The 576,716-nt window shown below is 49.4% G+C and overlaps 3 protein-coding genes, 1 long non-coding RNA gene and 2 other non-coding genes across 16 annotated transcripts in view; 2 read left to right on the top strand and 4 right to left on the bottom strand.

Moving 5' to 3' along the window:
* Positions 1–2,657: 2,657 nt before the first annotated feature.
* On the bottom strand, positions 2,658–79,419 carry gramd2aa (GRAM domain containing 2Aa). 3 transcript variants are annotated; one of them, XM_072493021.1, is made up of 13 exons: positions 79,346–79,419; positions 79,099–79,237; positions 41,722–41,838; positions 37,639–37,699; positions 35,859–35,931; positions 30,462–30,565; positions 28,712–28,810; positions 24,384–24,455; positions 18,333–18,392; positions 15,540–15,699; positions 15,017–15,110; positions 12,729–12,836; positions 2,658–10,316 (listed from the first exon to the last, which is right to left on the bottom strand). In XM_072493021.1, the coding sequence occupies exons 2-13, from the start codon at positions 79,137–79,139 to the stop codon at positions 10,283–10,285; spliced, it is 1,023 nt and encodes a 340-aa protein (XP_072349122.1). In that variant the 5' UTR covers positions 79,140–79,237; positions 79,346–79,419; the 3' UTR covers positions 2,658–10,282. The 3 variants fall into 3 exon arrangements, with proteins under 3 accessions (XP_072349122.1, XP_072349123.1, XP_072349124.1); XM_072493022.1 differs by having other exon boundaries at positions 2,658–10,521; positions 79,346–79,417; XM_072493023.1 differs by lacking the exon at positions 2,658–10,316 and having other exon boundaries at positions 12,725–12,836; positions 79,346–79,418.
* On the bottom strand, positions 77,719–77,912 carry LOC140404502 (U2 spliceosomal RNA). The gene has a single exon (XR_011938515.1). It is a non-coding gene; the product is annotated as a U2 spliceosomal RNA (small nuclear RNA).
* A 25,498-nt stretch (positions 79,420–104,917) lies between the features above and the next one.
* On the top strand, positions 104,918–105,111 carry LOC140404501 (U2 spliceosomal RNA). The gene has a single exon (XR_011938514.1). It is a non-coding gene; the product is annotated as a U2 spliceosomal RNA (small nuclear RNA).
* An 85,464-nt stretch (positions 105,112–190,575) lies between these two features.
* Positions 190,576–434,816, bottom strand: LOC140404459 (zinc finger protein 609-like). 9 transcript variants are annotated; one of them, XM_072493028.1, is made up of 11 exons: positions 434,525–434,816; positions 409,049–409,953; positions 303,169–303,391; positions 245,028–245,115; positions 238,464–240,924; positions 226,485–226,628; positions 215,456–215,837; positions 205,525–205,700; positions 203,795–203,945; positions 201,372–201,453; positions 190,576–197,434 (listed from the first exon to the last, which is right to left on the bottom strand). In XM_072493028.1, exons 2-11 carry the CDS (start codon positions 409,826–409,828, stop codon positions 197,428–197,430), a joined length of 4,494 nt encoding a protein of 1,497 aa, XP_072349129.1. In that variant the 5' UTR covers positions 409,829–409,953; positions 434,525–434,816; the 3' UTR covers positions 190,576–197,427. The 9 variants fall into 9 exon arrangements, with proteins under 9 accessions (XP_072349129.1, XP_072349133.1, XP_072349128.1 ...); XM_072493032.1 differs by having other exon boundaries at positions 201,363–201,453; XM_072493027.1 differs by having other exon boundaries at positions 226,485–226,625; positions 303,169–303,394.
* Positions 434,817–481,766: 46,950 nt separating this feature from the next.
* Positions 481,767–576,716, bottom strand: part of trip4 (thyroid hormone receptor interactor 4) — a 139,662-nt gene continuing 44,712 nt past the window's right edge. Inside the window, exons 9-13 of the mRNA XM_072493034.1 lie at positions 572,366–572,559; positions 564,789–564,913; positions 559,722–559,813; positions 523,993–524,089; positions 481,767–482,414 (exon numbers count right to left, since the gene is read on the bottom strand). Coding sequence (XP_072349135.1) covers positions 482,347–482,414; positions 523,993–524,089; positions 559,722–559,813; positions 564,789–564,913; positions 572,366–572,559 — 576 coding nt within the window. The 3' untranslated portion in view covers positions 481,767–482,346. The remainder of the gene's footprint in view (positions 482,415–523,992; positions 524,090–559,721; positions 559,814–564,788; positions 564,914–572,365; positions 572,560–576,716) is intronic.
* On the top strand, positions 488,023–492,467 carry LOC140404287 (uncharacterized). Its single transcript, XR_011938489.1, has 2 exons — positions 488,023–488,169; positions 492,222–492,467. It is a non-coding gene; the product is annotated as an uncharacterized lncRNA (long non-coding RNA).

A 576,716-nucleotide genomic window follows, 5' to 3' on the forward strand; every position in this document is an offset into this window, starting at 1 on the left:
TGCTCCGCCATTCATCACGATCATGACTGATCATCCAACTCAATAGCCTAATCCTGCTTTCTCCCCATAGCCTTTGATCCCATTCTCCCCAAGTGCTATATCCAGCCGCCTCTTGAATATATTCAAAGTTTTAGCATCAATTCAAAGTTTTAGCATCAAACTTGTGGCCAAATAGCATAAGCAGCAAGTGATAGACAGAGCTAAGCAATCCCACAACCAATGGATCAGATCTAAGCTCCGTAGTCCTGTCACATCCAGCCGTGAATAGTATTGGACTGGACAATTAAACAACTCACTGGAGGAGGAGGTGCCACAAATGATGGAGGAGCCCAGCGCATCTGTGCACAAGACAAGACTGAAGCTTTCACAATAATCTTCAGCCAGAAGTGCCGAGTGGATGATCCATCTCTTCCAGAGATGCCAGACTTCAACCAATGCGATTCACTACACGTGATATCAGGAAACGCCTGAAGGCACTGGATACTGCAAAGACTATGGGCCTTGACAATCTTCCGCCAATAGTCCTGAAGACTGGTGTTCCAAAACTTGCTGTGCCCTTAGCCACGCTGTTCCACAGGGCGGCACGATGGCACAGTGGTTAGATGTGCGGGTTAGGTGAATTGGCCAATGATAAATTGCCCTTAATGTCCAAATTGCCCTTGGTGTTGGGTGGAGGTGTTGAGTTTGGGTAGGGTGCTCTTTCCAAGAGCTGGTGCAGACTCAAAGGGCCGAATGGCCTCCTTCTGCACTGTAAATTCAATGATAATCTATGATTAATCTAGGACAAAGGTTCGGCACAACATCGTGGGCCGAAGGGCCTGTTCTGTGCTGTATTTTCTATGTTCTATGTTCTATGTTCTCACAGTTCCAGGAACCCGGGTTCAATTCCGGCCTCCGGTGACTGGCTGCGGAGTCTGCACGTTCTCCCCGTGTGTGCGTGGGTTTCCTCCGGGTGCTCCGGTTTCCTCCCACAGTCCAAAGATGTGCAGAGTAGGTGGATTGGCCATGCTAAATTGCCCCTTGGTATCCAAAGGTCAGGTTACTGGGTTAAGGGGATAGGGTGGGGGCTTGACCCTCGGTAGGCTACCCTTTCAGAGGGTCGGTGCAGACTCGATGGGCTGAATGGCCTCCTTCTGCATTGTAGTGATTCTAGCTACAGCCCTGGCATCTACCCGGCAATGTGGAAAATTGCCCAGGTATGTCCCGTACAGGAAAAGCAGGACAAATTCAGCCAGGCCAATTACTGTCCTATCAGTCTACTCTCCATCATCCGTAAAGTGATGGACGGGCTATCAGCAATAACCTGCTCACTGACATTCAAGGCGGAATGTTCTCAAGCGTTGTGCTGCTCACCAGCTGGGGGCGCCACAAGCTCGGTCTATCACTTGCTGCTTCTGCTGTTTGACACAAGTAGTCCTGTGTTGTAGCTTCACCAGGTTGACTCCTCATTTTTCAGTCTGCTGCTCCCAGCATGCTCTCCTACACCCTTCATTCAACCAGGGTTAATCTCCTGGCTTGGCGGTAACGGTAGAGTGGGGGATATGCCAGGCCAGGAGGTTGCAGATTGGGGTTGAGTACAATCCGCTGCTGATGGTCCACAGCGCCTTGTGGATACCCAGTCTTGAGTTGCTAGACCTGTTTCAAATCGATCTCATTCAGCACGGTGGTAGGGCCACACAACATGATGGGGGATATCCTCAATGTGAAGGTGGGTCTTCATCTCCACAAGGACCGTGTGGTGGTCACTCCTACCAATACTGTCATGGACAGATGCATCTGCAGCTGGCAGATGGCAGATGGGTGAGGACGCGGTCTAGTAGGTTTTCCCCTCTTGTTGGTTCCCTCACCACCTGTCGCAGTCCCAGTCTAGCAGCTCTGTCCTTTCGGACCCAGCCAGCTAGGTCTGTGGTGATGCTGCTGAGTCTTTCTTGGTGATGCACATTGCGTCCCCCATCCAGCGCATATTCTGCGTCCTTGCCACCCTCAGAGCTTCCTCCATGGAGGGGCACTGATTCATCAGCTGATGGTGGACGGTAATCAGCAGGATGTTTCATTTCATGTTTGACCTGATGTCATAAAGGTTCATGGGGTCCAGGGTCAATGTTGAGGGCTCCCAGGGTAACTCCCTCCCGACTGTATATCACTGTGCCGCCACCTCTGCTGGGTCTGTCCTGCCGGTGAGACAGGACATACCCAGGAATAGTGCTGGTGGTATCTGGGACATTGTCTGTAAGGTATGTTGAGGGGCAGCACGGTAGCACAGTGGTTAACACTGTTACTTCACAGTGGCAGGGTCCCAGGATCGATTCCTGGCTTGGGTCACTGTCTGTGCGGAGTCTGCACGTTCTCCCCGTGTCTGCGTGGGTTTCCTCCGGGTGCTCCGGTTTCTTCCCACAGTCCAAAGACATGCAGGTTAGGTGGATTGGCCATGATAAATTGCCCTTAGTGTCCAAAAAGGTTAGGAGGGGTTATTGGGTTACGGGGATAGGGTGGAAGTGAGGGCTTAAGTGAGTCGGTGCAGACTCGATGGGCCGAATGGCCTTCTTCTGCACTGTATGTTCTGTTCTATGTATGATTCCGTGAGTACGACTATGTCAAGCTTTTGCTCTCCCAATTATTCATGGCCATGAATAAAACAAAACATTGAGAAAATCACATTAACAAATAAATGTCACCTTTATTACATTTATTACACTGTGAAAAATGGCAACAAAAATAACAGGTAAAACATTCAGTGATCATCAAATTTGGCCATCTCCATGTTTCCAATGTTAGTGCTTAAAGAGCCCAAGTAATGAAACTGCCGCCCATCTATATTGCGGCCTATAAAATATGATCGTCAGAAATGTGTAACTAAAACCTGTTGTAACCATGCACCATAAATTGTGCAGTCGCATAGTCCACTATGTTTTCCCAATCCCACCTATCCAGCATTCACCATCCAATCATTAAACCCTGTCCATGAGAACTTCCGGTGCCGTTATGTCGGGAGGAAACATGCACAAGGTGGCTCCCGCTGGGATACTGTCTTTTAGTCTTTTCGCTGAGCTTCAGCCAGTATTTTCGTTTAAAACCAACTTGTTTAAAAGAATAAGGTGCCTACGTAGGTGAGATGCCGAGAAAGTCCAGGGGGAAAAAAAACCTGAAAGTAGAGGTTTGTTGACTGAATTAGAGGTTTCTCCGAACTCGTCGGTGGAGAAGATAGCGGAGGCGGCCTCTGTGACTCCAGCCAACCCCTGAGATGCTTCCTCGCACCTTAGCTTCGGAATTTGACAAACACTGGTGGGTTGTGTCATGGGACCTCTGCAGATTGATGGAAGAGGCCTTGGCTCCCATTCGTTTGGCGTTGGAGAGGACCAACAAAACGGTAAATGGGCACGGTGACAAGATACCTTTCGAGGTATAGCGACGGGATTGCCTCTCTGGACGCGGAGAGGTCTCTGATGTCCGATGCGAATGAAGGGTTGAAAGCCAAAGTGAATGATTTGGAGAATCGCAAAATATCCAAATTGTGGGGTTGCCAGAGGGGATCAAAGGCCCAGCTCCCATAGAGTATTTAGTGAAGGTGGTGGGGGAGGGGGGAGTCACGTGCCCTCCCAAGCTGGGCCGAGCCCACCAAACACTCCGACAGAAGCCCCGTCCCAACGAACCACCGCGGGCAGTAATCGTCAAATTTCACAGCTTCCAAGAAGGAGAGCCGATCACGGTGAAGGAGCATCGCGGCTACAAACGAGAAAGCCAGACCATCAGGGTGTGGGAGCAGAGCTGGCAAAGAAGCGGGCGGCGTTCAACGAGACCAAAGCCACTCTGTATAAAAGTGGAGTCCGGTTTGGGGTTGTGTATCCGGTGTGGCTAAGAGTGACATTTGAGGGGAAAGACAGAGGAGGCGGATTCCTTCATAAAGAAGCATGGGCTGGGCGTGGGTTAATTTGGGTTTTTGAGGTTTTGGGCTATTCGGGATGGGAATATTTTCATGTGGAATTGTTGTGAGTTCCTTGTTCATGTTTCCATTTTTCTGTTCTTGTTTAGGTTGAACTTGGGTAGGGGGCTTAATTTTATGTGGGTTTTTGGTCTATTTGTTCCAGCTATTGTGAAAATATATAGCTCCCATTTGGAGTACTGTTTGAAGTGTTTTTTTAATATTTTGTGTCTTTTTTCTGTCAGCATTTTTCTTGACCCTGGGCGGGAGCCGCCCTGCTAGCTGAAGAGTTGGCTAACGGCAGTGCTGCTGAGGAGTTGACAGCAGCTCATTATATTAGTTCTGTTTTAGATAGTGAGCTTTAGTGTTTTTCTTCTGATTGGGGTTAGGTTTATTAAATAGGTTTAGTGTTCTATGTTCGCCTTGCTCTGATTTCTATCTGCATATTTGGGTGTAGTAGTGTCCGAGGGTGGGGAAGAGGGGGCGTGGGGGCAGGATCAGTTTGCTGACGGTGGCTCTTTGTCTACTCTGGTTAGCGGGTTTGGCGGCCACCTTGGGTGGGCCTCGTTGCTGTACCTACTATGTAACTGTTGAATAATCCCTCTCGGCAGGAATGGTAGACTCCGGATCGAGGCGGGGGGGGGGGGGGGGGAGAGAAGAGTGGGAGGCCCCCAATTCGCTTGGCCACCTGGAATGTCAGGGGGTTGAATGGACCAGTGGAAGCTTTGAGGGTATTTGACCACCTGAAAAATGTAAATGCCAATGTGGTGTTTCTGCAGGAGACTCATTAACGGGTCTGAGGCGAGACAATGGGTGGGTGGGACCAGTTTTGCATTTTGGCTTTGATGGTGGGGCCCAAGTACAGCAATATTAATCAATAAAAAGGATTCAATGTTCTGCCGCCAAGATCTTGGCACGACCCCAGTGTACATCGTCCCAGGTCCAAATCGCCCACAGGGGCGGCAAAAGCATTGTTGGTTTCCAGAGACTAGGGGAGGGGAGGCAGATCCGTGGCATTTTTTGCACCCGGGTAATGAGTTTTTCTCCCCTGTCCACCAGGTACACTCGCGTATCGACTATTTTGTGGCGGAAAGGCCTCTCCTCCCTTTGCTGGAGGGGGCGGGTTACTCGGCGATTGTCTTTTCAGACCATGCCCCACATTTTGCTGATTTGGTCCCTCACACCATCCGCCAAGGAGATTGGAAATGGCACGTTTAGCCGACAAGAGATTCCGGGAACACATTTCCACCGCCATTGGGGAAAATATTACATTTAATAAAAGTGAGCGGATCAAAGGCTGGTGGACTCCATCATTGAGGTGGACCATCAGATCTCGCTTGCCCTTACCCCAGAGTTGTTGGTAAGTAGGAAAAATCTGCAGACACAATTTGAATTATCAGTGGATAAGGATGTGGGCCAGCTGCGACCTTCGAGGGGTGAACACAGGGAGAAGGCCTGTCGCCTCTTAGCTCAACAGCTGGGACAGCAGGTGGCTCCCCGGGAGATGGAGCAGAAATGGGACTCGAGTGGCAGCCTGCCTCAGGTCAATGTAGCTTTTGAAACGTTATTACGGCATCTCTATAGATCGGAGCCTCCCAGCGGAGAGTTCGGCCATGAAGGATTTTTTGGATGGGTATCCATCCCAGTGGTGGAGCCCTTTGGGCCCAAAGGAAATTCGGAAATACATTATTATATTATAATCTTTATTAGTGTCACAATGATGCACAATCAATTACTCGTGAGACAAGGAGAGTCATACTAATCGGCTTTAATCAGCTAGAACTGTACCCAGCAGCTTCGATACAGAAAGTGAAGGCTGCTGGGATGGCATTGGTTCTTATACCCTGCCTCTCAGGGCGGAGCTATGTACGTTGGCCAATGGTAGACTCCTAGGTCTAGCCAATGGGCATCCACCTCTCAGGTACTGCAATACCTGGTATTACCACACACAAGTAGACTTACATTAACACTGCAATGAGGTAACTGTGAAAAGCCCCTAGTCGCCACATTCCGGCGCCTGTTCGGGTACACGGAGGGGGAATTCTGAATGTCTAAATTACCTAACAGCACGTCTTTCAGGACTTGTGTGAGGAAACCGGAGCACCCGGAGGAAACTCCCGCACACACGGGGAGAACGTGCAGACTCCGCCCAGACAGTGACCCAAGCCGGGATTCGAACCTGGGACCTGGCGCTGTGAAGCAACAGAGCTAGGGTCGATGCAGACGGGCAAGGCCCTGATGGCTTTCCTATTGGGTTTTATAAGAAGTTTGCGGAACAATTGATCCCTCTAATTTTAGATATGTTCAACGACTCCTTGTCATGGGTTTGTTACATAGAACATATAGAACATAGAATGATACAGCGCAGTACAGGCCCACCTGTTACAAGCCTCTATTTCCCTGATCCTCAAGAAAGACAAGGGCTTTAAAGAACGTGGGTTGAATCGACCTATTTTGCTTTTAAATGCGGATGCTAAGTTACTTCCAAAAGTGTTGTTGCTGAAGTTAGAGCCCTGCCTCCCAGAGGTGATCACGGAAGACCAGACAGACTTCGTCAAGGACCAACAATTGTCAGCCAACATACGTCGTCTATTAAATGTTGTCCTCTGCCCCCCTCTTCATGAAATGAATGAAAATGAAAATCGCTTATTGTCACAAGTAGGCTTCAAATGAAGTTACTGTGAAAAGCCCCTAGTCGCCACATTCCGGCGCCTGTTCGGGGAGGCTGTTACGGGAATCGAACCGTGCTGCTGGCCTGCCTTGGTCTGCTTTCAAAGCCAGCGATTTAGCCCTGTGCTAAACAGCCCCTTCATTGCCCAAACCGGAGGTGGACACTGAAAAGGCTTTTGATTGGGTGGAGTGGCGACAACTCTGTGAGATTCTTGACAGCTTTAGATTTGGACAAACGTTCAATCCTGGATTTGTTTACTGTGCAGGGCCCCACTGCTAGTGTTCGCACCAATGCCTTAGTTTGGGGGGTTTTCCGCTGAATAGGGGTCTGAGGCAGGGATGTCCATTGTCTCTGCTCCGGTTTGCTTTGGCAATAGAGCCACTGCCATAGCGCTTGAATCTCCCATTAAGTTGTTCATACATCTTTGAAAATTGCCACTCAAGTGGATAGAGCTGTGAAGAAGGCCTATGGTGTGCTAGCGTTCATTAGCAGAGGGATTGAATTTAAGAGCCGTGAGGCGATGATGCAGCTGTACAAAACCTTGATAAGGCCACATTTGGAGGACTGTGTACAGTTCTGGTCGCCTCATTTTAGGAAGGATGTGGAAGCTTTGGAAAAGGTGCAAAGGAGATTTACCAGGCCTGGAATGGAGAGTAGGTCTTACGAGGAAAGGTTGAGGGTGCTAGGCCTTTTCTCATTAGAACGGAGAAGGATGAGGGGCGACTTGATAGAGGTTTATAAGATGATCAGGCGAATAGATAGAGTAGACAGTCAGAGACTTTTTCCCCAGGTTGAACAAACTATTACAAGGGGACATAAATTTAAGGTGAATGGTGGAAGATATAGGGTGGCTGTCAGAGGTAGGTTCTTTACCCAGAGAGTAGTGGAGGCATGGAATGCACTGCCTGTGGAAGTAGTTGAGTCGGAAACATTAGGGACCTTCAAGCAGCTATTGGATAGGTACATGGATTACGGTAGAATGATATAGTGTAGGTTAATTTGTTCTTAAGGGCAGCACGATAGCATTGTGGATAGCACAATTGCTTCACAGCTCCAGGGTCCCAGGTTCGATTCCGGCTTGGGTCACTGTCTGTGCGGAGTCTGCACATCCTCCCCGTGTGTGCGTGGGTTTCCTCCGGGTGCTCCGGTTTCCTCCCGCAGTCCAAAGGTGTGCAGGTTAGGTGGATTGGCCATGATAAATTGCCCTGAGTGTCCAAAATTGCCCTTAGTGTTGGGTGGGGTTGCTGGGTTGTGGGGACAGGGTGGAGGTGTGGACCTTGGGTAGGGTGCTCTTTCCAAGAGCCGATGCAGACTTGATGGGCCGAATGGCCTCCTTATGCACCGTAAATTCTATGATAATCTATGACTAATCTAGGACAAAGGTTCGGCTCAACATCGTGGGCCGAAGGGCCTGTTCTGTGCTGTATTTTTCTATGTTCTAAGTGGAGGGGGGTAACTCGTGGAGGGGTGGAGCAGAGGGTATCCTTGTACACAGATTGCCTGCTTCATTATATTACGGGCCCAGTATGGATGAGATAATGAAGCTGCTTGGGAGCTTTGGATCCTTCTATGGGTACAAGTTGAATTTGGATAAGAGCAAATACTTCCTGGTTAACCCCCTGGGAAGGGGAGCCCATATGAGAATGTTACCGTTTCTCCTGGCCAGATCTAGCTTTCATTATCTGGGAATCCGGCTGGCTCATGATTGGGCCTCGCTTCATAAATTAAATTATATTAGTCTGGTTAATGGGGTCAAGTCTGGCTTCCGGAAGCGGAATAACCTCTCCCGGTCCTTGGCGGGCAGGGTCCAGACTATTAAGATCAATGTGCTCCCGAGATTTTTATTTATTTTTCAATGTCTCTCCACTTTTCTCCCCAAGTCGAATCCGGAAGTGGAGTCCACCCTGAGAATCTAGAAGCAGTTCAGACAGCATTTTAAATTTAGTTCCATGTCTTTGCTGGTCCCTATCTGCAATAATCACTAGCAGGTTTGGACTCAACGTTTAGTTCATGGGAGGGGAAGAGTTAAGAGAGATTTGGGGTCTATTCGTGGAGGGAAGGTTTAATAATAATAATAACCTTTTATTGTCGCAAGTATGAAGTTACTGTGAAAAGCCCCTAGTCGCCACATTACTGCGCCTGTTCGGGGAGGCTGGTACGGGAATTGAACCCGCCCTGCTGGCCTTGCTCTGCATCACCAGCCAGCTGTCTAGCCCACTGAGCTAAACCAGCCCTTTGTGTAAAAGGTTTGCCTGTTTTAAGGAGCTGTTGGAAATATTTGGACTCCCTGGTTCCAATCTGAGGTAAAGGTGGAATGGGAGGGCGAATTGGGTCCTATTCTGGATGATGAGGTCCACGTCATCTTGCGCTAGGCCTAGTGTGACCCAGTCCAAGATGGCGCACCTTTACTCTGTGGGGGAGGACAGGTGTGAGCATTGTTCTTGGGGGCCGGCTAGCCAGACTCGTACGTTCAGGTCTTGTCCCAAGTTAGTAAGATTTGGGGTCTCTTTCTTTAGCACCATGGTCAGAGATAATTAATGTCGATCTGGAGCCATGTTCGCTGGTGGTCATTTTGGAGAAGGTCAAGTACACCATTAGGGGGTCGGCAGAAGGGTTCACCCTAAGATGGCAGCCATTCATTTGCTTTTTCAAAGAGCTTGTCGGCGTCAGTTGTTAAGGGGTTTAGTTTAATGTTGGGGTGTTAAGTTAATTTGTGCTTCTGATGGCTTGTTGTGCTTTTTGTCATTGTAACTTGAATTAATTGTTTTATATTATTTTGTTTACAATGAAAAAATTCACAAAAACATATTTCTTTTAAACCCCTGCCCATCATGCTCAGTGAATGTCCCATCATGGAGACTTCCCAATGTTCCTTACCATTCCTCCTCAATGTCCTCCTGCCTGTCTCTAGATGGTCCTTGTTGATTATCTCACACTCTGCAGCAAAGGTCCTTTTTCCATCTTTTTTTCCCTTCTGCTCAGTCTATATGGTTCCGCCATCCTGTCCAGGGCACCCCATGACATGTCAGCCAATACTTGCGGTCCTCTTATATAGTCGAATGCAGGGAGCTTCCTCTTTTTCCATCATTGGAAGGTTTAACAAGTATATCAAAATAAGATGCATCTTATTTTGACAGTCACAGAAGATGCTTCTCAAACGGAGTGTGCAATGTTATTCAATCGCCACTCGATAACTGGTGATTATAAATAAATTGAGGCAGTCTCTAGACGTGACTGAGTGTCGGTTCCAGGGACAACCAGATCAATGGCGGAAATCCGGTTTTGCCAAGTGCCGACCGGGGCGATGTGGAGGTGCCGGTGCTGCCTGTGGCACAGGCTGTTGGAAGAGTTCTGCCCGCCTGCAGGCCATGTTCTTCCACGTCGGGTCAAGTCGAGGTTTTTTCCCCCCATCAGCCATGCCCAGTGCTCTCAATGAGTGGGTCGAGAGGCGTCTTCGTTGTCAACAACTGTTCTCGCGCTCGCAACACTGCTTTGCAATTTCTGATAGATTCAAGGACAGATAAAGCTGCCGGCTCCACTGAGTTTGTGGTAGGATCGCAGAGGTACGCTCTGAAAATTTTTGTTCTTTTGAATGGGGTGCTGTCCCAGATTGCGATCGTCCTGAAATAAGGTTGTTGGATATTCAGTCCGAATAAAATCCTCGAACGACTTTGCGTAATCGCCGCCTCTAATCAAAGGTTTGATGTTGTACGTGATGTACATGTCCTGTAATGCAGCAAAAACTCTGTTAGACTCGGGCTCTTTGCTAACAGCAGCCAGGAAATTGATGGCGGTTTCGAGGTCCTCCTGTCTAGGGAACCTCAGAGAGAGCGATCTTGGAGTTTCAGTGGTTGCTGTGCTTTATACCGGGTCCACGCCACAGTCGACTGTGAGCGGACAGTTTCAATGAGCCCTCAAGGATGTGCTTTACCTGGAACATAATGAGAAGTAGAAGTGGGTACACCAGATGGTAGCCCAGCTGCCATTCGAAAGGTCACATGTGGCAAATTATATGTTTTATATATATATCGTTTATTCTAATAAATGAATGATAGATCAACTGACTCTCTGAACAATTATGTAAAATCAAATCCTCAACATTAATGTCCATAGAATCCTTACAGTTCAGAAAGAGGCCATTCGGCCCATCGAGTCTGCACTGACCCCTGAAAGAGCAATCTACATAAGACCAATCCCCTGCCCAACCGCCGTGACCCCACATCTTTGGACACTAAGGGACAATTTTAGCACGGCCAATCCACCTAACCCGCACATCTTTGGACAGTGGGAGGAAACCGGAGCACCCGGAAGGAAAACCACGTAGACACGGGGAGAACGTGCAGACTCCGCGCAGACGGTCAACCGAGGCCGGAATCAAACCCAGGTCCCTGGCGTTGTGAGGCAGCAGTGCTAACCACTTTGCCGCCCTGTTTTTTTGTTCATTCATGGAATGTGGGCATCGCTGGGCTGGGCCGGCATTTGTTGCCCATCACTAATTGCCCTTGAACTGAATGCATTGCTCGGCCATTTCAGAGGGGTTTAAGAGTCAGCCTTATTGCTGTGGGTCTGGAGTCACGTGGAGGCCAGACCGGGTAAGGACGGCAGATTTCCTTCCCTAAAGGACATCAGTGAACCAGATGGGTTTTTACGACAATCGACAATGGATTCATGGTCACCGTTAGACTTTTAATTCCAGATTGTTATTGAATTCAAATTTCACCATTGGCCGTGATGGGATTTGAACCTGGATCCCGGAAACATTGCGCTGGGTCTCTGGCTTACTGGTCCCAAAACTATCACGGACGAAGAACAAGGCCAGCAGGACGGGTTCAATTCCCGTACTGGCTGAGGTTATCCTTCTCAACCTTGCCCCTCCTTCTGTGCTCGGCAATATCATGATTCTAAGCTCTCAGTTCTGTGGAGCGTCTCCACTAATCTCCCCAGTCGCACGTCCATTCAGGAATATGGAAACAGACCCTTTGGACAGCCTCGAAACCATCGGAGGCACCACAGCCGGGAATGTTAGCACCAGGAGCATTGATGAGTCACTGGGAATCACGTACATTGTCCTACTCTTCCTATCGAGAGCAGGACCTCTACACTGGCAAACAGTGCGTAACTAAACCTCCCATCACTTCACCAGCATGTTTCAGCTTTTACTCCACACGTTTCTCTCACACTGAACCAGTTGAAGTGATTATTGCAGCAGGTCTATAATCTGACAATGAGTGCAATTGATTCACAGATGACTTGGGAGTTTTGTCCTTCATTGCTAGAGGGATGGAGTTTAAGATTAGGGAGGTTATGCTGCAATTGTATAAGGTGTTAGTGAGGCCACACCTGGAGTATCGTGTTCAGTTTTGGTCGCATTACCTGAGAAAGGACGTATTGGCGCTGGAGGGTGTACAGAGGAGATTCACTAGGTTAATCCCAGAGTTGAGGGGGTTGGATTACGAGGAGAGGTTGAGTAGACTGGGACTGTACTCGTTGGAATTTAAAAGGATGCGGGGGGGGGGATCTTATAGAAACATATAAAATTATGAAGGGAATAGATAGGATAGATGCGGGCAGGTTGTTTCCACTGGCGGGTGAAAGCAGAACTAGGGGGCATAGCCTCAAAGTAAGGGGTAGATTTAGGACTGATTTTAGGAGGAACTTCTTCACCCAAAGGAATTCCTTTCCCAGTGAAGCAGTTGAGGCTCCTTCATTGAATGTTTTCAAGATAAAGATAGATAGTTTTTTGAAGAATAAAGGGTTATGGTGTTCGGGCCGGAGAGTCCACAAAAGATCAGCCTTGATCTCATTGGGTGGAGGAGCAGGCTCGAGGGGCCAGATGGCCTAGTCCTGCTCCTAGTTCTTATGGACGGCAATGGGGGAGCCTCGAGGAATCCGGGGGTGTCGAACAAGATTTTCTGTCCATTCATTTTGAAATTACCCCTCCTACGGCTGATAATATGGCAAAGGGTATGAAACCAAAACTCCTGCCCGATTCTGGAGAGTGGCACCAGACGCACTTCCCATTGACCGAGAATGGCAATGGACCAGACCCACTTCTCACTGTCTGGAATGAGAGAGTCACCAGAACCATGAACTGAAGCAACATTTTTCTCTGGGTCAGATACCAGGCTCCGAGCTTACCTCTTGTGGGCTAGGGATTGAGAAGCTGCATCCAGCAGTCCCAGCTGCTGTTCCAGGGAGTAAACCCGGAATGTCATGTAGATCGAGGACGCCAACAGAATAATAACTCTAGGGAAACAAACATTCGCTGTTGGACGAATCCACAGAATTGAAATGACACACATTCACATTTCACCCAACCTCCCACACAGGAGTTTGACAATAACATCTTCCTTCCAACATAACGTTCAACAGTTTCTCAATCTCGGATAAACGTCTAGAACGTACTAAGGGGTAAAAGTTTGAATGTTTCAGGAAAGCACAGGCACATTGTCAATGATTTCCTGGCTGATTAAATCTTAAGATCTAAATATACTCTTCCTGTGTGAATGACTCCGTCCCCGTAACCAACCACACGCAGAGAAAAGCAAAACACGGCCAATCGGAAATAGAAACAGGAAATGCAGAAAATACTCAACAGGTCACAATCATTATCACCCATTACTGTCCACAAAACATGGGAGCCGTGGTTTGGATCGGAAACTGTCGACCTTTAATTCTTCAGCCCTACCCCCTCACTCCCCTCGTCCTGTCTCTGCCTGTTTAAAACCTGCCACATCTCTAACTTTCTCCCATTCTGATGAAATGTCATCAGCAACCACCCCCCCCCCCCCCCCCACCCCCCCCCGCCCACCTCATGAGTCCCATTGCTCATCTGTCGCCTGGATCCCTCGGCGATACTGAACCTCAAGTGGGTGCACTACCAGCAGCTGCCACCGCCTCCCCCAGTGGTGCTGCCGAGCACGGCACAGTTGCCAGCCTGTGATTGGCTGACAGTTCTTGGAGCCATCCACCGCTTCACAACGCTGGGTCTGTCAGTCAGGCATCAACTGCCTGCCAACCAAGGATCCCCCCACCCCAGAAGTCCACAAGCAACTGTAGCCATCTGGGACGGCCACTGACAAAGGATCCTGGGAAATATGGCCACCTGCAAAGGACCGTGGGAAATATGGTCAACCCAGGACTCAGACGCTCAGGGCTTATGTATATTGACAACTCAGATAACTAGACGCTATCGAAACCCGCAGCTACTTTGCCCAGAACAAAAGACCTGCATTCAGATAACAGATACAGAAACAGACTCATTGGCGCCACTCCCTTTGCTCAGGGAGCCCAAAAAGCCACGGTCAATGACCGCTCAGGACATGCCCTGCCATCAAGGCACCCACCCCTTTATTGGCCAAAATCGAAGGCAGTAATCGAAGCCTGTCGAATTATTGGGTCCAAAGCTAAGGACCGCCCCAAAGAGCGCGAAATCCCAGAGGGATAAAGAGAGACACTGCCCTGTGTTCAAGTTCAAGACCAACGATCACTACCAGATGGATGAGCCCAGCGGAAACAGAGCCACTTCCACCCAGCCACGCAAGATCCAGACAAAGGCCTTGTTCATCTGCATAGAGCCGGTTGCCCTGAAGTTAAGTATAGGTTAATGTAGTTGTTCGGTGTAGTTTAACTTGTAGTGTTTGGTGTTGCATGTCGAAGTAATCCTTGTGTGTAAATAAACCATCTTTGAACTTGAACTGACTAACTGGTTGTTTGGTCTGTGATCGATATCCGGTAAAGCCTTGTGGTGGTATCATTTGATACCTGGAGACTCTGAAAAGCAATATCATCATTAATAACTGCCATATCTAGTTAATTTGGCAACATTATTGGTGCCGATTGGTGGGATAGTATTCCACTCATCTAAAAGAGCATCATTATTAATTGGCAACATTACTCTGGTGCCGTTTGGCAACACAACCCAGACAGGGTTTCCTTTATGTGCTTCCCCCATGGTGGGTTTCCTGTGCCTCCTTGATCCTGAGGAAGGCCTGTAGTATATAGGTCTGGCACAGAACGGGTTAATATGGGACTGGGAACAGTTACCCACAGTTTGACCCAAAGAAACACATGACCCAAGTCTAGAGGGCAGTGTTGCGCTGGACAGAGATGTGTGTAGAGGCAAGCACGGAAGCTCCTAGCTTAGACCTTATACTGTAGATCTGTATATAATTACAAGTAGTTAAAGAATACAAGACTCAGAGCCTCCCCATGACACCTACTGAACTACACACATCTTACAACAAGATCCACTGCTGCCCGCTTAAGTGCCTGATTGACACTTACATCAGCGGGTCTTCCCATAGAAAGGGGGGCTGTCGCTGGCAACCCAGCTGGCAGACGAGATTCCCGTCGCCTCTGCTAAATACCGACCATAATCAACACAGGCGGGTCAGTAACAACAGGATGCAACGCCCAATACTTACATCACAATTAATATCCTGAGAATTCTGTATTCCACCTTCCCAATCCTCTCAACAGAATCCAATTCAAATATTTTTTCTTTTCTCACCACTCTTTCTAAAGAAAGGAAACAAAGATATTAAACACCGGTTTGATAGGGGAAGTAAGAGGTGGTGATCTTGCATAGTTTGTTAGTTTTAACACAAGACAGATCAAATCTCGAGGCCTCTACATTATTGTCTTCTGCGATCGTTCATTCAATCCGATTTGTTGAAATTATTCTCCAGTTATCGCCGAGTTACTTCACAAACGTTAATATAAAATAGTTTTAGGAATTATGCTTTCAAACACAGTTTACAGCTTGCTTCTATCGCCGGTATAGTTAAAGCTATTAAAGTTCAAAGTTACTCAGAGACTTTGGGAACCTGCTGTACAAATTAACACTTGTGTTAGTGTCCTCGTGCGCACAATGGAAAGACACGTCCGTCCCACACTCAACCACACCCACATCTAGGTACGAGCACCACAACCTAGACGGTCACTAACCTCGAAAGGTCTGACTGTTGTAGCTGGAGCTCTCTGCCTCTGGAGAACTTAGGCTGCTGGTGGAGTTCCCCAGCAGGGACTGATACTCGGTTTCTGGCAGTGAAGATGAGGAGCCGTTGGCTATTTTCCTCTTCCAGTCCATACGTAACCGATAGTTTTCCTGAGAAACAGTGGAGAACTCAATGTCACCCAGTGCGCATTCAGGACCCTGACCTTCCTGATGCTTGCCATTTTAACCAAAGACCCTGCGCCCATGCCCACATGTCTGTTCTTGGCCTGCTGCAATGTTCCAGTGAAGCTCAACGCAAACTGGAGGAACAACATCTCATCTTCCGGTTAGGCACGCTACAGCCTTCCGGTCTCAACATCGAATTCAACAACTTCAGAAGATCAGCTCGACCCATTTGTTTTCATTTCATTTTAACTGTCTTTTACCATTTCTTTCTTTCTTAATATATATTTAATTGCCCCCCCCCAATCTTTTCCACCTTTTCTTCACCTTTCTCCTCGTTGCTTCCCCCTTCCCCTCCCCCCACATCTACAGTTCATCCTCTGATGTTAGTTTCCCTGCTGTTTGACCTGACACAACTTTTGTCCTCTCTGGGGACTGCCATTAGCACTCTGTCCCCTTGGTTTCTGTGGCCATTAGCACTCTGTCCCCTTGGTTTCTGTGGCCATTAGCACTCTGTCCCCTTGGTTTCTGTGGCCATTAGCACCCGGTTTCCCTGGGTTTCTGTGGCTATGACTCATCTTTCATTCTCACTCCACAGTATAAATATTTCCCACTTTCTCTGTCTGTTAGCTTTGACAAAGAGTCACCGGACTCGAAACGTTCGCTCTTTTCTCTCCCTACAGATGCTGCCAGACCTGCTGAGATTTTCCAGCATTTTCTCTTTCGTTTCACTTAAACCACATACTCTGCACTGCGGTGGGGGGGCCCTTAGTGTCCAAAGACATGCAGGTTAGGTAGGGTTATTGGTTTACAGGGATAGGGCAGGGGAGTGGGCCTAGGTAGGGTGCTCTTTCAGAGGGTCGGTGCAGACCCAATGGGTCGAATGGCCTCCTGTAGGGATTCTATGAATACTTTCTATGTGTGTAACAGGTATTATTCACGGTGTTGTCTGCTCCATGCTTCCAGCTCAGTGGTGGACAACCTGTGCCTGGGGCCTACATACCACCCATCTGGGTTCTGAGTGCAACCCACGAGACAGAATCCTGCCTGTTGAACACATGCAGGGTTGTCACATTCAGCTGATTCCTTTCTGTGTAGTTTTTTTCCTACCGGTGTGACTGAGGTGATTGTCACATGAAGCGAGGACAAGCAAAATGAGCTGCGCACTGTTTTTATTTAAAATTCATTTACGGGATGTGGACGTCGCTCGTTAGGCCGGCATTTATTGCCCATCTCTAGTTGTCCTTCAGGAGGTAATGGTGAGATGCCTTCTTGAACCGCTGCAGTCCCTGAGGTGTAGGTACACCCACTGTGCTGTTAGGGAGGGAGCTCCAGGATGTTGCCCCAGCGACAGTGAAGGAGCGGCGATATATTTCCAAGTCAGGGTGGTGAGTGATATGGGGGGGAACTTGCAGGTGGTGGGGTCCCCAGGTACCTGCTGCTCTTGTCCTTCTAGATGGTAGTGGTCGTGGGTTTGATAGATGCTGCCTAAGGAGCCTTGGTGAGTTACTGCAGTGCATCTTGTAGATGGTACACACGGCTGCTACTGTTTGTCAGTGGTGGAGGGTTTGAATGTTTGTGGAAGGGGGAGCAATCAAGCGGGGCTGCTTTGTCCTAGATGGTGTCAAACTTCTTAAGTGTTGTTGGAGCTGCACTCATCCAGGCAACTGGAGAGTATTCCATCACAATCCTGACTTGTACCTTGTAGATGGTGGACAGGCTTTGGGAGGGTCAGTAGGTGAGTTATTTGCCGTAGGATTCCTAGCCTTTGACCTGCTCTGGTAGCCACAGTATTAATCTGGCTAGTCTAGTTCAGTTTCTGATCAATGGTAACCCTCAGGATGTTGATTATGAGGGGGATTCAGCGATGGTAACGCCATTGAATGCCAAGGGGCGATGGTTAGATTCTCTCTTGTTAGAGATGGTCATTGGCTGGCACTTGTGTGGCGTGAATGTAACTTGCCATTTGTCAGCCCAAGCCTGGATATTGTCCAGTTCTTGCTGCATTTGGACATGGACTGCTTCATTATCTGAGGAGTCATGAATGGTGCTGAACATTGTGCGGACATCAGCGATCATCCCCACTTCTGACCTTATGATGGAAGGGAGGTCTTTGACTGTGAGAGCTGTGCACCCCTTTGCGGCGATGTTTACCAATTGAAGTTATTGATAGTGCTATTAATATATAAATGATTACACATTTTCTATCATTCGTTATGAAATATTCCACATGTCTTAAATGTATTTAATCTTATTAATGGGGTCATGGTTAGTGAACAAGCCCCATTTCAATCTTGTGGCCCACTGAGATGAAGGTGGGCCACGTACGCACCCCCTCACTAGCCCAGGTTGCCCATCACTGTTTTAGATCTTTCTACAGTTTTGTTGACTTTCCTCCGAGTCCACACCCAGGCTTAACCCATCAAGCATAGTGAGCATCAGTAGTAAACAGGCTCACATAATCAACACACAGAGCTATGGCACAATACAGTGAGGGTGCTGTCACGGTTGAGAGTCAGCACCAACATTCCAGCTTGGTGCATCCTTGGGAATAGAAGAGAAAATGGAGGGAAACAAGTTAAGAATGTAGAAAAATCTTGAACTAATGGGAAACAACTTACCAAGGGTAGGGAATCACATGTATCCGGGCACGGGCTCACACTCAAACTCTTCTTACTGTCCTGTAGGGACAAGAAATGACACAGTTAGCGCAAGAGGCAAGAACGACCACACTAACCACTGAGGTTAACCTGCGGCTGAAGCTCAGGTCCGGGACGTTGACAACTTTCTCATGTTTGTTTGTTTTTTGAAAAAAGATCAGGTTGTGCCCAGCAAACAATCCAAACCTGCAGCGTTAGCCGTGGATCAGTCACGGAGTTCAGGATTCAGGTATCATTCTAAGGTTCGGGTACAGGCACCGATGTTCCAGTGCAGCACTGAGGGGGGTGTCATCTGTCGGAGATCCCGTCTACCTACTCAGGTTGATGTAACAGGCCCCATGGCCACTATTTTGAAGAATACATGTATCGACATCATGAGAACAGAGATTATTTGGTCATTATCACATTGCAGTTTGTGGGATCTTTCGGTGCACAGTTTGGCTGCTGCGTTTCCTACGTTCCAACAGCGACTACACTTTAAAAGTTCTTCATGGACTATAAAGCGCTTTGAGATGACCACTGATTGTGAAAAGAGCCATATCAGGAATAGGCCAGTAGGTGTCACTATTCTCAAATGTTTCTGATAAAAGGGACACCTACGAACCCGCTGTGTTACTGAACGCATGGGGCGGACTGGGCAGAGGGCAGGCTGTGTACTCTTACGGCGAGATTTTCCAGGCCTACCCATTGGCAGGATCTTCCGGTCCTGCCGATGGGTCTTCCGGTCCTGCCGATGGGTCTTCCGGTCCTGCCGAAGGGTCTTCCGGTCCTGCCGAAGGGTCTTCCGGTCCGGCCGATGGGTCTTCCGGTCCGGCCGATGGGTCTTCCGGTCCGGCCGATGGGTCTTCCGGTCCGGCCGATGGATCTTCCGGTCCGGCCGATGGATCTTCCGGTCCGGCCGATGGATCTTCCGGTCCGGCCGATGGGTCTTCCGGTCCGGCCGATGGATCTTCCGGTCCGGCCGATGGGTCTTCCGGTCCGGCCGATGGGTCTTCCGATCCGGCCGATGGATCTTCCGGTCCGGCCGATGCCCCCTCTCCCCCCCCCCCCCCACCTCTTTACGGCGGGCTCCCCGGTAGTGGAGGGTGTGGGCCACAGACAGACCTATAGATATCGGGGGGCTGGAAGATCCCTTCACCGGCCAATGACAGGCCACCAACACCGTGGGAAAACACATCACCGGGGTGGGGGTTGGAGGGTCCCGCCAGTTGGTTGCTCGTTGCCGTTGATAAGTTTACTAATTTACAATATGGAAAATGCAACAGTGTAAGTGTCAATTCTAGAGGAAAAAGAAGTCGGCAATTTGCTGCCTTATCGATCTCAATGTGACTGAGCAGGTATGCCGCTCGGGGTTCTTGGACCACGATATGGAGCTCTGCCAAAGCAGCAGTCCCCTTGGTGCCATTACCTGACAGAGCAAGTTATTGAGTTAACGGTACGCGTCCCTCCCTGGCCCAGTCACATCATCGTACAGACATTCGCCGGGTTAACAAAGTGAATCAAAGGGCAGCGATTCTCAACCCCCCCCCCCCCCCACGCACAGACCAATTAGACAGGACAAAAACCCCGCGTACATCGCCCATCAGTTCTACATGACCAGATTTCCTTTGTCATCGAAAAAAAAAAACACCATAGCGGGGTTAATGGGTACTTCCGGAAACTAAATGTTTTGCTGCTTTTCGCTACAAAATGTAATAGATTTATCTGCATCTCATAGAATCATAGAATTTACAGTGCAGAGGGAGGCCATTCGGCCCATTGAGTCTGCAGCGGCCCTTGTAAAAAGTACCCTATTTAAGCCCACACCTCCACCCTATCCCTGTGCCCCAGTAACCCCACCTAACCTTTTTTGACACTAAGGGGCAATTTCTCATGGCCAATCCACCTAACCTGCACATCTTTGGACTGTGGGAGGAAACCGGAGCACCCGGAGGAAACCCACGCAGACACGGGGAGAACGTGCAGACTCCGCACGGACAGTGACCCAAGCCGGAATCGAACCTGGGACCCTGGAGCTGTGAAGCAACAGTGCTAACCACTGTGCCACCGTGCCGCCCTATGAAAAATCATAAGTAAATGATTAAGCCCTGCCAGAAGCAAAAGTGTGGGCATTTTGTACTGTAAACATTCTTAGGCAGTTCCTCGAGCCCGAGGATGTCTTGCCTACACTCCGGTTTGCTGGGCTCTGAGATGACCGTTAAGTCCTAAGTGTGATCTGTCGGCTCCGCCACGTGTGGGACAGGCGGCAAAGAACAAAGAAAAGTACAGCACGGGAACAGGCCCTTCGGCCCTCCAAGCCCGTGCCGACCATGCTGCCCGACTAAACTACAAACTTTTACACTTCCTGGGTCCGTATCCTTCTATTCCCATCCTATTCATGTATTTGTCAAGATGCCCCTTAAATGTCATAAATGTCCCTATCGTCCCTGCTTCCACCACCTCCTCCGGGAGCGAGTTCCAGGCACCCACTACCCTCTGTGTAAAAAACTTAACTCGTACATCTCCTCTAAACCTTGCCCCTCGCACCTTAAACTTATGCCCCCTACTAATAGACCCCTCTACCCTGGGAAAAAGCCTCTGACTATCCACTCTGTCTATGCCCCTCATAATTTTATAGACCTCTATCAGGTCGCCCCTCAACCTCCGTCGTTCCAGTGAGAATAAACCGAGTTTATTCAACCGCTCCTCATAGCTAATGCCCCCCATACCAGGCAACATCCTGGTAAATCTCTTTTGCACCCTCTCTAAAGCCTCCACATCCTTCTCATAGATTATCATAGAATTTACAGAGCAGAAGGAGGCCATTCGGCACATCGAGTCTGCACCGGCTCTTGGAAAGAGCACCCTACCCAAGGTCAACACCGCCACCCTATCCCCATAACCCAGTAACCCCACCCAACACTAAGGGCAATTTTGGACACTAAGGGCAATTTATCATGGCCAATACACCTAACCTGCACATCTTTGGACTGTGGGAGGAAACTGGAGCACCCGGAGGAAACCCACGCACACACGGGGAGGATGTGCAGACTCCGCACAGACAGTGACCCAAGCCAGAATCGAACCTGGGACCCTGGAGCTGTGAAGCAATTGTGCTATCCACAAGGCTACCATTCTGGTAGTGTGGTGACCAGAATTGAACACTAAAGTGTGGCCTAACTAAGGTTCGATACAGCTGCAACATGACTTGCCCATCCTTATACTTAATGCACCGGCCAATGAAGGCAAGCATGCCGTATGCCTTCTTGACTACCTTCTCCACCTGTGTTGCCCCTTTCAGTGACCTGTGGACCTGTACACCTAGATCTCTCTGACTGTCAATACTCTTGAGGGTTCTACCATTCACTGTATATTCCCTACCTGCATTAGACCTTCCAAAATGCATTACCTCACATTTGTCCGGATTAAACTCCATCTGCCATCTCTCCGCCCAAGTCTCCAAGCAATCTAAATCCTGCTGTATCCTCTGACAGTCCTCATCGCTATCCGCAATTCCACCAACCTTTGTGCCGTCTGCAAACTTACTAATCAGATAAGTGACATTTTCCTCAAATCATTTATATATACTACGAACAGCAAATTTGTAGGCGTCCCAGGGGTGGGGTAGACGGTGTGTTAGGAGGTTTCTGTTATCCCTCTGATCTCTCCACTTCACCCCTGCACGATGCTGACCAAGTCCCTCAATGTGTCTTCCCAGGTATACCATGTCCACTTTGATTGGTCACCAGTCAGGGGCTCCTAACAGGCGACAGAGATGTCGGAATCCCTTTGGTGAGGCATCTCCTCAAGGGTTTCCGTTGTCCTCCTGAAAATCTTCCCCCAATCCCCGCACCCCCCCCCCCCCCAAATTCAAAAATTAACAGGAGCAAATCTTGTTTTCGAAAATACAGACTAGTTGGTCAGCGATAGGTGGAGATTGGCAAAGATGTCGTAACAAAGGGAACATAATTGGTGGTGATGATTAACATCCATTGCCAGCCCTCTATGCAGCCCCACTGCTCCACGCACCCCACCCCCACTCCACAACGATATAAGTCTCACCCTATTTCCAGATCTCCTTCGCTTTGACAAAGAGTGATCCAGACTCGAGACGTTAGCTCCACAGATGCTGTCAGACCTGCTGAGATTGTCCAGGGTTTTCTGTTTTTGTCTCAGATTCCAGCATCCGCTTTTATCTACTTGTTGACCGTGTTGATGGTCACCCGAGTCACGCCAGTGAGGGCCGGGGGCTTCCAGCCTTGCTTTGCCACATGGCCTCGGAGGTGGGAACAGCCCACGCGTCGCCACGTGGATCCTCATGGACCTTTAATAACCTTCAATAACCACGGGGGCAGAAGGGAGACCATTCAGCCCATCACGCCGTCTCTTTTGGAACAGTTTTCCAATTAATGCCGCCCTCTCCAGCCCGCTCCCCGCAGCCCGCTCCCCCCAGCCCTGCACATTTCTTCCTTTTCAAGGCATTTCCCCAGTTCAACTTTAGAAGCTGCTGTTGAATGTGCGTCAACACGCTTTCAAGCATCGCATTCTGTCGGAAAAAGGGGAACAATCCCGGCATCGCGAATGGCGGCGAATCGATTGGATTCCCGTACAGCGGCTTCCTGATCTCAATGAGAGACAATTGGTCAGAACGCTCGGTAAAGAATCCGATTGTTGGTGGCATCCAGCTCAGGAAGATGAATCCTCGGCCTTTCTCAGTACACTCCTTGGGCTGTATTATATGTGCCCCGGCCTGGGGGGAGGTTTTTTTTGGCAGGGAGGAGGGGTGGGGGGGGGGGGGGGGGGAGAGCGGAGGTGTCAATGGATGGGAGGCTGGTTTGCGTGATGGACTGGGCTACATTCACGACCTTTTGTAGTTCCCTGCGGTCTTGGGTAGAGCAGGCACCATACCAAGCTGTAATACAACCAGAAAGAATGCTTTCTATGGTGCATCTGTAGAAGTTGGTGAGGGTCGTAGCTGACATGCCAACTTTCCTTAGTCTTCTGAGAAAGTAGAGTCGTTGTAAAGTAAAGTAGAATTGTTTGGGGAGTCTAGAAATGGAGCATAATTTCAAAATAAGGGGGAAGCCACTTAGGACTGAGATGAGGAGCAATTTCTTTACACCGAGGGTGGCGAATCTTTGGAATTCTCGACCCAGAGGTATAAAGCAGAGATTGATAGATTTTTGATTAACAATAGCGTAAAGGGTTTTGGGGACAGTAGGTGTAAAAGAGAGTGAAGTGTTTGATCAGCCATAATGGCGGAGCAGGCTCGATGGGCTGAATGGCCGACTATTCCTATGGTAGAGGCTCCAATCTCTTTCCATCGCACAGCTTTTTAAAAATAAATTTAGAGTACCCAATTATTTTTTTTCCCAATTAAGGGGCAATTTAGCGTGGCCAATGCACCTAACCTGCACATCTTTTCGGGTTGTGGGGGTGAGATCCACGCAGACACGGGGAGAAAGTGTAAACTTCACAGGGACAGTGACCCGGGTCCGGGATCGAACCCGGGTCCGGGCCCGGGTCCTCCGTGCCTTGAGGCAGCAGTGCTAGCCACTGCGCCACCCTGCCGCCCTACTTCCATCCCGTAGCTGACCAGAAATCTCTCCCACTCTTAGGACCTGCCACTGGTGTGCGTTGGAAGCCGTTGAGGCCGATACTCAACTTGTTCGGTCAAGTTATGAACTTGGCCGTCAAGTCCTGCGATGGGAGTTAAACCTGAAGCCTCTGATCCAGGGTCAGAACCGCTAGCCACTGTGCAACAAGACCTCTTTCAATCACGCTCGCGTACTCAAGACTTTCAATTGGTGTCAGGATCTATGGACAAAGTTATCACACGGGACAACGATGTGGATTGCAAGGAAAATGCATCTCAGCAGGGGAGGAAAGGACTGAAGGAGTTTTGACGGAAGGTTTTGACATTTTGGCTCCTTGTTCAGCAGTCAGATTCGCTGATCAGTGGATTCCCAGCAGGGTGGCCAGCGAAGGCTGCCAGGACAGGGCAAGAAAAGGCCAGCTATGATTCAATCCTACCTGTAAATGCGAGCAGACGTGTTTCAACACGTCATAGACACTGTCTCTCGAGATGAAGGACACAAAGACGTACTGCAGCGAGAAAAAAAAACACAGAGCTTTGTTTAAACGGAGTACAAATCGAAACAACAACAACGACTTGCATTTATATAGCACCCTTGAGGCCGGGAAACATCCCAAGGTGTTTCAGAGAAATATTATCCAACAGAATTTAACAATGAGCCACAGGGGGAGTTAAGATGACCGTAGGTTTGATCAAAGGGGGAGGTTTTAAGGGTGAAAGGTAGGCAGAGAAAGATGTTGGGGGGGGGGGGGGGTGGTGGAGGAAGCGTAGGGAGGGAAGTCCAGAGCTTGGGGCCTTCACAGCGGGAGTCACGGCTGCCAATTTGGGAGCGATTTAAATGGGAATGGTCGAGAGGCCAGGATTAGAGGCGCGCAGAGATCTCGGAGGGTTGTAGGAGTTGGAGGGGATTGGGAAAGGGGAGGGGAGGCCATGGCGGGGTTTGGAAACAAAGATAAGAATTTTAAAATTGAGGCTTTGGGAAACGGGAGACCTGCATAGGCCAGTGAGCACAGGAGAGTGATAGGTGAACTCGAGTTAGTTTGGACATCGGAGCTGAGTTCTCCGATGACCTCGCGTGTAGAACATGGCAGGCTGACCAGGCAAGTGTTGGAATAATCAAGTACAGAAGTCAACAAGGACATGGACGAAGATTTGAGTGAGGGGTGAAGTTGGACGATGGTACAGAGGTGGAAATAGGCGGTCTTAGTGATGGCGATATGTGGCCAGAAATTCGTCTCAAGGTCAAATATTTTTTTGAATATAAATTTAGAGTACCCAATTAGTTTTTTCCAATTAAGGAGCAATTTAGCGTGGCCACTCCACTCCACCTGCACATCTTTGGGTTGTGGGAGCGAAACCCACGCAGACATGGGGAGAATGTGCAAACTCCGCACGGACAGTGACCCAGAGCCGGGATTGAACCTGGGACCTCGGCGCCGTGAGGCAGCATTGCTAACCCACTGCATCACCGTGCTGCCTTCAAGGTCAAATATGACCCTTTCCTTCAGTCGGGGAAACTCACATTCTTGATAGCTCCCTGACGTATTTTACAATTTTTATACATAGAAGGTGCAGCACAGAACAGGCCATTCGGCCCAAAAGGTCCATGCTGTCCTTATGGCCAACATGCGAGCCTTCACAACCATCTTCCTCTCACAATATCAACATAACCTTCCAGTTCTTCCTCCTTTTTAATCTCCTCCCGCTTATTCTAAAATGGATCAATTCACAGCCTCTTTGTATTTTATATATTTAACCTCCGAAGAAATTAATTAAACATTTTCATCCTTGCCCAAGCGATTATTTTCATTCATTTTTAATTTTCCTTTGTTCCCATCTGCTTCTGTGTTTTCTTTTTGGTGGGGGGAGGTTCCCGTTTCTCTCGTCTACTGAGCTGACAAGACATTGTTGAGGCCTAGTGGTTCCAGCCCCAGAGTCCTGTTTTGTTGCTAAGGGCAGAGGTCCATTCAGCGCTCCTCAAACCTCCATTCCCTCGATGTCTTCAACATGTAGAAATCCAGTCAATCTCCGCAGCCATCTGGGCCAGCTTCCGAGGGAAGAAATTCCCCCTCATCTCGCTCCTGCCGCGCGGCCTACCCGTGAACAATAATGAATAGTCTGTGCCCGGCGGCAGTCCACGTGGTGAAGGTGCTTTTTCCAGTCGAGGCCTGACACAGCTGAGTGGCTCCACTGGGCCATTCCAGAGGGCAGTTAAGAGTCAACCACATTGCTGTGGGTCTGGAGTCACGTGTAGGCCAGGCTGGGTAAGGCCGGCAGATTTCCTGTGCAGTCTTCATGCAAATTGAGCCAAGGCCCCAAAATGTGACTTGCGAGCGTTACCATCGAATCAACAGTGCAGAAGGAGGTCATTCGGCCCATCGAGTCTGCACCGGCTCTTGGAAAGAGCACCCCACTTAAGCCCACACCTCCACCCTATCCCCGTAAGCCAGTAACCCCACCTAACCTAAGGGCACTTTAGCATGGCCAATCCACCTAACCCTGCACACCTTTGGACTGTGGGAGGAAACCGGAGCACCCGGAGGAAACCCACGCAGACACGGGGAGAAGGTGCAGACTCCGCACAGACAGTGACCCAAGCCGGGAATCGAACCTGGGACCCTGGAGCTGTGAAGCAACTGTGCTAACCACTGTGCTACCGTGCTGCCCCGTGTTCATTTGGAACAGGCGTGAATAGAGACAGAAATACAGGCTCCTGCTCCTCCCTCTCATTGATAAGAATATCTCCACACTTGCCCATTTCCTTTTGACCTCCAACTGCACCTCCCAGGAAGCCTGAATCCTGAGCAGCAGGCCGATAGGCCCCAGGCTCAGGGGGCGCGATTCTCCACTCCCGCGCCGGTTAGGAGAATCGCCTGGGTCGCCAAATTTTCCCGTGACGCCGGTCCGACGCCCTCCCGCGGTCCTCCCAAGCGGCGAGACCGGCCCCGCCGGGTTCCGCGCGGCGCAGGCCGGAGAATCGCCCGAGACACCCAAAATGGCGATTCTCCGGCACTCCTGCTATTCTCAGGCCCGGATGGGCCGAGCGGCCAGCCCAAAACGGCGGGTTCCCCCCGGCGCCGTCCACACCTGGTCGCTGCCGGCGGGAACAGCGCGGGAACGCTGAGGGGGGCGGCCTGCGGGGAGGGGGGGATCCTGCACCGGGGGGGGGGCCTCAAATGGGGTGTCGCCCGCGATCGGTGCCCACCGATCGTCGGGCCGTCCTCTCTGAAGGAGGACCTCCTTTCCTCCGCACCTCCTTTCTTCCGCAGCGCCGCAAGATCCGTCTGACATCTTCTTGCGGGGTGGACTCGGAGAGGACGGCAACCACGCATGCGCGGGTGACGCCAGTTATGTGGCGCCGGCCGCGTCATGTATGCAGCGCCCCGCCTTTACGCGGCAACAAGGCTTGGCGCGTGTAAATGACGCGGCCCCGCTCCTAGCCCATTATCGGGCCCTGACTCGGTCGGGATAGGGGCCGTTTCGCGCCGTCGTGAACCTCGACGCCGTTCACGACGGCGCGAACACTCTGCCTCCATTTCGGAGAATCCCGCTCAGGATTTCCTCAATCTATGGCATCTTGGACGGCCTGGTGGTAATGTTAGTGGACTAGTAATCCAGACACTCCAGGGACACAAGTTCACAGCATCTGCGGGAATTTAAATGTAATTAAAAAATCTGGAATAAAATGATCGTCTCGTTGATAATGATCATGAAATTGTTGTAAAAACGTGTCCGGTTCACTAACCCCCTGTTGGGGAGAAAACCTTACTCGGGTTCAGCCTACTTGTGACACCAGACCCACAGCAATGTGGGTGACTCTTAATTACCCCCTGAAATGGCCCAACAGGAAAACGCACCTTCACCGTGTGGATTGCAGCGGCACAGGACAGCGGCTCACGACAAACCTCTAAAGGGCAATTAAGGATGGGGAACAAAATGGGCAGCACGGTGGCGCAGTGGTTAGCATTGCTGCCTCGCGCCGCCGAGGACCCGGGTTCGAATCCCGGCTCTGGGTCACTGCCGTGTGGAGTTTGCACGTTCTCCCCGTGTTTGCAACCCAAAGATGTGCAGGGCAGGTGGATTGGCCGCGCTAAATTGCCCCTTAATTGGAAAAAATAATTGGGCACTCTAATTTTTTTTTAAAAGGATGGGGAACAAATGCTGGCCGTGCCAAAGACACTCACATCTCCGGAACAATTAGAAAGAAAGGGCTGGATTCTCCGTTCCCCCAGTCACGTCTTTCCCAGTGGCGCGCCATTCGCTGGCGGTGGGATTCCCTACTCCCGCCACATGTCAACGGGATTTCCCATTGAAGCCACCACACGCCGCCGGGAAACCCAGGGGCAGGGGTGCGCTGTCGCGGGAACAGGGAATCTCAACCTCCGGAGAATTGCGGCCAAAATCTTTTGGGAACATGATTACACGTCCAAACGGCATGCACGAGAGACGTCTATCAGTGTAGCGACAGGCAGCGGGATTCTCCGGTCCGACTGCCCCAGTCCCGAAGGCGTAGGGTGGCCACAATGGGAAAGCCCATTGGTCGGCTGCGGGAACGGGGCTAGCGGACCGAAGAATCCCGCCCAGGTTGCCCGAGGAATTTCAGTGACCCACACCTTTCCTCGTGGGTCACCGCTGTCAAGGGTCCGCCTCGTGGACCTTCTCCGAACTGGATCTAAAAGCCTTTCTCTCGGGGTTCCTTGTAGGCACTCCACTCAAAACCCAGTGGAGGGCGAGTGGTTGGACATGAACCAAGTGCGGGCCTCACCTTCTCGTTGGAGCTTGTCCGGATGACCAGACCGTTGGGGAGCAGACCTCCCGTCCGGTGTTTCTTGACCAGCACGACTGACGTAACCGAAACCATGACCTGTAAGATTTAGAAGTGGCGACGGTTAGATTCTTTCTGCCATTTCTTGTGTCAGTTTCAGGGACCGCGGGAAGGGATGAAATTAAACAGGAGCCAGGACACAAAATGGGCGCTGCCCATTATACAACACAGCCGATATTCCGATCGATTGAAATTAATGGGACTGAAGGGTCGTGTACCGGGTGATCGATGAAATGCTGGCCGATATTTCCAGCCCCATTGGCGGCTATCAGCGTCGCGGGTGGGACAAGAACATTTAGAGAGTCAATTGGCTATTGGCCGCTCCCCAAATGTTCCATGATGGTGGCAGGACTGGAACATCTGCCCTGGGCTGCTATGTCCAAATCCATTCATTCTCCTTCAATTCCCCAGACATTTTTTTTTTAAATATAAATTTCGAGTACCCAATTCATTTTTTCCCAATTAAGGGGCAATTTAGCGTGGCCAATCCACCTACCCTGCACATCTTTGGGTTGTGGGGGCGAAACCCACACAAACACGGGGAGAATGTGCAAACTCCACACGGACAGTGGCCCAGAGTCGGGATCGAACCTGGGACCTCGGCGCCGTGAGGCAGCAGTGCTAACCAGTCTGCCACCTTATTCCCCAGACACTTAAACTAAAATATATCTTTAGAACATGAGATCTATGTTGTTAAAGTTAATCATTTCTTATTACTATGACTCTGTTGGGAATTTTAATCTAGTGTGATTTATTCATCAGTTTTTGCAGTTATTAGTGAAGCACAACTAATGATGGGAGAGTCTGGTCCAAGAATACAGTATCTTGGGCTTCAGAAATAACGTTATTGACTACAAAAGCAGGGAGGTTAGGCTGCATCTTTCTAAAGCTCTGGTTAGGTACCAACTAGAGTGTCGCATCCAGTTCTGGTCACCACACTTTAGGAAGGATGGCTAAAATTTTCCAACCCTTCCCATTGGTGGGATTCTCCAGTCCCGCCAATGGTGACCCTCCAGAGTGCGGAAGGGGCGGGGCATGGAAAACCTTGTAGACATCGGCTGGACTGTAAGATCCCGCCAATAGCAGGGGGGGGGGAATCCCACTCGATGCGAGGGTCCTTGAGAGGGGGCGGAAGGATGGTTCCAGGAATGAGGAATTGTAGTTCAGAGGTGATGTTGGAGAAGCTGGGGTTGTTCTGGGGGCAAGATGGAGATTTGATGGAGATCTATGCACAAAGTTATGACAGGGTTAGTTGAGGTTGAGATAGGAAAAGTGCTTCCATTAGCTGAAGGTACAAAGACAGAGGACACAGAATTAAGATTTTGGGCAATACCCATAGAGTGATGGGGAGGTGGGGAGACGTAAGGAAGGCCTTTTCAATGCAGCAAGCGGTAATGACCAGGAACCCATCCCAGGTGGGGATGAATGATTTGGAAAGGAAATTTCCAGGACTACGGGGTTTGAACGAGGGAACACGGTTGAGTGGATTGTTCTACAGAGGGCTGGCATGGACCTGATGGGCTGAATGGCCGCCCTCTGTGCTGTGAAAGACTCAATGGGCGGTATTCTCCAGCCCTTCCAGCGGCAGGGTCTTCCAGATGTGCCAAACTGCCCTCCCCCCCCCATAGGTTCGCTGGCTATGCATTATAAACATGGAATGAGCTGGATGCCGTTCTCGTCAGTCACACACCTTAATGTCTTTTCCAAAGAAGTTCGCGTAGAAGCAGAGCCAGTTGCTGGAGATGTAGAAGCGACCCTGGATCAGGATATCTTTCTGGAAAGCACAGGAGTAGACTGTGTAGAAGGACAGAAGGAACAGAGAAAAAGTATCAAACACAAATTCCTTGCCCTGGTTCACATTGTCTTTGGAGGAGAGACATATTGATGTTGAATTGTGGAACACTTTTCCTAGTTATGGTTCCCTGGGGTTGTTATTTCACACCAAGAGCCCACCACCAGAGGGTTAGCCTCTAGTGTCTGGGTAACTCACTTTGACAACAGAGGGTCCCCAGAATCACCGATGTCTGCCTTCAGCCAATTCAATCGTTCCACGTGATACCGAGAAACGGCTGAAGGTACTGGGTACTGCAAAGTCTATGGGCCCTGACAATATTCCAGTAATTGTACTGAAGACATGTGTTTCAGAACTTACTACGCCCCTCGCCAAGCTGTTCCAGTTCAGCTACAATACTGGCATTTATATCTGTGGAGTTCCCGGGCAAGAACTATTGCCCATGTATTTTATCCTGCATCTGGAACCATTCGATACTCCGATTTCTAGTGTTCCAGTACAGCTACAACACTGGCATCTACCCGGCAACATGGAAAATTGCCCAGGTATGTCCTGTACACAAGAAACAGGACAAATCCAACCACAATTACTACCACATCAGTCTACTGTTGATCATCAGTAAAGTGATGGAAGGACTATTGTGGGTACCAGGATGCTGAGGTTTCCAGCATTCTCTGCTTGTCTTTGACAAAGAACTTTGTGGACCCTCTCCCAATATCTCCACCGAGGTTGGGTGTCACTTTTTTTATCTGATTAATGCTCATGAGAAGTGGCTGAGGGCATTTTCCGCCATTAAAGGCGCTTTGTAAATGCAAACAGGTGTTGTCTATGATCTTACTGCATGACAAGAAGGCATACAGCAAGCTTGCCTTCATTGGCCGGGGCATTGAGTATAAAAATTGGCACATCAAGCTGCAGCTGTATAGAACCTTAGTTAGGCCACACTTCGAATATAGGTGTTCAATTCTGGTCGCCACTCTACCAGAAGGGTGTTACAGCTTTAGAGAGGGGACAGAGAGATTTACCAGGATGTTGCCTGGTATGGAGGGCATTAGCTATGAGGAGAGGTTGGATAAGCCCGGATTGTTTTCACTGAAATGTCGGAGGTTGAGGGGCGACCTGATAGAAGTTTACAAAATTATGAGGGGCATGGACAGAGTGGATAGTCAGAAGCTTTTTTGCAGGAAGAGTCAATTACTGGGGGACATAGGTTTAAGGTGCGAGGGGCAAAGTTTAGAGGAGATGTGCGAGAGAATTTTTTTTTACACAGAGGGTAGTGGGTGCCTGGGACTCGCTGCCGGAGGAGGTGGTGGAAGCAGGGACGATAGTGACGTTTAAGGCGAGTCTTGACAAATACATGAATAGGATGGGAATAGAGGGATGCGGACCCCAGAGGTGTAGACGGTTTTAGGTTAGATGGACAGCATGCTCTGAGCAGGCTTAGAGGGCCGAAGGGCCTGTTCCTGTGCTCAATGCTCTTTGTTCTTGACCCAGCGATGAACTCCCACCCCACTGCGTGGAGCAGAATGCATGGGGTTCTAACCTCTACAAGGGTCTCACCTGGTGGGAGCATTCAGCAGGGACGCACCCCCTCCCCCACCCCACCCCTCCACACCACACAAAACATGAATCTGTAAGATTAACGCCAGGGCTTCCAGTCAGGTGGGATCTAGTGATAGCACAAATGAGGTCGGTTTAGCTCAGTTGCACAGCTGGTTCGTGAGGCGGAGCGAGTCCAGCAGCGCGGGTTCAATCCCCGTACCGGCTGAGGGTATCCATGAAGGCTTCTGAACTTTGCCCCCTCGCCTGAGGTGTGGTGACCCTCTGGTTAAATCACCACCAGTCAGCTCTCTCTCTCCCAAGGGGAGAGCATAGTCCTCAGGGACTGTGGCGACCTTCATGGATAGCAGGTGTAATATCGAATATACCATGGATTGTGGTTGACACACAGTCAGCTGATAGGGAGGGTAACGTCCCAAAGTGCTTTATAGAGGAGGCTGGTCAAAAGCTTAAGCAAAGAGGTGAGTTTTAGCGAGTGAGATGTGGAGAGGTTTTGACAGTGAGCTCGAGTGCACAGGGCCAATTCTACTGAAGACCAAAGAGAGAGCGAGGTGACGGGCTCAAGTATTTTTACGATTTAGAAGGGTGGAAAATGGGACAGGAATCTGATTTGGGGGGAAAAGGGGGGGGGGGGGGGGTCAGGCTTATTGGGGGTCCATCAGCCTCTTTCTGTTCCGGAAAATTCTTGTGTTGTGAGGGACTATTTATACAGCAACAACCTCTTTGCCTCTGAGCCCTGAGAATGTTTCTCCATCAACACCGTGGCGTGCAGTCAACCACAGATTGTGGCCGGCCCTCAGGCAGCTAGAAACATGTGGGGAAGGGTTCAGACTTTGTGTCAACTCCCTCCCTCCAACCTCCTCCACAGCAGCACATCGTGCAGCGGGCACAGTGTGGAGTACTGCAACAATGTCAGACTAGGTTACAGCTGGAAGAGGAAATAATTTTAACATAATAAAATCAAAAAAAGGCAAAATACAGGGCGAGCAGGAGTGCTAAACTTCTGTACTGACTTCTCAACAAAAATATTCGAGCAATAACTTCTTAACTCTTTCATGGAATGTGGGCATGACTGGCAAGGCCAGCATTTGTTACCTACCTGTAGTTGCCCATGAACCGAGCAGATTGCCAGGCCATTTCAGAGGGCAATCAGGAGTCAGCTACATTATGATGGATCTGAAGTCACCTGTAGGCCAGGCTGGGTAAGGGCGGCAGATTTCCTTCCCTAGTGAACCAGGTGGATTATTAAAACAAAGCACGATAATTCTGTGGTTGCCGCTGCTGGATTTAGCTCTCCTATTCTTTTTTGTTCGTCCACGGGATGTGGATGTCAACGGCTAGGCCAGCATCTACTGCCCATCCCTAATTAATCCCTTACAAATGGGCCAAAATGTGGCAGATGGAGTTTAACGTGGATAAGTGTGAGGTTATGCATTTTGGTCAGAAAAATGAGAAGGCAACTTATTAGCTAAATGGGGGGAGACTTCGGGGTGCTCCAAAGCAGAGGGATCTGGGTGTCCTAGTGCATGAGTCACAGAAAACTAGCGTGCAGGTACAGCAGGTAATAAAGCAAGTGAATGGAATGTTGGCATTTATAGGTAAAGGAGTAGAACATAGAACAGTACAGCACAGAACAGGCCCTTCGGCCCTCGATGTTGTGCCGAGCATTGTCCGAAACCAAGATCAAGCTATCCCACTCCCTGTCATTCTGGTGTGCTCCATGTGCCTATCCAATAACCGCTTGAAAGTTCCTAAAGTGTCCGACTCTACTATCACAGCAGGCAGTCCATTCCACACCCTAACCACTCTCTGAGTAAAGAACCTACCTCGGACATCCCTCCTATATCTCCCACCCCGAACCTTATAGTTATGCCCCCTTGTAACAGCTACATCCACCCGAGGAAATAGTCTCTGAACGTCCACTCTACCTATCCCCCTCATTACCTTATAAACCTCTATTAAGTCGCCTCTCATCCTTCTCTGCTCCAATGAGAAAAGGCCTAGCTCCCTCAACCTTTCCTCATAAGACCTATCCTGCAAACCAGGCAGCATCCTGGTAAATCTCCTTTGCACCCTTTCCAATGCTTCCACATCATTCCTATAATGAGGCGACCAGAATTGCACACAATACTCCAAATGTGGTCTCACCAGGGTCATGTACAGTTGCAGCATAACCCCGCGGCTCTTAAACTCAAGCCCGCTGTTAATAAACGCTAACACGGGCTTCCGGTGACGGCGGGCGGGAGGCGGCCACACAATGGAGGGCTCCCGTTCGGGAACGGCATTTTCGGGGCTTTAAGCCCGGTCCCAGGGTCCACGGAGGCGGCAAAAACAAGGAGAAGGCGCAGAGGAGGCACAGTGAAGGAAAATGTCGAAGGTGAGCAAAAAAAGGCCGTAAAAAAAACAGCTGAAGGTCCGTCGGGGAGTGGAAAGGTCACCACGGGGTCACCAAGGAAAATGGAGGCTGGAGCACCAGGGGAGGCCGAATTGCTTACGGCTGAAGAAATAACCAAGGTGATGGCTGCGGAATTCGAAAGGCAGTTTACAAGATACATGGAGATAAAGTAGACGTGGAGCGGATGCTTCCTCTTGTGGGGCATTCGAAAACAAGAGGTCATAGTCTTAGGGAAAGAGGTAGCAAATTTAGAACAGATTTGAGGAGAAACTACTTCTCCCAAAGGGTTGTGACTCTGTGGTGCATGCTGGGGCAGTGAGTAAATTGAAGGAGGAGTTAGACAGATTTTTAATTGGTAATGGGGTGAAGGGTTATGGAGTTAAGGCCAGGATGGGATCAGCCATGATGGAATGGCGGAGCAGACTCGATGGGCCGAATGGCCTAATTCGGCTCCTATATCTTATGAACTTATGAATTGCCCTCCAGAAGGTGGTGGTATCTGGCTTCTTGAACCTCTGCAGTCCCTGCGCTGTAGCTGCACCCACGGTACCATTACGGAGGTAATTCCAGGATTCTGACCCCGTGGCAAGAGGAACGGCAAACATTTCCAATTCAGGATGGTGCGGGGTTTTGGGGGGGGGGGAACCTGGAAATGGTAGTCTTCTCATGCATTTGCTGCTCTTGTCCTTCTGGGCCACGAGTTTGGAAGATGCTGTCGAAGGAGCCTTGGTGAGTTCATAGAACCCCGACAGTGCAAAAGGAGGCCATTCGGCCCATCGAGTCACCACCGACCCTCTGAAAGAACCCACTGCCCTATCCCCCTAACCCCACCTAACCTGCATACCATTTTGGATACTAAGGGGCAATTGATCATGGCCAATTCACCTAAGCTGCACATCTTTAGACTGTGGGAGGAAATCAGATGAACGTGCAAACTTCACACAGGCAGTTACCCAAGGCTGTAATTGAACCCGGGTCCCTGTCGCTGTGAAGCAGCAGTGCTAACCACTGTGCCACCATGCCGCCCTGCACGAACGAGCAGTGCATCTTGTAGATGGTGCACTCTGCTGCCACTAAATTCCAAATACATCAACTGATACCATGGTGGGATTTGGACCCATGACCCAAATTTCCCGTTCTCACTCGCAACGGGTCCCACCATGATCAACACCGGGGAATCTTTGTTTTTCTACGCCTCCAGCGTAATCATCAAACAAAATTAATTTCAAATATGCTACTGTTATATTTTTGGCGGTGCAGGTTTGAGCATTTTCCCCCAAAACGTTAAGTACCGATTTCACTCTGTCCCAGTGACCGACTCTCTCTGCACAATGACTCACCTTTCCTCAATGTCTCTTGCTCAGGAACTTCCTTGAAGAGTTTGTGATACTGAGAATTGTACTTCTTTATGGTCTGAAATAAACAAAGACTTTATTTGGCACCTCTCATAACTTCAGGACCACCTAAAGCTGCTTAAGTGCTTTTTGTTGGAATGTACGAAATGGGACAGCCAATAGGCACACAGTCAGGTCCCAAAACAGCAACGAGATAATGACGAGATAATCTGTTGAGTCACAGAGTTTTACAGCACGGGAAAAGTCCATTCGGCCCATCATTTCAAGCACCTATCTATTCTTATCCCATTCTGCAGCACTTAGTCCGAAGACTTGTATGCCTTGGCTTTTCAAGTGTTCAATCTAAATGCTTCTTAAATGTTGTGAGGGTTCGTTCCCCACCACCCCTTTCAGGCAGTGAGTTCCAGATTCTGTGACTTCATGTAAGACAGAAATATCCACTCGATAACAGCTGGTTTTGACCAATTCCCCCAGAGTACTGGAAGCTCTGGGATAAAAGGCCATGGATCGTACAAGCCAAAAGTCAATCGTGGATTCATAGAATCCCTACAGTGCAGAATGAGACTGTGATGGCGGTTACTGTATTACTGTACCCTTTGTGGTGGTATGTATTAGGGGTAATACGGTACCTGTGAAGCCGAGAGGCTATTGGCTGACAGGTCCCAGGTCCTGGTTGGATCTGCCGCCTTCTGGCTCCGCCCTGAAGGCGGAGTATAAGAGCTTGAGTTCTCCCAGCAGCTGCATTCTGTAACTGAGCTGCTGGGGAACAAGTCTTGCTTAATAAAGCCTCGATTGATTTCATCTCTTCTCGACTTGAGTGAGTAATTGTTGCGCTACACCATCATGTAAGGTGATTTTTAGACCGGGCTTGGAACCCTGGGGGACTCCGCCTCTGGCTCCGCCCACCTGGGAGCCATATATAAAGGCCCGCCTTGTGGGCGGCACCCAGTTAGCACCTGTCTTGGCACCAGGCTAGTTCTTAGCTTATTAAAGCCTTCTTAATCGTTCTACTCTCTAAGCGTCATTATTGAGGGTACAACAGAGGCCATTCCGTCTATCGAGTGTGCACCGACCCTCTGAAAGAGCACCCTACCTGGGCTCACTCCCCCGCTCTATCCTCGTAACTCCACCTAACCTTTTGGACACTAAGGGGCAATTTATCATAGCCATTCCATCTAACCTGCACATCTTTGGACTGTGGGAGGAAACCAAAGGACCTGGGGGGCAGCCCACGCTGACACGGGAAGAATATGCAAACTCCACACAGACAGTCAATATCCAGCTGGGGGTCACCCAGAGTTTTGGAAAGATGAACGGGAACCCACAACAGTCAGAGCACTTTAATAAGATTTGCTTGTGATCGCCAGGCTGCTCATTGTAATAGGCCAGGAATGTCCTGTTTACTGGGATCTGAATCCGCGCTCCCTGTAAACGAGAACCATTGAACGCCCATAGGTTTAACCCCCAGAATTTTGCTGGCAATTAAGTGTAGCAACTCGGGTTGCCAGCTCTGGCTGGAGACCTCATCAAATGCCGTTCCACCTGCAACCACCTCAGACAGTTAAACATCCCTTTTCTTTGGTCTACATTGTTTTTATAACTAACAAACGAGAAAGATCAATACACATAATCGTGTTTTTAAAAAATGTTCCCCTGGGTATTATACACGTCGGTGGTCTGGTGGTTTCAGGGAATTCCAGGAGAGTTGGCGACCCTGGTAGGGCTTTATACTCAGTGACGGTGGGAGATCAGAATGAGTACTCACAGAGCCGCGGTGAAACTTCTTGAAGTCATCAGAGTTCAGGGACTCGTTTAACTTCTGCTCTCTGAAAATAGGTAAAGCAGAATGTTAGAGAGACAAAGTGGCGACTCACCTGGATCACATTGTCCGAAAGGTTTGATTTTTAGAAATCCCTGTGCTGCAGTTTAATTTGCCTGTGTGAGTACTGCACACAGGCACCAAGGGCAGCACGGTAGCACAGTGGTTAGCACTGTTGCTTCACAGCTCCAGAGTCCCAGGTCCGATTCCCGTCTTGGGTCACTGTCTATGTGGAGTCTGCACGTTCTCCCCGTGTCTATGTGGGTTGCCTCCGGGTGCTCCGGTTTCCTCCCACTAGTCCCAAAGGACGTGCTGTTAGGTGAATTGGATATTCTTAATTCTCCGTCTGTGTACCCAAACAGTTGCCGGAATGTGGCGATTAGGGGACTTTCACAGGAACTTCATTGCAGTGTTAATGTAAGCCTACTTGTGACAATAAAGATAATTATTATGTTCACCTATTTGAAAGAGTTTCATGTGACAGTGAGGATTCGACACAACAAGTTGGATTTTCTACTTTATTTGCATATTCTTGTCTATGTAAATTGAAACAAATCATCTGTGAAGTCGGTCTTTTTAAGGTTCAGTGGGCAGGACCCTGCTCGCTCAGAGAGAACATTGTGGCTTCAATCCCCACTCCCAAGATTTGAACAGATAGTTGAGGCTGGTTCCTCACCACAGTGACTTGGGAGAGCTGCATTGTCACAGACGTGGGGCTGGATTCCAGGTCAGGATGATGTGCGACTTGGAGGGGAACCTTTGGTACTGGTGTCCCAGTGAGGCTCCTGCTGATTGTTAAGCTACTCGATGGGTTTATTTGCTGCGTATATATTTTTCTCTGGTAAAGTATGAAATATTACAATGTGGTCTCCATGTGACTGGCAGGATTTCACCTCTAATCTTGTCAATGTCTGTCTGGCAGTTTGATACCATGGCAACAACCTGCTCACCTTTGCCCTCAGAGAATCATTTGAATTGGACTAATTAGGCCATGATGAATGTGAAGGCATGTGTGGCAGCACGGTGGCGCAGTGGTTAGCACTGCTGACTCACGCCGCCAAGGACCCGGGTTTGATCCCGGCCCCGGGTCACGGTCCGTGTGGAGGTTGCACATTCTCCCCGTGTTTGGGTGGGTTTCACCCCCACAACCCAAAGATGTGCAGGCTAGGTGGATTGGCCACGCTAAATTGCCCCTTAATTGGAATTTTCTTTAATTTAAAAGTGAAGTCGTGTGTGCAATGAAAGTCCACCCAGTGCGGAGAGGGGCAGGGAAGGAGGAAGACCTCCTCATGAACTTGCTCCTGCGCCTAGCCTGATTTGCCATGAACAGGTCCAGGCAGTGGGCGACCGATCCGGTCCGGCTGTCGGCCCCTCTACCGTGGCTATATTCGTGGCCAGGTGTCCCTGGAGGGGGAGCACGTGGTGTCTGTCGGAACCACCAAGGCTTTCCGTCTCCAATGGACACCACAGCGATTGGGGCGTTTATCAACCCATTTAATCACATTTTGATTTCATGTTTTAAGTATCTTTTGCTATTTGGTCTTGTTTAGTGCAGCGTCCCTTTTCGGGGCTGCTCTTTGAATTGTCCCTCAGTTTGTTTAATTTCGTTCAATTGGTTCAACCCAAAATAGTAGAATGAAAGTTTTCACACTCCAGTTATTACTCTGGCAGGAGCCAACACCTGTACTTGATCATATCTCCCTATTCAATTTCTATTTATAAACTAATATACCAGTGTTCATGGCCCAGTCTTGTTGAACCTCCTTTCAATTGATGCTTGTGAGTATCTAGCTCCAAATTATTGACATGGAAGCAGGTGAATACAGAGATTACAAACATACAAAGTAGGAGCAGGAATAAGTAATTCCATCCCCCTCCCCTCCCCCCACCACCACCGTCATCCGAGGTAGAGAGATCCAAAGTCACACAGCTCTTCGAGAAAGATTCCATCCTCATCTCTGACCTAATTGGGTGACCCCTAATTCTAAAACGGTGCCCCCTCGTTCTGGACTCAGCCACAAGAGGAAACATCCTCTCCGTGTCCACCTTGTCAAGGCTGTTCTGGATCTTATGACCTTCAATCGCGTCGCCCCCCTCCCTCTTCTAAACTCCAGTGGAAACAAGCCCAGTCTGTCCAACCTTTCCTCACAAGACAGTCCGCTCATTCCAGAATCGACCTCCTCTGAGCCGCCTCCCGCACAGTTACATCCTTCCTTAAATAAGGAGACCAAAAACTGCGCCCAGCATCCGAGATGTGGGTCTCGCCAATGCCTTAACCATTAACCCTCTTAATTACATCCTGAACCATGGGATTCTTCCATCCCGCCAGCCCTGTTTTTCAGCGACGGCGCACCCTGCCCGCAGTGGGATTCTCCGTCCCTGCGGCCGGCCAATGGGATTTTCCATTGTGGCCACCCCTACGCCGTCGGTAAACCCGCGGGGCGTGGGTGTACTGCCAGTGGAGCGGCGGATCCTGCCAGCGGAGAATCGCGCAGAATGTCTTTTGGTGAACGGTTATACCAACTACAAACCCCTCCATCTGTCAGCTAACATTGATCAAAATCCATATTATTCAGGGCAGGAAGGACCAAAAAATGGCTGGAAAATCTTGGATCGATCTTTAAACTGGGTCCCCTACTTCCAATCAGCCCCCACAGGAGGAATTATCCTCCTATTACCCACCCTATCAAGTCCCCTCAGGATGTTTCTTTAAACTTAGATACAACCTTCAGTTGAAGGTTGAAATGAATCAAGGTCAAGTGAAATGAATGAAATGAAATGAAAATTGCTTATTGTCACAAGTAGGCTTCAAATGAAAAGCCCCTAGTCGCCACTTTCCGGCGCCTGTTCGGGGAGGCTGGTACGGGAATTGAACCGTGCTGCTGGTTTGCTTTAAAAGCCAGCTATTTAGCCCAGTGTGCTAAACCAGCCCCTATATAAGTTGTATCAGAGCTGAGAAGAATGAGGGGGGATCTCATAGAAACCTATAGAATTCTAACAGGAGTGGACAGGGTAGATGCAGGAAGGATGTTCCCTGTGGTGGGGAGGAGTCCAGAACCAGTCTGAGGATACGGTCTGAGGAAACGGGGTGGCCCATTTAGGACTGAGACGAGGAGAAACTTCTTCCTCCAGAGCCTGTGGAATTTATACCACAGGGTGTAGTTGAGGCCAACTGTGTGTTTTCAAGAAGCAGTTAGATATAGCGCTTGGGGTGAAGGGGATCACAGGATATGGGGGGAAAGTGGAATTAGGCTATTGTGTTGGATGACCATAATAAATGGCGGAGCAGGCTCGAAGGGCCGAATGGTTTACTCCTGCTCCTATTTTCTATGTAACCTTGGTTGTACTGAGCACAACCCGGTCTCCATGTCACAACGAAGAATGGGAGGAAGTGATGGAAGCAATTACAACAATAGAAAAGCTAAACAACCTGGGTCCTTTCCCCTTTGAAGTTACTTGATAGATGTCTAAAATATTTGGGAGTTGAGAACTCTAAATTCCCGCGACCATTTTTGAGATGAAGTTCTTCCTGATTTCACCACCAAATGGCCTAACTTGAATTTGAATATTACAGCACCCCAAATTCCTGAATCCCCAAAGAAAGGAAATATTATAGAATCTCTTTAAACCCTGTGATCAGGTCCACAGAATCCATACAGAACCGAAGGAGGCCATTTGCCCGAGCCCACACTGACCCTACCTAAGCCCACTCCCTCGCCCTAGCCCCGTGGCCCCACCCAACCTGCACACCTTTGGACTGTGGGAGGAAACCGGAGCACCCGGAGGAAACCCAGGCACACACGGGGAGAACGTGCAGACTCCGCACAGACAGTCACCCAAGACTGGATTCGAACACGGATCCCTGGCGCTGTGAGGTAGCAGCGCCAACCACTGTGCCACCGTTCAATTTTCTATCAAGCCACGTTTAAGCAACCTGCCCAACATTTTAACCCTCCAAGCCTCAGAGTTAGAGGAGGGTTTCTACTGCTTGATCGGTTCAACGAAAGTCACAGGTCGGACCGAATTTACCTGTAGCGTGAACGGGACTCAAAGCTATCCTCCTCCATCGAGGTCTCAAGTGCATCCAGGTTGGGAGAGGGGCTGCGATCAGTCTGCAGAGGCCCCATTTCAGATGGTGGTTTCAACCTGCGACAAGAGAAAAATCAAAATGACCTTCCATCCATCAAAGGCATCATTCTGTTGGCTGCACCCAACAGCTGATTTCAAAACTGATAATTTGCACGTGTATCCACTTTAAGACGCCAAAACGTCTCGAGGTGCTTCACATGAGAGTTATCGAAGCAAATCTGTCACCGAACCATATGAGGAGGTATTAAGACAGGTAACCAACAGTTAGTTCAAGAGATGGCATCGAAGGAGAATCTTAAAGGAAAGGAGAGGGAGATAGATCTGGGGAGGAACTTCCAGAGTTAAGGCTGGACATTCGAAGAGGTGGCAGCCAATGGAGCAGAAACACTGGGGGATGAACAAGGGGCACGGGTTAGAGGAATGCAAAGATCTCGGAAAGCAGTAAGGCTGAAGGAGGTCAGGATAAGCGACGCCTGGCAAATGTCCACGTTGAAACTATTTCATTCAGGTTAAAACTACTAGTCACATTTATTTACAGGCAAGATAATTACAAAGCACACACACAAAAAAAAGAGCAACAATATAACACTTAATTTATGCAGGAAATAAATTGCGGCAGCACGGTAGCATGATGGATAGCACAATTGCTTCACAGCTCCAGGGTCCCAAGTTCGATTCCGGCTTGGGTCACTGTCTGTGCGGAGTCTGCACGTTCTCCCCGTGTGTGCGTGGGTTTCCTCCGGGTGCTCCGGTTTCCTCCCACAGTCCAAAGATGTGCAGGTTAGGTGGATTGGACATGCTAAATTGCCCTTAGTGTCCAAAATTGTCCTTAGTGTTGGGTGGGGTTACTGGGTTATGGGGATAGGGTGGAGGTCTGGGCTTGGGTAGGGTGCTCTTTCCAAGGGCCGGTGCAGACTCGATGGGCCGAATGGCCTCCTTCCGCACTGTAAATTCTACGAACTATAAATAAAAAGTTCAAACGTCGCTGCACTTTTCAGTAACTTTTAATTACAAGTCTCTGGTCAGAATTTACAGGGCTATGCCTCACATAGTAAGGGCAGTGCAAAGCACAGAACACGAGGACTGCAGGGCTCCTGTCTCATTCGGTCCCTGTTCTTCTCTGCAATGTAAAAGCCAGATTGATGGAATATAAATCAAAAGCTTCTCAATTAATCAGTGATGTAGTTCTGATCAGATCAGTGGTCTCCTGGGCGACTGGGCTATTTGCTGTCCATAACTGACCAGAATAGAACTTACAATAAGTGATTATAAGTAAAGCACACAATGTCCTTGTAGGGATCTCTAATTCCATTATGTTCTTCAAAGGAAGGAACTCTAACTGTATATGGTATCATTTATATCATCAATCAAATGTACCTGCTCTCCCACAGACAATCATAAAAATGTTGCATATTGTCCAGAGTCTTTACTAAGGTACCTCCTGGAGACAATAGTCAATAGAACTTTCTTAAAATGTGCAAGCAACCATACTCAACCTTGAGTCCAGCATAACGTTGTGCACTGAAAAATATAATTTTTACTTCGCCTGTGATAAATGTTAACACATTTACCACTCGACTGAGATACGTACTCATTGTGGCGGAATTCATCGAATCATAGAATCCTTACAGTGCAGAAGGAGGCCATTCAGCCCACCGAGTCTGCACCGGCCCTCTGAAAGAGCACCCCTCCTAGGTCCACTCCCCCTCCTCATCCCCGTAACCTAACATGCACATCTTTGGACACTAAGGGGCAATTTAGCATGGCCAATCCACCTAACCTGCACATCTTTGGACTGTGGGAGGAAACCGGAGCACCCGGGGGAAACCCACGCACACACGGGGAGGACGTGCAGACTCCGCACAGACAGTGACCCAAGCCGGGAATCGAACCCGGGACCCTGGCGCTGTGAGGCAGCTGTGCTAACCCCACTGTGCCACATCTCTACGGGCGAGATCTTGTGGCTGTTCGTACTGGCGAGATCTTCCTGTCCCGCTGACGATGCACACCCACCGCGGGATTCCCAGCCGTGGGGGGGGGGCACGGTTTCCAATGGGAGGTCCCATTGACAGCACAGGACCAGACGATCCTGCCGCCGGCTAACTGCAGGCCCCGTCCCGACTTGAAAATCCCTCCATTGATCTTTCTTCAAGCAAGTGAATTATTCTAAATCATCAGAAACGCCTCTTGGATTTAGCAAATCTTTAAAGACTAGATTGAAGTTTATTAGATCCTGAACGATCTCGACAAGGTGGATGTGGAAAGGATGTTTCCTCCTGTGGGTGAGTCCAGAACTAAGGGGCACCATTTTAAAATGAAGGGTCGCCCTTTTAGGACAGCGACTGAGAGAATTTATTTCTCTTTGTAGCTCTCTGCCTCAGAAGACAGTCACAGAATATTGTTAAACGGAGGTAGATTGCCTAACAAGAATCTATCGGGGCAGGGCAGCACGGTGGCGCAGCGGTTAGCACTGGGGCCTCACGGCGCCGAGGTCCCAGGTTCGATCCCGGCTCTGGGTCACTGTCCGTGTGGAGTTTGCACATTCTCCCCGTGTTTGCGTGGGTTTCGCCCCCACAACCCAAAGATGTGCAGGCTAGGTGGATTGGCCACGCTAAATTGCCCCTTAATTGGAAAAAATTAATTGGGCACTCTAAATAAAACTAAAACTGAGAGGGCAGTCGAATCCACGGTTTTAATGACAAAACTGCGCATCATTGGCAGTGCAGTCGGTGCACGCGTGCGTCAGCCTAGACCTTGCGCCCAATTTTCAGCATAATTTTACTTTATTTCTATCAACCATGTACAAGCATCAGTTTCCACTTAGCTCCAGTGGTTATCCACGGTTAAAAGTTTCGGAATGTGCCCTCATAGTCAGGAGTCTTGCCGACTGGGAGAATTCCACCACCCCATCTTTCCGGACACCGGGGTTCATTGATGGGTGTTCCTGGGGCAGGATTCTACACAAGGAACACACGTTTGTAAAACTTACGCGCGGCTATTCAGTGAGTTGTGTCCTTTATTCATCGCGTACCTTATACAGTACTACAGGAAATGTGTAGCTGCAATTGGGATTCCCAAGTATTTCATTAAAATGACAACTGCTCGACATCAAAAAAACATTTCCCAATTAAGGGGCAATTTTACGTGGCCAACCAACATACCCTGCACCTCTTTGTGTTGTGGGGGTGTGGCCCACACGGGGAGAATGTGCAAACTCCACACGGGCAGTGACCCAGGGCCGGGATCGAGCCCAGGTCCTCGGCCGCGTGAGGCAGCAGTGCTAACCACAGTGCCACCGTGCTGCCCACTGTTCTACATTTTAAACTGTCAATTTATTTCAATGTCTCCATTTCCTTAGTGATACCCGTAAGACAGAAAGAAAGCTTTGCAGCTCGACAGTCGGAGGACGTAGTCCCAAAGGCAGCTAAAATATTGACGGCCAGGCGCTATTGTAAGGCGGAAAACGCAACAGCCAATTTGTACCCCACATCATCGCACAGCAGTAATGCAATAATGACCAGATCATCTACTCTAGTTAGTTAAGGGATTGGTCAGGGCGCGTGAGAGGACAATTTAACATCGCTCCCTCAGTACCGCATGCGAGCATTAGCCTGGACTTTGCACCCAACCACCCGGATCAGGAATTGAACCCACAACTGTCTGACACAGAAACGAGAGACCTCACTGATCCACAACACACTCTGCGGAGTCAATAATCACAATATTATCTGTGGGGCAGGAGTCACAGACACTGCAAGGCTCAGGCCAGAGAGGCGCTCACGTAAACAAGGGCTTAACCCCTTCCAGCTGCACCCAGCATCCTCTTATAAGAGAGGTTTCCACTCGCATTAAGCTGACAGCAGCTTATTCCAAAGCTTTTTGTAGGAAGCTAACTGCAGGCCAGCAGTCTCCTTATATTATATCCCTGGCACAACCTGAAAATATAGCCAATGTGTCTTGGCAAAGCACTCACATTGAACAATGATCAACTGTGTAAAATGCACCAGTCATTTCTAGTCTGGGCAGCACCATCCAGCTGGTTTTACACTCTATGTGCTCCAGCCTTCCATTCTTTGTACAGCACTTCCTTCATTTCTTTTAACACGCTCTCTGGCTGCCTGTTATTCTTCTCCAACACACACTCTCTGCTGAACGTTGTGGAGTGGGAGGTGGAGGATCCCGTTGTCCTGGTCCATGTGGGAACCGAGGACGGAGTTGCAACCAGGAATGACGGGAGTGTTTGAGGAGTTGGGATCCAAACTGAGACGCAGGCACGCGTTGATTGGCAGAGGGTCTGGGAGTGAAATGAGCGTCTCAAAGGTTGGTGCCGGGCTAAGGGGTTTCAATTCGTGGGGCATTTCTGGTGCCGGCTTTCAGGGAAGAGAGTGCTAGTCTACGGAGATGGGCTCCACTTAAACCGGACTGGGACCAATGTCCTGGCTAATCGGATAACTAGGGCTGTGGACTGGCTTTGGGGTTCAGATGAAGGACGATTTAGAAGTCCCAAGAGAAAGATCAAGGCAACAGAAGAGTTTAGCAATGTGGGTAACGGCAGGTGAAGTCCGACAGGAAGTTGCACTTTAACCGTGCATCACCCACTAAGGTCTTTGCAGGGAATAGTCGGAAAAAGTGCCATTGAAGGTTCTTTATCTGAAAGCAAGAAGCATCTTCAATAAGCCAGATGGCAGAAGCAGAGGTAAATGATTTAGATCTAATCGGCATGACAGAGACATGGTTGCAAGGAGACCAAGGTTGGGAAATAAATATTCCGGTGTACACCTTTGGGCGGATGTTTCTGCCCCCCTTCCGTGCGGCATTTCTTCTGGCAACAGAGGCGGCTTGCTATTGGCTGCTGGTAAAAGCTTCCAGTTCCACCGATGTCTATGACGTTTTGCATGGCTCGCCCAGCCCTCTGGGGGGGGGGGGGTCACCTTCGGCAGGACCAGACGATCCCGCCTGCAGGGAGGGCAGGAAAATCCACCTGATATTTTGAAACGACAGACGGAATGACAAAGGAAGAGGGGTAGTCCTGATAGTGAAGGATGATGTGGTGCTCCCTACGGAATATTCCTGATGGCAGCAGTGGGATCTGAAGATGCCCGATCTTTAATCCAACACTTTAGGCGACCATACCAGGGTACAACAATTTACTACACAAGGGAATCAAAATAATCATAGAATCATAGAATTTACAGTGCAGACGAATTTACAGTGCAGACGGAGGCCATTTGGTCCATCGAGTCTGCACCGGCCCTTGGAAAGAGCACCCTACTTAAGCCCATGCCTCCATCCTAACCCCATCACCCAGTAACCCCATCTAACCTCTTTTGGACACTAAGGGCAATTTAGCATGGCCAATCCACCTAACCTACGCAGCTTTGGACAGTGGTAGGAAACCGGAGCACCCGGAGGAAACCCACGCAGACACGGGGAGAACGTGCAGACTCCGCACAGTCACCCAAGCTGGGAATCAAACCTAGGACCCTGAAGCTGTGAAGCAACAGAGCTAACCACTGTGCTACTGATAAAGATTTGAAGATATGAAATTGTTCCCTTTCTGGATCAGAGTAGATGATGCGCACCAACGTTGTCACATTGCTAAAAGGATATTTAAACTCTGCTTCACCATACTTAACATTCTTAATAATCGTTATTGTCACAAGTAGGCTTACATTAACACTGCAATGAAGTTACTGTGAAAATCCCCTCGTCGCCACATTCCGGTGCCTGTTTGGGTACACAGGGGGAAGAATTCAGAATGTCCAAATTACATAACACACGTCTTTGGACTGTGGGAGGAAACCGGAGCACCTGGAGGAAACGCACGCAGCCACGGGGAGAACGTGCAGACTCTGCACAGACAGTGACCCAAGCCGGGAGTCGAGCCCGGGTCCCTGGCGCAGTGAAGCAACAGTGCTAACCAGTGTGCTACCGTGCCGCAAATCGAGTGGACAAATAAGGTTGAAATTCCAACAAATTGTTAAAAATCACAGGGAGACTGAGGCTGGAATACCGTTTGTACAAAGCAAATGGTGGCGTCTCATTGATTAACCTGGAAATTGGTAATTCAGGATTTATCCCCGATTGGCACGTCAAGATCAGAACGTGACACTAACGCACCAATGGGTCCCAGCAGGAACCTGCCCGTGTTCCCAGTATGTGAGGCGAACTACATAATCCGATTTAGAGTGGCTCTCACTGTGAGCCCACTGCAAAGCTCACCAGCAAACCGTTCTCAGCTATAAGTCAGCTGATCCCCTTTCTGTAATTCTTTCCCATATATGGAGCCTTCCGAACAACGTTTATCGAGCTAACAATATCACAGTTCGAGGGGCTCCTGGGAGAGGAGCGTCAGATAGAAGATCTAAGCATAATTCTTTTCCCGCAGACAGCAAGAAATGAAAACACAGTCAGGGGTTTTGACTTAAACTGTGCCATCACCCCAGAGCACTTGGTACGCACAGAAAGAGGTTAGCTAAACACTGCTTAATCAGGACAGTTCTCTCTTTACAAAGTGCCCATACAAAATAACAAAGCAGCACAAATCAAAGTGCAGCAGCATCAAAAGACGACAATTGCCGAGCAGCAGTAGATGAACATGAATTGAGTAGCAAAATCTGTCTCTGCGTACCTGTGAATAGCAGTGGAGGGGATTGGCCCCATTGCACTTGAGCCAGTTAGTGCTGCTGTACAATGAATTCAGTGTCCTCCCCACAGCTCCGCTTTCCATCTGAGACCAACGCTCCAATCACAGCAGACAGGAAAAGGGAATCATTCATTACTTGTGAGGCGGGGGTGGATGGAAGTTTCCACTGGATCTTAGAGAGGAGGGTTTTTCCCCCCCGCCACCGGAGTTTCTCTATTACACCCTTTTTAAAGCGGTGAAGTGAAAAGGCTTTTTGCACTCGGCTGGAGGGGAGGTCTGCGAGGAACACCACAATAATCAGAGGTATGCTTGTTGCAAACGACAAAAAGTTTATTTACATGTCGATATGTCGGGTGGCACAGTGGTTAGCACTGCTACCTCACACCGCCAGGGCCCCGGGTTCAATTCTAGCTTTGGGTGACTGTGTGGAGTCTCCACGTTCTCCGCTTGTCCTCGTGGGTTTCCTCCAGGTGCTCCGGGTTCCTCCCGCAGTCTAAAGATATGGATTGACCTTCACAAGTCGGCGCAACATCGAGGGCCGAAGGGCCTGTACTGCGCTGTCATGTTCTCTGTTCTAATTTGCCTCTTTATATCCAAAAGGATACGGGATGTGGTGTGGGCCTAGGTACGGTGCTCTTTCAGAGGGCCGGTGCAGACACGATGGGCCGAATGGCCTCCTTCTGCATGGTGGGGATTCTACAATAGTGCGACCCTAGCTGGGAGGACTTGTCTCACCAGGCCCGGAGTTGGGCCTGCTTTCATACCTTGCTCATAACAAGCCTCAGGGTGGTTGACCTCCGCCCCCTATCTGGGGAGCTCGTACTTCACACATTCCACGGGCAGGTTAATGATGGTACCATTTCTACATGCATCCGTTATTTCTTTGTTTATTGCCTGCCCCACCATAATGTTACTATTTGGTGACCTATAGACTACTCCTATCAGTGACTTTTTCGCCTTACTATTCCTGATTTCCACCCAAATGGATTCAATGGTACAGCAGTTATGGGGGATTTTAATTTACATGTCGATTGGTTTAACCAGGTCGGTCAAGGCAGCCTTGAGGAGGAGTTTATAGAATGTATCCACGATAGTTTCCTAGAACAGTATGTAATGGAACCTACGAGGGAACAAGCGGTCCTAGATCTATCCTGTGTAATGAGACAGGGTTGATTAATGATCGCATAGTTCGGGATCCTCTCGGAAAGAGCGATCACAATATGGTGGAATTTAAAATACAGGTGCCACACAAAAGGTTGCTGCATAAGATAAAGATGCATGGCATTAAGGGGAAAGTAGTAGCATGGATAGAGGATTGGTTAATTAATAGAAAGCAAAGAGTTGGGATTAATGGGTGTTTCTCTGGTTGGCAATCAGTAGCTAGTGATGTCCCTCAGGGATCAGTATTGGGCCCACAGTTTTTCACAATTTACATAGATGATTTGGAGTTGGGGACCAAGGGCAATGTGTCCAAGTTTGCAGACGACACTAAGATGAGTGGTAAAGCAAAAAGTGCAGAGGATACTGGAAGTCTGGAGAGGGATTTGGATAGGTTAAGTGAATGGGCTAGGGTCTGGCAGATGGATACAATGTTGACAAATGTGAGGTTATCCATTTTGGTAGGAATAACAGCAAAAGGGATTATTATTTAAATGATAAAATATTAAAACATGCTGCTGTGCAGAGAGTCCTGGGTGTGCTAGTGCATGAGTCGCAAAACGTTGGTTTACAGGTGCAACAGGTGATTAAGAAGGCAAATGGAATTTTGTCTTTCATTGCTAGAGGGATGGAGTTTAAGACTAGGGAGCTTATGCTGCAATTGTATAAGGTGTTAGTGAGGCCACACCTGGAGTATTGTGTTCAACTTTGGTCTCCTTACCTGAGAAAGGACGTACTGGCACTGGAAGGTGTGCAGAGGAAATTCACTAGGTTAATCCCAGAGCTGAAGGGGTTGGATTACGAGGAGAGGTTGAGTAGACTGGGACTGTACTTGTTGGAATTTAGAAGGATGAGGGGAGATCTTATAGAAACATATAAAATTATGAATGGAATAGATAGGATAGATGCGGGCAGGTTGTTTCCATTGGCGGGTGAAAGCAGAACTAGGGGGCATAGCCTCAAAATAAGGGGAAGTAGATTTAGGACTGAGTTTAGGAGGAACTTCTTCACCCAAAGGGTTGTGAATCTATGGAATTCCTTGCCCAGTGAAGCAGTTGAGGCTCCTTCATTAAATGTTTTTAAGATAAAGATAGATTATTTTTTGAAGAATAAAGGGATTAAGGGTTATGGTGTTCGGGCCGGAAAGTGGAGCTGAGTCCACAAAAGATCAGCCATGATCTCATTGAATGGTGGAGCAGGCTCGAGGGGCCAGATGGTCTACTCCTGCTCCTAGTTCTTATGTTCTTATGTTCATACTCCGGCGCCACCTTGGATCTTATCTATGTTACAGTTTATTTGCTATTTTAACTGCCCAGTCTCCAAGTTTTCTAATGTCTTGGTGGTTAGGTCTCAGAGGGAATTTCTGGCCACTATATTTTAGGAAGGATTCCAATCGCTTCCAAAGGTACAGAGGAGATTTATTAGAAGGCATTAAGGGTGAGGGGCTTCAGTTATGTAGAGAGATAGAGCAAAGAAGGTTAACGGAGGTACAATGGAGTAATTCCTAGTATGTTAATAGAGAGGGTGTCAGTCATGGTAATGCCATTGAATATTAGATCATAGAATTTACAGTGCAGAAGGAGGCCATTCGGCCCATCGAGTCTGCACCGGCTCTTGGAAAGAGCACCCCACCCAAGGTCCACACCTCCACCCTATCCCCATAACCCAGTAACCCCACCCAACACTAAGGGCAATTTTGGACACTATGGGCAATTTAGCATGGCCAATCCACCTAACCTGCACATTTTTGGACTGTGGGAGGAAACCGGAGCACCCGGAGGAAACCCACGCACACACGGGGAGAACGTGCAGACTCCGCACAGACAGTGACCCAAGCCGGGAATCGAACCTGGGACCCTGGAGCTGAGAAGCAATTGTGCTATCCACAATGCTACCGCGCTGCCCTTTTGGTTGATGGAGACTTGATCGAAATCATGAAAGGTAGTGATGGGGTAAACGGGTGGAAACTGTTTACATTGGGAAGCAGATTGGTAGTCAGAGGGCACGGAATTAAGATTATTGACAAAATAACCAAGTCAACACGGGGAAAAAAATATTCCCACAGCAAGTGGTTACCATCTGGAATGCGCTGTGTTAAAGGGTGATTGAAGTCGATTCAATAATAACATTCAAGAGCAAATTGGATCAATACACAAAGTCAGAGAGAGAGGCCAGTTGGCCCATCGAGTCCAGACTAGCTTTCGACAGAGCAATTCAGTCAGTCCCATTCCCCCACTCAATCCCCATCGCCCTGCAACTTTATTTCCTTCAACGGCAGCACGGTGGCGCAGTGGGTTAGCACTGCGGCCTCACGGCGCCGAGGTCCCAGGTTCGATCCCGGCTCTGGGTCACTGTCCGTGTGGAGTTTGCACATTCTCCCTGTGTCTGCGTGGGTTCTACCCCCACAACCCAAAGATGTGCAGGGTAGGTGGATTGGCCGCGCTAAATTGCCCCTTAATTGGAAAAAATGAATTGGGTTCTATAAATTTATTTTTAAAAAGTTTATTTCCTTCAAGCGCCTATCTAATGTCCTTTCAAAATCATTGACTGTTTCTATTTTCACCACCCACGTCGGCAGCGGGTTCCAGGTCACTTGTGGTAAACACCACTGGTAACACATGGCATGTATTAAGGTACTGCCACTGTATTACAGGTACCACAGTAAATCACAGCCTGCTGGCTCCTCCCACCAGGCGGCGTATAGAAGTGTGTGCTCTCCGGCGCTGCTCCCATTCTGGTTCCAGCTGCAGGAAGCACAACATCTTGTGCAATAAAGCCTCGATTGTTTCACCATTCTCGTCTCGTGGTAATTGACGATACATCATCACCATCAATCGCTCCACACGAAAGCTGCTCCTCACATTTCCCCCTGCCCAAAATCTTATATCTGTATCCCCGAGTCCCTTACCAGCTGCTCATGGAAAAATTGTTTCCTTTGTTTACTGCATCTCAATCTTGTACAACTCGATCAAATCCCCCCCCCTCCCGCCCCGCAATCCTGGGACCCATTCTGGTAAATCTCCAACTGCACGCTTCACCTTTTCCCTAAAGTGTGGTGGCCGGACCAGAACAGAGGGAATGACAATAGCCGGAGAGCGCCCTTTCAAAAAAGGGCCAGCAACAGGTTGATGAGGGTAAAGCAGTTGATGTGGTGTATGTGGATTTCAGTAAAGCGTTTGATAAGGTTCCCCATGGTAGGCTACTGCAGAAAATATGGAGGCATGGGATTCAGGGTGATTTAGCAGTTTGGATCAGAAATTGGCTAGCTGGAAGAAGACAAAGGGTGATGGTTGATGGGAAATGTTCAGACTGGAGTCCAGTTACTAGTGGTGTACCACAAGGATCTGTTTTGGGGCCACTGCTGTTTGTCATTTTTATAAATGACCTGGAGAAGGATGGGTGAGTAAATTTGCAGATGACACTAAAGTCGGTGGAGTTGTGGACAGTGTGGAAGGATGTTACAAGTTACAGAGGGACATAGGTAAGCTGCAGCACTGGGCTGAGAGGTGGCAAATGAAATTTAATGCAGAAAAGTGTGAGGTGATTCATTTTGCAAGGATAACAGGAAGACTGAGTACTGGGCTAATGGTAAGATTCTTGGCAGTGTGGATGAACAGAGAGATCTCGGTGTCCATGTACATAGATCCCTGAAAGTTGCCACCCAGGTTGAGAGGGTTGTTAAGAAGGCGTACGGTGTGTTAGCTTTTATTGGTAGAGGGATTGAGATAAGGAGCCATGAGGTCATGTTGCAGCTGTACAAAACTCTGGTGCGGCCGTATTTGGAGTATTGCGTGCAATTCTGGTCGCCACATTATAGGAAGGATGTGGAAGCATTGGAAAGGGTGCAGAGGAGATTTACCAGAATGTTGCCTGGTATGGAGGGAAGATCTTATGAGGAAAGGCTGAGGGACTTGAGGCTGTTTTCGTTAGAGAGAAGAAGGTTAAGATCTATACATATGGATGATAATGGCATAGTGTAGGTTAGATGGCTTTTGTTTCGGTGCAACATCGTGGGCCGAAGGGCCTGTACTGCGCTGTATTGTTCTATGTTCTATGTTCTATGGTCAAGATGAACCGAATGGCCTTCTGCTGTGCTGTTTCCTTCGATGCGTGGTGGCGTGCGGAGTGTTATAGTTCACTCTAAGAGGAGGTCCGAGTTGCCGTGACAACCGGTGTGCTGTAGTTTCCATCACACGGCTAAATCAGGAATCTCTGGCATGTGTTGGTGACATTTTCAGGTTGGTAGCAACCTGTTTGGCTGCGTTATGAACATGCCTTCCTTGGCCATCAGGCCCTGGGGTGGAACTCGAACCTGGAGACAGGGACACTGCCTGCTGTGCCACTTTATAAGTACATGCATTTAATATTACACGAGTGTCCTAGTTTCTTCCAAATAATACAACATCTCCTACACCATCTACATGTCTCCATAAAGCCACCTTTATCACTTGCCACTCTCTGTGCTCCAAATGTATGTTTGGGAGCATAATATCCCACTAATCTTTTCTTATTCCCCTCATAATATTTAGCCGCAGCCATATTCAATCTAAATCTAGCAGCAACTATGAAATACTTCCACCCATTTACCAATCTTAGCCCCCTACTCTACTCCCTGTACACACACGAATGCGTGCCAAAACCTGATTCCAACTCCATCTACAAGCTTGCTACGATACGACCATAGTGGGCCGGATCTCGAATAACGACGAGGCAGAATACAGGCGGGAGATAGAGAAACTAGTGGAGTGGTGTAGCGACAACAATCTATCCCTCAATGCCAGCAAAACTGAAGAGCTGGTCATTGACTTCAGGAAGCAAAGTACTGTACACACTCCTATCAGCATCAACGGGGCCGAGGTGGAGATGGTTAGCAGTTTCAAATTCCTAGGGGTGCACATCTCCAAAAATCTGTCCTGGTCCACCCACGTCGACGCTACCACCAAGAAAGCACAATAGCGCCTATACTTCCTCAGGAAACTAAGGAAATTTGGCATGTCCACATTAACCCTTACCAACGTTTACAGATGCACCATAGAAAGCATCCTATCGGGCTGCATCACAGCCTGATATGGCAACTGCTCGGCCCAGGACCGCAAGAAACTTCAGAGAGTCGTGAACACAGCCCAGTCCATCACACGAACCTGCCTCCCGTCCATTGACTCCATCTACACCTCCCGCTGCCTGGGGAAAGCGGGCAGCATAATCAAAGACCCCTCCCACCCGGCTTACTCACTCTTCCAACTTCTTCCATCGGGCAGGAGATACAGAAGTCTGAGAACACGCACGAACAGACTCAAAAACAGCTTCTTCCCCGCTGTTACCAGACTCCTAAATAACCCTCTTATGGATTGAGCTCATTAACACTACACCCTGTATGCTTCACACAATGCCGGTGTTATGTAGTTACATTGTGTACCTTGTGTTGCCCTATTATATATTTTCTTTCATTCCCTTTTCTTCCCATGTACTTAATGATCTGTTGAGCTGCTCGCAGAAAAATACTTTTCACTGTACCTCGGTACACGTGACAATAAACAAATCCAATCCAATCCAATCTCAACCCTCAATCAATGGGCCTAACTTTGATTTTCACATGAAGAGATCCAAAATGATGAGTGAAGGAAGCCAGCCCTACTCCCCCCGGAATCCTGACTGATTTCCATCCCTCAACCAATGCTCTCAACACAGGACTGACTGCTGATTCAAATCACAGATCTTTATGGGACCTGTCTTTTTCTATTTGTACGGGATGTGGGTGTTGCTGGCTGAACCTGCATATATTGCTCATCCCCAGTTGCCACTTGAGGAGCTGGTGATGAGCTGCCGCAATCTATGTGGTGTAGGTACACCCGCAGTGCTGTTAGGGAGGGAGTTCCAGGAGTTTGACCCCTGCGACAGAGAAGGAACGGTCGATATATTTCCATGTCAGGGTGGTGAGTGACTTGGAGGGGAACCTCCAGGTGGTGGGGTTCCCATGTGTCTGCTGCCCTAGTCCTTCTAAGTGGTAGAGGTCGCAAGTTTGGAAGGTGCTGTCAAAGGAGTCTTGGCAAGTTGCTGAAGTGCATTGGGAGTGTGTGGTTTTGAATGTTTGAGTTGGTGGATAGAGAGCTGATCAAGTGGACGTGCTTTGCCCTGGATGGTGTCAAGTGAATATTCCATCACACTCCGGACTTGTGCCTTGTAGATGGTGGTCAGTCTTTGGGGAGACAGGAAGTGAGTTACTCGCCGCAGAATTCCCAGCCTCTGATCTGTTCTTGTTAGTTCATATATGGCTGGTCCAGTTTAGTTTCTAGTCAATGGTAGCTCTCAGAATGTTAATAGTGGGGATAATTGTGTGTTAACAATAAGGATTCAGCGATGGTAATGGCATTGAATGTTAAATTGTTTGTCTTGTTTTTCCAGTTTACTACAGTGAATACACCTCAGAAGTCATTTATTAACTATGACATGCTTTAGGAAGCATTAGAAAGCAATTTGGTATTATGAGACATGGTAAATAAATACAAGATCTCTCATTATCTCATTACACTATGAATCTATTTGTTTAGGAGCAAACAAACGAGTAGACAATTCAGAACTGAGCCCATTCCAGAATAGATTGAAGTCTGCAATGACACGTTAAACAATTTAATGTGAAAAATGATGCGAAACGGAGTTTGTAATGAGCAAAATCTCTTCGAACAAAAGGGCGGCATGGTAGCACTGTTGCTTCACAGCGCTATGGATTCCGGTTCGATTCCCGGCTTGGGTCACTGTCTGTGCGGAGTCTGCACGTTCTCCCCATGTCTGCGTGGGCTTCCTCCGTGTGCTCCAATTTCCTCCCACAAGTCCCGAAAGACATGCTTGTGAGGTGAATTGGGCATTCTGAATTCTCCCTCTGTGTACCCGAACAGGCGCCGGAGTGTGGCAACTAGGGACTTTTCACAGTAACTTCATTGCAGTGTTAATGTAAGCCTACGTGTGACACTAATAAAGATTATTAACAATAGCTTTAAATAATGATCAATAATAAGAAAAAAGATAACGGTATTTGACGGCACAATTTAGACTGTCGACAGGGTGAGGGAACAGAGTTTGTATAATGTCTGGCGAATTTGCCATGGCAATATGTCGACCAATCAGAGCTGACCTGCCAACCAATCGGCAGCCCTTTTCTCATGGGGTATAAATTGTTGCTCCCTTTGAAATTTGCTATCCTTGTATTTGTCCTGATGAGTGCAAAATGAAAAACCTCCACAGCGTGTCTGTCTTTTCTTCCCAGCAAAACTTTAGAGGTGTAATCAGCAGGGGGAGAACCTGAGAACATCGGAGACCCTCAGAAGGTAAGTGAGTGATTTTTACTCATTTTTACTTTTATTACCTTTTCAAATTGTGTGTGTGGAGGGGGGGAAACTGAAGTGACATCACAGAAAAGCTGTGAGTGGCTTGTTGGGATTCTACACTAAATTTAAAAAATTAAGCATTGGTAACTAATTAAACATAATTACTTAATTATAATTTAGAGGGGTATCTAAGCCAGAGATCGGAGAGTACTATATTTAGCTTTCACATTTATAGTAGAAATCTAGTGCTAGGAAACAGATAGTTAACAGTAACTTTTTTAATTTTAAAAAAACTTTTAACTTTAATTTACTAATTAATTGACGCAATGTCAATTAGAGGGGTGCAGTGCTCTGACTGTGAGATGTGGCAGGTCTGGGAGGCTTCCAGCGTCCCGGATGGCTTCATCTGCAGATAGTGCATCCAACTGGAGCTCCTCACAGACCGCATGGTTCGATTGGAGCAGCAACTGGATGCACTTAGGAGCATGCAGGTGGCGAAAAGCGTCATAGATAGCATTTATATAAATGTGGTCACACCCAAGGTGCAGGCAGAGAAATGGGTGACCACCAGAAAGGGCAGGCAGTCAGTGCAGGAATCCCCTGTGGTTGTCCCCCTCTCGAACAGGTATACCCCTTTGGATACTGTCGGGGGGGATAGCCTATCAGGGGAAAACAGCAGCAGCCAGAGCAGTGGCACCACGGCTGGCTCTGATGTTCAGAAGGGAGGGTCAAAGCGCAGAAGAGCAATAGTAATAGGGACTCGATAGTCAGGGGCACAGATAGGCGCTTCTGTGGACGTGAAAGAGACTCCAGGATGGTATGTTGCCTCCCTGGTGCCAGGGTCCAGTATGTCTCCGAATGGGTAGAGGGCATCCTGAAGGGGAGGGTAAACAGGCAGAGGTCATTGTACATATTGGTACTAACGACAGAGACAGGAAGGGGCATGAGGTCCTGCAGCAGGAGTTCAGGGAGCTAGGCAGAAAGTTAAAAGACAGGACCTCTAGGGTTGTAATCTCGGGATTACTCCCTGTGCCACGTGCCAGTGAGGCTAGAAATAGGAAGATAGAGCAGCTAAACACATGGCTAAACAGCTGGTGTAGGAGGGAGGGTTTCCGTTATCTGGACCACTGGGAGCTCTTCCGGGGCAGGTGTGACCTATATAAGAAGGACGGGTTGCATCTAAACTGGAGAGGCATAAATATCCTGGCCGCGAGGTTTGCTAGTGTCACACGGGAGGGTTTAAACTAGTATGGCAGGGGGGTGGGCACGGGAGCAATAGGTCAGAAGGTGAGAGCATTGAGGGAGAACTAGGGAATAGGGACAGTGTGGCTCTGAGGCAGAGCAGACAGGGAGAAGTTGCTGAACACAGCGGGTCTGGTGGCCTGAAGTGCATATGTTTTAATGCAAGAAGTATTATGGGTAAGGCAGATGAACTTAGAGCTTGGATTAGTACTTGGAACTATGATGTTGTTGCCATTACAGAGACCTGGTTGAGGGAAGGGCAGGATCGGCAGCTAAACGTTCCAGGATTTAGATGTTTCAGGCGGGATAGAGGGGGATGTAAAAGGGGTGGCGGAGTTGCGCTACAGGTTAGGGAGGATATCACAGCTGTACTACGGGAGGACACCTCAGAGGGCAGTGAGGCTATATGGGTACAGATCAGGAATAAGAAGGGTACAGTCACAATGTTGGGGGTTTACTACAGGCCTCCCAACAGCCAGCAGGAGATAGAGGAGCAGATTTTGGAAAAGAGTAAAAACAACATGGTTGTGGTGATGGGAGACTTCAACTTCCCCAATATTGACTGGGACTCACTTAGTGCCAGGGGCTTAGACGGGGCAGAGTTTGTAAGGAGCATCCAGGAGGGCTTCTTAAAACAATATGTAGACAGTCCAACTATAGCAGGGGCGGTACTGGACCTGGGATTAGGATATGAGCCAGGCCAGGTGGTAGAAGTTTCAGTAGGGGAGCATTTCAGGAACAGTGACCACAATTCAGTAAGTTTTAAAGTACTGGTGGACAAGGATAAGAGTGGTCCTAGGATGAATGTGCTAAATTGGGGGAAGGCTAATTATAACTATATTAGGCGGGAACTGAAGAACATAGATTGGGGGCGGATGTTTGAGGGCAAATCAACATCTGACATGTGGGAGGCTTTCAAGTGTCAGTTGAAAGGAATTCAGGACCGGTATGTTCCCGTGAGGAAGAAGGATAAATACGGCAATTTTCGGGAACCATGGATAACGAGAGATATTGTAGGCCTCGTCAAAAAGAAAAAGGAGGCATTTGTCAGGGCTAAAAGGCTGGGAACAGATGAAGCCTATGTGGAATATAAGGAAAGTAGGAAGGAACTTAAGCAAGGAGTCAAGAGGGCTAGAAGGGGTCACGAAAAGTCATTGGCAAATAGGGTTAAGGAAAATCCCAAAGCTTTTTACACGCACATAAAAAGCACAAGGGTAGCCAGGGAAAAGGTTGGCCCACTGAAGGATAGGCAAGGGAATCTATGTGTGGAGCAAGAGGAAATGGGCGAGGTACTAAATGAATACTTTGCATCAGTATTCACCAAAGAGAAGGAATTGGTAGACGTTGAGTCTGGAGAAGGGTGTGTAGATAGCGTGGGTCACATTGAGATCCAAAAAGACGAGGTGTTTGGCGTCTTAAAAAATATTAAGGTAGATAAGTCCCCAGGGCCTGATGGGATCTACCCCAGAATACTGAAGGAGGCTGGAGAGGAAATTGCTGAGGCCTTGACAGACATCTTTGGATCCTCACTGTCTTCAGGTGATGTCCCGGAGGACTGGAGAATAGCCAATGTTGTTCCTCTGTTTAAGAAGGATAGCAAGGGTAATCCAGGGAACTACAGGCCGGTGCGCCTTACTTCAGTGGTAGGGAAATTACTGGAGAGAATTCTTCGAGACAGGATCTACTCCCATTTGGAAGCAACTGGACGTATTAGTGAGAGGCAGCATGGTTTTGTGAAGGGGAGGTCGTGTCTCACTAACTTGATAGAGTTTTTCGAGGAGGTCACTAAGATGATTGATGTAGGTAGGGCAGTGGATGTTGTCTATATGGACTTCAGTAAGGCCTTTGACAAGGTCCCTCATGGTAGACATGTACAAAAGGTGAAGTCACACGGGATCAGGGGTGAGCTGGCAAGGTGGATACAGAACTGGCTAGGTCATAGAAGGCAGAGAGTAGCAATGGAAGGATGCATTTCTAATTGGAGGGCTGTGACCAGTGGTGTTCCACAGGGATCAGTGCTGGGACCTTTGCTGTTTGTAGTATATATAAATGATTTGGAGGAAAATGTAACTGGTCTGATTAGTAAGTTTGCAGACGACACAAAGGTTGGTGGAATTGCGGATCGCGATGAGGACTGTCAGAGGATACAGCAGGATTTAGATTGTTTGGAGACTTGGGAGGAGAGATGGCAGATGGGAGTTTAATCCGGACAAATGTGAGGTAATGCATTTTGGAAGGTCTAATGCAGGTAGGGAATATACAGTGAATGGTAGAACCCTCAAGAGTATTGAAAGTCAGAGAGATCTAGGTGGACAGGTCCACAGGTCACTGAAAGGGGCAACACAGGTGGAGAAGGTAGTCAAGAAGGCATATGGCATGCTTGCCTTCATTGGCCGGGGCATTGAGTATAAGAATTGGCAAGTCATGTTGCAGCTGTATAGAACCTTAGTTAGGCCACACTTGGGAGTATAGTGTTCAATTCTGGCCGCCACACTACCAGAAGGATGTGGAGGCTTTAGAGAGGGTGCAGAGATTTACCAGAATGTTGCCTGGTATGGAGGGCATTAGCTATGAGGAGCGGTTGAATAAACTCGGTTTGTTCTCACTGGAACGATGGAGGTTGAGGGGCGACCTGATAGAGGTCTACAAAATTATGAGGGGCATAGACAGAATGGATAGTCAGAGGCTTTTCCCCAGGTTAGAGGGGTCAATTACTCGGGGGCATAGGTTTAAGGTGCGAGGGGCAAGGTTTAGAGGAGATGTACGAGGCAAGTTTTTTACAGAGGGTAGTGGGTGCCTGGAACTCGCTACCGGAGGTGGTGGTGGAAGCAGGGACGATAGTGACATTTAAGTGGCATCTTGACAAATACATGAATAGGATGGGAATAGAGGGATACGGACCCAGGAAATGTAGAAGATTGTAGTTTAGTCGGGCAGTATGGTTGGCACGGGCTTGGAGGGCTGAAGGGCCTGTTCCTGTGCTGTACATTTCTTTGTTCTTTGTTGTTCTTGTGTGGTCACTGTTGTAACGTAGGAAGTGTGGGGGCCAATTTGTGCACAGCAAGCTCCCACAAACAGTAATGTAATATGGACCAGATAGTTTATTTTTATGATGTTGACTTGAGGGATTAATATTGGCCAGGTCACCGGGGAGAACTCCCTTGCTCTTCTTCAAAGTAATGTGATCGCTTATATTCACCGAAGAGGGCAGCTCTGACATTGCACACACCTTCCTCAGTACTGTACTGAAGAGCCAACCTTGAAAATTAGGTACCTGGACATTCTGACTGAAAAGGTGTGAAGGATGCAAACTGCACCTGAATGTTGGAGTATCGGTCACACCCTGTTGTCAACCTATGTCCGACCCACTCTCCCAGTAAGCGAGGCTCCTTGCCGGGGTGGGGGGGGGGGGGGGGGGGTTAGCCTATTACTATCACCAACGATCACTAATCTAATAATAATCATCTTTATTGTCCCAAGTAGGCTTACATCAACACTGCAATGAAGTTACTGCGGAAAGCCCCTAGTCGCCACATTCCGGCGCCTGTTCGGGTACACAGAGGGAGAATTCAGAATGTCCAAATTACCTAACAGCACGTCCTTCGGGACTTGTGGGAGGAAACCGGAGCGCCCGGAGGAAACCCACGCAGACACGGGGAGAACGTGCAGACTCCGCACAGACAGTGACCCAAGCCGGAATCGAACCTGGGACCCTGGTGCTGTGAAGCCACCGTGCTAACCACTGTGCTACTGTGATGCCCACATCTTTGAGAATAATCAGCTGTGCAGAAGAACAAATTGAAAGGTCTGTCATCTTGTTGAAGACATGAGAGATTAAATGACAAAAGGGTTGGGGGGGGGGGGGAACAGGGAAAAGGGATTGGATGATTCAGGAAGGAATGTCAAATGATGGCAGCGCGTTCCCAATCCAGTTACACCCCGGCACACATCCCCATGCACAGCGAGATTTACGAAGGGGAGGTCTCAGATGGGATCTTCCACCCCCCCCCCCCCCCCCCCCCCCCCCTCCCACTGACGACATAATCTGGCTCCTGCCCAGCGAGGGTGTGAACCTGATTACCATACATTTTAATATTCAAAATCAGCTTAACGCTAAATCTTCCGGGAATGTCAGGGGCTGGATTCTCTGCAGCCCGACACCGAAATCGTGGTTCCGCGGCGGGGCGGATAATCCAGGTTCGCGGATGGATTCGGAACTGGCGCCAGTTCCTCGATTCTCCGGTCCCTGAAAAGCGGCGTACTCGGGGAGTACGCCGCGCCGCATATCCCCCACCGGTGGCCATTGCCAGAGGCCCACCCCGCTACTCTCCGCCCCCGACCGGCCAAAGTCCAGACGCCGTGAACCTACCACACTCCGAGGCGGCGCAATCCAGATCCTAACCACTTGCTGTGAGAAAACATTTTCCCTTGTGTTGCCATTGCTCCTTTCGACAATGACTGCATGTTTGTGCCCTGTCTGATTCTCGATCCTTCCACCAATGAGAAAAGATCAGCCCTCCACTCCCCTCAGGTCGACTCTGTCCAGACCCCTCCATCAAATCGCCTCTCAATCCTTGTTCCAGTCCCGACCTCTCCAATCTGCCTACGGAACTGAAGTCCCTCAGCCCCGGAACCATTATCGTGAATCTTTTCTGCATTCTCGTGAATGCCTTCACATCTTTGCTGAAGTGTGGAGCCAGAGCTGGACGCTGCTCTCTGGCTGACGCTGAGCCAGTATTTTGTACAAGGTTTATCATAACATTCCTGTTCCTTCCTTGACAGCTCTATTTATAAAGCCCAGGATCCTGTTAGCTCAATGTATAAAACCTGCCATCCTGCAGGCTTTATTAGCCACTTTCTCAATCTGCACAACCGCCTTTACTAACTTAGGTCCACATACCCCCAGGTCCCTGCTCGCCCCCCACCATGCTAAATTGTTCCTTCTTGTTAGTGTGGAAAGATGCGAAGCCCCCCAGTGTGGAAGCCTGGATAAATGACATGGCAGGGTTTCTCAAGTTGGAGAGGATTAAGTTCGCCTTGAGAGGGTCTGCGCAGGAGTTCTACAGGCAGTGGCAACCGTTCCTAGACTATCTCGCGGAGCGTTAGATGGAGTTCGGTCGACGGCAGCAGCAACCCGGGGGGGGGGAGGGGGGGACATATCTTTCTGGGCGGGGGGGGGAGATGGAGGGACGGGGAAGTGGGGTTTTCGGGGGGGCATCTGAGCAAGAAAATACATAAACGATCCGGAAAACTGATATGTACGGGAGGAATCCAATGTGCAAAGTTCTGTATCATATTGATTTGCCATGTTTATGTCTTGCTATGCGAGTTTTCTTTTGCTTTTGTTACGGGGCGGGGTGGGGGGTTTGTTTGTATGGTTGAAAATTTTGTTTTAAAAATTCTTAATAAACATATTTTTTTAAAAAACACTGTCATTTACATCCTTCAGATGGTACTCAGAGCTGGGCGTCAGCTTAAGGTCCCGAAAATCAGAGGGCAGGGGGTGGGGGGACTGTCCAAGATGGTGCCTGATCAAAACGGGGGAATTTCTCAATGTTACCAACTAAAATTGAATCCTACTGTTCGTCACCTCAGCTGACACTCAACGCAGTGTTGGTCGGAGTGCTGCTCAGTCAGAGGTGCTGTCTTTGACAGTAAAAGATGTTAAGCCTGGTCCTATCTGCCGTCGCAGATACAAATTGAAGCATCTAATATTTTGAAGAGGAGTAGGGAGCTTATCCAGCGCACGCTGGCCAATATTTATCCCTCAACCATATTCCAAGAAGCAGATTTATCAGTTCATTATCACGTTTGTGTTTGTTGGAGCGGAGTGTGCACGAGTTGGCTTCTTTATAAAGTGTCAAATCGACTTTAAAGTCTTTGCCAGGTCTCTCTGGTGTTTATTGATAGGCAACGCTGTTAAAGGTTACAAAACCAGGAAGGGTAGATGGAGTTAAAATGGAGACCACCCGTGATTTCATTGAGGGAGCAGGTTGAAGGGGCTGAATGGGGTCCTCCTTATCTTTCTATGGGTCCCTCTTTTCTTTTACTGTACGCAGCCCAATCCCAACCAGGGAATCCAGTAGTTTTGAGGATAAAAAACTGATGGGTAGGGCGGCGTGTGGCGCAGTGGATAGCACTGGGACTGCGGCGCTGAGGACCCGGGGAAGGGAGGGGGGAGGGGGAGGGAGGGGGGGGAGGGGGAGGGTGAGGGAGGGGGGAAGGGAGGGGGAGGGGTGGAGGGGGAGGGGGGATAGGGGGGAGGGAGGGGGAGGGGGGAGGGAGGGAGGGGGAGGGAGGGAGGGAGGGAGGGGGGGAAGGAGGGGGGGAGGGGGGGAGGGGGAGGGGGAGGGGGAGGGAGGGGGGAGGGGGGAGGGTGAGGGAGGGGGGAGGGAGGGAGGGGGGAGGGAGGGGGGAGGGAGGGGGGAGGGGGAAGGGAGGGGGAGGGAGGGGAGGGGTGGAGGGGGAGGGGGGAAGGGAGGGAGGGGGAGGGGTGGAGGGGGAGGGGGGAGGGAGGGGGGAGGGAGGGAGGGGGGAGGGAGGGAGGGAGGGAGGGAGGGGGAGGGAGGGGGGGAGGGAGGGCGGGAGGGAGGGGATGGGGGGAAGGGGGAGGGGAGGGGGGAGGGGAGGGGATGGGGGTGGGGGAGGGGGAGGGGGGAGAACCTCCGCTTCCTCGACAAGCGCCCCAGGGATACAGAAGGGGCTCGTGTTCTCAGTGTTGGCCTCCGGAGGCAAACCAAGTCTCCTCAGCCTCCATCTCAGGTCCCGAGTCTTCATTAATCAGGGAGAACGACCCTCGGGCTCCCACTGGCAGAGACCCTCTGCCGGAGGTGGGCGTGACTGGCATTGGGGATGCCGTTTCCACCGGGGTGAGCTCCCTACTCCTCAAGTGGTCCAGGTGCTACTTCACAAACTTTCCTTGGACCTTGACTTTACAAGAGACAGGTCCGGTCTTCCCCAACATGGCTTCAGCAGGAGCCATCCCTGAAGTCACAAACGTATAGGGGGTCGCCTATTTTAAATGTTTCAACTTGGTTGTATTTAAGGGTGGCATGGTGGCGCAGTGGTTAGCACTGCTGCTTCACAGCGACAAGGACCCGGGTTCGATCCCAGCCCTGGGTCACTGTCCTTGTGGAGTTTGCACATTCTCCCCGTGTCTGCGTGGGTCTCGCCCCCACAAACCCAAAGATGAGCGTGTTTGGTGGATTTAAGAAAAAACTCTGTTGTATTTAGCAGGGTCGATGCCCCCTTGATGGACTTGACTTTATCCTCCTCAGGTTGTAGGCCTTTATCATCCACCCGGTACCCAAGGTGGATAACTTCGTCTGCCTGGAATACACATTTCTATCTCTTCTGGCAAAGTTTGAGAACACAGACCAATAGATTCATAGATTTCATAGAATTTACAGTGCAGAAGGAGGCCATTCGCCCCATCGAGTCTGCGCTGGCTCTTGGAAAGAGCACCCTACCCAAGCCCACACCTCCACCCATAACCCAGTAACCCCATCCAACACTAAGGGCAATTTTGGACTCAGGGCAATTTATCATGGCCAATCCACCTAACCTGCACATCTTTGGACTGTGGGGAGGAAACCGGAGCACCCGGAGGAAACCCACGCACACACGGGGAGAACATGCAGACTCAGCACAGACAGTGACTCAAGCCGGAATCGAACCTGGGACCCTGGAGCTGTGAAGCAATTGTGCTATCCATAATGCTACCGGGCTGCGCTATTCAAAAGCCGTTTCTTTCCGTTATTACCAGACCCCTGAATGGCCCTCTTATGGACTGAACTAATCTTTCTCCTCATCTTCTCCACAGTTGTAACAGTATGTTCCTCATGCTGCACCACCCGATGTTTATATATCTACATCGTCTACTTATCGTATGTTCTATGTTTTCATGTACAGAAGGATCTGCCTGGACTTTACACAGAACAATACTTTTCACTGTACCTCAGCACACGTGACAATAAATCTAAATCTAAATCTACGCGTGTGTTGGAAAATCGCCTCGAGACCTCCTCCAACTTCGCTGGATGCTCTTGTTCAGTGGCCCCCGTGATTAATACATCGTCGAGTGTACTGCCACCCGAGACAGTCCTCGGAGAATATTTTCCATGACACGCTGGAAGATGGCGCCTCTCGAGGGATTCCAAAGGATAGGCATGTATATTCGTACAGGCACTTACGGATGTTCATTGTGATGTACTTTCTGGATGTTCCATCTAGTTTGAGTTAAAGGTAGGCATGGCTCACATCCAGTTTCGAGAAGGTTTGCCCACCTGCCAATTTGGCACACGTGGCATGGGGTACCGATCCAATCATATGGCTTTGTTGACTGTGAGTATGTGCTCTCCGCAAAGACGGATGGCCTGTCGGGCTTGAGGACGGGGACCACTGGCGTAGCCCACTCCGCAAACTATCCTGTCCGTATTATCCCGAGGTTTTCCAACAGCTCAATTTCCGTTTCTACTTTCACCGGCAAAGAGTGTGTTACTGAAATATTTTGGCATGGGGTCGGGATCCACATAGATCTTGGCCCTCACTCCTTTAATTTTACCCATGCACTCTTGGAATACTTTGGGGTATTTGTTAATAACCTCGTACAATCCACCAGTCCCTAAGTTAAACATTTCTAGCCAGTCAGATAGAACATAGAACCGTACAGCACAGAACAGGCCCTTCGGCCCTCGATGTTGTGCCGAGCATTGTCCGAAACCAAGATCAAGCTATCCCACTCCCTGTCATTCTGGTGTGCTCCATGTGCCTATCCAATAACCGCTTGAAAGTTCCTAAAGTGTCCGACTCTACTATCACAGCAGGCAGTCCATTCCACACCCTAATCACTCTCTGAGTAAAGAACCTACCTCGGACATCCCTCCTGTATCTCCCACCCTGAATCTTATAGTTATGCCCCCTTGTAACAGTTACATCCACCCGAGGAAATAGTCTCTGAACGTCCACTCTATCTATCCCCCTCATTATCTTATAAACCTCTATTAAGTCGCCTCTCATCCTCCTCCGCTCCAAAGAGAAAAGCCCTTGCTCCCTCAACCTTTCCTCATAAGACCGATCCTGCAAACCAGGCAGCAGCCTGGTAAATCTCCTTTGCACCCTTTCCAATGCTTCCACATCCTTCCTATAATGAGGTGACCAGAACTGCACACAATACTCCAAATGTGGTCTCACCAGGGTCATGTATAGTTGCAGCATAGCCCCGCGGCTCTTATACTCAAGCCCCCTGTTAATAAACGCTAACACACTATAAGCCTTCTTCACGGCTCTATCCACTTGAGTGGCAACCTTCAGAGATCTGTGGACATGAACCCCAAGATCTCTCTGTTCCTCCACATTCCTCAGAACCCTGCCGTTGATCCTGTAATCCGCATTCAAATTTTTTCTACCAAAATGAATCACCTCGCACTTATCAGTGTTAAAATCCATCTGCCATTTTTCGGCCCAGCTCTGCATCCTATCAATGTCTCTTTGCAGCCTACAACAGCCCTCCACCTCGTCCACTACTCCACCAATCTTGGTGTCATCAGCAAATTTACTGACCCACCCTTCAGCCTCCTCCTCCAAGTCATTGATAAAAATCACAAATAGCAGAGGACCCAGCACTGATCCCTGTGGTACACCGCTGGTAACTGGTCTCCAGTCTGAAAATTTTCCATCCACCACCACCCTCGGTCTTCTATGTGATAGCCAGTTACTTATCCAATTGGCCAAATTTTCCTCTATCCCACACCTCCTTACTTTCTTCATGAGCCGACCATGGGGAACCTTATCAAACGCCTTACTAAAATCCATGTATACGACATCAACTGCTCTACCTTCATCTACACACTTAGTTACCTCCTCAAAGAATTCAATCAGATTTGTGAGGCAAGACCTACCCTTCATGAATCCGTGTTGACTATCCCGGATTAAGCTGCATCTTTCCAAATGGTCATAAATCCTATCCTTCAGGACCTTTTCCAATATCTTACCAACCACCGAAGTAAGACTAACTGGCCTATATTACCAGGATCATTCCTATTCCCTTTCTTGAACAGAGGAACAACATTCGCCACTCTCCAGTCCTCTGGCACTATCCCCGTGGACAGCGAGGACCCAAAGATCAAAGCCAAAGGCTCTGCAATCTCACCCCTTGCCTCCCAAACAATCCTTAGATATATTCCATCTGGCCCAGGGGACTTGTCGACCCTCAGGTTTTTCAAAATTGCTAATACATCTTTCCTCAGAACATCTACTTCCTCCAGCCTACCCGCCTGAAACACACTCTCATCCTCAAAACATGGCCCCTCTCCTTTGTGAACACTGAAGAAAAGTATTCATTCAAAGCCTCTCCTATTTCTTCTGACTCCATGCACAAGTTCCCACTACTATCCTTGACTGGCCCTACCCTCACCCTGGTCATTCTTTTATTTCTCACATAAGAATAAAACGCCTTGGGGTTTTCCTTGATCCGACCTGCCAAGGTTTTCTCATGCCCCCTCCTAGCTCTCCTAAGCCTCTTTTCCAGCTCATTCCTTGCTACCTTGTAACCCTCAAGCGGCCCAACAGAACCTTGTTTTCTCATCCTTACATACACTTCCTTTTTCCTCTTGACAAGACATTCAACCTCTTTTGTGAACCATGGTTCCCTCACACGGCCATTTCCTCCCTGCCTGACAGGGACATACCTATCAAGGATACGCAGTATTTGTTCCTTGAACAAGCTCCACTTTTCATTTATGCCTTTCCCTGACAGTTTCTGTTCCCATCTTATGCTCCCTAACTCTTGCCTAATCGCATCATAATTACCCCTCCCCCAATTATAAACCTTGCCCTGCCGTATGGCCCTATCCCGCTCCATTGCAATAGTGAAAGACACCGAATTGTGGTCACTATCTCCAAAGTGCTCTCCCACAAACAAATCTAACACTTGGCCCGGTTCATTACCCAGTACCAAATCCAATGTGGCCCCTCCCCCTCTTGTCGGCCTATCCACATATTGTGTCAGGAAACCCTCCTGCACACTCTGTACAAAAACTGCCCCATTCGAACTGTTCGAACTATAGAGGTTCCAATCAATATTTGGAAAGTTAAAGTCACCCATGATAACTACCCTGAGACCTCCACACCTATCCATAATCTGTTTTGCAATTTCTTCCTCCACATCTCTATTACTCTTTGGGGGCCGATAGAAAACTCCTAACAATGTGACCTCTCCTTTCCTATTTCTAACTTCGGCCCATATTACCTCAGTAGGCAGATCCCCTTCAAACTGCCTTTCTGCAGCCATTAAACTATCCTTGGTTAACAATGCTACTCCTCCACCTCTTTTACCACCTTCCCTACTCTTACTGAAACATCTATACCCCGGAACTTCCAACAACCATTCCTGTCCCTGTTCTAACCATGTCTCCGTAATGGCCACAACATCGTAGTCCCAAGTACCAATCCACGCTCCAAGTTCACCTCCCTTATTCCGGATGCTCCTTGCATTGAAGTAGACACACTTCAACCCACCTTTCTGTCTGCCGGTACACTCCTGCGACCTTGATACCCTCCTCAGTACCTCACTACTCTCGACACTGGCTTCTGGACTACAGCTCGTTTTCCCAGCCCCCTGACAAATTAGTTTAAACCCCCCTGAAGAGCCGTAGCAAATTTCCCTCCCAGGATATTGGTGCCCCTCTGGTTCAGGTGCAAACCGTCCTGTCTGTAAGATCTTCAGGAACCAATCCCTGCTCATGGGACTAGGTCCTGATCATCACACGATTATGAGTGGGAGTGGGGCAGACCTCTGTTCATACGTTAGCGAGGTCATGGTGCGCCCCATAATCTTCAAAGGTTCTCCCGTGTATGTGGCGAGTCTGGCCCTGGTGTCCCTTAAGTTTAAGGGCAGAATACCCATTCGGAGATGCTGAAATGTCTGTTGCCCAATGACGGAAATGGCAGCTGCTGTAGCCACCTCCATCTCTAAGGAATGACCATTGACAAACAGCCTTATCCTTATCGGGGCCGACGCGATAGTGATGATGCAGTCATCTGAGGGCTGGTATTCCCACAAGGCCCAGACCGAGGTGGCTTTGACCTCCAGCCTGGGCGGCACACGTACTGTTGAATTTGGCGGTCTTGCCTGGGTCATGCTCTTCGACGGAACCTACAGCAACCCTGCGGCCGACACTCGAGATCCTCCGAAGAGGTGTCCCCGGAAATTCTGGGATTACCCGGCCATTTTGTAAAACGCCAGGATGCCCTTTTGGAATGTCGGGTTGATGGTGGGCAAGGCATGTGGGTGCCTTCCCCGGAGAGGCTGTCTTCTCTACGCGAAGACCCACCCCCCCCAACCTGAGGATGCTACCATCTGGTCATCCCTTGGAGTTCTTCCGCCCCTTTCTCAGCATTCTCCAGGGACAAAGCTATTTCTGTGGCCTTTCTGAGGTTGGGCTCCACTAGTCATTGTACTGGGTGGTAACATAGTTAATGAAATGAAATGAAAATCGCTTATTGTCACAAGTAGGCTTCAAATGAAGTTACTGTGAAAAGCCCCTAGTCGCCACATTCCGGCGCCTGTTCGGGGAGGCTGGTACCCCACGCACTGGCCTATTGTGTGGCATCTTGGTTAGGGATGGGCCAAATTCACAATGCTCTGCCAACTCCCGCAATCTAGCAAGAAATTCCGTAACGGGTTCCCCCCGGGGTCCTCCCAGCTGTGGTAGCGCTGGAGGATTATGGACAGGTTTGGGTTGTATTGATTTCTTATCATGTCCACCAGTTCATCAAGCATTTGAGTGACAAGGGCCACTGGATAGGTTAAGCTATTGATAATGCTCAACGTCAGGGCCCCGTATGCTGTTAGGATACGTGGGCACGAAGAAAATTGCGCATGCGCTCGGCATATTGGGCCCAGTCCTCTACATTTGAGCCTGTGGCTCAAATCTTCCAAAGGAAGGCATTTCCGGTTTGTTTTTTTGGCTTAGGGGAGTTGTTTTCTGAATCAGTGGCTCAGAATCCCGTGTTTGATCCTCGTCGCCAATGTAATAGGCTTTAATAGGCCAATGGGGAGGCTCAGGCTAAAAGGCAAAGTAGGTTTATTCTCCAAGACAAATTAACACAAAAAAGGCGCAGTCACTGTGCACAATTGTACAAAGTGTAATTCCCGAGACTATCGGGAACTGCCGGTCTGGGTCTGGGGGTCGATATTTAAAGTTCCGCTGGTGAGCCCCCATTGGGCGGGCCTCCGCCTGCACAACACAGGAACTCATATTCTACGAAATCCACGGGGAGATCAATCAGTGATTCCCCGATGGTACTCGGAAGGGTTGTAACACAACCTATTAGCAATATTCAAACAATTCAGAGAGAGTGTCAGGATGGGGCGAGACTGGGCAGGGCTTTCTGAGGTTAGGTGCCATTATGGATCCATGGTGAGTTGTGCCAACGCAGGCGATGCCATCGCAGGACCGCTTGACAAGATGGAAGACGGTTAACTGGGCCATGGAACATTGAGCCGGGAAGGGGGAGATTGGTCAATTTCTTTTATTATTCATTCACGGGATGTGCCATCGCTGGCTGGGCCAGTATTTACTGCCTGCTCTTAATTGCCCTTAAACTGAGTTCTTGCCAGGGCAATTCAGAGTCAACCACTTTGCTGTGAGTCTGGAGTCACGTGTAGGTTCTTCCCTTGAGGACATTAGTGAACCAGATGGGTTTTTATGGCAATCGACAACCCTAACCCTAATTTCATGTCATCATTAGACTTTCAATTGCATATTTCATTCGTGAATTCAAACTTCACCATTTTCCCTGGTGGGATTCAAACCCAGGTCCCCTGAGCATTGTCCTAGGTCCCTGGATTACTAGATCAGTGACAATACACTATTCCACTACTTTCCCAATTCGTTGAGTTTGTAGGGGGGGGGGGGGGAGGCGGGGGGGGGGGGGGGGGATGCCATGACTGACCACGGTCATGAACATCACTGTCCAGGCTTATTCCTCCTTCCTACTGGATAGCCCATGGGAGCAGCAGATGGGCGATTAATGGGAAGGGTGTCGGACTCTGCCCACTTTCCCAGCAGGTTGTGGGGGGTAAGGGTGTGAGTGGTCAGTTACAGCTCGGGTGGCAATTGAACTGTGAACAGGAGGGTGGCAGTGAGCAGGATAAGAGAGGAAAATACAGCCCACCATGCATTTGAAAAACATGTATCTTTCTATTTCGTAATTACTTTTACTGGCGATGTTAACGATAAACATTAATTACTTCCACTAATTGTGAACTTTTTAATATTTTACCATTGGGTGGCATCAGAGATGATCTGAGCTCCAGGAGTGGTGCAATCTGCAAAGACCTGATTGACACTTCCATGTAATCTTAACGATAAGTCGTACATTCTAATATGTCACTTAGCCTGCTTTGAAAATGCAAAGGGAAGAGGAGAAAAATGGAGCTGACTATATTGTGGTGTGCTGTGGTAAAATACAAGAGGGTTAGGCCTCCCTGGTCCCCAGGCTGGGCACTTTGAATGGATCTCGCCACAGGGTGAGCTATGTTGTCTGTCGTTTGTAGTTGAATTACATTTCTATTGATTTAAATGGGCAACAAACTCAGACACATGTCCCTTTCTGTCTAGATTTCCTCTCCTCCCTGTTCGCAGGTTACGACTGGGACATTGTACCCTCATATTTATACATTTCCATTTTTAAAATTTTCCAATTAAGGGGCAATTTAGCGTGGCCAATCCATCTACCCTGCACATCTTTGGGTTTGTGGGGGTCAGATCCACACAGACACAGGGAGAATGTGCAAACTCGGACAGTGACCCGAATTGAACCTGGGTCCCAGCGCCGTGATGCAGTAGTGGTAACCACTGCGCCACCGTGCCGCCCAATATTCATACATTTCCGAAGAGCTGAGAACTGTCAGAGGCTGGAGCTGAGCTTCTATATTCCTCAGAGTTTTGCCATTTACGGTATATTTCCCATCTATGTTAGACCTACCAAAATGCATTACCACAGATTTGTCCAGATTAAACTCTATTTGCCATTTCTCTGCCCAAGTCTCCAACCTGTCTATGTCCTGCTGTATCTTCTGACAATCCTCAACACTATCTGCCACTCCACCAACCTTGGTGTCATTCGCGAACTTACTAATCAGACCGGCTACATTTTTCTCCAAATCCTTTATGTACACCACAAACAACAGAGGCCCAGCACAGATCCCTGTGGAACATAAAAACATAAGAACATAAGAACTAGGAGCAGGAGTAGGCCATCTGGTCCCTCAAGCCTGCTCCACCCTTCAATGAGATCATGGCTGATCTTTTGTGGACTCAGCTCCACTTTCCGGCCCGAACACCATAACCCTTAATCCCTTTATTCTTCAAAAAACTATCTATCTTTATCTTAAAAACATTTAATGAAGGAGCCTCAACTGCTTCACTGGGCAAGGAATTCCATAGATTCACAACCCTTTGGGTGAAGAAGTTCCTCCTAAACGCAGTCCTAAATCTACTTCCCCTTATTTTGAGGCTATGCCCCCTAGTTCTGCTTTCACCCACCAGTGGAAACAACCTGCCCGCATCTATCCTATCTATTCCATTCATAATTTTATATGTATCTATAAGATCCCCCCTCATCCTTCTAAATTCCAACGAGTACAGTCCCAGTCTGCTCAACCTCTCCTCGTAATCCAACCCCTTCAGCTCTGGGATTAACCTTGTGAATCTCCTCTGTACACCCTCCAGTACCAGTACGTCATTTCTCAAGTAAGGAGACCAAAACTGAACACAATACTCCAGGTGTAGCCTCACTAACACCTTATACAATTGCAGCATAACCTCCCTAGTCTTAAACTCCATCCCTCTAGTAGCAATGAAGGACAAAATTCCATTTGCCTCCTTAATCACCTGTCGCACCTGTAAACCAACTTTTTGCAACTCATGCACTAGCACACCCAGGTCTCTCTGCACAGCAGCATGTTTTAATATTTTATCATTTAAATAATAATCCCTTTTGCTGTTATTCCTACCAAAATGGATAACCTCATATTTGTCAACATTGTATTCCATCTGCCAGACCCTAGCCCATTCACTTAGCCTATCCAAATCCCTCTGCAGACTTCCAGTATCCTCTGCACTTTTTGCTTTACCACTCATCTTAGTGTCGTCTGCAAACTTGGACACATTGCCCTTGGTCCCCAACTCCAAATCATCTATGTAAATTGTGAACAATTGTGGGCCCAACACTGATCCCTGAGGGACACCAGTAGCTACAGATTGCCAACCAGAGAACCACCCATTAATCCCCACTCTTTGCTTTCTATTAATTAACCAATCCTCTATCCATGCTACTACTTTCCCCTTAATGCCATGCATCTTTATCTTATGCAGACACCACTAGTCACAACCCTCCATTCAGAAAAATACCCTTCTACTGCTACCCTTTGTCTTCTGTGACCGAGCCAGTTCTGTATCCATCTTACCAGCTCACCTCTGATCCCGTGTGACGTCACCTTTTGTACCAGTCTGCCATGAGGCACCTTGTCAAAGGATTTACTGAAGTCCATGTAAACAACATCCACCACCCTCTCCACATCAGTCACCTTTGTCACCACCTCAAAAACCTCGATTAAGTTAGTGAGGCACGACCTCCCCTTCTCAAAACCATGCTGTCTCTCGCGAATGAGTCCGTTTGTTTCCAAATGGGTATAAATCCTGTCCCTGAAAATTTTCTCAAATAATTTACCTACTCCCAACGTGAGGCTCACTTGCCTATAGTTTCCTGGATTATGCCTGCTACCTTTCTTAAACAGTGGTACCACATTAGTTATTCTCCAGTCCTCTGGGATCTCACCTGTAGCCAACGAGGATACAAAGATGTCAGTCAAGGCCCCAGCAATTTGCTCCCTTGCTTCCCTCAGTATTCTGGGGTAAATCCCATCGAGCCCAGGAGACTTATCTACCTTAATATCTTTTAAAAGACCCAATACATCCTCCTTTTCTATGTTAACACTGTCCTTAAATGGTCCAACCCTTTCCCTGGCTACCCTCTTGCTTTTTACATAATGAATAAAAAGCTTTGTGATTCACCTTAATCCTACTTGCCAAGTAGGAGGGAGTAATTCCCGGCCCAGCGGGCGTTCTAACCGCAGGGGCCGGAGTTAGCGCCAAAGACCCTGTTAGCTGGAGCTGTTTTTTAAGCGCTCCACTGACCACGCACTCGCTGCAGCCAGCAAGATGGTTCAGAGAAGACCCATCTACCAGGAGTTCGGGAGTATGGGGTGGACTCACAGCTCCATGCCAGTGAGGAGCGGAGCGGGGGAGGGGGTGGTGACAGAAGCAGTCAGCACTGCCAGCCTCACCAGCAGGAGACAGCTGGTAATCTGGAGTGACGGGTGTCACTGGTGAGGCCTCTGCCCTGAGAGGGGCAGAGATCGAGGGAGAGTTGTAAAGGCCATGGTGCAGGTGTCCTCTGGTTGGGGTGAGCTCTGCTAATCTCTCACTTCCTCTGCAATGGGGCAGCGCTTCTGAGGAGTGCCAACACCTGGTGAACCCTTGATTGAGCCCAGCCATGCCCATCCCCTTGGTGAAACAGCTGGGGTATGGATGTGCCCAGGGTGGTGGCCTGGGTGAGCTCCCAGATAACCAGAGGCTTTCTGAGCATTCAAAGGGCACAGAGCAGTCAGCAGTGCGAGCATCCAGGAGCCTGTACATGGCACCAGGAGGGTGCGTTTAACACATATCGCAGAAACGCCAGTCTGAGCCAGCCCACCCCAATCCCACGTCCATGGAGCTAACACCAAGTTGTTCCCACCACTGCCCCCTGGCCCAGGCAGCCTCTACCCGCAACCCCTACCCCACCACCAACACCCAACCCGCCCCCCCCTCCCACCATCACGCAGCAAGCGTGACAGCTTTGAGGCTTTTTAAGAGTTTTTTTAACCTCCTGTTCCCCCTCCGTACCCATGACACCCAGGCCCTGCCGGTGAATACTTTCCCCAGTTCGCACCTGTGAGACTGCTGCCTAAGTGGGGCAGAACAACGCGGAGGGGTGAAGTGTGAAGTGTCCAAGCCGTTAAGAACATAGAACATACAGTGCAAAAGGAGGCCATTCGGCCCATCAAGTCTGCACCGACCCACTTAAGCCCTCACTTCCACCCTATCCCCGTAACCCAATAACCCCTCCTAAACTTTTTGGCACTAAGGGCAATTTAGCACGGCCAATCCACCTAACCTGCACGTCTTTGGACTGTGGGAGAAAACCGGAGCACCCGGAGGAAACCCACGCAGTCACGGGGAGAACGTGCAGACTCCGCACAATCACCCGAGGCCAAAATTGGTGACCCAGCAGGGAATCGAACCCGGGTTCCTGGCGCTGTGAAGCCACAGTGCTAGCCACTTGTGCTACTGTGCTGCCATTTCAATTATATTAAAATATGGGGTGGCATGTGGCGCAGTGGTTAGCACTGTTGTTTCATGGCGTTGAGGAACCGGGTTCGATCCTGGCCCTGGATCACTGTCCGTGCGGAATTTGCACATTCTCCCCGTGACTGCGTGGGTCTCACCCCCACAATCCATTGATGTGCAGGGCAGGTGGATTGGCCACACTAAATTGCCCCTTCATTGGAAAAAATGTTTTTTTTAAAGCTATTAAAATCCATCGACTGTTTTGCATGGCTCCCGGCGCAGGGCATAAACATTGAGTTCGCCACCAGCGAGGTACCAGAGCATGGCGTCAGATTCAGCCCTGGGCACAATCCGGATGTTTTCATTTTTGCACAATGCTCTGACCGATCATGATTCACTCTTCCAGCATCGCATAGCAGAGAATCCAGTCTCCGTTTTCATACTTAATAAATTCTCACGCATAGCCACAAACTATTCTGCCAACTTTTTTTGTCAAGCTATGGAATCTCGAGTTAGAGCACCTTTGAAACTCAAGGCAATACAAGTCAAGTTCCTATTTTAACCCTTTAAACCCCCAGTATTATTCTGGGGAATTTGTACTGCACCCTCAATACATCATTCCTGAGGAGTGGTGGCCAGTACCCCAGTGAGTGGTCAGGCAAGAGGAACTTAAAGAGATTAGGGCAACAGGAGCGACAGTAGGAAATCCAGAAGGTGGCAAGACCAGAATAGGCCCGAATCTTTGACTGACCAGCGAGACAGCAGAACATAACCAGGAAGGGCTGAATGGTCAAGAGAGATAACCAAATCGCAGTTAAATCCAACCCACCTAACCTGCACAACTTTAGACTGTGGGAGGAAACCGGAGCAGCCGGAGGAAACCCACGCAGACACGGGGAGGACGTGCAGACCGGACAGTGACCCAAGCCGGGAATCGAACCTGGGGCCCTAGAGCTGGGAAGCAACTGAGCTACCGTGCAGTCCAAAATCCTGGAACTCCCTCCCTAACAGCACTGTGGGTGTACCTACGCCTCAGGGACTGCAGCGGCTCAAGAAGGCGGCTCACCACCACCTTCTCGGGGGGCAATTAGGGATGGTGTTGTACCCTCAATAACGACGCTAGAGAGTAAAACGGTAAAGAAGGCTTTAATTTTTATTTATTTATTTATTTTTCCTTTTCTGAGTTACCAAGCCAGGGCTCAGAGTGTGGGTCAGGGGCGAACCCCTAATCCAGCTCCTCGCCTGCTCCAAAAAACTAATTCAAATTGAATCGAATTCATGGTCCCCACAAGAGAGACATACCAGATCTGAACCAGAGGCTCAATCTACAGACACTTGATCTTAGCCAAAAGGCCGAGAAGCTAGGAACTAGCCTGGAGCCGAGACGGGTGCTTACTGGATGCCGCCTCCAAGGCTGCCTCTTATATACGACTCCCAGGTGGGCGGAGCTGGAGGCGGAGTCCCCCAGGGTTCCAAGCCCGGTCTTAAAGGGGACATCACCTTACATGATGATGTGGGTACAGTAATACAGTAACCGTTCACGACAGATGGGCAACAAACGGCGGCCTAGCCTCACGTCCCAGGATTTTATAAATCTGATCCAAGGTTTAGGTGTTATGATTCACAGCTCTGCTCCAAACCCAGCAATACAACCTCCATGCAGGCCAAGGCGCCAATCCAGTCACTCAGACTCCATTACTGGCTCCTGTCAGTCTCACAGAAAGCGTTCTCACCCGGGGATTGACAGATGATACCCCTTCGCCTCTATCCTCCAGTTGCCAGGGTTCCCATGTCCCACAGTGTCTGTCTGTGGCGTGGCCAGGTCTCCTTCAATACCTGTTGAAGGTCAGTGTTTGCTCTCCTTGTTTACCGTTCGCACTGTACATAATCACATGATGCCATCTCACGCAGCTGCTCCTGGCTGTCAGAAGTCTGTTGACTAAAGTGCCTCTTAAAGGGCCCCTGTCTGTAGATTTGGGGGGATTTACTAGGACACTCGTGGTCAGTTTGTGCTGGCCAGACGCTCCCCACCTCTACCACCACACACCAGGGAATGTTCTGGAATGCAAATGTCCCTGGGACACTCACTGAAAGCAATGGGTGTGTGTGTGGGGCGGGGGGGGGGTGGGGGGAGGAGCATTCATGCATGGTTACATTAAATTAACATTCTGACAAGATCATCTTCAAACAGTCTGACCCACATGGGGCCAGAAAAAGCAGATCAGGCTCAACTCAGGGGGGGGGTCTGTTTATTTAAAAAGAGGGAGGGAGTTAGGGGGCCAAGAATAGTCCTGCTTAAACAGTTTGCATTATTTGGGGATTGTTTTCAAAACAGGAGCTGAACTTCTCCTCGGTTCCCACAAGGTTGCTGAATAGACCCTGCTTTTGATCGCTGGCAGCTGTAAATGTTCACAGGTCGCTGACTGTAAAGCACATTGTCACAGTGAGACCCGCAGGAAAGAAGGCAGACGCCCAGGCCCCACACCCCCCTCTCCTGGCAGCACGGTGCGAGGGGGGAAGAGACGCGAGTCAGGCTCCATCTGGCACTCACCTGCGACTGCTCATCCTGTCCCTGCTTCTCAGAGTAGCCATTCCATGCTCCAAACAACAGCACCTTGCACCGACCCAGGCAGTACGGCTACAGCCTGATGTGTCACCAAGAGCTGGAGGAAGATTGTAGGAAATTGGATCTGGGTGTGGTTAGAGAAAATATTCAGACACATTTCAGTCAGCTAAAAGTACCTCCCCCCCCCCCCCCCCCCCCCGCCACACACACTCAAAATGGAAACATAAAATACCTCAGCACAAAATATCTGCATCCCACCTGGTCTCCCATAGCAACAGCCTGTGCACCTTTTGGATGAAGGTTTCGCAAAGGCTTTGGTCTCAAATTTCAAAGCCCCAGTCACCGAGAGTTGGTGAAGTTAACAAGGAAGGGAGGGAAGAGGACAAAATCGTTCTCCAGCAGACGGGTGCCAGTGGAAGGCGCTTCCTCTAATCAAAGAGTGTCCTGCGGGATCAAGCCCAGCTGGGGAAGAGGATCACAGGAAGAGCCCGCAGCACAGTCTCGGCGAGGGAGCCAGCCTAATTGCCTCGGTGGCACTGAGCGAGGGAGCTGGGCGGTGGGGGGGGTAATCAAACTGAACGAGTACTCCTGTTTGCACATCCTGCCCACTCTCACACTTGGCTTTGCCCACTCGTAACTGCCCGTGGCTGGATCAGGCTGAGACTGGGCACTTGGCAGAAAAAACAGAGGGAAAAACGGGGCACAAACAGAAAGGCTCCTCATGGTGAGACTCTTCCCCCCCCCCTCCCCCCTCCCCGCTCTTGCTACTTGGCCCTGGTGTCGACCCCTCCATCAGATGGTTAGACCCCCTCTTGCTAATTGGCTCTTTCGTTGACCCCTACACCAGATGGTTAGACCCCCTCTTGCTAATTGGCTCTTTCGTTGACCCCTACATCAGATGGTTAGACCCCCTCTTGCTAATTGGCTCTTTCGTTGACCCCTACATCAGATGGTTAGACCCCCTTGTGGTAGTCTGTATTAGGGGTATTACGACACCTAGGTTGGAGGTACCTGATACTGTAAGATCATTGGTGTTGGAGGTACCTGATACTGATCATTGGTGGAGCCTGCCTGCTGGTTCCGCCCAGAAAGGCGGAGTATAAGAGCCTGTGTTTCCCTAGCTGTTAAATTCTGTACCTGTGCTGCTGGGCAAAACATCTAGTTCAATAAAGCCTTCGATTGTCCTACAATCTCGCTTCGGGAGTTATTGATCGAGCATCAATTTATTAAACTAGATTTGAAGAATGGAGCTCCGCATCAAGCCGGCGTGTCTACAACTTAGCCCCCATGCGGCAAACTCAGCGGCGACCTTTAAACACTGGCTGACGTGTTTCAACGGATACATCAAGACGGCCACGACTACACCCACGGAGGACCAGAAACTGCAAGTTCTCCATTCAAGGGTGAGCCCAGAAATCTACACGCTCATTGAGGACGCGAACGGTTTCGAGGCCGCGATGACTCTGTTAAAAGGACACTACATTCGCCCAGTAAATCAGGTTTACGCCCGACATCTCCGAGCTACCAGACGACAAATTCCAGGGGAATCGCTAGACGAATTCTACCGCGCATTGCTAGTACTAGGTAGGAACTATGACTGTCCGCAAGTTTCAGCCAACAATCACACCGAACTTTTAATCCGGGACGCCTTCGTTGCAGGTATGCTGTCCTCGCAGATCCGCCAGCGGCTGCTGGAAAAGGAGGCACGGACACTCGCAAGCTCCTTAGACGTAGCCTCCCGCAACGCCCGAGCGTACGTCCCCGACCGCGCGGCATCCCCATGGGCAGCTTGGACTCCACCCACAGCCGATCCCGCCGCATCCCCCAACCTCCCATAAGTTTGTGCCGCGCGGCTGCCAGGCAACCCCAAGGGGCCCCGATGCTATTTTTGGGGTCAAGCCAAGCACCCCCGACAACGCTGCCCGGTCCGCTCCGCAACTTGCAAGTGCTGTTCGAAGAAGGGGCATTTCGTAGCGGTATGCCAGGCCCGGTCGGTCACCGCTGTCTCCGCAGGCGAACTGGGGCCGCCGCCATTCCCCTCCTCGCAGGCCACGTGCGGCCCGTGGTCGCCGCCATCTTTGGTCCCGCGAGCCATGTGTGGACCCCGGGTGCCGCCATCTTGTCCCCCAGAGGCCACGTGTAATTCACGGGCACCGCCATCTTGCCCAGCCACAGCCATGTGCGACCCGTGGGCACCGCCATCTTGGCTGGAGTCTCAAGACCCCGATTCGGATGACCGCACATCGCCCGAGGAGATCCATCAGCTTCTGCTACGACTCGCTTCAGTGACACTGGACCAGTCCTGCCTGATCGACTCCGGGAGCACGGAGAACTTTATCCACCCCAATACGGTAAGGCGCTGCTCCCTCTCTATATACCCAGTTAACCAGAAAATCTTCCTGGCTTCCGGGTCTCACTCTGTGGAGGTCAAGGGGTAGTGCATAGCTAACCTCACAGTCCAGGGAAGAGAGTTTAACAATTTCCAACTCTACATCCTCCCTCACCTCTGCGCTGCCGCACTCCTGGGATTGGACTTCCAATGTAACCTCTAGAGCTTAACTTTTAAATTCGGTGGCTCTATACCCCCTCTCACTGTCTGCAGCCTCGTGACCCTCAAGGTCGACCCACCTTCCCTGTTTGCAAACCTGACCCCCGATTGCAAACCCGTCGCCACCAGGAGCAGACGGTACAGTGCCCAGGACCGGACCTTCATCAGGTCGGAAGTCCAGCGGTGACTGAAGGAAGGTATTATCCAGGCTAGCAACAGCTCCTGGAGAGCTCAAGTGGTGGTTGTAAAGACCGGGGAGAAGCACAGGATGGTCATTGATTACAGCCAGACCATCAACAGGTATACGCAGCTCGACGTGTACCCTGTCCCCCGTATATCTGATTTGGTCAATCAGATTGCACAATACAAGGTATTTTCCACGGTGGACCTCAACCCCACCTATCACCAGCTCCCCATCCACCCCAGCGACCGCAAATACACTGCATTCGAAGCAGATGAACGGCTCTACCACTTCCCAAGGGTTCCCTTCGGTGTCACAAATGGGGTCTCGGTCTTCCAAAGGGAGATGGACCAAATGGTTGACCGGTACGGTTTGTGGGCCACGTTTCCATACCTCGACACGTCACCATCTGCAGCCATGAACAACAGGACCACGACACCAATCTCCGCAAATTCCTCCATCCCACCAGTCTCCTTAACCTGACCTATAAGAAAGAGAAATGCGTATTCAGCACCAATTGTCTAGCCATCCTTGGCTACGTAGTGCACAATGGAGTCATAGGCCCCGATCCCGAACGCATGCGCCCCCTCATGGAGTTTCCCCTCCCCCACTGCTCCAAGGCCCTGAAACGTTGCCTGGGGTTTTTCTCATATTACGCCCAGTGGGTCCCCAATTATGTGGACAAGGCCCGCCCACTAATCCAATCCACGGCTTTCCCCCTGTCGTCATTCCTCTGTTGAAAAGGAGGCCCAAGCCATAGTAGAACCCGGTGATCACTCGTTTCTTCCATTTTATCAAAACCGGCAACCTGCCCTATTCCATCGAGGAGGTCAGGACCGTCACCAGAGACTGCCAAATCTGCGCGGAATGCAAGCCGCACTTCTACCGGCCAGAGAAGGCGCACCTGATAAAGGCTTCCCGTCCCTTTGAACGCCTCAGCGTGGGCTTCAAAGGCCCCCTCCCCTCCACCGACTGCAACATGTACTGCTTGAACGTGATTGATGAGTACTCCCGGTTCCCGTTCGCCATCCCCTGTCCCGACATGACCGCCACCACCGTCATTAAAGCCCTCCACAGCATCTTTACCATGTTCGGTTTCCCCGCCTACGCCCACAGCGATAGGGGGCCCTCCTTCATGAGCGATGAACTACGTCAATTCCTGCTCAGCAAGGGCATTGCCTCACACAGGACGACCAGCTACAACTCCCGGGGAAACGGGCAGGTGGAGAGGGAGAACGGAACGGTCTGGAGGGTCGTCCAGCTGGCCCTACGGTCCAAGAATCTCCCAGTCTCCCGCTGGCAGGAGGTCCTCCCCGATGCACTCCACTACATTCGATCACTACTGTGTACCACAACCAACCAAACACTCCACGAACGTCTCCTTGTCTTCCCTAGGAAGTCCTCCTCTGGGATCTCGCTCCCAACCTGGCTGGCAGCTCCTGGCCCCATTCTGCTCCACAAACACGTGCAGGCGCACAAGTTAGACCCGTTGGTCGAGAGGGTACACCTCCTTCATGCTAACCCTCAGTACGCCTATGTGGCGTTCCCCAACGGCAGACAAGATACGGTCTCCCTCCGGGACCTGGCGCCCGCTGGATCCCCACCCACACCCCCCTCACCAACCCCACCCACCCTCCCACCGGTGCACCCCTCGGCTGCCCCCTTCCCAGGGGGATCGGTCCTTCCAGTGGTCCCACCTAGGGGCGATGAAGCTGAAGACGCCACGCTCCCGGAGTCACGGATGCCCGAGCCGGCGCCTGAATCACCGCCGAGACTGCGACGATCACAGAGGACGACAAGGGCCCCCAATCGACTAATAGCTTCATTATTTTATGTATCTAAAAATAAATACTTGTAAATAATTTGTGTGACATATAAAAAGGCAAAACACTGTACCACCGACGGGTACCGCCATAACCTCCACCACTGTAAAATGCAAGACCACCACCCCTGCCGGACTCTTTTCTAACAGGGGGTGAATGTGGTAGTCTGTATTAAGGGTATTATGGCACCTAGGTTGGAGGTACCTGATACTGTAAGATCATTGGTGTTGGAGGTACCTGATACTGTAAGATCATTGGTGGAGCCTGCCTGCTGGTTCCGCCCAGAAAGGCGGAGTATAAGAGTCTGTGTTTCCCGTGCTGCTGCATTCTGTACCTGCGCTGCTGGGGGAAACATCTAGTTGAATAAAGCCTTCAATTGTCCTACAATCTCGCTTCGGGAGTTATTGATCGTGCATCACCCCTCCTGCTAATTGGCTCTTTCGTTGACCCCTGCATCAGATGGTTAGACCCCCTCTTGCTAATTGGCTCTTTCGTTGACCCCCGCATCAGATGGTTAGACCTCCTCTTGCTAATTGGCTCTTTCGTTGACCCCCGCATCAAATGGTTAGACCTCCTCTTGCTAATTGGCTCTTTTGTTGACCCCTGCATCAGATGGTTAGAACCCCTTTTTAAAAAAAAAAAATTTAGAGTACCCAATTCATTTTTTCCAATTAAGGGGCAATTTAGCGTGGCCAATCCACCTAGCCTGCACATCTTTGGGTTGTGGGGGCGAAACCCACGCAAACATGGGGAGAATGTGCAAACTCCACACGGACAGTGACCCAGAGCTGGGATCGAACCTGGGCCCTCGGCGCCGTGAGGGTGCAGTGCTAACCACTGCGCCACCGTGCAGCCCCAGGTTAGACCCCCTCTTGCTAATTGGCCCTTTTGTTGACCTCATGACATTACGACAGAGACAGCACTTCAAAAAAGTACTCCATTGGCTGGAAGCACCTTGTCACATCGGGAGGTTGTGAGAGGCGCTAGATAGACGCACGTCTTCCTCTCCAAAGACGCAGCGCGGAATTCTCCGTTGGCAGGATCCTCCGCTCTGCCGGCAGTGCGCCCGCGGGTAAACGCAGCTGCCGGACCAGAGATCCCCCCCCCCCCCGGATATTTCCTTCAAAACATTGAGGGCTGGCACCTTCTCTTTATAAAGGGCACTGATTCTTTTAAAACAGGGCGACATTCCTTTGTGGGGTTCCTCTTGTCATTGGCAGCCTTTGCGTTAGGCAGACGTGATGCTGAGATTGTGCTGCCACTGTTGCCCAGTCAACGCTGAATGCCATCAGTCCCCCTGGCATACTCCTACGCCAATGTTAACACTTCAGTTTGCAGTCACACAGCTGTGCTACATTGACGTATCACCGAGGGGAGGTTAATCCGCAGACTTGCCGAGACTGCTATACTGAGGCAATCTTTAAAAATATTTTTTATTCTCCTCCTTTTTCACATTTTCTCCCAAATTTACACCCAACAATAAACAATAATCAGTAACGAATATGTCAATCCCCATATCAATAACAACGATCCCATCACCAAACCCCAAACATCAGCCCGCATGTTCACGTAAACAAATGACAAAGAGGAATCAGGAATCACCCATAGTCACCATTAACACACACAGCCCCCCCTCCCCCCACACCTCCCAAACCTCCCTCCTAATGTTCGATGTGATCCAATTCTCGAAAGTGCATAATGAATAACGCCCATGAATTGTAGAATCCCTCCATCCTTCCCCTCAGTTCAAATTTGAACTTTTCAAGTGTCAAGAATTCCAGCAATTCCCCCCGCCACGCCAGGGCACAGGGTGGAGAGGTTGCGCTCCATCCCAACAGGATCCGCCTTCGGGCGATCAACGAGACGAAGGCTACAACATCTGCCTCCGCCCCCGTTTCCAACCCCGGCTGGTCCGACACCCCGAATATGGCCTCTTGGGGGCCGGGGTCCAGTTTCACGTGCACCACTTTAGAGATTACCCTAAACACCTCTTTCCGGTAATCCTCCAGCTTTGGACAGCACGGCAGCATTGTGGTTAGCACAATTGCTTCACAGCTCCAGGGTCCCAGGTTCGATTCCCGGCTTGGGTCACTGTCTGTGCGGAGTCTGCACGTTCTCCCCGTGTGTGCGTGGGTTTCCTCCGGGTGCTCCGGTTTCCTCCCACAGTCCAAAGACGTGCAGGTTAGGTGGATTAGCCATGCTAAATTGCCCATTGTGTCCAAAATTGCCCTTAGTGTTGGGTGGGGTTACTGGGTTATGTGGGTAGGGTGGAGGAGTGGGCTTGGGTAGGGTGCTCTTTCCAAGAGCCGGTGCAGACTCGATGGGCCGAATGGCCTCCTTCTGCGCTGTAAATTCTATGAAAGTTCTATGAAAGACAGGACCAAAACATATGAACGTGGTTTGCGGGGCCCCCACCGCAATGTTCACACATATCTTCTACCCCGTCGAAGAGCCGGCTCATCCTCGCTCTTGTAAAGTGTGCTCGATACACCACCTTCAGTTGTATCGGTCCCAACCTCGCACAGAGGTGGAGGTGTTCACCCTCCGGAGCACCTCACACCAGAACCCCTCCTCCATACACTGAGGCAATGGTAAATGTTGTTTTAACCCTCTGTGGTTTGACTGCTCGCAGGGGCCTGTTGACAGCTGCTCCGTTTACCCAGCGGTAGGCAGGTGTGACATGTCATCATTTAGGCCCAACAGTGGAAAATCTCCCGCCACTCCTTCCTGGAAAGAGCGAGGGAAAAGGACTCATTTCTAGGATGTTGCCTGATACTGGAGGATTGCTGAAGTCTGAATAAGTCCTTCTGAATTCTTTCGTGTTCGCCACCCTTTCCTGTTCCACCAGTTTTCGCCAAACCGTGAATCTGGAATGGAGCCTTACTCCTTGCTCAGCATTCCCCGGGGGGGAGGGGTGAGTCCCTCATTTATTCTCCTTTTAAAGTGAACAAAAAAAAAAACAACAATAAATTGAACAACAAAAAAAATCAATACATTCAACAACATCGATAGAAGTGGCAGCCCCTGTGGGGAATAGTAACCAAATTAAAATGTCAAAAGGAAACTTCACTAATTAAATCAAAATATCATTCCTGGTGGTGATGATGCACCCCAGCAACCCCAGCAACCCTCTCTCTCCCCCCCGCCCGCAGTGCCCACCAGTCACGGAAGGCCTGAAGATGCTGGTCACATCGGGTGCCGTGCTCCAGCCACGAACATGTCCCCTATTTATATGTACTCAAGGACAATTAATGCCCACCATCTGTTTCTCATCATCTTAACAATGCAATTGACATTAACAAACCTTAACGGCAGAATTGATGAAGATAAGTTGACAGGCTGCGCAAATCTTATTCCGATATCTTTCCCTTGATTTTAGAAGATTTTGGGATGATTGGACTGATGTCTATGAGATTTGAGAGAGTAGACGGCGAACACTTTCTTTGGAAGAGGGGGTGGAGTCTAGAACAAAAGAGGATTATTTCAGTTCTCATTTGACCTAAGTAGAGAAACGTATCTACTTGTTCCAGTGCAACGCCATCTACTTCAATCTTCACTCGCGTTTCTTCTCATTTATTGGGCAGCACGGTAGCACAGCGGTTAGCACAGTTGCTTCACAGCGCCAGGGTCCCAGGTTCGATTCCCGGCTGGCTCACTGTCTGTGCGGAGTCTGCACGCTCTCCCCGTGTGTGCGTGGGTTTCCTCCGGGTGCTCCGGTTTCCTCCCACAGTCCAAAGATGTGTGGACTAGGTGGATTGGACATGCTAAATTGCCCTTCGTGTCCAAAAAATATTAAGTGGGGGTCACTGGGTTACGGGGATAGGGCAGGTATGTGGGGTTCAGTACGGTGCTCTTTGTAAGGGCCGGTGCAGACTCGATGGGCCGAATGGCCTCCTTCTGCACTGAAAATTCTATGATTCTATGATATTTATCTAACTATCATTGTTTTGTCTTTTTGGTGTTTGCACTCAATCCATATTCTAAACTTCTGGAGTTTGCTTGATCGATTATATTTTTTAGAGCTTCTTCTGATTCTGCGGGTAGCACTGTGTCATCAGCGTACTCCTAATTTGCTGTGTTCGCCCTCCAATTTTCAATTCTCGGAAGTGCATCCAATATCTCTGAATATTGGTTCTGTATACAGATTGAATAATTTTGGTGACAGTAATCTTGTTGTACTCCCTCCTTCAAGTGAAACATACCTGATTGTGCCCCTTCTAGCCTGATGCTCACTATTTGGTCCCAATATAAGCTCTGGATAAATCTTACATCTTTACTGTCAATGTCACAGTCTAACATCACGTCTATTAGCTTTTGGTGATAAACACGATCAAAAGCATTTTCATAGTCTGTGAGAAGCTTATATTCTTGTTTACTCCAAGACATTTCTCAAAGATTGTTCTTGGGCTAAATATCCTTTCTCTTGTTCCTGCTCCAGCCTTAAATCCAGACTGCATTTCGCCAATTTCTGCTGCGGCACGGTGGTGCAGTGGTTAGCACTGCTGCTTCACAGCTTGTTCGATCCCAGCCTCGGGTGCCTGTCTGTGTGGAGTTTGCACGTTCTCCCCGTGTGTGCGTGGGTTTCCTCCGGGTGCTCCGGTTTCCTCCCACAGTCCAAAGATGTGCAGGTTAGGTGGATTAGACATGCTAAATTTCCCCTTCGGGTGCGGTTGCAGGGCGGGGGGGGATAAGGCCTACATAGGGTGATCTTTCAGAGGGTCGATGGGCCGATTGACATCTTTCTGTACCGTAGGTATTCTATGATTTTGTGAAATAATGTACCGTAACCTCCCGAGGACGCGAATTCCAGGGAATCCATCTCCGAATCCATGATAACCGAGGAGGTCTCATTCACACAGGAATGCGTCTCTATGTAGCCCGATATGCCCCCAAGCACAGTCTTTGTTTAAAAAAAAAACCAGATTTGAATGCCAAATGAAAACAGAGTAACACAGTAAATGTGTGAAAAGGTCTTTATTCAATTTGTTCACACTGTACAATGGCCTGACATTGTAAAGGCCCAGAGCCTGGCACTTAAATATAGAAGAAGAAATCGCTTATTGTCACAAGTAGGCTTCAAATGAAAAGCCCCTAGTCGCCACATTCCGGCGCCTGTTCGGGGAGGCTGGTACGGGAATTGAACCGGGCTGCTGGCCTGCTTGGTCTGCTTTCAAAGCCAGCGATTTAGCCCTGTGCTAAACAGCCCCTCGGGTTGGTTTATAAATATATCGGGTTGTAGCTCTGGAAAAACTCTGTCATCTTTTTCTAATTAGCGTGATGTTTTCGGATGTGTGTATCTTTTTCTAATTAGCGTGATGTTTTCGGATGTGTGTGTTTGTGTCGCAGAGCGGACGCCCGGACCATCTCTACAGCCTTTGCAGCACTGGCTAGGGAAACGGGCAGGAAATCATCAATGGACAACATTTCGAAATTCTCTAAGGTTTAGCTAGTTATTGGATCTGCATATCGTTCCACAGGGGCACCTCAATGTCAAATGCGTTAGCGCAGAGCAAGATTTAGTGTGGGGCAAGAGAAGGGTACCCCACCCACAGTACGCGTAGAGGGTCACAAGATGGTAGACGGTGTGAGGTAAAGCCTGGAAGGAGCCAAAATGGAGGCAGCATCCATCCACTTTGGGGATGGTTCTAATGAATGGTCCACGTTCAACCAGACCTCTTAATGCGGCACTAAACAACCTCCCAACATGGCGGCAGCGAAGGAGGGATCCCGAAATCCCAGAGAAGCTAGAGAAGGAATCCAGAATCTCAAAGCGTGAAAAACTGAAGTCTGACCTGAGTTTTCCCCTACGCTCCTCAATTTCAAAGCATTCTTCCACTCTGATATCATAATAGTTGGGTCGAATTTTTCCAGCTGCTCCCTCTGGTGGGATCTTCTGGCCCTGCCGATGGCGATGGAGGGCGCAGACAACGGGGAAGCCTGTCGACCGAGGCAGGACCGGGAGATGCCACCGTCGGCCAATGGGGTTTCCATTTGTGGGCAGCCCCACGCCGGCGGGAAGTCCCCAGGCGTGCGCTGCTGGCAGAACCCAGCCCCTGGTCTTTCATTCACCCCAGTGTCTTGAAGAACCCATCGATTTGGATAATTGTGCAATTCGTATAGTCTGTCCATTTCTTTTCTACTACATTTCTTTCTTTGTCTTTTCTGCACCCATTATCAGTGATCGCTTTCTATCTGCCAAAGATATCATTTTCAGGTTGTGCAATTCTGATTTCACAATTTCGTTCCAGCGTTAATGCTTCATCACACATCTCATGACATTGCTTCTCTTTCATCCGACTGCTTTCTTTGCTTTTCAATTTCATCATACTTGGTTTCCTCTTGTTATGGTCACTGCCAGTGTCTCACCTGCCACCCACTCCTTATCTCATGTTCTTTTCAGTTTAGGCAATATCTCCTTTGCAACGTGCAGTTTCACTCTCTCTCTCACGTGTTTCTTTTTCCCCATTTTGCTCTCTATTCCTGGTTGTGACATCTCCGTTTGTTCTGTTTCCTTTATTCCTGAGCTAGTCATCTTCATTTTCCACTCTGAGTGAATGCCTCTCTGTTCCCATCTTTCAACACGCTGAGCTCTAAATGGTCACACAATTCCTTCAATTTTGTGGATATTTTCAGCTGCACCTTCATTTTTGCCAAGGGGAGACAGTGACATCAATTTATAGCCAAGCTGGGCTACATATGAATGTTCTTTATGCGGTTTCTAAAATGTTATTTCGCCATCACACAATCTATTTGATTTCTATTCACATCGCCTGGTTTTCTCGGATTGTGTAGTTTTTTTTCTGATGCCTTCAACAAGACAATAGGGAACAGGTAGAGAGGAGAGGGGCAGCACGGTGGGACAGTGGTTAGCATTGCTGCCTCACGGCGCCGAGGTCCCAGGTTCGATCCCGGCTCCGGGTCACTGTCCGTGTGGAGTTTGCACATTCTCCCCGTGTTTGTGTGGGTTTCACCCCCACAACCCAAAGATGTGCAGGGTAGGTGGATTGGCCACGCTAAATTGCCCCTTAATTGTCTCTTGTGAGCTTTGCTCAACCTCGCCATTAATTTGTTGGTCACTTCATCGGGCTATTCCCGTCTCTATTTATAACAGAATTGACTATTCTTTGACTGTGACTTTCCAAGACATCTTTGCTCATTTATTGGATGTGAGCTTTGCCGCCTGGGCAAACATCATTGCCCATCTCTAATTGCCCTTGAGAAGGTGGTGATGAGCTGTCTTTGTGAACCATTGCAGTTCATGTGGTGTAGGTACAGCAGTAGTGCTGTTAGGGAGGGAGTACCAGGCTTTCGACCCAACGACAGTGAAGGAACGACCAGACACATCCAAGTCAGGGTGGTGTGTGATGGGGAACTTCCATGCGGTGGTGTTCCTATGTGTCTGCTGTCCCTTGTCTTTCTGGATGGTAGAGGTCATGGGTTTGGAAGGTGCAGTCTAAGGGGCTTTGGTGAGTTGCTGCAGTGCATCTTGTAGTTGGTACACACGGCTGCCACTGATAATCGGTGGTGGAGGGAGTGAATGTTTAATGTGCACCAATTAAGTGGGCTGCTTTGTCCTGGAAGGTGTTGAGCTTCTCGAGTTTTGTTGGAGCTGCTCTCACCCAGGCAAGTGGAGAGTATTCCATTACACTCCTGACTTGGGCCCTACAGATGATGGACAGGCTTTGGGGGGAGTCAGGCGGTGAGTTACTCGATGCAGGATTCCTAGCCTCTGACCTCCTCTTGTAGCCGCAGTATTTAGGTGGTTAGCTATGGGGTTTATACCGTGTTAAGTCCCAGACTGTTCAGCGGTGCCTGGCCACATGGTCTTTACTCAGCATTTTGACTGTGCCTTGGGTGTGTCACACACCTTGCTGGTCTCCACCTTGAGCCATTGTCCTATAAATTGTAGGAACATTCTGCCTCTTACGCCATCCCCAGACTTCATGCACAACACCAGCTGAAGCTGACGGGTCCCTCATTTAGTTTAGCATGACTGGCGAGTTGAGATCCCGGGGCCTATAGTCATTGGTTTCTACAGCCAGTTACTTGGAGTCCGAAGTGAGAGCTGGCGAATTGAGGGACACCAGTTTCCCCTACCCACATCCCTTTTGATGTGGATGCGTGCCTTGGCAGGGGGTCAAAAATGCTATCCCTCACAAGTATCTCGCATGTACTGTAGCGGAACCAAATTGCATGATGGGAAATTTGGTCAAGTGAAGAAATATTTGGACTCAAGCTAAAAACAACAGGTTTGTGTCCAAACACACAAAGCCCTTCCATAGTGACCCCCAAGAAAGGTCATAAGCAAAAAGTAGCAACTTTGTAGTGAAGAGGAGGAAGGGTCGTTGAAACCAGGCAACCACAGACATTTGCAGACGCTCAGCAAGAGGGTCATCTGACTTTTGTGGTTGCAAAGGGCTGTTAAAGTGGGAAACTGCATAGGGAACATGAAACAGATTTGTCCTGCTTTCCAGACTCTGCCTGAGGGATTGGAGCCTCAGGAGTGAAAACCCTGGGAACAACTATCGCAGAAGATGACCCCGAGTCAGGTACTTGGAGACCAGAGAAGTAACCCCTGAGTAGCCAGCTGATCTGCTAGGGTGATAGTTTTCATAGAATTTACAGTGCAGGAGGCCATTCGGCCCATCGAGTCTGCACCGGCTCTTGGAAAAAGCACCCTACCCTTTGGAGGTCAACACCTCCACCCTATCCCCATAACCCAGTAACCCCACCCAACACTAAGGGTAATTTTGGACACTAAGGGCAATTTATCATGGCCAATCCAACTAACCTGCACATCTTTGGACTGTGGGAAGAAACCGGAGCACCCGGAGGAAACCCACGCACACACGGGGAGGATGTGCAGACTCCGCACAGACAGTGACCCAAGCCGGAATCGAACCTGGGACCCTGGAGCTGTGAAGCAACTGTGCTATCCACAATGCTACTGTGCTGCCCCGTGATATTGAATGTGATTCGTGAGTTGAGGAACGTTCATGACTATATTGAGTTCAAGAGTTTGTGTGACATTCATTGAGTTAAACAGTTAAGTGACATTGGTTGAGTTAAAGAGTTTGTGTGACATTAAGGAGTTAAACAGTCTGTGTGATAAAAGAGTCAATTGTGTAACGTGTCAATTGTGGACCCTTGAGGAAAAGAGGGGGACAAAAATATCAACACTAGGTCAATGCATTATTAATTACATGGTTATGGTTTGTTAATGTCAGTTACATTGTTACGGTTTGTTAAGGTTAAGAGAAACGGATTATAGGTATTATATGTCTTTGCGCACATGTAGATGGGGACAGCTGGGGCACTGTATGGGGGGGGAGAGTTGTGAGACTGAACAAATCAATTAACATTCTCGATGAAGTAACGTTCGCTGGTTCAGCTCCACTGGCTGGTTTGAATCCTGTTAACGGGTCCACCACAAAATGTTCCACGCTTCAATTTACCTGGATTCACCAGCATTCACAATGACCCAGTGAGCGGCCAGGAAAAGGCTACCACCGGTGCCTGGGGGTTTGGGAAAAGGCGGCCCAAATAGCCAAGGTCGCTAAAGTCCAAAGGCTTTAAATCCAGCTCTTCGGATCCAATGGGAACTTCCACAAAACAAGGCCTCTCACTTTCTTCGCCGTTCTGCCTCTTCTTCCTCTCCGTCCCGGCGATGCCAAATAGCCTCAAACACGGACTCCAGATACAAATTCTTCAGGCTCCCGCCACCTACCTGGATTGACGTGTAGGAGAAATAGGGTGAGGGGGTTGGGAGCACCTCCTCCCATATCGTTCATGTGCCCACCCCATTGGAAGGCATTCAACCTCCCCCTTGAAGAAGGAAAGTGTAAGAGTCGGGGGTTCAGTAATGAAGGCTCCTCGCCCGCCTTCCCCTGTGGTTAACACACGGGGAATAAATGTTCCCCCAGGTGCACAACAGAGTAAGATCTGCCCCCAGCACCCTTGCCAATTATCGTCAGAACGGTATGTCCTTCAGTAGATCAATTACTGATATTTGTTGACAAGGTTCCAAAAATCTAAAGGAGAACAGATCTACATTTACATCCATGTGCGAAGTGTTCCGTCAAAGTGCAGTGACCCAATCAACTGGGCAAGAACATACTGGCCCCGGGCTGCGTTGCCTTCCATGATCTCAATGGGATCTGATTTCCACAGACAGGCCTCACTCTTTGCAGCAACTGGAAGCCATGGTGACCCCACAACAAGTCACAGGAATCGGCTGCCTGCATTGTGTTCAGAGCAGAGACTAAAATTGTTCCGCAGGTCACTCTCCTCACGGCCATGGCTAAGTCACAATGGGCTGACACAAATACAGGGGGGGCCTTCTGCGCCCTTCCGTTTTATGAGTCTATGGTATTCAACCAGTTAGCCCTCAAGCTCTGTGCTGCCTGCGATAGGGCATGATCCATCAATGAAAATTTCCCAGCTATGCATCAGCCCACTCCTCTTTCCCTGTCACTGTCTCAGTGCCGCACTGCTTCCCGGCCATTCACCAACATGATAGATTCATCACAGCACTGAAGGAGGCCATTCAGCCCATCGGGTCTGCACCGAGCCCTACCTAGGCCCAACCCCCACTTTATCCCCATAACCCAGTAACCCCACCTAACCTTTTGGACACAAGAACATAAGAACTAGGAGCAGGAGTAGGCCATCTAGTCTTTGAAGCCTGCTCCGCCATTCAATGAGATCATGAAGGGGCAATTTAGCATGGCCAATTCACGGTCACTCAAGGGCGGATTTCAACCCGGGTCCCTGGTGCTCTGAGGCAGCAGTGCTAACCATTGTGCCACCATGCCACTGCCCAGGTTATTCCCTTCCAGCGTCCAGCCAACTTCCTTTCCAAATCATTGGTTGTCTCTGCTTTCACCACCCTGGTGGACTACGGGTTTCAGGTCATTACCACTCACACTGTTGTAAAGGGTCTTTCTCACATTTCGCCCTTGTGTCGATTTCCCCAAAACCTTAAACCTGTGATCGTTCTTGTAATGGGCGCTGTTTTCCTCGGTCGACCTTATTCAAACCTGTCGTAATCTTGTACACCTCTACCATCTCCAGCACTACGTCCAGTCTACAAATCACCTTATTCAAGAAAGGATATAAATTGGTTAGAGGCAGTTCAGAGAAAGTTCACTCAACTCAAGTGGTGGAGGCAGCGTTACAGACTATTTGTGAGGCAGATTCTTGTGTAACAAGAGGGTCAAAGTGCATCGGGGATAGCTGGGTATGTGGACCCACGGAAACATCGAATTTCTACAGTGCCGAAGGAGGCCTTTCGGCCCTTCGAGTCTGTACCAACCCTCTGAAGGAGCACCCTATCTAGGCCCACACCCCACCCTATCCCTGAAACCCTACCTGACCTACACATCTTTGGACACTAAAGGGCAATTTAGCGTGGCCAATCCACCTAACCTGCGCACCTTTGGACTGTGGGAGGAAACCCACGCAGACACGGGGAGAACGTGCAAACTCCACACAGACCGAGGCTGAGAATTGAACCCGGGTCCCTGGCGCTGTGAGACAGCAGCGCTAACCACTGTGCCACTGTGCCGCCCTTACAGTTGAAGGCCACAATCAGATCACCTGGATTCTTGAATGGTGGAGCAGGCTTGAGGGAGCGAATGGCCCAACTCCTGTCCCTAATTGGTACATTTGTATCTCCTCACTATCTCCTCTGCCCCAAGGCGAACTACCTCAGCTTCTCCAGCTGAACCACTGACAGGTCTGATCAAGCAGCACGATCTCCAGCAATGAGGCAGCTGTCGGCAGCAATGTTTTTGTGGTGATGCAGCATGGGTTACATAGACGTCAACAAAATAAACCAATGTGGCTCTCAAGTCAGGGCGACCCTGTGATGTTCCCTCAGGCAAAGCTCTCTTCAGTTTTGCAGCAGCAAGGATTACACCCAGGTGGTTATCCTCCTGGGACAGGAACGCCCAAACCTTGTCCTGACAGGATTTATTCAATGACTAACACGTGACTTCAGCGTAACAGGATTTGGCAGGATTGATCTCCCCTCCAGCGTTGTTGCGATAAGTAATGCACCAAGCTCTGGTCTCGATCCGCACAAACTCTGTTACAAGGGAGCCTCCCATTGAGAAACAGCTCTTTTGGAAATCACGTGCAATTTAGCGCGGCCAATCCACCTACCCTGCACATCTTTGGGTTGTGGGGACAAAACCCACGCAAACACGGGGAGAATGTGCAAACTCCACACGGACAGTGACCCAGGGCCAGGATCGAACCTGGGACCTCGGCGCCGTGAGGCAGCAGTGCTAACCACTGCGCCACCGTGCTGCCCCTTTAGAGGAGATATTAAACCCTCTGAACTCTTCCGGGAACATAAAAGGTGCAGTGACACTACTTTGAAGAGCAGGGAGCTCTCCCTGACCCACATTCATCCCTCATCCAACATTATTAAAATACTTAAAACAGTCATTGATCTAGATATTCCGTTCCCTGAGGTGAGGGGGAGGGGGAGTCATACCCGAGAGGTACCCCCAGATGATGCACTGGGAGACCCCCGTGGAGTCCCCATGCCGAGACTATGTGACAATGGCCCGGGTAGTTTACCCTGAATCTGGAATCATCCAACACTCCGATTCCCTGGACAGTTACAACACAGACATCTACCCGACAATGTGAAAAGTTTCCAGTGTGTCCAGTCCACAATAAAAGAGTATAATCCAACCTGGCCAATTAATACCCCAGCCCATCAGTTTACTCCTGATCATCAGTAAAGTGATGGGCGGAGTCATCAACAGTGCTTTCAAGCGGCACTTACTCAGCAATAACCTGCTCACAGACACTCAGCTCCAGACCTCACTACAGACTTGGTTCACACATGGACAAAAGAGCTGCACTCCAGAGGCGAGGTGAGAGTGACTGCCCTCGACATCAAGGCCGCATTTGACCGAGTATGGCATCCAGGAGCCTGAACAAATCAGGGGGGGAAACTCTCCACTGGTTGGAGTCATACCTGTCACAGAGGAAGATGGTTGTGGTGGTTGGAGGTCAATCATCTCATCTCCAGGTCATCACTGCAGGAGGTACATACTTCAATTGTACAGGGCCTTGGTGAGGCCACACCTGGAGTATTGTGTGCAGTGTTGGTGTCCTGATCTGAGGAAGGGTGTTCTTGCTCTCGAGGGAGTGCAGCGAAGGTTTACCAGGCTGATTCCCGGGATGGCGGGACTGTCATACGAGAAGAGACTAAGTCGGTTAGCATTATATTCATTGGAGTTTAGAAGAGTGAGAGGGGATCTCATAGAAACTTTTAAAATTCTAATCGGATTAGACAGGGTCATAGAGTCATAGAATTTACAGTGCAGAAGGAGGCCATTCAGCCCATCGATTCAGAAAGAATGTTCTAGATGGTGGGGGAGTCCAGAACTAGGGGTCATAGTTTGAGGATAAGGGGTAAACCTTTTAGGACTGAGGTGAGGAGAAATGTCTTCACCCAGAGAGCGGTGAATCTGTGGAATTCACTCCCACAGAAAGTAGTTGAGGCCAAACCGTTGTGTAATTTCAAGAAGGAATTAGATACAGCTCTTGGAGCGAAAGGGATCGAGGGATATGGGGGGGAAGGCAGGATCAGGGTATTGAACTGGATGATCAGCCATGATCATAATGAATGGTGGAGCAGGCTCGAAGGGCAGAATGGCCTCCTGCTGCTTCTATGTTTCTATGAGTTCCTCAGGGTAGTGTCTTCGGCTCAACCATCTTCAGCTGGGACCTGTCCTCAATCATAAGGTCAGGAATGGGAACGTTCACTGATTGATTGCAACATTCACGACTCTTCAGACGCTGAAGCAGTCCTTGTCCACGAACAATGAGACCTGGACGATATCAAAGCTTGGGCTGAAGAATGGAAATAAGAATCAGGCCAGAATATACCCAATTTCCCTTGACATTCATTGGCAGTACCATTGCTGAATCCCCCTCTATCAACATCCTGGAGGTTGTCATTGACCAGGAATGTAACTGGACCAGGCAGATAAATACTGTGGCTACGAGAGTAGTTCAGAGGCTGGGAATCCTGCGGGGGTGTAACTCATCACGTGACTGCCCAAAGCCTGTCGTTTGAAGAAGGCAGCTCACCACCACCTTCGCAAGGGCAATTAGAGATGGGCAACAATTGCTGGCCTGACCAGCGACACATGACAAATGAAATAAAAGAACCCGTTTGTGGAAATGTTCCTTCACTTGCATCCTCGTGTGATTTGAATGAAGTGATTGTTTATCTTGTGCAGAATGCAATACACTTTCCCCAGCCTCAGTATGGGCCGAACACTGGGCAAACCCTTTGCCCTCTCAACTCTACCGCTCTGCAATCCATTCAAAATGGCAGAGCAATTACAAACAGGAGGGGGAAGACATTCCAAACCTCATCCAGTAATCGCACCTGGAGAATTACTTTCCTAAACCTTCCCGTCGCCTCTTCTTCCTTCCGCTCGTTAAAACCGACCTCATCGGCCAAGACAACCGTGATCCTGTCTCCTTCTTTGACTCAGTGTCAATTTGTGTCTGACCAGTGTTATGGGCCAGGGTTTAGAGAACCCCAAAGTGTATCATGGAGTTCACCTGACCCACAACTTTTAATAGATTGTGGTATGGGGAGCACACGGCCCACTCTACAGGTGTGGTACAGCAGAAATGGAAAAGTATTTTTTAAAGCAAAATAATGTTTATTCTATGAACTCAAGTTAACCTTTTTAAAACATAGTGAACGTCTTAGCAACCATTAATTCAAATACAACCCCCAAAGAATACAACACTAAGTAATCCTTAATAACTTCCCAAATAACATCCAGAGGACAAAAGAAACACCTTTTAACAGAAGCACATCAGGTTTACATTCACTACTAAAAACATTTGTAATTCCAAATTCACCAAATGATCAAGGGATAGTCTTTTCATGGCAGAGAGATCAACAGTACACCTGCTTTGTCTGGCTTCAGCTCCAACGCTAAAAACTAAACTAAAACACACCCTGCAGCAAACAGCCTAAAACAAAAGTAAAAAGCTGACAGACAGCCCAGCTCCACCCACACTCTGACATCACTGATAAACACCCATTTTTTAAAGGTACATTTCTTAAACACCCATTTCTTTTTTTTTTTAAATATATTTTATTCAAGATTTTTGGCCAAACATAACAGTACGTAGTGTTTCTTTTAAACAACAATAAAGCAATATAAATAACAGTGGCCAGTTTTAAACAAGTAAATAAATAATATATAAACAAAAACAAAAACCAAACTGAATGGCAACTGCCTTGTCCAAAATAAATACTCTCCAAAAATACAATCCAACAATCCAATATACAATTACCTATAACAACTACCTATACATATTATACATATACAATAACACCTCTGAGAGTCTGTTCAATTCCTCCCCCCCCTTCCTCCCCCCCCTTCCTCCCCCCCTTCCTCCCCCCCCTTCCTCCCCCCCCCCCTTCCCCCCCCCCCCCCCCCCTCCTCGGGTTGCTGCTGTTGTCTACTTCTTTTCCATTCCCTCTATCTTTCTGTGAGGTAATCGACGAACGGTTGCCACCGCCTGGTGAACCCCTGAGCCGAACCCCTTAACACAAACTTAATCCGTTCTAACTTTATAAACCCTGCCATGGCCGTTTATCCAGGTCTCCACACCCGGGGGTCTGGCTTCCTTCCACATTAAGAATATCCTGCGCCGGGCTACTAGGGACGCAAAGGCCAAAACATCAGCCTCTCTCGCCTCCTGCACTCCCGGCTCTTCTGCAACCCCAAATATAGCCAACCCCCAGCTTGGTTCGACCCGGACCCCCACCACCTTCGAAAGCACCTTTGCCGCCCCCACCCAGAACCCCTGTAGTGCCGGGCATGACCAGAACATGTGGGTGTGATTCGCTGGGCCTCTCGAGCATCTCGCACACCTATCCTCTACCCCCAAAAATTTACTAAGCCGTGCTCCAGTCATATGCGCCCTGTGTAACACCTTAAATTGTATCAGGCTTAGCCTGGCACACGAGGACGATGAGTTTACCCTACGTAGGGCATCAGCCCACAGCCCCTCCTCAATCTCCTCCCCCAGTTCTTCTTCCCATTTCCCTTTCAGCTCATCTACCATGATCTCCCCCTCGTCCCTCATTTCCCTGTATATGTCCGACACCTTACCATCCCCCACCCATATCTCTGAGATCACTCTATCCTGCACCTCCTGCGTTGGGAGCTGCGGGAATTCCCTCACCTGTTGCCTTGCAAAAGCCCTCAATTGCATGTACCGAAATGCATTCCCTTGGGGCAACCCATATTTTTCTGTCAGCGCTCCCAGACTCGCAAACGTCCCATCTACGAACAGATCTCTCAATTGTGCTACCCCTGCTCTTTGCCATGCTCCAAATCCCCCATCCATTCTCCCCGGAACAAACCTATGGTTATTTCTTATCGGGGACCGCACCGAGGCTCCCGTCTTTCCCCCATGCCGTCTCCACTGCCCCCAAATTTTCAATGAAGCCACCACCACCGGGCTTGTGGTGTATTTCTTCAGTGAGAACGGCAACGGTGCCGTCACCATAGCTTGTAGGCTAGTCCCCCTGCAGGACGCCCTCTCCAATCTCTTCCACGCCGCTCCCTCCTCTTCTCCCATCCACTTACACACCATTGAAATATTGGCGGCCCAGTAGTACTCACTTAGGCTCGGTAGTGCCAGCCCCCCCCTGTCCCTACTACGCTGCAAAAATCCCCTCCTCACTCTCGGGGTCTTCCCGGCCCACACAAAACTCATAATACTCTTCTCGATTATTTTGAAAAAAGCCTTCGTGACCACCACCGGGAGGCACTGAAACACAAAAAGGAATCTCGGGAGGACCACCATTTTAACCGCCTGCACCCTACCTGCCAATGACAGGGACACCATGTCCCATCTCTTAAAGTCCTCCTCCATCTGTTCCACCAACCGCGTTAAATTAAGCCTGTGTAATGTACCCCAATTCTTGGCTATCTGGATCCCCAAGTACCGGAAGTCCCTTGTTACCTTCCTCAACGGTAAATCCTCTATCTCTCTGCTCTGCTCCCCTGGATGCACCACAAACAACTCACTTTTCCCCATGTTCAGTTTATACCCTGAAAAATCCCCAAACTCCCCAAGTATCCGCATTATCTCTGGTATCCCCTCCGCCGGGTCCGCCACATATAGCAACAAATCATCCGCATACAGAGATACCCGGTGTTCTTCTCCCCCCCTGAGTACTCCCCTCCACTTCCTGGAACCCCTCAATGCTATGGCCAGGGGTTCAATCGCCAGTGCAAACAATAACGGGGACAGAGGACATCCCTGCCTCGTCCCTCTATGGAGCCAAAAATAGTCAGACCCCCGTCCATTCGTGACCACGCTCGCCATCGGGGCCCTATACAGCAACTGTACCCACCTGATATACCCGTCCCCAAAACCAAATCTCCTCAGCACCTCCCACAAATAATCCCACTCCACTCTATCAAATGCTTTCTCGGCATCCATCGCCACCACTATCTCCGCTTCCCCCTCTGGTGGGGGCATCATCATTACCCCTAGCAGCCTCCGTATATTTGTATTCAGCTGTCTCCCCTTCACAAACCCAGTTTGGTCCTCATGGACCACCCTTGGGACACAATCCTCTATCCTCATTGCCATTACCTTGGCCAGAATCTTAGCGTCCACATTCAGGAGGGAAATGGCCCTGTAGGACCCGCATTGCAGCGGGTCTTTTTCCTTCTTTAGGAGGAGCGATATCGTTGCCTGTGACATAGTCGGGGGCAGCTGCCCCCTTTCCCTCGCCTCATTAAAGGTTCTCATCAGTAGCGGGGCCAGCAAGTCCATATATTTCCTATAGAATTCAACTGGGAATCCGTCTGGTCCCGGGGCCTTCCCCGCCTGCATGCTCCCAATCCCTTTCACCACTTCCTCCGTCTCAATCTGTGCTCCCAGTCCCACCCTCTCCTGCTCCTCCACCTTAGGAAATTCCAGCTGATTCAGAAAGCACATCATTCTCTCCTTCCCATCCGGGGGCTGAGCTTCATATAATCTTTCGTAAAATGCCTTGAACACTCCATTCACTCTCTCCACTCCCCGCTCCATCTCTCCCTCCTCATCTCTCACCCCCCCTATCTCCCTCGCTGCTCCCCTTTTCCTCAGTTGGTGGGCCAGCAACCTGCTTGCCTTCTCCCCGTATTTGTACTGTACACCCTGTGCCTTCCTCCATTGTGCCTCTGCATTACCCGTAGTCAACAAGTCAAATTCTACATGTAGCCTTTGCCTTTCCCTGTACAGTCCCTCCTCCGGTGCCTCCGCATATTGTCTGTCCACCCTCAGAAGTTCTTTCAACAACCGCACTCTTTCCCTACCCTCCTGCTTTCCTTTATGTGCCCTAATAGATATCAGCTCCCCTCTAACCACTGCCTTCAGCGCCTCCCAGACCACTCCCACCTGTACCTCCCCATTATCATTGAGTTCCAAGTACCTTTCAATACACCCCCTCACCCTTAAGCACACCCCCTCGTCCGCCAATAATCCCATGTCCATTCTCCAGGGTGGACGCTGTTGTTTTTCTTCCCCTATCTCCAGGTCCACCCAATGTGGAGCGTGGTCCGAAATAGCTATAGCCGTGTACTCCGTCCCCGTCACCTTCGGGATCAGTGCCCTTCCCAAAACAAAAAAATCTATTCGTGAATAAACTTTGTGGACATAGGAGAAAAACGAAAACTCCTTACTCCTAGGTCTACTAAATCTCCAGGGGTCTACTCCTCCCATCTGCTCCATAAAGTCCTTAAGCACCCTAGCTGCAGCCGGCCTCCTTCCGGTCCTGGACCTCGATCTGTCCAGCCCTGGGTCCAGCACCGTATTAAAATCTCCACCCATTACCAACTTCCCCACCTCTAGGTCCGGGATACGTCCTAGCCTACGCCTCATAAAGTTGGCATCATCCCAGTTCGGGGCATACACGTTCACTAATACCACCGCCTCCCCTTGCAATTTGCCACTCACCATCACGTATCTGCCCCCACTATCCGCCACTATAGTCTTTGCCTCAAACATTACCCGCTTCCCCACTAGTATGGCCACCCCCCTGTTTTTTGCGTCTAGCCCCGAATGAAACACCTGCCCCACCCATCCTTTGCGTAGTCTAACCTGGTCTGTCAGCTTCAGATGCGTCTCCTGAAGCATAACCACATCTGCCTTAAGTTTCTTTAGGTGTGCGAGTACCCGTGCCCTCTTAATCGGCCCGTTCAGCCCTCTCACTTTCCACGTGATCAACCGGGTTGGGGGGCTCTTTACCCCCCCCCCCCTTGACGACTAGCCATCTCCTTTTTCAATCCAGCTCCTCACCCGGTTCCCACGTAGCCGTATCTCCCCCAAGCGGCGCCCCCCCCCGCCCCGACCACCCCCCCCCATACCAGCTCCCTCTTCTCCCCAGCAGCAGCAACCCAGTTAACCCCCCCCCCCGCTAGATCCCACACTAGCGTAATTGCACCCCCATGTTGCTCCCAGAAGTCAGCAAACTCTGGCCGACCTCAGCCTCCCCCCGTGACCTCGGCTCACACTGTGCGAGGCCCCCTCCTTCCTGCTTCCCTGTTCCCGCCATGATTACCATAGCGCGGGAACAAAGCCCGCGCTTCCCTTTTGGCCCCGCCCCCAATGGCCAGCGCCCTCAGCTCCTCATCCTCCCTCCCCCCTCCCCCACGACATGGGGAAGAGAGAAAAGTTACAGGGTCGCAGGATTAACAACTTGGGAAGTCACCTCTTCCCTCTTTCCCCCCCTTCATCCCACATATTCACCCCCCCCCCACTTTGTCCCAAACATTCTTTTTATGGCCCGCTCACTCCAGTTTCTCCTCGGCAATAAATGTCCACGCCTCATCTGCCGTTTCGAAGTAGTGGTGTTTCCCTTGATGTGTGACCCACAGTCTTGCCGGTTGCAGCATTCCAAATTTAATCTTCCGTTTGTGCAGCACCGCCTTGGCCCGATTAAAACTTGCCCTCCTTCTCGCCACCTCCGTACTCCAATCTTGATATACGCGGATCACCGCGTTCTCCCACCTACTGCTCCGAGTTTTCTTTGCCCATCTGAGGACCATCTCTCTGTCCTTATATCGGAGAAATCTCACCACTATGGCTCGAGGAATTTCTCCAGCCCTCGGTCTTCGCGCCATAACTCGATAGGCTCCCTCCACCTCCAGCGGACCCGTCGGGGCCTCCGATCCCATTAACGAGTGCAGCATCGTGCTCACATATGCCCCGACGTCCGCCCCTTCTACACCTTCGGGAAGACCAAGAATCCTTAAATTCTTCCTCCTCGCATTATTCTCCAGCACCTCCAGCCTTTCCACACAACTTTTGTGCTGTGCCTCGTGCATCTCCGTTTTCACCACCAGGCCTTGTATGTCGTCCTCATTCTCAGCAGCCTTTGCCTTCACGACCCAAAGCTCCTGTTCCTGGGTCTTTTGCTCCTCCTTTAGCCCCTCAATCGCTTGTAATATCGGGGCCAACAGCTCCTTCTTCATCTCATTTTTGAGTTCTTCCACGCAACGCCGCAGGAACTCTTGTTGGTCAGGGCCCCATATTAAACTGCCTCCTTCCGACGCCATCTTGCTTTGTGCCTGCCTTCCTGGCCGCTGCTCTAGAGGATCCACCGCAATCCGGCCACTTTCCTCTCTTTTTTCCATCCTTGTCCAGGGGGGGGTTCCCTTCTGGATTCCAGCACAGTGTTTTTTGCCGTTAGAATTGCAGTTGGAGCTCCTAGCAAGAGCCCAAAAGTCCGTTCCACCGGGAGCTGCCGAAACGTGCGACCTAGCTGGTCATCGCCGCACCCGGAAGTCCTTAAACACCCATTTCTTAAAGGTACTCTCACATGACACCTCCCCCCAAGAAAAAAAACCCCATCAACTTCAAGATGGTTTCATTTTCCACCTTTTCACTCTCCTTTAAGAAATGCACACAATAAATATACTTTTTCGTTTCAAAAAGCAACACACGCAAACAGGTATAATAACAGTCCATTTTGTTTTTCCGTCTTACTCTAACTGAAATCCGTCTCGATTGACAGTCTCTTTGAACAAGGTGGTCTCTGCACAATCCATCCATTTCTCTATGTCTTGGCAAGTCTCTTTAAAGTCAGATACTTTAGTTCAATCTGATCAGAGTCCCTTGCAATTCTCCAACACAGGAGCATTGGTTGGCACAGCTTTCAGGCAGTCAAATACCTGTTGAAAGTCCGCTGTCATCGCTTCTCGGCCTTTTGGCTAAGATCAAGTGTCTGTAGATTGAGCCTTTGGTTCAGATCTGGTATGTCTCTCTTGTGGGGACCATGAATTCGATTCAATTTGAATTCGTTTTTTGGAGCAGGCGAGGAGCTGGATTAGGGGTTCGCCCCTGACCCACACTCTGAGCCCTGGCTTGGTAACTCAGAAAAGGAAAAATTTGAAAAAAAAGAAAGTCCGCTGTCCATTGAAATTTTCGGCATTTCTTCAGCAAGTCCATCAGTGGAGCAATCAAGCTACAAAACATTTGCACAAATGTTCAATCAAATCCACTCATGCCAAGAAATCGCATTATTTCCCTTTGTATTGAGGGAATTGGAAACTCCTCAATAACTGTTGGTTTCACATCCCGTGTGACCATTCGACCCTGTCCGTTTGTATGGCCAAGGAAAGTGACTTGGGCTTTTCCAAATTCACTTTTGGCTCGGTTTATCACCAAACGCACCTCCTGAAGTCGATCGAATAACTCAATCAGATGTTTCAAATGTTCTGTCCATGTCTGGCTGAAAATTACCAGATCGTCGATGTATACCCCACAATTGGGTAATCCTGAAACGACTTTGTTAGTTAACCGTTGAAATGTGGCTGGGGCGTTTTTCATGCCAAATGGCATAACTTTGGTACATACCATCTGGAGTCACAAAAGCTGAAATCTCCTTCACCCTTTCAGATAAAGGTACCTGCCAGTAACCTTCAAGTAAATCCAATTTGGAAATAAAAGCTGATTTTCCCACTTTCTCAATGCAATCCTCCAAACGTGGGGTAGGATAAGAGTCCGTTCTTGTAACTGCATTCACCTTTCTATAGTCCACACACAACTGATGGGTACTGTCTGGTTTAGGTACCATCACTATGAGTGAGCTCCATTGGCTGCAACCCACTTCAATTATGCCATTTTTAAGCATACTCTCAATCTCTTTGTTAACCTGTGCCAATTTTAAAGGGTTAAGTCTGTATGGATGTTGTTTGATAGGAACAGCATTCCCCACATCTACATCATGTATAGCCATTGTAGCACTTCCCAATTTATCTCCACAAACTTGCCCATGTGATATCAATAACTCTTTCAGGTCAGTTTTTTTTTCCTCTGGAAGGTAACTCAACAATTTATCCCAATTTTTAAGAACATCCTCATTTTCCAATTTAATTTGAGGTATGTCAAATTCACAGTCAACAAAAGAACAAAGAACAAAGAAATGTACAGCACAGGAACAGGCCCTTCGGCCCTCCAAGCCCGCGCCGACCATACTGCCCGACTAAACTACAATCTTCTACACTTCCTGGGTCCGTATCCTTCTATTCCCATCCTATTCATATATTTGTCAAGATGCCCCTTAAATGTCCCTATCGTCCCTGCCTCCACTACCTCCTCCGGTAGTGAGTTCCAGGCACCCACTACCCTCTGCGTAAAAAACTTGCCTCGTACATCTACTCTAAACTTTGCCCCTCTCACCTTAAACCTATGCCCCCTAGTAATTGACCCCTCTACCCTGGGGAAAAGCCTCTGACTATCCACTCTGTCTATGCCCCTCATAATTTTGTATACCTCTATCAGGTCGCCCCTCAACCTCCTTCGTTCCAGTGAGAACAAACCGAGTTTATTCAATCGCTCCTCATAGCTTATGCCCTCCATACCAGGCAACATTCTGGTAAATCTCTTCTGCACCCTCTCTAAAGCCTCCACATCCTTCTGGTAGTGTGGCGACCAGAATTGAACACTATACTCCAAGTGTGGCCTAACTAAGGTTCTATACAGCTGCAACATGACTTGCCAATTCTTATACTCAATGCCCCGGCCAATGAAGGCAAGCATGCCGTATGCCTTCTTGACTACCTTCTCCACCTGTGTAGCCCCTTTCAGTGATCTGTGGACCTGTACTCCTAGATCTCTTTGACTTTCAATACTCTTGAGGGTTCTACCATTCACCGTATATTCCCTACCTGCATTAGCCCTTCCAAAATGCATTACCTCACATTTGTCCAGGTTAAACTCCATCTGCCATCTCTCCGCCCAAGTCTCCAGACAATCTAAATCCTGCTGTATCCTCAGACAGTCCTCATCGCTATCCGCAATTCCACCAACCTTTGTGTCGTCTGCAAACTTACTAATCAGACCAGTTACATTTTCCTCCAAATCATTTATATATACTACAAAGAGCAAAGGTCCCAGCACTGATCCCTGTGGAACACCACTGGTCACAGCCCTCCAATTAGAAAAGCATCCCTCCATTGCTACCCTCTGCCTTCTATGGCCTAGCCAGTTCTGTATCCACCTTGCCAGTTCACCCCTGATCCCGTGTGACTCCACCTTTTGTACTAGTCTACCATGAGGGACCTTGTCAAAGGCCTTACTGAAGTCCATATAGACAACATCTACTGCCCTACCTGCATCAATCATCTTAGTGACCTCCTCGAAAAACTCTAGTCATCTGGATTTGGTTCATCACTTTGAGTTAGAATCATTAAAACCACCTCCTTTTTCTCTCCTTCCCTTTCAAAGTACCTTTTAAGCATATTCACATGACACACTCGGTGAGTCTTCCTTCTATCTGGTGTTTTTACCACATAATTCACCTCACTTAATTTCCTTTCAATCTGATAAGGTCCACAAAACCTAGCTTTAAAAGGTTAAAGGTTCACCTACCACTGGTAACAATACTAAAACTTTATCTCCACTGGCAAAACTACGAACTTTGGATTTCTTGTCCGCTATCCGTTTCATCACATTTTGTGCAACTTTTAAATGTTGTCTCACCAATTCACCTGCTCTATTTAATTGTTCTCTAAAATTTGACACGTAATCCAATAATGTAAGTTCTGATTTCTCACTCACCAATTTTTCCTTAATCAATTTAAGTGGTCCTCTTACCTCATGACCAAAAATTAGTTCAAAAGGACTAAATTTGGTTGATTCATTTGGTGCATCCCTAATTGCAAACAGTACGAATGGAATTCCTTCATCCCAATCCTCTGGATAATCTTGACAATGCACCCTCAACATTGTCTTTAATGCCTGATGCCACCTTTCTAACGCTCCCTGCGATTCTGGATGGTACGCAGTTGATTTAAAATGTTTTATTCCTAAGCTATCCATAACTTCTTTGAATAATCTTGAGGCAAAATTTGATCCTTGATCCGACTGAATTTCTGTGGGTAGTCCATATCTAGTAAAGAATTCAAGTAACACCTTGATGCACGATCAATTACAACTAAAGCGAGGTTGTAGTCCAACTGAAGGCCTTAATAAGCTAGATGTTTCCCCCAGCAGCTCAGGTACAGAATGAAGGCTGCTGGGGCGGCACGGGCTCTTATACCCCGCCTAGCAGGGCGGAGCTACCATACAGCTTGACCAATAGGAAGTGTACAATTTCTACCAATGGTGTTCCAGCATTACTAGGTACCGTAATACCTCTACTACCATATTCACCCCCTGTTAAAAAAAGAGTCCGGCAGAGGTGGTGGCCTGATACTACAAACATGGCAACGTGGTAGAATTAGTTATGGAGGTACCGTAATACCTCCGCACAGCATTTTGTAACTATTTACAATTCATGATTTAAATTTACAATTTAAAATGAAGCAATCAGTCGATCGGGGCCCTGGTCGTCCTCTGTGATCGTCGGAGCTTCGGTGGAGGCTCGGGCGTCTGTGACTCCGGGAGCGTGGCCTCGATCTCTGTGGCAGCTTCGGCACCCCTAGACGGCGCTGGTAGGGAAAACGGTTGACCTGGGAAGGGAGCGCCTGCGGGGTGCATCGGTGGGTGGGGGGGCCTTGGGGGGGCCTAGACGGGGCCGGCGGAAGGACCGATCCTCCTGTAAGGTTCCCTGGCGGAGGGGAGGGTGGGACTGGTGGCTGGGTTGTGCGTGGGGCTCCGGCGGGCGCCAGGTCCCGTAGGGAGACCATATCTTGTCGGCCGTCGGGGTACGCCACGTAGGCGTACTGGGGGTTAGCGTGGAGAAGATGGACCCTCTCAACCAACGGGTCCGACTTGTGCGCCCGCACATGTTTTCGGAGCAGGATGGGTCCGGGAGCTGCCAGCCAGGTCGGGAGCGAGGTCCCAGAGGAGGACCTTCTGGGGAAGGCAAGGAGACGTTCGTGAGGTGCCTGGTTGGTTGTGGTACAAAGCAGTGACCGGATGGAGTGGAGAGCATCCAGGAGGACTTCCTGCCAGCGGGAGACTGGGAGATTCCTGGGCCGTAGGACGGTCTTCCAGACCGTTCCGTTCTCCCTCTCTACCTGTCCGTTACCCCGGGGGTTTTAACTGGTCATCCTGCTCGAGGCGATGCCCTTGCTGAGAAGGAATTGACGCTGTTCGTCACTCATAAAGGAGGATCCCTATCACTATGTATGTAAGCAGGGAACCCAAACAGTGCAAAGATGCTATGGAGGGCCTTGATGGCGGTGGTTGCGGTCATGTCACCAGGGGATGGCAAATGGGAACCAGGAGTACTCGTCAATCACGTTCAGGAAGTACGTGTTGCGGTCGGTGGAGGGGAGGGGGCATTTGAAGTCCATGCTGAGGTGTTCAAAGGGACGGGAAGCCTTTATCAGGTGCAGTTTCTCTGGCCGGTAGAAGTGCGGTTTGCACTCCGCGCAGATTTGGCAGTCCCTGGTGGCTGTCCTGACCTCCTCGATGGAGTAGGGCAGGTTGCGGGTCTTGATAAAGTGGAAAAGGGAGTGACCCCCGGGTGGCAGAGGTACTCGTGGAGGGCTCGGAGGCGGTCCACTTGTGCGGTGGCACATGTGCCGTGGGACAGGGCGTCAGGAGGCTCGTTTAGCTTCCCGGGGCGATACAAGATCTCGTATTTGTAGGTGGAGAGTTTGATCCTCCACCGCAAGATCTTATCATTTTTTATCTTGCCCCGCTGTGCATTATCGAACATGAAAGCAATCGACCGTTGGTCAGTGAGGAGAGTGAATCTCCTGCCGGCCAGGTAATGCCTCCAATGTCACACAGCTTTTACTATGGCCTGGGCCTCCTTTTCGACTGAGGAGTGGCGGATTTCGGACGCATGGAGGGTTCGGGAGAAGGCGGCCACGGATCTGCCCGCTTGGTTGAGGGTGGCCGCCAGAGCTACATCAGACGTGTCGCTCTCGACCTGGAAGGGGAGGGACTCGTCGATGGCGTGCATCGTGGCCTTTGCAATGTCCGTTTTGATGCAGCTGAAGGCCTGGCGGGCCTCTGTCGACAGGGGAAAAGCTGTGGATTGGATCAGGGAACGGGCTTTGTCCGCATAGTTGGGGACCCACTGGGCGTAGTAACTGAAAAACCCTAGGCAACGCTTCAGGGCCTTGGAGCAGTGAGGGAGGGGGAACTCCATAAGGGGGCACATGCGTTCCGGGTCGGGGCCTATAACTCCATTTCGCACTACGTAGCCAAGGATGGCTAGGCGGTCGGTGCTAAACACGCATTTCATCTTGTTGTATGTAAGGTTAAGGATCTTTGCGGTCTGGAGGAATTGTCGGAGTTTGGTGTCGTGGTCCTGCTGGTCGTGGCCGCAGATGGTGACATTATCGAGATACGGGAATGTTGCCCGTAAACCGTACCGGTCAACCATTCGGTCCATCTCGCGCTGGAAGACCGAGACCCCGTTAGTGACACCAAAGGGAAGTGATAGAGCTGCCCATCTGCCTCGAAGGCAGTGTATTTGCGGTCACTAGTGCAGATGGGGAGCTGGTGGTAGGCGGACTTGAGATCCACCGTGGAGAAGACCTTATAATGTGCGATCCTGTTTACCAGGTCAGATATGCGGGGGAGAGGGTACGCGTCCAGCTGCGTAAACCTGTTGATGGTCTGACTGTAGTCGATGACCATCCTATGCCTCTCCCCGGTCTTTACCACCACTTCTTGAGCTCTCCAGGGACTGTTACTGGCTTCAATGACTCCTTCCCTCAGAATGAAGGACCTCTGACCGAATAAAGATCCGGTCCTGGGCACTGTACCGTCTGCTCCTGGTGGCGACGGGTTTGCAATCCGGGGTGAGGTTAGCAAACAGGGAAGGCGGATCGACCTTGAGGGTCGCGAGGCCGCAGACAGTGAGGGGGACAGTAGGGCCGCCGTATTTGAAAGTTAGACTTTCGAGATTACACTGGAAGTCGAAACCTAGGAGTGTGGCCGCGCAGAGTGGGGAAGGATGTAGAGCCGGTAAATTTTAAACTCCCTTCCCTGGACCGTGCGGTTTGCTGCACAAAACCCCTTTATCTCTACTGAGTGGGAACCGGAGGCCAGGGAGAGTTTTTGATTAACGGGGTGGACGAGGAGAGAACAGGGCCTTACCGTGTCGGGGTGTATGAAGCTCTCCGTGCTCCCAGAGTCGATTCGGCAGGACGTCTCATAGAACATAGAACATAGAACATAGAAAATACAGCACAGAACAGGCCCTTCGGCCCACGGTGTTGTGCCGAACCTTTGTCCTAGATTAATCATAGATTATCATTGAATTTACAGTGCAGAAGGAGGCCATTCGGCCCTTTGAGTCTGCACCAGCTCCTGGAAAGAGCACCCCACCCAAACCCAACACCTCCACCCAACACCAAGGGCAATTTGGACATTAAGGGCAATTTATCACTAGCCAATTCACCTAACCCGCACATCTTTGGACTGTGGGAGGAAACCGGAGCACCTGGAGGAAACCCACGCAGACACGGGGAGGACGTGCAGACTCCGCACAGACAATGACCCAAGCCGGAATCGAACCTGGGACCATGGATCTGTGAAGCAATTGTGCTATCCACAATGCTACCGTGCTGCCCTTAAGAACAAATAAATCTACACTATCATTTTCCCGTAATCCATGTACCTATCCAACAGCTGCTTGAAGGTCCCTAATGTTTCCGACTCAACTACTTCCACAGGCAGTGCATTCCATGCCCCCACTACTCTCTGGGTAAAGAACCTACCTCTGATATCCCTCCTATATCTTCCACCTTTCACCTTAAATTTATGTCCCCTTGTAATGGTGTGTTCCACCTGGGGAAAAAGTCTCTGACTGTCTACTCTATCTATTCCCCTGATCAACTTATAAACCTCTATCAAGTCGCCCCTCATCCTTCTCCGCTCTAATGAGAAAAGGCCTAGCACCCTCAACCTTTCCTCGTAAGACCTACTCTCCATTCCAGGCAACATCCTGGTAAATCTTCTTTGCACCTTTTCCAGAGCTTCCACATCCTTCCTAAAATGAGGCGACCAGAACTGTACACAGTACTCCAAATGTGGCCTTACCAAAGTTTTGTACAGCTGCATCATCACCTCACGGCTCTTAAATTCAATCCCTCTGTTAATGAACGCGAGCACACCATAGGCCTTCTTCACAGCTCTATCCACTTGAGTGGCAACTTTCAAAGATGTATGAACATAGACCCCAAGGTCTCTCTGCTCCTCCACAATGCCAAGAACTCTACCGTTAACCCTGTATTCCGCATTCATATTTGTCCTTCCAAAATGGACAACCTCACACTTTTCAGGGTTAAACTCCATCTGCCACTTCTCAGCCCAGCTCTGCATCCTATCTATGTCTCTTTGCAGCCGACAACAGCCCTCCTTACTATCCACAACTCCACCAATCTTCGTATCGTCTGCAAATTTACTGACCCACCCTTCAACTCCCTCATCCAAGTCATTAATGAAAATCACAAACAGCAGAGGACCCAGAACTGATCCCTGCGGTACACCACTGGGATCCAGGCTGAATATTTGCCATCCACCACCACTCTCTGACTTCTATCGGTTAGCCAGTTCGTTATCCAACTGGCCAAATTTCCCACTATCCCATGCCTCCTTACTTTGTGCAGAAGCCTACCATGGGGAACTTTATCAAATGCCTTACTAAAATCCATGTACACTACATCCACTGCTTTACCTTCATCCACATGCTTGGTCACCTCCTCAAAGAATTCAATAAGATTTGTAAGGCAAGACCTACCCCTCACAAATCCGTGCTGACTATCCCTAATCAAGCAGTGTCTTTCCAGATGCTCAGAAATCCTATCCTTCAGTACCCTTTCCATTACTTTGCCTACCACCGAAGTAAGACTAACTGGCTTGTAATTCCCAGGGTTATCCCTAGTTCCTTTTTTGAACAGGGGCACGACATTCGCCACTCTCCAATCCCCTGGTACCACCCCTGTTGACAGTGAGGACGAAAAGATAATTGCCAACGGCTCTGCAATTTCATCTCTTGCTTCCCATAGAATCCTTGGATATATCCCGTCAGGCCCGGGGGACTTGTCTATCCTCAAGTTTTTCAAAATGCCCAACACATCTTCCTTCCTAACAAGTATTTCCTCGAGCTTACCAATCTGTTTCACACTGTCCTCTCCAACAATATCGCCCCTCTCATTTGTAAATACAGAAGAAAAGTACTCATTCAAGACCTCTCCTATCTCTTCAGACTCAATACACAATCTCCCGCTACTGTCCTTGATCGGACCGACCCTCGCTCTAGTCATTCTCATATTTCTCACATATGTGTAAAAGGCCTTGGGGTTTTCCTTGATCCTACCTGCCAAAGATTGTTCATGCCCTCTCTTAGCTCTCCTAATCCCTTTCTTCAGTTCCCTCCTGGCTATCTTGTATCCCTCCAATGCCCTGTCTGAACCTTGTTTCCTCAGCCTTACATAAGTCACCTTTTTCCTCTTAACAAGACATTCAACCTCTCTTGTCAACCATGGTTCCCTCACTCGACCATCTCTTCCCTGCCTGACAGGGACATACATATCAAGGACACGTAGCACCTGTTCCTTGAACAAGTTCCACATTTCACTAGTGTCCTTCCCTGCCAGCCTATGTTCCCAACTTCTGCACTTCAATTCTTGTCTGACAACATCGTATTTACCCTTCCCCCAATTGTAAACCTTGCCCTGTTGCACGTACCTATCCCTCTCCATTACTAAAGTGAAAGTCACAGAATTGTGGTCACTATCTCCAAAATGCTCCCCCACTAACAAATCTACCACTTGCCCTGGTTCATTACCCAGTACTAAATCCAATATTGCCCCTCCTCTGGTCGGACAATCTACATACTGTGTTAGAAAAGCTTCCTGGACACACTGCACAAACACCACCCCATCCAAACTATTTGATCTAAAGAGTTTCCACTCAATATTTGGGAAGTTAAAGTCGCCCATGACTACTACCCTATGACTTCTGTACCTTTCCAAAATCTGTTTCCCAATCTGTTCCTCCACATCTCTGCTACTATTGGGGGGCCTATAGAAAACTCCTAACAAGGTGACTGCTCCTTTCCTATTTCTGACTTCAACCCATACTACCTCAATAGGGTGATACTCCTCGAACTGCCTTTCTGCAGCTGTTATACTATCTCTAATTAATAATGCCACCCCCCCACCTCTTTTACCACCCTCCCTAATATTATTGAAACATCTATAACCAGGGACCTCCAACAACCATTTCTGCCCCTCTTCTATCCACGTTTCCGTGATGGCCACCACATCGTAGTCCCAAGTACCGATCCATGCCTTAAGTTCACCCACCTTATTCCTGATGCTTCTTGCGTTGACGTATACACACTTCAACCCATCTCCGTGCCTGCAAATACTCTCCTTTGTCAGTGTTCCCTTCCCCACTGCCTCATTACATGCTTTGGCGTCCTGAATATCGGCTGCCTTAGTTGCTGGACTACAAATCCGGTTCCCATTCCCCTGCCAAATTAGTTTAAACCCTCCCGAAGAGTACTAGCAAACCTCCCTCCCAGGATATTGGTGCCCCTCTGGTTCAGATGCAACCCGTCCTGCTTGTACAGGTCCCACCTTCCCCAGAATGCGCTCCAATTATCCAAATACCTGAAGCCCTCCCTCCTACACCATTCCTGCAGCCACGTGTTCAACTGCACTCTCTCCCTATTCCTAGCCTCGCTATCACGTGGCACCGGCAACAAACCAGAGATGACAACTCTGTCTGTCCTGGCTTTCAACTTCCAGCCTAACTCCCTAAACTTGTTTATTACCTCCACACCCCTTTTCCTACCTATGTCGTTGGTACCAATGTGCACCACGACTTCTGGCTGCTCCCCCTCCCCCTTAAGGATCCTGAAGACATGATCCGAGACATCCCTGGCCCTGGCACCCGGGAGGCAACATACCTTCCGGGAGTCTCGCTCGCGACCACAGAATCTCCTATCTATTCCCCTAACCATTGAATCTCCTACAACTATTGCTTTTCTATTCTCCCCCCTTCCCTTCTGAGCCCCAGAGCCAGACTCAGTGCCAGAGACCTGGCCGCTAGGGCCTTCCCCCGGTAGGTCATCCCCCCCAACAGCATCCAAAACGGTATACTTGTTTTGAAGGGGAACGGCCACGAGGGATCCCTGCACTTTCTGCCTGTTTGTTTTTTTCCCCCTGACTGTAACCCAGCTATTCTTGTCCTGTACCTTGGGTGTGGTTACCTCCTTGTAACTCTTCCCAATCACCCCCTCTGCCTCCCGGATGATCCGAAGTTCATCCAGCTTCAGCTCCAGTTCCCTAACACGGCCTTTGAGGAGCTGAAGTTGGGTGCACTTCCCGCAGGTATAGTCAGTGGGGACACCGGTGGTATCCCTCACCACCCACATCCTACAGGAGGAGCATGTAACTGGCCTAGCCTCCATCCCCTCTTACCTTACAGAATATAGCTGCTGTGTGGACTAACTAGATCTCCGCCCTCCGACTCTGCTCCCAGTCAGCTACACTTCCTGTAAACTCCTGGCTCTCTTCGCACTCTTTGCGGAAATGTCGGAAACAAAATGAAAGGAGCACCTTACTCCCTCCTCACCTAACTCCCTCGGTCACCAAACTCTCACTATCGCACTCAAAAAGCACCAAATTCAGCACTCCCTCGGTCACCAAACTCTCACTATCGCACTCAAAAAGCACCAAATTCAGCACTCCCTCGGTCACCAAACTCTCACTATCGCACTCAAAAAGCACCAAATTCAGCACTCAGTGCAAACAAAGTCTGCACTGTAGGGGATCACTTTTATACTGTGAATCTAGCCTCTGAAAAACTGGCCTAATCCAATTAACTAATTAACAAGCTCCAGCTGCAAGTGCCTAGAAGTAGAAGCCTGTTTAAAGCTGATTGAAAATTCACCTTCTTCTAAACCAAACAGCAACTTTTAAGTTAATTAACTAAATAAAAGAAAGACTAAACTTTAGATAAAAATGAAGCCTTATACTCCCTCAGTCACCAAACTCTCACTATCGCACTCAAAAAGCACCAAATTCAGCACTCAGTGCAAACTCGTGCCCATTGATAAATACGGTCGTTGTAGCAGTTGAGAGTGTTCGAGGCAGGGACTGATCCAGAGTCGCCGAGGCTAATCGCAGCAGTTGAGTGTTGGGCAGTGTGTGGTCAGCCGAGCTGGGGTCCTGGGGGTTCATCCAAGATGGCGGCTCCCATTGGTCGAACATGACTGGGGGTGCACAAAATGGCGGCGCCCATCCATCTAAAGTGGCGTCCGCGGGACAAGGTGGCGGCGCCCGGGGGCCGCACATTGCCCTGGAGTAGGAAGATGGCGGCGCCCGCTGGCCGCACGGGGACCGTGGAGAGGTTTGTGGTGGTGGTCCGCATTCGCCGCCGGAGACCGTGGCAACCGCACGGGCCTGGCATACCACCACGAATTGGCCCTTTTTACCGCATCCCTTGCAGGTGGATGCGCGGGCCGGGCAGCGCTGGCGGGGGTGCTTGGCCTGCCCGCAAAAGTAGCAGCGGGGCCCCCCGGGGTTGCCAGCTCGCCTTGCAGCACAGGCCTGTAGGGGGGTGGGGGATGTCTCGGGGTCGGCCGCGGAGGGGTTCCACGCTGCCCAGGAGGCTGCCGCGTGGTCGGGAACGTAAGCGCGGGCGTTTCTGGAGGCCATATCCAGGGAGCCTGCAAGGGCCCGTGCCTCCTTGAGACCTAGAGTGTCTTTTTCCAGCAATCGCTGGCAGATTTGGGAGGACAGCATACCTGCCACGAAAGCGGCCCGGACGAAGAGTTCAGTGTGTTCGCGCGCCGAAACTTGCGGGCAGATGCAGTTTCTCCCCAACACCAAGAGTGCACGGTAGAATTCTTCCAGCGATTCCCCAGGGATTTGTCGCTAGCAGATATCGGGCATAGACCTGGTTTTCCGGGCGAATATAATGTCCTTTTAGCAGCTCTAATGCCGCATCGAAGTCTTCCGCTTCCTCGATGAGGGTGTAAATCTCCGGGCTCACTCTCGAGTGTAGGACTAGCATTTTCTGTTCTCCCGTGGGTGTGTTTTCGGTTGTTCCGAGATATCCTTTGAAACACGCCAGCCGGTGCTTGAAGATTGCCGCTGAGTTTGCCGCGTGGGGGCTGAGTTGCAGACACTCCGGCTTGATTCGGAGCTCCATCCTTTTAAATCTAGCTTATTAAATTGATGCACAATCAATTACCACTAAAGCGAGGTTGTAGTCCAACTGAAGGCTTTAATAAGCTAGATGTTTCCCCCAGCAGCTCAGGTACAGAATGAAGGCTGCTGGGGCAGCACAAACTCTTATACCCTGCCTAGCAGGGTGGAGCTACCATATAGCTTGACCAATAGGAAGCGTACAATTTCTACCAATGGTGTTCCAGCATTACCAGGTACCGTAATACCTCTACTACCACACTCCTCCACAATCTTTTTAGCTGTAATATTACTGAATTTGGTTGATTCATTTGGTGCATCCCTAATTGCAAACAGTACGAATAGAATTTCTTTATCCCAATCCTCTGGATAATCTTTTTTTTTAATAAATATTTTATTGAAAATTTTTGGTCAACCAACACAGTACATTGTGCATCCTTTACACAACATTATAACAATACAGATAATAATGACCTTTTTTATATAAACAAAAAACAACAAATAAATAAATATTAAATAACAAAAATGAAAACTAGCCCTAATTGGCAACTGCCTTGTCACAGGCTATACCCCCCCCCCATCCCTCCCCCCCCCCCCCCCCCCAAGTCCTGGGCTGCTGCTGCTGCCTTCTTTTTTCCCCCATCTATCTTTCCGCAAGTTATTCGACGAACGGTTGCCACCGCCTGGTGAACCCTTGAGCCGACCCCCTTAGGACGAACTTAATCCGCTCTAACTTTATGAACCCCGCCATATCATTTATCCAGGTCTCCGCCCCCGGGGGCTTGGCTTCTTTCCACATTAGCAATATCCTGCGCCGGGCTACTAGGGACGCAAAGGCCAAAACATCGGCCTCTCTCGCCTCCTGCACTCCCGGCTCTTGTGCAACCCCAAATATAGCCAACCCCCAGCTTGGTTCGACCCGGACTCCTACTACTTTCGAAAGCACCTTTGTCACCCCCATCCAAAACCCCTGTAGTGCCGGGCATGACCAGAACATATGGGTATGATTCGCTGGGCTTCTCGAGCACCTCGCACACCTATCCTCCACCCCAAAAAATTTATTGAGCCGTGTTCCAGTCATATGTGCCCTGTGTAATACCTTAAACTGAATCAGGCTTAGCCTGGCGCACGAGGACGACGAGTTTACCCTGTTTAGGGCATCTGCCCACAGCCCCTCCTCAATCTCCTCCCCTAGCTCTTCTTCCCATTTCCCTTTTAGTTCGTCCACCATAGTCTCCCCTTCGTCCCTCATTTCCCTATATATATCCGACACCTTACCATCCCCCACCCATTTCTTTGAGATGACTCTGTCCTGCACCTCTTGTGTCGGGAGCTGCGGGAATTCCCTCACCTGTTGCCTCGCAAAAGCCCGCAATTGCATGTACCTAAATGCATTCCCTTGGGGCAACCCATATTTCTCAGTCAGCGCTCCCAGACTCGCAAACTTCCCATCCACAAATAGATCTTTCAATTGCGTTATTCCTGCTCTTTGCCACATTCCATATCCCCCATCCATTCCCCCCGGGGCAAACCTATGGTTGTTTCTTATCGGGGACCCCCCCAATGCTCCGGTCTTTCCCCTATGTCGTCTCCACTGTCCCCAAATCTTCAGTGTAGCTACCACCACCGGACTCGTGGTATAGTTCCTTGGTGAGAATGGCAATGGGGCTGTCACCATAGCCTGCAGGCTGGTCCCCCTACAGGACGCCATCTCTAATCTCTTCCACGCCGCTCCTTCCTCCTCTCCCATCCACTTACTCACCATTGAAATATTAGCGGCCCAATAATACTCACTTAGGCTCGGTAGTGCCAGCCCCCCCCTATCCCTACTACGCTGTAAGAATCCCTTCCTCACTCTCGGAGTCTTCCCGGCCCAAACAAAACCCATGATACTCTTTTCTATCCTTTTGAAAAAAGCCTTCGTGATCACCACCGGGAGGCACTGAAACACAAAGAGGAATCTCGGGAGGACCACCATCTTAACCGCCTGCACCCTCCCTGCCATTGACAATGCTACCATATCCCATCTCTTGAAATCTTCCTCCATCTGTTCCACCAACCGCGTCAAATTTAGCCTGTGCAATGTGCCCCAATTCTTCGCTATCTGGATCCCCAGGTAACGAAAGTCTCTTGTTACCTTCCTCAACGGTAGGTCTTCTATTTCTCTACTCTGCTCCCCTGGATGCACCACAAACAGCTCACTCTTCCCCATGTTCAATTTATACCCTGAAAAATCCCCAAACTCCCCAAGTATCCGCATTATTTCTGGCATCCCCTCCGCTGGATCCGCCACATATAGTAGCAGATCATCCGCATATAAAGATACCCGGTGTTCTTCTCCTCCCCTAAGTATTCCCCTCCACCTCCTGGAACCTCTCAGCGCTATCGCCAGGGGCTCAATCGCCAGTGCAAACAGTAATGGGGACAGAGGACATCCCTGCCTTGTCCCTCTATGGAGCCGAAAATATGCCGATCCCCGTACATTCGTGACCACACTCGCCACTGGGGCCCTATACAACAGCTGCACCCATCTAACATACCCCTCTCCAAACCCGAATCTCCTCAACACCTCCCACAGATAATCCCATTCCACTCTATCAAATGCTTTCTCGGCATCCATCGCCACTACTATCTCCGTTTCACCCTCTGGTGGGGCCATCATCATTACCCCTAACAGCCTCCGTATATTCGTGTTCAGCTGTCTCCCCTTCACAAACCCCGTTTGGTCCTCATGAACCACCCCCGGGACACATTCCTCTATTCTCATTGCCATTACCTTGGCCAGGACCTTGGCATCCACATTTAGGAGGGAAATTGGTCTGTAGGACCCGCATTGTAGCGGATCCTTTTCCTTCTTTAAGAGAAGCGATATCGTTGCTTCTGACATAGTCGGGGGCAGTTGTCCCCTTTCCTTTGCCTCATTAAAGGTCCTCGTCAGTAGCGGGGCGAGCAAGTCCAAATATTTTCTGTAAAATTCAACTGGGAATCCGTCCGGTCCCGGGGCCTTTCCCGTCTGCATGTTCCTAATTCCTTTCACCACTTCTTCTACCGTGATCTGTGCTCCCAGTCCCGCCCTTTCCTGCTCTTCCACCTTGGGAATTTCCAGCCGATCCAAAAAATCCATCATTCTCTCCCTCCCATCCGGGGGTTGAGCTTCATACAATTTTTTATAAAATGTCTTGAACACTTCATTCACTCTCTCCGCTCCCCGCTCCGTCTCTCCTTCCTCGTCCCTCACCCCCCCTATTTCCCTCGCTGCTCCCCTTTTCCTCAATTGGTGTGCCAGCAATCTGCTCGCCTTCTCTCCATATTCATACTGTACACCCTGCGCCTTCCTCCATTGTGCCTCTGCAGTGCCTGTGGTCAGCAAGTCAAATTCCACATGCAGCCTTTGCCTTTCCCTGTACAGTCCCTCCTCCGGTGCTTCCACATATTGTCTGTCCACCCTTAAAAGTTCTTGCAGCAACCGCTCCCGTTCCTTACTCTCCTGCTTCCCTTTATGTGTCCTTATTGATATCAGCTCCCCCCTCACCACCGCCTTCAACGCCTCCCAGACCACTCCCACCTGAACCTCCCCATTGTCATTGAGTTCCAAGTACTTTTCGATGCATCCCCTCACCCTTAGGCACACCCCCTCATCTGCCATTAGTCCCATGTCCATTCTCCAGGGTGGGCGCCCTCTTGTTTCCTCCCCTATCTCCAAGTCTACCCAGTGTGGGGCATGATCCGAAATGGCTATAGCCGTATATTCCGTTCCCCTCACCCTCGGGATCAATGCCCTACCCAACACGAAAAAGTCTATGCGTGAATAGACTTTATGGACATAGGAGAAAAACGAGAACTCCTTACTCCTAGGTCTACTGAATCTCCACGGGTCCACCCCTCCCATCTGCTCCATAAAATCCTTAAGCACCTTGGCTGCTGCCGGCCTCCTACCAGTCCTGGACTTCGACCTATCCAGCCTTGGTTCCAACACCGTGTTAAAATCTCCCCCCATTATCAGCTTTCCCGTCTCTAGGTCTGGGATGCGTCCTAGCATTCGCCTCATAAAGTTGGCATCGTCCCAGTTCGGGGCATACACGTTTACCAAAACCACCATCTCTCCCTGTAATTTGCCACTCACCATCACGTATCTGCCCCCGTTATCCGCCACTATAGTCTTTGCCTCGAACATTACCCGCTTCCCCACTAATATAGCCACCCCCCTGTTTTTCGCATCCAGCCCCGAATGGAACACCTGCCCCACCCATCCTTTGCGCAACCTAACCTGGTCTATCAGTTTCAGGTGCGTTTCCTGTAACATAACCACATCTGCTTTAAGTTTCTTAAGGTGTGCGAGTACTCGTGCCCTCTTTATCGGCCCGTTAAGCCCCCTCACGTTCCACGTGATCAGCCGAGTTGGGGGGCTTCCCACCCCCACCCCTTGCCGGTTAGCCATCATCTTTTTCCAGCTTCTCACCCAGTTCCCACGCAGCTGTATCTCTCCCAGACGGTGCCCATCCTTTCCCGTACCCACTCCCCCCTTTCCCCAGCAGCAGCAACCCAGTAATTCCCCCCTCCCCCCCTCCCCGCTAGACCCCCCGCTAGCGTAATTACTCCCCCCATGTTGCTCCCAGAAGTCAGCAAACTCTGGCTGACCTCGGCTTTCCCCCGTGATCACGGCTCGCACCGTGCGACGCCCCCTCCTTCCTGCTTCTCTGTTCCCGCCATAATTATCATAGCGCGGGAACCAAGCCCGCGCCTCTCCCTCGGCCCCGCCTCCCATGGCCAACGCCCCATCTCCTCTCCCTCCCCACCTCCCCCCATCACCACCTGTGGGAGAGAGAAAAGTTACCATACCGCAGGATTAAAACATAAAACCCCTCTTCGCCCCCCCCCATTCGCCCCACCACTTTGTCCAAACGTTCATTTTCATAATCCACTCATTCCAATTTTTCTTCTACAATAAAAGTCCACGCTTCATCCGCCGTCTCAAAGTAGTGGTGCCTCCCTTGATATGTGACCCACAGTCTTGCCGGTTGCAGCATTCCAAATTTTATCTTCTTTTTGTGAAGTACCGCTTTGGCCCGATTAAAGCTCGCCCTCCTTCTCGCCACCTCCGCACTCCAATCTTGATAAACGCGGATCACCGCGTTCTCCCATTTACTACACCGAGTTTTCTTCGCCCATCTAAGGACCATTTCTCTATCCTTAAAACGGAGGAATCTCACCACTATGGCTCTGGGAGTTTCTCCTGCTCTCGATCCTCGCACCATAACTCGGTATGCTCCCTCCACCTCCAACGGACCCGTCAGGGCCTCCGCTCCCATTAACGAGTGCAGCATCGTGCTCACATATGCCCCGACGTCCGCCCCCTCCACACCTTCAGGAAGGCCAAGAATCCTCAAGTTGTTCCTCCTTGCGTTATTTTCCAGTGCCTCCAACCTCTCCACAGATCGTTTCTGGTGTGCCTCCTGTATCTCCGACTTCACCACCAGGCCCTGTATATCGTTCTCATTCTCTGCTGCTTTCGCCTTCACGACCCGAAGCTCCTGCTCCTGGGTCTTTTGTTCCTCTCTCAGCCCTTCAATCGCCTGTAATATCGGGGCCAACAACTCTTTCTTCATTTCCTTTTTTATCTCCTCCACGCAGCGTTTCAAGAACTCTTGTTGTTCAGGGCCCCATATGAGACTGCCACCTTCCGACGCCATCTTGGTTTCTGCTTGCCTTCCTTGCCGTTGTTCCAAAGGATCCGCTGCAATCCGGCCACTTTCCTCTCCTTTTTCCATCCGTGTCCAGGGGGAACACCCTTCTGGTTTACCGCACGGTGTTTTTAGCCGTTAAAATTGCCGTTGGGGCTCCTATCAAGAGCCCTAAAGTCCGTTCCACCGGGAGCTGCCGAAACGTGCGACTCAGCTGGTCATCGCCGCACCCGGAAGTCCTCCTCTGGATAATCTTGACAATAAGCCCTCAACACTGGAATGGCCTCTGGAAACCTAGTAGACACATCCATTATCGCCAAAAGATATTGATTCCCATTTTTGTTTTAGGAAGCGGTCCTACGCAATCAATTAGGACCCTTGGAAAAAGGTTCCTCAAATGCTGGAATGGGTATTAAGGGTGCTGGTTTTATCACTGCTTGAGGTTTCCCTATCACTTGACATGAACATTTAACTCCATCTTTATGTAGTCCAGGCCAATAAAAATGTTTCTGGATTTTAGCTTGAGTTTTCCTCATTCCCAAATGACCTCCCACTGGTACCTCATGTGCAACTCGCAACACCTCCGTTGTATACCCTATCGGCAATACTAATTGATGAACTTCTGCCCACTTTTCATTCGCCTGCATATGTAAAGGTCTCCATTTCCTCATCAAGACATCACTTTTACGGTAATAACAGTCTGGTATACACTCAGATTCCTCCTCCGTATATGCTTTCTGATACATCTGTTTTATTTCTATATCCTTTTGTTGTAACTCCGTCAATTTTCCTGAACTAAAAATATCCGCCTCATCCTCCACCTGGTCTTGTCCTTTTTCAACCATCTGATCAAAAATCGTTTCTGATAATTGCACTTCAACTTCATCTTCACTCTTTGATTTCTCCTCTTGTCTTAACCTGTGACTTTACGACCTTGTTACTACACAATCCGGAAAAATTCCAGGATATTCGTCCTTCAACACTTCAGTTGTCTGATTTTTCACTGGCTTTTCAACCACTGTAGATCCAGCTATATCATTACCCAAGATAAACTGTATTCCTGGACAAGATAGTTTCTCTATTACTCCTATTACCACTTCACCACTCTTTACTGGACTTTCCAACCTTACCTTATATAATGGAACGCTACTCCTCTCACCCTGAATTCCACATATTACCACCTTTTCTGGCAACATTCTTCCCAGACTACACAACTCCTCATCTCTTACCATTAAAGAGTGACTAGCTCCCGTAACTCTTAAAATTGTGACTTCTTTACCTGCTCCTCCTGATACACATGAGTAAACCCTACCCACACAAATAAATTCTTTAAAGATATCTGGCACCTTCTCATCAATCACCTCTTGATCAGGCTGTACAATCGTTTGCACCTCCTACGCTTCAATTGGGCTTTCCTTTACCACTTTAACAAACCCCACTGTCTTATCCTGTTTTACCACATCAGTCTTCCCAGTGCTTTTCTTCAACCACCAACACTTTAACTTTACCACTTGAGTATTTCTCATGTCCCCAGTTTGTAGCCCTCACCGGCTGAAATTGATGTCGGAAACCAATCTTTGATTTATGAACTAATTCATAATCATCTGCCATTTCCGCTGCTAATCTCGCAGTTTTAACCCTCTGACCTTCCACGTGAGTTCTCACTACATCAGGAATTGAATTTTCAAACTCCTCCAAAAGTATAATTTCTCTGAGGTCTATTTTCAAAGCTCTTATCCACCTATCAAAATTACTCTGTTTGAGCCTTTCAAACTCCATGCATGTTTGACCAAATTCGTTCCTTAAATTTCTAAACCTTTGTCTGTAAGCTTCAGGCACTAGCTCATATGCACCTAAGATGGATTTCTTCACCTCCTCATACGTTCCAGATACCTCCTCCGGTAGTGATGTGAACACTTCACTAGCCCTACCTATCAGCTTTGTTTGAATCAGTAATACCCACATGTCCTGTGGCCATTTCATTTGTTTAGCTACCTTCTCAAATGAAATTAAAAAGGCTTCCACCTCCTTCTCGTCAAACCTTGGCAATGCTTGGACATATTTAAATAGATCCCCACCAAGCCTTCGACTATTTATTGGCTTTTCTCGTATTTATAAACAGTTGTTACTTATATACATTACATTTTTCTTGCCCGCGCTAATTTGCTTTATTTTACAGAGAAGTTTGTTTTGTCCTTCATTTGACTAACTCTGTACATCTTGCTGCCCTCTGGATCGGTCTATGATATTCCCCCGTCCTCCTCCCCGCCCCCCATTGGTTTCAGCACCCTTCCTCTTCTCTTGTGGTTTCCCCATTCTCCCCCCCCCCCCCCCAAGGTTGCGCAGTCCTTTGGTTCTTCATCTTTTTTTTTCCCCCCTGGCTTACTCCTCGTTGCTGGCCTCGAACAGGTTTTGGAACAGGCCGACGAACTGCCCCCAAGTGTCCAGGAAGCCTTCCTCTGACCCTCGGATGGCGTACTTAATCTTCTCCAGGTGGAGAAATTCCGAGAGGTCAGCGAGCCAGTCTGCAGCCGCGGTGGTGCTGCTGATCGCCAGCCGAGCAGGATTCTCCGGCGTGCGATTAGGGAAGCGAAAACTAGGGCGTTGGCCCCCTTCCCCATGTGTAACTCTGGCTGCTGCGATACCCCAAAGATTGACTCTCTCGGGCATGGCTTCACCCTCACCCCCACAACCTTGGACATTGCCTCGGAAAAGGTTGCCCAGAATCCAGCAAGTCTGGGTCAAGCCCAGAACATGTGGATATGGTTGGCCGGGCCCCTCTGGCACCGCTCACATTTGTCCTACACCTCCGGGAACAACTTGCTCATTCGGGTTCTGGTCAGGTGCTCTCTGTTCACCACTTTGAGCTGCATTAGGCTTAGCCTTGCGCAGGAGGAGGTGGAGTTAGCACTGCTCAGTACTTCGCTCCAGAGTCCCCACCCTACCTCTGTCCTCAGTTCGTCCTCCCATTTTTGTCTGGTCCCGTCCAGTGGAGTCCGGGCTCTGTCCAGTAGCTGTCCGTATATTTTCCCGCATAGACCCCCCTTCTCGCTGCTTGTGCCTATCAGGTCCTCTAATAGTGTGGTTTCTGGGGCCCCGGGGTACCCTACTGTCTCTTTGCGGAGGAAGTGTTTTATTTGGAGGTGTCTCATTTCCTGTCCTTTTGCTAGTTTCCACTTACTCGCCAGTTTGTCTTGTGTTGCCAGTCTGTGCCCTACGTGGAAGTCCCCGACCGTCAGTGTGGCCCCGTCCCACCTCCATCTTTTGAAGGTGGTATCTAGCATGGCTGGGGGGAATCTGTGATTGCCGCAGATGGGGGCCATAAGGGACATTTTGGTTGTCCCGAAGTGTTGTCTCAGCTGGGTCCATGTTCTCAGTGTGGCCGCTACCACTGGGCTCGTTGTGTATCTTGTTGAGGAGGACGGGAGTGCTGCTGTGGCCAGAGCCCGGAGGGTCATTCTTTTACAGGATGCCTCCTCCATTTGTACCCAATCTGTGTCGGGTTCTTGTACCCATCCCCTCACTCTTTCTGTCGTTGCTGCCCAATGGTAGTATTGTAGGTTCGTAGAGCCAGGACCCCTCTGACTTTCCCTCTTTGCAGTGTCGGTTTGGGAATTCTCGGGTCCTCCCCCCCACCCCCAGGTTAAGTTTGTAGCCCGAGAAGGTTCCAAACTCTTTCAGTATTTGCAGTATTGCCTTCAGTCCCTCCTGTGGCGTCGAGACATAGAGGAGCAGGTCATCTGCATAAAGTGAGACTCTGTGCTCTCTGTCTCCTCTCCGGATTCCCTTCCAGCTTTTTGCGTCCCGCAGGGCTATTGCCAGGGGTTCGATCGCCAGCGCGAACAAGAGTGGGGACAGGGGGCAGCCCTGTCTTGTTCCAATCTGTAGCTGGAAGTATTCAGAGCTAATGGTGTTAGTTCGGCCACTCGCTTTGGGAGTGTTGTACAGGAGCCTCACCCAGGCGGCGAATCCCGCTCCTAGCCCAAACCGTTCCAGTACCTCGAGGAGGTTGCTCCATTTGATTCTGTCAAAGGCCTTTTCTGCACCCAGGGAGACGATCACCTCTGCTGTTCTCTCCCCGGCGGGCGGGTGGTCATTATCACATTCAGCAGCCGCCTGATGTTCGCTGTGAGTTGCCTTGACAAAGCCCGTTTGGTCCTCTGCGATAACCTCTGGTACGCAGCTCTCCAGCCTTTTGGCCAGGACCTTTGAGAGTATTTTCGCATCCACGTTCAGCAGTGAAAGACTATGACACTCTTTCTCACTATCCTCATCACTATCATCCAACTGTACGTTTCCCTTTACGTCTGCCAATTTTAACTGACTGTCTTGTTTCATGGCCATTTTCTGAAGTTCAAACTCTCTCTCTTTATCTTTTTCCCTGATTTGTATCTCTTTCTCTTTCTTTTTGTTCTGCTAGGGCTATTCTTTCTTTTATCCTTTCTTCGCTCTCCTTTTCGTTTTCCCCTCTCTCTCTTTTGTATTCAAGCTGCTTTAATTCTTTCTCATGTTCCATTTGTTTAGTTTGTAACTTCATTTTTGCCATTTCTAATGCGTCAAACTGTATCTCAGGCAACTTTAAATGCTTGGCCACCGCCATGATTACCTCATCTTTTTGCATTTTGTCAGGTAATGTTAACTGCAATGTTTTTGCCAAATCTAACAGTCTGCTTTTAGTCTCTGTCCGTAAGGTACTGCGTGTGACCATTTCCACCCCCAAAAACTTCAGAGCCTCTGAAAGAGCCATTATCCACAACACACTCCCTACTTAAACTAAAATACCACACCTGAAAAGCAACCACAATATGCTCACCTCTCACTGTCTTTAAGTTCACTAAGCCAATCCAATAGATAGACATTTATCCCTCTCGAGCCCCCAATTTGTTATGGGCCAGGGTTTAGAGAACCCCAAAGTGTATCATGGAGTTCACCTGACCCACAACTTTTACTAGATTGTGGTATGGGGAGCACACGGCCCACTCTACAGGTGTGGTACAGCAGAAATGGAAAAGTATTTTTAAAGCAAAACAATGTTTATTCTATGAACTCAAGTTAATCTTTGTAAAACAAAGAGTGAACATCTTAGCAACCATCAATTCAAATACAACCCCCAAAGAATACAACACTAAGTAATCCTTAATAACTTCCCAAATAACATCCAGAGGACAAAAGAAACACCTTTTAACAGAAGCACATCAGGTTTACATTCACTACTGAGAACATTTATAATTCTGAATTCACCAAATGATCAAGAGATAGTCTTTTGATGGCAGAGAGAACAGCCGTACACTGCTCTGTCTGGCTTCAGCTCCAACACTGAAAATGAAACTAAAACACACCCTGCAGCCAACAGCCTAAAACCAAAGTAAAAAGCTGACAGACAGCCCAGCTCTACCCACACTCTGACATCACTGATAAACACCCATTTCTTAAAGGTACATTTCTTAAACACCCATTTCTTAAAGGTACTCTCACATGACACCATCTCCAACGTGAAGCTGCTTGGGTTGTTTCCTTACGCCATGGACGGGTTGGAAATGAGGAATGAACCCCACCAATTCCGGGGAGCGAGACCGGGAAGGATTTGGGAGGTGGGACATCACAGCCCCAAGTCCGGGTCGGTGATGGAGACATTCTCCTTACTTCTGAACATATTCCCGCCATCACTAAGCGAATTGCTGAAGAACGTTGCCATCCCTCTCTCCTGTCACAAGTCACTTTCCTCAGATGGGGAAAGGATTTGTCTTGCCATTGTTGACATCACTTTCTCAAAGGCCTTTCCAAGGACACTCACAACCCAAGGAGGAATAAGAATTATTTTTGAACAAAAAGATAATCGTTGTATTCTGCTGTTGACGGAAAGAGAAGATAAATTAATTGGGAGCAGTTGTTTATGGTGATGTTAATTGATTTGTTCTTGGCTCTTGTGTATCACCAGGTCTCCAACTTCAATCTACAAGGGATTGAAATTCCACCAGTGCCCTTGGGTCCTCATAATAGAGAAGAGAGAAAGAGCAGTACACATTCCAACCAGCCCATCCTCAGCTTGTTTACCAAGAGGTTCCTCCTGGAGGGTAGTGTACTCACCCAAACCCAGTCAGCATTATCCTCTCTCGATAATACATCTCCTGGTCACTTATACAGGTAAATAGGGACAGGCGATCGGAGAAAGGGAGTGGCTACCTACAACATGAGGTTCTCCACTCCCATTCCCATTCAACTGCCGACCATGGATAGTGGATCTCTATTCGCCGGAGCTGCCCTCCAACGTTTCTTCTGGAACAACCCCTCTTGCCCCACTTCAAACCAGATTCTCTTTTTTTTAATAATGTTTTTATTGGTTTTACAATTATTTACAGGAACATTTACCCACAACGATAAAAGAGGAAGAGGAGAAAGCGGGAATCTACAAAGTGACTTTCCGAAAAGGGGATAATGAAGGACAAACCTTTATACATTCAAGAAAAGGAGCCCGTGTTCAGGTACGGGGGCCTGCTGCTTTTGGGCCCCCGGGCGTCGGTTGCCACCAACGTGCCGTTTTACCAGATTCTTGAGCAGCGAATGGCTCACCCTCTCCAATGTCCCTTTTCCCCTTCATAGCCCGTGACCATATTGCCTCCCGTGTCCAGCTCTGTGTTTGAATTCCAAAAATTAAATTTCCACTCACTCATCCCATCGTAGGGAAGGACTGGGTAGATAGACGGTTTCCACTGGTCGGAGATTCTAAAACTAGGGGGCATGGTCTAAATGTTCAGGCGAGATGTTTGGAAGAACTTTGTCATTCAATGGGTGGGAGAGGTTTGGAAATCTCTCCCACAAACAGCAGTTGAAGCTGGAACAGTTGTTAATTTTCAATCTGAGATAGATTTTTAAAAATAATAATAATAATTGCTTATTGTCACAAGTCAGCTTCAATGAAGTTACTGTGAAAAGCCCCTAGTCGCCACACTCCGGCGCCTGTTCGGGGAGGCCGGTACGGGAATTGAACCCGTGCTGCTGCCTTGTTCTGCATTACAAGCCAGCTGTTTAGCCCACTGTGCTAAACCAGCCCCTAATTCTAGGTATTAAGGGATATGGGGCAAAGCCGAGGAGCCTCCCTCACTCTGGGGGGTAGCCACCTAAATTGGCCACCTCCCGATTTAAAATGGCGAACGGCAAAGGCTGATGGGAAAGTCAGCCAATATAGACAGAAACCAGCAGCTGCAGGTTTGCTGTGTATTTACCTCTGCAAAGGCCAGACAACATCGCTAGCAGCGACCATCAGCATAACAAAGTAGCAGCCATCTGCATACTGATGAGCAATCCCCGGGAACAATAAGTAACATTTTGGACACACAAAGCAAAGCCAGACTCCCCGGCGCCAGCAGGAGCCAACACAAAGGAGGTGAACGAGCACCTCAAGACCGCCCATCGATCAGGGAACCGCTCCAGTATTGGAGAAAATCGAACCAAGCGATTGGGACAAAGTCCAATCACTTGGGACCAGGTACAGGGTCCGCCCCGAAAGGCGGGAAGCCCCTGGGGACTATAAGAGTTAAGCCCCAAGTTCAAATCGCTCTCTCTTCACCTCTGCGTCCTGCCCGGGTCACCCAGCAACACAAACCAACATTGACTGTGACCGGTGCAGTGACCCCCGAACAAAGTAAGTCTTAATTCAACGCTCGCTATGAGATAGGCGCTCCTAGCTACCAATCCTTACCAACTTCGAATCCCGCAGACTCAGAACCCGAACGAAAGGCCATTTGTTCCCCTGACCTGGTGGGCCAGTCCGAAGTTAAGTATAGGCCTGTTAGTTGTAGAAGTAGCTCAGACATAGAATTTGTGCATGAGTAGCGATTACTGTGTATAATAAATGTGCTTTGATTTGAATCTTACTAATTGGTGTATTGGGTTATTGATCATTACTCGGACTTGAACCTCGTGGCGGTATCATAAAGATACCTGGCGACTCGAGAGCAAAGGTAATAAAACAGAGCAATTGAACCAAGGAGAAAGTTAGCAACAGGGGTGATTCCACACTCTGAATCTCGATTGGTCGCCCAGACCATGTGACCCTTACTCTGCTGTGTTGCCCTTTAAAGGTATGGTCACCGCAGGGATGGTGGAGAGGGGGGGAGGGATGGGTGTTTCCTACCTTTTTATATATTGATCAGATGAAGGCATTACCGACAGGACCAGGGCAATGCATTCTTGAACCATTGCATTTCTTGTTTTCTAGTTTTCCGAACCTTTCCTTACTGCCAAGAACATGAGCAACCATTTCAGTATCAGCCAAATTGGTGGAGTCATGTGAAGACCAGATATCCTCCCATTGCTGAACCAGGTGGGTTTTAATGACCATCCTGTAGTTTGATGGCCACTATTAGTGAGACGAGCCTTTCAAATTCCAAATTTATTTTATGGAATTTAAGGCAGATGGTGGCAGAATGGTAATGTCACTGGACTAGTAATCCAGAGGCCTAGGCTCTGGGGACAGGAGTTCGAATCCCACCATGGCAGCTGGTGGAATTTAAATTCAAATCAATAAAATCTGGAATTGCAAAACTAGTCTCAGTAATGGTGACCATGAAGCTATCACCAATTGTTGTAAAAACCCCATCTGGTTCACTAATGGTAGCACAGTGGTTCGCACTGTTGCTGCACAGCACCAGGGACCCGGGTTCGATTCCTGGCTTGGGTCACTGTCTATGTACAGTCTGCGCGTTCTCCCCGTGGAGGGTCGAAGGGCCTGTTCCTGTGCTGTACCTTTCTTTGTTCTTTGTTTGTCTGCGTGGGTTTCCTCCGGGCGCTCCGGTTTCCTCCCACAAGTCTCGAAAGACGTGCTTGTTGGGTGAATTGGACATTCTGAATTCTCCCTCTGTGTACCCGAACAGGCGCCAGAATGTGGTGACTAGGGGCTTTTCACAGTAACTTCATTGCAGTGTTAATGTAAGCCTACTTGTGACAATAATAAAGATTATTATTATTAATGCTCCTTTAGGGAAGGAAATCTACCGTCCTTACCTGGTCTGGTCTACATGTGACTCCAAACCCACAGCAATGTGGTTGACATTTTATAGCTCACCTTCTGCTGTATCTGCCAATTATTCCACCTTAACCCTAAAGTTTGATCTTTACCAGTGCAGCTACTTTACTTTGGATTCACTTTTCTCCAAAGTAAACAGCCCTTTGCAGACAGATGGAGCATGTCCACACATTGTGCCTTTTTCGACTAAACAAAATCTTGCGGGCAGCCATTCCCTGGTTCCTTCCCCATAGCAATGCCAGACCAATCAGAGTCAATCAGCCTGGTTTGAATTCAAATAGAAGCCTGGCTGGTTCATTCTCCGTGGCAACGTCTTTACCAATCAGAATCCACTTGCCAACTGATCAGCACTCTTCTCACAAAGTATAAATTGTTTTTTCCTTTTACAATTGGTGCTCTTGAGAATCTGCCCTGATGAGTGCAAGATGTAAAGCTTTGACAGCATGTCCTTTTTCATCAGTAATAGTGCACGAGGGACAATTGTAAACTTTTAAGAATAGCGTATGATGTGTTGGGTGCTCTGGATCCGTGGAACACATACAGGCCACCAACACTTAAAATAGTGCAACACTATTTTATTAAGTTAGAAACTGTTGAACATACTTTCACTGTGGGTTAACACGATGTTAGATTAAACTAAAGACCTATGCATGCCCTAACCAGTCTATGCACTCAGCACATGGTGAAGATCTGTGCTGTAAGCTGTAAGCTCTGTCCTTCTAGGAGGCTGCATCCCGAATGAGCGGGAACTCTGATGCCCTCTGTCTTTATAGTGAGTGTGCTCTAACTGGTGATTGGCTGCGGTGTTGTGTGTGTTGATTGGTCTTGCTGTGTGTCTATCAGTGTGTGTGTGTCTGCACCATGATATACTGGTGGACATTATGACAGCGTAGTCCCCAGTTTGCTCAGATTCTCTTATTTCTACCTGCAAGTGAACAGGGCGGGGCTGTGAGGCTGGGTCCCGTGACACTGGGCTGAGGTCAACGATTCTTCCTGACTGAAATTCAGTGCCAGCAAGTTGCAGTCAAATCACCCTCAGGCCATGAAGTGTCGCAGGTCGTTAAGATATGACCTGAAACTTCGCCAAAGTTTTCAAAGTGCTGGATATTCAAGGTGTCGACAAATGTGGGGCGTTTACTCAACTGGCTGGTTACTGAGCCGGACTTGTTTACTAGTTTGGGAAATGAGAAATCCTCCTCGACAGACTTTCAGCGCAGTTAATGATGTGTGGCAAGAATCCAGTTTGGCCAGGGTTTAGCAAGAAGCTCCACCGATCACTCCTCCCCAACAAGCTGTTGAGGCTTTAAAAATGGATGTTGATAGATGTCTTTCGGGAAGATAACAAGTTCCAATACTGATCAGTATTGATCTCATTGAATTACAGAGCAGCCTCAATGGGCTGAATGGCCTCCTCCTGTTCCCAACGCATCAGCGTCCCAGGAGAGCCACACTCTACCGAATCAACCTGAGTTACCCACTGTTGATCCTTGGCAACATGGCAGCCACTGAGTGCCCATTTTACTGATCGCGGGATCAGCACTTGCCATTTGAAGGAAAATGGTTCAAATTCCCAACAGGGAAATAAAATGGAAGTCCAAATTTCGCCGTGCTTCCCCTCCTCGGTTTAGAGTCACGATGATTATTCTTATACTCGCGCTTGTGGCAAGGTGGTAAGCGGGCATTTAATCAGGCAGGAAGGTGATGGGTGGGGACCTCCACCCCGATTAATTGTGCGACAGGAAGGCTTGTGGTCAGCCTTATCTGCCCCACTGCCAATTGAAGCAGCTGAATATGGTCGGGCCTAAGACACTCACCCTGAGGAACGCGATCCTGATTGGCTGACAGCTCTTGATGGGCGAGGCTCCTGCCCCTGTGGGGTCCTTGAACCCCGGGCAAAAGCCCATCATAATGTTGCTGAGTGGAACAGGGTATGGGAGACCACCCAGAGCGGTTCCCACTAGCTCAACAGGTAGCTGCCAAGACCTCCAACACCTCCACAAGATCCCGCCTGATGTCCCCAGGTTACCTCAATGTCGGACATTAATGATTGGGAATAATTCACTCACATCTCAGCCTGGGTCTATCTGCACCTGTCAAATATTCATCACGCGTCCGATAACTCCTCAAATGTATCATGTCTGGTGTGCTTGGGGATTTCAGCGGGAGCGGAGCAGGCTAGTCAATTTCAGCGGGAGCAGTGCGCAAGTGATTTCTGGGAGGTAAGTCTCTCCTTTAAAAACACTTGTCTTTGCAGGAGCAGGCCAGTCGATTTCAGCGGGAGCGGTGCGTTAGTGATTTCTGGGAGACCTTCACAGGAGCAGGCTAGTCAATTTCAGCAGTAAACACTTACCTGGTCCCGTTTTCGGTCCCTCTTTGCTGTTTTTTTTAAATTTAATTTTAGTGTTTAAGGCGGGAACAGGAAGTTCGACCCGCGGACTTCTGGGAAGACCCTCACCAATAAATTCTGGTGGAGAGGAAACCCGAGACACTACACGTGTAGTGTCTCCCACCCGCCCTCCTCCTCTAACCTAATAATAAAACCCTTTGGTGTGAGGTAAGTGCCATATTTTATTATTATTATTTTATTTTTTTTAAATTTAATTTAGTTGTTAGCCAGATCTTGGTAGAAAGTTAGAGGAATGGCAGGGAAGGGAGTGCAATGTTCCTCCTTCAGGATGTTTGAGGTGAGGGATGCCGTTAGTGTCCCTGCTGATTTTACCTGCAGGAAGTGCTGCCATCTCCAGCTCCTCCAAGACCGAGTTAGGGAACTGGAGCTGGAGTTGGAAGAACTTCGGATCATTCGGGAGGCAGAGGGGGTCATAGATAGCAGCTTCAGGGAATTAGTTACACCAAAGATTGGAGATAGATGGGTAACTGTAAGAGGGACTGGGAAGAAGCAGTCAGTGCAGGGATCCCCTGCGGTCGTTCCCCTGAGAAACAAGTATATCGCTTTGGATACTTGTGGGGGGGGGGACTTACCAGGGGTAAGCCATGGGGTACGGGCCTCTGGCACGGAGTCTGTCCCTGTTGCTCAGAAGGGAAGGGGGGAGAGGAGCAGAGCATTAGTAATTGGGGACTCGATAGTCAGGGGCACAGATAGGAGATTTTGTGGGAGCGTGAGAGACTCACGTTTGGTATGTTGCCTCCCAGGTGCAAGGGTACGTGATGTCTCGGATCGTGTTTTCCGGGTCCTTAGGGGGGAGGGGGAGCAGCCCCAAGTCGTGGTCCACATTGGCACTAACAGCATAGGTAGGAAAGGGGACAAGGATGTCAGGCAGGCTTTCAAGGAGCTCGGATGGAAGCTCAGAACGAGAACAATCAGAGTTGTTATCTCTGGGTTGTTGCCCGTGCCACGTGATAGTGAGATGAGGAATAGGGAGAGAGAGAGCAATTAAACACGTGGCTACAGGGATGGTGCAGGCGGGAGGGATTCAGATTTCTGGATAACTGGGGCTCTTTCTGGGGAAGGTGGGACCTCTACAGACAGGATGGTCTACATCTGAACCTGAGGGGCACAAATATCCTGGGGGGGAGATTTGTTAGTGCTCTTTGGGGGGGTTCAAACTAATGCAGCAGGGGCATGGGAACCTGGATTGTAGTTTTAGGGTAAGGGAGAATGAGAGTATAGAGGTCAGGAGCACAGATTTGACGTCGCAGGAGGGGGCCAGTGTTCAGGTAGGTGGTTTGAAGTGTGTCTACTTCAATGCCAGGAGTATACGAAATAAGGTAGGGGAACTGGCAGCATGGGTTGGTACCTGGGACTTCGATGTTGTGGCCATTTCGGAGACATTGATAGAGCAGGGACAGGAATGGATGTTGCAGGTTCCGGGGTTTAGGTGTTTTAGTAAGCTCAGAGAAGGAGGCAAAAGAGGGGGAGGTGTGGCACTGCTAGTCAAGAGCAGTATTACGGTGGCGGAGAGGATGCTAGATGGGGACTCATCTTCCGAGGTAGTATGGGCTGAGGTTAGAAACATGAAAGGAGAGGTCACACTGTTGGGAGTCTTCTATAGGCCTCCAAATAGTTCTAGGGATGTAGAGGAAAGGATGGTGAGGATGCTCCTGGATAAGAGCGAAAGTAACAGGGTAGTTATTATGGGAGACTTTAACTTTCCAAATATTGACTGGAAAAGATATAGTTCGAGTACATTAGATGGGTCATTTTTTGTACAGTGTGTGCAGGAGGGTTTCCTGACACAATATGTTGACAGGCCAACAAGAGGCGAGGCCACGTTGGATTTGGTTTTGGGTAATGAACCAGGCCAGGTGTTGGATTTGGAGGTAGGAGAGCACTTTGGGGACAGTGACCACAATTCGGTGACGTTTACGTTAATGATGGAAAGGGATAAGTATACACCGCAGGGCAAGAGTTATAGCTGGGGGAAGGGCAATTATGATGCCATTAGACGTGACTTGGGGGGGATAAGGTGGAGAAGTAGGCTGCAAGTGTTGGGCACACTGGATAAGTGGAGCTTGTTCAAGGATCAGCTACTGCGTGTTCTTGATAAGTATGTACCGGTCAGGCAGAGAGGAAGGCGTCGAGCGAGGGAACCGTGGTTTACCAAAGAAGTGGAATCTCTTGTTAAGAGGAAGAAGGAGGCCTATGTGAAGATGAGGTGTGAAGTTTCAGTTGGGGCGATGGATAGTTACAAGGTAGCGAGGAAGGATCTAAAGAGAGAGCTAAGACGAGCAAGGAGGGGACATGAGAAGTATTTGGCAGGTAGGATCAAGGAAAACCCAAAAGCTTTCTATAGGTATGTCAGGAATAAGCGAATGACTAGGGAAAGAGTAGGACCAGTCAAGGACAGGGATGGGAAGTTGTGTGTGGAGTCTGAAGAGATAGGCGAGATACTAAATGAATATTTTTCGTCAGTATTCACTCAGGAAAAAGATAATGTTGTGGAGGAGAATGCTGAGACCCAGGCTAATAGAATAGATGGCATTGAGGTACGTAGGGAAGAGGTGTTGGCAATTCTGGACAGGCTGAAAATAGATAAGTCCCCGGGTCCTGATGGGATTTATCCTAGGATTCTCTGGGAGGCCAGGGAAGAGATCGCTGGACCTTTGGCTTTGATTTTTATGTCATCATTGGCTACAGGAATAGTGCCAGAGGACTGGAGGATAGCAAATGTGGTCCCTTTGTTCAAAAAGGGGAGCAGAGACAACCCCGGCAACTATAGACCGGTGAGCCTCACGTCTGTTGTGGGTAAAGTCTTGGAGGGGATTATAAGAGACAAGATTTATAATCATCTAGAGAGGAATAATATGATCAAGGATAGTCAGCATGGCTTTGTGAAGGGTAGGTCATGCCTCACAAACCTTATCGAGTTCTTTGAGAAGGTGACCGAACAGGTAGACGAGGGTAGAGCAGTTGATGTGGTGTATATGGATTTCAGCAAAGTGTTTGATAAGCTTCCCCACGGTAGGCTACTGCAGAAAATACGGAGGCTGGGGATTGAGGGTGATTTAGAGATGTGGATCAGAAATTGGCTAGCTGAAAGAAGACAGAGGGTGGTGGTTGATGGGAAATGTTCAGAATGGAGTTCAGTTACAAGTGGAGTACCACAAGGATCTGTTCTGGGGCCGTTGCTGTTTGTCATTTTTATCAATGACCTAGAGGAAGGCGCAGAAGGGTGGGTGAGTAAATTTGCAGACGATACTAAAGTCGGTGGTGTTGTCGATAGTGTGGAAGGATGTAGCAGGTTACAGAGGGATATAGCTAAGCTGCAGAGCTGGGCTGAGAGGTGGCAAATGGAGTTTAATGTAGAGAAGTGTGAGGTGATTCACTTTGGAAGGAATAACAGGAATGCGGAATATTTGGCGAATGGTAAAGTTCTTGGAAGGGTGGATGAGCAGAGGGATCTAGGTGTCCATGTACATAGATCCCTGAAAGTTGCCACCTAGGTTGATAGGGTAGTGAAGAAGGCCTATGGAGTGTTGGCCTTTATTGGTAGAGGGATTGAGTTCCGGAGTCAGGAGGTCATGTTGCAGCTGTACAGAACTCTGGTACGGCCGCATTTGGAGTATTGCGTACAGTTCTGGTCACCGCATTATAGGAAGGACGTGGAGGCTTTGGAGAGGGTGCAGAGGAGATTTACCAGGATGTTGCCTGGTATGGAGGGAAAATCTTATGAGGAAAGGCTGATGGACTTGAGGTTGTTTTCGTTGGAGAGAAGAAGGTTAAGAGGAGACTTAATAGAGGCATACAAAATGATCAGGGGGTTAGATAGGGTGGACAGTGAGAGCCTTCTCCCGCGGATGGAAATGGCTGGCACAAGGGGACATAGCTGAAAACTGAGGGGTAATAGATATAGGGCAGAGGTCAGAGGTAGGTTCTTTACGCAAAGAGTAGTGAGGCCGTGGAATGCCCTACCTGCAACAGTAGTGAACTCGCCAACATTGAGGGCATTTAAGAGTTTATTGGATAAACATATGGATGATAATGGCATAGTGTAGGTTAGATGGCTTTTGTTTCGGTGCAACATCGTGGGCCGAAGGGCCTGTACTGCGCTGTATCGTTCGATGTTCTATGTTCTAATTGATTTGTTTACCCTTGCATACAGCACAAGGCAACGTTCCTGCAGTGGAGTGAGAATTTGGTAAAGGCCGTGTGCACATTTACATCAGACATTCCTCGTTATGCTCGCCCTAGGTGAGACTTCAACACCTGAGCAGTAAAACTTAAATTCTAGCCCAAAGTGTCCTGTGAGATTTTCACTCCCTCCGTAACCCCCTCTTGACTGATGGGTCATTCCGTTTCCTCTTTTTCGTGAATCTCAAACAACTGTTTTTTTTATATTTGTTGATTAAGGTTTAAATATTAACCAGGCCTGTAGGTACATCCACAGTGCTGTTAGGGAGGGAGTTCCAGGATTTTGACCCAGCGACAGAGAAGGAGCGGCCGATATATTTCCAAGTCAGGGTGGTGAGTGACTTGGAGGGGAACCTCCAGGTGGTGGTGTTCCTGCTGCCCCTGCTGCCCTTCTTGGTGAGCAGTCGCATGTTTGGAAGGTGCTGCCTGAGGAGATGCTACAGTGCATCTTGTGTGTCGGTGGTGGAGGGATGAATGTTTGTGGAAGGAGGAGTAATCGAGCGGGGCTGCTTTGTCCTGGATGGTGCTAAATTGCATGAGTGTTGGTGGAGCTGCACTCATCCAGGCAAGGGGAGAGTGTTCCATCACACTCCGGACTTGTGTCTTGTAGATGGTGGACAGGCTTTGGGGTGTCAGGAGGTGAGTTACTCACCGCAGGATTCCTAACCTTTGACCACAGTATTTTTATGGCTAGTCCAGTTCAGTAACCCCCAGGGATGTTGATTGTGGGGGATCCAGCGATGGTAATGCCATTGAATGTCAAGGGGCGATGGTTAGGTGAATGCAATGAAAATCGCTTACTGTCACGAGTAGGCTTCAATGAAGTTACTGTGAAAAGCCCCTAGTCGCCACATTCCGGCGTCTGTTCGGGTACACTGGGGGGAGAATTCAGAATGTCCAGTTCACCTAACGAGCACGTCTTTCAGGCCTTGCTGCATTTGGACACGGGCTGCTTCATTATCTGAGGAGTCGCGAATGATGCTGAACATGGTGCAGACATCAGCGAACATCCCCACTTCTGCCCTTATAATGGGGGGGGCAGCTCATTGTGAAGCAGCTGAAGATGGTTGGGGCCTAGGACACGACCCTGAGGAACTCCTGCAGTGATGTCCTGGAGCTGAGATATTTGACGTTCAATAACCACAACCATCTTCCTTTGTGCCAGGTATGACTCCAGCCAGCGAAGACCTTTTCCTCTGATTCCCATCGACAATAGTTTCGCTGGGACTCCTTAAACCTTTATATTTTTGACTGTGAGAGCGTGGAGCCCTGACTGCTTTCTTCATGTCTATCTATTCTCTTGGCCTTTCACATACCCTTTGGAGGATCCTCCCTGTCTCATTGTTAATCTTAATTCAGGTGAAGCATTGTTTTTTGATAAAGACTCCACTGACTGGAATTTGAGTGAGTATAAATAGGAATTTGAAAGCCTCTTCCCCAAGGAGCAGTGGAGCATTCAAGGCCCAATTAGTCAGATTTTTTTTATCTACAATTGAGTCTGTGATCATGGGGGTCAGGCAGGACGTGGAGTTGACGTCACAATCAGGACGGTCATGTTCTTATTGAATAGCGGGAGCAGACCCGAGGGGAGGAATGTCCTACTGCTGCTCCTGATTTGTATGTTTTTAATTTAGGGCAGCACGGTAGCACAAGTGGATAGCACTGTGGTTTCACAGCGCCAGGGTCCCAGGTTTGATTCCCCTCTGTGTCATTGTCTGTGCGGGGTCTGCACGTTCTCCCCGTGTCTGCGTGGGTTTCCTCCGGGTGCTCCGGTTTCCTTCCGCAGTTCAAAGACGTGCAGGTTAGGTGGATTGGCGTTGATCAATTGCCCTTAGTGTCCAAAAAGGTTAGGAGGGGTTATTGGGTTACGGGGATAGGGTGGAAGAGAGGGCTTAAGTGGGTCGGTGCAGACTCGATGGGCTGAATGGCCTCCTTCTGCACTGTATGTTCTATGTATGTTTGTAGCATGTGCGTGTGCATGTATGAGGGGGCTTGTACGGCCTCACCTGCGTGCCCATTTCTCACCCGCGTGCCCAGGCAGTGAATGCGCCTGGGCTATTCGGCACTGGAAGGCATCACAACCAGGCCCCACTGTCTCCACGAGGAGCCAGCGAGCGGCTGGACAGTGGGTGAGGCCTGGTGCTCTGCGCCGCGTGGCGTGACGCGCCCATTTCAGGGCCTCGCCCAATTGGAGCAGGTTTCGCTCCGTCACAGGTTCGAGTCCTGAGGCGGCTGAGGGGAAAAAATACAGCACGGCTGACAGGATGGGGAAGGAATGTGTGAGTAACTCTGAATCAGGACTGTGCCATTCATCGAATTAATCAACAGGACATCACTGGGAGTCAAGGTGAACGACTGCTCTTTATCCAGGGGAGATGGTTGGCTGGCTGCCCAGTCGTTCCACCCACTCCAGTGCAGCAACTGCACCGAGAGATTAATCACAGGATGCAGGAAAGGGCAAGTAGAAACCATCTCTTACCAGTTGCTAGCCTGCCCGAGGGCGTTCGTGATTGAACACGCACTTGATGAACCTGATGGGATTTAAGCTCCGATTTGAACCACACCAAGTACAGACTGCCTCCTTCCTGCGTCCCAAAAGCAGAAGGAAAGGTGAATCGCAACTTCCGCAGTTTATACCCACACCAAGCAAAGCCGGCCAGGCCCCGTCACCGGGTCACTCGGGGTGGCCTGTCCCCTGGGCCCAGGCAGCCTTGCATTTATTGACTGCCGTCGGGGGACACCCTCAGGGCGCCTCACACTCTCTGTTGTAATGCACGAAACATGGCAGCCCATTTGCACACAGCAAGTTCCCGCAAGCAGCAACGACAAATAAGCGGATGCTCTTTTCTCAGTGACATTGGTCAAATATTGGGCGGGACACTGAGGGATCACCCCCCCCCCCCCCCAACCCCCCCCCCCCCCCCAACCCCCCCCCCCCCCCCCAACCCCCCAATCGCCTTCTGAAGGACGACGCACTCGAAGGCTCAAGAAAGGTTAAATTCCAACATGACGAGCAGAGTACGCCGTGGCGGCCATTTTGACTGCCCAGTTTAGGCCAGAGGTTCGCAATGAAATTGGGTCTTTAAGTCCCAGCCAGATATATAACATATTGGACTTTTTATTATTCATTGACAGGATGTGGGCGTCGCTGGCTAGGCCAGCATTTATTGCCCATCCCTAATTGCCCCTTGGAAGGTGGCAGTGAGCCGTCTTATTGAACCGCTGCAGTCCATGTGGTGTAGGTACACCCACAGTGCTGTTAGGGAGGGAGTTCCAGGAATTTGACCTGGCGACAGTGAAGGAGCGGCCGATATACTTCCAGGTCAGGATGGTGAGTGACTCGGAGGGCAACCTCCAGGGAATGGTATTCCCAATTCCGTGATTCCCTCTTTTCGGCAGGCGGGACACCTGGTGGGGGGAGGAGAATCCAACGGAACTCCCCAAACGGCCTTTACGCCGGCGGGATTTCCTGTTCCGATTGCCCCCGCCCCCTCCACCAATGACGTAATGGGGTTCCCGCCATGAAAGGTTAGGGCCCCCATTGCCGTACGTCATCACATCAATAGCAGGCATCCCTGCTGTACTGATCCCTCCCCACCATGTTACGGTTCCCCCAGCCCCACCCCGCCAACGTGATGTTTCCCCCCTGGGGTTCACAGTTTTTGCCAAACAGGACGCCTGGCGAATGGTCCCCACCGGGGTTGCACAGGTCAGCACAGTCCCCGGGGAGAAGATGGTCGGGCCCAGACAGTACCCTGAATCTACCTGGGCAATGCCCAGAGCAAAGCCCCCTGGCACTGCCCTGGAACTGCCCCAGTACTGCCTGTGGCATAGTCCCATGGCACAGCACCCTGGCACTGCCCTGGCACTGCCCCAGTACTGCCTGTGGCATAGTCCCATGGCACAGCACCCTGGCACTGCCCTGGAACTGCCCCAGTACTGCCTGTGGCATAGTCCCATGGCATAGCACCCTGGCACTGCCCTGGAACTGCCCCAGTACTGCCTGTGGCATAGTCCCATGGCACAGCACCCTGGCACTACCCAGGCACTGTCCCCTGCAGGTGCACCCTGGCACAACTCTCTGCCACAGCCCCCTGGCATTCCCCATGGCACAGCTCTTTGGCATTTCCCAGGCACTGCCGCTGGCAATGCCCACGCAGTGCCAGGGGGCAGTGCAAAGGGTCACTGCCAGGGAGGTGGGGCTTTTGTTGGAGAGGTCCGTGGCATGTGTGTGTTCCTGTGTCTGTGCTGAGGGGAGGCTCCGTGCCTGTGGGGTGAAATTTGTTTATTTAAAAAGATGTCCCTGATCATTTGAAGGCTCACGTGGCTGATGGGTCAGGTGGGTCAGGCTCACCCCAGGCCCACCCCATCAGTGTGACGTCCTGGGTCCCGCCTCCTTGATTTATTCTGCCTCAGTGTGAAGCCGGCGGATCACACATCACTTTCCCCACCCGAGGCAAGGTGTGACAGACCAAAACAATGCCAGATTTTGCCCTGTGTGCCTGCTGCTCTTGTCCTTCTCGATGGTGCCGATCGTGGGTTTGGAAGGTGCTGCCTCAGGAGCCTGGGTGAGGCAGCGGACACACACCTGGTTACACCGAGATATCCGGGCACCAAAACTGTCACTAACTCGGGAGCTAAAAGCTCTACCTTCCTGGCTGCTCCTATCCCGACCTGCAGCCAGACATTTAGTCCTGTTTCTCTATCAGCAAATGTCCTTTCACCAACAATCATTCTCTAATTAACCTCAGGGTTTGGAGCAATTAGGCTTTGTGGCTTTGAAGTGATGAGTTGTCTTAATGCAGGCATGGCAGAACAGTGGTTAGCACCGTTGCATCATGGCTCCAGGGTCCCAGGTTCGATTCCCGGCTTGGGTCACTGTCTGTGCGGAGTCTGCACGTTCTCCCCGTGTCTGCGTGGGTTTCCTCCAGGCGCTCCGGTTTCCTCCCACAGTCCAAAGACGTGCCGGTTAGGTGGATTGGCTGAGATAAATTGCCCTCAGTGTCCAAAAAGGTTGGCTGGGGTTACGGGGATAGGGTGGAGGTGTGGCCTCTTTCCAAGGGCCGGTACAGGCTCGATGGGCTGAATGGCCTCCTTCTGCACTGTAAATTCTATGATGATTCTCTGAAAAGCAGAAAATACTGGACAATCTCGGCAGGACTGTCTGCAGGGGTGGGAAGGGCTGATGCAGGACTGTCTGCAGGGCTGGGAGGGGCTGATGCAGGACTCTCTGCAGGGGTGGGAGGGGCTGATGCAGGACTGTCTGCAGGGGTGGGAGGGGCTGATGCAGGACTCTCTGCAGGGCTGGGAGGGGCTGATGCAGGACTGTCTGCAGGGGTGGGAGGGGCTGATGCAGGACTGTCTGCAGGGCTGGGAGGGGCTGATGCAGGACTCTCTGCAGGGCTGGGAGGGGCTGATGCAGTCATACCTGCTGAGAATGTCCAGCATTTTCAATTCCAGCATCCACAATAATTTGCTTTTCTATTTAAATTGTCTGAATAGCGAGTCCACTTTAGCGATCGATGTGTCAAGGGTCATTATATAATAATAATAATCTTTAGTGTCACAAGTCGGCTTACATTAACACTGCAATGAAGTCACTGTGAAAATCCCCTAGTCGCCACATTCCGGAGCCTGTTCGGGTACACTGAGGGAGAATTCAGAATGTCCAAATTACCTAACAGCACGTCTTTCGGGACTTGTGGGAGGAAACCGGAGCACCCGGAGGAAACCCACGCAGACACGGGGAGAACGTGCAGACTCAGCACAGACAGTGACCCAAGCCGGGAATCGAACCCGGGTCCCTGGCGCTGTGAAGCCACTGTGCTAACCACTCTGCTACCGTGCCACCCCTAACAATGCTTAATCTGAGTTAACATTAACAATGGGAGGATCTTTGCGGGGAATAGGAGACAATGGATAGAAAGTGAGGGGAAATTGCAGAGCTAAAAACACAATAGGAGAATAAAGAGATGGAGAGATGGAGTTATGTCGGGAATGCCGGAGATTGAGATCGATAGGGAACCGTTAACTGTGGGGAGTGGGATGTAGATGCACAAGAGATTGGAGTCTGAGGCAGTTGTGGGGCTGGAGGCCACGGAGGGATTTAAACATGAAAGGCGCAGAAGTGACCCAGTCTGTCCAGGTGGAATGGGAGAATGGGGAGAGATTTCCTCATATCTTAGACCAAAGTTTCAGCGGACACTCCCTGTGGAAATTTCACCTCAGTGCTCCTGGCCCTGCCACGTTCTCTGGTGCCAGACGGTGAGGTGGTTCACCCAACAGTGTTTCAAACTGCTCTTCAAAGAGGAGCCTGAGGTATAAATCAAAGAGAGTTCTGAGAAAGAACATTGAAACCACGCTCGCAAAAAAAAACCAACAACGCTTCATTGAACCGAACATCATTAACACAGAGCAGGATCCTGGTGAGATCAGGATGTGGGGATTTGAATTTGTTGATTTGATCTCCAACTTCTGCCCCAGAATGTCAACTTGGCGCCTGAGTGCCAAGGATTGACTTGGCCAATCGCAAGGTCAGAAGTCAAAGGTCGTCAATTCCTCAGGGCAAGGGCGACCTCACTGGTGATCACGCCAAAGATCGCAATGGGATCAGATCAATCGACAGGCGTAGTGACCCTATCGTGGGTCGTGTGATTTGGAGGGTGCGGTGTTGCCCTGGCGACACTGAGGTCATCGTGGCAATTACTAAAATTGAATTCAACGGAGTTGGTAACTCAACCCCCCCCCCCCAACACCCCCCCCCCCGACAACTGCCCCCCCCACCAACCCCCCCTCCCCAACAGCCCCCTCCAACACCCCAACCCACCCCCTACAACCCACCCCCTCCAACATCCCCCCCTCCAACACCCCCCTCCAACCCCCCCCACCAAACCATCAACCCACCCCCTACAACCCACCCCCTCCAACACCCCCCCTCCAACACCCCCCTCCAACACCCCCCCTCCAACACCCCCCTCCAACCCACCCCCTCCAACACCCCTCCTCCGACACACCCAACCCCCAACACACACCCGCAACCCCCCCCAACACACACCCGCAACCCCCCCAACACACACCCGCAACACCCCCCCCAACGTGGACCCCCCCAAACGTGCACCCCCCCAAGGCGCACCCCCTCCAACACACACCCCCCCCAACACGCACCCCCCCAACACGCACCCCCTCCAACACACACACCCCCCCAACACGCACCCCCCCAAAACGCACCCCCCCAACACGCACCCCCCCAACACGCACCCCCCAACACGCACCCCCCCAACGCGCACCCCCTCCAACACACCCCCCCCAACACGCACCCCTCCAACATGCACCCCCAACACGCACCCCCCCAACGCGCACCCCCTCCAACACACACACCCCCTCCCATGCACCCCCCTCACACACACCCCCAACACGCACCCCCCAACACGCACCCCCCCAACACGCACCCCCCCAACACGCACCCCCCCAACACGCACCCCCTCAACACACACACCCCCTCCCACGCACCCCCCCTCACACACACCCCCAACACGCAACCCCCCAACACGCACCCCCTCAACACGCACCCCCCCAACCCGCACCCCCCCCTCACGCACCCCCCCAACACATCCCCCCAACACATCCCCCCCAACACATCCACCCCAACACATCCCCCCCAACACATCCCCCCAAACACACACACACCCCACACCCCAACTCTCACCCCCCCAACACACACACCCCCAACACACGCCCCAACACACACACACACCCCAACACATCGCCCCCAACCCCACCCCCAAGATCCCCCCCAAACCCCTTCCCCCCACCATCCCATTCACCCAACACCCCCCCCACCAACCCCCACAAACCCCTTCACCCCACCTCCCCATTCACCCAACACAACCCCCCACAAACCCCCCCCACCAAACCCCTTCCCCCCCACCTCCCCATTCACCAAACGCACCCCCCCAACACACACCCCCAATGCCCCCCCAAAATCCCCCCCCCACGCGCCCCCCCCTCACACACCCCCCCAACACGCACCCCTCCAACACGCACCCCCCCAACACACACACACCCCACACACACCCCAACACTCACACACCCCCCAACACACACCCCACAACACACACACACACCCCAAAACATCCCCCCCAACACCCCCCCAACCCCACCCCCAACATCCCCCCAAACCCCTTCCCCCCACCTCCCCATTCACCCAACACCCCCCAAACCCCTTCACCCCACCTCCCCATTCACCCAACACAACCCCCCACAAACCCCCCACCAAACCCCTTCCACCCCACCTCCCCATTCATCAAACGCACCCCCCAACACACACCCCCAACGCCACCCCCCAAATCCCCCCCAATGCCCCCGCCCAACGCACCAACCCCAACACACCCTCCCAACGCACCCCCCCAACGCAGCACCCCAACGCACCCCCCCAACGCAGCCCCCTCAAACCCCTTCCCCCCAGCTCCCCATTCACCCAACACCCCCCCCACAACACACACAAAGCCACAACACCCCCCCCGAACACGCACCCTCCCAACACGCACCCCCCAAACGCACACACCCCGCAACGCCCACAGCCCCAACACGCACCACCCCCGCAACGCACACCCCCTCCAACACGCACCCCCCAACACACCCCCAACATCCCCCCAACACCCCCCCAACACACACGCCCCCAAACCCCAACACACCCCAAACACCCTCCCAAACCCCTTTCCCCACACCTCCCCATTCACCAAACGCACCCCCCAACACACACCCCCAACACCCCCCCAAAATCCCCCCCAATGCCCCCGTCCAATGCACCAATCCCAACATATCCTCCCACCGCACACCCCCAACGCAGCACCCCCAACGCACCCCCCCAACGCAGCCCCCTCAAACCCCTTCCCCCCAGCTCCCCATTCACCCAACACCCCCCCAACACCACCCCCCCAACACACACAAAGCCACAACACACACCCCCGAACACGCACCCCCCCTCACACACACGCACAACACGCACCCCCCCAACACGCACCCCCCCCAACACGCACCCCCCCAACACGCACCCCCAACACGCACCCCCCCAACACGCACCCCCCAACACGCACCCCCCAACACGCACCCCCCCAACACGCACCCCCCCAACACGCACCCCCCCAACACGCACCCCCCCAACACGCACCCCCCCAATACACACACCCCCTCCCACGCACCCCCCCTCACGCACCCCCCCAACACATCCCCCCCACACACACCCCAACACACACACCCCCAACACACACACACACCCCAACACCCCCCCAACACACACACACCCCCCAACACACACCCCACAACACACACACACACCCCAACACATCCCCCCCAACACCCCCCCCAACCCCACCCCCAACATCCCCCCAAACCCCTTCCCCCCACCTCCCCATTCACCCAACACCCCCCAAACCCCTTCACCCCACCTCCCCATTTACCCAACACAACCCCCCACAAAACCCCTTCCACCCCACCTCCCCATTCACCAAACGCACCCCCCAACACACACCCCCAACGCCACCCCCCAAATCCCCCCAATGCCCCCGCCCAACGCACCAACCCCAACACACCCTCGCAATGCACACCCCCAACGCAGCACCCCACGCACCCCCCCAACGCAGCCCCCTCAAACCCCTTCCCCCCAGCTTCCCATTCACCCAACACCCCCCCAACACCACCCCCACAACACACACAAAGCCACAACACACCCCCCGAACACGCACCCCCCCCAACACGCACCCCCCCAAACGTACACGCCCCGCAACGCCCACAGCCCCAACATGCACCACCCCCGCAACGCGCACCCCCTCCAACACGCACCCCCCCAACACACACACACCCCCAACATCCCCCCCAACACACACACCCCCAACACCCCCCCAACGCACACGCCCACAAACCCCCAACACACCCCAAACACCCTCCCAAACCCCTTTCCCCCCACCTCCACATTCACCAAACGCACCCCCCCAACACACACCCCCAACGCCCCCCCCAAAATCCCCCCCAATGCCCCCGCCCAACGCACCAACCCCAACATATCCTCCCAACGCACCCCCCCAACGCAGCACCCCCAACGCACCCCCCCAACGCAGCCCCCTCAAACCCCTTCCCCCCAGCTCCCCATTCACCCAACACCCCCCCAACACCACCCCCCAACACGCACAAAGCCACAACACACCCCCCCGAACACGCACCCCCCTCACACACACGCCCAAAACGCACCACCCCAACATGCACCCCCCCAACACGCAACCCCCCAACACGCACCCCCCAAAACGCACCACCCCAACACGCAGCCCCCCAACACGCACCCCCCAACACGCACCCCCTAACACGCACCCCCCAACACGCACCCCCCCAACACGCACCCCCCCAACACACACACCCCCTCCCACGTACCCCCCCTCACGCACCCCCCCAACACATCCCCCCCAACACATCCCCCCAACACATCCCCCCAACACATCCCCCCCAACACATCCCCCCAACACATCCCCCCCAACACATCCCCCCCAACACACACACCCCCAACACACACACCCCCAACACACACACACACCCCAACACCCCCCCAACACACACACACACCCCAACACATCCCCCCCAAACCCCTTCCCCCACCACCCCATTCACCCAACACCCCCCCACCAACCCCCACAAACCCCTTCACCCCACCTCCCCATTCACCCAACACAACCCCCCACAAACCCCCCCACCAAACCCCTTCCCCCCCGCCTCCCCATTCACCAAACGCACCCCCCCAACACACACCCCCAACGCCCCTCCCCAAAATCCCCCCCAATACCCCCTCCCACGCACCCCCCCCACACCCCCCCAACACGCACCCCCCAACACGCACCCCCCCAACACATCCCCCCCAACACACACACATCCCACACACACCCCAACACTCACACCCCCCCAACACACACACACACCCCAACAGCCCCCCAACACACACACACACCCCAACACACACCCCACAACAAACACACACACCCCAACACATCCCCCCAACACCCCCCCAACCCCACCCCCAACATCCCCCCCAAACCCCTTCCCCCCACCTCCCCATTCACCCAACACCCCCCCACCAACCCCCTCAAACCCCTTCACCCCACCTCCCCATTCACCCAACACAACCCCCCACAAACCCCCCACCAATCCCCTTCCACCCCACCTCCCCATTCACCAAACGCACCCCCCCAACACACACCCCCAACGCCCCCCCAAAATCCCCCCCAATGTCCCCGCCCAACGCACCAACCCCAACACACCCTCCCAACGCACCCCCCAACGCAGCACCCCCAACGCACCCCCCCAACGCAGCCCCCTCAAACCCCTTCCCCCCAGCTCCCCATTCACCCAACACCCCGCCCCAACACCACCCCCACAACACACACAAAGCCACAACACCCCCCCCGAACACGCACCCCCCCAACACGCACCCCCCAAAAGCACACCCCCCAGAACGCCCACACCCCCAACACGCACCACCCCCGCAACGCGCACCCCCTCCAACACGCACCCCCCCCACACACGCACCCCCAACACACACACACCCCCAACATCCCCCCAAACACACACACCCCCAACACCCCCCCAACCCCCCAACACACCCCAAACATCCTCCCAAACCCCTTTCCCCCCACCTCCCCATTCACCCAACACACCCCCCAAATCCCTACCCTCCACCTCCCCATTCACCCAACACAACACCCCACAAACCCCCCACCACCAAACCCCTTCCCCCCACCTCCCCATTCACCAGATGCACCCCCAATGCACCCCCCCAACGCGCACACACACCCACAACACACCCTCCCAACACACATACCCCCAACACGTACCCCCCCAAACGCACCTCCCCCACAATGTACACACCCCCAACACGCACCCCCCCCGCAACGCGCACCCCCTCCAACGCGCACCCCCTCCAACACACACCACCCCAACACACGCACACCCCAGCACACACACACACACCAACACTCACACACCCCCAACACCCCCGCAACACACCCCCCCCAACACACACACCCCCAACACACACACCCCCAACACACACACCCCCAACACACACCCCCCCAACACACACCCCCCCAACACACACACCCCCAACCCACACCCCCCCAACACCCCCCCCCCCCAACACACACCCCCCAAAACCCCCCCACCCAACACACACACACCCCAGCACACACACACACCCCAACACTCACACACCCCCAACACACACACCCCCAACACCCCCCCCGACACACCCGCCCAACACACCCCCCCAACCCCACCCCCAACATCCCCCCCAAACCCCTTTCCCCCCACCTCCCCATTCACCCAACAACCCCCCAAATCCCTTCCCTCCACCTCCCCATTCACCCAACACAACCCCCCACAAACCCCCCCCCCCACCAAACCCCTTCCCCCCCACCTCCCCATACACCAGATGCACCCCCCAATGCACCCCCCCCCAACGCGCACACACACCCACAACACACACCCCCAACACACATACCCCCAACACGCACCCCCCCAAACGCACCTCCCCCACAATGCACACAACCCCAACACGCACCCCCCTCCCGCAACGCGCACCCACTCCAACGCGCACCCCCTCCAACACACACCACCCCAACACACACACACCCCAGCACACACACACACACACACACACCAACACTCACACACCCCCAACACCCCCGCAACACACACTCACCCCAACACACACACACCCCAACACACACATTCCCCAACACACACACACCCCAACACCCACCCAACACACACACCCCCAGCACACACACACACCCCAACACTCACACACCCCCAACATCCCCCAACACACACCCCCCCAACACACACACACCCCAACACACACACACACACCCCAACACCCCCCAACACACACCCCCAACCCCACCCCCAACACACCCCCAACATCCCCGCCCAAACCCCTTCCCCCCACCTCCACTGCACCCAACACCCCCCAAACCCCTTTCCCCCCACCTCCCCATTCACCCAACACCCCCCCAAATCCCTTCCCCCACCTCCCCATTCACCCAAAGCAACCCGCCACAAACCCCCCCACCAAATCCCTTTCCCCCCACTAAACCCCTTCCCCCCACCTCCCCATTCACCCAACACCCCCCCAAATCCCTTCCCCCCATCTCCCCATTCACCCAACACAACCCTCCACAAACCCCCCCACCAAACCGCTTCCCCCCATCTCCCCATTCACCAGACGCACCCCCCCAACGCACCTTCCCCCAATGCACCCTCCCAACGCAACACCCCCAATGCAGCCCCCTCAAACGCCTTCCCCCCACCTTCCCATTCACCCAACACCCCCAACACCACCCCCTCCAACACTCCCCCCAACACCCCCCCCAACATGCACACCCCCCCAACACGCAGCCCCCAACACACACAGCCCAACACGCACCCCCCCAACACGCACCCCCCCAACACGCACCCCCCCAACACGCACCCCCCCAACACGCACCCCCCAACACGCACCCCCCAAACACACACACACCCAAACACACACACACCCAAACACACCCCCAACACGCGCACCCCCCCAACACGCACACACCCCCAACACGTGCACACCTCCAACACCCCCCCAACACCCCCCCAACACACACCCCCAACACACACACCCCCAGCACACACACCCCCAACACACACACCCCCCCAACACAGACCCCCCAACACACACCCCCAACATACACGCCCCCCCAACACGCACCCCCCCAACAGGCACCCCCCCAACACGCACCCCCAACACACACACACCCCAACACTCACCCCCCAATACACACACCCCCCCAACACACACACACCCCAACACACCCCCCAACCCCACCCCCCAACACACCCCCTCAAACCCCTTCCCCCACCTCCCCATTCACCCAACCCCCCCCAACACCAACCCCCCAAAACACCCCACAATGCTCCCGCCCAATGCACAAACACCAACACACCCTCCCAACGCACCCCCCCAACGCAGCACCCCCAATGCACCCATCCAACGTAGCCCCTTCAAACCCCTTTCCCCCAGCTCCCCATTCACCCAACAAGCCCCCAACACCCCCCCAACACCCTCTCCCCAACGCACACACACCCACAACACACCCCCCCAACACACATATCCACAACACGCACCCCCCAAACGCACCCCCCCCCGCAACGCACACATCCACAACATGCACCCCCCGCAACGCGCTCCCCCTCCAACATGCACACACCCCCAACACCCCCCCACAACACCCCCCCCAACACCCCCAACACCCCCCAAACCCCTTACCCCTCACCTCCCCATTCACCCAACCCCCCCCAAATCCATTCCCCTCAACTCCCCATTCACCCAACACATCCCCCCACAACCCCCCCCCATCAAACCCCTCGCCCCCCACCTCCTCATTCACCAGATGCACCCCCAACGCACCTTCCCCCAACGCACCTTCCCCCAATGCACCCTCCCAACGCAACCCCCCCAACGCACCCCCCCAACGCAGCGCCCTCAAACACCTTCCCCCCACCTCCCCATTCACCCAACGCCCCCAACACCACCCCCTCCAACAACCCCCCCAACACACACACACCCCCAACACACACACACCCCCAACACACACACACCCCCAACACACCCCCCCCAACACACACACCCCAGCACACACACACCCCCCCAACACACACACACCCCCAACACACACACCCCCCCAACACACACACACCCCCAACACACACACACCCCCAACACACACACACACACCCAACACACACACACCCCCAACACGCACACACCCCCAACACGCACACCCCCCAACACGCACACACCCTCAACACACACACACCCCAACACCCCCCCAACACACACGCCCCCAACACACACACACCCCCAACACACACACCCCCCCAACACACACACACCCCCAACACACACACAGCCCCAACACACATACCCCCAACACACACACCCCCCAACACACACACACCCCCAACACGCACTGCCCCAACACCCCCCCAACACACACCCCCCCAACACACACACCCCAACTCACACACACCCCAGCACACACACACCCAGCATGCACACACCCCAACAAGCACCCCCCAACACACACACACACCCCCAACACACACACACCCCCAACACCCCCCAAAACACCTCCCCAACACACACCACCCCCAACACCCCCCCCAACACACACATACCCCAACACACACACCCCCCCAACACACACACACCCAGCATGCACACACCCCAACACACACACACCCCCAACACACACACACTCCAACACCCCCCAAAACACCTCCCCAACACACACCACCCCCAACACCCCCCCCAACACACACATACCCCAGCACACACACACACCCCAACACTCACCCCCCCCAACACCCCCCCAACACACACACCCTCAACACACACCCCCCCAACACACACACACCCCAACACACACCCCCAACACACACACACCCCCAACACACACACACCCCAGCACACATACCCCCAACACACACACACACACCCCAACACACACACACTCCAACACCCCCCAAAACACCTCGCCAACACACACCACCCCCAACACCCCCCCAACACACACATACCCCAGCACACACACACACCCCAACACTCACCCCCCCAACACCCCCCAACACACCCCCCCCAACACACACCCCCCAACACACACACACCCCAACACAAACACACACCCCAACACCCCCAACACACACACCCCCCCAACATATCCCCCCCAACCCCACCCCCAACACACCCCCAACACCCCCCCAAACCCCTTTCCCCCACATCCCCATTCACCCAACACCACCCAAACCCCTTTCCCCCCACCTCCCCATTCACCCAACACCCCCCAAATCCCTTCCCTCACCTCCCTATTCACCCAACACGAACCCCCACAAACCCCCCCCACCAAACCGCTTCCCCCCCACCTCCCCATTCACCAGATGCACCCCCCAACGCACCCTCCTAACGCAACCCCCCCCAATGCAGCCCCCTCAAACGCCTTCCCCCCACCCCCCCATTCACCCAACACCCCCAACACCACCCGCTCCAACTCTCCCCCAACACCCCCCCCCCAACACACACACACCGTAACACACACCCCCCCAACAACCCCCCCAACACACCCGCCCAAAAACATACACACCCCCAACACGCACCCCCCCAAACGCACCTCCCCGCAATGCACCCCCCCAACACGCACCCCCCCGCAACGCGCACCCCCTCCAACGCGCACCCCCTCCAACACACACCACCCCAACACACACGCACCCCAGTACACACACACAAACACTCACACACCCCCAACACCCCCGCAACACACACACACCCCAACACACACACCCCCAACACACACACCCCCAACACACACCCACCCAACACACACACACCCCAACACATACACCCCCCAACATACACCCCCCCAACACACACACCCCCAACATACACACCCCCCAACACACACACACCCCCAACACACACACACCCCCAACACACCCCCCCAACACACACACCCCAGCACACACACACACCCCCAACACACACACACCCCCAACACACACACACCCCCAACACACCCCCCCCAACACACACACACCCCCAACACACACACACACCCCCAACACACACACACCCCCAACACACACACACCCCCAACACACACACACACCCCCAACACGCACACACCCCCAACACGCACACACCCCCAACACGCACACACCCCCAACACGCACACACCCCCAACACACACACACCCCAACACCCCCCCAACACACACGCCCCCAACACACACACACCCCCAACACACACACACCCCCAACACACACACACACACCCAACACACACACACCCCCAACACTCACACCCCCCAACACCCCCCCAACACACACACCCCAACACACACACTCCCAACACACACCCCCCCCAACACACACTCCAACACACACACCCCCAACACACACACTCCAACACACACCCCCCCCAACACACACACACCCCAACACACACACCCCCCAACACACACCCCCCCAACATACACCCCCCCAACACACACACACCCCAGCACACACACACACCGCAACACTCACACACCCCCAACACCCCCCCAACACACACCCCCCCAACACACACACCCCAACACACACACCCCAACACACACACCCCAACACACACACCCCCAACACACACACCCCAACACACACACCCCCAACACACACACCCCAACACGCACACACCCCCAACATGCACACACCCCCAACACACACACACCCCAACACCCCCCCCAACACACACACCCCCAACACACACACTCCAACACCCCCCCCAACACACACACTCCAACACACACACACCCCCAACACACACACCCCCAACACCCCCCCAACATACACCCCCCCAACACACACCCCCCAACACACACACACACCAGCACACACACACACCCCAACACTCACACACCCCCAACACCGCCCCAACACACACACCCCCAACACACACACCCCAACACACACACCCCAACACACACACCCCCAACACACACACCCCCAACACACACACCCCAACACACACACCCCAACACACACACCCCAACACAAACACCCCCAAGACACACACCCCAACACACACCCCCCAACACACACACTCCAACACACACACTCCAACACACACACCCCAACACACACACCCAACACATCCCACCCAACACCCCCCCAACCCAACCCCCAACACACCCCCAGCACCCCCCCCAAAACCCTTCCCCCCCACCTCCCCATTCACCCAACACCCTCCCAAACCCCTTTCCCCCCACCTCCCCATTCACCCAACACCCCCCCAAATCCCTTCCCTCCACCTCCCCATTCACCCAACACAACCCCCCACAAACCCCCCCCCACCAAACCCCTTCCCACCACCTCCCCATTCAACAGATGCACCCCCCAATGCACCCCCCCAACGCGCACACACACCCACAACACACCCCCAACACACATACTCACAACACGCACACCCCAAACGCACCTCCCCGCAATGCACACACCCCCAACACGCACCCCCCCCCGCAATGCGCACCCCCTCCAACGCGCACCCCCTCCAAAACACACCACCCCAACACACACACCCCAGCACACACACACAGACACCAACACTCACACACCCCCAACACCCCCGCAACACACACACACCCCAACACCCCCCCAACACACACACACCCCAACACACACACAACCCAACACACACACACCCCAACACACACACCCCCCAACACACACACCCCCCAACACACACACCCCCCCAACACACACACACACACCAACACTCACACACCCCCAACACCCCCGCAACACACACACACCCCAACACCCCCCCCCAACACCCCCCCAACACACACACACCCCAACACACACACAACCCAACACACACACACCCCAACACACACACACCCAACACACACCCCCCAACACACACACACCCCAACACACACACCCCCCAACACACACACCCCCCAACACACACACCCCCAACACACACACCCCCAACACACACACCCCCAACACACACACCCCCCAACACACACACACACCCCAACACCCACCCAACACACACACACCCCAGCACACACACACACCCCAACACTCACACACCCCCAACACCCCCCCAACACACACCCCCAACACACACACCCAACACACACACACCCCAACACACACACACACACCCCAACACACCCCCAACACACACCCCCAAACCCACCCACAACACCCCCCCAACATCCCACCAAACCACTTCCCCCCCACCTCCCCATTCACCCAACACCCCTCAAACCCCTTTCCCCCCACCTCCCCATTCACCCAACACCCCCCAAATCCCTTCCCCCACCTCCCCATTCACCCAACACAACCCGCCACAAACCCCCCCCACCAAACCCCTTCTCACCCCACTAAACCCCTTCCCCCCACCTCCCCATTCACCCAACACCCCCCCAAATCCCTTCCCCCCACCTCCCCATTCACCCAACACAACCCTCCACAACCCCCCCCCACCAAACCGCTTCCCCCCACCTCCGCATTCACCAGATGCACCCCCCAACGCATCTTCCCCCAATGCACCCTCCCAACGCCACCCCCCCAATGCAGCCCCCTCAAAACGCCTTCCCCCCACCTTCCCATTCACCCAACACCCCCAACACCACCCCCTCCAACACTCCCCACAACACCCCCCCAACATGCACACACCCCCAACACGCACCCCCCCAACACACACACCCCCCCAACACACACCCCCCAACACCCCCCACCACAAACCCCCCCAACACGCACCCCCCAAACACGACCACACACCCCAACATGCACCCCCACAACACGCACACCCCCCGCAACATGCACACCCTCCCAACACGCACCCCCCCAACACGCACAACCCCAACACGACCCCCCCAACATGACCACACACCCCCCGCAACACGCACCCCCCCCGACACGCACCCCCCAACACGCTCCCCCCACAACACGCTCCCCCCACTACACGCTCCCCCCACAACACGTTCCCCCCCAACACTCGCCCCCCAACACTCGCCCCCCCAACACTCGCCCCCCCAACACTCGCCCCCCCAACACTCGCCCCCCCAACACTCGCCCCCCCAACACTCGCCCCCCCAACACTCGCCCCCCCAACACTCGCCCCCCCAACACTCGCCCCCCCAACACTCTCCCCCCAACACTCTCCCCCCCAACACTCTCCCCCCCAACACCCTCCCCCCCAACACTCTCCCCCCAACACTCTCCCCCCCAACACTCCTCCCCAACACTCCCCCCCCAACACTCTCCCCCCCCAACACTCTCCCCCCCCAACGCTTCCCCCCCAACGCTCCCGCCAACAATCTCCTCTCCAAAAACTCCCCCCAAAAACTCCCCCCCAACAACACTCCCCCCCAACACTCCTCCCCAACGCTCTCCCCCAACACTCTACCGCCAACACTCGCCCCCCAACACTCGCCCCCCCAACACTCGCCCCCCCAACACTCTCCCCCCAACACTCGCCCCCCCAACACTCGCCCCCCCAACACTCGCCCCCCCAACACTCGCCCCCCCAACACTCGCCCCCCCAACACTCGCCCCCCCAACACTCGCCCCCCCAACACTCTCCCCCCAACACTCTCCCCCCCAACACTCTCCCCCCAACACTCTCCCCCCCAACACTCTCCCCCCCAACACCCTCCCCCCCAACACTCTCCCCCCAACACTCTCCCCCCCAACACTCCTCCCCCAACACTCCTCCCCAACACTCTTCCCCCCCAACACTCTTCCCCCCCAACATTCTACCCCCCAACACCCTCCCCCAACACCCTCCCCCCCAACACTCTCCCCCCCCAACACTCTCCCCCCCAACACTCTCCCCCCCAACACTCCTCCCCAACGCTCTCCCCCAACACTCTACCCCCAACACTCTCCCCCCGCAACACTCTCCCCCCCCAACACTCTCCCCCCCCAACACTCTCCCCCCCAACACTCTCCCCCCCAACATTCTCCCCCCCAACATTCTCCCCCCCAACACTCCCCCCCAACACTCCCCCCCAACACTCTCCCCCAACACTCTCCCCCCCAACACTCCCCCCCCAAAAAACCATCTCCCCAGCACTCCCCCCCAACACTCCCCCCCAACACTCCCCCCCAACACTCCCCCCCAACACTCCCCCCCCAACACTTCCCCCCAACACTCCCCCCAACACACCTCCCCACAAACACTGCCCTCCCACACTCCCCCAAACATTCCCCCCCTCCAAAACTCCACCCTCCAACACTCCTCCCCAACACTCCCACCCCCCAACACTTTGCCCCCAAACACTGCCCCCCCAACACTCCCCACCCCCGCAACACCTCCCCGCAACACTCCCCCCGCAACACTGCCCCCGCAACACTGCCCCCCCAACACTCTCTCCCCCAACGCTCTCTCCCCCAACACTTTCTCCCCCCAACAGTCTCTCCTCCAACATTCCTCCACCAACACACTCCTCCTCAACGCTCCCCAACACTCCCCCCTCCAACACTCCCCCCCTCCAACACTCCCCTAACACACTCCCCTCCCCCAACACTCCCCCTCCAACACTCCCCCTCCAACACACCTCCCTCCCAACACTCTCTCCCTCCCAACACTCTCTTCCCCCCCACACTCTCTTCCCCCCCACACTCTCCCCCCCAACATTCTCTCCCCCTCAACACTCTCTCCTCCACCAACACGCTCCCCTCCAACATGCTCGCCCCCAACATGCTCGCCCCCAAACACGCTCCCCCCAAACACGCTCCCCCCAAGACGCTCCCCCCCAACATGCTCCCCCCAACACGCTCCCCCCAACACGCTCCCCCCCAACACTCCCCCCCAACACTCCCCCAACACACCTCACCACAAACACTCCCCTCCAACACTCCCCCAAACATTCCCCCCCTCCAACACTTTCCCCCCCTCCAACACTCCTCCCCAACACTCCCACCCCCCAACACTTCGCCCCCAAACATTCCCACCAACACTCCCCCCCGCAACACTGCCCCCCCCAACATTGCCCCCCCAACACTCCCACTCCCCAACACGCCCTCCCCCAACACTCCCTCCCCCAACACTCCCTCCCCCAACACTCCCTCCCCAACACTCCCTCCCCCAACACTCCCTCCCCCAACACTCCCTCCCCAACACTCCCTCCCCCAACACTCCCTCCCCCAACACTCCCTCCCCCAACACTCCCCTCCAACACTCCCCCAAACATTCCCCCCCTCCAACACTTCACCCCCTCCAACACTCCTCCCCCAACACTCCCACCCCCCAACACTTCACCCCCAAACATTCCCCCCAACACTCCTTCGCCCAACACTCCTTCGCCCAACACTCCCTCCCCCAACACTCCCTCCCCCAACACTCCCTCCCCCAACACTCCCCCAAACATTCCCCCCTCCCAACACTTCCCCCCCTCCAACACTCCCAAACCCACCCACAACACCCCCACAACACACACGGGGTGGGGGGGGGGGGGGGGGGAAGAATGGGCGAAACGGATTCTAAAGTAACTTTGAAAGGATAAATGCCTGAAACGGAATGATTGGCTGCGCACAAGGCAAAGAAACCGGGCAATGCGACAAACTGGATGGTCCTTCCGGAGTTCCAGCTGCGACACAATGGGTTGGACGGCCGCCTTCGTCTGTTGCTCCAGCGTTTCTGTCAATGTTTGCACGTTATCGAACGCAAACAAAATTGTTGCCGATAACATTGAAAATGCTGACGTCTGTGAAGGGCAGCGGGGCCTGACTCAAGTCATAAATTCAGAGACTTCAGGGGAGAGGCAACTGGTATCTTATAGAATCACAGGACAGTTAAGGCTATTCGGCCCATTATCCCTGGGCTGGACCAGGTTGGGGGGTGGGGGGGTGGAGGTCGGGGGAGGTAAAATCAACGTCATTCTCCCCACTTTGGAAGCACGGAGCAAAGGAAGAAACAAATGGGTGGAGGAGGTAAAAAATAACAACCATTTTAAAATGCGAGTGGCGATAGACCCAACTCTCTCATGCCGGAGAATCGATTGGTAAAGACAGAATTCCACAGGGCAGCATCTGTGGAGGGTGTGACACTGGAGTGTGGATGCTTCTTTAGAACTGGAATCAACGAGACCGGCTCCATGACCGACCAGAATCGTATCCATCTCCCACTCTGGTGAAGATTATCATTAATTCATACAGTCATGAAGTGGAACAGTGCAGTAAAGGCCTTTCGGCCCATCGAGGCAGCACTGACCAGAACTACCCCAAATCTCGTGCTGATCCCACTTCCCAGCACTTGTCCCATATCTGAATGTTTCAAATCCTCATCCAAGTGTTTTTGAAACATTTGTGGGGTTTCTAGCCTCTAAAGGAAACAATCGAAGCCGTCCACATTTTCAATTCTCTCACCTTTGCTGATGGTGAAGATAAATCAAAATTCAAGACGGTCCTCCTCAAGTTTGACACTCACTGCAGCATGGAGGTGAATGAAAGTTTCGACGCTATGTATTCCAACAGCGTTTGCAGGGTAAGGATGAACCTTTCCAGTCCTTTCTCACCCACCTCCACATCCTTACGCAGTCCTGTAATTACGGGCCCACATCCGACTCCATGATACGCGACCAGATAGTTTTCGGTGTTCAGTCGGACCCCCTACGCCAGCAGCTCCTCAAGGTAAAGCAACTCACCCTAGCGACCGCCATCGAGACCTGCGTGCTACATGAACGCGCCACTAGTCGGTATTCCCACATCCAAGCGGCTGAAACGGTGCAGCAAGGTCCCCACGAAGCAGAACGGGTCCAAGCAATCGAGCAACTCCAGGGCCTCAGCCTGGATGAGGGCTGCCATTTTGCGCGCTTTTCGTGGACTCCCGCGCTTGTGCGCTGCGAACGAGGGGTCGGCGACGTTGACAAACGTACTGCGCAGGTGCGCACCACATACGACCGCACCGCGCGGTGGCGCAGCGAACGTACTGACGCTACAACGTGCGGCAACTGTGGCTCCGCCCACTTAAAGCGGCAATGTCCTGCCAAATCCCGACGATGCCTGCGATGTGGCAAACTTGGCCACTATGCTGCTTTATGCAGATGAGCTCAGCCTGCCAACTCTCGTCGCTCCAGCCAGCCCCGCAGGAATGTCCGGGCCATTCAACCCAAGGTCACCGAGCCCGATTCGGACCTGCTACCCGATATTGACTCCGAGGACCCGAAGGCGCCTTTTCGAGTCGGTATCGTTACAAAAAACAGGATGTCCCCGAAGCAAAGAATCGAGCCTCTATCGGTATCCAGCATCGATCCAGACGATGAGTGGTGTGCCACCCTTACGGTCAACTGGCCCCAAATACGATTCCGCCTGGACACTGGTGCCTCCGCCAATCTCATTGCGCGGTCTGACTTCCAAAGCCTTCGGGTCAAACCAGCCATCCTCCCATCAGCCTGCCAGCTATTAGATTATAATGGCAATGCCATTGCTGCCAGCGGCTCGTGCCAACTCGACGCCTCAAAAGGATTCTGGCAAATCCAGCTTGATAAATCCAGCAGAAAACTCTGCACATTTAATACCCCCTTTGGCAGATATTGTTACAACAGGATGCCGTTTGGGATCATCTCTGCATCAGAAGTGTTCCATAGGATTATGGAACAAATGATGGACGGCATTGAAGGTGTTCGCGTCTATGTCGATGACATAATCATTTGGTCCACCACCCTGCAGGAGCATGTTAGTCGCCTCCAGCGCGTATTCAGACGTATACATGAGCATGGCCTCCGCCTCAACAGGGCCAAATGCTCTTTTGGTCAGACGGAACTTAAGTTCCTCGGGGACCACATCTCCCAATTGGGTGTGGAGCCGGATGTGGACAAGGTAGCTGCTATCACAGCTTTGAAAACACCAGAGGACAAGAAGGTGGTCCTCGATTTCTGGGCATGGTCAATTTTTTAGGGAAATTCATCCCTAACCTCGCCTCATACCACGGCTCTCAGGAACCTGGTCAGGAAGACGACAGACTTCCAATGTCTCCCTGCCCACGAGCGCGAATGGAGAGAACTCAAAACCAAACTGACCACGGCCCCGGTCTTAGCTTTCTTTGATCCAGCAAAGGAGACCAAAATTTCGACCGATGCCAGTCAGTCCGGCATTGGGGCAGTGCTCTTTCCATACGACCATAAGACATAGGAGCGGAAGTAAGGCCATTCAGCCCATCGAGTCCACTCCACCATTCAATCATGGCTGATTTCAACTCCATTTACCCGCTCTCTCTCCATAGCCCTTAATTCCTCGAGAAATCAAGAATGTATCAACTTCTGTCTTAAAGACACTCAACGTCCCGGCCTCCACCGCCCTCTGTGGCAATGTATTCCACAGACCCACCACTCTCTGGCTGAAGAAATTTCTCCTCATCTCTGTTCTAAAGTGACTCCCTTTTATTCTAAGGCTGTGCCCCCGGGTCCTAGTCTCCCCTGCTAATGGAAACAACTTCCCTACATCCACCCTATCTAAGCCATTCATTATCTTGTAAGTTTCTATTAGATCTCCCTTCAACGTGATGAGGCCTCATCATGGGCCCCCGTTGCATATGCGTCACGTGCGATGACCCCCACGGAGCAGCGTTACGCGCAGATAGAAAAGGAGTGCCTGGGCCTTCTGACCGTTGTAGTTAAGTTTCACGATTATGTCTACAGACTTCCTCAATTCACCGTCGAGACTGGCAGTCGCCCGCTGGTCAATATAATACAGAAAGACTTGAACGACATGACGCCTCCAGTGTATTCTTCTCAAGCTCCGGCGAAATGACTTCCAGCTGGTATACACCCCAGGCAAAGACCTCATCATTGCTGACGCTCTCTCCAGGGCAGTCAACACTCCATGTGACCCAGCGGGATTCGTCTGCCAGGTTATGTCCTCATTAATGCCGGGACTATATCATCGCCCGGGCAAGGGACCGCAAACATGCCCGCATCATCCACGCCACGACCGGAGCCGACGGCTGCTAGACTGACCGACTAATCCTCTCGACCATCGCCATCGTCCTGGCCCAAAACCGACACAGGTAGAAAATACTCTGCCATAGGGGATTCAATGTCGCTGGACTTAAAGACCCAGAGAAGAAAGAGTGACTCAGTCGGCGCCTCACAGCTAACCTGGTGACAGCCAGAGACACAGAATGGCCACATAGTCTCCACCTCAAGAGCCAACATAGTCAGCACTCGCGCCGAGATGCTCGGGCTCTCGACCAGGAAACACCAAGACTGGTTCGACGGGAATGATCAGGTGATGCAGGATCTCCTGGACCACAAATGCAAGGCGTTCCTGAACTGGCAGCTCCACCAAAACTCGAGGGAGCGGAAGCAAGGCTCCAGGCAACTGAAGGCCGAGGTGCAACAAAGAACCCGTGACCGAAAGAACAGGCGGTGGGCGGGAAGAGCGCAGGAGACTCGCCGACAACCACAATGTGCGCGGCTCCTTCAGCGCGATTCAAACCATTCACGGTCCGAGTACCCAGGGACCCACCCCACCGAGAGCCAAAAACGGAGAGGCACTCAGCAAAGACAGAGAGGTGGTCAACGCCTGCTGTAGAGAGTACTTCGCGGACCTCCTCAACCAAGACACAGCCATCAACGCAAGTGCCCTCGACACCATCCTGCAACACGCTGCCCACCACCACCTCAGAGCAACCCCAGCTCTTCGTCAGATCGCAAAAACCCACCCGACAGCTGGAAAACAACAAGGCCTCTGGTGCAGATGGAATTCCCGCAGAGGTATTAAAATGCGGCGGAGAGGCACTCTTGACAAGAATTCACAACCTCACCACTCTTGCCTGGAAGGAAGAGAGCATGCTGGGTGATCTCAGAGACGCCTTTATTGTGAGAGGCTTAAAGACAGGAGACAGGTCAAACTGCAGAAATGACAGAGGGATTTCCCGACTCGCCACCACGGGAAAGGTCATCGGGAGAATCCTCCTCCACCGCCTCCTCCCGGAGCCTGAGTCAGCTTCAGCCCATCAAGAGGCTCAACGGACATGATCTTCAGCGTGCGACAAATCCAGGAAAAATGCATGGCCCAGCATCAACCTCTGCACACGGCCTTCATCGACCTTGCAAAGGCCTTCAACTCTGTCAACCACAACGGGCAACATGGTGTCACAGTGGTTAGCACTGCCGCCTACAGCGCTGAGGACCCGGGTTCGATCCCGGCCCCTGGTCACTGTCCGTGTGGAGTTTGCACATTCTCCCCGTGTCTGCGTGGGTTTCGCCCCCACAATCCAAAAAGATGTGCAGGTTAGGTGGATTGGCCACGCTAAATTGCCCCTTAATTGGAAAAAGAAATTGGGTACTCTAAAAAAACATTTTTAAACCGGGATTGTGGAACATCCTCCTCCAATTCGGCTGCTCGCAGAAGTTCATCAGCGTCCTCCGCCTGCTCCACGATGACATGCAAGCCGTGATCCTCCCAAACGGAACCACCGCAGACCCAATACGGGTACAAACTGGGGTCAAACAGGCTGCGTCATTGCACCAACGCTCTTCTCCATCTCCCTCACAGCAACACTCCACCCCGTCACCCTGACGCTCCCCGCTGGAGTGAAGCTAACCTACTGGACAAGCGGGAAACTGTTTAACCTCCGACGCATCCAGGTCAGAGCCAAGACCACCCCATCCTCTATCACCGAGCTGCAGTACGCAGACGATGCCTGCTTGTGCGCACATTCAGAGACCGAGCTACAAACCATCATCAACGCATTCACCAAGGCATGTGAGAGAATGGGCCTCAGACTAAACATTCAGAAAACAAAGGTTCTCTATCAGCCCAGCTCCTGTCTCACAAACCTCCCCCCCTGACCATCAAGATCCATGGTGAGCCCCTGGACAATGTGGATCATTTCCCACACCTCGGGAACCTCCCCTCGGCGCGAGCATTGACAGCAAAATCCAGCATCGACTCCACTGTGCCAGCACACTCTTCGAGTGGCTGAGGAACAGAGTTTTCGAAGATCGAGACCTCAAACCCGGCACCAAGCTCATGGTCTACAGAGCTGCCCTGGTCCCTGCCCACGGAGGGCAGAGGAGACACTGCGAGGACACTCCGAACGACTCCTTAAATAAATGCAACATCCCCATCGACACGTGGGAATCGCTGCCTTAGAACGCACAAACTGGAGAAGAAGCATCCACGAAGGCGCCAATGACCTCGAGCGTCGCCGGGTGGAGCACGCGGAGGCCAAGCGTAAACAGCGGACAGAGAGCGCAGAATCCAGAGCGTCCCACCCACCCATCAAACACCAGCTGCCAAACCTGCAGCAGAGTCTGCGGATCCAGGATCGGACTATTCAGCCCCCGCAGAACCCCCCTCCCCGGGGTGGAAACAACTCACCCTCGACCCTGAGGGACTGCTCAAGGAGCCGGGACTGCAGGAGTTCATCAAGCGCTGCTTCGAGGAGCAGCGCGAGGAGATGCGCAAAGAGATGTTGGCGCCAATGCTTTCGGCAATTGAAGGACTCGGGATCATGCAGAAGGCCCACGAAGCTAAGATCCAGGAAGTACAGAAAAGAGTCAGTCAGAATGAGGACGAGCTCGTGGGCCTGGCGGTGAGAGTGGAGCAGAACGAGGCGCTACACAAGAGGTGGGCGGGAAGACTCGAAGACCTGGAGAACAGGTCGAGGAGAAAGAATCTGCGAATCCTGAGTCTCCCTGAGGGAGTGGAGGGGGCTGATGCCGGGGCATACGCGAGCACGATGCTCGAGGTGATGATGGGCACGAATGCCCCTTCGAGGCCGCTGGAGTTGGACGGGGCACATCGGGTGCTGGCGAAGAAGCCCCAGGCAAATGAGCTGCCAAGGGCGATGGTGGTGAGGTTCCACCGGTTCACGGGCAGAGAGTGGGTCCTGAGATGGGCCAAGAAGGAGCGGAGCAGTAAGTGGGACAATGCAAAGATCCGAATATACCCAGACTGGAGCACGGAGGTTGCAAAGCAGAGAGCGGGTTTCAACCGGGCCAAAGCGGCGATGTACCGGAAAGAAGTGAAATTCGGAATGCTGCAGCCAGCGTGACTGTGGGTCACATACAAGGGCAAACACTATTACTTTGAAACGCCTGAAGAGGCGTGGACCTTTGTACAAGCCGAAAAGTTGGACTCTAACTGAGGGTTTGTGAGGGTGGGGGGGATGTTTGAGGTTTGATGTGTGATGGTTGTTGTATATAGGGGGTCAATCACGTGCAGGAAATGTTACATGGGCTGGGGGAGAGAGACAAGGCCGCGACAGGAGCTGCGCCAGAGGGGGCGGAGCGGGCTTTGGAAAGCACGGGGTTTTTTCCCGCACGCGAGAAGAAAGGCGGGAAGGGGAACGAAGGAATGCATATGGATTGGGAGACTCCCACGCGGGGAGGTCAATGGGACGGCGGGGGAAGCCGGGGTCATCAGGCGTCAGCTGACTTACGGGAGTGACATGGGGGGAGCAAAAAAGCTAGGCAGGGGTCTAGCGGGGGGAGGGGAGGGGGGGAATGGGGGGGAAAAAAGGATTGCTGCTGCACTGGCCGAAAGGGAATGGGACACAGAAGAGGTGGTCGGGACGGGGGTCCCCCCTCTGGGGGACTGGAGGGTGAGGGAGGCGTGGACATGGGACTGGCCCAGAAAAGGAGATGGCTAGTCGGCAGGGCGGGGGGGTGGGGGGGGGTGAGAGCCCCTTCAATCCGGCTGATAACGTGGAATGTGAGGGGGCTGAATGGGCCGGTGAAGAGGGCTCGAGTGTTCGCGCACTTAAAGGGACTGAAGGCGGACGTGGTCATGCTCCAAGAGACACACCTGAAGGTGGCGGATCAGGTCAGGTTAAGAAAGGGATGGGTAGGACAGGTATTCCACTCGGGACTGGATGCGAAGAATAGAGGGGTGGCAATATTGGTGGGAAAGCAGGTGTCATTTGAGGCCAAGACTATTGTAGCGGACAATGGAGGGCGATATGTAATGGTGAGCGGTAGGCTGCAGGGGACGTGGGTGGTGTTGGTAAACGTATGCGCCCCGAACTGGGATGATGCCGGATTCATGAAGCGCATGTTGGGGCGCATTCCGGACCTGGAGATAGGAGGCCTGATAATGGGAGGGGACTTCAATGCAGTGTTGGATCCAGCACTGGACCGCTCCAAATCAAGGACTGGAAAGAGGCCGGCAGCGGCCAAGGTACTTAGGGGGTTTATGGATCAGATGGGGGGAGTGGACCCATAGCGGTTTGCAAGGCCGCAGGCCAGGGAATTTTCTTTCTTCTCCCATGTACACAAAGCCTACTCCCGGATAGATTTCTTTGTTCTGGGTAGGGCGCTCATCCCGAGGGTGGAGGGGACGGAGTATTCGGCTATAGCCGTTTCGGACCATGCCCCGCACTGGGTGGAACTGGAGCTGGGAGAGGAGAGGGACCAACGCCCGTTGTGGCGGCTGGATGTGGGACTGCTGGCGGACGAGGTGGTGTGTGGGAAGGTGAGGGGGTGTATCGAAAGGTACTTGGAGCCCAACGACAACGGGGAGGTGCGGTGGGCGGGTATGGGAGGCGGTGATCAGGGGAGAGCTAATTTCCATTAGGGCTCATAGGGAGAAGACAGAGGGTATGGAAAGGGAGAGGTTAGTGGGGGGTGTTTTGAAAGTGGACAGGAGAAACGCAGAGGCCCCGGAGGAAAGATTACTTGGGGAAAGACGACGGCTCCAGACGGAGTTTGACCTGTTGACCACAGGGAAGGCGGAGGCACAGTGGAGGAAAGCGCAGGGGGCGACCTACAAGTATGGGGAAAAGGCTAGTCGGATGCTGGCACACCAGCTCCGTAAGAGGGTGGCAGCGAGGGAAATAGGGGGAGTCAAAGATGGAAGGGGAGCCACGGTTCGGAGTGCAACGAAAATAAACGAGGTATTCAAGGCCTTTTATGAAGAGCTGTACAGATCCCAGCCCCCAGCAGGGGAAGAGGGGATGAGACGATTCCTAGATCAGCTGAGATTCCCGAGGGTGGAGGAGCAAGAGGTGGCTGGTTTGGGGGCACCAATTGGGTTGGAGGAGCTGAGCAAGGGTTTGGGGAGCATGCAGGCGGGGAAGGCCCTGGGACCGGACGGATTCCCGGTGGAGTTCTACAGGAAGTACGCAGACCTGTTGGCCCCGCTACTGGTGAGGACCTTTAATGAGGCAAGAGAGGAGGGGACCCTGCCCCCGACAATGTCGGAAGCGACAATTTCTTTGATCCTAAAGCGGGACAAGGACCCACTGCAATGTGGATCGTACAGGCCGATCTCGCTCCTCAATGTGGATGCAAAGTTGCTGGCAAAAGTGCTGGCCACAAGGATCGAGGACTGTGTCCCGGGGGTAATCCACGAGGACCAGACGGGATTGGCGATCGAACCATTGGCCATGTCATTGAGGGAGTCTAATAAATGGAGGGGGGGTGGTCCGAGGGGGAGAAGAGCATCGGGTGTCGCTATATGCGGATGACCTGTTGCTGTATGTGGCGGATCCAATGGAGGGGATGGTGGAGGTCATGCAGACTCTAAGGGAGTTTGGGGAGTTTTCGGGCTATAAGCTCAATGTAGGGAAGAGTGAGCTCTTTGTATTACAGGCGGGGGACCAAGAAAGAGGGATAGGGGACCTACCGCTCAGGAGGGCGGAGGGGAGCTTTCGGTATCTGGGGATCCAGATAGCCAGGAGTTGGGGGACCCTACATAAACTGAATCTGACGAGGTTGGTGGAGCAAATGGAGGAGGATTTCAAAAGATGGAACATGTTACCGCTCTCGCTGGCGGGTAGAGTGCAGTCGGTCAAAATGGTGGTCCTTCCGAGGTTTCTGTTTGTGTTTCAGTGCCTTCCCATCGTGATCACTAAGGCCTTTTTTAAGAGAGTAGGCAGGAGTATTATGGGGTTTGTGTGGGCGAATAAGACCCCGAGAGTAAGGAGAGGGTTCCTGGAACGCAGTAGGGACCAAGGAGGGTTGGCGCTGCCAATCCTGGGGAGCTACTACTGGGCAGCAAATGTGGCGATGATCCGCAAGTGAATTATGGAGGGAGAGGGGCGGCATGGAAGAGGATGGAGATGGCGTCCTGTAAAGGAACGAGCCTGGGGGCATTGGTGACGGCACCGCTGCCGCTCTCGCCGACAAAGTATACCACGAGCCCGGTGGTGGCGGCAACGCTAAGGATCTGGGGCCAGTGGAGACGGCACCGGGGTGCAATGGGAGCATCGGTGTGGTCCCCGATCAGGGGTAACCACCGGTTTGTCCCGGGGAAGATGGACGGGGGTTCCAGAGCTGGCATCGGGCGGGGATTGGAAGAATGGGGGACCTGTTCATCGATGGGACGTTTGCGAGCCTAGGGGCACTGGAGGAGAAGTTCGAGTTACCCCCCCGGGAAATGCCTTTAGATATATGCAGGTGAGGGCTTTTGTGAGGCGACAGGTGAGGGAATTCCCGTTGCTCCCGGCACAAGAAGTTCAAGATAGGGTGATCTCGGGTGTATGGAGGGCAAGGTGTCGGAAATACACCAGGAAATACACCGGGGCAGCACGGTAGCATTGTGGATAGCACAATTGCTTCACAGCTCCAGGGTCACAGGTTCGATTCCGGCTTGGGTCACTGTCTGTGCGGAGTCTGCACATCCTCCCCGTGTGTGCGTGGGTTTCCTCCGGGTGCTCCGGTTTCCTCCCACAGTCCAAAGATGTGCAGGTTAGGTGGATTGGCCATGATAAATTGCCCCTTAGTGTCCAAAATTGCCCTTAGTGTTGGGTGGGGTTACTGGGTTATGGGGATGGGGTGGAGGTGTTGACCTTGGGTAAGGTGCTCTTTCCAAGAGCCAGTGCAGACTCGATGGGCCGAATGGCCTCCTGCACTGTAAATTCTATGATGATAATCTATGAGTTGAAAGAAGAGGGGGAAGCGCTGGTAGAAGAGTTGAAGGGTAAATGGGAGGAGGAGCTGGGGGAGGAGATCGAGGAAGGTCTGTGGGCTGATGCCCTAGGTAGGGTTAATTCCTCCTCCCCGTGTGCCAGGCTCAGCCCGATACAATTTAAGGTGGTTCACAGAGCGCATTTGACGATGGTGAGGTTAAGTAGGTTCTTTGGGGTAGAGGACAGATGTGGAAGATGCTCAGGGAGCCCGGCGAACCATGTCCATATGTTTTGGTCATGCCCGGCACTGGAGGGGTTCTGGAGAGGTGTGGCGGGAGCAATATCTCAGGTGGTGAAAGTCCGGGTCAAGCCAAGCTGGGGGCTAGCAATATTTGGAGTAGTGGACGAACCGGGAGTGCAGGAGGCGAAAGAGGCCGGCATTCTGGCCTTTGCGTCCCTAGTAGCCCGGCGAAGGATCTTGCTAATGTGGAAGGAGGCGAAGCCCCCCAGCCTGGAGGCCTGGATAAATGATATGGCTGGGTTCATAAAGTTGGAGAGGATTAAGTTCGCCTTGAGAGGGTCTGCGCAGGGGTTCTACAGGCGGTGGCAACCGTTCCTAGGCTATCTCGCGGAGCGTTAGAGGAAGGTAGGTCAGCAGCAGCAGCAACCTTGGGGGGGGGGGGGGCGGGTGGAGGGGATGTCCTGGGAGGGGGGGGGGGGACTGCCTGGGAGGGTGGATGAGCAAGTGATAACATGAAGTGTTGGGGAAACTGGCACGTACGGGTGAGGGCCAGTGTACAAAGCTGTGTAAATATATCATTTTGCCACGTATATATCTTGCTCTGCGCGATTTCTCGGTTTTTTTTTGTTACAAGGGGGGGGTTATTGTTTGTAAGGGAGAAAAATTGTGTTAAACAACTTTAATAAAAATATTTTTTTTTAAAAAGAAGGTAAGTAAGTGATTTTTACTCATTTTTACTTTTAAACCTTTTTCAAATTGTGTGTGTCGGGGGGTAACTGAAGTGACATCACAGAAAAGCTGTGGCCTGAGTGGCTAGTTGGGAATCTACACTAAATTTAAAAAAATTAAGCATTGGTAACGAATTAAACATAATTACTTAATTATAATTTAGTGAGGTATCTAAGCCAGAGATCGGAGAGTACTATATTTAGCTTTCGCATTTATATTAGAAATCTAGTGCTAGGAAACAGATAGTTAACAGTAACTTTGAAAAAATTAAAAAATATATATTTTTTAATTTTTAAAAAAACTTTTAATTTTAATTAATTGACGCAATGTCAGTTAGAGGGGTGCAGTGCTCTGACTGTGAGATGTGGCAGGTCCGGGAGGCTCCCAGCGTCCCGGATGGCTTCATCTGCAGAAAGTGCACCCAACTGGAGCTCCTCACAGACCGCATGGTTCGGTTGGAACAGCAATTGGATGCACTTAGGAGCATGCAGGTGGCGGAAAGCGTCATAGATCGCAGTTATGTAAATGTGGTCACACCCAAGGTGCAGGCAGAGAAATGGGGGGCCACCAGAAAGGGCAGGCAGTCAGTGCAGGAATCCCCTGTGGTTGTCCCCCTCTCGAACAGGTATACCCCTTTGGATACTGTCGGGGGGGATAGCCCATCAGGGGAAAACAGCAGCAGCCAGAGCAGTGGCACCACGGCTGGCTCTGATGTTCAGAAGGGAGTGTCAAAGCGCAGAAGAGCAATAGTAATAGGGGACCCTATAGTCAGGGGCACAGATAGGCGCCTCTGTGGACGTGAAAGAGACTCCAGGATGGTATGTTGCCTCCCTGGTGCCAGGGTCCAGGATGTCTCCGAACGGGTAGAGGGCATCCTGAAGGGGGAGGGCAAACAGGCAGAGGTCGTTGTACATATTGGTACTAACGACATAGGCAGGAAGGGGCATGAGGTCCTGCAGCAGGAGTTCAGGGAACTAGGCAGAAAGTTAAAAGACAGGACCTCCAGAGTTGTAATCTCGGGATTACTCCCTGTGCCACGTGCCAGTGAGGCTAGAAATAGGAAGATAGAGCAGCTAAACACGTGGCTAAACAGCTGGTGTAGCAGGGAGCTCTTCCTGGGCAGGTGTGACCTATATAAGAAGGACGGGTTGTATCTAAACCGGAGAGGCATAAATATCCTGGCCGCGAGGTTTGCTAGTGTCACATGGGAGGGTTTAAACTAGTATGGCAGGGGGTGGGCACGGGAGCAATAGGTCAGAAGGTGAGAGCATTGAGGGAGAACTAGGGAATAGGGACAGTGGGGCTCTGAGGCAGAGCAGGCAGGGAGAAGTTGCTGAACACAGCGGGTCTGGTGGCCTGAAGTGCATATGTTTTAATGCAAGAAGTATTACGGGTAAGGCATATGAACTTAGAGCTTGGATTAGTACTTGGAACTATGATGTTGTTGCCATTACAGAGACCTGGTTGAGGGAAGGGCAGGATTGGCAGCTAAACGTTCCAGGATTTAGATGTTTCAGGCGGGATAGAGGGGGATGTAAAAGGGGAGGTGGAGTTGCGCTACTGGTTAGGGAGAATATCACAGCTGTACTGCGGGAAGACACCTCAGAGGGCAGTGAGGCTATATGGGTAGAGATCAGGAATAAGAAGGGTGCAGTCACAATGTTGGGGTTTACTACAGGCCTCCCAACAGCCAGCGGGAGATAGAGGAGCAGATAGGTAGACAGATTTTGGAAAAGAGTAAAAACAACAGGGTTGTGGTGATGGGAGACTTCAACTTCCCCAATATTGACTGGGACTCTCTTAGTGCCAGGGGCTTAGACGGGGCGGAGTTTGTAAGGAGCATCCAGGAGGGCTTCTTAAAACAATATGTAGACAGTCCAACTAGGGAAGGGGCGGTACTGGACCTGGTATTGGGGAATGAGCCCGGCCAGGTGGTAGATGTTTCAGTAGGGGAGCATTTCGGTAACAGTGACCACAATTCAGTAAGTTTTAAAGTACTGGTGGACAAGGATAAGAGTGGTCCTAGGATGAATGTGCTAAATTGGGGGAAGGCTAATTATAACTATATTAGGCGGGAACTGAAGAACATAGATTGGGGGCGGATGTTTGAGGGCAAATCAACATCTGACATGTGGGAGGCTTTCAAGTGTCAGTTGAAAAGAATTCAGGACCGGCATGTTCCTGTGAGGAAGAAGGATAAATACGGCAATTTTCGGGAACCTTGGATAACGAGAGATATTGTAGGCCTCGTCAAAAAGAAAAAGGAGGCATTTATCAGGGCTAAAAGGCTGGGAACAGACGAAGCCTGCGTGGAATTTAAGGAAAGTAGGAAGGAACTTAAGCAAGGAGTCAGTAGGGCTAGAAGGGGTCATAAAAAGTCATTGGCAAATAGGGTTAAGGAAAATCCCAAGGCTTTTTACACGTACATAAAAAGCAAGAGGGTAGCCAGGGAAAGGGTTGGCCCACTGAAGGATAGGCAAGGGAATCTATGTGTGGAGCCAGAGGAAATGGGCGAGGTACTAAATGAATACTTTGCATCAGTATTCACCAAAGAGAAGAAATTGGTAGATGTTGAGTCTGGAGAAGGGTGTGTAGATAGCCTAGGTCACATTGAGATCCAAAAAGACGAGGTGTTGGGTGTCTTAAAAAATATTAAGGTAGATAAGTCCCCAGGGCCTGATGGGATCTACCCCAGAATACTGAAGGAGGCTGGAGAGGAAATTGCTGAGGCCTTGACAGAAATCTTTGGATCCTCACTGTCTTCAGGGGATGTCCCGGAGGACTGGAGAATAGCCAATGTTGTTCCTCTGTTTAAGAAGGGTAGCAAGGATAATCCAGGGAACTACAGGCCGGTGAGCCTTACTTCAGTGGTAGGGAAATTACTGGAGAGAATTCTTCGAGACAGGATCTACTCCCATTTGGAAGCAAATGGACGTATTAGTGAGAGGCAGCATGGTTTTGTGAAGGGGAGGTCGTGTCTCACTAACTTGATAGAGTTTTTCGAGGAGGTCACTAAGATGGTTGATGCAGGTAGGGCAGTGGATGTTGTCTATATGGACTTCAGTAAGGCCTTTGACAAGGTCCCTCATGGTAGACTAGTACAAAAGGTGAAGTCACACGGGATCAGGGGTGAGCTGGCAAGGTGGATACAGAACTGGCTAGGTCATAGAAGGCAGAGAGTAGCAATGGAAGGATGCTTTTCTAATTGGAAGGCTGTGACCAGTGGTGTTCCACAGGGATCAGTGCTGGGATCTTTGCTGTTTGTAGTATATATAAATGATTTGGAGGAAAATGTAACTGGTCTGATTAGTAAGTTTGCAGACGACACAAAGGTTGGTGGAATTGCGGATAGCGATGAGGACTGTCAGAGGATACAGCAGGATTTAGATTGTTTGGAGACTTGGGCGGAGAGATGGCAGATGGAGTTTAATCCGAACAAATGTGAGGTAATGCATTTTGGAAGGTCTAATGCAGGTAGGGAATATACAGTGAATGGTAGAACCCTCAAGAGTATTGAAAGTCAAAGAGATCTAGGAGTACAGGTCCACAGGTCACTGAAAGGGGCAACACAGGTGGAGAAGGTAGTCAAGAAGGCATACGGCATGCTTGCCTTCATTGGCCGGGGCATTGAGTATAAGAATTGGCAAGTCATGTTGCAGCTGTATAGAACCTTAGGCCACACTTGGAGTATAGTGTTCAATTCTGGTCGCCACACTACCAGAAGGATGTGGAGGCTTTAGACAGGGTGCAGAAGAGATTTACCAGAATGTTGCCTGGTATGGAGGGCATTAGCTATGAGGAGCGGTTGAATAAACTCGGTTTGTTCTCACTGGAACGAAGGAGGTTGAGGGGCGACCTGATAGAGGTCTACAAAATTATGAGGGGCATAGACAGAGTGGATAGTCAGAGGCTTTCCCCAGGGTAGAGGGGTCAATTACTAGGGGGCATAGGTTTAAGGTGAGAGGGGCAAGGTTTAGAGTAGATGTACGAGGCAAGTTTTTTATGCAGAGGGTAGTGTGTGCCTGGAATTCGCTACCGGAGGAGGTGATGGAAGCAGGGACGATAGTGACATTTAAGGGGCATCTTGACAAATACATGAATAGGATAGGAATAGAGGGATACGGACCCAGGAAGTGTAGAAGATTGTAGTTTAGTCGGGCAGCATGGCCGGCACGGGCTTGGGGGGCCGAAGGGCCTGTTCCTGTGCTGTACGTTTCTTTGTTCTTTGTTCTTTGTTCTCTTATAAACCTTTCCAAGACTTTGCCCACAACATAACACTCCAGTATACACTCAGATTTCCATATATGCTTTCTGATACAACTGTTTTATCTCTGAATCCTCTGGATATTCCTAACTATAGGTCTTTAGCATGGTCTTTAAAATTTGGTGCCACAAATGAAGTTATGGGCAGCACAGTGGTTAGCTCTAATGCTTCACAGCTCCAGGGTCCCAGGTTCGATTCCCGGCTTGGGTCACTGTCTGTGTGGAGTCTGCACATTCTCCCCGTGTCTGTGTGGGTTTCCTCCGGGTGCTCTGGTTTTCTCCCATAATTCCCGAAACACATGCTGTGAGGTGAATTGGACATTCTGAATTCTCCCTCTGTGTGACCAAACAGGCGCCGGAGTGTGGCGACTAGGGGATTTTCACAGTAACTTCATTGCAGTGTTAATGTAAGCCTACTCTTGACAATAAAGATTGTTATTATCATAAAATGGCATCTGGAAATTCATCTAAATAACATCCATAGACATTCCCCTCTTTAAAAAACATTCAACCAGATTTGTTAGGTGTGACCTATCCACATCCTCATTGATGCTCTCTCTGACTACCTTAAACATTTTCAAGGCGTTCAATCTCTCTATTGTTAACAAGGAACTCCAGCAGTTTTCCAACATTGGATATCAGATTCGGATTTCCTGGGTTCCCGATCTCGCTGATGTACGCGGGATTGTAGCTCAGCCATCTGCAAAGACTCCCTGTGAAATCCAGCAAGAGAAGCCATCTGGTCCTGGGGATTTGTCGCTCTTTTGAGCCACTCTCATTACTGTTATCTTTTTCATGTTAGTTTTGTTGAGTTTCCTGATCCTCTACTCATTTCCTTGGGATTGTAGGGGCTGGTTTAGCACAGAGCTAAATCGCTGGCTTTGAAAGCAGACTAAGGCAGGCCAGCAGACTTGGTTCAATTCCCGTACCAGCCTCCCCGAACAGGTGCCGGAATGTGGCGACTAGGGGCTTTTCACAGTAACTTCATTTGAAGCCTACTTGTGACAATAAGCGATTTTCATTTCGATATGGTCAGACTGACCTCTCCCTCTACTGTAAATACTGACTCAGTAATTATCTAACCATTTTCTTAATTTCATTGACAATATTCATTGGGATCACTGGGAGAATTTTCCCACTGATATTCCGCTGACGTTTAGCTCGGGGTCCTTGATGCCACACTCGGTCAAATGCTGCCTTGATGTCAAGGGCAATCACTCTCACCTCACCTCTGGAGTTCAGCTCTTTTGTCCATGTTTGAACCAAGGCTGTAATGAGGTCAGGAGCTGAGTGACCCTGGCAGTATCCAAACTGAGAGTCAGAGAGCAGGTTACTGCTAAGCAAGTTCCGTTTGCTAGCACTGTTGATGACTCCTTCCATCACTTTACTGATGATTGAGTGTAGAGTGATAGGGCGGTAATTGGCCAGACTGAATTTGTCCTACTTTCTGTGTACAGGACACACCTGGGCAATTTTCCACATTGCTGGGTGGATGCCAGTGTTGTAGCTGTACTGGAACAGCTTGGCTCGGGGGGCGGCAAGTTCTGGAGCACAAGTCTTCAGTACTGTTACCAGAATATTATCAGGACCCATAGCCTTTGCAATATTCAGTGCCTTCAACCGTTTCTTGATATCACGTGGAGTGATTTGAATTGGCTGAAGACTGACATCTGTGATGCTGGGACCCGGAATTCATGGCAGGATGTGGCGGGACTGCAGAGTTTAGATCTGATCCATCAGTTGTGGGATCGCTTAGCTCTGTCTATAAAATTCTGTTTCCACTGTTTGGCACACAAGTAGTCCTGTGTTGTAGCTTCACCAGGTTGTCACCTCATTTTCCGGTGTGCCTGGTGTTGCTCCTGGCATGCTCTCCTGCACACTTCTTTGATCCAGGGTTGATCCCCTGGCTGGGTGGTAATGGTGGAGTGGGGGATATGCCGGGCCAGGAGGTTACAGATTGTGGTTGAGCAAAATTCTGCTGCTGCTGGTCCACAGCACCTCATGGATACCCAATCTTGAGTCGCTAGATCTGTTCGAAGTCTATCCCACTTAGCACGGTGGTAGTGCCCCACAACACAATGGAGGATATCCTCAATGTCATTGACTCCACAAGGACTGTGCGGTGCTCACTTCTACAGATACTGTCATGGACAGATGCATCTGCAGCAGGCAGATTGGTGAGGATGAGGTCAAGTATGTGTTTCCCGAGGCAGCACGGTGGCGCAGTGGTTAGCACTGCCGCCTCCGGCGCTGAGGACCCAGGTTCGAATCCCAGCCCTGGGTCACTGTCCGCGTGGAGTTTGCACATTCTCCCCGTGTCTGCGTGGGTTTCGCCTCCACAACCCAAAAGATGTGCAGGCGAGGTGGATTGGCCGCGCTAAATTGCCCCTTAATTGGAAAAAAAATAATTGGGTACTCTAAATTTATTAACAAAAAAAGTATGTTTTTCTCTCTTGTTGGTTCCCTCACCATCTCCTGCAGTCCCAGTCTCGCAACTATGTCCTTTAGGACCCAGCCAGCTCGGTCAGCACTGATGCCCCAAGACCCTTGAACGTTGAAGTCCCCCCAATTGCAAATGATAATCAGCAAGAGGTTTCCTGTGCCCACTTTTGACCTGAAGCCTTAAGACTACATGGGGTCCAGAAGCAACATGATTCGCTGAGAATGACTAAATCAGACTGTTGCTTGACTTCTATGTGGGACATGCTCTCCCAAGTCTGACAAAAGCCTCCAGCTGTTAGTAAGGATGAGTTTGCAGGGCCGTCTTATTTATTAATTGAATTTAAATTCCACCAGCTGCTGGGATTTGAACCCAGGTCTCTGGAGCATTAACCTGGATTACCAGTCCAGTGACGGTACCAACACAGCAGACACGACACGCTATGACAGATCTTAGTCTAGATTATTTATATCTACATTTGAGCTTGTTTTAAGTTTTTAAAACTTTTTCTGTGCTGTAACAGCCATTTAAGACTGGATAAAACTTGTAAATACTTCTTACCTCAAGTTTATATAAACCAACACAAAGCTCCACCTCCAGCCCCTCTGTGGGCGTCGCTGGGGAGGCCAGTATTTATTGCCCATCCCTAGTTGCCCTTCAGAAGGTGCCGCCTTCTTGAGCCGCTGCAGTCCCTGAGGTGTAGGTACACCCACAGTGCTGTTAGGGAGGGAGTTCCAAGATTTTGCCCCAGCAACAGTGAAGGAACGGCAATATATTTCCAAGTCGGGATGGTAAGTGACTTGGAGGGGAACCTCCAGGTGGTGGGGTTCCCAGGTTTCTGCTGCTCTTGTCCTTCTAGATGGTGGTGGTCGTGGGTTTGGAAGATGCTGTCTGGTGAGTTACTGCAGTGCATCGTGTAGATGGTACACACGGCTGCCACTGTTCGTCGGTGGTGGAGGGTTTGAATGTTTGTGGATGGGGTGTCATTCAAGCGGGGCTGCTTTGTCCTGGATGGTGTTGAGCTTCTTGAGTGTTATAGCTGCACTCATCCAGGCAAGTGGGGGGTTTTCCATCACTGACTTGTGCCTTGTAGACGGTGGACAGGCTCTGGGGGGGGGGGGTCAGGAGGTGAATTACTCACCGCAGGATTCCTAACCTCTGCCCTGCTCTGGTCGCCACAATATTTGAGTGGCTAATCCAGTTTCTGGTCAATGTAATCCCCCAGGATGCTGATCCATATCAAGTCCTCACTCTCTCCAAATTCCTGATCTTTACATTAGATTTACGTTGCACTTTTCCCACAACCATTTTGAAAGATAGAGGTTGATATCACAATCTCCCTGTTGACTAAGTGAAGAACGGTTTCGAGGGGATGGGACTGGGAGCCTCCGTGTTGAGTTAAAACGTGCGGAGGAGGTGGTTGTGTTTTCATTCGGAGTTTTGAAGGTGATGAGATGTTTATTCCACAATGGGAAATGGATCAGGTCTTTCGCCAGAGGAAACATTGTGGGCGAGAGGCACACTTGCTCCAGTGCCGCTCCTTTGGCCGTTACACTTCTGGTCCGTTTCATAGAAGTTGGCAGTGTTTGCTTCACCAGTCTGCCCCAAAATGTCTATGGAAACTCCTGAAAAAGGTCTGAGAGTCGGCTCCAGATGGGAGCTGCCGAATGCGCGACCTACTCCTTCATGGCCGCCACCGGAAGCCTCGTCCCCGCTTCTTCAATGGCCTTGGTAGATCTTTTCACAGTTGTTCCCTCTGCTGCTAGAATTCACCTTTGATAGAGTCAAGCCAGATTGCAGCTTTAAGCTTGCCCTTCCCCCGCCTGCATGCTGGAAGAGGCCCTCGTCTACTGCTGCAGCTCAAGCCAAATCTTTCACTGTTTCTGCCGGGTCTAGTAGCCAAAAGACACAACATTCCTGGGGGACACCGTCAGGGGAATGCTGCAGTCTTCTTCCCACACCGGGAAATGTCAAACAAATGCCGTGGGGGCCCTGTAAAAGAGCCCAAAAGTCCGTTCCAAGCGGGAGCTGCCGAATATCCGACCTAGCTCTGCATAGCCACACCCGGAAGTCTCCTTCTTACCTTCCGAGTGTCTTAGATGTTCTCAGGTTCTCTCCCTGACAGAGACTGCTCCTCCTCCTCCGAACGGCTCCCGAAACTAGGCCGCGATCTTTTAAAATCTCCGCTCTGACTCGCAGCTCCCGCGCTTTTTAAATCTCCCGCGCTGTTTTCAATGTCCCGGCTCACTCACCTCTCGTGCTGTTTTCACTGTATAATCATCTGGAAAGGAATAATTTGATTAGAGATAGTCAACACGATTTTGTGAAGGGTAGGTCGTGCCTCACAAACCTTATTGAGCTCTTTGAGAAGGTGACCAAACAAGTGGATGAGGGTAAAGCAGTTGATGTGGTGTATATGGATTTCAGTAAAGTGTTTGATAAGGTACCCCACAGTAGGCTATTGCAGAAAATACGGAGGCATGGGATTCAGCAGTTTGGATCAGAAATTGGCTAGCTGGAAGAAGACAAAGGGTGGTGGTTGATGGGAAATGTTCAGACTGGAGTCCAGTTACTAGTGGTGTACCACAAGGATCTGTTTTGGGGCCACTGCTGTTTGTCATTTTTATAAATGGCCTGGAGGAGGGCGTAGAAGGATGGGTGAGTAAATTTGCAGATGACACTAAAGTCGGTGGAGTTGTGGACAGTGCAGAAGGATGTTACAAGTTACAGAGGGACATAGATAAGCTGCAGCGCTGGGCTGAGAGGTGGCAAATGGAGTTTAATGCAGAAAAGTGTGAGGTGATTCATTTTGGAAAGAATAACAGGAAGACAGAGTACTGGGCTAATGGTAAGATTCTTGGCAGTGTGGATGAGCAGAGAGATCTCGGTGTCCATGTACATAGATCCCTGAAAGTTGCCACTCAGGTTGAGAGGGTTGTTAAGAAGGCGTACGGTGTGTTAGCTTTTATTGGTAGAGGGATTGAGTTTCGGATCATGAGGTCATGTTGCAACTGTACAAAACTCTGGTGCGGCCGCATTTGGAGTATTGTGTGCAATTCTGGTCGCCGCATTATAGGAAGGATGTGGAAGCATTGGAAAGGGTGCAGAGGAGATTTACCAGAATGTTGCCTGGTATGGAGGGAAGATCTTATGAGGAAAGGCTGAGGGACTTGAGGCTGTTTTCATTAGAGAGAAGAAGGTTAAGAGGTGACTTGATTGAGGCATACAAGATGATCAGAGGATTGGATAGGGTGGACAGTGAGAGCCTTTTTCCTCGGATGGTGATGTCTAGCACGAGGGGACATAGCTTTAAATTGAGGTGAGATAGATATGGGACAGATGTCAGAGGTAGGTTCTTTACTCAGAGAGTAGTAAGGGCGTGGAATGCCCTGCCTGCAACAGTAGTGGACTCGCCAACACTAAGGGCATTCGAATGGTCATTGGATAGACATATGGACGATAAGGGAATAGTGTAAATGGGCTTTAGAGTGGTTTCACAGGTCGGCGCAACATCGAGGGCCGAAGGGCCTGTACTGCGCTGTAATGTTCTATGTTATTACATTAGAAATAATGTATTAATGAGAAAGTGGAGATCTTTACATATTCAGGCAGATGAAAAATGTGCAGAATGTTAATCCAGTTGTATTAGTGGTGGGTTAAAGAAAGGAGTTTTTGGATGGCACGGTAGTGCAGTGGTTAGCACTGCTGCCTCACGGCACCAAGGTCCTGGGTTCGATCCCGGCCCCGGGTCACTGTCCGTGACGAGTTTGCACATTCTCCCCGTGTCTGCGTGGGTTTCGCCTCCACAACCCAAAGATGTTCAGGGGAGGTGAATTGGCCACGCTAAATTGCCCCTTAATTGGAAAGAAATGAATTGGGTACTTTAAATTTATTTTTAAAAAGGAGGTTTTGCGGATAGTGCATGAGGTTGAGGTAAAAAGGGGGGGAGGGGAGTTGAATTTAGGAGTATGCAAAACTCAAGCGAAAATACAAAAAGATGATGGGATGGAATGTCACAAATCCAAATTTGCAGATGACGCAAAGATAGTAGCCTTGTAAACTGAGTGAAGTGGCATATTAAATTCATCCGAGGAAGGAGCAGCGCTCCGAAAGCTAGTGATATCGAAACAAACCTGTTGGACTTTAACCTGGTGTTGTAAGACTTCTTACTGTATTGAATTAAGGGGCAGACCTTTGGCATTTCAATATCGGTAAATATGAGCTCATCCAATTTAGAGCTTAGAACTGGAGACCATGATGAAAAGTTAGAAACAGTGAAGATCAAAAGAGTTGGAAGCTCTGGTCATTAAAATATCATGAACAGATACCGATGATAATCAAAAAGGTTTATGAAGTGCTGACTTATGTCTCGAGGACGTGCCCAATACAATGTCACAGGCGTCATGCTCCAACACAAAGGTCTGGTTAGACCACACTTGGGAGTTACCGCAAGCAGTTTAGGATACTTGACCTTCAGAAGGATATACTGACCTTGGGGAGAGTGCAGCGCAGATTTACACAATCTATGATTCCGTTGCTTGGAATTTACAAGGTGGAAGGATGATTTGATCGGAGTTCCGGAGATATTGAGGGGAACCAGCTTAAGCAGGTGGATAGAAACTCATTCCGTTGGTTGGGGAGTCCGGGACACGGGCAGAGCTGGAAAGATTAAAGTCCGCCCTTCAAGAGTATGGTGGAAGTTTGGAACTCTCTCCCGCAAATGGCAATTGTGAATGGCCTCCTCGTCATATGTTGCTACGACCTCTGGTCCTGTGAACATCCTGTGTTATTGAGATTGTCCTAATCTCACAAGACCATAGTCCTATCTATCTTTCTGTCCCACAATCTAATGGTTTGCTGAGGGACAGAACATTGAAACACACAATCAACATCTCTGATTCCTGGTCAGTCCCGGCTGTGGCTCCCATTGGGACCTGGGTGGGGGAGGAGGAAACCCCACTCCTGACCAACAGTCCCCTACTGGATTCTCTTGTCCCGGAATGTCTGGGGACCTCTGCCCTTGGCTATGTTGCCCCCTTTCCCCATTCAGGTTGAATATCGAACAGGCTCATGGTTGGCAATTGGACACGTGAGGGTCTGATACTCGGTCAGCATTTTTAATTTTCCTTTTTCAACAATTTACCACTTTCCTTTGAGAAACTATTCTGTTCCCATTGTGTTTTGGGATGAATGCAGTAAATTCCAATAATTCTTTTATAAATCCTGGTTTAACATACAGACAGGCGGTGCGTCTGCAAAAGATGCAATTAAGATGTTGTAAAAGTGGGATAATCATGGAGTGTAACTATTTCATTGTTTACCGAGATAGGGCTAAATGACTTTTGTTTTATAGAAAGAGGGTTTTCTGGGGTTTAGATAATTGAGGGGTTGCGTTTAGCCTTAAAACATAGAAAATACAGCACAGAACAGGCCCTTCGGCCCACGATGTTGTGCCGAACCTTTGTCCTAGATTAATCATAGATTATCATTGAATTTACAGTGCAGAAGGAGACCATTCGGCCCTTTGAGTCCGCACAGGCTCTTGGAAAGAGCCCCCTACCCCAACTCAACACCTCCACCCAACACCAAGGGCAATTTTGGACACTAAGGGCAATTTACCATGGCCAATCCACCTAACCTGCACATCTTTGGACTGTGGGAGGAAACCGGAGCATCCGGAGGAAACCCACGCACACACGGGGAGGATGTGCAGACTCCGCACAGACAGTGACCCAAGCCGGAATCGAACCTGGGAACCTGGAGCTGTGAAGCAATTGTGCTATCCACAATGCTACCGTGCTGCCCTTAAGAACAAATAAATCTACACTATATCATTTTACCGTAATCCATGTACCTATCCAATAGCTGCTTGAAGGTCCCTAATGTTGCTGACTCAACTACTTCCACAGGCAGTGCATTCCATGCCCCCACTACTCGCTGGGAAAAGAACCTACCTCTGATATCCCTCCTATATCTTCCACCTTAAATTTATGTCCCCTCGTAATGGTTTGTTCCACCCGGGGAAAAAGTCTCTGACTGTCTGCTCTATCTGGTCCCCTGATCATCTTATAAACCTCTATCAAGTCGCCCCTCATCCTTCTCCGTTCTAATGAGAAAAGGCCTAGCACCCTCAACCTTTCCTCGTAAGACCTACTCTCCATTCCAGGCAACATCCTGGTAAATCTCTTTTGCACCTTTTCCAAAGCTTCCACATCCTTCCTAAAATGAGGCGACCAGAACTGTACACAGTACTCCAAATGTGGCCTTACCAAAGTTTTGTCCAGCTGCATCATCACCTCACGGCTCTTAAATTCAATCCCTGTTAATAAACGCGAGCACACCATAGGCCTTCTTCACAGCTCTATCCACTTGAGTGGCAACTTTCAAAGATGAATGAACATAGACCCCAAGATCTCTCTGCTCCTCCACATTGCCAAGAACTCTACCGTTAACCGTGTATTCCGCATTCATATTTGTCCTTCCAAAATGGACAACCTCACACTTTTCAGGGTTAAACTCCATCTGCCACTTCTCAGCACAGCTCTGTATCCCATCTATGTCTCTTTGCAGCCGACAACAGCCCTCCTTACTATCCACAACTCCACCAATCTTCGTATCGTCTGCAAATTTACTGACCCACCCTTCAACTCCCTCATCCAAATCATTAATGAAAATCACAAACAGTAGAGGACCCAGAACTGATCCCTGCGGTACGCCACTGGTAACTGGGATCCAGGCTGAATATTTGCCATCCACCACCACTCTTTGACTTCTATCGGTTAGCCAGTTCGTTATCCAACTGGCCAAATTTCCCACTATCCCATGCCTCCTTACTTTCTGCAGAAGCCTACCATGGGGAACATCAAATGCCTTACTAAAATCCATGTACACTACATCCACTGCTTTACCTTCATCCACATGCTTGGTCACCTCCTCAAAGAATTCAATAAGACTTGTAAGGCAAGACCTACCCCTCACAAATCCGTGCTGACTATCCCTAATCAAGCAGTGTCTTAGTAAGATGGTCATAAGACAGTCAGTGAGATAGAGATGTAATTAATGGGAGGAGCCAAGGCTATAGCAGGCAGTTTCGTGTTTACTCTGCAAAGGACAGGACTTGCAGCTGGTGTCTGAAAGGGTCTCTCCTTTGCTGAAAGCAACTCGCTACACAGAGAAGAGCAAATATCCATGTGATGCTAACTTTATTTACGAGTGGCTTTTGACGTGTAATGGGCTTTGCTTGATTGGAGATAGAGAAGATAGGAGTTAAAGTTAGTGTTTCCTTTTATTGTTAAGAATTGTTCAGCTCTTAAACCCCAGTTTCTCTCCTTATGAAGGACGAGGAGCTTCAGTTACTGCAGAGAGATTGGAGGGGTTGGCATTGTTCTTCGTAGAGCAGAGGTTAAGGGGAGATTTAATGGAGGCATTATCAGAGGTTTGATACCCAGAGTAAACAAAGAGAAACTGTTTCCAATGATCGAGGGGGTCAATAACCCCCTGGACACAGATTCAAAGCAACTGGTGACAAAACCAGAGAGAGAGAGAGAGTTGAGGAGAACGTTTTTCTGCGGTGAGCTATCGGTACCTGGAAGATGGTGGAGGCAGATTCACGAGCTGGCTCCAAAAGTGAACTGAATCATTACTTGAAGCGAAGTGTTGACGGGGCTATTGGGAAAGATCAGTGTGGAGTGAGACTAATTGGGAGCTCTTGCATAGAACTCTTAAAAGACACAATGCAACCACGTTCTGTGGCATTCGACAATAAGCAAAGCCGAATGATTCTTCATCTTCCCCATGGCCTCAACTTAACTCAATTAAAGCATTCAAAACTGCACGTGTCCCAACAATCATATAATTAATTATATTAATACTGCTGCAACTTAGTTCTGGATTCTCAAACTATAAAATCTTGTATTTCTTTTTTGTAATAAACCTTTTTTGTAATAAACCATTCCTCTCATTTCTATGCAAAACATTTTTACTGTCTGATTGAGAATGTATAAAACCCCCTTCCAGTTCATTTATCACTTTTTCTGATGACTCTGTACAAGGTCAATTTGACAGCTGCATGCCAGCCTCAATAGAAATGCCTGAAGAGTCATCTTCGAGTCGAAACATCAATTCTGCTTCTCTCGTCACTGATGCTGCCAGACCTGCCGAGTATATCCAGCACTTGCTGCCGCAGTATGGTCAGTAGCCACTAGATGGTGGCCATGTACCACGTACAGGTTCAGACCTTTATTCAGCATCGCAGGGCCTCCCTGAATTTTTCACTTGATACTTACGATGCCTTTTCCCAAGGTCCTGTAAATTTTCCAAAAAGCATGATCACATCCATCACATTATTGCAGCCAGTGGCTCTCAGCTAGCTGCAAAATGAACTGAATGGCCAGGTTAGAAACATAGAAAATAGGACCAGGAATAGGCTATGCAGCTCCTGGAACCTGCTCCACCATTCAATAGGATCATGGCTGATCTCGATATTAACACCATACTCCAGCACTCTCTCCACACCCATCACACCATCAGAGTCAAGGATCTATTTTCTTGTTCAATACATTCAGTGACTTGGCCTCCCGAGCCTTTTGTGGCGGATAATTCCAGATACACCACACTCGAGTGAAGAAATTTCTCATCTCAAGTCTTAAATGGCCTTCCCCGTATCCTGCGACCCCTTGTTCTAGACCCCCCCCCCCCCCCCCCCCAATCAACACGATCTCTCCTCATACAACAATCATAGAATCCCGAGTGCAGAAGGAGGCCATTTGGCCCATCGAGTCTGCACCGACCCTCTGAAAGAAGAGTGGGACTAATTGGACAGCATAAGGGTTAGGGCTGAATGGCCTCAGAATGTGCTGTCAGGTGCTCTGCTTGCTGCAGTCGGGCTAGCGGATCACGTTTCTTCGTCTCTGCCCATTTTAAATATTGAGGCGACATTCTCCAGTCCGAGGGAACTGTGCCCGACTCCAGTAACTCCTTCTCGGGCAGCTACATTCTGGAACTATCAAGCCCGCTACTTTTTTTTTAAAAACTTACTTTATTTATCCCCTCTGAACTCCTTTAAGACAATTTTAAAGCCATTAATCTCACCGGAGCAGAATGAAAATAGACAACCTTTTCCTGATCGGTCTGTTAACTGCTGACGGTCATTTGGATAGTCTGAACATTTAAAAGGTTTAACCCGAATTTTATTTCAGGTCATCTTTTATAATCCATCACTCGTGTCTTTGCTGTAGCTGACATGACTGCGTTCTGGCTCCCCAGCCCAAGAGAGCTGATGAGCAATTGCATTTTTATAGCCCCTGTCAATCTCAAAAGTTTCCTGAACGCAGCCTTGCAATGTTCCCTGGCAGATAATTCAATAACCAGGTGCACTGCGAGATTTTCAGCAATAATTAGAAACCTACCTCTTGAACTGGTTTTTTTAATATAAATTTAGAGTACCAATTCATGTTTTCCAATTATGGGGCAATTTTAGCATGGCCAATCCACCCACGCTGCACATCTTTGGGTTGTGGGGGCGAAACCCACGCAAACACGGGGTGAATGTGCAAACTCCACGCGTGCGGTGACCCAGAGCCGGGATCGAACCTGGGACCTCGGCGCCATGAGACAGGAGGGCTAACCCACTGCACCAACGTGCTGCCCTTGACCCAGGTTTTTGACCATCCGCCCTCTCGATGTCGAATGTTGCTCTTTAAGACTTGAGTGCCTTGGAATGTTTTGTATTTGTTTACGGGATGTGGGCGGCGCTGGTCAGGCCAGCATTTATTGCCCATCCCTAAGTGTCCTGGAGAAGGTGGTGGTGAGCTGCTTTCTTGAGCCACTGCTGTCCATGTGGTCTAGGTACACCCACAGTGCTGTTCGGGAGGAAGCTCCAGGATTTTGACCCAGCGACGGTTAACAAACAGCTGATATATTTCCAAATCAGTTGCTGGGTGAAATGAGAGTTTTGAATAACCAGGTACAATGGGTGGTTACTTCGATGTGGCCACTTGACTCAATACCTGCTTTACGCTTTCCTTGTGACTGTTAAGTAAGCGGGTGATAAATTATATGGGTTCCTTTGGAAGTGAATTCAGGACTGCTCTGCTATTAAGATCACGGCTGATCTGTGTTTTATAAATTCCACATTCCTACCCAGCCCCTCAGAACCTTTGATTTCTCGGCCTAACAAGAATCTATCCACCCCGCCTTAAAAATATTCAGTGATCCCGCTTCTACCGCCCGTTCGGAGGGAGAGCTCCATAGTCATACATCCCTCCGAGAAAATAATTCTCATTTCCGTCCCAAAAGGGCGATACCTAATTTTAAAGCGGTGCCTCCGAGTTCTGGACTCACCCACAAGAGGCAAGACCCTCTCCACGTCCACCTTGCCGAGACTGTTCAGGATCAAGTCACCCCTCCCCGTTCTAAACTCCACACAAGTTCAGTCTGTCCAACCTTTCTGCAATTCAATGGGAAATCCTATTGACAGTGCCTCTGAGAAACATGCTACAGGGGGGGGGGGGGGGCGCGGAAAATCCCCCCGCTCCCCCCTTCTGGCCCTCTGATGCAATGGGACTGAGATATTTCAGGGGTGCAAAACAAGACTATTCCAGCAAGGTCCCCTCGAACATCAGCGAGGCCAGATAATCTGTATGTGGCTGTGTTTGGTGAGTTTTAAATGAAATGAAAAAATGAAAATCGCTTATTGTCACAAGTAGGCTTCAATGAAGTTACTGTGAAAAGCCCCTAGTCGCCACATTCCGGCGCCTGTTCGGGGAGGCTGGTACGGGAATTGAACCGTGCTGCTGGCCTGCCTTAAAAGCCAGCTATTTAGCCCAGTGTGCTAAACCAGCCCCTAGGAAAACCTTCCCACTCCCCCTCCCTCCCCCGGAATCTTATATTTAAATAGGAGCACACAGGCGGGATTTTTGGGATTCTGATCCATGACCATAAGACATAGGAGCAGAATTAGGCCACTCGGCCCATCGAGTCTGCTCTGCCATTGACTCATGGCTGATATTTTTCTCATCCCCATTCTCCTGCCTTCTCCCCATAACCCCTGATCCCTTATTGATCAAGAACCTATTGATCTCTGTCTGAAAGACACTCAGTGATTTGGCCTCCACAGCCTTCTGCGGCAAAGAGTTCCACAGATACACCACCCTCTGGCTGAAGAAATTCCTCCTCATCTCAGTTTTAAAGGATCGTCCCTGGTCTGTGCCCTCTGGTTCCAGTTTTTCCTACTAGTGGAGACATCCTCTCCACGCCCACTCTATCCAGGCCTCGCAGTATGCTGTAAGTTTCAATAAGATCCCCCCTCATCCTTCTAAACTTCAACGAGTACAGACCCAGAGTCCTCAACCGTCCCTCATACGACAAGACAGCATAGCAGGGCAGCACGGTGGCGCAGTGGTTAGCACAGCTGCCTCACGGCGCCGAAGTCCCAGGTTCGATCCCGGCTCCGTATCACTGTCCGTGTGGAGGTTGCACATTCTCCCCGTGTTTGCGTGGGTCTCACCCCCACAACCCAAAGACATGCAGAGCAGGTGGATTGGCCACGCTAAGTTGCCCCTTAATTGGAAAAAATGAATTGGTACTCTAAATTTATAGAAAGAAAAGACAGCGAGTGCAGAGCTCCGCTCCGTGCTCCACTCAAACCCCTCGAGTAAGGCTCGAATTCCCGGCCCGCTGACTCGAGAGGAGAGTGCGCTGCCCCCTCGTGGCTGACACGATGTACTGGAGGGCGCCGCTGGAAGTTGAGAAATTCCACTGCTCCTCTCTCGCTGGCAGCTCCATGATCAGTGCAGGCCTTCCAAAATCCATTCAAATCGAGCCGCCGTATCGCAGACCCGCAAGACAGCCCGTCAGAAGAAAAAAAAGAGGCGAGACCAGGAGGGGGGGGGGGATTGTGATTGTCTCATAAAAAGATTTATTACTTTTTTTTTGCCTAAATGCACAAGGCAAGGTACAGTACTGTATAAAAAAAGAACTCCTTAATATACACTTTACATGAGATACGCCGGTAAGAGCTTTCATTTCATTGATCAGGAAACCAATTCAACGCAGCAACAAAAATAATATGTTGTAAACGTCCACACTTCAAGTACCAGTGAGGCTCCGTCAGTCTGACGCACAGCTACATTCACGGGGGGGATTGGGTTGGGAAACTATAGAACAGTACAGGATAAATGAAGTTCAAGAACAGTCAGATTCCCCCGCTGTGGTGACTGGTGAAGACCAGGGAGATTGGGGGGGGGCAACAGGTCACTGTCCCGCAGTCATTCGTGAAAGATGGGCTTCAAATCTAAACCAGTGGGAGCTCCAGTTAAACTGGGATAGGAACACAATCTATTCTGGCCTGGGCACCTTTTGCCTGCATCCCCCCCACCCCCTCCCTCCAATCTCAGGGCAGTTCCTGCACATTGGACCATCCAACAGAGCGTCTGTCCTCCTCCTCTGCTGTCCATTGTGTAATGTTACTTGTAGTGGAGCTTGCCCCACTGCAAGTAGTGTAAATGCGACCAAAGCGGAAACCCTGGCTCTTGTTGCTAACGGGTCACCGCTCCAGTTCAGGTGAGCTATCTGCAGCAGGATCTGGAGCAGAATTGGATCCATTAAAAAAAAACTTTGAGCATCCAATTCTTTTTTTTTCCAATTAAGGGGCACTTTAGCGAGGCCAATCCACCTACCCTGCGCATCTATGGGTTGTGGGGGTGAGACCCACGCAAGATACAGGGAGAATGTGCAAACTCCACACGGACAGTGACCCAGGGCCGGGATCGAACCAGAGTCCTCGGCGGCATGAGGCAGCAGTGCTAACCACTGCGCCACCATGCTGCCCCAGAATCGCAAATGGAGCTGGAGACAGCCTGACACCAGGTACCTATCAGCACAGCAAAACACGCAACTGGCTGCTGAAGACATTCATCAAACCGATGACAGGTCCAATCTGGGCAGCATCGACAACAGCTCATGGCACAGGATTCAAAGTAGGGTTTCTTAATAATGAACAGACCATTCTGGGAATTGGAGTTGGTGTCTGACAATGATCCCGTTCACATTGAAAGGTGTGAAATGCTATTTATGGGATCAGACCCAGAAATGGATCTTGCGGTAAATCCACTGGATTCACACCCAGACAACCCCTCGTTCGAATCCCTGAAAACGAGTCACTGCCCAGACAGTGTAGGCTGGTGTGATCCTAACCTGACTGGTCAAATATTGCAGATAGCCCTGCCACCCAGGGTGGGAGATCATGGTCAGCTGGAGTCCTACGATTTGACAGAAAGGATTTGACTTGTGTGTGTCGGGAACGGTGTTGTCCAATCCTCTCAGCAGAGAGGGGCAGCCAATCAAGGCTTTGGAAGAGAAAGTTAACCTGAGAAAAGCAGTTTGGTTCTCTGAGTGCGCGCGTGCCTCGGGGAGTGCGCGTGCCTCGGAGCGCGCGTGCCTCCGAGCGTGCGGGTGTGCCTGAGTACACCTGTCTGCGAGTGTGTGTTCAGGTATTTGTGGCGATCCCAGTGTATCCTGTGTAGCTCTCTCACTCCCACGTAATTGAATGAACCCACTGTGAAAGTGGACGTTGGTGTTTTTCCCCCTATTGCGCCCAAGGTTTATCTGTAAACATAGTCACTAACAGCAGTGCAGAGATTTAGCCCCTCGCTCTTCACGTTTGGATCGGTACACTGAAGTGGGTACCACTGGCTGACGGTCACAGGCACTGGCCTGTGGGAAAGGGAGGGGGTGTCGATGGTCAGGAGGGGGGGGGGGGAGGGGGGGGGGGGGGGGAGGGGGGGGGGGGTTAGGATCGGTGACGAGATAAAACAAGCAGCGATCCTTGGGACAGAAATTGGGACCTGCACTGGGGAATTCTGTACAAGGAGACACAATGGGTATTCTGTATAGTAGAGGAGGCGGCGCAGTGGAGGTATATGAAATGAGAAGCTATTAAATTCCAACTCTGCATCAAAAAGAACTCCACATTTCGAAGGGGGAACGTTTTGTGGGGCCCAGCTAACACGAAGAATTCACCAGTCCCCAGCAGCAGGGTCCAAGAAGGTAAAAAGGTCACAATTAGGATTTTGGAAACAATTTCACCAACAAAAAAAAACCCCTCTGGAAATCAGAATCTAGGACTTTTCTCTTTTTCAAAAAAACAACAAAACATTTTACAATAGTTTCTCTGTACAATATTTACAGCGACAGCACCTGGCAGCGGGAATAAGGTTCCGCACAGAATACACACTGCTGGAAACAAAAAGGTGAGAATCTATTTCGGGAAGTAGAGATGCACAGGACCCCGAAAAAAACGGCTGCGACGATGCATAAAACTGATCTTACAAAGACAGCAAAGTTAGAGGGGGGGGGGGACATCGAGAACCCATTTAACAACAGTAAAAACAGGTTGCTTTTTTTTTTACAGCGTAACAGTATTTCTTTTATAACGTATTGGCCATTCTAGCGCTCTAATACATGGTGATGAAGAATGGTTTTGCCATGTCCCTTTCGGCGCTCTGGGGCACCCAGGCAGGATCGAATATGCTCCGACTCATTTCCACAGCTGACCCTGAACCAAGCCAGCCCACCAGTCTGGACTAAGACCGACCGGCAGGGGCTGGCGTACACCTCAAAGCCCAACTCGCCGCCGTTGGAACGAATGACCTTTTTTTGAGTGCCAACTCTGAACCGTTTGCCAGCACGTTGACATCAAATTCAGCCTCCAAAGCTCAATTCCAATCATTAGGAAACCAGAATTCAAACTTTGCCCCCCCCCCCCCCCCCCCCCCCCCCCCGCCCCGTCCAAATGCAGGAGCCCACAGCATGGTGGCAGTGTCCGGGTGGCAGGGTGGGGTGTAGTGAAGGCAGGGCTGGCGATCGGCCGTGGAGCGCGAGCACCGACAGGAGGTCACTGCTTTCTCAGGCTCCGGTCGCCGGAGCGTGGTCCACTCTGGGTCAGTTTGCACAATCACATTAATAATTCCGAATATTGATCAGGCGTACACGCTGCCCGCACCCCATCACTGGTGCTCACATAATCTAGATCCGCCATCATTTATAGCAGTTATTCTGGTGAAAAGTACAATACTTCCTAAACGTTATGCTGAGCAAACGGTCACCTCGGAAGTTTGAAAAGGGCTCACTCAGGAGGATTCAGAAACTGGTTCGTTCCTGCACTCCCAATTATTCTATTGCCGGATACAAGGTGTGAAAAAGTGGAGAGAGCGTTGGAGCAGCAACGTTAACTGCCCCCTGGGTGCCTCGAGCAAGCTCTGTGGAGACTGGGAAGGCTGGTAGCTATTGGCAGAACATGAGTATGTTGCAGTGACAGCTGATCCACTGACAGGGACTCCATCCAAAACTGCTCGTGGTCCCACAGGCTTTTTGTGTGGGGGGGGGGTTGTTTGGGTTTTACAAGACAATATCAGTCCAAACACCTCTCACATTTCAAAACGCTCCGGGCCTGGGAATTGAATGGGAATGAGAAACAGGCTGGAATCTGATCACAAGAGTTTGCGTGATTTATATACAGTATACTTGAAAAGTGCTTCCTGGAAGGCAAAGTGAACTGATTTACATGCGCTGTCTGAATCCTAAGCTTAGAGTGACAACCTGGACATCATTGGCAGGTACTGTTCCTGGTTTATAAAAAGATACTATTTACATTTCTCAAAGATCTACGGCGTTAATTCTGCCTCCTGTGCTACAACAAGCATATCCTTGGTACCTGAGGATATATACACAAGATGGCCACTGCTTCCTGATGGCATCATGGGGAATTGAAGGCATTCTGACACACTAACACCCAATAAAAAGTCTCCAAAGAAAAGAGAAACAAGACAGAGTTGAAACTGACAGGAACGTCTTTAAGTGCCTTCGGTCTGGGCCAGACTGAAATTCGGAATCGCCTCAATGCCAGGATCATGTCCGGAATTCAACTCTGATGTGCGTCAACTGTTTGAGACAGAAACTGATGTGTGTTCTACCCAGCCGCCCGCCTGCCCGCGCAGGGTGTACAGGTACGGGAAAACCCAGCCGCCCGCCTGCCCGTGCAGGATGTACAGGTACGGGACAACCCAGCCGCCCGCCCGCCCGCGCAGGGTGTACAGGTACGGGAAAACCCAGCCGCCCGCCCGCCCGCGCAGGGTGTACAGGTACGGGAAAACCCAGCCGCCCGCCCGCCCGCGCAGGGTGTACAGGTACGGGAAAACCCAGCCGCCCGCCTGCCCACGCAGGATGTACAGGTACGGGACAACCCAGCCGCCCGCCTGCCCGCGCAGGGTGTACAGGTACGGGGAAAACCCAGCCGCCCGCCTGCCCGCGCAGGATGTACAGGTACGGGAAAACCCAGCCGCCCGCCTGCCCGCGCAGGGTGTACAGGTACGGGAAAACCCGGCCGCCCGCCTGCCCGCGCAGGATGTACAGGTACGGGAAAACCCAGCCGCCCGTCCATGCAGGGTGTACAGGTACGGGAAAACCCGGCCGCCCGCCTGCCCGCGCAGGATGTACAGGTACGGGAAAACCTGGCCGCCCGCCTGCCCGCGCAGGATGTACAGGTATGGGAAAACCCAGCCGCCCGCCTGCCCGCGCAGGGTGTACAGGTATGGGAAAACCCGGCCGCCCGCCTGCCCGCGCAGGATGTACAGGTACGGGAAAACCCGGCCGCCCGCCTGCCCGCGCAGGATGTACAGGTACGGGAAAACCCAGCCGCCCGTCCATGCAGGGTGTACAGGTACGGGAAAACCCGGCCGCCCGCCTGCCCGCGCAGGATGTACAGGTACAGGAAAACCTGGCCGCCCGCCTGCCCGCGCAGGATGTACAGGTATGGGAAAACCCAGCCGCCCGCCTGCCCGCGCAGGGTGTACAGGTATGGGAAAACCCGGCCGCCCGCCTGCCCGCGCAGGGTGTACAGGTACGGGAAAACCCAGCCGCCCGCCAACCCAGCCGCCCGCCTGCCCGCGCAGGGTGTACAGGTACGGGGAAAACCCAGCCGCCCGCCTGCCCGCGCAGGATGTACAGGTACGGGAAAACCCAGCCGCCCGCCCGCCCGCGCAGGGTGTACAGGTACGGGGAAAACCCAGCCACCCGCCTGCCCGTGCAGGGTGTACAGGTACGGGGAAACCCAGCTGCCCGCCCGCGCAGGGTGTACAGGTATGGGGAAACCCAGCTGCCCGCCCGTCCACGCAGGATGTACAGGTACGGGGAAACCCAGCTGCCTGCCCGCCCGCCGCGCAGGATGTACAGGTACGGGGAAACCCAGCTGTCCGCCCGTCCGTGCAGGGTGTACAGGTACGGGAAAACCCAGCTGCCCGCCCGTCCGCGCAGGTTGTACAGGTATGGGGAAACCCAGCTGCCCGCCCGCCGCGCAGGGTGTACAGGTACGGGGAAACCCAGCTGCCCGCCCGCCGCGCAGGATGTACAAGTACGGGGAAACCCAGCCGCCCACCCGCGCAGGATGTACAGGTATGGGGAAACCCAGCTGCCCGCCGCGCAGGATGTACAGGTATGGGGAAAACCCAAATGTCAGCCTGCAACCATTCCAGTTGAATAAGCCTCCATTTATACTGATTCTAGATTCATTTAAACGATTCTGCCAACCGAGTGCCTAATAAGCAGACCCCAACAGCTCAAAGTTGAGCTGGCAACGATGAGGAGAGCTCAGGAGGTCGATGCGGGCAATGGAAAATGAAATGCTGTTTTGGTGGAGTGGGGACTGTTCCTTTCGGAGGCTGGAGCGGATTGGAGAAGTTAAACTGGCTATGCTGTAGCCGACAACACCGGGTGCCTGAACTGGGATGAGTTCCATTCCTCGGCATCAACATTCCTCACTTTGAGAAGCAGACAGGGAGGTGATGAAACAAACAGGTGGCCTCGGAGAACTGCCCGGCCCCAACATCTGTATCAGAGCTAGGCGAACCTACAAATTGTCCAGACGGTCCAAGGGGCCCCATAACTCCTGTTAAACGTCGCTGCTAATTCCAAGACGACACGATACCCCCTCCTTGCACCAAAGCAGCAGCCATGCTCGAGTTGTAGAAGAAATACTTCAACTCGCTTTGTGCTCTGTCGGATGCAGAGGTGGAACGTTATTGTTCCTGCTCCTCAGCAGCCAACAGACACTGCCTCCTACTGGCTAGAGGTGGGAGGGCAAGGGCCACAGGGGTTAAGGTCCCCAGATCACCTTCTAAGTTAAGAGATGTACTTGTGAGGTGGGATGAGTGGGGGGGAAGCATGACGGCAGGCTAATAGCAACAATATTCCCAAATGTTATTCCTCGTTCATTTAAAAACAACTTTCACCATTAATACCGGATGTTAGCAATGATTGAATCATTTATAAATTAACCACTTTCATCTCAGGCCACGTTATCCAGGGGGGAATGAGTCAGAATTACCCTAGCACAGCCCAGTTTTACAGCACCCTACAACCCTCAAAGCATTGAACTCAACAACAGCATTGATATAGTCAGTCAACCATAAAGACTTTGTTTGATGGGGTGAGACAGATAAGGGGGGTATTCTACAATATATCTACACAGTGAGAGAGGCAGAATTGTCAACTTTCCTGCTCAAAACCACCAGGACACGCACGCAATTGGTAGCAGGTCTCCATTTCCCAACGTTTAGAGTCCTTCAGGAGAAACATGTCAACAGTCTGCCTGACTTCACGGCAGGAACACCATTGAACTGATGTCTTAGAAAATGCGGGGTCCTCGTCACGTGATCCAGTCACATGATTCTGAATGAAGCGATCGCATCCTTTTATTCCCTGGAAGACAGAATAAAGACGATGAGAATGAAGGGAGCCTCACCAGAATCAGAAGAGATGGAGCAATGCGGCTAGGCTGGTTTTTTAAAAAACCTTCTCTGTATTGCCCATTCCTGGGTTTCCACGGGGGACATAAGAATGAACGATATGATGTGCGTTGCCCCCTCAAAGTGGGGGTGAAAGATTCCAGGACATTGGCTGAAGAAGATCAGGGCATTCTTCGTGGAGTCTGAAGCAACATTTAACAGCAGCGTCCCGCAACGCCTTCCTCCCCACCCCTCTCAATCCTGCCATTAAATCTGGAACAAATGATCAATTGAATTCAGGGGATTAGAATTACAATCATTATGTCTTGTGCGGAGACACGGCAATGAATGTGTGCTCAGCAATCGCGCTCTCACCTGTCTGGGGGCTGTGGGTTCAAGTCCCACTGCAAAGGCTTTACTCCACAATTTAGGCTGACGCTCCAGCACAGTATTGAGGGAGTGCTGCCCTGTAGGGGTGCCGTTCTTGTTTTTCAGAAGAGACATTAAACCAATGCCCTGTCTGCCCTCTCAGCTAGACGTGGAGTACCCCACGTTCATTCTTTTGAGGAAGAGCATGGTGTTCCAGTCAATATTTATCCTCAACCGGCCTCATGAAAACAAAAACATCTGGTCATCACCATACTATCGTTTGTGGAATCTTGCTGTGCATCGCTTGCTAGATATTTCCTATACTATAACAGTGACTTATACACCAGGACTTCAATGGGTGAAAATGGGACATCGTGAAGTAGTGGCAGATGCTACAGGAAAACAAGCTATAAAAATGCTTGTTTACTCTTACTGTATTGAACGGTAGGTGTCACTATTCACTATGGGATTTATCCTAAGTTCTCTGGGAAGTTAGGTAGGAGATTGCTGAGCCTTTGGCTTTGATCTTTAAGTCATCTTTGTCTACAGGAATAGTGCCAGAAGACTGGAGGATAGCTAATGTTGCCCCCTTGTTCAAGAAGGGGAGTAGAGACAACGCCGGTAACTATAGACCAGTGAGCCTTACTTCTATTGTGGGCAAAATCTTGGAAAGGTTTATAAGAGATAGGGTGTGTAATCATCTGGAAAGGAATAATTTGATTAGAGATAGTCAACACGGTTTTGTGACGGGTAGGTCGTGCCTCACAAACCTTATTGAGTTCTTTGAGAAGGTGACCAAACAGGTGGATGAGGGTAAAGCAGTTGATGTGGTGTATATGGATTTCGGTAAAGCGTTTGATAAGGTTCCCCACGGTAGGCTACTGCAGAAAATACGGAGGCATGGGATTCAGGGAGATTTAGCAGTTTGGATCAGAAATTGGCTAGCTGGAAGAAGACAAAGGGTGGTGGTTGATGGGAAATGTTCAGACCGGAGTCCAGTTACTAGTGGTGTACCACAAGGATCTGTTTTGGGGCCACTGCTATTTGTCATTTTTATAAATGACCTGGAGGAGGGCGTAGAAGGATGGGTGAGTAAATTTGCAGATGACACGAAAGTCGATGGAGTTGTGGACGGTGCGGAAGGATGTTACAAGTTACAGAGGGACATAGATAAGCTGCAGCGCTGGTCTGAGAGGTGGCAAATGGAGTTTAATGCAGAAAAGTGTGAGGTGATTCATTTTGGAAGGAATAACAGGAAGACAGAGTACGATCTCGGTGTCCATGCACGTAGATCCCTGAAAGTTGCCACCCAGGTTGAGAGGGCTGTTAAGAAGGCGTATGGTGTGTTAGCTTTTATTGGTAGAGGGATTGAGTTTCGGAGCCATGAGGTCATGTTGCAGCTGTACAAAACTCTGGTGCGGCCGCATTTGGAGTATTGCGTGCAATTCTGGTCGCCGCATTATAGGAAGGATGTGGAAGCATTGCAAAGGGTGCAGAGGAGATTTATCAGAATGTTGCCTGGTATGGAGGGAAGATCTTATGAGGAAAGGCTGAGGGACTTGAGACTGTTTTCGTTAGAGAGAAGAAGGTTAAGAGGTGACTTAATTGAGGCATTCAAGATGATCAGAAGATTGGATTGGGTGGACAGTGAGAGCCTTTTTCCTCGGATGGTGATGTCTAGCACGAGGGGACATAGCTTTAAATTGAGGGGAGATAGATATGGGACAGATGTCAGAGGTAGGTTCTTTACTCAGAGAGTAGTAAGGGCGTGGAATGCCCTGCCTGCAACAGTAGTGGACTCGCCAACACGAAGGGCATTCAAATGGTCATTGGATAGACATATGGACGATAAGGGAATAGAGTAGATGGGCTTTAGAGTGGTTTCACAGGTCGGCGCAACATCGAGGGCCGAAGGGCCTGTACTGCGCTGTAATGTTCTTTGTTCTTTCTTTGTCTGCGACCACTGCAAACACACATTGTTCTCTCTCTCCCTGCAGGCGACATGAAATGGTATCCCCTCTTGAAGGGGCGCCAAAGGTGAAACAAATTTAGGTTGGTTCCCATTTTCCTCACTTTCCTACCCATTGCCATGGCGATTGGGTAAAATGGACACTTCGCCTCGGCAAAAGGCATCATAACCTGAAAAACACGCTCCGAAAACCGGAGCTAAATGTGCGTGCCCGAACGTATCGTCGGGCGCAAATCATTTGGGGTGAATTCCCGGTGGCATCACGCGGGATAACGTGGTTGGCGGGTGGGCCCGCGCAATGCAAATTGAAGGTGACAGGCTCATTAAAAAGGCAATCGACAGCCGTGCTAGGTGCAGAATGGAATAAAAAGCTTTCAGAGCGGGATTTACACCAGCCGTATTTCTACTTTTATTCCATCAGGGAGGTTGCAAGGGTGGGTGTGTCTGAGGGCGGAGCTAAATCTTGGCAGTGGTTCTTTGGCCAGTGGAAGCGCTTCATGGAAGACGTTGATGCGTCCAGACATAGATGAATGATTTTCGAGCCCGATACCTCATGCTGCAAGGGTCATTCCCGTACTGCGTTGCCTTGAGAGTGGCCTTTCAAATTGATCTGGGTCACAGCCAGCGAGCTCCAATGTCAGACATCCCACCAGAGTGCTCGGATTCTTAAAATATTCATTCACGGGACATGGGCACCACCACCGTTTATTGGCCAACACCAATTGCTCGAGAAGAAGGTGGCAAGCTGCCTTCTGGAAATGCTGCAGTCCATGTGGTGTAGGTACACCCGCAGTGCTGTTAGGGAGGGAGTTCCAATTTTGACCCAGCGACAGTGAAGGAACGGCCGATATATTTCCATGTAGGGGCAGTGAGTGACTTGGAGGGGAACCTCCAGGTGGGGGTGTTCCCATGCAACGTAAAAGGTGAAGTCGCCATAGTCCCAGATGACCACAGGCTGTTTTCCCCTTTGAGGGGGAGAGTTGACTGGTGGTGATTTAACCCGAGGGTCACCATCCCTCAGGCGAGGGGGAAGGCGGGGCCTTCATGAATAGCCTCCCATGCATCATCTAGCGGTCATGGGTTTGGAAGGTGCTGCCTAAGGAGTTTTGGTGAGTTCCTGCAGTGCATCTTGTAGATGGTACAGACTGCTGCTACTGTGGTGGAGGGAGTGAATGTTCGTGGATAAGCTGCTTTGTCAGGATTGGGCAAGATTACTCTCAGTCAACAGCCCGGAATCCGCCCTGCCTCTTAATTGGCCCAAGTGACGCATTATTCGTCGCCTTTGGGTGGCGGGTTTGTAAGCCACTTCCAGCCCCCGCCGGCACATACTATACAGGCCCAATGCCTCCCCGGCTTCCCTGAATGTTATTCTAGACCAGAGGGAAGGACGTTTTGTCGGGGTTGGGAAGAAGACCCTTTTGTACGTTCCGCACCTCAAAGTACTGACACCCCCCCCCCCCCCCCCCCCCCCCCCCTCCCAGGGAGGAGAACGCTAACAATTGCACTGCAAACGTGGCTGAACATGCAAAGGAGAGGACAAAGTATAAGGAATGATTTTTCTTACCATTCTCACCTTCTGGCTGGTGGGAATAGGGTGGACACGGAGGCTTGGGCTGCAGCCTGTTGGCTTGCAACAATGGCTGGAGAGGAGAGACCTGGCAAAGTGGAGAGAATCACTCGGTGAAGAGACAGCGACACAACAATCGACGCGAAGCCGAGGGGCAGGAACGAGAGCAGCTACCCCATCGAGCCCGGCCCATACCTTGACGGAGCACCGTGACTGAACACACCCATCCCGTTCCCGCCTCCCTCATCAAACAGCCCCCACCCCGCCGCATAATGAGAGACAGGAGAGAGAGAAAAAAAATCTAAAGTCTGAGAAATCCCTCTTTGACTGCCCATCAATCTGTCAGACCCTGGAGTCAAGTGGGCCAAGAACTGTGAAGGATCCGAGTGAAATGTGTTTAATGCTCTAACATCTATGGTTTGCAAATCCATTGTGTGGGGACACCTTGTCTGGGAATATTCTGTCCCATCCGTTCCCTCAATTTAATCAGCGTCATTTTACATTCGGAGTGGAAAATCGAAGGCACTGTATTTTGATAAAACAAACAATTTTTATTGTTCAGGCCGCACGGTAGCACAGTGGGTAGCACTGTTGCTTCACAGCTCCAGGGTCCCAGGATCGATTCCCGGCTTGGGTCACTGTCTGTGCGGAGTCTGCACATCCTCCCCGTGTGTGCGTGGGTTTCCTCCGGGTGCTCCGGTTTCCTCCCACAGTCCAAAGGCATGCAGCTTAGGTGCATTGGCCGTGATAAATTGCTCTTAGTTGTCCAACTAAGGAGAGGTTACAGTGAATATTAATTAAATGGTGTCTCAATGTCTCGCCTAAATATACTGGACATGGGAGCACAATAGATGCTTATTGTCCGCCATGTTCTGTACCTTGCCTCTAACCTGATGCTTACATTGCTTGAGCCACGCATTTGACATGTGACTTTGGAATGGGTAGCAGGCAGGTTAAGCAGAGAGCTGAGGGAGGCAGGGAGATGTCGAGATAACGGGAGATTAGCAGATGCATGCAGCAACAAAGTAGTTCTGCTGGGCCAACATTTCTGTACCGAGCAATGGCGTTGGATAACGAGAGGAGCAACTACTCACAGAGACCACAAACCATCCCCTGCATGTTTTGAATTTCATTAAAGGAATGCAAGGTTGATTGTTCAATTTTCATGCCGAGATTGAAAGATTTCAGTTAACTGAACTTCTTCACCCAAAGGGTTGTGAATCTCTGGAATTCCCCGCCCAGTGAAGCAGTTGAGGCCACCTCATTGAATGTTAAGGAAAAGCTAGATCGATATTTGAACAGCAAAGGAATAAAGGGTTATGGTGTTCGGGCGGGAAAGTGGAGCTGAGTCCACAAAAGATCAGCCTTGATCTCACTGAGTGGAGGAGCAGGCTCGAAGGGCCAGATGGCCGACTCCTGCTCCTAGTTCTTATGGACGGCATTAAGCCAGAGCATGAAGCACAGGCGGGATATGGAGTTGGGTGACAAGTCAACCATGATCTCACTGACTAGCTGCATGATCTCGATGGGCTGGTAAGGCTGCCAGTCAGGATGACTGGGATCATGCGCTATTATAAGGATAGAACTAATGTCTGTTTCTTTAATATAATTCCAAATCATTTTGAATTATAAAATGCCAAAGGGTAAATCATTGCATGAGCACACATTGTTCTTCAATTTGATTCCCAATACTTTCATATCGCAATACGATGAGATTATACTATTCTTTTTTTCAATAAATTTAGAGTACCCAATTATTTTTTTTCCAATGAAGGGGCAATTGAGCGTGGCCAATCCACCTAACCAGCACATCTTTTTTGGGTTGTGGGGGCAAAACCCACACAGACATGAGGAGAATGTGCAAACTCCACACAGACAGTGACCCAGGGCCGGGATTCGAATCTGGGTCCTCAGCGCCTTGAAGATTATACTATTCTTAGTTCAGGGATTTCACCTCAAGGATATGCTGACTGGCAGCATGTAATGCAAACCCAACATTGGGGCTGAACACTTGTTTGGAGTTTAGCTGGAGTAAAAGTAAAGTCGCCACAGTCCCAGATGACCACAGGCTGCTTTCCCCTTTGAGGGGGGAGAGCTGACGGGTGGCGATTTAACTCGAGGATCACCACACTTCAGGCGAGGGGTAAGGTTGAGAAGGCGGGGCCTTCATGAATAACCTCAGCCGGTACAGGGAATTGAACCCGCGCTGCTGGCCTCGCTCTACATCGCAAACCAGCTGCCCAGCCAACTGAGCTAAACCAACCAGAGTGTTGGGGAGCGGGAACAGAGACAGCCATTCACTCTCACTTTCGGCTCTGGGTATAAAACCTCCCATGCACTGATGTATCGGAATTATTGAATTCCATTTACCAACTCAAAATGTAACAATTTTGCATTCATTTGTTACTGCCCCCACCCATCAGTCCTACCTGTTGCATATGGAAGGTCGTATTGCCCTGGGAGCAATGGGTACCCCATTCCAAGGTGGTGATGTGAGGTGATCTGCCGTTGGGATGGCGAAGAACGCGGTCGCTCTTTGTCAATCTCTCGCTCTCGTTCATGAGGTGGTTTCTCACTTGTCTACATTTAAAGAGAAAGGATATGTATTAATATCACACACAGCTGGGTGCACTCTTATCTAAGAGGGCGGAGGTTTCAGATGTAAGGATTCAGGCACATTACCGAGGCTGTCAGTGCAGTATTCAGGGACAGCTGCACTGTTGGAGGTAAGTGGCATTACTTAAAGTTGAGCAGAGTATTTGCTTGGCATCCTGGCTAACTAGTCACTGCCAAGGTTCAAGTAAGGACTCTACACTTCAAGAAATAATCATTCATTTTCAAAGGTATTTGGCTATAACAAGGACATAGTAGGACACTAAATAAAGTCAAGTTCTTTCTTTATCTCTGGTAGTGATTGTGTGCCTCTTATCATTCACCTACCAATTGTAATCACCCAGATATGGAACAGTGGATTATAAAGTATACAATGTTACCCTTGTACTGCACCAAATCACTCCGTCAATGTATTTTTAAAGGTGTATTACGCGGTTCGCATCAAAGGGAGGGATGCCAGTACCAAGGACTAGAACCTGCCCATTCAGGCATGGCTTGGCCAAGTGTTTTTCACTAACTATCTCAGCTATCCACTTCAACCCCAGCTTCATACAGCAACTTACATGCATGTAAGAAATTGTTATATCTGTTGCAGTAAGGGCAGCACGGTGGCGCAGTGATAGCACTGCAGGCTCACGGCGCTGAGGTCCCAGGTTCGATCCCGGCTCTGGGTCACTGTCCGTGTGGAGTTTGCACATTCTCCCCGCGTTTGCGTGGGTTTCGCCCCCACAACCCAAAAATGTGCAGGGTAGGTGGATTGAACACGCTAAATTACCCCTTCATTGGAAAAAATGAATTGGGTACTCTAAATTTAAAAAAAAAAAGAATTTAAAAATATATCTATTGCAGTAATGTCATTATGAGCCCGGGTTATGATATATATTTGTTGCAGTAATATTAAAGAACCTAGGTTAAAATACTCAGACTGTGTTTCTACTAAAACTGTAATTAAGGTGTTGTAAAAGGTGAGGTATTGATTCATTCCAACCACTTACTTGGTTACAGATAATGGACTAATGGAACAGTGTTTATATTTTGGATGGTATTTAGTCCTAGCTAAGCAGGTCATGGGACATCTTAGTGGGATATAGATGATGTAATTGATGAGAAGAACCAGGTCTGTCTGTAGTTTTCAGTTTGGCCAAATGCTTTTAGGTGGATCAGAAGAGTCTGACAAGACTGAAGGATTTTCAGGTTGTTTCTGAAAAACGTTTTTCGAAGGTCATGTGTTCTAGGGAGGGGATGCTCCAGCTGATTTCGCAATCCAGCTCTTGGCCTGTAACATTGATGAGGAACATATCAGCCAAGATAGAATGGCGGAGCAGACTCGATGGGCTGAATGGCCTAATTTTCCTACTGTATCTTATGAACTTATGAAGTGCATGAAAAGGTTTGGAGAATGTTATGGGATTGTACTGAATCAGGGTGGAAGCATCTCATCCAGGGACCTGGATCTAAATGAAGGAGTAATTTGGCGGAGATAATCTTATTGGTATGACATGGGCTGCTTTACTCTCCTTTGGCCTGGTCAGCCTTGTTTACTTACCGTCGGTGACCTGCTCTTGTACTGACTAGCATGTTGCTGCAGGATATCGAGGGCCATGGATTCGGAGCTTGGTTTGCTGCCTACACCAGGGCTCCCACGCGCCCGATCGCTGTCTTCATGCCCTGGAACCTTATTTGCATAAGGCGAGAAAGAGAATCCAGAGGACAGGTACGATCCTGAAAAGAATACGATCTAAATTAATACACAAAAAAAAGGCACCACCTCGCAAACCTAACCATTAATCACATCTAAAGTGAGACCGGTATAACAGTACAGGTCTTAACTACAATCTACACCTCAGAAGCTTACACAAGTGAACTTAGGAAATATTTTTGCACCCAAAGGGTAGTAGGAGATTGGACCTCTCCTCCACAAATAACTATTGATGCTGGAGACTTGGGCGGAGAGGTGGCAGATGGAGTTTAATCCAGACAAATGTGAGGTAATGCATTTTGGAAGGTCTAATGCAGGTCGGGAATATACAGTGAATGGTAGAACCCTCAAGAGTATTGACAGTCAGAGAGATCTAGGTGTACAGGTCCACAGGTCACTGAATGGGCAACACAGGTGGAGAAGGTAGTCAAGAAGGCATACAGCATGCTTGCCTTCATTGGCCGGGGCATTGAGTATAAGAATTGGCAAGTCATGTTGCAGCTGCATAGAACCTTAGTTAGGCCACACTTGGAGTATAGTGTTCAATTCTGGTCACCACACTACCAGAAGGGTGTGGAGGCTTTAGAGAGGGTGCAGAAGAGATTTACCAGGATGTTGCCTGGTATGGAGGGCATTAGCTAGGAGGAGAGGTTGTATAAACTTGGTTTGTTCTCACTGGAACGACAGAGATTGAGGGGCGACCTGATAAGAGGTTTACAAAATTATGAGGGGCATAGACACAGTGGATAGTCAGAGACTTTTTCCCCAGGGTAGAGGGGTCAATTACTAGGGGGCATAGGTTTAAGGTGCGAGGGGCAAGGTTTAGAGGAGATGTATGAGGCAAGTTTTTTTACACAGAGGGTAGTGGGTGCCTGGAACTCGCTACCAGAGGAGGTAGTGGAAGCAGGGACGATAGTGACATTTAAGGGGCATCTTGACAAATACATGAATAGGATGGGAATAGAGGGATACGGACCCCGGAAGGGCAGAAGATTAGACGGGCAGCATGGTCGGCGCAGGTTTGGAGGGCCGAAGGGCCTGTTCCTGTGCTATATTTTTCTTTGTTCTTTGTAGATCAATTGTTAACCAAAGGCATTAAGGGAAATAAGACAAAGTTAGATAGGTAGTGTTATGGGCCAGGGCTTAGAAACTACAAAGTGCATTATGACATCCACCTGACCTACAACCTTGATGTTGAATTTGGCTAGGTTGAGCACAAGAGCCTTCCCGTCAGGTCTGATTTATCATTCTTCCCAGACACTTTAATCAAAACAAGCTTTATTCTAAGAACTTAGTTAACATATATATATATATATATATATATATATATAAACACACAGCAAGAATTTTTGTCAATTACAAACATAAAGACACCCCACAGCTACAATAATCCATGTATAACACTTAATGAATTCCCCCTTGACTGTTCCAATTCAAAAACAAAATCCAATAAACCAAAACCCCTTTCCAAGGGCGTGGCCCAGCACTCTGCATTCTCACTTGAATCGGACTGACTTTCCCAGAGATTCTGACCACGTCTCACCAGCAGGCGTAAACCCTTCCGGAAAGCAAACTATATATTTTAAGTTACCAAAGCAGGTAGCTATAATCAATGTTTTTTTTAACTGGAACAGATATTTAAAATGAAAATAGAGAGAGACAGGCCAGAACACTTCTTTCTCCTGGTCTGTAGCCCACAGCAGTCAAACTGAAAGTGAAACTAAAACAAACCTTACAGCCACAGCTCAGCTCCACCCACAAAATGACATCACTGAAGCCATGTGATAAGACAAAAACCTTTCTTAAAGGAACACTCCCATGACAGTAGAGTTTTACTTTTTATTCATTCTTGAGATCTAAGCATCAGTGACAATGTCGGCACTTATTGTCCTTCAGAAGATGGTGGAGAGCCACATGAACATGTGACTTAGGAGTAGGACTCAGGATATACTCAAAGGTCATATACTTAGGATTACCTGAGCTAGGAGCAAATTGGGGTAGGGTAAATCAGATTCAAAGGTAATATGGTTCAAAGATTGGTGTGGGAGAAATGGGTTTTGATTCGTGGAGCACTGGCACCAGTACTGGGGAAAGTAAGAACTGTGGGGGAACCGCCACCTGAACCATACTGGGACCAGTGTTCTCGTGAGTTGTATGACGAGGGCGATAGAGTGGGCTTTAAACTAAATAGCGGGGATGAGGGACCAAGTGTGATCATTTAAAATGAGAGAAAGCAAGGTAGCAATAAGGGGAATGACAATCATTGTGGCGGGAAGGGGCAAATCCCACAAACCTAAGAGTGAGCCAGCAGATACAGCTACTGGCTACAAAAATAGTGAAAGGACAAAATTAAAGGTTCTGTATCTAAATGCCCACAGCATTTGGAACAAAAATGATGAATTAAGAGCTCAAATAGAAATAAATATGTATGTTCCGATAGCTACTCTAGAGACATGACTGCAAGATGACAATGGCTGGGACCTGAATATTCAAGACTACAGGGACAGTTTCTTCGAGCAACATGTTCTACATTCAACCCGAGAGCAGGTTATTCTAGATATGGTCATGTGCAATGAGTCGGGATTAATTAATGACTTCATAGTAAACGCGCTCCCAGGGAGCAGCAATCATATCGTGATTGATTTTTGCATTTAGTTTGAGGGACAGAAAAGTAGGTCTAAGACTAAAATTTTTACCTTAAATAAGGGCAATTGTGAGGGTGTGAAGACCGCGCTGGCTGAAGTGAACGGGGAAATTAGATTAAGGGACAGGTCAGTCGATGCAATGGCAAACATTTACGGTGATATGTTCCAGCGATAAAGAATAAGTCTAGGGGAAGGACTCACCATCTGTGCCTAACTTAGGAAGTTAAAAAATATATATCTTTAATCGATTTTTTACATTTTAAACGTACAACGCAAAACAACAACAAAAAACACCCGTCCCCGTCCCCATCCTCCAATATCTCAATAACACAAAACAAAAGGCCCACTCTCTTTCCCCCACCCTGAAGCAGCTGATGGTAGCCAACTCTTTAAAGTGTAATATAAACAAACCCCATCTCTTGTGGAACCCCGCACACCCCCCTCCCATGTAGAAGCTCCCATCATGTCCCCCAGCCACACCGAGGCACAGGGCAGAGAGGCTGACCTCCACCCCAATAGGACCCGCCTGTGAGCAATTAGCCAGGCGAAAACACCTGCCCCCGCTCCGGCCTGCAGCTCCGGCAAGTCCGACACCCCAAATATGGTCCCCAGGGGACTGGGCCCCAAATCTACGTGTAAGGTCGCCGACATGATGCTGGAAAAACACCGTCCAAAATGTCTCCAACTTCGGGTCCTCCACCCCCTCAAACAACCGGATCTTCCTCAGCTTCATCAGGTGCGCCCTACGTACCATCTTTAGCTGCATCAGCCCCAGCCTAGCGCACAAAGTTGAGGTATTCACCCTCCGCAGCACCTCACAACACAGCCCCTCCTCCAGCGCCATCCCCAACTCCTCCTCCCACTTGGCCTTGACCCCCTGCAACGACATCCTATCCTTCTACATCCTCCCAGAAATCATCGAGATGAACCCCCTCCCCCCAGCCCCATTACTGACAACAGCCCCTCGAGCAACGAGAACAGCGGCGCCACTGGAAATGTCGGGGAAACCTTCTTTTCAAAATCCCTCGCCTGCATATACCCAAGGGCCTCCCTCCGCGGAATCCCGAACTTCTCCATCAACTCTTCCAAACTCGCAAACCCCCCTTCGAGGAATAAGCCCTTCATTCCCCTCACGCCCTCACTCCTCCCACCCACGGAACCTTGCATCCAACCTCGCCAGCTCAACCCATGATTCCCACATTTCGGCATCAACATCGACCCTACCCCTACTAAGAGTGCTGCCGAAATTGCCTCCATATCTTTAACGTGGCCACCGCCACCATTTCCCCGAATATTTCCCTGGGACGAACGGGAGCGGCGTCGTTGTCAGCGCCCGCAACCCGAGCCCCTGCAAGAGCCCGCCTCCATCTTCACCCACAAATCCTCCGGCTCCCTATCCAACCCCGCACCTCAGCGTTCGCTGCCCAATAATAATACAACAGGTTTGAAAGAATCTGGCCCACTGACGGCTACCCTCCTCTCAATCACCGCCTACCGAATCCTTGCTACCGTATCCGCCCAAACAAACGTCAAAAATCAACCATTCCACCCCCATAAAAAATGTTTTCGGCAAAAACACTGGAAGGCACTGAAATAAATCTCTCCCAGGTTCACCTTATAACCCGAAAAGCCCCAAATCTCCTAAGCAGCCCCATTATATACCCCACCGCTGAACCCGGTTTGGAGATGTACAACAAATCATCAACATACAAAGACACTCTATGCTCCACCCACCCCTCACTAGCCCCTTCCACTTATCCATTTGGCACCATGGTGGCATAGTGGTTAGCACAATTGCTTCACAGCTCCAGGGTCCCAGGTTCGATTCCTGGATTGGGGGTCACTGTCTGTGCAGAGTCTGCACGTTCTCCCCATGCCTGCGTGGGTTTCCTCCGGGTGCTCCGGTTTCCTCCCACAGTCCAAAGATGTGCAGGTTAGGTGGATTGGCCATGCGAAATTGCCCTTTGTGTACAAAATGTCCTTTTGTGTTGGGTGGGGTTACTGGGTTATGGGGATAGGGTGGAGGTGTGGGCTTGGGTAGGGTGCTCTTTCCAAGAGCCGGTGCAGACTCGATGGGCCGAATGGCCTCCTTCTGCACTGTAAATTCTATGATTCTATGATCCAAGCAATGGCCAAGGGTTCTATCACCTGCGCAAACAGGAAGGGGGACATGGGTCACCCCTGCCTCGTTCCCCGATGTAACTGAAAATACCCCTAAGTCATCTCATTCATGCGGACAGTCGCCTTTGGTTCCCTACACAACAGTTTGACCCACTCCACAAACGTAGGCCCAATCACAAACCTACATGGTCAAATGCCTTCTCTGCATCCTGTGCCTCCAGCTCCCTCCCTGCTGCTAGAGAGAGCACTACATTTAACAAATGCTGGATGTTTGAAGACAACTGCCTGCCCTTTATTAACCCCGTCTGATCTTCCCCAATCACCTGCGGGAGGCACTCCTCCAACCTCCGAGCTAGCACCTCGCCCTGTACCTTGGCATCCACAATACTCAGAGATATTGGCCGTTACGACCGACACTCCACCGGGTCCTTATCCTTTTTAAAAATAAATTTAGAGTACCGAATTCAATGTTTTTCCAAAAAAGTGGGCAATTTAATATGGCCAATCCACCTACCCTGCACATCTTCTGTGGGAGTGAGACCCCCGCACACAAGGAGAGAATGTGTAAACTCCTTCACGTGGTAGCTATGAAAGCAGACTACCACGGCTCGAGGTGGTCCATTCTGCTTCGGCCGAAGCGACCGGTCAGCCCTATTCAGCTCCGAGTGAGAGGTCCTCCCCCCGCCACCCTCCAGGCAGTCCCTCAATCCGCACATTCTGACATCGTGACATGTTCTCCAGGTGCTCCATTTGGCTCTCCGCCCTTCGTTGCTCTCCTCCACAATCTGCAGCTCTTTCACCCATCGAGGCGAGCTGGTCGCTGGGCCACGACAATGCCTCCCCCCACCCCCTACAACACCTCTCCTCGCCCCCGCACTGCTGTCAACCCACCAGACTGCCCCCACAGGACGAACGCTGAGGTCCTGCGGGGTAGGCGCCGGCGGGACCTGGCTTATCTCGGCGGCCACTCAGCCCATCGCGCGCAGTGAATCGCCGGGGGGGGGGGGGGCGTAGAGCGGCCCCCGACCGGCGCCTCGCCGACCACGCCAGCGCCAATGGCGCTGATCTGGGGTCGGAGAATCCCGCCTGTCCACTTTGGCAGGAAGAATTCCCGTACCAGCTGAGAATTCTGAATTCTCCCTCAGTGCGACTAGGGACTTTTCACAGTAACTTCATTGCAGTGTTAATGTAAGTGTACACGTGACAATAAAGATTATTATCAATATCTTAGATTAGGATAAATGGTCAGCACAACATTGTGGGCCGTAGGGCCTGTACTGTGCTGTACTGTTCTATAAGTCTAGAAAAGCAGCTTTATTATTTAAATGGGGGGAGATTGCAGAACTCCATTAGCAGGGGAGACTTGGACCCGGGGGCACAGCCTTAGGATAAAAGGGAGTCACTTTAGAACAGATGAGGAGAAATTTCTTCAGCCAGAGAGCGGTGGGTCTGTGGAATTCATTGCCACAGAGGGCGGTGGAGGCCGGGACGTTGAGCGTCTTTAAGACAGAAGTCGATAAATTCTTGATTTCTCGAGGAATTAAGGGCTATGGAGAGAGAGCGGGTAAATGGAGTTAAAATCAGCCATGATTGAATGTTGGAGTGGACTCGATGGGCCGAATGGCCTTACTTCCGCTCCTATGTCTTATGGTCTAACTCGGTGTTACAGAGGGATCTGGATGGCATGGTGTGTGAATCACAGAAAATTAGCATACAGGCACACCCAAGTGATTAGGAGGCAAGTGGAATGTTGTAGTTTATTGCAAGGTGCGCGGAATATAAAAATAGGCAGCTGGTGTGATGACATCCAGAGTACTGTGTACTCAGTAATCCTGAGTATATGACCTTTGAGGTTCTGGTTTTTAATTTAGCCCCTAGCTGCTCATACTCCTCAAGTTGAACCTCTTTCCTCGTCTTACCGATGTCGTTGGCACCAACCTGGACCATCACCGCTCGATCCTTCCCCCTCCCATTGCAAGTTCCTCTTCAGCCCAGAGCAGATGTCCCAAATCCTGGCCCCAGGCAGCCATCTGGATTCTTGTTCGTGGCCGCGAGGTAGTGTGTCTGACTATGCTGTCCCCCACCACCACTCTCATTCCTATTTACCCCCTGCTCCGAATGGCTTCCTGCGCCATGGGCAGTTTGCCCGTCCACCTTTCAGCCCTTGCTCTCATCCATTCAGGTCGCAAGCAGCTCAAACCTGCTGCACAATTGCAAGGGCTGAGGCTCCTCCACTCCTATCTTCTGGATTCCCCCTTACCTGCTTCACTCGCAGTCACACCACCTGTCCACAACCACAGACCAAATCAACCGACCTTATCCTAAAGAGGTATGACCGGCAGTTGGAATGAAGTGTCCCAGTCATCCCTTCTCCGCTCAGTGATGGCAGCTTCTTGAGCCTTCTTCTTGAATCACTGCAGTCCACGTGGTATAGGCACACCCACTGTGCTTTTAGCTGTATTGGTTGGACATAACGGAGTGGCCTGCTTGGTAGGTAAGAGCTGCCAGGAGTCTCAAGTAGGTCAGAACGGGTAAACATAGCAGACTTCCCTCCATGAAGGATATTAGTGAACCAGATAGGTTTTTACGACAACCAATATTAATGAGGCCAACATTTATTCAGGATTTATTAATTAATTGAATTGAAATGCCTTCTAATGTCGGAGGCAGAACTACCAAGATCTTATTGTGGCTAAATAACCTACTCCTGGTCCTCCGATCCTACCAACCTGAACAATACAGGTTAAATCAAGGAAATCACGTCTTATTGTATAGGATCGTTAGAAGTACCAAGTGCCAACAAACTAGTATAATACCTTTCTTTTGTGGAAGAGAAAGCTTTGAATTTTGTGTTAATCGTTGATTTTTCACATTGATTTCTGAATATAATGCATCCGGCTGTATTTAGGTCAGGTGATGCCAATGGGATCTTACTGTGCCCAGAATGTCTGCAAAGTATTCCGGACAACAAAGAACAATGCACATACTCCGCCCGAGTTTCTTGTCTCAGGTGAGATGCTCTTAGGGACCTGGGAAACAAAGTCAGCCTTGAGCCCGCCCCATTTTCTCTGCGTTTCATGGTGATACCGCCGTTAAACGGAGCGGAGGTACAGGTGTGACATGAACAACTTGGATGGCGGAACAGGATTGAGGGGCTGAATGCCAGCGACAGACACATCCCATGAAACAGTTAAAAAGAATGGTCGATCGCTGTTTACAGAGTAAACAGTTTGCCATGTATCAAGTCATTGTATTCATTGAAATGCCTTAAGCGTAACTTCTTCCACTTCTGCATTCCAGTCTGAGATCAAGTCAACATCCCATTAGCGTTTTTAAAATTCCATTTTGTACCTGTCTGTTAGGTTTTAATGGTTTATACACTTGGACTTTCAAATCTCTCTGCTCCTCCTCAGTCCGTAGCTACTCAGCATTGACAAGAAATTCTAATTTATCTTTCTTACATCCCAAATAAATGACTTGCAATGATCCACATTAATTGATGTCTTCTTCCCCGCGCCTCCCCCCCCCCCCTTTTCATGTCTATCTCATCAACCTTAGCTGCAAAGGTGGCGAGCTCCAAAACTCAGATTCTCTCTATTACCCTCTCCTCTCTTTGAGCCCCTCCAGCATTCTTCTATGCTTGGAAAGAACAAAGAATAATGCAGCACAGGAACGGGTCCTTCGGCCCTCCAAGCCTGCGCCAATCATGAAGCCTGTCTAAACTTAAACCGTCTGCATCTCTGGGGTCCGTATCCCTCTATTCCCATCGTATTCGTCAAGATACCTCTTAAACGCGGCTATCGCACTTGCTTCCACCAATGTCATCAAGATCCAGGCATTGACCACTCTCTGTGTAAAAAAACTTGCCTAGCTCCTCTAAACTTTGACCTCGCACCTGAAACCTATGTTCCCCAGTAATTGACTTTTCCTCCTGGGAAAAAGCTTCTGACTATCCACGCCACTCATTTTGAGCTTTCGGAGTGGAGCTCCTTCATCTGCTCCGAAAGCTAGTGGCTCCAAACAAACCTGTTGGGACTTTAACCTGGTGTTGGAAGACTTCTTACTGTGCTCACCCCAGTCCAACGCCGCCATCTCCACATCATGGCTATTCATTTTGTAGACCTTTATCAGGTCGCCCTGCAACTCCCGTCGATCCAGTGAAAACAATCCGAGTGTATCCAACCTCTCCTCATAGCTAATACCCTCCAGAATAGGCAACATCCTGGTAAAGCTGTGTACCCTCTCCAAAGCCGCCACATCCTTCTGGTAGCAACCAGCATTGCACCAGAAAGGTCCACTACAAGGACAACTCTCCTGGAACTCATTGGTTTCGGCTTTGCAACTCCCAATGGTGAAGCAGCTGCAGATTAGGAACTCAGCAATATGAATCATTGACCCTAAAGGCTCCCTACACCACAGAAGAAAGCCATTCAGCCCATCGGGTTTGCACAGACCCTCCGAAAGAGCACCCTACCTGAGTCCACTCCCCTGCCCTGTCAATGTAACCCCATCACCCCACCTAATTGGACAATAAGGGGCAATTTAGCATGGCCAATCCACCTAACCTGCACATCTCTGGACTGAGATTGCAATTGTGCATCCCACGGTGCGGTATAAAACGACAAGTGTCTCCGTGCAATAAAGTGACACCAGGCATTGAAATACTTTCTGCAAAGCCTGCTAAAAACATTCCGTTAATGTACACGCATGTCAGTTCTACGTCAACCTTCCTCGAATCAAAGAGTGGATTTCTAAGAATGGAACAAGAGGTGTTAATGGGTTAGTAATCCAGATATATGAACATGTAATCCAGAGAATGATCGTTTGAAACAATTTTTAAAATTTAGGGAACAAAAACCATGGGCATCTGCAGAAATGACCACAAAACCGTTGAACAGTCTGGAAACCACAGCGGGGCGAGAAGGCAGCCCACCATCACCTTTTAATAATCTGCTGCTGGCTTGGTGACTCACCCAGATACGGGACAGCGCCAAGTGAACCCTGGCCTTTACCTGGATAATTCTGCATCATCATTGGTGTCACCCCTCGAAATCCCGGGTGGGGAGATTCATAAGGCTTTGCGTAAGGGTAGCCATGGACGTATGGCATGTACGACGGGTGCTGAACCATCGAGGAGGACACGGGAATGTGAAGTCCTGATCTGGGATCCTTCCCAACAGATCGGCACTCTTCCATAGAGGTTGAACGGGACTCCAAGCACATGCTGTCTTTGCTTTCCTCTTTAACTGCTATCTCTTTGCTCCTTAGTCGCGATGAGCTCTCTTCCTTGAATTTCCGTTCTCGCTCTGCTTCTTTCCACCTCTCCTCTTCGGCCTTTTGCTGCTCGGTGTACTTGTTCGGGTAGACGCAAGACCACACCCTGCTGTCGGGTTCCTGAAAAATACAATCCTGAATGACTCAATCCTGCCCAAACGGCATTAACAATTGCAACAGTGTACAAAATACCACGGCCATCTGGACACTGTCTGGGCCTGTGTGAAGCAAACAGATATAATACCTCAGAGCCTCTTTAATATATAACCACATTTATCGTGAGCATTAGAATTTATTTAGCTCCCCTCAAAGTCAAAGTGCAAAATCGCAGGCCAACAAAGCTTTTGTATCGGCACATGAAGGTGCTTCATGGGTTAATGCAGCCAAGCACTAACTGTTTTCAGTGGGTGAGAGCAGAGTGAAGCAGTTTTGGTTTATTTTCAAACGAACCAGGTGCAGGCCTCCGGTTTGAGAAAAAACAGTCTGTCTGGGGAAAGTGGGTAATTTGTTGGTATTGACCATATTGATATAACTGCAAATTCCTTCCCATGATCCTCCACAATGTGAGTTCCCTATCTTAATCATGTCAAACAGTAAAGTACATATCACCTAGGCCTCAGCTGCCAAATAATGTCAGGGAGCCATTATCTTGGCCATTATGCCAGACACCTGCCATAACTCACAGCGCGGTCTGGCTTGGAGGAGGGCTGGGATTTATCTGGATAGGCCAAGTCTTGGTCACTGTTGGAAATCCCCATTTGATGTTCTGAAGCATAGATCTGCCGAGAATTGTTTAAAAGGCCAGTTACACACTCAGGTTGGAATGGCCTGCATGAGACCGAGTGCAATACGGGAAACTGGTATGACCAGTGGGCAAAAATGGAATTAGGCCAGAAGGGCCGGTGCGGGCCCCAAAAGGAGCAGCGTCAGATGGTGGCTGGACCCTGAAAGGGCACGAGTCTGATGTAAAGAGATGTGTGGATCGGTCCCTTATACAGGAAGCAGTAACAAAGAGTGGGTCTTGGGAGAAGTGGGCTTCCTGCAGCCAGGCACTAGTTTTGGATGGCAGGCAGACTCCTCCATTTGTTCATGCCGTGGCATTGGTGCCCCCTGCAGCACTTGTAAAAGGGGTGCCTGTCCCCCTGATGCCCACAAACCCCAGCAGGGGCAGTGACAAGAGGGCATCAGCAAGCAAGAGCTTGGTACAAGGGCTGAAATCTCAGCCTGCGCATTTCCCATAAGAAGAAAGCTGGATAACAGATGCAGCAAATACAGATGTGGTGAAATTTACAGCTGAAAAGGCTTAGCAGGGCGGCTTATCTGTGACAAATAACCTCAGGTTCAAAAGAGGAAAATAACTTCTCTGTGGAATTTGGGGAAACAGTGGGTAGCGCATGCGTCCACTTTGGGGAAAGAATGAAACCACCTTGCTCAGTGGGAAAGCCACTTTACAAGGTACCCTAATGACATCGGGGATCACCGTGATGGAGAACGGCTATTCTCACCTGTGCCTGTGCATTGTCCAATACGAAAGGAGACTTAAACGTGGAATCACTGCAACATACTGTCAAATAATAAATATAACCTCTTTCACATCTGCACCCCATTCTGTCAATGAACAGGTAGTTGGAAAAAGGTAAAGGGTTTTCATGCCAGCACACAAATGCACGTCATGCAGACCTACTTAACAGGCAGTTCAAAGTGCTCCTGAGCATAGAAGTCTTCTGCACACACAGGAATTCCTGGGTTGTTCCCAAGACCAGGGGTGCTGAAGGGCAGTTCCATGGGCTCCAGGTTATCTAATTGCTGGGCACAGCTCGACCGTTATTTCAACTTGGAGGGTCGGTGAAGCCTTGCGATGTTTTTGATGTTAGACATTACAGCGTCTCGTGAGAGCCGGTCCTTTCACCTCTCGGTCAGAAGTTGCCCGTTAGCACAAAAGAAAATGTTTTATTTCCAAACGGGCTTTCTGGCTTATGGAGAATGGCTGCTTCCCTCGCTACGTGTCTCTCCTAATCTGTAACGCAGCGTGTTTTAATTTAATGAGTGTCTCTACAATCTGGCAGTCAAAGCCAGGGAACAATTTATTGCAGATATGGGCGTTCGAGGATGGGGTCAGGTTTGTTTTCGAAACACTTTGTGATGCAATCAGGAAGAATCCGAACTATACTGCAGTTAGGGTAATGTAAAAGCAGTTTTTTAGTTCAGGAATTTATTTAGTTCATTTATTCAGTTTAGAGATAACAAAAAACATTCAGGTTACAATTTTATGATCTAAATCACCATACACACATTTTTCTTAAGTAATTCATACATTTATAATAGCATGGTTTTCAATAACACACATCACGTCTCACCTCACTTATCATGTGGTGTTTCATAACACTTACCAGAAAGATACCCCACTCAGTTCACGTGTCAGAACAGTTTTGACAAATTAGCAGCAGATCCACTGCACGATTATTGGAATTACATATTGTTAAATATAACACTGCTCTATTTATTTAGTTGAGTCCCATCTCGTCTCAGGTGAAACATTTTTGGGAATAACATTGTTCTATTTATTTGATTAACCGTCATTATCCCAAGTGCCAAAAATTCCAAACACTGCAGGAGAAGAGAGCAGGTTTTGGAAGATGGTGGAGAGGACAGTGTGTGTCTGGTCTGTTGAAATGCACGGTGGTGCAATTAAGTCAAATTTGCAGTTCAAGCTATCATTAGCGGCTGGAAACTCTGATGGAGGCAGATTCAATTGAGACCTTTGAATGAGAGCTGGATGATTGGCTGAAGAGGAATACTTTGCAGAGATACATTGTTGAGTGGAGAGAGGGACTAGGTGAGCTGTGAGGGGAGTGGGACTAGGTGAGCTGTGAGGGGAGTGGGACTAGGTGAGCTGTGAGGGGAGTGGGACTAGGTGAGCTGTGAGGGGAGTGAGACCAGGAGATAGGTGGGATTGGCTATGATAAATTGCCCTTAGTGTCCAAAATTGCCCTTAGATTTGGGTGGGGTTACTGGGTTATGGGGATAAAGCCGGTGCAGACTCGATGGGTTGAATGGCCTCCTTCTGCACTGTAAATTCTATGATAATCTAAGCTGTGAGGCGAGTGGGACTAGGTGAGCTGGGAGTGGGACCAGGTGATCTGTGAGGGGAGTGGGACCAGGTGAGCTGTGAGGGGAGTGGGACCAGGTGAGCTGTGAGGGGAGTGGGATTAGGTGAGCTGTGAGGGGAGTGGGACCAGGTGATCTGTGAGGGGAGTGGGACTAGGTGAGCTGTAAGGGGAGTGGGACTAGGTGAGCTGTGAGGGGAGTGGGACTAGGTGAGCTGTGAGGGGAGTGGGACTAGGTGAGCTGTGAGGGGAGTGGGATTAGGTGAGCTGAGGGGGGAGTGGGACCAGGTGAGCTGTGAGGGGAGTGGGACCAGGTGCTCTGTGAGGGGAGTGGGACCAGGTGATCTGTGAGGGGAGTGGGACCAGGTGAGCTGTGAGGGAAGTGATACCAGGTGAGCTGTGAGGGGAGTGGGACTCGGTGAGCTGAGGGGAGTGGGACTAGGTGAGTTGTGAGGGGAGTGGGGCTAGGTGGGCTGTGAGGGGAGTGGGACTAGGTGAGTTGTGAGGGGAGTGGGGCTAGGTGGGCTGTGAGGGGAGTGGGACTAGGTGAGCTGTGAGGGGAGTGGGGCTAGGTGAGTTGTGAGGGGAGTGGGACCAGGTGAGCGGTGAGGAGAGTGGGACCAGGTGAGCTGTGAGGGGAGTGAGACTAGGTGAGCTGTGAGGGGAGTGGGACTAGGTGAGCTGTGAGGGGAGTGGGACTAGGTGAGCTGTGAGGGGAATGGGACTAGGTGAGTTGTGAGGAGAATGGGACCAGGTGAGCTGTGAGGGGAGTGGGACCAGGTGAGCTGTGAGAACAGTGGGACCAGGTGAGCTGTTAGGGGAATGGGACCAGGTGAGCTGTGAGGGTCTCCGGGAGTACGTGAGCTGTGAGGACAGTGGGACCAGGTGATCTGTGAGGGGAGTGGGACCAGGTGAGCTGTGAGGGAAGTGGGGCCAGGTGAGCTGAGGGGAGTGGGACTAGGTGAGCTGAGAGTGGAGTGGGACCAGGTGAGCTGTGAGGGGAGTGGGACCAGGTGAGCTGTGAGGGGAGTGGGACCAGGTGAACTGTGAGGGGAGTGGGACCAGGTGAACTGTGAGGGGAGTGGGACCAGGTGAGCTGTGAGGGGAGTGGGACTAGGTGAGCTGTGAGGAGAGTGGGACCAGGTGAGCTGTGAGGGGAGTGGGACTAGGTGAGCTGTGAGGGGAGTGGGACCAGGTGAGCTGAGAGGGGAGTGGGACTAGGTGAGCTGTGAGGGGAGTGGGACCAGGTGAGCTGTGAGGGGAGTGGGACTAGGTGAGCTGTGAGGGGAATGGGACCAGGTGAGCTGAGAGGGGAGTGGGACTAGGTGAGCTGTGAGGGGAGTGGGACTCGGTGAGCTGTGACGGGAGTGGGACTAGGTGAGCTGTGAGGGGAGTGGGACCAGGTGAGCTGTGAGGAGAGTGGGACTAGGTGAGCTGTGAGTGGAGTGGGACCAGGTGAGCTGTGAGGGGAGTGGGACCAGGTGAGCTGTGAGGGGAGTGGGACCAGGTGAGCTGTGAGGTGAGTTGGACTCGGTGAGCTGTGAGGAGCGTGGGACTCGGTGAGCTGTGAGGAGAGTGGGACTAGGTGAGCTGTGAGGAGAGTGGGACCAGGTGAGCTGTGAGGAGAGTGCGACTAGGTGAGCTGTGAGGAGAGAGGGACCAGGTGAGCTGGGAGGAGAGTGGGACTAGGTGAGCTGTGAGGGGAGTGGGACTAGGTGAGCTGTGAGGGGAGTGGGACCAGGTGAGCTGTGAGGGGAGTGGGACTAGGTGAGCTGTGAGGGGAGTGGGACCAGGCGAGCTGTGAGGAGAGTGGCACTAGGTGAGCTGTGAGGAGGGTGGGACTAGGTGAGCTGTGAGGGAAGTGATACCAGGTGAGCTGTGAGGGGAGTGGGACCAGGCGAGCTGTGAGGAGAGTGGCACTAGGTGAGCTGTGAGGGGAGTGGGACTAGGTGAGCTGTGAGGGGAGTGGGACTAGGTGAGCTGTGAGGGGAGTGGGACTAGGTGAGCTGTGAGGGGAGTGGGACTAGGTGAGCTGTGAGGGGAGTGGGACTAGGTGAGCTGTGAGGGGAGTGGGACTAGGTGAGCTGTGAGGGGAGTGGGACTAGGTGAGCTGTGAGGGGAGTGGGGCTAGGTGAGTTGTGAGGGGAGTGGGACCAGGTGAGCTGTGAGGAGAGTGGGACTAGGTGAGCTGTGAGGGGAGTGGGACTAGGTGAGCTGTGAGGGGAGTGGGACTAGGTGAGCTGTGAGGGGAGTGGGGCTAGGTGGGCTGAGGGGAGTGGGACTAGGTGAGCTGTGAGGGGAGTGGGACTAGGTGAGCTGTGAGGGGAGTGGGGCTAGGTGAGTTGTGAGGGGAGTGGGACCAGGTGAGCTGTGAGGAGAGTGGGACCAGGTGAGCTGTGAGGGGAGTGGGACTAGGTGAGCTGTGAGGGGAGTGGGACTAGGTGAGCTGTGAGGTGAGTTGGACTCGGTGAGCTGTGAGGAGCGTGGGACTCGGTGAGCTGTGAGGGGAGTGGGACCAGGTGAGCTGTGAGGAGAGTGGGACTAGGTGAGCTGTGAGTGGAGTGGGACCAGGTGAGCTGTGAGGGGAGTTGGACTCGGTGAGCTGTGAGGGAAGCGGGACTAGGTGAGCTGTGAGGGGAGTGGGACTAGGTGAGCTGTGAGTGGAGTGGGACTAGGTGAGCTGTGAGTGGAGTGGGACTAGGTGAGCTGTGAGTGGAGTGGGACCAGGTGAGCTGTGAGGGGAGTGGGACCAGGTGAGCTGTGAGGGGAGTGGGACCAGGTGAGCTGTGAGGGGAGTGGGACCAGGTGAGCTGTGAGGGGAGTGGGACCAGGTGAGCTGTGAGGGGAGTGGGACCAGGTGAGCTGTGAGGGGAGTGGGACCAGGTGAGCTGTGACGGGAGTGGGACCAGGTGAGCTGTGAGGGGAGTGGGACCAGGTGAGCTGTGAGGGGAGTGGGACCAGGTGAGCTGTGAGGGGAGTGGGACCAGGTGAGCTGTGACGGGAGTGGGACTAGGTGAGCTGTGAGGGGAGTTGGACTCGGTGAGCTGTGAGGGAAGCGGGACTAGGTGAGCTGTGAGGGGAGTGGGACTAGGTGAGCTGTGAGGAGAGTGGGACCAGGTCAGCTGTGAGGGGAGTGGGAATAGGTGAGCTGTGAGGAGAGTGGGACTAGGTGAGCTGTGAGGGGAGTGGGGCTAGGTGAGCTGTGAGGGGAGTGGGACCAGGTGAGCTGTGAGGAGAGTGGGACCAGGCGAGCTGTGAGGAGAGTGGCACTAGGTGAGCTGTGAGGAGGGTGGGACTAGGTGAGCTGTGAGGGGAGTGGGACTAGGTGAGCTGAGGGGAGTGGGATCAGGTGAGCTGAGAGGGGAGTGGGACTAGGTGAGCTGTGAGGAGAGTGGGATCAGGTGAGCTGTGAGGGGAGTGGGACTAGGTGAGCTGTGAGGGGAGTGGGACTAGGTGAGCTGTGAGGGGAGTGGGACTAGGTGAGCTGTGAGGGGAGTGGGACTAGGTGAGCTGTGAGGGGAGTGGGGACAGGTGAGCTGTGAGGAGAGTGGGACCAGGTGAGCTGTGAGGAGAGTGGGACCAGGTGAGCTGTGAGGGGAGTGGGGACAGGTGAGCTGTGAGGAGAGTGGGACCAGGTGAGCTGTGAGGAGAGTGGGACCAGGTGAGCTGTGAGGGGAGTGGGACTAGGTGAGCTGTGAGGAGAATGGGACCAGGTGAGCTGTGAGGGGAGTGGGACCAGGTGAGCTGTGAGGGGAGTGGGACTAGGTGGGCTGAGGGGAGTGGGACTAGGTGGGCTGTGAGGGGAGTGGGACTAGGTGAGCTGTGAGGGGAGTGGGGCGAGGTGAGTTGTGAGGGGAGTGGGACCAGGTGAGCTGTGAGGAGAGTGGGACCAGGTGAGCTGTGAGGGGAGTGGGACTAGGTGAGCTGTGAGGAGAGTGGGACCAGGTGAGCTGTGAGGAGAGTGGGACTAGGTGAGCTGTGAGGGGAGTGGGACTAGGTGAGCTGTGAGGGGAGTGGGACTAGGTGAGCTGTGACGGGAGTGGGACTAGGTGAGCTGTGAGGGGAGTGGGACTAGGTGAGCTGTGAGGAGAATGGGACCAGGTGAGCTGTGAGGGGAGTGGGACCAGGTGAGCTGTGAGGGGAGTGGGACTAGGTGAGCTGTGAGGGGAGTGGGGCTAGGTGAGCTGTGAGGGGAGTGGGGCTAGGTGAGTTGTGAGGGGAGTGGGACCAGGTGAGCTGTGAGGAGAGTGGGACCAGGTGAGCTGTGAGGGGAGTGGGACTAGGTGAGCTGTGAGGGGAGTGGGACTAGGTGAGCTGTGAGGGGAGTGGGACTAGGTGAGCTGTGAGGGGAATGGGACTAGGTGAGTTGTGAGGAGAATGGGACCAGGTGAGCTGTGAGGGGAGTGGGACCAGGTGAGCTGAGAGGGGAGTGGGACCAGGTGAGCTGTGAGAACAGTGGGACCAGGTGAGCTGTGAGGGGAGTGGGACTAGGTGAGCTGTGGGGGGAATGGGACTGGGTGAGTTGTGAGGAGAATGGGACCAGGTGAGCTGTGAGGAGAGTGGGACCAGGTGAGCTGAGAGGGGAGTGGGACCAGGTGAGCTGTGAGAACAGCGGGACCAGGTGAGCTGTTAGGGGAATGGGACCAGGTGAGCTGTGAGGGACTCCGGGAGTACGTGAGCTGTGAGGATAGTGGGACCAGGTGATCTGTGAGGGGAGTGGGACCAGGTGAGCTGTGAGGGAAGTGGGGCCAGGTGAGCTGTGAGGGAAGTGGGGCCAGGTGAGCTGAGGGGAGTGGGACTAGGTGAGCTGAGAGTGGGACCAGGTGAGCTGTGAGGGGAGTGGGACCAGGTGAGCTGTGAGGGGAGTGGGGCTAGGTGAGCTGTGAGGGGAGTGGGACCTGGTGAGCTGAGAGGGGAGTGGGACTAGGTGAGCTGTGAGGTGAGTTGGACTCGGTGAGCTGTGAGGAGCGTGGGACTAGGTGAGCTGTGAGGGGAGTGGGAATAGGTGAGCTGTGAGGGGAGTGGGAATAGGTGAGCTGTGAGGGGAGTGGGACTCGGTGAGCTGTGAGGGGAGTGGGACTCGGTGAGCTGTGAGGAGAGTGGGACTAGGTGAGCTGTGAGGGGAGTGGGAATAGGTGAGCTGTGAGGGGAGTGGGAATAGGTGAGCTGTGAGGGGAGTGGGACCAGGTGAGCTGTGAGGAGAGTGGGACTAGGTGAGCTGTGAGTGGAGTAGGACCAGGTGAGCTGTGAGGGGAGTGGGACCAGGTGAGCTGTGAGGGGAGTGGGACCAGGTGAGCTGTGAGGGGAGTTGGACTCGGTGAGCTGTGAGGGGAGTGGGACTAGGTGAGCTGTGAGGAGAGTGGGAATAGGTGAGCTGTGAGGGGAGTGGGACTAGGTGAGCTGTGAGGGGAGTGGGACCAGGCGAGCTGTGAGGAGAGTGGGACTAGGTGAGCTGTGAGGAGAGAGGCACCAGGTGAGCTGTGAGGGGAGTGGGACCAGGTGAGCTGTGAGGAGAGTGGGACCAGGTGAGCTGGGAGGAGAGTGGGACTAGGTGAGCTGTGAGGGGAGTGGGACTAGGTGAGCTGTGAGGGGAGTGGGACCACGTGAGCTGTGAGGGGAGTGGGACCAGGTGAGCTGTGAGGTGAGTGCGACTAGGTGAGCTGTGAGGAGAGTGGGACCAGGTGAGCTGTGAGGAGAGTGCGACTCGGTGAGCTGTGAGGGGAGTGGGACTAGGTGAGCTGTGAGTGGAGTGGGACCAGGTGAGCTGTGACGGGAGTGGGACTAGGTGAGCTGTGACGGGAGTGGGACTCGGTGAGCTGTGAGGGGAGTGGGACCAGGTGAGCTGTGAGGGGAGTGGGACCAGGTGAGCTGTGAGGGGAGTGGGACCAGGTGAGCTGTGAGGGGAGTGGGACCAGGTGAGCTGTGAGGGGAGTGGGACCAGGTGAGCTGTGAGGGGAGTTGGACTCGGTGAGCTGTGAGGGGAGTGGGACTAGGTGAGCTGTGAGGAGAGTGGGAATAGGTGAGCTGTGAGGGGAGTGGGACTAGGTGAGCTGTGAGGGGAGTGGGACCAGGCGAGCTGTGAGGAGAGTGGGACTAGGTGAGCTGTGAGGAGAGAGGCACCAGGTGAGCTGTGAGGGGAGTGGGACCAGGTGAGCTGTGAGGAGAGTGGGACCAGGTGAGCTGGGAGGAGAGTGGGACTAGGTGAGCTGTGAGGGGAGTGGGACTAGGTGAGCTGTGAGGGGAGTGGGACCACGTGAGCTGTGAGGGGAGTGGGACCAGGTGAGCTGTGAGGTGAGTGCGACTAGGTGAGCTGTGAGGAGAGTGGGACCAGGTGCGCTGTGGGGGGAGTGGGACCAGGTGAGCTGTGAGGGGAGTGGGACTAAGTGGGTTCTGAGGGGAGTGGGACTAGGTGAGCTGTGAGGGGAGTGGGACCAGGTGAGCTGTGAGGAGAGTGCGACTCGGTGAGCTGTGAGGGGAGTGGGACTAGGTGAGCTGTGAGTGGAGTGGGACCAGGTGAGCTGTGACGGGAGTGGGACCAAGTGAGCTGTGACGGGAGTGGGACTCGGTGAGCTGTGAGGGGAGTGGGACCAGGTGAGCTGTGACGGGAGTGGGACTAGGTGAGCTGTGACGGGAGTGGGACTAGGTGAGCTGTGAGGGGAGTGGGACTAGGTGAGCTGTGAGGAGAGTGGGACTAGGTGAGCTGTGACGGGAGTGGGACTAGGTGAGCTGTGAGGGGAGTGGGACCAGGTGAGCTGTGAGGAGAGTGGGACTAGGTGAGCTGTGACGGGAGTGGGACTAGGTGAGCTGTGAGGAGAGTGGGACCAGGTGAGCTGTGACGGGAGTGGACTAGGTGAGCTGTGAGGGGAGTGGGACCAGGTGAGCTGTGAGGGGAGTGGGACTAGGTGAGCTGTGACGAGAGTTGGACTAGGTGAGCTGTGCTAGCAGCTGGCATTGACACGGCGTGCCAATTGGCCTCCTGTGCTGGAATCATTCTACTATTCCAACTAAACTGAACTTCCAGTACTGATGTAGAGAGTTTCTATTCTACATTCTCTTTAAAAGGGATTTCTCAACATAGCTTCGTTGAGGTAGAGACACTGAACAGGGTATCAGAAAATGCAAAACTAATTTGTCAAATTCCTCCTAATGGAATATATTCCATCTGTCACTGTTCTCTACTTGGTACAGTATGTGCCACATATTCAGATAAACACATGGAAAGTATTTCTGGCCCTCTGTGGAGTACTTCCACGTGTCCTGTTTTCAGCTCCCCAGTCAGTTTCGATTGTACTCTTGTATTCAATTTACCTCCCAGCAACAGTCCAATTTTACATGCACTCAATGCGAAGATTGAATTTAACTCCCGGCAGATTGTCAGTTGCTGGCCTCAAATGCAGCATTGATGCTTCTTTTGTCCAAACACTTCTACACCACGGTGAAGAGATGAATGAAGTGAAAATTCATCATGCAGAATCCCCAATGCAACCAAAATGCTGAGACACACACAGCTCTAAAGTGCCTGTTTGTAGAGAATGACACACACACACACACACACACACACACACACACACACACACACACACACACACAGGATTATAACTAACAAATACAGAATACGTCTAAGGATTTCCCGAATGGGCGACTGGGAGCGGCCTCTCACCTCTCTCCAGGAATGAATAAGCTGGCATCTTGAAAGTCCCTTTAGTGATGAAGAATTAAAGTCACTGCCATGTCTCGGCACAAGATGTAATGAATTGCAGTACTGAGTAAATGAGCTAGGATCAGGTTCTATTTCTGTAATCTGCTATAAATACAAAAACAGATAGATTACACGCCACAGGTATAGCAGGCAGGAGTCTGCAAACCGAGATCTTCTCTATACAGTACGAGTATTCTCTAGTCTTCGATGACATGTGGTTATGTGAAGGACCTTTCCTCTTAAGACCACTCTAATATCACATTCTCCGTCGGTGCTTCATACAAGGCATCCCTCCATTGTGAATCTCCGTTTACTTTTCATAACTGCTCCTCGGGCGAGGAAGGGGACGTTGAGACGCAAGCTTGTTAAAATAGTGCGTCAAGAGGGAGTTGGGCACCGCATCTGCTTATAGTAAGCAGGTTTGAGGAAGTTAGGAAAAGCCACAACGGTCCCCACAGGACAAACTTGTGAACAAAAGGCAGCCAATTGCGATCACAGTAAGCAGGGCAAGTTGGGTACTAGTGACTGTACTTCCCACCAGGAGTCTGAGATTTAAAACCCCCCTCCCCCCCAACCAAATTAGGAAAAATTGTCAGTTTAGTTTAGAGGAATTTGAAGACATACAATCACTACGTCTCTGTGCATGATGCAATGAACTGCATCCGAGGGTGGCTCAGTGATCACAGTCTCACTACTATCGGAGGGGTTGTAGGTTCAAGTACAACTGCTTGAACCCATTATTGAGGTCGCTGCTCCAGTGCAATACTGAGGGAGTGCTGTCCCGTTGGGAGTGCTGCCTTTTGGAAGAGAGGTGGAAAACAAGGTGCTGTCTGTGCTCCCAGGAAGACACAAAAGATCCCATGTTCACTATTTCAAAGACGACTGGGAGTCCTCCTCGCCGATGATATGTACTCTCAACAAACATCACTGAAACAGATTATCCAGTCACCATAGACAAGTCATAGAATTTACAGGGCAGAAGGAGGCAATTCGGCCCATCGAGTCTGCACCAGCCCTCAGAAAGAGCATTCTACTTAAGCCCACGCCTCCACCCTATCCCCGTATCCCCACGTACCTAAGGGCAATTTAGCATGGCCAATTCACCTAACCTGCACATCTTTGGACTGTGGGAGGAAACCGGAGCACCCGGAGGAAACCCACGCACACACGGGGAGAACGTGCAAACTCCACACAGAGAGTCACCTGAGACCGGAGTCAGACCTGGGTCTCTGGAGCTGTGAGGCAGCAGTGCTAACCACTGTGCCGCCGTGCCGCCTGCATTACATGGCTGTTTGAGAGACCTTGCTACTTCCTCGAATATCCTGTGGTGACAACAGTGTCGGTGACTACTCACAGGTACTTCATTGGCTGCAGAGCACTTTGGGAGAACCATTCTAGATCAAACGACAAAGGCAACATGGCCTTGGCGAAACAGTAGATCTTAATTTAAGGCCCAAGCTGAGCAACAGTGCCCGTTAAATGTACACGTTTATTCCCTCGTTCTCGTGGCACTTGTTGTCCGCTGCTCCGTACACCAGCCTCACCAGAGGAGTATTAACTTCCCTAGGCACTCACACCTCTTTTGCCTTCAAAAAACACCCATACAGGTGGGGAAGGACCAACAAAATCCATCTTGAGTGGGAGCCTCCAAATGTGCGACCACCCACTCCATGCCTGCCACCAGAAGTCCATACAAGTTTTTTCCGCACTTTTAAAGAATCGTTGCACCATAGAAAGAGGATCTTCAAGCCTATTGTGCATGTGCTGTCAACATTAATCCCCATTTCCCCAAATCCTTTTACTCTTCCCAAATACCTAACCAATTCCATTTGAATCTTCTCATTTTCAATGATCTCTTGTGGTAAATCATTCCACGACTTACTGAGCACTGTGTGTGAAAATATGCTTTAGATATTTGTTTTGGAGATTGGTTTAAACCAGTAGTGACCTTTCACCTCGAGGAATGGTTTAATACTTTTCTTAGGGAGTTATGTCTTGTGAGCTTGGAGTAGCTCTGGAACATTCCACCAGCTCAACACCCAATGGCTTTGGGTCTCAACACGCATAGCATCCCACTGTACTTCGATGGTGCATCTACATAGGAGTCTTATACCTTCCGTTATGTCCACTCAACTTGCCCTGCGTGCTTTCCAGAATAAAGGACGATGAAAAGGGAATCACAATGTGCGTCAAGAGGGAATTTCACTTCAATTTGCGGAAGAACCTTTGAGCAAGCTCTCCAAGCCCAGTCCATGATGGACTCAATGAAGTAAGACCATCCAAAATGGCAGTGATCCATGACGGAGCCTTCAGTTGACAGGAAAGCATCGACTGAAATGAGAAGTTAAATGGCTGCATGGATGTCAGGTTTCAGACCTCACAGAGGGAGATTTACATTAGAATCACAGAGTTGAACAGCACAGAAAGAGGCTCCTCGTCCCATCGCATCTGCGTCGGCCATCGCGCACCAACCTATTCTAATCCCATTTCCCAGCATTTGGTCCGTAGCCTCGTATGCTGCGGCGTTTCAATCGCTCATCTAAATGCTTCTTAAATGTTGTGAGGGTTCCCGCCTCGACCACCCTTTCAGGCAGAAAGTTCCAGATTCTGTGACTTTATGCAAGACAGAAATATCCACCCGATTACAGCGGGTTTTAACCAATTCTCCCAAGAGTACTGGAAGCTCTAGGATAAATGGCAATGGATGGCACCCTCTCCTGGAAATGTATACACACTTTATCTTCAGGTACAGGTGTCGGTGCACACTTTGGCAGGGGACATCAGCAGACTACCCGATTGTGCTACATCTTAGCTGAATTGATGCCGCAGGTAATTCCAAACTGGAGTTGAGGATGGTAATCTAGAGTCGGAAACTTCCTCTCCTCCAGTGCAGGAACATTGGGACCAATTACAGTGTCCCCACTGCCACCTAATTGACATCAGGTACATCCCCAAAGACGGATGGTCCAATTAGTGATCTTCCTGCAGTTAACTCTATTTCACACAGGCTTAGAAGTGAGTCGGGAGAAAGCTCCACGGTTCTTCTCTCTGTTAACAGCGCCAAAGGGCGAATCTGTTCCATTTTGTGTGAGACAGAAACAGAATGGTGCGATATCAGTGTTGCCTGACCTACTGCATCGGGTGGACCTGCTCAACAGAGAAGCTGTCACTGCAGAGGGGCAGAACCTCCTCATTTTGGACAAACAACCTATTTGTGATAGATACTCGAGTCTCAGTCCAGGTTTGAGCCCACCTGTGAGCGATTAGAAATATCCCTCCAAGCTATTCTGATCTTGCGGGGGAAGCAGGGGATCTGAGGAGAGGGCAACAAAACCACCCCTCCAGAAAATGGCATCGCCCATTCAGAGTCTGGCTCTATTCTTGTTGCACGTGTCAATGCTTCCGACCCTGCCTACGATGGAAAACACTCACTGAAAATAGAGCTTCCCCAAGAGATTTCAACCAACAATCCTGAACACATCAGACAAAATATTCCCCTTTCGTCCAGAAGCTTTGAGAAGACAGCTTGGGAGATGTATTAACGCCAGGGCGGCTGTTGTTCAGGAAAGGTGATCTAACCTCAATCGCATTTCTCAATTATTTATTTTATTTTTAAAATAAATTTAGAGTACCCAATTATTATTTTTTTCCCAATTAAGGGGCAATTTAGTGTGGCCAATCCACCTACCCTGCACATCTTTGGGTTGTGGGGGTGAGGCCCACAGAGAATGTGCAAACTCCACACCGACAGTGACCCGGGCCGGGATCGACCCCGGGTCCTCAGCGCCGTGAGGCAGCAGTGTTAACCACAGTGCCGCCCCTGCATTTCTCAATTAACTTGACAACCATTGTTGCACTTAAGTAAAAAAAGTCAGCTTCTCTGTCACAGGGAGTTAGAATTCTTGCCAGATCTCTTAGTCGCCGTCTGCTGCATGTCACCGTTTGCCCGCCCCCCCCCCCCCCCCCCCTCCTTTGATCCGAAACAAACATTTCAGCCAATCGACAATCCTTATTATTAGCAGGAAACAACGTTACAATCCAAATAGCTACCAAAAGGCCGTGTGCTTCCTTTCCCCAAGTTTGGCAGACAAAGCAGATGGCTTCACGAGAGCAGAAGCCAGGCTTTGCTAATGTAAATTAAAACGGGCAGGGACACATATGGCGCGACTCGCTATGAAATGCACATAAATCCTCCCCGTGGCCCATTTGATTGGTTATGACAGATCCGTGGCCATCCAAAATTGGCAAAGTCTTCTTGCAAATTCAGTCTAAGACTAGGTTTTGACATGGAGACTGTCTGAAAAGCCACTAATTCTAACATCGCCTCAAGATTATATTGTTTGGAGTTTTTCCTTCCACAAAAAATGGAAGAGCGACAAACGCAAAGCTGGTCCACACTCCGGACACAGTAGACTAGAACAGAACAGGGCAATATGCAAGTTACTTGTGGAATGACGATATTCCTAGCAGTTCAGATTAAAAACTTTGGATGAAAACTTCCCTTTGTATTCCAAAGAGCAAATATTCCCTACCCTGTTTTCCTAGTTCCCTTGCTCTCCTGGAACAGTGGCAGTCAATGACCATCTCACCTCAACACTTGATTGTCATGCATTAGCCTGGACCATGAACATCATCAGCACAGATCTGCTCAGACTGGACTCAGTCCAGTCCTCACCAGTCCAGGCATCCAGAATGAGTGATCAGTATTTTCGGGAGTCACTGGCATAAGGAAGGGGGCGGGTTGGCTGACCTTTGTCCTTTCTTTTAATAATCTTTATAATTAGTGCCATGAGTAGGCTTACATTAACACTGCAATGAAGTTACTGTGAAAATCCCCTCGTCGCCACACTCTGGCGCCTGTTCGGGTACACAGAGGGAGAATTCAGAATGTCCAATTCACCTAACAAGCACGTCTTTCGGGACTTGTGGGAGGAAACCGGAGCGCCCGGAGGAAACCCACGCAGACACGGGGAGAGCGTGCAGACTCCGCACAGACAGTGACCCAAGCCGGGAATCGAACCTGGGACCCTGGCGCTGTGAAGCAACAGTGCTAACCACTGTGCTCCAGTGCTGCTCAATATCACTCCTCCACCATGGTCACATCTCAAGTTAATTAAGCAGTTAGCAGTGACAACCGGTTTGAATTCCAAAAATGGCTCAACAGTTTAAAAATATCTATGTAAAAACGATTGCGGAAGTGCACACACCTCAACACTATTTCTGGCAACATTTTAACACTAAAATCGGTGAGATCTTGGGAACGCCCCATGTAAACCAGCACTGCTGCTGCTTCAGTTGCAGAATGGGATCATCGGGGAATTGTGTTTCTGACAGACTGTGATGCCATTAGAAAACATGACTTTGGGTACCCATTCACACTTAAATCACATACATGCGCTTTAGCCCAAGTGTTACATGGATGAATGTGCGAGAGTGCCCCTGCATATTTCAAGCCTGATTCCTAATGAAGATATATCAAGATGCTAGCTAAAGGAATAGTACAATGGCACCATTATTAATACGGGCAGAGAGGTATCACTTGGTACTTACAAATCTGTGGCATATGTTTTCCTTGGAACTTGGAGGGGGGGGGGGGGGGAATTACTATTGCAAGTATTGCAACACTGAAAATCTGGAGATGTTAAGATGTTATCTTTTCTGAAACATTATTCCGTATTAGCTTTCAATTTTGAATCCCGCTCCCAGTTGTGCAGTTCCTTTTGAGGACATTCTCGAATACTTTTTTTCTTAAATTTAAAGTACCCAATTCATTTTTTCCCCCCAATTAAGGTGCAATTTAGCGTGTTCAATCCACCTACCCTGCACATCTTTGGGTTGTGGGGGTGAGACCCACACAGACAGGAGGAGAATGTGCAAACTCCACACGGACAGTGACCCAGGGCCAGGATTGAACCCGGGTCCTCGGCGCCGTGAGGCGGCAGGGCTAACCACTGCACCACCGTGCCGCCCCCGAATAGTTTTACAATAATTTTACTCATAGATTTCAACCAGTTATGCCAAGAGTATCAGAAGCTCTGGGATTAATGGCAATGGATGGCATCCTCTCCTGTAAGTGTACATATACTTTTCTCTTCACTGCCCTCAGACCAAAAACTCATGTTGAGGTACAGGTGGCAGTCATTTTCCAAGTGCACACTTTGACACATCACCCCCCCCCGCCACAGGTCCTTCAAATATTTTCATATGCTTAATTCATTGACCCCTGACCCCTTTGCTCTCTCCCCTAATGAAGCCAGTGACGCAGGTGTTCTATATAATGAGTGATGTCCATTGGCTCAAGCTCAAAGCCACACGATGTCTGCCAACTCTGATTGATTGTGACCCAGTCCACCTCGAGGACAATGAGGTGAAGTATGTGAGTCTCAATCACTGCCAAGAGGGGGATCACCTGACTCAACAACGACCAATGACATTTTGTGGAATCTTAATGGTTTCAAGAGCTTGAGTCTTGATCGTCAATTTGGAGTCTTTAAAAGCCCTTTTTTATTTGATAAAAATAGCGTTAAAATTTCCACGCCGAGTGTCGTTCGGCCTTTTGGCCTCCACACTAATTCACGTGATCCCCAGAACCTGATAATGTACAGACCAAAATCCGAGGGGGACAAAATCAACCTCTGAAAACGTTCACTTGATTTTCAGATCTCACACAGGTTGTCTTTAGAACGGACCACCCGAATTACAAAAAGGCAGGCTACAAGTTGCCAGAAGCAGCACACCCTCATTTAAAGTTGCCGTTGCGATCCTGAAAATTACAACTTTAAGTGACCGACTTTAAGTGAATCATAGGTTCCCATAGGAATCAATGTTACAGCAGAAGTTGGGTTCCTTTAGCCTTTTCTCACCCTGAAAAGACAATGCACAAGTTGGAATATTGTACCATAGAAATGTTTGGGTACAGAAAGAGGCCCTTCCATCCATCCTGCCTGCGCCAGCCAAAAAAGGAACGAGCCGCTCATTTTAATCCCATTTTCCAGCACCTGGTACATAGCTTTGCAGGTTCCAGCACTTCAGATACAGATCCAGCCTCAACCGCCAGCTCAGGCAGTGAATGCCTGATGCCCACCACCCTTTGGGTGAGAAATATTTTCCTCAAGTTCCCTCTGCTCCTTATACCAATCACCTTAAAACGATGTCCCCCGCTAGGGCAAACAAATCTTTCCTGTCTACCCTGTCGAGACCCTTCTAAACTTTTCAAATATGAATTTACAGTACCCAATTCGGTTTTTTTTCCAATTAAGGGGCAATTTAGCGTGGCCAATCCACCTACCCTGCACATCTTTAGATTGTGGGGGTGAGACCCACGCAGACACGTGGAGAATGTGCAAACTCCACGTGGACAGTGGCCCAGGGTCGGGATTGAACCTGGGACCTCGGCGTCGGGAGGCAGCAGTGCCAACCACTACGCCACCATGCCGTCCAACCCCTCCTAATTTTGTACATCTCAATTAGGTCACCCCTTAGCCTCCTCTGTCCTAATGAAAACAATCCGAGCCGATTCAATCTCTCCTCATAGTTGCAATTTAAAACCCTGGCAATATTCTTGTCAGTTTCCTCCGCATTTTCTCCAGAGCAATGATGTCCTTCCGGTAATGTGGTGACCAGAACTGTACACAAAACCCCAGCTGTGGCCTAACCAGCGTTTTATACAGCTCCAGCATTAGATCCCTGCTTTTTCATTCAATACCTGGCCCAGTAAAGGAAAGAATCCCATATGTTTTCTTGACCATCTTGTCTACCAGTCCTGTCACCTTCAAGGACCTGTGGACATGCATTCCCAAAGTCTCTCACTTCCTCAACTCGTCTCAATATCTTCCTGTTTATTGCGTATTCCCTTACGTTGTTTGCCCTCCCTAAACACATGACCTCTCACTTTTCCGGATTAAATTCCATTTGCCACTCACTCTATGCCCAGTCAACCAAATCATTGATATCTTTCTGAAGTCAACAACTATCCTCTTCACAATCAACTTCATGGCCAATTTTTGTGTCTGCTGCAAATTTCCCAATCCTGCCTCCCACATTAAAGTCTCACTCATTAATATATACAACAAATGCGCAATCGCCCATACCGAGCCCTGTGGAACACCAGTGGAAGCAGTTTTCCATTATCAAAAATATCCATTACCTTTTGTTTCCTGTCACTGAGCCAATTTTGGATCAACTCTCCTCTACCCTGTTCCCCGGAGATCTCACTTTTCTGACCAATCAGCCATGTGGCACCTTGTCAAATGCCTTATTTAAATCTATGTAGGCACAATAATTTGCCCACCACCAAAGTCAGACTGACCGGTCTATAGTTTTCTGGTCTTTTCCCCACACCCTTGTTGAATAACATTTGCAGACCTCCAATCCTCTGAAGCCTCGCCTGTATCTAGTGAGGATTGGAAAATAATCCTCAGAGCATCTGCTATTTCCTCCCTGGCTTCCTTCGACAGCCTGCGATACAATCAATCTGGGCCTGGTAACGTATCCACCTTCAAGGATGCCAGTCCCTCTAGTACGTCCTCTCTCACTATGCTTATTTTATCTAACATTTCACACTCGTCGCCCTCCTTAGCAACATTGCACATTGTTAGCTGAAATAACTTGCAAAACAAAATACATCACTAAAGATAAAAGAAATATCCAATAAAAACAATTCTCCCTGGCAACAGTCTGTGATTACACCAGTCTGTTCACAAGCTTGGGACCATGTTTGATCCTGGGGTGACAATCCAACCTCATGTTGATGCCACCACTAAGACCGCCTACTTCCACCTCCGTAACCCTGCGCAACTTCACCCCTGCCTCGGCTCACCTGTTGCTGAAGCTCTCAGGCAAGCCTTTCATTGCCTCTAGACTCGACTATTCCAATGCATTCCTGGCTGGCCTCTCACATCCTACAAACTTGAGACTATCCCAAACTCTGCTGTGCGTGCTTTTTTATTTATTCGTTCATGGGACGCGGGGGCGTCACAGTTTGGGCCAGCATTTATTGCCCATCCCTAATTTGCCCTTGAGGCAGTTAAGAGTCACCCACATTGCTATGGGTCTGGAGTCACATACAGGTCAGACCAGATAAGGTTTCCTTCCCTAAAGGACACCAGTGAACTAGATGGGTTTTTACAATAATCGACAATGGTTTCATGGTCATCATTAGACTTTTAATTCCAGATTTTTATTGAATTCAAATTTCACCATCTGCAGTGGCGGGATTCGAACCTGGGAACTCCGGAGCATTATTCTGGGTCTCTGGTTTATTAGTCCGGTGACAATACCACAACCTCCCCAAAGTTTCTTTTCCCCATCACCCCCCTGTGCTACGTGAGTCAACCAACCTCTTAATTAAAAAATTCTCATTGTTTCCAAATCCCTCCACAGCCTTCTCCCTTCCCTATCTCTGTAATCTCCTCCAACCCTTTGAGATATCTGTAACTCCTCTAAATCAGGCCTCTATGCATCCCCAATTTTCATTAACCTAGACCCCAAGTTCTGGAATTCCTTCCCTGTACCTCCCCAACTCTCAACCTCTCCTTAAAAACCTACCTCTTTGACAAAGCTTTTTGGTTCAATGTCGCCCTTATGTGGTTTTGCGCCATGCTTTGCTTTGTAACGCTCCTGTGAAGTGCCTCAGGATGCCATGATGCTAAAGGCACTATATAAATGTAGGCTGCCGTTGTTGTCGAGTCAGAGGATTGTGGGCTCAAGTTTCACTCAATGACTTAACACTTCAGGGCGCTGTTAAGGAAACGCTGCGATGAAGGAGGAACCACCTTTCAATCAAGACATTAAAATGCGACCTCGTCTGCATGTTCAGGTGGACATTCAGGAAAGCAGTGGCAATATTTTTAAATAAACAGGGAAAGTTCTCTCGTGTCCTGGCCAACAAGCATCTCCCAGTCAATACCAACAAAAAGCAGATTAGCAGTTCATTTATCCTGTAACCTTAGTATTGGAATTTTCTGTGTGCAAATTGGTTATGCTGTGAGGATAACAGTGTATCTCAAAATGTAATTTACTGGCCATCACGCACTTTGGGCTATGCTGAGGGTAGCATTAATTAGAGATTTTTCTTTACTCATGTATCAGTTTTGTTTGCGTATTGATACTGTACTGTTTAGAACACACATCACAAATCCCTGGGCTTCAATCGAGCGCGGTATTGACAGTGCTGTCGTCAGGTTAATTTAACATGCAGCTTGTGAAGACCAGTAAGTAAAGTTTGTCAGTTATTTTAAATGTCTAGGGATTCTGCATTTGTTTTTTTGTTAAGGAATGTTTGGAAAAAACTTTGAAGAATTTGCACCAATTGCAAAGGAATCAGTTGCAATTGTCTTGGATAATATGAAACATTAGTCCATGCGCGGTCGGACGGTTCTTGATCTGGAAGCAGTAGCAACAGGAAGGAAGATACAAAAACGTTATTTGGCCAGACATAAGAGAAGGCAAAAAAGCGACTGCTAGAAAGAACAAAGAGTAGCAGCAGATTGGAGAACAGAGGAGATACATTTGGAGAGAGTGTGTGTGTGTGTGTTGGCGGCATGGACAAGTTGGGCCGAAGGGCCTGTTTCCAGGCTGTAAACTTCTATGACAACAGGACAGAAAGCTAAAGAACAGGGTTAGAGAAGAGATTGTGAATTGGATAATTTTACTGCTGTCGCGTCAGTTTTGCCATTGTCAATGAGACAGTTTAACAGGGTGCTTTAAAGTATCAGATTAAGGAGTTTCTGGAGAATCTGTGCTTTCAAGACTATTGTGAACCTAGCTAAGGAGATGCTGCAAGAGTATGCTGTTAGAGTGGCAAGTGTCTCGGGGGAATACGGTTGCGATGAACGGGACTCAAGGCCTAATCGATTGAGTAAAAAGTGAGACCGTAGGCGAGATTCTCTGTAATCGGCATGGTGTCCGCCGACAGGCGCCAAAAACGGCACAAATCAGTCCGGCATCGCGCCGCCCCAAAGGTGCGGAATCCTCCGCATCTTGAGGGGCCGAGCCCTAACCTTGAGGGGCTAGGCCCGCGGCGGACTGGTTTCCGCCCCGCCAGCTGGCGGGAAAGGCCTTTGGTGCCCCGCCAGCTGGCGCGAAACTGGCATTGCCGGGCGGCGCATGCATGGGAGCGTTAGCGGCCGCTCACGGCATCCCCGCGCATGCGCAGTGGAGGGGGTCTCTTCCACCTCCGCCATGGTGGAGACCGTGGCGAAGGCGGAAGGAAAAGAGTGCCCCCACGGCACAGGTCCGCCCGCGGATCGGTGGGCCCCGATCGCGGGCCAGGCCACCGTGGGGGCACCCCCCCGGGGCCAGATCGCCCCACGCCCCCCCCCCCCCCCGCCCAAGGACCCCAGAGCCCGCCCGCGCCGCCTTGTCCTGCCAGTAAGAGAGGTGGTTTAATCCACGCCGGCGGGACAGGCATCCTAGCAGCGGGACCTCGGCCCATCTGGACCGGAGAATCGCCGGGGGGGGGGGGGCGCCAACCGGCGCGGCAAATTCGGCAACCGGCAGGTGCGGGATTCACACCAGCCCCCGGCGATTCTCCGACCCGGCGGGGGGTCGGAGAATCTCGCCCCTTATGTTTCAGAGACACCAAACTTTAGAACCGAACATGGTGATATTTGTGTGATGGGTGGTGTAGGTATTTGTGCGACATATTTTTATTGTGTTGACTGTTTAAAGAGAAATTCATTTTTTAATTTTAAGTGTTGTTTTACTGTTAATTCATGTTTAATTTATATTGATTCGAATTCACGTTGAAGCAAAAGATACAAAAAGTGAAATCTTGCTGGTAATTCCTTCACAGGGAGCCGGTGTGGTAATCATTTGGTAGATTTGTTTTTATGGGGTTTAGGGTTCCCCAACGGGGGAATTAATATTCTTGGCTAAAAGGTGACATCTCGGTATTGCAGAACACACCATAAACCATGGGGTACCAGAGTTTGGTCTCACCTGTCTATACCATAGCGTTGGATCCATTCCAGAGTGTTTGCTCGACTCCAGACCAGGTTTTGTTTCACACACCTCCCTCCCAAGGTGGCTCCCCTCAGTCAATTTCATCTTTAATCCCTCAGCCTGCTGGGATTGCAGCTTGGAAGCATCATCTGCTTTTGCCGTGCTGGCATATTTCATGGAGTCCGTTGGGTCCTTGGGCTTGTTGGGCACTGGTTTGGCAAGGTCGGTTAAGCTGGGGGCTTTTGACAGCGTGGCTGAGGCGGGGGACTTCTGCTTCCATTCTTCCTTGTCTCGGTCTTTCATGCCATGCTCTTGTTTCTTGTCAGCGTCGTTCGTGCCGTGTTTCCCACGGTTCTGCTCTTGCCTCTGCTTATGTTGCTCCTCGCACAGTTTCTCATATTGCTGCCTGTAGGCTGGATTCGTACTCATCACGTGACTATGGTATCCCTGCTCACTGTATCCATACTGGGGCATATATGCATACTGACCATAGTATAGAGGCTGCATGTACATTTGGGGCCTTTGTTGGATCACTGAAGGATGATGGCCTGCGCTGCCCATTTCAATCTTTTTATCCTCTGCACTCTCAACTTTGACCCTCACCTCCACACCCTCCTCATCTATCTCCTTCTTGATTTTGACTGAGTGACTGACTGGCCCTGAGCCGCTCCCGGTACCCCCAGGGCTCGAGTGGGCGTAGTTCGGGGAGTAGTAGGCATCATAGCCCTGATAGTAAGGAGAATGAGTTTCCTTAGTTAAAGGCGGCTGAGTTCTTGACGAAGAGGATGAGGAGGACGAGGAAGAGGAGGAGGAAGAGGAGAATAATGCTTTCTTGGCACTTTCCTTCGCCATTTGGCCCGGAGATGACGTTTTGACTTTCGCCCCTTCTCCCTTCCCTTCTCCGTCTTCTCCCGCATCAGAGATGTCAGAATATGCTGGACTATTGGTTTTGACCGAAGAGCTGTCGGCCCCATTCTGCGTCACCACATGCAAAGGTATTATAGGCGTGACCAAGCCAGTGCCTTCTAGCCTGTTGGCCGTGCCTATGGAGGGGCTCGGCGCATTGTCGGTAAAGCTGTAGATTTTGTCCGCCTCGGCTTTGATACTTGCCAAGCGGCTCTCGTGCGACTCAGAAGAACCGTTCAAGAGGCCCTCGCCTTTGGGCGCAGAATCCGCAGCAGAGTCTCGGAAAGGGCTTTTGCCATCCTCGGGCTTCCCTCCTTTCCCCAGTGGCTTAGAGTTCGCGGTCTCCTTGGCGTCCTTCCTCTTCTTCTCCTTCTTCTTCTTCTCTTTCAAGGGGGTGAGGGCTGGGTTCACTGTAGACGGCTCCCCCATGATAGTCGGCTTGGGCTGAATGGCCTTGAGTGGGGGACTCTTGGACATTGCTTGGACCACAGTGGTGGCCAGGCTTGGAGCAGGCCCTGGGCCGGAGGCAGTGAAAGCAGCAGTGGGGAAAGTGTATATCTGTGCTGGTATGGCAGGGACAATGGGCCGGGCTGATTTGGTTTTGAGGGGCAGCTTCTCTGATTTCGAGCTGCTTGCTTTCTTGGGTTTCTCCTTCTCCAAGACCAATTTCTTTTCACTTGAATCATCGCCATCATTGCCTGTATCATCGCCTGGGCTGGCAATTGGGGGCCCTTCTTCTGCACACTCAATATTATACATCCCACCAGACTCCGGGTCAGCCTCTGAAGGGCCTTTCTTTTTACCAGAGGCCTTCCCGGTACTGAGCTTTGAGGCAGGGGAAGGGCTATGCGCCTCCATGCTGCCTTCCCTCCTCCCTTTGGGCGTGACCGAGCGAGCAGGCGACATGGAGCCCTTTGCCTGGCCGAATGTGTGAGAGCTGGAAGAGCCATTGCAACTACTGGAGTCCTGGCTTAGCAACGGGTGCTGGGTGCAGTCCTCGCCATCCGAGTTCTTCTCCTCGCTGTCAATGTCTCCCTCAAGCTTACCATCACTGTCTGTGTGAGCGTGGGCCTGGTGGTACCGGAGGCCATTAATGTGCTTGTATTTCTTGTTGCAGTTAGGGTGGGGACAGTCAATGAGAACAGGGGATGGGCAATTATGCTCAGGCACGGGGGGCTCAGCTTTCAGTGCTGTGACTGGAGTCGGGGTCACTGCTCCCCGCGAGTTTGAACGCATCCGTTTCCCTCCTTTTGAGTCCTCAGAACTCGAAGTTAAATCCAAGTCTGGGGCGGGTTTAGTTTTCCGCTTGTTGCCTGCTGAAGGACTCGCCTTGATGTCTTCAACGGTGTTTGTTGGGGTGCGTCGCTCGGAGGAGTTCTGACTGCCCCGACGCCCCTTGCTACTCGTGCAGGCCCGAGTCTTGTTCACAACTTTGTTGTCCGGCACTGTGATGGCCTCAATCACTGGAGCATTTGTGTTGGGGCGGGCTCGTTTCCCCCTCCCTCGATTGTTTCCTCTCATCTCGAGGTCACTCGTAGGTGACTCACAAAACCTAGAGAAGAAAAATAAAAGTCAATGGCGGCAGTGAGCAGAACATGATAGAGTCCTGTCGTGTTTCTTGTTTAAATGATGTTAGGACCAGAGTTTAATGGATAATGAAAAGATCTATTGACTAGTAAAGGGCTGAGCTACTCATCACACCTAATCTGGACACAGGGAGAAAGCAAGGATATTAATGCTTTGGTAACAGATTCACAAGATATTGAGTACATGAACGGTGGCACAGTGGGTAGCACTACTGCCTCACAGCACCAGGGACCCGGGTTTGATTCGGGCTGTGTGGAGTTTGCACATTCTCCCCGTGTCTGCATGGGTTTCCTCCGGGTGCCCCGGTTTCCTCCCACAGTCCTAGATGTGCAAGTTACATGGATTGGCCATGATAAATTTCCCCTTAGTGTCCAGGGATGTGGTTAGGTTATGGGGTTACAGAGATAGGGTGGGGTGGACCTGGTTAGAGGGCTCTTACTGAGGGTCCGTGCAGACTCAATGGGCCGAAGGGCCTCCGTCTGCACTGTAGGGATTCTATGAGAAACCACAGTGGAAAGGACTGTACTTAGCTCTGCAGTGAATGCAGATCCGAGCATCGATTGCAGTAGCTTCTTCCACTGGTAGGTTGTCACCCATGGCTTCCTCAAGAAATAAGTGAAGACCCACAAGCTTTCTCACAGAGTTAAAAGGGATGGAAATCTATTAGAGCAGGATGTACCACAGGTTTTCTTGGATATTTTCTAATGGCCTATCATAGTGAGGGTTGCACCAGGCTGGGGGATTGAGAAATCAAGTGAGAAACAGATGCATTTAATTTCTTAAAAACTCTTTTTTTTAAAAAAACATTGATTCCTGATCTCCTACTCACTAACTGTGGCCCAGTAACGCCTCTCCGCCTCTTCCAATGCGGTTCTGATACGATCACCAAGTGGGGAAGAGTAACTCAGAACTATTCTTCCGCTGATCACCTCATGTTACTGCAGGGAAACATCTGGCTTCTGCTTGACACTGCCCAACAGTGAACTAGGCTTGACCAGGAACACTTGGGATAAAGGAGTGGGGGTGCCAAGCCATATCCAATCACTCTTGGCTGAGGTATATTGATGCTCTGTCCTCGTAGCAACTAAAAACTCTTCAAAGTTTAAGATAAGGAAGCATTGGAAAGGGTGCAGAGGAGATTTACCAGAATGTTGCCTGGTATGGAGGGAAGATCTTATGAGGAAAGGCTGAGGGACTTGAGGCTGTTTTCGTTAGAGAGAAGAAGGTTAAGAGGTGACTTAATTGAGGGAAACGATGATCAGAGCATTGGATAGGGTGGACAGTGAGAGCCTTTTTCCTCGGATGGTGATGTCTAACACGAGGAGACATAGCTTTAAATTGAGGGGAGATAGATATAAGACAGATGTCAGAGGTAGGTTCTTTACTCAGAGAGTAGCAAGGGCGTGGAATGCCCTGCCTGCAACAGTAGTGGACTGGCCACCACGAAGGGCATTCAAATAGTCATTGGATAGACATATGGACGATAAGGGAATAGTGTAGATGGGCTTTAGAGTGGTTTCACAGGTCGGCGCAACATCGAGGGCTGAAGGGCCTGTACTGCGCTGTAATGTTCTATGTTCTATAATTCCCAATTAAGGCAGCATGGTGGCGCAGTGGTTAGTGCTGCTGCCTCATGGCACTGAGGTCCCAGGTTCGATCCTGGCTCAGGGTCACTGTCTGTATGGAGTTTGCACATTCTCCCCGTGTCTGCGTGGGTTTCGCCCCCACAACCCAAAAGATGTGCAGGGTAGATGAATTGGCCACGCTAAATTGCCCCTTAATTGGAAAAAATAATGGAGTGCTCTAAATTTATTTAATAAAAGATTATTCCCAATCTAACTGTCCCGCAACAACTAATAATACACAAGTTTTGAAAAATAATTAAGATGATTAGGAGGATTAGATTAGGGGCTGGTTTAGCACAGGGCTAAATCGCTGGCTTTGAAAGCAGAGCAAGGCAGGCCAGCAGCGCGGTGCAATTCCCGTACCAGCCTCCCCGAACAGGCGCCGGAATGTGGCGACTAGGGGCTTTTCACAGTAACTTCATTTGAAGCCTACTTGTGACAATAAGCGATTTTCATTTTTCATTTCATTTCAAGGATAGTACGGTGGCGCAGTGGTTAGCACTGCTGCCTCACGGCGCCGAGCACCCGGGTTCGATCCTGGCCCTGGGTCACTTCACATTCTCCCCGTGTCTGCGTGGGTCTCACCCCCACAACCCAAAGATGTGCAGGGTAGTGGATTGGCCACGCTAAATTGCCCCTTAACTGGAAAAAATGAATTGGGTACTTTAAATTTAAAAAATGATGACTAGAGATTAAAAGTACCATAAAAGTAGCATCCACTACTCCAGAGCTCAATTGGAGCAGCGTGGGAAACAGGGCTTCCAATCCTCAAAGTGTTTATTGAACTATAAAGTCTACTCTTAATTCAAAGTTCCTTATTTCAATTTTTGACTTTGCGAAATGTATGTTGTTTAGTTCAAATTAGTGGATAACTCAAAAAAATTCATCAAAATAATGTTTGAATTAACGGGGCAGCGGAACAGGTGTGAAAGTATTGCGTGATTACGTGAGCACAGAGGAACCCGCAAATCACAGAACTGCCTGTCCAAAATGTACACTGTAGTAAGAACCTCAGCAAAATGGAGGCGAACATTGCGATAGTTAAAGGCACATCTGGATGGTATGCCAAGGAAACTGTAGATTCATTTGGGATCTTTAAGCTGGAATAGTTTTCCTCATGACCCCTGCTGCGTACAACCGGTACACTGGGATGCAAAGTACCACCCATCTGTTTACCATTCCGATATCCCTTACCAGTCCGAGTGACAAGGGCAGCAGACGCAGGGGAAAACTGCCACCTTTAAGTTCCCCTCCAAGCCAGACACCAGCCTGACTTGGAAATACATCGCCGTTCCTTCCCGAAACTCCCTAACAGTACTGTACAACAAAAATAATAGGACGGCACGGTAGCACAGTGGTTAGCACTGTTGCTTCACAGCGCCAGGGACCCGGTTTCGATTCCTGGCTTGGGTCACTGTCTGTGCAGAGTCTGCACGTTCTCCCCGTATCTGCGTGGGTTTCCTCTGGGTGCTCCGGTTTCCCCTCTCAGTCCAAAGATGTGCAGGTTAGGTGGATTTGTTACACTAAATTGTCCCTTAGTGTCCAACGGTTAGATGGGGTTGCTGGTTTACGGGATAGGGTGGAGGTGTGGGCTTAGGTAGGGTGCTCCTTCAGGGGTCGGTGAATACTCGATGGGCCGAATGGCCTCCTTCTGCACTGTAAAGTCCATGATTTTTTTTAAATTTAGAGTGCCCAATTCATTTTTTCCAATTTTTTAATTTAGAGTACACAATTATTTTGTTTTCCAATTAAGGGGCAATTTAGCATGGCCAATCCACCTAACCAGCACATCTTTGAGTTGTGGGGGTGAAACCCATGTAGACACGGGGAGAATGTGCAAACTCCACACGCACAGTGAACCGGGGCCGGGATCTAACCTGGGACCTTGGCACCATGAGGCAGCAGGGCTAACCACTGCGCCACCATTCTGCCCCAAATTCTATGATTCTATTAGTGTCGCAAGTAGGCTTATACATTAACACTGCGATGAAGTTGCTGTTAAAATCCCCTAGTCGCCACACTCCGGCGCCTGTTCGGGTACACTGAGGGAGAATTCAGAATATCCAATTCACCTAACAAGCACGTCTTTCGGGACTTGTGGGAGGAAACCGGAGCACCCGAAGGAAACCCACGCAGACACGGTGAGAACGTGCAGACTCCGCACAGACAGTGACCCAAGCCGGGAATCGAACCTGGGACCCTGACGCTGTGAAACAACAGGGCTAACCACTGCCCATAAACGTGCAACCAGAACCAGCAAATCACTGCACTGAACCTTTCGGCACGTGCAGCGGATCAAGGTGGCAGCTCACAACCACTACCTTCTCACGGGTAATTCGGAATGGGCAATACATGCTGGCCCATCCAGCGGCTCCCTCGCCCAATTTGATAATCTTTACACTGCATGTCTCTTTCAACCCCACAGCTTTATCCCTCTGCTCACCTTGGTGGTGCCCAGTCATGTCTTGTGCAGTCCAAAAGAGTTCCAACGTACGTCTTGTTGCGCCAAGTCACATTCACCACCAGGACACCTGGCAAAGAGGGAAGAGAAAGAGAGGAAATGAGATCACTGGTAAATCATCATGGTGGCATGTGCTAAATGACAATGACACAAATACAACAAGTAATCATAATTCATAACATAGTTATGCACAATCATTCAAATAAAATTACATATGCAAATAATTACAATACATTGCAAAATGTAGGTCGCCTTAATTTACAGCATAAAAATGAAAGGTAGACTGTCCTCTGCAATTTGTATTAAAAGTCCAGAGATCACACGGCGTCTGGTTGATTTTATTAAATTCTCGGTCATTTATATTCTCTTTATGAGTTTTATGAAGTAGGGGACTGGGCTTCTATTTGTTCGATATCTTATCTGATGGTGTATTTTCTCCTTAATGAAAATTAAATATTCAGTAACCCGGAGGACCATATAACCTTTGGTTTAATTAAAAAAACCAACCCCAAGCTGTCTACTGTACCACATTCTTAAGTAAGCCAAGTCTTCAGGGAGCTGGAGGATTTACTAACAGGATGTATCCTGCAGGAAGCTAGGATTTGTGGGCATGTGGCTTTGTATTCTGGGTTCACCCTAGATGAAGGAGGAAGCTGAACAATTTCAGTCCATTCGCTGCACCCCCATGAGCTTTTCAAGAGGTATACCAGGGTCAAAAAACATTTAGCTTGTGCTCAAATTGTGTTTCTTTAAAATAGAGCAAGAGATCTGGTAAACTTGTCCCTTTGATCCAAGCTCCCAAGAGAGGCAACGGACACATTAAAGCTGAACCTTCATTACATATTCAAGCTTTCAACGCAGGTACAAGTCAGCACGGGCCAGGAGAGAGAGGCTGCAGTCCCACTCCCATCTTAATACGGCTTCCGATTTCAGTCCTATTAGACATTTACGTGTCTGCCTGTGGACGTTTATCAGAGCAGTCAATGCTGAGCCCTGTGTCGGCGCTGACTTTAGCAGAGAAATGGGCAGTGTGAAAAATGGGATCATTGAGAGGCCTTGACTCCTGCAACTTGTCACAGCCAGCAGAATGCGGTTACGCGGGTTATTTTTCCCATTTATCAAGTACAAACCCCGTCGCAAATGACCCCAGCGAACCTAGCAATGATTGGCAACATCCTGGGGGGGGGGGGGGGGGCTCGCTGCCAGTCTGGGTAAACAAACAAAGCATCGCACTGACCCAAGTACAACGAAGCCAGTGTTCCGTGCAGTCTCTTTGTCAAACCGCTTTACATCGTCAAAAGAGACCAGGCCAAGTTTCTGTTTCTCAAATGTAAAAGACACGGAATTCGAGCCGCATTGTACACTAGCCATGGAGGGTCAGCTGGCATGGCATTAAACAGAGCACAAATGGTGCCAGCCCTCAAAAGAGCAAAGTCATATCCAATTTATTCCAAGCAAGTACTTGCGGCGTGGCAGCTGCCCAACGGAAAGCAAGTCCAAAATATCTTTTCGTGTTCACGTTGTACTGCAATTATCTTGCCCAACTGCTGCAGAACAGGATGTAGATAAGCTAATCAAACACATTGGGTACCTGGAGCGCCAGCACTCCAGAATTCAAGACAATGTACTCCAGAGGGTATAGAATCAAACTTTGCTGACAGAACAAGGCCATTTGGGACATTGCGCCTCTGTCTTTACAAACACCATGTGAACTCCAACATTAGGTGGCAAGTTGTGACAACGGGTCATCTGGACTCGAAACGTTCGCTTTTTTCTCTCCCTACAGATGCTGCCAGACCTGCTGAGATTTTCCAGCATTTTCTCTTTTGGTTTCAGATTCCAGCATCCGCAGTAATTTGCCTTTATTAGGTGACAAGTTCCTCACTCATTGTCCGGTTATTTATATTATGCACAAACACAGACATTAAAGATTGCCAGAGTTTGCAGTTTTCTGATAGGTCTGGAGACTGATCCCTAATAGAACAGGATGGAGGGGGCGGAGAGCGTGTTGCTCCATATTAATAGGTCGTGGATTTGCAATATATTCTGATTTGATCACAAGACCATTTACATTACAATTATCAACCATCGTGCCAGGTCAGACCAAGTACATCTTGTAAAAGACACTGACGGAAGCCAACAGGAAATGCCAGTGCCTCAGCCAGCAGCCACAGTATTTGAACCGGCCTGCAGGGGGCAGACCATGCCTAGTAATGGTTGTACTCCAGCACTTTGTCAAACAAAACACCTTCTAGTCGGGAACTCCCCGAACATACATACAAGGCCTGAGTGGAGGCTCCCCTGCCCCCAGCCAGTGTCACCCAGGCGTTCTCACCTCCCCAAATACACGCAACCCCACCTGGGTGCTCCCTATGAACTATAGTTCTCCAGAGGTTTCTGTACTTTGTACAAAAAGAGCCTAAATTTGGACAATAAGACATAGGAGCAGAATTAGGCCACTCGGCCCATAGAGTCTGCTCCGCCATTCATTCATACTGAGATTTTTCTCATCCCCATTCTCCTGACTTCTCCCCATGACCCCTGATCTCCTTATTAATCAAGATCCTATCTATCTCTGTTTTAAAGACACTCAGTGATTTGGCCTCCACAGCCTTCTGCGGCAAAGAGTTCCACAGATACACCACCCTCTGGCTGAAGAAATTCCTCCTCATCTCTGTTTTAAAGGATCGTCCCTTTAGTCTGAGATTGTGTCCTCTGCTTCTAGTTGTTCCTACAAGTGGAAACATCCTCTCCACGTCCACTCTATCCAGGCCTCACAGTATCCTGCAACTTTCAATAAGATCCCTCCTCATCCTTCTAAACTCCAACGAGTACAGACCCAGAGTCCTCAACCGTTCCTCATACGACAAGTTCTTTATTCCAGGGATCATTCTTGTGAACCTCCTCTGGACCCTTTCCAAGGCCAGCACATCCTTCCTTGGATAAGGGGCCCAATACTCCAATGGAAGAGAACGTACTGCTGAAGCTTTACTTGGGCATTTGACACTTTGTGGTCCAGCTCCAAATCTGCATCGTGTTTGCGGAATCTCAAATGTTGTGCCTCTAACTACCACTCAAATGACCGGCTGACTCAAACTTATTATCAACACCAAAATTTCCCACCATTGCTTTGGGAAATTTTTCCTCGCACATAAAGTACAGACGGACCCATCATGTACAGAAAAGGGCTGACTAAATCCTGGGAGCACCTCGGCATATTATGGAATAGAGGGAACAATTGTCATTGAGTTGCTACTGTGGATATTTGCCCCCTTAGAACTGTCAGAAACTAGGCTGCTGGCAACTGGAGCAACATGATCCCCAGGGTCTGTCTGGTGTGAGTCTCTCTGTGGGTCTCATCCCTTCCCATCTCCGTAACCCTGTCCAGCCCTGAAATCCTTCAACAATTTCACCTTCCCCTCCGACTCTGGCCTCCCCCAGGGCCATTGTTACGGTGCTCCCTCAGCTGAGCAGGTAGGCCCCAAACTCTGCACTTCATTCCCTAAACATCTCCCGAATTCCCACCTTGGCCACCGCTCCTCGTGTTTCCTTTCTTGGATCAGTGTCAACATTTCTCTCATTGGTTTCCTGAGCGACGTCTTGTATTAAAAGCAGCTACAGAAATGCTCCCCTTCCAGGAATGCCCACCCCGAAGCACTGAAGGGGCATAGGGGTGCGAAACATTAACTCGGTTTTCTCTATCCACAGATGCTGCCAGACCTGCTGAGATTTTCCAGCGTTTTCTGCTTTTGTATCAGATTTGTAGCATCCATGTAGTATTTGGCTTTTTGTCTGTACAAAGTGCACGTTGCTGCTGCTATTGTTGGGGCTGGGGTGCAATATTAGCCAGAATTGGAGATGAATCCAATTTCTTCACTCCCTGCTCCCTAAATTGACCCAAATGTATCTGTTTAATCCTCAGCAGGTTACAGACTTTAACCAGTACATCGGAGGGGAGGAGAAGTGAGGGAGCGAGAGAGAAAGTGCGTTAGAGAATGCACAGGAGAGAGCACGAGCGAGAGAGAGAGAGCGCAAGCGAGCACGTGAGAGCGAGAGGGCGACAGAGCACGTGAGAGAGCGCGTGAGAGAGCGCGTGAGAGTGCGCGTGAGAGAGCACGAGCGAGAGAGAGCGAGAGAGTGCGTGAGAGGACGCACGGGAGAGAGCACGAGCGAGAGAGAGAGCGCAAGCGAGCACGTGAGAGCGAGAGGGGGGTGAGAAAGCGCGTGAGAGAACGCTTGGGAGAGAGCACGAGCGAGAGAGAGAGCGTAAGCGAGCACGTGAGAGCGAGAGAGGGCGAGAGAGAGCGAGAGAGGGCGAGAGAGGGCGAGGGAGCGCGTGAGAGAACGCACGGGAGAGAGCACGAGCGAGAGAGAGCGCAAGTGAGCATGTGAGAGCGAGAGAGAATAATCGGCAGACACCCTTATGCTCTCTGCCACCAAGACTGGAAGAAGCAGTCCTCTGATCTGTGTGTGATGGTCAGTCACAGCTGGGATTTCAAGCTGTTCCTCTGGTTCTGGGAATTTTCTTTCCCACACCTGCACTTCCTCAGAATAGACCTTTAATTAATTGGTGCCATTTATGGTCAATTACATCATTAAATTGGCTGTTGACCTGGACTGGATCCAGCTGAATTAACCTCGGGAAATCAATGCTTTCCAGACACAGAACCCACCCCAACAGACAGTTATTGTACCTCGAGGGGATCTGACACACTCCCTCTTCCCTCAAGCGCACAGCCGAACACGAAACAACCTTTAATCAGTTACTACTTGGCAACAAATAATTTTTAAAAACACATCAACACATTGAACACTGATGGGAATAAAGACAAAGACAAGACGGCAACCTGGCAAAAATACCTGATTCACTTGTTGTGACAGTGACTTTGAACTAGTCACTAGACTAAAGAACAGTGAGAAGAATAGGAAGGAAATATTGACTGGAGGAATGGGGATTGTATTTGGAGGTAAGGTGTCCAGGACTATGGGGAAAGAGCAGGAGGGGGAGGCTAATCAGATCGCTCTTTCAAGGGGCAATTTAGTGTGGCCTACGCTGCACATCATTGGGCTGCGGGGCGCGGCCCTCGCAGACGTGGGGAGAATGTGCAAACTCCACACGGACAGTGACCAACGGCTGGAATCGAACCCAGGTCCTCGGCGCCGTGAGGCAGCAGTGCTAACCACTGTGCCACCGTGCCCCTTTCAGAGCTGGCGCAGAAGGCATGAAGGGCTGAGTGCCAACCACAGGCATGCAGGAGGCCGCATGCAGCACCCTGCTGAAAGAGCACCTAGACAGTGCGTGACCCGCTCCCCCAGCTCTTTACCCACCGTCAAAGGGCACAGGAGTTGGAGGTTAAAAAAAAAACCTCAAGTTACAGAAATGAAATGAAAAATGAAATTGCTCGTCACAAGTAGGCTTCAAATGAAGTTACTGTGAAAAGCCCCTAGTCGCCACATTCCGGCGCCTGTTCGGGGAGGCTGTTACGGGAATTGAACCGTGCTGCTGGCCTGCCTGGGTCGGCTTTCAAAGACAGCTATTTAGCCCAGTGTGCTAAACCAGCCCCTACTGCAAAAACCTATGACTGAATGCAAAGACCTGTGACTGAATGGTCAGAGCAGTGAAGGTTAGGAAGGCTGGGGAACATTCAGGGATCGTATGAAGATGTCCGATGGCGTGGACATATCGATTTCTATCCCTTCAAAATCAATTATATCGAGGCAGAGTTAACCTCACACTGAAAAAAACCCTCAGACAGGCTCTATTGTAAAGAGTGCATGCCAAAACCGCCCCACTGTGCAAGGCATGCAGAGCACGGTGTGGCATAATGGGAGGGGGTTTGATTATGGGGTGCCCTGAATACACGTTTTTATATGAGCGGGTTTTCTCCCTGATCACCAGCAGTATTTTTCCAGCTGGAACAAAGATTTGCATGGGCTCACCCTGGGCCTTTCTTGGAAAAGCCCCCTCCACACCCTCAAACAGGCTAGAGGTGGTACGATGACCTCGCATAATAGCCCTCCTGGCCCACACACCTTGCAGCCGGCACTGCCAGCCAGCACGAGCCCCCAGTACGCCTCACTTCATTCAACACAATAGCACAGGTCGCAGATGTTCCAACAATTGTGTCAGTGTGCTGCCTACATGCAATGCACAACACATAAACAAGTCTTTCAACACAGCAGTAATTATACACCAAGTGAGCCGCCTCCCACACTATTTACTTCATTTCACCTCACAACATATCCATCCATTCCTTTCTCTTTCTTGCACTTTTCTCTAGTTTCCCCTTAAATGTAATTCACCTCAACCGGGCCAAGTGGGAGTGAAGCATAGGAAACACTCTCCGGGTAACGAGGTTCTGCCTGAATTCCTTCCGCGATTTAGTTAGCGAGCTATCTTTTTTTTTTTATAAATATTTTTATTCAGGACATTTTTATTTTACATACAAAACACAACATTTCATCCAACATTATACATTTCTCACGATGAACACCCCATCCACCATATCACCCCACTTGCCCGTTTTGTAACTATAGAACAAAAAACAACCCCCCCCCCCCCGATGCTTACCAAAGGAGATGAACAGCCTCCACCTGGATTAGAACCTCTCCTCCAAACCTCCAATGGCAAACTGTATCTTCTTCAAATGTTAAAATTCCAACAGGCCACTCGCTCACCCCGCTGCCCAATCCGGAGCCTGCCACCCTAACAATCGCCTCCGAGCGGTGTGTGGCGTTCACCGGCCCCCTTAAACACCGCTCGCATCTGTCCTCCACCACCTCTAGAAAGAACCCATTCATGTGCGTCTTTGTCATGTGTTTAAACTGTATTAAACTCAATCTCACACACGAGGAGGTCGAGTTTATCCTACGCAAGGCCTCACTCCAAACCCACCCCCCCTCAAATGCACCACCCAACCCCTCCTCCCACTTCCTCTTTACCTCCTCCATCGAGGCCCTCTCCCTTTCCATTAATTGCCCATAGATATTGGAGATCTTGCCCTCCCCTGTCCCATCCTCAGACACTATCTTCCCCAACAACGAAGGGGGCAGTAACCGCAGACACGTGGCCAGCTCCTTCCTAGCGATCGTATATGTATGACTTCTAGTTTTGGACACCACATGAATGGAAATATCATTGATAGTTTTACCCTGTGAAGCCATGTTACAATTTTAAAGTCCTCTATCAGGTCACCCCCTCGGCCTTCCCTTTTATTTAGAGAAAAGAGCCCGAGTCTGTTCACTCTTTACTGATAGGTACGACAACCCCCGCAGTTCTAATCTTAATTTCTTAAACAACGTTTGCAGTTTCTTTGTAACATGGCGAACCAAACCCGCTCAGCAGTCAAAAGTGTTGTCAACCAAGCTTTTATACACGCTTAACATAATGGCTCAGTTTTATCCCATTTGAAATGAACATCCATGCTTGGTTTGCACGTTTTTGTGGCTTTGGTAGCACACACTGCAACTTTTAATGATTTATGGACCAATATTTCCAGGCCCTCTCGTATCTCTCCTCAGTTTAGTCTCTTGTTTCCATGGACTCCCCATTTCCCTGACCAAATTTTCTCACTCGTCTATATTGAAATTCATCCGCCATTGACACGCCAGTTCTGCAATGTGGTCTTGTTGTTCTGTCAGTCGTCCTCAGTATTAACTACACCCCCCCCAGTTTGGTGTCATCGGCAAATTTTGATATTGTAATTCTGATTCCTGAGTCCATGTCGCTCATGCAATCAGTGAACCACAAGTGGACCCACCACCTAACCTTGTTGAACATCACTTCCCACCTTCCGCAAGTAGCTACCTTTAACTCCCTCCTCCCTGTCGATACTTGTATCAGCGTTGGGTGTATTTGCCTTGGAGTGGCTGAGCATAAGAAACACACGCATGCACACACCCACTCTGTAACCCAATCCACCCAATCCACACTGAGGTAATGTGTGTCTAATCGGAATGGAATGTCAGCCAGCAATCTGCACAACAAATTCACTTTTCATTCGGAATGAGAGGGATCAGAGTTTCCTGAAACCCGACCTCCCTCAGCATTTACACAGACCAGCTTGGCTGGCTGCCAAAGGTCACACTGGAGTAGTTTACCAGCAGCTGAGTGTTTGAACAGAATCAGCAATTAAAAGGCAGACGACTTCCCTTCCCTCCAGATAGGCCTCCTCGTCCTCATCCGCACTGTTCTGCAGATTGCACCCCACCACACAACGGCCTGGAATTTCCTGCGATTGTGCATTGGGATCACAGCACAAGAGCTAACTTGCGAAGTTTTCTCCAAGGGGCAAATTTGCAAGTAACCGATTCGCGCTGGTTTTATGCCAAAATCTCATGGAGCAAGGATTTCCTTAGTTGCTTGATGCTTCCAATATACATTCACCCTCTGCCCATTACCTTTTTTTGTCTCCCGCGCAAAATACCTGCTCACTCAGGTTCCTTGCACGAACCAGTAATGCTTAAAGATGCGCCTGAAGATTCAGGTGCAGTACGTCCAAAAGTCATCAAAGTTAGTTATCCTAAATTCGTTAAGTTTGCTAACAATTTTCCTTTTTTAAAAATAAATTTAAAGTGCCCAATTCTCTTTTTTATTCCAATTAAGAGGCAATTTAGCGTGGCCAATCCAACTACCCTGCAAATCTTTGGGTTGTGGAGGTGAAACCCATGCAGACATAGGAAGAAGGTACAAACTCCACACAGAAAGGTGCTGCTACAGAGGGGAAGGCAGGCAGGGGGCTTGGGTCTTCCGAACCGGATGTATTACTACTGGGCGGCGAACGTGGAGAAGGTGCGGAGCTGGGTCAGAGGGGTTGATTCCCAGTGGGTTAGAATGGAGGAGAGTTTGTGCAGGGGGTCGGGATTGAAAGCACTAGCAACAGCGCCGCTCCCAATAGCCCCGGGTAAGTACTCAGGGGGTCCGGTAATAATAGCTTCATTGAGAATTTGGAGGCAGTTTCGCCAACACTTCGGGTTGGGGGCAGGGTCAAGGGAAACGCCGATTCGGGGGAACCACAGATTTGAGCCAGGGACGCGGGATGGAAATTTTCAGAAATGGGAGGAGAAGGGGATTAAGATACTAAAAGATTTGCTTCTTAGGGGTCGGTTTGCAGGGCTGAAGGAGCCGGAAGCGAAGTATGGATTGGAGCAGGGGGAAATATTTAGATACATGCAGGTTCGGGATTTTGCCAGAAAGGAGATACAGAGCTTCCCGGTGGAGCCGGCCTCCACATTGCTGGAGGAGGTGCTGATGACAGGGGGACTGGAGAAGGGGGTAGTGTCAGCGGTTTACGGAGCTATTTTGGAAGAGGAGAAGGTACCACTGGAAGGAATCAAAGCAAAGTGGGAGGAAGAGTTGGGAGAGGATATGGAGGAGGGGTTCTGGTGAGAGGTGCTCACGAGAGTGAATGCCTTCACCTCGTGCGCGAGGTTGGGCTGATACAGCTGAAGGTGGTATACAGAGCACACCTCACGAGGGCGAGGATGAGCCGATTCTTTGAAGGAGTAGAAGATGTGTGAACATTGCGGGGGAGGCCCCACTAATCACATTCATATGTTTTGGTCCTGTCCAAAGCTAGAGGATTACTGGAAGGAGGTTTTTAGGGTAATTTCTGAAGTGGTGCACGTGAAACTGGACCCGAAGTCGGATCCTGATAGGTTGGAGAGCAGCCTCTCCACCCTGTGCCCTGGCGTGGCGGGGGGACCTGTTGGAATTCTTGACTCTGGAGAAGGTTAAGTTTGAAATGAGGGGAAGGATGGAGGGGTTCTACAATTCATGGGCATTATTCATTATGCACTTTCAAGAACTGGATAACATCGAACATTAGTTTGGGGGGGGGGGGGGGGGGGGGGGGGGGGGGTGTTAATGGCGACTATGGGTGATTCCGGATGCCTTTTTGTCATTTGTTTATGTGAACATGCGGGCTAATGTTTGGGGTTCGGTGGAGGATTGGATCGTTGTTATTGATATGGGGATTGACATATTTGTTACTGATTATTGTTTGTTGTTGGTGGGTGTAAACTTGGGAGAAAATGTGAAAAAGGAGGAGAATAAAAAAAATATTTTTTTAAAAACTCCACAGACAGTGAGTCGGGGTTGGGATCGAACCCGGGTCCTCGGCACCATGAGACAGCAGTGCTAACCAATGCGCAACAATGCCGTCCCGAACAATTTTCTTTGGGATTCTTCTTATTGACGCCAACACCACACTGGTCTTCTTGTCTTGCAACAGAAGAAGGATATTAACTCGCCTCAGAGACTGACAATAGTGGTGTTTCGGAACCCTGGAATCACAGCAGACCAGAGTGAAGCTTAATGTCAAGTCCACACATTGTTACCCTCAGGGAATCTAGACAATAAACGATAATAATGGGCAGTCTTTGTGCTGTCAGACCTGTTGCGATTGTCCAGTATTATCTGTTTTTCTTTCAGATTCCAGCATCCGCAGTAATTTACTTTCATCTCCGAGGGCCCCCAGGTGAAATCTATGACACTAACTTGCCTAGCATAGGCACAAGGGGCTGAATAGCTTCCTTCTGTGCTACAATTTTCTTCGACATTACCAAATAGAAGCTTTTTCTCAACTGAGTTCGTCATGAGCTCACACGTCTAATCCCCCAGGAGCCAGATCCATAGCACTAACAACTCCATTTCCCTTACACCAAAACAATTAAATAAATATCGCCAACATCTCTTCCAGAAATTTGCTTCGGGAGAAAGGCATTCAGGTATAGGTAATCAGCAGAGGGAAGATTCTACATAAGGCGTTCAGGAGGAGTTGGAAGAAGCCAGCATCATGGTTTAAATACTCTCCAGTCTGTTGGATTTGATTTATTGTCATGTGTACCCAGGTACAGTGTAAAGTATTGTTCTGCGTACAGTCCAGACAGATTGTTCCATACTTGAATAAGCATAGGACATACGAGAGATACACAATGTAAATACATAGACACAGACATCGGGTGAAGCACACGGAGTGTGGCGCTACTCAGTAGAGAAGATTTGTGGAGAGATCAGCTCAGTCCACAAGAGGGTCATTCAGGAGCCTGGTAAGTGGGGAAGAAGCTGTTTTTGAACCTGTTAGTGCGGGTTCTCAGCCTTGTATATCTCTTGCCTGATGGTTGGAAGAGATAAAAACCCGGGTGGGAGGAGTAATACTCGACATACACATTCAAGTCCACAAGACAGTATACATACAGATTACACAGTCTGGACACATAGCTCAATTCTATTTGTAAACAGAGTACAACCAATAAAATGTACATAAAACTTTAAATTATTACCTTACATATTCGGTTTATTGAGCTTAATGCCCATATCCAATAAGAGGAAATGTAGCCGTTTCTTGTCATGATAGGGAGATATTAGGAACTTGGGTCCAGAAATGGGGTCCAAGATGCAGCAGGCAATTTAGGGGTTAAACGGTCTGAAGAAAAGGACTATTAGCAGAGTCAGAGGGATACACCACAGCCTGAGTTACCTTGATCCATTCAAACTTCACCTCATTAGTGGGAATACACAGGATGCATTTTTCAGCCAGGATGGTCCACCCAAGATCTATTGTCGTTCAGGACAATCTAGTTTGATCAGCCATCAGACCACCAGAGTCTGATGATCTATTTGTCCATCATTGAAAGGTTAGTTCCATATAAATGGCATAGCTCTGTTCTTTGGTATAAACAGCAGTGAGCAATCAGCCAAGAAATCAAGAATAGATTCAGGTCTGACCACCTCAGGGGAGAACCTTTGTTTGAAGAGCTGGGCAGAGCTGTGAGAGAGGGGGCAGGAAGTGTTGTTTTGGACAGTTAGAAGCAGAAGGCTGGGTATACAGAGGACGGAAGTCACAAAAGTTGCCACTGAGGCAGGCTTTGAAAAAAGATTCAGAACAAATGTCCCTAACCGAAGAAAAGTGCTTCGCAAATGCAAGTATTCCCGTTGTCTTTGTGTAAGTGGAATGTGGGCTGCATTTTTGCGTACAGAGCGATTTAATGGGAACTCGTGTGTGAAGGTTAAGAAACTACATGTAATCTGTTGGTGTTAGCTGAAGTAAAAGTTTAAATATGGGTTTCTCTTCTTTTGTTTTAATAAAGTTTGTTTATAAAATAACCATGCCTTATTTCTAACATTATCACTCCTGGCCGGAATCGATCTTTCTGCAGCCTTCAAACTTAAAACACGCTACGTGTCTAGTTCAGGCATTGTTGAGAGCTGACCAGGCGTCCGTAACACTCTCCGGGACTTGCAATGGCATTACCATCGCTGAATCTCCCACTAACATCCTGGGGGTTACCACTGACTAGAAACCGAACTAGACCAGTCAAAAGAGGCTCCTCCCTCTGCAACTGGATCCTCGACTTCCTGAGCCATAGACTGCAATCAGTAAGGATAAAAAACACACCTCCTCCACGTTAGTCTTCACTACCGGGGCACATATGCAGCCCCCTACTATGCTCCACATACACACATGACTGTGTGGCAAAATTCAGCTCCAACTTCATCTTCAAGTTTGCTGATGACATGACCGTAGTGCATCGGATCTCAAACAACGATGAGTTAGAATACAGAAGGGACATAGAGAAGCTAGTGGAGTTATGTAACGACAAGTCTCTCCCTCAATGTCAGCAACACTAAGGAGCTGGTCATTGACTTCAGGAAGCGAATTTCCGCACACACCCCTGTCTGCATCAATTGGTGCAGAGGTGGAGATGGTCAACAGCTTCAAATTCCTAGGTGTGCACATCACCAGGAATCTCCCCTCATCCACCCACATCGACGCTACGACCAAGAAAGCACCAACAGCGCCTAAACCTCCACAGGAAACTAAGGAAATTCGGCACGTCCACATTGACTCTTACCAATTTTTGCAGATGCACCATAGAAAGCATCCAGCTTTGACAAAGGGTCACCTGGCCTCAAAACATAAGCTCTTTTCTCTCCCTACAGATGCTGAGATTTACCAGCATTTCTTTCTCTTTGATTTCAGATTCCAGCATCCGCAGTAATTTGCTTTTATAGAAAGCATCTATCTGGCTGCATCACAGCCTGGTATGGCAACTGCTCAGCCCAAGACCATAAGAAACTGCCTGGTCTGTATGCAGGACAATACTTTTCACTGTCCCTCGGTACACGTCACAGTAAATCCAAATCGGAATCAAGATGAAAATTGTGGCTACAAGAGCAGGTCAGAAGCTGGGAATTCTGTGGCGAGTAACTCATCTCCTGATTCTCCAAAGACTATTAGGTCATACTGCAGTTATTTATTTACACATACTGCACAAAGCTTGTTACCTGTTTATAGATACTATGCATGCAACTCATAGTTCCTAAAACACAATGCTCAGACACTGCGCACAATGGAACTTCCAGTAGATACCAAGGAACAGACCAAACGCACGGCACATGAACTACTGGAAATTGAATTGTTAGCTCATGCAGTAATCTAATCTTAATTAGTGTCACAAGTAGGCTTACATTAACACTGCAATGAAGTTACTGTGAAAAGCCTCTAGTCGCCACATTCCAGCGCCTGTTCGGGTACACAGAGGGAGAATTCAGAATGTCCAATTCACCCAATAAGCACATCTTTCGGGATTTGTGGGAAGAAACCTGAGCACCCAGAGGAAACCCACGCAGACACAGGGAGAACGTGCCTACTCCGCACAGACAGTGACCCAAGCGGGGAAATGGAAACTGGGACTCTGGCGCTGTGACGCAACAGTGCTAACCACTGTGCTACCGAGCAAATGGAGCTACATGTTGGGGGACAGGTTTATGGCCCATTCATGCACAAACCACCTTTTGGATGAAGTGACACACGAGCCCCGCTGGCCTGTTGAAGTTAGCGTGAAGACGAGCAGGCGTTTTCTCAGCACCCTGGCCAACACTGAACACTGACTCACAAACACATCGAGCGGCCATTCACCTTGATGCCGTTAGTGAGGACTTTGCTGTTCCAAATTAACTGTCGGTGCCTACTGACAATTCCAAACATCTTTGTCTGAACAATGCTTTAAAATGGCCTGAGGATGCAAAAGATATCGAACCTTCCTGTCCAATGGAATATTTTACTCCTTTACAACATTAGAACGAGTGTCGGAGACTGAGCTGCACGATCCTCAAATCCCTTTCAGCTACTTGAGTCTCACCTGTCGTCAGCGACAAGCCCCTAACAGGGCAACAAATGCTGGGCTTGCCGATGATGTCCACATCCCCTGAGCACATTATAAAAGAACTGCAATGGGCTTTAGCGAAATCAAACACCATTTGGAGCATGCTTGAATTTCACCTCCTTTTTGGTCATGTACAGCAAAGCTGGAATAGCGGCATGTACTGTGCTTGATATCCAGAACGTCAAATGCCCACATTCATCCTGACTTACTGAGGGGTGTCCAACACTGGCTTTGCTCATTAGGTGAAGAAAATGATGGACAAAAAGTTGTATGTCTCTGGGCAGAAATATGTTTGTGGGCTGATTAAAAAGCTGGTTATATGTTTGAACTCGCTCCAGATTGATTCCCCAGAGTTATAAGGAGCGGAAACACAGTCCACTGCTGACATATCCACCAGTGACACTGAGAGGCCAGCAAGGTCCTGAGCCGTGATCAGCTCAGGGAACAGCCATAAATATACATAATTCTACAAGGCTGACCTAAATGGGATTTTAAGAAAACAAGTGCTGCCCGGTGAATACCACTTTAAATGACATCTTGTGTTAGTTGTGGCGCCCTCGCCTCTGACATAACATACAACATACAACATAGAACATTAAACCGCAGTACAGGCTATTCGGCCCTCGATGTTGCGCCGACCTGTGAAACCACTCTAAAGCCCTTATCGTCCATATGTCTATCCAGATTCAAGATTCAAGTCCCACTCCAGGATCGAAGCATAAATCTCTAGGCTTAGACTCCAGTGCCATATGACGAACCGCTGCATTGTCAAAGAAGCCAATTTTCAAACAAGACATTAAACCACTTTTCAGATGGATATAAAACATCCCATAGCCCTATTTTCAGGAGGAGTTACTCAGGCTCATATTTAATCCTCCATCAACATAACAACAGATTACCTGGTCATTATTACATTGTTGCTGTGGGAGCTTGATGTGCACATTTTGTTGCCACGTTTTCTACATAAGATGTCCAACAGTAACCATTCTTCAAGTACAAGATTTTGCTGGCTCTATTTCTCTGGGAAACTAGGGAGGAGATTGCTGAGCCTTTGGCTTTGATCTTTAAGTCATCTTTATCTACAGGAATAGTGCCAGAAGACTGGAGGATAGCAAATGTTGTCCCCTTGTTCAAGAAGGGGAGTAGAGACAACCCCGGTAACTATAGACCAGTGGGCCTTACTTCTGTTGTGGGCAAAGTCTTGGAAAGGTTTATAAGAGATAGGATGTATAATCATCTGGAAAGGAATAATTTGTTTAGAGATAGTCAACACAGTTTTGTGAAGGGTAGGTTGTGCCTCACAAACCTTATTGAGTTCTTTGAGAAGGTGACCAAACAGGTGGATGAGGGTAAAGCAGTTGATGTGGTGTATATGGATTTCAGTAAAGCGCTTGATAAGGTTCCCCACGGTAGGCTACTGCAGAAAATACGGAGGCACGGGATTCAGGGTGAATTAGCAGTTTGGATCAGAAATTGGCTAGCTGGAAGAAGACAAAGGGTGGTGATTGATGGGAAATGTTCAGACTGGAGTCCAGTTACTAGTGGTGTACCACAAGGATCTGTTTTGGGGCCACTGCTGTTTGTCATTTTTATAAATGACCTGGAGGAGGGCATAGAAGGATGGGTGAGTAAATTTGCAGATGACACTTAAGTCGGTGGAGTTGTGGACAGTGCGGAAGGATGTTACAAGTTACAGAGGGACATAGATAAGCTGCAGCACTGGGCTGAGAGGTGGCAAATGGAGTTTAATGCAGAAAAGTGTGAGGTGATTCATTTTGGAAGGAATAACAGGGAGACAGAGTACTGGGCTAATGGTAAGATTCTTGGCAGTGTGGATGAGCACAGAGATCTCGGTGTCCATGCACATGGATCCCTGAAAGTTTCCACCCAGGTTGAGAGGGTTGTTAAGAAGGCGTATGGTGTGTTAGCTTTTATTGGTAGAGGGACTGAGTTTCGGAGCCATGAGGTCATGCTGCAGCTGTACAAAACTCTGGTGCGGCCGCATTTGGAGTATTGCGTGCAATTCTGGTCGCCGCATTATAGGAAGGATGTGGAAGCATTGGAAAGGGTGCAGAGGAGATTTACCAGAATGTTGCCTGGTATGGAGGGAAGATCTTATAAGGGAAGGCTGAGGGACTTGAGGCTGTTTTCATTAGAGAGATGATAGTTAAGAGGTGACTTAATTGAGGCATACAAGATGATCAGAGGATTGGATAGGGTGGACAGTGAAAGCGCTTTTCCTCGGATGGTGATGTCTAGCACGAGGGGACATAGCTTTAAATTGAGGGGAGATAGATATAGGACAGATGTCAGAGGTAGGTTCTTTACTCAGAGAGTAGTAAGAGCGTGGAATGCCCTGCCTGCAACAGTAGTGGACTCGCCAACATTAAGGGCATTCAAATGGTCATTGGATAAACATATGGACGATAAGGGAATAGTGTAGATGGGCTTTAGAGTGGTTTCACAGGTCGGCACAACATCGAGGGCCGAAGGGCCAGTACTGCGCTGTAATGTTCGATAGCACTTTAAGACATTCAGCAGTCACAAAAAGTCTTTCTTTATGAATTAGCTTAGTGCAGCAAGATAATGGCAGAATCTGATTAGAACCTGTAAATAACTGCTTTGTTCAGAGCAGGGCTTTAATATAATAAAGTTGAAAAATCAACTAATTTCTCAAATCGGAGCTGTTCTGTGTTGTATACATTCTTATAGATACCCAAGTTTTAATACATCCCAATATCCTGATTCACAATATATAACTTTGAATAACTTCTCATAGAATCCGTACAGTGCAGAAGGAGGCCCATTCGGCCCAAGTCTGCCCTGACCCTCTGAAAGAGCACCCTACCAAGGCCCACACCCTATCCCCGTAACCCCATAACCTGCACATCCTTGGACACTAAGGGGCAATTTAGCACAGCCAATCCACCTAACCTGCACATGGTGACTGTCTGTGTAGAGTTTGCATTTTCTTCCCGTGTGTGCGTGAGTTTCCTCCGGGTGCTCCAGTTTCCTCCCACAGTCCAAAGATGTGCAGGTTAGGTGAATTGGCCATGAAAAAATTGCCCCTTAGTGTATGGGCGTGTACAGGTTAAGAGGGGTTACAGGGATAGGGCATGGGGGTGTGCCTCCTTCTTTCAGAGGGTTGGTGCAGACCCAATGGGCCGAATGGCCATCTTATGCACTGTAGGCATTCTATGATTCTACCCCCTTTTTATAATACGCTGACGAGAATGACACGTATTACTCCCAAGCGTGCTGTAACCAAGGCTTGGCACAGGTTCAGCTGTACGCCTTACTTTTCAATCCTATCCCTCAAGAAACAAAGCCTAATTGTTGGTTTGCTTTATTTTACAGCCTTGTTAACCTGTTGTGCAATGTTTAGTGATGGGTGTATTTGTTTATACTCCAAGATTTTGTTGTTCCTCAACCCCACCTAGACCTGTACTTTCCAAATAATATGTGACCTCCCTATTCTTCCTGCCAAAATGTACTACCTCGGGCAGCACGGTGGCGCCCTAACCCTAACCCTAGTTAGCACTGCTGCCTCACGGCGCCGAGGATCCGGGTTCGATCCCGGCCCCGGGTCACTGTCCGTGTGGAGTTTGCACATTCTCCCCGTGTCTGCGTGGGTCTCACCCCCACAGCCCAAAAAGATGTGTCGGGTAGGTGGATTGACCGCGCTAAATTGTAAAAAAAAAGAATTGGGTGATATAAATGTATTTTTAAGAAAGTATTACCTCACATTTATCAGTGTTCAACTTCATTTGCCTATTCTGCAAGCTATTGCCAACTCTGCACGGGGAATGCATTTCGCAGAGATGGAAGCCGCCCGCTCACACCGTGGGGGGGGGGGGCAAAACCAAAAGGCCTCGGTGTTAGCTTTTCAAACGTTGAACGTTTGAAGAGACATTCCCTTCCCAAGAGTCTCGTGAAGGCACAGGAACACCTCAGGGACCCCGGAACGTGAAATAAATAAAGCACAGGGATAAAGGCCAATGGGTGGGGAACAGAATGGAATGAAACAAAAAAAAAAATAGCAACAAACAAATGATGTGCCTGGGCTATAAATCATAAACTGCTTATAGTTTAGGGAAAGAATGCAAATCGTTGGTGAGAGCACAGCGAGCCGATAAATCAACTGGAGTGACATTCCCAAGATTCCAGACTAACAGCTTTTTTTGTTCAACTCTCCCACGGAACACAGTTTCGAAGCTGAAACGACCCGAGACATTGGCAAGAGGTGCCCAGCAGCTCCAGTAATCGGATTCATGTCTGAACGAACGAGGAGAATAAAGGGTGGAATGCGAGGGCGCGATCTGCCTTGGGGGCTCCTTCCACACAAAGCATCGCCTGTGCGAAGATGGGAAGCCAGCCACGATCTGCTCGGCTCAGAACAAAACTCTGCTCCGGCAGGCTGTGTTTGCACAGCGTGGGCCAGGCTCACTTGCTCATAAATGTTTCATTAGGCCCGTCACTTGGAATGAACTCATTTCCCTTGCACAGAAGTGGTGAGCCTTTGTGACAACACCATCAGCAGCACGGCCAGGCGCGGAGAAGCCTGTCTCAGAGCAGGGCCTGTCCGACGTTCCCCTTGACACAAGCAAAATGGAGCCGCGTGGCAGGTTTTCAACTAGCACCTTTGCTACAACAACCAGAATTTACAACATCGGAAAGCCCGTGGTATGGCCAACGCCAGCAAACAGGTGGCGGGGGTGGGGGACGCATGCCAATAATGTGCCACCTTCTGTTTCAGGCAGCTGGCATAGAAGCTGGCAGCTGCTATCGACACTGGCAATGTGCGGGTGGGGGCTCTGGTATCTGATGCTCACTCGGTAACCTGACCACTCTGCCTCTGGGGCTGCATTTTGTTCCAGTGCAAATTCCAAGGGCGATGATATCGCGCAATTGAAATGAGTCTTTGCAATCCAAGAGATTTGATAAACAGCAGCGTAGTTAGTTCAGTTACAGGTCAACATTTCAAAGGGGCTGCATCCACCACTTGCCAAACAGCACACAGTGGGGCCGGGTTAAAAGGACTTGCATTTACTTTTCAACATCCTGTTGCATTTTACAGTCAATTTTGAAGTGTTGCTCTTGTAATGTAGGGAACATAGGTCTCCCCTCTCAATGTCATATTTACTGCTCCCAATCCCTACTGCACTGCCAGAAAGTGAGAACAGAGGGAAAGACAACAGGTGAGTCCTAGATACAGGTGTGCTTGCTGTAACATTTACCCCCATAGCTGCCAGGACATGGGTGCGGCAGCCTCTGTTGCAAACATATGGTATCGGTTACAAGAACCCAGGCGTGGTCATATTTGCTGCAATCCATGGGGCACGAACTGCACGTAATAACAGTGCAGAATGGAGACAACTAGGTAATCCTCCCTGTCAATCATGCCTGGAGACCACACTGCTCTGAGTGACTGAGACTGACACTCTGCGTGTGTAACTATCATCCTCTGACTGCATTGTGCTGGGGAAATAATCCTGCTGCACTTTAGAGAATATTTGCTGTTTTCACCGTGAATTCAGCAAATTAAGAGCACCCCGCCACCAAGCCACTGGTTGACACAGTGATTGACACAAATATTTAATCTGCTTTTACATTTTTTAAATATCGTTTACATTTCAGTTTCCACTTACAAAAGTATTTGCAAAGGAAAATGAAGGACAAGATCATGATAACATCCATTTTGAAGTAACACAGGTTTAAAGAGAGAGTTTTACCTCAGGATCCCTGTAAGATAGCAGTAGAATTGTCAATTAACCTTTTCTGGTTTTGGTGATATTTTGCCTATTGGTCAATAACCCTCAAATGCTGATGCATTTGGATGACCGCCCTTTAGAAGGGGCAAACATGCAAAGGAACTGCATTAATTTTGTTACGATTCGTTAGGGGACAGTAACATTTGTTGCCAAGTAGACAAAATTTGAAATTCCAGTTACTTATCAAGAGAATAAAGTCACAACATTCCATGGTTTCAAACAAACAGCAGAACTCTTACTATACAAGAATCAACAAGGCAAACAGTCAATACAGTAAGTCCTCAATTTAAGTCACCGCTTTTAACATTGTTTCGGTTTAACTTAAACACAAATCACGCTTGATTCTTTCCAAAAGATTAGGTCCATTCCCCATCCAGAAATTAAAATACAGCTGTACAATGAGAGCATCTTTCACAATAATAAAATATCTCACAGCACTTTGTAGCCGATGAAGTGAAATACGGGGGGGGGGGAGGAGAAAGGTTGGGGAGCGGCTTTCGCTAAATTGCTTCTTCAGAGAGTCAACACAAACATGATGTCTAAACGATTGTGTTCAGTGCTGTGTCAAATTCATCATTCTAGGGACACAAGAATAATTAGAATGTCGAAAGGAGCAGAATCAGAGTTACAGAATGTGAGTTTTCTGTTTTTCATTGAATAGTGTCACAGAAGAGTAAATAAATTAGAATAGATTCTAATGGCACAGTGGTTGGCACTGCTGCCTCACAGTGCCGGGCCCGGGTTTGATTCCGGCTTGGGTGGCTGTCTCGGTGGAGTCTGCACGTTCTCCCCATGTCTGTGTGGGTTTCTTCCAGATGCTCCGGTTTCTTCCCACAGTCCAAAGATGTGCAGGTTAGGTGGGGTTACGTGGCTAGGGTAGGGGAGTGGGCCTAGGTGGGGGGCTCTTTCACAGGGTCGGTGCAGATGCAAGGGTCAAATGGCCTCCTACTGCACTGCAGGGATTCTAAGAAACAAAGAATGCAGCAGAAGACATGTTAGCTTTAAAAAAACTAATAGGGAAGAAAATACAAAACGATATTACTGTCAGTAATCTATTTTATAAAGGTGTCCAGGCCGATGCTTTTACTTCAGGGAAAAGTTTAATATTATCAAATCAGAGATAAATTCAGTGGAAATCTAGTCCACCTGTGGTCCTGACACAACAAAACCCCAAACAATCTGCACCTGAGCTCCTGACAGGGAACTCCCCACTCAAACTGCATTCAAAGTCAGAGGCTTTTCCCCAGGGTAGAGGGGTCAATTACTAGGGGGCATAGGTTTAAGGTGAGAGGGGCAAGGTTTAGAGTAGATGTTCGAGGCAAGTTTTTTACACAGGGTAGTGGGTGCCTGGAACTCGCTCCCGGAGGAGGTGGTGGAAGCAGGGACGATAGTGACATTTAAGGGGCATCTTGACAAATACATGAATAGGATGGGAATAGAGGGATACGGACCCAGGAAGTGTAGAAGATTGTAGTTTAGTCGGGCAGCATGGTCGGCACGGGCTTGGAGGGCCGAAGGGCCTGTTCCTGTGCTGTACATTTCTTTGTTCTTTGTTCTTAGATTAGCATCAGTTCCAGGCAGCACGGTGGGGCAGTGGTTAACACTGTTGCCTCACAGCGCCGAGGACCCGGGTTCGATCCTGGCTCTGGGTCAGTGTGTGTGTGGAGTTTGTACATTCTCCCCGTGCCTGCGTGGGTTTCACCCCCACAACCCAAAGATCTGCAGGGTAGGTGGATTGGTCACGCTAAATTGTCCCTTAATTGGGAAGAAAAAGAATTGGGCACTCTAAATCTATTAAAAATTGATTACCATCAGTTCCAGTTTTTCTCTGTCTGTCTCGTGATTTCTACTCATCTATCATCATATTAAATATCACTGCATCATTCCTGACCCGTGAAGAGTTTCTAACAATGGCATTTTAGGCTTTCTTGGCCAACTTTCTGCACTTCCTGATGTATCAATTCACCGCTGGAGTTTAGTTCCAGAGGCATGAGGGACCTTCAAACAGCCATTCTTGTGTGTCTACCTGGACAGCGTCAACAGGTTGGTTAACCACAAGAGTGCATCATACCTCCAGGCCCATCACTATTTAGAACACGGCTGTGTAAGAATTTGCTTGGTATTGACATTGTTAATTCTCAGTACAAAAAAAAAGTCCCGCTTACAGGTAACATTGCTGGCATATGATTAGAGAATTTGCTGTTTCGTTGCCAGGCAGGTAACGAGGAGCAACGGCACTCAATTCAAATATTAACACGGCTACTGGCGGAATACACTTGCTCCAAGGCGGTTATTCAAATTCTTCTTTCTCATTTTGTGGCCCGGTCTCAAGTTTTGCTCTATAACAGTCGAGTAAAGTGCCTCGAGATATTTCATTTAACTTAAATGTGCGAGATAAATTCAAATTGTTGGCTCCAATTACTAGTCTGGAGAAATTTCCAGTGCTGCATCTTTTAAAACATGGAGTCTGACCTGGACTGAAACATTTGAAGCAATTTTTCAAGGGAGTCAGCGGAGGTGGATTGATCTCCATTGTTTAAAACAATGACCAAATTAATTATAGCCCAGTTCTAAAATTGCAAATAGTTTTCTGCAAAGCAATGTTTGATTATTGTCATTCCTGCTAGTTTTTTTTTTTAAACCTCTATTAATATTTAATCCATATTTTGCAGTTCATGCCCAGAATAATTGCATAGAATGTTACAGCTTAGAAACAAGTCATTCAATCCAACACTTGTATGTCAGTGTTTACATGCCAGATGAGCTACCACCCAACTTCCTTCACCTCCCTTTATCAACACATTATTTTATTCTTTTCTTTCATTCCATTCCCCCTTGCATTCATCGAAGCTATTCAACAAGTGCCACATTCTAAATGTTCTCTGGGTAAAGAACTTTCCCCCGATTTCCTGTTTTTTGGATTCCCCCGATTTCCTAATTGGATTTATTGATGACACTCCCCGAAGTTGAAGCATTTTCTCGACTTCTCCCCTGTTATAAACCCCTTCATCATTTTACAGGTGAGAAAGTAACCTTTCAGGTTTTTCTTTGCTCAAGAAGCGAACCACAGCCAAGTCAATCTTTCCTCAGAGCTGTGCCCTCTCGAGAGTTGGTGCAGTCTTGTCCTGCAGCTATAGAAGACACGGATCGTGCGGAGAGACCTTAAAGAACAAAGCTTCCGAAATGGAGATGTCAAATATGTGAGCTGCGGGCCTGATCTGGTCTTCGATGACCGTTGCTGCTGGTGGGAGTCCTCCACAAGCTGACCTGACGTGTGAGTCATCACGAGCAAGTGGAGGATCTGATGGGACAGTTACGCATTGGAAAATGGCAGCTCAAGAAGCTCAGTGACTGTGTGGGTAGCGATCCCACGTTCCGCACTGTGGGGTTATCTGGACTGTAGGGGTTACAATAAACTTGGACAACAAGCAGATTTGCTCTTGAAATGTCACGTAGCCCGCCGAAAAGCAAGAACAGGGGTGAAAATTTCAACAAAGGCTGCTTTCCCTTACAATTACGCCATTGCTCCATTCCACTCACTCTTGCTGCTTCTCCAGAGAGAGAGAAAATCTATGACGGGAGGAGCAGGCAAGGTAGGAAAGAAGGAACCTGTGATCGAGGAGCTGGAACAGTTATCCCAGACAAGTTCAATCCACTCAGCTGTGGAACTGCAACATCCTCCACAAGGCTTATAGAGAAGAAACAGGGGGGGAAAAAAGGATGGAGACAGATGGAAACCCAGTAACAAGGGTGGGAGCAGGCGCAGGATTACAGGGAAATAAAATAGGACACATCTTCTCTTCACTGGTTCCTGCCCGTTTCAAGAATGTCTTCAAGGGCAGGGTCCTGTGGAAAGGTGATGCGTTCAATTTTAATTTCCCTGTAATCCGTGTTGGTATGTGGGGGGAAAGCAATGGAAACGGAAAGTCTGCCCTATTTTAATTTCCTTACCAACATTGGCCTCCTCATGCTGAGAGAGGCCCTGTATCTAAAGCAACAGAGGAGTAAAATATCAAAAGTGATTCCCATTCGAACCGTGCAATTTAAAGCAAGTACACTGACCCTGCAGAGATAGAGCCTGCAGATAGTAGTAGGCCTCAGGCCTGTGGCGATGGTGGATCGACGGTACCAGGTAACCGTCAGGTTTCTCTCATCCTCTGAACCGTTGATCCCATATTTGCTGAGAAAGGACTGATAGGTTTCCCCAGAAGAGTTTGAGGGTGTGGGTCAAGACCTGAGACACTGAGTATTGTTCAGACTGCCCCCGTGATCAGTCTCCAACCTCCTAACTGAGACGACGACAGTTTAAAATAAAAACAATAAACGTTAAATCAGCCCTCTGATCAGACTCCAGGCAATTCCAGAACTGTTTTGCGGTTAGAACCTGGTCCGAGTCATCCTTTAATGATGAATAAGGCCGTGTGGAGGATTATTGACTTTATGGAAGACTGATGTCCGGCCAAGGTTAACCTTGTAAATGTATGCTTCTCTTGTCTGAATCTCACTGGCACAGCCCAAGATACAAGTTGATATGAGGTGTAACATCATGGCTATAAAAGGCCTCCAAACTTGTTGCACTTCAAAGTCATGAACTTTTTTTAAAAAAATTAAAACTAGACCAGATGCAACCATTTCACAAAATTCTACAGCGCCGACAGAGGTAATATGGTCCATTGTCTGTATACCAACTCACTGAAGGACTTATCCAATTAGTTGTAGTCCGCCTGCTCTTTTCCACAGCCTTGCAATGTTTTTCTCCTTCAAATCTTTATCACGTAGCTTTCTTGAAGGTTTCTACTGAATCTTCCAAATGCAACAGAAATGTATTTGTGCTATCGACCCCTGCTGGGCAGTGATCAAGTCCTGTCTACTGCAGCAGCCTTTAGCTGCTGGGTCACTAGTGGCTGCAGGTTGTGAGCTATACGCGCTCTCATCGTACACCTTAAACTCTTGACAGCCACAATTTGGGATCCGGGTGCAGCACATCAACAACCCTGCTACCCAGCGCCTCTCCCTCAGGGCAACAAAACGCCCATACATCATCTCCATGATTCATTCTCTCTCCATCATGGGAATACAGTAGTGTGCACCATCTCCAAGGTGCCCTGCAGCAACTTGCCGGAGTTTCTCCCACCGCACCTTCCCAACCAGCAACTTCTACCGCCTGGAAGCACAAGAGCAGCAATCACACGGGAACGCCACTGTTGTTGGGTCAAAACCCAATACTGTGGGTGTACCTACACAACATGGACTGCAACGTTTCAAGAAGGCAGATTGTCGCCTCCATCTCAAAGGCAATTAGGGATGGGCAATAAATATTGGCCTTGCCAGAGGTGTCTACGGCCCATGAATAAATAAAACCAACAGAAGCATGGCCCTGCAATTTCCTCCTCCTACCCCTGACATGCCAGTCCCTTGGAGAGTTCGAAGCCCAGGTTGGCCCACAGTGAGGGGAACAGCTGAACAATGGGATTGGAGGAGGGAGACTCACTGTTCTGGTGGCAAGGGTTATTTTTGAGTTCCATATTTGTAGTTATTTTTTGAAGAACATTTCCCTCCTCCACGTATTCTGTTGATTTAAATGTTTGGGATAACAGCAACGATGAAAGGATTTGAGTTTTTTATGTTTGTCAATTCTGCGCGGCCCGGTCAGAAAGTGATACGAGCATCGATTCTGCATCGCCTTGCTTGGGAATTGTCTTCACAGTTGGCTCCAAAATCCCGATTGCACAGCGAAGAAAGGGTGCCGTTTAATTTGTCAGGTTAGCGACACGGTGGCACAGTGGTTAGCACTGCGGCCTCACAGAGGCAGAGACCTGGGTTCAAAACCGGATGCTGGATTGTTGGAGTTTGGACAGTTGCTGATTTTTCAGCGTTTTTTTTATTACAGCCACACAGTTTTTATGACTGATAGAGGATGTGACAAAGGGGAGCCGTTAAAAGATATAACTGGAGGTAGAGTCTGTTCCAATGGCTGGCACTTCACAGATATGAATCTATACTTGTTGTACCCATGCCTAACTCCACTGATATTTCTATCCTCTGCTCTATAAAGGGGGTGATAATTCTAAATCAATGATTTAATTACAAAATAAAGTCTTTATCTTGCCTCAGCCGAAATCATGTCATCGATTCATTTGAGAAAAACAATTACTAGCAGCTTCAGTGCTTCATTACGAGAGACAATCTGAAATTCTAGAAAAAAATATAGGATTTTTAAAAAAATCTCTGCCAGGTTTCCTTGCAACCTTCAAACTTTCCAATTAAGGGGCAATTTAGCGTGGCCAATCCACCTACCCTTTGGGTTGTGGGAGTGAGACCCACGCAGACACGGGGAGAATGTGCAAACTCCACACCGACTGTGACCGGGGCAGGGATCGAACCCGGGTCCTCGGCGCCGTGAGGCAGCAGTGCTAACCACTGCACCACCGTGCCGTCCGTAGAGTGCCTCCTCTTAACTGGTGCAGTTTGCAACCCACAACGTGGGCCGTGTAAATTGGATAAATTACCAGAACATTCACGGGAGTTAATTTTGTATTTCTGTGAGACTGAATCCCTCAGCCACTGCCAAGGCCAAAGGAAATAACAGTTAAAAACACTATGAAGCAAACTATGGTGTGAAGTAGGGTTAAGAAGAGAGGAAAGTTAAATAAAAATTCGATTTTTGAATTAACACCATCAGTTAAAAAGCAGTCAAGTTTGCCGATGTTAATCACAGTGATAGTAAGTAACGTCGCCATAGTTCCAGATGACCATAGTCTGCTTTCCTCTTTGAGGGAGAGAGCTGACGGGTGGTGATTTAACCTGTGGATCACCACACCTCAAGCAAGGTGGAGACGGCGAGTCTTCATGAATAACCTCAGCCGGTACTGGAATTGAACCCGCGCCATTGGACTTGCTCTGCATCACAAACCAGCTATCCAGCCAACTGAGCTAAACTTGTCCCCGGTGTCACATTTGACCCCAAGATTAATTCTGACCACTTATCTGAACCATCAAGACCGCCTACTTCCACCCTCATAGCATCACCTGACTTCAAGCCTCTCTTAGCTCATCTGCTGTTGAAACCTGTTGCTACCATTCGACTGGATTACTCCAATCCATTCTGCCTCCCACATTCTACCTGGAAGTCATCCAAAACTTGGCTTCCTGTGTCTTTAATCGCATAAAGTTCCATTCATACATCGCCCCTGTGCTCGCTGACCTGCGATGACTCCCAGTCAACCAATGTCTCAATTTTTAAATTCTCACCCTAGTTTTCAAATTCCTTCAGGCCTCTTCCCTCCCTACCTTTGCAATCTCCTCCCAACCCCAGAACGCTTTGCGATATCTGTGCTGATTGAATTCAGGCGTCTTGGCTAACCTTGATTTACGTTGCTCCACCATTTATCAGTTATTGGGCCCGAAGTTCTGGAATTCCCTCCTTCAACCTCTCGGCTCTTCCCCTCTCTTTCTTCCTCTCTCCTTCGTCCTTTCAGACTAAGACTTTGGCATGCTTTAATATTACCTCAGGTGGCTACCGGTGTCAAATCCTAACTTGATAACACGGCTGTGAAGCAGCCTTGGAATATTCGTTGTTGTTGAAATACTTATGTCATCAAAAACATTTTCTGAGGGTGAATTCCGGAAGATCTGCAAGTTAAGACCAGCAAAACTGGCGAGATACAAATTCAAGCGCTGGCCATACCACTACACATTGGGTCTTCAGCCTTGTCTTTTAATAATAGAAAACACAACCAAACCTGCAGGACTAATGTGGAGCTTGGGATAGTAATCCTTCCCTCTCTGTTCCACAGAAGGGTAAACTAAAGGGGTCCAAAAATGATGTCCTCACATTTAATTGAAGTCCATTTGCACAGTTTCGCCCATTTACCTCATCCAGTGATATCTCAATGTAATGCTGGGCATCCATCACACTGCTTACAATGCCACCTGTATCTTAGTATCATCAGCAAATGTGGCTATGTTGTGGCTTTCTATTCTGTCATCTAAGTTATTAATAAATATCGTGAACAGTTGGAATCCCAAAATATATCCTTGCGGGATAGTCGCATCCGGACAATTAGAATATCTGCTTATCCCTACTCCATTGCCCGCCAGTCAATCTCCTTCAATTCCCAGGGGTTTAACTCAGAAGTCCATAAAAATAACATCTGTAGACATTCCCCTGTCCATTACTTCAGATTTAGATGAAGAAAGATGGGACACGGCCAAGTGGAGCATAAACGCTAGCCTGCACTGGTTGGGCCGAATGGCCTGTTTCTTGAAATATATCCATGTTCTCAATTTAAAAAAACTAAATTTGGTTCGTCGGACATGATTTACCCGTTACAAATCCACGCTGGCTCTCTCTGATCACTGACATGTGCTCAGTCACCCTATCTTTACTTTTCATTCTTGTGTGATCTGTCTGGAGGAGGGTCCTTGGCTCACTTTCTGCTGATTCTTCATTGCCTTGGCTGTTTTGTGTGGGTTTTTTTTTAAGTGGTGGTTTGCCATTGCCTTCCATTCCCAGGGGGCAGGGTGAGAAGGCAGGCCCCAAGCCCACCTCAACCAGAACAGGAATCAAACTCATAGTGTCGGTGTTATTCTGAACAACACGCTCGCCACCTGGATCTGTAATCATAGATTCCTCCAACTCCCTGACAACAGATGCTTGGGCTAACTGGTCTAGAATTCCCAGGTTACCCTCTCTATCACCTTTTTTTAATCACTTGCTTTCGGAGCGTAGCTCCTTCTTCAGATGAATGAAGAGATGGGTTCCACAACCACACATATAGACAAATTCAATGATGCAAGATGATACTTTGAATACGAGCATTTGCAGATAATTAAGTCTTTACAGGTCTAGACGGAGCGACTGGAAAGTGGGATAATCACAGGTTAAAGAGGTGTGAATTGACTCAAGCCAGGACAGTTGATAGGATTTCGCACGCCCAGGCCAGATGGTGGGGGGAGAATGTAATGCAACATGAATCCAAGGTCCCAGTTGAGGCCGTACTCACGCGTGCAAAGCTTGGCTATTAGTTTCTGCTCAGCGATTCTGCATTGTCGCGCGTCCTGAAAGCCGCCTTGGGAGAATGTTTACCCAAAGATCAGAGGCTGAATGCTCTTGACTGCTGAAGTGTTGCCCGACTGGAAGGGAAAATTCCTGCCTGGCGATTGTCGCGCGATGCATGTTCATCCCTTGTCACAGCGCCTGCATGGTCTCGCCAATGTACCATGCTTCAGGACATCCTTTCCTGCAGCGCAGGAGGTAAACAACGTCGGCCGAGTGGCACGAGTATGTACCGCGTACCTCATGGGTGGTGTTCTCACGTGTAATGGTGGTATCCATGCCGATGATCTGGCACGTCTTGCAGAGGTTGTCATGGCAGGGTTGTGTGGTGTCACGGTCGCTGTTCTCCTGAAGGCTGGGAAGTTTGCTACACCTGTAAAGACTTAATTACCTGCAAAGACTCGCATTCAAAGTATCATCTTGTATCACTGACTTTGTCTGTATATGTGTCGATGTAACCTAGCTCTTCATTCACCTGAGGAAGGAGCAGTGCTCCGAAAGCAAGTGATTTGAAACAAACCTGTTGGACTTTAACCTGGTGTTGTAAGACTTCTTACTGTGCTCACCCCAGTCCAACGCCGGCATCTCCATGTCATGACCTTGCTTCATGACATTCCTGATCTATGACTGGTTCCTTGTTCATCACCTGAGGTTTACGACAATCTTCACTCCAATCTAGTGAAAATACTCGAGGACAGAAGGAGCAAGAGTTCTTTTGTGACAGTTGTTTGAAACTTAAAGTCAAAAATCTATAAGACAAAAGGATAAAAGAGCCCACTGAAGACAACTAATTTGCCAATTTTTAATTGACATTAGGGCATGATTTCATTCCAAAAGAATTTAAACATCTGACAATGCAGCACACCCTCCAGACAGCCCCAGAGCAAATCCACGCTGCCTCTCAATAGACAGCTGAACATTTTCAAGGTGCTCCGTCACCATATCCTCAATCACGGACTCCAGCAACCTCTGTACTCAAATACTGAAGCGGGACTTGAACCGACGGCCTTCTGAGTCAGACAGGAGATTAATGCCAACTGAGGGAAACTGCCAAACCTCAGCCAGAATCCAAGTAATTGTTGAGTCCAAGTAATTGGTCTGCAGTTGCCCTAAGTGACCACTAACAACCTGTATCATCAGAGAATTCCCATTTTTCTGGCGCCTTCCATGCTTAGCCTGACGTTGCAAACTTTCCCAACTGTTAACGGTGGGTCATGAGGTGGTTTTTTTTTTGGGGGGGGGGGGGGGCGGGGGGCCTGTGGAAGTGAGAGAATTGGCATACCTCAGAATTCGAACAACGCAGTCAACTGTATGATAGCTTCCAGCCTCCTTGCAATTCTCCTGTTTTATGGCTTTTCCCTGCCTTCAGTCGGATCAGAATTCCCAAGTCAGTGCCAATGCATTAATATCGTGGCCAGTCTGGCTACCCGAGACTTCTCGTTAACTCGATACAAACTGGAATTCAGATTTGTTTCAGTGTCCCAATGCTTGGCCAACATTTCAGTTGCAGCTCACTGAAGTATTCCTTGTGGACTGAAAAGGTCTGGCTATTTCCATTATGCGTGGAATTATGACGGCAAAAGAGGGGGGGAAAAAATAAGGTTTCTTCTGAACTCAAGTCGATCCACTGAGCAAAGACTTTAATCATAGGATTTACAGTGCAGAAGGAGGCCATTCGGCCCATCGAGTCTGCACCGGCTCCTGGAAAGAGCACCCTCCCCAAGGTCAACACCTCCACCCTATCCCCATAACCCCACCCAACACTAAGGGCAATTTTGGACACTTAGGGCAATTTATCATGGCTAATCCACCTAACCTGCACATCTTTGGACTGTGGGAGGAAACCCACGCACACACGGGGAGGATGTGCAGACTCCGCACAGGCAGAGACCCAAGCCGGGAATCGAACCTGGGATCCTGGAGCTGTGAAGCAAATGTGCTATCCACAACGCTACCGTGCTGCCCTTATTTGAAGATATGAAGTGTCTGGCATCCAATTCCCAGTCTGGGCAAAGGGAAAATACATCAGTCAGGGCTCCCACTCCTCATTGCCTCACTTAAGGGGTATGTGACACAAGAGACGCCCACTACAATTGTTGACCTGATTGCCGGCACACACTGTTTCAGGTACGGAAGCACAGTGGTTAGCACTGTTGCTTCACGGCGTCAGGGTCCCGGGTTCGATTCACGGCTTGGGTCTCTGTCTGTGCGGAGTCTGTACGTTCTCCCCGTGGGTTTCCTCCGGGTGCTCCGGTTCCCTCCCACAAGTCCGGAAAGATGTGCTTGTTAGGTGAATTGGACATTCTGAATTCTCCCTCTGTGTACCCGAACAGGGGCTGGAATGTGGCAAGTAGGGGATTTTCACAGTAACTTCACTGCAGTGTTAATGTAAGTCTACTTGTGACAATAATAAAGATTATTATTATACCTGCAGTATCAGAAAACCCCTTAAAACATGGGACACGAAAGCAGTTCACATCTTCAGGAGATAGAGAGAGGAAATTTGATTGGGAGAGGAGGAACGAAGGAGTGAGGTAGAAGGAATATAAGAGACAAGATTTATAATCATCTAGATAGGAATAATATGATCAGGGATAGTCAGCATGGCTTTGTGAAGGGTAGGTCATGCCTCACAAGCCATATCGAGTTCTTTGAGAAGGTGACTGAACAGGTAGACGAGGGTAGAGCAGTTGATGTGGTGTATATGGATTTCAGTAAAGCGTTTGATAAGGTTCCCCACGGTAGGCTATTGCAGAAAATACGGAGGCTGGGGATTTAGGGTGATTTAGAGATGTGGATCAGAAATTGGCTAGCTGAAAGAAGACAGAGGGTGGTGGTTGATGGGAAATGTTCAGAATGGAGTACAGTCACAAGTGGAGTACCACAAGGATCTGTTCTGGGGCCGTTGCTGTTTGTCATTTTTATCAATGACCTAGAGGAAGGCGCAGAAGGGTGGGCGAGTAAATTTGCAGACGACACTAAAGTCGGTGGTGTTGTCGACAGTGTGGAAGGATGTAGCAGGTTACAGAGGGACATAGATAAGCTGCAGAGCTGGGTTGAGAGGTGGCAAATGGAGTTTAATGTAGAGAAGTGTGAGGTGATTCACTTTGGAAGGAATATCAGGAATGCGGAATATTTGGCTCATGGTAAAGTTCTTGGAAGTGTGGATGAGCAGAGGGATCTAGGTGTCCATGTACATAGATCCCTGAAAGTTGCCACCCAGGTTGATAGGGTTGTGAAGAAGGCCTATGGAGTGTTGGCCTTTATTGGTAGAGGGATTGAGTTCCGGGGTCAGGAGGTCATGTTGCAGCTGTACAAAACTCTGGTACGGCCGCATTTGGAGTATTGCGTACAGTTCTGGTCACCGCATTATAGGAAGGACGTGGAGGCTTTGGAGCGGGTCCAGAGGAGATTTACCAGGATGTTGACTGGTATGGAGGGAAAATCTTATGAGGAAAGGCTGATGGACTTGAGGTTGTTTTCATTGGAGAGAAGAAGGTTAAGAGGAGACTTAATAGAGGCATACAAAATTATCAGGGGGTTAGATAGGGTGGACAGTGAGAGCCTTCTCCCGCGGATGGAAATGGCTGGCACGAGGGGACATAGCCTTAAACTGAGGGGTAATAAATACAGGACAGAGGTCAGAGGTAGGTTCTTTACGCAAAGAGTGGTGAGGCCGTGGAATGCCCTACCTGTAACAGTAGTGAATTCGCCAACATTGAGGGCATTTAAAAGTTTATTGGATAAGCATATGGATGATAATGGCATAGTGTAGGATAGATGGCTTTTGTTTTGGTGCAACATCGTGGGCCGAAGGGCCTGTACTGCGCTGTATCGTTCTATGTTCTAAGGTAGGGAAGGGTAGAGGAAGAGGTGAGTGTAAGGGTGGGGGAGAGAGAGAGAACCGAGATGTTTTTTTTTCTGTGGGATCAGGTAGCTTGCTCTGCAGGACAGAATATCCAAATCAGGGCTCACTGATTCACAGCAAGAACTGGAATGCCCCAGGGCACTTTAAAGCTCATGTGTAAACACATCAAAGAAACGCTAATATACGGTACAAGCATTTCAAAAACAGACAGCAGTACTGTCCTCAGTAACGTTCACTCGTACATTATCTTTGTGCGACAGAATCGTTCACAGCCAGAATTGATCACTATAGAGCAGTCTCTTGTCTTTTCTTCACACTGTTCCACCATCAGGTTTCCCATCTCCACATTGCTGAATCCAGATCTCTGGTTCCAGCAGCAGGAATTTCAGATCCCTGGATTTATGACCATGCCTGGATTTAACAAGCTAAACTCTGGGGGTCAGTGTTAGAATTTTCCCCAGTCACGATGCGATTATCAGAATTATAATTTGTGTTATCATCAGTCCTTGGCCAGAACAATGGAAATACGCTCGCAGTGTCACTTAACTACTTGAGAATAGATCATAGATCATGGAATTTACAGTGCAGGAGGCCATTCGGCCCATTGAGACTGCACCGGCTCTTGGAAAGAGCACCCTAATGAAGCCCACCCCTCCATCCTCTCCCCATAACCCAGTAACCCCACCTAACCATTTGGACACAAAGGGCAATTTAGTGTGGCCAATCCACCCAACCTGCTCATGTTTTTTTGGGACTGTGGGAGGAAATCAGAGCACCCAGAGGAAACTCACGCAGACACGGCGAGAACGTGCAGACCCCACGCAGACAGTGACCCAGCCGGGAATCAAATCTGGGGCCCTGCCGCTGTGAGGCAGCAGTGCTAACCACTGTGCCGCCCTTGTGCCACCCTAATGTCTAGATTGCGCCTAGATTGTCACGGTCAGCTGGTTCCCTTTATAATATTAATTGAACAGTTAAGATGGCCATTAGGTCAAGTCTGGAGGTTGGGTGGGAAGCAACGTGCTTCAGTATACAGTGTGGTTATCAGATGATATAACTCTCAAGGAAAGAGCACACAAAATATCAAGGAATAGCCCCTCTTAAGGGCGAACTCGCAGGATAGTCAGCGGTCCATCATTTACAGAGGGAATGTTTGATCATCTTGGATCTACAAACTAGGTCGTACCAATCTATTGTGTAACCATGCCCGAAAAGATGGAGGCAGGGACCCTCACAACATTTAAGTAGTATTTAGATGTGCACTTGCAACACCAAGGCATACTAGGCTATGGGCCAAGTGCTGGAAAATGGGACAGTTAGTTGGTCTCTGCACTATTGGGTGATAACCTGGGAGAATGGTTGGATGAATAAATGTGAAACCAATTAAAATATTTCTAAAATGAAAAGAATAGTTAGGGGGTTATTTCTGAGCACGCAGGTGCGATGGACTGAAGGGCCTTTTCGGTGCTGTAGACCTCTATGACCATAATAGTTATTACATTCTTGGTGCCTTGCACTTGGACAACACACTTGAACCTGAATCGCGAGGAATTATTTAACTGCATTCAAAAGACTTCCTAACAGCGGCGCACGAGAAAGGTCTCCTGGGAGCCGAGCTAAACGCCAGAGCAAAAAGCAGCTCAAGAGGCTGCAACACGCTTGTGCGGCTTTGCTGAAGTCCCTCTGTATTTTGTGGCGGAGGAAGGCAAGCAAGATCAGACCGCTGAGGAACGTCTTTTACGCGTTAATCTCCGCAACAACATTTCGAAAGCATTTCTGATACAGCGAAACGTCTGCGCTATTAGATCGAATTTGACACCGTCACACAAGGAGATACCAGGACAGTGATGAAAAGCTTTATCAGAGAGATGCCAGCAGAGAGCTCAGCCAGATTAGCCACACAGAACAGCGGCCACCTCGAGAAGCTCAGTGCCTCACCACACGACCGTCCTTCCCATCAATGTCAACAGGATAGGCCAGCGGCAGCCAGCTCCGTTTGAAGCCCCTCGTGTTCCCATCTGCTCCTTCGTTCTGTTTTTCCAAATAGTTCAGCTCACTCAGGGCCAGAAAGCTGAGCCGGCCAAAGATTTCTCCATCACAAAGAAAACAGCTGACTGGATTAGCAGTCCGAGTGCACGCTGTACACACTGAGCTGGCCGCTTTCTACCCATAATTGGCACCTTCCGTAAAACCACGTTCAATATTCCTTGAGTAAAATAAGAGTGGAATGCAAACAGTTTGCAGTGTCACAGCTTGCATGGATCAGAAATCAGAAGCAGGTTGCTTCCCAAACCTGCACTTGCAGGAATTCAGAGGTCTAATTCACCAAAAACCGACCACGTCTGTACCTGGAAATTACCGGCCTTTTACCCTTTCATCAACTGCCCTCAGGGAGTGCAGGGGAGGGAGAAACAGTGATTCAGGGCCTGGTTCCTCACAGTCGGCAGTCAGAACAGTGCCAATATCTACTCACAGAGTGTACAGGCAGTCCTTGGGGTGGTACATTCTGTACTGCACAAAGAACGCACACAGTCATTCAGAGCCAATACATTCCGTGCTGGACCAAAACACACACTGCTTTGCACCATGCTGGGCCTCACACAACACAGCACACTGAGCAACCAACAGCCGCACAATATCCCACCCCACAAGCAAAAGGTGCTTCATCCCAGAGACATCGCTTGAAGAGCCGCTAACTGGGGAGAGGCTTGTATAACCGCCGCCGTTCACACAAATCCCCCACTGGGAGCTACACCTGCAGTTGCCTCGGCCCGCACCTCTCAAATTTCTTTCCTAACCTTCTCCACCTCTCTCTCCTCTTTATGCCACACCGTAATAACCGGCTTTGTGAAGTCACCCCTCCTAACGTCTCTTCCTTTGGCTGGGTATCGATTTGTGTCTTACTCTGCTCCCGTGAAGTGCTCTGGGTTGATCTTCTCTATTAAGAGTGCGATAATAATGCCAAGTTACAATAAGCTGATCCCATTGACGTGCTTAACACTGGTGGCCATAAAATCAAGTCTGCCCCCTTACATTCCAACATAAGAGGTCGACTGAGATACTTCTATATTGAGGATGAAAGGAGAGGAACTCTGGTTGCAGATGTGATGTGGTCACCCTGCTTCTCCACCCGCTCTCCTACAACTGGCTTCAAACCAGCATTGGGGCTGCAAACTTGGACACATTGCCCTTGGTCCCCAACTCCAAATCATCTATGTAAATTGTGAACAATTGTGTCCCGAGGGACACCACGAGCTACTGATTGCCAACCAGAGAAACACCCATTAATCCCCACTCTTTGCTTTCTATTAATTAACCAATTAATATCTGCTACAATTAATGGACAACCCCGATACAGCCCGCAAAGACAAAGGTTTGGGCGATCCTGCACCACATCATCACCAAGAGTACTGACTGAACTGTGCAATTTGTACACTTCCGCTGCCTCAGACTCAGCCTCTTCCCCAAGGTGTGTCAAAGTCATGCGCAGAATGAATTTAGGGCAGCCCAACCCAATTCCAGACGTTACAGGTCTACAACTTCATTTGATACAAATGAGCCAGTCGTATACAGGGACTAAAACGACAGCTTGCATTGATGTAGAACCTTTAACATAGCAACATACCCCAAGGTGCCTCACAGAAACATAATCAGACAAAATTTGACACACTCACGTAAGGAGGTATTGGGTCAAATGACCAAATGCTTTAATGAGGGAGGTTTGAAGGAGGGTCTTATAGGAGGATAGAGGGGTAGCAAGGAGGAAGAGGTTCAGGAAGGGTATTCCAGAGCTCGAGTCCCAGGTAGCTAGAATACAAGACCAGGGATGTACTTCTGAGGCTGTAAAAGGCTCTGGTCAGACCCCATTTGCAATATTGTGAGCAGTTTTGGGCCCTGTATCCAAGGAAAGATAATAACAATAGCTTGTCACAAGTAGGCTTCAATGAAGCTACTGTGAAAAGCCCCTAGTCGGCACATTCTGGCGCCTGTTCGGGGAGGCCGGTACGGGAATTGAACCCACGCTGCTGGCCTTGTTCTGCATTGCAAGCCAGCTGTTTAGCCTGCTGTGCTAAACAAGATGTGCTGGCCTTGGAAAGGGTCCAGAGGAGGTTCACAAGAATGATCGCTGGAATGAAGAGCTTGTCATGTGAGGAACGATTGAGGACTCTGGGTCTGTACTCGTTGGAGTTAAGAAGGATGAGGGAGGGATCTTATTGAAAGTTGCAGGATACTGCGAGGCCTGGATAGAGTGGACGTGGAGGGGGTGTTTCCACTTGTAGGAAAAACTAGAATTAGAGGGCACAGCCTCAGACTAAAGGGACGATCGAGTAAAACAGAGGAGGACTTCAGCCAGAGGGTGGTGAATCTGTGGAACTCTTTGCCGCAGAAGGCTGTGGATGTAAAAACACTTGAGTGTGTTCAAGACAGCGATGGATAGGTTCTTGATTAATAAGGGGATCAGAGGTTATGGGGAAAAGGCAGGAGAATGGGGAAGAGAAACAGATCAGCCATAATTGAATGGCAGAGCAGACTCGATGGGCTGAGTGGCCTAATTCTACGCTTATGGTCTAATGGTTGAAGGCATGGTCACCAATGGTGAGGTGAAGGAAATTAGGACACTGAACAGGATCAGAATGGGAGTGGCGTTCTTGGGGCTTTGTCAGTTTTGGAAGAGGTTACAGGGATGGGAACGGGGGGAGGTTACAATTGAAAACGTCACAGTGGCTTGAGTACGACCACAAATGCATGATTCACACACTCAGGTCATGATCAGGCAGGCATATGTGCTTGAAAAAATACCCAGCAAGTTAATAAAGCTGAAATCCTGATACGGTTCTGCCCTCCCCACCTTTCACAACTGAAAAGGCTCGTTTCCCACAGCACCAACAGCCACTGACTTATCTTCAAACCTCCGCCTCTCTTCACTGGAAGTGAGATAGCTATCAAGACCACAAAGAGGAAGCAACTCATCAAAGCCACTCGCGCAGGCGAGCACACCAAGGCAATCATACAGCAGCTTCAGTGAGTGTGTGTCAGGCTGTCACAAGAGGAAGCTCAGGTCCAGGGCGGCTGCGTGACACGCTGGCTCAGAAGGCAGCTGGCAGAGAGACAACTGGATAGGCTGCAGTTTCTGACATCAAAAGAGGTTTCGGTGAACCAGAGTTCTATTATAGTCAGCAAAGTGCGACAGCACAACAATTCAGACAGAGCATCAAGCAAAACAACGTGACGTCCGGCACCTCAGTGTGGTCCCATCCCCCAATCGGTTCATAACCAAAAGGCTGAAAAGCAACTTCTCATGGTACGCAAAGTGGCAATGCGCGGTGATGGTTACTGGGGTCAGCGCGGAACAAGGACAGTTGTTACTGGGGTCAGCGCAGAACAAGGGCAGTTGTTACTGGGGTCAGTGCAGAACAAAGGCAGTTGTTACTGGGGTCAGCGTGGAACAAAGGCAGTTGTTACTGGGGTCAGTGCAGAACAAGGGCAGTTGTTACTGGGGTCAGTGCAGAACAAGGGCAGATGTTACTGGGGTCAGTGCAGAACAAGGACAATTGTTACTGGGGTCAGCGCGGAACAAGGGCAGTTGTTACTGGGGTCAGTGCAGAACAAGGACAATTGTTACTGGGGTCAGCGCGGAACAAGGGCAGTTGTTACTGGGGTCAGTGCAGAACAAGGACAATTGTTACTGGGGTCAGCGCGGAACAAGGGCAGTTGTTACTGGGGTCAGTGCAGAACAAGGGCAGTTGTTACTGGGGGTCAGTGCAGAACAAGGACAGTTGTTACTGGGGCCAGTGCAGAACAAGGACAATTGTTACTGGGGTCAGCGCGGAACAAGGGTAGTTGTTACTGGGGACAGTGCAGAACAAAGGCAGTTGTTACTGGGGTCAGTGCAGAACAAGGGCAGTTGTTACTGGGGTCAGTGCAGAACAAGGACAGTTGTTACTGGGGCCAGTGCAGAACAAGGACAATTGTTACTGGGTCAGTGCGGAACAAGGGCAGTTGCTACTGGGGACAGTGCAGAACAAAGGCAGTTGTTACTGGGGTCAGTGCAGAACAAGGGCAGTTGTTACTGGGGTCAGCGCGGAACAAGGGCAGTTGTTACTGAGGACAGTGCAGAACAAAGGCAGTTGTTACTGGGGTCAGTGCAGAACAAAGGCAGTTGTTACTGGGGTCAGTGCGGAACAACGGCAGTTGTTACTGGGGCCAGTGCAGAACAAGGGCAGTTGTTACTGGGGTCAGTGCAGAACAAGGACAGTTGTTACTGGGGCCAGTGCAGAACAAGGACAATTGTTACTGGGTCAGCGCGGAACAAGGGCAGTTGTTACTGGGGACAGTGCAGAACAAAGACAATTGTTACTGGGTCAGCGCAGAACAAGGGCAGGTGTTACTGGGGCCAGTGCAGAACGGCAGTTGTTACTGGGGTCAGTGCAGAACAAGGGCAGTTGTTACTGGGGTCAGCGCGGAACAAAGGCAGTTGTTACTGGGGTCAGTGCAGAACAAGGGCAGTTGTTACTGGGGTCAGCGCGGAACAAGGGTAGTTGTTACTGGGGACAGTGCAGAACAAAGGCAGTTGTTACTGGGGTCAGTGCAGAACAAGGGCAGTTGTTACTGGGGTCAGTGCAGAACAAGGACAGTTGTTACTGGGGTCAGTGCAGAACAAGGACAGTTGTTACTGGGGCCAGTGCAGAACAAGGACAATTGTTACTGGGTCAGCGCGGAACAAGGGCAGTTGTTACTGGGGCCAGTGCAGAACAAGGGCAGTTGTTACTGAGGTCAGTGCAGAACAAAGGCAGTTGTTACTGGGGTCAGTGCAGAACAAGGGCAGTTGTTACTGGGGCCAGTGCAGAACGGCAGTTGTTACTGGGGTCAGTGCAGAACAAGGGCAGTTGTTACTGGGGTCAGTGCAGAACAAGGGCAGTTGTTACTGGGGTCAGTGCAGAACAAGGACAGTTGTTACTGGGGCCAGTGCAGAACAAGGACAATTGTTACTGGGTCAGCGCGGAACAAGGGCAGTTGTTACTGGGAACAGTGCAGAACAAAGACAATTGTTACTGGGTCAGCGCGGAACAAGGGCAGTTGTTACTGGGGCCAGTGCAGAACAAGGGCAGTTGTTACTGAGGTCAGTGCAGAACAAAGGCAGTTGTTACTGGGGTCAGTGCAGAACAAGGGCAGTTGTTACTGGGGCCAGTGCAGAACGGCAGTTGTTACTGGGGTCAGTGCAGAACAAGGGCAGTTGTTACTGGGGTCAGTGCGGAACAAAGGCAGTTGTTACTGGGGTCAGTGCAGAACAAGGGCAGTTGTTACTGGGGTCAGTGCAGAACAAGGACAGTTGTTACTGGGGTCAGCGCGGAACAAAGGCAGTTGTTACTGGGGTCAGTGCAGAACAAGGGCAGTTGTTACTGGGGTCAGTGCAGAACAAGGACAGTTGTTACTGGGGTCAGCGCGGAACAAAGGCAGTTGTTACTGGGGTCAGCGCGGAACAAAGGCAGTTGTTACTGGGGCCAGTGCAGAACAAGGACAGTTGTTACTGCGGCCAGTGCAGAACAAGGGCAGTTGTTACTGGGGTCAGCGCGGAACAAAGGCAGTTGTTACTGGGGTCAGTGCAGAACAAGGACAATTGTTACTGGAGTCTGTGCAGAACATAGAACGTTTCAGCGCAGTACAGGCCCTTCGGCCCACGATGTTGCACCGACATGGGAAGTCAAAAAACAAAAGCCATCTAACCTACACTATGCCATTATCAGCCATATGCTTATCCAATAAACTTTTAAATGCCCTCAATGTTGGCGAGTTCACTACTGTTGCAGGTAGGGCATTCCACGGCCTCACCACTCTTTGCGTAAAGAACCTACCTCTGACCTCTGTCCTATATCTATTACCCCTCAGTTTAAGGCTATGTCCCCTCGTGCTAGCCATTTCCATCCGCGGGAGAAGGCTCTCACTGCCCACCCTATCTAACCCCCTGATCATTTTGTATGCCTCTATTAAGACTCCTCTTAACCTTCTTCTCTCTAACGAAAACAACCTCAAGTCCATCAGCCTTTCCTCATAAGATTTTCCCTCCATACCAGGCAACATCCTGGTAAATCTCCTCTGCACCTGTTCCAAAGCTTCCACGTCCTTCCTATAATGAGGTGACCAGAACTGTACGCAATACTCCAAATGCGGCCGTACCAGAGTTTTGTACAGCTGCAACATGACCTCCTGACTCCGGAACTCAATCCCTCTACCAATAAAGGCCAACACACCATAGGCCTTCTTCACAACCCTATCAACCTGGGTGGCAACTTTCAGGGATCTATGAACATGGACACCGAGATCCCTCTGCTCATCCACACTTCAAAGAATTTTACCATTAGCCAAATATTCCGCATTCCTGTTATTCCTTCCAAAGTGAATCACCTCACACTTCTCTAAATTAACTCCATTTGCCACCTCTCAGCCCAGCTCTGCAGCTTATCTATGTCCCTCTGTAACCTGCAACATCCTTCCGCACTGTCGACAACACCACCGACTTTAGTGTCGTCTGCAAATTTACTCACCCACCCTAGGTCATTTATAAAAATGGCAAACAGCAACGGCCCCAGAACAGATCCTTGTGGTACGCCACTTGTAACTGAACTCCATTCTGAACATTTCCCATCAACCACCACCCTCTGTCTTCTTTCAGCTAGCCAATTTCTGATCCACATCTCTAAATCACCCTCAATCCCCAGCCTCCGTATTTTCTGCAATAGCCTACCGTGGGGAACCTTATCAAACGCTTTACTGAAATCCATATACACCACATCAACTGCTCTACCCTCGTCTACCTGTTCAGTCACCTTCTCAAAGAACTCGATATGGTTTGTGAGGCATGACCTACCCTTCACAAAGCCATGCTGACTATCCCTAATCATATTATTCCTATCTAGATGATTATAAATCTTGTCTCTTATAATCCCCTCCAAGACTTTACCCACAACAGACGTGAGGCTCACCGGTCTATAGTTGCCGGGGTTGTCTCTACTCCCCTTCTTGAACAAAGGGACCACATTTGCTATCCTCCAGTCCTCTGGCACTATTCCTGTAGCCAATGATGACATAAAAATCAAAGCCAAAGGCTCAGCAATTTCTTCCCTGGCTTCCCAGAGAATCCTAGGATAAATCCCATCAGGACCCGGGGACTTATCTATTTTCAGCCTGTCCAGAATTGCCAACACCTCTTCCCTACGTACCTCAATGCCATCTATTCTAATAGCCTGGGTCTCAGCATTCTCCTCCACAACATTCTCTTTTTCCTGAGTGAATACTGACGAAAAATATTCATTTAGTATCTCGCCTATCTCTTTAGACTCCACTCACAACTTCCCATCCCTGTCCTTGACTGGCCCAACTCTTACCCTAGTCATTCTTTTATTCCTGACATACCTATGGAAAGCTTTTGGGTTTTCCTTGATCCTACCTGCCAAATACTTCTCATGTCCCCTCCTTGCTCGTCTTAGCTCTCTCTTTAGATCCTTCCTCGCTACCTTGTAACTATCAAGCACCCCAACTGAAACTTCACACCTCATCTTCACATAGGCCTCCTTCTTCCTCTTAACAAGAGATTCCACTTCTTTGGTAAACCACGGTTCCCTCGCTCGACGCCTTCCTCCCTGCCTGACCGGTACGTACTTATCAAGAACACGCAGTAGCTGTTCCTTGAACAAGCTCCACATATCCAGTGTGCCCAACACTTGCAGCCTACTTCTCCAACCTACCCCTCCCAAGTCATGTCTAATGGCATCATAATTGCCCTTCCCCCAGCTTTAACTCTTGCCCTGCGGGGTATACTTATCCCTTTCCATCACTAACGTAAATGTCACCGAATTGTGGTCCCTGTCCCCAAAGTGCTCACCTACCTCCAAATCTAACACCTGGCCTGGTTCATTACCCAAAACCAAATCCAACGTGGCCTCGCCTCTTGTTGGCCTGTCAACATATTGTGTCAGGAAACCCTCCTGCACACATTGTACAAAAAACGACCCATCTAATGTACTCGAACTATATCTTTTCCAGTCAATATTTGGAAAGTTAAAGTCTCCCATAATAACTACCCTGTTACTTTCGCTCTTATCCAGAATCATCTTCGCCATCCTTTCCTCTACATCCCTAGAACTATTAGGAGGCCGATAGAAAACTCCCAACAGCGTGACCTCTCCTTTCCTGTTTCTAACCTCAGCCCATACTACCTCGGAAGAAGAGTCCCCATCTAGCATCCTCTCCGCCGCCGTAATACTGTTTTTGACTAGCAGCGCCACACCTCCCCCTCTTTTGCCTCCTTCTCGGAGCTTACTAAAACACCTAAACCACGGAACCTGCAACGACCATTCCTGTCCCTGCTCTATCCGTGTCTCCGAAATGGCCACAACATTGAAGTCCCAGGTACCAACCCATGTTGCCAGTTCCCCAACCTTATTTCGTATACTCCTGGCATTGAAGTACACACACTTCAAACCACCTACCTGAACACTGGCCCCCTCCTGCAAAGTCAAATCTGTGCTCCTGACCTCTATACTCTCAATCTCCCGCACCCAGAACAAGGGCAGTTGTTACTGGGGACAGTGCAGAACAAGGACAGTTGTTACTGGGGTCAGTGCAGAACAAAGGCAGTTGTTACTGGAGTCAGCGCGGAACAAAGGCAGTTGTTACTGGGGTCAGTGCAGTACAAAGGCAGTTGTTACTGGGGTCAGTGCAGAACAAAGACAGTTGTTACTGGGGTCAGTGCAGAACAAGGACAGTTGTTACTGTGGTCAGTGCAGAACAAGGACAGTTGTTACTGGGGTCAGCGCGGAACAAGGACAGTTGTTACTGGGGCCAGTGCAGAACAAAGGCAGTTGTTACTGGGGTCACCGCGGAACAAGGGCAGTTGTTACTGGGGTCAGTGCAGAACAAGGACAGTTGTTACTGGGGTCAGCGCGGAACAAAGGCAGTTGTTACTGGGGTCAGTGCAGAACAAGGACAGTTGTTACTGGGGTCAGCGCGGAACAAGGACAGTTGTTATTGGGGCCAGTGCAGAACAAAGGCAGTTGTTACTGGGGTCACCACGGAACAAGGGCAGTTCTTACTGGGGACAGTGCAGAACAAAGGCAGTCGTTACTGGGGACAGTGCAGAACAAAGGCAGTTGTTACTGGAGTCACCACGGAACAAGGGCAGTTGTTACTGGGGTCAGTGCAGAACAAAGGCAGTTGTTACTGGGGCCAGTGCAGAACAAGGGCAGTTGTTACTGGGGCCAGTGCAGAACAAGGGCAGTTGTTACTGGGGCCAGTGCAGAACAAGGGCAGTTGTTACTGGGGCCAGTGCAGAACAAGGGCAGTTGTTACTGGGGTCAGCGCAGAACAAGGGCAGTTGTTACTGGAGTCAGTGCAGAACAAGGGCAGTTGTTACTGGGGCCAGTGCAGAACAAGGACAATTGTTACTGGGGTCAGCGCAGAACAAGGGCAGTTGTTACTGGGGCCAGTGCAGAACAAGGGCAGTTGTTACTGGGGTCAGCGCAGAACAAGGGCAGTTGTTACTGGAGTCAGTGCAGAACAAGGGCAGTTGTTACTGGGGTCAGTGCAGAACAAGGACAGTTGTTACTGGGGTCAGTGCAGAACAAAGGCAGTTGTTACTGGAGTCAGCGCGGAACAAGGGCAGTTGTTACTGGGGTCAGTGCAGAACAAAGGCAGTTGTTACTGGGGCCAGTGCATAACAAGGGCAGTTGTTACTGGGGTCAGTGCAAAACAAAGACAGTTGTTACTGGGGTCAGTGCGGAACAAGGGCAGTTGTTACTGGGGTCAGCGCGGAACAAAGGCATGTTACTGGGGTCAGCGCGGAACAGAGGCAGTTGTTATTGGGGTCAATGCAGTACAAAGGCAGTTGTTACTGGGGTCAGCGTGGAACAAAGGCAGTTGTTACTGGGGTCAGTGCAGAACAAAGACAGTTGTTACTGGGGTCAGTGCAGAACAAGGACAGTTGTTACTGGGGTCAGTGCAGAACAAGGACAGTTGTTACTGGGGTCAGCGCGGAACAAGGACATTTGTTACTGTGGTCAGTGCAGAACAAAGGCAGTTGTTACTGGGGTCACCGCGGAACAAGGGCAGTTGTTACTGGGGTCAGTGCAGAACAAAGGCAGTTGTTACTGGGGTCACCGCGGAACAAGGGCAGTTGTTACTGGGGGTCAGTGCAGAACAAGGGCAGTTGTTACTGGGGTCAGCGCGGAACAAAGGCAGTTGTTACTGGGGTCAGTGCAGACAAAGGCAGTTGTTACTGGGGTCAGCGCGGAACAAGGGCAGTTGTTACTGGGGTCAGCGCGGAACAAAGGCAGTTGTTACTGGGATCAGTGCGGAACAAAGGCAGTTGTTACTGGGGTCAGCGCGGAACAAGGGCAGTTGTTACTGGGGTCAGCGCGGAACAAATGCAGTTGTTACTGGGGTCAGCGCGGAACAAAGGCAGTTGTTACTGGGGTCAGTGCGGAACAAAGGCAGTTGTTACTGGGGTCACTGTCTGTGTGGAGTCTGCACGTTCTCCGTGGCTGCGTGGGTTTCCTCCGGGTGCTCCTTTTTCCTCCCACAAGTCCCGAAATATGTGCTATTTGGTAATTTGGACATTCTGAATTCACCCTCTGTGTACCCGAACAGGCGCCCGAGTGTGGCGACTAGGGGCATTTCACAGTAACTTCATTGCAGTGCAGTAAGCCTACTTGCGACAATAAAGATTATTATTATTGAAGTCTCTCTCCATTTAGATAATAAGTTGCCTTTCCATGTTTCTGGCCAAAATGCATGACCTCACACATGTTCACTTTAAACTCCAAATGTCGTATTTTGGTCTACTCTTCTAACCTATCTATATCCATTTGCAAGGTTCTTATTTCCTCATCGCAACTTACTGTCCCACCTATTTTTAATGTTGTTTGCAAATTTGGCTATAGAACCTTCTATCCCTGTATAAGGGCAATACGTTAGCATTTTTCCAATCCACTGCAACCGTTCACGTGTCCAGGGAATTTTGGAATATAACCAATGGATCCACTATCTCCATTGTCACTTGCTTTAACAAGCTAAGATCATCAGGCCTGGGGGACTCAATCCCAATAGTGTGTTGAGTACCATTTCCCTATTGATGTTGATTGTTCGAAGCTCCTCCCTTGCTATTACGTCATAGATTATCATAGAATTTACAGTGTAGAAGGAGGCCATTCGGCCCATCGGGTCTGCACCGGCTCTTGGAAAGAGCACCCTACCCAAGGTCAACACCTCCACCCTATCCCCATAACCCAGTAACCCCACCCAACACTAAGGGCAATTTTGGACACTAAGGGCAATTTATCACGGCCAATCCACCTAACCTGCACATCTTTGGACTGTGGGAGGAAACCGGAGCACCCAAAGGAAACTGACGCAGACACGGGGAGGATGTGCAGACTCCGCACAGACAGTGACCCAAGCCGGAATCGAACCTGGGACTCTGGAGCTGTGAAGCAATTGTGCTTTCCACAATGCTACCGTGCTGCCCTGAAGGACGTGAAGGATAAAGAGCCGCACACTCAGTGAGTTTGCCCAACTTCAACACAGGTGCCCTGGGACCAGACGGGGAGTTGGTCCTGCCACAGTCTCGGCTGTTTAAAAGCTGAACGCTGCAGACAGCCGTAAGCAAATCCAGCTGCTTAAATCTCCCCGTGTCCAATTGACGCAAATGAAGTCCATGTGGAAAGCCTCTACTTGTTGGTGCGAGCCATTCCAGGGCTTTGAGGTTAGCCTTACCAGGTGCACTCAAATCTTGCACTGCAGTTGGAAAAACGCAGGCTCAAGTGGATGGCCTCAGTTTTACGAGAGCCTGGGTGCAGTGTTTCGAGGATGCTGTCGACACTGTAATCTTATCTCGGCACAAAGGCTCACATTACTAATGCTGTCGGCAGCTCCTGATATTTGAAATCCTGCACACTTATTTCACTTCCCCACAAGGAAAACACCACTTGAAAACGGTTTGCTTCGTTGCTCCACAGATTGAAGATTTGATTGCGGTAACAGTCACACTGAGCCCTGCAGTTTTCTGTTAGCACAGGTTCTGGTAGTAGATTTTTTTATTGCTATTTAATGAGACTGTTTCATAGTTTAAGTGATACAAGATATGATGGCCTCAGCGCCAGGGACCCGGGTTCAATTCCGGCCTCGGGTCACTGTCTGTGTGGAGTTTCCACATTCTCTCCGTGTCTGCGTGGGTTTCCTCCGGGTGCTCTGGTTTCATCCCACCGTCCAAAGACGTGCAGGCTAGGTGGATTGGCCAGTCTAAATTTCCCCTTAGTGCCCAAAGATGTGCAGGTTAGGTGGGATTACGGTGAGAGGGTGGGGGGGTGGGTGGCTAGATAGGATGCTCTTTCAGAGGGTCGGTGCAGACCCGGTGGGCCGAATGGCCTACTTCTGCATTGTGGGGATTCTATGGAAGTCAGGAGGCCGCAGGAGTTAAAACTCCCACAGCTACCAGCTACTGCCACTCGCTTGTGCATTTCACCAATCTAACAGCTGCCTCTGCAGCTTTCTAGGTCAGCAGGGAGACAAGTTGAAGATCAGTGCCATCCGCTTCAACGATGCCCGCGGTCAACTTGCATTGTCTGGGTGGCAGTGCCAAAGACAATAGTCAAAGTTATTTCCTCTGCTAACTTGTTAGGCTGTTAGCTTTGACCAGGCTTTGAGAGCACCGAATGAAACATCGTCCACTCGATGGTGAAACGTGAGAACGATATCCCTCTCATCTCATTTGCCATCTCGTGTCTACACAGAATTTCACAGCGGCCCTTTTAGCAGCCTCGCTCCAACAGGTGAAACACAGATTTTCCACAAAGCAGCTTGTCCATACTTCTGATAGTCACCAAAAAGGGTGTGTGGGTCAGAGGAAGAGTTGAAGGGTTGAGTGTGTGTATGTGCACGAGAGGGTTGTGCGCAGGCACGCGAGTGAGGTGCCCATGCACAATTGTGCACGAGTGGGGTGACCTTTGCACAATAATGGTGTGCACATGTGGTGTGCGCACGCGAGTGTTCTGCATGCATAAGGATGGCATGTTTGTGTGTGCATGCACGGGTACGCACAAGGATGGCGCGTATGTGTCCATACACAAGTGGTGTGAGTGCACACACAATTGCTGTATGTGGGTGCACACACACGATGGTGTCAGTGCGCACACAAAAGGGGCAGGATATTGCGCAAGTGTGTACATACATATGAAAGAGGCACGTGCGAGTTCTCACGGGTGGTGTGCTCGCATACGAGTGAGGGAGTGCATGTGAGTGAGTGAGTGCGTGCGGGAGAGAGAGAGAGAGACAAGCTTGTGTAGTGTGTTTGCATCAGTGAGCATGTGCAAGAGTGAGCGCATGAGAACAAGAGCGAGCGCGCAAGTGTAAGCATGAGTAAGTGAGCAAGTACGAGTGAGCGTGAGAGCGTGTGTGAGAGCGAGTGAGAGAGCGAGTGTGAGAGCGAGTGTGAGAGCGAGTGTGAGAGCGAGTGTGAGAGCGAGTGTGAGAGCGAGTGTGAGAGCGAGTGTGAGAGCGAGTGTGAGAGCAAGTGTGAGAGCAAGTGTGAGTGAGCACGTGTGAGTGAGCACGTGTGAGTGAGCACGTGTGAGCGAGTGCGTGCAAGAGTGAGCAAATGAACTTGAGTAAGCGTGATAGGATGACTGCGTGTGTGTGACTGTGCGCGTGTGTGAGTGCATACATGAGTTTGTGTGTGAGAGTGCGTTGCGTGAGTGAGTGTTGTGAGTGAGTGCGTGTGTCTGTGAGTGCACGTGTGTGTGTGTCTGAGTGTGTGTGCCTGTGTGTCTGAGTGCGTGTGTCTGTGAGTGAGTGTTTGTGTGTGAGTGCGTGTGTGTGTGTCTGGGAGTGCGTGTGTGTGGCTGTGTGTCTGAGTGCGTGTGTGTCTCTGTGGCTGCGTGTTTGTGTGTGAGTGCGTGTGTGTGTCTGAGTGCGTGTGTGTGTCTGTGGCTGCGTGTTTGTGTGTGAGTGCGTGTGTGTGTCTGAGTGCGTGTGTGTGTCTGTGGCTGCGTGTTTGTGTGTGATTGCGTGTGTGTGTGTCTGTGTGTCTGAGTGCGTGTGTGTGTATCTGAGTTTGTGTGTGTCTGTGTGTGTGTATGTCTGTGAGTGCGCGTGTGTGTGTCTGTGAGTGTGTGTCTGTGAGTACGTACGTGTGTGTGTATCTGAGTTTTTGTGTGTGTGTGTGTCTGTGAGTGCGCGTGTGTGTGTGTCTGTGAGTGCATGTGTGTGTGCCTGTGTGTGTGTGTGAGTACGTGTGTGTGTCTGTGTGTGTGTCTGTGTGTGTGAGTACGTGTGTGTGTCTGTGAGTGGGTGTGTGAGTGTGTGTGTATCTGTGAGTGCGTGTGTGTCTGTGAGTGCATGTGTGTGTCTGTGAGTGCGCGCGTGTGTGTCTGAGAGTGCGTGTGTGTGTGTCTGTGAGTGTATGTGTGTGGGCTGGTGGTGTAGTGTGTGGCTGTGTGTGTTAGTGAGAATGAGTGCGAGGGTGAGAGCGGACGTTTCTGTGCATGGGGCATACACAGAAATGTGTACGGTGGGGGTGCGCATGTGTGTTTCCCACTTTTTTCTGGAACCTCCTGTCCTACTGTCCCATTGTGTGGTGAAGGGATGCTGAGTTCTGGGGGGCAGAAACATTCACAAACCTGCATCAATATTTCTCGGAGCGAAGAAACATAAGGTAGTCTATTTGCAAACTGGAGATATCTGAACTCCGCCAGTGAACATGTTTAACTTGAAGCTGCCAAGTAGTCAAAAAAAAAAACATCCGTCAACACATTGCTTCTCAGTAAAGGAAGCAGGTCACTGGAAGTTCAGAACTCCGAGCTCCAGAATACACGACAGCAAAGCCAACTGCTCACCCTCTCGCCCTGCTGCCGTCAACACCACTCTTCTCAAAGCATCTCCTCTCAGCCTCTCTATTCTCCTCGCTCTGCAGAATGAGTCACAAGCAACTTGCTTTTCCTAATCTCGAACACAACAGAGGCGCAATGGTACAGCGGAAGCCATTCGGCCCATTTTACCAATGCCAGCCCTCTGAAAGAACTATCCACCCAGTCCCATTCCCCTGCCCCATACCCAAATCTTTTTTTTCCCTTGTTCAAACATTGTCTACTTCCCTTTAATCATGTTTAAGGATTCTGCCTTCACTGCGGTTAGTCAGATAATCCATGTTCCAACAGCTTTCTTCAAAAACAATTCCCTCCCAACCCTTTCCTTTCTTTTTACGCTCGTCCTAAAATGATGGCATCTGACGCCTGATTCACCAATAAGTGATTTTCCCAACATTTTATCATCAGAATTTAGAGCAACTTTAAAAATCAGATCCCTCTTTTAGCTTCTTGAGGCCCATTTTCACGCGACACTGCTGTCTAAGATCTCTGCAGCTCGAAGCTTTAATTTGCACGGGATCGAGACACCCCTTGATGCCAGTTACCTTTTAAAGGCATTTTGAAAGGAAATCCTGGAGCCAATACAAACTAGCGGGGCCTGGCCAATCATAGCACTGCATTCCAAATGCTGCGAGCAATTGGAAATTAGAACTGTGAATATCAAAACATTCCCTTCCAGCTCTGGTTTACTCATTAATCTCCATTATCTCCCTCCAAAATCCCTGCTGCTCTAGCCCCAGACTCGCAGAGAAACAATCCATTATCATAACTAAATCAAGCTTTGACCGACTATCTACCAGGAAGGCGGTGCGCCAACTGAGACGAGCAAGGGGTGCAGTTTACGAACATGGAGATAAGGCGGTCAGATAAGCAGGTCAGCTCCGGAGGGAAGCAGCGGCAAGGGAAATTGTGCAGGTGAGGGACAGAGCAGGGAAGTTGGTGGTGGCTCCGGATCTGATTAACAAGGTTTTTGAGGAATTTTATGAGAGGTTGTACAGGTCAGAGCCACCCGGGGGAGACCGTGAGATGCAGGAATTTCTAGATGGGTTGGAGTACCCGAGGTTAGGGGAGGGGGACAGGGCTACATTAGAAGGAGCAATAGTGGAGTAGGAGATAAAGGATGCAATTGGGAGGATGCAGTCGGGGAAGGTGGCAGGGCCGGATGGGTTTCCGGTGGAATATTACAAAAAATTCAAGGATAAGCTGGCGCCCCTGATGGTGGGAATGTTTGAAGAGGTGATAGGGAAGGGGGTGTTGCCGCAAACTTTGGGGCAGGCATCGATTTCACTGTTGTTAAAAAAAAGAAGGATCCGACGGAGTGTGGGTCGTATCGGCCCATATCACTTCTGAATGTGGACGCAAAAGTGTTGGCGAAGGTACTGGCGGGTAGGCTGGAGGAGTGCCTCCCGAAGGTGATAGGTGAGGATCAGACGGGGTTCGTGAGAGGGAGGCAGCTCTTTTCGAACATTAGGAGGGGTTTGAACGTCGTTATGGCACCGGCAGAGGGGAAGGAAACAGAGGTGGTTGTGGCATTGGACACGGAGAAGGCGTTCGACCGGGTAGAATGGGGGTACTTGATGGCAGTTCTGGAGCGGTTTGGGATTGGACAAAGATTTGTGAACTGGGTAAAGCTACTATATAAGGAGCTGAGGGCGAGTGTCCGCACAAACAACATCAGCTCGAGATACTTTTCTCTCCACCGTGGGACTAGGCAGGGATGTCCTATGTCCCCCCTGCTGTTTGCACTCGCAATTGAGCCGTTGGCCATCGCATTAAGAAGTTTGGGGGTATGGAAAGGAATAGTGCAGGGAGGGGATAGAGCACAGGGTGTCCTTATATGCCGATGACTTGCTGTTATCGGGGGCTACGCAGGTACAACATTTCTAATTTGGTGGGGAGAGTGAAAGCAGATCTGGCAAGGTGGGATGGTCTCCCTCTGTCACTGGCGGGTCGGGTACAGGCGGTTAAAATGTACGTGTTGCCGCGATTTCTGCTTATTTTTCAATGCCTGCCGATTTTCCTGCCAAAGGTTTTTTCAGAGAGATTGAGGGAAGGATTTCGTCGTTCATATGGGGAGGGAAGGTGGCCAGAATTAGAAAGGTGCTACTACAGAGGGGAAGGCAGGCAGGGGGTTTGGGTCTTCCGAACCTGATGTATTACTACTGGGCGGCGAATGTGGAGAAGGTGCAGAGCTGGGTAAGAGGGTTCCCAGTGGGTCAGAATGGAGGAGAGTTTGTGCAGGGGGCCGGGATTGAAAGCACTAGCAACAGCGCCACTCCCGATAGCCCCGGGGAAGTACTCAGGGAGTCGGGTAATAATAGCTTCATTGAGAATTTGGAGGCAGTTTTGCCAACAATTCGGGTTGGGGGCAGGGTCAAGGGAAATGCCGATTCGGAAGAACCACAGATTTGAGCCAGGGAGGTGGGATGGAGAAGGAGGAGAAGGGGATTAAGACACTAAAAGATTTGTTTCTTAGGGGTCGGTTTGCAGGATTGAAGGAGCTGGAAGCGAAGTATGGGCTAGAGCAGGGGGAAATGTTTAGATACATGCAGGTTCGAGATTTTGCCAGAAAGGAGATGCAGAACTTCCCAGAGGAGCCAGCCTCCACATTGCTGGAGGAGGTGCTGATGACAGGGGGACTGGAGAAGTGGGCAGTGTCAGCGGTTTACGGAGCTATTTTGGAAGAGGAGAAGGCACCACTGGAAGGGATCAAAGCAAAGTGGGAGTAAGAGTTGGGAGAGGATATGGAGGAGGGGTTCTGGTGTGAGGTGCTCCGGGGAGTGAATGCCTCCACCTCGTGCGCGAGGTTGTGGTTGATACAGCTGAAGGTGGTACATAGAGCACACCTCACAAGGGTGAGGATGAGCCGATTCTTTGACGGAGTAGAAGATGTGTGTGAACGTTGCGCCCGGGGGGGGGGGGGGTCCTGATAGGTTGGAGAGCAACCTCTCCACCCTGTGCCCTGGCGTGGCGGGGGGACCTGTTGGAATTCCTGACTCTGGAGAAGGTTAGGTTTGAACTGAGGGGAAGGATGGAGGGGTTCTACAATTCATGGGCATTATTCATTATGCATTTTCGAGAAATGGATAACATCGAACATTAGTTTTGGGGGGCGGGGGGAGAGAAGAGGGGGGCTGTGTGTGTTAATGGTGACTATGGGTGATTCCTGATTCCTTTTTGTCGTTTGTTTATGTGAACATGCGGGCTAATGTTTGGGGTTTGGTGATGGGATCGTTGTTATTGATATGGGGATTGACATATTTGTTACTGATTATTGTTTATTACGAATTATCGTTTACTGTTGGTGGGTGTAAAATTGGGAGAAAATGCGAAAAATGAGGAGAATAAAGAATTTTTTTTGTTTGTTTTTTTAAATCATAACTAAATCACATCTGTAATAACAAGAGCAAAGTTGAACAGCGCTCAAATTTCTTTTAAAAGCACGAGATCCAATGCCGTCATCTTCTTCTGTCCAGTCGATTTGCTGGCAAAACCCTCGTTCCCCAGGTACAAGTCACCAGGCCGCATTCCCGTTACTGACCCCAATCTCCTTCTCACATGAAACAAATTTAAAAGCAGGCTGGGATCGGGCCCAATCGGAGGGTAGATTGGCCTCCAAACAAAATACTTCCTGCACAGGCCATTCGCCCCATCGAGGACTGTGCCAGCTCTCTGAAATTAGTCCAATTCCCCAATAGCTCCTGTAAAATTCTCCTTTTCCAGTGTATGTCCAATTTAGTTTTGAATGTTGTTACTGAATCTGATTCCATCACTCTTTCAGGCAATGCATTCCAGATCATAACCCCCGCTGCATTCAAACGAGTCTCACCATCACTCTCGCTCTTTGGTCAATATTCTGAAATCAGTGTCCTCCGGTTGCCGAACCTCCTGCCAGAAGGAGCAGTTTCTCCCGGGTTGCTCTGTTCAGACACCTCATGACTTTGAGCAACCCGATTATATCTTCCCTTAACTCTCTCTGCTTTTAGGAACTTCTTAAATCTTTCCATTGAAGTGAAGCCCCTCACTCACCGGCATCGTTCTGGTAAATCGGATCAGCGCCCATTCGCCCGGCTCCCTAAAGTGCGTTGCCCAGAACTGAACGCACGACTGAAATCTAACTGAAGCTCAACTCCGATGGGGGTCAAAGCCAGTTAGGATCGACCTCCATGAATCACAAATCGAAACCCCAATACCTTTCTGCTCACTGCACAACGGGTAAGTTAAGAGCGGAACAATAAGGCCGCGGTGCCTGTCGGGGAGATACATCTTAGTGGGCAGCACGGTAGCACAGTTGCGTCACAGCTCCAGGGTCCCAGGTTCGATTCCCGGCTTGCGTCACTGGCTGTACGGAGTCTGCACGTTCTCCCCGTGTCTGCGTGTGGGTTTCCTCCGGGTGCTCCGGTTTTCTCCCACAGTCCAAAGATGTGCAGGTTAGGTGGATTCGCCATGATAAATTGGCCTTACTGTCCAAAAAGGTTGCATGGGGTGACTGAGTAACGGGGTTATGGGGATAGGGTGGAGGCGTGGCCTTAAGTGGGGTGCTCTTTCCAAGGGCCGGTGCAGACTCGATGGGCCGAATGGCCTCCTTCTGCACTTATGATTTTATGATATCCTATTTTTAGGTCACACCCTGAATATCACAAGGGAGAAATCTAAACTTGTTACTGTCGCTCAGCTGTCTATTTGTGCCTTCTATACTTCAGTTAAATTAGCTAGTTAAACATTTTGCTAGCAATGTCTAATGTCACATTGTAACGTTCAGGAGTTGTCTCTTCCCACTATTATCATTAATAACGCTGAGCCCATTAATCTGCCTGACGCCACTCATGGTGACTGCCCCTCTATTCTCAGCTTGCTTGCTTGTTTCAAACTCCAATTATGGGAACATTGAATGGCTGCAGCTCAGAAGGTGGCCATTTGGCTCATTATGTCTGTGCTTGCTCCTTTTGCCAATTGCTGTGGATCTGTGCCCTCTTAGTTTCTATCCTTCCACCAATGGGAACAGATTCTCTCCACTCTGTCTAGACCGCTGAATATCTCGATCAGATCTCCTCTCAGCCTTCTCTTCTCCAAGGAAAACCATCCCAACCTCTTTAATCTATCTGCGTCATTGAAGTTTCCTCATCCTTGGGACTATTTTTGTGAATCTTTTCTGCACGCTCTCGAATGCCTTCACATCCTTCCTGAAGTGTGGTGCCCTGAACTGGGTGCCAATACCTTAGTTGAGGCCGAACCGGTGTTTTAATGTGTAATTAAAATGAAGCAGCTTAAATGCAGCTCAAAGGAGTCTCAGTAACAACTGCATTAACATCAGAATAATTTCATACACCATCTCACATCAATGCGTCAGTCTAGGACATTTGAATGCTGCTGGGAAAAAATGACTTCTTTTCTCAAAGCTTTCCTGCCTATCTCACATATGAGTAATGTGCTATATGAATTTCAGTGCCTGGGTGATGCTCGGTATGTACGCCATATGTCTTAAAAACTAGCGGATTGTATCAAACATGTCCCTTCTGCTGTAAGGTACAAACCGTATGCAGCCAGCCTATGCTTGCAAAACTCAAAACACAGTGTCCAACATTAGGTGTGATTCCATAATCAGGCAACGCTTTGTAAATAATCCTTAGTGTGCACAGTGAGAACCAATTTAAGATTGTCAGTCGGGCTCACAGTGTGGCACATTTGCATGTACTGGAAGCTACCTTTATTAATACACAGGGCCCTGTTCTTTGAAGACAGAAAGAGCATGTACACACATTGCGCCTGTTTCAGCTAAACAAAATAAGTGACAGCCACTCGCTGGCTCATTCCTCCGGGCAATGCCTTGATCAGAGTTGAGCTGCCTGATTTAATTTCAAACAATGCTTGGCAGCAAACTCTCAGCCACCATCCATGGACGTGCCTCCACCAATCAGAGCCCACTTGCTAACCAATCAGCATTCTCTTCTCATACAATACAAATTTGTTGATTTGGCTTGCATTGTATTCTTGTGAATGTCCCAGTGAGTGGAAATGAAATGTTTTGTCTAAATATATCTGGGGGGGTTTTCAGCAATACTCAAGTTCCATACCATGAAGCAGCTACAGCAATTCTTTCCCTCTACCTTTGTAGTTTCCCAGCCAACGGTGCAACTATTCCAAAGGTAGTGCATCCTCTGAGGTGCTGTTGATTGGAAGGAGCTCACCTCTGAGGTGCTATTGACTGGAAGAGGTTCAAGAGAAGGAATGTGCCTTCCTAATTTCCTACTGTCCATGTATAGGAGTACACAATGACCATTTGCTACTTTCCTACAACAGCATAATTCAAATCAACAACCCAGCCAGTGTCTCTTCATCCTATTAAGCTGCAGGCCAGAAGTGCTTTGGAGTGGGGCACCTTTCAATAAGGGCGCATCCAGAGAATCCCGACAGTGCAGGAGGACGAACATTTGGCTCATCAATTCCCACTGAGGGAGAATTCAGCATGTCCATTTCAATTAACAGCACGGCTTTCGGGACTTGTGGGTCGAAACCGGAGCACCCGGAGGAAACCCACGCAGACACGGAGAGAACGTGCAGACGCTGCATAGAGAGTGACCCAAGCCGGAATCGAGGTTAAGCTCATCCACCTAACTGCACATCGTTCGACTGTGGGAGGAAACCGGAGCACTCGGAGGAAACCCACGCGGACACCGGGAGAGCGCGCAGACTCTGCACAGCCACTCACCCAAGGCCATCTAACCCAGGTCCCTGGATCTGTGAGGCAGAAGTGCTAACCACTGTGCACTTCCACTATTCCACTACTCTGCAACTTTTCATTTCAAGAACCACATGCAGGAGGAAGAAAATAAGCACGACAAGCAATACTTTCCAACCCGCTTCAAGATATTTCCAATCAGACATTAAATCTAGGCTCTGTCTGCCCCTTCAAGTGGATGTAAAAATCCCATGGCACCATTTCACCAAAGGGGAATTCACCCTGGTGCCTTCGCTAATAACTATCCCTCGCCCAATGAATCGAAACAGATGTCACCTTAAATAAAAACAAAAAAATGCTGAAAATGCTCAGCAGATCCAGCAGCATCTGTGGGGGAATGTTTCAAGTCGATAACCTTACCTTAGAATCTGTGGGTTTTTCAAAAATCATCTTGTTTTATGTGGGACTTTGCACAAATTAGCTGCGGTATTGCCTATATTATAATAGTATCGACACGTCACAATGAAGTACTTAGTTGCTGTCAAGTGCCTTGGGGCTTCCTGAGGTTTTGAAACACGCTTTGTAAATTCAATTTTTTTTTTCTTCAATTCGAAAAATATAAACTGCGGCATGGTAGTGCAGTGGTTAGCACTGTTGCTTCACAGCGCCAGGTTCGATTCCCGGCTTGGGTCACTGTCTGTGCGGAGTCTGCACGTTCTCCCAGTGTCTGCGTGGGTTTCCTGAGGGCGGTCCGGTTTCCTCCCACAAGTCCCAAAAGACGTGCTTATTAGGTAATGTGGACATTCTGAATTTTCCCTCTGTGTACCCGAACACGAGCTGGAACGTGGCGACTAGGGGATTTTTACAGTAACTTCATTGCAGTGTTAATGTAAGCCTACTTGTGACAATAAAGATTATAAAATAGCAGTGGCTAGAGCAGGTTTCTAACTTTTGTCTTCATCGGGAGGTTTTGCACTAAAGCTTACTCATTTCAGCAGCTGGTGAGGAACAAACATGGTTCAAGCTCCGCCTGAGCCACATGCCTGCAGTGCTGCACACTTGCAACCTTCCCGTGTTCCTGTTCTGCACCCGTCTCTCAGCTCATTACATGTGCACTGGTGTTTAAAAGAAATGCAATCCTCTCTTTCGATTCACTTCCTATACTACTCCAGTCCGGCACGAGTCACATCAAAGGGGATGGGCATCACAAACATAGCCCAACTAAGGCCGCTTTAACTAAAGGAACAACAGGAATCTTTAAGCTGAGAATTAGCAGTACAAATATGGGATTGCTTGGTTTTAATCAAATCCATGATGGGATAGCCAGACCATTTGGAGACCATATTCAAGATGGCCACTCGAATAACGGTCAATAAGATTCAGTGTCCCGTATATAAACTCCAAAAAGGAGATCTTCTTGCACATTGGTTAGAGGAGCTCCGAGTATCAAGCTACTAAAACGTTTATCATTTTTAAACAATGCAGTATAATTTGCCATATTTTTTAATGTCAGGAAGCCACAATCTGCTTGACTGTGGTTCCAGCCTCACCTCCCAGATCACATATTACAGGTTCTTTCATTCAAGCAAAAACTCAGATCGCCACAAAGCTTATGCATATATGTATATATATATATACACACACACATATATATGATCTTCTTACCATCTTCAGTTTCCTGCCATACAATCCCTTCGAGATTGACACTTGTCCCTGGTTCGCAAGGGCCTAGGCACTCGGGCTCTGTCTCGAGTCCAACATCGCAGGTATTGACCGCGATCGAGCGGGTGCGGACCATGATCTGCTCCACTGGGGATGCAACACCGCTGTTGATGGGAGGCAGAAGATGAAGGGGTGGAGGGGCTGGAGTGGAGGCAGGGGAATCCATCTGCTGGGGGTAAGAAGAGTTAAACAAGCGTTAATCGCAAGGAATCGCTTCAGTGTCATTTCTGCACCAGCTCAGACTGAAAGGTTTCCAAAGCTACAAATAAAATAACTATCCTATCTGTAAAATGCAGCCAGGTGGGAAATAAATATGAAAAACTGCTATCAGTTGACAGTTTCATGGTGGGTCGCCCTGCAGCTACAGTAGTAGAACACTGATCTCACAATGAAGAGGTTAGGAAGATTTACTAACATTCACACTTAGCCTTCCATTGTTAAATGGTTTCATCAATCAATATCATGTCTTCCATGAAAAGGTTTACAGAAACATTTGAAGAATACACTACATCACCCCACCCAGAGGCAGCCAAATCAGACTCAAAGGAACAGGCTTCAGGTTGGCACCCACCCAGCACTATCCGGGAGTCTCCAGGAAGTGCAGATTACTCTACTGGCCACTTCTGAATGCAACCTCAGAAATGAAATGATAGGGGTTTCCAAGTGTGTTTTTAAAAAACATTTATTGGGTTTAATAATGCTGGAGCTGTGGGAGAAAATAAGGCTGTTCAATTGGATGATTCTGAACTTAGAATCCCTACAGTGCAGGGGGCGGCCATTCGGCCCATCGAATTTACACCAACCCTCCGAAGGAGCACCCTATCTAGGCCCACTCAGGGGCAATGTAGCGTGGCCAATCCACTTAACCCGCACATCTTTGGACAGTGGGAGGAAACCGGAGCATCTGGGAAGAACGTGCAAACTGCAAGACAGGCAGTAACCCAAGGCCGGAATTGAACCCGGAGGCCTGGCTCTGTGAAGCAGCAGTGCTAACCACTGTGCTGCCGTGCCAACTTGTCAGATAACAAAACATCCATTCACTTTCCAATTGGTCCAGGAAGGTGCTGAGCCATTGCATGGATATGGCTGGCAACCGATGCCTGGATCATGTGGGCCGGGCAGTTAGAGGTCTTGTGATGCAACCTCCAATGCTAACATGCCCACTCATTCAACAATGGGAAGTAGCGCGGTCGAGTTAGATTCTCACATCATAGAAGTGGGCAGCACGGTAGCATTGTGGATAGCACAATTGCTTCACAGCTCCAGGGTCCCAGGTTTGATTCCGGCTTGGGTCACTGTCTGTGCGGAGTCTGCACATCCTCCCCGTGTGCGCGTGGGTTTCCTCCGGGTGCTCCGGTTTCCTCCCACAGTCCAAAGATGTGCAGGTTAGGTGGATCGGCCATGATAAATTGCCCTGTGTCCAAAATTGCCCTTAGTGTTGGGTTATGGGGATAGGGTGGAGGTGTTGACCTTGGGTAGGGTGCTCTTTCCAAGAGCTGGTGCGGACTCGATGGGCCGAATGGCCTCCTTCTGCACTGTAAATTCTATGAACGACAGAATGGCCCACCTTGCCTCTTCTGGGATAGAGCTATCCAAATGGTCCTAACTCCACCGTCCTCTTCTCATGGCCTGTAAATTTCTCTCCAAGTATTCATCCAGTTCCTATTTAAAAATTACTAAAGAATCGGCTTCCAACTTTTCAGGCATTGCATTCCAAACCATTAAAAATATCGGAGTAAAAATAAATGTAACCTTCGGGTTTTTTGCTAATCATCTTAAATCTGCGTCCTTTAGTTATTGATCATACTGTCACTGGAGGCAGTTTTTCCTGATTAACTCTTACCAAAGCGGTCCATGATGTCAAATGTCTCAGAGTTAGCAGGAAGGGATCACACTCTGAACTCTATGGCAGAATTAACCATTGTTCAATCATTCTACCTTCTTGCTCAGGAGTCATTTGACCTTTCTACCCCATGAAATTGTTGATGAAATCGACTCCAATTACACCCCTTCTATGAAACAATTATATTGAATAACATGGTGCACTCAGACAGAAGTCTTCTTCTACAAAAAAGGAAATCTTGTGCAGATTATCTGGGGTGCAAATATTGAATCTTTCCCCAAATTTATTATCACCGTGTCCACATGGTACAACGTGCAGAACATGTCAACGTGGGCTGAGGCAGTCACCGTCAGCACAGGGCATAAATAACTCATGGGATACCTCCCTGTCAAATCAACAATATTGCACAATGCTGTTAAAGTAAAATTTGCACACTCTTTGTTTAATTATAGAATCATAGAATTTACAGTACAGAAAGGGGCCATTCGGCCCATCGAGGCTGCACCGGCCCTTGGAAAGAGCACCTAGTTCAGCCCACAGCTCCACCCTATCTCCCAGTAGCTCTACCTAACCTTTTTGGACACTAAGGGACAATTTAGCGTGGCCAATCCACCTAATCTGCACATCTTTGGACTGTGGGAGGAAACCGGAGCACCCGGAGGAAATCCACGCAGACACGGGGAGAGCGTGCAGACTCCTCTGCACAGACAGTGACCCAAGTCGGGAATCGAACCTGGGACCCTGGAGCTGTGAAGCGACAGTGCTAACCACTGTGCCGCTCTTGAAAGTAATGGGATCACCTCTATAGTGCTCACAGATTAACTCTGCATTATCATCATTGCTGCTCTTAATATCCATGACCCAAGGTGCATACGTGTTGGACGATATTTGTAACCAGTTGTGAACAATGGAACTGATCATTTTTCTTTGCGATTGGTGAATGAATTGCCAATCTTGCAAGGGGAAAAATATCACCCATGATTGAGGGGGAGGATTAAACTGGGGGAGGGTAAAGTGGGGGGAGGAATAAGGGGCTTGGAAACAGGAGAAGCATCAGAGCCCATATTTCCCTCCCTGGCGCTGCTCACTACTACATAGCCACGGCAAACAGAAAAGATGCATTTAAGGGGAAGCGAGATGAGCCATTGCCGACAACTGTCCCTTGATTCGAGGTGATGTTGACTGAAGGTCGGGGCTTTGGAAAAAAGAATAGAGGCATGGACTATTTTCTAAACGGTGACAAAATCCATAATGCTGAAGTGCAAAGGGACTTGGGAGTCCTAGTCCAGGATTCTCTAAAGGTAAACTTGCAGGTTGAGTCCGTAATTAAGAAAGCAAATGCAATGTTGTCATTTATCTCAAGAGGCTTGGAATATAAAAGCAGGGATGTACTTCTGAAGCTTTATAAAGCATTAGTTAGGCCCCATTTAGAATACTGTGAGCAATTTTGGGCCCCACACCTCAGGAAGGACATTCTGGCACTGGAGCGGGTCCAGCGGAGATTCACACGGATGATCCCAGGAATGGTAGGCCTAACATACGATGAACGGCTGAGGATCCTGGGATTATATTCATTGGAGTTTAGGAGGTTGAGGGGAGATCTAATAGAAACTTACAAGATAATGAATGGCTTAGATAGGGTGGACGTAGGGAAGTTGTTTCCATTAGCAGGGGAGACTAGGACCCGGGGGCACAGCCTTAGAATAAAAGGGAGTCACTTTAGAACAGAGATGAGGAGAAATTTCTTCAGCCAGAGAGTGGTGGGTCTGTGGAATTCATTGCCACAGAGGGCGGTGGAGGCCGGGACGTTGAGCGTCTTTAAGACAGAAGTTGATAAATTCTTGATTTCTCGAGGAATTAAGGGCTATGGAGAGAGAGCGGGTAAATGGAGTTGAAATCAGCCATGATTGAATGGTGGAGTGGACTCGATGGGCCGAATGGCCTTACTTCCGCTCCTATGTCTTATGGTCTTATGGCTTTCTGCCATTGGTCGCCATGTGACTGAATAGGCCGAGTGGCAGCCTGCAGTTCTGTGGGTATATGGTGCAGGATAATCCCCTGTGTCAGGGGGATCTGGATTGTGGGGTTTGCTTCCGTTTCTTTCCTTCTCCGCAGGGAGCCCCGCCTCATCATTAAGACGGTGAGACTCAGTTGCCGTCCTTCTGAACGAACGGTAGAAAGTTCCTCCCGATTATTAATGTCAATGTCGCTGGGATTCAGAGAGAGCTTCAGAGAGTTTTCTTCCTCCTCCCTGAACATTGGCTGTTCAAGAGTTGAGAAAACGGGATCTGGTTGGGGAGACGGTTTTCCAGCCATCTGGACAGTGTCCAGAGCATCAATGCAGATTTTGCAGCTTTTACCTGAATAGTACACAAGGTACGTACACGAGGGAAACGGGAATAAAAGGATATGCTGGTTTAGATGGAGGTGGAGGTTCACATACAGTGCAAACACTAACCGGTTAGCCCTGATGGATCGAATGCCCTGTTCCTGTGCTGTGAAATCCGTGGCCTATATCAGTCAGCATAAATGCCACAATGTTAATTCATTAGGGCAGCACGGTAGCATTGTGGATAGCACAACTGCTTCACAGCTCCAGGGTCCCAGGTTCGATTCAAGCTTGGGTCACTGTCTGTGCGGAGTCTGCACATCCTCCCCGTGTCTGCGTGGGTTTCCTCCGGGTGCTCCGGTTTCCTCCCACAGTCCAAAGATGTGCAGGTTAGGTGGATTGGCCATGATAAATTGCCCTTAGTGTTGGGTAGAGGTGTTGACCTTGGGTAGGGTGCTCTTTCCAAGAGCCGGTGCAGACTCGATGGGCTGAATGGCCTCCTTCTGCACTGTAAATTCTATGATATTCTATGTTAAAATCCCGAATGCTCAGACTGAAATCCAGAAATTCGCAAAGAGAAGCTGGCTAGTTAGCTTCTAGCTGCTCTGAACAGAAGGCCGGTCTCAAGGCATGTCACCCATTCCATATTAGACTGGTTTCGTTCAGTTTGTGATGCAGAGAGAGGTCAACAGCGCAGGTTTCCCGTACCGGCTGAGGTAATCCATGAAGGCCCCGCCTTCTGAACCTTGCCCCTCGCCTGAGGTGTGGCGATCCCCAGGTTAAATCACCCACTAGCCAGCTCGCCCCCTCGAAGATGAGTAGCCTGTGGTCATCTGGGACTATGGCAACTTGACTTTTTTTATTAGACCTCACCAAGAGGCAACTGTTGATTTGAGATGGTCATTGCTGTCGACTCATTTTATTTCCATGACGATTAGAAACAAATGAACTGGAGAAATGGAGCAGGAAATTTATTGACACTGGCCTTCCAGATCTGGAGTGGGTAGCTTGGGAGATGGATAAAGAACTGGGACACTGGTGGGTGCTTTCCTGAGCCTGAGGCCAGTGTTGGACAGAGGAGAGAGAGATTGATGCCAACACTAGGTGGCCAAGAATAGGAAAAGTTAATTCTGTAGCACTATTACTCCTCACCTTAATGGGAACAAAACAATATTAAACAAATTCTTCAAATTGCCAAAAAACGATACAAACTCCATATCTCAGAAAACATGGGCAGTCATTGGCTTCAAAGATTTCCCACCCATATCCCAAGGCATCAGCCATGTGTGATCGAGATGTTTGCAGACTATTTGACTGCGGGAAACCTCACAACCACATCTAATTCAGTCCTCATCAGAGGTACACACATAGCAGAGAGCAGTAGATTCAGGGACCGGAACCCTAACTGTCTTAACCCGCTGAAGCATCAGGGTGGTTGGTGTCTTTATTACAGGGCGAACACTGAATAATTTCATGCAGTCAGCTACACCAGGCATTGTCAAACTTGGGGGGGGGGGGGCGGGGCGGGTGGGTCGCGGGCGGGTGTCGGGAGAGTCGCTGAGCCGTCCATCGTGGCGCTCCCGATTGCGCAAATCTGCGCACAACAGCCACAGCAGCCGGCTGTTAGAAATGGCGATTGCAAGCGGCCTTCAAAATGGCCACGAACATGTAAAAAAAATGCGGCCGCACTGCGCATGCGTGCTAGATCGTCGGCACGCACGCGCAGTGCGGCCGCTTTTTGTTTTTCAAACGGTCGCAGCTTTTTGTTTTACAAGTTCGGGGAGGAATTATTCATTTATTTTATTCTTTTTTTTTTACAAGTTCGGGGGGGTTTATTGGATAAAATGTTACTGGAAAAAATGCAGAACTTTGGACAGATGGAGACTCCATACTTTCCGACACCGGAAGGCTTCACCTTCATCCAACAGGTTCCATTGGAGGAGCGTGTACGAGGGCCAAAGGGACCCAGAACCATTTCCTCCATTTTTATCAGCAGCAAACAAGGTAAGAGAAAATGGTGGGTCGCGCAGGTCAGCCGGCGTGGGTCGCGAAGGTCGGCTGGCGCAGGTCGTGAAGGTCAGCCAGCGTGGGTCGCGAAGATTGTCCGGTTGGTAAAAATGGGTCCCCGGAAAAAAGTTTGAAGAACACGGAGCTACACTCCCTGTAAAAGAGAAAGTGTATTCTGCTGACTTTGTCTACCCATCATAAATGGCTATATTTCCAGCAGTTATAGAATCTCAGACTTGCAGTGTTACTACTGTGTTTTGTGTGCTAACACAGTCAGACAGTCATTCTGTAGACTACACATCCTTGTTACACTATACAGAGTTCAATGTGTGTCTGAAATAAAATCAGCGAGCTCCATTTTCGGCTGTCCCAAGGGGCCCCCGCATTGCTGAAAGAGCACTCCCTGTTCAGGTTCTGTAGCAGCACAATCTGAGGAATTCTGCACCTTGAATGACCCAGTCAGACAGACCGGATCTGTTTTCTACATTATGTAAATGCGAGCTATTTATGTTGCGTGAAGTCTGCAGATCTGAGCTTCGATAAGTCCGAGTGCCTTGTTTCTCGAGAAGTGTCCATCCCTGACTGCAGCCCAAATCCGCCACGCAATAAAGTGCATTCACATGTCAAGTGACAATGAGAAATACAGACATGGTGTCCACCCACAGACTCCTCTCGCTGACCCCAACCCTTCGAAGACTCACTCATCTCAGCTCATAAGTGGGGGTTACTGGGTAAGTGGGGGTTACTGGGTTACGGGGATAAGGTAGATACGTGGGCTTCAGTAGGGTGCTCTTTGTAAGGGCCGGTGCAAACTCGATGGGCCGAATGGCCTCCTTCTGCACTGTAAATTCTATGATTCTATAACATGGATGATGCCAGAGGACAACTACGACGTGCGGGTCTGTGTCAAAGGCTGAGTTTGAAAATTCAGGGGCAGAATGAAGTAGTGCCCACAAAATCCGTGAACAATGCACCAGCAGAGGTAGCCGAGGAAGGAGAGTTACCCTGTCTATACCTGTAAAGTGACAAAGCAGATTCACCCCCAACACTGGCATCTCCTCTAAGGCATGATCATCATGGATTCTTTGTGAATATTGTGCATTGAGTGAAACTGCCCTCTAGGCTCATTTACAGCACAGTACAGGCCCTTCAGCCCACGATGTTATGTCGACCATTTATCCTAATCTAAGATCAACCTAACCTCCACCCCTTCAATTTACTGCTGTCCATGTACCTGTCCAAGGGTCGCTTAAATGCCCCTAATGACTCTGACTCCACCACCTCTGCTGGCAGTGCATTCCACACACCCACCACTCTCTGTGTAAAGAACCTACCTCTGACATCTCCCCTACACCTTCCTCCAATCACCTCAAAATTATGTCCCCTCGTGACAGCCATTTCCACCCTGGGGAAAAGTCTCTATCCATGCCTCGCATCACAGCAAGCTCTCAACCATCAGATCCCAGGAAAGCCAGACAGCCATATGTATGCCAGCTGCTATCGGGTAGCTGTCCAAGCTCAGTGTTGGAAAGAAAGTTTCTGACAAAAAGGATGGTTAACAAAATTGAGGCTCATGGTTCGTGGACAATTTGGAGTTTTTTTTAAAAAGCTGGTATAATGACAGAAAACAAGGAGTCACGGTAATTTTCCAGGCTGGAGGGTGGTAGAAAGTGGTGCTGCCCAAGGCTCAGTGATGGAAGCACTACATCGTTTTGACTGTCACGATCCCATAAATACAGATAACATTTTAAAAAGAAATTTGAACATCCAGTAAAAGGATCACACAACAGGCTTTCCTGCTTTGAGACATTTACTGCAACATTGGCTAAACACTATTCAGCAGGCGACCTGTAGTTTAAGTTAAGGAAAAAACTCCCATTAACTTTTAAAACAACCAAAAATCCTCCTCCATGGTTATATTTTACTCTGTCCCTCAAGTGAACAAGCGATGCCTCCCCCTAGCCAACGCTAGGTGAATCTGCCAGCTTTGTATGAATCCTTGTCCACTTGGTCTCTTCAACCCAAGCTTGCATTGAAACCTGCATTCTGAGTGGCGAACAAGAGAATTGCTGCCGATATCTCTCTGACAGACTGACCCTGTCTGTGAGGTTATTGATATTTTTAAAGAAACCTGCATACCAATCGTACAATTGTTTCCCATGGACTCTATCCCTCCCAAAGCCCATTCCATGGCAACATGAATCACATGGTTCTTGTGTAGAGGGGGAAATGCTGATGAGCCAACCTCTCGACCTCCAACTCCTTTCTATTAAATAGACAGTTTAAAGTAAAACCATTTTTAAAAATTACATTTTTTTTTTAAATTAATGTAGAATACCTAATTATTTTTTCCAATTAAGGGGTAATTTAGCATGACAAATTCACCTATCCTGCACATCTGTGTGTTGCGGGGGTGAAACCCACAGACAGGGGGAGAATGTGCAAACTCCACGCAGACAGTGACCCGGGGCCGGGATCGAACCTGGGTCTTCAGAGCCGTAGGCAGCAGTGCTAATTAAACTGACATTCCTAACCCTGCCCTGGAGAGACAACAGTCCAGCCAGTCAGCACAGCTGCATACGTTACTGTTACAGTGTGAATATCTTGCATCTTTCTCTTGCTAAAACAACATGGACCTCCCCGTCCACCCACCAAGTGAGCCAGGCAGAATTCAGAGCAGGTCTTATAATGCCCTTCCCTATTCCACTTTACCCTAAATTAAAGACACAGTCCAAAACAGAACTTTATATTTGTAACAACGTATATAAATGACTCAGATACTGGAATACAAAGTATAATTTCAAAACTTGCCAATGATATCAAACTTGACCACATGGCAAACAATGAGGATGATACAACATGACATTGATAGGTCAGTGGAATGGGCTGGAGATTTGAGAGAGGTGCACGAGATTATGATAGGTTTAAGCCAGAGAGATTAAAAATAAACGTACATTATTTGATGGTACACAGGCTAGGCGACTCTGATTTAAGGTTTTGAGCAAGAGATAGATGGGGGTGGGGGTGGGGAAAGAGAGAATATTTTTATGCAGTGAATTTTAACGACCTGGAACTCATTGCCTACGTAGAGTTGGGCAAGCACGGTAGCACAGTGGTTAGCACGGTTGCTTCACAGTGCCAGGGTCCCAGGTTTGATTCCGAGCTTGGGTCAATGTTTGTGCAGAGTCTGCACGTTCTCCCCGTGGCTGCGTGGGTTTCCTCCGGGTGCTCCGGTTTCTTCCCACAAGTCCTGAAAGACGTGCTTTTTAGGTGAATTGGACATTCTGAATTCTCCCTCAGTGTACCCGAACAGGTGCCGCAGTGTGGCGACTAGTGGCTTTTCACAGTAACTTCGCTGCAGTGCCAACGTAGACCTACTTCTGACAATAACGATTATTATTAAGACATGGAGACGATTCACAATTTCAAAAGGAAATTGGATGAGTATTTGAGGGAAGGACTGCTAGGATAGAATGAGGCAGGTTGGATTGCTCTACAGAGGGCCAGCATGGGCTCGATGGGCCAAATGGCCTGTTCCTGTGCCACACGGACTTTGTGACTGAAGTCGAAGTCAGAGATCAAGGTCACTAGCTCCAAGTGTAAAACTTCAAAATATGCTTAGGGGGGCGGAGAGGAGGTAAGAGAGCCGACAATGCTTCATTTCATATAAAGTGCATTTTTAAATGACAGTGCCCTTGTACACAAGATTAAAATCCACTCCATAACATCAGTGTTGTCCCAGAGTGCTCAAAGTCATGTATTATTATATAGTGAACCTGTACAACTAAAAATGCAATCCAGACAAAGTAGTTTTTTGGAAACTTGGGAGGAAGTCAATGGAAATAATACAGGGAGTGGGAAGGAACAATGTAGCAATCACAGAATGTTGCAATTGTCTGGGACAAATATGGCAACATTTTCACTTTCCCTGATTAGAGCTGGGATTAATGAAATGGGCTAGTGCCCAAAAACCTGCATTTATATAGCCGGTTTAATGTGGCAAAGTGTCCCAAAGAACTTCATAGCAGCATTATTTTTTAAAAATTTTAATTAAAAAACCATGTAAGGAGACACAAGGACAAATGACTAAACGCTTGTTCAAAGCGCTTTTAAAAAGGTCTCAAAGGGAAGGGAAGAGAGGTTTAGGGAGGGAATTTATGGTTAGTCCTTAGTGGTGAACACAGGGCCCCCAATGATGGAATGATTGAAATGGCAGAGGCCGGGATTGAAGGAGCAGGGGGATCTGAGACACGTTGTAGGGCGGCTGGGGCGGCACAGTGGTTAGCGCCTGGCCTCACAGCGCCAGGGACCCGGGCTCCATTCCAATTTTGGGCGACTGTCTGTGCGGAGTCTGCACGTCCTCCCCGTGTCTGCGTGGGTTTCCTCCGGGTGCTCCGGTTTCCTCCCACAATCCAAAGATGTGCCGGTTAGGTTGGGTTACAGGGAATAGGGTGGGAGTGGGCCTAGGTAGGGTGCTCTTTCGGAGGGTCGTGGTATAGCCTCTATGGGCCGAATGGCTTCCTTCTGCATTGTGGGGCTTCTATGGTTACAGAGTTGGAGGCAGGGCAAGGCCATGGATGTAAAACCAGCGTGAAATTATTAAAATTGAGGTATTGCCAGACCAAACAGGTCTTGCATGTCCACACAGTGGAAAGTTGTACATTATTATAAAACAATACTGCAGCAAACAAATGCTTCATTTTCATGGTTCACTGTACCCAACATAAATTTGTTGAATATTTGTAGCCTCAATTGAAAGTTTTAAATGGTGCACACAGTGGCCTACACAAACCTGCATCCAGTTAATGGCTTTGACACGTATGATTAAGACAAATTAAAGTCATAGCCTCAAGCTAACATATTTACTCCCATTCTGAGAGCCTTCAGTTATGGATCAAACCTAGCGAGGGTCTCCTGGAGCACCATGACACCAGCACGACTGAACAATTCACATCTGGTTCGGGTCCTGCATTGTCAGTAAGGCCATGGCAAAGGAGAATTGATTAGCTCTGGGGATATCTTCCACACGGGGCTCCTTCCACCTTACCACATCTCATCCCATCACCATAAACATTCATTCCTTTCACCCCAGGTACCTATTCAGCTTCAATTTAAATTAGAATTTTTTTTAGAATTAGAATTTACAGTGCAGAAGGGGGCCATTCGGCCCATCGAGTCTGCACCGGCCCTTACAAAGATCACCCTACTCAAGCCCATGTATCTACCCTATCCCCGTAACCCAGCAACCCCCACTTAACTTTTAGGACACTAAGGGCAATTTATCATGGCCAATCCATCTAACCCGCACATCTTTGGACTGTGGGAGGAAACCGGAGCACCCGGAGGAAACCCACGCACACACGGGGAGAATGTGCAGACTCCGCACAGACTGTGACCCAAGCCGGAATCAAACCTGGGACCCTGGAGCTGTGAAGCAATTGTGCTAACCACGATGCTACCGTGCTGCCCTATGGATCTACAGATCTACCCTAAATGGATCTACACGACGCTTCTCAACCACTCGGAGTCAACAGATTCCCACCTACTCCCCACTCTCTCAGTAAAGAGGCTTCTTCTGAATTTCCTGCTGGCTTAATTAGTGACGATCTTGTATGGGCAGCATGGTAGCACAGTGACTAGCACTGTTGCTTCACAATTCGGTTCGATTTCCGGCTTGTGTCACGATCTGTGCGGAGTCTGCACATTCTCCCCACGTCTGTGTGGGTTTCCTCCGGGCGCTCCGAAGTCCCGAAGACGTGCTTGTTAGGTGAATTGGACATTCTGAATTCTCCTTCCGTGTACCTGAACAGGCGCCAGAGTGTGGCGACTAGGGGCTTTTCACAGTAACTTCATTGCAGTGTTAATGTAAGCCTACTTGTGACAATAAAGATTGTTATTATTATTCACAGCCCCAGTTCGACTCCGCAAAGACACAAAGACAGCCGAAGGTGCATGTTGACTGCTGTACAGACACACATCATGCTGTCACCCAGAAACTGATGGGGGTCAGAGTGTGTTGACCAGGAGCAGGAATCTGGCCGAATGTTCCCTCGTTAACCCAAAAGATGGGCCCAGTTTGAACACTTTTCCTGCCCACCCCTGTGGAGATCGGATAGTTCTCAGCATTGCGCAGCCATTCAACTCGCATTGTCCTGGTTTGCCTCAGTCACATAACCACTGGTCCAGCAGGGGAGCCGACACAGCAAAGTCACAACAACTGGGAGTTTAGAGGGTTAAATTAAGAGGGTAGGTTGCATAAAATTAGTTTGTCTCCTCTCGGGGTTAAGGGGTTATCTAATAGAGAAGCAGGAAAAATATATGCATACGAAAGAAGCCAGATGGATCATACAATGGAAAACTAGGCTGAATTATAGACGGTACAGAGGGGCAGTGATAAAGCAAATACGAGAAGTAAATGTAGAGTAGATGGAGGCTGGCAGCCAACATAAAAGGGAATCCAAATGTTTTATCGGCATAGAAAGAGTAAAAATAATGATGTCGCCACATCCCAGAGGACCATAGGCTGCTCGCCCCTTCAGGAGCTAACTGGTGGTGGTTTAACCCGAGGATCACCACATTTCGGGTGAGGGACAAGGTTGCGAATCACCGCAGCCGATACAGGAATTGAGCCTGCACTGTTGGCGTCATTCCGCATCACGAGTCAGCCGTCCAGTCAACTGAGCTAAACGACTCGCCACAGGGTACGAGGAGGAGGGGGGCCGATTAGGATGGGATTTACAATTAGAGACAAGGAGACAATTGAGATAAAAGTCATTACGATTTCCTTTTGAAATCATTGATCCACAACCCTGGGGTTGCTGGCCGCTGCCCATCGCTGCAAAATCCTGCAAATGTCTTCTTTGCCCCTTGCATCCTTCTGTGGTTTGACCTTTTTCTCCTGGTCAGGATAGGCCAAGCAGGGCCCCTGTGCAAACAACCTTCACCACTGGGGCTTCAGTACAAACCCTTAATGCAAGGCAGCACGGTGGCGCAGCGGTTAAAACTGCTGCCTCACGGTGCCGAGGACCCGGGTTCGATCCCGGCTCCGGGTCACTGTCCGTGTGGAGTTCGCACAACCCCCACAACTCAAAAGATGTGCAGGGTAGGTGGATCAGCTATGCTAAATTGCAAGGCGGAGGTACTGTGGAGGAAGGCACAGGGGAGGAGGTATGAATATGGGGAAAAGGCGAGTCGCCAGTTGGCTCATCAATTGCGAAAGAGGGCAGCAGCGAGGGAGATAGGAGGAATTAGAGACGAAAGGGGAGACACGGTGCAAAGGGCAGGAAAGATAAATGAGGTGTTCAAGACCTTCTATGAGGAACTGTATAGGTCTCAACCCCCAGAGGGAGAGGAGGGGATGCGGCAGTTCCTGGACCAATTGAGGTTCCCGAAAGTGGAGGAGCGGGGGGTGGTAGGCCTGGGGGCACCGATTGGGGTGGACGAGGTCATTAAGGGACTGGGAAGCATGCAAGCAGGGAAGGCCCCAGGACCAGACGGGTTCCCGGTGGAGTATTACAGAAAATATGTGGACTTGTTGGCCCCGTTGATGGTGAGGACGTTCAATGAGGCCAGGAAAGAGGGGACTCTACCCCCGACGATGTCGGAGGCGACGATATCGTTAATTTTGAAGAGGGATAAAGATCCGTTGCAGTGCGGGTCCTATAGACCCATTTCATTGTTGAACGTGGACGCCAAATTGTTGGCAAAGGTACTGGCATCGAGGATAGAGGACTATGTCCCGGGGGTGGTGCACGAAGACCAGACAGGGTTCGTAAAAGGGAGACAACTGAATGTTAACGTGCAACGACTATTAGGGGTGATAATGATGCCCCCAGTGGAGGGGGAGGCAGAGATAGTGGCGGCAATGGACGCAGAGAGGGCATTTGATAGGGTGGAGTGGGAGTATTTATGGGAAGTGTTAAGGAGGTTTGGGTTTGGGAACGGGTTTATTAGCTGGGTTAGACTTCTTTATGGGGCTCCAACGGCAAGCGTAGTTACAGGTCGACATAGATCGGAGTATTTCCGACTATATAGGGGAACAAGACAGGGATGCCCGCTGTCTCCATTGTTGTTCGCGTTGGCAATAGAACCTCTGGCCATGGCGTTGAGAGACTCCAGGAAATGGAGAGGGGTGATTAGAGGGGGAGAAGAACACCGAGTCTCGTTATATGCGGATGACCTATTGTTATACGTGTCGGACCCAGCGGGGGGAATGATAGAGGTTATGCGAATTTTGAGGGGGTTCGGGGATTTCTCGGGGTATAGGCTGAACATGGGGAAGAGTGAATTATTTGTGATACATCCAGGGGACCAGAGTAGAGAGATAGAAGGCTTGCCTCTAAGGAAAGTGGAAAGAAACTTCCGATACCTGGGGATTCAGATCGCTAGGAGCTGGGGAACCTTGCACAGACTTAATCTGACACGGTTGGTAGAACAAATGGAGGAGGACTTCAAGAGGTGGGACATGCAGCCTCTATCGCTGGCGGGCAGGGTGCAAGCAATTAAGATGATGGTCCTCCCGAGGTTCTTATTTGTATTTCAATGTCTCCCTATACTAATCACAAAGACCTTTTTTAATAAAATAGACAGGAGCATCACGAGCTTCGTGTGGGCAGGGAAAGTTCCGAGAGTAAGGAGGGGGTTCCTTCAGCGTAGTAGGGACAGAGGAGGATTGGCACTACCGAACTTGGGCGATTACTATTGGGCCGCCAATGTGGCAATGATACGTAAATGGATGATGGAGGGTGAGGGAGCGGCGTGGGAAAGACTGGAGAGAAAGTCCTGTAAAGGGACGAGTTGAGAGGCGCTGGTGACGGCGCCGCTACCGATCTCACCTAAAAAGTTTACCACGAACCCGGTGGTGGCGGCAACATTGAATATCTGGGGACAGTGGAGGCGACAGAGAGGGGTGCGGGGAGCCCTGGTGGGGTCCCCAATCAGGAACAACCATAGGTTCGCCCCAGGAAGAATGGATGGAGGATTTCAGAGCTGGTTCCAGTTGGGAATTAGGAGGGTGGGAGATTTATTTATAGATGGGACTTTTGCGAGCTTGGGAGCATTGGAGGAAAAGTATAAGTTGCCCCGGGGAAATTTCTTGAGATATATGCAGGTGAGTGCATTTACTAGACAACAGGTGAGGGAATTTCCGTTGCTCCCGACACAGGGGATACAGGACAGGGTGCTTTCAGGGGTGTGGGTCGGAGAGGGCAAGGTGTCAGAGATTTACCGAGAGATGAGGGAAGAGGGGGAGGAGTCGGTGGGCGAACTAAAAGGAAAGTGGGAAGAAGAACTAGGGGAGGAGATAGAGGAGGGTATGTGGGCTGATGCCCTAAGCAGGGTAAATTCCTCTTCCTCATGCGCCAGGCTTAGCCTGATTCAATTTAAGGTGCTACATAGAGCACACATAACGGGAGCAAGATTGAGCAGGTTCTTTGGAGTGGAGGACAAATGTGGGAGGTGTGGCGGGAGCCCGGCAAACCACGCACATATGTTTTGGGCATGCCCGGCACTGGAAGGGTATTGGAAGGGAGTGACGGGAGTGATTTCGCGGGTGGTGAAGGCCCGGGTCAAACCAGGCTGGGGGTTAGCTCTATTTGGAGTTGCGGAAGAGCCGGGAGTGCAGGAGGCGAAAGAGGCCGACATTGTGGCCTTTGCGTCCCTAGTAGCCCGGCGCAGGATCCTACTCATGTGGAAGGAGGCGAAACCCCCCGGACTGGAGGCCTGGGTAAATGATATGGCGGGGTTCATTAAACTGGAGCAGATAAAGTTTGCCCTGAGAGGATCGGCTCAAGGATTCACCAGGCGGTGGCAGCCATTTCTCGACTACCTAGGGGAACGTTAGAGGGAAGACAGATGACCAGCAGCAGCAACCCAGGGGGAGGGGGGGGGGGGGGGGGGAGGGGGGGTTTAGTTTAGGTCAAAGATAAAGGGGTTTTGTTACTTGTGTATTGTTTAAAATTTCTGTATTGTTATTGTTGTGTTTGCTTTGTAAGAGGGGAAAAATTGTTGTTTGGGAAAAAAATTTCAATAAAACATTTATAAAAAAAAAAGCTATGCTAAATTGCCCCTTAATTGGAAAAAAAAATAATTGGACACGCTAAATTTATTTATTTTTACAAAATATTCTCCTTAAGCTACAGTTTTGTCAGGAAGCAGGGCCTGGCTGCCTGTCTGTCCCCACGTGAAAGTTGGCAGCAGACTTCCGGTTGCGGCTATGCCTTGGTAGGTCGCACGGTCGGCAGCTCCCGCCGATAACGGACTTTTGGGCCCTTTTAAGGAGCTCTAGCTGCATTTGGACGACGATTCCCGGTGTGGGAAGGAAGCAGTGAGGGTCCCCCAGCATTGTATGGAGTGGACCAGGAGCGGAGCGGTCAAAAAAGTGGCTTTAGAGAAGAGAGGAGAACGGGCGCGAAAAAACAAGATGGCGGCGGCGGGCGGGGACCAGGCAGCGTGGGCTCAGTGGTCTCGGGAGCAGCAGGAGTTTTTGAGAAGCTGCTTTGCGGAATTGAAGGCGGAGATGTTGGCCCCTATGAAGGCGTCGATCGAAAGGTTGGTGGAGACCCAGAAGATGCAGGGGATGGCGATTAAGGAGGTGCAGCTGAAGGTCTCTGAGAATGAGGACGAGATTCTGGGCCTGGCGGTCAGAGTGGAAGCGCACGAGGCGCTGCACAAAAAATGGCAGAAGCTGGAGAATAGGTCGAGGAGGTAGAACCTGCGGATTCTGGGTCTCCCTGAAGGCGTGGAGGGGTCGGATGCTGGGGCGTATGTGGCCACGACGCTGAGTATGCTGATGGGCGCCGGGGCCTTCCCGAGGCCCCTGGAGCTGGATGGGGCGCACAGAGCCCTGGCCAGGAGGCCAAGGGCGAACGAGCCGCCGAGGGCTATGGTGGTGAGGTCCCGCCGCTTCACCGACAGGGAGTGTGTCCTGCGATGGGCGAAGGAGCAGGTGGGAGAACACCGAGATCCGGATTTACTAGGGCTGGAGTGCAGAGCTGGCCAAGAAGCGGGATTCAAGCGGGCCAAGGCGGTCCTCCGCGGGAAGGGGGTGAAGTTGGGGCTGTTACAGCCAGCGAGGCTGTGGGTCACATACCAGGACCGACACCACTATTTTGATACGCCGGATGAGGCGTGGACTTTCATCACAGATGAGAAGTTGGACTCGAATTAATGGTTTGCAGTATGTTATGAGGATTATGGGTGAGGGAGATGGGGCGATGTTTGGGTGGGGGTTTTCCACGCGTTTTCTTGGGTCTGGGTGGCCCCGTGGCCTGGGGCCCTCGGGGATTGGGGCGAGGTCGCAGTTGGGGGGAGATGCGTCGTAGGGGGTGGGGTCGGCCCAGGGAGGGAGTGCGGCTTTTCCCCGCGAAATGGTGGGGGCGGTACCCGTAGCGGGGGGGCGGTACTGTGTTCAATGTCCGCATTGGTTTATATGGGGTGGTGGGGGAGGGGGGGGGGGGAAAAAGAGAGAGACTCTCTTTACCCCACTTAGATGGGAGGGGGGGCTGGATGGGGAATCCAAAGGGGGATTGGAGGTAGAGGCGGGAGTCAGCATGAGTCAGCTGGCTTACGGGAGTGCAATGGGGGGGTGGGGGGGTTTAAGTAGTTGCTTGGTTGGGGAGAAGGGGTTTTGGGGGGGGAAACTGGGTTGCTGCTGTGCTGATTGAGGGGGAATCGATGGTAAGAGGGAGTGTCGGGGCGGGGAGCTTCCACCTGGGGGACTGGAGGACACGGGAGGTGCGGGCACGTGGCTGGCCTAAAAAAGGAGATAGCCCCCCCAACCAGGCTGATCAAGTGGAACGCGAGAGGCCTGAATGGGCCGGTCAAGAGGGCCCGGGTGAGCTCGCACTTAAAGGGGCTGAAGGCAGACGTAGCCATGCTACAGGAAACACACCTGAAGATCGCGGATCAAACCAGGCTGAGGAAGGGTTGGGTGGGGCAGGTTTTCCACTCAGGGCTGGTTGCAAAGAACAGGGGGGTTGCAATCCTGGTGAATAAGCGGGTGGCATTTGAGGCGGAGGGTATTGTGGCGGATAAGGGGGGTCGTTATGTTATGGTGAGTGGCAGGCTGCAGGGGGGCCGGGTGGTGCTAGTGAATGTGTATGCTCCGAACTGGGACGATGCGGGGTTCATAAAGCGGATGCTGAGTCGGATTCCGGATCTGGAGTCATGTAGTTTGGTAATGGGGACTTCAATACGGTCCTGGACCGACTCTGGACTGGTCTAGGGAGTTTTCCTTCTTCTCCCATGTACACAAGGCTTACTCACAGATAGATTTTTTCGTCCTAAGCAGGGCGCTGATCTCAAGGGTGGAGGGGACGGAGTATTCGGCCATTGCGATCTCAGACCATGCCCCGCATTGGGTGGAGCTGGGGGTGGGGGCCAACGTCCACTGTGGCGAATGGACGTGGGACTACTGGCGGACGAGGAGGTCTGTGGGCGGGTCCGGAGGTGCATCCAAAGATATGTGGAGGCCAATGATAATGGGGAGGTGTCGGTGAGTGTGGTCTGTGAGGCGCTGAAGGCAGTGGTCAGGGGGGAGTTAATCTCAACCAGGGCCCACAGGAAAAAGAGGGAGGGAGAGATTGGTGGGGGAGATACTGAGGGTAGATAGGAGGTGTGCAGAATCACCCGTGGAGGGGCTGCTGAAGGGTGGGGAGGGTATGAGGCAGTTCCTGGACCAACTGAGGTTCCCAAAGGTGGAGGAAGGGCGGATAGAGGAACTGGGGGCCCCCGATTGGGATGGAGGAGCTAGTTAAGGGGTTGGGGAGTATGCAGGCGGGCAAGGCCCCGGAACAGGATGGATATCCCGTAGATTTTTATAGGAAATTCTCAGAGGTGTTGGGCCCGCTGTTGCTGAGGACTTTCAATGAGGCTGAGGAAAAGGGTATCCTTCCCCCAACGATGTCGCAGGCTCTGATCTCGCTTATCCTCAAGCGCGATAAGGACCTGCTGCAATGCGGCTCCTATAGGCCGATTTCACTCCTTAATGTGGATGCCAAGCTGTTGACCAAGATCTTGGCCACTAGGATTGAGGATTGTGTCCCGGGAGTGATTCATGAGGATCAGACGGGGTTTGTGAGGGGCAGGCAGCTGAATACGAATGAGCGGAGGCTCCTGAATGTGATAATGATTCCCTCGGAGGGGGGAGGGGAGGCAGAAGTGGTAGTAGCAATGGACGCGGAGAAGGTCTTCGATCGGGTGGAGTGGGAGTTCCTCTGGGGGGCGTTAGGCAGATTTGGATTTGGGGAGGAATTCATAGGGTGGGTCAAATTGTTGTACCAGGCCCCGGTAGCGAGTGTGTCGACGAACCGGCTGCGGTCAGGGTACTTTAGGTTATATTGTGGAACGAGGCAGGGGTGCCCTTTGTTCCCCCTGCTGTTTGCCTTGCCGATTGAGCCGCTGGCCATGGCGTTAAGGGGGTCCAGAAACTGGAGGGGGTTGCTTCGGGGGGGGAGCACCATGTTTCGCTGTATGCGGATGACCTGCTTCAGTATATTGCGGATCCGGTGGAGGGGATGGGGGAGGTCATGCAGGTTCTTCGGGATTTTGCAGACTTTTCGAGATACAAGCTAAACGTGGGAAAAAGCGAGCTGTTTGTGGTGCATGCGAGGGGCCAGGAAAGGAGATTGGGGGAGCTACCGCTCAAGATGGTGGAGAGGAGTTTTCGGTACTTGGGCATCCAGGTGGCCAAGAGCTGGGGGGTCTTGCACAAGATCAACTTAGCGCGGCTGGTGGGTCAGATGGAGGAGGACTTTAGGAGGTGGGACATGTTGCCACTCTCCCTGGCGGGCAGGGTGCAGGCCTTTAAGATGACAGTCCTCCCCAGGTTCTTGTTCCGAGTTCCAGTGCCTGCCCATTCTCATCCCCAAGTCCTTTTTCAAGCGGGTAAATAGGAGTACCACGGGATTTGTGTGGGCAAATAAGACCCCGCAGGTTATGAGATATGTTTTTGGAGCGCAGTCGGGGGTGTGTGTGTGTGTGTGTGTGTGTGTGTGTGTGTGGGGGGGGGGTTGGCGCTGACGAACCTGTGCAGCTATTAATGGGCAGCAAATGTGTCGATGATTCGGAAATATCGGAGATATACCAGGAGCTGCAGGAGGCGGAGGAGGGATTTCATTTTATTTGAAAGGGGCGGATGCCCTACTTTGCTTGTTTGTGTTTATTAAATTCTTAGTTGGTTAGGGGGTTAGGGGGTTAAGTTGTTTTGTTGGCACAGTGTTTTTGCCTTCTTGGCATTGTATTTTCTATTGTAGTGTTTTGTAAAAAAATTATGAAAAAATCTTGAATAAAAACATTTTTTTTAAAGTGAAAGGTGGCAGTGGGCTGATTGTGTTCATGGTGGGAGAGGGCCCAGTTATTGAAGGTGGCAGGGCAGATTGAGAAAGCAGTTACAAAAGTATACGGGATCCTGGGCTTTGGAAGTAGGAGCACACAAAAGCAAAGAAGTCATGTTAAACCTGCATAATATCCTTCGGCCTCAACTAGAGTAGTGTCCAGATCTAGGCACCTTAGGACGGTTGTGAAGGCATTAGAAGGGAGAATAGATTCACGAGAATGGATCCAGGGATGAGGAATCTCAGTTTCATGGATAGATTGGGGCTGCCTGGCGGACAGATCGAGAACCAGAGGACGACGATTTAAGGTCATTGACAAAAGGAGCGACGGTGACATGGGAAAACTTTGCTTTACAGAGCAAGGGGTCAGGATGAAGAATGGTCCACCGAGAGGATGGTGAAGGCCGATTAAATCATGGCTTTCAAAAGCGAATTGGATAATTATCTGAAGAGAAAGAGAATCCCAGGGCTCTGGGGTGAAGTGGGATCAATTCTTGGCAAGATTTTTTAAAAAAAATTTAGAGTACCCAATTCATTTTTTCCAATTACGGGGCAATTTATCGTGGCCAATTCACCAACACTGCACATCTTTGGGTTGTGGGGGTAAAACCCACGCAGACACGGGGAGAATGTGCAAACTCCACACGGACGGTAACCCAGAGCCGGGATCGAACCTGGGACCTCGGCGCCGTGAGGCAGCAGGGCTAACCCACTGCGAGACCACAGGCTGCATGGTCTGCTTCGGTGCTGCAAAACAATTCAATGATTCGATGTTTAAAATGCAGAAGCGATTCACCAGGACCAGGATCACGAACGAGGGGCCATAATTTTCTTTTAAAACCGAGGCTGAGGGGGGGGAAATTAGAAAATAATTTTTCACAAGACAGTTGAAATCAGGTACTCTATCCCCTAAAACGTCCTGAGTATTTGGGGGACAATCGGGCTTTCTAGATTGGAGATGGACAGATTTTTGCTGGGTAAGGACGTCAGGGATAGTGGGACGAAGGCGGGTAAATGGAGTCAAGAACAGATCGCCCATGATCTAACTGAATGGTGGAGCAGGCTCGAAGAATTCAGAAGCCTTCTCCTGTTCCTCAGAGTCCGTCTATGGCGCGCGCACTGGACAATATGAGGGGGAGGGGGGCCCATCTAGCTTGGTGCACACGTCACATCTCATCCACTTGCCCAGCACTTGATTAATGCCAATTAATTTATGTCTTTCTATTTACATAGCGAGAAAGTTCTCAAGTGCTTGATTTCAACTTGGAATGCAACTTGAAGGCTTGGAACACTGCCTGACATTACAAACCCTCAGGGTTCACTAATTGTTAAAATATTGAGCGATTCATTCGTGGAATAAATATATATATATATATATATATATATTGGTTTTGGAGAAAACACTTGGATTTCGCAGTGACCTGTCTGGAAATTTTTCAAATATAAACCAGACATCAAAATTCCCGTTGATGGAACTGAAGTCAGGCTCCATCCCAATTTACTTCTGCGTTTTAGTGATGTGGAGACTTAAATAAACAAAGATGATGGAAGTTCTCGGAAAATTTTCATCTGTGACAAAAGTAAAGATCAGGCCCCAACCCATGATCCCAACTCCTGACATCGCAACCCCAGCTTCGGAACAAAGGCACATTGGGCTCATTATGCTCCATTCAGATCATCTGGCCTGCCCCTCATTTCCCACGCTTATATTCTCCCCCCAGGCTCTTTCTTAATCCGCTCTTAAATACGTTGATGTACTCGCCATCCTTTGAGCCAATTATGCAAATCTCCAAGTTGTCTTTTCACAATTCAATCTGAATCAGGTGGGATAGATTTTTGATCATCGAAGGTAATCAGCTACGGCTAGAGGTGAGGTTACAGATCAGCAACGATCTAATCAATTGAAGATAGACCAGCAAATACTTTGCAGAAAGGAGTCAATTTTACCAGCATCTGGCTTCAATGGTGCAGTTTCTAGGCTGGCAGCCCAGTAACTTGGCAATCAACAAACGGACAGAATAGGGTAAAGTGTCGTTGTGACCAAGCGATGACGGCTTCCTTCTGTGTTGCAAACATCTGCAGTCCAATGGTTTTCAAAGGGGCTTTGCATATGCTGAATCTCATCCAGTCTATCAAACTCCATTGCGGAGTCAGTTTTACGATACATCCTAGGCTGCAACCTGACAGCAGGCCCTTATCTACAAGCCCAACTTAACTTGATTGAAGAAACTTAATGCAGGAGCTGCCTATTACCTGGAAGAGCCACTTTCCTGGCATTTCTGATGCCGAGACACAGTAGCGTGCTGCTTCATCCTATCACCACTGCTCCCTGCACTTCCAACAAAAGTAACAGAAACGCAATGGCTGTTAGGGCACATCTCCCCGTGTGTGCGTGGGTTTCCTCCGGGTGCTCCAGTTTCCTCCCACAGTCCAAAGATGTGCAGGTTAGGTGGATTGGTCATGCTAAATTGCCCTTAGTGTCCAAAAGGGTAGGTGGGGTTACGGGGATAGGGTGGAGGCCTGGACTTGGGTGCTCTTTCCAAGAGCCGGTGCAGACTTGATGGGCCGAATGACCTCCTTCTGCACTGATTCTCCACTTGCCCAAATGTGTGCAGTGGCAACAACACTCAAGAAACTCAACACCAAGTTAACTTCCCGTTGCACGATGTAGGGGAAGAACACATGGTGTGTATCCCGACAATCCTTTTTACAAGTTCTTTCTTAACGCGCCGGCGCATTGTTATTTGTCGCCTCGAAAATTAATTGAAACACTCACGACACAGCTTTTTTAAAATAAATATGCCGGAGAATTTACAACATGCAAGCTGGAAAATATGAAATGGTATTGATACCCCTGCCCAGGTGGACACAGCTAAGATGCAGCCGGCTCCCCACCCTTGTAACAACCAAAACTCTGAGCAAAGTTCTGGGCACTGAGCTCGGCAAATCCCGACAAGTTTGGCGCGAGAACTGAAATATCCATTGGAAGAATCGCTGGGTCCTATTTGGTCCTCCCCTGACGTCATTCATTTAGCGGTTGACTCTCATGCCAGCACTGTTACCGACACCGAGACGGGCTTTCGGACCACAGCGACAGAATCAGTGCACTGGAGCCCAGGTTGACTGCAGTGATTAAGGAGAGAACGTGGTTGTGGAGCAAAGTCGATGACCTGGAAAAAACTGGTCAAGACAACAAAACCTGCGCATTGTTGATGTACGAGAAAGGACTGATGGCCGAATCCCAACACAGTTTATATTGGAGTTATTCAAAAAAGTGGTAGACAAAGATACATTCCCTAAACCCCAGGAGCTAGACCAAGCCCACCATACCCTTCGGCCAAAACCTAGCCCAGGTGACCCCCACAAGCCCCTGTAGTCCAGGTCCATCGCTACCAAGATAAGGATTGTCTTTTTCAGTGGGCAATCGAGTACTGCGATGTTACTTACCAGGGCCACTCAATGAGAATTTACCGAGACACGAGTACAGACCTGGCAGGGAGGTGTGCAGCATTCAACAACATCAAAACCACGCTGTACAAGAAAGAAATTAGCTTTGGGTTGATTCACCCTGCCCGTCACATCACATTTAACGGAATCACTGTTTGACGCACCAGACGAGGCAGACTCTTTCCTTCAGTGGGGCCTACTTAATTCTTGAAGTTTGTGGTTTTATTTTTGGGTATCATGTGTTTGAATACCTGTATAGGCCATTTAAAATGCTCAAAATTAAGGGCATGTTCGACTGTGTGTTTACACTGGAGCTCTTACTACGCAGCTAGAGATCACACCAGATTACATAAAGCATGGGTTGGCCAGGTGTTTCACTCCAGTTTTATTGGTAGAGCTAGGAGGCCATCATATTGATGAACAACAGAATACAGTTCTCCCCTTAAATGTAATCTCGGACCCTGGTGGACCTGTCACAATAGTTAGTGCCACACCTTTTCAAACCCCTGTCGTTTTAGTAAACGCCTGTGCCCCTAACGGGCCCGATACAAAATTTATCACATCGCTTCTATCTTCCCTTCCTAATTGAGACCCCCACCATCTTATTTTCAGAGGGCATCTAAACTGTGTTATTGATCCAAAGCTGGATCGGTCAAGTCCAAAGATTCTTGCCCTCTCCAGCGTTTCCGAGGCCCTTTCCACCTTTATGACTGGGTTGCGTGGATCCTTGGCGTTCCCTCCACAAGGGACTTTTCCTACTTCTCTCACGTCCAGCACACTTACTCGCGCATCGACTATTTTTTTTTCCAGACACAGCTCTTCTCTCCACAGTTAAACCTGACGATAGTTATATCAGACCACGCACCCCACTCCCTTGATCTGGCTCTTACATCCAAAGCTAAAGGTCGGCCTCTATGGAGATTTGACACAACCTGACTATCTGACAAGGATTTTTGTAGATCTATATTGACCCGTATAGTTGTTTTTATCTAAAACAAATCTGATTCCAGCACCCCATCAGCAGATTGGGAGACCCTCAAGACGGTTCTCCGGGGGAAACATTATTTCGGGCTGATTTTGGTAAATGCATTGCACGTTTTTCTCCAACACAAGCAGCAATTGTGACAAGTGCTCATTCGCCCATGTTACCATACCTACATGTTTTGGTACTGCCTGAAGTGCATCGTTTTTGGTCATCCTTCTCCTGACGCTCTTTCCAAAGTTCTAGATATTGGCCTTGTCCCTTGTAATGGGTCCCGACCAGAACCCCAATTTTGATTAAGAATCCGGATTAGAACCCAACTATTTGCATTTGGTAAAACGGTGAGGAAATGTTACTGCCCCACAGGAGTGATATCACCGACCAGTAAACAGCGTTTTATATTGAAACAAACTTTAATTTGAACACAGAATTAAGCACATTAGCAACAGAAAATAGCTTTATCTCCATATTCCAATTAAGCAACCCACATATTTCAAATACCAGTTATGCAAAATGTTGACAAACCGGTTTTACTTGCTTATCATGGTGCAGAGTCCTTGGAAAGAGAAACCTTTTTTCTTAGAACCAAGCCAAAAGCCTTCTGCCCAGCTTAGAGCCCTGAAAGCAACTGTTGTCCAGACAGACCTGGCCCCTCCCATTAGCTACACCAGCTGCACCCAAAGCACACAGCATTCCTTTGTCTCTTGTTCCAAGATGTGCCTTGATTTGTTTAACCAGGCTCAAACTGTTACATTACATTAGCTCTTTATTTGCAAACAGGCAAAAAGGCTTTTAATATTTATTAGTAAAATACTTCCCCTGCAAAAAAAAATCACTGATGACCTCACTTTTAATCACAGCACTAGCAGACATACGGTCTGTAAGAAGTTTAGTCCAGTTAATATTACTGCAAAAATACAAACTATAAAGTATGGCAATTTCTTATATTCATCACACATTTGATAGCCATGTTTGGAGTCTCATGTGCACTGGTCAGTTTCACTAAGATTGAGACAGAAGTCATTGCATTTCCTTCATTATTAGCCCACGGATGAATTTTATTAACCTGGAAGTCCCCCAAACCACCCATCCTGGTTGGAAATGTCTTTTTTATATTTGGAGAAGACTAAATATGCCCTACGAGAATAGATGGAGAACTTGTTTTTATAGATGGCAACCATTTGTCTCCATCTTTAAAGAATTCATCACTGTTGACTGTTAATCTTACTGTTTGTTTGTTTGTTTATCGGGGGAGGCAGGAAGTATTATGGAATTGTATTGCGCTTTCTTTCTGCTCCTTTTCTCTTTTGGAAATCAATAAAAATAATTTACAACAAAAATGGAACTCAACACCATCCTGGTATGCTCTACTGGCCGTCCATTCATCAGCGTAAACATTTAATCCAGGGATTCCACGGATAGCGGGACTGGCATACGAGGAGAGATTGACTAGGTTGGGAATGTTCTCGCTGGAGTTCAGAAGAATGAGGAGAGACTTATAAAATTCTAACAGGACGAGACAGGGCTGATGTAGGAAAAATGTCACCAATTTTGGGTGTGTCCAGAACCAGGGGTCACAGCCTGAGGATTCAGGGTAAACCATTTCGGACAGAGATAAGGAGACACTTCTTCACACAGAGTGGTGGGCCTGTGGAATTCATTACCACAGGAAGTAGTGGATGCTAAAACTTTGAATGTATTCAAGAGGCGGCTGGATATAGCACTTGGGGAGAATGGGATCGAAGGCTATGGGGAGAAAGCAGGATTAGGCTATTGAGTTGGATGATCAGCCATGATCGTGATCGAAGGGCCAGAAGGCCTCCTCCTGCTCCTATCTTCGATGTATGTATCTATGTGTATCCCTCCAATAGGGATGCACCATGGCTGCGGTGTGTACCATCTCACTGCAGGAGCTCCCCATGGCTTCTTAATCGGCACCTCCCAAACACAAGCACTCCACGCCTAGACGAATAAGGGAAGTACAGAAAAACCACCACCTGCAATAGTCAAAGGAGTGTTTGTCCATTGACTCCTCGAGAAAAGCTTTGCTGGATGTGATGTGAATGTGTGGCCATCATATGAAGCTCTGCACAGGACTTGGAGCAGATCTTCTTTCATCTACACAAATTAAAAAGTTCTACTTTTGAATGATGCGTGTACAATCATTCGGAAAGTAGCTCTTGGAAGATTGTATTTCCGGCAGCGCTTCTGCTTTCACTACCTGGTTTCAGCTCCACACCAATGCCTGCTGATGTGGGTCGTCAAGTGTTGCCCACCTCTGAGCAGAACGCCCTCTTGCAACTTGTCAAAATGTAACCTCAGAAAAACAGCTACAGAGAAACATGCCAACCCACAGATTAGCGTTAAATGTCTAACTACATTTCACAAAACCACTCAAACCAACAAAGTGGTTGCAGGAAGTGCAACCGTAAACGTGTATATTACTTTGCTGAATTTTCTCCCAGAACTGGATTCACACACACACACAACACACACAACCACTCAAAATAAATGTGGCAGGAACATAGAGGTTAGATGTGCACATTGTTCACACAAACAAGTTTGACAGGACACAGGAACTTTGAAACGGTACAGGTCAGATATACAGCAGGCATGTGATATGATCAATAATTCGTACTGATACAGAACCTTTTAACACAGGAAACCATAAGCAGCACACAATCCAAAGTGACCTGCAGCCTCCGCAGCAACGTTCACTCAGAATAATCAACCCTCCTCATACCTGCAGTAAAACAGTGTCTCAAAGGTGCTTCACAGGAGTGTTATCAAACAAACTACAGCATGGGCCACGTACGGGGAGGATAGAACAGGTCACCTAAAGCTTGGTGAAAGAGAACGTTTTAAGGAGCGGCTGGAAGGAACATGATGATTCAGGGAGGGAAATCAAAGAAAGTTTGGCACAAAATGAGGCCCCATACATGGGCCGGCTGTAAAAGAGCTCTTCAGCCTAATCCCACTTTCCAGCTTCCTTGGACTTGGAGAAAATGTGATTGGGTTTCTGCCTCAACCACAATTTCAGGCAGCGGGGTCCAGACCCCCTCGATCCTCTGGGTAAAAGGTTCTCAATCAATCTCCTCTCCTGCCTCTTGCGATTACTTCAAATCTAAGCACCCTGGTGACTGAACTCTCTGCTGAGGAAAATGGGTCGTTGCTACTCGCAATATCTAGGCCGCTCAATTTTAAATGTCTGAAGTAAATCTTCCCTCAGCCTCCCCTTTCCAAAGAAAACGGACCCAGCCTTACCATTCCTTCCTCCTCGCTACTATTTCCAATTCTTGGCAACACCCTCGTCAATCTCCTCTGCACCCGTCCCAGGGTGCACACAAAGGGCAGAAAGATAAGTCACGGTGCACGTATGAAACACACAAGCATGTCAGAGGTGCGCAGCGCCATGTATGATTGACACACTGTTTACACTCCTGTGCTCAACCTCTTGAGAGGGCGCGCTGTAGCGAGTTTGTACTTTTGACCTTTAAAAAGGAACTGTGTGCTGTTCAACATAATCTAACAAAAATATCTGCCGCTGAAGGATCGCTGGGATGTGGACTGTAACAATTTTCAGCAACGTTCTTAATCATTGCTGGATGTTTTGTCAGCCGCAAGTTCATGGAGCCCTGTTCCACGGTGACTGTGTGAGGGCCAGCTGTTAATGGAAGAGCAGGTCAACAAAACAGGTTTTCGAATCAACGATTGTTAAGTTTAACAACAAAAACGTCTCACCGCAGTTTGGTGTCCCGCGCCTGCCCAAATAAATAACTGAAGCTTAAGTCATGTTAATTATTCAATAAAGTCCCTTTAACCTCTGGCATTGGCCTCCAGCCCAGACAGACAGAAATTCAATGTTTTCTGAATAAATTGCTCCAATATGGATTTGGAATGAGGGCAAATCTCATTATGTTCACTGTTGTTCAATGACCTGCTGGGAAGAGCAGCCTGTCAAAGCTCCCTGGAAATCAGCCAATGCTATTCATAATCAATATACAACAGTTACTGCATGGAGTAGGCGATTCTGTGGCTCACGATCAATTGCATCTCATGACCAAAGTCACAGCGCTGCTTCTAACCGTCATTAATGCCTCTCCTGTGCTGACCTTTGATCATGGCCAACGCAATGTATTGAATTCAAAACTCAAGTCATACAGGCATTGTATAGTCTTGGGGCGGTTTGTACTCCTGTGCGAGACCTCTCCAAGTATGCTGCAGTGGGATAGAGCCGTGTATAACAGGCTACCGGTCTGCTACAATATTAAGGGAAATTTTTAAAAACCAGCATTGAAAAAGTCAGAGATGGCTGATGACCATCAATCTCCAGCCTGAGATCTGGTGCTGCTGGTCAAAAGGCTTTCAGGGTATTGAACAAACCCACCTCACATCTTCTCCTGTAAGCATGTGATACAACAGGGCAAAGTGGGATCCATATCATCCCATTCAGAATCTGCATGATGTTAATAAACAGTTTAAACCTGATGGTTTAGGATGTGATCCCAACAGCGTCTCGTTCAATATTACACACGCAGACAATATGAAATCACCAATACCAGAGGGGGAGGCGGTAATTCAATTGCGGTGTCTAACCATGTTACGTTTTGATGGCCGTGTCAATTTAACATGGTCAGAAGTGAGAGCACTTGGTCGATATTTCTTTAATGGGGTTGCTGTAGCATGCAATGGTTTGCCTTAGGGAGTGTTCGAGGCAGAGACTCTTACATGGTTTAAAGGGAAACTAAACATTTGAAGCAGAGAAAGATGGAAATGGGGACAGGGAGCAGGGCAATCTTGTCAATCCTGGTCACTGGCCAGTGGAAAGTTAGTACGTTTGGGCATCTGCCATTGCTTCAATCCCAGGATTGAAAAGCCTCAGTTCAGTTTGGCACAGCAAGGCAAGAAAGAGTTCAAGGGCATGTGGAACCAGACTCCAGTGTGAGCCCCTTCTTGCCTCACGGCGCTGAGGACCCGGGTTCGATTCCAATCTCGGGTCACTGTCCGTGTGGAGTTTGCACATTCTCCCAGTGTCTGCGTGGGTCTCACCCCCACAACCCAAAGATGTGCAGAGGAGGTGGATTGGCCACGCTAAATTGCTCCTTAATTGGAAAAGAAAATCATAGAATTTACAGTGCAGAAGGAGGCCATTCAGCCCATCAAGTCTGCACAGGCCCTTGGAAAGGGCACCCTAGTTAAGCCCCCACCTCCACCCTATCTCCGTAACCCAACGCAAACTTCTTTGGACACCAAGGACAATTTAGCGTGGCTAATCCACCTAACCTGCACATCTTTGGACTGTGACGGGAAACCGGAGCACCCGGAGGAAACCCACGCAGACACGGGGAGAACGTGCAGACTCCGCACAGACAGTGACCCAGCGGGGAATCGAACCTGGGACCCTGGAGCTGTGAAGCAACAGTGCTAACCACTGTGGATACTCTAAATTTATATTGAAAAAAAGACTCCAGTACGGGTCAACAGGATGAAGATATTGGTTAACTCCTCTGGGTTATTCATTGAGAGACACCGAAAAGGTCCTCACCAGAGAGAGAAAACAAAATATGTTTGAAATTTATGTTGCTGCAACAGACCTGGTGCCCCAAGCACATTCTGGAGACGGTGATGAGAAGGCCTGACAGGGGAGGGGTCTCGTGGCAATTTGCCAGGTTGGCGTCTTGACCAGAGGTGAATCCATTGATAGACACAGCCTTGCCCACAGACCTCTGAACAGTTGCAAACTGTGAGCTTTACAGCAGCAAACACGACCAACGCACAAAAACAAAGTGCTGTGGGTGCCGGTGATCTGAATCAGAGAGAGATGATGATGGTAATACTCTGGCAGGACCGCGGGTCACATAACCAGCTGTCCTCACTGCGCCTTTGACAGCAAGTGTGGGTTGGCCACACATCCACCAGAGGGGCTTGAAGACAGATTAGTTCTTCTGCACACGCACACCCTTCTGGTAGACGTCACTGATCAGCAGCACGCTCCCTAGTAGCTTTCCTGTCCCTTACCTGGACACACGCGCACACGCACACACAGCTCTTCACAGCACCAACCTGACCCAATAACTTTGCAGTTTCAGAATTAAACCTGGGACTTCAGCAGCAACATTGTGTATTTATATACCGCCTTTAACTTCATGAAACATCCTACAATGCTTCTCAGATTTTAAGGAGTGGTTTAAAGAAAAATATAGGGGCCAAGGGATGTAGTGAGGTTTGCCCAGAGTGTGCTGCCTTAGCAACCGCCAACGGTGCAGCGATGAGAATTGGGATGGAGGAACACAGTATGTCGGAGGGTTGTGGGACTGGAGGATACTATAATATAGGGAGTGTCGAGGCCATGGAGAGATTTGAAAACAAATGTAAAATCAGTACATTGTTTAACCGGGGGGGGGGCCAATGTAGGTCAGTGAGCACGGAGGTGATACAGGAACGGAACTTGCTGCCAGTTAAGGCACTTCCCTACTTTGTTTGACTCAGCAGAACTGCTCATCCAGTCAGGTTATCCAAAGTTACCGACACAGGAGTGTGCCCACCCTGTAACCGAAGGAAGGAAGTCAGGCAATAAGCAACAGGTTCAACCAGCTTTATTTCCCGTGTAGCAAAATTTGTGGCTGCCTTCGGTCTGCCACCCAAAGCCAGCCACTGCAAGGATTTCCTGCTCAGGTCAGACCCTGCAACATTGTCTCCTGAAGACATCAATGCTTGCTCCATCGATGGCTGGAGCTCTCCAGAAGCTCAACCAACATTTTCTTTTCCTTATTCTTCCATGGAATGCAGGCACTGCTGGATTGTCAGCATTTGCTGCCCATCCCTAATCGCTCTTGAACGGAAAGGCTTGCTCGGTCATTTCGGAGGATAGCCATGAGACAACTGCGCTGCTGTGGTGCTGGAGTCACACGTCGGATTAACGATGGCAGATTTCCTTCCCTAATGGATATGAGTGAACCAGATGGGGGTAAATAACAATCGATGATAGCCGTCATGATCACCATTGCTGAGACTGGCTTTATATTCGAGCTATTAATTGAATTTAAATTCCACCAGCTGCCGTGGTGAGATTTGAACCTGTGTCACACAGCATTAGTCTGGACCCCTGAATTACTATCCAGTGAGGTGACCACCCATACCACCGTCCCCGTCCCCCCCCCCAGGGAGAGGAGCTGAGACAGTGAATACATTTGATTGCTGGGGTTTAAGAACAGAATCCCATCATTTCTCACTATACAATAAATTACTGTGCTGATTTTTCTTCCTCCCTGGCCAGCTCGGTGTATTTGAGCTTCATATCAAGGCCTGAGCACATCATCCAGGCTGACAGCTCAGTGACGTACTGAGGAAGAGCTGCACTGTTTAAGGTGGCGCCTTCAACTGGATGCTTGACAAGAGTAATAAACACTGGATTAAAGTAAAACTCCGCAGGGCAGATTCGCATTTTTCAAAGACACAATCAACATTTAAAGTTCAGCCTACAATGAATGTCAATGGAACCCGATTTACGCCAGTGAAAGCGTACGCACCATTTTATTTTATGAATAAGAGTCCTTCGTCTTTGTACAGCTATGTCCGGTCAAGAATAGTCACATATTATACAAACTCTCCACTAGGCAGCATCCACCTGAAGAACAATTCTTCAACAACCTGCCAGGTGAGCAGATTTGACACTCACCTGTGGAGGAGTGAAAGGAACCAAAACAGATTGTTATGCATGTGGCTTTTTAATCCTACAAGTAACTCACCTCCTGACCCCCCCCCCCCCCCCCCCCCCCCCCCCCCCAAATCCTGTCCACCAGCTACAAGGCAAAAGTCAGGAGTGTAATGGAATACCCTCCACTTGCCTGGATGAGCGCAGCTCCAACAACACTCAAGAAGCTCAACACCATCCAGGACAAAGCAGCCCGCATGATTGCTCCCCGTTCCACAAACATTCCAACCCTCCACACTGAGGCACAGTGGCAGCCGTGTGTACCATCTACAAGATGCACTGCAGTAACTCACCGAGGTTCCATAGACAGCACCTTCCAAACCCATGACCACTACCATCTGGAAGGACAAGAGCAGCAGATACCTGGGAACCCCATCACCTGGACATTCCCCCCTATATCACTCACCACCCTGACTTGGGAATATATCGGCATTCCTTCACTATTGCTGGGGCAACATCCTGGAACTCCCTCCCTAACAGCACAGTGGGTGTACCTACACCTCAAGGACTGCAGCGGTTCAAGAAGGCAGCTCACCACCACCTTCTGAAGGACAACTAGGGATGGGCAATAAATGCCGGCCTAACGAGCGATGCCCACATCCTGTAAATGAATAAAAAATAAATAAATAAATAAAAATAAAAAAGGCAAGGTGGCACAGTGGTTAGCACTGCTGCCTCACAGCTCCAGGGTTCGATTCCCGGCTCGGGTCACTGTCTGTGTGGAGTCTGCACATTCTCCCCATGTCTGCGTGGGTTTCCTCCGGGTGCTCCAGTTTCCTCCCACAGTCCAAAGATGTGCAGGTTAGGTGGTTTGGCCGTGATAAAATTGCCCCTTAGTGTCCAAGGGTGTGCAGGTTGGGTGGGATAACGGGGTTAAGGGGGGAATTGTGGGCCTGGGTAGGGTGCTCTTTCAGAGGGGCGGTGCACTCAATGGGCCGAATTCTAAAAATGCGCATTTTGTACGAGATGCACCGCAGCAACTCGCCAAGGTTCCTTCGACACCTCCGAAACCCACGACCTCTACGAGATAGGACGAGGGCTGTGAATGCATGGGAACACCATCACAGCAAGTTCCCCTCCAAGTTACACACCACCCTGACTTGGAACTCTATCACCTCTCCTTCACGGTCGCGGATCAAATTTCTGAAACTCTGATCCTAACAGCCCTACACCACTGCTGCAGCAGTTCAAGAGTTCACCATCACCCTCTCGAGTGGAACGAGGTGTGGCCATAAATGATGGTCTTGCCAACAACACACACATCCTATGAATAAATGAAATCAAAATATAAAGAATTGGGATATGATTTCACAGCAGACTGGGCGTAAAGCTGCATTGAAACTGGATCCTCACCAGGGCAGATGGAATTCACGAAGATGACGAAAATGCCAGAAACTGGAGTACAACTTCAACCCAAGTAAGTTTAAGTGGATTAAAAATGATAAGCCTCTGTTGCAACAGGAAGGGAAGGCCATTCAATGGGTATCATATTATGCCACACCAAACTGATGGCATCAGGTGCCAGCGAGGCTGGTGTGAACTGTCTGCTCCCAAAATCGAAATTTCTAATTCACGGGTTCAGAGTCTGTGTGTTTCATTTTCCCTGCATGGAAATCTGGCAATGGATGTCTCCTGAATCACATTGGCAATCACCCCGAGCACCATTCCATGGATCATCGGGCAGCTCGGAGCATCAACACCACATTTGGCTTTCAAGGCAAACGTTCCCGAAGCCCAAGGCTGATGTTACATTCATTCCCCAGCCTCCATCAGTAAATTGAGAGCTGGGCCAATGCCCAAACGGCGATCAAACTGACAGTCTCGCCACTGCGTGCTTGCTCATCATCATTAATGCTCTCAGAGGCTTACAGCTTTTTAATAAATGATCATATTCAAGGTGCACTGTCGGAAGTAATTGGATTTTCCTTCACGTGAAGCAGAGTGCATTCGTGCCAGCCAGGGTGACAGTGATAGAGGAAAAGCAACAAAGACAACATCCAATTTCGACTGAATAAAAGAGACAAAATGTCAGTGAATAGGATCTGCTGTTTCGATCACAATTCAAGGTCACGTATTCTGCCTCCTGTATGTCGCTGTGTTCTATTGGCTATACAATGTGGGTGACGCTCTAGGTTTGAATACAATACATTTCTGTAGTTTTATCCCACTCTCACTATTCAAGTATTTCCTCTTTGTCAAAGTCGGCATGTAAAAGTAAACGGCACCAGCTGGTACTGTACTGAATTGATCACTACTTGTGTTATTTCCAGTATTAGCCATGGTTCCGTAAGTAGCACTCGCCCTTCATGGGTCAGGCTGGGGGTTCGAGACCCACCCACGGCGTAAGGACAAGCCCGAGGCTGATGCTCGAGTGCAGCACTGGTGGGAGTGCTGCACTACTGGAGGTGCCAACGGAGGCTCCTGTCCTCTCACTTCAGATCCCACGACACTCTGGTCAGTATAGCGATGAGGACTGTCAGAGAGTACAGCAGGATTTAGATAGTTTGGAGACATGGGCGGAGAGATGAAGTTTAATCCGGACAAATGTGAGGTAATGCATTTTGGAAGGTCGAATGCAGGTAGGGAATATACAGTGAATGGTAGAACCCCCAAGAGTATTGACAGTCGGGCAGCATGGTGGCGCAGTGGGTTAGCCCAGTTGCCTCACGGCGCCGAGGTCCCAGGTTCGATCCCGGCTCTGAGTCGCTGTCCGTGTGGAGTTTGCACATTCTCCCCGTAGTTGCGTGGGTTTTCCCCCCACAGCCCAAGGATGTGCAGGCTGGGTGGATTGGCCACGCTAAATTGCCCCTTAATTGGAAAGGATGAATGGGGTACTCTTAAAAAAATTTTTTTTAAGAGTATTGACAGTCAGAGAGATCTAGGTGTACAGGTCCACAGGTCACTGAAAGGGGCAACACAGGTGGAGAAGGTAGTCAAGAATGCATACAGCATGCTTGCCTTCATTGGCCGGGGCATTGAGTATAAGAATTGGCAAGTCATGTTGCAGCTGTATAGAATCTTAGTTAGGCCACGCTTGGAGTATAGTGTTCAATTCTGGTCGCCACACTACCAGAAGGATGTGGAGGCTTTAGAGAGGGTGCAGAAGAGATTTACCAGGATGTAGCCTGGTATGGAGGGCATTAGCTATGAGGAGCGGTTGAATAAACTCGGTTTGTTCTCACTGGAACGACGGAGGTTGAGGGGCGACCTGATAAAGGTCTACAAAATTATGAGGGGCATAGACAGAGTGGATAGTCAGAGGCTTTTCCCCAGGGTAGAGGGGTCAATTAGTAGGGGGCATAGGTTTAAGGTGCGAGGGGCAAGGTTTAGAGTAGATGTACGAGGCAAGTTTTTACACAGAGGGTAGTGGGTGCCTGGAACTCGCTACCGGAGGAGGTGGTGGAAGCCGGGACGATAGAGACTTTTAAGGGGCACCTTGACAAATACATGAATAGGATGGGAAGAGAGCGATACAGACCCCGGAGGTGTAGAAGATTTTAGTTTAGACGGGCAGCATGGTCGGCGCAGGCTTGGAGGGCCGAAGGGCATGTTCCTGTGCTGTACGTTTCTTTGTTCTTTGTATTTTGTTACCGTTGGTGGCACCTTGCTCTTTTCAAACTGGCTGCAAATTACAACAGTGACTGCCTCTCAAGAGGACATCGCTGGCTATAAAGCATTTCTGAGGTTGTGAAAAGTGCTATAGGAAATGCAAGTTCTTGCTTTAAATCGAAAAATGGTCGAAATAAGTACGAACATATGAATTAGGAGCAGAGGTAAGCCATTCAGCCCCTCGAGACTGCCCCGCCATTTCATAAAATCATGGCTGATAATAATCTTTATTATTGTCACAAGTAGGCTTACATTAACTCTGCAATGATGTTAGTGTGAAAATCCCCTAGTCACCACATTCCGGCGCCTGTTCGGGTACACAGAGGGAGAATTCAGAATGTCCAATTCACCTAATAAGCACGTCTTTCAGGACTTGTGGGAAGAAACCGGAGCACCCGGAGGAACCCACGCAGACATGGGGAGAACGTGCAGACTCCGCACAGACGGTGACCCAAGCCGGGAATCGAACCTGGGGCCCTGGTGCTGTGAAGCGACAGTGCTAACCATTGTGCTAACATGCCGCCGATCTGTTTGTGATTCGAATTGCACATTGTCATCTACCACCCGATAATCTTTGATTCCCTTGCTTAGTTATTATGAATCTCTCCCTGCCTTAAAATATTCAATGACCATCTCCTGTCTCCCTTCTCTCTCCTTCTCTCTCCCCCCCCCACCCCCCCCCCCCCCCCCCCCCCCCCTCCGAACCGCCACTCCATCACCTCCTGAGGCAGTGTTTCAAAGTCACACGACCCTGAGAAAAAAAATCTTCTCATCTCTGTCCGAAAAGGGTGACTCCTAATGTTAAATTGTTTCCTGCTTCTGGACTCATCCACAAGAGAAAACACCTTTTCCATGTCCACTTTGTCAATACTGTTCAGGGTCTTATGTAATTCAATCAAGTCGCTCCTCCCCCTTCTAAACTCGAGCAGATACAAGCCCAATCTGTCCAATCTTTCCTCATAAGACAACCCGCTCATTCCAGGTATCAATCTCGGAAGCCTCCTCTGAACCTCCTCCGGCACATATGCATCCTTCTTTAAATAGGGAGACGGAGATGAAGAGAAATTGTTTCTCTGAGAGTTGTATCTTTGGAACTCTCTCTTCCTCCGAGAGTCTTTCAATATTTTTAACGCAGAGCTGGATAGATTCTTGATTAACAAGGGGATGAAAAGTTATCGGGGGTCAGCAGGAATGTGAGGTTTAGGTTACAATCAGATCAGCCATGATCTGATTGAATGGACTAGCAGGCTGGAGGGGCTGAGTGGCCCTCCTCCTGCTCCTAATTTGCATGTCCCAAAACTGCACAGTATTGAAGATGTGGTCTCACCAATGTCCTGTACAATGGAAGCATAACGTCCTTACTTTATGTTCAATACCTCTCGGACTGAAGGATAGCATACCATTAGCCTTTTGAATTACTTGCTCTACCTGCCTATTAACTTTTTGCGACACATGCACTGGAACACCGAAACCCCTCTGCGCCTCAGAACTCTGCCATCCTTCTCTGTTTCAGTCATGCTCTGCTTTTTTATTCTTCCTGCCAAAGTGAACATCACATTTTCTCACACTGTACTACGAGAATGGTACTGAAATATGGGAGAAAACAAGGTGTCAGAAAGGTGCGATTTGAGTAACTTTGACTTTCATTCCTTGAAGTGAGTGTCTGAAACCAGGGATGAGTCACATTTGCTATACAACGGTTGCCTGATGCTGCACAATTTACATACAACTTGCATTCCGCTTCAGCAAGAAACTCATTTGCTTACTCTGTTCATTACTGTTCTGTCGTGATCGGATTAGCTCAGTTGGTTGGATCGTGATGCGGAACGACGTCAACAGCTCGGGTTAAATTCCCGTACCAGCTCAGGTTATTCAGGAAGGCCCCCGCCTTCTCAGCCTTCCTCCTCTCCAAAGGTGTGGTGGCCCTTGGGTTAAATCACCACCAGTAAGCTCTCAAAGGGGGAGCAGCCTATTCTCCTCTGGGACTGTGGTGACATTTACATTTTTTTTTAAGTAATAGGCTGTCCACAAGTATCCCTGGATCTCTTCGGACTTAGCTCCAGCTATTTAACACCATTTCTGAAGCGCTGCCCACACTTTCGTCCTATGTGCAGTTGTTCACTTGCATCTATATTAAAGCTCACCTGGCTCAAATCCACCAACTTAAGCCTTAAAATCATTCCGCATTTTGACGGTGGGACTTCCAAGCTTCCTCAATGTCCTGCTTGCAATCACCTGCTGGTGTCCGGTTACAAACAGCGGACCTCAGAGCAAGTCACCCTGACCCCAGGGATAATGTGTGGTGATAACGGGAGGTCGCCGGATGTAGAGGACGCATCAAATTGACTTTCAATCGCCCGAAGAGTGCTTGCTACCAGCCTGATTCCGGAGGAGGAAGTGAATCCTAAAATAGAATCGGAGCTGGCCTTCGTACAAAAAAAAAAGGAACAGGTCTGGGGTGCAATTGAAAATGTGAAATATGGGAAGAAAAAGAAAAACAAAAGAAATGGCAGTAGAGAAAGACTTGCATTTATACAGCGGTTTCACAACTTTAGAATTTCCCAGCTTCACAGCTAATTAGGTGCTTCCAAAGTGCAGCGAGGTCAATTTGTATTTATACAGAAACTTAAATATAGTGAAACACCCCAGGCTAGTTGACAGGAGCATTCAGCAAGCTTTGACACAGAGTCACATGGGGAGATATTAGGGCCGATGACGGAAGTTTTAAAGAGCTTCTTAAAGGAGGGTGTGGGCAGAGAGAGAGCAGTGGTGAGGTTTTAAGATGGAATCTCCTGAGCTTAGGCAGTCGAAGGTACAGTCGCCAAGGGTGAAGCAATGGAAACTAGAGGTGATCAGAATTGGCAGAGTGCAAACATCTTAAGGGTCAGTGTTGTCGGGCTGGAGACTACAGAGGTATGGAGGGATTTGATGAGGGGCAGGATTCTCCATCCCGCAGCACGTGTTTCCTGGTGCGACGCGCCTCCGTCCCGGCAGCCGGCTAATGGGGTTCCCCATTGTGGGCGCCCCCACGCCATGGGGAAATCCGTGGGTGTGAATGCGCTGCCGGCGAAGCGGAGGATCCCGCCGATGGAGAAACAAGCCCGGCAATTTTCAAATGGAGAATTTGTTTAACCAGATGCCAGTGTCGGTCGTCGAGCACAGGGCTGACGGGTGAATGGGATTTGGTGCGAGAACGAGGGATATCAGCCCGCAGTGCATTGGAATTAACAACAGTTACAAAAAAATGGTGCATTCCAGGATACAGACACCCCCCAACAAAAATCAAACGCAACCAGAAAGTAGAACAAAAGGGCCATCAAAGTCACCATGATACACAAGTGACTACCAGCGAGAAGTCTACGGTACTGGCAAAAGGACCAGTTTTCAACCATCGAGGAGAACATTCCACTGGTTCATTCTCTTAACGGATTTTGGAAAAGAGTAAAAACAACAGGGTTGTGGTGATGGGAGACTTCAACTTCCCCAATATTGACTGGGACTCACTTAGTGCCAGGGGCTTAGACGGGGCAGAGTTTGTAAGGAGCATCCAGGAGGGCTTCTTAAAACAATATGTAAACAGTCCAACTAGGGAAGAGGCGGTACTGGACCTGGTATTGGGGAATGAGCCCGGCCAGGTGGTAGATGTTTCAGTAGGGGAGCATTTCGGTAACAGTGACCACAATTCAGTAAGTTTTAAAGTACTGGTGGACAAGGATAAGAGTGGTCCGAGGATGAATGTGCTAAATTGGGGGAAGGCTAATTATAACAATATTAGGCGGGAACTGAAGAGCATAGATTGGGGGCGGATGTTTGAGGGCAAATCAACATCTGACATGTGGGAGGCTTTCAAGTGTCAGTTGATAGGAATACAGGACAGGCATGTTCCTGTGAGGAAGAAAGACAAATACGGCAATTTTCGGGAACCTTGGATGACGAATGATATTGTAGGCCTCGTCAAAAAGAAAAAGGAGGCATTTGTCAGGGCTAAAAGGCTGGGAACAGACGAAGCCTGTGTGGCATATAAGGAAAGTAGGAAGGAACTTAAGCAGGGAGTCAGGAGGGCTAGAAGGGGTCATGAAAAGTCATTGGCAAATAGGGTTAAGGAAAATCCCAAGGCTTTTTACACTTACATAAAAAGCAAGAGGGTAGCCAGGGAAAGGGTTGGCCCACTGAAGGATAGGCAAGGGAATCTATGTGTGGAGCCAGAGGAAATGGGCGAGGTACTAAATGAATACTTTGCATCAGTATTCACCAAAGAGAAGGAATTGGTAGATGTTGAGTCTGGAGAAGGGGGTGTAGATAGCCTGGGTCACATTGTGATCCAAAAAGACGAGGTGTTGGGTGTCTTAAAAAATATTAAGGTAGATAAGTCCCCAGGGCCGGATGGGATCTACCCCAGAATACTGAAGGAGGCTGGAGAGGAAATTGCTGAGGCCTTGACAGAAATCTTTGGATCCTCGCTGTCTTCAGGGGATGTCCCGGAGGACTGGAGAATAGCCAATGTTGTTCCTCTGTTTAAGAAGGGTGGCAGGGATAATCCCGGGAACTACAGGCCGGTGAGCCTTACTTCAGTGGTAGGGAAATTACTGGAGAGAATTCTTCGAGACAGGATCTACTCCCATTTGGAAGCAAATGGACGTATTAGTGAGAGGCAGCACGGTTTTGTGAAGGGGAGGTCGTGTCTCACTAACTTGATAGAGTTTTTCGAGGAGGTCACTAAGATGATTGATGCAGGTAGGGCAGTAGATGTTGTCTATATGGACTTCAGTAAGGCCTTTGACAAGGTCCCTCATGGTAGACTAGTACAAAAGGTGAAGTCACACGGGATCAGGGGTGAACTGGCAAGGTGGATACAGAACTGGCTAGGCCATAGAAGGCAGAGGGTAGCAATGGAGGGATGCTTTTCTAATTGGAGGGCTGTGACCAGTGGTGTTCCACAGGGATCAGTGCTGGGACCTTTGCTCTTTGTAGTATATATAAATGATTTGGAGGAAAATGTAACTGGTCTGATTAGTAAGTTTGCAGACGACACAAAGGTTGGTGGAATTGCGGATAGCGATGAGGACTGTCTGAGGATACAGCAGGATTTAGATTGTCTGGAGACTTGGGCGGAGAGATGGCAGATGGAGTTTAACCTGGACAAATGTGAGGTAATGCATTTTGGAAGGGCTAATGCAGGTAGGGAATATACAGTGAATGGTAGAACCCTCAAGAGTATTGAAAGTCAAAGAGATCTAGGAGTACAGGTCCACAGATCACTGAAAGGGGCTACACAGGTGGAGAAGGTAGTCAAGAAGGCATACGGCATGCTTGCCTTCATTGGCCGGGGCATTGAGTATAAGAATTGGCAAGTCATGTTGCAGCTGTATAGAACCTTAGTTAGGCCACACTTGGAGTATAGTGTTCAATTCTGGTCGCCACACTACCAGAAGGATGTGGAGGCTTTAGAGAGGGTGCAGAAGAGATTTACCAGAATGTTGCCTGGTATGGAGGGCATAAGCTATGAGGAGCGATTGAATAAACTCGGTTTGTTCTCACTGGAACGAAGGAGGTTGAGGGGCGACCTGATAGAGGTATACAAAATTATGAGGGGCATAGACAGAGTGGATAGTCAGAGGCTTTTCCCCAGGGTAGAGGGGTCAATTACTAGGGGGCATAGGTTTAAGGTGAGAGGGGCAAAGTTTAGAGTAGATGTACGAGGCAAGTTTTTTACGCAGAGGGTAGTGGGTGCCTGGAACTCACTACCGGAGGAGGTAGTGGAGGCAGGGACGATAGGGACATTTAAGGGGCATCTTGACAAATATATGAATAGGATGGGAATAGAAGGATACGGACCCAGGAAGTGTAGAAGATTGTAGTTTAGTCGGGCAGTATGGTCGGCACGGGCTTGGAGGGCCGAAGGGCCTGTTCCTGTGCTGTACATTTCTTTGTTCTTTGTTGTTGGAACTGACTGCTCCTAATGGGTACTGGGTACCACACAACCCCACCACCAGTATTCCTAAATTCTCAGATTTTCCCACAAATTAAAGACAAATGCAGAGTGAATTGAAATGTCCGAGGGTGAAAAATACCACCGAAATCTCGGGAATTCAAAATCAACAACTAATTGCTGTAATAGTCAATGAGGAAGGGAAATCTCAATAGCTGCGGTTACACTTTCACATTTTATCCCCCCAAATGTTTGCAATCAGCTGAAGCGTGGATGACAGTGAGGGACAATACTTCTCCATTAGTCATCCCCAGTGCCCAGTCCCATACCGGCCTCCCCGAGCAGGCACCGGAATGTGGCGACTAGGGGCTTTTCACAGTAACTTCATTGAAGCCTACTTGTGACAATAAGCGATTATTATTATTAAGATTAAAAAGGTAGTTGCAAGATTGCCCACGTCCCACAGTCAGGTCTCAATTCAGAAACTAGACGCTTGCATCCCATTTTCACCCATTTCACATTTAGATCCAGGTGTGAGGAGGCTGATAGAAATAAATGTCTATGCCAAGATGTCTCTATTGCGTTCCTTCAATCTGGTATGTGCAGTTGTCATTGAAACCACTGCTGATAGTTTTGGGCAGATCAATAAAGCATCAACTTATATATTTTTTTATTTGACTGGTGCAATGTCCACTTTGCAGCTTCTCAACAATTTCTGGCTGGACAGTTAATGCTCGAATGATTGGGGAATCCGGCAGGTAAGAGGAGATAAGAGCAGTAGAAACAAGAGGAGTAACCAAATGGTCCTTCAAGCCTTCTTTTCCATTTAATATCATGGTTGATCTTGGATCTTAACTTCACTTCTCTACCTAATCCCCATAACCCTCGATTCCCCTGCAGACCAGAAATCTGCCCATTTCAGATATAAATATATTCAGCAACTGAGCATCCGTAACCTCTTGGATATATTTTTAATCAGCAAGGGAATCGAGGGTTATGGGGATAAGGCAGGAAGGTGAAGTTGATATCAGATCAGCCAGTGGTTAGCACTGCTGCCTCCCAGCGGCGGGTTCAATTCCGGTCTTGGGTGACTGTGTGGAGTCCGGGTCCGGGTCTGCGTGGGTTTCCTCCGGGTGCTCCGGTTTCCTCCCACAGTCCAAAGATGTGCAGGTTAGGTGGGTTGGCCAACGGTTAGGTGGGGTTAAAGGGATAGGGCGGGGGAGTGGGCCCAGGTAGGATGCTCTTACGGAAGGTCGGTGCAGACTCGATGGGCCAAATGGCCTCCTTCTGCACTGTAGGGATTTCATGAACTCATTGAATGGCAGAGCAGACACGATGGGCCAAGTGGCCTACCTCTCCTCCAATACCTGATGGTCTTTTGTCATGTACAGAATTCCAAAAGTTCATAACGCTCAAGTTATTTCTCATCCCAGTCTTAAGCTCGAGCCCGTTATCCCGAGACCAGATCTCCTAGTCCCAGACTCTCCAGGCAGGGGAAACAAACCCTCAACATCTGCCTCAACAAGCCCTCTTAGCAAACAGCCTCATATCAACATTGCCTGACTGTACTTAACTAACAAAACAGGTGGAGTGGGAGAGGGAACACCTTGATCCGAATATCACGCCAGGTTATGAGCAGCAGCTGACTTCCGGTGACGGCGGGCAGGAGGCGGCCGCACAATGGAGGGCTCCCGTTCGGGAAGGCATTTTCGGGGCTTTAAGCCCGGTCCCAGGATCCACGGAGGCAGCAAAGCAGGAAGAAACAGTGAAGGCACAGTGAAGAAAAATGTCGAGGGTCAGCAAAAAATCTTCCGTAAAGAAAACAGCTGAAGGTCTGTCAGGGAGTGGAAAGGTCACCGCGGGGTCACCAAGGAAAATGGAGGCTGGAGCCACAGGGGAGGCCACATTGCTTACGGCTGAAGAAATAACTACGGTGATGGCTGCGGAATTCAAAAGGCAGTTTACAAGATACATGGAGACAATGAGGAAGGAGATGAGGGAGGTTTTGAGTGTGCTGGTGGAGGAGGCAATTTCCCCGGTGATGACGGAGGTGGCGAGCGCAGTGGCGGAGGTGCGAGAGCAAGGGGAGGCGCTGAAGGAAGTGGAGGAGACGTTATTGCAGCACGGTGATCAACTTGCCTCGATGGGGAAGGTGATGGAGATTAACAAGGATCTGCGAGGCAAAATGGAAGACCTGGAAAACACATCCAGGCGACAGAATGTGAGGATTGTGGGGCTGCCCGAAGGAGTTGAAGGACCGAAGCCGACTGAGTATTTTGCCGCGATGCTGGCAAAACTATTGGGGGAAGATCCCTCGCGATATGAACTGGATCGGGCTCATCGGTCGTGGAGGCCTGTACCAAAGGCGAGTGAGCCGCCAAGGGTAGTGACTCTGTGCTTCCGTAGGTACAGGGTGAAGGAGAAGGTCCTGTGCTGGGCCAAGCAGAAGCGGGTGGTGCAGTGGGCTGGAGCTGGTATCCATGTATACCAGGACTTTACGGTGGAGCTGGCGATGAGGCGGGCTGCCTTCAACCGGGTGAAGAGGGCACTGTACATTAGCAAGGTGCAGTGCGGCATTGTATATCCAGCGAAGCGGAGGGTGACTTACAAGCTCAGGGGCTTTTATTTTGGAACAGTGGAAGCAGCGGAGGAGTTTGCAAAGGCAGAAGGACTGTGACAGAACTGAGAAATTGAGAAATGGCCTTGGGTATCATGTACGGTACTCTTTCAGAGGTTGGATGGCGTTGAGTGTAGGGGGGAGGGGGCGTGGACTCTATAGGTCAATGGTGACCATGGGCGGTCCCGGACTCCTTTTTCTTTGTCTTTTAGTTGCCACTGTGGGAGGGTTTGTTTTACTGGATGCATATATTGACAGGTGGGCTGTTGTTTGGGGTGGTGGGAGGATGGGATCGTTGGTATTGTTAAGGGGATTGATTTTGTATTTGTTACTGTTTACTGTTTGTGGTTTGGGGTGTAAATTTAAGGAAAATGTGAAAATGGAGAATAAAAACATTTTTTAAAAAAGTTATGAGCAGCAGCCTATGTTCAGATTAGGCATGGAACAGTTCTCAGGAATCAACACGGAGTTCAACAACTTTAGATTGTGACATTTCTTTTTTTTTTTTAAATTTAGAGTGCCCAATTATTTTTTCCCAATTAAGGGGCAATTTAGCGTGGCCAATCCACTTACCCTGCACATCTTCGGGTTGTGGGGGTGAAACCCACGCAGACACGGGGAGAATGTGCAGATTGTGACATTTCACCTCCATCTTAACCTGTTTTTTAATATGTCATACATTATTGTCTCAATTCAAAGGCCCTCCTCCCCACCAGACTATCTGTCTCTTGTTTTAAGTGTGCTGCATCTTATTGCAATCCAAGCTCCAGTTGAATATCCAACACATTTTACCTCTCTCAAGTTCTGATGAAGAGCCCACGGTCTCGAAACGTTAACTCTCTCTGCAGATGCTGCCGGACCTGCTGGGTTTTTACAGCATTCTGTTTTGTTTCAGATCCCAGCATCCAAGGTGTTTTACTGTCATTATGCCAAGATAATTTATTTCTGCAACCCTTCCAGTGCTGATTCACCGAATGTCCATTCTCTTCCTGACCTTTCCTTGAGTAAGCACAGCCTCCACACTCCTCGGGGAGGATAATGCAACAAGTGCAGCCTTACAACCATTTACTTAAATTTATGCAAATATACAATAGTTAGTCATTCAACCTGCAATGTAGCATTCTTCTCGAGGGAAACAAGAATGCGGTTCATCAGCTTTAATTATACAATTATGGGCTGTGACTGTCATTGCCGATAGCTTGACAGAAAGGAGAGGGCATAGAGACACTTTGAGTTGCAAGGACGAAAAGTGAAGCGCTCGTCAAAGTGCAGGGAGGATTTAAGGTGCTGAAAGAGACCAGCCACAACACAGCTTTAATCCTGCACAAGGGATTTGCTTAATAGATGCATTTCTCAAAACTGAAGGACAGTGAAATTTAATGCTTCCCATCAATGCAACATGAACCGCTTCCAGATATACTCAAGTGCATCGATCGAAGTATTAAACTGGATTAGGCCAGGAGTTTGGAGCACCCTGTGACAAGCCAGGATTTCAGTAGCCTGAAACATGAATGCAACAAGACAAACTCTTTAAGCAAGAGTATCTGGAACTGCAGCCTGGGACTGTGCACAGGAAGAGGCCAGCTGTCACTTGGATTGCCAAATGTTCTGAGTGGACTCCTTCCCTTCCATTTTGTTTGATTGGGTTTTAGATATCAATGCAGTTATTCACCTCGGGCTGCCATGTGGGCCACACCTATCCTATAGAATAGGACGTAGGGGCAGCACAGTGCTGCAGTGGTTAGCACTGCTGCCTCATGGCACTGTGGGTCCCAGGTTCGATCCCGGCTCTGGGTCACTGTCCGTGTGGAGTTTGCCCATTCTCCCCGTGTTTGCGTGGGTTTTGCCACCACAACCCAGAGATGTGCAGGGCAGGTGGATTGGCCCTGCTAAATTGTCCCTTAATTGGAAAAAATGAGTTGGGTACTCTAAATGTATTAAAAAAATAGAATAGGACCTGCCTGATCCAATCTATATATGATCCAATTGGCTCTGCCCACCAACCATTACCTTCCTGCCAAGTGAAATGATTGTACAAGTGGTGATTTAAGTCACCCCATGAATTATCATTTATCTGATTCGGATGCAAGGGATCACAATGGTTGGGTTGAGGACCACGGTACTTAGCACTTGCACAAACACACACTCAACACAGCCACAGTCCACTCCAAATCAATCTAATGTTAAGTTGAATCAATCCGAATGGGAATTTGAACTAATCTGAATGTCAATCAATCTGAATGGAAATCTGAATCAAAGAGACAGCCCCCCTCTCTCTCACATTCTACCTGCTCAGCCTTTCACATCATGCCAGAGATACATCTGGGTATGACCATATTACACAGCCACACTCATTACCAGTCACCCACAGGACACTTCAAGCAGAGGTCACACTTCTGCCATCTCAGGAGGTCCCCAAGGTTTGAATTCTCATCCTAATCGGAGCTGAATCTTGATAACAACACAGTCCCAGCGGTGCAATGATCTCCACTACCCAGCCAGCCGAGCAGCTCACTGGCATTCCTCTGCAGGTTTTCTCAAACAATTCAGCTCTCTCCATCTCCCCGATACACTCAATTTGATTCACAATGTTCCATTCCCCCATGCACGTAGTCAGGAAAATATAGACGGCTACAAATTAAGCGCCACTACCTTCAAGGGCGAGTTGATATGGCAACAGACCAGAGGCTCGATTTTCTGATAAGACAAGATAACGACAGCACTAAAATAACCGTGTTTAGACAACAGAAGCTGAGGTGGGTAACCACAGCCCTTTTGAGTCACTGCCTGTAATGCTGCTGCCTCACAGTGCCAGGGGCCCGGGTTCAATTCCGGCCTTGGATGAATGTGGAGTTTGCACATTCTACCAGTGTCTGCGTGGGTTTCCCCGGGCGCTCCCACAGTCCAAAGGTGTGCAGGTGAAAGGTGTGCAGGTTAGGTGGGGTTACGGCAATAGGGTGGGAGTGGGAGGTCGGCCTAAGGTGCTCTTTCAGAGGGTCAGTGCAGGCGTGATGGCCTCCTTCTGCACCATAAGAATTCTGATTCTATGAATGCAGGCCAGTTATGTGGCATTTACAAAGTCAATCTTTGGAAATTGCATGTTATGGGGTGGTCTGTTTCCTGCCAAGCCTGAAAACCATCCCACCGTCTCAATTAAGCTCGATACTGCTTGCACACAGGTCTGTATAAAGGCTGGCACTGATATTACTGAACATTAAAACTACACCTATGGCTGTAGCACAACGGGACGCAGGAGGAGTGACGTTTTCTCCAATGCTTTTAATCCTTGTTCTTTGGACATGTTTCTGGGTTTTGCACATCATTAGCACACTGGCACCGTCACCATTAAATCTCTATGGTGTCAGAGACACAGTGGATTTAGCACAATTGCTACTTACCACAAAACCTGGATTGGAATGCAACACAGCCAGCCAGCTACAAAATGAATTCAGACAGTGTTAACCCAGCTCCCACAGGGCAAAGGCCACACTGAAAACTGCGCAATTCAGCAGCGTTGCCAATCTCACAAAGAGAGAATGGCTGGGTTAAAGAGTGGAGAGAGTCACACGGGTGTACTTAGCAGGAATCGCCTGTAGATTTGATTGCGTTCGACCCTCCTCAGGGTGCTTGACATAATGGGAGCACAAGCTATCTGTGTGGCTCGTCTGTCCTGACCTCATTTACCTTGTTCAATCACATCCTTCTGTTCAAGCCTACCGTACAGAAGAGGCTACATTTCACAAAGCACTTCACCACCAGCAAAGCACTTTAGGATGTTCTGAGGTCATGAAAGACACCATATAAACGCCATTGTTTTTTATGTATCTGACAGATCTGTGAAGCACCTGAAGACTACATGTCGTGTACAGTGGCTCTTTGGTTGACTTTGCACCTCCAGGAAGAGATTTAAAGAGGAGTTTTATCACTTAACAACGAGCCTGTAACTGGCAGGAATGCAAACACACAATGTTTTCCCCTGAAATCCCTCCTCTGCCATCCCCAGCTCTTGACAGCACGGTAGCATAGTGGTTAGCACTATGGCTTCACAGCGCCAGGGTCCCAAGTTCAATTCCCGTTTGGGTCACTGTCTGTGCGGAGTCTGCACATTCTCCCCATGTCTGCGTGGGTTTCCTCCGGGTGCTCCGGTTTCCTCCCACGGTCCAAAGATGTGCAGGTTAGGTGGATTGGCCATGCTAAATTGCCCTTAGGTTAGATGGGGTTGCAGGGTTACGGGGAGAGGGTGGAGGTGGGATGTTAAGTAGGGTGCTCTTTCCAAGAGCTGGTGCAGACTCGATGGGCCGAATGGCCTCCTTCTGCACTATAAATTCTATAAACCCCAGCTCAAATGATTCTGCGACCCATGCCCATCCTTTCCACCCACTAACCTCCGTCCGTCATTCGCTTGGGAGAGAAGAGGAGCTCGCTGTCTGCTGAATTATTAACCCAAAACCAGGTTCTGCTTCTCTCCATCCTCCGGCACCTATGATGTGTTCGGCAAACCTAAACCACCCACACTGCTCAGATGTGACGAATCCCAAGGCTTCAATTTACTCAGCAACTCCCAGAGATCCCACTCGTGAGTCCATACCTGCGGCAGGAGACTTGGGAGCGAGGAAGTGGATTTGGTCACCATTTCTGTTCCGTCCATCCTCCCTCCTCCAGGCTCAGAGCAATGGGGATGATAACAGAATAGGTGCGATTGCGTACACGGAGTAAGTATCAGATCTCAGGGCTTCCTGCCAATCACAGCTGACAAACTGCCAGTAACTATTTGAGTGACTGGTGGAAAGAACATTATACAGCTGGAACAGATGATAAATATGTAAAAGAGGCCAGCAATCTGCTTGCTGCGGTGAGGAATGCAGGAAAAGAAGACCGTCGGAAGTATGGAAAGGATGGTGGAACAATCAACTCATGATTCTCAGTACACAAAAGGAGCCTTCAACAACATGCCCCTGAGAGCAGACCATGCGGCCCATGTGATGCCCTCGTTAGTCAGAGCCCTGAACTTGCTACATCCACACTGCAGACTACATCCAGCTGCCGGGGGGGTCACACAGGGCAGCGAGCGGAAGGGGGGAATGAGAGAGGTCGCAATCTGCGCAGTTTGAAATCTAACCCAACTTCGATAATAGCAGCAGCTATACCGCAAAAGACTGCCTCTCCTCCAAACAGGAGTACAGCCCCAAATATGAGTAACAGAAATCCTTTAATTCCTTGAGATTTTTAGAACATAGAAAAATACAGCACAGAACAGGCCCTACGGCCCACGATGTGCCGAATCTTTGTCCTAGATTAATCATAGATCATAGAATTTACAGTGCAGAAGGAGGCTATTCGGCCCATCGAGTCTGCCCCGGCTCCTGGAAAGAGCACCCTACCCAAGCCCACCCCCCCACCCTAACCCAGTAATCCCACCCAACACTAAGGGCAATTTTGGACACTAAGGGCAATTTATCATGGCCAATCCACCTAACCTGCACATCTTTGGACTGTGGGAGGAAACCAGAGCACCCGGAGGAAACCCACGCGCACACGGGGAGGATGTGCAGACTCCGCACAGACAGTGACCCAAGTCGGAATCAAACCTGGGACCCTGGAGCTGTGAAGCAATTGTGCTATCCACAATGCTACCGTGCTGCCCTTAAGAACAAATTAATTTACACTATATCATTCTACCGTAATCCATGTACCTATCCAATAGCCGCTTGAAGGTCCCTAATGTTTCCGACTCAACTACTTCCACAGGCAGTGCATTCCATGCGCCCCCCCCCACTCTCTGGGTAAAGAACCTACCTCTGACATCCCCCCTATATCTTCCACCATTCACCTTAAATTTATGTCCCCTTGTAATGGTTTGTTCCACCCAGGGAAAAAGTCTCTGACTGTCTACTCTATCTATTCCCCTGATCATCTTATAACCTCTATCAAGTCGCCCCTCATCCTTCTCCCTTCTAATGAGAAAAGGCCTAGCACCCTCAACCTTTCCTCGTAAGACCTACTCTCCATTCCAGGCAACATCCTGGTAAATCTCCTTTGCACCTTTTCCAAAGCTTCCACATCCTTCCTAAAATGTGACGACCAGAACTGTACACAGTACTCCAAATGTGGCCTTACCAAGGTTTTGTACAGCTGCATCATCACCTCACAGCTCTTAAATTCAATCCCTCTGTTAATGAACGCTAACACACCATAGGCCTTCTTAACAGCTCTATCCACTTGAGTGGCAACTTTCAAAGATCTATGAGCATAGACCCCAAGATCTCTCTGCTCCTCCACATTGCTAAGAACCCTACCGTTAACCCTGTATTCCGCATTCATATTTGTCCTTCCAAAATGGACAACCTCACACTTTTCAGGGTTAAACTCCATCTGCCACTTCTCAACCCAGCTCTGCATCCTATCTATGTCTCTTTGCAGCCGACAACAGCCCTCCTCACTATCCACAACTCCACCAATCTTCGTATCGTCTGCAAATTTACTGACCCACCCTTCAACTCCCTCATCCAAGTCATTAATGAAAATCACAAACAGCAGAGGACCCAGAACTGATCCCTGCGGTACGCCACTGGTAATTGGGATCCAGGCTGAATATTTGCCATCCACTACCACTCTCTGACTTCTATCGGTTAGCCAATTCGTTATCCAACTGGCCAAATTTCCCACTAACCCATGTCTCCTTACTTTCTGCATAAGCCCACCATGGGGAACCTTATCAAATGCCTTACTAAAATCCATGTACACTACATCCACTGCTTTACCTTCATCCACATGCTTGGTCACCTCCTCAAAGAATTCAATAAGACTTGTAAGGCAAGACCTACCCCTCACAAACCCGTGCTGACTATCTCTAATCAAGCAGTGTCTTTCCAGATGCTCAGAAATCCTATCCCTCAGAACCCTTTCCATGACTTTGCCTACCACTGACGCAAGACTAACTGGCCTGTAATTCCCAGGGTTATCCCTATTCCCTTTTTTGAACAGGGGCACAACATTCGCCACTCTCCAATCCCCAAGTACCACCCCTGCTGACAGTGAGGACGAAAAGATCATTGCCAACGGCTCTGCAATTTCATCTCTTGCTTCCCATAGAATCCTTGCAATTTTTGCAATGAACCGAGCTCATTCTATCCACTGAGACCCGTCATCACTGAGACCCGTCATCACCGTGCCCCATCTCCCTCCCATCACTTCACCCTTCTAAACACCATTGTGCACTCTCCATCAACAGTTCGCAACCAGGAGGGATTTTCCTTCCACGAACAGAATAAACGATACAGACCCTGATCTCAGAATTGGCAGTAGCAGATTTTAGAAAGGGATTAGTCGTCACAGGCTTCACAGTACTCACCAAACAGCGTGAGGAATCTGGACTCAACAAACATGAGAGGCGCCCACTATGGCCCTCTGTGCCGGTTTGTGAATGGGCTACACCATTCTGCACTGGGGCAAATTTACACCCACCAACAATAAACAATAAGCAGTAACGAGTACAATGTCAATCCCCATATCAACAACAACAATCCCATCCTCCCACCAAACCCCCAAACAACATTCCGCATATTAACATAAGCAAACAAAAAGGAATCCGGAATCACCCACAGACACCATTAACACACAGTCACCCCTCCCCCTACCCCCACCCCCTCCACTCCCCCAACCCCATGTTTGATGCAACCCAATTCTTGAAAGCCCATCATGAATAATGCCCATGTATTGTAGAAACCCTCCATCCTTCCCCTCAGTTCAGACTTATCCTTCTCAAGAGTCAAGAATTCCAACGGGTCCCCCCGCCACGCCAAGGCACAGGGTGGAGAGGTTGCTCTCCATCCCATCAGGATCCACCTTCGGGCGATCAACAAGGCGATGGCTACAACATCTGCCTCCGCGCCCGTTTCCAACCCCGGCTGGTCCGACACCCCGAAAATGGCCTCCCGGGGGCCCGGGTCCAGTTTCACGTGCACCACTTTAGAGATTACCCTAAACACCTCTTTCCGGTAATCCTCCAGCTTTGGACAGGACCAAAACATATGAACGTGATTCGTGCCCCCCCGCAACGTTCACATATATCTTCTACCCCCCTCAAAGAGCCGGCTCATCCTCGCCCTTGTGAGGTGTGCTCTATGTACCACCTTCAGCTGTATCAGCCCCAACCTCGCGCACGAGGTGGAGGAGTTCACTCTCCGAAGCACCTCACACCAGAACCCCTCCTCCATTCCCTCTCCCAACTTGCTTTGATCCCTTCCAGTGGTGCCTTCTTCTCATCCAAAATAGCCACCATTACTGAGACTAGATCACCTTTTTGATTAATTAGTTGAATCCAATAATTGAATTTGAATCCCACAAGCAATATGGGATTTGAACCCATGTTCCAGAGAATTAGACTGGGTTTCTGGATTACAGATCCATCACATTACCCCTACACCTCTCCCCTGATGGTCATGGATGTGGCATTCATGGACCATCAGAAAGCCCTCAGTAAGTTGCCATGTAAAAAGCTCATGATAAAGGTCAGGGCCTGTGGAGCCAGAGGCAAGGACTGGATTGAAAGTTGACAAAAATACAGAAAACAGGATAAAAGGTAGGTCTTTGGACCAGTAGAAAGTGCCGTTCTGCAAGGTTCTGTGCTGGGGCTACTGTTGTTCTGCACATGTGCAAATAATTTGGATTGAGGAATTGGCTGCAAGTATTGAAATTTGCAGATGATGTCAAATTGGTGGAAAATGGCTAATAATATTGAGGATTGCAACAAAATGCAATTAAATCTGCTTTCATATCGAATGAGTCCAGGACAAGGGTGGATAAATACAAGACCAACAGACTGAATAAAGAATTGAGAGGGAGTTCCCCATTATCAAAATCCTGGGGGTTACCACTGACCAGAGACTGAACTGGACTAGCCATATAAATACTTTTGCTATAGTCCAGAGGCTGGTAACCCTGCGGCGAGTAACTCACATCCAGGCTCCCCAAAGCCTGTCCACCATCTAAAAGACATAAGTCAGGAGTGTGATGGAACACTCTCCACTTGCCTGGATGAGTGCAGCTCCAACAACACTCAACAAGTGTTACAGTAGTGAACTCGCCAACATTGAGGGCATTTAAAAGTTTATTGGATAAACATATGGATGATAATGGCATAGTGTAGGTTAGATGGCTTTTGTTTCGGTGCAACATCGTGGGCCGAAGGGCCTGTACTGCGCTGTATTGTTCTATGTTCTAACAAGCTCGACACATCCAGGACAAAGCAGGTTGCGTGTCTGGCACCCCATCCACAAACATTCACTCCCTTCACCACCAATACACAGAGGCAGCCGTGTGTACCATCTACAAGATGCACTGCAGCAACTCACCAAGGCTCCTTCGGCAGCACCTTCCAAACTGATGACCACTACCACCTAGAAGAATGAATGGACATCGCGCGATAATCACCAGGCAGGAATGTTCCCTTCCAGTCGGGGAACAATTCAGCAGTCAAGGGCATTCAGCCTCTGATCTCCGGGTAAGCGTTCTCCAAGGCGGCCTTCAGGACGCGCGACAACGCAGAATCGCCGAGCAGAAACTTATAGCCAAGTTCCGCACACGAGTGCGGCCTCAACCGGGACCTGGGATTCATGTCGCATTACATTCATCCCCCACCATCTGGCCTGGGCTTGCGAAATCCTACCAACTGTCCTGGCTTGAGACAATTCACACCTCTTTAACCTGGGGTTACCCCTATGTCTGGATCTGTAAAGACTTCATTAACTGCAAATGCTCGCATTCTAAGCATTGTCTTGCATCTTTGAATTTGTCTATATATATGTTTCTGGAACATACCTCTTCATTCACCCGAGGAAGGAGCAGTGCTCCGAAAGCTAGTGTTTGAAACAAACCTGTTGGACTTTAATCTGGTGTTGTAAGACTTCTTACTAGAAGGACAAGGGCAGCAAACAGATAACACCACCGCCATCTGGAAGTTGCCCTCCAAGTCACACAACATCCTAACTTGGAACTCCCTCCCTAATACCATGGTGGGTGTACCTACACTACATGGGCTGCAGCAGTTCAAGAAGGCAGATCACCGCCACCTTCTCACGGGCAATTAGGGATGGGCAATTAATGCTGGCCTAGCCAACGACACCCACATCCCACACACAAATTAAAACAATTGTGGCCATGAGCTCCGAGGCAGCGTGAGCGACATTGACGTGCAGACTCGGAGAGGATAGGTCTGGGGCTGCTCCCACAGCTCCTTGATACACAGAGGTTTTTATTTCTATGCACAATTAAAATGGGGCTGTTTAGCACAGGGCTAAATCGCTGGCTTTGAAGGCAGGCCAACAGCACGGTTCAATTCCCGTACCAGCCTCCCCGAACAGGCGCCGGAATGTGGCGACTAGGGGCTTTTCACAGTAACTTCATTTGAAGCCTACTTGTGACAATAAGCGATTTTCATTTCATTTTCAAATGGCTCCTCATAAGAGGATTTTCCCAGAGGCTCCATCAGTGGTGTTTGTGTTCAAAAGAAAATCATCACTGTGTCCTCCACCCACTCAAAGCTGTGCCCACCCTGACAGCTCCCCTCGCTCCTATTCCACACCCCCACACACACACACCCCCACACACACACACACACACCCCCACACAACACACACACCCCCACACACACACACACACACCCCCACACACACACACACACCCCCACACACACACACACACCCCCACACACACACACACACCCCCACACACACACACACACCCCCACACACACACACACCCCCACACACACACACCCCCCCACACACACACACACCCCCACACACACACACACACCCCCACACACACCCCCACCCCACACACACACACACCCCCACACACACCCCCACACACACACACACCCCCACACACACACCCCCACACACACACCCACCCCCACACACACACCCCCACCCCCACACACACCCCCACCCCCACACACACCCCCACCCCCACACACACCCCCACCCCCCCACACACCCCCACCCCCACACACACCCCCACCCCCACACACACACACCCCCACGCACACACCCCCACGCACACACCCCCCCACCCACACACACCCCCCACACACACACACCCCACACACACACCCCACACACACACACACCCCCCCACCCACACACACCCCCCACACACACACACCCCACACACACACCCCACACACACACACACCCCCACACACACACACCCACACACACACACCCCCACACACACACACCCCCACACACACACACACCCCCACACACACACACACCCCCACACACACACACTCCCACACACACACACCCCCACACACACCCCCACACCCACACACACCCCCACCCCCACACACCCCCACCCCCACACACACCCCCACCCCCACACACCCCCACACACACACCCCCACACACACACCCCCCACACACACCCCCCCCACACACACCCCCCCCACACACACCCCCCCCACACACACCCCCCCCACACACACCCCCCCACACACACCCCCCCACACACACCCCACACACACACCCCCACACACACACACACCCCCACACACACCCCCCCCCACACCCACCCACACTCACTCACACAGGAGTCAGCAATTTTCAAGCTTTAAAACGAGGGCAGTGGGAAGGAATTTGAGAAGCACTGAAATAGAGGGTTTATGGGGCTAGGCAGGAGGTAGTTAGTGAGACAAGAGGCCCCATGGCGTATATACACTAGCATAGACCAGTAGGGCTGATGGGCCTGCTTAGGTGTGAAGTAAAAAGGTCCCATATAGTTAATGTACGTTTACCATCGGAGAGGATTGACCTTCAATCGGGGGAAGTTAACAGTGTCCGAATGCTTGATATCACTTCCTTTTCATGTTTACCACAAACACAGATCCCACAGGCAGGGCAGAGAATGGAGTGGTTCTGGATTAGGGCAGCACGGTAGCAGCACTGTTGCTTCACAGCTCCAGGGTCCCAGGTTCGATTCCCGGCTTGGGTCACTGTCTGTGTGGAGTCTGCACGTTCTCCCCGTGTGTGCGTGGGTTTCCTCCGGGTGCTCCGGTTTCCTCCCACAGTCCAAAGATGTGCCGGTTAGGTGGATTGGTTATGCTAAATTGCCCTTAGTGTCCAAGAAAGGTTAGTTGGGGTTGCGGGGATAGGGTGGAGGTGTGGGCTTGGATAGGGTCCTCTTTCCAAGGGCCAGTGCAGACTCGATGGGCCGAATGGCCTCCTTCTGCGCTGTAAATTCTATATGATTCTATGATGGAATGAGTGATTGTTGCAGCAGAAACAACACAATTCTCAGGTAGAATACTCAAAATTTCAACTTTGTTTAATTCACATGAACTAGGTTTCAACACCATGGAACTGGACTGAACGGAGCGATGGATGTTTTACTTTAAAGTTGCCAACCGAGATATGGATCGTCACATGCAGGCCTGAAAAGTTTCCAGTCTAAGATCTTTATAAATTGTACAGCGCCCTTGGTTAAAACTGATTTATAAGCTGCAAATAAGCAAGGTCTATTGCAATTCAGCAAAATCCTTCTATCTGCCCTTAAGGGAAATAACATATTAAACCAGTAAACAAATCACAGTGCATCGATACAGACTTTAAAAATAGGCAGTTCACTGGTTACATACAAACTGCTCTGAGACAGGGCGAGGCCGAACTACAATCAGCACAGCTCAGTTCTGAGACTTTTGAGTCAAACATTTATTACATGTGGCAATGGGGTCAGAAGGTCAGTCGAGTTGAGCAAAAAAAAAAACCTGAATGTTTTTTTAAAAAGTAGCTTAGTTGCACTGCCAGTGGGAGATCACGAGACTGGGAGTACCCAGGATTGAAGATGGCCACCTGATCAAGAATAGACATGTCCCTCCAGTTATCACAACACTCGGGGAATCGTCTGGGTGAACCTGTGCCCAACCATTGTAAAATGGGGCAGTGTGCCATCCGACCTGCTTTCAGAGCCTCTCAGTTTTCGACCGCTGATAGAATTGCACAGCACAAAAGGAGATCATTTGGCCCATTCATGGCTAGAATAGATCTTTGAAAGGACAGTCATGTTTTAGTCTCTCAACCCCATGTTTTGCCTGCAGGAACCTGTTCAGTTCCTCATCGTCAAACAGCTGACGAACGCACTCAAGATTACCTGCGGGATGGGTTTCATCACGTTCCCAGGTAGACCAATCCAGATCCCGCTAACTCCCGAGTGAGTCAAGCAGCACCTCATAATCCTGAACTTTGAAATGTCCATCGAATGGTGTGAAGCCTCCAGAGTGCCCTGGCCATTCCACTCAATAGCATCACATCCAATCTGCGCTAAGACTGCTTACTTGTTGTGGGCGCCAACACTTGGGCAGGGCTATTTTTAAAAGATTTTTGCCCCACTGATGGATAAATCCCCATTCAGAACACCCAGATTAAATAGCATCTGCAACCGGAGATATGTGGAGATTAATTGGAACGTACATTTAACACGTGCGACTTCTGGGCTGGCAAGGTTTGCCACTTTGGTCGGCGCAGGCTTGGAGGGCCGAGTGGCCTGTTACTGTGCTGTACTTTTCTTTGTTGTGGCCCACGAGGATGAGTTTACACATCTCTGTCTACTTGACCATGCAGAATCGCCGAACGTCTGGGAGCGATGACAAATAGGGAAGCCGAAAGCATTTGCGGCTCGTGACATCAACTCCAACAAACAGCAGAGATTGGATTCAGAATGAATATGTACAACTCAGTTCTACGGAGGTGCTCCCGTTACATTATAAAAAAGGACTTTACCTTTGGAATCCCTTCTCAAAATCTCTTCAGCTAGTCAACTCTCCCCTTCCAATGGCCGGCATGGTGGCGCAGTGGTTAGCACTGCTGCCTCACGGCGTCGAGGACCCGGGTTCGATCCTGGCCCCAGGTCACTGTCTGTGTGTAGCTTGCACATTCTCCCCGTGCCTGTGTGGGTCTCATCCCCACAGCCCAAAGATGTGCAGGGTAGGTGGATTGGCCACGCTAAATTGCCCCTTAATTGGAATTTCTTTTAAAACTCTCCCCTTCAAACACATCCAGACAACGTAGGTGTTTGCCCTTCATCTACTGTTCAATCGCTAGCTCTTCCCCCACATAAAGCATTCTGAGATGTTCCACTCTGTGAACCAGTGTATATATTTCAAAAGTCTTACCTCCCACTCCCTCGACTGGCGCAGAGGGTAGGACCCTGGACCGTGGCAATGCCTCAAATGGTAACCCAATACACAGCAGTCCAGCAAAGCAAGTGCCCCTGACGCACACCTATCCGAGCAGATGTGACGTGGACCCTTGTTTTCTCGTTTGTGATCATTGGCACACAAAAAAAAAAAACGCACTCATTAGGAGTTCACAGGGATTCCTCTCCGGGGAATATGCTCGATTCCCTGCCCTCTGTGATGCAAGATCACACCACATTCTGTGCCGTGTAGCTCTCGCAGACACAGGGATTTGTTTAATAGATGCATGATGTGTAGTCCTCTGTCAAAGTGCAACACGCAGGGTCAAGAGTAATTTTCTCGGAGTTGCTGTCAACGTACTTCAAAGGCCCTGGGCCGCTTTCCCCAAGTTGCTGGAGACACTGTGATTCTGCTCATCCAAACCTTCAAAAAAGGCACAGATTTTACCCAGGAGGGATCGTGCTAAATGTGTTTCTATTTTGCTACATCCTTTTTGATTCTTTTATCTTTTCACTATCTTTTAAGGGAGGCGCTCTCTGTTTCCCATCTCTTAAATCACCCTTCCCCCACTTCTTACATCTTTTGATTTACATTCTTTTTTAAAAAATCAAGCAAAACATTTGAACCAGACCAAATCTCACTCTGGGTAACCATCCCTCCCATACCCTCATCCTACTCATTCCCCCAGCCCCCCTCCACCCGCATTGAAAAATGGGACTGTTGGGGATGAGGGAGAAAAGAAATGATCATTGGGATTATTTCTGGGGGACTGTTTAGTCCAATTCTCTATTTTGATATTCCCCTTGGCAGACTGCAGTTCACAAATTCCAGACCACGAGGGTGGGGAAAGGGAGGGGTTAGACCGCACTGGCTCCATATGTTTCAGAGATAGTGGCTGTAGTGAGGGCATTAGTTGCAGCGACGTGTTAACAATGCCTCTCTGACCAGTCAGCCGTTTCTCAGTGAAGCTCCCATGGGTGCACCTGATTACCACCATCTCGCTTTGCTTTCACAGTGTTCCACCAACACCACCCCAGCTCTTCCCATTGCCAGCCCATCAGTTGTTAGTAGGTCTATGTTAGTAGGTCATTGACCTACTGCTCACAGAGACCAGCCACTAAGTTACATTGTCAAGTCACAGCTGGAATCAGAGATACGGAGAATGAACCTGCAGCCATGACGTAAAGGTCACACACAGGCACACATACACGCACAATGTAGGCACACGCATACACACAGGTGCGCGCGCACACGCACGCACACACGCGCACAGAGAGAGGTGTGCACATGCACACGCACATGCAGGCATGCACACACATGCTGGCATGCACACACATGCTGGCATGCACACACATGCTGGCATGCACACACATGCTGGCATGCACACACATGCTGGCATGCACACACACACACACACACAGGCATGCACACATCCACAGGCGAGCCTGCGTGCATGCACCCACAGACAGGCCTGTGTGCATGCACCCACAGTCGGACTTGCGGCACATACCCACAGGCGGGCTTGCATGCATGCACCCACAGGTAGGCTTGCGTGCACACACCCAAAGGACAGCATGCGCACACAGATGCATGTGCACACATGCATGTGCACAGACACAAAGACACAAACAGGGGCACACGCACACACAGGCTCACATGTACAGTCAGGCACGCACGCACACACAGACACAAAGACACACAGGCGCATGTGCACACAGACGGCCACAGGCGCAAATGCACGTGCCCACAGAAATGCAAAGACACACACAGGCGCACGTGTAAACACGCACAAACAAAAGACACACCGGTGCACATGCATGCACACATCTGCACACACACAGAAGCAAACACACAGGCGAATGTGCGCACACGCACACATATACACAAACAACCACAGGAGCAGGTGCTCACATGCAGAATTACACACACAGACACAAAGGCGTGTGCGCACACACACAGGCACACGTGTACCCACAGGCACAAAGACACACACAGGCACACGTGTACACGGATGGGCGCATACAGACACAGGCTCAAGTGCGTGCGCACACACACACAGGTGCATGTGCACACACGTGTGTGCTCACGCATGCCCACCAGTCAGTCAGTATCTCAATAAGACTGCTGAAAGAAAAATCATTCCTCACAGCTGCCCGGTCACATAAGCAGCACAAACACAAGGCTGCAAAGTCAACATTATAATTTGTTCACAAATTTTTGTTAATAAAAGCATGATTGCATTTTCAATTCAAAAGGGGGGGAAAAAATAGAATTAGGTTTCTTTTTATCCATTCCTGGGATGTGGGTGTCGCTGGTGGGGCCAGCATTTGTTGCCCATCCCTAAGGGCATGTAAGAGTGAACCAGATTGCTGTGGGTCTGGAGTCACATGTAGGCCAGACCAGGTAAGGACGGCAGATTTCCTCCCTACAGGACATTCGTGACCCAGATGGGTTTTTACAGCAATCGGTGATGTTTCATGATCATTGTTAAGACTTTTAATTCGATTTTTAGTGAACTCAAATATCACCATCTGCCATAGTTGCACTTGAATCCATGTCCCCAGAGCATTACCCTGCGTCTCTGGAATATTCGTCCAATGATAATACCACTATCCCACTTCAGAAGATCATGCACCCTCCCACCTCCCCCCCCCCCCACCCCCCCACACCCCACCCCCCCCCCCCACCCCCCCACCCCCCCCCCCCACCCCCCCACCACCACCACACCACCACCAACCCCAGTTTCCATTCCCCACTTTCGAAAGTGGGAACAGCAGATACCATTTGAGCAGATGCAGGGTAACCAGGGTTACTCTCAGATTGTTTTAGCAAAGCATTGGCACAGAACAATGGGCTGAATGGCCTTTGGAGCAGCATAAACTTTCATAACTCCATGTATGGGCGAGCGGCAGGGTGGTTAAGAGGTACTTAGAGCTTGTCGGCTTCGCGTCATGGCGACCATTCACCGATTTGAAAACTCCACAAAATCATTCAAAAAAAGATCATAGGAGGGCATCACGGTGGCGCAGTGGGTTAGCACTGCTGCCTCACGGCGCCGAGGTCCCAGGTTCGATCCCGGCTCTGGGTCACTGACCGTGTGGAGTTTGCACATTCTCCGCGTGTTTGCGTGAGTTTCGCCCCCACAACCCAAAGATGTGCAGGGTAGGTGGATTGGCCACGCTAAATTGCCCCTTAATTGGAAAAAATGAATTGGGTACTCTAAATTTGAAAAGAAAGATCATGGGAGTTTATGGGCAGCACAGTGGTTAGCACAGTTGCTTCACAGCTCCAGGGTCCCAGCTTGGGTCACTGTCTATGCGGAGTCTGCACGTTCTTCCCGTGTCTGCGTGGGTTTCCTCCGGGTGCTCTGGTTTCCTCCCACAGTCCAGAGATGCGGATTGGCCATGATAAATTGCCCTTAAGTGTCCAAAAAGGTTAGGTGGGGTTACTGGGTTTCGGGGATAGGGTGGAGGAATGGGCTTAAACGGGGTGCTCCTTCCAAGGCCGGTGCAGACTCGATGGGCTGAATGGCCTTCTTCTGCACCATAACTTGTATGATTCCCCCAGGTATCCTGGCCAGTAATTAAACAAATGAAATGAAATGAAAATGAAATGAAAACCGCTTACTGTCACAAGTAGGCTTCAAATGAAGTTAGTGAAAAGCCCCTAGTCGCCACATTCCGGCGCCTGTTCAGGGAGGCTGGTACGGGAATTGAACAGTGCTGCTGGCCTGCCTGGGTCTGCTTTAAAAGCCAGCGATCTAGCCCTGTGCTAAACCAGCCCCTAAATGTAGCAATAAAAAGATGATCCGGAATTTCCTCACTCCTGATTGTGGGATCCTGCTGTGCGAAATTGGCTGCATTTCTCAACATCGCTACACAACTGAACAGTTGCCCATTGGCTGCGAGGCGCTCTGGGATGTCCCAGGTTCATGAAAGGCGCTGGAAAGGGCAGCATGTGGCACAATGGTTAGCACTGCTGCCTCACGGCGCTGAGGACCCGAATTCGAATCCCAGCTCTGGGTCACTGTCCGTGTGTTTGCACATTCTCTGCGTGGGTTTCACCCTCACAACTCAAAAGATGTGCAGGTTAGGTGGATTGGCCACGCTAAAATTGCCCCTTAATTAGAAAAATATAACAATTGGGTACTCTAAATTTAAAAATGAAAGGCGCTGCAAAATTAAAACATGCTGTTTTAAAAGTGGAATATTCCATCCCGGAAATGGGGGGGGGGGTGAGGAGCTCAAAGCCAGCGCAACCCAGCCTGCTAACATAATAATAACCTTTTATTGTCACAAGTGTGAAGTTACTGTGAAAAGCCCCTAGTCGCCACATTCCGGCACCTGTTCGGGTCAGCTGGTACGGGAATTGAACCCGCGCTGCTGGCCTTGTTCTGCATCACAAACCAGCTGTCTAGCCCACTGAGCTAAACCAGCTAACATCAGGACTTATCTCAAAACACACCAGCCTCGCGAGATTCAATGACACCGAATATTCTCCATTAACATTGGCGGAGGTCAGATCTCCATGTGCACCAACCGGGACATGCTGGAGAATGACCATAACCATCAGGGCCATTCTCTTTCTCCACCCCAGGCTGCTGTTTTCTCAGCAGCATAGATACAATGCTCTAATCCTTTATCAGCCAAGTCAATGAAACCAAATCAGGCAGAAGAGAGATTCTGGACAAGCAACGGCCTGAAAGATTATCAGGAGGAGGCAGGAATGTGGAGTGGAGGTTAGCCATGATTTTATTGAATGGCAGAGCTAGCCTAGAGGGGCTTACCCCTGCTTCTAATTCGGACGTATGTATGTACCTAGGGTCGTACTTGTTGGAGGTCAATTATCTCAGCCCCACATCATCACTGTAGGAGTTCTTCAGGGTAGTGCCCTAGGCCCAGCCATCTTCATGACATCAATGACCTTTTTTGAAATTAATAATCTTTACTGTCACTATTAGGCTTACACACTGCAATGAAGTTACCTTGAAAAGCCCCTAGTTGCCACATTCCGGCACCTGTTTGGGTACAAAGAGGGAGAATTTAGAATGTTCAAATTACCGAACAGTCTTTTGGGACTTGTGGGAGGAAACCGGAGCACCCGGAGGAAACCCACGCAGACACGGGGAGAACATGCAGACTCCGCACAGACAGTGACCCAAGCCGGGAATCGAACCAGAGTCCCAGGAGTTGTGAAGCAAGTGCTACCCACTGTGCTACCCCTTACCTCCATCATAAGGTCAGAAGTGGGATGTTCGCTGATGACTGCACGATGTTCAGCACACTTCTCTCGACTCCTCAGATACAGAAGCAGTCCGTATCTATGTGCAGCAAGACTTGAGCACAAATCAGGCTTGGGCTGGTAAACAGCTAGTAACATTTGCATCACACAAGTGGCAAGAAATGACCATCGCCAATAAGCGGGAGTCCAACCATTGCCCCTTGACATTCAATGGCATTATCATCACTGAATCCCCATACTCCTCACACTAAAGATCAGAGGTGAGGGTGGAGGGAACAGGGGGAGGGTGGCATGAGTTGACGGTTTGTGGTGAAGACGGATCATCTTTAGATTTTAAAATTGTTAGTTTGAGGAAGTTCTTTTCCCCAGAGGTAGAATTGTTAGCAGATGGCATACTTTGCCAAAAATAATTACTGAGGTACAGAATGGTGCGGTGGTTAAAATGGAACGCGGCAAATATACACAAAAGTAGGAACTTAAAAAGATGCAAGGAGACTCCAATCTCCCCCTCTGCATACTTCCCATTGTAAGAAGTCTCAACAACACCAGGTTCAAGTCCAATAGTGATTGTGAACCTTCCTCCGCATTACCTGATGAAGGAGCAGCGCTTCGAAAGCTTGTGATTTCAAATAAACCTGTTGGACTTTAACCTGGTGTTGTTGAGACTTCTTACTGTGCTCACCCCAGTCCAGCGCCGGCATCTGCACATCAGACTTTCCATCATAGCAGGAGCTTTTGAATTGCACAAGACCAGTGTCCATAGGTTCCTGTTGTGTTTCCCTAATAAACTCTCAGAGCTGTCAGCTGAAGCAAATCCCAGCGGTGTTACATTTGCAACCAGCTGTGCGAGACCTGTGAAGGCAGCAGCGTGATCACAACTTAAAGGGATCCTTCACCTCGGATTCATTTCCCAGGTTATCTAGAATCAGGTAAATCACTGTGACAGACCTGTCGCTGTTTGAACACAGCTAACAGGAAACAACAAATGGCCGTAAAAGCTCGAGAGAACTTCTATTTGAATGTGGAGAGTAGTAAATCGACAGTAATCACACCTGCTCTCCTTTTTTACTCTAAGCAGTTGAGAGAAAATGTTTCATTCCTGTTCACTGAGAGCTTCGATCACTGACATAGGTATCAGAAAGCAAAGAAGGTTCACTAATTCCCTCCTCACTCGCATTTGGCAAGGTCGCAGAACCATGAGAGAAATTGAGGCCACTCAAAGCTGTCCTGGGCACTTCACGTCTTTTCAAGGTAATTGCTAAACCTCACATAGAGCTATTAAACTTCATCACTGCCGCACACTGACACTTCACCAGTGGGCGGCAGAGTGGTTGGCACTGCTGCCTCACAGCGCCAGGGACCCAGGTTCAATTCTGTCCGTGTGGAGTTTGCATTTACTTCTCATCTGTGTGTGGGTTTCCTCCGACAGTCCAAAGATGTGCAGGTTAGGTGGATTGGCAATGATAAATTGTCCCGTGTGTACAGGGAAGTGCAGGTTAAGTTACGGGGTTTCTGGCAGAAGGCGGGGTGGATCAGTGCAGACTCGATGGGCCGAATGGCCTCCTCCTGCACTGTAGGGATGCTATGATACTCTGATTAAAAATGCATGAGCTCCACAATGCATTTAATACAAGGACAAGGCAGCAATCCACCTGCAGAGTGCAGGCGTGCGGACATACTGGCTCCTATCAAATGTAAATTCCGAGCGCCCAGCAATTGGGAATCTACTCCCAGGATTTATGTTGTATCTCCTGATTAGAAGCAGACTGTGAGAGCGGTAATACCAGGATCCAACAGTATAAACATCAGGAGCTTCATCAAGATACTGAGCTCACAGAATTCAAATGAAAAGTATAGAAGCATGCATCGCAGCACAGGGTGTTAGGACCCAAGTTTGCACCTGTGGCCTTTTCAAATAGTACACAGGAACATTTGACTGGAACACAAATATTTGTACAAGATCATTCACAGTAACAGGCATACTATGCTTCAATAACGTCAAAGTATTTCCCCACTTGATATTAAGACAGCAATTCTAATGTTGCATGTTTAATTTGATGAACAGGCTCGAGTATAAAGGTTTGCTGCACAGAAATGCCCACCATTTTGAAAACCTCAATTTCAAAATGGTGCTCGTAAATATAGCCTATTGCAGGAATTGAGGCACTGAAGGGGCCTCGTGTTGATATAATTTCCATTCATTCATGAAAACGGTTCAATATAAAAGAATCCTGAAAAACACTTCCCTCATTATGTAGTAGACGCACCACTGTGACTGCTCGAGGAGAAGGACGCCTGCTGTCCTGAAAATTCACAGTATGTTCCCAGCTCATCCAAACAACTGGTCACGTGATCATCAGCATTCTGCTGTGAACAATTAGCTGGACACGGCTCCAGTGATATAGTTCCCAGCCTGCCAGCTCAGAGACCTCACTGCACTGTGCCTTCACCTCATAGAACATAGAAAATACAGCACAGAACAGGCCCTTCGGCCCACGATGTTGTGCCGAACCTTTGTCCTAGATTAATCATAGATTATCATTGAATTTACAGTGCAGAAGGAGGCCATTCGGCACATTGAGTCTGCACCGGCTCTTGTAAAGAGCACCCTACCCAAACTCAACACCTCCACCCAACACCAAGGGCAATTTTGGACACTAAGGGCAATTTATCATGGCCAATCCACCTAACCTGCACATCTTTGGGCTGTGGGAGGAAACTGGAGCACCCAGAGGAAACCCACGCACACACGGGGAGGATGTGCAGACTCCGCACAGACAGTGACCCAAGCCGGAATCGAACCTGGGACCCTGGAGCTGTGAAGCAATTGTGCTATCCACAATGCTACCGTGCTGCCCTCAAGAACAAAATAAATCTACACTATATAATTTTACCGTAATCCATGTACCTATCCAATAGCTGCTTGAAGGCCCCTAATGTTTCCGACTCAACTACTTCCACAGGCAGTGCATTCCATGCCCCCCCCCTACTCTCTGGGTAAAGAACCTACCTCTGATATCCCTCCTATATCTTCCACCATTCACCTTAAATTTATGTCCCCTTGTAATGGTTTGTTCCACCCGGAGAAAAAGTCTCTGACTGTCTACTCTATCTATTCCCCTGATCATCTTATAAACCTCTATCAAGTCGCCCCTCATCCTTCTCCGTTCTAATGAAAAAAGGCCTAGCACCCTCAACCTTTCCTCGTAACACCTACTCTCCATTCCAGGCAACATCCTGGTAAATCTCCTTTGCACCTTTTCCAAAGCTTCCACATCCTTCCTAAAATGAGGCGACCAGAACTGTACACAGTACTCCAAATGTGGCCTTACCAAAGTTTTGTCCAGCTGCATCATCACCTCACGGCTCTTAAATTCAATCCCTCTGTTAATGAACGCGAGCACACCATAGGCCTTCTTCACAGCTCTATCCACTTGAGTGGCAACTTTCAAAGATGTATGAACATAGACCTCAAGATCTCTCTGCTCCTCCACATTGCCAAGAACTCTACCGTTAACCCTGTATTCCGCATTCATATTTGTCCTTCCAAAATGGACAACCTGACACTTTTCAGGGTTAAACTCCATCTGCCACTTCTCAGCCCAGCTCTGTATCCCATCTATGTCTCTTTGCAGCCGACAACATCCCTCCTTACTATCCACAACTCCACCAATCTTCGTATTGTCTGCAAATTTACTAACCCACCTTTCAACTCCCTCATCCAAGTCATTAATGAAAATGACAAACAGCAGAGGACCCAGAACTGATCCCTGCGGTACGCCACTGGTAACTGGGATCCAGGCTGAATATTTGCCATCCACCACCACTCTCTGACTTCTATCGGTTAGCCAGTTCGTTATCCAACTGGCCAAATTTCCCACTATCCCATGCCTCCTTACTTTCTGCAGAAGCCTACCATGGGGAACCTTATCAAATGCCTTACTAAAATCCATGTACACTACATCCACTGCTTTACATTCATCCACATGCTTGGTCACCTCCTCAAAGAATTTAATAAGACTTGTAAGGCAAGACCTACCCCTCACAAATCCGTGCTGACTATCCCTAATCAAGCAGTGTCTTTCCAGATGCTCAGAAATCCTATCCTTCAGTACCCTTTCCATTACTTTGCCTACCACCGAAGTAAGACTAACTGGCCTGTAATTCCCAGGGTTATCCCTAGTCCCTTTTTTGAACAGGGGCACGACATTCGCCACTCTCCAATCCCCTGGTACCACCCCTGTGAGGACAAAAAGATCATCGCCAACGGCTCTGCAATTTCATGTCTTGCTTCCCATAGAATCCTTGGATATATCCCGTCAGGTACATCATGCTGAGAAAATGAGATAGAGAGTGGGGGAGCAAGAGAGTGGGGAGTTGAAGGGGGAGGGGGGGCGGGCGCGAGAGGGGGAGGGGGGGCGGGCGCGAGAGGGGGAGGGGGGGCGGGCGCGAGAGGGGGAGGGGGGGCGGGCGCGAGAGGGGGAGGGGGGGCGGGCGCGAGAGGGGGAGGGGGGGCGGGCGCGAGAGGGGGAGGGGGGGCTGGGCGCGAGAGGGGGAGGGGGGGCGGGCGAGAGGGGAGGGGGGGCGGGCGAGAGGGGGAGGGGGGCGGGCGAGAGGGGGAGGGGGGGCGGGCGAGAGGGGAGGGGGGGAGAGCGGGGCGGGGAGAGGCGGGGCGGGGGAGAGGCGGGGCGGGGGGAGGAGGCGGGGCGGGGGAGAGGCGGGGCGGGGGAGAGGCGGGGCGGGGGAGAGGCGGGGCGGGGAGAGGCGGGGCGGGGAGAGGCGGGGCGAGGGAGAGGCGGGGCGAGGGAGAGGCGGGGCGAGGGAGAGGCGGGGCGAGGGAGAGGCGGGGCGAGGGAGAGGCGGGGCGAGGGAGAGGCGGGGCGAGGAGAGGCGGGGCGAGGGAGAGGCGGGGCGAGGGAGAGGCGGGCGAGGGAGAGGAGGGGCGAGGGAGAAGAGGGGCGGGGAGAAGGGGGCGAGGGAGAAGAGGGGCGAGGAGAAGAGGGGCGAGGGAGAGAGGGGCGAGGGAGAAGAGGGGCGAGGGAGAGAGGGGCGAGGGAGAAGAGGGGCGAGGAGAGAGGGGCGAGGGAGAGGAGGGGCGAGAGTGGGGGGGCGAGGGAGAGGGGGCGAGGAGAGGGGGGGGCGAGGGAGAGGGCGGGGCGAGGGAGAGGGGGGCGAGGAGAGGGGGCGAGGGGGGGGCGAGGGAGAGGGGGGGGCGAGGGAGAGGGGGGGCGAGGGAGAGGGGGGCGAGGGAGAGGGGGGGCGAGGGAGAGGGGGGGCGAGGGAGAGGGGGGCGAGGAGAGGGGGGAGGAGAGGGGGGCGAGGGAGAGGGGGGGCGAGGGAGAGGGGGGCGAGGAGAGGGGGGGCGAGGGAGAGGGGGGGCGAGGGAGAGGGGGGGCGAGGGAGAGGGGGGGCGAGGGAGAGGGGGGGCGAGGGAGAGGGGGGGCGAGGAGAGGGGGGGCGAGGGAGAGGGGGGGCGAGGGAGAGGGGGGGCGAGGGAGAGGGGGGCGAGGGAGAGGGGGGGCGAGGGAGAGGGGGGGCGAGGGAGAGGGGGGGCGAGGGAGAGGGGGGGCGAGGGAGAGGGGGGGCGAGGGAGAGGGGGGGCGAGGGAGAGGGGGGGCGAGGGAGAGGGGGGCGAGGGAGAGGGGGGGCGAGGGAGAGGGGGGGCGAGGGAGAGGGGGGGCGAGGGAGAGGGGGGGCGAGGAGAGGGGGGCGAGGGAGAGGGGGGGCGAGGGAGAGGGGGGGCCGAGGAGAGGGGGGCGAGGGAGAGGGGGGCGAGGGAGAGGGGGGGCGAGGAGAGGGGCGAGGGAGAGGGGTGCGAGGGAGAGGGGGGGCGAGGGAGAGGGGGGGCGAGGGAGAGGGGGGGCGAGGGAGAGGGGGGGCGAGGGAGAGGGGGGCGAGGGAGAGGGGGGGCGAGGGAGAGGGGGGCGAGGGGAGAGGGGGGGCGAGGGAGAGGGGGGGCGAGGGACGAGGGAGAGGGGGGGCGAGGGAGAGGGGGGGCGAGGGAGAGGGGGGGCGAGGGAGAGGGGGGGCGAGGGAGAGGGGGGGCGAGGGAGAGGGGGGGCGAGGGAGAGGGGGGGCGAGGGAGAGGGGGGGCGAGGGAGAGGGGGGGCGAGGGAGAGGGGGGGCGAGGGAGAGGGGGGGCGAGGGAGAGGGGGGGCGAGGGAGAGGGGGGGCGAGGGAGAGGGGGGGCGAGGGAGAGGGGGGGCGAGGGAGAGGGGGGGGCGAGGGAGAGGGGGGGCGAGGGAGAGGGGGGCGAGGGAGAGGGGGGGCGAGGGAGAGGGGGGGCGAGGGAGAGGGGGGGCGAGGGAGAGGGGGGGGCGAGGGAGAGGGGGGAGAGGGGGGGCGAGGGAGAGGGGGGAGAGGGGGGGCGAGGGAGAGGGGGGGCGAGGGAGAGGGGGGGCGAGGGAGAGGGGGGCGAGGGAGAGGGGGGGCGAGGGAGAGGGGGGGCGAGGGAGAGGGGGGGCGAGGGAGAAGAGGGGCGAGGGAGAGGGGGGGCTAGGGAGAGGGGGGCGAGGGAGAAGAGGGGCGAGGGAGAAGAGGGGCGAGGGAGAGGGGGGGCGAGGGAGAGGGGGGGCGAGGGAGAGGGGGGGCGAGGGAGAGGGGGGGCGAGGGAGAGGGGGGGCGAGGGAGAGGGGGGGCGAGGGAGAGGGGGGCGAGGGAGAGGGGGGCGAGGGAGAGGGGGGGCGAGGGAGAGGGGGGCGAGGGAGAGGGGGGCGAGGGAGAGGGGGGGCGAGGGAGAGGGGGGGCGAGGGAGAGGGGGGGCGAGGGAGAGGGGGGCGAGGGAGAGGGGGGCGAGGGAGAGGGGGGCGAGGGAGAGGGGGGCGAGGGAGAGGGGGGCGAGGGAGAGGGGGGCGAGGGAGAGGGGGGGCGAGGGAGAGGGGGGGGCGAGGGAGAGGGGGGGCGAGGGAGAGGGGGGGGCGAGGGAGAGGGGGGGGGGAGGGAGAAGAGGGGCGAGGGAGAAGAGGGGCGAGGGAGAAGAGGGGCGAGGGAGAAGAGGGGCGAGGGAGAAGAGGGGCGAGGGAGAAGAGGGGCGAGGGAGAAGAGGGGCGAGGGAGAAGAGGGGCGAGGGAGAAGAGGGGCGAGGGAGAAGAGGGGCGAGGGAGAAGAGGGGCGAGGGAGAAGAGGGGCGAGGGAGAAGAGGGGCGAGGGAGAAGAGGGGCGAGGGAGAAGAGGGGCGAGGGAGAAGAGGGGCGAGGGAGAAGAGGGGCGAGGGAGAAGAGGGGCGAGGGAGAAGAGGGGCGAGGGAGAAGAGGGGCGAGGGAGAAGAGGGGCGAGGGAGAAGAGGGGCGAGGGAGAAGAGGGGCGAGGGAGAAGAGGGGCGAGGGAGAAGAGGGGCGAGGGAGAAGAGGGGCGAGGGAGAAGAGGGGCGAGGGAGAAGAGGGGCGAGGGAGAAGAGGGGGCGAGGGAGAAGAGGGGCGAGGGAGAAGAGGGGCGAGGGAGAAGAGGGGCGAGGGAGAAGAGGGGCGAGGGAGAAGAGGGGCGAGGGAGAAGAGGGGCGAGGGAGAAGAGGGGCGAGGGAGAAGAGGGGCGAGGGAGAAGAGGGGCGAGGGAGAAGAGGGGCGAGGGAGAAGAGGGGCGAGGGAGAAGAGGGGCGAGGGAGAAGAGGGGCGAGGGAGAAGAGGGGCGAGGGAGAAGAGGGGCGAGGGAGAAGAGGGGCGAGGGAGAAGAGGGGCGAGGGAGAAGAGGGGCGAGGGAGAAGAGGGGCGAGGGAGAAGAGGGGCGAGGGAGAAGAGGGGCGAGGGAGAAGAGGGGCGAGGGAGAAGAGGGGCGAGGGAGAAGAGGGGCGAGGGAGGAGAGGGGCGAGGGAGAAGAGGGGCGAGGGAGAAGAGGGGCGAGGGAGAAGAGGGGCGAGGGAGAAGAGGGGAGGGAGAAGAGGGGCGAGGGAGAAGAGGGGCGAGGGAGAAGAGGGGCGAGGGAGAAGAGGGGCGAGGGAGAAGAGGGGCGAGGGAGAAGAGGGGCGAGGGAGAAGAGGGGCGAGGGAGAAGAGGGGCGAGGGAGAAGAGGGGCGAGGGAGAAGAGGGGCGAGGGAGAAGAGGGGCGAGGGAGAAGAGGGGCGAGGGAGAAGAGGGGCGAGGGAGAAGAGGGGCGAGGGAGAAGAGGGGCGAGGGAGAAGAGGGGCGAGGGAGAAGAGGGGCGAGGGAGAAGAGGGGCGAGGGAGAAGAGGGGCGAGGGAGAAGAGGGGCGAGGGAGAAGAGGGGCGAGGGAGAAGAGGGGCGAGGGAGAAGAGGGGCGAGGGAGAAGAGGGGCGAGGGAGAAGAGGGGCGAGGGAGAAGAGGGGCGAGGGAGAAGAGGGGCGAGGGAGAAGAGGGGCGAGGGAGAAGAGGGGCGAGGGAGAAGAGGGGCGAGGGAGAAGAGGGGCGAGGGAGAAGAGGGGCGAGGGAGAAGAGGGGCGAGGGAGAAGAGGGGCGAGGGAGAAGAGGGGCGAGGGAGAAGAGGGGCGAGGGAGAAGAGGGGCGAGGGAGAAGAGGGGCGAGGGAGAAGAGGGGCGAGGGAGAAGAGGGGCGAGGGAGAAGAGGGGCGAGGGAGAAGAGGGGCGAGGGAGAAGAGGGGCGAGGGAGGAGAGGGGCGAGGGAGAAGAGGGGCGAGGGAGAAGAGGGGCGAGGGGAGAAGAGGGGCGAGGGAGAAGAGGGGCGAGGGAGAAGAGGGGCGAGGGAGAAGAGGGGCGAGGGAGAAGAGGGGCGAGGGAGAAGAGGGGCGAGGGAGAAGAGGGGTGAGATTGGGGAGGGCGAGAGGAGGGGCGAGAGAGAGGAGGGGGCGAGAGAGAGGAGGGGGACGGGTGAGAGAGAGAAGATGGGGTACTAGAGAAAGAGAATGGGCGAGAGTGGCAGCGAGAGAGGGAGGGAGGGCCAAGGGAGAGAGAGAGGCCAAGGGAGAGATGGGCGAGGAGAGAGAATGAGAGCCGGTGTGAGTTAAGTGTGAAGAATAACATTGACAATGATTGTCCAGTGTTGGTTACAGAACGGAATATCTGAAAAAAGTCACCATAGTCTTCAGTGGGTTAACTCAAAGTTTTTGTTAACTACTCGAACTATTGACATATTTACCACCAAGGGTACAAGCTGTCTCCATGCTTAGCTCAGGTGATGTCTCGGGTCACACCAAAATGACCCTCGATCTGGGTCATGTGCTCTCTTCCACCAGTGTACAGTGCCTAATGCCACATTAACCCTATATGTGCCAGGCCCTCATGCTGTAGTGATGCTGCAATATCTGTGCAGTCTGTTGAGAAGTTATCAGACTGTAGTTAAGGATAATATCTTTAGATTTATAAGAGTGCTATTGTTGAGGTCAGTATCTTTAAATTTAGGTTAAATGAAAGGGGCCTGTGACCTGGGCTGGAGATTGTCTGGCTCTGAGCCTGGGTAATGTAATTGATCAAGGTCAGAAATTGCTTTATTGAGTGGGGAATGGAAGATACTGGAGGACAGCTATTTCTACCTCCACAATGTGAACACCCGAAGTAGCCTCAGATTCATATCATGTTGCAGGGGCGGCACGGGGTCGCAGTGGTTAGCACTGCTGCCTCCCGGCACGGAGGACCCCGATTCGACCCTGGCCCCAGGTCACTGTCCGTGTGGAGTTTGCACATTCTCCCTGTGTCTGTGTGGGTCTCAGCCCCCACAACCCAAAGATGTGCAGGGTAGGTGGATTGGCCACGCTAAATTGCTCCTTAATTAGAAAAAAATAATTGGATACATGAAATTTATTTTATTGCGTGGTCTGCAGCCAACCGAGGTGGATTGCCAGGAGGAGATAAAGCAGAGAAAATGCTGACCCTATCATTCACACACGGAATGTGAGTGGGGCGTCCCATGCTCGGTTTGGAGACCAGGTTCGTGAGGAGTTAAGGCAAGGCTGGAGGGTTCATCAAGCTGGAGGTAAAGGGAGAGCCCCCAGGAAAACTCTCTCTGTGGAAGACAGTATTGGGAAAGGAAAAGAACAAGGAGCACTAGGAGCGGCTGATCACTTTGAATTGCTTCCAGGAGAAATTAATCTTTACTTTAGAGACCAAGTAACATAATGAAATTGGGGTTGTCATTAAAAGTAGAACGGTATAAATAATGTTTGCCAGTTTAACATACAAGTTGGTGACAAAGAAAACAGTGCTTCGCCCATAGTGTTATTTTTGTTCAGTCATTTGATACAGTAAAAGTTTTACTTTTGGGTGGCACAGGGCCTAGCACTGCTGCAGCGAAGAGGGACCTGGGTTTGATTCCGACCTTGGGTGACTGTGTGGAGTTTGCACCTTCTCCCCGTATTTGCGAGGGTTTCCTTCGAGTGCTCCGGTTTCCTCCCACGGTCCAAAGATGTGCAGTTCGGTGGATTGGCCAAGCTAAATTGCCCCTGGGTGTCCAAAGGTTAGGTGGGGTGACAGGGATGGGGCGAGGGAGCAGGCTTTGGTGGGGTGCTCTTTCCAAGGGTCGTGCAGTCTCGATGGGCCGAATGGCCCCCTTCTCCACTGGAGGGATTCTATCATCTCAAAATGTGAAATCTTGTGTTCTCTTCTATCAGCAAATAATCTGAAGTTCAAATTCCCCTTCAAAGCATTACTGGTCTCTATGCAGATTGCAAGAAGCGGCATGAATCACAATTTTTCCCAGTAAGGTCCATGGGCAGTCAGTGAAGTCAGGATGACTGGAGGTGTGTCGTAACTGGGCTGGCGGCCTGCGAAGCAGAAGAAAAGCCAGCGAAAAGGGGGAAAGTGGGAATCACATCTCAAACATATCTTTCAATGCAACTGTGGGTGGTAAGGATGAAGGGGCGTTAACTTGACGAGAAATAAATGAAACACATGCAGAGTTTCAAGGAATATTTGAAGTATTGCCTGTGAAGTTGGGTGGAATGATGTCTATAAAATCTGTTTCAATAGCTCGAAATTGGAGTTAGCCCTCAGATTAAAATCCCCCTTTGCAGGGAGACAGATTTACACTTATTTGGCATCTGTCAAGATTGCTAGATGTCTCAAAGACCTTTGCTGCCAATGAAGCATTTTTCGAAGTGTGGTCGCTGTGTAAAGTAGGAAATGCGAAAGCCAACTTGAGCACAGCAAGCTCCCACAAACAGCAACGTGATAATAATCAGATCATCTGTTTTAGTGGTGTTGATTGAGAAATATTGGCCAGGGCAGCAGGGGAAACAAAGAACAATACAGCACAGGAACAGGCCCTTCGACCCTCCAAGCCTGTCCGGTCATGATATCAACCTTGGCCAAAACACCCTCAGCACTTAATAATAATAATAATCGCTTATTGTCAAAAGTAGGCTTCAATGAAGTTACTGTGAAAAGCCCCTAGTTGCCACATTCCGGCACCTGTTTGGGGAGGCCGGTACGGGAATTGAATCCGCGCTGCTACCATTGTTCTGCATGACAAGCCAGCTGTTTAGCCCACTGTGCTATACCAGCCCCTTCCTGGTGCCGTATTCCTCTATACCCATCCTATCCAAGTATTTGTCACAATGCCTTTTGAACGCCGCTAATGTATGTAGAAATCCTCTGCTTATTTAAAAACTAATGCCATGGGAACTTTACAGCCACCTGATGGGGCAGGCAAGGACTCAAGTTAAAGTCTTGTCTGAAAGACAGCATCTCCAGCAATGCAGCATTCGAGTAGCACTGCACTGGAGTGTCAACCTTGTGTTTTGTGCTCAAGTCCCGAACCTTGTGACTCGGAGACGAGAATGCTACAAAATGGATCACAGCTGGTAATACTTCATACAGCAGGTTTGAATGCTTTGCAGCTTTTGAAGTGGTCGTAGACTGGGTTCTTGTCTTTTAAAGCAGCAAACTGAAATATTGCACTTCCAGCACCTTCACTATTGGCAAATTACACTTCAGCAATCTTCCGAATCGAGCTAATCCGGTTGAAAATTCAATAGGTCCTAAATACGAATTGGAGGGACTCATTTTGTGTGTATTATTTCACAATTCTACGACTTGCTTGTGGTTTATTTAATTCTCAGACGGTATTCTTTCAGACAGTTGAAAGCTGGATACCCAAGAGCTTTGCGATATTTGCAGGCAGTCCCTAGGAGAGTGGTAATAACTGCAGATGGTGCACAGGATGTGGTCATTTTTGCTGGTGGATCACAGGGTGGCCACACTTCCATATTACAACATTGTCTACACATTAAAAATGTGTCATTGGGGACATGGTGTCCCTGTCACTGGCAGGTAGGGTGCAGGCGGTTAAAATGGTGGTCCTCCCGAGATTCCTTTTTGTGTTTCAGTGCCTCCCGGTGGTGATCACGAAGGCTTTTTTCAAAAGAATCGAGAAGAGTATTATGAGTTGTGTGTGGGCTGGGAAGACCCAGAGAGTGAGGAGGGGATTCTTGCAGCATAGTAGGGACAGGCTGGCACTACCGAGCCTAAGTGAGTACTACTGGGCCGCCAATGTTTCAATGGTGTGTAAGTGGATGGGAGAAGGGGAGGGAGCGGCGTGGAAGAGATTGGAGAGGGCGTCCTGCAGGGGGACTAGCCTACAAGCAATGGTGACGGCACCATTGACGTTCTCACCAAAGGAATACACCACAAGCCCGGTGGTGGTGGCGACATTGAAGATTTGGGGGCAGTGGAGACGGCATAGGGGAAGGACGGGAGCGTCGGTGCAGTCCCCGATAAGAAACAATCATAGGTTCGTTCCGGGGAGAATGGATGGGGGATTTGGAGCACGGCAAAGAGCTGGGGTAGTACAACTGAGAGATCTGTTTGTAGATGGGACGTTTGCGAGTCTGGGAGCACTGACGGAAAAATATGGGTTGCCCCAAGGGAATGCATTTCGGTACATGCAATTGAGGGCTTTTGCGAGGCAACATGTGAGGGAATTCCCGCTGCTCCCGACGCAGGAGGTGCAGGATAGAGTGATCTCAGAGATATGGGTGGGGGATGGTAAGGTGTCGGACATATACTGGGAAATGAGGGACGAGGGGGAGATCATGGTAGATGAGCTGAAAGGGAAATGGGAAGAAGAACTGGGGGAGGAGATTGAGGAGGGGCTGTGGGCTGATGCCCTACGTAGGGTAAACTCATCGTCCTCGTGTGCCAGGCTAAGCCTGATACAATTTAAGGTGTTACACAGGGCGCATATGACTGGAGCACGGCTTAGTAAATTTTTTGGGGTAGAGGATAGGTGTGCGAGATGCTCGAGAGGCCCAGCGAATCACACCCACGTGTTCTGGTCATGCCCGGCACTACAAGGGTTCTGGGTGGGTGTGGCAAAGGTGCTTTCGAAGGTGGTGGGGGTCCGGGTCGAACCAAGCTGGGGGTTGGCTATATTTGGGGTTGCAGAAGAGCCGGGAGTGCAGGAGGCGAGAGAGGCTGACGTGTTGGCCTTTGCGTCCCTAGTAGCCCGGCGCAGGATATTGTTAATGTGGAAGGAAGCCAGACCCCCGGGTGTGGAGACCTGGATAAACGACATGGCAGGGTTTATAAAGTTGGAACGGATTAAGTTTGTGTTAAGGGGTTCGGCTCAGGGGTTCACCAGGCGGTGGCAACCGTTCGTCGACTACCTCACAGAAAGATAGAGGGAATGGAAAAGAACTAGACAACAGCAGCAACCCGGGGGGGGGGGGGGGGGGGGGGGGGGGGGGGGGAGGAATCGGACGGGCTCTCAGGGATGTTATTGTATATGTATAGGTATTTGGTATAGGTAATTGTATATTGGATTGTTGGATTGTATTTTTGGAGAGTATTTATTTTGGACAAGGCAGTTGCCATTTAGTTTTGTTTTTGTTTATATATTATTTATTATTTGTTTAAAACTGGCCACTGTTAGTTATATTGCTTTATTGTTGTGTAGAAGAAACACTACGTATTGTTATGTTTGGCCAAAAAATCTTGAATAAAATATATATATATTTTTTAAATGTGTCATTGGCTGCGGAGAGTCTTGGAGCATGCTGAAGATGCTACACAAATATTGCTTCGGCGGGGCAGAGCAGACGTCACAAATACAGCGACAACAGTGTGCTCATCAGCTGACCCCCGAAATGGACCTCACTACCCCATGGACCCTCTGGCAGTTTCTTTCACTGATCATCTGACCGCCACCATTTTGCACATCCATGGGTTAGTCCAGAATAACCTAGGCCCCCACACAATAACAGATTCTGGCATTGGCTCACACAGAACACCAAGCTATCTGGGACGGTCAAATACAGAATTGTTCACCTTCTTCCATATATAGAGCAGCATGGCCTAACAGGGACAAAGAACAATCAACCTAAAACAGGGAACATGACAGAACAGCTCACCTACCCAAATTCAGGCCTACTCTAAAGCTTTATCTCATGTGAGATGGTGTACTAACTGATAGTTTGTAGATGGTGGCCACTTGGCAAATTAATTTTGAAACTGCACGTTAAAATACTTACTTCGTGTCAATGGATGTCAGAACTGGGGGACCCCACAGTAAAATAGTCATAAATTCAGAAACTTACAGACAAGACCAATATTAGAGTGTTGCTCAAAGCTGACACAGCTTGTGGGTCACATTGAGGCTGCATAACAAACCAAACATAATAGACCAGCACCCATATCCCCCCAAGCAAGAAGATCACCACATATAACATCAGGGTGATAGCTTTGCTCAGAGTTGGAAAAAAAAAAACCACATAAGACGATCTCGGAAACAATTCTTTACTGAAGCATACAGGAAGTGCTTCAGTTTTATTCTGGGAGAGCAGCAAATCTTTGCCGTAACTATGTCACAAGGATGTGCACAGCCAATATGTGGTCAAAAAGCTTTGAGAGGTGGGGGGTAAGCAGGTCTGTCTCCAAATGGAAATCAACACAGGAATCACAATGCAGTTTAACACCGAGTGGATTTGTCAAATGCGATTCAATTGGTCTGCTGTAACTTCTCAATAATTATTGTAGGTTTAGAAAAAGTGCTGGACAACTCAATTATTCTTTTACTTACACTAACTGAAACCACAAACCCAGCCTCAACCTAAAGTCTGACATGAGCTAACTGTGGTTTGAACAGTTAACCACATCTGCACCGGCCCCCGAGGCTCCGCCTCGAACAAAACCAAAGATCTATTTCCTGTTTACCCGGTTTGTTGTCTCAGCTTCTCATTCAGACACTTTCACTCTCCACACCCTCCAGTTTCCCTGCAAAGGGGCCCTGCCTTCTACTCAGTTTCTGTTACCCAGGATATCATAGATTTATCATTGAATTTACAGTGCAGGAGGCCATTCGGCCCATCGAGTCTGCACCGGCTCTTGGAAAGAGCACCTTACCCAAGGTCCACACCTTCACCCTATCCCCATAACCCAGTAACCCCACCCAACACGAAGGGCAATTTTGGACACTAAGGGCAATTTATCATGGCCAATCCACCTAACCTGCACATCTTTGGACTGTGGGAGGAAACCGGAGCACCCGGAGGAAACCCACGCACACACGGGGAGGATGTGCAGATTCCGCACAGACAATGACCCAAGCCGGAAACGAACCTGGGACCCTGGAGCTGTGAAGCAATTGTGCTATCCACAATGCTACCGTGCACAAGTTTCCTGTGTTTTCTTCCCTATGCAGGACTTTACATGCATCGGTATCACATCGGCCTGGCACTGATCCACCAACTTATATATTTAGTCTTCCCCATTTTATCTGCCTTCTCAAGAAGCAGAGGTTCCAACACCAATTCGAGAGAATGTCACTCGGGAGATATCACTTCCTCCAAAAGTATCAAGCAGTCAGGATTTCCCATTCCGAATCGGTACTGGTCGCCATGATTTAGAAAATTATAGAAGAATTTGTTTAATCGTGATAAATTGATTTCATGGTTTTTGTCTAATATGACAGTTAAACTAATGGCTCCCACCCCCCACCTCCTCTCTCTCCTCCCCCCCCCCCCCGCCGGTCTCCTGGGTCTGTTTTGTCGTCACCCCCCCCCCGTCTGTTTTGTCACTCTCTTTTGAGAATGGGTGTCAGGGTAGCCTCCATCCAATCTAGCAGGACCTGCTGAGCCTTCAGCTCTCTCCCAAAAGAGCACATCACAAATCTCATCCTTGCTCTCACTTGTTCCCCGAGGATAAACGTCATCCATCACAGCACAGCAAATTGTTTTCAGCCCCTTTTAGTCTGTCTGGGACTTCCATCTCATTGATGTCAGTCACTAATCCAATTGGGATGATCCCCAATTACGAAGGGCGCTGTATTCTCTTATTCCCTGGGGGTGACTTGGGAGGTAGTTGTACAATCAAGTATTTATGTTTATCCATGGTTCAGCCTAACTTTTTAAAAATCCTACAGGGTTTGTGCATTTTCTCTGACTCTCCTCTTACTGACAGTTCCCAAAGGCTTCCTGACTGCATGTGGCTATGTTCCAATCAAAGCCGCTCTCCGACTCCTGATCAATCTTTTAACATGTTCGGAAACTCTTAAAATTAATCTCAGCGGCCCCCTCACCTTTCTTCTGGGAGGAATTACAAATGTGTTTTTCAAATCTATTTCTCTTGAATAATAATTGAGACAAATTCCAACCCAATTGATTTACAAATAAAGTTTGATCACCAATGTTGGCTCACTTTATCAAGCGAGGTTGCTTATCCAGAGGGGCTGTCATTAGAGGTCCTACGCCTATTTCACTGTAGGGGGGGGGGGGGGTCAAGATTCATTACTCCTGCCAGGAAACCATAGATACCATCATAGAATTTACAATGCCGAAGGAGGCCATTCGGCCCATCAAGTCTGCACCGGCCCTTGGAAAGAGTAACCTATCTAAGCCGACACCTCCACCCCATCCCCGTAACCTAACCTTTTGGATATCAAGGGGCAATTTAGCATGGCCAATCCACCTAAGCTGCACATCTTTTGGACTGTGGGAGGAAACTGGAGCACCCGGAGGAAACCCACGCAGACACGGGGAGAACGTACTAACTCCACATAGACAGTCACCTGAGGCCGGAATTGAACCTGGGTCCCAGGAGCTGTGAGGCAGCAGTGCTAACCACTGTTCCACTGTGCCGCCCTTGGAGAAATCACATGAGTGAGGGACAGTATGGCGGCACAGTGGTTATCACTGCTGCCTCACAATGCAAGGGACCCGGGTTAGATTCCAGCCCTGGGTCTGGAATTATCCAAAGATGGAATAAATCCAGTAACAGTATGGAATGATCTGATATCTGCGAATTTTAACACATGTCTGCGTGGGTTTCCTCCGGGTGCTCCGGTTTCCTCCCACAGTCCAAAGATGTGTACGTTAGGTGGATTGACCATGATCAATTGCCCATTAGTGTCCAAAAGATTAGGTGGGGTTACGGGGATAGATTAGGCGCGTGGGCCTTGATAGTGCGCTCTTTCAGAGGGTCAGTGCAGACTCGATGGGCTGAATGGCCTCCTTCTGCACTGTAGGGATCCCTATGATAACAATGTTCGAGTATACGCCAGCCCGCTAACATATAGCTATCAATAAACTAGAAGACTAAATTTAGTCCCAGTATCCTTGTGCTCATGAAGCCATGGCCAGGAACGCTGAACTAAAAGGAGTGGGGGATGCACAAAACGTTAGAGCAGCTCCAAATTTGTAGATCCTGTCTTTACCCAACAAGTCTTTGGGGCAGAGAGTGCGGTCATTGGACCCGAATCCCCTCTCCTAATGGTCCAACTTCTTCTGTGTTTTTTTTTAATGATCTTCCCTCTTGTTTACTTGCTTGTGGAACCTTGATGTGTGTAAATCGAGACACACTTGCCTGCATTACATTAACCACGCTTCAAAAAACGCTAATTCGTTGAATGCAAACTATTCTGAGGCTGCGATGAAAAAAAAGCCCAAGGATTTTATTTCTGCTTTTTATTTTTATGTCGCTCACTTTCCCCTTCTGCTTCCTGCCTCCACACATTTGTGTTAAAATTCGCAGATATCAGATCATTCCATACTGTTACTGGATTTATTCCATCTTTGGATAATTCAGTGTATGGAAAACTGTCTTAACTCAAAACAGATCCCAAGAATGTAAATGGTTGTTTTTAATCAGCCAACTCACGAGAGCAGTGAAATAACTGGAACTAATGCACAATAAAACACTGCAGCATCATTGAACCCGCTGCTGAATAATTACACTCTTCTTTATATAGCTAGAATTATTTTAAAATAACCTTGCGGGATACAACCAATATCCCATTCACGCCACTCATCGCAACTCACTGGTGACTGGCGTTTGAGACCTCGGGTGACCTCAGTTTTTAATTGAGACATCTGAGGGAGGTAAATTTCATTAATCCACCTTCTAGAGTTTTGAAGCAATTCCCAAGAGGAACGGAGCCTGAAGCCTGTAATGCGATTTAAAAGCGCGCAGCATGCTGTTGAGAGAGATCAGACATCAAACACGCATGTTGCCAAACATGCGACCGAGGCCAGAACTGTGCTGGCTTAGCAGAGATTTACAGCAAAGGTGTTTCAGTTGGGGGGGGCCGCGGGCACACGCTCTGGGCCCGTAGGCAGAGGTCTCAGCAATGAGATGACAACCCAGCAATTAAAGGGCATGTTTTCACGTGACAATTAGCCTTTACTTAGAAAGACTTCCTAGAAAACTTCACAGACGTAAATAAGGGAAACACTAGACATCAAGTCAAGGGAGGGGATGTTAGGAAGCATGACCAGAAAGCTTTGTCAAAGAAGTGAGCATTAACAAAAGTTTTAAAAGAGGAAATGGCAGAGGCAGAGTTTAGGGAGAAAAATTAAAGGGGCTCGAGGCGAGATGAACAGAAACTTTATAGAATCCCTACAGTGCCTTTCGGCCCATCGAGTGCAAGAACAGCCTACCTCGGGGTCAGGACCCCACCCTATCCCCGTAACTCCACCTAATCTTTTGGACACGAAGGGGCAATTTATCATGGCCAATCCACCTAAGCCGCACATCTTTGGACTGTGGGAGGAAACTGGAGCACCTGGAGTAAACCCACGCAGACACGGGAAGAAAGTGCAAACATGCAAACTCCACATCCGAGCCTGGAATTGAACCGGGTCCCTGGCGGTGTGAGGCAGCAGTGCTAACCATTGTGCCACCGTCGGTTCAGTGACTTGGTACGAGGTAAAATAGGACTTCTGATGAGGATGGGACAGGAGCAGAACAGGATTGTAGCAGGAAGCAGAAAAAGCAGGCAGTTTCCTCCCAGATCTCACAAATAGGGAGGCATGAGAGCACGAACCTGCAGCTTGGCAGCTTATGCCTGGCATGATGGTGGTATGCTTACCCACGACCCAGAGCTCAGTGGCAGCTTGGCTCAAGTTGGTAGCACTCTGACTGCTGATTCAGTAAGTTCCACTCCAGGACTGAGCCTTCAGCGCTGCATGGCTGTAGGTGATCCGCTTGGCTGTTAATCCGAGGCCCCATCTGCCCGTTCCAGTGATTCAGGTCAGCACTGACGATCAGACAATACTCAAAGCGGAATAATGGAGTTCTCCAGGATTTCTAACATCCTTCCCTCAATCATCACGATTTAAAATGAATGAGATCAACTGCTGTTTACGGTGTTTTGCTCTGGGCTAGAAAGTTGCAGGGGTTTAAGCACTTCTCAAAGTGTTTCAAAGAGACGTGTTGTGTGTGCAGCCTTCACAGAGCATGTACATCCATGCTGTTTACATACAGCTGGCTCTGCAAATAGTAACAGATAATCTGATTTGGTTGAGGGATTACTGTTCGCCAGCACAGGAGAACTCCCCATCTCTTCTTTTGATACAGTAGATCTTGTACAACGAAGGGCAGACAGTATCTCAGTTTGACATTTTGTCCGAAAGACAACACTGCATTCCCTCTGTACTGCATCGAAATGTCTCCCGAGATTATGCATTCAAATCTAAACAGTGGCGCTTGTATCCATAACCAGTCTCGTGTGACACCACACAACAAGGAGTTTGGGAAAATGGAAATAAGCATCCTTTCCACTCCGCCAAGGCTCCTTTAACGGCACTTTCCCAAACTCGCAACCTCATCCACCTAGAAGATCGAGGGCAGGGCTGCACGGTGGTGCGGTGGGTTAGCCCTGCAGCCTCACGGCGCCGAGGTCCCAGGTCCGATCCCGGCTCTGGGTCACTGTCCTTGTGGAGTTTGCACATTCGCCCCGTGTTTGCGTGGGTTTCGCCCCCACAACCCAAAGATGTGCAGGGTAGGTGGATTGGCCACGCTAAATTGCCCCTTAATTGGAAAAAATGAATTGGGCACTCTAAATTTATTTAAAAGAAAGATTGAGGGCAGTTGACGTGTGGGAACACCACCACCTGCAAAGTTCCCCCCCAACACACACACTATCCTGGGTCACAATCTTTGAAACCCCGGGCGGCACAGTGGCTAGCACTGCTGCCTCACGGCGCTGAGGACCCGGGTTCAATACTGGCCCCGCGTCATTGTCCGTGCGGTGTTTGCACATTCTCCCCGTATCTGCGTGGGTCTCACCCCCACAAACCAAAAAGATGTGGTTAGGTGGATTGGCCACGCTAAATCGTCTCTCAATTGAAAAAAAAAAATGAATTGGGTGCTTTAAATTTCTATTTAAAAAATCTTTGAATTCCCTTCCATACAGCACTCTGGGTGCACCCAACATACACCACATAAGCTACAAGAAGGTGACCCACCAGCACCTTTGAGGGAGTTACAGATGTGCAATAAATGGTGGCCTTGTCAGCAATGCTTGCATCCCTAATATAAAAAATGTTAATAATGCTAGTCTGCATAAGCAAGCTTTAAATATGCTCCCCAAACATAATTAGTTCAAGGCATTTATCATCTTAAAGCACTCAAATGTTTCCCCCTCAAATAAGTGGCCTTGAGAGACCAATAAAATGCAGAACCTTCACTCACGATCTAGAAGCTTTCAATTTAATTTTCTCCATCTCCTCAGACTCTCCATCTCTAAGCCAAAAGCAAACCTGGGGCAAAGACCCTCTACTGCTAACCCCTACTTCACCTGGAGCAAAGAGCCTCCCCTTCTCATCCCCAAATCAACCTCGAGACAGAAACTCGCCATCGTTAATCCCCAAACATAACTGAACAGAGATTGTGCAGCTCTAATCTAAAATCCAAACGTTTGCAGAAGCATCTCACCTGCCCCAGTGCAGATCTTCCATGAGATTCCCTCTCCGTTTGAACTTTTCCACAGCCCGACATCGCTCTGCATTTCTTGACGGGTCTTCCGAGTCTGGCTTCTCAAGAAATACGGAGCACAACATGCGTCAGAGAACCACGTCGGATTGCAGTAGCGTGGGGGGTCGGGAGGGATAGTTTTTGGGGCTCGGCAGGTTGGGTCAGAGGGGTTAGAGTCAGTGTGAGTGATTGTGGCATTTCTCCGAAAACTACTCAGTAAGTATTGTGGAACTGTCGGAAATCCCTGAATCTAGCTCAGAGTCCGAGGCTTTTATGGAACATCGTAGGGAGCAAGGAATCGCCCGTCGGAAGTTCAAATATCTGGGCAATTCCCACAGAGGTCAGCAGGCCGCGAATTCCACGGGGTTCCGATCCACATCTTGGGTAGTACGCCCAGCCTCCGATGATCCGGAGACCAGAAGATCTGGACCTCTGTCTCTCATTCAGTTCTGCAGTTCTAACTCTGAAACCCACCCTCAAGGATAGACTCTCGCCTTTAACCAAGCCTTTGGAAATTCTCAAACCTTAGCCGTCAGCAAATACTCTCCACTCCACCAACCTCCTCCCACTTTCGCACGGCAAACAAAGATAATGAATTAAAGCTGGTTTTCCCATGAATGTTGACATCCCTACAGTGAATCAGGAAAAATAAAATCGCTCTCTCATTTTGAACAATGTATAAGGACTGAGCACAAGAGCTGCCAAGGCTCCCCAGTGGGAAAGAAAACCATATCCTGGAGGATTTGGTTCACAAATTCCCAATACAAGAGGCCGCTTCTCGCACTGTTACAAGACAATGCGGAATCCTGCCTGACTCATGATTTTGACTTGGGGGTGTTGGGATTTGGATGGCTGCTGCCTTGCGTCACAGTGGGAACAGGGAGGTGGGGGATCAGAATCACTGGATGGAGCTCATCACCGAATACCATATACATACTGCAAGGATTCAACTTTGGACACTTTGGGTGATACAGGCATAATGTCTCAAATCAGGCCGTCAAAACCAGAGTTGTCTGAAAACCGGACATTTTTATAATACTCCCTGCATCATAGAATATCTACAGTGCAGAAGGAGGCCATTCGGCCCATCAAGTCTGCACCAACCCTTCGAAAGAGCACCCCATCCAGCCCCAACCCACATAACCCCACCCAAACTTTGGACACTAAGGGGCAATCTAGCATGGCTAATCCACCCAACCTGCACATCTTTGGACTGTGGGAGGAAACCAGAGTAAAATTTTAAAACTATACCGTACGTGGACATTGGGTGCAGTGTGAAAAAATGAAACGAAATGAACTGAAAATCTCTCTTATTGTCACAAGTAGGCTTCAACGAAGTTACTGTGAAAAGCCCCTAGTCGCCACATTCCGGCGCCTGTTCGGGGAGGCTGGTACGGGAATTGAACCGTGCTGCTGGCCTGCATTAAAGGCCAGCGATTTAGCCCAGTGTGCTAAACCAGCCCCTGGACCCAGTTCAGCTTCTCCACTTTGTTCGATCTCACGCACCAAGCGATCCTTAACCCCACCCAACCCGCCTTGACCCAAACTGTCCAACCCCAATATCCAAACCTCGCACGGCCTCAGTCTCAAGGTTCTGCACAAAGTCCGCCTTCAACAAATGCAGTGAGGCGATTTCACTGCCTACATGAAGCCACGTGCCTCAGTCGTGAATTTGTGCCACTGACATTCTGAAGAGCAAAGTAGGTTTTGGGGGGCACGCGTTGGGCCAAGTCTTCTTGGAAAAATAACAGCGAGCTCACGACACACGCCTTGGTGTTGTGGAAAGTGGACTGCTAACTCAGGGGCAAGAGACATGGCATCAGTGGTCAAATTCCAGCACCCCTTGGCTGACTTGGGCCACTCCAACCCTCATCTCACATGGCTTGCCATTAGCCTCACCATCATTCTTAGGGCGATGCTACATTTGTACACTACTTGCCCATTAACCTAACCGCAGAAAGACAAAGTTGATACTTAATAGTGCAGGTACTTGTTTTTTAACAACTTAACAGTTAATATAACAGCAATCTAACTTCCTAGCCCAGAAAGGGACATTTTAAGCTACCAGCTCCCATGGTTATGTGTACCAAATTCCTCAAGACAGGAAAGATGTTAAATTTAAATTTTAGTTCTTACTGTTACCAGCTGTATTTTTTTCTCTTGCTCAATCGAATCTTTCTTCCCCCTTCCTGATTTTAGCAAACTCTCCCTCCCTCGCTGTCATTCGCCGAATTCTTCTCCAATCCTCAAATATCATTGGTTATGGAGATAGTGAAAAGGGGGACAAAGTGTCTACGGTTCCAGATACCAGGTTCACAACCAGCAAGTTACACCAAAACCTATATCTGACAGAGGACGCGGGGAAATGTCTTGTATGTTTTTGTATCAGAGGCGGCACAGTGGTTAGCACTGCTGCCTCACAGCGCCAGGGACCCGGGTTCGATTCCGGCCTCGGGTGACTGCTTGTGTGGAGTTTTCACTTTCACCCCGGGTGCTCCGGTTTCCTCCCACAGTCCAAAGATGTGCAGGTTAGATGGATTGGCCATGCTAAATTGCCCCTTGTGTCCCAACAGTTGATGTGGGTTTACGGGGATAGGACGGGGGAGTGGACCGAGGTAGACCCTTTCAGAGGGTCGGTGCAGACTCGATGGGCCAAATGGCCTTCTGCACTGTAGGGAGTCCAGGAGTCTACTGGTGGAACTTGGTACCAAAACGGAGTGGCTGGGACTGTAGCCTGCCCCCAGAAACTCTGGCAACTGGAGGGTACAATATCGCCACCCTTCCACTCAGACTCTGAATGGTTTTCTTCCCAGAACATCTAATTATCTTCAGCAAACAATTCTCCCATTGGGGGACGTGTTGAATCGTTTAGATCACAGACAGTAATTCAAGGTCAGGCACACTGCTGACAGAACTGGTCACCCGTGCAACAGCACTACCAGGGCTGTCACCACCAGCTCCACTCATCCACATTGTCACTCGCTAATCCGGAGAGATTAACAATTGAGAGACACAAGGACAGTTGTGCCTCCAAGGGGTTAAATAGCAATGAAGCGTGCAATCAGGAGCAAGGCAACATCGTTGAAACAATTTTTAACAATTAGCCCACGTGGTTGTGACAGAGCAAAGTAGAATCCTCCACGGGGCAGCACCTGTTAATGAGTTCCCAAAACAGCAGTGCATCAAGGTCAAGACCACATATGCAGCACTCTGTCCCCTCAGCAACAGTTCGGACCTGGCAACCAAGACAATGATCAGAGGGCACCTAACCACTCCAGTGGTCAAATCATGATGCTTACTGCGCCACTCAACCAAACGCTCTAATGCAACCAAAAGCAATAATAATCTTTATAAGTGTCACAAGTAGACTTACATTAACACTGCAATGAAGTTACTGTGAAAAAACCCTAGTCGCCACCTGTTCAGGTGCAGTGAGGGAGAATTCAGAATGTCCAATTCACCTAACAGCACGTCTTTCGGGACTTGTTGGAGGAAACTGGAGGAAACCGGAGCACCCGGAGGAAACCCACGCAGGCAAGGGGAGAACGTGCAGACTCCGCACAGACTGTGACCCAAGCCGGGAATCGAACCCAGGACCTTGGCACCGTGACGCCCTACAATAGGATTCAGTGAAATGAGAGCAGAGAATGTGGAACAGTAACCCATGAGTAGCAGTGCAAGGCGCACAAATAATTGGCATCCTTCCATCTGCGGGAGCTGCCTCAGAACTATGGGGAGGTCAGATGAGATCATCTGTATTTTTCATGATGGCTGAACAAGTTGATACTGGAAAGGCAAAGTCTGCCACAAATGTCACACATGAAGCTGCCCTCCGACTGTGGCATGGGATAATCTCTGCTGATGCCTGCTTTGCTGGGCTGGCGTTAACCTTTGGAGCCTCAGAAACCACATGTCATCGCGGTGGCTAATTCCTGCGCACTGCCGGTGCTGCCATCTCCATCGATGGAGTTTCCCCACTTGCCATGATTGATATTGAGGGCTTTCAAGTCTCTTTTGACAGCTTCTAGGAACGGACCACCTCCTCCGTGGAGCAGATCATTGGAGGTGCAGCCACCTTCCACATACCCAAGACACCGAAACCTTCTTAGGTTAGCGGCAGCATGTTAGGCTGAGAAAGGGCAGCTCCGTTGGTGACTTTGTTTTTCCATGTGAAGCTGAGGATGCTTCGCAGACACCAGAGTCCAGGTTTCGCTGGACACAGCAATGTGTTGAGGATACAGGCCTTGTAGATAAACAGCTTGGTCCTGTGGGCCAGTTTGTTGTTTTCCACTCCTGTTTTGTTGATCTGCTAAAATTTGTAGCTGCCTTTCTAATGAGTGTGCTGAACTCCATCGAGAGACAGATCGTCTGTCACTGGGGATCCAAAGAGGCAGAATTTGCTGACTGTTCCGTGGTGTGTTGTTGAGTTTGATGGCAGATGGAGACACAATACTGTGTTCCAATACTAGACATTGACAATGAAGGAGAACATGACAAAGGCATGTGGCAGATGATCCATGAGCCTTTGGAACTGGCCTTCTGTCCAGACAACTGGTGAAACCCCAACAGTGTAGAGAAGTTCTAGATCAGGACATGCCACATTTTGGAATTGGCCTGCCGTATTAACAGGATGTGCAGTTTCCCACCCGACGGCGTGTGGAGGTACATCCTGTCCATGTTGGTAAGGAAAGTAAAGTCAGGAGGTCAAAGGAATGCCGGAGGGACAATGCCGATTCAGAGCAAGATCATCCACGGTATGCATGATCTTCACACGACCATAGCTTCAAAAGAAGTGCAGAGAGCAGCAAACCCAACTCTACCTTGTTTTTGTGGATCTCAGAGGAAAAGATACCAATCAGAATAGGGACAAAGACGTAACCCTGTTTCACTCATTCTGGATCTCAAAATTGTCATCAGTGTTGGAGCCGGCAAACTGAATGGTGCCGTGCAAGTTATTGTGGAAGGACCGTGTGGTAGTGTACAGCTTGGAAGGAGATCCCAGTTCCTATAGTCTCTAGTACAGGCCCATCCTGCTCATGGTGTCAAATGCTTCGACGAGATTTACAAAAGCTAGCTACAGTAGTGTTTGCTACTCTCTAGCACTTCTCTTGAAGCTGACGTAGGGAGAAGATCATGCTCTGAAACCACACTGTCCCTCAATATTATTCTGTTAGCTAGCTGATGGAGCCATGCAATGACTCTGGGTAAAGGCCAGTGATGCCTGAGCATATACCCCAGTGGTTGTGGCAACCTCCCAATCACCTTGGTTTTGGTGTTGATGATTAGCATCACGCACGTCTTGTGGGACAGAGCCTTCACTGAGGCATAGGGCGGTGGTGGTCATGGATTATATGGCAGGTAGGGCTGTCCATACCTGCAAGGTGCACAGAGGCAGCATTACACAAGAGGAAATAATGAATATGTCTTATCCTGTTGGCACTGAATTTCCCGACAAACCTGCAACGTGGCCATTTTACCCAGAATTACAAGAATGCACAGAAACAGGCCACTCAGCTCAGAAGATTGATGCACAGCATTAACGTTCTCCCACTGTACCTTATCGCACCCAAGCCACTATTCTTCTAATCCTCTCTTTTTTATGCACAGAGCTTCCCCTTAAACAGATCAAGGTTATTCGCCTCAGCCACTCCAAGTGGCAGCGAGTTCCACATTCTCACCATATTGTTCTCTTGCATTTCTTACTGGGTGTGTTAACTCACATTAATGGCCCATGGTTTTGCATTCCCCCACATTTGTTTTTCAAGGGTTGCAGCTAATGTGACAGTACAGGCTAACAATGGAGCCGTGCAAAGAATGAACAAAGAACAAAGAAAAGTACAGCCCTTCGGCCCTCCAAGCCCGTGCCGACCATGCTGCCCGACTAAACTACAATCTTCTACACTTCCTGGGTCCGTATCCCTCTATTCCCATCCTATTCATGTATTTGTCAAGATGCCCCTTAAATGTCACTATCGTCCCCGCTTCCACCACCTCCTCCGGCAGCGGGTTCCAGGCACCCACTACCCTCTGTGTAAAAAAACTTGCCTCGTACATCTACTCTAAACCTTGCCCCTCGCACCTTAAACCTATGCCCCCTAGTAATTGACCCCTCTACCCTGGGGAAAAGCCTCTGACTCTCCACTCTGTCTATACCCCTCATAATTTTGTAGACCGCTATCAGGCCGCCCCTCAACCTCTGTCGTTCCAGCGAGAACAAACCGAGTTTATTCAACCGCTCCTCATAGCTAATGCCCTCCATACCAAGCAACATTCTGGTAAATCTCTTCTGCACCCTCTCTAAAGCCTCCACATCCTTCTGGTAGTGTGGCGACCAGAATTGAACACTATACTCCAAGTGTGGCCTAACTAAGGTTCTATACAGAGTTTGACCTGATACAGTGCACTCGAAGCACTTTACTGCAGTGCCTACTGTGTTTGACAGAAATAATCTCCCAGTTATTCACAGGCCCTGGTGGTGCTAACAGCAACCATTATACCTACTATAACCCACCCACCTTGGGAGAACACATCATAGAGGTTACAAACACTCAAACACTTTCCAACCTAACGGAGCCAACTAAGAGTGAATATCCACCAGTGAAGTGCTTCGAGTGCACTGCATCAGGCCAAACTCTCATCATTTAGCTCCATCAATAAATGCCCTTTGGGTTACTGAAGGGATTCACCAAAGAGCAAATTTTTCAGTGAAAAATAAAAGCTGCCGTGCTTTTATTCTGGGAATATAGCGTGTGCACGAGTGGCAAAAGGAACTTCTGCAAACGAAAGTCAGTTGGGAGGCAGGATGACAATATTAGTACCCTCATTCGCGCTGCTGCATTCAACTGGTGCAAATTCAGCCACGGATGATATGACCAGGGGAGAATGCCTCAGGTGTAAATGCAGAGAGTTCATATTCCACTATGGACCAGTACCTTATTTCCTTTGCACTGGGTGCCCGCACCAGCACTTCTGACTAAATTCACCTCAATTACACTAAACTGTGGTTGCAGAACAGAATGACCCGTCTGCAATGTCTCCTCCGTGACCATGCTTGCTGTCGAGTCTGGAGCTCAACATTGCCAGCGGTGTTATTTAAACTCCACACATTGTCTCCTCGCTCCCGAGTGCTTACCCTCGGCTCTGATATCATTCGATGGTCTGAGATGTCACAAAGAGGAGTCAATTACAGAAACCTACAATAGAGTTGCCGTCTTTGCTTGCATGTATTAATCATATGACCACCCACCCGGTTCCTGCACTCCAATCATTCACATTGCCAATAAAATATTTGAAGTGTGGTTTGAGATGGGTCTTAATATTAGAATCATAGAAACGCTTCAGCGCAGGAGGCGGCTAGATGGCCCATCGAGCCTGCACCAACCCTCTGAAAGAGCACCCTACTAGGCCCACTCCTCCACCCTATAATCCCGTAGCGCAGTACCCCACCTAACCTTTTGGACACGCATGGCCAATCCACCTAACCTGCACATCTTTGGCATGTTTGAGGAAACTGGAGCACCCGGAGGAAACCGATGCAGACACGGGGAGAACGTGCAAAGCTCCACACAGTCACCCAAAACCGGAATGGAGCCTGGTTCCCTGGCGCTGCGAGGCAGCAGCGCTAACCACTGTGCAGTGCGAAGTTAGCTTCTGAAACACAATGATGCACACTACACAGCAGATGTTGGAAATCTGAAATTAAAAACAGAAAATGCCGCTAATACATCGCAGGTTTGGCAGCATTTATAGAGAGAGAGAAAACAGAGTGAATGTCCGAGGTTGATGCCGCTTCATCAGAACTAGAAGCCCAGGTTAATGCTCTGGGGACATGGGTTCAAAGCCCACCATGGCAGCTGCTGGACCTTTAGGGAAGGAAATCCGCCATCCTTACCCGGTCTGGACTACGTGTGACTCCAGACCCATGGGGTAATTGAAAAATGTGGTTTACTCTTAACTGACCACTGAAATGGCCTGAAGAGGGTAATTAGGGATGGGCAACTATTGCTGGCCTGCCTGAACAGAACTTAAAAACGGCGATAGTCTATGTATTTCGATGCTAATTGCAGAAGGAAATACACCCTCCCTTTGCTTTCTGATTGAATTCATCTCGAGTGTGAGTGAGATAGCTTTTTGGCATCAATCATTTGCAATACTTTTGCACCTAAGCAATTAAAGTGTTCAATAAAATTGAAAACAAGAGTTCGGTTTAATGCCCCAATGAATTTCCTCTCGGGGATTGTCTGTAGCAGTACTTTGCTGATGAATCTTCAAATCCTGGAGGTGCCAGTGCATTCCTCCAAGATTGGCAGACCCTACCAGACAATCTCAAAATCTTAAAGTGCTGGAAAAACTTAGCAGGGCTCTCTGACTCTTCTTCAAAGGTGTGTTGCATTGGATCAAAACGTTAACTCTCGTTTGTCTCGCCACAGAAGTTGCCAGGAATTAGAGCTGAGTTTTTCCAGCAGTTTGTTTTAGTGCAGATCTCCAGAACCTGCCGTGTTTTTGCCGTTACCTCTGCCTCTCAAGAAATCATGGACAGCACTGTCAGGGTTAAGAAGGAATCCTAGCTGTACAGAGTCACCCTGTGACGCAGTGGGGTAATCATATGTCACCTCCACCATCACCATTAATCTTACCAAAGGAAGATATACTGCCTTAGCTGGAGTGCAGAGCGACGGTTCACTTGACTAATTCCTGCAGTAAGGGGATTTTGTCGACAGAACTATGCTCCCTAGAGTTTAGAAGAATGAGAGGTGATCTCATTGAAGTATGTAAAATTTTTAGGAGGCGTGGCAGGGGAGGGGGCAGGGAAGGTCCACCTGTGAGAGGGTGGAGGGTAGGGGAGATTACATAACAAAAGATTTGATGATGCAACAGCCAATGCTTGCAGTACAGCGGCAGGGACCTGGGTTCAATTCCCGGCTTGGGTCACTGTCTGTGCGGCGTCTGCACGGTATACCCAGAGGGGGAAGGACTGCATCGCCCTGACATAAGAGCCCAAGCCACAGTGACCTTCGCTCATCACCCCCCGCCCCAGAGATACAGGAACATAAAACCTCCATGCATGCACGACCGATAGTGAATGATTATCGTATCGGAGATATTTCAGAGTTTGCAGTCAGCTCTGCCGTCCAAATTTACAGATACATATCCACACTCAATGGATTGGACCGACTGCAAGTAGCAGGGTGTTAAGTCAAAGCAAGACTGATCCTTGGCAAACACTCCTAATTTACCTCATGCCCGACGGATTCTGATGGTGCAGCAGTCCCAGGAATAAACAGATCAATCTCCGTCTGAGGTGCAGGGCTAAAGTCAGCGAGTTCACTCCGTAGGAGAAGAACAGTGTGAAAAATCTGATCATAACGTGCAGCATAAACCCAAACTTTTGTCATTCAATCGTCACTGGGCACGGAGCAGCTCTCTGCGATAATATACTCCAACTGCATTACTAGTGGTGCTGGGAACCACAGTGACATTGCCACTTCCCAATACTTCTCTCATGATGGTGCTCAGGGTCTTGCTTCCCAGGTGGCAAGGAGGTGGGCACGGCCAATCCCTACACTGACCAAGCAACTATCACTGCTCAATGTCAAACACATCACGTTTCCTTGAGTCTATCTCGGCATACAGCAGCTGCAACGTCAGTGTTGTTATTTGAAGAGATACGGCCCTGCTAATGGAAACAGCAGTCAGTGGGAGAGCCAGAAACAATTCATCAATGCAGAGAGTAAAGAGTGCTTTGGCAGCACACAGGCCAGAGTTCACGGCCTGGTGCTGTCTGCTTTATGGTCTGCGGTCTCCAGTGTCATTCCGAATTCAGAAACATCTAGTCCCAGACAGCATTCTCTCTCTCTCTCTTTCCTTATTTCCATAGGAGGATTTGTGCCGATGAACAGCATCCGAGGCGTAAAGCAGCTTCCCCCTCGACACTCCACCTACAATGAGCAGCCACCTCGCCCCATAACGAGGTTGAAAAGACAGAAATCTTCCCAGCAATGTGGAAAATTGCTCAGGTATGTCCTGTACACAAATCCCACCCAGCCAATTACCGCCCCTTCAGTCTACATATCAGTGAAGCGATGGAAGAGGTCAGCAAGAGTGCTACCTGCTCATTGATGCTCGGTTTGGGTTCAGTCAGGATCACTCAGCTCCTGACCTCATTGCAGCCTTGGTTCAAACATGGACAAAAGAGCTGCACTCCAGAGGTGAGGAGAGAGTGACTGCCCTTGACATCAAGGCAGCATTTGACCCCGAGTATGGCATCAAGGAGCCTCAGCAAAACTGGAGTCAATGGAAATCAGGGGGAAATCTCTCCACTGGTTGGCGTCATACCTAGCTTTGTGAGATGGTTGTGGTAGGTCAGTCAATTCAGCTTCAGCACATCACTACAGGAGTTCCTCAGCCGAGTGTCCCAGGCCCGACTATCTTCAGCTGCTTCGTCACTGACCTTCCTTGCATCATAACATCAAAAGTGAGGATGATTGGGCGACATGGTCATGGGCACTGCTGCCTCGCAGCGCCGAGGACCCAGGTTCGATCCCGGCCCCATGTGGAGTTTGCACACTCTCGCCATGTCTGCGTGGGTCTCACCCCCATAATCCAACCATGTGCAGGCTAGGTGGATTGGCCACGCTAAATTGCCCTTTCATTGGGAAACTGTTTTTAAAAAGTGAGGGTGTTCTATGATGATTGGGCAATGTTCAGCATCCCACTGTTTAAAGAGGGAGGTATAGAGAAAATAGGGAATTATGGACCAGTCAGCCTGTCGTCAGTAGTGGAGAAAATACATTTAAGATTTAATGGCAGAGTGCAATGCAAACAGTGGCAGGATCGGACACGGTCAGCATGGCTTTACGAAAGGGAAATAGTGTTCGACAAATCAACTGGAATTGTTCGAGGTTAAAACGAGTAGAATTGACGAGGGGGAAACAGTTGATATGCTTTATTGGACTTTCAGAAGGTTTATAAACAAGGTCCCACATCGAGGATTAGCGTGTAAAGTTAAAAAGCATGGGATTGGAGGGGGGGCTAGTGTATTGCGATGAGTAGAAAGCTGGTTGGCAAACAGGAAACAAAGAATAGGGTCTATTGCCAAGTGGCAGGTAGTGACTTGTGGGGTACCATTGGGATCAGTGCCAGGACCCCAGCTACTCACAATATATATGAAGGACTTAGATGAGGGAACTAGGTGTCAAAACCTCCAAATTTGCAGATGACACAATGCTGGGTGGAAGGGTGAGCTGTGAGGAGAGATCTTTTGGACAGGTTGAGTGAGTGGGCAAATACAATGTGGATAAATGTGTCGTTACCAACTTTGATAGCAAAAAACAGGAAGGTCGATTATTATTTGAATGGTTATAGATTGAGAGATGGGAATGTGCAACAAGACCTGGCTGCCCTTGTACATCAGTCGCTGAAAGTAAGTATGCAGGTACAGCAAGTGACCTTCATAGCGAGAGGATTCTAGTGCAGGAGCAGGGATGTCTTGCTGCAATTATACAAGGCCTTGGTGAGACCACACCTGGAATACTGTGTCCAGTATTGGTCTCCTTCTCAGAGGAAGGATGTTTTTGCTATGGAGAGAGAGCAGCAAAGGTTTACCAGACTGATTCCTGGGATGGCGGGAGTGATGCAGGAGGAGAGATTAAGTCGTTTAGGGTTATATTCGCTGGAGGTGAGAAGCATGAGGGGGAGGGGGTCGCATAGGTACCTATAACATTCTAACAGAACTAGACAGTGTAGAATGTTCCTGATGGTGGTGGTGGTGGGTTGGGGTTGGGCAGTAACAGGTTACTGATTTGGATGATCAGTCATAATCATAATGAATGGTGGAGCAAGTTGCAAGGGCCGAATGGCCTCCCCTGCTCCTATTTCCTTTGTTTCTATTTGTGGCTCCTCAGATACTGAAGCAGTCAATGTCCAAATGTGCCAAGAGCCAGACAATATTCAAGCTTGGGCTGATAAGTGGCAAGTAACATTCACACCACACAAGTGCCAGGCAATGACCATCTTCAACAAGAGAGGACCAACCAGGGCAACACGGTAGCATAGTGGTTAGCACAATTGCTTCACAGCTCCAGGGTCCCAGGTTCGATTCCCAGCTTGGGTCACCGTCTGTGCGGAGTCTGCACGTTCTCCCAGTGTGTGCGTGGGTTTCCTCTGGTTTCCTCCGACAGTCCAAAAATGTGCAGGTTAGGTGGATTGGCCATGTTAAATTGCCTTTAGTGTCCAGAGTTACTGGGTTATGGGGATAGGGTTGGGGTGTGGGCTTTGGTAGGGTGCTCTTTCCAAGAGACGGTGCAGACTCGATGGGCCGAATGGCCTTCTTCTGCACTGTAAATTCTCTGATTCAAAATTCTAGGATTGTCCCTTGACATTTAAAGGCATTACCATTGCCGAATCCCCCACTACCAACAACCCGGGGTTACCATTGACCAGAAACGTAACCGGGCATTCCTTACAAATAATGTGGCGAGACTTCCGGTGACGGCGGGCAGGAGGCGGCCGCACAATGGAGGGCTCCCATTCGGGAACGACATTTTCGGGGCTTTAAGCCCGGTCCCAGGGTCCACGGAGGCGGCAAAAGCAGGGAGAAGGCACAGAGGCGGCAGAGTGAAGGCACAGGGAAAAAAAATATCGAGGGTGAGCAAAAGAACGTCCGTAAAGAAAACAGCTGAAGGTCCGTCGGGGAGTGGAAAGGTCACCGTTGGGTCACCAAGGAAAATGGAGGCTGGAGCACCAGGGGAGGCCGAATTGCTTACGGCTGAAGAAATAACTACGGGGATGGCTGCGGAATTCGCAAGGCAGTTTACAAAATACATGGAGACAGCGAGGAAGGAGATGAAAGAGGTTTTGAGTGTGCTGGTGGAGGAGGCAGTTTCCCCGGTGAGGACGGAGGAGGCGAGCGCAGTGGCGGAGGTGCGAGAGCAAGGGGAGGTGCTGAAGGAAGTGAAGGAGACGTTATTGCAGCACGGTGATCAACTTGCCTCGATGGGGAAAGAGATGCAGAAGGTGATGGACATTAACAAGGATCTGCGAGGAAAAATGGAAGACCTGTAAAACAGATCCAGGCGACAGAATTTGAGGATTGCGGGGCTGCCCGAAGGAGTTGAAGGACCGAGGCCGACTGAGTATTTTGCCGCCATGCTGGCAAAACTATTGGGGATGGGGGAGGATCCCACCCGATATGAACTGGATCGGGCTCAGTGGTCGTGGAGGCCTGTACCAAAGGCGAGTGAGCCGCCAAGGGCAGTGACTCTGTGCTTCCGTAGGTAGTGTGAAGGAGAAGGTCCTGAGCTGGGCCAAGCAGAAGCGGGTGGTGCAGTGGGCTGGAGCTGGTATACGTGTATACCAGGACTTTACGGTGGAGCTGGCGAGGAGGCGGGCTGCCTTCAACCGGGTGAAGAGGGCACTGTACATTAGCAAGGTGCAGTGCGACATTGTATATCCAGCGAAGCTGAGGGTGACTTACACGCTCAGGGACTTTTATTTTGGAACGGTGGAAGCAGCGGAGGAGTTTGCGAAAGCAGAAGGACTGTGGCAGAACTGAGAAATGGCCATGTGCCGATGTAACCTCATGACTGTATTTTCTTTTTTGTTTCACTGTGTGCAGGTGTATGGGCTAAAGGAGCCAATGTTGTATATATTTGGACAAGGGAAGTGATGGGACTTTCACTCGAAATGAGGGCTCTTTGGGGTGTAGGTGGATATGCGGGGTTTGTATGCTAAAAGGGGATTTCTGGGCTTTCCTAGGGCCGGTCAAGGGGGAAAGGGACCCGGGCGGGGGCCTCCACGCTGGCCGGTTTAAGCGGGCCAGTGAACGGGAGTGAGGTGGGGGGGGAGGGGCTGCGGCCATCGAAGCCTGGCAGAACAGGGTCCGAGTGGTCTACATGTATGGTATTCTTTCAGAGGTTGGATGGCGTTGAGTGTAAGTGGGGGGTGCAGTGGACTCTATAGGTCAATGGTGACCATGGGCGGTCCTTTTTCTTTTTTTCCTTTGTTTTTTTGTTGCCACCGTGGCAGGGTTTGTTTTATTGGATGCATATATTGACAGGTGGGCCGTTGTTTGGGGTGGTGGGAGGATGGGATCGTTGGTATCGTTAAGGGGATTGATTTTGTATTTGTTACCGTTTACTGTTTGTGGGTGGGGTGTAAATTTTGAAGGAAAATAAATGTGAAAATGGAGAATAAAAACATTTTTTTTAAAATAAATAAATGCCGTGGCTACAAGACGAGATTAGAAACTAGGAATCCTGCAACAAAGGTGGTGCAGTGGTTAGCACTGCTGCCTCACAGCGCAGGTACACGGGTTCAATTCCGGCCTCGGGTGACTGTGTGTGTGGAATCTGCACGGTCTCCCAGTGTCTGCGTGGGTTTCCTCCGGGTGCTCCGGTTTCCTCCCACAGTCCAAAGATGTGCAGGTTAGGTGGATTGGCCATGATAAATTGCCCTTAGTGTCCAAAATTGCCCTTAGTGTTGGGTGGGGTTACTGGGTTATGGGGATAGGGTGGAGGTGTTGACCTTGGGTAGGGTGCTCTTTCCAAGAGCCGGTGCAGACTCAATGGGCCGAATGGCCTCCTTCTGCACTGTAAATTCTGTGATAATCTATGATTAATCTAGGACAAAGGTTCGGCACAACATCGTGGGCCGAAGGGCCTGTTCTGTGCTGTATTTTTCTATGTTCTATGAGAGAGCTAAGAAGAGCCAGGAGGGGACATGAGAAGTCTTTGGCAGGTAGGATCAAGGATAACCCTAAAGCTTTCTATAGATATGTCAGGAATAAACGAATGACTAGGGTAAGAGTAGTGCTAGTCACGGACAGTAGTGGGAAGTTGTGCTTGGAGTCCAAGGAGAGAGGAGAGGTGCTAACTGAATAGTTTTCGTCAGTATTCACACAGGAAAAAGACAATGTTGTCGAGGAGAATACTGAGATTCAGGCTACTAGACTAGAAGGGCATGAGGTTCATAAGGAGGAGGTGTTAGCAATTCTGGAAAGTGTGAAAATAGAGAAGACCCCTGGGCCGGATGGGATTTATCCTAGGATTCTCTGGGAAGCTAGGGAGGCGATTGCTGAGCCTTTGGCTTTGATCTTTAAGTCATCTTTGTCTACAGGAATAGTGCCAGAAGACTGGAGGAAAACAAACGTTGTCCCCTTGTTCAAGAAGGGGAGTAGAGACAACCCCGGTAACTATAGGCCAATGAGCCTTACTTCTGTTGTGGGCAAAATCTTGGAAAGGTTTATAAGAGATAGGATGTATAACCATCTGGAAAGGAATAATTTGATTAGATAGTCAACACGGTTTTGTGAAGGGTAGGTCGTGCTTCACAAACCTTATTGAGTTCTTTGAGAAGGTGACCAAACAGGTGGATGAGGGTAAAGCAGTTGATGTGATGTATATGGATTTCAGTAAAGCGTTTGATAAGGTTCCCCATGGTAGGCTACTGCAGAAAATACGGAGGCATGGGATTCAGGGTGATTTAGCAGTTTGGATCAGAAATTGGCTAGCTGGAAGAAGACAAAGGGTGGTGATTGATGGGAAATGTTCAGACCGGAGTAAAGTTACTAGTGGTGTACCACAAGGATCTGTTTTGGGCCACTGCTGTTTGTCATTTTTATAAATGACCTGGAGGAGGGCGTAGAAGGATGGGTGAGTAAATTTGCAGATGACACTAAAGTCGGTGGAGTTGTGGACAGAGCGGAAGGATGTTACAAGATACAGAGGGACATAGATAAGCTGCAGCGCTGGGCTGAGAGGTGGCAAATGGAGTTTAATGCAGAAAAGTGTGAGGTGATTCATTTTGGAAGGAATAACAGGAAGACAGAGTACTGGTCTAATGGTAAGATTCTTGTGGATGAGCAGAGATCTCGATGTCCATGTACATAGATCCCTGAAAGTTGCCCCCCAGGTTGAGAGGGTTGTTAAGAAGGCCCTCATTGTGTTAGCTTTTATTTGTAGAGGGATTGAGTTTCGGAGCCATAAGGTCATGTTGCAGCTGTACAAAACTCTGGTGCGGCTGCATTTGGAGTATTGCGTGCAATTCTGGTCGCCGCATTATAGGAAGGATGTGGAAGCATTGGAAAGGGTGCAGAGGAGATTTACCAGAATGTTGCCTGGTATGGAGGGAAGATCTTATGAGAAAGGCTGAGGGACTTGAGGCTGTTTTCATTAGAGAGAAGAAAGTTAAGAGGTGACTTAATTGAGGCCTACAAGATGATCAGAGGATTGGATAGGGTGGACAGTGAGAGCCTTTTTCCTCGGATGGTGATGTCTAGCACGAGGGGACATAGCTTTAAATTGAGGGGAGATATATATAAGACAGATGTCAGAGGTAGGTTCTTTACTCAGAGAGTAGCAAGGGCGTGGAATGCACTGCCTGCAACAGTAGTGGACTCGCCAACACTAAGGGCATTCAAATGGTCATTGGATAGACATATGGACGATAAGGGAATAGTGTAGATGGGCTTTAGTGGTTTCACAGGTCGGCGCAACATCGAGGGCCGAAGGGCCTGTACTGCGCTGTAATGTTCTATGTTCTAATGCAGTTAGATTTTTCAAACTACTCATTTTTCAGCTGATTTGTGTATAAAGGTCAGGGTGCAGGCCCCTGGATCTAGGAAAGTGAAAAAATTAACCATGTCAATGACAGTGCTGGGTATATTACACTCTACAGGTATTAACAAATATTTCAGGTTGTCATCCAGATTAAAAACATTGGCTTGGTCTCTCTGCACATATAACCGCTGAGATTTTCCAGCATTTTCTGTTTTTGTTTTAGATGCGAGCATCTGCAGTCATTTGCTTTAATTTCAATTCATAGCAGAAAGTGACATTTCTTGGTGCAGAACTGTGACAAGTGGAAGGAGAGAGAATCGGTGGGCGGCATGCCTCACGGCGCTGAGGACCCGGGTTCAATCCTGGCCCCGGGTCACTGTCTGTGTGGAGTTTGCACATTCTCCCTGTGTCTGCGTGGGTCTCACCCTCACAACCCAAAGATGTGCAGGGTGGTGGTATGGCCACGCTAAATTGCCCCTTAACTGGAAAAGAATAATTGGGTTCACTAAATTTATTTTTTTTTAAAGAGAGAATTGAAAGAGAGACGCGGAAGGCAAACATAAGACCATTCGTTTCATGCCTTTACAGAAGGCCATATTGCCAAACTGACCTATTGCCCGTCGACATGGTGTGTAGAGGTGTCGTGACATCTCAAATTTACAGCCATCCCACGTAAACACTACAAAAAGCTGCGCTGCAAATACAGAAAGTGAATCAGGGCCTGTCCCCACAATCTGAGGCCAAAGCTTCTCCCAAAACGACAAAAGGATCGAGACCCACTGAAAATCTCCGCAGCAAGGGAAATTCAGAGGGAAAATGAACACAAAATATTCTAATGATTTTGGGGAGTATGCGGAGGGGTGGGGCTGAATAGACTCTTTCAGCATTGTTGGACTCGATGAACCAGACTACAACAAGATCGCCGCATTCAACAAGAACCTGTGTGTCAGTCTGCACTGAAGTATCACAAGATGCAGCGGATCAGACATTTCAGCTCTTTCCCCTCATCCCAGTTCAGTGGTTACTGAATACAGTCTGCACACTTCTCGCATAGAAACGGGATGAGTGCTCAGCATGCGATCCAAATGGAGAGAATCTTTCGAATTACAGCTGCTCACAATGATCCCAGTCCTGTCACTTCTCCAAATGCACATTCCATCTACGCGAAGTGGGACAGGCAACTTTAAGGTGGTTTTCAGCACGGGTCCAGCTTTGGGAATGCGCTATTATACTGGACTCCCCACCAGCAGCCCCATATCATCCCCCCCCCCACCACCACCCCTCCCCACTGCTGGGTGGGGGCTCGATCTCCAATCCTCTCCTTGCCTCCTCCCCATAGAGGTTGCCAGACAGCGAGCAGAAAGAAGAAGCGCCTCTCCCTTTTCTCTTCGACGGCCCATGGAACAAGCAGTAAGCCCTGCTCGGAAGCAACAATGACCAGTCGTACACAAGAGTCAGTTATCTCTTAAACACCTGAGCTGTTAGTTGGGGCAAACACTGACAAAGGAATGAAAATTACTTATCTTATTTTGAGCTGATTTTCCACACGTCAGTGAAACATACCGTGTCTCGGACATTTTTTCCAGAGAAACACTGAAATCTAATTCCATCCACTTGTGTCTTTTAAGAACCTGTAAATATGGAGGCTCAGTCCCATAAAGCAGCAATTCAACTGCTTTTGTGATGCCAGCTGATGGCTTAATGTTGGTTTGGATATTGGGGAGAAGGGGCAGCACGGTGGCGCAATGGTTAGTACTGCTGCCTCACGGTGCCAAGGACCCGGGTTCGATCCCGGCCCTGGGTCACTGTCCGTGTGGAGTTTGCACATTCTCCCCATATCTACGTGGGTCTCACCCCACAACCTAAAGATATGCAGGGTAGGTGGATTGGCCACGCTAAATTGTCCCTTAATTAGGGGCTGTTTAGCACAGGGCTAAATCGCTGGCTTTGAAAGCAGACCAAGGCAGGCCAGCAGCAGGGTTCAATTCCCGTAACAGCCTCCCCGAACAGGCGCCGGAATGTGGCGACTGGGGGCTTTTCACAGTAACCTCATTTGAAGCCTACTTGTGACAATAAGCGATTTTCTTTTTTTTTTTCCATTCGAAAAAAATAATTGGGCACTCGGAATTTTTTTTTAAAGGATATTGGGGAGATCCCCACTGCTCTTCAGTGCACCCGAGAGAGTAAACGGGATCGTGGTTTAAGGTTCTCAATCAAAAGTTGGAACCTCCAACATTGCAGCAGTCCCTCAGTGATTACACTGGAGTGCTGGCCTAGATTTTGTGCTGGATCAACTGTCGAGTGGCTCCGAGGTAAGAGTCAGCTCAGGCTGACCCTTGCCCTTGTAGTTATCGCATTAGATTAGGCTGGGGGGTGTGTGTGTGTGTGTGTGTGTGTGTGTGTGTGGGTGTGTGTGTGTGCACAAACACATGGGATAGTGGAGGAACCCAGGACTCCAAATATTGCTACTCTGGCTCTGGACAAAGTGCTTGACATCGTCTGCGAATCCAGATGTGGATTGGTCCCAAAACAGGTAAACAGCTAGAGGCTGAAACGATTAGACTCAAAATATCAGCACAGTGTTCTTACAATAAAACTTAACACCAACATTATGCTCATTTCTCCAGCAACGCCACAATATCCCAGGCCTGGAATTACAACACAAATCTGGTTGCGGCAAGGTCCAAAACTGAAACACCTTTCCATCTTCTCTCCACAGAAGCTGATTGGTCCACTGAATATCTCCAAGCGTGTTAAGTTTCAGCTTTGCAGCGCTGGTTCTGTTTTGCTTTCTGTTTAAACCAAGGCCATGAGGCAAGGCAGTGCATGTCGTGCAGCACAATGACACCCCCATCAGCACCATCAGAGAGAAGCAATCAGCTTGCTTGCTCCCAATTTAGCTCTACACAGCAGCACGTTCCACATTAATATTTCACACCTCATACTCGGGAGTCGCTATTGGGTCAGGTCACCGCATTCAGAGAGGGGAAACTCTACCGTTCAGTCCTAATGGCACAGCAGTCACAGGCCAGGCAATGGGAATCATTTGGAGCATTGAGAAGCCGGCAGCAATGGGTCACCTGTAAATCTGTCTGATCAAACAGACTCACAATCCAACACTTCCCAGCTGATCACAACCCTGCAGCCCCTCTCACTTGAGAAGCTTCATGGCGGCAACAATGGAACAGCAGCAGATGCCAGGCTCCGCCAGGTTGCGCAAAGTAATGAAACCAAACTCTAACCACCCCCCATAGTGATTTCCACAGAGTCAACAAGGTGCACATCCTCATTTTGCGAGGTCAGGTGGGATTAAGTGTCAACCATTACTGTGGCACAGGGAGCCAATCCCTCTGGACAAGCTGAAGTTTAAATGTTTAAAGAGTAATTTGCACCATTGGGACCACCCTTGTATAAAACAACACACGGCGTTGTAAATTCGAACACACCTCGGGTCATTTCTCCTCTCTCAATTATTTCTCTGATGTTACATGGTCAGGTAAATGACAGCCTGGTGAAGAGGGCATGCAAGGTGAGGACCCACTGCCCAGTTAGAGCTCTTGGCACTGAGTATTAAGTCAGCTCCCGCACGCATCATGCAACATCCCCACAGGGTGCTCCTCGCAGTCACTTTCCCGAATTTTAAAAATAAGTGCGCGTTTACACAGCAAAAAGCGGCAACTATAAACGAATGCTGATAATTCATTACAAACATGCTGTAAGGGGTCCTGAAGTTTGGCTGACTCTTCAATAGATTGCTCAGGAGGTCATTGGCTGATCGATATGCACAATGGGTCTTGGAATTGATTTGTCACTGCACGAAAGACAGGAGATTTGTCAACTGGACCGCTCCCTACGAGATCAGATTAACAAGCACCAATCTCATTACTACATTGGGATATCGTAAAGCATTCAAAACCACCACTGTTCTTACCTTCTCGGTTTTGATCTTCTTCAGTGGGCGACACTCGCTCTCAACTTCCTCGGACTCGGTTTTAATTCCCAGCAGGTTGGAGATGGTGTTGCTATCCACTGGTGCGTTTCCTAAATCCAGCACTTGGCCTGTGCTGCCATCGGGACAGCTTGCGCCCGGAGCACATTCAAACGCACCGCCCTTCGACCCTGCCCCCAACCCCAGCTGTTGTGCAGCGATCGGATCATTCCCGGGAGGTGGCTGCCCACCTCCGCTGCTCTCACTTTTATCCTTTTTGCTTTTGTTCGATCCACCCTCCTTCTCCTTCTTCGATCCGGCTCCATTCCGGACAGTCTTTGGGCCCTTTTCCGACCCTTTGGACGTGCTGTTTGAAGACGCCAGGCCGCTGGGATTCGTCATATCGCCAGCCCGGCCCTGAATCTCCTTCTTCCCATTTCCTGATTCTCCCACCGTGTAGAGGGAAGCAGCAGACACGGATTTACCTCCGTCCTTTGCATTCTTGCTCCTTTTCGCCTTCGATTTGCTCTCCTTGGCTTGAGGTGCTTGAACTGGCGTGACAAACTTGATATTCTCTGGCAGAGCTGCCACCGCGCTTGGCACCGGGATGCTGCCATCTTTTGACCCCGACATTTCCATTTTCTGCTGGTCCTTTTCCAAGTCTGCATCCAAGTCAATGATTAAATTCCCAACTCCGATATCCCACTCATCCCCACTGTCGTAGGCATCAACAGCATTCGAATCCACACCTTTCCCAGCTGAACTGCTGCTGCTTAAGGACATCTTAGATTCACCTTCCTTGTGAAAAGACCCCTTTCTCTTCTCGGTGGCCGTGGACGAGTGCCGGAGTGTTAGGTTTTTATCGCAGGGTCCTCAGAACTTCTCCTCCGATGTGAGTGCATCATCGCCTGGAAAAGGTAAGAAATTGTGCATTAGACACAGAGCAACTGGGATGTGAATGGACAGAAAGATAACCTGACATTGAGCTGCCGAAGCACTGATGGACACAGAAAAACCACTCAGAATCCACCAGCACCAGGCAGTGATGGGAAAATAACAAGGGAATGGCCAGAGACAGAAATATCAAGACAATTACGAACAAGACAAGTTGGCAGGCTGCACACTTCATGAGGCAGACTGAAGAATGGAAAGAATTTATTTAACTCCAAAACCAGATGCATATTTTAACTCCAATATAGCCAGAGCACCTGTTCCACAAAGGTTGCAAATGTCCGGCAATCATTTACCAATAAAACAGGTTGGCGGATATCAGGGTTGAAGACTTTGCCAAGAGAAAACTGCCACACAAAAAAAAAAACATGCCCTTCGAGCAGCTCGGATTTTCCACAGCTGAAACAGTGCCCCAGCACTTCAGAACGCACAGGGAAACAATGGCGGAGACCGGGGGGGTGGCATTAACTCGATGAAAATCTAAAATCCTTTCCAGTTAACGATCACCTTGCTTGCCTTCATCTTCAACTCCCTGCCCACCTCGCCCTCAATGGAGATCATAGTGCACAGCTCTTTGCCCCTCATTCCAGCATTAAAAAGCATCCATAGGCTATTGAAAGCCATTCACCACGACTTTAGTGAAAGACACAAGTCGATTTGAACTCTTGTTATTTACCTGTTGTTGTACACTCCCCTTTTGATCTCCTGGACATGAACTGACTTGTCCTCTCCAATCCTTTCTTTATCCGGGCGAAACTCTTCAACTTCTCACAAAGATTAACACCCAAAACATTAACCCGGCTTTCTCTTCCCGATGCAGATCGACGTGCTGTGCTTGTGCACCATTTTGCAATCTGCCTATAGCAGCCACCCCCGTGCCGTTTTCTCAATTATCTTGGGAGGGGGTGGAGCGAAACCACCTTCCCTCACATTAAAAGGGTGGGGTAGAGCCCAGCGGGCAGGCAGTATATCTGGAAAGGCCAAGCATGAACAGGTCGGAAGGCATTCCTTGTTCCTATGTTCTCAAGCTTTAACAAGAGGCTTTAATCTATAGCATGGACAACTCGCTCACTCCAAGCAGGCTAGGGTGGCATTCCAAGTTCAGTCAGAGAAACGACTGAAAACTTTACAGAAGATTCAAGCAAATTACTGCGGATGCGGGAATCTGAAACAACAACAGAAAATGCTGGAAACTCTCAGCAGGGCTGACAGCATCTGTGGCGAGAGAACAGAGCAACGTTTCGAGTCTGGATGACTCTCCGTCAAGAGCTCTGATGAAGAGTTACCCAGACTCGAAACATCAGCTCCGTTCTCGCGCCACAGATGCTGTCAGACCTGCTGAGATTTTCCAGCATTTTATGCTTTTGGAGAAGGCATTTTAACAACCTTTCTAGATACAGAAAAGGGGCCTTATCACATCATCAGGATGTTCCCAAAGTGCTTTATACAAACGGATTACTTTTGAAGCACAGTTAATGTTATGCAAACAAACGCAACGGCCATATTGTATACACTGCAAATAAACTTGTTTTTGGGGAAGCAAAAGATTTGGCCAGGACATCAGGAGGACTCCCTGTTCTTTTTAAACAGTGCCGTGGGATATTTAACCTCCAGCTGATCAAACAGACAATGTGAATGTCTCATCCAAACCACAGTGGCACTCAAACGTCAGCTTCGATTAAGGTTGGGTTTGGGCCCAGAACCTTCAGACTGGGAAATGGAATTTCTCCAAGTTACACGGTGCTGGTACAGTCGAACTGTCAATGTTCAAGTCTGCTCCAGTTAACCTTTAATTTGCAATCACCTTTTTCTGTATCCATTCTATGTAATCAACTTATTTTAATCTTTATTCTAACCACAGTTATCAGGGACCATGAGCTGACAATTTCATAGCTGTGCATGGTGGTTAGCACAGTTGCTTCACGCTCCAGGGTCCCAGGTTCGATTCCCGGCTTGGGTCACTGTCTGTGCGGAGTCTGCACGTTCTCCCAGTGTCTGCGTGAGTTTCCTCCGAGAGCTCCAGTTTCCTCCCACAGTCCAAAGATGTGCAGGTTAGGTGGACTGGCCATTCTAAAGTGCCCTTAAGTGTCCAACGGTTAGGTGGGGTTGCTGGGTTACAGGGATAGGGTGGAGGTGTGGGCTTAAGTAGGGTGCTCCTTCCAAGGGCTGGTGCAGACTCGATGGGCCGAATGGCCTCCTTCTGCATTGTAAATTCTCTGATTCTATGACAAGAGACAACAAATTTAAAAAAGATGAATTTGTTGAAAACGTCAATTAGTTTTTTCTAGATATCATTGTTGTAACGAATATTAATGAACTTGATAGACAGGTTGTCGCGTATACTACGGGATTTTACAGCGTAGAATCATTGATGTTCACAGCCAAAAGAAAAACAAGCATTCTAGCCTCACCCCACTTTCCAGCTCTTGGCCCATAACCTTGTGTTTGAAGACACCAAGTGTTTCTCCACTGCCCTTTCATGCAGGCACCCAGTATCCGCTGGGTGAAATCCATGCCTCCGAGCTATTGACCTTTTCTTACTGGTCAGTGGGAGTATTGCTGGCAAGGCCAGCATTTATTGCCCGTCCCTAATTGCCCTTGAAGTGGCAGTGGTGAGTCATCTTCTTGAAGCACTGCAGTCCAACTGGTGTAGGTGCACCCACTGTGCTGTTGAGGGACGGGTGGGGAAGGAGCCCCAGGATTTGGGCCCAGCAATAATGAAGGAACGGTGACTTGGTTCCACATCAGGATGGTACGTGATTTGGAGGGGAACTTGGTCGTGATAGTGTTCCGATGTGTCTATCTCCCTTGTTTTTTCAGTGTAGAGGGTGCGGGTGAGTGCGCTGCCAAAGGAAGCTTGCGAAGTTGCTGCACTGCTCTTGTGGATGGTACACACTGCTGTCACTGCGTACTTGTGGTGGTGATGGGTATGAACCACAGAACCCCCACAGTGCAGAAAGAGGCCATTCGGCTCCTCGAGTCTGTATTGACCCTCTAAAAGAGCACCCTATCTTGGCCCATGCCCCCACCCTATCCGTGTAACCCCACCGACCCTACACATGTATGGACACCAAGAGGCAATTTAATATGGCCAATCCACCTAACCTGCACATCTTTGGACTCTGGGAGGAAGCCGGAGCACCCGGAGGAAACCCACACAGACATGGGGAGAACATGCAAGCTCCATCCACACAGACAGTCACCCAAGGCTGGAATTGAACCCGGGTCCCTGGCGCTGTGAGGCAGCAATGCTAACCACTGTGCCGCCCCTTGAATGTTTCGGGAAGGGATAGCGAGCAAGCGGGGTGCTTTATCATGGGTGGTGCCAATCGTCTAGGTGTTGTTGGAGCAGTACTCATCCAAGCATGGGGAGAGTCTTGGGCCTGGTGGACAGGCTTGGGGGGGGGGGGGGGGGGGTATTAGCCACAGAATTTCCAGCCTCTGACCTGCTCTTGCAGCCACAGTATTTATATGGCTATTTCAGTTCCGTTTCTGGTCAATGATGACCACCAAGCGGGACAGTCAGCGATGGGAATGCCGTTGAAAATCTGCAAAGTGAATTAAGTTCTTCCCTATCTACTCTCTCTCAATACTTCATAATTTTATACACCTCAATTAAACCGGCCCTCAGCCTCCTGTCATGGGTTGCAGAGGTGAAGCTAATAACATCCCGAACAGGATAGTTGTTGTGTGTATATCCTGGGACGCTTAAGGAAACCAGGAAGGACACTTGCGGAGCACCGACTGTTAAACAGCAAGGGAGTTTTACAAGAGACAGGGAGTAACCGATATGGCAATCATCTCAAAAAAGGGTAACATTTGACACAGGCAGATACCAGGCCATAAAACCAAATAACAGTAAGAGGTACAAAAACAAAACAGAAGCTATCAAATGAAGAAACAGGGTCTGCACGTCATAACTCAAATTGCCTTTCTTATGCCAAAAAATAATTTGAAGTAGTCAGCGTTTGACTGACAGAAACAAGAAACAAACGGCCTCGTTATGGGTGGGGAAATCAGACATGATAAACCTCTGGCATGCTGAAGATGAAGTAAATTGTGCGACGCTTCATGGCTTACTGCCCCATGAAAGGCTTCTAATTATGTTAAAATCCCAGGAAGTTAGGTACGGGACTGGTCTTGAAGCTGGTTACAAAAAAAAGGAATTAAGAGTTCTCGCAGTGTACACCATTTCCATTCTATCTGGTATGTGCAGAGGGTGAAGTTTCATGTCGTGATGCCATCCAAGCTCCAGAAACCAAAATCTTCTGATTTTTAAAAATGTCACAAACTGATGGTTCCGTCCCCTGATGTCGGGAAAGGCTGAATATCGTGTGGTCCAGCACAACCTCAAGTCTTTAGCATTCAGATTACAGCTGCGCAAAGCTCAGGGGCGGGAAGATGGGTCAACTCTGCAGGCAAGGTTGAGTCCATCTCTTTGAACCTCACACTCCACAGGAACAATATAACGAGCCCATCCTCCACAATTGCTGGTCTCAGCAGTTTTGCTTTCTTGTCTCATGGGCGCTGCCCAGTCTTGTGGCACATTTGAAAACACAGCCATTTCATTCCAGACGCCCACTGTTAGAAACATCTCCGTAGGAAGAAAATATTTTGCTCCAAGTATTTGCTTCTGCAATCTTGTGGGACTTGGGGATGTGTGTGTGTGTGTGCGCAACTAATGAGTCACTTGGATCATCCGGTCACCAATCATATGACCCAATTTTTAATCAGCTTTCTAATAATCTTTATTACTGTCACAAGTAGGCTTACATTAACACTGCAATGAAGTTACTGTGAAAATCCCCTAGTCCCCACACTCTGACGCCTGTTCGGGTACACAATGGGAGAATTCAGAATGTCCAATTCACCTAACAAGCACATCTTTCGGGACTTGTGGGAGGAAACCGGAGCACCCGGAGGAAACCCACAACAACACGGGGAGAACGTGCAGACTCCTCACAGACAGTGACCCAAGTGCAATTTACAAAATAAGACCCATTAACAACAATCTATGTTTATACAGCAGCCCTTTAAGTTAGTAAAATGTCACAAGGCACTTCAAAGGAATGCTATCACCAAATTTGATAGCAAGCCACATAAACAGATAATAGGACAGTTCACCAAAGGTTTCACCAAAGAGGTAGGTTTTCAGAAGCATTGAAAAGACGACAGGGACAGAGGGGGGAGGTTTAGGAGCTCGGCAGCTAAAGGCACAGGCACCCATAGTGCCTCACAGCGCGGGGACCCTGGTTCGAGACTGGCCTTGGGTGACTTAATGTGGAGTATGCACGTTCTTCCAGTGGGTTTTCTCCGGGTGCTCCGGTTTCCTCCCACAATCCAAAGAGGCGCAGATTAGGTGGATTGGCCATGCTAAAATTGCCCCTTAATGTCCCGGGATGTGCAGATTAGGTGGGGTTACGGGGTTAGGGTGAAAGGAGTGGGTCTGGGTAGGGTGCTCTTTCAGAATGTCGGAGGAGATTCAATGGGTCGAATGGCCTCCTTCTGCACTGTAGCGAGTCTAAGATGACACAATTTGTTGGCAGGGTTACCAGGCCAATGAAGGTTATAATCTGCTATATTTAAAAGACCAGGTTCAGCACGGATTTATTTAAAAGAGACTGATTCAGCATTGAGCATTGCGTCCAGTTCTGGGTGCCATACTTCAGGAAGGATGTGAGGGCCTGAGACAGGGCTCAGAAATGATGCACGAAAATGGTTCGGGGTGAGGAATTTCAGCTCCGTGGACAGGTTGCATGAGAAAAGGTTGAGAGGAGATTTGATAGCCGTGTTCAAAATCACGAGAGGCCTGGGTAGGGTAGATAGGGAGCAACTGTGCCCAGCAGTGGGGGGATTGGGGCCCGGAGGGCGCAGAGTTACGGAAATTGGCAAAGGAAGCAATGACAACATTCCCACACAGTGAGTGGTTAGGCTCTGGAATGCACTGTCAAGTGTGTGTGTGGTGAGGGCAGGGTCAACTGAGGCTGACAACAGGGAACTGAATCATGATGAGAAAAGGAAAACAATTGCAGGGTTCCAGGGGAAAGGCAACTGATTGAACTGCTTCTTCAGAGGGCAGAGGCAGACAGGACATGAGGCGTGGCCTCCTTTTGATTTGCAGTCATTCTGTATGGAGGGGGGGGGGTTAATAATAATCTTTATTAGTGTCACAAGCAGGCTTACATTAACACTGCAATGAAGTTACTGTGAAAAGCCCCCAGTCGCCACATTCTGGCGCCTGTTTGGGTCCACAGAGGGAGAATTCAAAGAATACAGCAAAGGAACAGGCCCTTCGGCCCTCCAAGCCTGCACCGGTCATGATAGCACCCATGGCCAAATCCCTCAGCACTTCCTTGTGCCATATCCCTCTAAAAATTCAGAATGTCCAATTTACCTGACAAGCACGTCTTTCGGGACTTGAGAGAGAAAACCGGAGCACAGGGGGGAAACCCACACAGACACAGGGAGAACGTGCAGACTCCGTACAGACAGTGACCCAAGCTGGGAATCAAACCTGGGACCCTGGAACTGTGAAGCAACAGTGTTCACCACCATGCTACCCTATCCAAATAGGCAGAAAAAGAGGTGAAATACAATAACGGCAAATGTAAAATCCACACACATGGTGAAGGAAATATGGGCCACAAAAACTCCAGGAAAGGCATTAGAATGAGCAGAGGGGAAGTGCTGACAGTCCACTAAGATACAGCATGTCCAACCAATGCTGAACAGCAAACAACAAAACCCATTACTTAGAACTACACAGATTCAGCAGGCCATTCAGCCCGACTAAACTATGCTGGCGGTAACACTCCACACAAATCTCTTTCCACTCCGCTCTCACATCCCTCGATTCCCGTCTCTCTCTCCTGTGCGCACCAAGTCAACCATTCAATACGTCAACACTCTTTGACTCAACCATTCCATGTGGGCTCATCCTTCAAAATTTTAAAGACATCTATTAGGTTTCCTCTTCGTCTTATCTTGCCCAGTGATAAGGGACCCCAATGTGCTCAGTATTCGCTCTCAATTCTGGGAACAGCTTTGTAAGTGGCAATGGACTAGTAATGCAGAGGCCCAGGCTAATGCCTCGTGGGCACGGGTTCAAATCCCACCACGGCAGCAAGTGAAATTTAAATTCCACCGATAATCATAATGGTGACCAAGAAACTGTCTTCGATTGCTGTACAAGCCCATCTGGTCCACAAATGTTCCTTTATGGAAGGATCTCTGCCGTCCTTTCCTGGCCTACAGGTGACTCCAGACCCACAGCAATGTGGTTGACTCTTTCTTTTTTGTTGGGGGCAATTTAGCGTGGCCAAATCACCTACCCTGCACATCTTTGGGTTGTGGGGGTGAGACCCACGCAGACACGGGGAGAATGTGCAAACTCCACACGGACAGTGACCCGGGGCCGAGATCAAACCCGGTCCTCGGCGCCATGAGGCGGCAGTGCCAACCACTGCACCACCGTGCCAGCCAATGTGGTTGGCTCTGAACTGCCCTCAGGTGTGGCCAAGCAAACCATTCAGTTCAAGGGCAAGTGTTGGCTGGCAACAAACACGCGTCAGCGATGCAGAAGGATAAAGAAAAGGAATCTAACTGACGGTTGAAATGATGATCATTCTGGATAGATGTACCTAGGTGGGCTAAATGACTTTCTTTATCTGTAATTATCTTGTGATCTGATCTGGATAATTCAAACCTCGCGATGAGGAAACAGCAATGATGTACATTTTTTTATTTCCATCTAAAATTACAGTGTACACATGCATAAATTATTCATGTCTACCTGAAGATCAGTCCAGGTATCATTGCCAATAGTTACGAGTGGGTATTGTAGCTGCGCTCCAGTTAAAAACCACATGAAGGGTTTTTAAGTTACTCAGCTGGAAAGCAATCAGCTATAGAACAATCACTCAGTCAGCAAACCATGTTAATATGCACCAAGGCTCCCTCGGTTTGAACCTCAGGCCCACTGTCCATCCGCATTGTCAAATTTACAGCAGCAGGCAAAGGAGACATCACAACCAGGTGATGGGGTTGAATTTAATGCCTCTATCCCATCCAGTTCGCTTACTGTGAACAGATGATAAGTGAGAGGATCACCCAGAGTTGGCAAAACCAAAAATAAACTTACATAATCATTTGAGAATTGGAAACCTGAATGATAGGCAACTTGGGCAAATCAATTTGTCCATTAATTAGGGCAGCATGGTAGGGTGGCATGATGGGGCAGTGGTTAGCAATGCTGCCTCATGGCGCCGGGGACCGGGGTTCGATCCCAGCCTTGGGTCACTGTCCGCTGTCTCATCCCCACAACCCAAAGATGTGCAGGCTCGGTGAATTGGCCACGCTAAATTGCCTCTTAATTGGGGGAAAAAAGAATGATGTACTCTAAAAAAAAAAAATTTTTTTTAAATTAGGGCAGAATGAAAATCGATTGGTTCAGATTCGGAGTATTCTACACAATGTTATGTCGAGGCAGCAAGTGGTTTCAAAATATAGTTTGCCGCGGTAACACAGAATGACAATAGCATGTCAACAGATCCTCACATGGCGACTTTTCCAAATCAGGAAGGTAGGTGTTTCTGCCGAGAGAACAGCCCATTCAGACTGCATTATTGTACACTTCCCAGCTCCTGGAACAGCAGGCACACAGAGGGTGCATATCCAACCTCTCAAAGAGAGAGAGGAGAGACTGCAGGGAGGCAAATGATTTCAGCGGGGAAGCCAAAAAGCAACTGAAATAAATATTTATAAGATCAGTCTCCTCCAGAAGTTTAAGTCTGTAACAAACTGGGCTGACTAGGCGCATGTTAAATGCCAGAACAGAGCCTGGCCCAGAATTAAAGGCGCCAGCCAAACACTGCTGATCTGCAACAAAGATCCTCTTAGTTACAACCTTCCTGCCAAGAGCAATCCCGTAGAATCAGGCCATTCAGCCCAACTACATCATGCTCCTTTATCTAACCCCATCAGGATTCCACTATTCCTGTAGACAGACGTTTAGATCCGAAACATTAACTCGGTTTCTCGCTCCACAGATGCTGCAAGTTTATCCAGCATTTTCTATTTTTAGTTCAGATTGCCAGCATTCGCAGTATTTGGTTTTCTACAACTAGTCCTTTCTTATCACAGTGCAGAAGGAGGCCATTCGGCCCATCGAGTCTGCACCTGCCCTTGGAAAGAGCATCCCACTTAAGCCAACCACTCAACCCAGCAACGCCACCCAACCCTTTTGGATACTAAGGGGCAATTTAGCATGGCCAATCCACCTAACCTGCACATCTTTGGACTGTGGGAGGAAACCGGAGCACCCGAAGGAAACCCACGCAGACATGGGGAGAACGTGCAGACTCCGACACAGACAGTGGCCCAAGTCAGGAATCGGACCTGGGACCCTGGAGCTGTGAAGAGTCAGGGCTAACCACTATGCTACCGTGCCGCCTCTTTTGCAAGTTTTCTGTTAAACGCGTCTACACAATTCCAACCACCACCAATCTCTAGTTTCTCCTGAATTTCCTGTTCGATTTATTAGGGCTATCTTATATTGAACGCTATTAGTTTTTGCCTCCTCCACAAATCCTCAACCCGGTCGAGCCATTCTATACCCTTCAAGGCCTCAATCAGGTCACAACCTCCGTTTTGTACTGGAAAAGGCACCATTAGTCTGTTCAATCTTTACTGGTGGGTAAAAGCTCTTGACTTCTTGTGCCATCCACGTTAAATCGTTTGTTAAACCGTTTTCGCACCTTTCCCACTGTCTCGATTTCCATTTTCTTTTCATTTCAATTTTCCAATTAAGGGACAATTTAGCCTGGCCAATTCACCTACCCTGCACATCTTTGGGTTATAGGGGTGAAACCCACATGGGGAGAATGTGCAAACTCCACACGGACAGTGGCCCAGGGCCGGGATCGCTCAATTTCCTTTATAGAGCAGAACTCTGCACAGAAAGATACTTTAACCCGTTGGACATAGTGAGAGCGGGAGCAGAAAGAGCCGAGTGAGTTAAGAGGACATTGAGAAAATACTACTCTGCCCCAGGAGCTAACCTCGTCTTTCGGGAACATTTGAGAGCAAAATCATCAATTTTATGCCAATAATGTCATTACACCACCAACGGGAATAAAACAAAATCACAGAATGCCACAGGAGCAAACCTTTCTTTATGTTACTGCATTTCAAATCTTACCTCATGTCTACATACAATCTTCATCCAACCATACTCTCCCCTCAGGTAATGCTAAGCACACATCGAACACAAAACAGCCAAATCTCACTGCAAGACATGGGTGCAAATCGAACATCCAGACACCACAGCAGAGAAACTGGCATCACAAAGAGATGTTACTAATGAATGAGGAGATGATGGGTTGAGCGGCTGCGACAAGGAGACCTGGAAGCGGATTATATTTATCTGCAATTAGCACTGAGACTTCAACAAGGAAGATTTTTGGGCAAAGCTACCATTCATAGTGCACTGAAGTGGAGCAGAGGTTACGTGGAGTGCCATTTGAACTTTGCATGCTCACTAACTGCTAAAAATTGCTTTTAAAGAAATTGCCCCAGGCATTATCCATGGTCAGCTGATCAATATAAACGCGTGTGCATGCACACAATGGAAGAGCTGGAAAAGTTTAGAAACTAAGTTCGTAATCACAGGCAGGGCCGACAAGAACAGCGGTTAGCACTGTTGCCTCACAGCGCCAGGGTCCCAGGTTCAATTCCCGGCTTGGGTCCCTGTCTGTGCGGAGTCTGCACGTTCGCCGCGTGTCTGCGCGGGTTTCCTCCGGTTTCCTCTCACAAGTCCCGAAAGACGTGCTGTCAGGTGAATTGGACATTCTGAATTCTCCCTCTGTGTACCCAAACAGGTGCCAGAATCTGGAGACTATGAGATTTTCACAGTAACTTCATTGCAGTGTTAATACAAGCCTTCTTGTGACATTAATGAAGATATTATTATTACTGCAAAACGACTGTTGACACAGAAATATTTAATGGGAAATATTAATAGAGAAAAAAAGACTTTCATTTGTGGCATTTGGCCAAGTTCAAGGTGTCACATGTAATGAAATCCTTATGAAGTGTTGGACACACTGCAGTTAATCTGTATACAACAAGCACCCGCAAATAGCAATGTGTTAAAGGCCAGGTCATGTGCTACAGTGATAGTGACAGAAGGATTGGCCAAGACATTGGGGAGAGCACTCCTGCTCAAAGTAGCCCCAAGGGATCTTTTACATTTCCCCAAGAGGTCGATGGAGGCAGCACGGTGGCGCAGTAGTTAGCACTGCTGCCTCACAGTGCCGAGGACCCGGATTCAATCCTGGCCCCGGGTCACTGTCCATGCGGTGTTTACACATTCTCCCTGTGGCTGCGTAGGTCTCCTCCCCCCCCACCAACCCAAAAATGTACATGGTAGGTGGATTGACCACGCTAAATTGCCCCTTAATTGGAATTGTTAAAAAATAGGTTGATGAGAGTCTCAGTTTAATACAGCAATTTAAAACGGGAAATTGTAACACAACATTCATGATGGGAAAGTAGGTTTGTGGACAAGAAGTGCCTGCTCGGTATATAATACATGGGTAACTCGGACAGATTTTAGACAACCTGAATCTCAAATCATTCGCTGAGGGAGAAATAATAATAATCGCTTATTGTCACAAGTAGGCTTCAATGAAGTAACTGCGAAAAGCCCCTAGTCGCCACATTCCGGCGCCTGTTCGGGGAGGCTGGTACGGGAATTGAACCCGCGCTGCTGGCCTTGTTTTGCATTACAAGACAGCTGTTTAGCCTACTGTGCTAAACCAGCCCCGGGAGTACTGGCATTCCCAGGCAAGTGATAGCCTCCAGGGCACTCCCAGTTTTAAAATCAAGACAAACAGCATCAGCTCCTAAAAGAAAATGAATATGGAAAACATGTTTTATTCAGATCCCCCCCCCCCCCCCCCCATTCAAACAAAAGAGACCAAACTTCAGAAATTGAACCACTAACAGAAATCTGATGCTGACAATCATTCTGACCTCCCCCAGAAGGTATATCAAGGTCCCTTACCTTCTTCTAACACCATCTCTAGCCAACCAGCAGGTTAAACACCTGCAATCAACACAGTCAAAACAGATAATGCTCCATTTCCATGGGAACTCTTCATTTCAAATATGCTGACCATATGGTGCTCAGGAAGCACTCGGAGAATCTCTCCTCTCCTTCCGCACGACTTGCAAACACTGCGTAGCAGATGGATCAAATCACACAGGGGCTGACAGCACCTTCTGCCCCAGTGAAGGCATTGCTTCGCAAACACACAGGGACTCCTCAGTCGAGACTCAAAGAACAAAGAACAAAGAAATGTACAGCACAGGAACAGGCCCTTCGGCCCTCCAAGCCCGTGCCGACCATACTGCCCGACTAAACTACAATCTTCTAAAAGAACAAAGTCATTCACATACTGTTTGGAAAAAGACACGTTCTTTTCCCCAGCTAGCTGGCGATGGGAAAGCAGAGCACAGCCTGAAGGTCAACAGGTTAAAGAGCTTAGCAGTCTCATTTTTACACCAATTCCTCTTGATTAAATACCTGATGTGCACATTTTTACAAAAAAAGCACACATTCAATTGTCAGACAGCTGTGCTCAATAGGCCGCTGTATCTTCCCTGTTTATTCTGCTGGCAGGGCAGCGCCTGACAAAAATCTGAAGCATTAATCAGGTAAGTGGAGAGCAGAGGCTGGAACACAGGAACCACACAGATATGGATCTCGGAGGCTTCACGGAAGAGAATAATACATCTGCTCTGGACCGCAACTCTCAGCATGAGGGAATGCTCTCTACAACACTTTGCGACGCTCAAACTCCAGCCCGCACATGAAGAATGACTTTGCCTTTAAACGGTGAGGCAGAGGGTTGTGTGGGGGAGGGAGAATTTGCTGTTCAGATTGTTTTTCTGCCACTGCTCCCGTTGCCCGGGGAGTTCTGTAGCCACAGGCCAGCTGAAGGGACAAAGAGCAGATTTTGTTACAGCAGTAGCCAGGACTGCCCATTTCTGGTGGGCCTTAATGGCCCCAACGCCAGGCCAGTGGCCCCCCAACGCCAGGCCAGTGGCCCCCCAACGCCAGGCCAGTGGCCCCCCAACGCCAGGCCAGTGGCCCCCCAACGCCAGGCCAGTGGCCCCCCAACGCCAGGCCAGTGGCCCCCCAACGCCAGGCCAGTGGCCCCCCAACGCCAGGCCAGTGGCCCCCCAACGCCAGGCCAGTGGCCCCCCAACGCCAGGCCAGTGGCCCCCCAACGCCAGGCCAGTGGCCCCCCAACGCCAGGCCAGTGGCCCCCCAACGCCAGGCCAGTGGCCCCCCAACGCCAGGCCAGTGGCCCCCCAACGCCAGGCCAGTGGCCCCCCAACGCCAGGCCAGTGGCCCCCCAACGCCAGGCCAGTGGCCCCCCAACGCCAGGCCAGTGGCCCCCCAACGCCAGGCCAGTGGCCCCCCAACGCCAGGCCAGTGGCCCCCCAACGCCAGGCCAGTGGCCCCCCAACGCCAGGCCAGTGGCCCCCCAACGCCAGGCCAGTGGCCCCCCAACGCCAGGCCAGTGGCCCCCCAACGCCAGGCCAGTGGCCCCCCAACGCCAGGCCAGTGGCCCCCCAACGCCAGGCCAGTGGCCCCCCAACGCCAGGCCAGTGGCCCCCCAACGCCAGGCCAGTGGCCCCCCAACGCCAGGCCAGTGGCCCCCCAACGCCAGGCCAGTGGTCCCCCAACGCCAGGCCAGTGGTCCCCCAACGCCAGGCCAGTGGCCCCCCAACGCCAGGCCAGTGGCCCCCCAACGCCAGGCCAGTGGCCCCCCAACGCCAGGCCAGTGGCCCCCCAACGCCAGGCCAGTGGCCCCCCAACGCCAGGCCAGTGGCCCCCCCAACGCCAGGCCAGTGGCCCCCCAACGCCAGGCCAGTGGCCCCCCAACGCCAGGCCAGTGGCCCCCCAACGCCAGGCCAGTGGCCCCCCAACGCCAGGCCAGTGGCCCCCCAACGCCAGGCCAGTGGCCCCCCAACGCCAGGCCAGTGGTCCCCCAACGCCAGGCCAGTGGTCCCCCAACGCCAGGCCAGTGGCCCCCCAACGCCAGGCCAGTGGCCCCCCAACGCCAGGCCAGTGGCCCCCCAACGCCAGGCCAGTGGCCCCCCCAACGCCAGGCCAGTGGCCCCCCAACGCCAGGCCAGTGGCCCCCCCAACGCCAGGCCAGTGGCCCCCCAACGCCAGGCCAGTGGCCCCCCAACGCCAGGCCAGTGGCCCCCCAACGCCAGGCCAGTGGCCCCCCAGCGCCAGGCCACTATCAGCACACCAAAATGCAACCCCACTAACTTCAGCACACAAGCATTACATCACATATGCACAGTCTGTTGCACGAGTTCTTCCTGATCCAATGGCCTACCATGCTCCTTCAGCCCACTATATAAAAAAACGGGTTACTGGTCATTTCCTTCATTGCTGCTAGCAAGATCAGAATCTGCAGAACAAAAGATCCCAGACTGTACTGTACAGGACCCGCTGACAAGCAGAGCGGAGCTTTACGGCAAACTGGACAACCACCTCCCTGGCATCGCAATATCCTAAACACGGTCCCAAATTTCAGCCGTGTCACCAGGGGCCCAGTATTCACCCACAGGCAGATCCACGGATTCTCACCTCCCTGCGCCCACACAAACCCTGAGCCATGAAACGGAAGGAAAGCAGAGAATAGAAGAAAAAAATAAAATCAATCAATAACTTGCATCTTTAATGTGGTGAAAACTCTCAATTTGCTTCATCGGCACGATAGATATTGAACAAAACCTCACACTGAAACACACAAGACGACATTAGGACAGATAATCAAAAGCTTGGGCAAAGAGGTAAGATTGAAGAAGAGCCTTGAGCAAAGAGAGAGATTGGGAGACCGAGGGGGTATAGGGAGAGGATTTGAGACCAGGCAACTGAAGGCACGGCCCCAATGGTAAAGCGAAGGGAATCAGGGATGGACAAGAGGTCCAGACTTGAAGGGGTTCAACAATCAGAGGTGATTGCGGGCTGGAAAAGATTCAGAAATGGAAGAGCGCTGCATTGCCACATGTAACAAAAATCATACATTTAATAGGCAAAGTATCATTGGGGAATCGTTTATATAAAGTACTCCCCATCTGTGAAAAATACCATGATAAACGTGTTGAACTTATCTCGGCCTGGCTAACGGAAGATAGACGGTGGTAGTTCGCTCATCCAGAAAACGCCCACGCAGGGAATGAATGCACCAAGTGGGGAATCTTGACTATCTAACATGATTGGAACATTCAAAAGTGACCAAAACTCGAACCTGGGCCAGGACCAAACCTTCAATTTAAGCTGGTTGGAATATCAAAGCTCGGAATTTTCAAACTGCACCTGAATTAGTATCCGAATCGACTCTGATCCCTCCTCCGTCCGCACAAATACTCAGGGGGACAGATCCGGGATGACGTACAGGTGAATTTCCTTTCCATCCAGGGAAACAGGGTCCTGGCAAACTCTTCCCAGTTAGGAAAGACGATAAATTTGTATTTTTAAATATTGGCTTCGTGAGGGGTACTCTGGTCAGGAAGTGTAGTATTTTGACATTCACTGGAGACAAAATAGATGGCAATTCATTTCAAATCATTGTTAACTGCACAACTCCAACACAAGCTACTACAGGAGGGGGGCTTTTGACAGATCAGCACAATAAACTGCACCAACCCCACACTGCCAAAGCTACCTATTTAGTGCACAGGTTGGATTTTAAATCTTGTTGCAGCCAGCAAACTTGAAAACATTCAGCTGACTATCCTCACCAGCTTGGCTAATGCTGTATCTCTCACCAAGCTGCAGACCTGGCATTGTATCGCCCACAGGCCCCCAACCTAGCATTGCATCACCCTTTAACCCCCCCAGATTTGGCACCATATTGCCCTTCAACCCTCTGTTCTGGCACCATGTCTCCCTTCTACGCTCTGTTCTGGCACCATGTCTCCCTTCTGCCCTCTGTTCTGGCACCATGTCTCCCTTCTACGCTCTGTTCTGGCACCATATCTCCCTTCTACGCTCTGTTCTGGCACCATGTCTCCCTTCTACGCTCTGTTCTGGCACCATGTCTCCCTTCTACGCTCTGTTCTGGCACCATGTCTCCCTTCTACGCTCTGTTCTGGCATGGGGGGGTTTATCCTTGAATCCTGCAGCCTCTTCGAAAGACAATTCTTCCTTTTGCACCTTATGTTTGTCTCAATCCGGCACAGTGGGACACCCTTATATCAGCCTTCGCCGTTTGGAAATCCATCGAATTCATTCAGCAGGAAAGAAACTTGTAGCTCTCATTCTCCTGCTCCCTCACCAATCTTTCAGAATCTTTGGCAAATCTCCATTTTGCCCTTTCTCTCATCCAATTAGTTTCTCCAAATTCACCTGCTTGGATCATTTTCTCCGTTCGTTCTGCTCTTTCCTCCACTTGACTGATGTGATCACCACATTTATCCCGACCAGATCTTTTGGGTCCAATACTCTCTAATTTCCAGACAGCTTCTCCAGCCTCGTTGTCAGCTAATCCATTGTGGCCAAGAACCTGACTCCAAACTTGTTCCGCTCTCTATCTGTCTTAACCCCTCGACGGTGGCACAGTGGTCAGCACTGCTGCCTCACAGTGCCAAGGACCCAGGTTCAATTGCGGCCTTGGGTCACTGTCTGTGCGGAGTCTGCACGTTCTCCCCGTGTCTGCGTGGGTTTCCTCCGGGCGCTCCGGTTTCCTCCCACAGTCCAAAGATGGATTGGCCATGCAAAATTGCCCCTTCGTGTCCAAAGATGTGCAGGTTAGGCGGGGTTACGGGAAGTGGGCTTGGTAGGGTGCTCTTTCAGAGGGTCGACGCAGACTTGACGGGCCGAATGGCCTCCTTCTGCCACTGTCGGAATTCTATGATATCACCCGGTTACCATTAGATAAAAGCAAATTACTGCGGATGCTGGAATCTGAAGCGAAAGAGAAAATGCTGGAAAATCTCAGCAAGTCTGGCAGCATCTGTAGGGAGAGAAAAGAGCTAATGTTAGCTTTGACAAAGAGTCATCGGACTCGAAACGGTAGCGCTTTTCTCTCCCTACAGATGCTGCCAGGCTTGCTGAGATTCTCCAGCATTTTCTCTTTCGTTCCCGGTTACCATTACGTGTCTCAAGTTAGAATTCTGAAAGTTTTTGCTTTATCCATGACCAGTTGCACTGTTTTGAGCATGTCCATTCTGTAGCCATCCTCGTGCTGATATTATGTAGCTTTGGGGTTAACATAAAATGTCTCTGTGACTTATTTTTCATGGCCTTGACATTTTCAAACCCTCTGGTTAATAGTAACAATGATTAGATGGCCTTTCATCAAATCCAGGCTCAGGCAATCTAGTTTCCTCTCGCACCATTCCATTCTGTAGCTGATCCCTCTTCATCCATGTCAATTAACTCATCTCATTAATGAATCCATAGTGAAGATGCCGCTAGGCAGCAGTGATCATAATATGATTGAATTTTACATTCAGTTTGAGGGAGAGATGAGAGGCTCCACCGGCAACGAGGGAGGGCAAGAAAGAAGAGCTAGATAAAGTGAACTGGCAAATTAGGTTACGGGAAAGGTCAATGGAGGTGCAGTGACAGACATTGGAGGAGATATTACAGAATACACATACATTCCAATGAAAAAGAAAATTTTCAACAATGATTAACTAAAAAAGTTAAAGACAGTATCAAACTTAAAGAATATGCATAGAATGTGGGTGGCAAGTCTGGTTTTGTGAAATGCAAACCATACTTGACCAATTTATTTGAGTTCTTTGAAGAAGTAACGTTTCTGTGGATAAAGGGGAACCGGTAGGTGTACTGCATTTAGATTTCCAGAAGGCATTTGATAAGATGCCACATTAAAGATTATTGTGAAAAATACAAGCTCTTGGTGTAGGAGGGTGACAGATTGGCATGGGATAGAAGATTGACTGGCCAGCCAGAAGCAGAGGTTTATCATAAATGGCTCATTTTCGGGTTGTCAGGATGTAACGAGTGGTGTGCCAAGGGATCAGTGCTAGGTCCCTCAACTTTGTTAAGTTTATACAAATGCCTCCGAGGAAGGGATGGTTGCTAAATTTGCTGTTGACACAAAGATAGGTAAGAAATAAAGATGCACAAAGAATACAGCACAGAAAAAGGATCTTCAGCCCACCAAGCCTGCACCGATCAGAGTTCCTTATTTAGACCTACTTATTGCCCAAACAATCTCCAACCCTCCATTCCCCACCCGTGCATGTGTCAACCAAGATACATCTTAAACGTTGCTATCATGCCTGCCTCCACTGGCAACGCATTCCAGGCAACCACCACGCTCTGCGTGAAAAACATTCCCTGCAAACCTTTCCCTTCTCACCTTTGCCTCCTTGTAATTTTACTTTAATAAATTTAGAGTACCCAATTATTTTTTTTCCAAGCTCAAAAGAGTGGCCAATACGTGTACCTTGCACATCTTTGGGTTGTGGGGGTGAGACCCACTCTGACACGGGGAGAATGTGCAAACTCCACAAGGACAGTGATCTGTGGCCGGGATGCATCACGGGTCCTCAGTGCCATGAGGCAGCAGTGCTAACCACTGTGCCACCCTGCCTCTCTTGTAATTGAGTCTTCTGTCCTGGGGAAAAGCTTCTGACTATTTATACCACTCAATTTTCTAGACCTTAATCAGGTCTCCCCTCAGCCTCCGTCATTTCAACCTTGTCTCAAAGCTAACTCCCTCCAGGCCAAGTAATATCCTTGTAAACCTTTGCACTCTCTCCAAAGCATCCACGTCCTTCTGGTAGTGTGGAGACCAGAACTGCATGCAATAGTCCAAATGTGACCTAACTAAAGTAACATGTCATGCGAACTTGCCAATGAAGGCAAGCATGCGTATGCCTTCCTAATCACCTTGTCCTCCTGCACTGCCACTTGCATTGAACTATGGACCTGAACGCCCAGATCCCTCTGTATGTCAATGCTCCTGAGGATTCTGTATGTGTAGAGGATAAAAGGATATAGATCGGCTGAATGAGTGAGCAAAGATCTGGCAAATGGAGAATATAGGAAGATGTGAACTTGTCCATTTTGGCAGGAAGAATAAAAGTGGTGTGAGATTGCAGAGCTCTGAGATGCAAAGGGTTCTGGGTATCCTAACACATGAGTTGCGAAAGGTTAGTACACAGGTACAGCAAGTAATCAGGAAAGCCAAGACAAATGTCATTGTTTACTGTGAGGGGGGAATTGATTACAAAAGTCGGGAGGCTTTGCTTCAGTTGCACAGAGCATTAGTGAGACCACATCTGGAGTATTGGTCTCCTTAGTTAAGGAAAGATGTCAACACGTTGGAAGCTGTTCAGAGGTTTACGAGATTAATATCTGGAGTGGGCGGGTTGTCTTATCAGGAAAGGTTGTACAGGCTCAGCTAGTCTCTACTGGAGTTTAGAAGAGTAAGAGACAACTTGATTGAAACACAGGGCTTTGACAGGGTGGATGTGGAGAGGATGTTTCTTCTTGTGGGAGAATCTAGAACGAAGGGTCACGTGAAAAATACGAGGTCGCTCCTTGAAGACAGATGAGGAGAATTTGTTTTCTCTCATAGCCGCGAGTCTTTGGGACTCTTCCTCAAAAGGTGGTGGAATCAGAGGCTTGGAATATTTTTACGGCAAAGGCCGATAGATTCGTGAAAAGCAAAGGGGAGGGGGAAAGGTTTTCGGGGCTGGCGGGAATGTGGGGTTGAGGTCACAATCAGGTCAACCTTGATCTTATTGAATGGGGTGACAAACGTTACAATCAGTAACTTAAACTCATCCAGCCCAAGTGCCCTCTTACGGTACAACGGTTAAATCAGTAAATATCAATCTCGTCCAGAAGGTATTAAAAGGGCTTCAAAACCTTTCAAGACACATTTTCTCCACATCACTCAAATCCATCCAAGCAGCTTCCTAACCTTCAATCATTGGCTGTTTATCTTTGCTGCCGTCCTATACTTCAAAATACCTCCTTCCATCGTTAAAGCCCCCAAGACCAGAAACCGCCCCCTCAACACCCGAGAAAGCTTGCACCGAAACAATTATTATTCAATATTCAGCAAATATTTACCTTTTTTTAAATAAAATAATTTTTATTAAAGGTTTTCATAAAATATCAATAACAAAATGAGAAAAAAGAACCCAACAGGGTTAAGTACAATTCAGCAAATATTTTCTAACAATCATCATGCAACGAGGGCAGAACACGAGATAATGCTCGCCATCTGAGATCATCTTCTCCAGCTTCTAACCTTTTTTTAAGTTATAAATTCATTTATCTTCTTTCCAGATAAGGGGCAATTTAACGTGGCCAATCCACCATACCCTGCACATCTTTGGATTGTGGGGGTGAGACACGGGGAGAATGTGCAAACTCCACACGGACAGTGACCCGGGGCCGGGATCGAAGCCGGGTCCTCGGCAGCGTGAGGCAGCTGTGCTAACCACTGCACCGCTGTGACATCCCCTCTAGCTTCTAACCTTTAACATGTGAACACGATTACAGTCATCATCCCGTTCATTCTATCTGTATTTGAAAGAAACAACCATACACAGCACTCGTAGATTCTGAAGGGAAAGTCATTGACATAGAATCCCTACAGTGCAGAAGGGGGGCAGTCTGCACAGACACTCTAAAAGAGCACCCTATCTAGGCCCATTCCACTGCCGTACCCCGCAAGCTCACCTCACCTGCACATCTTTGGATTGTGGGAGGAAACCGGAGCACCCGGAGGAAACCCACGCAGACACGGGGAGAAAGTGCAAACTCCACATAGACAGTGACCCAGCCGGGAATTGAACCTGGGTCTCTGGTGCTGTGAGGCAGCAGTGCTAACCACTGTGCCGCCTTCAACCTGAGAATCAGCATATCTCAGGTGAGGGGCAAGGTAGAAAAGACGGTGCCTTCATGGATAACCTCAGCCGGTACGGGAATTGAACTCACGCTGCTGGCCTCGCTCTGCATCACGAACCAGCTGTCCAGCTAACTGAGCTAAAGTGATTCCTCTGAAATCAGCGGCATACACACGCGCAGGAAAACCTGCCCTACAGAGAGATCAGCCAACACACTTCACACATTTTGATGCAAGGACACCAATGATGAAGGATTAATGACCCTGACGATCAAAGCAAGGTTACCAACTGAACAAAATACCATCAGTAAACTTTGGAAAAACATCAGTCACAGGCAACACGATATGATCACGGGGCCAAACCAAAACACAACTCTCGCTTTATGTGTGAATTACCCAAATACTTAAAATAACTGGCCATTTTGTGCACAGGGTTATCATCAAACATTCCTCAAGTCTGAGTGTTGATCAATGGCACAATATCCAGATCGCTGGCATGCGCTCCAAGGACTGCTGCCAGTTAGAGAAGCTTTCAAATTAATCGAGATACACCCCACCGAGCAAATAGAGAATGCTCAGGCTGACTCACACAGCACAGTTGTCCAGTGGACAGGTTGGGGACATGGCTCAGTTCCTGCGTGACTGAAGCCGACCTCACACCATCTGGGGAAAATCCTCTCACTTCAACTTGCTGCCGAGACATTTTGCAGCAACGGATACCTGAACTCATAAACATCCAATAAACACGCTTCAAATGGCACCAATCCAGCATGCAAAGCAAGATACTGTTCACTGTCCCTCGTGCATCTGAAGAAACAATCAGACCACAAGGCACTGCACAGCAAAATGAATACTTTTGGAATGCAGGATGCAGAACACAAGAAATGCAGCGACTAAATTTCACACGCCAAGCTCTCACAAACAAGAGTGAAATAAATGACCACCGCATCGTCTGGATTTTTAGGTTGTGGGTGAAGTTTGGCCAGGCAAATGGTCATTGGATAGACATCTGGACGATAAGGGAATAGTGTAGATGGGCTTTAGAGTGGTTTCACAGGTCGGCGCAACATCGAGGGCCGAAGGGCCTGTACTGCGCTGTAATGTTCTATATTCTAGGACACAAGGGGGGACCCTTCTGCGATTCGAACTAAAAGGTTCACCCGACAGGACTTTGAGTTAAGACCTCATCTGCTGGCACCGCACTGGATTGTGTGCTCAAGTTCCTGGAGTGGGAAATGAACCCATGATCTGACCAGAGGTGAGAGACAGGGCTGTCAATCACTGAGCCAAGGCCGACAGTTGTCAGTGCCATTTATACCTATGCTTGGGGGAGGGGGAGAGAGAGAGGATATTGGCAGAACTAAGAACGTTCCCACATTCTCACCACCCAGAATGCGTAACATGACCTCTGGTGCAGTGTGTTTAAACTCAATCGTCAATCCGAGTTCTGGATCAGTTTAAAATATGACGGCTGGGTGCGGAGGGGGAAAAAAATATTAATCTGTGGTTCTGCGGGACCCTTTCTTCTTCTCCCGCCCCCCGACCCCCCCAACCAAAGACAAGTGCTCAACTGGGGTCTGAGCCTGCGATCTCCTCACTCGGACAAGTGAGTGGGGTCTGAGCCTGCGATCTCCTCACTCGGACAAGTGAGTGGGGTCTGAGCCTGCGATCTCCACACTCGGACAAGTGAGTGGGGTCTGAGCCTGCGGTCTTCTCACTCGGACAAGTGAGTGGGGTCTGAGCCTGCGGTCTCCTCACTCGGACAAGTGAGTGGGGTCTGAGCCTGCGGTCTCCTCACTCGGACAAGTGAGTGGGGTCTGAGCCTGCGGTCTCCTCACTCGGACAAGTGAGTGGGGTCTGAGCCTGCGGTCTCCTCACTCCGACAAGTGAGTGGGGTCTGAGCCTGCGGTCTCCTCACTCGGACAAGTGAGTGGGGTCTGAGCCTGCGGTCTCCTCACTCGGACAAGTGAGTGGGGTCTGAGCCTGCGGTCTCCTCACTCGGACAAGTGAGTGGGGTCTGAGCCTGCGGTCTCCTCACTCGGACAAGTGAGTGGGGTCTGAGCCTGCGGTCTCCTCACTCGGACAAGTGAGTGGGGTCTGAGCCTGCGGTCTCCTCACTCGGACAAGTGAGTGGGGTCTGAGCCTGCGGTCTCCTCACTCGGACAAGTGAGTGGGGTCTGAGCCTGCGGTCTCCTCACTCGGACAAGTGAGTGGGGTCTGAGCCTGCGGTCTCCTCACTCGGACAAGTGAATGGGGTCTGAGCCTGCGGTCTCCTCACTCGGACAAGTGAGTGGGGTCTGAGCCTGCCGTCTCCTCACTCGGACAAGTGAGTGGGGTCTGAGCCTGCGGTCTCCTCACTCGGACAAGTGAGTGGGGTCTGAGCCTGCGGTCTCCTCACTCGGACAAGTGAGTGGGGTCTGAGCCTGCGATCTCCTCACTCGGACAAGTGAGTGGGGTCTGAGCCTGCGGTCTCCTCACTCGGACAAGTGAGTGGGGTCTGAGCCTGCGGTCTCCTCACTCGGACAAGTGAGTGGGGTCTGAGCCTGCCGTCTCCTCACTCGGACAAGTGAGTGGGGTCTGAGCCTGCGGTCTCCTCACTCGGACAAGTGAGTGGGGTCTGAGCCTGCAGTCTCCTCACTCGGACAAGTGAGTGGGGTCTGAGCCTGCGGTCTCCTCACTCGGACAAGTGAGTGGGGTCTGAGCCTGCGGTCTCCTCACTCGGACAAGTGAGTGGGGTCTGAGCCTGCGGTCTCCTCACTCGGACAAGTGAGTGGGGTCTGAGCCTGCGGTCTCCTCACTCCGACAAGTGAGTGGGGTCTGAGCCTGCGGTCTCCTCACTCGGACAAGTGAGTGGGGTCTGAGCCTGCGGTCTCCTCACTCGGACAAGTGAGTGGGGTCTGAGCCTGCCGTCTCCTCACTCGGACAAGTGAGTGGGGTCTGAGCCTGCGGTCTCCTCACTCGGACAAGTGAGTGGGGTCTGAGCCTGCGGTCTCCTCACTCGGGCCAAGTTTTCACCCAGCAACCCAAGGGTAGGAGAAGCAAACCCATTGTGACTGAGATTGGGTTGAGGAAGGGGGTGAGGTTGTCAATGATGGGGGGGGGGGGGGGGGGAGAGTGGTGTGTAGAGGTGAGGTGTGGGGGGGAGAGAGGTTTTTGGGGGGGGGGGTGGTTTGGGGGGGGGGGGGAGAGGTTTGGGGGCGGGGGGGGGTGTTGAGGGGTCAGAGGTTTTTTGGGGGGGTGAGTGAGGTTTGGGGGGGGTGAGGTGGGGGGGGGGGGGTGAGGTTTGGGGGGGTAGAGTGAGGTTGGGGGGGGGGGTGAGTGAGGTTGGGGGGGGGGGGTGGCCCTGGGTCCCCCCTCAGTCCCATGTGCCGGCAGCCGCCCAGCCGGCCCTCGGGGACGGCAGTGGGGCGTTTCCCCCTCCCTCTGTCACCGGCAGAAACCCCGGGCCCCCCGCCGCCCTCCTCACCCCGTTGCCGGGGGCCAGCTCAAATCCAGCCCCCGGCTCGGTGCCCGGGCCCGGCGGTGAACAAAGAGATTTGGCCGCCCCGGGCCCGGGCTCCGCTCTGCCCTCCGCTGCCGGCCCGCGGCCGCGCTCACTTACCCGGTGGACGGCAGCCGGGCTCCGGGGCTGAGGCTGAGGCGAGGTCCCGGCTCCGGGGCCTCCTCCTCCCCCCCGGCCGCTTCCCCGAGCGGCGGCCCCGCTCTCACCGGATCGCGGCCATCGGCAGCCGCCCGGCTCCGGGGCTCGGCTCCGACACGGCGGAGGGGGGACTGGAGGCCGAGGCTGCGGAGCCGCTTCAGGAGGGGGGGCCGCACTCGGGCTCCCGATTCTCCGGCCGCAGCGACTCTCCCTCTGGCCCGATCCGAGCGGCTTCCCCGAGGCGGAGGGACTGGCGGAGCGGCCGGGAAAGCCCGGGGTGGAGCCCAGTCCGAGCCCGGACTGGAGTCGCAAAGACCCGGGGTGGAGCGCGGACTGGAATCGCAAAAACCCGGGGTGGAGCCCGGACTGGAATCGCAAAAACCCGGGGTGGAGCGCGGACTGGAATCGGGAAATCCCGGGGTGGAGCCCGGACTGGAATCAGGACAACCCGGGGTGGAGCCCAGTCCGAGCCCGGACTAGAATCGCAAAGACCCGGGGTGGAGCCTGGACTGGAATCGGAAAATCCCGGGGTGGAGCCCGGACTGGAATCAGAAAAACCCGGGGTGGAGCCCGGACTGGAATCAGAAAAACCCGGGGTGGAGCCCGGACTGGAAACGGGAAAACCCGGGGTGGAGCCCAGACTGGAAACGGGAAAATCCGGGGTGGAGCCCGGACTGGGGTCGGCAAAACCCGAGGTGGAGCCCGGACTGGAGTCGGCAAAACCCGGGGTGGATCCCAGACCAGAGTCGGCAAAACCAGAAATGGGGCACGGACACAGGTAGGACTGGATCCGGAGTGGAACATAGAACATACAGTGCAGAACAAGGCCATTCGGCTCATCAAGTCTGCACCGACCCACTTAATCCCTCACTTCCACCCTATCCCCGTAACCCAATAACCCCTCCTAACCTTTTTGGACACTAAGGGCAATTCAACATGGCCAATGCACCTAACCTGCACGTCTTTGGACTGTGGGAGGAAACCGGAGCACCCGGAGGAAACCCACGCAGACACGGGGAGAAAGTGCAGACTCCGCAGAGTCAGCACAGCCCGGGGTGGAGCCCGGATTGAGCCCGGACTGGAATCGGTAAAACCCGGGGTGGATCACGGACTGAGCCTGCACTGGCGTCGGCCAAACCCGGGGTGGATCCTGGACTGGAGTCAGAACGACCTGGGGTGGAGCCCAAACTGAGCCCAGACTGGAGTCAGCAAAACGCGGGGTGGTGTCCGGACTCAGTAAAACCTAGGGTGGAACTTGGACTGAGCCCGGACTGGAGTCAGCAATACCCGGAGTGGAGCCAGGACTGGAGTCTGCAAAACCCCGGGTGGAGCCTGGACTGAGCCCGGACTGGAGTCAGCAGAACCCGGGGTGGAACCCCAACTGGAGTCAGCAGAACCCGGGATGGAACCCAGACTGAGCTCAGACTGGACTCAGCAAAACCCGGGGTGGAGCCAGGACAGATGTCAGCAAAACTCAAGGTGGTGTCCAAACTGGAGTTAACAAAGCCCGGACTGAGCCTGGACAGGCGTCAGCAAATCCCGGGGTGGAACCCATACTGGGCCCGGCCTGGAGTCAGCAAAACCCGGGGTTGATCAAAGACTGGAATCTGCAAAACACGGGGTGGAGCGCGGACTGGAGTCAGCAAAACCCAGGGTGGAGCCTAGATTGGAGTCGGCAAAACCCAGGGTGGAGTCCGGAACATGGAGTAGAGTCCAAAAACCCGGGGCAGAGTGGTGGCGACCCGGAGTGGGATCCGGAAACCCAGAGCAGGGTGAGAAAAACCCATGGTGGAGTCAGAAACCCCATATCGGATTGAGCAAGACCGGGAGTAGAGTAAGGAAACCCAGATCAGAGCGAGCAAAACCCAGAATGGAATCAGGGATACCCAGAGTGGGGTGAGCAAATACCAGTCAGGAATGTCAGATGTAAGCAAGCAAACCCGGAGTGGAGTGGGGGAAAATGCAGCGTATGGAAGACCTGGACAGGAGTCAGAAAACCCGGATCAGAGCGAGCATAACCCGATGGAGTTGGAAAATCCGGAGGGGAGTGTGGAAGACCCGAAATGGAGGATTGAAACCCAGAGTGGGGCGAGGAAAACCTGGAACGGAATCAGGAAACCCAAAGTGGAGTATGGAAAACCCAGAGTCGAATCAGGCACCCAGATCGGAATGGATCTGTGAAACCCAGACTGGAATCTGGAGCGGAGTCAAAAACACCCAGAGTAGATTTTGAAAAGCCCGGAGTGCAGTGAAGAAAGCCCGGAGTGGGGTGAGTAAGACCAGGAGCCGAGTAAGAAAAAAAACCCAAAGTAAAGTGCCAGATTCAAGGAAACCCAGGGGGCAGTTGGAGTGAAGGAAACCAAGAGGAGAATGAGGAAAACCTAGAGTGGAGTCAAAAAACCTGGAGTATAAAGTGGACAATCCAGAGCAGAGAGCAAAAAGCCCAGAATCTGAACTGGAGTGCGAAAGACTCAGAGCAAAGTAAAGAAAACCAGGAATGGAATTCGAAAATGCGGAGGGGACTCAGGAAAACCCAGAGCAGAGCCACAAAGCCCAGCATGGAGTGAGGAAAATCAAAGCAGAGTGAGACGGCCCAGAACAGAGCAAGGAAAACCAAGAACGGATTCAGAGAATTTGCAGAAAAACCAGAAGCGGAGTCGGAAAATCCCGAGAGGATTGAGGAAAATCCCGAGTGGAGTCAGAGAACCCAGGATGGAGTGAGGAAGACCCAGATCAGGATGTGGATACCCGAGGTAGAGTCATAAAACCTGGAACAGAATATGCAGAGTAAGGAAAATGCAATGTGGAATGTAGAAAATCCAGGGCAGCATCAGCAATCCTGTAGTGTTGTAGGAACACCTGGCGTGCAGTTAGAAATCCCAGAGGGGCTCAGAATCCCAGAGGGAAGCAGAGGCAACCCAGAGCAACGTCAAAGATTCCAAAGTGGAGTCAGAAATATAACATGGTGGGAAAACACAGAGTGGAGTCACAAATCCTGGAGCGGAGTCAGAAATCCTGGAGTGGAGTCAGAAATCCCGGAGTGGGTTCAGAAGCGGAGTCTAAATCCTGGAATGGAGTCAGAAATCCTGGAGTGGAATCAGAAATCCCGGAGTGGAGTCAGAAATTCCTGGTAGCGGTAACAGACTGGGAGGACTTTAAAAGTAAGAATGGAGGGTGGTGGCCGGAGCCAGGGAGAAGAGGAACCTCAGGGCAATGTACAGGAGTGGCTACCTTGTGGAAAATGTTATGTGCACATATAGGCTACAGAACAATAAGTCTCTGGCAAACAACAATATAGTGAACCCTGCAATGTTAAATGGATATACTATGCATATTTGCTTAACAATCATAGAATCACCACAGTGCAGAAGGAGGCCATTCGGCCCATCGAGTCTGCACTGACCTGCCGAAAGAGCACCCCACCAAGGCCCACGCCCCCACCCTAGCCCTGTAGCCCAGTGACCCCACCTAACCTTTTGGACACTAAGGGGCAATTTAGCATGGCCAATCCACCCAACCTGCACATCTTTCGGGGCTTGTGGGAGGAAACCGGAGCACCCGGAGGAAACCCACGCAGACACGGGGAGAGCGTGCAGACTCCGCACAGTCAGTGACCCAAGCCGGGAATCAAACCCGGGTCCCTGGCGCTGTGCGGCAGCAGTGCTAATCGCTGTGCAGCCGTGCCACCCATGGAGAACCAAAGCTACAGCAAGAAGGGAGAATCCAGACTCGAAGGCCAAAGGGAAAACCAGCAGCGGAGTGACAAAGAAAATTTGGATTGAGCAAAGAGCGGTGGGAATGAGGCCACAGTGGTGGACAATACAAGGAGAAGAGGAGTGAGAGAAATCCAGAGTGCCAACAGGTGAAGTCTTCATAGAACCTCTAATTTTGTCACCAAACCACAGAAGCTTTATTCAGGACATACTGCAGTCACCTTTTAGATATTTTCCACTCTTTCCAGCCACTTATTTTTGGAATTTTGGTCAAATATAACAGCAAGAGCTTTCCTCCCTTGAAGCAGCCCCTTCACTCACTCGTGAGCAACACCCAGCTGCACATTGAGCTATTTCTCAGTCGCAATCTCTCACGCCTTCTCGGGCCCAGTTCATGATGTTTAAGAGGAGCTGCCTCCGGCCTGGAAAACCCTCACAACACCAACATCCACCAGGCGTGACGGTGAATTGCCAGGTCATTCCCCTCACAGCTGCTGGCCCCCCGCCAACCCTGCACAATATTGTCCCAAAGCTGAGCTGCCTTCGCCCATCCGATGCCCGTTTGGTTAGTGTGTACCTCCCTCACGGCTATCAATCACTGGGTCGTGCCAGATTAGGCAGGCAATGTGTGTTGCATCTACTCACTTTCTCGAGGGACCCGGAGAGGTTCGATCAGTGGATGGAATACAGTTAGCGGCACATGTAGATCTCATTTGCTGCACCGGTGACTACTTTATGGGGATCCAGTGACAGCTGTGCTTTCAAACAGCAAACACAGCTGGGGGACTCCTCTTTAGCACATGTCAACTGAACACAGCAAGGTCATATAGATTGCTGATACCAGATAGGGCTGGAGAGAGCCAGTCAACCAGCAACCTCTTCGCCTGTCTAAACCTTTGCAGTATACGTGCAGTTCGGTCAAAAGGTTTCAACGCGCAGTTCAGTTTCTCAGAGGAAGGGTGCACAACAATTGTAAAATCAATTTTGGTTCTACATCTATTCATAAAAGGGCAGCACGGTGGCGCAGTGGTTAGCACTGCTGCCTCACAGCACGGAGGACCCAGGTTCGATCCTGGCCCTGTCCGTGCGGAGTTTGCACATTGTGCCTGCGTGGGTCTCACCCCCACAACCCCAAAAGATGTGCAGGATAGGTGGATTGGCCACGCTAAATTGTCCCTGAATTTAAAAAACTATCAAAAAAAAAGTTTGACTCTATTGGGAAGTTTTTGTTTGGCATACCCATTGAAGTTCAGAAGAATGCGAGGTGATCTTATTTTTTTTATACATTTAGAGTGCCCAATTCATTTTTTCCAATTAAGGGGCAATTTAGCGTGTTCAATCCACCTAGCCTGCACATCTTTGGGTTGTGGGGGCGAAACCCACGCAGACACGGGGAGAATGTGCAAACTCCACACGGACAGTGACCCAGAGCCGGGATCGAACCTGGGACCTCGGCGCCGTGAGGCCGCAGGGCTAACCCACTGTGCCACCGTGCTGCCCTGAGAGGTGATCTTATTGAAATCCTTTTTCTTTGAATTAGAGCACCCAATTTTTTTTTTCCTATTAAAGGGCAATTTAGTGTGGCCAATCCACCTACCCTGCACATCTTTGGGTTGTGGGGGTGAGACCCACGCTGACATGGGGAGAATGTGCAAACTCCACACGGACAGTGACCCAGGGCTGGATCAAATCCGGGTCCTCAGCGCCGTGAGGCAGCAGTGCTAACCACTGCGCCACCGTGCCGCCCGATCTTATTGAAATCCGGAGGGGATTTGATAGGACAGATACCAGGAGGATGTTGCCACTTAATGGCTAGACTAGAGCCAGAAGACACTGTTTAATCAAAAGAGGTCTACTGTTCAAGGTGAAGATTAGGAAAGTTTGTTTCTCCCGAGGGTCGTTAGGCTGTGGAATTCTCTTCTCAGGATACCAGTGGAGGCTGAGGCCTCCTGACTTCCATAGAATCCCTGCAGTGCAGAAGTAGGCCATTCAGCCCATCAAGTCTGCACCGACCCTCCAAAAGAACACTCCACTGAGGCCCTGCTCGTAACCCCACCAAACCTGGCTTTTCAACCGAGCAGGAAATAGCGGGAAAGGACAGACCCTGGAGCGAGATCAAGAGAGTGACAGAGTCAGTCAGCAAGAGCAGGCACAGAACACAGGTTGGTGCAGGCCCGGAGTGGAGTCACAGGCCGGAACGGAGACTTTGGGATCCTCATCAAACAAATAACAGAGATGCTTAGAAATGTGACCCAGATAAAGTGCAACCAAGGGGATGTTACTTCAGCCCTGAAGACTAAATTCCTCATTATTTTCCCCACAACATCACAAGGAATCTTGCCAAGTGGACCCTGGGCCAGACAATTCTGCCGAACATGAGAAAAAGAAAAAGGAGGCATTTGTCAGGGCTAGAAGGCTGGGAACAGACGAAGCCTGTGTGGAATATAAGGAAAGTAGGAAGGAACTTAAGCAAGGAGTCGGGAGGGCTAAAAGGAGGTTGAGAGGCGACCTGATAGAGGTCTACAAAATTCTGAGGGGCATAGACAGAGTGGATAGTCTGAGGCTTTTTCCCAGGGTAGAGGGGTCAATTACTCGGGGGCATAGGTTTAAGGTGCGAGGGGCAAGGTTTAGAGTAGATGTACGAGGCAAGTTTTTTACGCAGAGGGTAGTGGGTGCCTGGAACTCACTGCCGGAGGAGGTGGTGGAAGCAGGGACGATAGTGACATTTAAGGGGCATCTTGACAAGTACATGAATAGGATGGGAATAGAGGGATACGGACCCAGGAAGTGTAGAAGATTGTAGTTTAGACGGGCAGCATGGTCGGCACAGGTTTGGAGGGCCGAAGGGCCTGTTCCTGCGTGTACATTTCTTTGTTCTTTGTGATGGCAAGAGGATTGGCCAATATGTTGCAGTTGGCATTGGGAAGGAATTGATGAATGCTCGAGCTCTGTTGGATGGTGCAGCCAATAGGACACCCCATTCAGTGGGAACGTGGATTTTAATGTGTTAAAGGTCAAACATGAGCCAACCTCATCAGGGTGAATCTTGTCGTGCGGAGGCTTTTATGCAGAACCTGCTGGCGCTGAAGAACTCCCTTCATGGGTAGAATTTTCCATTTGCCCAGCGGTGGGTTTGTAGGCAGGGGGTTAGCCCTGAAATTCTTTGGATGGCCTTCCTACTGGGCCATTGTCTGCCGGATCCTGTCGCAACATTACAGGGGGATGGGTCAGGTCTAGACAGGCACATGACCCGTCCATTCCCAAATTCAGCTCGTTAAGTGGCCAATTAAAGACCACTTCAGGGCTGTTTCCTGCCCAGCCTCAATTTGTAGGCCGTTGGGAGGAGTTCTGAACCAAAAGGTGACCCTATTCAGATCTCAGAAGTGAAGCATCCATCAAGGGCCTCCTTTTAATATCAGGCAGCCTCCCGACCCCCGAGAAAGGCCTGGTAATTCGGGCATTTACGCCCCCCCCCCCCCCCCTTGGCACCTGCACCAACACCCCTCTGCCTTGTCCCCTGCCCCCCCGCCCCCCAGGCCTCACAGTCTCAGAGGGTGGCACAGTGGTTAGCACTGCTGCCGCAGAGCACCAGGGACCAGGTTCGATTCCAGCATTGGCGCCGGAGCAAGGCCACTTCTAGCAAGCTGTGGCCAGCATACTCTCTAATTCTATCTTTTACTCTCGTTCTATGCTTCCAAAACTAGTATGGCAGAGGGGTGGGCATGGGAGCAATAGGTCAGAAGGTGAGAGCATTGAGGGAGAACTAGGGAATAAGGACAGTGTGGCTCAGAGGCAGAGCAGACAGGGAGAAGTTGCTGAACACAGCGGGTCTGGTGGCCTGAAGTATATATGTTTTAATGCGAGAAGTATTACGGGTAGGGCAGATGAACTTAGAGCTTGGATTAGTACTTGGAACTATGATGTTGTTGCCATTACAGAGACCTGGTTGAGGAAAGGGCAGGATTGGCAGCTAAACGTTCCAGGATTTAGATGTTTCAGGCCGAATAGAGGGGGATGTAAAAGAGGTGGCCGAGCTGCGTTACTGGTTAGGGAGAATATCACCGCTGTACTGCGGGAGGACACCTCAGAGGGCAGTGAGGCTATATGGGTAGAGATCAGGAATAAGAAGGGTGCAGTCACAATGTTGGGGGTATACTACAGGCCTCCCAACAGCCAGCGGGAGATAGAGGAGCAGATAGGTAGACAGATTTTGGAAAAGAGTAAAAACAACAGGGTTGTGGTGATGGGAGACTTCAACTTCCCCAATATTGACTGGGACTCACTTAGTGCCAGGGGCTTAAACGGGGCAGAGTTTGTAAGGAGCATCCAGGAGGGCTTCTTAAAACAATATGTAGACAGTCCAACTAGGGAAGGGGCGGTACTGGACCTGGTATTGGGGAATGAGCCCGGCCAGGTGGTAGAAGTTTCAGTAGGGGAGCATTTCGGGAACAGTGACCACAATTCCGTAAGTTTTAAAGTGCTGGTGGACAAGGATAAGAGTGGTCCTAGGATGAATGTGCTAAATTGGGGGAAGGCTAATTATAACATTATTAGGCAGGAACTGAAGAACCTAGATTGGGGGCGGATGTTTGAGGGCAAATCAACATCTGACATGTGGGAGGCTTTCAAGTGTCAGTTGAAAGGAATTCAGGACCGGCATGTTCCTGTGAGGAAGAAGGATAAATACGGCAATTTTTGGGAACCTTGGATAACGAGAGATATTGTAGGCCTCTTCAAAAAGAAAAAGGAGGCATTTGTCAGGGCTAAAAGGCTGGGAACAGATGAAGCCTGTGTGGAATATAAGGAAAGTAGGAAGGAACTTAAGCAAGGAGTCAGGAGGGCTAGAAGTCATTGGCAAATAGGGTTAAGGAAAATCCCAAGGCTTTTTACACGTACATAAAAAGCAAGAGGGTAGCCAGGGAAAGGGTTGGCCCACTGAAGGATAGGCAAGGGAATCTATGCGTGGAGCCAGAGGAAATGGGCGAGGTACTAAATGAATACTTTGCATTAGTATTCACCAAAGAGAAGGAATTGGTGGATGTTGAGTCTGGAGAAGGGTGTGTAGATAGCGTGGGTCACATTGAGATCCAAAAAGACGAGGTGTTGGGCGTCTTAAAAAATATTAAGGTAGATAAGTCCCCAGGATCTGATGGGATCTACCCCAAAATACTGAAGAGGAAATTGCTGAGGCCTTGACAGAAATCTTTGGATCCTCACTGTCTTCAGGTGATGTCCCGGAGGACTGGAGAATAGCCAATGTTGTTCCTCTGTTTAAGAAGGGTAGCAAGGATAATCCAGGGAACTACAGGCCGGTGAGCCTTACTTCAGTGGTATCGAAAATACTGGAGAGAATTCTTCGAGACAGGATCTACTCCCATTTGGAAGCAAATGGACGTATTAGTGAGAGGCAGCATGGTTTTGTGAAGGGGAGGTCGTGTCTCACTAACTTGATAGAGTTTTTCGAGGAGGTCACTAAGATGATTGATGCAGGTAGGGCAGTGGATGTTGTCTATATGGACTTCAGTACGGCCTTTGACAAGGTCCCTCATGGTAGACTAGTACAAAAGGTGAAGTCACACGGGATCAGGGGTGAGCTGGCAAGGTGGATACAGAACTGGCTAGGTCATAGAAGGCAGAGAGTAGCAATGGAAGGATGCTTTTCTAATTGGAGGACTGTGACAAGTGGTGTTCCACAGGGATCAGTGCTGGGACCTTTGCTGTTTGTAGTATATATAAATGATTTGGAGGAAAATGTAACTGGTCTGATTAGTAAGTTTGCAGACGACACAAAGGTTGGTGGAATTGCGGATAGCGATGAGGACTGTCAGAGGATACAGCAGGACTTAAATTGTTTGGAGACTTGGGCGGAGAGATGGCAGATGGAGTTTAATCCGGACAAATGTGAGGTAATGCATTTTGGAAGGTCTAATGCAGGTAGGGAATATACAGTGAATGGTAGAACCCTCAAGAGTATTGAAAGTCAGAGAGATCTAGGAGTACAGGTCCACAGGTCACTGAAAGGGGCAACACAGGTGGAGAAGGTAGTCAAGAAGGCATACGGCATGCTTGCCTTCATTGGCTGGGACATTGAGTATAAGAATTGGCAAGTAATGTTGCAGCTGTATAGAACCTTAGTTAGGCCACACTTGGAGTATAGTGTTCAATTCTGGTCGCCACACTACCAGAAGGATGTGGAGGCTTTAGAGAGGGTGCAGAAGAGATTTACCAGAATGTTGCCTGGTATGGAGGGCATTAGCTATGAGGAGCGGTTGAATAAAGTCGGTTTGTTCTCACTGGAACGAAGGAGGTTGAGGGGCGACCTGATAGAGGTCTACAAAATTTTGAGGGGCATTGACAGAGTGGATAGTCAGAGGCTTGTCCCCAGGGTAGAGGGGTCAATTACTAGGGGGCATAGGTTTAAGGTGAGAGGGGCAAGGTTTAGAGGAGATGTACGAGGCAAGTTTTTACACAGAGGGTAGTGGGTGCCTGGAACTCGCTGCCGGAGGAGGTGGTGGAAGCAGGGACGATAGTGACATTTAAGGGGCATCTTGACAAATACATGAAGAGGATGGGAATAGAGGGATACGGACCCAGGAAGTGTAGAAGATTGTAGTTTAGTCGGGCAGCATAGTCGGCACGGGCTTGGAGGGCCGAAGGGCCTGTTCCTGTGCTGTACATTCCTTTGTTCTTTGTTCTTTGTTCATTCTAACACTTTTAAACTCTCTAACAATGTTCTTATTCAATTACTTATAACTGTAACATTATATTCTGTAGTCTCTCCTTCCTTCCCTTTGTACGGTGTGCATTGTGTGTACAGCATGCAAGGAACAATACTTCTCACTGTGTACTAATACATGTGACAATAATAAATCAAATCAAAATCATTAAGTGAGTGTCTGTGCGGAGTTTGCACGCTCTCCTCGTGTCTGCGTGGGTTTCCTCCGGGTGCTCCGGTTCCCTCCCACAGCCCAAAGATGTGCAGGTTAGGTGGATTGGCCATGATCAATGGGGTTATGGGGATAGGACTTGGGGGCTTGAGGTAGGGATGCTCTATCGGAGGGTCGGTGCTGACTCGATGGGCCAAATAGCCTCGTTCTGCACTGTAGGGATTCTATGATTCCCACCTCCGCTCCCCACCCTGAACCCCCCCCACCACAAAGTGTACCTGATCCTTGACTCCTGGGTGGTCGACTCTGGGCTCTGCTTGCAGTCCCAGTCTTGTCCACTGTACCTTCTGGCGCTGCTGGGACTAGAGAGGTGTCGGCCAACGAAATTGGCCAGCAGCTCTCGGAGGCGGGTCTTCCTTCCTCCCATCTGGGGAGTGGAAGGCCTGCCTCCAGTCAGTTCATGTTCTGTGGAGGCATCATCCTCAGATGACAGGATGGGAAATTCTGCCATCCAAAATAATCCTGTCCTATGAGATTAAACATAAAATATTGTCAGTAATGGAGCAAAGGCCTGATATAGGAATCCAGTGGGTCTTGCCAGAAGTCATAGACGTGGATCCCTACAGTGCAGAAGGAGGCCATTCGGCCCATTGGGTCTGAACCGACCCTCTGGAAGAGCACCCTACCTAGGCCCTCTTCCCGTCCTATCCCCTTAACCTCATCTAACCTGCACATCGTTGGACCGTGAATGCTAAAAACCGCGAGCCCACAATATGCTACATTACTAACTCGAGATCCAATTATCAACATGAAAGGGTGAGAATTCTTCCAAGACCGTTATGGATTTTTCATTATTACTCCACTGTTCAACACTTTTTCCACCATCCTCAGTGTGCTGTGCGCACTGGCATGAAATAGTGCATGAAAGATACTTCTGTTCAAAGCATGAAAACATTCGGTTTCCTAATAGAGGCACAGAGTACAAAAATAAGGAGGTTCTGTCAGCAAAACCTTCTCACCTCACTCGTTGGGGGCTCGGCCAGATACGTGTGTCCACCTCCAGGACCCTCACATTTGGCAGGGTGTTGAAGGGATTGGGTCAGTATTTGTAAAATAAACAGTAGCAGGACTATCAGGAAGGAGGAGAGATGTGCGGGGAGCAGGGGGCGGGGGTGGGAGGGGGATGGGGAAGGGAGGCAGTGTGGAGGGAAAGGGAATGGGTGCTGGAGGGGGAGGGGAAAGGAAAGCGAGGGGAGGGGGATGTGCGGCACGGTGGCACAATGGTTAGCACTGCTGCTTCACAGCCCAAGGGACCCGGGTCCGATTCCGGCCTTGGGTCACTGTGCGTGTCTGCGTGGGTTTCCTCCGGGTGCTCCGGTTTGCTCCCACTGTCCAGAGATGCGCAGGTTAGGTGGATTGGCCAAGATTAATGCTCGGGAATAAGGCGGGGGAGTGGACCGGGGTACAGTGCTCTTTCAGAGACTCTATCAACCGAGAGGCCTCCTTCTGCACTGCTGGAACTTTATGATAGGGGGAAGGGAGTAGCAGTGGGAGGGGAGTAGGGGGTGGGAGGAGTTTGGGAGGGTCGAACTGGATAGCCAGTTCCAAGCTTAGCACAGGCACAGTGGTCTAAATATGATGCTGTCAACATCCAGGGCTTCTTTGCCTTGCCTGTGCCTTTTTTGCTTCAACCAAATTAACTAAATCAACAAGCTGTGGGCTAAATTTAAAATGTAGCTCCCTAAAGGGATACTGCATCAAAGTAAACAAAATCTCAAAGGAAACTTAAAACAAAATGTGATCATAGGGGTCAATAATGGACTCCAGCCCCTGTGTGCCCAAGGATCATGGACAACCTCGATGATGCTGCCAGGCACAGGGAGACCCAGCTGCAAACACAGAAGACAGGCAGTCAGTCAGGATGGACGACCTCCTCTACCTCCTGCTCCTTGGACATATTAATGGCCAGCCTGGCTAGGCCCACGAGCAGGCCCAGGAGGAGAGTCCTCTCCCTCGCCGCCCCCTTCTGCACCGGCCGCCCGCTGATCAGGAGCGTGGGGGTGAAGGGCAAGGGAAAAAAAAAAGTAACAGATTTTGTCGGAGAACTAACAACTGACATGGCCCACGGACTCCGCAAGGCGAAGGAAGACACATGCATCGTGGGAGTCTATGAACCAACGCAACCTATGATGTATGTGCCCTACTTGTGAGATGCTTTGAGCTGGTAACAATTATTGCCCAATTTAGACCGTGTTCTGCGACTGGCTATTTTTCCCGCTGGCAGCTGGGGTATTGTGTAAGTTAAAACCGTGTCAAGTTGAAATTATTCAGCAGATAATAGTTTTGAGCAGCAAGTAAGGCAAAGGCAGGAGAGCATAAGGCTGCCGCTCGGCAGCATTTCAGCACAGAGCTGCCGTTAGCCTGAGTGGCTTAAGTTGTTGTGTTTGATCTTATTGAACCTCAGGAGAAAAACAGTTTAATTTTCTACAGGGGGGCACAGCTGGCGTCTGTGACATGTGCCGCCTGCATGACCTCAGGAGTCCCTTGGTGCCTTGTGCTGTGGGATCACCACAGACTAGTGCCTGCTTGTGTGGAAGATCAGGATGTGAGAGCCTTGAGGGGGCAGTCTGAGGCTGGATGGTTGCTGGGACTGGATGTACCAGGAAGGTGGTCACCTCCTGTTCAGTCCCTCTGGAATGTGCTGAATCAGGAAATCACATTGTCAAGCAGTACCTCCCCTCCTCCCCAGCCCCCACCCCGAGGTTGGCTGCCTGCATCCAGTTTCGACTGGGTGTGGGCCCATCGAGCAGTGACGGGCAACCTGGGCTGGTGAGTGGCCGCATGAGTGGCCCTCCTTCATCTCGACGGACCAATTGAAATCGGGGCTTGTTCACTAACTATGACCCTTGAATAAAATTAAATGCATTACACGCTGAAACTTTCATGAGTCATCAAAAGTTCTTAATCGTTTATATATCAATAGAACTATCACCAAATTCAAATGGAAGAACAAGAGAAATATTTACGCTTTGGATGCAGGGGGAGCACACGTCTCTCACCATCGATGTTGTGAGCTAACCTCACCTCACCTCACCTCACTTCACTCGCCCTTGCTTTACGTGCGAATCACTTCAGTCATACCGGTAGGAAAAAAAAACATGCAGGTGGGAATTAGCAGAATGTGGCGACCCTGCCCAGGGGCAATGGTTAACAAAATGTCTCAGAACCCCAGACAGGCCACTTGTGACTCCCAGGCTGTTAACTGGCCACCACTGCCACAGAGGGAAATAGGCGATGCTTTCCCACTTTCGTATAACACTTGGTTATAAAATTCCACATTCGTGCAATGTTACAAGACAAAGGAATTGAACATAGCTGTCCGAGAAAAAAAAGAAAAAAAAATCTTTATTGTCGCAAGTAGGCTTACATTAACACTGCAATGAAGTTACTGTGAAAAGCCCCTAGTCGCCACACTCCGGCGCCTGTTCGGGTACACAGAGGGAGAATTCAGAATGTCCAGTTCACCTAACAAGCACGTCTTTCGGGACTTGTGGGAGGAAACCGGAGCGCCCGGAGGAAACCCACACAGACACGGTGAGAACGTGCAGACTCCGCACAGACAGTGACCCAAGCCGGGAATCAAACCTAGGACCCTGGAGCTGTGAAGCAATAGTACTAACCACTGCGCCACTGTGCTGCCCTGATCTATAAATTGAGAACCAAAGAATTAGCAGCATGAAAACTATTCAGAGAGTTTATTTGTTTCTGTTTCAGTCATTCATCTTGAAGTTCCCCTTCAGTTTAGTCCTATTCAAAGTATGTGAAGTAGTTGAGGTTTTTCCCCTAATTTTTAAGCCAAGTCGCTTTCATGAAATGAACTTCTCTTTCTCAGTGTCAGATGGTCTGGGGTGGTGATAGGTTGGCACGATTGGTGTTCTCTACCCCGAGATTCTGATTAGTTTCCTGCGCCAAGCTGCCACCCTCTCTGCGATTCCTGGACTTGACCAGGGATTTGACCATAAAATGATGACTGAAGGATCTCCTCTTCACCCACTCATTGCAACTGGTCTTTGAACCTTGCTTCAGACTCTTGCCTTTTGAGTTTTTCTCTCACACCCTTCCAGCCCTCTGCACCGTACCGCCACAAGCCCATTGATATATAAACGATTAAGAACTTTCGATGACTCATGAAAGTTTCAGCGTGTATTCACATTGGATGCTTGAGAATTTAGATCAGGGGCGAGATTCTCCGACCCCCCTCCGGGTCGGAGAATCGCCGGGGGCTGGCGTGAATCCCGCCCCCGCCGGTTGCCGAATTCTCCGGCACCAGATATTCGGCGGGGGCGGGAATCGCGCCGCGCCGGTTGGCGCCCACCCCCCCGGCGATTCTCCGGCCCGGATGGGCCGAAGTCCCGCTGCTGGAATGCCTGTCCTGCCGGCGTGGATTAAACCACCTCTCTTACCGGCGGGACAAGGCGGCGCGGGCGGCTCCGGGGTCCTGGGGGGGGCGCGGGGCGATCTGGCCCCGGGGGGTGCCCCCACGGTGGCCTGGCCCGCGATCGGGGCCCACCGATCGGCCAGCGGGTCTGTGCCGTGGGGGCACTCATTTCCTTCCGCCTTCGCCACGGTCTCCACCATGGCGGAGGCGGAAGAGACTCCCTCCACCGCGCATGCGCGGGGATGCCATGAGCGGCCGCTGACGCTCCCGCTCATGCGCCGCCCGGCAATGTCATTTCCGCGCCAGCTGGCAGGGCACCAAAGGCCTTTCCCGCCAGCTGGCGGGGCGGAAATCAGTCCGGCGCGGGCCTAGCCCCTCAAGGTTAGGGCTCGGCCCCTCAAGATGCGGAGGATTCCGCACCTTTGGGGCGGCGCGATGCCGGACTGATTCGTGCCGTTTTTGGCGCCGGTCGGCGGACATTGCGCCGATTACGGAGAATTACGCCCCTGATTTTCAAACAGCAGATTGTGGGGAAATAGTCACCCGTTTCCGGGGCTGTGCCAGAGTATTTTCCACCCTTGGTGAACCTTCAGTCTGGCTCTTCCCCGTCTCCCCATTATTAACTTTCGACAATGAAGATAGTGGAACAGTTCCACTCTCTCAGAACTTCTAAAAATTGTCTACCTCCCAGGCAGCCGTCATCAAGTTTGCTGATGACACGACCGTAGTGGGTCGGATCTCGAACAACGATGAGTCAGAGTACAGGAGGGAAATAAAGAACTTAGTGGCATGGTATAACGACAACAATCTCTCCCCCAATGTCAGCAAAACTGAGGAGCTGGTCACTAACTTCAGAAAGCGAAGTATCGTACACACCCCTGTCTGCATCAATGGTGCCGAGGTGGAGATGGTTGAAAGCATCAAATTCCTAGGTGTGCACATCAACAATCTGTCCTTTTTTAAAAATAAATTGAGAGTACCCAATTAATTTTTTCCAAGTAAGGGGAAATATGGCTTGGCCAATCCACCTTCCCTGCACATCTTTGGGTTGTGGGGGCGAAACCCACACAAACACGGGGAGAATGTGCAAACTCCACTCGGACCGTGACCCAGAACCGGGATCGAACCTGGGACCTAGGCGCCGTGAGGCAGCAATGCTAACCACTGCGCTACCATGCTGCTCTAACAATCTGTCCTGATCCACCCACGTCGACGCTACGACCAAGAAAGCACAGCAAGCTCCTCAGGAAACTAAGGAGATTTGGGCGGCATGGTGGCACAGAGGTTAGCACTGCTGCCTCACTGAGCCGAGGACCCGGGGTCGATCCCGGTCCCCACGGTGGTTAGCACTGCTGCCTCACGCGCCGAGGACCCGGGTTCGATCCCGGTCCCCACGGTGGTTAGCACTGCTGCCTCACAGCACCGGGACCCGGTTCCGATCCCAGTCCCCACGGTGATTCGGACTGCTGCCTCACAGCACTGAGGACCCGGGTTCGATCCCGGCCTCCACGGTGATTAGCACTGCTGCCTCACAGCACCGAGGACCCGGGTTCGATCCCGGCCGCGGGTCATTGTATGTGTGGAGTTTGCACATTCTCCCCGTGTCTGCGTGGGTCTCACCCCCAAAACACAAAGATGTGCAGGGGAGGTGGATTGGCCACGCTAAATTGCCCCTTAATTGGAAAAAAAAGAATTGGGTACACTCAATTTATTTTTTAAAAATGACAGGCTATCAATGTGGAGTTTGTCATCAGCAGCTAAGAAATGGCCCCTCTTGTTTCCCATGCCAACCGCTGCCCATGCAGAAGTGATTGGCTGGATAGAAAGACAGGCAGGTGAATGGAGAAATGGATGAATAGAAAATGGATGGAAGGAGTATTGGAAAAAAGGATGGGTGAAAATGGATGGATGGAGTTTGGACAGAAGGGTGAAACGAAAGTCAGAAGGAAACAACAGATGAAATATATGCAAAATGTCTGAGTGAGTTTGGTTCTTTTAATGACGTTCTCCACCCCACCCACTGGGTTAAATATTCCACAGTCCATCCTCCAATGGTCGAGCAGTTCAACTGTATGATTCAGGAATGAACGCTCACAGTAAGAAGGCAGAGAAGGAACTTGTAGAGTAAGTAACACCTTCTCCCCACTATTCGACTGCTCCAGTCTCTCAGAAATCCCTTACAAGGGGCGGCACGGTGACGCAGTGGTTAGCACTGCTGCCTCACGGTGCCGAGAACCCGGATTCGATCCCAACCCCGGGTCAGTGTACGTGTGGATTTTGCATTCCCCCTCTGTCCGCGTGGGTCTCACCTCCAAAACCCAAAGATGCTAAATAGCATTTGGTTAGGATTTTCTTCGTAAAAAGAATCCCCTCACACAGCCCCACCCCCTCACAGCCAAACACCACAGCCCCACCTTCACACACCCCTCCCCCTCACACAGCCCCACCCCTCTCACAGCCCCACCCCTCAGACAGCCACATCCCTCACAGCCCCACCCCCTCACAGCCTCACCCCTCTCACAGCCCCACCGTCACACAGTCCCTCCCCCTCACACAGCCCCACACCCTCACAGAGCCCCTCCCGCTCACAGAGCCCCACCCCCACAGCCCCTCCCCCTCACAGAGCCCCTCCCCCTCACACAATCCCAACCTCACACAGCCCCGCCCCTCACACAGCCCCACACCCTCACACAGCCCCACCCCCACAGCCCCTCCCCCTCACAGAGCCCCTCTCCCTCACACAGCCCCACCCCCTCACACAGCCCCACCCCCACAGCCCCTCCTTCTCAGAGCCCCTCCCCCTCACAGAGCCCCACCCCCACAGCCCCTCCCCCTCACAGAGCCCCTCCCCCTCACACAGCCACATCCCCTCAGCCCCCCTCCCTCAGCCCCGTGCCCTCACTCAGGAGGCAGTGCTGCCTCAGGGAGCTACCGGACAATCTGACCGAGCACCAACTCTGTAGACCCAGCGGTGTCAGGAATGGCCGTGTTGTTTATGACTGGGGCCACAAACAGTCCCCAGATTCAAAGTTCTGGAGTCCAGAATCAGTCAGTGTGGGTGGTCTCGGCAGGGGCCTGGGGCGGGGGGTGGTGTTGATGGAGAGCCACCCACTGAGGCGGGCGGGGGTGGGGGAGTGGGACACTGAAGGAGGCGTCTCACCTGAGCAGGGTGACTGACCTCTGTGCTTCTGTACTCCTCCGCCCATTAATTGCCCACTTAAGGACCTCAACTGGGGGAAAGCGGGCCGGGGCCTTGCCCGTCCCACAGTCAAATTGTAGACAGGTCTGAGCGGGAGGGGGCAAGCTCCTCCTGCAAACATGCTGCTGGGGGTGTGGGGGGGGGGGGGGGGGCTTATGTAAAATCCAGCCCGTCAATGCTGGGACTCCCACCCAAAAGGCAAAGACTCAAACACAGGGGCTGGTAGGCCTCGATTTCTCCACATGTGCAAACAAGAAGAGTTGTGAAAAGGGATCATTCATCCTCAGGGCTGTTTTACAACAATAAAACGATGTAATAAATAAAAGGGTGAATCATGGGCGCGCACCAAGATGACGGTATGATCGAGTCAAGTATCTCAAAAGAAAAATCTCTTCGAAGGGGAATCCTGAGGGAAAAGTGAAATCCCTCAGGAAGGTTTCTAACTATGAGATAGGCCAGAAACCGTCAGCGAGCAACTGATCCATTTTTTTTTGGGAAGGGGGCTTGACAGGCTAATGATCGCTTCTGCCACAAGGATAGACAGGTTGCCAGGCAACGCTCCAGCAAATCACCTGAGCACCACATTTAATTAAGTAAATGTTATTGAAAAGGTTACTGCATTTTAGCTAGTCTCGGAGACTAAAATGTCAATTTGAGCAAAGAGCTCGCTTCAGACGCTTGCTGATACATCAGCAAAGTTATCCAGGTTTATTCTCGGATTTTGATCGCCCTTTCCTGGTCGTCTTAAATGCTGTTTGCATGAACAGCGGAGAAACGGGAATATTCAGCCCTCCTGGGCTGGCGCGTGGTCCTCGTGCTACACCAGTCATTTTCAAACCCAGGGTCGTGACCCGGGAGTGGGTGGCGGGCGGTGTCAGGACAGGGCGGGGCTATGTGGCGCGGCGTTCCCGATCGCGGGAAGAAGTGCCCAACCGCCTGTCATGGGGAGAATGCGCAAACTCCACAAACTGTTGTATTGATAAACTCCAACGGAATAATCTTGCGTTCCAGGTTTTAAACGTTTCTGTAAACGAAAGCAGATTATGGTCCGTATAAACGAAGCGTTGTTAATTGTCATGACGGACAGATACTTCAAAGTGCTGAAGGGCGAGTAGCAAGGCTAAGGTTTTCTTTTCAATGGTGGAATACTTACTTTGGCACGAACTTTGGTTTTTTTGAAAAATATCCCACTGGCCTCTCTATTCCTGCCTCGTTGTCTTGTAGTAGCACTGCCCCCACCCCCAGGTCACCGGCATCCGTACCCATTTTAAAAGGTCTGGGCAAATCGGGGGCGGCCAGCACGGGTTCGCCTATTAATATGGCCCTCAAAGGGCAGCACGGTGGCGCTGTGGTTAGCACTCCTGCCTCACGGCACTGAGGTCCCAGGTTCGATCCCGGCTCTGGGTCACTGTCCGTGTGGAGTTTGTACATTCTCCCGGTGTTTGCGTGGATTTCACCCCCACAACCCAAAGATGTGCAGGTTCGATGGATTGGCCACGCTAAATTGCCCCTTAATTGGAAAAAATGAATTGGGTACTCTAAATTTATTTTTTTTAAATATGGCCCTCAACTTCCCAAACACTGCTTGGCAGTCTGCGGACCGCACCATTTCCGCTTGTTTCCCCAGCTCGTTGGTTAAAGGTGCCGCTACAGGACTTAAGTTCGGTAGGAATTTCCTATAGAATCCGCACATGACCAGAAATCTCATAATCTCCCGTTTGTCTTTGGGGACGGCGAAATCCAACAGTGACCTTACGTTGGCCGTTCTGGGCGCCACTCACCCCTGTCCCACAACATGCCCTCAGCGGGTTACTTTTGCCTTGACAAACTCGTTTTTGGCCAAATTGATTACTCGCCTGGCGAACTCCAGTTGTTTCATTAACTCCTCCAATTGCTCCATATGCTCTTGCCTCATGCTACTATACACCACCGCATCGTCCATGTAGACCACACAGTTAGACACTCCAGCCACTACTTGATGCATACACCGTTGGAATGTAGCTGGGGCGTTCTTGAGTCCAAACAGCATCACCGTACATTGATACAACCCTTGGGGCATTACGAAGGCAGATATCTCCTTAGCCCTGGGTGTTAATGGAATCTGCCATTATCCCATTAGCAGATTGATCTTCGACAGGAATGAGGCACTGCCTATTCTATCAACGCAACCCTCCAACCTTGGAATCTGATATGAATCTGTTTTGGTGATGGCATTTATTTTCTGGTAATCCATGCAGAACCGAATTGTTCCATGCGGTTCAGGCGCTAAAACTACCGGCGAACTCCAGATATTCCTAATCGGCTCAACTATGTGATTATATATACGTACATATCAAATTTGAAGTTCTGAGCTTGTGAGTGAATCCTTCCATTGTCTCGCCCAACCCCTCAGCTCTGGAATATACTCTGGCCACATAACCTCTCCATTCACTCTATCAGTGGTTCCTAGGCTGTCCGTCACCCAGGCCTCATTCGCTGGCATTCGCATAATAAATCCCAACATCCGGTGGTGCAGTGGGTTAGCCCTGCTGTCTCACGGCGCCGAGGTCCCAGGTTCGATCCCGGCCCTGGGTCACTGTCCGTGTGGATTTTGCACATTCTCCCCGTGTTTGCGTGGGTTTCGCCCCCACAACCCAAAGATGTGCAGGGTAGGTGGATTGGCCACGCTAAATTGTCCCTTAATTGGAAAAATGAATTGGGTACTCTAAATTTAAAAAATGAAAATCCCCAACATCTCGGGCAGCACGGTGGCGCAGTGGGTTAGCATTGCTGCCTCATGGCGCCGAGGTCCCAGGTTCGATCCCAGCTCTGGGTCATTCTCCATATGGAGTTTGCACATTCTCCCCATGTTTAAGTGGGTTTCACCCCCACAACCCAAAGATGTGCAGGCTAGGTGGATTGGCCGTGCTAAATTGCCTTTAATTTGAAAAAATGAATTGGGTACTCTAAATTTAAAAAAAACATACCAACATCTCCTCCTTTGGGATATGTAGTAAAACCCACCCACCTCGGGAACATCCAGTCACCCTACCTGAGGGCTTGCCATCTGTTTTACTCACTTCTCCGTGGGGCATTTATATAGCACCTTTCCGGTGTGTAGGCATCGACTGTTGTGTTGGCAAACCCAGCAAAAATATTTGCAGCCGAGGGCGGCAGGGCAGAGTGGTGCAGGAAAGTGTGAAAATAGATAAGTCCCCTGGGCCGGATGGGATTTATCCTAGGATTCTCTGGGAAGCTAGGGAGGAGATTGCTGAGCCTTTGGCTTTGATCTTTAAGTCATCTTTGTCTACAGGAATAGTGCCAGAAGACTGGAGGATAGCAAATGTTGCCCCCTTGTTCAAGAAGGGGAGTAGAGACAACCCGGTAACTCTTGACCAGTGAGCCTTACTTCTGTTGTGGGCAAAATCTTGGAAAGGTTTATAAGAGATAGGATGTATAATCATCTGGAAAGGAATAATTTGATTAGAGATAGTCAACACGGTTTTGTGAAGGGTAGGTCGTGCCTCACAAACCTTAATGAGTTCTTTGAGAAGATGACCAAACAGGTGGATGAGGGTAAAGCAGTTGATGTGGTGTATATGGATTTCAGTAAAGTGTTTGATAAGGTTCCCCACGGTAGGCTACTGCAGAAAATACGGAGGCATGGGATTCAGGGTGATTTAGCAGTTTGGATCAGAAATTGGCTAGCTGGAAGAGGACAAAGGGTGGTGGTTGATGGGAAATGTTCAGACAGGAGTCCAGTTACTAGTGGTGTACCACAAGGGTCTGTTTTGGGGCCACTGCTGTTTGTCATTTTTATAAATGATCTGGAGGAGGGCGTAGAAGGATGGGCGAGTAAATTTGCAGATGATACTAAAGTCGGTGGAGTTGTGGACAGTGCGGAAGGATGTTACAAGTTAAATAGGGACATAGATGAGCTGCAGCGCTGGGCTGAGAGGTGGCAAATGGAGTTTAATGCAGAAAAGTGTGAGGCGATTCATTTTGGAAGGAATAACAGGAAGACAGAGTACTGGGCTCATGGTAACATTCTTGGCAGTGTGGATGAGCAGAGAGATCTCGGTGTCCATGTACATAGATCCCTGAAAGTTGCCACCCAGGTTGAGAGGGTTGTAAAGAAGGCAAACGGTGTGTTAGCTTTTATTGGTAGAGGGATTGAGTTTCAGAGCCATGAGGTCATGTTGCAGCTGTACAAAACTCTGGGGTGGCCGCATTTGGAGTATTGCGTGCAATTCTGGTCGCCGCATTATAGGAAGGATGTGGAAGCATTGGAAAGGATGCAGAGGAGATTTACCAGAATGTTGCCTGGTATGGAGGGAAGATCTTATGAGGGAAGGCTGAGGGACTTGAGGCTGTTTTCGTTAGAGAGATGAAGGTTAAGTGGTGACTTAATTGAGGCATACAAGATGATCAGAGGATTAGATAGGGTGGACAGTGAGAGCCTTTTTCCTCGGATGGTGATGTCTAGCACGAGGGGACATAACTTTAAATTGAGGGGAAATGGATATAGGACAGATGTCAGAGGTAGGTTCTTTACTCAGAGAGCAGTAAGGGCGTGGAATGCCCTGCCTGCAACAATAGTGGACTCGCCAACACTAAGGGCATTCAAATGGTCATTGGATAGACATATGGACGATAAGGGAATAATGTAGATGGAGTTTACACATTCTCCTGTGTGTGCATTGGTCTTACCCTCACAACCCAAAGATGTGCAGGGTCGGTGGATTGGCCATGCTAAATTGCCCTTAATTGGAAAAAAATAATTGGGTACTCTAAATTTATTTATTTTAAAAATTATTGTTGCCAGCAATATTTCACAAACAGCAGTGACATGAACGATCTGTTTGTCTCTTTGTTTTTTGCAATAAATTTAGAGTCCACATTACTAGTCTGAAGAGATGGCCTTCACTAAAACCTTTAATTCCTGCCACAGTCTTTAATCTCAATTTTCCATAATATCCTTACAGTGCAGAGGGAGGCCATTCAGCCCATCGAAGGAGCACCCTATCTAGTCCCACTCACCCGCCCTATCCCTGCAATTCCACCAACCTGCACATCTTTGGACACGAAGGGGCAATTTATCATGGCCAATCCACCTAACCTGCAGATCTTTGGACTGTGGGAGGAAACCGGAGCACCCGGAGGAAACCCGCGCAGACACGGGGCGGACGTTCAAACTCCACACAGTCACCCAAGGCTGGAATTGAACCCGGGTCCCTGGCGCTTTGAGGCAGCAGTGCTATCCCCTTGGCACTTCAGTACAAATCCATAGGTGCTGTTATCCCCATTCTTCACTTTGAGTTCCACTCAACTCGAGGATGAGAAAGCAGATCCCAATCCCATCATCAACTGACACCACACAGACCCACTTCATCACTCGAGGACAAGCAAGGTTCAGAATCTTAATCATTCCTCTCCTTCCTAGCTCTGCAACTCTGAGGGGAGTTGTAATGCCCTGTCGCTTGCTTGACTGAAGCCTTTGGTTTTCCTGGCCTGTTGATTTAAGCAACAAACCATCCGGTTAATTTGTCCACTTAGACATCAGAGGAAAACCAAAAATACATGTTTTATGTTGGCAAGCTAAGCTCTTGCCTATTGCCTCCACTTGAGTTGCCAACTCTGACAGGAATTTCTGATCACCTGACCTCCCATTGCCAACCACTCAGTCCTCACCCTCTTGGTTGGTTGCCTTCAAGGCCAATCGGAAAGCAAATAGACGACGTCACCCAATTGGATAATTTCAAATTATCTTCTCTTCCCCCCCCACCCCCATCATCACCAATATTTTCCTAATCAATAAGACGTTTCAAATAAATTTTTTTAAAAACTCTTTGCCGAGAAACACGTGGCTATTCAACACGACCCGCTTTGAATAAGGGGCCTAAACGGGGGACAGACAGCCGAGATCGCACATAGCCCCGTTGTTCACAATGGGGAGCTCCGCTCGCCGGAACTCCCCGTTGTAGCGAGAGACCGGGACTCCATTTAAAAATGCCGTCCTGATCTCCGAGGCCCTCAAAGGAATCCCCAACCGCGCCCCCGCCCCCCCCCCAGCCCAAACACAATAAGGGAGGGTGCCATAGCCCAGCCCCCCCCCCCCCCCCCCATGCTGGGCAACCCCAGCTTGATCACACTCACACAAAAATTCCAGCTTGGCAGTGCCACCTGGGCACTTTGGAAGTGCCAGGCCAGCACTCTGGTGGCACTGTCAAAGTCCAAGGTGCCAAGCTGGCACTAGCAGTGCCAGGGCACCACCCTGCTCAAAGGACATGCAGCTGCAGAGCCTCCAATCCCCTCAGAGACCCCCATGAGTACCGTTCCGTCTGGTCCCCATTTGTGGCGACCAGTTTGGTTTTTTTTACAAAAAATATACCTTATTCATAAAATCTATCATAAACATTACAGAACATTTCGAATTGTCTTGACTGTACATTTACATCAGAGTTGCACATTCCCTTGATTTTCTTTCATTCAATTGGGATGACATTACCCACATATCCCTCTTTACGTTACAATTCTTTCTTAAATATTTACATCGTCATGTTTCTTTTATACATTGGAGTGTTAATGACCCAGACCGAGGGGGGTTTACACTGTTACCCGCCCCTCGGTGTACATTTGCTGGTAAGAGCTTACACAGTGGTCTTTCCCCATTGCGCCTTGGCGGCAGCTGCCCCAAGCTTGAGTGCGTCCCTCAGCACGTAGTCCTGGACCTTGGAATGTGCCAGTCTGCAACACTCGGTCGAGGACAGCTCTTTGCACTGGAAGATCAGCAAGTTCCGGGCAGACCAAAGAGCATCTTTCACCGAGTTGATGACCTTCCAGCAGCAGTTGATGTTTGTTTCGGTGTGTGTCCCTGGAAACAGTCCGTAGAGCACAGAGTCCTGTGTCACAGAGCTGCTCAGGATGAACCTTGACAAATACCACTGCATCTCTCTCCAGACCTTCTTTGCAAAGGCACATTCCACAAGGAGGTGGGTGACCATCTAATTTCCCCCACAGCCACTCCGAGGGCAGCGTGCAACGGCGCTGAGCCTTCGGGTGTACATGAAGACTCCGACAGGGAGAGCCCTTCTCACCACCAGCCAAGCTAGGACTTGGTGCTTGTTTGTAAGTTCTGGTGATGAGGCGTTCTGCCAGATGACTCTGACAGGCTGCTCAGGGAACCGTCCAACGTCCTCCACAGTCTCCTTTTCCCTGAGGGCCTCGAGGACATTACGTGCTGACCACTGCTTCATTGCCTTGGGGTCAAAGGAGTTTTTCTTCAAAAACCTGTTCCACGAGGGACAGGTGGTACGGCATGGTCCAACTACTTGGAGCGTTCCGCGGCAATGAGGCCAGGCCCATCCTTCGTAACACCGGGGACGGGTAGAACCTCAGTATGGAGTGACACTTGATGTTTGCGTACCGGGGGTCCACGCACAGCTTGATGCAGCTGCACACAAAGGTGGCCATCAGGATGAGGGAGGCGTTGGGTACGTTTTTCCCTCCCTTATCCAGAGGTTTGTACATGGTGTCCCTTCGGACACGGTCCATCTTGGATCTCCAGGTGTGTTTGAAGATGGCACGGGTGACTGCTGCGACGTAGGGTCGGGTAATGGGCCAGACCTTCGCCACGTGCAGTAACACCGAGGGTGCCTCACACCTGATGACCAGGGTTTTGCCCGCGATGGAGAGGGAGTGTTGCTCCCACCAGCCCAGTTTCTGTCTTACCTTGGCGATGCGCTCCTCTCAGTTTTTGGTGCACGCCCCAGCCGCTCCGAACCATATCCCCAGCATCTTCAGGTAATCTAACCTGCCAGTGAAGGGGACAAAGGACCGGTCGGCCCAGTTCCCAAAGAACATGGCCTTGCTCTTGCCGCGGTTTACCTTGGCTCCCGAGGCCAGTTCAAACTGGTCGCAGGCATTCAAGAGCCTGCGTACAGACACGGGATCCGAGCAGAAGACGGCGACGTCGTCCATATACAGGGAGGCCTTGACTTGCACGCCTCCGCTGCCTGGGATTGTCACTCCTCTTATACCCGGATCCTTCCTGATGGACTCGGCAAAAGGTTCTATGCAGCACACAAAAAGGGCAGAGGAGAGAGGGCAGCCCTGCCTGACTCCGGATTTGATCTGGAACTTTTCTGTTTCCCACCCCTTGATTGAGACTGCGCTATAGATGTTTGTGTAGAGCAGTTTGATCCAATTGCGAATTCCCTCCCCAAACCCCATTTTGGAGAGCACATCCATCATGTAGGTGTGCGATATTCTGTCAATAGCCTTGTCCTGGTCAAGGCTGACGAGGCAGGTGTCCACCTTCCTGTCCTGCACGTAGGCGATCGTATCCCTGAGTAGCGGGAGGCTATCAGAGATCTTCCTGCCGGGTACAGCACAGGTCTGGTCAGGGTGGATCACCGACTCCAGAGCAGACCTGACCCGATTGGCGATGAGCTTGGCTAGAATTTTATAATCCACATTCAACAGTGAAATGGGGCGCCAATTTCGAATTTCTTCCCTTTCCCCCTTCTGCTTGTAGATGAGGGTGATGATGCCTTTCCCCATGGATTCTGACATGCTGCCGTCCAGAAGCATACTCTCGTACACTTCCCGCAGGTCTGGGCCCATCCAGTCCCACAGAGCCGAATACAACTCAACCGGTAAGCCATCGCTTCCGGGAGTTTTACTCGTCTCAAAGGACCTGATGGCCTTTGTCAGCTCTTCCAGAGTTAGCGGTGTGTCCAGGTTTTCCCGTTCGCTGTCGCCTAAGACCTCCGTGATAGACGACAGGAAGGTCTGGGAAACAGTGTTATCTGTTGGCTTCAGGTCATACAGTCCGGCATAAAAGGATTTGCTGATCCTCAGGATGTCAGACTGCGATGACTTTACAGAGCCATCTTCCTCCTTCAGGCTGCTGATCACAGAGGTCTCTCTGTGCACCTTTTGGAAGAAGAAGCGTGAGCACTTTTCATCCTGCTCCACGGAGCGGACTCTGGAACGGAAGATAACCTTGGAGGCCTCCGCGGTGCAGAGCGAGGCTTGCTGGCTCTTCACCTCTTGGAGATCCTCCTTGACATCAACCCCCATCGACTGCAGCTGGAGCAAATTCTGCATACATTTCTGGAGCCTGGACATGGCCCCTCGTCTCTCTCTCACCTTTTGAATGCCTTTGAGGATGAAAAACCTTTTGATGTTCCCCTTGATTGCTTCTCACCAGAGATGTGGAGACTCAAAGAGGGGTTTCACGGTTCTCCAACCTTTGTAATCCCTTTTAAGTTCCTCGAGGTTCTCTGGAGTAAACAGTTTTACATTCAGCTTCCATGTCCCCCTGCCCGCCCCCTGGTTTTCCTGCAGGTGGCAGTCGGCCAGTAGGAGGCAGTGGTCAGAGAAGAACACCGGCTTAATGACGGTGGACCTGACCGTGAAAGCACGGGACACAAAGAAGAAGTCTATCCTGGAGCGGACGGACCCGTCTGGCCGTGACCATGTGTATCTACGCTGTGCTCCGTCTGCAGGGTTGCTGAAGACGTCGAGCAGCTTGGTGTCTTTTACCGTTCCCATCTGGAGCCTGGACGCAGCTTCTAATTTGCTGTTGGCTCTGCCGGATCGTCCAGCCGCATCGATGATGCAGTTGAAGTCACCGCCCAGAATGACAGGCTTGGGGGTGACCAACAGCAGCGGGAGTTGCTGAAGGACTGGCAGCCGCTCACTCCTTACGGCCGGGGCGTACACGTTAAGAGTCTGAGAGGGACGTTTTTGTATTTAACGTCTGCTACAAGGAGGCGTCCAACCACTATCTCCTTAACGTCAGAGATGGTGAAGTTGCCTCCCCGCAGCAGAATACCCAGGCCGGAGGAGCGACAGTCGTTTCCTCCTGACCAGATGGATGGCCCGTTGGACCACCAGCTCGACCAGCGCCTGTAGTTGCTGAGGTGCGGAATTCCGCACTCCTGCAGGAACAGTAAAGTCGGCTTTCACGTTTGCCAAGTAGCCGAGTGTGGCTACACACCGCGAAGTATCTTTAATGCTTCGCACATTAATAGATGCAATTTTAAATCCCATTTTAAAAAGGTAGATTTCCCAGTCTCAGAGCCCAGAGTCTATGCAGTTGGCTGTTCCAGCTGTTGAATGTTCCCCAGCATGCCGGTGGTGCTCGCAAACTGTTGCACAGTTGCAGGGCTGAAAAAACTGTCCTGGTCCGCACTGGGCCCGTGAACTCGGCGGGGCTGCATTGGGGGGGGGGGGGGGGGGGGTAGTGTAGCCCTGGCGTCCGTTGTGGCATTCAGTGGGTGTTGGGGTTGCAGGCCGGTTTTCGCCTGGGTTGTTGCTGCTTGTTAATTTCTGGAGTTGGTCTGTGGCCTTATTTTAGAGGTTGATGATCTCGACGTGCTTTATTTCCTTCCCTGTCTGTGGCTGGGGGGGGGGGGGGGGGTCTGTGCATCCCGTTCTATTTATTTGAGGCTGATTCTGGTCTTGTTTTCCCTCATCGGAGGAGGTGTCGGCGCTAAGCCCGCTGGCTGAAAGGTGTCGCTTTTTGCCACTCCCCATCGGGGGTTTCTTCAGTTCATTGTTTTGTTTCCTCTTTCGTTTGACCCTGTTCACCGTTTCCCAGGGCTCTTGATTCTTCGTTCCATCCTCTTCCATTGAGTCTTCCTCGTCAGATGAGGCTGGGGTTGGGTTGTCAGGGCGTGCTGGGGCCTCCTCTTTTTGTTGAGGGCCCTTCTGTTGATTTTCAGCATTCTGTGCTGTGGTGTCTTTGTCGATGGAGGGTGCATGAACCTCCTCTGTGGTCGTCTTTTTTACTCCGCCGCTGATGATTTGTGCGTACATTGCCCCACGTTTTGGGCAGGCCCTGTAAAGATGGCCGGCCTCCCCACACAGGTTGCAGCACTTGTCTTCCTTGCAGTCCTTAGTCATGTGTCCCTCCTGCCTGCAGGTTTTGCAGAAGGTGACATTGCAGTTGGCGGCGACATGCCCTGTTTTGCCACAGGTGCGGCATACTCGTGGCTGTCCCACATAGTAAAGATAGCCACAACTTCCTCCAATGGCGAAACTGGAGGGGCGATGCAGGATGGTTCCGTCGCCGTCTGTTCCCAGAGTCACCTTGATCTGGTGCTCACTTGTGCAGATGCCGAAGGTGTCCTTCAGTTGCACGCTGTCACTTTTCAGCTCGACGTACCTGGCGAGGAACGTGAGCACATCAGACACGGGGACGTAGGGGTTGTACGTGTGCAGTGTAACAACCCGGTTTTGCTGCGACGGTAGCGTAAACAGAGGCTCCGCAGTCAGGATAGACAGGGGGCTCTGGTTACCTTTTTCTTTGAACACGTTCAAGAATTTGATGCAAGCTGGGACACTCTTGAAGATGACGTCAAAATATCCATTGTTGGGGAAGTCTTGCAAGCAGAAGATATCTGTTGCTTGAAACCCGCAGCACTTGAGCAGCACCCGCTTCACGAAGAAATTGCTGTCCACAGGTGACTCCCCTTCCGCCTTCTTCGCTGTGACTCGGACAGTATTTTGCACTTCCCAGCCTGGTGGTCGGGATGCAGCTGCAGCCATAGCTCACACGTTGAGTCTAAACTGTATCGGCGTTAGGCCTAAACCAGAGGCTTAGACCAGCATGTAGATCCACCAATAGCAGCCAAGCTCTAAACGTTTCCTCTTCAACGACTTTAATCCCTCCGTGTTCTCCAATCCACGATCGACATCAAAATCCTCTTAGCCAAAAGATCGTGCTGAACAGCGCTCGCCTGATGTCTCTGAGACAAAGGGGTTGAATCCCAAAGCCTCAGGTACCTCGGGAATCTGCACATTAGAGTGAGGCTTACTGCCTTGCTCGAATTTGCAGATTTGCCAAAAACGTGATCATGCCGCAGCGAGCTGTTTTCCTGGCACAGTGCGTCCGGGGGACATGATCCACAACCTCCACAAGGCCGCAGAATAGTCAGGCATCTTGGGAGTCCATGAACGGTGCAATCAATGGTTGCATGGGAGTGCTGTGTGGAGTACCGTCCTCCCAGGTCCCCAAGATCAACACAGGCTTGAACTAGGGACCGCAGAGGCGCAGGAACGAGCCTCTTAATCATTCGATTAGGCGCACAAGGAAATAATTGCGCCTACCAGCTTGTAAATTGCAAATGTCACTCCAGAGTTCTCTCATCAAGGAGAGGACACACGAGACCTTGCAGAGGTACACGACCCTGCAATGGAAGGTGCATTATACAAGGCAGAGGTCACAGATCTTAGGCGTTCCAATAAAAACCTTCACAATGCCAGTCTTAATTTTGTCGCACTTCCCTCCAGCCTGTTTGCCCATCTTAAACAACACTTGCTTGCGTCCAATTTAAACAGCGACCTCCTCGGGTCGCAGGGCACCTGGAAACACGCCAGGCCTGACCTGAGTTCCGCATCGCGTCTCCTGATTATCGTTAACCTCCTATTACATTCAATCAGTACGAAATGGGGAGCCTAATTATATCTCAGCGGATGAAATATGGCTTAGGGGCAGCATTCTGAAGGAGCAAGCCGAGATTTAAATTACCATCCGTGACTGGGGATTAGAGAGGCTTCTTGAAACATTGCAAAGCCGACAGTAGTTTATTTCTGAGTTGATGAGTGACATTGTGATGCATCATTGGAGGTGGTTAGCATCGGGCAGCTTCTGATTTATGGTTATTTTTCTGCGCGGAAAGAAGCGATCAGCCCTGGATGAAGGTTTAATGACTGGAGCATCTGCAGGATTCCATAATTGTTATTAAATGCAAATTGTTATTAAATGCATTGCTTATTATTCCAGGACAACACATTCTGCTCCTTGCGTTAGTGTACGGTTATGTCCCTATTCAGGGGATATATCATTATTTTTAAATTATAATTATTTCGGTAATTGCAATCGTTTTGAAGAGGATGTCAATCATTTCTTCACGAGGTAAGATTGGCCTCCTGCCAATGCTTTCCGTTCGCCGCTCGCTGCAAAGCAGGCAGCTTCACAGTCTCTCCTGAATTGATATCTTTGCCTCACACGCTGCGAATCAGATTAACGTGCCCAGGGTTAATAATTACCCTTTTTCTGTTGTGTTATCAGCCGCTGGAGATCCTGCCGGATACCAACTGCATTCTGCTTCCTCCTCTTGGAGGTGGCCATCTGACGAAGGGTTGTTTGCCAACTCTGACTGATTTTCTTGCGGGTTGGAATTAAAGGGGCTCATTTGGACCCTCGAGCCAGTGCCGCCACTCAATCAGAATGTGGCTGATCTGTCACCCAACTCCACAGCCTCACCGTTGCCCCATATTCCTTAACCTCTATGTTTAAAAAAAAATAAAAAATTTACAGTACCCAATTCCTTTTTTTAAAAAACTAATTTAAGGGGCAATTTAGCGTGGCCAATCCACCTACCCTGCACATCTTTTTGGGTTGTGGGGGTGCGACCCACGCAGACACTGGGTGAATGTGCAAACTCCACACGGACAGTGACCCAGGGCCGGGATCGGAGGCAGCAGTGCTAACCGTGTCGCTCTTTACATCTATGCTTAACAAAAATCTACCAAGCTCCGATTTAAAATCAACAGTTGATCTTGCATCAATTGCCTCTAATTTTTAAACTATATAACCTGATCCTGGACTCCCCAACCTTGCAGAAAGTTTCTCTCGATCTACGCTCTACACTCCCCTTGACTCCTTTAAAGCTTAGATCAGCTCAGCACAACTAAACTCCAGGGATATCAGTGCTAGCAAGTGTAATCTTCTCATATAACTCGTGGCCTTGTGGGAATGCCTCTACCTCTGGGTTCAATTATCAGGGACTGGTTTAGCACAGTGGGCTAGACAGCTGGTTGTGATGCAGAACAAGGCCAGCAGCACGGGTTCAATTCCCGTACCAGCCTCCCCGAACAGGCGCCGGAATGTGGACTTCATTTGTGATGGAATTTTCAGGGAGTTCCCCACCGCTATTCACTGACATTTCGTCCGTTTTCTGGGCCCTGGGGAGTTTCTCACCGGTTTGACCCACACTTGGAATTTTTTTCAGGGTTGGGGAGCTGAACTCAGAGATCGGGCCGCCATTTTGAAAGGGTGCCCCGATCTCCAAGTGGAATTGTGGATCCCCCACACCTCCCACCCAGGGGAGATGTCACCCCCAAACACTCATGGGCACTACCCCAACCTCCCCCAAGTGAGGACACCCCACCATGGGGTCCCTGGGAACCCCCAAGCCCTCTTACAGCACCCCACCTTCCGGAACCCAACCTCTCAGAGACCCTGACTTAACTGCCCTGCACACCCCCCATCCTTCATATCCCCGTCACTATCCTTTCATGGGCATGGCCCCCCCTAGGGCCCTGACTCTTGGCAGTGCCACTCCGGCACCCCTGCACTGGCACATGGGCAGTGCTACCCAGCCATCTTGGCAGTGCCAGGCTGGCAGTACCAAGGTGCCTGTGTTCCTGGGGGAGGGCCAGGGGACCACCCTGAACTATCCCTGACCACCCAGGGGCCTCCAATGGCCCTGAGACACCCTGGGTGGCGTTCCGCCTGGTCCACATTCTTGTGGGCCAGTGCCGAGTGGTGCCCGGCTGCAGCCTCCCTGGGCAGGCCGCTGGATCGAGGGAGGCTGGTAGATCCCAGGTAGGTAGGCCTTTAGTAAGTTTATGACCGACTTTAGCGAGTGCCATTCGCCCCTCCCCTCCCCATTCTGGGCAGCATTCCGATTCCAACACCTCGCGGGGCTTGGGTGAATCCCACGAGGCGTGGAGGTAGCCGGGAGGTCCGTGAGAGGCCTCTCCCGAGATTCACCAGCCACGTTGTACTCTCGCTCGAGCGCAACACGGCCAATGAATCGCACCCTGTAGTGTGTGAAGAGACTCTAAAAAATATATCTAATATAACCCTTGGAGCTCAAATGGTATAAAACACAGCACCAGACCTGTAATTACTGAAAGTGCATGGCGTCTTCAAATAATTTTTTGCCATGATCACTTTCCTCTATTTCATCACCCCTCCCGATCTCTGTGACCTTTTTCAGCCCAACAACCTGCTGCAAACTCAACATTCCTTCAACTCTGGCCTATTGTGCACCCCCCACTTCCATCGCTATGTCAAACATCCAGGTCCTAAACCCAGCAATTCCATCGCAAAAACTGATTCCTCCTTTAAGTTGCTGCTTATAACCAACCTGACAAACCTGTCCTATTGTTTCCTTCTTTGACTCAATGTCACTTTTGTCCGATTAAGCTCCTGTTACTTACCTTGGGACTGTTTGACATGTGAATTGTAAATCTGTCAGAAATTACAATACCAGCTTTACAGAATATATTCCTTACACAACCTCATATGAGGCAGGACATATGTATGAAATAGTCTTTCTGCCTTTGCCTTGCAAAGTTACTTTTGAATTATGCAAATTTCAAATCCATAGCTTTTAGATTTCCTTTCTTTAAAGAATATTTTTATTCAGAGCACCGTTCACACCTATCCTCCACCCCTGTGAGGAACCCATTCATATGCACCCTGATCAGGTGTGTCCTGTGCACCACCTTGAACAGTATCCAGCTGAACTCGCACATGAGGAGGCGAAGTTGACCAAACCCCGTTCACCCTCCCATTTTCCCTTTACTTCATCCATCAAAGCCTGCTCCGTCGACAATATCTGCCCATAAATATCCAAAATCATACCCTCCCCTAACTCGGCCAAGGACAGGACCCTGCCCAAGAGTGAGGGCAACGGTGCCAGGGGAAATGACGAAGCTCCCTTAAGTCGTGAACCTGCAAGTACCTGAATACGTTCACTCTCGGGAGCTGGAACTTCTCGAAAAACTCATCCAAAGGCAGCGGACCTACCTTCAAGAAACATATCCCTGAACCTCTCTAACTCCTCCCTCTCCCATGCCCTGAACAATGAATCTAAGCCAGGCAGCATAAACCTATGGTTCCGGTAAATCGGAGACAACAGTGACATGGAGCCCAGTTTAAACTGCTGCCTAAACTGATTCCAAATTCTCAAAGTGGCTGTCGCCAAGAGAATCTAGCAGGGGAAAGATGAGAGTGGTGCAGTAACCAGGGCCCTCAGACCTGACCCTATGCTCGAACCCTCCTCCATCTCCCCCATATAGTACCCCCGTACTTTATCAATATTTGCCGCACAATAGTAACATTACAGATTAGGTAATGCCAACACTGCCCCCACCCACGACTGCCTAACGCTTTGCAGAAACATCCAGCGACCCCGAAGAATCTTAACTGCCCAAACAAATAGATATCAATTTATTAACCCTGCAAAAAAAAAGCCTCGGGAAGAAAGACTGGGAGACACTGGAACAACAACAAAAACATCGGGAGAATATTCATCCTCACCGTCTGCACGCTTCCAATCCTGGGCCACCCGGATTCCCAGATATCGGAAGTTAGTCCTGGCCTTGCAAACGGCAGCCTCCCCAAATCAGCTCTGCTCCCCGGGGGTTCACCGGGAAATATTCACTTTTCAGCTTGTACCTCGAGAAGGAGCCAAAGCTCCTGATCAGCTTCAGCATCTCCTCCACATTGGACAGTGGGTCTGTGATATATAGTAGCAAATCATCCACATATAAGGACACTCTATGCTTTCTCCCTCCATGCTCTAGTCCCTCCATCAGGTGGATGACCTCAAAGCAATGGCACACGGGTGACCATGTCAAGTTTAAGAGGCACCAAGACAAGGAAAACGTCCTAAGGTGGGCAAAAGACCATCAAGACTGTAGATTGGACAGACATGAGGATTTATGGACGGACATGAGGATATATGGACGGACATGAGGATATATGGACACCATGAGGATTTATGGACGGACATGAGGATTTATGGACGGACATGAGGATATATGGACGGACATGAGGATTTATGGACGGACATGAGGATTTATGGACGGACATGAGGATTTATGGACGGACATGAGGATATATGGACGGACATGAGGATATATGGACGGACATGAGGATATATGGACGGACATGAGGATATATGGACGGACATGAGGATTTATGGACGGACATGAGGATTTATGGACGGACATGAGGATTTATGGACGGACATGAGGATATATGGACGGACATGTGGATTTATGGACGGACATGAGGATTTATGGACGGACATGAGGATATATGGACGGACATGAGGATTTATGGACGGACATGAGGATTTATGGACGGACATGAGGATTTATGGACGGACATGAGGATATATGGACGGACATGAGGATATATGGACGGACATGAGGATATATGGACGGACATGAGGATATATGGACGGACATGAGGATTTATGGACGGACATGAGGATTTATGGACGGACATGAGGATTTATGGACGGACATGAGGATATATGGACGGACATGTGGATTTATGGACGGACATGAGGATTTATGGACGGACATGAGGATATATGGACAGACATGTGGATTTATGGACGGACATGAGGATATATGGACGGACATGTGGATTTATGGACGGACATGAGGATTTATGGACGGACATGAGGATATATGGACAGACATGTGGATTTATGGACGGACATGAGGATTTATGGACGGACAAGAGGATATATGGACGGACATGAGGATATATGGAAAGACATGAGGATATATGGACGCCATGAGGATTTATGGACAGACATGAGGATTTATGGACGGACATGAGAATATATCAGTTTGGATGCTGAGAAAGTATTTGATAGGATTGAAATCCTTGGAAGGATTAGGCTTTTGTACAATGCCCCACCACGGGTGTGCGTACTAATGCCCTGAGCTGGGGTTATTTTCAACTGAATGGGGTACAAGACGGGCATTGTTTGCCATGGCAATGCGTTGCTGGTGAAGCAGACTCCTCTCTGGGAATGTGTTTTCACCAATAAACCAATAAAACACATCGGAGCTTGGCTTCTGCTGACAGTTCGGAGAAGAAAAACCTTCCAAAAATGGAAAGTACTCTTTTAGCTCTGCACCTCTACGCACTAAAGGCACTTCGGGCCTAGTTTGCCACACAGAGACACGAGAAAATAACATGGCCACGTGTGGAAATGATCATCGCCTCAGCTTTCTCATGTGCTGAGGGCTCCAATGCTGCAGAACTGCCCTGGCGTCTTTCCAGGACTTTGCCGCTAGCAACTGTAGCAAAACTTATTCTTCAAGTTTTTTTGTCCCCATAAAAGGGCAATTCAGCGTGGCCAATCCACCGAGCCTGCACATCTTTGTGTTGTGGGGGTGAGACCCACATTGACACGGGGAGAATGTGCAAACTCCACACGGATGGTGACCCGGGGCCAGGATCAAACCTGGGTCCTCGGTGCCGTGAGGCAGCAGTGCTAACCACTGTGCCACCATGCCGCCCTTGAGAAACCGAGTTAATGTTTCTAGTCTTTATGACCCTTCTGAAGAGGTGGAGAGCAAAAGAGTACTTTGCATCATTGGAAGGTTTTTCTTCTCAGAATCATCATTCCATGGTCGGAGTGCAAGAGCGGAAGGGTTGAAGGAGGAGGCAGCAGATCATAATAAATAAATAATCTTTATTGTCACAAGTAGGCTTACATTAACGCTGCAATGAAGTTACTGTGAAACGCCCCGAGTCGCCACATTCTGGCGCTTGTTCATGTACACAGAGGGAGATTTCCGAATTCTCAGCTGGTACGGGAATTGAACCCGCGCTGCTGGCCTTGGTCTGCATCACAAACCAGCTGTCTAGCCTACTGAGCTAAACCAGCCCCCTCAGGTGAAGAAACCACCAGCCAACATTGGCAAGCATATGTGTGCCTCACTCAAAACTGTATTATGCCATCAGTAAGTAATTTCAAAAATAAAATAAAAAATTATTCTCCTTTTTCACATTTTCTCCCAAATTTACACCCACCAACAATAAACAATAATCAGTAACGAATACAATGTCAATCCCCATATCAATAACAACGATCCCATCCTCCCACCAAACCCCAAACATTAGCCCGCATGTTCACATAAACAAATGACAAAAAGGAATCAGGAATCACCCATAGTCTCCATTAACACACACAGCCCCCCCCCCCCCCCCAACTAATGTTCGATGTTATCCAGTTCTTATTCATCATAATGAATAATGCCCATGAATTGTAGAACCCCTCCGAGCTTCCCCTCAGTTCATACTTAACCTTCTCAAGAGTCAAGAATTCCAACAGGTCCCCCCGCCACGCAAGGGCACAGGGTGGAGAGGCTGCTCTCCATCCCAACAGGATTCGCCTTCGGGCAATCAACGAGGCGAAGGCTACGATATCTGCCTCCACGCCCGTTTCCAACCCCGGCTGGTCCGACAGCCCGAATATGGCCTCCCGGGGGCCTGGGTCCAGTTTCACGTGCACCACCTTGGAAATGACCCAAAAACCTCCTTCCAGTAATCCTCTAGCTTTGGACAGGACCAAAACATATGAACGTGATTAGCGCCCCCCCCCCGCAACGTTCACACACATCTCCTACTCCTTCAAAGAATCGGCTCATCCTCGCCCTCGGGAGGTGTGCTCTGCATACCACCTTCAGCTGTATCAGCCCCAACCTCGCGCACCTCACACCAGAACCCCTCCTCCATAACCTCTCCCAACTCTTCCTCCCACTTTGCTATGATCCCTTCCAGTGGTGCCTTCTCCTCTTCCAAAATAGCTCCGTAAAGCGCCGACACCTTCTCCAGTCCCCATGTGGAGGCCGGTTCCACCGGGAAGCTCTGTATCTCCTTTCTGACAAAATCTCGAACCTGCATGTATCTAAACATTTCCCCCTGCTCCAACCCATTCTTCGCTTCCAGCTCCTTCAGTCCTGCAAACCGACCCCTAGGAAACAAATCTTTTAGCGTCTTAATCCCCTTCTCCTCCCATTTCCATCCCACCTCCATGGCTCAAATCTGTGGTTCCCCCAAATTGGCATTTTCCTTGACCCTGCCCCCAACCCGAAGTGTTGGCGAAACTGCCTCCAAATTCTCAATGAAGCTATTATTACCGGACTCCCAGAGTATTTCCCCGGGGCTATCGGGAGCGGCACTGTTGCTAGTGCTTTCAGTCCCGACCCCTGCAGAAACTCTCCTCCATTCTGACCCACTGGGAATCAACCCCTCTGAACCAGCTCCGCACCTTTCTCACTCTGGCCACCTTCCCTCCCCATATGAACGAGGAAATCCTTCCCTCAATCTCTCTGCAAAAAGCATTTGGCAGGAAAATCGGTAGGCATTGAAAAATAAACAGAAATCGCGGCAACACATTCATTTTAACCGCCTGTACCCAACCCGCCAGTGACAGAAGGAGACCATCCCACCTTGAACTTTCACTCTCCCCACCAAACTAGAGATGTTGTACCTGCGCAGCAACCCCCCCCCTCCTGGGCAACCTGCACCCCCAGATACCTAAAGTGAATCGAGACACCACAAAATACTCACTCTTGTCTAGATTCAGCTTGTACCCTGAGAAAGACCCAAATACTCAAAGCAGCTCCAATACTCCCCATCGACACACTCGGTTCCGACACATATAACAGCAAATCGTCGGCATATAAGGACACCCTATGCTCTATCCCCACCCCCCGCACTATTCCTTTCCATGCTCCCTAACTTCTTAAAGCAATGGCCAATGGCTCAATTGCGAGTGCAAACAGCAGGGGGGACATAGGACATCCCTGCCTCGTCCCACGGTGGAGAGAAAAGTATCTCGAGCTGATGTTGTTTGTGCGGACACTCACCCTCAGCTCCTTATATAGTAGCTTTACCCAGTTCACAAATCTTTGTCCAATCCCAAACCGCTCCAGAACTGCCATCAAGTACCCCCATTCTACCCGGTCGAACGCCTTCTCCGTGTCCAATGCCACAACCACCTCTGTTTCCTTCCCCTCTGCCGGTGCCATAACGACGTTCAATACCCTTCTAATGTTCGAAAAGAGCTGCCTCCCTCTCACGAACCCCGTCTGATCCTCACCTATCACCTTCGGGAGGCAGTCCTCCAGCCTACCCACCAGTACCTTCGCCAATACCTTTGCGTCCACATTCAGAAGTGATATGGGCCGATACAACCCACATTCCGTCGGATCCTTCTTTTTTTTAACAACAGTGAAATCGATGCCTGCCCCAAAGTTTGTGGCAACACCCCCTTCCCTATCACCTCTTCAAACATCCCCACCATCAGGGGCGCCAGTTTATCCTTGAATTTTTTATAATATTCCACCGGAAACCCATCCGGCCCTGCCACCTTCCCCGACTGCATCCTCCCAATCGCATCCTTTATCTCCTACTCCACTATTGCTCCTTCTAATGTAGCCCTGTCCCCCTCCCCTAACCTCAGGTACTCCAACCCATCTAGAAATTCCTGCATCTCCCGGTCTCCCCCGGGTGGCTCTGACCTGTACAACCTCTCATAAAACTCCTCAAAAACCTTGTTAATCAGATCCGGAGCCACCACCAACTTCCCTGCTCTGTCCCTCACCTGGAGAATTTCCCTTGTCACTGCTTCCCTCCGCAGCTGACCTGCTTATCTCCATGTTCATAAACTGCACCCCTTGCTCGTCTCAGTTGGCGCACCGCCTTCCTGGTAGACAGTCGAAGCTCGCCTGTAGTTCCTTCCTCTTTTCCAGCTTCGCTGGGTCCCCCATCTTCTGCATAACTCCTATCTACCTCCAACATCTCATCTATTACCCTCTGCCGCTCCAACCTCTCCTCTTTATCCACCCTGGCCTTAAACAAAGTTACCTCACCTCTCAACACCACCTTTAGAGCCTCCCAGACAACTGCCTTCGACACCTCACCCGTACAGTTGAAACCTACATATTCCTTAATTACCTTTTAAATTTTCTCACAGAACACTTGGTTCCCCAAAAGCCCCACATCCAGTTTCCACCCCGGTCTCTGCGCTGCCCCCTTCTCCAGCACCATATCCACCCAATGCGGAGTATGGGCTGACACTGCAATTGCCGAGTATTCCGACCCCTTAACCCCAGCCAGCAAAGCCTTCCCCACCACAAAAAAGTCGATCCGCAAGTATACCTTTTGGACTGCTGAGAAAAACGAGTACTCCCGCTCCCTTGGGTGCAGGAACCTCCAAGGGTCCACCCCTCCCATTTCCACCATTAGCTCAGCCAGTGCCTTCGCCCCCCCCCCCCCCCCGATGGAACCAGCAAGTGTGGCCGTGACCTGTCCAACCGTGGCTCCTGCACCAAATTCCAGTCCCGCCCCCACAATCAGTTTGTGTGTGTCCAAGTCAGGGATGACCCCAAACACCTTCTTCGCGAATTCCTACATCGTCCCAATTGGGACCATATACACTTAACAGCTCCACTAATCTCCCCTCCAGCGCCCCTGTCACAATCACATATCTACCCCCCTGATCTGCCACCACCTTCTCCATCTGGAAGCGTACCCTTTTGCTGACCAGCACCGCTACCCCTCGAGCCCTTCCGTCAAATCCAGAGTGAAACACTTGACTAACCCAGCCCTTTTTAAGTCTCACCTGGTCCTTCATCCTCAAGTGAGTCTCCTGCAGCATTGCCACATTGGATTTCAAACTTTTAAAGATGCGCAAGCACCCTTAACCTCTTGACCGGACCTCCTAACCCTCTCACGTTCCACGTGACTATCCTGACTGCAGGTCTCTCACCTCCCCCCCCCCCCCACTTATCCACCATCATCATACCACCGGGCCCTGTCCCATAAGCCTGACCCGCCCCCTGTCCATTATTAACATCAAACCCCTTCCCCCTCTCCCAAGAACCCCCCTACATTTCCCCTTGAAAAAACATCTCCCAGCATCAATCCCTTCCCCCCCCTCACTCACCTCGTAGGCCCATTGAAACCTGCTATCCAGGCTCCAATGTCCACAGCACTCCTCTCACCTCACTAGCCGACTTTAGTTAGCTAGCGCGGGTGGCTCCCCCCACCAAGGTATATCGTCCCCTCCCACCCAGTCCCAGAGAAAGAAACAAAAATAACAATCCAAACCATACAATTCACTAAAATAAGATATAACCGTCTCAACACAGAACGCCAATCAACCTAACCATTAACTTGAACTCTGTAACAATGCAAAGAGAAGTAAATTACAATACACATCAGTAAAAAGTTGTAGCATTTATACATTTTCCAGCTGCCCAAACACAGTCCACAGTCTCTCTTCCAGCTCCGCTCCTCACATCTGTCCCAAGCCTTCTGCCCTCATGAATGCCTCATTTTCAGCTGCCTCCGCTGTCTCGAAATAAAAGTCTTTGGCATTATACATTACCCTCAGCTTCGCCGGGTACACCATACCAAATCGCACCTCCTTTTTGTACAGTGCCGCCTTCACTCGCCCGAACGCCGCTCGTCTTTTTGCCAACTCCACCGTTAAGTCCTGGTCGATCTGAACTCCAACACCATCCCACTGCACCTCGCGCTTCTTAACACCTTCTCCTTCATGCAGTACTTATGGAAGCAGATAATTACTGCTCTTGGCGGCTTGTTCACTTTGGGCTTCGGCCTTAATGACCGATGACCTCGGTATAGCTCGTACTGGGAGGGGATCTCACCCTCCCCCATCAGCTCCGCCAACTTCTTAGCGAAGTATTCTGTTGGCCTTGGGCCCTCTGTCCCTTCGGGCAAGCCCACAATTCTCAAATTGTGCCGCCTTGAGCGTTTTTCCAAGTCCTCGAACTTTGCTCGGAGTCCTATGTTGACCTCCACCACCCTCTGCAGCTCGTCTCCCATCGAGGTGAACTGGTCGCCGTGCTGTGACATGGCCTCCTCCACTTCCTTCATCTTCTCGCCCTGCTCTCACCTCGGCCGATGTCTTTACCACAGCTACCCTCACTGGGGCGATTGCCTCCTCCACCAATGATTTCAATGCCACCGCCATCTCTTTCCTCAAGGCCTCCATGTGCCTTGCAAACTATTTTTCCAACTCCAGTGCCATCACCTCGGTCATCTTCTCCACCGTTAGTGGGGCCCCACCATGCGGTTCATAGAACATTACTACAGGCCCTTCGGCCCTCGATGTTGCACCTACCTGTGAAACCACTCTAAAGCCCATCTACACTATTCCTATAGAACATTACAGCTCAGTACAGGCCCTTCGGCCCTCGATGTTTCGGCTTCTGCCATCTTGTCAGCACTTTTCCTCGTCCTCTCATTCAGCGGCGAGCCCGTGTTTCCTCCTTTCTTCGACACTGCTCTTCGCATCCTTTAACGGCTTGTTTTTCCTTTCTTTTTTCTCCCTTCACCCTTCTGTACTTCTTCAATCTGTTTTTTCTTTGAAAATCAAACAATTTTTCTTCCTTCACACAAAAAAAAAGGGGAGAAAAAAAACAACTTCCACCAAACTTCTTTCTCTTCTTTTTTACATTCCTCCAGAGTTCCCCTGGGTCCGGCCTTCAGCCTTCTTGCCACATTCTAGGTGGGAGCCATCACGATGTGGGACATCCCACCTACATCACGCCCTGGCTCCGGGCCTGCCGCCTCAGCCTCCATTTGGCTCCGCCCCCGCTGCTCTGGCCTTCGAGCGCGTTGGGCCCAAGGCCCCAGCCCCTGCCGGCCCGACACCCACGCGGGGTTCCTCGCCGGTTTTCAAACCGGCCCGGGTAGCTGCCCGTGACGGCCCCAAAGGCCGACGATAGTCGGGGGGGGGGGGGGGGGGAGATCGAAAAATCGTGGAAATCCCCGAAAGCGCCGCAAATCGTGGCCACCGGTGGGAGCTCTTCTCGATGCGGCCGCCACGCTCGCAAACGCCACCGGAAGTCCATCTGCCATCAGTAAGTAATGATGCAGGTAGTTTATGTGTTTTGTTCTTTCATTTTAATTTTTTTTCCAGTTAAGGGGCAATTTTAGCGTGGCCAATCCACCAAACCTGCACATCTTTGCGTTGTGGGGGTTAAACTCACGCAGACACGGGGAGAACGTGCAAACTCCAATGATGCAGATATTTTAGACACTAATGTTTTAATTTACTAAGATTGGATCTGTCTCCGTCGAGGATTGCATGAGCACGTCAATCTGCAACGAGCAACACATCAGCAGTGCCGGAGGATTGGCTGCTCATCCTCACAGCAGCGTTCCAGTGAAGTGAAGCAGAAAAATGAAGAAAGGGAGCGTTTCAAAATCCAACTGAGAGGACATTAAGAAAATCCTGTCCGTTACAAGCCCAGGATTTACACTCTTACATTCCCCAAGAAAAAGCTTTCCCCCCCCCCTCCGTGTGGAAAGAAGAAAGATAATGAATTATTAATGTCCACTCCACAACATGTGATTAATTCAGCTGAGTTTACATCAATATCTGGAAGCAGATGAACAAGGTGGGCTCCCCCAGTCGCACAGCTCTCCCCTCACTGTATAACAACAGTCAAAGTTTCAGCTGAAACCAAAAGAGCAGCTCTTTTTCTTTAATGTCTTCACAGAAAGCGACAGTCAGCCTATATATTTTAATATATATTTTTTAAACTTAGAGTACCCAATTCAATTTTTCCAATTAAGGGGCAATTTTAGCGTGGCCAATCCACCTACCCTGCACATCTTTTGGGTTGTGGGGGTGAAACCCACGCAAACATGGGGAGAATGTGCAAACTCCACACGGTCAGTGACCCAGAGCCGGGATCGAACCTGGGACCTCGGTGCCGTGAGGCAGCAGGGCGAACCCACTGCGCCACCGTGCTGCCCTATTTTTAAAATATTAAACATGAATCGAAACAGCCTTGTTCAGATTCCAGTCCCTATACAGTAAGGCACATAATCATATTAATTACCAAATCAGAACATTCTATTAATCTTGTTTAATCATGGAGTTTACAGTGCAGAAGGAGGCCATTCGGCCCATCGGGTGTTGCACCGGCCCTTGGAAAGAGCACCCTACTTAAGGCCACACCTCCATCCTATCCCTGTAAACCAGTGACCTCACCTAACCTTTTGGACACCAAGGGCAATTTTAGCATGGCCAATCCACCTAACCTGCAAATCTTTGGACAATGGGAGGAAACCGGAGCACCCGGAGGAAACCCATGCAGACATGGGGAGAAAGTGCCAACTCCCCGCAGACAGTGATGAAGGCCGGAATTGAACCCAGGACCCTGGAGCTGTGAAGCAGCGGTGCTAACCACAAACGACTAACAGTTTTCATTTGGAGATGTTTTTTGAAGAGTACGAGCTGGTCTTTTACTGCTCATCTTCCGAGCTCTGGAATACACATCCAGTAAAACAGCTGTAATAAAATAGACTTTAAAAAATACATTTTCCTCAAGTATGAGGATATGTAGAATATGCTTTGATTTTTGTCTGAGGTAGTGTACACTGCAGTGGAATTAAGCGGTAAGAAAGTGGGTTGCAGTCCCACATCGTTCCAAACATCAATGGGATGTTCAAAGCAGGGATAGGATCCAGATTTGCATCCGAAAGCGCTTGCACCAGAAGTCCTGAATCTCAACCATGTAATCGTAGGGGCGTGCCTCAGGTGCACCACCAGAGGCAGCGAGGAAGAATCAATTCAAGTCTATTCTCACACAGCTGTTAATGACTGCTTTGCAGAGCACTATTTACAGAAGCCTGGGAATAAATGGCCCCATCTGTTGTAAAGATATCCAAGCACAATAGAATTATCGAGCTGGTGATTGGTGGGGGGGGGGGGGGGGGGGGGGGGGGGGGAGCGAAATATATAAAATGACATAACGAGAGGCCTCACCCCTAATAACAAGCAGCTATTTATCTTCTCGCTATCGGTCTAGCTTACCATAGAATGAGATGCATCAGTGGAACTGCTCCACTACAGATTTGTCACGCTGTGTCAATGGCAGTGGCCTGCTGAGAAAATAGAGGGGTGGGATAGGGGGAGGGGAGCATATTCTGCTGACTGTGTATTAAAAATATATCCTATGGTGGCTGCAGCTCTTTTTTGTTTCTATACAGGATAGTAACCAGAGTGACGGGGAGACAGGAGGGGTTGGATGAGGGGTTACCGATTAGGCAAAAGTGGCCACATTCGCAATGGAAGAGAAGGCGGTGTGATTGCTGATTTGAAAAGGGATTAGACATCGGCCCTGTCGAGATGTCTCACCTTGTCCAGAACAGGAGAACCAAAAGGACACGGCCCGTGCTTGAAGAGGGGGTCAATTCAAAACTAATCTGTGGATCGATGACTCCGTCACTGCCGTATTTGCGGCATTTCTGGCATGGCTGAGAACTAATCGGTAGAGACTGATTGCTATGACTCAACAAAACTCCTCGACTTTTGTCGCATCAAATGCCTACGTGAGAACTGGAGGGTCGCTAATATAATCCGACTATTTAAACAGGGATCCGTGGAACACATACAGGCCACCAACACTTAAAAAAGTACAACACTATTTTATTAAGTTAGAAACTGTTGAACATACTTTCACTGTGGGTTAACACGATGTTAGATTAAACTAAAGACCTATGCCTGTCCTAACCAGTCTATGCACTCAGCACATGGTGAAGATCTGTGCTGTAAGCTGTGAGCTCTGTCCTTCTAGGAGGCTGCATCCCGAATGAGCGGGAACTCTGGTGCCCTCCGTCTATATAGTGAGTGTGCTCTAACTGGTGATTGGCTGCGGTGTTGTGTGTGTTGATTGGTCTTGCTGTGTGTCCATCAGTGTGTGTCTGCACCATGATATACTGGTGTATATTATGACAGGGAGGTAGAGAGGAAACAGGGAATTATCGACCAATCAGCCCGAGGTCAGCAGTGGGGGAAATGGAAGAGCCCATTCTAAAAGATTGAATAACAGAGCACTTGGATAGCAGCGGCAGGATCGGACAGAGTCCACATAGATTTATGAAAGAGAAATCATGCTTGACAAATCGACTGCAATTCTTTGAGGACGTAACTGGTAGTGTTGATGAGGGGAAGCCAGTGAACGTGGTTTATTTGGACTTGCAGAAGGCTTTCGACAAGGTCCCACAAGAGGTCAGTGTATAAAATTAAGGCCCATGGAATTGGCGGAAGTCTATTAAAATGCAGAGAAAACTGGTTGGCTGACAGGAAACAAAGAGTAGGAATAAACATGTATTTTTACAAATGGCATGCAGTGCCTACTGTGGTACCACAGGGATAAGTGCTAGGGCCCTAACTATTCACATATATATACTAATTATTTAGATGAGGGAACTAAATGTAATATCTCCAAAAATGTGGATGACACAAAGCTAGGTGGGAGGGTGAGCTGTGAGGAGGATGCAGAGATACTTATATGTGATTTGGATAGTTTGAGTGAGTGGGCAAATGCATGGCAGATGCAGTATAATGTGGATATACTGCATATATTTACCAGACTGATTCCTGGGATGGCAGACTGACGGTTAGTATCATGTGCATTGAAGTTTAGAAGAACAAGGGGGGATTTCATAGAAACCTATAAAATTCGAACAGGACTAGACAGGGTAGATGCAGGAAGGATGTTCCCGATGGCAGGGAGTCCAGAACCAGGGGTCACTGTGTGAGGGTATGGGGGTAGACCATTTAGGACTGAGAAGGGGAGAAATTTCTTCACCCACAGAGTGGTGAGACTGAAATTCTCTACCATAGAAAGCAGTTGAGGGAAAAAGATTGTATGTTTTCAAGAAGGAGTTATATGTAGTTCTTGGGGTTAAAGTGATCAAAGGATATGAGGGGGAAGTGGGAACATGTTACTGAGTTGGATGATCAACCATGAAAAAATGAACAGCAGAGCAGACTCGAAGGGCCAAATGGCCACCTTCACAAGGGCAATCAGTGATGGGCAATAAATGTTGGCCTGGCCAGGGACACCCACATCCCATGAATGAATAAGAAATAAATGCCAATCTTCTTGGTGGTTCCTACATCTTTAGAACATTTTTTTTTAAAGCTATGGTGATGTTCCCAGCCTTCAGGGCGGCTGCTAAACGAACCAACAGCACATGATTTCCCCGGGAACCCATCAACCTCGGATAGTCAAGGGTTGAAGCAGAAGAAAAATGAACATTTCAGATTTGCGTTCCTGGGAACCAGGGTCATAAGAAAATAGGTTCCAGACATTGTGTCAACTCCTTTAATCAATGAAACAACAAGTAAATATGAACAAGGCCTTTTTTGTTTTTTAATTTGCAGAAATCGCAGGGATTCACTGTCCTGCATTAGGAGAGTACTCATGGCGAGGATGATTGGAATGTAGCTTTTTCTTGGCAAGGCTTCATTTTAAACGACCAGGTTTGTGAATTGCATGTTTTTTTTTTAGCTAAATTGACAGTACCCAATTCTTTTTTTTCCCAATTAAGGGGCAATTTAGCGCGGCCAATCCACCTACCCTGCACATCTTTGGGTTGTGGGGGTGAGACCTACGCAGACAGGTGGAGAATGTGCAAACTCCACACGGGACGGTGACAGTTTTTTGAATTGCATTATTAAATACCGAAGTTCTTGCATTTCTAGGTTGTCAACATGTTGGGTCCCTGAGTCATTGGTAAACGCATTGGAAGCTTGTTGGACTGTGGATTCATATTTTATTGGTTGAGTGACTGTAGATTTTATGACAGGCTGTGAAATTACCAGCTGTGGGGCTTTTAGCCACAAAGCACTCCAGAACGAGACTGGTCCCCGTTTGCTCTTTTCTTTCCACTATGCAATTTGTTTTTGCCGCATTAATGCCTTCTTCATTCCTTGATGAATTCTGGAGTCCAATTTCCCTGTTACAAACACAAAAAACAAATATACTTACTGGGAGACCAAGCAAGGAATACAATAGTATAAAAGCAAAATGCTCCAGCTGCGAGAAACCCAAAATAAAATCTGCGGAGAGAAAAAAAAAAGAATGGTTCTAGGCCGTGTCTCCATTTGACCACTTTATTCTGTAAGCAAGAAGGTCTGCTCGTAATATTCCAACAAATGCTAACGGGTTACTTTTTTACGATATTTAATGCAGGCTACATTGAAGATGACAATTACCTCCAATGACCCATTTATATGCTTCAAATATACCTCCATGAGACCATGAGATATAGGAGCAGAATTAAGCCATTCGGCCCATCACGTCTGCTCCACCATTCAATCATGGCTGATATGAATCTCATCCCCATCCTCCTGCCTTCTCCCCACAATCTCTGATCCCCCTATTAATCAAGAACCTATCTCTGCCTTAAAGAAACTCAGTGATTTGGTCTCCACAGCCTTCTGCGGCAAAGAGTTCCACAGATTCACCACCCTCTGGCCGAAAAGATTCCTCCTCATCTCAGTTTTAAAGGATCGTCCCTCTAGTCTGAGATTGTGACCTCTGGTTCTAGTTTTTGCTACATCTCCACATCCTCTCCACATCCACTCTATCCAGGCCTCGCAGTATCCTGTAAGTTTCAATAAGATCCCCCCTCATCCTTCTAGTCGGAGCTCGTCAGTTTCTCTACAAATGTCAAGATCAAGAACACCAAATCTTTGGAAAGATGGTGCATGGTGCGGTTATTGGAGGCAAGAATAAGACAAAACGTTCTCGTCCAAAGGATGCTAGGTTATAAGAATGAGTCAATCGAATTCACCGTGACTTGGAAAACAACAAATGCCATGTCAAAATGGTTGTAATGGGATGATATTCACTGTTCAATCAGCAAATTTCAAAACAATAAGTTATTTAAGATTGTTATTCTTGAGTGCAAATAACCTAATATATTATTGACTGAGGCGGCACAGTGGTTAGCACTGTTGCTTCACAGCGCCAGGGTCCCGGGTTCGATTCTCGGCTTGGGTCACTGTCGGTGTGGAGTCTGCACGTTCTCCCCGTGTCTGCGTGGGTTTCCTCCGGGTGCTCCGAGTTTCCTCCCACAAGTCCCGAAATACGTGCTGTTAGATAATTTGGACATTCTGAATTCTCCCTCATTACCCGAACAGGGGATTTTCACAGGAACGTCATTGCAGTGTTAATGTCAACCTACTTGTGACACTATAAAGATTATCATAAACAAATGGTTTCTGCATGCTCGATAACTGGCTCCGCAGCATCAAAATCCTTTTTCATTCATTACTTTCAATTACAAATTCCCAAGATACCGTTTCGAAGGAGAACAAGGGAGTTAGTTTCAGGAACAAAAACATATAACGCTGGACAATCTCAGCAGGTTGGACAGCATCTGAGGAGAGAGTACAGAGCTAACGTTTCAAATCTGGATGACTCTTTGTCAAAGCTGAATAGGATGAGATTTATATTACTTGGGGGGGTGGACGTGGAGATGCTGTCAGACCTGCTGAGATTGTCCAGCATTTTCTATTTTTGTTTCAGATTCCTGCATCTGGAATTTGCTTCTGGTTAATTTCAGCACCGTGGTCAATATTCATCCTTCATCACCAATCCAGATATTGTGAACACTATCTTATTGCTGTTAATAGGACTTGCTGTGTGCAAATTGGCCTCAGTATTTCTCACATTATTACTTACACAAGCCCTTCATTGGTTGGAAAGTGCTTTAGGAAGTTCTGAGATGGTGAAGGAAAAGTGCTTGCACTTTCCATGCATTCAGTTAGTTGAAGTGCATGGACACTTGTGTCAAAGGGCATCTTTTTTCTTTCTTATCTCGCTGATCTCAAGGTAGAGTTGTGCAGAGAGGCATGCATCATCGAATTGGAATCCTTCCTCTCCTCATGACCCACGACAACTGGAACCAACCTGCATCCATTCCAAACTCATTTACATGAAGATTCTGCCTTTGATGTGACCTTGTTTGGTGGAATCATACTCATTAAGATTGATATTGGTATGCCATACTTGTTAGCCAATCAACATGATTCCTTGCTTTCTGTGACAATGCTTACTGCTTATATCCACAACAGAATCCTTCAACAGATTTCCAACCCCCAGCCCTCCAACTTGTTAACATAAAGGGTAAGAACATAAGAACTAGGCCATTCAGCCCCTCGAATCCACTCTGCCATTCAATACCGCCAATCATGGCCGATCTCCTCTTGGCCTGAACTCCACTTTCCCGCTCGTACTTCATAACCCTTTAACTTATTACTAAATGTGCAGCACGGTGGCGCAGTGGTTAGCATTGCTGCCTCACGGCGCCGAGGTCCCAGGTTCGATCCCGGCTCTGGGTCACTGGCCGTGTGGAGTTTGCACGTTCTCCCAGTGTTTGTGTGGGTTCCGCCCCCACAACTCAAAAGATGTGCAGGCTAGGTGGATTGGCCCCGCTAAATTGCCCCTTAATTGGAAAAAATTAATTGGGTCCTCCTTAAATTTACTCAAATGTCCCGGCATTCACTGCACTCTGGAGTAATGAATTCCACAGATCACGACCCTTCGAGAGAAGTAATTTCTCCTCATCCGTGTTAAATCTCCTACCCCTTGTCCTAAAACTACGACCTCTCGTTTCAGATTGCTCCACAAGAAAATGCATTGGCTCTACGTCTACCTTAGGGACTGCACGGTGGCGTAGTGGTAAGCACTGCTACCTCACGGCGCCACGGACCTGGGTTCAATCCTGGCCCTGGGTCACTGTCCGTGTGTAGTTTGCACCTTCTCCCCATGTTTGCTGTGGTCTCACCCCCACAACCTAAAAAGATCTGCAGGGTGGGTCAGTTGGCCACGCTAAGTTGCCCCTTACTCGGGGAAAGAAAACCAATTGGGTACTCTAGATATATATGGAAAAAATACTTTGTCAATACCTTTTATCATCTTATATACCTCAATTAGATCTCCTCTCATGATTCTTGGCTCAAGGCGGCTTTACTCCTGACACAGTCCTCAGTTCCAACGTGTATACATTCCAGGCACTTAACAGATCCTCACTTTGCCAGAGGGGCCAGTGTGAAAGTATGTGCATAAGTCAATCGATAGCAGCCAGAAGCAAAGATGCTCCAACAGTGTGGAAACAAGCAACTGAGGAAAGGGAAGGCGAGGAAGAAAATGAATACTACGCTGAAACAAGGCATTCTATTTCACAGCCAATGAAAACTGACATCGAGTACCTATCCGTAAAAACAATCCTCATGCTGGCTAGCCAATTTGTTGGCTTCAATCCCAAGTTTCAAATGCAATGATACACTTTTACCCAGCGAGTGACTTCAGCATCCGAAAAAAGCATTAGCACGGAGCACTTCCAGCTACAATTACTGAACAACAGAATATTCCTTCATTTGCCTTATTGCAAAAACAGGTTGTGAAACCTTGTGTATTTTTGCATCAAGCACACACACGGATAAACAATTCGATTCTGGTGTACGTACACAGTGGAGTTCCCAGTGATTAACAGCTTTTGAAAGGGGCTCGAAGGCTACACAACACTCGAGCAGGAGGACCATATTTTCTCTTCTCCTTTGAGAGGTGGAATGTAATGACACATTCGCAATCAAAGAGCAGGACCACATTTCAAGCGAGTGCTGATTTTGAGGAGGTGTCAAATTTCTGTACCAATTAGCAGGACATTTCCTGAAGTTAGTGACACAAATTGAGAACACTGTAAACTGGCAGGATTCCAAGGAGAGTACTGGAGAAAGGCATAAATTATTTTTCGGATATAAAAAAAAAATCTTGCTGGCAAGAGGTTTCGACTGCAGAAAACTTCAGCGTATTTTTCTTTGCCACCTCTCATTTGAAATGAATGCTTCTCTGAGTATAGCCTTGAGACCATAAGACATAGGAGCGGAAGTAAGGCCATTCGGCCCATCGAGTCCACTCCACCATTCAATCATGGCTGATTTCAACTCCAATTACCCGCTCTCTCTCTTGTCACAGTATTTTTCCAACGCCAACCGGGAAAGATCAACAGCTGATACGCACTGTATCAGCTTTGGTATCTTCAGCAACCACGATCTTTGGGGAATGCACAAGAGGAATAAACCATACAGTTAGTTGCTGTAAAATCCATAACATGTTTACCACAGAATCTGAGTCGTCAATCACTAGCTGTCACTTCATAAGACCTAAAGTAGAAAGAAAATGATTTTTCTCGGGGGAATATAATTGAAAGATTTCCTTGAGCAGAATTTTACATTCCCTCGCCAGTGGTTTTATAGGCTGTGAAATTCTCTGGATGGTCTTCACACTGGCTCCCACCAGCCCCAACCTCACTGCAATTTTACAGCGAGGCACAGGCTAGCCGCCCTTGCATCAATTAAGGCCCTTAAGCGGCCAATAGACAGACAATTGTTTCCCAGCAGCCTCAATTTTCAGGCTGGTGGGAGGTGCTCCCGCCTCCCCTGGCTTTGCCACCAATACCCCTACCTGCCCTAATACCCCTGCCTGCCCCCCAGACCCCACCTGCTCTCCCTATTACGTTGCAGCGTATGGCACTGTTGGATTTAGAGAGCTGCTGGTCAATTATATTGGCCGATAGGGCTCTGAGGCAGGACTTCATCCCGATTGAGGGACGGAAGCCCTGTGCCTCCATTCATTGGAGCGTTATATGGTTGCAGGGCAGCCAGTACCGGCGGAGATGCATTCACCGCCAACTTGTGCCACTACTGGACAGCACAGTGGTTAGCACTGCTGCCTCACAGCACCAGGGAACCGGGTTCAATTCCGGGCTCGGCTGAGTGAGATTGCGGAGTCTGCACCTTTTCCCCGTGTTTGAGTGGGTCTCCTCCAGGTTCTCCAGTTTACTCACACGGTCCAAAAATGTGCCGGTTACATAGATTGGCCATGATAAAATTGCCCCACAGTGTTAAGGGATGCAGGCTAGGTGGGGTTACGAGGAGAGGGTGGTGGAGCGGGCCTAGGTAAGGTGCTCATTCAGAGGGTCGATGCAGACTCAATGGGCTGAATGGCCTCCTTCTGCACTGTAAGGATTCAATGGATATAATAATAATTATAATAATCGCTTATTATCACAAGTAGGCTTCAATGAAGTTACTGTGAAAAGCCCCTAGTCGCCACATTCCGGCACCTGTTCGGGGAGGCCAGTACAGGATATTCAGTTAGTAGGAAGGGAGACCCCAACATTCTGAAAATCCTGACCCTTTTGCCAATTTATTTGGGTGGGAGGGAGGGAAGGGAACAAGAAAAATTTGCATTTGGGGGCGGCCCGGTGGCACAGTGGTTAGCACTGCTGCCTCACGGCGCTGATCGAACCCGGGTCACTGTGTGGAATTTGCACATTCTCCCCGTGTCTGCCTGGGTCTCACCCCCACAACCCAAAGATGTGCAGGTTAGGTGGATTGGCCACGCTAAATTGTCCCTTAATTGGAAAATATAATTGTGTACTCTAATTTTTTTTTTTTTAAAGATAGATTTGCATTTATCTAGTGCCTTTCAAGATCACAGGAATTTATAGTGATTGAAGTACATTCAAATTGATGTTTTTATGTAGGAAATGAGACAGTTAATTGGAGCAGCAAGCTCCCAGAAATAGTCGTGCGATGATGACCTAATAATCATTTTTGTGACGTGGCAAAATGTCACCAACTGAACCACAGCAGCCGATCATAGTTTTGAAGCAGCTTCGGAGAACCATGGCGTGTGAGGTAATTCTGGACTTTGTATATCTACAGTAAATGGTAGAACAGAGGAACAAAATAACCACTACTGGCATAGGGGCGGCAAGGTGGCGCAGTGGTTAGCACTGCTGCCTCACGGCGCTGAGGACCTGGTTCGATCCCGGCCCCGGGTCACTGTCCGTGTGGAGTTTGCACATTCTCCCCGTGTCTGCGTGGGTTTCACCCCCACAACCCAAAGATGTGCAGGTAGGTGGATTGGCCACGCTAAATTGCCCCTTAATTGGGTAGTCTAAATTTATGTTTTTAAAAACTTGTACTGACATATGTGTTAATTAATTGTGGATACCGCTATAAAGACAAGAACACTTGCAGGTGAAATCTTCCCTTCCTCAGTCAATCTTCCCAGCACCAAATCTATCCAATGTATTTAGCTCTCCCAAGGGAGATTCTGAAACACTAATATGATAGAACCTTTCCGAGACACCAACAATGCAAAATGCCCATGCATGAATTTAATGTTACAACTCATAATTGCATGTTTACAATCCCCTGGTCCCTGAAGTACAGGAATCGTTTGTATTTTGCACATATCTGATAAACGACATCCATAACTAATCAAAACTATCAGATATTTACTTGCAAATTAATCAATCAGCACAATATCTATTACTTGTTTCTGTGGAAAACAATAGTATGCAGTGCTGAGCTGTAGATAATCTTTGTGAGGTTGACAAAGCAGTGGCCTCAAAAGCTTAGATGGCAATTATAAACCACTCGAGCTCTTTCCTTGATGAAATTAATAATAATAATCTTTATCAGTATCACAAGGAGACTTACATTAACATTGCAATAAAGTTACTGTGGGAATCCCCTAGTCGCCACACTCCGGCGCCTGTTCGGGTAAAAGGAGGGAGAATTCAGAATGTCCAATTCACTTAACAAGCACGTCTTTCGGGACTTGTGGGATGAAACCGGGGCACCCGGAAGAAACCCACGCAGACACGGGGACAGCGTTCAGATTCTGCACAGACAGTGACCCAAGCCGGGAATCGAACCCGGGTTCCTGGCGCTGTGAAGCAACAGTGCTAACCACTGTGCTACCGTGCCGCCCACGTGCTATTATAGCTCAGCCCATCACTCCTGAGTATCCACTTCGCCATACATTTGCATTTGGATTGGATTGAATTGGATTTGTTTCTTGTCACTGTTATGGGCCAGGGTTTAGAGAATCCCAAAGTGTATCATGGAGTTCACCTGACCCACGACTTTTACTAGATTGTGGTATGGGGAGCACACGGTTTTACTCTGCAGGTGTGATGCAACAGAAATCTACAGTACTTTTAAATTAAAACAATGTTTATTTATGAACTCAGTTAACCTTTTTAAAAGATAGTGAACATCTTAGCAACCATCAATTCAAATACAACCCCCAAAGAATACAACACTATGTAATCCTTAAACTTTCCTTTTAACATCCATAAGACATTAAAAAAAAACTTTTAATAGAAGCAAATCAGGTTTAAATTCACTACTGAGAACAGTTATCACTCTGAATTCACCAAATGATCTAGAGATAGTCTTTAGATGGCAGAGAGAAACAACACTACACCTTCTTTGGCTGGCTGTAGCTCCAACACAAACGAAACCAAAAAACACAGACACACCCAAGCTTTTCTCAAAGTAAAGCTAAAAGCTGACAGACAACCCAGCTCCACCCACACTCTGACACCACTACAGTAATAAACACCCATTTCTTAAAGGTACACCCACTAGTTATTCTATAAAAAACACCCATTTCTTAAAGGTACTCTCGCATGACATCACGTGTACTGAGGTACAGTGAAAAGGATTTTTCTGTGAGCAGCTCAACAGATCATTAAGTACATGGAAAGAAAAGGGAAATAAAAGAAACTACATAGTAGGGCAACACAAGGTACACAATGTAACTACATAACACCGGCATCGGGTGAAGCATACGGGGGTCTAGTGTTAATGAAGGATTGTAAGATAAGTAAAAAGAGGATCTGTTAGGGAGAGCTTACAGAGAGTCACCACAGGAAGCATATCAACGATCATCACCAAAAATTAAATGTCACTTATCCCGTTCACTTGTAACAATTGTCGGCTGAAATTGCCATCCTAAGTGACTATTTCAAAAGTAATCAATTGGTTGTGAAACACAGACACCAGAGAGTAACGAGGCCTACATAAATGCATGTTATTTTTCTTATTACAAGTTAACTACAAACAAGGTTCATTTGTCTAGCCTAAGATGTTATGTTATATCCAATTGGCTCCATTTCTAGTTTCCGCTGCATTCAATACGCTACCCGGATCGCCTTTCCATTCCAAGATTCCTATTTTTTTTCCAATTACTACTTCAATTTCTACAAACAGACAAGGATTTAAACCTCAGGATGTCCAACAGCACTTTAAAACCAATAGAAGTGCTTTGAAATGTAGTCACTGTTTTAATATAGAATTTGACTATTGTATTCATGGACAGTTTGTCCATTTTACCTTTCCATGTGCAGTACTTCACATCCTTCAGTGTTAAATTATATTCCCGGTTTGGCAGTATTTGCAAATGTGATCACTTTGCATTGTGTTCAAGCCCTAGTCATTGAAACAAATCAGCACAGTGAGTGCTTTCAATATTAATTAGGGATGTGTAAAGTCAATTATCTGCCTTTAGAGAATGGTAGCTGCCTTCCCAACGTTCAACCTCTTAAATGCAACGTTGGGTGTCAGGTACAGCTGTTATGTGGAAATAATTGAGAGTTTTCATGGAAGTCAGCTCTACAATGAACTCCCAGACCATTTAAAATAAACATGCATGGGAAAGCTATTATCTCAGTGCATTTTGCACAAATTCTGCCATACATCAGCTCTTGTGAAGGTCACTGTCCATTTATAAGACCACAAGACATAGAAGCAGAATTAGGCCACTCGGCCTATCGAGTCTGCTCCGCCATTCAATCATGGCCGATATTTTTCTCACCCCCATTCCCATTTCCAGACACTATTGCACACAGAAAGGTGTTCACCAAATATTGAGATCCAGCAATGAGTTGTTGCAGTGAGATTAGATTCCCACAAAAAAAAACTTGCATTTATATTGCAGTTGTTTTAACAACCTCTGGAGATCCCAAAATCACTGTTGTAAAGTGGGAAAGGAGCTAATTTTCACACAGCAAGTTCCCACAAAACTATTTTAGTGATATTGGATTGTATTGATGGAGATAAATGTTGGCCGGAAGTCTAGGGAGAACTCCTTTGCTCTACGGGACGGAGAAATCCGTCCATGATATTCAAACTTGCTCTCTGTAAATGTTGCACTTCCGACTGTCCTGCAAGTTTGCTCTTAGTGGGATGTTGTCTATTATTTTGTATACCCATTCTGAATTACATCACATGATTACCAGAAAGTATAGCGAAGCGACTTCCTTCTCCAATCTCTGGACTTCACATGATGTCCACCTTGATGGTTTAACTGTTCAGCATTTAATATTACAGAGGGAACAGGTTGACTTCAAATAGCAAGTGATGCTGCGAGGGTATTTCCATTGTTCTGGCCAAACCCCGATTCTCGTACTCGACGTGGGATGTCATCAAGACATCTGTTCTAGTTTCTACTTTAATTGTTTTGGCCAATAACTGATGTCACACAAAATTCAAATTCTGATAATCACATTGAGTGATCACAACAAGATCTGATGAACTCCAGGACTTGGGCAAATTCGAACTTCCAGCTGCTTTTCTCACAGCACACACACTGCCACACAGGCTGTTAACCCCCAGATGTGTATTCGAAGAGGACTGGAATGTCCAGGGTCTTGGGAGATTTGAAGGCCATTATGTCCCTTTGTCTGTATTAGAGACGATAATCAGTTTTTGAATGGTTTTACAAGTATCTTATCAGGAAGCACAGGAAGGGGTTCCATTGTTCCTTAGAGGAACCTCCAGCAGCCATTCAGGCAATGACTAGTTTTACATTCATCAGTGTTCATGTCCATTTTGTTTGACAGTGTACAACTCAGGTCTTTATTAAAGTCCACTATTTCCTTGTCTAATTCCAGGGTTTTTCTCCGTTGTCATGAGTTACTGATTGCCTTGATGTCTTCAGAAGAGACCTTAAACCGAAGACTGGTCGGCCCTATCTGGAGGACTCACCTGAACAATTGTTCACCTGACACTGAAGCACCTGCTTGAACTTTTGCCCACAAGACGCGGGAGCAGGGTTTAAACACGCAAACCTCTGCTATGTACACAGTTACAGCCAACTCCTTCAATTTATTTAGCAAACAAAAGCAAATCGTGTTTGAGTTGGCTTCTCGCAGCTTTATTTTGCTTCGGAAGCGGTAAAATTCAGTTGGCCAATTTGGTAATCATCAACATGACAGGCCAGGGTTATCCCACTGAAGTTGCCACACAGCAAGTAACTCATACGGAAAATAGGCAAATCACAAATAATCGGAAACAAAAAGCCTCGTTCGCACACAAGTCCAACTGATTTGGTTCTAGCCAAACTGCTGATCCCACTCTTTTCTGGAATTACAAAAGCTCTCTCAAAACTGAAGCCATCATCCCTCACAATAACCATGAAGACCAAGGCGATTATGCAGAGAGACTGGAGGAGCTGGGGCTACTCTCCTGGGTCACTGGCTGTGCGGAGTCTGCACGTTCTTCCCGTGTCTGCGTGGGTTTCCTCTGGGTGCTCCCGTTTCCTCCACAATTCCCAAAAGATGTGCTGTTAGGTAAATTGGACAATCTGAATTCTCCTTCAGTGTACCCGAACAGGCGCTGGAGCGTGGCGACTAGGAGCTTTTCACAGTGAAATGAAATGAAAATCGCTTATTGTCACAAGTAGGCTTCAAATGAAGTTACTATGAAAAGCCCCTAGTTCCCATACCGGCCTACCCGAACAGGCGCCGGAATGTGGCGACTAGGGGCGTTTCACAGTAACTTCATTGAAGCCTACTTGTGCCAATAAGCGATTTTCATTTCATTCCGGCGCCTGTTCGGGGAGGCTGGTACGGGAATTGAACCGTGCTGCTGGCCTGCCTTGGTCTGCTTTCAAAGCCAGCGATTTAGCCCTGTGCTAAACAGCCCCTGTAAGTCACTGCAGTGTTAATGTATGCCTACTTGTGACAATAATAAAAATTCTTATTATAGAGGGGTCAAAGGGTTTTGATAGAGTCAATAGGGAAGAGGGTCAGCAATGAGAGGACACAGATGTACGATAATTAGCAAAAGAACAGTGCGAGTGGCAGGGGAAAGAGGAGATTAATTTATGCAGGGAGTGGAACTCTCAGCTCAGCTCCCTTCTCTCCCCACAGATGCTGCCAGACCTGCTGAGATTGTCCAGTATTTTCCGTTTTTGTTTCTCTCTATAATGTTGCTCGTCTGTTTTATTCTAAAGTTGCTCCACATACTACTGTCCACAAGCAAATGTGAAATTCTCTCTCCATATTCCTTTTTATTTTATTTTTTTAAATTTAGAGTACCCAATTCGTAAAATAGAAACAATATGCTTGACATGGAGAAAAGGCCGGTGTAGACGTGATGGTGGGGGGGGGGGGGGGGGGGGGGTGGCTTCCTCAGAATCGTTATGATTTTAAAAAATAATTTGTTCACGGGATGTGGGCTTTGCTGGCTGGGCCATCCCTAACTGCCCTTGAACTGTGAGTCTGGTGAGACCACTTCAGACGTCATTTAAGAGTCAAACACATCGCTGTGGGTTCTGCAGTCAAATGTAGGCCAGACCGGGTAAGGACGGCAGATTTCCTTCCCTAAAGGACATTAGTGAACAGATGTTTTCATTTTACAACAATCGACAATGGTTTCATGGTCATCACTGGTCTTTAGATTTTTGCTGAATTCAAATATCACCATCGGATTCAAAGCTGGGATCCCAGAGCATTGCGTTGGCTCTCTGGATTATACGGCAAAGGAAAGTCTTGCAGGGAAATGGGGAAAGAACAGGGGAGTGGGATGAGTGGATAGCTTTTTCAAAGAGCCAAACAAAGGAACAATGGACCGATGGTTCTCAGTTTGTCTTGCAAACTGTTTGTTTTATCCTTCATGTAGCAGAGGTGAATAATTCCCTCCACTCAATGCTGCTTAGGTGGCGTAGTTCCAATTATAGAATCATAGAATTTACATTGCAGAAGGAAGCCATTCGGCCCATTAGGTCTGCAACCAGCCCTTGAAAGACCCCCACCGAAGCTTACACCTCCACCCTATCCCCGCAACCCCACCCAATCTTTGGACACTAAGGGCAATTTAGACTGGCCTATCCACCTAACCTGCACATGTTTGGACTGTGGGAGGAAACCGGCGCACCCGGAGGAAACCCACGCAGACATGCGGAGATTGCGCAAACCCCACACAGACAGTGACCCGAGGCCGGAATTGAACCCAGGTTTGTGTGGCAGCAGTGCTAACCACTGTGCCACCATGCCGCCCATTATGTAATTATTTAAAGTTATACCATCATGTTCTTAACTTTTATAATCTTTTGTACATTCAGCAATACCGAAGCAACACGTGGAGCAGCAGAACACTGGCCTGGGCACAAAGCCAAGACAGCTCTCTAAAGGGTCCTCTTTCAGGCAATTGTGTCAAAGGAAAGAGCACTTTAGTCGAGGCAACTGACTTTAAACGGAACAGCACATGCTGCAGGATCAGTGAATTGGCTGAAGACAGCAAAAGATTATCAACAAATTCTCTCATTACAATCAGATAAAAGCAAATTACTGCGGATGCTGGAATCTGAAACAAAAACAGAAATACTGGAACATTTCAGCAGGTATGACGGCATCTGTGGAGAGTGAAGGGAGTGGAACTCTCAGCTCAGCTCCCTTCTCTCCCCACAGATGCTGCCAGACCTGCTGAGATTGTCCAGTATTTTCTGTTTTTGTTTCTCTCTATAATGTTCTCCTCTGTTTTATTCTAAAGTTCCTCCTCATACCACTGTCCACAAGCAAATGTGAAATTTTCTCTCCATATTCATTTTTGTTTCCAAATAAGGGGCAATTTAGCGTGGCCAATCCACCTACCCTGCACATCTTTTGGGGTGTGGGGGTGAGACCCACACAGACATGGGGCGAATGTGCAAACTCCACAAGGACAGTGACCCAGAGCCGGGATCGAACCTGGGACCTCGGCGCCATGAGGCAGCAGGGCTAGCCCACTGCACCACCGTGCTTCCCTTTCTCTCCGTATTCATAAGCTCTGCCTGTGCAACAGGAGCCTGTGGTTTCGCTCCGTCAAACTCATTCATTTTTTAAAAATATAAATTTTGAGTACCCAATTCTTTTTTTTCCCCAATTAAGGGGCAATTTAGCGTGGCCGATCCACCCAGCCTGCACATCTTTGGGTTGTGGGGGTGAAACCCACGCAGACACGAGGAGAATGTGCAAACTCCACACGGACGATGACCCGGGGCCGGGATCGAACACAGGTCCGCAGCGCCGTGAGGCAGCAGTGCTAACCACTGCGCCACCGTGCCACCCGTCAAACTCATTCATGATGCACTGATAAACTATGTCACTAGGTGGGCAGCACAGTGGCGCAGTGGTTAGCATTGCCACCTCACGGCGTCGAGGTCCTAGGTTCGATCCCGGCTCTGGGTCACTGTCTGTGTGAAGTTTGCACATTCTCCCTGTGTTTGCGTGGGTTTCGCCCCCCACAGCCCAAAGATGTGCAGGGTAGATGGATTGGCCACACTAAATTGGCCCTTAACTGGAAAAACTAAATTGGGTACACTAAATTTTTAGGAAAAAAAACTATGTCATTAGAATGGCTGATATTTCTGCTTTTGTACATGAATGACATTCAAAGTCGATGTTGTTACAGCTGCTTATATGCAAATCTGTAATACATGATAATTTTCAAATCCATGCACTCCAACACCACAGGGTTCCATTGTGCAACAAGTTCAGTTGCTGGAAGAGCTACCAATTTGCTTACAGGCAAAAAACAAATTTAGGGATTCCTCTCCTGCTACTTACGGCTGGTGCAATTCAAATTCAGAATAGAGAATGTACAGTTGTGCATGTTTGTCAGCAGTAGCAATGCACAAATGAAATAGCCCAACTTTTAATCTAATTATATATTTTTTAAAAAGAGTTTATGAGGTAATAGACCTGATCTGTCAGAAACTGGAGACTTATACGAGGCATTAATTGGCCAGAGAGGGGACGGCTCTTGGTGCAGTGGTTAGCACTGGGACTACGGCGCTGAGGACCCGGGTTTGAATCCCGGCCCTGGGTCACAGTCTGTGTGGAGTTTGCACATTCTCCCCGTGTCTGCGTGGGTTTCACCCCCACAACCGAAAGGTGTGCAGGGTAGGTGGATTGGACATGGTAAATTGCCCCTTAATTGGAAAATAAATAATTGGGTACTCTAAATTTATTTTTATAATTGGAAAAAAATTAATTGGCCAGAGAGAGATGAGAAATATTAAATTGCAATCCAATGAACACAACACTTGCAGTTAAGGGAGAGGTTACATTCTCTCCTCCATTAAATTTCTCACATTGTAACAACTTTATAGATAAGTAAATTAGGAGAAAACATTGCACAAGGCTGATCCTGGGTGCTCCAGTGGATTACAGGTAACTTTTCGAAAGAGAAAATGCTGGAAAATCTCAGCAAGTCTGGCAGCATCTGTAGGGAGTGAAAAGAGCTAACGTTTCGAGTCCGATGACTCTTTGTCAAAGTTCAGGTAACTTTTCACCGGGGGGGGGGGGGGGGGGGGGGGGAATCTAATCCAAGTTTAAAGGAAGCCCAGATTAACAGGTTAGAAATTGGTTTACACACTCCGCAAGAAACTTCAGAGAGTCGTGAACACCGCCCAGTCCATCACACGAACCTGCCTCCCATCCATTGACTCCATCTACACCTCCCGCTGCCTGGGGTAAGCGGGCAGTATAATCAAAGATCCCTCCCACCTGGCTTACTCACTCTTCCAACTTCTTCCATCGGGCAGGAGGTTCAGAAGTCTGAAAACACGCACGAACAGACTCAAAAACAGCTTCTTCCCCACTGTCACCAGACTCCTAAATGACCCTCTTATGGACTGATTTCATTAACACTACACCCTGTATGCTTCATCCGATGCCAGTGCTTATGTAGTTACATTGTATATTTGTGTTGCCCTATTATGTATTTTCTTTTATTCCCTTTTCTTCTCATGTACTTAATGATCTGTTGAGCTGCTCGCAGAAAAATACTTTTCACTGTACCTCGGTACACGTGACAATAAACAAATCCAATCCAATCCAATCCAATGCAAACCGTAACAACCTGTTTCAGGGAAGCAGAGGACAGCCAGGGAAGTGAAAGGATGGGGCAGAGTAAAGAGAATTTCTTTAGATTGTAAACAACCACGTTGCGCTCGAGCTAGGAGTGTCCATAAAAGGGGATGTGCTCTGTTTCCCAGTGTTGAATCAAAATTAAACAAAAAATTTTGTTCCTATAAGCTTCCTCCCTGGAAACAAAGTTCCCTTAAAAATATTGAGTCCTTTTTAACGTTACATGATGAGCCCAAGGAGGTGCACTGTATGCCTGAGCCTGAGCGCAGCAATGCTGCAACAAAGGGGACAGGTGAGGTGCAAGTGCAGCGCCATTCAATATTTGATCAGCGGTGCTACTTGACTGGAGGAGATGGTGAGGGCACAGGGTGGAGAGGGGTGGGTACTGGGCAGAGGAGATAGGGTGGGCACTGGGCAGAGAGCGGCTGCAAGAGGAATTGCAGGTCGCCATGAGCAGAGACGGAGGGACAAAGGAAAGAAATAAAGGAATAGAAATGGAGTAAATGTACCGGAGTACATTTGCGAAAAAAAATTTAAGCGCACCTTGACTGTTTTTTCCCTTTTGGGGAATAGGGAAGGATTCCAGAAAAAGCTTTTTTTTTTAAAGCATGAATTCTGATGTTAACGAGACCTAAACATGCAACTGCTGGTTCTAGCTGCATTGGGTACATCACAGCAAAACTCGCCAATTTATTTGTTGCTTTTCCTTTGGCAGCGTCATAACGTCTCACTTACTTTATAATATTCTTGCCTCTTCAACCTACACACAGTCTGGGGAGAAGGCCTCTATCTCTTTGAACCTGTTGCCATGGATGGAGGAAGATGGATGACTTCACAACAAATCCCCCCCTGCCCCATCCCCACTCCTTCCTTCAGGAAGAAATGCCAAGCATGGACTCCAAATCGCTGGCTTTGAAAGCAGACCCAGGCAGGCTTGCAGCACGGTTCAATTCCCGTATCAGCCTCCCCGAACAGGCGCCGGAATGTGGCGACTAGGGGATTTTCACAGTAACTTCATTGAAGCCTACTTGTGACAATAAGCGATTTTCATTTCATTTCATTCATTCAGATCACCATTTCCCTAAAGCTGTGCTTGTATTGTATTCAGATGTATCACCAAAGTCAGAACAGCTTAAGCAGAATGATGTTCCTGTACTTACAAAGCATACTCATGAAAACACATGGAATTTTAAAAATAAACAAGATGTGTGAAAGGATCTATTTGTGCTCTATTATAATTCAGTGCAATCAGTCACACATCAGTAAGTCTAATCTGCTGGGAGAGACAGGAACGATGACATTCTGTGAATGAAGTCGCATGGCTGATTCTTGGAATTGGATTTGTTTAACCCTCCCGAGTGCAACAAGATCGTAAAAAAAAAAAGCCATGGTTCCTCTGAGAAAGTTAGGCTGGAATAAATATATTGCGGTTCATTCTAACATTGGCAGATTCAACACCACAAAGTCTGAATTGAACAGGTGGAGAATGGAACGAGGTTTGCGAAAACAAATTTAAGCGCACCTTGACTGTTTCTTCCCTTTTGGGGAAATAGGGAAGGATTCCTGATGCAACCATCAATTCACACGAGACAGAGAGGTGAAGTGAACAGTGGCTTTAATCAACTAGAACAGTGCCTGCCTGGGACTGCTCTGTACTGAGAGCCGCCTACAGGGCAGCTGCTCTTTATACCTCCCCTCAAGGGGGCGGAGCCAGGGGCAGAGCCCACAAGGGCACCAACATGATACAAGCGGTGTAATACAATACAATGGTCCATAGGTGGAGCCCACAAGGGCAACTACACAGTACAATGCAATACAGTGGTGAATGGTTGCCATAATACGTTCACCACAATTCTTGAATTGATTATCAGCCAGTGACACACGTTCTGAATGTTCTTTCTGTAACTAACAAGTCCTGGTGTCGGATTTGAACCCGGCCTTCTGGTCCAGCAGTAGGGGTGCTAATACTGTGCCACAAGGTCTCCTAGGTTTAGAAATAAGACCTCAACACCCACTACACACATTAAATGCAGCAGGGTCAGCATCTATCATGTGTCTCTAAACCCGACACTCTGAAGTGTTGTGGGACGCCATTAAGGTCAGGGCATGCTTTGGCTGCTTCCCTAACCCAATCTCTCGCCCGCCAATCTTCCCCGAACTTGGGCTTGTCGAGAGGAAAGCTCCTTCTGCCTGCTGACCACATTCATTGTTCAGCAACAACACTTTTCCTTGCTGAACACAAACTTCCTTCTGTGACAAACCCTGGTCGGGTTACCGATTTTTTGTTCAGCTCTGAATATTTGGCCATACGAGTAGTGCAGCTTTGACAAGCGGCACTACAGGTTTGTAGGATGTAGATCAGGTTCAAATTACACTAGACGTGGAGATTTTGATCTTAACCACAGCACTGTAGTTCACATGATGCAGAGTTTGGGACACATTTTCACAGGAGAGATGGAAATCAAGCAGGGGGTGCAGGAGCAGGCGGGACTTAGATATATTTTGTTGGTACTGATACCATGGAGCAGGTAATCGTTGAACAGCAACATTGGAAAAGAGCGGTGTGGTAGTCACCACTGTTTGTATAATAGTTGTATTAGAGGTAATACGGTAAGACTCCTGCACTACAGGTACGGGGGTAGATCCCTGCCTGCTGGCTCCGCCCAGTAGGCAGAGTATAAATGTGCGTGCACACCGAGCTGCTCCCATTTCTGGTAGCAGCTGCAGGAGGCCACACATCTCTGCTTAATAAAGCCTTGATTACTATCTACTCTCGTCTCGTCGTAATTGATAGTGCATCAATTTATTAAGCAGAGATATTACAGCGATGGAACTACGTGTCAAGCCAGATCGCCTACAGCTGCACCCTCAAGCAGCCAACTCCACGTCAGCCTTCGACCACTGGCTCGCTTGTTTCGAAAGCTTCCTCGGATCAGCGACTGAACAACCCTCGAACGCACAGAAATTCCAGATCCTGTACTCACGGGTGAGCTCCGAGATTTTTCCCCTCATCCGAGATGCACCCACTTACCCTGAAGCTATGGAGCTTCTGAAAGGACAATATATCTGGCCGATCAACAAACTCTACGCCAGGCACCTCTTGTCCACGCGGCAGCAACTCCCCGGTGAGTCATTAGATGATTTCTGGCGTGCCCTGCACATCCTGGCGAGGAACTGCGATTGCCAGGCAGTTTCGGCCACTGAACCTACAGAACTCTTAATCAGGGACGCTTTTGTTACGGGCATGGGGTCGGCGTACATCCGCCAGCGCCTATTAGAAGGGGGTACGCTCGACCTCGCGGCGACCAGGCAACTCGCTAACGGTAGCCTCCCGTAACGTACAGTCGTACGCTCCCGACCGCAAGGCTCCCTCATGGACATCCTCGGCCCCACCAGTAGCCGCCCACAGTCAATTCCAAGCCTGCGCCGTGAGGCAGCCAGCCAATCCCGGGGGGGGGCCCAAATGCTATTTCTGCGGGCAGGCAAAGCACCCCCGGCAGCGCTGCCCGGCGCGGAGTTCAATCTGCAAGATCTGCGGGAAGAAAGGACATTTCGCTGCTGTGTGCCAGGCCCTGTCGATCGCTGCTGTATCTAGGCCCAGTGTTCCTGCACCCCCCGCGTGCGACCCGTGGGCGCTGCCATCTTCCTCCCAGGAGACCACGTGCGGCCTGTGGGCGCCGCTGTCTTTAATGCCGCCTGCCATATGCTCCCCATGGGCGCCACCATCTTCGGCAGCATTGTGGACGGTGCCTCAAGACCCCTGCTCGTCGGGCACTTCATCTGGCCGCTCATCGCCTGCCACTGCCGCCGACCAGCCCGGGGCCTACCAACACCAGCTGCAGCTCGCCTCCATCACGCTCAACCAGTCCCAGCCGCACAACCTCGCAACCACGACGACGACCGTGAAAGTCGATGGCCACAAGACATCCTGCCTTCTTGACTCCGGGAGCACGGAAAGCTTCATCCACCCTGCTACGGTAAGGCGCTGCTCCCTCGCGGAACACCCCGTTACGCAGGAAATCTCTCTGACCTCCGGATCCCATTCCGTGGAAATCCGGGGGTACTGCATCGCCACCCTCACCGTCCAGGGCGTAGAGTTCAGCAACTTCCGGCTCTACGTCCTCCCCAACCTCTGCGCTGCCCTGTTACTCGGCCTGGACTTCCAGTGCAACCTCCAAAGTCTAACTCTAAAATTCGGCGGACCGCTGCCACCCCTCACCGTTTGAGGCCTCACGACCCTTAAGGTCGACCCACCTTCCCTGTTTGCAAACCTCACCCCGGATTGCAAACTATTCGCCACCAGGAGCAGACGGTACAGTGCCCAGGACAGGACCTTCATCAGGTCGGAGGTCCAGCGGCTGCTGCGGGAAGGCATCATTGAGGCCAGGAACAGCCCCAGGAGAGCCCAAGTGGTAGTAGTAAAGACTGGGGAGAAACACAGGATATTCATTGACTACAGTCAGACCATCAATCGGTACACGCAGCTCGACGCGTACCCCCTCCCACGCATATCTGATATGGTCAATCAGATTGCACAGTACCGGGTCTTTTCTACAGTGGACCTGAAATCTGTTTACCACCAGCTCCCCATCCACAAGGCGGACCGCCAATACACTGCGTTCGAAGCAGACGGCCGCCTTTACCACTTCCTTAGGGTTCCCTTCGGCATCACTAACGGGGTCTCGGTCTTCCAACGTGCGATGGAACGAATGGTTGACCGGTACAGGCTGCGGGCCACCTTCCCGTACCCAGATAATGTCACCATCTGCGGCCATGACCAGCAGGACCACGATGCTAACCTTTCCAAATTTCTCCACACCGCCAAACTCCTGAACCTCGCGTACAATAAGGAGAAGTGCGTGTTCTGCACCAACCGCTTAGCCATCCTTGGCTATGTTGCAGAAAATGGAGTTCTAGGGCCCGACCCCGACCGCATGCGCCCCCTCATGGAACTCCCTCTCCCCCACTGCCCCAAGGCCCTGAAACGATGCCTGGGGTTTTTCTCCTATTATGCCCAGTGGGTCCCTAACTTTGCGGACAAGGCCCGCCCACTCATCCACTCCACAGTTTTCCCCCTGACGGCTGAGGCCTGCCAGGCCTTCAACCGTATCAAGGCCGACATCGCCAAGGCCGCGATGCACGCGGTCGACGAGACCCTCCCCTTTCAGGTCGAGAGCAATGCATCGGACGTCGCTCTGGCCGCCACCCTCAACCAGGCAGGCAGGCCCGTGGCATTCTTTTCCCGCACCCTCCATGCCTCCGAAATTCGGCATTACTCTGTCGAAAAGGAGGCCCAAGCCATCGTAGAAGCTGTGCGGCATTGGAAGCATTACCTGGCCGGCAGGAGATTTACTCTCCTCACTGACCAACGGTCGGTTGCCTTCATGTTTAATAATACACAGCGGGGCAAGATTAAAAATGATAAAATCTTAAGGTGGAGGATCGAGCTCTCCACCTACAATTACGAGATCTTGTATCGCCCCGGGAAGCTCAACAAGCCCCCCGATGCCCTATCCCGAGATACATGTGCCAGCGCACAAGTGGACCGACTCCGGGCCCTACACGATGGTCTCTGTCACCCAGGGGTCACCCGGTTCTTTCACTTCATAAAGGACCGCAACCTGCCCGACTCCATTGTGGAGGTCAGGGCTGTCACCAGAGACTGCCAGGTCTGCGCGGAGTGCAAACCGCACTTCTACCGGCCAGACCGAGCGCACCTGGTGAAGGCCTCCCGCCCCTTTGAACGCCTCAGCATGGACTTCAAAGGGCCCCTCCCCTCCACCGACCGAAACACATACTTCCTGAACGTGGTCGATGAATACTCCAGATTCCCCTTCGCCATCCATGCCCTGGTATGACGTCTGCCACGGCCATTAAAGCACTCAACACGCCCTGTTCGGTTACCCCGCTTACGTCCACAGTGACCGGGGACCCTCCTTTATGAGTGATGAGCTGCACCGGTTCCTGCTCAGCAAGAGCATTGCCTCGAGCAGGACGACCAGCTAAAACCCCCCGGGAAACGGGAAGGTGGAGAGGGAGAATGGGACGGTCTGGAAGGCCGTCTTCCTGGCCCTGCGGTCTAAAAATCTCCCGGTCTCCCGCTGGCACGAGGTCCTCCCCGACGCGCTCCACTCCATCCGATTGCTACTCTGCACTGCGACTAATGAAACACCCCATGAACGTCTCCTTGCCTTCCCTAGGAAGTCAACCTCTGGGGTTTCGCTCCCAACGTGGCTGGCAGCTCCAGGACCCGCCCTCCTCCACAAACACGTGCAGCTCCACAAGGCGGACTCGTTGGTCGAAAGGGTACAACTGCTGCATGTGAACCCGCAGTACGCCTACATGGCGTACCCTGACGGCCACCAGGACACAGTCTCCCTCAGGGACTGGCACCAGCTGGATCCCCACCTACGGCCCAACACCACCCGACCCCCCCCCCCCCCACCCCTCCGATTGCCCCGGCGTCACCCACCCTACCCCCAGCGCACCTCACTACAGCCCCCGCCCCAGGACGATCTGTCCTCCCACTGGTTCCACCCGGGGATGAAGATGAGGACAACACGCTCCCGGAGTCACAGGCGACCAAGTCGGCGCCTGCATCAACACCAGGACCGAGGCGCTCACAGCGGAGGATCAAGGCACCCGACCGGCTAAATTTGTAAATTTTCACCAGACTGTAACCATTAAATCTTCACAAATGTGTAAATAGTTTTAAACCACCCCCGCTGGACTCTTTCTTAACAGGGGGTGAATGTGGTAGTCACCACTGTTTGTATAATAGTTGTATTAGAGGTAATACGGTAAGACTCCTGTACTACAGGTACGGGGGTAGATCCCTGCCTGCTGGTTCCGCTCAGTAGGCGGAGTATAAATGTGTGTGCACACCGAGCTGCTCCCATTTCTGGTAGCAGCTGCAGGAGGCCACACATCTCTGCTGAATAAAGCCTCAATTATTCTCTACTCTCGTCTCGTCATAATTGATAGTGCATCAAGCGAACCACTCAATTCCTCATGGATGCTGCATAGAGACCCCGAGCACAAGAATGTGGCAAAAGGAGGAAGCCATTCAGCCCCTCAGGCCATGTCCTTCATTGAATAGATCACGGCCAATCTACATCTTAATACCAAACACCTACCTGGAGTACCCTTGCCTAACAATCAACTATCAATCATAGTTCTCAAATTTTCAATCAATCCTCAGATTCACAGCTTTTGGGGGTTGGGCGGAGAAAGGGGAGGAGGAGGAGGTAGAGTGAAGAGAGAAAGAGAAGAGAGAGAAAGAGAAAGAGAAAGAAAGAGAGAGAGAGAGAGAGAGGAAGGAGGGAATTGTGTTCCGGATATCCACTACGGTGCAAGCACATTAGCACAGTGGTTAGCACTGTGGCTTCTCAACGCCAGGATCCCAGGTTCAATTCCCCGCTGGGTCATTATCTGGGCGGCGTCTGCGCGTTCTCCCCGTGTCTGTGTGGGTTTCCTCCGGGTGCTCCGGTTTCCTCCCACAGTCCAAAAACGTGCAGGTTCGGTGGATTGGCCATGATAAATTGCCCTTAGTGTCCAAAAAGGTTAGGAGGGGTTATTGGGTTACGGGGATAGGGTGGGTGTGAGGGCTTGAAGTGGGTCGGTGGAGACTCGATGGGCCGAATGGCCTCCTTCTGCACTGTGTTCTATGTACCTTTGAAGCAATGTTTCCTGATATCACTGAATTTTAAGATTTGGCCCGCTTGTTCTGGACTCTTCAAGGGCAGCAGATACCTGGGAACACCTCCACCTGCAAGTTACCTGTCAAGCCGCTCACCATTCTGACTTGGAACTACATCACCATTCCGTCACTGTCGCTGGGTAAAAATCCTGGAACTCCATTCCTAATAGCACAGTGAGTGTACCTACATCACATAGATTGCAACGGTTCAAGAGGGTGGCTCACCACCACCAAGGACAATTAGTGATGGGCAATAAATACTGGCCAGCTAGCTACACCCACATCCCATAGACAAATATATGAAAAAAAACTTTTAGCCGTGGTATCATTCTGGTGAATCTGTGCTGAACTCCCTCCAAGGCTCTTGTATCCTTCCTGGTGTGCTGCCCAGACATGAACGCAGTATTCCAGATGCAGTCTAACCAGAGCGCCTTTTCCAACTGTGGTAGAACATCCACCACTTGCATACCAGCTAGAATATAGAACATACAGTGCAGAAGGAGGCCATTCGGCCCAACGAGTCTGCGCCGACCCACTTAAGCCCTCACTTCCACCCCATGCCCGTAACCCAATAACCCCTCCTAACCTTTTTGGTCACGAAGGGCAATTTATCATGGCTAATCCACCCAACCTCCACGTCTTTGGACTGTGGGAGGAAACCGGAGCACCCGGAGGAAACCCACGCAGACACGGGGAGAACGTGCAGACTCCGCACACTGACCCAGCGGAGAATCGAACCTGGGACACTGGCGCTGTGAAACCACAGTGCTAACAACTACGCTACCGTGCTGCCCCAAACAGGAGAGAAAATAGCTCAAGGGGGATTTTATTTTATTTTTTATTCGCTTCAAATGCAACTTCCAAAATATTAATGGCGTTGAAGCAGAGGGCATTTCGTTGGCACAGAAGCCTGGCACTTTGACCGCACAATGAAAGCAGGTGTCGACCTCTGCCTCGAATGCCCAAATATGGCTGCAAGTTATTAGTTCTGGTGGCACCTGCTCTGCACTGCAGCAATTTTCACTCTCCACAGCACATGGAGGGAGTTATTACAGGCAGCTTTCTTGCTTGCAAAAGTCGGGCAGACACAAAAATATACATCTTCAAAGCAAGTTTCTGTGCTACATACTCTCCCCTAGCAGTTTATATAAACATCAATTATCACGTCGTTAAAAAGGGGCACCTGGCAGCCATTGGCATTGAATGACCCAGCATGACAGCTGGTCTTAATATCGAACTCCCCAAGCAGCCCCGCTAGCATGCTCTCATTGCACGCTGCCCTGCCTTTGATGACTGACCCTCTGCGCAGGCCAACCCCATTAACGGGTGGATTCACTGGAAAGGTTTGATGTCAACAGCACAAATGCTGTTTTATATTCGCAATGCCGGATCTGATCTCTTACAGCTCACTTCATTGCATTAGCGAAGAGGCGGTTTTACATTAGCGCCCAATTAGTGGTTGGCTGGTTACCATTATTGCTCTCATGTAGCTCCAACTGCAATGACGAAGGAGCCCTTCCCTCCCCACCCCCAGGAAACCAAAACGGCCTTTTGTAGAATAAAATTCGCACACAGAAAAGGAGATATATGCAAATCCCTGACACTGTGCAAGGAAATCTTCAAGATGTGATTTGTTTTGGATGCCATCAGCATTCGAACAACCAATCTGGCTCCGTGCCAGCCCGAGTCTGTTCACTTTTGCGTTGTCATGCCAACCAAGACATACGTCGTTCTCCGTATTTACATTTCAGATAAAAGACTGGCATAATTAAAAGGACAAATGCAAATCTTTCTCCTGACATGCTTTCCATCGAAAGAGACAGTTATTTCTTCCAAAACGCCTGTCAATTTCTTGCCCTTGCCCTCGAAAGCAGCAGCCTGCAGATTATGCAGCAATGTGTTCAGCTGCCCAAATCGAAAATCATCTCAGTGACCCTGCACTTAATTTAAAATGGCCATACAGCCTCGGCTAAAAATACACTCTTTCCAAACCAGCTGGTGCCCTCAGGCCATGTCCATCTGTGGATGTGGGTGTATAAGCCAAGCCTGCACTCCACTTACAGGCAAGCAACTTGCATAGGCAAATTCCTCACACAGTGTAAGCAAATTTCTACCAATTTCTTCACAAAACCCCTTTTTATACAGCCACCAGATCGACAATGGCTGCAGTATCACATGAAATACCACTGACTCCCGGCATTCGGGTCGCACACGAAGCTGAAGGCATTTGTCTCTCTGGGCCTTTCCTCCCACCAGCCTTAATGAATTGGGAAATTAACGCCGAGGCCGAGAGCACAAGTCTTGCATGTTGGGAAGCTGCAGCTTTAGCACAGCGATGCAGTAAATGAAAGGGTGATGACAATATCGTTGTAAAATCCTCGTCGCTCCCTACTGCAGAAGGGGGAACTTGCATTTAACAAGACCGCTGAAAATTAGCACAGATAATTGGCTTTAAGAGAAAAAGAACATGTATTTTTAGAGTAAGAAGTCTTACAACACCAGGTTGAAGTCCAACAGGTTTGTTTCGATATCACTAGCTTTTGGAGCGCTGCTCCTTCCTCAGGTGAAAGGAACTTCATCTGAGGAAGGAGCAGAGCTCCGAAACCTGTTGGACTTTAACCTGGTGTTGTAAGACTTCTTACTGTGCTCACCCCAGTCCAACGCCGGCATCTCCACGTCATGTATTTTTATAGCACTTTTCAAATCCTCAGAACATTTCAAAAGTGTTTTACAGACAATTAAGTACTTCTTGAAGTGTTGTATTGTCAGAAACATGGCAGCCAATTTCCACAAAGCCAGCTCTCACAAACAGCATCGAAGGATGAATGGGCAGGACATCAGGGAGAAATCTCCTGCTCTTTGAAATAAGGCCACAGGATATTTTAATAATAATCTTTATTATTGTCACAAGTCGGCTTACATTAACACTGCAATGAAGTTACTGTGAAAAGCCCCTAGTCGCCACGCGGGGGAGAATTCAGAATGTCCAATTCACCTAACAAGTATGTCTTTTGAGACATGTGGGAGCAAACCGGAGCACCCGGAGGAAACCCACGCAGACACAGGAGAACGTGCAGATTCCGCACAGACAGTGACCCAAGTAGGGATTTGAACCCGGGTCCATGGTGCTGTGAAGCAACAGTGCTAACCACTGTGCCACCCTGCCACCCACCTGAGGGGAGGAAAAGCCTCAGTTTAATATCTCAACAATGCAGCAATGCATAATTCTCTCAATAATGCGGCAGGAAACCTGTTCAGACTATGCGCTCAAATTCCTGGAGCAGGACTTGAACATAGGAGACGTGCTAAATGAATATTTTTTGTCAGTATTCACACAGGAAAAAGACAATGTTGTCGAGGAGAATACTGAGATTCAGGCTACTAGACTAGAAGGGCTTGAGGTTCATAAGGAGGAGGTGTTAGCAATTCTGGAAAGTGTGATAATAGATAAGTCCCCTGGGCCGGATGGGATTTATCCTAGGATTCTCTGGGAAGCTAGGGAGGAGATTGCTGAGCCTTTGGCTTTGATCTTTAAGTCATCTTTGTCTTCAGGAAGTGCCAGAAGACTGGAGGATAGCAAATGTTGTGCCCTTGTTCAAGAAGGGGAGTAGAGACAACCCCGGTAATTATAGACCAGTGAGCCTTACTTCTGTTGTGGGCAACGTCTTGGAAAGGTTTGTAAGAGATAGGATGTATAATCATCTGGAAAGGAATAATTTGATTAGAGATAGTCAACACGATTTTGTGAAGGGTAGGTCGTGCCTCACAAACCTTATTGAGTTCTTTGAGAAGGTGACCAAACAGGTGGATGAGGGTAAAGCAGTTGATGTGGTGTATATGGATTTCAGTAAAGTGTTTGATAAGGTTCCCCACGGTAGGCTACTGCAGAAAATACGGAGGCATGGGATTCTGGGTGATTTAGCAGTTCGGATCAGAAATTGGCTAGCTGGAAGAAGACAAAGGGTGGTGGTTGATGGGAAATGTTCAGACTGGAGTCCAGTTACTAGTGATGTACCACAAGGATCTGTTTTGGGCCACTGCTGTTTGTCATTTTTATAAATGACGTGGAGGAGGGCGTAGAAGGATGGGTGAGTAAATTTGCAGATGACACTAAAGTCGGTGGAGTTGTGGACAGTGCGGAAGGATGTTACAAGTTACAGAGGGACATAGATAAGCAGCAGCGCTGGGCTGAGAGGTGGCAAATGGAGTTTAATGCAGAAAAGTGTGAGGTGATTCATTTTGGAAGGAATAACAGGAAGACAGAGTACTGGGCTAATGGTAAGATTCTTGGCAGTGTGGATGAGCAGAGAGATCTCGGTGTCCATGTACATAGATCCCTGAAAGTTGCCACCCAGGTTGAGAGGGTTGTAAAGAAGGCAAACGGTGTGTTAGCTTTTATTGGTAGAGGGATTGAGCTTCGGAGCCATGAGGTCATGTTGCAGCTGTACAAAACTCTTGTGCGGCCGCATTTGGAGTATTGCGTGCAATTCTGGTCGCCGCATTATAGGAAGGATGTGGAAGCATTGGAAAGGGTGCAGAGGAGATTTACCAGAATGTTGCCTGGTATGGAGGGAGGAAGATCTTATGAGGAAAGGCTGAGGGACTTGAGGCTGTTTTCGTTAGAGAGAAGGTTAAGAGGTGACTTAATTGAGGCATACAAGATGATAAAAGGATTGGCGAGGGTGGACAGTGAGAGCCTTTTTCCTCGGATGGTGATGTCCAGCACGAGGGGACATAGCTTTAAATTGAGGGGAGATAGATATAGGACAGATGTCAAAGGTAGGTTCTTTACGCAGAGAATAGTAAGGGTGTGGAATGCCCTGCCTGCAACAGTAGTGGACTCGCCAACACTAAGGGCATTCAAATGGTCATTGGATAGACATATGGACGATAAGGGAATAGTGTAGATGGGCTTTAGAGTGGTTTCACAGGTCGGCGCAACATCGAGGGCCGAAGGGCCTGTACTGCGCTGTAATGTTCTATGTTCTAACTGGGCCATGGCTGCCTGCAGAAGTAGCAGAAAGGAAGCGGGCTCTGATCCTGAACTCTCTCACAACAGTAAAAGTCACCATTGTCCCAGATGACCACAGGCTGCTTTCCCCTTTGAGGGGGGAGAGCTGACTGGTGGTGATTTAACTCGAGGATCACCACACTTCAGGCGAGGGGTAAGGTTGAGAAGTCATGAATAACTTCAGCTGGTATGGGAATTGAACCCATGCTGCTGGCCTTGTTCTGCATCCCGAACCAGCTGTCTAGCCAACTGAGCTAAACCGGCGGCGTGCCACTCAGAACAGTAAAGACAAGGTGGACTGCAGAGTTTTAGAGTAATCCCCAGTAACTGTAAACATTTCACTTGGAAAGTCATTTAAATTGATCTCATCCTCCGTTTATGCCGACTCCTATTTTTTGGGAAGGAACAATATTAGGCTGGTTACACAGTCCCTTTGCATGCCTTCAACTGAAGTAACTTTCTGAACAGGACATCAAAGTCACATACCTTGACCTGTCTGTCTTGCACAACTGGTTCAGCCTGAACAAGCAGTTGAAGAACAAGGTTTCACTCTTGGCAGCAGCAGATTAATGATGTGTTTGCTCGAGTACTCAACTGGAGGAAGTCCGAGCTCATTCATGACAGCTGACAGGGTCATACTGGTTGTAGATAATAGAGTGGGTTTGGCACTGGCCTTTCATCTTTGGGATCTGGGTTGAAACTTACAGGATACTGCGAGGCCGAGATAGAGCGGGCGAGGAGAGGATGTTTCCACTGTAGAAAAAACTAGAACCAGAGGGCACAGCCTCAGACTGAAGGGTCGATCCTTTGAAACGGAGATGAGGAGGAATTTCTTCAGCCAGAGGATGGTGAATCTGTGGAACACTTTGCCGCAGAAGGCTGTGGAGGCCAAGTCACTGAGTGTCTTTAAGACAGAGATAGATAGGTTCTTGATTAATAGAGGGATCAGGGGTTAGGGGGAAAGGCAGGAGAATGGGGATGAGAAACATGATAGAATGGCAGAGCAGATTCGATGGGCCAAATGGCCTAATTCTGCTCCCATGTCTTCTTTTAAATAAATTTGTGGAGTACCCAATTATTTTTTTCCCCAATCAAAGAGTAATTTAGCATGAACAATTCACCTACCCTGCACATCTTTTTGGATTGTGGGGGTGAGACCCGCACAGACATGGGGAGACTGTGCAAACTCCACACAGACAGTGACCCAGTGCTGGGATCGAACCTGGGTCCACGGCGCCATGAGGCAGCAGTGCTAACCACTAGGCCACTATGCTGCCCCTCTGCTCCTTTGTCTTATGGTCTTATACCAACTGGATGAGAGTTATCACTCTCCATTTTTAAGGACAATGCAAATTGAGTTTGGGCAGTTTCAACAGAATTCCTTGTGGCCACACATCACAAAACAGCCCCCAATTCAACACTATTGACAACCTCTTTCAAAGAGGCTACAGGGTGGCTGGTGTTGGAAATGTAAAAATGCTAAAATGGTGTAAACAGAGAAGTGTCTACTCTGTCCAGACCTCTCACGATTCTGAGTAACTCGATCAGATCTCCTCTCAACCTTCTCCTCGCCAAGGAAAACAGTTCCCACTTCTACAATCTTATCTACCTAACTGAAGTTCGTCACCTCTGGGACCATTCTCATGCATTTTTTTTGCACTCTCTGTAATGCCCTCACATCATTCCCAAAGTACAGTGCCCACAACTGGACGCAATTGAGGCCAACCAAACGTCTGTACAAGTTTAGCATAACTTCCAGCTTGTATACACTATGTCCGTATTAATAAAGTCTCGGATGCCGTATGCTTTATTAACGACTCTCTTAACCTGTCTTGCTACCGTCACAGACTTATGCACCGATAGACCTATGCCCCTACACCCCATTTAGAATTGTACTATTTTATATTGTCTCTCCACAGTCTCACTAACAAAATGATTCACCTCTCATGCATTAAATTTCATTCCACCAACTTGCCCATCTCCTTCTGAAGTTCAACACTATCCTCCTCATCGTTCACAATGCTTCCAAGTTTTGTATCATACGCTAATTTTTGAAATTGTGCCCTGTACACCAAGGTACAGGACATTAATATGCACCAGAAAGAGCAAGAGTGCCAACACTTAGCCCGAGGAACCAGTAAAAACCTTCCGCCAGTCTGAAAAATATTTGTCACCATTGGAGGTTAATCTGACTGGTGTAGCCACTTAAAATGGCTAACTCCCGATTTTAAAATGGCGAACGGCAAAGGCTGATGGGAAAATCAGCCAACAGGACAAAAACGAGCAGCTGCAGGTTGACTGTGTATTTACCTCTGGAAAGTCCAGACAAGATCAATACCAGTAACCATCAGCATAACAAAACACCAGCCATCTGCATACTAATCAGCAATCCCCAGGAACAATGAGCAACATTTAGATACATAAAGCAAAACCAGACTCTTTGGCGCCAGCAGAAGCCCACACAAAGGGAGGTGAACGAGCACCTCAAGACCGCCCATCGATCAGGGAACCGCTCCAGCATTGGAGAAAATCGAACCAAGCGATTGGGACAAAGTCCAATCACTTGGGACCAGGCACAGGGTCGGCCCGGAAAGGCGGGAAGCCCCTGGGGACTATAAGAATTGAGCCCCAAGTTCAAGGCGCTCTCTCTTCCAGCTCTCTTCACTCGCTCTTCAACAGCCACTCAAAACTGTAAGTCTTACTTCAACGCTCGCTACGAGATAGGCGCTCCTAGCTATCAATCTGTACCAACTTTGAATCCCGCAGGCTCAGAACCCGAAAGAAAGGCCATTCGTTTCCCTGACCTGGTGGGCCAGTTCCAAGTTAAGTATTGGCCTGTTAGCTGTAGAAGTAGCTTAGGCGTAGAATTTGTACATGAGTAGTGATTACTGTGTATAATAAATGTGCTTTGATTTAAATCTTACTAAGCGGTGTATTGGATTATTGATCATTACTTGGACTTGAACCACGTGGCGGTATCAGAAAGATACCTGGCGACTCAAGAGCAAAGGAGATAAAACAGAGCAATTAAACTAAGGCAAAATCAGCAACACTGGCCTTTAGTTGCTGGGCTAATTGTTTTGAATAAGGGTGCAACATTTGTAATTCTCCAGTCCTGTGGCACCGCCTAAGGAAGGCTAGAAAATTATCGACGGTGTCTCCACAATTTCCACTTTCACTTCCCCCAGTATCCTTGGATCGCACCTGGCCCTCATTTCGCATCAATTCTACATACAGCCTATCTAATACCTGCTCCTCATTGATTTTACACCCTTCAAGTGTCTGGCAAACCAACTCTTTCACCATAACCTGAACAGCATCATACTCTGGCAAAGACAGAGGCAAAATATTAATTTAATACTTCAGCAATGTCCCCAGCCTCCATGCCTATCTCCCCTTTTTGGTCCCGAATTTTTGGCTCTTTTTAAACCACCCTTTTACTATTTACATGACTATAGAAAACGTTTGGATTCATTTTTAATGTTAGCTGCCAGTCTCTTTTCATACTCTCTCTTTTCCTCTCATATTTGCTTTTTCACTCCCCTATAAACCATCCATATTCAGCCTGGTTCTTGGCTTTATTATCGCCCGACATGTGTCATGTGCATGCTTTTCTTCTTCAGCTTAATTTCCATCACTTTCCTCACCCAGGGAGCTTTGGATTTGTTTGTCCTGCCTTCCCACTTTGTGGGAATATACCCTGTCTGAGCTCGAACTTGCTCTTCACGAATGGCAGCCCAAATGGCAGCTTAGATACCATTTTGCCTGCCAACATGTGACTCCAGTTGATCTGGGTCAGATCCATTCCCTCCCCCGTTGAAGTTGGCTTCATCCCAGTTAATTATTCTTCCTCTAGACTCTTCTTTGTCCAGTTCCACAACCAAACTAAACCTTACGATACAATGATCACTGTCTCCTAAATGTTTCCCGACTGTTATTTGATCCATTTGGCCCACCACATTCCAGGAACCAGGTCTAGCAATGTCTCCTTCCTCATCTCATTCGAATAGAAACCTACTGCTGTAGAAAATTTTCCTGAACACACACCACAAATTCTTATTGTCTTCTGTCCTTTACACCAACACTAACCTAGTTTATATGCAGATAAAGTTTCTAATTATAATTACTCTTAATTCTTTCACCTCTCTGTAATTTCTTCACAAATTTGTTCCTCTATATCTTTCCCACTTGGTGGTGGTCCACCGAGACTACACCGAGCAAAGTAGTTGCACATTTTTTTGTTCTGTAGCACTAGCCAAATAGATTCTGTTATTGACCCCTCCAGAACATCCTCTTTCTTCAGCACAATGCTTTCCTTAATTAATACTGCAACCACTTTTCCTACCCTCATCTTTCCTGAACACCTTGTATCCGGGAATATTTAAAACCCAGGGCTGCCCTTCTTTCAGCCCCGTCTCTGTTAATCACAACATCATGGGTGTGATTCCCTTGCACAATGCAGCCGGAGAATCTCGGGAGAGCCCTCCAGCGGACCTTGCGGCAGCCTCTGCGCCTCGCGGCATTCACCCAAGACCCATGAGATGTCGGAGTCAGAACGCCACCCAGCCACCGCCGATTCTCCGGCCTCCCCAGGGAGGCTGCAGCCGGGCGTCGATCAGTGCCTGTCCACACAAACGTGGACCCAGGCGGAACGGCACCCGGAGGGTCTCCTGGGCAATCGGAGACCCCTGGGTGGTCAGGGTAAGTGCAGGGTGGCTCCCTGGTCCACCCCCTGGAACGTGGGCATCTTGGCACTGCCCACCTAGCATCTTGGCACTGCCAGGATGACGTCGCTAAACCAGCACGAGCACTGCCAGGCTGGCAGTGCAAGGGTGCCTGAGTGCCAGGGTGGCTCGTTCGAGGGTCAGAGGCTAAGCGGGGCTATGCCCGTGAAATTAGGGTGAAGGGAGGGTTTGAAAGGTGGGGGAGTGCAGGAAAGGTAAGTAGCGGCCTCCGGGAGGATTGGCGGGGGAGGGGAGTGACGGGTGTGGGCTCTGGAAAGGAGGGGTGCTATCGTGTGGGAGGTGACATTGCCCAAGGGTGGGTGATGTGCTCACTTAGAGATCGGGGCACCCTTTCAAAATGGCGGCCCGATGAGTTCAGCTCCCCAGTGTTTAAAAAAATGCTAAGTGTGGGCTAAACCGGTGAGAAACTCCCCAGGGCCCCAAAAAGTGACCAAGTGTCATTGAATAGCGGTGGGGAACTCGCCAGCAAGAAACTCCCTGAAAATCCCGCCACAAATCAACTTGGAATTTTTTTGGGAGAATCGCAAATATTTCCTCATGACAATCTGTGTCGGTGACTCAGCAATCTTATTTACCACACTCCAAGCATTTACATTCATGCACAATAACCCTAAAGTAGACTTTATTACATACGCCTTTACTCTGAACCCACATAATAACTTGCGATTTCCCCTCAGTCCACTCCTATCTATTATTGAACTATCTCTTCTGTAGTACTGCCCAGTATTCTAACTTCATGCACCTTATTTCTCTTTACTACTCCGATATCTTGGTGTCCATTAACCTTTGAATTTGATTAAAACCCTCTCCAACCGGATCGGTGACCCTCCCATGAAGACATTGGCGAAATGAAATGTAACTTTCGATCACACAGAACGATCAAAATAAATAGTGCAGATAATTGAAGGAGAAGCTGGATAGGTGCGTGAGGGGGAGGGGAATATAATAATATGCTAATCTGGTTTGAAGCAAGTTGAGGGAGGCTTATGCAAAGAATGAACGCTGGCATAGTTGGGCTATGCTTAAGAGTTGCATGGCGTGGGGGGGGGGGGGGGAGGCTGGCACAATGGTTAGCACTGCTGACTCACGGCGCCGAGGGCCCGGTTGGATCCTGGTCCCGGGTCACATGTCCGTGTGGAGTTTGCACGATCTCCCCGTGTCTGCGTGGGTCTCACCCCCACAACCCAAATATGTGCAGGGTAGGTGGATTGGCCACGCAAAATTGCCCTCTAAGTGGAAAAAAATAATTGGGTACTCTAAATTTAAAAAAAAGAATTGCATGGCGTTATCTATGGCGCTATACCAAGACAAGCAGTGGAGTTCTCCCACCTTTGCCCTGGCCAATGTTTACCCTGTTATCAATGTGACTCCATAAGTATTTCATTGGCTGCCAAATGCTTTGGGGTGTTATGAAAGGCACTATATCAACCCATGTCTTTCTTTTTTTCCTTTTACTTCCATATAATTGGATGCCAAAAGATGAAGATCCAGTTTGCGGAAACGGGAGGTAGTTTTTTTTTTCTTATGCAGACTGTTTCTAAAAGCTCAAAAGGTCAGCGCACTGAACTTTTCACTCCCTGCATGACATCAATTCACATCTGGATGTACAGAGAACAGTGTCAGTGTGTGCGCAATGATGAGTCACTTACCATACCGCAGCCACCATTACCAAGAACACACAAACACTTGACAGGCAGAGGTATGCTGTCTACCTAGGTGCAAACCTAGCTTATTAAGAGCTATGGAGCATTCCATTGACAATAGCTTCATCTTAAAACTGTACCGTTGTTAGGGAAGCCAATCCTCAAACACTAAGAGGGTAACTGTATACTTTCCAACTAGGGTGTACATTGAACAAAAGTAAATGGAGATCATAGAATTTACAGTGCAGGAGGTCGTCATTCGGCCCGTCGAGTCTGCACCGGTCCTTTGAAAGAACACCCTGCCTAAGCCCACACCTCCATCCCATCCCCACACCTCCACCCTATCCCAGTGACCCCACCTAACCTTTTTTGAACACTAAGGGCAATTTATCATGGTCAATCCACCTAACCTGCACGTCTTTGGACTATGGGAGGAAACCGAAGCACCCGGAGGAAACCCACGCAGACACGGGGAGAACGTGCAGACTCCGCACAGACAGTGACCCAGCGGGGAATCGAACCTGGGATCCTGAAACTGTGAAGCAACAGTGCTAACCACTGTGCTACCGTGCTGCCCTAATCATTTCACACGGTTCCTTAATTCCAGCATTTTTGACATACACTTTTCCAGTGTGTGCACTTGGGAAGTGGATAGGAAAGAGGATTCTTCAGGAAAGTGTATTAAATCACATCATGGATTGGGAAAACCTGGGTTTGTGCCCGAAATGTTCCCACTTTTTAAAGGAAGTGCAAAACAGAGGTCAAGAACCTCCTTTCAAGGAGGCTATCGGAACAAGGACAACAAAAAAAAAAAAAAAATTTATTTTCAAGAACTTAGACCAAAATGAGCACTTTGTCCTGTACCTGGTATTTTGACAATGAGGTTCAATTTAGGACATCCCAAAGCGCTTTACTTTTAAAGTAAAGCAACTGTAGGCAAACAACGTGGTCAAGTTACACATTGAAAGGTCCCAAAAGTAGCAACAAATGTACCAGATAATCACTGCTGGTGTTGATTGAGGGAGTAATGTTGGCCAGGATACAGGAGAACACACTGCTCTTTGTCAAGTAGTGCACTGGGACCTTTTATGCCTGTTTGAACAGGCAGATGGAGCCTTGGCATAATGTCTTGTCTGAAAGAGAGCTTACAATGTTTCTCGGTCCACCCTATTACAGTGCAAGACCCTTTACTCAAACAGAGATGCTGATTGTAAGCCTTGGAGAAATAAAATGTTTTGGTGCCGTTTACTTCCCCTTTTATACCAGCCAAGGAATTAAAAGGTCACTGAGCAGAATCTGTCGAAACCTTTTGAAGAAGAATTCTGACCCACTCTCAATTGGAAAAATACAGGTTTTATGCTGGAACATGGTGGTGATGGAACGGTTTAAAAACAGGCCCCGAGTCAAAACAAATTGGACAGACTGAATAGCCTTCCTCAATCCTGCTTATGTTTGAAAAATAACAGCACTGCTGTTGAGAGGTTGGTTAATGGAGTAATTATTGTCTCCATCATATGTTCCACCTTCAAATGACTGTTCTTAGTTGAATCACAACTACATTTCATTTAACTCCGAGGGCTGTAAATTCTAATGAGTTACAAGGTTTCTTGGTCTTGCTGCCAAATTTTAAAGCTCCAATCCCAGTCAAGTTCAAAGCTGTTAAGATTAGCAAAAGGCTGGGGTGCAAAATAATTAAGACAAACTGTTAACAAATATTTCCATGTTGCATCCAATACTGTTATAGGATACTCATTGGACCTCATGATTGCATACAAGTGGTTTAAGGCGTGTTTTGTAATAAGGGTGCGGTGTATGAATAAGATGTTGCAAAGCATGTTTGTATAAAATTTTTATGAAATAGTTCTCTGATAGCTCAGAACTTGAGTATTGCCAGGAACAGCACGGTGGCACAGTGGTTAGCACTGCTGCCTCACGGTGCCGAGGACGTGCGTTCGATCCTGACCCCGGGTCACTGTCCGTGTGGAGTTTGCACATTCTCCTCGTGTCTGCACATCCCAAAAAGATGTGCAGGGTAGGTGGATTGGCCACGCTAAATTGCCCCTTGATTGGAAACAAAAGAATTGGGTACTCTAAATTTATAATAAAAAAAAGAACTTGAGTATTGCTGAAAAAAATAGATATGTCAAAGCTTTTTGTTTTGCACTCATCAGGACTCATATGCGATGCTTGTACACCAAAGAGCCCTGTGAGGGGAGGAGTGTAGCGACTGTGAAGGAACGCCGTTATAGTTCCAATGTCAGGGCGGTGTGTGGCTTTGAGGGGGAACTTGCAAGTGGCAGTGGTGTTCCCTGTTGTTGTCCTTGTCCTTCTAGGTGGTAGAGATTCCCCACTATTGGTTGCTGTGCCTTCAGCTGTATCGCTCCCAAGAGTTATTCCCTTCCTAAAATCTGTCAGTGGGCCCCTCTTCTTTCACAGAGGGTGCAACTAAAATTAATTGCTCTTTGACTCGGTGTCAATTTTTGTTTCTTTGCATTTTCCCGTTTTCTGGCAGGGTTTTACTGCATCAAATTGTTGGGTGAATACAAGCTACAAATTTAAAGATCCAAGCATGATGTTGGGTGTACTTCACAAGAATACCAGTATAATTTATACTGTATGAGAAGAGAGTGCTGAACAGGTGGCAAGTGGACTCTGATTGATAGAGGCATTGCCTTGGAGAATGCACCAGCTGATGGTGACTGACAGTTAACCGCCAAGCATTGTTTAAAATTTAAACCAGGCAGCTTAACCACGATTGGTCAAGGCATTGCCCTAAGGAATGAGTCAGTGAATGGCTGTCACTTATTCTGTTTGGTTCAAACAGGTGCAATGTGTGCACATGTTCTTTCTGTCTGCAAAGAATAGGGCCTTGTACATCAATATATGTAGCTTCCAGCACAAGCAAATGTGCTACACTGCGAGCCCGACTGACATTCTTAAATTGCTTGTCAGCGTAATTCTTAGCACACTGCGGATTATTAAGATTACCCGTGAAGGGCAAGGCATCTCAAAAATTTGAGCAGCAGGTGAAGTTAGCTGTTGCATGCTGCTACTATGCAATAACAACACGAGTGGTATTCGCCACTAATAGGATGCTGTCATCAAGCCAAAAAGACGTTCTGCTTATCACCCAAATGAGTAATGCAGGAAAAGAGTTTCAATGCCAGTGAGATGCTAGGTATGTCGGCTGCACATCCCAAAGGCTCGCAGATCCTATCAAATACCATACTGATACTTGCAACTGGCAAGGTATAGACTGTACCCAACCAGATCATGGTTACAAAGCTCAAAACACAGTGTCCGACATTCAATGTGATTCTGCGATTGAACAACATTTGCTAAGTAATCCTCATTGTGCAAAGAATTACGCTGACAATCAATTTAAGATGATCCGTTGGATTCATAATTTGCGTGTACGTGAAGCTACATATATTAATACACAGCACCCTCTTCTTTGCAGACAGAACATGTACACACAGACCTTCTGGGATACCAAAAATCTGTCTATCTCAGCCTTAAATATATTCAACGATGGAACATTCACAGCCCTCTGGGGTAGAGAAATCCAAAGGTTCACAACTGAATGAAAAAAAATCTAATCTCAGCCCTTAAGACCCCTAATCGCGAGACTGTGTCCCCGTGTTCCAGATTCCCCAGCCAGGGGGAAAGAACCTGTCAACTTGTATATATCATTTAAATTTTTTTAAATAAAAAGAGTACCCAATTCTTTTTATCAATTAAGGGGCAATTTAGCGTGGCCTATCCACCTACACTGCACATCTTTGGGTTGTGGGGATGAGACCCACTAGTAAGTTTGCAGACGACACAAAGTTGGTGGAATTGCGGATAGCGATGAGGACTGTCAGAGGATACAGCAGGATTTAGATCGTTTGGAGACTTGGGCAGAGAGATGGCAGATGGAGTTTAATCCGGACAAATGTGAGGTAATGCATTTTGGAAGGTCTAATGCAGGTAGGGAATATACAGTGAATGGTAGAACCCTCAAGAGTATGGACAGTCAGAGAGATCTAGGTGTACAGATCCACAGGTCACTGAAAGGGGCAACACAAGTGGAGAAGGTAGTCAAGAAGGCATACGGCATGCTTGCCTTCATTGGCCGGGGCATTGAGTATAAGAATTGGCAAGTCATGTTGCAGCTGTATAGAACCTTAGTTAGGCCACACATGGAGTATAGTGTTCAATTCTGGTCGCCACACTACCAGAAGGATGTGGAGGCTTTAGAGGGGGTGCAGAAGAGATGTACCAGGATGTTGCCTGGTATGGAGGGCATTAGCTATGAGGAGCGGTTGAAAAAACTCGGTTTGTTCTCACTGGAACAAAGGAGGTTGAGGGGCGACCTGATAGAGGTCTACAAAATTATGAGGGGCATAGACAGAGTGGATAGTCAGAGGCTTTTTCCCAGGGTAGAGGGGTCAACTACTTGGGGGCATAGGTTTAAGATACGAGGGGCAAGGTTTAGAGGAGATGTACGAGGCAAGTTTTTTTACACAGAGGGTAGTGGGTGCCGGGAACTCGCTGCCGGAGGTGGTGGTGGAAGCAGGGACGATAGTGGCATTTAAGGGGCATCTTGACAAATACATAAATAGGATGGGAATAGAGGGATATGGACCCAGGAAGTGTAGAAGATTTTAGTTTAGACGGGCAGCATGGTTGGCACAGGCTTGGAGGGCCGAAGGGCCTGTTCCTGTGCTGTACTTTTCTTTGTTCTTTTTGTTCTTTGACCCACGCAGACATGGGGAGAATGTGCAAACTCCACACGGACAGTGTCCCAGGGCCAGGATTGAACCCGGGTCCTCGGCGCAGTGTGACAGCAGTGCTAACTACTGCGCCACCGTGCTACTCTTGTTGCACAAAGCAATGAGATAATTTTTCTAAACCCCAAAAAGAATAGGCCCATTATTTACTAAGCCACTCATTACAGGCAACTCTCTCATAAGACATTGGAGCGGAATTAGGCCACTCGGCCCATCGCGTCTACTCCACCATTCAATCATGGCTGATATTTTTCTCATCCCTGTTCTCCTGCCTTCTCCCCATAACCCCTGATCCCCTTATTGATCAAAAACCTATCTATCTCTGTCCTAAAGACACTCAGTGATTTGGCTTCCACAGCCTTCTGCGTCAAAGAGTTCCCAGGACCCAATCTCGTGAACATTTGCTATTCTGCCTCCTTAGATATGGAGACCAAAACAGATCTGATCTCAAAACCCTGTATAAACTGTACCAAAACCTCCTTACTCTTGGAATTCCAATCCCCTTACAATAAAGGGCAACCTGCCATTTGCCTTCCCAATTGCTTGCTGTATCTGCTTGCTAACTTATACTTCCTTATGCAAGGGCACCCAAGTCCCTTTGAACATCAACATTTGCAAGTTTAATGCCTTTTCAAAACTATTCTGCTTTCTATTTCATAGTTTATCATAGAATTTAAAGTGCAGAAGGTGGCCATTCGGCCCATCGAGTCTGCTCCGGCTCTTGGAAAAAGCACCCTACCCAAGGTCAACACCTCCACCCGATCCCCATAACCCAGTAAGCCCACCCAACACGAAGGGCAATTTTGGACACTAAGGGCAATTTATCATGGCCAATCCACCTAAACTGCACATCTTTGGACTGTGGGAGGAAACCGGAGCACCCGGAGGAAACCCACGCACACACGGGGAGGATGTGCAGACTTCGCACAGACAGTGACCCAAGCCGGAATCGAACCTGGGACCCTGGAGCTGTGAAGCAATTGTTCTATCCACAATGCTACCGTGCTGCCCACGTACTATTTGACCAAAGTGAATAACTTCACACTTCCCTACATTATTCCATCTGTCATCTTGTCGTCCACTCACTTAATCTGTCTATGCACACTGCAGCCACACTATGTTCCCCTTAGAGCTTACATTCCCATCTAGCTTGGTATCATCAGCAAACGTGGATGCATTACTCCCAGTCTCTTCGTCCAAGTCATTAATATAAATTGTAAACAGTCGAGGCCCCAGCAATGACCCTTGCAGCACTTCACGATTCACAGCCGGTCAACTTGGAAAAACCCCTGCCACAGTGGGTTAGCCCACGGCGCTAAGGTCCCAAGTTCGATCCCGGCTCTGGGTCACTGTCCGTGTGGAGTTTGCACATTCTCCCCGTGTTTGTGTGGGTTTCGCCCCCACAACCCAAAGATGTGCAGGGTAGATGGATTGGCCACGCTAAATTGCCTCTTAATTGGAAAAAATTAATTGGGTACACTAAATTTATTTTTAAAAACTTGGAAATAAACCCGTTTGTCCCTACTTTCTGCTTCCTGTCTGTTAACCAATCCTCCATCCATGTTAATATATTACTCCCAACTCTGGGTGGCACGGTGGTGCAGTGGTTAGCACTGCTGCCTCACGGCGCCGAGACCCGGGTTCAATCCCGACCCGGAGTCACTGTCTGTGAGGAGTTTGCACATTCTCCCTGTGTCAGCGTGGGTCTCACCCCCACAACCCAAAAATACGTGCAGGGTAGGTGGATTGGACATGCTAAATTGTCCCTTAATTGGGAAAGAAAAAGAATTGGGTCCTCAAAATTTATATTTAAAAAAATACATTACCCCCCAACTCTAATGAGTCCTATTCTTGCATATTAACCTTTTAGAGTAGCATCTTTGGTAGCTCCCCTTTAGGGATAGGGAGGAAGTTCCAGAGCTTAGGGCCCAGGCAACTGAAGACATGGCCCTTAATGGTGGAGTGATTCAAATCAGGGATGGTCACGAGGTCAGAATTGGAGGAGTGGAGTTATCTTGGAGGGTTGTGGGGCTGGAGAAGATTCCAAATATCTGGCGAGACAAGCCATGGAGCGACTTGAAAACAAAGATAAGGATTTAAAAAATAGAGTGATCTATAAAAAGGGTATAAAGGAGTAAGCAGGAATAGTGGAACCTAACCCACCCGGAGTATATATGTGCTCAAACAAAAATTTAAAGAAAGAATTGGAAACAGAAGGGCATTAACTTTGGCAAAATAGTGCCTCGGGCAATGAAGGTTATACAGGGCAGCACGGTAGCCTTGTGGATAGCACAATTGCTTCACAGCTCCAGGGTCCCAGGTTTGATTCTGGCTTGGGTCACTGTCTGTGCGGAGTCTGCACATCCTCCCCGTGTGTGCGTGGGTTTTCTCCGGGTGCTCCGGTTTCCTCCCACAGTCCAAAGATGTGCGGGTTAGGTGGATTGGCCATGATAAATTGCCCTTAGTGTCCAAAATTGCCCTTAGTGTTGGGTGGGGTTACTGGGTTATGGGGATAGGGTGGCGGTGTTGACCTTGGGTAGGGTGCTCTTTCCAAGAGCCGGTGCAGACTCGATGGGCCGAATGGCCTCCTTCTGCACTGTAAATTCTATAATGGCCCAAACTTCAGCCTTGATTACAGAATAAAGTCAGTCACTTACAGATCTTGTGTTGTCCTTTAATTGGAAATTTCACCAGCAGTTCCTGGGGATTGGTGCAAACAAACACAAATGGAGAACCACACTCCTGGTCTGTAAACTGAAAACAGAAATTAAATGTTAATATTTTTCACCCACCATTTCCAAATTGAAATGGTTATTATCTGATTCCTCACACCAAAACAGCAATCCACCCACCCACACTAGCACAAACTGAAACTTACTCACCCCCCATCCCAGACACTGTCTGAAATCCAGCCCCCTCGCACCCCAGCACAGCCGATAGTGACTATTACACCTCCCCCAGTTGAAATCTTCCTCTGCTTCTCTTCATTCTGTCCCAACTGGCAATAAACTGCATTTAAAAACTCTTCTGTATGTTTAAATTTAGCATTTAAAAGAAAATGGACACTGAAGGTTACAATAATCATTAAAACAGATTCCTTCTCTTGCCTGAAGTGAAAGTGTATTTGAGTTAAAAGAACTCTCATTCTGCAAGTGCACTCCACATTAGCCTCAGTACTCCTCTTGGTGAAAACCTACCGATAGAGATGCCTTTGGTGGAAGTTAAATGTCCATTTGTAAGTAACAAGGATAACAAGACCAGCTAGTTCAGAATGAGTCATATAATCCCTACAGTGCAGAAGAAGGCCATTCGTCCCATCAGGTCTGCACCAACTCGCTGAACGAGCACCCGACCTAGGCCCACTCCCCTGCCCTATCCCTGTAACCCCACCTAACCATTGGACACTTAAGGGTCAATTTAGCATGGCCAGTCCTGCACATCTTTGGATTTTTGTTTCTTTCCTTGCCCCATCACCATTCTCTCTAGCCCTGTCGGACTACCTCTTCTGTTATTCAATCGCTTTGGTATTCTGTCCCATCACAGACCTTCCTTTTGTCTCTTTTCATACCCACTGCTTGCTCAAAACCTATTACATTTGTAACATTTTCCAATTGTGATGAAAGGTCATCAATCTGAAAATTTAGCTTGGGTCCCTCTCTCCACAGTTGCTAGCAGACCTGCTGAGTATTTCCAGCATTTTTTGTTTTTATTGCTGAATTGCAAGGCTAGAACTATCAACATGTACAACTGAATAGCTTGCATTCCACTGACCATCAAAGGTCAGGTTAACGCTGCATGCCTGTATGCGACTATCCTTCGGTGTTTCATATCAACACACACCATTAAGACACAGACGTGAAGCTAATTCCTGAAAGATTGGGTGAAGAACAATCTCTCTTTGTATTACCCAGTACTTTCAATGTTCCATATCACTGCATGAAGGTAGGCATTTTGGAAAATGGCCCATTCACACCCAACTGAAATAGTAGATGGAGCCTTTTATAACGATTAGGTTTTACTGTTGGATGTTGAAGTTGGGTTGGAACACTCAAATCGACTTTGAAACAGTACAGTAGGAACTAGAACCAGTTTCAGTCCTTGATGGATTGGAACAAGGTCAATGCTGTTGAGTTAAATGGAAATTGTAACAGATGGACAATACTCCTTATGTGTTCCATGTGAGGATATGTGAAGTGTTTCCTGCCTGGATTGCGTACTGAACATTGACATACATTCTACACCGTCCAGCGACAGGGTAAAGGGCAGAGAGGTGCAAGAGTTTCCAGAGAGTGTGTTCAGGAAACCTTTCCCCATCAGTGGGCGGAATTCTCCCCCCCACGCCGGGTGGGAGAATCGCCGGGGCGCCGCGCGGGTCCCGCCACGCCGCCCCGACGCGATTCCCCCCCCCCCCCAAACCAGCGCCGCGAGAATCATGCCTGGCCGCTCGGAGAATCGCCTCTCGCCATTTGAAATGAAATGAAATGAAAATTGCTTATTGTCACAAGTAGGCTTCAAATGAAGTTACTGTGAAAAGCCCCTAGTCACCACATTCCGGCGCCTGTTTGGGGAGGCTGTTACGGGAATTGAACCGTGCTGCTGACCTGCCTTGGTCTGCTTTAAAAGCCAGCTCTTTAACAGGCGAGCGGCGATTCTCCGGCCTGGATGGGCTGAGCGGCCTGCCCAACACGACAGGTTCCGACCGGCACTGTCCACACCTGGTCGCTGCTGGCGGGAACTGCACGGGAATGCTGGGGGGGCAGCCTGGGGGGGGTTCCTGCACCGGGGGGGCCTCCAATGGGGTCTGGCCCGCGATCGGTGCTCACCGATCGGCGGGCCGGCCTCTCGAAAGGAGGACCTCCTTTCCTCCGCCACCCCGCAAGATCCATCCGCCATCTTCTTGCGGGGCGGCCTTGGGGAGGACGCGACGCCGGCCACGTCATTGACGCGGCGCCACTTTTTACACGGCGCCAAGGCCCAGGGCGCGTAAAATACATGACGCTGCTCCTAGCCCCCTGGGGGTGGGAGAATAGGGGGCTGGGAGTGAGCTCCAACGCCGGAGTGAAACACTCCGGTTTTCACTCCGGCGTCGGCACTTTGTCTCCATTTCGGAGAATCACGCCCAGTATGTTTCCAGTCCAATGAGGGAGGAGGCATCGCTGGATCTGGTTCTGGAGAATAAGATGGGTCAAGTGCATCAAATGTCAGTCGGGAACTTTTAGGCAACAGTGATCATCATACCATAAGGTTTAGGTTAGCTAGGGAAAAGGACAAGGAGCAATCAAGGGTAAAAATAATTAATTGGGGAAGGGGTAACTTTAATGGTGTGAATAGATCTAATCCAGGTAAATTGACAAAGGGTCACCTGGAATCGAAATGTTAGCTCTTTTCTCTCCCTACAGATGCTGCCAGAGCTGCTGAGAGTTTCCACCATTTTCTCTTTTGGAATGGGAATCAAAGATTGGCAGGCAAAACTGTAATAGAATAATGGGCTGCCTTTAAAGAGGAGAGTGTTTGGATACAGTCACGGTGCATTCCCACAAGGTGTTAAGGTAGGACAAACAAATCCTGAGCTCCCTTGATGACGAAAGAGATGAAACAGATGATTAAGATGAAGTAGAAAAAGTATACAACAGATGTGTCAGCTGGATAATACAACTGGGAATATAGAAAGTTCAAAGCAGAAGTGCAAAAACAAAGAGAAGCAAATAGAGAGGGTAGGAGCAGAGACTGACAGCGAACATAAAAAGGGAGTTAGTGTCTTCTATAGGCATATATATAGTAAAAGGAAGAGTGGAGCCAATTAGGGAACCAAAAGAGGTTTCAAACATGGAGGTGAGGGCATGACATGGCAGCCCAGTGAATGGTGAAGAGGATAATGTTAAATTTCATGAGAACAAAGAGCAGCTGGTGGAATAGGTGGCTAAGCGGCAGATAATAATAATAATTTTTATTGTCACAAATAGGCTTACATTATCACTGCAATGAAATTACTCTGAAAGGGGCTGTACTGTAAAGGGGCTGTTTAGCACAGGGCTAAATCGCTGGCTTTGAAAGCAGACCAAGGCAGGCCAGCAGCACGGTTCAATTCCCGTAACAGCCTCCCCAAACAGGTGCCGGAATGTGGCGACTAGGGGCTTTTCACAGTAACTTCATTTGAAGCCTACTTGTGACAATAAGTGATTTTCATTTCAAAAGCCCCCAGTTCCCATGCTCCGGCGCCTGTTCGGGTACATTGAGGGAGAATTCAGAATGTCCAATTCACCTAATAAGTACGTCTTTCGGGACTCGTGGGAGGAAACCGGAGCACCCGGAGGAAACCCACGCAGACACGGGGAGAACGTGCAGACTCCGCACAGACAGCAACCCAAGCCGGGAATCGAACCTGGGACCCTGGTGCTGTGAAACAACAGTGCTAACCACTGTGCTACCCATCTGTAGGGCTATGAGAAAAAGGTGGGACAGTTGCACTAAAGCAGACACAGTGGAGCGAAGCCTCCCTCTGCACTATAACCATATTACAATTCTACAAGTCCTTCATGGATTCTGTATCTCGAGCTGTTGAAAGCTACATTTTACATTCCAAGGAGAATCTGGATCTCTTCAAAACAAAGATACATTAACGGCTGGATAAATTAAAGCAGAGCAGACCAAATGGGATGCCAGGACAGATTCAATGCGGCGAATGGCCTCCCTCTGCACTATAGCCATATTAAGTTGAACCCACCCCAAGAAATATACCAAGTTCAAAGATGCACCACATTTTTAGTCAGTCATGCAGATCAGATGATGTTGAGGTTAGAGCTTCATCTACCTCACAATTTGTGAACTCAAATCGTAAAAAACTAACCTCCATCCATTTCAAAGATAATACAATGAACATGATCAAACACTAGCTCTCAGGAGTAATTGCTCTCTCAACTTGTCTGCTCAGAACTAAATCAGTAGGAAAAGTAATTTACCAAGGATACTGCTTTTGGGTCATCGGTGTGTATTTAAAACCGCTGCCCTGTGCCTCCAAAGTCAACATTCCCTTGGAGAGTTTCCCCACTATGGTCCAACCTCGGTTTTATGTTTAAAAATGCAATAAAAACAGAGAGAAAAACACAAAAGATCTTAAGAATAACCATAATTAATTGTGTTCAATGACTCAGGACTAGAAGTTGAGTAATGTAATCCAAACTGTGGTTATCCATTGCAGCAAGACACGTCTGTACATAGTATCCACCTTGTAACAACAGCGTGACTGATGCTGATTACATTTTTTTTAAAGTACCACAAATATTATCTTCCCCATTCTTTAATCTAATTTAACCACAACATACAGATTAATATAATTCAACAGGGGAAAATACCCAGAGCCACCAGTCCCTTTCAGAGTTTGGTGCCATGAGAGACTTGGATCTGCTTATCGACAATGGTGAGAAATTTATTAGAAAACCTTCAAGTTATGCCAGGTCATAAAGCTCATTTTCTAAGTATGAGGATAGCCAGAGTTAATTAACCATCCTTCCACATTTGTAAAGTGGAAGCAAGTGACAAGTGGCACAGTGGTTAGCACCGCTACCTCACAGCACACGGATTCAATTCCGGCCTTGGGTGACATGCGGAGTTTGCACGTTCTCCCCATCTCTGCGTGGGTTTCCTCCGGGTGCTCCGGTTTCCTCCCACAGTCCAAAGATGTGCAGTCTAGGTGGATTGGCCATGATATAAATTGTCCCTTAGTGTCCAAGGATGTGCAGGTTAAAAAGTGAGGTTACAGGGATCGGGCGGGGGAGCTGGTCTAGGTAGCACGCTCTTTCAGACTCGATGGGCCGAATGGCCTCCTTTTGCACTGTCGGTATTCTATGACATCCAAACAGGACAAAAGCTGAGGTATAGCCATACCAAACTGATCACCATCCCCAATTGTCAGATCAAAACAATACAGCATGCAAACAATAGCAACAATCCACTGCTCAAGACTGGCTGGGACCAACATGGTGCAGATATGGTGGACCAAATGGCATCCTCCTGTGCCACAACATGCTACATGTTGCCGATTCTTCACAGCTGACATTTTGTGTCGGACAAAAGGAATGAAACAAAACTCTGTGCGCTCAATGGGCAAGCAGAATTATATAAAACATCGGTACCGTTCTACACACAAAATCTGGCTTTCCGATTTATGCAAGGGGTTAAGAGCATAAACTTTCAGATTAGAGCATTGGACAGAGGGCTACCATTTAGAGTGTTCAGAAGGAAAGCAAGATAGCTGTGGAATGCACAGATGAGCTTTAACTAATTTCACTAATCTGAACTTGGCATTGTGTTTCACTCCAATAAACAGAAGCCAAGACTAATAACGGTGGCACTGCATTGAAAAATGGTATTCAATATAACTTAATGCACAATTTAACAGTAATAATCTTTATTGTCACAAGTAGGCTTACATTAACACTGCAATGAAGTTACTGTGAAAATCCCCTAGTCGCCACACTCCGGCGCCTGTTCGGGCACACTGAGGGAGAATTCAGAATGTCCAGTTCACCTAACAGCACGTCTTTCGGGACTTGTGGGAGGAAACCGGAGCACCCGGCAGACACGGGGAGAACGCGCAGAAAGTGACAGTGACCCAAGCGTGAATCGAACCGGGGACCCTGGAGCTGTGAAGCTGTCGTGCCGCCCACACACTGTTAATGTGAGGACCACATTGGTCAGAGATGCTTGCCTTTTGGACAAGGTGGCAAACCAGGGCCCCATTTTCTCATTCAAGATCCCATGGCACGATTCAAAGATAAAGTCTGGGGATGCAATCAACATTAGCAGCCACACTAGCACACACATACAGCGCCAGTGTAGAAAGAAAACATGTAGTCCCTCCTTACTGCCTTACAAAGCATCCTTAAAGCATTTTTCTCCTCACTTTGTTTTTGCTCACAAATTCAATCTCTGGAGAGCAGTCTTGCCTACGTTGGTCTCAAACAACAACAGTTTGCACTGATGCACCATTTTTAACATAGTCCCAAGGCACTTGACAGAAGAGGAAAGGAACCAACATTGAGCCATTGGCAACCCAGACGTATTCATCAAAGGGTGGGTCGATTAGGTGAATTTTAAAGGTTAAAAAAAAAGAGAGGTTTGGGAGAGGGTTCTGAAAGTGAGACAGAGATAGCAGAATTGTCTTCTGCAAACAGCAATTAATGTTAATTCAATTGCTAATTTTAAAACGGAGATTAATGGCCTACTGCCATTCCTATTATGGGTAATGGAAAGAAAGGGAGAAAGATGCCTAAATTTATGGCCACAAGGACACAAGGCTGAATGAAGGTGGTTGCAGAGGTAGGGTGAGGACGAGGGATCTGTAGATGAGGACACAATATTTAATTGTGTGCACATGAAGGGAACAGGAAAACAATGAAGGTCAGCATGTGGGTTAACGGGCAGGTGACATCTCAAGAAACAAAAATGGTGCTTTCCCAAACCTTGCCTCTTCCCCACTTCTTTCAGGCATCCTTCCTTAACTGGTTTAGCACAGGGCTAAATCGCTGGCTTTGAAAGCAGACCAAGGCAGGCCAGCAGCACGGTTCAATTCCTGTACCAGCTTCCCCGAACAGACGCCGGAACGTGGCGACTAGGGGCTTTTCACAGTAACTTCATTTGAAGCCTACTTGTGACAATAAGCGATATTCATTCATATTCACTTGGAGACTTCCAAACACGGCATTTGTTCTCTCATCAAGCCGTGACTTAGAATCAACAACAGTGATAATGAGCAGTTTCTGACTACACGGAGGTAATTAGCACTTTTAGAGGGAGTTCCAACACCTTTTTAAAAATTCAAACTTTACAAAAATTCTCGCGCGATATGGGCATCGCTGGCAAGACCAGTGTTAGTTACCCATACGTAACTGCCCTTGAGAAAGTGATGTTGGGCTGCATTCTTGATTCAATGCAGTGCTGTTAGGTAGGGAGTTTCAGGTCTTTGATCCAGCAACGACGAAGGAACAGCATTATATTCCCAACGCCTGATGGTTGCGAGACTTGGAGGGGATCTTGAAAGTGGCGATGTGCCAATCGTCTGTTGCCTTCATCCTTTCAGGTAGTGGAGTTTGCGGCTTTCGAAGATGCTGTTGAATGAGTCTCGGTGAGTTGCTGCATGGTATCTTGCATGTGGTACACACTGTTGCCCGTGTGTGCCAGAGTGGTGGAGGGAATACACATTTGACATGGTGGATGAGGTGCCGATCAAGCGGGCTGCTTTGTTCTGGAAGGTGTCAAGGTTTTTGGAGTTGCACTTGCCAGTCAAGTGGAGAGTGACCTGTGCCTCATAAGTCAGTGCTTGGGAAGTCAAGAGGTGAGTTACTCACCATAAAATCTCCAGCCTCAGATCTGCTCTTGTAGCCACAGTATTTACATGGCTGGTCAATGATAACCCTCAGGGTGAAAACGTGGAGAACTCAGTGATAGTCATGATATTCACATCAAGGGGAGGTGACTAGGTTCTCGCTTGTTGGAGATACTGATTACAATGCAGTAGTGAAGGAATCCGGCATTATCGGTGATGCCGCTTTTGGATGAGATGGTAAATTAACTATAATTAGCTTCTTAAAAATAAAAGAATTCAGTTGCATTCTTGCTAATGTTGGTTTAAGGAAGTATCGACTGCACTGTTGAGGCTTAAAGAGGTTATCCATGCGACAGGAAAGAGAATTAATTCATACAACTGAAACAAGTCAATCAACCCAGATTAATGATCCATCTCGGCCTCCTCCTGAGGTCTTCACAGATGCCAGTCTTCAGTCAATTTGATTAGTGCAGATTAATGAATCATTGGAATGGTGCTAGTTAAATTCCATTTCAAAAGCCATTAGAATACAGCAGCTCTTAAGCAAACTTCCCACTGAGGTTCATTGTTCCCTCTTAAACTAACATTGCATTTTCCAAATCAACGCGAGATGAATCAATACTTTGACATGGTTCATCATGTATGCATGATGCATGGGCAGCACGGTAGCACAGTGGTTAGCACAGTTGCTCCACGACTCCAGGGTCCCAGGTTCGATTCCCGGCTTGGGTGACTGTCTGTGCGGAATCTGCATGTTCTCCCCGTGTCTGCGTAGGTTTCCTCCGGGTGCTCCGGTTTCCCCCCACAGTCCAAAGATTTGCAGATTAGGTGGTTTGGCCATGTTAAATTGCCCTTGGTGTCCAACAAGGTTAGATGGGGTGACTGGGTTATGGGGTTAGGATGGCGGCGTGGGCTTGGGTAAGGTGCTTTTTCCAAAGGGCGGTGCAGACTCGATGGGCCCAATGGCCTCCTTCAGCACTGTAAATTCTATGATCTATGCAAGGATGCTGTTCTCATCATCACAACACAACCTGCTTCTTTAGCACACTGGGCTAAATCGCTGGCTTTTAAAGCAGACCAAGGCAGGCCAGCAGCACGGTTCAATTCCCGTACCAGCCTCCCCGAACAGGCGCCGGAATGTGGCGACTAGGGGCTTTTCACAGTAACTTCATTGAAGCCTACTTGTGACAATAAGTGATTTTCATTTCATTTCATTTCTTTCTTCCTCGATAATGATGCAGAGAGGCTGGAGTTCCCCTTCTGTCAATGATACTCTCAGTTCCTTAACACCATTTAGCAGAATTTCACTGAGTGAGCAAACGGAGGAGGTGGAGACAGTGGGAAATCGAAGGATCCGAGAGGCGACATTTTCAAATCAAACTTTCAAGATCGGACTAGAGTGTGCAGTCCTAAGAAGAAGATTAAGTGTGTCATCCGTCAATACCCATCACTGCGCTGGCCTGGAATGGTCAGATCGAAACTCAGGCCATTCTCAAATCGGGATTGGACCCAGTCCGGATTGATTTAGAAGTTCTCTCTCTGACAGTCAGGCAGTGTTATCTTGTGGAGCTAAAACATGGTGTTGACTTGAAAATCAACGCAATCCACATAACTGAACGTTGGACAAAACCCAAAGCTCAGTGCTTAGGTTCTCAATCAAAGAGTAAGTTGTAATATTACACAAGGTCAAGCTCAGTGATAACACTTTAAAAGAAACTATAATTTGCAGCAATGTTGACCGATCAACTGTTTTTTCAAGAAAAGGCTCAAATTGAAATAATCTCACTGGCGAAGGCCATGAGACAACTGTACTCTTCCTCTTGCCTTGGAATTCAGTCCAGAGAGGAGAGTCACATCTTCCTGTGGGTAGCTGCAAATTCCCCCCAATAAGACAGGCCTCCAGCTCACATGCAGAGGCCACACACACACACACGTATACACACAAAGCATTGGTACATTTATCTTTACCATCCAATACCTACAATCAACTTCATTGTGATCTATAAATTCAGTTTTACGAGTCTGCAGGTGTCACATTTGAACCTCCTCTGGCCATCGTTCCGCAGAAAGCATCCAGATACAAGTTTGCGTGTTGTTTGTTTCACAGCACAGCCCCCAGTGAATTGAAAGTTACACTTAAAGAAAACAAATGTGCTCATTAAAGGTAGTTTCCCAGAGACCAAACCACAAGCAATTCCACGGCTTGTCTCTGCAAGTGATGAAACACCTTGCAGTCATTGTGATCTAGCACACGTAAAAAGGCAGTCCGTTTTTTTTAAAGTAACAGCCGTGTAGGCAGCGAGACATCAAAGGCTGCAAAGGGAATGTGGGTTTGTCCTGGGACCCGAGGACAGAATGCAGAGAGATAATTTTGTTTAATTGAAGCACATCAACTCGCCAGAATTGGCTCATGTGGCACATTTTTTATTCTGCATCATGAGACAACAACAAATTTTCTGTATGTTTCACCTTGTTGTGAAATGAAGATTTGCACTTACATGGCATGTGGTGTGTGTGGTGTGTGTGTGGCTTGTGCCCCAGTGTTAGCGTCCTCGTCTCTGGGCAAAAGCTTCGGGTTCAAATGTTCACGTCCCACATCAGGACTTAATGGCCAAAGATGATACATTCATAACCTGGCCAATCAAGTTGATTATCAGCCCACATATCCTTCCAATGCCCCTGATGGCAGGTGGGGCGGGAGAGTTTCCTAGTCCGCCATGCCGCAGAAGGCAACAGCGAATCACTGCAGTACTTTGCGAAGCATAATCATGGAAGTCCTTGGTTCCCAATGTCCTCATGGCAGCCAACACCTATCCCTCAATTAACACCCCAGATTATCTGGTTATTTGCTTCATCGTTGCTTGTGAGGAAAATATGTTGTGAAGAAGACATCAGGAGGTTGCAGAAGGATATCGATGGGATGAGTGAATGGGCAAAAATCTGGCAGAAGGAGTATAATGTGGGAAAATGTGACGTTTTCACTTGGGCAGGAAGAATACAAAAAGCAGAGTATTACTTCAACGAAGAACGGCTGCAGGATTCGGAGGTGCAGAGGGATCTAGGTGTTCCGGCACGAGTCACAAAATGTCGTATGCAGTTACAACAAGTAATTAAGATTCATTGCAGTGTAAGCCTACTTGTGACAATAATAAAGATTATTATATTATTAAGAAGGCTAAGAAAGTTATCCTTTAGTATGAGAAGAATTGAACATAAAAGTAAAGATATTATGCTTCAGTTATATATATTTTTTTAAATAATTTTTTCTCCAATTAAGGGGCTAAATTGCCAATCCACCTAACCTGCACATCTTTGGGTTGTGGGAGTGAAAATCACGCAGACATGGGGAGAATGTGCAAACTCCACACGGACAGTGACCCAGGGCCGGGGTTCGAACCTGGGTCCTCAGCGCCGCAGTCCCAGTGCTAACCACTGCGCCACATGCCGCCCATGCTTCAGTTTTATAGGAATTGGTGAGACCACATCTTGGATACGATGTGCAGTTTTGGGTCTCCTCATTTAAGGAAGTATATAAATGCGCTGAGAGACATTGATGTGGTCTGCCCTCTTGTGGGCGAGTCCAGAATTAGGGGGCACGGTTCTAAAATTAGGGTTCGCCCCTTTATGACGGGAGATATGGGGTAATACGTTCTCGAGGGTTGTGCGACTCTCTGCCTCAGAATATGGGGGTCATTGAATGTTTTTAAGGTGGAGGTTGACGGACTCTGTGAGGTAAGAGAATCAAAGATTATTGGGGAAAGGTGGGAATGTGGAATTAGAAAAACAAACGGAACAGCCAGGATCTTATTGAATGGAGGATCAGCTTAGAGGGGGCAAATGGCCTACTTCTGCATGATCGTATTTTCCAACAGGGCAACAGTGACAGCAATTCAAAAGTAGTTAATTGGTTGTAAAGTGTTTTGGCTGGTCTTTGCTGGGACTCTCATTCCTTTAGCTGTGCTCACTGAGCCAAGTCAGAAGCTTTAAATTATCATATGGCCGGTGTTTGCAATGCCGATCAGCACCTTACTAGAGAAGGAGTACTTATGAGAAAAATATCAGCCATGATAGAATGGCGGAGCAGACTCGATGGGCAGAGTGGCCTAATTCTGCCTCTATGTCTCACGGTCCTATGACTGTCTGAAGAGATTGAGGCTTGGCTGAGTTGTCGGCTGATAGCCGACTGAGGTGACACAAGCCCCTAGGGTAAGGTAGAAGAGGATTGCCGTTGCGTGATATGGCAGCTTGAGTCAGTGCAACAGGAGATTAAAAAAATAAACGGGGGATTTGAATGAAGCCCTTGGTTTGACACACTTCCCACAAATCAAAAATGGGAACAATTAGAATGTAACTAGTGGAAGAGGAGGAAATAATTCTGCAGTACTGTGTGAGACCAACAAATGTAAATGAGCATTAAATTCTGTCTGTGGATTCTTGTTTTTGTTCAAACTTATCACTTCACTGAATTTTACTTGTGTAGAGAACACAATGCTCACATTTCTATGATTATACGAACCAAGAGAGCAGCTGGAGCTTGAGTCTGATGGAACAGCTATTTGGCTCAATTTAATAGTCGGGAATAGCATTGTTTGAATACTCCGGAGTGCCTTTTGAAATCATTTTAGCTTTACAGCCAGTTAGCGACATTGATAACCATAGCTCACTCGCACACACAATTGTAACTACCGTTGTAACACATTGCAGTGGGCAAAATCCCCCCCCACAAAAAAAAATCCCATCTCCTCTGATCCACAACGGCATCACACATTTCTCCATCAGCAACAAGTCTGAGAATCACGATCGATTAGATGTGTGAAGGAAAGAAGGCCCTCCAGTTGAGCAATATACGCCTCGTGGCTATTAAAGAGGCGAAGGCAAGGGCACCCACCCTCACTCTCGAGTAGAAACCCCAAATATTGCAACCAGCGGCCAAGGTTCTCAGGTTGTCTGCAGAATCTTGGATATAGTGTCAAAATAGGAGGCCCAGTAGCCAGCACAGTAAGAAGTCTTATAACACCAGGTTAAAGTCCAACAGGTTTATTTGGAATCACTAGCTTTCAGAGCGTGGCTCCTTCACCTGATGAAGGAGCTGCGTTCCGAAATCTAGTGATTCCAAACAAACCTGTTGGACTTTAACCTGGTGTTATAAGACTTCTTACTGTGCCCACCCCAATCCAACGCCGGCATCTCCACATCACAGTTTTGGACCAAAGCTTAGGACAAGACTAAAACACATGTGTGTGGTTAGCTGTGACCAGAATCATAATTCTAAAGTAACCACCTCAGAGTTTCGCGAAATCTCACTATTCCAGCCGCTGGAGTAACTGGACGACAGATTTTGTTGTTTCAATCACACAAGCAAACCACCACCTGGTTAACTTCCTTTGTTCATATGTCCCAAATTGATAAAACATTGGCCCATTTGCTCCATGCAGTCATTTGGAAGTACAGTTCTCTCCATGTTGGCTGGATACAATGGGCCTTCATGATTATAAAGCAGCATTCGGAGCTCTTGGGTCTCCGATTGGAACGTTTGGGAAGTTAAGATTCCTTTTGTCCTTTGCTAAACGCGGAATAATACCTCCATAGATTGGGACACAAGTTTTTTTCTCTCCTTTATGATGCTAAAGAGAGCGTTTGTTTTCATTCAACACCTTATCTTTGTTCTTATACAGGCAAGCAGGATCACAACAGCAGCCGAGGCTGAAATGAATTAAAAACGTTTCGGGAACATAACTGAAGAGTACTATTTCAGCGATAAATCCAATAACCTAGTGGAGATTGATAGGAGCATAACAAGAGCCAGGGCCATTTATTTTCTATAGTTAGAAAACTGCAAAGCTGCGAACCAAACCCAACAATGACAAGACCTTGATCACATCACCGACGTGTGCTGTGAGAGCAGACATAATCGGGTTTATGAATCCTAAGAATTTCCACCATGGAAACTCAGCAAATACAGAGACAAGCACACGTGCCTCAGCATATATTGTTTTTTTAAAAAAATATTTTTATTCTCCATTTTCACATTTTCTTCAGAATTTACACCCCTCCAACAAACAGGAAACGGTAACGAATACAATGTCAATCCCCTTATTAACAACAACGATCCCATCCTCCCACCATCCCCCAAACAACGGCCCACCTGACAATATAAGCATCAAATAAAATAAACCCTCCCAAGGTGGAAATAAAGGAAAAAAGAAAAAGGAATCAGGAATCGCCTATGGTCACCTTTGACATATACGGTCCACCCCCCAACGCCCCCCTAATATTCAATGCTATCCAATCCCCGAAATAAATGAAATGAAATGAAAAAATGAAAATCACTTATTGTCACAAGTAGGCTTCAAATGAAGTTACTGTGAAAAGCCCCTAGTCGCCACATTCCGGCGCCTGTTCGGGGAGGCTGGTACGGGAATTGAACCGTGCTGCTGGCCTGCCTTGGTCTGCTTTCAAAGCCAGCGATTTAGCCCAGTGTGCTAAACAGCCCCATACCTTGGATGAGTACCGTGAATGACACCTATGAATTGTAGACCCCCCCCCCCAACCCCCCACCCCCCACCACCAACCAACCCAAGCTCCTCCCCTCCACTTCCTCCTGTAAACTCCTCCCCCCAATCTCGGTTTCTTCCCCCAACGTTTCACCCCGGCTAGACTCACCGAAACCTGTTCTACCAGGCTCCGATGGCCGCACCCCTCCCCCCACCTCACTCCCGTTCACTGTCCAGCTTAAACCGGCCGGCGTGGAGGCCCGCGCCTGGGTCTCCCTCCCCCTTGCCCGGTCCCAGGAAAACCAAGAAATCCCCTTTAGCACACAACCCCAGCATACACACCCAAGCCCCAAAGAATCATCATTGCAAATGCACGGTAGAATTGTGGATAGCACAATTGCTTCACAGCTCCAGGGTCCCAGGTTCGATTCCGGCTTGGGTCACTGTCTGTGCGGAGTCTGCACATCCTCCCAGTGTGTGCGAGGGTTTCCTCCGGGTGCTCCGGTTTCCTCCCACAGTCCAAAGATGTGCAGGTTAGGTAGATTGGCCATGATAAATTGCCCTTAGTGGGGTGGGGTTACTGGGTAATGGGGATAGAGTGGAGGTGTTGACCTTGGGTAGGGTGTTCTTTCCAAGAGCAGGTGCAGACTCGATGGGCCGAATGGCCTCCTTCTGCACTGTAAATTCTATGATAAAATTCTATGAAAGTCCCATCTCTTCCCTTGAACAAATATATAAAGTGTAGACTCATTTAGTACATACACCAACTCAAAGTGAAAAAATAAAGTTATATGAGGCTACATCGGTACACGACCATTTCTCAATTCTGCCACAGTCCTTCTGCCTTCGCAAACTCCTCCGCTGCTTCCGCCGTCCCAAAATAAAAGTCCTTGGATTTGTAGGTCAACTCAACTTAGCTGGATATCCTATGCCGCACTGCACGTTGCTGAGGTACTGTGCCTTCTTCACCCGGCTGAATGAAGCCCGCCTCCTCGCCAGCTCCAATGTAAAGTCCTGGTATATGCATATACCAGCTCCAGCCCATTGCACCACCCGCTTCTGCTTGGCCCAGCACAGGACTTTCTCCTTCACGCTGTACCTACGGAAACACACAGTTACTACTCTTGGCGGCTCACTCGCCTTTGGTATAAGCCTCCATGACCAATGAGCCCGATCCAGTTCATATCGGGAGAGATTGTCCCCCTCCCCCAATAGCTTCGGCAACATCGTGGCAAAATACTCCGTTGGCCTCGGGCCTTCCACCCTTTCGGGTAGACCCACAATCCTCAGATTCTGTCGCCTGGATCTGTTTTCCAGGTCTTCCATTTTGGCTCGCAGACCCTTGTTGGTCTCCATCACCCTCCGCAATTCCTTCCCCATCGAGGTGAGTTGATCACTGTGCTGCGATAATACCTCTTCCACTTCCTTCAATGTCTCACCTTGCTCCCGCACCTCCGCCGCTGCGCTTGATACCCCCACCCTCACCGGGGCAATCGCCTCCTCCAACAGCACTTTCAATACCGCCCCCATCTCCTTCTTCATCGCTTCCATGTGTTTTGTGAACTGTTTTTCAAGTTCCACAGCCATCACCTTGGTAATTTCTTCTGCTGTGAGCGATGCGGCCTCCCCTGGCGCTCCAGCCTCCGCTTTCCTTACAGTTCCTGCGCTGACTTTTCCACTCACCGGCAGACTTTCATTAACCCCCTTTTTCACGGCCGTTTTTCTCCCAAACTTGTGCATTTCTCCTCCCTGTGCCTTCTTGCAGCCTTTTCATCCTCCGTTGTCCCCGGGACCGGGCGTTAAAACTCCAAAATTTCTATTCCCGAGCGGGAGCCCTCCAGTGGCGGCTGCCTCCCGCCCGCTGTCACTGGAAGTCCCTCAGCATAGATTGTTAATTCAATACTTTGAGGCTATTTGTTATGCATTCACGGGATATGGGCATCATTGGTTAGGCCTGCATTTATTGCCCATCCCTAAATTCCCTCAACAAGGTGGTGGTGAACTGTATTCTTGAACCGCTTCAGTCTGTGTGGTATAGGTACACCCACTGTGCTGTTAGGGAAGAAGCTCCAGAATTTTGACCCAGCGACAGTGAAGGAACGGCAATATATTTCCAAGTTAGGATGGTGTGGGGCTTGAAGGGGAACTCCCAGATGGTGGTGGTCCCATGTGTCTGCTGCCCTCATCCCTCTTGATGGTAGTGGCCGTGGGTTTGAGAGATGCTGTCTAAGGAGCCTTGGTGAGTCCCGGTAGAGCATCTTGCAGATGGTACCGTGCGGTGGAGTGAGTCAAGGTGATGGAAGGAATGCCAATCAAGGGGGTTGCATTGTTCTGAATGATGCTGAGCTCTTTTAGTGTTGGTGGAGCTGCACTCATCCAGGTAAGTGGAAAGTATTCCATCCCACTCCTGATTTGTTGATGGTGAAAAGGCTTTGGGGGAAGTCAGGAGATGAGTTATTGCCGCAGGATTCCTCACCTCTGACCTGCTCTTGTAGCCACAGGACTTATATGGCTAGTCCAGTTGTTTCTGGTCAATGGTAACCCCCAGGATGTTGAAGGTACAAATGGAGGCCATTCATTTGATGATTAACTGACTGAGCACATTTATTGACACTGGTTTTGGGGGGTAGTGTCAGGATACACTTGTGATGCTTCACTTTGTTTACAAATCTTCTGATCTCCTCCTTCACCAAGTGGCTGTCTGGAGTTTAACAGACACGACTTCCAGGGAGCAAGTTTGCCTTACAAGGCAATGAATATTTGGATAATTTGTCGTATTCACCATTCCATTCATGGGCATACTTCTATAAATATCGAATGAAAGCAAAAGGATAGTAACTGGATTGTGAGAAGCTGGAAACTTAAAAAAATCAAGCTAAATATTTTTGTACAATCTACACTTGCAAGCATCCAGCAATGAACAACAGTCCCATTATCTCCTGGCTCTCCTCTTATATAATGTCCAGAGCATCATTACAGATTTCTGTCAACCAAGTTGTTCTCCATACATTCTGCAGCCTTTTCAAACGTTCCATCAATAACACCCAGTAAATTACACATCACACACCACAGAGAGGAGACTCTTTGCTGCCAGCGTGTCTGCATACTTATAACCACATAATTAATTTCTTTAAACATTCCTGAGGAACCTCCCCTCATTTACCAGGTCACGGAAGCAAGGCGGAAACCACTTGAAAGAGACCTGCAACGCAGCTTGCCTGTACAGAGTTGTGAGAGGGTGACTGCACACAAGACAATTTAAGTCTTCGAAGCTCTCCACAAGTGCAAAGCTGCACAAATGAGGTGCATTCACCCAAGAATGCGTACTTTTATCCGAGGGCAATTTAGGTCTCGCAAGTATTAACAAATTAATTGAGGTTGTACACTTCAAATAGCACTGCTTCAGGAATGTAGTAGCAGTTCACATCACAGGTAACAAAGCAGGGCTCCATCATTTACCCGTCCTAGACATTGTCAACTAGGGAGATGACTGGCAGATAATAAAAAGATAAAACTTTCAAGCCTGTCACTTAAATCATTTACTGTTGCCTTCCACATTGGGACATAATTTGTCAGAATTTTCTATTTCTTCATAGCACGACTGTACCACTCAAGAAATTAGATCTCCCATCACCACTCAATTTATCTCCCAGTGTGTGCGCGCGGAGAATTGCTTTCAGGGAAGGTGCTCTCTCTTTTCTTTAGCTGTGACCATTCCCACTATCTTCAAATGATAAATTCATGAAATAAAGTTACAATCTAGAAAGATTGAATCTGAAATTTCTCATTGAAACTGTATGATTAACCCAGCGTCTCACCCCCAAAGCCCAAAGATGTGCAGGGTAGGTGGATTGGCCACGCTAAATTACCCCTTAATTGGAAAAAAATAATTGAGCACTCTAAATTAAAAAAAAAGAAACTATGATTAATTGCTCCAAGGAATATGTTTCTGTTAATCTTGCAGAATCTCTCTGGAAGTTCAATCAACAACACGGTGGCACAGTGGTTAGCACTGCTGCATCACAGCGTCAGGGACACGGGTTTGATTCCGACCTCGGGTGACCGTCTGTGTGGAGTTTGCACATTCTGCCCCTGCCCGTGCCTGCGTGGGTTTCCTCCGGGTGCTCTGGTTCCCTCCCAGTCCAAAAATGTGCAGGTTAGGTGGTTTGGTCATGCTAAATTGTCCCTTAGGGTGGGGTTGTAAGAATAGGGCAGGGATTGGGCCGAGGTAGGGTAGTCTTTCGAAGGGTTGATGCAGACTAGGATGGGCCAAATGGCCAACTTCTGCACTGTAGGGATTCTATGATAACACCAACTTGTATTTATAGAGCACCTTTAAATGAAATGAAAATCGCTTGTCACAAGTAGGCTTCAAATGAAGTTACTGTGAAAAGCCCCTAGTCGCCACATTCTGGCGCCTGTTCGGGGAGGCTGGTACAGGAATTGAACCGTGCTGCTGGCCTGCCTTGGTCTGCTTTCAAAGCCAGCGATTTAGCCGTGTGCTAAACCAGCCCCTTTAATACATAGTAACACATTCCAAGGCACTTCATAGGAGAGTTAGCTAAATCTGACACCGATTGACCACAGGCTTGGGGAAAGATGTCTTCATGGAGGAGGGGCAGAGGTGGAGGTTTATGGAGGGAATTCCAAAGCCTAGGGCCTTGGCAGCCGAAAACACAGCCGCCAATCACATCCTGATGAAGAATCAAAAAACCTCACAGGCAACAAAGTACTTTCAGAGTGAAGTCATCATTGTAACACTGAAAAATACAGCAGCAAATCTGCACACAGCAAGGTCCCACACACATACACCAATGGGACATGACCAGGAAATCTGCTTTTGCTTTGATTAAAGGATACGGGTTGACCATGATCAGGCAAATCTGTGGACTCCTTAACTGATTTGCTAATTTGGATATCACAGAACTTCCAAATTCTTCTAATCTCTCCGAAAATTTTATAATTGACGCCATTGCATCATACCCTTTTAATTCAGTCATGGGATTTGGAGATCGCTGGCAAGGCTAGCATTCATTGCCCGTTCCCAATTGCCCTCGAGAAGGTGGTGATGAGCCGGCGCAGTCCACGTGGTGTAAATACCCCCACACAAGTGTTAGGAAGAGAACGTCAGAATTTTGACTCCGTGGCAGTGAAGAACGGTGATGTATTTCCAAGTCACGATGGGGTGTGACTTGGTGGGAGCCTTCCCATGCTTCGCTGCCCTTCGCTTATGGGCTTGTGAGGGCCTGTCAAAGGAGTTACTCAGTGCATTTTGTAGACGGTACAAATGTTTCAGATGGTGGATCGGGCGTCAATCAAACTGGCTGCTTTATCCTGGATGGCATTGGGATTCTGGAGTGTTGCTGGAGCTGCACTTGGTCATGCTCGCCTCCCCTCACTGGAATCTTAGAAATTTTAAAAACTTGCCTCAAGGATTTCTTAGCTTACTCTGCCTAGTGGAGAATAGCCCTTGTATCTCCACTCTCTTGCCCATAAATAAAGTCATCATCCAGATGAATCTACATTGCACGGTCTCTATGCTTTTACTGTCCCTTCTTTGAAGTAGTGCTGAAAATTGTACAGAGAATCCTAAGTTTGAAACATTGGTTGGTCTCGAGTACATTCACCTTTTACTCTATGTCCCAGTGGTAAAATTCAAAATGGCCCATTTATTTATTAAAAAGCACACACTTTTAAATAAAAGCTAGCTTGTAATGCATAAGAATGCAGCAGCGGCGGTTCAATTCCCGTACCGGCCTCCCTGAACAGGCGCCGTAATGTGGCGACTAGGGGCTTTTCACAGTAACTTCATTGAAGCCTACTTGTGACAATAAGTGATTATTATAAAAGGGGCTGGTTTAGCACACTGGGCTAAATAGCTGGCTTTGAAAGCAGACCAAGGCAGGCCAGCAGCACTGTTCAATTTCCATACCAGCCTCACCGAACAGGCGCCGGAATGTGGCGACTAGGGGCTTTTCACAGTAACTTCATTGAAGCCTACTTGTGACAATAAGCGATTTTCATTTCATTTCATAATTCAAAATTAGTTTTTTTCAAAACCATGAATGAAGTAGTTAATGATCAGCTCTTAGTGTTTCTACCCAAATTCCAGTCCTGTTAGAAAATGGAGAGTGCAACAAAGTACTTCATAGCTTGCAAACACCACGGCGCAATTGTTATTGTGAACTGATTCCAGGCAGCCAACACAACAGTCAGCTTCACTCTGCATTGAAGACCGGAGAACCAGGTTTTCTACTTTAGCCTCCAACCGGTTAACAACAACTGCAGGCAGGAAATGCTGAGGTTCACACGTTACGATTGAGCCTGCAAAGCAAACTGGCTTCGTGCAATTACACAAACGCAGCAATCTGCTCCGAAAGGTGGGTGACACACGAGGATTGAAAACAACTGCCCGATTACTGAATCAGCGGTGATGTCAATTTTATCTGTTGCTACCTGTCAGCAGAACAAGTTAAACAGAGCGAGAAGCAACAGATTGTCTTGCCCAAATTCACCCCAAGCCCCCAAAACAATGTGACTCACCATCCATCCAAATCTTTCACTGACCTGACATGTATTCCTTTTGCTGCCAACATAATTTTGCAAATGCAGGACGGAAATTTTCAAAATGGGAGAAGAAGGGGATTAAGACACTAAAAGATTTGTTTCTTGGGGGTCGGTTTGCAGGATTGAAGGAGCTGGAAGCGAAGTATGGGCTGGAGCAGGGGGAAATGTTTAGATACATGCAGGTTCGAGATTTTGCCAGAAAGGAGATACAGAGCTTCCCGGAGGAGCCGGCCTCCACATTGCTGGAGGAGGTGCTAACGACAGGGGGACTGGAGAAGGGGGTAGTGTCGGCGGTTTACGGAGCTATTTTGGAAGAGGAGAAAGCACCACTGGAAAGGATCAGGTGAACATATTTTAATTCCACATCCCGTAGAACTGGGTCATAACTAACTGCAAGTTCCAATTTCAACCCCAATTTAAAAAAGAAATCGCAAATCACAGGGACAAGAAACAAGCTGACATTTCTCCTCATGCATCATTCAGACAGCTAGTGCCAGCAAAGTCACTTCTGGCAGAGATTATGGAATCAGTGCAGTGACCGAGGGTATTGAGCAGTGCCTGGGCGGCAGAGCACAGCCCCCAGTCAACACCGGGTTACTGGTTCACCCAAACACCATGACAAAATGCACATCTCACGTAGGTTGCACTGAGGCGGAGGGCATCATTCGGTCAATGATTGACCCGATTGCAGAGACCAGGCATTCACCAACACATGCTCAGGACCAGGCAACCAGGTACAAGAACACAGTGTCTCCCGTCTCACCACCGTCCGTGAAGCATAGAAAACACACAGACAGGATATAAAAAATATCTTGGAGGAACTCCAAGATTGTAATTTAAATGTTCGGAAAATAACATTTGGATCCAGTCGGTTATAAGCTTTGTCACAACAAATCTGCTGCGGCCAGTCACATCTTCTAGTAATAATCTTTATTAGTGTCACAAGTCGGCTTACATTAACGCTGCAATGAAGTTACTGTGAAAATTCCCTAGTCGCCACACTCCGGCGCCTGTTCGGGTACACTGAGGGAGAATTCAGAATGTCCAATTCACCCAACAAGCACATCTTCTGGGACTTGTGGGAGGAAACCGGAGCACCCGGAGGAAACCCACGCAGACACGGGGAGAGTGTGCAGACTCCGTCCAAGCCGGGAATCGAACCTGGGTCCCTGGCTCTGTGAAGCAGCAGTGCTAATCACTGTGCTGCCATGCTGCCCATGGCACTTGTGTGCTTCATTGCAATTCTCCTCGTGTTGCTGGTTTGACCTACACATACTGGGTTATTCTGGGAAGTTAGGCTATTCACCTCCTTGGGTTTGCTCAGTTATCACATTATAACATGGCTAATCGGTACCAGTGGTGAATCATATCAACTCATCCAGAAAAGCTATGCTTCATCCCCAAGTCCAGGGGGCACTGACAAGCATTTGCCTCTGTGTGTGTGTGTGTGTGTGTGTGTGTGAGAGAGTGGCATGGCAGTGATGAGTAAGCTCAGGGAGCACTGACAGACATTTGACAGGGGGGGCAAACATCATGGCAGTGATGAATTGGTGGCAACAAAGCCAAAAACAGGGAGAAACAGAACAAAGAACAAAGAACTGTACAGCACAGGAACAGGCCCTTCGGCCCTCCAAGCCCGTGCCGACCATACTGCCCGACTAAACTACAATCTTCTACACTTCCTGGGTCCGTATCCTTCTATTCCCATCCTATTCATATATTTGTCAAGATGCCCCTTAAATGTCCCTATTGTCCCTGCTTCCACTACCTCCTCCGGTAGTGAGTTCCAGGCACCCACTACCCTCTGCGTAAAAAACTTGCCTCGTACATCTACTCTAAACTTTGCCCCTCTCACCTTAAACCTATGCCCCCTAGTAATTGACCCCTCTACCCTGGGGAAAAGCCTCTGACTATCCACTCTGTCTATGCCCCTCATAATTTTGTATACCTCTATCAGGTCGCCCCTCAACCTCCTTCGTTCCAGTGAGAACAAACCGAGTTTATTCAATCGCTCCTCATAGCTTATGCCCTCCATACCAGGCAACATTCTGGTAAATCTCTTCTGCACCCTCTCTAAAGCCTCCACATCCTTCTGGTAGTGTGGCGACCAGAATTGAACACTATACTCCAAGTGTGGCCTAACTAAGGTTCTATACAGCTGCAACATGACTTGCCAATTCTTATACTCAATGCCCCGGCCAATGAAGGCAAGCATGCCGTATGCCTTCTTGACTACCTTCTCCACCTGTGTTGCCCCTTTCAGTGACCTGTGGACCTGTACTCCTAGATCTCTCTGACTTTCAATACTCTTGAGGGTTCTACCATTCACTGTATATTCCCTACCTGCATTAGCCCTTCCAAAATGCATTACCTCACATTTGTCCGGATTAAACTCCATCTGCCATCTCTCAGCCCAAATCTCCAAACAATCTAAATCCTGCTGTATCCTCAGACAGTCCTCATCGCTATCCGCAATTCCACCAACCTTTGTGTCGTCTGCAAACTTACTAATCAGACCAGTTACATTTTCCTCCAAATCATTTATATATACTACAAAGAGCAAAGGTCCAGCACTGATCCCTGTGGAACACCACTGGTCACAGCCCTCCAATGAGAAAAGCATCCCTCCATTGCTACCCTCTGCCTTCTATGGCCTAGCCAGTTCTGTATCCACCTTGCCAGTTCACCCCTGATCCCGTGTGACTTCACCTTTTGTACTAGTCTACCATGGGGGACCTTGTCAAAGGCCTTACTGAAGTCCATATAGACAACATCTACTGCCCTACCTGCATCAATCATCTTAGTGACCTCCTCGAAAAACTCTATCAAGTTAGTGAGACACGACCTTCCCTTCACAAAACCGTGCTGCCTCTCACTAATACGTCCATTTGCTTCCAAATGGGAGTAGATCCTGTCTCGAAGAATTCTCTCCAGTAATTTCCCTACCACTGAAGTAAGGCTCACCGGCCTGTAGTTCCCGGGATTATCCTTGCTACCCTTCTTAAACAGAGGAACAACATTGGCTATTCTCCAGTCCTCCGGGACATCCCCTGAAGACAGCGAGGATCCAAAGATTTCTGTCAAGGCCTCAGCAATTTCCTCTCCAGCCTCCTTCAGTATTCTGGGGTAGATCCCATCCGGCCCTGGGGACTTATCTACCTTAATATTTTTTAAGACACCCAACACCTCGTCTTTTTGGATCACAATGTGACCCAGGCTATCTACACCCCCTTCTCCAGACTCAACATCTACCAATTCCTTCTCTTTGGTGAATACTGATGCAAAGTATTCATTTAGTACCTCGCCCATTTCCTCTGGCTCCACACATAAATTCCCTTGCCTATCCTTCAGTGGGCCAACCCTTTCCCTGGCTACCCTCTTGCTTTTTATGTACGTAAATGAAAATCGCTTATTGTCACCAGTAGGCTTCAATGAAGTTACTGTGAAAAGCCCCTAGTCGCCGCATTCCGGCGCCTGTTCGGGGAGGCTGTTACGGGAATTGAACCATGCTGCTGGCCTGCCTTGGTCTGCTTTCAAAGCCAGCGATTTAGCCCAGTGTGCTGAACAGCCCCTGAAGCTGCAGAAAACAAACCTTTTCAGGTACTGAAGAATGTTGCATTTCCTTTAACATATAGACAAATGTAGCTTGCTTCAGTATTTATGAATACGAGCTTGTGGTATCCACTGAAGTGACAGATCTTCGGTTCTACTGAGGGTTAAACGCAATGTTTTATCATAGCAATTATTAATGTGAATGAGGCAGCACAGAATCATTAGGCAGCAAGTTGTGAGCACCCCCTGCTGGCTGATAAAGAATGTCTGCAGGAGGGAAAAGACAACTCCAGAATAATATAATATAAAGCAATTTATTGATATTAGGCAAGGTCCTGAAAGGCGGTTGCTCTTTCATGCAACAAATTGGAAACGGCAGGGGACACCATGAAACCAAGAACAAACGCGGCATATCTTCATCCCAAGGCACGATGATCTCAGTTCAAAGCACGAGTGTTTCCAGTCACTCCCCCTGATAACTCCATGTCTCCAGCTGCAGAGCGATGCACGGTTACCGTGAAAGAATGTCTGACCCACTGAGGCAAGAGTTTTCCCGAATTATAATTCCCAATTCCTGGCTCGTATTTCTTAATACAACTCCATTACTGTCCAAACTGAAAACGATCTCTGCAAATTTTGTGACACATCAAACACTTTCTGCAGGTAGAGTGCATCAGACAGAGATTTTAGATGCAAGAATTGAATGCTTCCAGTGACAATTCAGGTACCATTTTGTCCCATCGTTGCTCAGAACATGGCACCAAGTTGGATGACTCAGCAATCCTTGCATGGCGATTAGTCTCAATAAAAGGAGCTTGTGGAGGAACTTTGGGTCAAAGTTCGGGGAAAACCACCTTGAACCAAAGTTCTTCGCTCTTCAGCCTATCCACAGAACACTGTCGGAAGTTAAAACAAGCTGGAGTGAGGATAGGCTGGGGATGCCTCTGATGGCTTTCTGCCGAATTTCTCTCACCAGTACCGAGTGCACAGGATCAGGTACAAAGAATGGTCACAAGGACAGGGTGCCAGAGGGAAGCTGCCGCCTCCGTGACCATATCCCAGAATGAAGTGTCACCACTTAACAAGGTGGTGAGATAGGAAAACTAGAAATAAACTGTTTGTATTTTCAAAGTGTTTTATGTTCTAGACCGGGCATTTTCAGAGTTGGGGGTGCGACCCGCGGGTGGATTGTGGGTGGGTGTCGGGAGGGTTGCAGAGCCGTCTGTCGTGGCGCTCCCAATTGCGTAACTTCGCGCGCAACAGCCGACTTTTAACAATGCCGGCTGTGAGCGGCCTTCAAAAGGCCGCGACCATATAATAAAAATGCGGACGCACTGCGCGTGCGTGCTCGCTCATACCGGTGCGAATAATGTTGCTGATTTTCTCCTCGGTTCAATTGCTCTGTTTTATTACCTTTGCTCTCAAGTCGCCAGGTATCTTTATGATACCGCCACGAGGTTCAAGTCCGAGTAATGATCAATAACCCAATACACTGATTAGTAAGATTTAAATCAAAGCACATTTATTATACACAGTAATCGCTACTCATGCGCAAATTCTACGTCTGAGCTACTTCTACAACTAACAGTCCTATACTTAACTTCGGACTGGCCCACCAGGTCAGGGGAACAAATGGCCTTTCGTTCGGGTTCTGAGTCTGCGGGATTCGAAGTTGGTAAGGATTGGTAGCTGGGAGTGCCTATCTCGTAGCGAGCGTTGAATTAAGACTTACGTTGTTCGGGAGTCACTGCACCAGTCACGGTCAATGTTGGTTCGTGTTGCTGCGTGACCCGGGCAGGACGCAGAGGTGAAGAGAGCTGAAGAGAGCGATTTGAACTTGGGGCTCAACTCTTATAGCTCCCAGGGGCTTCCCGCCTTTCAGGGCGGACCCTGTACCTGGTCCCAAGTGATTGGACTTTGTCCCAATCGCTTGGTTCGATTTTCTCCAATACTGGAGCGGTTCCCTGATCGATGGGCGGTCTTGAGGTACTCGTTCACCTCCTTTGTGTTGGCTCCTGCTGGCGCCGAGGAGTCTGGCTTTGCTTTGTGTGTCCAAAATGTTACTTATTGTTCCCGGGGATTGCTCATCAGTATGCAGATGGCTGCTACTTTGTTATGCTGATGGTCGCTGGTATCGATGTTGTCTGGCCTTTTCAGAGGTAAATACACAGCAAACCTGCAGCTACTGGGTTCGGTCTATGTTGGCTGACTTTCCCATCAGCCTTTGCCGTTCGCCATTTTAAATCGGGAGTTGGCCAATTTAGGTGGCTACAGCATCCGCAGTGCGCCCGCATTTTTAAAATATGGTCGCAGCCTTTTTGAAGGCCGCTCGCAGCCGATATTGTTAAAAGCCGGCTGCTGCGGCTATTGCGCATGGATTTGCGCAATCAGAAACGCAGAAGAATTTTTTAAAAATTCTATGTAAGTTTCCTGCCCGAAGGGAGGCAGAGAGCAGGTCATGCCCCCCGAACGTTGACATCACGTGCTTTGGTGATTCCTCCATTTTGTCAGCAGCAAACGAGGTAAGAGAAAATGGTGGGCTGCGAAGGTCGGCCGGCGCGACCGCGAATGTCGGCCGGTGCGGGCCGCGAAGGTCGGCCAGGTTGGGTCCCGAAGGTCGGCCAGGTTGGGTCCCGAAGGTCGGCCAGGTTGGGTCCCGAAGGTCGGCCGGTTGGTAAAAGTGGGTCCCCAGAAAAAAAGTTTGAAAAACATTGTTCTCGACAGCCAGTTTAATGTTGGTGCATTCCATTGGAAGTGATTTCCATTTTACACAGTGAGTAAACTAGCAGTGAATGGAGCCAGGGTTCACCCCTACCCTGGAACAAGCTGTGTCCATAACAAAGACATTGGCAACTTGCTCAACTCAACATTTAGAGGAGCTGATTAATTACCTCATTGGCCGGCAGCACTGTGGCGAAGTGGTTAGCACTGCTGCCCCCAATTAAGGAGCAATTTAGCGTGGCCAATTCACCTACCCTGCACATCTTTTTGGATTGTGGGGTTGAGACCCACACAGACACGGGGAGAGTATGGGCGGCATGGTAGTACAGTGGTTAGCACTGTTGCTTCACAGCGTCAGGGACCCGGGTTTGATCCCAGCCCCGGGTCACTGTCTGTCGAAGGCTTTTAAGCTTTTTGAATTTACAAAAGCCAAACACATTTTTACTGTTCTTGTCTGGCTGTGCCAGTTAAACCCCAGATAATGCATAACATTAAGAAATTAGTACTTCAATGTCTTGATCACAGACAAAGTTCCTGCAAACGCCTTCTTGTAATCTTTAAACATATCCCTTCCCCATTTCCAATCCCATCTCTTTCGTTTTGCAGCCTGAAACATATTCTTCCCCTCAGTTATACAATTGCACTATCTCGATCCCAATGCCTCGGCTTTGACTCTGCATTCACTTCCACAGCCATTGATCTGCTGAACCATTTTCACGTCCACCGTTGATGTTGTTGACATTAGTAACTTCCGTTATTCTCTCATATCTTGGACAATCCCCTTAGTGTGGCCCACATCTTTGTTCCCTCAAGTTCAAGGGATGTAAACGTCAGCATATTTGATGCATATAGTTTTGCCATCCATCCATCACGAGGTCCAACTGGTTGACTGGTATAGGGCTCACTCTCTTCTGCCTCAACCACCCGCCACTCCACAGTCAACCTGGAAAGAAAAGGTCATCGCAGTCTCTTTTCTCTGCGACCAAATGCTTCTTTAAACCCCACCCCCCACCACCTTTTCCTCACCTCCAGAAAGTGCAAGGTTTCTTGGTCACAAAATCTCATTCGGCTGCCTCTTCTGCTCCGCCCCCCAACCCCCACCACCTCTTTCCTGCCTTGAATCGGGGTCTTTCTCAACTTCCCTTCCTCATCCCAATGCGAATTGACACAAAATGACCCACTCTCTCAAGTACTGTCTCCCTTCCTATCAAAACTGCATCACCAAAAAAAAACATGCCCATGACCCCTCTCCAATCTCTAACGTCCTTCAATATGTACTTGCCTCCCAAATCAGTGCCCGTTTTTCCTGCATCTCCTTATATGGATCTCTTCAATCAGATTTCCATCCTTGCCACAACCCTGAACCAACCCCAATCAAAGTCACAAGTGAAATCGTCTGGCTGTGGTATATTTTTAAAAATAAATTTAGACTGCCCAATTCATTTTTTCCAATTAAGGGGCAATTTAGCGTGGCCAATCCACCTACCCTGCACATCTTTGGGTTGTGGGGGTGAAACACACACAAACACGGGGAGAATGTGCAAACTCCACACGGACAATGACCCAGAGCCGGGATCGAACCTGGGACCTCGGCGCCGTGAGGCAGCAGGGCTAACCCACTGCACCACCGTGCTGCCCGGACTGTGGTATATTAATTCTCCTCATCCTCTCTAACAGCTCCCAAGTAACCTCCTCCCGGCGATTGCCTCTATCACAATCTCTGCAAACATTTGTTCCCCAAACGGGATTTCCAACCTGATATACCCGTCTTCACAAAGGGGACCCGGCTTCCAATTCCACATCATCCAGCTGTTACTTAGTCCCTCATCCACACCGTGGTCATCTTCAGACTGGACGAGTCTAATTATTTTCCTGGCTGGTCTCACATCTTCCAGGAATTTCAGCTCGTTCAAAGCTCTCCTATCCAGATCTTGCTTACTCATTACTGCGGTCTTTGCTTGTCTAACTTAGCCCTGGATCTCTCAATTCATCCCATTTAATTTTCTTATTCTCATATTTAAATCCCTTCACGGCATTTTACCCCACTGGATTCTCTTCTGGTTATACATCCCCCCCGCCCCGAATCTGTTCCCCCAGTTCTGACCTCTTTTATGCAACCCCTTCCCTTAGCTATAACGTTTCCAAGCATACCTTCAGCTGTCTAGACCATACATTCTGGTATTCCCTCCCAGAACGTCTCACTCCTCCTTTCCAGCAATGCTTTGAATAAGCTTATGGTGATCCTTTCTAGCGTTGCCAAGGGGCATTTTTCAACGTTACAATTTGAGGACTTCATTTCAGTTTCAGAGAAGCAGAATGTTAAAATTAAACATCTCTCTGAAGCAATGGTAGTCCCAAATTAAAGGAAGCTGGGAAGTCCCAACCTCTTTCTTAGTAGCAGTCGTCTGCAGTTACAAACTGTCGACTATTCAGCATTAGCTCAACCACTGACATGTGGAAGCTGGAGGGATTGCTGTTGAGGGGATTGTTGCTTCCATTGCAGATCTAGATTCCCTACATCATTTCGCACACATCCGTGTTGTGTGGCACTACCATCGCGATAAATGGGACAGATTTTAAACCGATCCAACAACTCAACACTTGGCACCCAAGAGGCGCTCGGACCATCAGCAGCAAAAGAATTACCAAACACCCACAATCTTTAACCTCGTGGCCCAGCGTATCCCCCACTCTGCCATTATCATCAAACTGGGGGACCAACACTGGTTCAATAAAGAGTGCAGGAGAGCATGTCAGGAGCGATACCAGGCACACCTAAAAATGAAGTGTCAGTCAGATGAAGCCACAACACAGGACTATTTGTGTGCTAAACAGTGAAGGCAGCAAGTGATAGGCAGAGCTAAGCAATCTCACAACTAGCTGATCAGATCTATGTGCAGTCATAAGAACATAAGAACTAGGAACAGGAGTGGGCCATCTGGCCCCTCGAGCCTGCTCCGCCATTCAATGAGATCAAGGCTGATCTTTTGTGGACTCAGCTCCACTTTCCGGCCCGAACACATAACCCTTAATCTCTTTATTCTTCAAAAAACTATCTATCTTTATCTTAAAAACATTTAATGAAGGAGCCTCTACTGCTTCACCGGGCAAGGAATTCCAGAGATTCACAACCCTTTGGGTGAAGAAGTTCCTCCTAAACTCAGTCCCAAATCTACTTCCCCTTATTTTGAGGCTATGCCCCCTAGTTCTGCTTTCACCCGCCAGTGGAAACAATCTGTCCGCATCTATCCTATCTATTCCCTTCATAATTTTATATGTTTCTATAAGATCCCCCCTCATCCTTCTAAATTCCAACGAGTACAGTCCTAGTCGACTCAACCTCTCCTCGCAATCCAACCCCTTCAGCTCTGGGATTAACCTAGTGAATCTCCTCTGCACACCCTCCAGTGCCAGTACGTCCTTTCTCAAGTAAGGAGACCAAAACTGAACACAGTCCTGACACATCCAGTCGCAAATGGTGGTGGACAATGAAATAACTAAGTGGAGTAGGAGGCTCCACGAATACCCCACCCTCAATAATGGGGGAGCCCAGCACATCAGCAAAAGATAAGGCTGATGCACTGGCAACAACCTGAAGGCAGAAGTGCCGAGTGGATGATCGATCTCAGCTTCCTCCTCAGGCCCCAACATCACAAGATGTCAATCTTCAGCCAATTCAATTCACTCCATACAATATCAAAAAACAGATGATGGCACTGGATAACATAAAGGCTACAGGCTCTGACAACACTCCGCAACAGTATGGCGCTCCAGGATTAGCTGCGTCCTGAGCCAACCTGTTCCAGTACGGTGACAATAGTGGTGTCTACTCGGCAATGTGGAAAACTGCCCAGGTTATGTCCTGTCCACAAAAAGCAGGAAAAATCCAATCCAACCAATTACTGCCCCATCAGTCCGCTCTTGATCATCAGCAAAGTGACGGAACAAGTTGTCGACAGGGCTAACGAGTGGCACTCACATAGCAATAACCTGTTCACTGCCGCTCAGTTTGGGTTCTGCCTAGCTCACTCAGTTCCTGGCCTCATTAAAGTTTCAGTTCAAAAATGGACAAAAAAAAAAAGAGCTGAACTCCAGTGCGGAGGTGAAAGTGACGGACCTTGACATCAAACTAGCATTTGACCAAGTGTGGCATCAAGGAATACTAGCAAAACTGGAGTCAATTAGAATCAGGAGGAACCTTTTCTGGTTGGTGTCATATCTAGCACAAAAGAAGATGGTTAAGGTTGCTGGAGGTCAACCATCTCAGTCCCAGGACATCACTGCAGGAGCTTTTCAGGATAGTGTCCTAGGTCTAACTATCTCCAGCTACATCATCAATAACGTTACTTGCATCATAAGGTCAGAAGTTCACTGCTGATTACACAATGTGCAGCACCATTTGTGACTCCTCAGATATTGAAGCAATCCATGCCCATATGCAACAAGACCTGGATAACATTCAGGCTTGGGCAGATCAATAGCAAGTAACATTCATGCCACACAAGTGCCAGGCAATGACCATTTCCAACAAGTCAGAATCCAAACATCACCCTATTGAAGGTAATGCAATGGTGTTACCTTCGCTGAATCCCTCACGATCAACATCCTTTGTGGGGGGTTACCATTGACCAGGAACTGAACTGGAATAACTATATGAATATTGTGGCTACAAGAGCAGATAAGAGGTTGGGAATCCTGAGGTGAGTAACTTCACCGCCCGACTCCCTAACACATGTCCACTATCTACAAGGAACACGTCAGAAATATGATTCCATTTGCCTGATGGGCGCACTCTGAACAACACTCAGAATCTCAACACACCCCAGGACATGCCCGCTTGATTGACACTCCATCCACCACCTCCATCATCTACTCCCTCCACCTCCGACACACAATTACAACCGTGTGTACCATCTACAAGATGCACTGCAGCAACTCACTAATCCTTCTTCAACAGCACCTTCCAAACCTGTGACCTCTACCACCTCGAAGGTTAAGGGCAGCAGGTGCATGGGAACACCACCACATACAAATTCCCTCCAAGCCACATACCATTTTGACTTGGGAATATATCGCCGTTCCTTTATTGTCACTGGGTCAAAATCCTGGAACTCCAGATCTTATCCAAACGCTGGCACATGCACAGTGCTGTACAGAAGTGTCTGTCTAACTTATGTGCTCACAGTTCTACTGTAGGGTTTGAAGCCTTGTCTTTGAGTCAGAGATGAGAATGCAAATGCTGAGTCACAGCTGACACTCAAATACATACAACATTCCTAGGGAACACGTGATGAAGAAAATTTCAATATTGGATCTTGATTCTAACTTACTTCGCTCCCTCACATGTTCACCATTACGTTTGCCTGTGCCCCAGCTGTTTGCATCGATTTGAATGGTTGCTTGAGTTACCCGTACCAGAGTGATAACATGAGTCTTAAAAAAGCTTTTATTCCATTGAAGTCACTATACAAATGCAAGTCGCTGTTGTTTGCCCAGGAAATGAGATGAGTCATGAGGCTACCAGCCTCCATTCATTCCTCAACCAGTCTTGCTCATGAAGATTAGAATTCTGTCTATGGTCGTCTATGGTCAACAAAGTATCTTATAGGCTGCAAACTATTGCAATAATCATTTGGACATTACTTAATTCGTCATATTCAAGGAGTCGTAATCAACCTTACACCAAACAGTGGCTTTACACTGCTGTGTACTGGTTAGTTTCTACAAGAATAAATAAACTGGGCTGGAGTATTGAAAGAAAAATTGTATTTATAAAATGCCTTGTACAACTTTGGGATGTCCCAGAGCACTTTTCAGCCAGTGAAGTACTTCTGAATTGTAGTCATTGCTGTAACAACTTTTGTACATTCTACAGAAATCAGAGGGCAGCGCAGTAGCATTGTGGATAGCACAATTGCTTCATAGCTCCAGGGTCCCAGGTTCGATTCTGGTTTGGGTCACTGTCTGTGCGGAGTCTGCACATCCTCCCAGTGTGCGCGTGGGTTTCCTCCGGGTGCTCCGGTTTCCTCCCACAGTCCAAAGACGTGCAGGTTAGGTGCATTGGCCATGTTAAATTGCCCTTAGTGTCCAAAATTGCCCTTAGTGTTGGGTGGGGTTACTGGGTTATGGGGATAGGGTGGAGGTGTTGACCTTGGGTAGGGTGCTCTTTCCAAGAGCTGGTGCAGACTCGATGGGCCGAATGGCCTCCTTCTGCACTGTAAATTCTATGAAATCCTGGCAGAAGCACAATCCTGAACAGCAACGTCCTGCCAGTTAGCACTTTGTCATGGCTGAATTTTGCAAGTTAAGAAGGAATTTGCAAAGTTTCGGAAAAAGAAGTTTGACTAAAAGAGTAAAAAAAAACAATGTGTAAAAAAAACTGCTACTTCCAGCATTCTGGGACCTACCGGGCAAACGTACAGACATCAACAGGGCACCTTGTTCCCCATACCATCCGTACTCGCTCCTGCACTCCACTGGTATGTTAACAGCGCTCACTCACTTCAAATGGCGCTTAGGTTTAGCACACTGGGCTAAATCACTGGCTTTGAAAGCAGACCAAGGCAGGCCAGCAGCACGGTTCAATTCCCGTACCAGCCTCCCCAAACAGGCGCCGGAATGTGGCGACTCGGGGCTTCTCACAGTAACCTACTTGTGACAATAAGCGGTTTTCATTTCATTTCATTAGGGAACCTACTGGGGGAGACTGCTGGTGCAAGGAGAACTTTATCTCAGAGCGGGTGTCCAACTTCAAGACAGGAAGGAAGAAAAGCGAAGTGATATAACTGTCGCAAAACAATGCTCCCTCTAATATCTTCCCGCCATGTGTAATCATATCAAGGCAATGTGTGAACGTGCGCCACCAGTAGAAAGAACTAACTATATACCATATGTGTGTGTGTGGATGTTCTCAAGTTACCATAGGTATGGAAGAAGAAAAAATACCATCCCCTGGCAATGACATGGTAACATGCTTGTCCAGAGATTACCAGAATTAATTAAGTCAATTTTAAATTGACTAATATGCCATTTCAACTCAACCTCTAGATTTTAAGTTCAGGGCCATAACCACTGCACCATCACACACAAGCGGCATTTGTTAGCTTTTATATTGTAGCTTATATTATCATCATTTGAGAGAAGGAAATTTGCAGTGGTAGTGATGATTCAAAGCAAGATTCAATTTGATAAGCTAAAAGTAGCAACAGTTAAAAGGTTTGCCGTTTAAAATTGATAGAAAACGTAGAATAGGCAACTGTTTTTCACCTCATTGAGTGTTTTCTTTACTTAAAACTTTCATGAATAGCAAGGAAAACAGCTCAGTCATTTCTTCACATCAACAAACATAATCAGGCAGAAGTGAAGTGTCTCTGAATTTGGAGAGAGGATGGCTCTTGTGAACTGGAGAGTGAAGGTCAGAGAGACAAGTGTCTTATTGAAAGGAGAAATTACATCTGGGAACTGGGGATGTTGAGGTGACGAGAGAATCCAGGAGGGAGAATGGCTGTTGAGATAGTTTTTGTGGAATCTAATTCCACCTACAGTTTTTTTGAATTAATGAATTATAGATTTATGAATTGCAAAGTGATAAACCAGTTGACCACTTTTAAAGTAACTGTGTGTCGCAATGCATCCAGATAAAATTTGGATAGGGATAGTATTTGGAAGTGTTCACCATTTAACTTGTCCACGAGATAACCTCACAAGAACCTTTGCATTATTTGGAGGTCTGGGCTAGTAATCCAAAACTGTTCACAAACTCCCTGCAAATGCCCTGGTGTTTTTAATGTGCCCAATATCGTTGGGAACAATCTTCCTTTAATAATTATACAAAGCCAGGGCAGCACGGCGGCGCAGTGGGTTCGCCCTGATGCCTCACGGCGCCGAGGTCCCAGGTTCGATCCCGGCTCTGGGTCACTGTCCGTGTGGAGTTTGCACATTCTCCCCGTTTCTGCGTGGGTTTCGCCCCCACAGCCTAAAGATGTGCAGGGTAGGTGGATTGGCCACACTAAATTGCCCCTGAATTGGATAAAAATTACTTGGGTACTCTAAATTTATAAAAAAATTAAAATGATTCTACGAAGCCAACTGCAGCAGAATGATTAGATCAATGGTATTAACTGGTCCAAAAAGCCTCTTACTCTCTCTAAATAACTCACTAACTCTCAGCTTCTCATTCTGCTTGTTGTCACTTCCTCCAGCTCACTGCTTCCCTCTCCTAAATACTCATTGTGAGCAAGGGCTCAGAAGAGTTGAAACGAGTGAGTGAGCAAGAGACGCTGCGAGCAGAGGCCTCAGAAACGACAAGTGCTGACACAGCTTCGGCTCTGTGAACTGACGCCCGTGAGATTTGGCTATTAGCTCTACCTGCTTAATCAAGTCCAGCTTGGCACTCGGCCATTAATTTCCCATTGTGGGATATCTACCAGTTCTTTGTTCATGAGCTAGAATGGTAGTAAACCTCATTTAGCCGTCAGGATATGTGCAGTTGTAATAATTAAATGGATGGCACATGTTTGACTGTTGTGCACCCTCGCAGCTTAGAAGGACCATGTCCGCAAAACATGGTGCACAGTAAAAGAAAAACAGAGACATGCACGTAAAGCATCTGTTACACTGGAGCGCAAGTGAGAGATCATGGAAACCTTTCCAAAAATATGCACTCTCTGCACATACTGTTTGATAGGCGGGACATGGCTGCAAGACTATTGGCAGCACTTGTGCTTACCTGTTCACGGTACTGCTCTTGAGACACACAGTCTGTCACATCCACACAGCCCAGCAGGCAGCCAGTTGGGTAGTCCTTGGGAAATTCTATGTCTGAAATTACAAAGTTTAAAAGCTACCACAAATATTTTTGGGCATTTTTTTTTAAATCCCAATTTAAGAATGTAGACTCTTCCAACCATTTATCAAGTGGGTCTTCTGGGCAGTTGTAATAATTGGTTTTGTTCCAGTGGTTTGTGAGTGGATGATTGTTCTGGGGATTGAGTGAGGTGGGAGGGATTTCCTGCGTTGACAGTAATCAAAGGCCTTTTTGTATTTGGCCATTTGCATTAGGTAATGGGTCCTCTTGGCTTTGCTTTCATTTCCATTCAATTGACTGACCCGTTTATAAAGTCTTCCCAGGGTGGTACGGGGCTCTCGGTCCAATTAGTCACATGGAATGTTAGGGGGTGGAATGGCTGAGTAAAACATTCCAAAGGGTTTTCACATCTCCAGAGCCTCAACACTGATGTTGCATTCCTACCAGAAAACGCATCTTCGCATTAGAGATCACATCAGAGTGAGTAAAGCATGGGTTGGCCAAGTGTTTCACTCTAGCTTTAATGTCAGAGCTGGGAGGACAGCATTTTGATTAACAACAGAATATAGTTCTCCCCCTTAAATGTAATCTCAGATCCTGGTGGATTATACAATAGTTATTTTCAGAGGGGATCTAAACTGTGTTATTGATCCAAAGCTGGATCGCTCAAGTCAACACTTTTGCCCTCTCCAGTGTTTCCGAGGCTCTTTCCACCTTTGTGACTGGGTTATTTGACGCTTCCTCCACCCGGACACAAGGGACTTTTCCTACTTCCCTCACGTCCAGCACACTTACTCGCGCATCGACTATATATTTTTTTCAGACACAGTTCTTCTCTCCACAGTTAAACCTGCTGGTTACTCTGCCAGAGTTGTATCAGACCACGCTACCCACTCCCTTGATCTGGCTCTTACATCCAAAGCTAAAGGTCGGTCTCTATGGAGATTTGATACAACCCGACTATCTGACAAGGATTTTTGTAAATCTATATCCACCAGGATAGATGTTTTTATCTGAAACAAATCTGATTCCAGCACCCCATCAGCAGATTGGGAGACCCTCAGGACGGTTCTCCGGGGAAACATAATTTCTTACAATGCAGAAATGATCAAACAAAGAAAATTACACCAACAAGAACTGGTGGATTCAATTTTAGAACCAGACCGTTAATTTTCCATTGCCCCCACCCCTGAGTTATATGTAGACAGGTGAAAGGTCCAGACTCAATGTGACTTACTGTCCACAAATAAAGCTAAGCGCATCTTACAACGTTCAAGGGGGACGTTTAATGAATAGGGGGACAAAGCTGGCCACCTACTTACCCACCAGCTCAGGCACAAGTCTGCTTCTCAGTTATCTCCCCGGTATATAAATCCTTCAATAATCTTACTGCTGGCTCCTGCAATATTAATTTGACCGTTGCTTCCTTTTATTGTAACCTCTATAAAACTAATCTCTGTCGGATAGTACGGCAATGGATAACTTCCTAAATAATGTGGACATCCCATCTGTAGATGTGGACAGGAGCATGGACTTGGACAACCTTTTGTGCCTGGAGGAGATAACAAACTGCGTTAAGTTGATGCAAAGTGGTAAGGCCCCAGGCCCTGATGGCTTTTTATTGACTTTTCATAGAATAGATCATAGAATTTACAGTGCAGAAGGAGGCCCTTCGGCCCATCGAGTCTGCACCGGCTCTTGGAACGAGCACCCTACCTAAGGTCAACAACTCCACCCTATCCCCATAACCCAGTAACCCCACCCAACACTAAGGGCAATTTTGGACACTATGGGCAATTTATCATGGCCAATCCACCTAACCTGCACATCTTTGGACAGTGGGAGGAAACCGGAGCACCCGGAGGAAACCCACGCACACAGGGGGAGGATGTGCAGACTCCGCCCAGACAGTGACCCAAGCCGGAATCGAACCTGGGACCCTGGAGCTGTGAAGCAATTGTGCTATTCACAATGCTACCGTGCTGCCCTCTATAAAAGGTTTTCCACTTAATCCGCGCCCTTATTACTAAATATGTTGAATGACTCATTACCTCACGGTTCTCTGCCCCCTACATTGACTCAAGCTTCCATTTAGCTTATTCTCAAAAAAGACAGGGACCCTGAAGAATGTGGCTCAGATCGACCTCGCTCGCTTTTAAATGCAGACGAAAAGCTGTTAGCTATGGTACTGGTGTGCTGCTTGGAGCCATATCTTCCTGTTATAACATCTGATGATCAAAACTGGCTTTGTAAAGGGACACCAATTATCCTCAAATGTACGTCATCTTTTAGACATTAAACTTCGCCGACTGCCTTGACCTTCACTCAAGTTGTTTTCTCTCTGGATGCGGAGAAGGCTTTTCACCGGGTGGAGTGGGATTCTCTGTTTGCAATTTTGGGTACATTTGGATTTGGTCCAAAATTTACTTCATGGATTTGCTTTCTACAAATCTCCCCAACCGCAAGTGTGCACACTGACTCTCTATACTCAAGAGCACCTCCCCTTAGGGGCAACATGGTGGCACAGTGGTTAGCACTGCTGTCTCACAGTGCCGAGGACCTGGGGTCGATCACGGCCCCGAATCACTGTCCGTGTGGAGTTTGCACATTCTCCCCGTGCCTGAGTGGGTCTCACCCCCACAACCCAAAAACATGTGCACGGTAGGTGAATTGGCCACACTAAATTGCCCCTTAATTTGGGAAAAAAAGAATTGGGTACTCTACGTTTTTTTTTAAAAAGAAAAAAAAAAAAGAGTTCTTCCCCTTACCGAGTGTGCCCTCTGCCCCCACTAATCTCTGGCCTGGCAATATAACCCCTGTCAACAGCCTTAAAGTCATCCACAGTGCTGAAGGGTATCCTTTGAGCGTCTGTGTCCATATGTGCCCATGACCTCCTATTATAGATCACTAACACTGTTGCCTGTGTTGATGGCATAACAAATAATTTTAGCGCCTTCGGTTCATTCTCTGGCGATAAAATAGAATATCAACAAAAGTGAGCGTTTCCCACTAACTCCAGTGCCAAACAAATCCCCCCCAGAGCTTGGCCGTTTCATATACCCGGTGCTGGTTTTCACTACTTAGGTGTGAACATTCCGACTTATTCTCTTATGGGATGACACAGTGGTTAGCACTGCTGCCTCACACACCAGGGAACCAGGTTCAATTCCAGCCTTGGGTGACTGTCTGTGTGGAGTTTGTTCGTTCTTCGTTGGCTGCGTGGGTTTCCTCCAGGTGCTCCAGTTTCCTCCAATTCAAAGGTGTGTAGGATAGGTGGATTGGCCATGTTAAATTGCTCTTAGTGTCCAAAAAGGTTAGGTGGGGTTACTGGGTTACCGGGATAGGGTGGAGATGTGGGCTTAAGTGGGGTGCTCTTTCTGAGGCCGTGCAGACTCGATGGGCCGAATGGACTCTTTCTGCACTGTAGGAATTCTAAGGATATCTGAAGATTGCAGCAGTGAGGTGATCGATGATGGGGTTACGTTTGTCGGCAGATCAGGCAGGGCAATGCGCCAGGCAGCAGCTGGAACTTAACCTCAGAAAAAGTATGAGTTATCAAGTAGCTCAACTTCAGAGTTGTAGAAAGAGCATCAGCAATTTGCGCACAGAGCGATCCCACTAACAACAATGCGTTAATGGTCAGATTGACGGACTTGGGCTAGGACCAAGTATTGGACAACACACCGGGCAAGCTCCCCTGCTGTTCTTCAGAACAGAACCATGGGAGCTTCAACATCCACCTGAGAATTTTGAGGGAGCCTTCAGTTTAGCATCTCATACAAAGGACAGCGTATCTGATACTGCAGCACCCCTTCAGGACTGCAATGGCACGTCAGCCTGGATTTGAAAGCAAGTGGCCAAAATTTAACTGCGAATTAGCCCACTAAATCTAATCTCCAAATTCATCAATGCTTGCTGACACAATTTTCGATCGACCAAATTTCCCCCTGGAGCGTGGTAACCTTGAATTATTGTTACAACAAATCAGTGAACTGGTTAAGCTTTTTGCAGAATGGTCATTCATCTCTCCACATTACAAGGATCGCCCATTCTGAGCGAGCTGGAACTGCTGACAAAACAGAAAAATCTGTGTGGGGTTATCGCCTTCAGAAGTCAATTAACTTTGCTGCCATTCCTTATCTATTAAAGAGTTTTGCTGCTGAAATAAGGTTGTCACTTATAATCTGGATCAAACACAGTCATGGAATAGCTGAGGTGGCAGGAAATGAAATTAAGTCTTTCGCAAGTCTCAACTACACAGCACTTATTCTCCTCCTCTCCATTATTTAAGTGTTATCCACATATAGAACAAAGAAAATTACAGCACAGGAACAGGCCCTTCGGCCCTCCCAGACTGCGCCGATTCAGATCCTTTATCTAAACCTGTTGCCTATTTTCCAAGGATCTACTTCTCTCTGTTCCCCGCCCGCTCATATATCTGTCTAGATCCATCTTCAATTATGCTATCGTGCCCGCCTCTACCACCTCCGCTGGCAAAGCGTTCCAGGCACCCCCACCCTCCGCGTAAAAATCTTTCCACGCACATCTCCCTTAAACTTTCCCCCTCTCACCTTGAAATCGTGACCCCTTGTAATTGACACCCCCACTCTTGGAAAAAGCTTGTTGCTATCCACCCTGTCCATGCCTCTCATAATTTGTACATGCAGTGTCCTCTGATGGAGGTGTACAAAGTTATGAAGGGCATAGGTAGGAAGACACTTTTCCCCTTAGTAGAGGGGTCAATAACCAGGTACAGTAGATAGGAAGACACTTCTCCCCTCAGTAGACGACTCGAGAATAAAAAGGTCAACATAACCAATGTTAAGAATCTTCAGATGAATCTAGAGTTAAGCCCAGCCATTTAATGTGGATTACCCAATAACCCGAAGCATTGAAGTGAGCATTCCAACATCACTATTGTTGAATGGCTGCACCTTCTTTGAAGCAAAGCAGAGGTCTGAAAAGATTGATCTTGACGAAGTGATTTACCTCTGGCATGCATTGCCCTATAGGTCCCTTCGATCTCAGTTATTTCCTGCGTTGACGGGCTTTTGGCAGTGGCTGCAATCCATAGTCTACCTCGGTGCGATGTGTACCAGGTCCTGCCCTCTGCCCTAGAAACACAAGGCAAACTGGACTTAGAATCGCAGAATAAGTCCCACACAAAATGCAATGGCTATGTATCTTTAGATCGGAATACTCAGCATATAACCATCCAACTAGGCTCGCGCGTGCCGCAAAATGTACTAATTAAGTAAGACAAATATAGCACGGTGGCACAGTGGTTAGCATTGCTGCCTCACAGTGCTAGAGACCCGGGTTTGATCACGACCTCGGGTGACTGTCTGTGTGAAGTTTGCACATTCTTCCCGTGTCTGCGTGGGTTTCCTCCGGGTGCTCCGGTTTCCTCCCGCAGTCCAAGAATGTGTGGGTTAGGTGGGTTGGCCATGCTAAATATCCCCTAGGTGGGATTGTGGAGATAGGGCCTGTATAAGGTGGCGCTCTTTCAGAAGGTTGGTGCGGACTCGATGGGCCGAATGGCCTCCTTCTGCACTGTAGGGATGCTCTGATGAATTAAAAACTTGCATTTATGTCAAGCCTTTCATGTCTTCAAGACATCTCAAAGCAGTCAACAGCCAGGGAAGTAATTCGGAAGTAAAAAAGAAAATGCACGGTGGCACAGTGGTTAGCACTGCTGCCTACGGTGCCGAGGATCCGGGTTCGATCCCGGCTCTGGGTCACTGTCCGTGTGGAGTTTGCACATTCTCCCCGTGTTTGCGTGGGTTTCACCCCACAACCCAAAAAGATGTGCAGGCTAGCTGGATTGGCCACGCTAAATTGCCCCTTAATTGGGAAAAATGAAGGGTACTCTAAATTTATATGAAAAAAGAAACTGCTGGAAACACTCAGCAGGTCTAGTGTGATCTGTAGAGAGGGCAAGGAGTTAACGTTTCAAGTTAATTACCTTTCCTCACTTCCTACGAAAGGTCAATGACCCAAAATGTTCACCCTTTATTTCCCCGCAGATATCGGCAGACGAGCGGAGTTTATCCAGTATTTTCGGTTTTAATTTCAGAGTTCCAGCGTCCGCAGTATTTTGCTTAAGCTGTAGTCACTGTTGTAATGCAGGGCATCAAAACAGTTAACTTGCAAAGAGCAGAGTCCCAGAAACAGCAAAGGAACAAATGATCAGATAATCTCTTTTACTGGTCTTGGTTGAGCAATAAATGTTTGCCAGGACATCGCAGAGAATGCCCCTGCTCTTCTTTCACTAGTTTCGTGGAACTTTTACATCCAGCAGAAGATTTCATCTGAAAGATCCAACAATACAGGAACTTCTTTAGGGCTGGATTTTAAGTGCCAGTCCAAGTTTTCAGTTCACGTCTCTGCAGAGTAGTTTGAAGACAAAGCTTCCGATGCAGAAGCAAGAGTCCTACCAGGCGGCCAGGGCAAATACCGAAGAGGACAGAGCATGTGTCAACCAAAATTCAAATAAGGGCACAAAGTTGAACAGCACTGTCCTAAAACTAGGAGCTGTTGAAAGCACAATAATGGCAGCCCAAAATATACTTTAACTAAATCAAACAGGGTGAATGCAAAATCTAAAGCAATTCTAGCAGCGGATGTTTGATGACCATTATATTTCTCAAGCCATTCATTGCTGATGGTCAAGATATGAGAGAGCCTTAAAACAACCGCATGACAAAGACCACTGCCCCGAACCCCTTTCCGAGTATACCAATCATCACAGCCTACCATTCAAGCACACGCTTTTCTCTCCCGTTATTCAGCATGTCGGTCATCTTCCCAGCATGGATTTCAATTTAAATTCAAACGTGGGGCCTTTGGTCCAACAAACCTGATGTACTCCGAACACTACCCCCGGTTTATCCCATCATCAAATTGTGGAATGATATGGATTTGGATATGGAACAGAATTAAGAGGAGGACGTTTTGCCCAGCGTGCCTGCTCTTCGAAAGGGCAATCCAATTGGTGCCACCCCACCTAGTGGTCCCTTCCCCATCGGCCTTCCCTTGCCCCAACTCAAGTACTTGTCCAATGTGGTTATGAAATTTAATATTGAATCAGTTTCCACCACCCTTTCAGGCAGTGCAGCCAGATCCCAATAATGCTCTGCATACACGCACAAAAAAAAACCTAATCTCCCCATAACCCCTTTTGACAAATATTTTAAAATCTGTCTCCTCTGGTTTTGGGATTTTCTGCCACTGGAAACAGATTCTCTTTATTATCCTGACTGAACATTTCATGATTTTGGACACCTCTATTAAATCACCCCTTTAATATTTATCTGCTTTAAAGGAGAACAGCCCCAGTTTTTCTGGCTCTGAAGAGGAGTCACCGGAATGCCAAACGTTTCCAGCACTTTTGGTTCTTATCCTATTTTTCCTAGTCTTACTATGTAATGGAAGTTTCTTATTCTAATTAATTCTCTCCCTCAATGCCAGAAAACTAAAGAATTGGTCACTGACTTCAGGAAGTGAAGTGTCGTACACACGCCTGTCTGCATCAACAGGGCCGAGGTGGAGATGGTTGACAGCTTCAAATTCCTAGGTGTGCACATCACCAATTATCTGTCCTGGTCCACTCGCGTCGACGCTACCACCAAGAAAGCACAACAGCGCCTATACTTCCTCAGGAAACTAAGGAAATTCGACATGTCCACACTGATTCTTACCAACCGTTACAGGTACACCATAAAAAGCATCCTATCGGGCTGCATCACAGCCTGGTATGGCAACTGCTCGGCCCAGGACCGCAAGAAACTTCAGAGAGTCGTGAACACAGCCCCGTCCTTCAGACGAACCTGCCTCCCATCCATTGACTCCATCTACAACTCCTGCTGCCTGGGGAAAGCGGGCAGCATAATCAAAGAACCCTCCCACGCGGCTCACTCACTCTTCCAACTTCTTCCATCGGGCAGTTGATACAAAAGTCTGAGAACATGCACTAACAGATTCAAAAACAACTTCTTCCCCGTTGTTACCAGACTCCTAAATGACCCTCTTATGGACTGACCTCATTAACACTACACCCTGTATGCTTCATCCAATGGTGGTGTCTAGATATTTACATTCTGTACCTTGTGTTGCCCTATTATGTATTTTCTTTTCTTGTACTAAATGATGTTTGCGCTGCAGAAAAATACTTTTCACTGTACCTCGGTACACGTGACAATAAACAAATCCAATCCAATAAACAAATCCAATTCTTGTAAACCTCTTCTCCATATAAATGTGCTGTTTAATATTGACATCAGGACATTCCTCCTTTAACTTTTCTCTTTCTACTCTCTCTGGACGAAAGTAAGCTGCAAACATAAAGACGATAAGGAAAAACAAAGGAAGCTTAGGACAGATACCGAAGGCTCAATTCTCCGAAAATCCAGAGGAGGGGCAGCACGGTGGCGCAGTGGGTTAGCATTTCCGCCTCACGGCACCGAGGTCCCAGGTTCGATCCCGGCTCTGGGTCACTATCCGTGTGGAGTTTGCACATTCTCCTCGTGTTTGCGTGGGTTTCGTCCCCACAACCCAAAGATGTGCAGGGTAGGTGGATTGGCCACGCTAAATTGCCCCTTAATTGGAAAAAATGAATTGGGTACTCTAAATTTATTAAAAAGAAAACCCACAGGAGTATAAAATGTTTAGGGGTTCACTTACAAAGGAAATCAAGAGAGCAAAGAGAGAGCATGAAAAAGGCGTTGTAAAGTAAATTCAAGCAAGACCCAAAGATTTTCAATATATACAAAATATATAATGCAAGTAGACAACGAAAGAAAGAATAGGGTGGTGAGGGACCAAAAGGGTAGAAGCAGAGGACATTGTTATAGTTCTTTAATGAATATTTTGTGTGCGTTTTCACAAAAGAGAGGGATAATACAGACACTGCAATTAGAGAGGAAGAGCGTGAAGTATTGGATGAACTAAACAGTGTGAAAGAGGAAGAATTCATGCGTTTAACATCTTTGAAAGTGGATAAATCCCGAGGCCCAGATGAAATGGGTTGTGGGGGCGAAACCCACGCAGACATGGGGAGAATGTGCAAACTCCACACGGACAGTGATCCAGAGCCGGAATCGAACCTGGGACCTCGGCGCCATGAGGCTGCAATGCTAACCACTGCGCCACCGTGCTGCAAATTATTTCTGACAGGCTGGGCGCAGCAGAGTAACATCACTGGATTTCTGCGCATGCGCAGACCAGCATACATGAGCAGACGGATATTTTATGTTAGCAGGAGACATGGTGTAGATTTAAAGTACGAGGTAGGAGGTTTAGAGGGGATTAGAGGGGGAATTCTTTCACTCAGAGGGTGATTTAAATTTGAAACCCACTGTCTGAAAAGTTGGTTGAGGCAGAGACCTCATAACATTTAATAAGAACTTGGATATGCATTTGAAGTGCTATAACCTACAAAGATACGGACCAAGAGCTGGAGCGTTGGATTACGCTGAATGGGTCACTTGTTGACTGGCGGGGCCAGAAACTGCCAAATGGCCTCTTCCATGCTGTTTATTTCTGATTTCTGCACTCAAATGTATATGTGTAACTAATAGCGTACAGTAGCAGTGGGTAGCATTGTTGCTCCACAGCTCCAGGGTCCCGGCATACAAGCAGAATTCAAGCGGGAGAATCCAGCTAAGAAGGGCGTGCAGTGCTGGTCCGAGGAAACAGAAGAACCCGTACGTGACTGCTTAGAGACAGTGGATGGTCCATATTTAAGAACTCAGCGACCAACTTAAATGAGTATGCCACCACCGTCACAGACTTCATCAGCAAACGTGTGGACGACTGCGCGCCAAAGAAAGCAGTACGTACGTTCCCCAACCGGAAACTATGGCTCAATCGCGAGATTGACTCCCTACTGAAGGACAGAACTGAGGCGTTCAAGTCAGACGGCCCTGACTTATACAAGAAATTCAGGTACGACCTCCGCAAAGCCATCCGAGATGCCAAGAGAGAATATAAAACCAAGCTGGAGTCACAGACAGACTCTCGGCGATTGTGGCAAGGACTAAACAACATAACGGGCTACAAAGCAAAGCTGAGCAGTATCTCCAGCAGCAGCGTACCCCTCCCCGATGCATTCTATGCTCGGTTCAAGCAGGTAACCAACAATCCATTGTCGAGTGCCCCAGCAGCCCATAACTCACCCATACCCACCGTCACAGCTTCCGAAGTCAGATCGGCCTTCCTGAAAGTGAACCCTCGGAAGGCGACGGGTCCGGACGGGATCCCTGGTCGTGCACTCAGAGCCTGCGGGGATTAGCTGGCAGAGGTGTTCGCGGATTTCTTTAACCTGTCCCTAGTCCACTCCGAAGTCCCCACCTGCTTCAAGAAGACCACCATCATACCAGTGCCAAAGAAGAATCAGGCAACGTGCCTCAATGACTACCGTCCGGTGGCCCTGACTTCAATCGTAATGAAGTGCTTCGAGAGGTTGATCATGAAGCGCATCACTTCCATACTCCCAGAACGCCTTGATCAGCATACCGTCGCAACCGGTCCACAGCAGATGCCATTTCCCTGGCCCTACACTCATCCCTAGAGCATCTCGACAACAAGGACTCCTACATCAGACTCCTATTTATTGACTACAGCTCCGCCTTCAACACCATAATCCCAGCCAAGCTCATATCAAAGCTCCAAAACCTAGGACTTGGCTCCCCACTCTGCAACTGGATCCTCGTTTTTCTGACCAACAGACCACAATCAGTAAGAATGAACAACAACACCTCCTCCACAATAGTCCTCAATACCGGGGCGCAGCAAGGCTGCGTACTTAGCCCCCTACTCTACTCCCTGTACACGCACGACTGCGTGGCAAAATTTGGTTCCAACTTCATCTACAAGTTTACTACGATACGACCATAGTGGGCCGGATCTCGAATAACGACAAGTCTGAATACAGGAGGGAGACTCAAATGAAATGAAAATCGCTTATTGTCACAAGTAGGCTTCAATGAAGTTACTGTGAAAAGCCCCTAGTCGCCACATTCCGGCGCCTGTTCGGGGAGGCTGTTACGGGAATCGAACCGTGCTGCTGGCCTGCCTTGGTCTGCTTTCAAAGCCAGCGATTTAGCCCTGTGCTAAACAGCCCCCTCGTGAACCTAGTGGAGTGGTGCAGCAACAAAAATCTCTCCCTCAATGCCAGCACAATTAACGAGCTGGTAATTGACTTCAGGAAGCAAAGTACTGTGCATACCCCTGTCAGCATCAACAGAGCCGGGGTGGAGATGGTTAGTAGTTTCAAATTCCTAGGGGTGCACATCTCCAAAAATCTGTCCTGGTCCACCCACGTCGACGCTACCACCAAGAAAGCACAACAGCGCCTCTATTTCCTCAGGAAACTAAGGAAATTTGGCATGTCCACATTAACCCTTACCAACTTTTACAGATGCACCATAGAAAGCATCCTATCGGGCTGCATCACAGACTGGTATGGCAACTGCTCGGCCCAGGACCGCAAGAAACTTCAGAGAGTCGTGAACACCACCCAGTCCATCACATGAACCTGCCTCCCATCCATTGACTCCATCTACACCTCCCGCTGCCTGGGGAAAGCGGGCAGCATAATCAAAGACCCCTCCCACCCGGCTTACTCACTCTTCCAACATCTTCCATCGGGCAGGAGATACAGAAGTCTGAGAACACGCACCAACAGACTCAAAAACAGCTTCTTCCCCACTGTTACCAGACTCCTAAATGACCGTCTTATGGACTGACCTCATTAACACTACACCCTGTATGCTTCATCCGATGCCAGTGCTTATGTAGTTACATTGTATACCTTGTGTTGCCCTATTATGTATTTTCTTTTCTTCCCTTTTCTTCCCATGTACTTAATGATCTGTTCAGCTGCTCGCAGAAAAATACTTTTCACTGTACCTCGGTACACGTGACAATAAACAAATCCAATCCAATCCCCGGTTCGATTCCCGGCTTGGGTCACTGTCCATGTGGAGTCTGCACATTCTCCCCGTGTCTGCGTGGGTTTCCTCCTGTTTTCTCCCACAAGTCCCGAAAGATGTGCTGTTAGGTAATTTGAACATTCTGAATTCTCCCTCAGTGTACCCGAACAAGCGCCGAAGAGTGGCGACTAGTGGCTTTGCACAATAACTTCATTGCAATGTTAATGCAAGCCTACTTGTGATAATAAAGATTATTATTATACTCTTGTAGGTGAGCATTTGGCTTGGCGTTTCTGGCTACAGTTGGTTGGGACTGATCCATTTGCAATGCACTCCATCAGCCAGAGCATTTAGGTGCAAAAACAGACTCAGAAGAAGGGCCACACGGGAAAAGGACTCCAGGAGAAATGGCCTGAGTTGGCAGTCCGTTTGCGGCTATTGGATTACGTGGCAAGTCATACTTCAATGGAAGCAGTCTTGCCTTTTGAGAGTCTGGAAAATCCCATCAAATTTAAATCCTCTCTGCCTCCTCAGAGTTATTTTCATATCACTAAGTGGCAATGTCACGGTCAAGCTTCATCAAATGCTACATTGAATATTCACATCTTGTGAAGCGCATCAAGTGCCACTTACCTCTTGATGCCACTTACAAGGAGCGAAGCCCAGGGCTGGTGCATGCTGAGACACATCCCTGCATCAGACATCTCCAACAGCTCTCGGTCCTGGATCCGCAAACGGTCCCTCTGAGAGGACACATCGTGTACTCTGCTCTGCGACCGGGGGTTGCCTCCTCTCCTATGGGTGCCTGCACCAGTCAGTTCCACATACTGCAGAAAGAGCAGAAAGTTTGAGCACTAATCTGTACTCCAGACACAGAGAGAGAGACACAAAGACAGAGATATGAACGTGGAATTCAACAAAAGAACAGAGAAATCACAGCGCGGAAGACAAACCAATTTTTGTTTTTAACTCACTCACAGAATCTGGACACTGCTGGTAAATTATTGCCTTCCCCATTTGCCCTTGGGTAGGTGGCAGTTACGCCTCCTTGATCATAACAGAGTGGTCCGTTGGGCCTTTTCAGAGGGCAGTTAAGAGTCAACCACATTGCTGTGTGTCTGGAATCAAATGCTGGCTACTGGGTAAGACTGCAATTTCCTACCTAGGGCTTTAGTGAACCAGATGGGTTTGTACAGCAATCTGGTAGTTTCCTGCTCACTATTAAATGCCGTTAGTGTTTTAAAACAATTTGTTATTTAAATCGATTGAAATTAAATGCCTCTTGGCAGTATCGAAACTTATGTCTCCAGATTATTTGTCCAGGCCTCTGGGTTACAAGACCAGAAACATACAACATAAACCTCTCTGCTACTACACCCGAGTGTAAAATTACATTTTAGTCTCAGTTACCATTTGTGTTGAAGCATTCCACACGCTGTATATAAACAATTCTTTCAGCAAAAATCCAAGCCAAAGTCACAAATTAAAACTTCACCAACCAGCAGGAAGAAGCTTTCACTGTCTACCCTTTCAAATAGGTTCATTATTTTAACATCGCATAGAATTTACAGTGCAGAAGGAGGCCATTCGGCCCATCGAGTCTGCACCGGCTCTTTGAAAGAGCACCCTACCCAAGGTCCACACCTCCACCCTATCCCCACAACCCAGTAACCCCACCCAACACTAAGGGCAATGTTGGACACTAAGGGCAATTTATCACGGCCGATCCACCTAACCTGCACATCTTTGGACTGTGGGAGGAAACCGGAGCACCCGGAGGAAACCCACGCACACACGGGGAGGACGTACAGACTCCGCACAGACAGTGACCCAAACCGGAATCGAACCTGGGATCCTGGAGCTGTGAAGCAATTGTGCTATCCACAATGCTACCGTGCTGCCCTCTTTTGGGCACCTCTATTCGATTTCTCTCTGCCTTGAAGGGTATTCTATTAAAAAGCCCATCTTTTCCCCATGTACAAGAACACAGGAGCAGGAGCAGGCCATTCAGCCCCTCGGGCCTGTCCTGCCATTCAATGAGATTGTGGCTGATCTGTGGCCTAACTCCATACACCTGCCTTTGGCCCATATCCCTTCATACCTATGCCTAACAAAAATGTATCTATCTCAGATTTAAAATGAACAACTGAACCAGCATCAATTGCAGTTTGTGGAAGCGATTTCCAAACCTCTGCCACTCTTTTGTGTAGGCGGGTTTTGTAACATCTCTCCTGAATGGTCTGGCGCTAATTTTTAGGCTATGCCACCTAGATCTGGGATCTCCAACCAATGGAAACAGTTTATCTTTATCTACCCTAGGGCAGCACGGTGGCGCAGTGGGTTAGCCCTGCAGTCTCACGGCGCCAAGGTCCCAGGTTCGATCCTGGCTCTGGGTCACTGTCCGTGTGGAGTTTACACATTCTCCCCGTGTCTGTGAGCGTCTCAGCCCCACAACCCAAAAAGATGTGCAGGGTAGGTGGATTGGCCACGCTAAATTGCCCCTTAATTGGAAAAAAAGAATTGGGATCTCTAAATTTTTTTAAAAATCATCCCGTAACCTTCTGACTTCGAGAGAAAACAGGCCTAATTAGAACATAGAACATTACAGCGCAGTACAGGCCCTTCGGCCCTCGATGTTGCGCCGACCTGTGAAACCACTCTAAAGCCCATCTACATTATTCCCTTATCGTCCATATGTCTATCCAATGACCATTTGAATGCCCTTTGTGTTGGCGAGTCCACTACTGTTGCAGGCAGGGCATTCCACGCCCTTACTACTCCCTGAGTAAAGAACCTACCTCTGACATCTGTCCTATATCTATCTCCCCTCAATTTAAAGCTATGTCCCCTCGTACTAGCCATCACCATCCGAGGAAAAAGGCATCCACCCTATCTAATCCTCTGATCATCTTGTATGCCTCAATTAATTAGTTTTTAGGATTGTTTCAGTTTAGCATAGTTTTTCCTCATAACTCAACCCTGAAGTCCATTTATCATTAATGTAAACCTACATTGCACTCCCTCAAAAGCTAAAATATCCTTCCTACGGTGTGGTGCCCACATCTGCTCACAAAGACTCCAAGTGGGGTTTTGTAAAGCTGGAGCACGACATGTCCGTCCTCATACTCCAGCCCTCGAGATCTGAAGGCCAGCAACCCATTAGCCTTTTTGATCACTTTCTGCACTTGTTCGCGGCGTTTTAACGATTACAATCTCTAGTCCCTACGATTCTGAAGAACCTTGGCTTTGCCCTTGCAATGGTCTTTACAGCTTTCTTATAATGGTGGACCTAAAACTGCGACTATAGCCTAGCTAATGCCTTGTACAGATTCTACATTCCGCGCTTTTACATTCAATGCACCCCAAATCCCTGTTGCCGTTGCAACTACTGCCACGTTCCCTCTTACTTTCAAAAGATCCATTGACGTACACCATCTATCTGCACGGTGCCCATTTATTTCTAGGCACCTCACTTCGGGACGGGTGTAGGGGTTATGGAGGGGTTACAGAAAAGAACGTCCAGAATTCTTCCGGATACGAGGGATTACTGTCACACTGTTAAGACTAGAGAAGCTGGGGCTATTCTACTCAGAACATAGAAGACTAAGAGGGGATTTGATGGAAGTGTTTAAAATGACTCCGGGTTGAGATAAAGCAAATAAGAGAAATGGTTTCCAGTGGCTCTGGGGCCAATAGCCAGAGAGCACAGATTTAAGGTGATAGGCCAAAGAACAGCAGGACAATGGTTAGGGTTTGGAAGGTACTGCCTGACAGAGCAGATTCAAAAGGGAACTGGGTAGATAGCGAAACAAGAAAAGAAAATCCAGGGACATGAGAAAAGAGTAGGATGATTGAATGGATTCCTCTTTGAGAGTGTCAATACAATCTCAAATGGCCTCCTTTTGTGCTGTAATACTCTATGATTCTCGTTTCTTTTCACTCTACTCGTGGCTGGGTATGGTTGCTGGTTGGGGGTGGGTGTTATTTACCGAGTTATGTTTACATTTGAAATTGTAGTTATAAAATCACAAATGCCGTAATAAAATGTTTTCTAAAAAAAAAAAAGGTGCCTTGATTGCACATGAAAGGAATGAATTTGTAGAGCACTGGGGAAACAGCAAGGAAGTGGGAAGAGCCATCTAGGGCAGCACAGTAGCATAGTGGTTAGCACAGTTGCTTCACAGCTCCAGGGTCCCAGGTTCGATTCCCGGCTTGGGTCACTGTCTGTGCGGAGTCTGCACGTTCTCCCCGTGTGTGCGTGGGTTTCCTCCGGGTGCTCCGGTTTCCTCCCACAGTCCAAAAATGTGCAGGTTAGGTGGATTGGCCATGATAAATTGCCCTTAGTGTCCAAAAAGGTTGGGTGGTGTTACTGGGTTACGGGGCTAGAGTGATGGCATGGGTTGGGTAGGGTGCTCTTTCCAAGGGCCGGTGCAGAATCGATGGGCCGAATGGCCTCCTTCTGCACTTTAAAATCTATGATTCTATGATCACAAGTACTATGGCACAGCCCTTTTTGTGCTGCATCATTCAATCATCTTTTTTTTAAATTTAGAGTACCCAATTATTTTTTTTTCCAATTAAGGGGCAATTTAGCCTGGCCAATCCACCTATCCTGCTCATCTTTTGGGTTGTGGGGGCGAAACCCACGCAACACAGGCAGCACGGTAGCATTGTGGATAGCACAATTGCTTCACAGCTCCAGGGTCCCAGGTTCGATTCCGGCTTGGGTCACTGTCTGTGCGGAGTCTGCACATCCTCCCCGTGTGTGCGTGGGTTTCCTCCGGGTGCTCCGGTTTCCTCCCACAGTCCAAAGATGTGCAGGTTAGGTGGATTTGCCATGATAAATTGTCCTTAGTGTCCAAAATTGCCCTTAGTGTTGGGTGGGGTTACTGGGTTATAGGGATAGGGTGGAGGTGTGGACCTTGGGTAGGGTGCTCTTTCCAAGAGCCGGAGCAGACTCGATGGGCCGAATGGCCTCCTTCTG

This window comes from Scyliorhinus torazame, chromosome 30 (genome assembly GCF_047496885.1).
Source record: "Scyliorhinus torazame isolate Kashiwa2021f chromosome 30, sScyTor2.1, whole genome shotgun sequence".
Classification (NCBI taxonomy): domain Eukaryota; kingdom Metazoa; phylum Chordata; class Chondrichthyes; order Carcharhiniformes; family Scyliorhinidae; genus Scyliorhinus; species Scyliorhinus torazame.

Bases quoted from the DNA above. Each gene is read 5' to 3' on its own strand.
- gramd2aa (XM_072493021.1), bottom strand. From the start codon at position 79,139: ATGGCTACTCTGAGAAGCAGGGACAGGATGAGCAGTCGCAG. The intron at 37,700-41,721 runs GTAAATTCGGTC...ACCTATTTTCAG, and splicing joins GAGTCCCGTTCACGCTACAG to AGAGCAGAAGTTAAACGAGT. The intron at 15,111-15,539 runs GTTAGTGACCGT...TCCTTTCTTTAG, and splicing joins CAACAGTCAGACCTTTCGAG to AAAGAGTGGTGAGAAAAGAA.
- LOC140404459 (XM_072493024.1), bottom strand. From the start codon at position 409,828: ATGTCCTTAAGCAGCAGCAGTTCAGCTGGGAAAGGTGTGGATTCGAAT. The intron at 303,395-409,048 runs GTAAGAACAGTG...TCTTACCCCCAG, and splicing joins AGAAGATCAAAACCGAGAAG to CAGATGGATTCCCCTGCCTC. The intron at 203,946-205,524 runs GTAAGTAAACAA...CTTTAAATGTAG, and splicing joins ACAAGAGCAGGTCACCGACG to ACAAGTGAGAAACCACCTCA.